Genomic DNA, 576,716 nt, shown 5'->3' with positions numbered 1-576,716 from the left:
GAATATTCGTGGGAAAGGTTATGCATATGGGAAAGGCTTTCCGTTGTAACTCATGCGTGGAAAAGGCATGCGTTACAACGGAATGCGTTGTAACATCATACAACCGATTTGGAATCACTATAAGTTAGGAAACAGTACTCAGAAGCATAATAAACTGTAGGTCAACAATAAAACAACTAAAAAGAGAACTATTTAGTTTAACAGTTATTGAAAGAACATTACAAAATCAAATTTCAGGTAATGTAACCACTGTCTTTCTAATACTAACAATAAATGAAAAGAAATATGTCAGCATCGTGCAGTTCACAAATCCATCAATAGTGTGATATGCAATTGATACAGAAGTCTGAAAATGTTGTTATGCAAATTGTGATCGTTTTTACATAATTCAAATTTGGATTAATATGTTCTACATATTTAGTTTCCCTTGTCAGTATGTGTTCACATATTGAATTGATGTGGCATAGTATGAAAATAGTGTAAGTTTGTACAATATATACAAATGCATTTCCATATTGCACTATACACAAATGTGTTGCATTGCCACTGTTACATTGTCTGCTTTGTGAACATGTACTTTTCTCATCGAATGTGGTAATCCTAAATTTTGGCCACAATGTTGGGATGTTAGAAGGTTAAGCGCACCACTTCTGACCCTGTTTTCTCCACCAGGCTCAATGAGATCGATTCTGTGCTATCCCCACCACAGACATGAAAGTGACCAGGGAGTGATGCTGGATGGTGCTTGGTGTGTGTGTGAGGTGACAGCGCAGAGATTCCAGAAAGCACAAGATGGCTGCTGTGACAGTGCTCACCGAAAGATGGGGATCATTGAAGGTGTATGGTCCCCATTACTAGATGGGGCTGGACTGGCCCATAGGGCAATCAGGCAGTGCCTGATGGGCCGGTTTTTACTGTTGACTTCCCTGATACTACCATAAACATTGCTTGTAGCAACTACAAATGCATGCAGTCTCCCATACCTTCCGAAAAACCCATATAGCATGTCCAAAACTGGTCTGGTTTACAAATGTGCCCACTTTTTTAGTTATCTGGTTTTCTAATGTGGGCTACTGTTATTTTGGTGCCCGGGCCTTTTTTTTTTTTCTCCCCGTCCAACCTTGTTAGTTGAGGGTTATCTCTGCTGCTGTTGGGGGCAACAAGGGAAAATGACCACTCGCAGAATCATGCCCTAGAGGGTCCCGCTGTTAAATACAAAAAAAATCTTGGTTTCATAACATACAAGAACACAGCTTTATAAACTTTAACCATCACACAGTGACTCAGATTGTCATTCATAAACACCCCCCTCCACCCCCGCTCTACTACAGTAACTTTCTCACCGTGATATCAGTCTTCTAATATTCCATTCCATTTTACCAGAGCACATACATATAACATGTCGGTAACATTGCTGCTCCCTACCAACAGCTGCATTTGAAGTCCCCCTCTCGTGCGAGCCTGTCCCCAAGATCTGCCACCCCTCTCCCTACCGCTTCATGGCGGCCCTCCATCCTGGGGCTCCAATGGGTCACGGAGCATTGACACCCAGGCCCTCATCTCCTCTGCTACTTTGTCATCTCTTCGAGTCCTGTGCATATGCCTCTGTTCCGTAGTGGCCCACTCGGTCACGTCCCGCAGCCAATCAGAGATCAGTAGTGAAACCTGGGAGATCCATCTGACTGCAAGGAGCATAAACTGCTGACTGAGTTTTGGGACTCAGTCCATGCAGACACATCCTTACACTCATGTTAATCGACCAACCATATGCACACTCCTACAAATGCATGTCTGGCAGAGGATCCCCCACGTTCGGATGTACTAGAGGGCTTTAGCAAACCATGCTGGGCAAATAGAGAGGGTCTGTTGGTTATAAAATCATCAAAAGGAGCCCCTCTGCTTAATGCTGCATGTTCCACAGCCCATAAACATCTATAACACACCTTAAAAAGAGTCCTCAGGTACCCTCTGGACATAGGTAAAGCACGTTGTGAATGCAAGGGAGTATTGGAGGAAAGGAAAAGGGAGTTTAGGTTAAAAGCCTAGGAAGATTTGTCAGCAGCTGCTGTTTCAAAGGACAACTCAAAGTTCTGGGAAATTATAAATCACCCATTCTCTTCTGATTAGGGCTTTCCCAAAGTGGAACCCCTGACCACCGAAGCTGAGTGGTTAACTCACTTCACAGGTCTTTTTCAACATCATGAGTTAGCCATGGCACCTGCTATTGTCTCCTTGGGCCCCAGATCACATACTTACCTCTAGTACCCCTATCCTCCCCCATAACACTGGAGAGGTAGTCTGGGCTTTAAAAAAAGTCAGCTCCAGGAAAAGCCTTCGACCCTTACAGGGTCCCTGTAGACCTATTTAGCCCCTTCGACGCTGATGACGAGCTCAGCTCGTCATGAGGTACACCTCACGTATGCTGATGACGAGCTGAGCTCGTCATGAACCGCGGGTTTTTCAAAAAGTCAGCGCACAGAGGGAAAATGCGCAGCGCCGATGGTGTTAAAACAGGCTCTCCTGTGGGGCCCTATTTTAACATACGTCCTGAGATGTGCTGTGGAGGGTAAAATTCCTGAACCATGGAGACTGATTAGCTTGGTCCCCATTTTTTTTTTTTTAAGTTGGACAGATTATCACCAACTTGTTACAGGCCAATCTCCCTAATGGATGCCACTGCTAAAATCCTGGGGAAGTTAATTTAGGCACGCTTAGAGACTTGGGCCAATGAGAATAAGATTTTAACCCCTGTACAGTTCGGGTTCAGACCAGGTATTGGTACTTCTAAGCAAATACTAAATCTACACCATATCATCAGCAAATATGTAAAAGCAATAAGTGGGGCTATTCATCTAGCTTTTATTGCTCTCTCATATGCATTCAACCAAGTCAATAGGAATAAACTGTGGGTAATACTGCAGAAAATGGGATTCAAATCAGACCTCCTTATCCTGTAAATGCTCAGCCACACCCCCCTCCCCCACTTGCCCGACTCTACTACAGTAGCATTGGCACCGTGATATCAGTTTTCCAATATTTTGATCTACGTTACCAAAGCACATACATATAACATGTTGGTAACATTGCTACCTGCAGCTGCACTTAAAGTCTCTCTCCCATGTGAGTCTGTCCCCAAGATCTACCACCCCTCTCCCTACCGCTCCCTTCCACTTCATGGGGGCCTTGCATCCCAGGGTTCAAATAAGTCATTGAGCATTGCTCCCCATGCCCCAATATCCTCTGCTACTTTAGCATCCCTGCGCATATGCCTCTCTTCTGCTGCGACCAATCGGCCACATCCCGCAGCCAATCTGAGATCAGAAGCGGAACCTGCAAGATCCATCTAATCACAATTTTACAGATTTACACTTTGCCACCACCCCTCTCCCAACCGCTCCCTTCCACTGCATGGGGACCTTGCATCCCAGAGCTCCAATAAATCATTGAGCATTGCAGCCCATGCCCCAATATCCTCTGCTACTTTAGCATCCCTGCGCATATGCCTCTCTTCCGCTGCCGCCAATCGGCCAAATCCTGCAGCCAATCTGAGATCAGAAGCGGAACCTGCGAGATCCATCTGATGGCAATTTTACAAATTTACACTTTGCCAGACCCAACCCAAGGAGTATAAACTGCTGACTGAGTTGCCTCTTCTTGTGCTTGGGAACCAGTCCAAGTAGACACATCCTTATGATCTGGTCAATCGACCAACCAGATGCACACTCCAGCATCACCCACCTCTCGCCAGTATCCCCTAATAAGTGGACACCCCCACACCATATGTAAATAGTCCACTGCTTCCTCGCTACACCGGTGGCACAAGGATAAAATGCCTGTGTAAATAATACCAAGTAACTTGGCTGTCAAATAAATTTGATGTACAAAGTTATATTGAATCATCTTGAAACTGGTATTTGTTGAGGAATTAGATATCCTCTTGTGAACCGCTTGGCATTCCACCTCCATGAGCTGCTCCCTCATGACATCTATCCTGAATATCAAGTAATCAGGGGGGAATGGATCACTTGTCTTTTTATACCAGGGTCTGGGGTTCTTGCCGTCTTAAAAACCCTCATTCACGCAATACTCGTACTAGCGGTATATCTTGGTTGTCCGCTTTTATTTCTTACGTGAAAAGCATCATCATTGGGTCTTTCTGTGCTTTCCTCCACCGGAAGGGAGACCAACAGGTTATTCGCAGTAGTGATCAGGAATGGTGATCAGAATAGTTAGGGTGAAAGTGGAGTGAACCTAAAATTGCCTCCTTGTCACTGGTTCGAATTTATTTAGTCAGGGGTGGGGCAAGATTAAAAAGGAATGTGGTGCGTGAATAGAAAGGCTACTGATCTATAGCACCTGTGTCAGAAAGTGGGTGGTCGAACAATCAACATGTTTCAGCCCTCCTTCTTGGGGCGTCAAGTAGTGCGCTGTATTGTTATGGGTCAGTTGTACCTATAACTCTTAATTTTGGGGCTCTGTGGCCACCTCGGAAGATGTGCGGAGCAGGTGCACTTCTACGTTGAGAAGTCTTCCTTGCTGGTCTATTGATCTCCATCTGACGTGCTCCGGTCGCACATCAGATGGAGATTGACGCCCCAAGAAGAATGGGTAAGTGCAATTACTTACCTACGCAAGATACGCAAAAGTGACTTGCCCATCTGGTCTTCCTTCAAGTGGAGGAAAGCACAGATAAGACCCAATGATGATGCTTTTCACGTAAGAAATAAAAGCGGACAACCAAGATATACCGCTATTACGAGTAATACGTAAATGAGGGTTTCTTAAGACAGCAAAAACCCCAGACCCTGGTATAAACAGGACAAGTGATCCATTACCCCGATTACTTGATAACAAAATGGAAGCTGAATCGACCCGTGGTTCTTCCTCCCCCATGTGATTAGATGATCTGCCCTGAATAGCCAGCACTGGTGAATGGGCATTCTCACTCAATGCTCTGTAAAGCTGCGAGACCAAGAGCCTCCCGCCTGCGAGACCCTATAGTTCCACAAGTATCGAGATGTCTCCAGGATCTCATGGTATGAAGGCCAAATACCTCGCACCGTGGCAGTCAGCTTTGCATACTGCAGGAATTGCCCAAACCCAAGTCAAATGTGTCTATCGCCTCCGCTAACGTAACAAATCGATCACTAGGATATAGATCCTGCATGAACTGACAGCCCCCGCTCTCCACTTTTCCATCTTTATCTGAGGGTCAAGCTGTGCAAAGGGCCAAAGAATCTATGGGCCTTATTTATGAAGGCCTTGCGCCGCCGGTGCGTCACTTTTCCCCATTTTAAAAGTGGCGCACCGGCGGCGCAAGGCCTTCATAAATAACGGCCTATATATTTCATTCAGGGGCGTACAGGGCTCTACCCAGCACCCTTCGAATCAGGCATTCCTATGCCCTGCATACCTGTCTAACCACAAAGGGCACAAAGCTGGGGACCTTATTACCAAGCATTAAAAGTTCAGGTAGTGAGGCAGACCCGTGCGTCTCATCCAATAAACGTTTCTCCCAGTTGCCTCCCTCGTCCAGCCAGGGCGCTGCATGCTACAGTTCGGTAGCCAGATAAAAAAGGTCCTTTCCCTCCTGGTTCAATGTCCCTAATGAGAGTGGCCAGCAGCGGCGGCTCCTCCGCTATGGTGGAAGGAGCATTGCCACACCTGCCAGCAGCTGCAAAACTTGAAAAATAAAAAAATTATAAAGCATGTATATTATTGTTTTTTTCTCTCCATATTGCGGAGTCTAGGGGGGTGGGTTCATGAGGAGGGCAGGCACAAAGAGGGTGGTAGGTGCACTATTTTCAGTGCACATGACGCTTGGTCAGCTATCTTAGGTCGGCCAAACTGTCATGCACACTGAAGCGGTCTCCAACCCAAGCTGCGTTGCCGGGTTGAAGACAGCTGGCACAGGCTCCCAGTCTCCCAGGGAGTGCAAATCGAGGGCGCCCAGGCCAATCCTGACGCTGCTCTCATGTTGGGAGAGCAGCAGCAGGATTGGCCCCAAGACAGTCTGGGAGCCTGCGCCTGCAGTGGAGCCAGAAGAGCAGTGATGCGGCAGGATTCAGGTAAGTTTTTTGTTGTTGTTATTTTTCCCCACCCTCCTCCTGCCTTGCCGTGACTGGTGGCCAAACCCTCCTGCTTCCTCCCCGCTGCCCTATAAGCTTGTCCAGCTCCTTGAATGACTGGTGGGGTATACTGAACAGTGTGCCCTGGAAAACATACAAGCAGCATGGCAACATGATCATTTTAACCAGGGCAAGTTTGCAAATCAGTGAGAGACGAAATGTAATCCAAAAGGTCACCAACGCTCGAAGACCCGCCAGTACCATGCCCATGTTCAATTGATGGAACAGTTCCAGACCTCTTGTCACCTGAATACCTAGGTGCCTGACCCTAGAGCTCTCTCATTCGAGGTCCAACCCCGGGAGGTCTTCCACCACTACGTCCGCTAAAGCTCCCAGAGGGAATAGTTCGGACTTCATCCTAAAACCAGAGAAGTCCCAGAGCTCCAGGAGAGTAGCCAGATTGGCAAATATTGTTACCAAATTTACTAACCCACCTACCCCTTGGCAGTCTTGCAATCCTTACCTTAATCTCCTTTTCCAATACTCTGGTCCTGCTTCATCCATCCGCCCTGCTCGATTATTGTAGAATTCATAACTTCACATTGCTCTTCAATGGCCTCAATTGTGAACCTGCATCACCTTTAATTCATATTTTGTGGCAGTCATTCATGGCACCATAATATTTCAGCCAAAGGAGGAAATATAAGCCAATGATAGCAAGATATGAGGGGGCAGGTTTTATTGGGAATGATGGCTTCCACAAGATAAAGCATGACATTAATTGAGATCTTTGCTACTGTTCTCTTCTAAGCTTCAGTGTGGAATTTGGCACATCACTTTGTTCTCTTCTAGAGTCACTCCAACGGTTAGATAATACCCAATTCCCAAAATACGTTGTAATGATTTAGCTGAGTTCTTTTTCCACAAAGTAAATACAATCTACTTATCCTTTCCGGACTCAGATGCAGAGTCCTCCACCCAAGGATCTTATCCAGCTGCAGAAATGGAGGATCCTCATCAAAATGTCTTAGACCACTTCCCCCAGTTAGACCCAGAAACACTCGAGCCCCTGATGCACCAAATAAAATCCGGCTCTCCATGTGATCCTGCCCCTCCGAGTACACTGGTCTTGGCCGATAAGGTTATTCTTTCCACACTCATGGAGTTACTGAACTCCTCCATAGCGACTGGAATGGTTCCGCCTACCTGGAAACACGCCATGGTACGAGCACTCCTTAAGAAGCCCACCCTTGACCCTGGCAACCTCAACAATTACCGCCCGATTTCATTGCTCTTCTGGGTAAGCAAAGTCCTCGTAAAACATATTAACATCTCTTTGACCAGGTTTCTCGAGTGTAACCATCTGCTTGATGCTACCCAAAGGGGTTTCCGCCCCAAACATGGGACGGAAACTGCTTTGATGGCAGTAACAGAGGAAGCTAGGCGGATCTTGGATCGGGGGGGTCAGTGGCAGTGATCCTCCTCGATCTGAGCGCCGCCTTTGACACGGTGAACCATAAAATCCTTCTACGCCGTCTCTTTAGCCTAGGAATATCAGGAGAAGCCCTGGCTTGGCTTAAATCTTTCCTAAGTGACCGGACATTCCAAGTCTTTGAAGGAGCTTCTGTCTACATGAGCAAGCCTCTGGGCTGTGGGGTGACGCAGGGCTCATCACTGACGGAGTCATGTTTGAAACTCAATGGGGATAAAACTGAGCTCATGCTTCTTGGCCCATCAGCCCCTTCCACCCTGGAGCTGCTATGGCCTACCGCTTGGGCGTACCTCCCACACCCAAAGACAATATAAAAAGTCTTGGGGTGTGGCTGGACAAATCCCTGACCTTCAATACACAAACAACTAAAGTGTTGGCGACCTGCTTTGGTCTCATCAGGATGCTGAAAAAAATCCTTCCTCTTCTTCCCTTTGAGGCCAAGCAGGTAGTCATACAAGGCCTAATTCAATCCCGTCTTGATTTCAACAACGCCCTGTATTTAGGGGCGCCTGAATACAGTCTGCAAAAACTTCAGCGGATCCAGAACTCTGCAGCACGCACATTGATAGGCATCCCACGCAGAGTCCCGATAGAGCCTGGGTTGAGAGCTCTGCACTGGCTCCCTGTCCGGGAAAGAATAAAATTCAAATCTATGTGCATCACTCACCAAGCATACTGGAAATCTGGGCCAGTAATCAACCACTCTCTGATTACTCCCTACCAACCCAATAAACAGCTTCCTTCATCCCATGCCTTTTTAACAAAAGTCCCCCAGATCCGAAGATCTAGAGCAGGGGGCCGGTCTTTCTCTTATAATGCGTCCAAGCTATGGAACACACTTCCCTTCCATCTAAGATCTAACTCTAACCTGTTGAGTTTCCTTAAACAACTTAAAACCTTTCTCTTTAACTAAGCTAGACTAACTTCCGGATCAACTCACTGGAGGGTACCAACCTGGTTCTTAGCGCCTGGACGCCTCAGGGCAACTGCTGCGCTTTTATAAAACCCCTTTTCATTTCATTTAATTTCATTTCCTTTCATTTCATACCCACGCAGAAACAGTAGCTAATTTCTGTTTGTGGCTGTTCACCTCAGTGTGGCAGGCTTTCTGCAATGACTGTCAAATGTATTATTCAACTCTAATGCATTTCAAGTGAAAGTTCAGAGATTCCTCATTGTAACCCTGACTGCTTGATTGCTGAAGTGCCTTGGTGTGAGGTGGAAAAGTGATCTGTAGAAGTGGAGAGTGGTAAGGAGTTGGTGTCCCCTGTACAGGACGTCTTGCCAGATTGTGGCGTTGTGAGACCCCTTCTTTTTGTGGCTCACAATCATTTTACGTTTATTAAGTGCTAATCTAATAAAGTAATTTGAATTAGGATTCTCATTTTAGTGGATAACTTAGACATGATTAATATTATCAAAGTGAATAGAATATAGACCCCCAACGATTGTTAATCACACATGCCTAATCAATTAGTCTAAAACTTCCTTTGTCCTGCAGAATCATGTTAAGTGGTTTGTTGCTGTGTCATGTAACCAGAGGGTCTTCAGTTAAATGCTTCGACAAACAGCATGTCCCCCAGCACCTGGTTATTCCCTCCACCCCTGTACTAATCGAGAGCTTGTGTATCTTTTTCTCTTTAGCTTCGCTATGGAGTTGGTGGGGGGGGGGGGGAGGAGGAATCGGATTGGGGGGAGACTTCTCACTCTTTGTGTTCAATATCTAGCTTAGCTCGATTCTTTCAGTAGAAGAATTCAGAAGTAATAGCACATGTTACTTTAAGAGCTGGTGTTATAGTGTGGAGACCAGAGATTTAGCAAGGTACTCTTGTGTTTTACCTAATAGCTACAGCCGCTGTCAAACGTAAACAATGGGAAATTCCTCTTCAGCTCATGCAGCAAAGAACTGAAGGCATGTGACAATTTTGCACTTAAAAGTATAATTGTAATCTGCCTGCTTTGCTTGAATGAAGTAAGAAACTCACATTAACTTTACGGCCTTAGTTTATGACCTTATGCAACCCTATACTAAGTAAACACACTAATTGCATAAGTACCAACCATGCAAATACATATAAAGGCCTGTAATGTATGTTAACATCATCAAACCTGTTTAGGCACTCTATGGTATGGCAGCTTTAGAAGGCCATGGCACAGCTAGGGGTTTGACCTGTTACTTTATGGCATTGCCTTTTGCATCGCATTCTTCAAAATACTTATCAAGCAAGTTTTTTTCTGAAAGTAGTAGGTAGTTTCGCATATGACTGTGTAGCTTTGATGGATTGACCTATGCAATTTCCCTCTTAGATAAGTCGCTGGTACACAAAGATTATATATGACTATGGACATTTGTTTATTTTTGTTAATGAGGATTTCACCTTAGAGTGGGAACAGTGCGTCTAAAGATGGTTCACTGAGGTACAAACCACAGCTCTGTATCCCTTTAATAATTTGTCCACGTGTAAAACGTAGTATACCTAAAAAAGACCTACATTTACTTCTTTGGTACTCCGAGTAAATTTAGGCCCTACTTTTCCTTTTGTCAGATTAAGATTGGTTGAGTGGTTAGGTAGTTTAACATTACCATTCAGACCTTTACCCAGAACCCCAAAGATTCAGGGGCATATTATCAAGAACGGCGCTAAATTATCGCCAATTTAGCGACAGGAAACTGCCGCTAAAGAGGCGATAATGGGCTTGATAATATGCCCTTGAGAATTCCAATAGAAGCCCATGTTCAGACCAGAACCTGGGCTTCTATGGGAACTCACAAGGGCATATTATCAAGCCCATTATTGCCGCTTCGGCAGCAGTTTCCAGTCGCTAAAGCGGTGATAATTTTAACGCCGTTCTTGATAATATGCCCCTAAGTTTGCGGTTGATTTTGATTTTTCTGTCTTTGTTAAAACTACAGGCGAGCTGTTACAACAGCCCCCAAGTCACGTGGCCTTCTGTTTCACTGAGAGCCCTTTAGGTTTACTCAGGAGCTGACAGTTTGAAGTCTGAGAATGCCGAAGTACATACATTTTTTGATCAGGTTTGAGCTGTTTCTTGCCCCAGGCAACAACATCTCAGTCTCTTGGGTGGCAACATGGAGGGCACGTTAGTAATACATCATCACCACCAATGGACCTCTTCTTTCGATTCCCTTCATATTTTTTAAGGGAAATGTTGATATTTCCTCACGTTGTAATGGTACATTTTGGGTTTCCAGTTTCATCTAAGGAAGATGTCCCTTTCATTGCTGCTGAATATCCACCAGATAGACAAAGAATGGGGCAACCCAGTATCCCTGGGTAATAAGCACACAGGTTTGTGCATTTAAATATATGGGTACTTATTGAACATCTGGTCTTTTACCAACTTTAATGTCGTTTTAGATCACTTCATTACAATTGCCTAGGTAGTAAAGGCTGCTAGCTTTTCCTGAGGGAACATCTTTTTATGTTAATATCAGGGGCGCAACTAGGTCTTAATTTCGGGGGGGGGGCTAACATGGCAAATGAAGGGGCGTGGCTAATGTTAATCAATGGGGCGGGGCTAAAATGGCAGATAATCGGGATCGATTAATGCTCAGGTCAAGCGGAGAAAACGTGATGAATTCTGCATTTGAAACTGGACAATTAGAGCACACATTTTTGTTAATGTGATGCATTTATGTCCTATTGTCTTATGAAAAAGGAACAGAATGTACTGAATTAAAAGGCCAATTTAATATATTTTACTACAAAGCACTTTAGGAACACAATATAACCAATTTTCACAATGCCATTTCAAGGCGACGACCCTTTTTCGCCAGTTCGTCAACAATTGCTTCTATAGGAGGACAATGTGCTCGTGAAATGTTTATCATTGCAAGTCCAAAACCCATACCCACCCTGAACCCTAAAATTACCCCTGGTACCCCAAAACCCATACCCACCCTGAACCCCAAAGTTACCCCCTGGCACACCAAAACCCATACCCGCCCTGAACCCTAAAATGACCCCAGGTACCCCAAAACCCATACCCATCCTGAACGCTAAAATTACCCCTGGCACCCCAAAACCCATACTCACGCTAAACCCGCATATTACCCCTTGCCCCCCAAAATCCATTACCACCCGAACCTCCAAATTACACCCCTGGCACCCCAAAACCCATAACCACCGAACCCTAAAACTACCGCCTCGCACCCCAAAACCCATTACCACCCAGAACCCTGAAATCATCCCCCTAGAACCCCAACCCCCATACCCGCGCTGATCCCTAAAATTACACTCTTGCCCCCCAAAACCATACCCACCCTGAACCCTAAAATTACCTCTGGCACCCCAAAACCCATACCTGTACTGATCCCTAAAATTACACCCTTGCCCCCTGAAATCCATTACCACCCTGAACCACAAAATTACCCCCCTTGCACCCCAAAACCCACGCCCACCCTGAACCCTAAAATCACCCCCCTGGAGCCCCCAAACTCATACCTGCGCTGATCCCTAAAATTACACCCTTGCCCCCCAAAACCCATACCCACCCTGAACCTTAAAATTACCCCTGGCACCCCAAAACCCATACCCATACTGAACATTAAATTCCCCCCTGGCACCCCAAAACCCATACCCACCCTGAACCCTAAAATGACTCCTGGCACACCAAAACACATACCTAAGCTGAACCCTAAAATTACCCCCTTGCACCCAAAACCCATTACCACCCTAAACCCTAAATTACCCCCCTGCACCCCAAATCCCATACCCACCCTGAACCCTAAAATTGCCCCCCCTGACACCCGAAAACCCACACCCACCCTGAAACCTAAAATGCTCCCCCTCACACCCTAAACCCCATACCCGCACTGAATCCTAAAATGAACCCCATGGCACCCCAAAACCCATTACCACCCTAAACCTTAAAATTACCTCCCGGCACCCCAAAACCCATACCCACCCTGAACCCTGAAATTGCCCCCCTGACACCCGAAAACCCACACCTACCCTGAAACCCTAAAATTCCCATCTCACATCCTAAAACCCATACCCACCCTGAACCCTAAAATTTCCACCCCCTCACACCCTAAAACCCATACCCGCCCTGAACCCTAACATTAACCCCATGGCACCCCAAAACCCATTACCACCCTAAACCCTAAAATTACCCCCTGGCACCTCAAATCCCATACCCACCCTGAACCCTAAAATTACCCCTGGGACCCCAAAACCCATGCCCTCCCTGAACCCTAAAATTACACCTGGCACCCCAAATCCCATTACCACTGACCCCCAAAATTACTCCCTGAACTCTAAAATTACACCCTTGCCCCCAAAACCCATACCCAGCCTGAACCCTAAAATTACCCCTAGCACCCCAAAACCCATACCCACGCTGAACCCTAATAGTACCCCTGGCACCACAAAACCCATACCCACCCTGAACCCTAAAATTACCCCTGGCTCCCCAAAACCCATACCCACCCTGAAGCCTAAAATTACTCCTGGCACCCCAAAACCCACATCCACCCTGAACCCCTAAATTACCCTTCTGGCCCCCAAAGCCCATACCCGTCCTGAACCCTAAAATTACCCCCTGGCACACCAAATCCCATTACTACCCTGAACCCTAAAATTACCCCTGGCACCCCAATCCGTAACCCACCCTGAACCCTAAAATTACTCTCTGGCACCCTAAAACCCACACCCACCCTGAACCCTAAGGTTACCCACATTGCACCCCAAAAAATGAACACTACAAACTTACACTACATGTGCATATTCGGAGGGGACTCTCCTCTGACGTTTCCATGTATGTAAGTCAAAAACAACATTCCCTTAGAGTAACCTAGATATGCAGGCAGTAGGTAATGCTGTGCTGAAGAATTCATTAAAGTTACTGAAACTTACATAAAAAACGGCTGCCTGCTCTTCTGATACTATTCAGTTGAGTTGGGCTGATCAGCAGCACTGCGTCCTGGCATCCAGCCCCTCCCGAAGATCTCACAGTGTAGATAGGTGTGTGTCAAATGTTTCCTGCTTTCTCCTTGCCAGGGCCTCCTCTGTTTCTGTGTCGTTGGTGCCCATGGATGCAAAAAGAGAAAGATCCATGGCCCTGTTCACCATTTAACTGGTGAGCAGGGCCTTGGATGTGAATTCCATACAAGTGCACAGACAGCAGGGGCAAAGGGATGGCAGTGCAGGTGATGCTTTTACTTTGTAAATTAATTCCTGCTGGCGTCATAGCCCAGGGTTTGCTGTCTGTGCACTTGTATGGAATACACATCCATGCAAGTGCACAGACAGCAAACCCTGGGGTTTGACGCCAGCAGGAATTCCTATACAAAGGAAAAGCGTCACCTGCACTGGCATCCCTTTCCCCCTGCTGTGTGCATCTTCCCACTCCCACCCCCACCCCATGCTGAACACATCAAGTGCTTAGGTGAAATCCCTGCCTTCAGGCAATGATATCACCTCGGGCCAGTAAAGGAAAACAAGAGGTTAACTGAAACTGTTCAGAGGCTGGCTGGCTCGGGCTGCTGGGCCTCAGAAAGCATCATAAAAATCACATTCTCGGCTCCGATGTGCAGCCTTCTTTTATCCTTTCAGTGCGCGTCAAATTAGCCCGGGCTGGAGAATACGACGGTGGGGGGGCTAAAGCCCGGTGAGCCCAATGGGTGTTGCGCGCCTGGTTAATATATAACCACCCAGGTTCCTACAGATACTGGTTTGTCCCATTTGCTGTAGATAAGCTACTTAACAGTCTGTTCACTGCGAGGGCACCTAAAACTTACTATAGGTTTTGTTCTACATTAGTGTGTTAGAAAAGGAGACACTGTCTTGCACTGAAAACCATATTAATAAACTCTTAAAAAGCTCTTCCTTTGGAGTTCTTGTGAAATGATCAATACAGGACACACAACCCAAAAAGTGAAGAGTTGAATTCTGCAGCATAGGAGCCGCATTAGGTGCAATGTGGTAGGGGCACCTCTAGTTGAACATTTGCAAGAACTACAGCACACCACAGAGGATATCCTATGGCAAATGATTAAACAGATAACACCTGACCCCAGAGGGGGAAGCCCAGTTCCTGATGAAAAGAGAACTGAAGTGGATTGATCGTGTGGACTCGAAATGGAAGGGATTGAACAGCCTCAAGGATGGGAGGCAGGCAACTCTTTTTTGATAACTGTATTGCTTCTGCAAATTCATGTGTAGATATAACTTGCATTTATGGCTGGCACTACTTAGGTCTTGACATAACATAATGCACAATAAACCACTGCTGCTATATTATATATCACATGAGGGGTATTGTGTTATCAGATGTCTGAATGCAAGTTTTTCTCTTGTATCTTCCCTGAAAGTATTTCCACAATAACTTATTGAGATGCAAAGTATAGCATCCCCAACACCTTGTTCTCATTGCCCCTCAGTTTTGGTTGGCCTGGATTGACATACATCTTTGCCAGCTAGTCAATATATTGATTCGAGGCAGCTAATGTTGGTCGACTATATCTGGCCCATCAGCACAATATAGGCGTTCTTTTATCTCCATAGGAGTCTCTTACATAGCTTGGAAACTACTGCTCTTTCTGCACCTGTCCAATTTTTCTACGGAATATATGGCAATTCCTATCTATATTGTGTTCCAAGAGGGCATACATCCCCCTTTTTGTGGTGTGGCTGCAGTGCACACTCTATATGAGCATGAGCACAATCACGCTCTATCAGCTTTTCTGCATCTGATGGTGCAAGACTGATGTAAATTATTTTGTCCACTGGATGGCAATATTTTACCATTTAAATAACTTAATCTATATTGACTCTGAGCCTAGATCTCCTTTTATAACCCGGTTTATTAGTCCGTACAGATTTGCAGAAATATGAATCTTTCATTGGTTTTAAAAAAAGGAAGGGTGAGCTCTTCCACATTAATCATTAGAGGGCATCTATCTCTTTGGCAAAAATACTTTTTAACTGATGTTTTTTGGGGTGGTGGTTGTTCTTTGGGACCTTAATGTCCACCTCATATTTGTTGGATCTTTGGTCCTAGAATTCGAGTTATATCACAACTGTCCTCTAATGATGTATTGCACCCACCCATTGTGGGGATGTTGAATGTGACACTGGTGTGTCTTTCTCATTTTGGGCCGTAATCCTTTCAAGTACCCGTAACACAGATTGTTCTGTGTCTTATATACAATCATGCATTTTATGTGTATCAATTTTTTCAGATCCGTGAATGTATTCTGTTCTGTTCAGGATACTTGCTCTGCATATAAGTAACCTGATTCAAGAGGTAAGATTGCCTCAGTCTATGGTTTAGATTGATTGACAAATGATTTCTCTATGAACAGTCCATATCAGTTCCATTATTTATTATTATTTCTGTCTACTATTTATTATTTATAGGTGTCTACCAATTTTGTCCTGATGAAGACTCCCTTACAAATTGATACTTAGGGATAGAAACATCAATGTACTTGGTGTTGACATTAATAATTGCTTATTAAGGGTAGAACCCATATGGTCATTTAGGACCTGGCCTCCCACTTATAAAAATGTATATGTTTTAAGCCAGTATTTGTTCTGTGTATGTATCAATGCACACTGTTGTTCACCATTTTGCACTATTCACTAACACTGTCCGTCCACAAGGAGCACCTACTGCTATATTGTTTGTTTTTCAATAACTTGTTTGTAATGTATATACCCAGTGTTTGGACAGGCTTGTGCATTTAAATATATGGGTATTCATTAAACAACTGGTCTTTTACCAGCTTCAATAACGTTTGCTTAGGAGTAAAAGCTGCTAGCTACCCCCAAGGGCACCCCTTTTTATGTTCAGGAATATCCAGCAGAGCCTCTTTTTTTGCTGCAATTGGTTACCTCTATGGGCAACTCTTCACTTGAGTTCTCATTCACTTTGTGCTGTTTTCAATGAGACAAAATAATCATGTGACAGCATCCCCTTATGGATCAGCCTGCCCTACACAAAAGGTCTGGCATCTCTCCACATTACAAGTAAGGGTCTCTCAAAGGTGCTGCTCTTTTCCTTTTTTGGCACAGCACTTGCCACAAATACCTACTGTGAGCCTGATTATGGTGGACCCTGTATCGCAAACAAAACGGCCTGATTAATTGAATCAGCAATCATATCTAAAAAGGGGTAGATTTTCTTTTCCTTATAATGTTGTAAAAGATCATATCTAACCCCTCTGGGGAATAAACCAGGGTTAAATACATAGATACAGTGTATGCGTTGAAAGAGCCCAGTGGACGGGTGGGTTAAACTGTATGCCACAAGGCTGTAGAGAACAATAAAGCATCCATCTTACAATCAGATCTGATTCCATCCGTAAGGAGATCAAAAAGTTAATCAAGAGTGCAAACAAATCGGGGCCGTGGCCAAGCGCGAACCAGAATGGCCACGTATTATCTGAGCTCCGTGCTCAATGAGCCCTGATATTCATCCTCAATTACCATCCTGACGTCTGGTGTGCTTCCCCCGGGGCCGGAAGTGTCACGGAGCCTTGGCCGCCTGTCCCGGGGCTGCTTACTGTTCCTGCGGGGGCGTTGTGGCCACGGCTTGCGGATAGCCGAGTGTGGGCCTTAAAGCCGGGGCCCACAGTGAGAGCTCCGGCCCGACGATCAGCGACTTCCGGTTCGGCCGGAAGGTGGGGCCGCGGCGGAGGAAGCGTCCCATCGGTGCTGGTGACCTTTACCGCCGCGGGACTGTCTGGCTCAGCGCTCCAATAGTGTGCGTGCCGATCAGAGAGTGGAGCGGCGGCTGTGGAGGTGCTGCCGCGGCCGCGGCCAAGGCGGACGCCGCTCTAACTACCGAGCACCGGACCTGGGGTAGAAATCGGATCTCCCCCCCCCCTCCTTTAACTTTTGTCTCCCCTCTCCTTTCCCCCCCCTGCGGTCCCTGGATGGTGGCGGTGAAGCGGTGATTGTGGGGGCCACCCCCCCCCCCTTTTTTTGGATCACCTGGGCCATTTTGCAGCTTGGGAGAAGCCTTGCCGCCACGGAGTTAGTGCGACGCACTGCAGTTCCCTGGGTCCCCTGCAGGTCACACTCATGGCGCTCTGACCCCCCCCCCCCTCCCTTGCTGTGCCCTACAGCATGCCCGCAGAGCCCGTGGCATGGGCTGCGTTCCATGGTGGTGGGTGCCACTGTCTGGTTCTTGGTGGTGCGGGGCGGACGGTTGACCCCGGGGGCATATCTTCTATACAGCTGCGGTGTAGGTACCCCCCCCCCCCCCGCGGGGCCCCTGGGACTCTACGCTGGGACGGAATTTGCGACTGGCTGCACATAGAGACCGTCGCCTGTGGAACCCAGAGGAGTGTGCTGTTTTAGATGCGAGGAAGGGGAGGCTTTATCCGGTGGAGGTATGCTGCAGTTCTGAGGTGCGGTGTGGTGGTGGGTCCGGACTACACAACATTGTTCTGTTTTGGTGGCCGTTGAGTTAGTGGCCCCCCCCCTGCCCTATTGCACTCCCCCTCTTTCTGACCTGCAGGAGGCACGGTGGACAATAAGGACAGTCAACTGGTGGTGTGCGGAACTTCTTTAGCTGAGAGTGCTGGTTGGACCAGGGGTGTGAGCGGAGAGTGAGCACTTGGGTGCGGCCGAACAATCCTTGGAAGCACTGCGGTGGCGCAGCTGGTGGCCCCCTGCGGTGGTGGACTGTATTGTGTTTCTATATCCCTGACGCTGCGTGCCTTTATAGGGGCCCTTTCGACGGCTACACTGTCGACAAATTGTGTTGCTTGTACTTGGTGCAGCGGACTGTAGAGGGCCCGAGTTGTGAGTTGCGGTGTTGGGAGCAACATCTGTTTGTCTCTTGCGGCCGCCCCTGATTGCTCACTGTCCATCGGGACATGAAGCGTGTGAGAGGCACCGGGGCCAGGGGGTCGAAGCCGGTTCAAGCCAATAAACTCGACAGATATACAATCGCTAAGCAGATGCCAAAAGGAAGGCTGTCAGAGGACTCGGTGAAGGGAACGCTGACTGGTGAGGAGCCTGAGCTCTCTCTTAACCCCTTCAGTGCTAATGACAAGGGTAACTCGTCATGGAGTTTCCATTGATTTCAATGGAAAGTCAATGGGAAGAGGGGGATGTACCTTAGCAGCCAAGTGGTTAAAGACGTCATGGATGCTATAACTGGGGTTAAAACCTCACTGGAGCATAAGATGGATTCCATGGCCATAGACATTAACTTGATTCATGCAGATATGGGGAAACTGAATGAAAAGGTGAAGCAGGTTGAACTTACTACTTCCAGTCTTGTGGAGGTGGTCTCCCAGTTGCAAACGGAGGTTAGGGAGCTGCGTGAATCACTCGAGGCCTTCGACCTCAAGTTGGATGACTATGAGGGCCGCCTCCGCCGCAACAATCTATGAATCTTGGGCGTGCCTGAGAAGTCGGAGAGTCAAGCCCCAGACCTATTTGTCGAGGATCTTATCCTCAATCACCTGCAGCCGAAGGACCCCAGCAAGTTTTTCGTCATTGAGCGGGCGCACAGGGTCCCGGGTGGCCTTCCCAGACCGGGCGCTCCCCAGCGGCCCATGTTGGCCCGAGTCCTCAACTACCGGGACAGAGATGCTATTCTTCAGTGCTCGAAGGCCAGCGCTCCCCTTAAATATGAGAACGCTACTATTGCTTTCTTTCCTGACTTCACACAAAGAGTGCAAAAGCAACGAACATCCTTTTTGTCGGTGAAGGGTGACCTGCGGGAGAGAGGCATGAAGTACTCTATGTTGTTTCCGGCCCGTCTTAGAGTCAAGGCGGATGGTCGGGCATGGTTTTTTGATCAGCCGGAGGCAGTGATGGTGTGGCTCGAGTTTCGGGGCTCTCGGGCTTCAGCGGACAAGGGAGGAGATGGTGGTGTGCCTCTTGAGGATAGAAACTTGGATGGTCACCTCCCCGAGAAAACGATCTCCCTGATCTATAAGAAGCTAATCAACCACAGGGCTAGTCCTCTGGAGGAGTTGAGGGCTAGGTGGGTGCAAGATGGAATAGAATTAGATGATGAGGACTGGCAATCAGCCGTGTCTTCTCCAAAGGTGGTCGCCATTCCAGCACGGCTGCGGCTTGTTCAACTAAAAGTACTACATAGGGTCTATGTCACGGGGGCCCGCGTTGTACATATGGGTCTTTCTGATGCCGGCTTGTGTAGACGGAAGTGTTGTCTCGTGGGTACATTCCTTCACATCATCTGGGAATGTCAGTATATCACAGAGTACTGGCGCAAGATTCATAACACCATACACAAGGTCTTGGGGGTCTCCTTGCTACCTGAAGCGAGGAGATGCCTCCTTAACATATGGGAACCTACGGACCTCAACTCTGCACAGACACAGGGGGCTACACTGGGCTTCATGATAGCGAAAAGGAATATTGCCCAGTTGTGGGGAGCCGAACAGCCCCCCACCTTGGAGGTTTGGGAAAATAACTTAGACTGGAGTATGTTTAGGGAAAAGACTGTTTTCATGGCAAGAGGCCGTCCTCGAAAGTGGGCTTTGATATGGGGACCTAGGAATAGATATAGAGTAGAGGTCTGTGTGCCACCTAGGGATGCAATTTTTGATGTACCCCCATCCCCGTGAAGTTCCTGATATCGTGTGCATTCCAGCGCCCTGTACCCCCGAATGTGTTATATTTGATATGGCAATTTTCCTCTGTACTGTGAATTTCACTGATGCTTTGTTTCAATAAAAAGAATTGTTAAAAAAAAAGAGTGCAAACAAATCGAGAGCACAGGGCCCTGATGGTCTGTCTGCAGATATTACAGACAAATCCCACATTATGGGCGCAAGTCCTCACTCCTCATTATGAGACAGTAATGGAAGAAAATACAAGCCCAGAGTCCTGGTGTGGATATATTAGAGTTCCAATACCTAATGGTCCAAGAGATCTATCAAACAAAAAATTATAGAATGATCACATTGCTTGATATAGCCAATAAGATTTATGCCAAATTGAAGCTGAAGCACCTAGAAGGTTTGAGGAGAAAAAAGGTATTACCTGTCACACAGATCAGATCTAGGAAAGGTCACTCAACAGTTGACGGATGTTTTACATTAAAGTTGCTTCCCAAAAAATATTCTCTGTATGAGCATCAGGCGTTATACGCAACATACATTGAGCGGTCATCCGCCTTTGATACCATCAACAAGCCTGGACTGTAGAAAAAATTGGAAACTTGGGGTATTCCATAGTGTTTACTGATATTGGCAGTCCAATATCACGAATGTTTGTAGACACAAATAGAGGTGGGGAGTAATTGAGCCCTTTCCCCCAAAAAAAATCGATCCCCAAATGGCGTGAGGCAAAGTTGTATCCTTGCTCCCCTTTTGTTTTCTTTATAGCAGATCTCCCAAGTACCTTGATGAAAGTGAGATATTTGCCACCAAGGTTGGGGCATGTTGAAATATCGTATTTATTCTATCTAGACCCTATGATAATTATGGACCTTACACTAATTGGTATGCAGATTGTCAGAGGCTTTTGCAGGTTATTGTGCTGAGAATAACTTGATAATTAATGTGTCAGAAATAAAAGCTATGTGTTTCTTCTGGAAACAGCCTAAAATGTATAAGCATAGATTATGGCTAAACGGGTGGAACAGAATATAAAAATTTGGGTATGACTTTTAGCCGGAATCTCAATTTCAAAACATATCTCACAGCTCAGGATAATTATAATTCTGCCTCATAGCCAAACACTCTTACTAACGCGGCCGGCCCGACGGGGTTGTAGGCGTCATGCTGTCTACTCCCCTACCCCCGTAACACATCTGTCTTATATATTTGTACTGTCGCTATGCTGGCTGACATACGATTGTAGGCAGTAAGCGGAAATGTATGACTACTGTTGGTCTTTAATAAAGGTTTTTGAAATTAAAAAAAAATATATATATATATCTCACAGCTCAGGAACAGAACAGTAAAGCAGTGGCAGGCGCGCTGCGACACTGGATAAGGAATTTGGCCACAACTCAGCGGCGGTGCTGAACAAGACATATCACTTGATAATTACAAACCTGCTGCTTTATAGGTCTGGAGTCTTAGTAGATGAATACACCAAACATTCAGAATCCATTGAAATAAACATTTGGAAGTCAGGGTTAGGTCTATCAAGGGTGTCACTCAAATCAGTGATACGACTAGGGTTGCGGCTTATAAATATTACATTCAAATACTTTCAGAGACATCTGAATTACCGGAAGGGATTCGTAGAAGCAGTAAGTGGTACGATTAGGTACATACTGAAACCCTACCTTCAGTCTGTGAATCCAATGCCATGGATCATGAATTTGAGAAAAATCATGTTATGTGGACTCAAAGGGGTGTTTGGGTGAAGAAGATATGTGGCAAAGACCTGGTAGGAAGAAAATAATCTAACGCCTAGTCAAGGACTCAGCTTTTCTTGCGATTACATGGACTGCGGTGCAGTCGATGTCCCCATCTTGCACATATAGTGGATTCTGTGGGAATAGGCAAAATGCAGCAACATCTACAAGATATAAAGGCAAGGAGGACTGGACGATGGATGTTGAAGCTAAGGTGGGGACAGTTGTAGCAATTTTAGCTTCAGAAAAGTGCTCATTTTTTAAAAATATTTTGTTCAAGTGGTCTGTGGTCATTGAGTCATCTATGAGTCTTCTGCGCTGCCTTTTTGCAAGAAATAATGAGTCTGTTATTTCCTATTTTCAGAGTTCAGGTCATTAGGACCATTGCTTCACTGTTCTGTACTATTATGACACGTGAAAATATAACTCTATGATCCATATCAGGCCAATTTTGTTGAGAAAATGACCTCTAGGTCACGGCTATTGAAGCAGAGGGAAGTTGTATGCACTGACGGTAATATGGTGTTAATTTAAGATCGCTGCTGGGTTACTGACTCACTTTAAAGTTTGAAGCTGCTATACCAGGTGACTAGCTCATCATTGCACTTTATTCTTTGGACTTCATATAGAATGACTTTTTATATACTTTATATAATGTTATGATATGATTATTCAGCGGCTTGTGTAAGACAAATCCTGTGATGCTTAATGATTCTGTGTCACTTGTTGGTACCTATAAAAAATACTTTATATCGATAAATGACAAATGCACTTTACCTTCTGTACAGTATTGAATATTTTGCTATAATTAATTTGTTGCTATAGTCCAACATCGCTCTCGATCCGCTCCTTAAAACCATTGGATAAGATTTCTGTTTGTGAGATTTTAATTTGTCGTATATATTCACTTTGAAAATTGTTTTTAAAGCTCATTTTAAAAAGTTTTCCTTGTATTCTGTCCGTCAACTAATTGATTTGTGATGGGGTTTAATACGAATGCATTTTTTTTTTAAATTGTGGCTAAACCTTTGGATGCACTTTATTATGCGGTCTGCTTTCAGCTATATTTAGTAGTAAGTTTGTTGGGCTAAAGGCACATAGTAAATGTAATATTGACTAATCTTTTTTGCTTCTCTCTTTTAAAATGTATTTATAGATAGAAAAATGTATATTCGTAATTTTTACAAAGTTTGTTTTGCCAAATCTGCATAATATTAAACTTAATAAACTAAACTTGAACTTGAAACTTGTAGACTGTGAGATAACAGTGTACCCTGAGGAAAGGGAACATCAGAGGGGTACAATGGATTTCACACTAGGCAGCTAAAAGAGGAAACTAGGGGAACGGACAGCGAATGGGACTGGTTGCACTCAGGGAGATATATAGGTGTGAGAGCTAGAAATTGAGGGTAGAAATAAATGGGCCAATATAGGCATATTAGCACGACAATTTATAAAAATAAATCTATATAAATTACATTATGCTCTATTGATACTAAGCAAGTTGACCTGCTGGTTCAATTCAGCTGCTTATAGGAATGCTATTAGCATACAAGCTTCATTGTGTAAGATGAATGGCACCTCTGATGGCCAGTAGAGTGGTTCTGAAGTTGAGAGCAAAGACTTCACCTCCGCAGGTGTCTGAGGCAAGATCGGCCTGACCTTTATTTTTTCCTCTAATTTATTGATATTCATTATATTGCAGGGATAGTTGGTTGGTCCACCATTTTCAACACTGAACTTCAGATCTACATTTACTTATTCATATGGATGTGCAGATGAAGGGCCAAACCTCAGTGTAAAAAGAACAATTGATGGACAGAATGCAGAACAATGTCATACATTCTCCCAAGTACAGAGATCTGGACTTTAATCCATCACTTATTTGCTCCCCACACCATTCCAGTTTGGACCCAGCCATATGCAAATCAGTCTCTCCCTGTGCCCAATGGGAACAGTTCAGCCCGAATTGCCAGGTCAGTTCCTCCCTGGACTGGAAACAAGCATCTTAGGACCGGTTTCGGGGTTTCACCCCTCATCAGCCAGGATAGCTTGACTCCAGTGGCATGGAGAGCATGGGCCCTACGTCTGGGCATACCCATCTCGCTCGGGGTGACAAATGCAAAAAGAACAATTGATGGACAGAATGCAGAACAATTTTATACATTCGCCCCAGTACAGAGATCTAGGCCTAAATCTATTGTTTTTTTGCTTCCCATGCCATTCCAGTTTGAAACCAGCCATATGCAAATCAGTCTTGACCCTGCGCCCATTGGGAACAGTCCAATCCGAACTGCCACGCCAGATCCTCCCTGGACTTATAACAAGCATCCTACAACCGGTTTCAGGGTTTCACCCCTCATCAGCCAGGACAGCTTGACTCTAGTGGCTTGGAGAGCAAGGGATCCACGTCTGGGCATACCTGTCCCACTAGGGGTGACAAATGCAAAAAGAACAATTGATGGACAGAATGCAGAACAAAGTCATACATTCATCCCAGTACAGAGATCTGCTACTACATCCATCGCTTTTTTGCTCCTCGTAACATTCCAGTTTGGAACCAGCCATATGCAAATCAGTCTCTACCTGCCCCAATGGGAACAGTCCAGCCCGATCTGCCAGGCCAGGTCCTCCCTGGACTGGAAACAAGCATCCTAGGACCGGTTTCGGGGTTTCACCCTTCATCAGCCAGGATAGCTTGACTCCAGTGGCATGGAGAGCACGGGACCCAAGCTGGATATCAGGACTCCTGCCCCGACCTCACCCATTCTGCCTTTTAGGTTCTTGGACCCAGGAACTACTTCAGTTCTGAGGAATTGCAGGACTAAAGGAGACAAAACAACCCGGAGAGGCTAGATAACATTGCATTTTTCCACTATCCTTTCTGGAGAGAATCATTGAATATTCTTAGCAAACACTATTGAGAATTATTTCAGCATGTAAACATAACAGCCCTGGCCTACACCAACATAGGGAAGCAGACAATGGGAGTAACTGGGAGTCCTGGGAGTAACAGACAATGTTTAATCATTGTTGTTAAAACTAAAGGAATGAATGCTTTTCCCTCATAAATTAGTCTTGATCCTTATTAAGAGAAACATTACAGTGGTGTCAGAAATGGGATCAGTAAGACCACCAGAACTATGGAAGCCCTCTTTCAAAAGCTGGTGAATGGCCAACACCAATTAGCCCAAGGCATCTTGATATACAACACCAGACATAGGAAGACAGCCAAAGCCTACAACAGGCCTTGCAAGTCCAGGAAGAGCGACAGATAGAAGCACAGGAGAAAAGCCAAGCTGCAAAAAGGTCAATTGACATATGTCATTACAACAGCACAGCTGCACCTGAATGTACCTTCAACTATATTCCAACAATAACACCCCCTCCCCTCCTCAGGAGACAGTCTCACTTATTTCATTACCAGCTTTGAATAAGGGGTCACTAATGCTGCTTGGCCTTTTGAGTTATGAGGATAGTAGGTGGATCCTCTACTATATAGATTCAGGCTGCATATATGTTGGTTAACCCAGATGGCACCACTTTATAAGCTGATATTAAAAATATTATACTGGAATGCTTGACATAACAAGTAGACTTTTTGGCAGACCTTCCAGAGCCTTGGATTTAAAAGTAGAGAATCCTAGATAGCTTTATTTCAGAGGCAAGGATCTGGCTGATTACTGGCTTGCCCCCTTCACAAAGATCAAGGAGGCAATGTTGGGCAAGATATTATAAGAGCAACTCCTGGAAGAGTTACTCTCATCTATCCATGCGTTTCTGTGCCACAGCAAGGAGGCAGATGCTGTTTGGATTTTTTCTTAGACTAGGAAAAATTAAAAACAGCGTCTGACTCCTCACCTGGGTACAGATGTGTGTATCTGCCACACCAAGGAGCCTGGGTGCTCTCTGAACTTTTTAGGCTAATAACAAATCCAACCAGCAACAGGCTCCTTACAGGGACACATAGAAGGAGCCAAGCAATGTTTGGATTTTTTTCTTGGGATAGTAAAAGATCCAAATGGGAGGGTGAGAGGAGCAGAGCAGCTCCACCCATACTACTTTCAGCCTCCCTTCCATCATACCAGCAACACACGTGGGCAGATATTATGGTCAATCCCTGGAGTCATCGCAGCCTTGTCTGAGTCAGACATCTTTACCACTTTCATCCCCTACATTGCTCCATGCAATGTTTCTAAGACTGCTCCCTCACGGGTCTCTGGGAGGGGTACTGTCTTAGCACGTAATTATGAGTTCGGCAGTACCTGTAGTGGTGGTGCAGGCACCAGCGGTCCGACTGTCCTATTATGTGTTTGGCGGTCAGACCGGCAAAAGGACCACTGCAACCGCCAGGGATCCATGATCCCTCTTCAGTGTTGCAGCAGTGTGAGGCCGTAATATGTTGGCGGTGGGTGCCGCGTCGGCACTGCCAAACATATTACAAGTTTCCTCACTGCGACCCTTTTCATGGCAGTGAACTTGCCATGAAAAGGGTAGAGTAAGAAACCTAAGGGGGCCCTTAGAGCCCCCTGTTGCCTCTGGGCCTGGGGGTACATGCAGGGGGGCAAATGGTGTGTGCCCCTGTATGTATGCACCCCGTGTTCCTGCGCAGCATTGACTACACTGCACGGAATGGACTTTACAGTCCATGTCGTGCAAGAACACGCTTGGGCTGTCCCATGGCGCAGCCTTTCTAAGGCTCACTTATGAGCCTTAGAAGGCACCGCCAAAGCACTGCCTTCCAAACCATGAAAACACTTTAAATTTGGGGGGTGGTGTGTGGACGAGTTGGTGGTCTTCAGGTGGGGCACTGGCATGGCAGCCCGCTTGAAGACAGCCAAGCTCGTAATCCGGCCCTTAGTCATGTGTGGGGGCAGTGAGCCTGGAGAAGGGATTAAGAAGGTCCCAGTGTGGCCTTCCTCATTTCTGTTGTGTGGGGTCAGGGTTGAGTAAGCCTTGGTCTTTATTTGTTCTAAAAGGACTTGTGATTCGGAGGTCTTGCATGATTTCACAAGAAAAATATGAGATCTCATGCCATCTTGGCAGAAGCCTTAGTACAAAGGGAGGTTCTGTCCTCAAGTAGGTGCCAGCTATTGGGCATCTGCAGACACATATCCATTGCACTGACGAGTTCCAGAACGTCCGACATATGGAACAATAATCTGGAGCCAGAAGTTTAGGAGAGATGAAGGACAGCAGAAGCAACGTGAGAAATGGGATCACCTTTTGTTAGGAACTTAAGATTTAAAGGGAAAAAATGAACACTTGAAGTGAATCTTGTGTGTTACATCTTTGGAAATATGTAGATGCTGGCATTGTGCCTCACAGTATTGTGGCAATAATTGAGTTGACCCTTCGGGCGATACTAAGGAGAAATGTAAAAACCGTCTCTTCTCACGGGCCTTATAGATGTGAGACTGTGCATCAAATCTTAGTACAGACATGACAGATTTTCTCATCCTGGGTATCCCTTATAGTGACTGGTCAGACAGCTGGTGGCCTTCAGATCTTGGCCCTTCATCTATCCCTGTTCCTACACTAGGTGTCTGTCTTGACAATTCTCTGACTCTCAGACAATAGGTCAATAAGGTTACATTTTCTTGTTTTCTCTTCTTAAAAATATTAAAGCAAATCTGTCCAATTCTACCTCTTAAATGTCATAAAAAGGTTGACCGAGTGATGGTTCTCTCAATGCTAGACTATTGTAATGCTTTGTATCTAGGTTCTCGTAGGGTGTTGATAGGAAGTCTTCAGTTGATTCGGATTTGGCCTGCTCACACTATCTTTGCCTTGCACTAAGTATAGTAGGAACCCAACATACTCCTACTAGTCCATCTGATTGCAGGATTACAATACTAGAGCACAAAGTCAGAGAAGACACTTCCACTAACCACACAAGGAAGTCCTCAGCACCATTGTCAAGGCCGATGGTTATTCAGCTACTGATACCCTTTACCAGCCAGCTAAAGACCAGATACAATCTATTGTAATGGTACCAGGAATGGCACTCTAGGGGAGTGACACAGAGTGGAAGGGGTGTCCTTGTATACCTCTCTTCCGGGCCCTGATTCCAGTGTTATTCAGAAGATTTAAGAGCCTAAAATTCTCAGACATCTTTGTGGCTGTGACTTAGCCACAGACACTTAGATGACCAAGGCTCTTTAATGGACCTAGTCCATCTGCTTCGAAAGGACCAATGTCACCGTCAGAAAGTAAAAAACTCCTGCCCATAAAGGGAGAAAGAGTAATGCAGCCCTCTCTACCACTGCTCAGCTTGAATGCATGGTTCCTCATTAGCTGCCCTCCAGACACCCGTGTCTCTCCATAGGGAACTTAGATGCCCTCATGTCCCCCAACTGACACTAGCAAAGAACAGAAGTCACTCACCTGCTCAGTAGATGATTTTATTACTTTCCTTCCTGAGGCAGAGTTCATTTGGACACCAGCAAAACTTACCATAACAGAGTCCTTCTTTAATGGTTAATAAGGGCATTAAAAGACATCTGATCGGCATAATGAATCTATTCTCTCCGGTTACGCATGTAATGGCCTTCTTTGATCTAAATATGGTGGAGGTGGGATTGTATAGACCGTTTGTCGTGTCCAATACACAATTAAATGAGAACCAAATATTTAATGAATACCATATTTTCTATCTTAAAAAAATGTTTTCTACACAAAAACTAAAAAGACAATATTCTCCTTGTTCCTTTGTCAATTGCAGAACTTCGGTACCTTGTTAAATATCCTGCATACCTCTGCAAAAAAAGACCATTACATCCTATCAAATGTGTTCAGACAATTCTTATTCTTAAAGGAAAGCTGTTCTAAGCTGCTTACTTCCCAAAACTCCCGCAAACAATCAGTCATGTAAATGACTTTCAGTTTTTTAAATTCTTTTTTTGCCTCAGGCTGTGCCACCAAATCTGGTACCACTGATCTAGCGTCATAGGCATCAAAAAAGGTTCTAGCAATTTTTGTTATATGAGATATTGGAAAATACTGATGGGTCACAAAGCATAATCTGCTAACAATAACCTGCCATATATTTTAGACTCAAAACGTTATTTTTAGGTTTCCAACAATGATACATAAACATTTTGAACTCATGGCCACATGCTGCTCATGTGTTGAAGACTGTTTTTTGGGCTGCCAAAGCAACAGCTAGGCATTTAAGTGATCTTCAAGCCTCTTGTGCTTTAGAACTTTCCATGGCTTTCCATCGGGACAGGGAGGGTTTTAGGACACATCCCATTTTTGTTTTGAAGGTGCTGCTGGAGTTCCTACTGAATGAGAAGGTTGTTTTCTGAGAGGCTGTTTTTTACATTTTTCCTCATTCTCATGGCTCCTCTGTAGAAGCATTACTGAATCTAGACTTCAAGTGCACCTTGAACATTTATCTTGAAGCATGCAGTAACTTGCACCTGTATTGACTTTTGGAAGTAATGCCACCACTGCAAGATAGATTATATCATGCAGCACCCAGTGATACATCTTGCATGGGACCTAACTTCTAGTCAGACTCTCTCTGCCAAGGTAAGGCAGCCTGATATTTTGTTCTTCTGGCATGCAGCTGTCTGAGATAGTCGCAGGTGGCTAACTGAGCTACCACAGATGCTTTGAAGGGGCGGTGCAATGTATGGTGCATGCATAGTTCCAGCATTCAAAACTCTGAATTAAAAGTTATAGACACAGGTCCATATTTACAGAGAACTAAAGCAAAGCAGTGCAGCAAGTAAAGTTGCTGCACTGGATGAAAGGGAAAGAGCAGAACAGTGCCATATCTACTAAGATGTGGCACTGTTCTGTTCTCCTGCACTAGCGTACTTTTAGCTGCCGTGAACAGCGCAGACACTCTTGCACCCTGCATTGTGGAAATCATAGGTTTTATGCTGGACAGAGTCCCTTCAACTACAAAAACTATGCTTTAATGCATTTCCCACTTTGTATATGTGCTGTACAAAGTGGAAAAAAGAGGAGAAATTAATACATTACTCCTCATTACACTTGCCTCAAGGAGGCGCAGGATGATTTTGGCACAAATCACTGTCTACAATTCGTTGTAGATAGGGATACATGTCAAAACCCATGGGTGGATTCTATGAATTTCACTTGGTAATTGTGAGAATAAAAGATTGATTCATGCAGATGACGTTTTGTCAGTCTCATAGTCCTTGAAGTATTAAGGGACTATCACATGCTATCTGGATTTCAAGTTAAACTCCAAAAGGTACACATTGTGTCTTTCTGTGTAGGACATCACATAGCATCCTTCCCAAAGGCTACATTTGTCTTCCACAGTCACAAAATAAAATATTGGATCAAAGACTACTTTATACGAATAATTGTTCCTGCGTTATCATGCAAATAAAAATAATGCCTATGAAATTAAATATTCAGCCTGTCTCACTTTCAGGTAGAATATATACATGAACAACATGCCAAAACTTCTATAGCTATGGAAGCCAATCTCTGTTAATCCACCTCAAACACACAAAAGGTGATGGGAGGAATGCTTGCAATATGTTTAACTACAGACAATAGTTTAGGGTAGCATTCCAGCGCCTCATACTTTTGCTAACTATGCTAGCTCATATTACACCCAGTCATATGCATATCAGTCTTGGTCCTGCTCTAATATGAACAGTTCAGCCGAAACTGCAAGCCAGGTCCTTGTCTGATAAGCAAAAGAACGATTACTTGGAATGCCCCCAACCAATTGCCAGTGGATAGGCTTATTGTAAGGATTCCTTCCATTACCTTTTGTGTGTTTGATGTAACACCCTAGGTGATCAAAGGTATGTCGAGATTTGGGTTCCTTGCTAACTGCAGTAAACATAAAGTGATGGATGGAATGTTTGAATTAATCTCAGCTACTGCTAATTTCTCAGGCCACATCCCAATCCATAATTATTTTGCACACCATGCCACCTCAGTTTGGAACCAGCCATACTTAAAACAGCCTTGACACAGTTCTAATGGGACATTTTTTTCAAAACCAATTTTATTGAGCAAGTAGGCAATAAGAGAGTGGCACCCCACCAATCGGAGGTCACCACCAACATTACAGGTACAGTATATCAGTTAAGTAGCAAATATTCAAGTATGCATTGAAAATAAGCTCGTCATTAATAAACCCCCGAACCCACCCGACCCCACAACCCCCGTCCCCCCCCAACTCCCCACAACTCCCCCCCACCCCACCCCACCCCCCCATGCACGTGTACATACAGCAGCGGATTAAGGGCATAGGTGTAGTGCTACATGAGTGTCACAGAGTCAGGCCTAGTACATCCATTCAATCAGACGTCTTCTTCTCGCTCCACTGGGGGATCCAGAGACAGGCCCCGGTATTCGGCCCACCGCTTCCAAATTTTGTAGTGTTTGCGAGGGCAGCCCCTCGCCTCAAAGATCGGCCTCTCAAGGCCCATGAAATAATCCAGGCCCGCCTTCCACGCCGACAGGGGAGGGGCCCTCACACTCTTCCACGCCTGTGCTAGGTCTCGCTTGGCCACAACAAGCCCCAAAAGCAGCAAATGTCGCTTGTAGACGTTCCCGCCAATACCCTCCATAATATGCAGCAACCCCAACCGATGGGTGCGGGAAGGTCCCAGCCCAGGACTTCAGATAGACAGCCCCATACGCCTCTCCAAAAGCCAGACAATCTGCCACACAACCACACTGTATGCAACAGGGATCCAGGCACCATCCCGCAACGCAGACATTCTGGGGACGCAATCAGCCCAGCTCTCCACAGTCGTTCGCGGGTGTAGTAGGCCCGGTGCAAGTACTTAAATTGGATGAGCCGGAGCCGTATAGCAATGGCGGCCCCGCGAGGGGATTCTAGTGCTTCTCTCCAATCGTCTTCATCTAGGGGCCCCACGTCCACCTCCCAAGCAGCCCGAAGAGAGTGTAGGGTAGAGGAGCAATGGATAACTAGTGTCTGGTATATCCGGGATACCTTCCTATCTCCCAGGTCTCCCATGAAGACCTTCGCCTCGACAGGACTGAACTCAGGCAGGGAGTCCAGGTTAGCAATACTCGGGGTGAGGGCATGGCGCAGTTGCAAATAACGGAAAAACTGAGACTGAGGCATTTGGAACTCCGTACGCAGTTCCTCAAATGATTTGAGGGTAGTGCCGGACATGACCTGGCCCAGTAGCGAGATACCTATCGCCTCCCAGCCCTCAAAGCCTGCCAGGGCCGCGAGCTCCGGGAGCTGGCCATTATGCCAGAGCGGCGTCTCCGCCGTCAGTTTGCCCCACCAGCCCACGCGACGGAGGGTCTGTCTCCACACCGCAAAGACCACTCTGGCAACCGACGGCAGTGCACGACGCAGACGAGCTGAGTATAAAATGGTGTGCAGCGTGTGATCGCCCATGAGCAACCGCTCCAATGCATACGCCGGATCCCCCCTGTCACTATACCACCACTCATTAAGAACAAGTAGTTGGGAAGCCTGGTAGTACGAGAGGAGATCAGAGGTGGCCAGGCCCCCGCAATAGGTGGACAGGAAGCACGTTTTCAACGCCACCCTGGCCGCCCCACCGGCCCACAAAAAGCGACCCAGCGTCGAGTTGACTTGGCGAAACCATTGCAGACCGATAGGGTAGGGGAAGTTTTGTAGCTGGTATAGCAGTCGAGGAAGCGCCACCATTTTGAAGATGGCCGACCTCCCAAAGATAGTGAGGGGCATTCTGGACCAAGTCTTGACATCGGCCTGGACCCGTTCCCAAACCGGTAGGACGCCACGATCCCACGCTATGGTGCGTGATTCCGAGGGATAGACGCCAAGGTATTTCAGCCCATCCGTCGCAACTCGTAGTCCTGCAGCCCAGGGGTCTACCACGACTCCGCTACCCAGCACCCATAGAGTGGACTTGCGAAGGTTGAGCCGAAGGCCGGAGATCTCGCCAAAGATGCGCATGACCTCCAGTACCCGGGGACCCGAGCGCTGCAGGTCGGTAATGAAAAAGAGAATATCGTCTGCATATAATGCAATTCTATCCACCAGGTCCCCACCCCACTCAAACCCGCGTATCTGGGCATCTGCTCGCACCCGGGATGCCAAAGGCTCCATCGCCAGGGCAAACAGGTACGGGGACAGCGGGCAGCCCTGTCGGGTACCTCGTCCAATCTGAAAGCGCCCAGACGTGGCTCCGGCCACCCGGACTGAGGCCGTGACGTTGGTGTATAGTAGTTTCAAATACGACAGGAACACCGGGCCGAGGTTTAGGCGGGGCAAGAGCGTAAACAGGTAGGCCCAACTCACTGAGTCAAAGGCCCTGTCAACATCCGCCAATAGAAGCGCTGCCTGGTCATCCCGAGCCCCCATGGCATCTATCGCCGCCTGCGCCCGTCGGATATTGTGGCGGGTTGCCCTACGAGGCATGAACCCGGCCTGATCAGGGTGGACCAAGGCGGTAATATGGGGCAGCAGGCGGTTTGCCAAGGCCTTAGCCAAGACCTTGGCCTCTACATTCAGCAGCTAAATTCTCTCCGACAAGGCCCACTGCATAGGGGGAGGGGCATATACACTACCAAAAATCACCGGTTCGGTACCCATCTGTCCCTTGATGAAAACAAAGCGGCCCTGGGGGTCAATCCACTGCCTCTCATGAACGTACGCCACCCTGCGATGAACCAAGACAGCCACCCCCCTCGACCCCCTCGCAAAGCCGGCATGATAAACCTGCTGGAAGCCAAATCTCTGGAGGCTAAGGACCTTAGAGCCCAGCATATGAGTTTCTTGGAGCAGCAGCACATCCACCGCTTCCCTCTTCCCCCAGCGCAACACTGCTCCACGTTTGATTTTATCGAGCATCCCCCTCACGTTCCATGTTACAACTCAAATGGCCTTATGAGGAAGCACCGTAGTTGGATCAGCCATCATCTAGATATTCACCTCCGTTAGGCCCTCCGCGCCACCCCAGCACTCCCCACCAATCATAAGGTCCATCATCAATATACACGTGCGGTCCCACCCCCCCAGCCCCAAACAACAACAAACCAACCCTTCCCCCATCCCCGCTCCCCCCACCCCAATACCTCATAGAACACTGAAGTATCTGTCGCGGCATGGAGAGACCCGGGTCCAGAACCGAGGACCTAGGGCTCACCATACCAATGGATCCCAACACCCCGGCCATCACTCACTCACCCCCCTCCCACACCCACAGCTCGTGAGGGTCTAAGGCCCTTAGAAGTCGCCTCCCGAGCCCCACAGCATTCCCACAGATAGCCCCATATTCTTACATGCGTAGAAAGTCTGGCATCACCAGGTCCCTAGTAGCCGATCAGATACAGAGCAGGGTCACACATTACCAGACAGGATTAAGGTCCGGACCCCCCCAGAGTTCAGCTGCCAGCATCTGAGTGCTCAGAGTCCATAGTGCCACTGGTCTGTGTCGCACTAACGGAGGCCGACCGTTTACGTGATCTGGACCTCCGGTGTCGCCCCTTCCGGTTCGGGCGGTTCGTCCGCTCTGGCGATGATCCTCTCGACCCTCCCGGATTCAGCCCCGGCTGGGGATGCGGCCTGATCCTTACCGCCTCGTCCGTCCACCGAAAGCCCTCCTCGGGTGAATCGAAGAAATGTGTCCGGGACTGGTGCACCACCCGTAGGCGGGCCGGGTACAGGAGAGAATACTGGAGTTTCAGACCCCTCAACTTAGCTTTAGCGGCCACAAAGGACTGTCTCTGCTGCTGTACCAGCTTCGTATAATCCGGAAAGATCATAATAGTGTGATTTTCATAGGAGAGCGAACCCTTTTTCCTTGCCTCTCTCAAAATGACATCGCGGTCATGGTAGTTCAAGAGTCTCGCAATTACAGGCCGGGGGCGCTCACCTTCCGGCGGCCGCTGTGTCAAGGCCCTGTGTGCCCTTTCAATCACGAAACAAGTGGATAGTGTCCCCTCCGGGAGCCAGTCCCCCAGCCATTGAGTCAAAAACTGCACCATGTCGTCTTTCTCACACCTTTCTGGAAAACCTATAAAGCGTAGGTTGTTCCTCCTTGCGCGCCCTTCGGCATCCTCCACCCGGGTAGCGAGAGTCTTCTGGGTGCGTTCCACCTCCGCCAGCCTCTGCTTCAGCGCGCCAATGTCGGTCTCCGTCACCGTGATGCGAGATTCGGTCACAGTAATTCGCTCCACCGCATTGCGGAGATCCTGGCGCAGCAGCGTAACGTCTGCACCCACGGCCCCAATCTTGGCATCAAGCATGTCCCGGGACTGGGTGATGGCCGCCAAGATCGCCGCATTGTCCGGCCCTGTCCCGCTGCCACTGCTGGGCGCCCCTGCTCCTCCACTGGGCCCCGTGAATTTGTCTATAGGGCCTTGTTTGGGCGGGCCTCCTCCACCGCCCCTGGTCATTGCTACTTATAGTCCCAACGTTGTCACTCACCGGACTGTCGTCTGTGGCCCCGGCGCCGAAGTCCTCCGCCCAGCCGGACCGTCCACTCGAGATCAGGGCGGACACCTCCCGCAGCAATCCACAGCCAGTCTCCAGGAGCAGGCCTACGACTGTGGGCACAGGGAGCCACGGGCCCCCGCCGAGCGCCACCACAGGCGTCCCGGGGGTGCAGAGTGAAGATTACTGCCTCCAGGCCAGGCCAGTCCCAAGGACGCGAAACTCGAGGCCCCGGTCTCTCAAGGGCGGTGTAGGCCTCCACCACACCGTAGCGTCCGTGAAAGGGCTCCCAGGCACAGCACTCGTTTACAGGGCGCCCTCACACCTCGTAGGTCACTGGAGCTGCAAAGTCGGGCCGGGACCTACCCAGTTGAAGCGATCTCCGGCAGTCCGGCACCGACCGCCGCTCGGCGTCCCGAAAATCGAGGTCCCGGATCCACTGCCAGTGACCAGGCCGCTCTCCGCCGCCGGCGCCACCAGACCCCGGGATAGATGGAGCCGCCGGACCAGCGCACCGGAGGGGTCAGAATACTCCCCGGAACCGATGCCACTCACGTGGTACAAACTGCGGGCTCGGGGGCCAGGATAAATGAACAATTTGTGTCCGGGCCGGCGGGAGCTCTACAAAGCTGCGACCGCCATCTCCGCCCACCAAGCCACCAGCCTAATGGGACCATTTTAACCCAAACTGCCAGGCCAGGTACTCCCTGAACCAAAACACAAGCAACCCAGGAACTGTATTGATCGATCTTATCAGAGCTAATCTTCCAGGTATAGCGTGGTTCCAGTGGCACAGTGTGCATGAGACCCATGTCTGGGCATACCCGTCCCTCATGTGGAGTAGTGTGGCTCACTGGTTAGAGGCGGCAGGCCCGAGGGCAGAAGTCGGCCCGGGACCAGGGTTCAATTCCCGACGCGGCAGGGTCATGGACCTTAGTCAGCGGACTCGATAATTCTCGCTTCGGTGCTTACTCTAATCAGGGGTTCCACTCGGCAACTCTGGGCATTAGCTTGCCTAATCTCCACAACGGCCCCACCAATTCTGGGGATGCCTGGCTCCACCTTGGGGACCCCCAGCAAGGGACCATCCCACAGGGAAAGCCAGGACACGTTCCCCAGAGTTATACAGCGCCAGGAAACCTATGGACGGGTAGCAGTGCGCTTTACAAGCTCAAAAACATTTACATTTACATAGGGCAGCACACAGAAGTATACATAAAGTGATGGATGGGATGCTTGATTTAATCTAACCTACTGGTAATTACTTGGGCTGCCTCTCAATTCCTCGTTATTTTGCACACCGTACCACCGCAGCTTGGACCCAGCCATATGCTGCAGTCTTGACCCTGCTACAATGGGAGCAGTCCAGTGCAAACTGACAGGCCAGGTCTTTCCTGAACCAGAACACCAGAAACCCATGACCGGTTTCACTCATATTAGAGCTCATCAGCGCAGTCTAGCTTGATTCCAGTGGCACAATGGGCATGGGACCCACGTCTGGGCATTCCCGCACCACTTAGGGCAACACACTGAAATAATCAAAGCAAGCATTGGCATAGCCAATAGGTCTTGCCTTTGGGACTTTATAAGTGTTTAGCCATGTAACACTTGATTTTGTTGCACCAAGGATATTGTGCTGGATAACTAAACACTTATAAGTTCCCAAAGGTGAGATCTATTGGCTATGCCAATGCTTGTTGATAAATGTCATTCTGGAGAATAGTTTTGGTCTCTTTGCATTTCTGATTTTGTTGTACCTACAATGTAAAGTCCTTGGACCAATTCCGTCAGCCCAGCAGCAGTATTTAGACCCAGCCATCAAAAGCTTCTGGCTTTCAGTGTGCGCCCTTGAGTAATGAGACAATCTGTTGGCAACTTTTGTTTCTTTCCCATATGTTTTCAAATAAAACAGCCATCGCTCTTACTCAACAGGGATCGATGAATGTGTCGGTGTGTGAAGACATTACATGTTTTTCTTGTGAAATACCATGAATAAAGTTTGGAATCTTGGGGTAGAGGTTATGGGTGGCTTTGAGCACCAAAACCCAAAGTCTCTTTCTTGCGTTGCTTGCTGTAGTCTCCAACCCCATTGTAGGGTGATAAGGGAGGTCAGAACGATGTTCAAACATCCCTGGCCTCTCTGCTGAGACTTCTGAAAGATGTGGCACGTTTGTTTCCGATGTCTAGGTAGCTTTGTTTAACTATGATAAAGGGGGTGCACATTCATCAATAGTCTTCAGTTGCCACTACCACCTCCTCCCTCAATTTCTACTTAAGCATCGATCACTGCCCCTCGCTGTGGCCATTGGATGTTCGCTCATCCACCCCTTCTCTGGGCAAGCATGGCTGCTGCTTTGCAGTCTGGCCGAGTAGCTTTATTATCTGTGCTCCACTGAGGATCTCTGCGACAATGGACGAGCAAGGTTGTGGCCTGGCCCTTGTGTTTACATTCTTGTGTTTATATAATCTAGCATAAACACCGAACATTAAATTGTGTCCATTCTTTTATAGCTGATGCCAACTCTGCATTTTGTTTATCTTTTTTCTTACTGTGTATGACTTTATACTCACACATTTCCTTTGTATCTACATTGACGCGCTCTATGACAATTGCCAAGCGTTGCTTCTCTGTGTAAGGCACTCTGGCACCATGGACCTGTACATTAGGACTTAGTATACACTTTCTACAATGTATAGATGTACTAATTTATATGCACTGCATCACTATAGCCACACTTTTCCTCTGTATTTCCTGTTAATTCTAGGTTTTCCTTAATATCCATATTGTTACTCCCTAGCACTAAGTGCTTATCTTCTTTAATATTATTTTTATGTGATGCTTCTCTATGTAAAGTGCTGCAATTCTCTTGGGTCCTGTCTGCACAATATAAAACTGCCAAATTAATAACATTGTGGCTAAACTGATTACTGTGAGGGACAATAATTTGTTTCCCCCATTTAAAACAAGTTTAGTGGACACTCCAGAATGGTGGTTCTTAGCCTGTGGTCCAATGACCCATGGAGGTCCGCGAGGCCTGCTCAGAGGGTCTGCGAAGGTTTTACAAAATTAATTAATATTCAAATTAAGAAAGTATATACAAATAAAGAAGCTACATTTAAATGAGAAAACATTTTCTGGATTTGATTGTGAATTAAACAAAGTATTTCAATATTTGAGTATTTGCATCGTGTATACTTGTTTATGTGAATTGTGTTGATTGTCAAATTAAAGAAATTGCATAGGACGGGGGACACTGGCTTCCAATAATGACTTAGTGGGGAGGGGTCCCCAGATTGCAGTAAGAATTCAGTGGGGGTCCGAAGAAGTCGAAACGTTAAAAACGCTGCTCTAGAACATGGGAGAACATTTTGAAAATACCAAAATGCATCCCTGTAATCTGAAGGTCAGCAGCAAAATACTGGGAAAATGTTTTTCATTGATGTGACTTGGCCTGTGCTTCTGAGACTGACGTATCTTGTGAAATATAAGTCGGTGTGGATGCTACAGAAATAATTTAAATTGTCAATAATTATTTAGCCCCCCCTGTATTCTCAACAAATATTTATAAAATTATGCCAGACAAAATGGGTTGATTAATAGAAATGTTCTTTGCCCTGACTTCTGTAGGGGAAGAATTAACTCACTTTCATAATGTCATGGGATACATAAACGATCACAGGAGTTCAACGGTCATAGATTTCTTTGAGTACTTCAATGGGTAAAATTAAACATGCAGAACTTCCAACATAATGAAAAATTCTGCATGTGTCAATCTGATGTAAATGCGCATTTATGTGGATAACCTTATTTCTGTTTCTCAATGTGGACAAATAACGGCTTTCCCTTTACCCAAGCTCCATCAAATGTAGGGGGTGTTTCCTCTAAATTCCCACCCTCGAAACGAAGTTGATTCTCCCCTTGACAGGAGAATCTTTGCATGTGTAGAAGAGTCGAAAACTACCAACAAGAAGAATGTAAATTGCCACAAACATAAGAGTTTGTCTGTGTTCACCTGCTTTTGTTTTAAAGCCCACAAATCTACCTTCCGGCATGATACCTTTTTGTGCACCACTGTTGAACTCGGCAAGCGCAATTGTTTGTGCATTAGTCTGTGTGTCACTAGAAGGTAAAATTATACTCCAGTAGCATAAACTTTTAGGGTAAGTAGCAGTTCAAGGGTTAGAGCAGGTCCGAGTAATAAACAGTGGACAATCAAGGTGGAATGGGACAAATGTCTTTGGAATTGAATTTTTTTGTCAGTTTAAACATTTTCACAAGGAGTACTGTCAGTATCTTTTCAGGCAATTCATTACTGAGCACAGCAAGGCTCTTTAGGTAGAGACCGGCGTAGGCTGCGAATGCAGTCTCGCCAGGGAGACTTAATGTCTCTTAGTAGCGAGGTTACCCCCGCCCCTCTTCTCCATTGGCTGGCCTCCTAAATGCTGGCCAGCCATTGGAGAAGAGGTCTCAATGACGATCTAAGCCCCGTCTTTTTCGGATTGGGGGGGGCGTGTTTTTTGCGTTTCTTTCTCTGTGATGTCCTCAGTCCAAAACACGCCTCCAATCGCAAAAGGACGGGGCTTGGATCGACGCCTGTCGACAGAACAAGTACGAACAATGGAAATCCTTGCAAAGGCCCTTCAATGGACGAAGCACGTATTTTCAGAAAAACAAGCCCCATATGGACCAATGAGAGGGATCTCTTGGAATAACCCCTCGAATGCTTCGGTCATACTCTTAGGTGAAAAAGAGTTTAAAGTGAGTTGAGCGGGAACTTGTCCTTTTTGCCCCCATCAGCTTCCTGACGTAAGTGGTAATATGTATCGATGCGGAATGAAAACTGAGGCAAAACTGCCCCACGCTGGATGCGGGCCCGACATGTGTGACACTACCCGCTTCAAAGAGTGTTCATGTATGCTCGAAAAATTCAAAAAAGTTGAGTCTTTTATATTCATTTTAATTTCTTTTTCAACGTTTATTAAAATTCAGTTTGTTTAAGCCATCCAGTTACCGACTTTAGATTCCTGTTTTCTATGAATGGAGCCAGCCTCACAAATACATATTTCGTAATTAATCGCTTCTTTCCGGCTCACGACGCGTCCTGTATCAACTTCATAAATGTCAAAGCCTTCTGGGTGTGTCTTGGCCCGAATTATTGACTCTCTCCCTTGTGAGAAAACATCGACTCCATTCATATATACTTTGAGGACGTCGTATGCCCTGAAAAAGCGATTATTGAAAGAAAATCGTGTTGGTTGAAGGAGTTTTAGAAATATGGCGTTATGGTGAGGGTTGTCCCTGCTCTTCATCCTTGGTGGCTGCTGAGGCACGCGGGGTCTCAGGGCAGAGGTCCCCGGTCTTGGAGCCGCTCGTAGCTTCTGAAGCCCCTCGGGCAGCAGTTGGGTGAGGGGCCATGGGGGGGTGCAAAGGCGGCCGCTGTGGAGTCCACAGGCTGTGCCATGCCTGCTGGCGGTGCTTGGGGGGCTGGGAGTGGTGTGTCCCTTGAAGGGTCGGTCTGTCGTCTGTTGTCTGTAGTAGGTCAGATTTTAGGCTGTCAGAGACCCCGTCTCGGCTGCAGTGTGTCGCCTGTAGTGTCTATCTGATATTGTGTGTCAGTTGTAGTGTGTGGGATGTAGTGTGTCGGCTGTAGTGTGTCGTGTATTCTGTGACAGATATACTGTATCGCATACACTGTATAGTGTGTTAGTTTTAGGATATGATCTGTAGTGTTGCAGTGAGAGTGTTAACTGGCTGTAGTTTCAGTCTGTAGTGTGTAAACGGTAGTGTCTAAGGTGTGGAGTGTGGACGAGTGTGGCAGGTGAAGTATTTTGCTGTTGTGTTGCGGGTGTAGGGCACACACTCTAGCACCTCAGCTGCAGGATGTTGAATTTGATGCCTTCATTAGGATGGGGGTAAGATGGGGTTGTACTATTTGGGATACTAATGATTTGCCTTTATTTGGGAAGCTAGGAAGTACTAAAAATGAGCAGCGAGGGTTTATATATCATAATTTAGGGTGAGAACATTTTGTACACTTTTATAATTCCCACTTGGAAATAACATCTATCTTATCCACCTGAAATGGGTGACAGGCGGAGCCAGCCCTGCTTGACTTTGATCCTGTGATCTACAAATTACACAATGATTTCGGGAGTGGGCGCAGTAACCTATCTCCCAGTTGACACGTTTTCAAACTAACCTTAGAAGCTCTGCATTTGACTGGTCTATGTCTGTCAGTGAATAGGCAAGGCAGTTCACATTCCCGTACAGGACAGTCACTGCAGACATTTACAGTGCAATCCGTTGAATGCCTTGCCAACCGCTCGATAAGTGCTGCCTGTCAGGAACCCTGACACATTCATGCCTATTGTTCTTACCGTTTGCTTTTCCCATTGCATTTTTTATTCGTATGCACTAGTAAGGACACTCCTCCTGACACTCTGACTGTCAAGAGCAGAGCGCTAAGCAATGAGGCCCATTCGCGTTCTCTTACTTTAGTGACTCTGGTGCAAAGAAGGGGAGGCTGTGGGCAGCACAGGCGGGACTTTTTGGTCCTGTGTTGTAAGTCACGGGCAGGAGCCAGAAAGCCTAGGATGCGATTGACCCGTCACTTCCGTTCCCTATGTGTGATGACCAGAGGCCACTTAGGGTAGGCAGTGACTAGTGTTCCCTTTTTTCGAGTGACCATCGCGGCATGGGGTCCGGGGTGAGGCATCATCACTCTAGATTGAAATCAAACAATAATCGCACCCACACACGCAGCCCCTTAACCTTGGAGGATTTGGGGTTGTTAAGTTTCCCATGGTGGAGCGGGGGTAATAACAAAACACAATAAATGATTTCAATGACAGATTTGCTCTCTATCCATTACTTTTCAGGACAGCACTGAGGTGATGGGCTGCAAGCCTTATCTTGCAAGGACCTTCACACTGAGTTGGGGGCCTAGGCCCACAGTTTACCGGTTTAGGGCATTGGGCTGTAGCCACTGGTCTCACATCATGCGGCCCTTTTGGCAGCCTGTTGTGTGTGTGTGTGTGTGTGTGTGTGTGTGTGTGTGTGTGTGTGTGTGTGTGTGTGGGAGGAGAGATCCTTTCATGTGGCAAGTTGTACAGAGATTTGGGACTACCCCTCATTGATACAGGTGATTCCACTTGCGAGGTCCCAGTAGGATAAAGTGAATTCAGACCCAAGTATTGAGCCATTTCCCGGGAACTGCATAATTCACAGTGAAGTCTAAAGTAAGACACACATGCTCTCTGAAAATAATTTTGGAATTGGGCCCACTAGTTGTAAAGCTCAACATCCTAAAGGTATGGTACCGGGATAACATAGCCAAATTATTGTCTGGCGGAAATATTTTGTCCTAAATATAGTTTACAAAACAAATCACCCATTGTAGTTAATAGTGGAGATTCTAACTCCCATAAGACAATTCCTTTATAAATGATAATTTGGTCATGATATTTCTGGCAAACAGTATTGTTACTAATGGCCACTGTCTATGAGGTCGCCCGAGTGGGCGAGGCAAAGGTATGCAGTCCCAGAATGCGCCTGGAGAGTCATGGGGGCATTGCATCTACTTTGACTCTCATGGCGTCTGCTGAAAAAGGTTTCCCCTGTCAGTTCAATACTAAACCCTCTCGCCCACCATAACAATGCAGGATGGGAGAGGAGTGGGGAGTGGCCAGAGCAGGTGGATTCATTTACAAATATATTCGAAATTCTCCTTTCTTTAATGATGTGAGCAGAAACAAGCATACACTTACAGCAATGCATATTGAAAAAGAAGAACTACTCAACATATGAGCTCTTACACCTGTTTTTTCGATTATCAGCACACCTGTCAAACAAGTAACTGGATCTTAGGTGAGAATGATGCCAGCACATTCCTGAGAGAGAATAAAAGTGACACGTGGAAATGCTTGAATTACTCTAAATCACTAGCAGTGCATTACATGCTATCGTTTTAGCTCATCACTATCATTTCAGAAAGAACCAATCACTTGGGCCTTGGTTTTGCTCCTCGTCCCCTCTTGAAGATAGTCAGATGAGGGTTCTATTTGATCACCAGCATCATCATCGAGCTGTATAGTGCTACAAATTTCTATCAAAAGTAGTGCTTTTCTAAATCCTATGAAGGATTTTGAGGTTTTGTGGAAGTTTGCGCCAGGAATTTACAGCGACTCTGTGTATGTGTGTGTGGCTCTGTGTGTGGCTGTGTGTGTGTGTGTGTGGCTCTGTGTGTGTGTGGCTCTGTGTGTGTGTGTGTGTGTCTGGCTGTGTGTGTGTGTGGCTCTGTGTGGCTCTGTGTATGTGTGTGTGGCTCTATGTGTGTGTGTGTGGCTCTATGTGTGAGTGTGGCTCTGTGTGTGTGTGTGTGTGTGGCTCTGTGTGTGTGTCTGGCTCTCTGTGTGTGTGGGTGCAAATGCAATAAGTCTTGCATTTGTGAGAGATTAAGCTAATGGCATTGTAAATGACAATGCCATTTATTTATCTGTTTTCAAAACCAACACATAAAAACATTTTTTGTCATTTACAATGCAAATAGCTCTAACTTTTGCAAAGGCGAGACCGTTGCATTTTAAATGCTTGTTTGTTTTGTAAAGCGGTTGTATTTTAAGCATCCCACTGATTTCAGAGTGGCTATCAATGATGCCTGATAGCTTAGGGCTACCAATTGCTTTGTGTAAATATACTCCATCACAGAAGTACTTGTTAGCTGGCACCACAAGAAATGAGGTGGTATTTTGCCTTCAGTTACAGAAAGCGAGCTTCTTTCAGGCTTGAATGACGCGCTTAAACCTGGAAACATTGTCAAGCTGCAAACATGATATTTGCATGTGTGACTCCATTGAAGAAGTGTCTTGTTTAGAACACCATTCAGTCTGTGTGCTTTGATGCTACTGATAACGACCCGCCCGCTGAGGGCCTCTTATGGAAAATGCCTGGATCCGATTACCGTGTAAAGTGAATTCTTGGCAAAGGCCATGTTTTCAAGAGTGTCTCTTTTTGACAGAACGCTTGGTTCTTGTGTTGAGAGAACACAAAAGAAATGCCTAAAAGAAATGCTGCATGGCCGCGAAATAAAATAAGGTGCTTTCATTGCCCATTGAAACCCTTGCTACTCATCTGTGACGCTCCTCTCACCATCAACTCAGACGTAACACTGATCACCAATGCATCTCATTGCCCAGGAGTGCGCTTTGCATTGCCTACTAGTGCCAGGTACTTTTGTAGGCGGCTGGTGCACAATAAAACTGCTGACAGAGTAGTGCAAATTAGGCCCAATGAGTCCCGGGACTTGGGATGAGACTACCAATTGACGGTGCCAATCATAATGGCGTTTTTGTAGTGAGGTTCTTCATGTGGAGGGTGATATATGTAGGAAATGGCTGTCCAACAGGAGGCCTGTGGATGGAGCCCGGAACAGAATTATAGTGTCTGGGGGATATAAAGAGGAGCGATGACCATATGTGAGGAAAGGCTGAACAGAGGCTAAACAGCCTCCGGGGGAAAACATTGTGTCTCTTAGGGCTGGAATGTTTGAGTTGTATGGTTTAAGTGTCCCTAATGTTCACTGAGAAACCCACTGAAAGCAGGGCTGTCCATGAGGTGCACGTGAAGTGGTTGCCAGAAAAATATTTTTGCCAACGGTACCAGCTATGAGATGGCTTCATCCAGCGACATAGGAACGTAGTAATCAATAACAGCAACTCCCTGCAGATTGGTTAATTCGGATGACGTGAAACAATGTGCAAGGGTGTCAGTCGCGCTCTGCGGGTGGAGACACTGTATTCAGCGGCAAAGGCGTCTGTTCCCTGGTGCTGCTTGTCCTGTTACCCTTTCAGAGCCCTCTCTATATTGAAGCCCCGACAACCATAACCACCAAGACCCCATTTATGTGGTGCATGTAAAGAATTTATAGCGCGTGCACCAAGCTACAAAACGCGCAGTACAAGGGTTGGTGATTAGATTAGGTGCCTGTAACTAGTGGACTAGTGGGGCAGAGGTACAGCAGGCAACTGGAATACTGGATGGGAGGTGAAGGGGGTTTTGGGTGGATGAGGCGGCCAGTGCTGAGAATGGGTGGCTTTCTGATAACAGGATTGCATGAAGTCGGAGAGCAGTTACATGGGTTTACCCCCGAACATGTAAGGTTTTCGTCACTCTGTCGAAGGAGAGTCTCTGCTCCCAAGCCCAGAGCGGCAGCACTTCGTGCCTGCTGCCAGAAGGTATTAATATTCCGCAACAGCCCTGCCTCGTCTAGCCTGCGGTGGGAGCTGGTTGGGTGTCTGCGCGTCATCTCACAAGTCTCCGCCGAATGATTCTCAGAGGATACGGTATTACTCCGGCAACAGCGAACGGGGTGGGTAGCATTTTTGAAACTCGCTTACTAAATGTCTCGCTGATAGCGCATGCGCGCTGGCTCAGCGAGATCTAAAAAGGGATGGATGGAATGCTTGAATTAATGTGAGGTGACATGGTGTGCAAAAAACATTAGACTTTGATGCGGCCCTGAGTGAATAACAGTGGCTGAGATTAATTCAAGCATTCCATCCATTACTTTTTTTTGTATCCCTTGCTAAGTGTGACACTGAAACCAAGCCACACCTGGGGGAAGAGGCCTACTCAGGCCGAAATCAGTCTTGGGTTGCTTGTGTGTGGTTTGGAGAGGACTTGGTTTGGCAGAGTTGGTTGGAATTTTCTTATTTTGCTAGTATTCGGACTCTGTGCCTTCTGACACTTCTATTCTGTTCAACAGTGCGTGCCCTCTGCCCCTAAAATTGTAGTGGTAAAATTGGTTTCACCGTTTTGTCTATTTAATTCTCGAGTAAGGCCACAGCGGATGGTGCAGAAAATGCACCAATGGCTTGGGAGTTGAATGACTTATGTGGACTGCATTGTGTATGTACAACAACACTCATATTCATAACAAAAATATATGGCTGGACTGTGCTCTGGCTGGGCTGCAGTTTAGTGCACTGCAGTGACACACTGCAAGGAAAATGGCATTTGCTGTGTTAGGAAACCTATTTACATACATTAGTCACCACTAAAGTGGGCCTTGAATGGCCACATAGCAGGTTGATTAATTAACATATAAGTGGCACAATATATATTTAGAAAGTGTGCCCTCTCAGTGTCTAAAGGCCTCAATGCTGTTTCGATGTGTAGGTTCAGCTACCTTTTCAACAAGATAGGCCTAGGTATTTAACATATTTAGTCTACCATCTTTACCTGGGAAAATGTCAGAAAAGTCACTTAGAGTTATTTACCACTTAATTTTCAAAAACAGATGAAATGGAGAAATCAGATATTTGACATTTTGAGTGGAAAAGTAACTATATAAAACAAGCATTGGAAATGCAATAGGTCTCGCAATAACGCGAGTCTGAACTATTAGCATTGTAAATGATAATGCCCTTTATTTTTGCGTTCTGGTTTTTGGAACATAAATAAAAGGCTTTGTCATTTACAAGGCCTATAGCTTAAATTTGCGTTAAAACGAGACCTATTGCATTGCAATGGTGGTGGTGCTGCTGAGTTTTCTCTGAATCTGCACTCTGAATCTGCACCCACAATCTGCACCCACAATCTGCACTCTGAATCTGCACCCACAATCTGCACCCACAATCTGCACCCACAATCTGCACCCACAATCTGCACCCACAATCTGCACCCACAATCTGCACTCACAATCTGCACCCTGAATCTGCACCCTGAATCTGCACCCTGAATCTGCACTCTGAATCTGCACTCTGAATCTGCACCCACAATCTGCACCCACAATCTGGACCCACAATCTGCACCCACAATCTGCACTCTGAATCTGCACTCTGAATCTGCACCCACAATCTGCACTCTGAATCTGCACCCACAATCTGCACCCACAATCTGCACCCACAATCTGCACCCTGAATCTGCACCCTGAATCTGCACCCTGAATCTGCACCCACAATCTGCACCCACAATCTGCACCCACAATCTGCACCCACAATCTGCACCCTGAATCTGCACTCTGAATCTGCACTCTGAATCTGCACTCTGAATCTGCACTCTGAATCTGCACCCACAATCTGCACCCATCTCCACCCTGAATCTGCACCCTGAATCTGCACCCTGAATCTGCACCCACAATCTGCACCCACAATCTGCACCCACAATCTGCACCCACAATCTGCACCCTGAATCTGCACCCTGAATCTGCACCCTGAATCTGCACCCACAATCTGCACCCACAATCTGCACCCACAATGTGTGAGTGGCGTTGCGTGTGTGAGTGGGGTTGCGTGTGTGAGTGGCGTTGCGTGTGTGAGTGGCGTTGCGTGTGTGAGTGGCGTTGCGTGTGTGAGTGGCGTTGTGTGTGTGAGTGGCGTTGCGTGTGTGAGTGGCGTTGTGTGTGTGAGTGGCGTTGCGTGTGTGAGTGGCGTTGCGTGTGTGAGTGGCGTTGCGTGTGTGAGTGGCGTTGCGTGTGTGAGTGGCGTTGCGTGTGTGAGTGGCGTTGCGTGTGTGAGTGGCGTTGCATGTGTGAGTGGCGTTGCATGTGTGAGTGGCGTTGCATGTGAGTGGCGTTGCATGTGTGAGTGGCGTTGCGTGTGTGAGTGGCGTTGCGTGTGTGAGTGGCAACGTGAGTGGCGTTGCGTGTGTGAGTGGCGTTGCGTGTGTGAGTGGCGTTGCATGTGTGAGTGGCGTTGCATGTGTGAGTGGCGTTGCATGTGTGAGTGGCTGTGTGAGTGGCGTTGCATGTGTGAGTGGCGTTGCATGTGTGAGTGGCTGTGTGAGTGGCGCTGCTTGTGTGAGTGGCGTTGCGTGTGTGAGTGGCGTTGCGTGTGTGAGTGGCGTTGCGTGTGTGAGTGGCGTTGCGTGTGTGAGTGGCGTTGCGTGTGTGAGTGGCGTTGCGTGTGTGAGTGGCGTTGCGTGTGTGAGTGGCGTTGCATGTGTGAGTGGCGTTGCATGTGTGAGTGGCGTTGCATGTGTGAGTGGCGTTGCATGTGTGAGTGGCGTTGCGTGTGTGAGTGGCGTTGCATGTGTGAGTGGCGTTGCATGTGTGAGTGGCGTTGCATGTGTGAGTGGCGTTGCATGTGTGAGTGGCGTTGCGTGTGTGAGTGGCGTTGCGTGTGTGAGTGGCAACGTGAGTGGCGTTGCGTGTGTGAGTGGCGTTGCGTGTGTGAGTGGCGTTGCATGTGTGAGTGGCGTTGCATGTGTGAGTGGCGTTGCATGTGTGAGTGGCTGTGTGAGTGGCGTTGCATGTGTGAGTGGCGTTGCATGTGTGAGTGGCTGTGTGAGTGGCGCTGCTTGTGTGAGTGGCGTTGCGTGTGTGAGTGGCGTTGCGTGTGTGAGTGGCGTTGCGTGTGTGAGTGGCGTTGCGTGTGTGAGTGGCGTTGCGTGTGTGAGTGGCGTTGCGTGTGTGAGTGGCGTTGTGTGTGTGAGTGGCGTTGCGTGTGTGAGTGGCGTTGTGTGTGTGAGTGGCGTTGCGTGTGTGAGTGGCGTTGCGTGTGTGAGTGGCGTTGCGTGTGTGAGTGGCGTTGCGTGTGTGAGTGGCGTTGCGTGTGTGAGTGGCGTTGCGTGTGTGAGTGGCGTTGCATGTGTGAGTGGCGTTGCATGTGTGAGTGGCGTTGCATGTGTGAGTGGCGTTGCGTGTGTGAGTGGCGTTGCGTGTGTGAGTGGCAACGTGAGTGGCGTTGCGTGTGTGAGTGGCGTTGCGTGTGTGAGTGGCGTTGCATGTGTGAGTGGCGTTGCATGTGTGAGTGGCGTTGCATGTGTGAGTGGCTGTGTGAGTGGCGTTGCATGTGTGAGTGGCGTTGCATGTGTGAGTGGCTGTGTGAGTGGCGCTGCTTGTGTGAGTGGCGTTGCGTGTGTGAGTGGCGTTGCGTGTGTGAGTGGCGTTGCGTGTGTGAGTGGCGTTGCGTGTGTGAGTGGCGTTGCATACGTGAGTGGCATTGCATGTGTGAGTGGCGTTGCATGTGTGAGTGGCGTTGCATGTGTGAGTGGCGTTGCATGTGTGAGTGGCTGTGTGAGTGGCGTTACGTGTGTGAGTGGCATTGCATGTGTGAGTGGCGATGCATACGTGAGTGGCGTTGCATACGTGAGTGGCGTTGCATACGTGAGTGGCGTTGCATACGTGAGTGGCGTTGCGTGTGTGAGTGGCGTTGCGTGTGTGAGTGGCGTGCGTGTGTGAGTGGCGTTGCGTGTGTGAGTGGTGTTGCATGTGTGAGTGGCGTTGCATACGTGAGTGGCGTTGCATACGTGAGTTGCGTTGCGTGTGTGAGTGGCGTTGCGTGTGTGAGTGGCGTTGCGTGTGTGAGTGGCGTTGCGTGTGTGAGTGGCGTTGCGTGAGTGAGTGGCGTTGCGTGGATGAGTGGGGTTGCGTGGATGAGTTGCGTTGCGTGTGTGAGTGGTGTTGCTTGGGTGAGTGGCGTTGCGTGGGTGAGTGTGGTGTTGCGTGGATGATAGTGGGCTTGCGTGGGTGTGAGTGGCGTTGCGTGTCTGTAAGTGTTGCTGTGTGGGTGAAAGTGGCACAGAGCCTTTGATGTGGCCTGGCGCAGGAGAAATGCTGCTGCTGCTAATTAAATACAAGAGTGGCCGAGAAGCGGCCGGGAAACACAAGTACGGCCGGCCACATAATTAGGGGAGGAGAAGCCGCGGAGCACACGCTGGGAGAAGCCCTTTGATGTGCTGTGCGGCCGCGATGCGCGCTCTGTGCTGGGGGAGGGGGGAGGGCCATTAGCCTGAACTCGCGGCAAGATCAAACGAAGGGTGGGAGGGACATTGAGGAACAGATGGCCATGAAAGTGTATGGGCCAAAAGCGCGTGCCTGTGGCCACGTGCACTCGAAGAAAACGCCACAAAAAAAGCGGTGGTTTCACAATCAGTTCGAGCACTTGAATTCTCGCCATTTCCCATTCCTTCGGAATGGTAAAGGCGAGACCTAAAAAGGACTTTAGGCAACCTCACCCAGAAATGGAAGCGTTAACAACCCTGGCTCACAAGACAATGGTCTTCCTCTGAGCCCAGACCAGATAGTTGAAGTGTTAACTCTCTGTGGGTAGACAGGAAGAGTTGGCAGAACAAAGAACAAATCAGTACAGTTTTTGATTTGCAGATGCCCGAGAGGGCTATGTCTATTCAGAAGACCCTCCTAGCAAAAGCGTGTTTTTATTCTTCTCTCAGAAACCAACATTTAGCAAATGTTTTCTCTCAATGTTTTGTTTCGATTTAAATATACAAACATCAAGAAGTTCAAGATTATAATGTTTTTAATAAAAAAAAATCATCAGGTTGCTGAGGAATTACTGTTAGTGCACTGTGCAATTCACATTTGTTTCTAATTTTTCGTACTTTTAAACAAGGGAGTCAGAGCTCAGAGACTGCAGGTGATAGTCACACAGCTATCATCATTATAATGGTACCCAATAGGATGTTTCTTATAAATATACTTACGAATGGATTCCAATAATTTATTCAATGTATAGGAGCTGTGATAAATAAAGTATTTGATTGTATATGAGAGGTTAAATATGTTTTTATTTTTACTTACAGCCTTGACAAAGAGGGTTATGGACTACATTATAGTTATTGTGAATAAAGAACTATTTTTAAGTAGCCATACCAGATTTCAAAGAGATTTAATCTTTGAATAGTTAGTTCAAGAAATTTATAAGAAATCTCATATCGGGTTCAATTAATTGAAAATGGACCATTTGGGTTTGTTGCTGGAGGTGACGGCGTCAAGCTCGCTAACCCCACAATCCGACAGGAAGTTAAAAATCAGCATTACAATGCTATAGGACTTGTCACAAACATTGACACAGTTTGAAGATGCCAAACCATGATCTGATGCCTAAATTAAAGCATCATTTGTCAAGCATTTTCTTATTTCCAGACTGTAATGAACTAACAAAGGCATCAAAAACAGAGCGATTCTTGACCAAAACCCCACTCCTAGTTTCATTTGTGTATCCTTGTTGGCTATTCTCATGGGTGATTGTTTCTTCATGTTCTAGTGAATGTTGAGTGTTTAAAACTGACCCCGGAAGTGACTTCCATTCCTCAAACATTGCAGCTTCGGCCCCTTCATTGATTGTAGTCCTTTCAGAAATAAACAGTTCTGTTGTCTTTGCCAGGACCCCAGTATGGCAAGGGAGGGAAGACTTGCTATGAATAGACAATGAAGGAAGATTGTCTTCTGCATTATGATAGCTAACATTGGAGCATATGTCCATGCCACGGCCATTTGTGGACTTTTGCAGTTCTCTTGCACATATACAAAGCTGATTTTGAGATACCTGAGAATCAAATATTTCTTCTGGGAATCCACATACGAGGCATTCTTCAGAATCCTGTTTTTCTAGGGAATTGGTCTGTGAAGTAGTTAGAACCTGTGCTTGTTCTGATGGCTCTGGAATAACTGTCACATCCTGTCCTGCAGGAACTTGTTGTTCTTCATCAGCTCCATTGGACTGCCACATTGATTCAGTGAGGGTGTAGCCAGCCCAATTTGAACCAAAGTCAACTGGCCTTGGCGTCCATATTACATCTTCTGTGGTTTGACTGGGAGGATCAGAATATATCTCTGGCAAGGGTTCCATGTGTGTATTTTGGCAGCTTCTCTGATATTGATGAAGATTTCCTTTCCCCAAAGGGGTCACCTGTGGGCCATCACACATATCTAAGTTAAACATCTGAGTGGAAAGTTCAGCATCACAAATTTGCTCCAAATTTTCTTTGACGCATTGGCTCTCTATACTCACTACGGCTTCTTTGGAAAACTGTACTGGGATGCTTAAATTATACTTGTTTTGTGGACTGTGAATTAGGTTAGGTTGTTTTTCATATGACACTGCATGAGCACTGGTGGATGCTATCAGTGTATCACACTTTGCAGCTGGAATATCCACTTCTGATGCTTCAGAGTTATCAGCAGTTGACTTAGAAAGTCCAGCAGTCTTCGAGGATGCTCTGCTCTCTTTAGCATCTATATTTCTTTCAGTTGTCAGCATGTATGCACTACATTGTGGTGCAGGAGATAAGGTACTGAAGCTGTTACCTGAACCCCTGGGCAAGCTATCAATACCATCCAGGGTCAGATCAATGAAACTTCTCTTGCTACCAGGTCTGCAACAACCGATCTCATATCTGGATAATTCACTGCCTGAGAAGGAACTGGATGGGCTGAATCTGAATGAAGACCCTTCATCTGTTCCACTGTCATAACTGATGTCAGATGAGCTGTCTCCAAAACAAAAGCTTTCACATCCGGGGTCAAGATTTTGAAAGGTCCCAGTGCTGTAGCTCTCGACATTTACTTTGTTTCCACTAATGTTTTCAGAATGTGATTTTACACAAATTGTAGGAATGGGTTTGTCGATAATTGGTGAGTACCCGAATGGTACTGCAAGCTGATCCTCACAACCAGATTCTCCAAACCGATCTTGCTCACCACATCCCAAATCTGTTCGTGGAAAAAAATGTGGATGTTTAAGAAACACACAAATACATTTTGCACTTTGCAAGGTCACTGGTACAACTCCACTTATCTCATCTTTTTCTCCCCTACTGGCTGCATCATAGTCCCCATGAGAAGAGGAGGGAGGTTCACCAGATTGGAATGATACTACGTCATCTAATGTCTGTTGCTCTGTTTCACTAATTATGTTGACCGCACTTATGTTGTCTCTTCTCCTGCTATCGGTTATCACGTTTCCTATCTCGCAGTCTGAGGATGAGTAGTCCCATTCTTGACTCGAATCGTCATCATGGATGTTATGAATCCTTCTAGCCTCTATAGGTACATCCAGGTGCTGGCAGCATATAGAATTCTGTCTAGGGACGCAATTGACACAAGACTCAGGCCCTATCTGCAATTTGTGCTGTCTGCCTTCATCACTATCACTATCGCCAGCGTATTTGTTGGGTTTGTGCTGCTTTGAAAACTTAGTTCCAACTGCACTGCCATTGTGTTCAAGAAGTTGGCCAGGATGTCTTTTTGGGATGCTACGATCTTCCATAATGGCCTCTAAACCCTGGACCGAGAGTTGGTCCAACTGTGATGCCCCATGAATACATGGTGGCCAGACAGATTCTGCATGCGCTTTAAACGGTTCATTTGCATATTCAGGTGGTTCTCTGTTATTTGTGTCACATCCGCACTGTAGTTCCTGTGGATTATCTGGTAAGTCAGCATCAACTTCCGTGTAAATTTCAGACCCACTGGGATCCTTGTGTTGAATCATTTCATGATTTCCTTCTTTATATAAATGCCTACCAGAAAAATGTGTTTCTTTTAAACTGTTGGAGATGTCGTCATCAAAGTGCACCGAAACATGGCGCTGAGGACATTCTGCTGAACTCTGCAGACTTCCGGATGTGTCTTTATCATCAAGTCGCTGCCGCAGCGAATGAGACACTATAGTTTCAAAGATTTCTGCTTCAAATGACTCATCTGAAAAACCCTGATTTTGGTATGTTTGTGCAGGCTCAGCTCCTTTGTTCCTTTTTATGTTGTTGCACAGTATTTGAATCCATGGTCTCAAGAAAAATCCTAGGCAGAAGGCACAGATAAATGTTATGATGACGGAGAGACAGACTGCCAGAATGAAATCTTCCTCTGTTGTCACTTGTCTTTCAGTACTTCGGACATCCCTCTGTTTCCTTGCTAAGCTAGACGAAATGTTTTTTTTCAGCCTTGTATGATATATTGTTTCATTTTTTATATCTGTCACGCACATATGTAATCCTTCCTTAGAGGTATCAATTGCATGAATTACTGAAATATTAATGTCATCAAGGTTAACGTGGCCATCTTGCTTATCTTCTGAAATTCTGCATTGTTGTGTCCAGCACAGTATCACTTCGCTTCCTTAAGGAAAAGAAAAGATCAGGAGTTAAATAAAGGCTTTCTTGAGTTAAAGATATGTTTCCGTGTGCAAACGTATAACCTAGGACAGTTTTTAGTTTTTACTGCAAATTCACTTTAGCAACCAAAATATTTTATCAGAATGTATTTTTGTAATGGTTTTAATTAATCAAAAACAATAGATTTTTACCACTATTACTACCACTTTAGCACCAGTAGGTTCTAACAGCTGCATTGATAATAAATGAGTGTTAAGCATGTAAAGAATGAAGAGTCAGGTGGCCCAGTGTGAATGGTTAAACTGGGGGGCATCTGTTATGAGCTGCATTCATGCAGGTCCTCCTCTGCCTCTTACAATGGGAGAATGGAGGGCACCTCTCTGGCCTTCAGAGCAGACCTCACTCTAGTGCAAGGGAAACCGAGGGTGAGCCGCAGAGATGTAATGAGGTGAAACGGAGAACCGAGGTAGAGACAGAGGTAAGTTAGAGAGAAGGTAAAGATAGGAAGGATGAGTAACTGGTATGACAGATAGAGAGAAAGAGCTAATTAGAGAACAGGATGTACATAGATAGTTGAGTTTTTAAAGTGAGGTAGAGCGAGCTCGGGATGAGGCGGTGGAAATGCAGAGAGAGAAAGAGGTGGTGTTCAATGAGGGGTACGGAAGCAAGAGAGGTGAGTTAAATGGAGGTTGAGCAGTGAGTGGTGAGGTAGTGAAAGAATTGGAGAGTGGCGCAAGATATTGTATTTATTTTACTTTATTGTACTGTATTGCACTGCATACTATTTGGATTGCACAATGCTTCGGTAGCACGCTTCTCCGGAGGATCCCAGTGCTAGGGACTTAGACAAGCACAGGGTTGGTCAAGCTGTTTCCATTCAAATTCATGCTCTTTAAGAAATAACATCCATGTACATGTGTATAAGTTTCTGCAATTTCCATACATAGATGCTAGCCTCACACCATGGAGTTAGCAGGCAACCTCACACCGTTAGAAAAATCATCATGTTTACAGGTATTCATTTTGCTAATGTCATGCTGTTCGTGGCCTTGACGATTGTATCATTTGTGCACAGTTTTACTTGTTATTTATTGTTAGGGAGGGTTTTGTTAAAGGAATAGTATAATTGTGCCATTTAATCTGGTGAACATTCTTTAGTAAATGTCAGAAAGAAATCCCCTTTGGGCAGTGTTATGCAAACAACATTTTTTTTTTATCGAAATGTCCAAAAAAACAATCCTAGATGCACTCTGGTGTGAAGTAAACTTAAGATTGGGGTCACCAAGATTCAGCCATGTTAAAAACTCATTCAAATGTTCATCTGAGCCTTCCCATACAAAGAAAATATTGTCAATGTAGCGGTACCAGCCCGCTACATTTTCGAAAAAGGGTGTCAATTTCATTATGAATATGTTTGGCCTCAAAATGTCCAACATACAGGCAGGCCAGACTGGGGGCACAAGTGGCGCCCTTACTGGTCCCCTTCAGTTGCTTAAAATACTCATCTTTGAATAGAAAAACATTATTCTTCAAAATAAGTCTCACACATTTAACAATAAACTCCTTGTTTGCTCCTCCAAGGTCATGATTCTCCAAAATATCCTCTATTACCCTGACTGTGCCTTCCTGTGGAATGTTCGTATAGAGAGACTCAATGTCCAGGGTAACCAGACACTGAGTCTATCTACAGAACATCCTGCCCTCAATCAAAGAAATCATATGGGCCAAGTCCCTCACATATGACCTAAGGCCACAATCAATTGGTTTTAAAAAATGATCAACATAATTGTTGATGGGCTCAAGGAGAGAATTGATACTACTGACTATGGGACGCATAGGAGGATTCGTGCTATGTTTATGCATTTTTGGGAGGCCATATAGCACCGGGATTCTAGGTTCCACATTATTCATGAATCTAAATTCATCCTCACAGATCCAGTTTTGATCTCTTGCCACCTCCAACAGAGCCAAACACTCCCTCGATATGAGAGTGATACTACTGGCTTTAGTGCGTGCATAGTGTTCTTTAACGTTCAACAGCTTGTACATACGGTCCTCATAGTCTAGGGTATCAAATATTACAACCCCTCCCCCCTTGTCAGCCGGTTTAATGGTGAGGGACCTATCATCTTTGAGGGAGTTCAGGGCCATTCTTTCATCTCTACTTATGTTATAAACGTTAGGCTTATTGATCTTCCCTATAATATTCTGGATTCCGCTTTCTACAGCTGTTTTAAAAGCTTCTATATTTTTTCCTACCATTGCTAATGTGGGAGTAAAAGAAGATTTGGATTTTAATCCTGACACATTTTTCCGCTCCCTATTTTCTCTATCCTCAGATTTCTTTCTGACATTTGTCTTTATTGGTACCCTACCCCTTTGGTTGTGGGGGTCCCTCTCTTTTATTAGAGGCACATTCTTTAGTATACAGTTGTTGTAGGTTGGACTGCTAAACTACTGAAGTTAGGACAGGTGCATTGATGCAATATTTATTTGTAGATCATTCATATTCTAAGTGTTTCGCCGGACAATATGTGCATCTGAGATGCAAGTGTCATGCAGGGTGTATATGTGTTTTAATGATGAATCAGAAATTGCTGAAAACAATGCACAGTTCATGTGGGAATTTGATGCTTGTGTTTCCTCTGACTCTGGTGGGTAGAAGGGTGAAGAAGGCTTTGGTATGGCTGCTTTATTCATATGGGGCACAGACATATTCCTCGCCATCTTTCTTTTTCATTTCAAAAGTTAGTACTTCACTATCTTTCTGAATTCTAACTGATTACCCTTAGCTTGTATCCTTCCCGGGAGTGAGTTCCACAACTTAGCAGTTTGGACTGAGAAGAGACTGCTACCAGCTGTTCTCTTTTTGGAAGGTGGTATCATTAGTTGGGAAGCAAATCGGGAAAGTAGAGTTCTTTTTGGAGACTATCTCTTGAGCTTCTTCGTATGAAGGAAAATTGGTCCTTTCAGTTTATTGCCTTCTGCGTGTTGCCCAATATTTTGAAAGTAGATCTTCTGGTAACAAAGGAGCCAATATATAGCTTCCAGACAGGACAGATACGGTCTTGTATGTTTCCATGCACGACTAGTCTTCGTGCTGTATTTTGAATTCTTTCAAGGTGTCTCATGGTTGAGATTGGTAATCCATGCTGTAAACCATTGGCATAATGTAGCTGTGACATGAGAAGAGAACTAGTTGCCTGAATATTGTATGGGAATCCCTGATGTGGGAAGATGTGCCGTAGAGCCTACATGGTGGGGTTTGCTACATGAAGGTTCACAGAGAGGGTTGAAACTGTGATTATTCCTAAGTTTCCTACTTCTTGTGAGGTTGTTGGTGGGAATGTACCACGTTACAACGCATACATTTACAATGCATGCCTTTACAACTCAGTTTTTACATCACAACGTCCTTTACAACGCATTCTTTTACATAGCATGCCATTACATCGCATTTCCAGAAACTATCTTTACACCGCATTCCATTACATCCAATACATCACATTATACCATTACAATGCATACCATTACATTGCATTTAGGGTAAGTGTTGGATAGTGTAGGGTCTAAAAATTACTATTCTCATTCCAATGAGTGCAACAGTAGGGTAAGTGTTGGATAGTGTAGGGGTAAAAAATACTATTCTCATTCCAATGAGTGCAACAGTAGGGTAAGTGTTGGATAGTGTAGGGGTAAAAATTACTATTCTAACTCCAGTGAGTGCAACCTTAGGGAAAGTGTTGGATAGTGTAAGGGTACTATGCGTTGTAATGGTATGCGTTGTAATGACTTGCGATGTCATGCCTGCATTGTAGTGACATGCATTGTAATGACATGCGTTGTAGTGACATGCAATGTAATGGCTCTGTTGTAATGACATGCGATGTAAAGGATGTTGTGATGTAATGACTGCTATGTAAAGGTAGTGCGAAGTAATGGCTGTGTTGTAAAGGTTGTTTCCCAGTTGGTGGTATTCCTAGTTCTTCGCTCTACGTTGTCAAAGGATTGTACTCTTTCAGGGAGATGTGTGGCGCAGCGGCCAGAACGACTGAATCTGGAGCATGGGGTTCACGGTTTGATCGCTGGCAGCAGCTCAGCTCAGCATCATGTGACTCTGGGCAATAGCTCACTAGGGGCCCGATGTAGGACACCAAGGGCCTAAAATGTACCGATAATGTAAATTTACAGATTCGGTAATTTTACTGATTCTGTAAAATACAGAATCGGTAAATTTACCGAATCGGTAAATCTAGATGTAGGTGGCACTGAAAACAGTGCCACAGGCCCTTTAGAATTCGTTATTTACCACGAAATTCTATTATGTGGTAAATAACGAATTCCTGTGTACATGCACATCTGTGCATGTACACCTATGCCATGTGACACACATACATGCCCTTAGGGTCACATGGCACACAAGCCAGAATCAGGGGTGCAACAGGGTGTCGAAGTGACACCCTGTCCCCCTTGACAAATCGGTAATTTTACCGAATCGGTATTTACCGATTCGGTAATTGACATTGATTCCTATGGGCCTCAAGGCCCATAGGAATCAATGGCAATTACCGAATTACCGAATCATACCGATTCGATAAAAATTACCGAATAATTTCCTACATCTCATTTACCGAATCTAGAATACCGAATCGGTAAAATTCGGTATTCTAGAGTCAGTAAATAAGATTTACCTACATCGGGCCCTTAATCTCCCTAACGGCCAACAGTGCCTTGAAACCTTTACAGGGGTGATACGTTTGCGCTTTACAAATAGGAATTATTCTTATTTCACATATCCGCAAGTTAGAATCTCAGCTTCTGATGTTTTGAGTTTAAGGTGTTTTTATCATTCAGTGGTAAACAGCTCTGAAGCAAGCAATTAATTTTTAAACTTCAAGATCGTAAGGCTTTTCCAGATTCAGGATAATCTAAGTATCGTAAAAGGAGAGCCGAGACAAGGATCTGGCTTTGCTCTAAGAACCCTAGTAGGAGCTCAGCCATATAAAAAAAAATTATAACGACCGTACAACAAAGTTTTTTTGAAAATCACATAAACTGCATGGTATATATTATACCTTATGTAAAATATGCAGAGCATATCTATATATTTATATTACAAGCACAATACAACATAATTTGTATTGCCGCACTGTTTTTAATGCTAAGATTTTCCAGTGCTCTCAAGTTTCCTAAGTAAATACATGAGAAATTCATCCCGTCCAGGTTATTGCTTTTCATTCTAGGATTTATAGTTCTAAATCTATAATGACATTTTCAGGTCTACAAGTCCCAGAATGCGAAGGAAAACCTTTCCAGGATGAAATACTCACTCATGAACCTTGGAAACCTGAGACCACTGATTTTGATTCCATAGTTAGAAAGATTAAATAAAAAAACTAGATGATGCATGATGCAGACCATGGTTGGTTAGTAGCAGGGCTGCCTGAAGGTGTTTTGTGTTAACTTAAAAACTACCGCCCCATTTCCCTCCTCCCATTCCTGGCCAAAGTCATCGAGAAAGCCGTCAATAGCCAACTCGCCGCCTTCCTAGAATCCAACAACTCCCTCGACCCCTCACAATCCGGCTTTCGAGCCAAACACAGCACCGAAACCGCCCTCATCGCAGCAACAGACGACATCCGAACACTACTGGACAACGGAGAAACAGTGGCCCTCATTCTTCTCGACCTTTCCGCCGCCTTCGACACTGTCTGTCACAGCACCCTCATACAACGCCTCAGCAACATAGGCATAAAAGGAAAAGCCTTGGACTGGATCACCTCGTTCCTAGCTGGGAGAACTCAGAGAGTCCGACTTCCCCCATTCAAATCAGAGGACACCGAAGTCATCTGCGGTGTACCTCAAGGATCATCACTCAGTCCCACCCTCTTCAACATTTACATGAGTCCACTCGCTTCCATCGCGCGTCAACACAACCTTAACATCATCTCCTACGCTGACGACACCCAGCTGATCCTTTCCCTCACCAAAGACCCCAACACCGCCAAAACCAATCTTCATGAAGGCATGAAAGAAGTAGCAGTATGGATGAAAAACAGCCGCCTAAAACTTAACTCAGATAAAACGGAAGTGCTCATCCTAGGATCATCCCCCTCTGCCTGGGACGACTCATGGTGGCCTTCGGACTTGGGATCAGCACCCATACCCACAGACCACGCACGTAACCTTGGCTTCATCTTAGACTCCTCACTCTCGATGATCAAACAGGTTAACGCCGTCTCATCCTCCTGCTTCAACGTACTTCGTATGCTCAAAACAATCTTCCACTGGATCCCCGCAGAGACAAGAAAGACTGTCACCCACGCACTGGTTACGAGTCGACTTGACTACGGAAACACCCTATACGCCGGAATTGCAGCCAAATTACAGAAAAAACTCCAACGCATCCAAAACGCATCAGCGAGACTCATTTTGGACATCCCTCGCCAACACCACATTTCCAGCCACCTGAAAGACCTCCACTGGCTTCCCGTCAACAAGAGAATAACATTCCGTCTCCTCACCCACGCACACAAGGCCCTCTACAAACTAGGGCCCGAATGCCTCAACACTCGTCTATCCTTCTACACTCCCACCCGCCAACTAAGATCCTCCAATCAAGGCCTCGCCGCAGTTCCACGTATCCAAAGATCCACCATGGGAAGTAGATCCTTCTCCTACCTGGCGGCCAAGACCTGGAACTCACTCCCCACTCACCTCCGCCTTACACAGAACCACATCTCCTTCAGAAAAGAACTTAAAACCTGGTTATTCGATAAATAACGAACCCCCTCCCCAAGCGCCTTGAGACCCTCTGGGTGAGTAGTGCACTATATAAATTCCTGAACTTGAACTTGAACTTGAACTTGTGTGACATGGCCCGCTTGGCTTCTATATTGAGTTCCAGCAAATGGCTGAGGAATGTCTAAATATAAACCAAGCACAAGCATAACTTTTCTAATATTACAAATATATTACTTTAGAGGGCAGTGTTTTAAATTACCAACTCTAGTATAACTATTAAACTTCAAAAAATGTATTACAAAGGGTTGTTGGAAATTCACTTTCTGTTTTATCTTCAAGGTATACATTGCAAAGGTAGCATTGCTTTCAAATAGTTGGTAAAACCTTTCTTTTCAGGGCTGGCTCAGGGATCTTAGAAGGTTCCGGTTCACTAAATCGTTTGTCAAGTAGGCCCCAAATGCCACATAGCTAGTGCTTTATAAAAGACAACTTGAAAGCAGTAGGGAGTTAAACAGGGCCCTGCAATTTGCAATTAAAAGTGACAATGAGGCCTTTAACTACCAGCCTTCACTGGCTATGGGGCAAGAAACAGTAGATAGATGCAACATGGGTATGTCTACAAATTCCTACACAAAACGCATCTCACTGAGACCCCCATCTCACCCCTAGGAGCACAGCATGAACCACTAAGCAGATGTCTAGAATTATTTACTCTTTATCAGCTGGGCTACTGTGAGGAAATGGGGTATATTATATGGTGTGGTTGTGCAACCTCACTTTGTAATACTCTTACCAACTCCTTTACGTTCAGTAGGTTTCACCGTAAAACCCTCACCTCAACCATGGGTAGCTGTGGCACTGAGCAGCAAGGCTTACACAGTAAGGATCACCAACATCACCCAAGTAGCTACTCATTCCCCCTTACCCATTCGGAACAACCACATCACCATTATTTGGTCTCAGGAGACCACCCACTGCCGCGCCAGGATGAGCATCGGTCCCCAAACGGTCCCGCTGGGACCCAGTAATTACATTAACGAAGAAGTAAAAGATAAACAAGGAGAAGAAAAAGAAAATAAGATTCACCCTCATCCTAGCCAGGAACCCTGACCAGCCTCCTTATGATAAAATAAGATAAGCGGAAACACTCTTGCAAACCTATGTAGCATCCAAAATCCCCGGCTTAGATTCGTTAATGGGTAAAACAAGCATATTATGTAGAAGAATGCACCACTGTAAGGAAATGAAGAGGATATAAGCCTAGTATAAATTGTTGTGGAGAAAAAGGTCCCCAACTGGACATCCAGATAGTCATCTCCAATGCCAACCACCCTCGAAATCCCTAACCCCTGTGATTAAATAAATTGAACATACGTCAAAATCCCACCAGATGAACAATAAACAGAAGCAACAAAACAAAAAAATAATTCTTCAGAGAAGGCAAACTAAATTAAAATTGAAATTCCTCAAAACAATTGAAGTCCAAAAGTTGGAATTGAAGGCTGTACATTCTAACAAACAGTACCAATGTAACCCCCGGTGGATTCAACCAAATAAAGTCAATGGTATGGGTCACCGAAGTACTGATCGACTCTTGCAAAAGAAATCCATCATGTGATGAGTCAATTGGTCAGTATTACACAATCAATGACAGACACGGTCTTGTTGCTGAGGAAACAAGAAGGGGAAATGCGTAGATGTTTCAGTCTCTGATATACTTAATACGTGAGACCTTCCTCAGGACATTACTTAGAGTTTCATTATCAAACTCCACTGATTGTGATTAGGATGCAAATCCGCAATGATTTAACAACTGACCAACAATAGGTAGCCACTATGAATGTTTAAATGGCAATTAATACTAAGTTTAGGAGTGAATCAAAGAGAGGCATCCGAGCAGTGCTCTAGGATTCTGGCATCATGGTAGTATTCTAAATTGTTCACCTGGTGTTTTTTTAAAGTATGCTCAGTCCCTTATCTCAAGTAGGATTCTGAAATGCTGTAATGAATGTTCTCCTTGTCCACACCTTATTATTGTTGTTTATTCCTCTGTTTGGCATCTGCACAGGCTAGCAGCACCAGGAAGTGCACTCCCCTATCTGCTAGTCATGCCATAGCTTAATAAACACATTTTACTGTTTTACAATACGAACGATACATTGTGATGATGCAACGTCCGGTAATTTTCACACTAGTTTCACCTTTGGGCATCATTTACATCTGAATTTGACCTCTAGCCATATGACATCCGACTGTATTCACAACTGCTCCTACAAACAACCTATCAGCTAGTCATACCATGATATTTTAATTTCTATATATGCCTGTCATGTCATGATGTGTGCCAGTCCCCCATATGCCCCTCAATGCCCGTCATACATGAAACACGCATGCTGTTCTCACCCTGCTGTATCCTTTTGAGCTCTACTCTGAGACTTGAGTCCTGATGGATGGAAGGAACTGTGGCCTAGCCACTTGTCACAGCCCAACAGACCCTTTCTGAACCTAAGAGGGTAAGAGGCAGGGACTTTGGGGGGGCTTTCATTGAGTGCCTTTTATCTGAGACAAACCACTGTCCTTGCCTTTCCACTCTCTTTTGAATGGGCCCTGAGCATGTGAAGGAAAGTTGTACATGGTTTTCCCTTTCTTTGACACATGCACAGTGTACATGTAAGGGACAATGACAAACTAGATTTAGGAGAGCAGCATTGATACTGTCTATGGCCTACCATGTCATCTGCCAGTGCCCTTCACAGAGTATACCCAACATTAAGATAAAAGGGCTCTAGTGTTGGTAGTATTGGCTCCTGCAGGGTTGGGTTTCCCATGTGAGACAGAGAACAGTTGTACAGGAGTGAGCATTTCTATACATTACTTCTCAGCTGCATGTTCTCCAACAGAAACATATTGCACATGCCTGCAGATGCACACTTGGCATTTGAGACATTTGATCTAAAGCTACCAGAGATGTTGAGTTGAAAGTCCCTGCCACTGTTCCCATAGGACAACCCGCTCCTCTTATAATTCTCACAAACATGCTTTTTGTGCAGCACACATCAAAGATATTCTGACAAGTGCTCCACATGATACCACATGTTGCTTACCCACAGTGCACGAATCCGTTGGGTGATAGGGGTACCCCCAAAGTGGACATTTTTTAACATGGCTGTCTGTGCCCCCATTACCATGCCATGACACTATGAGCATTTCGTGGCAGCTGTAGTGGCAGTGGGGTACACACATTTATCCGCCCCCAGCGAGGAGACTACCTGATGCTTCTGTTTGGTAAATTGTTGTATGTACAGCGTGTCCCCTACTCTTCCCCCCTCACCCTGATTCACCCGGATTTGATGAAGTGTGCATAAGAGTAGTTGGGTCCGGGATAGATCGGGTCAGTGCTTAATGTATAAAATAATAAGTGCTGGTGTCCAACGTTTTCTCGAAGCTCACAGGCGGTGCTGAAGAATGTTGGAATTGCTGAATAGCAAGGATGCATAATCTGAATTCTACTCTTGCCTCTTTCTTCCACTGCAAGACACTTCCTGCCACTTTATTTCTTTTTAATCTTTGCTTTCGCCCTTTGCTACTGTTTTTCCGTCTTTCTCTTATTCCTTCTTTTGTGTTTTTCTTTCTCTTGCTCTAGGTAAAATTCTAATAAGTAAACGTAATTGCCTGTCCCAAGTAGGTGTCGCTTGCAGCTGCCACCTGCAAGCACCAGCTCAAATTAAGCACTGGGTGAGCTACACCTCGGCTGGATCTACCTCCCTCTAGATATATGCGTCCCTTAAGATACTAAGGTGCTCCAAAGAGTTTAGTGGTACTCAGAGCTACTGTCTCCCCATCTGCTCTCTTGTTCCTTCCCGCCCTGTAGACGTCTTTGTACAGTCAGGCTTGCTTGAATTTGCATTTGATTAAACGGAGCAGGAAGGATCTTTTCTTCTCACTGGGACTGGGGCATGTCACTTCCAGCAGGTCACCTGTGGGCTGACACGAGCAGCACCTGAACAACGCATGTGACCAAAGGCATTAGAGACAGCGGTCCCTTTCAAGAGAAATAAATACATATAGCCGCAATACTACAATCAGGATAGGGTCTACTCATGTACAATTGATTGATATTTAGAATGTATTTACAGAAGTTAAAGCTAAACAATACACGTAACTTGTTTTCCCTTCAAGGAATCATGCTGAGTTTCATCTCTGGATTTTTGACAGGAAATGTCTGGGTGAAACCTAGAGGCCACATGAGCAACAACCGGGCCAATGAGATGCGTAATCACTGATTACCCCGATAATTCCTCATTTCGTAGGGGAAACATAGGACTCAAACTATAATCCCCAATAACTCTATCCCGCCCACTGCCATTACCTCTGGTATCAGTACCTTTGGGGTGTGGACGTTGCCAGTGTTTGTGATAAAGTGACAGTGTTTTTGTTGTTGCTAGGTTACATTACTCACCAAAGAAGGTGATTGTCTAAATGTAAACAAGGAAGTAATTGGGTGGTCACCTTTTGATGGTGACTTCTCTGTCACGCTTTTTTATTGCACCGTCACTCAGCATGATAATCCTCAAGGCTCAGACCGCAGATAACGGAGTTAAAATTAGCAAACGTAAGGTCATAAAACGTGAATGATATAGATCATGACATTCCTGCACTTGAGTCATGAAATACGATCATAAATAAGTGAACTCTAGCACCAATGACGTCGCCACAGTCAACAATCAACAATTTATTTGCACAACTTAGCACAGTTTATCAGCTTTAAATATATTTTAGAATTTCAATATTTCTGCCCTCAAACATCAACTTGTCGTTTTCTGAAAATACAATTACTTCGTCCTCCAAATACCGGGTAATAAACTCATTTTCCACAAATGTAAACATTTGATTTTGTGAAAATGAACCATTTTTGTATTCAAATACCATCATTTTGCATTTTCCCTTTGCATTAGTTATTTTCGGAACAATGCACCAGTACTCACTGTGCACTTAAATAGCAAATGTTCATTTTTGGTAAATCCACTTACCTTCCCCAGATAACACTACTACTTTTGTTCCCTAATACCAGCTTTTCATTTTTACCAGATTAACACATTTTCCCAAAAACCAGCTTGTCCACTTCTGAAAATACACATATTTGCTTTCCCAGTAAGCTTTTCACTTATAGAATAAAATGCACTAATTGTATCCCCAAATATGAGCTTGTTACTTTTATCAGGTAATGCTATTTTAAGTGCCCTCGTGAACAGCTAGAAATTCACATTCCTATATGCAGTATCAGACGTGTCATCACTGTACTCTAAGAATGGCTACATATGCCAAGGTTCAGCTTCAAGTGCTATGTACTGTATCATACCCATGTAATAACATGTCAGGGTAGGTCATCACTTGTCAGGCATGGCCATAGATGTTCCTCACAGGCTAGTGATGGCCATCATATGCCAAGGGGGACCATCACATGTCCAAGAGGACCATCAAGTCAGATATGAACATCACATCCCATTGAAGGCATCACAAGCTATTGTGTATGATTGTGGTATTCACTTAGCATGAACCTAGCCATAGGCGATGCGTTGTATGTTCAGGGATGGTTAAATCGTATACCATGGACCATCTGCCATGCATAGTCACCTGTCAAACCCTGTTCTGAGGGAGGGGTGGAGGGGTAAGGGCATACAGAGGCTACAAGGCCCCAAGCAGGTTGTTTGCCATTGGAGTGTCCGTCCTACTATGGCTCTACAACCTAGGCCAAGAGAAGCCCTTTCCACACAACTCTCAGAGTAGTGAGGGCGAGCAGTCACAAGCTTCGCAGGGAGGTAGTGTGGGAGGTAAGAGTTCAGAAGTCAACCAACTGGCTCAATATCATAATGTACAGCTTAGTGCATATATTTTATGAGTACTTTGATCACACAGCATAAATAAATATTACATAAATAATGGAAGCAACATATAGGATTGAAAACTATGGCCTCCACTGGTGTCTATCAGGCATTCTCCCTTTGTGGTCGAGCAATTTATCTATAGTCCCCTTCATAACACGGGTCACTTCTGGCTACGTGCTCAGGGAAACACTGGACTGGACTGTGTAGAGCCTCTGTTTCTGTGTGGCTGCGGACGCGCTCTCGAGTACCTCCCACTTCGCCTCCTGTCTTTCGGCCTCCGACGGTAGTTTCGGTGTCGCCGGCGTGGGGTAACGGCTGCATCCGTCCTCATCCTCCTGCTTTGAGCGGGCGGTAGATAAAGGGAAAGTGGTGATTTGCGGCCTGAGACCCGGGAGACCCTAGACCCGAGGAGACCGAGATTATATCAGCGAACGCGCTGCAGTGGACCGCAAGCCTATCGGGCAGCGCGGGAGGTGGGGGCTCTATTCAGTAAGACAGCCCGAAGTGGACTGCAGTGGCAGCGCAGGGATAGAGTCCCCCTTAGCCGAAAAGCGGCAGAAAATCGGCGGGAGCAAGCACTGGGCATTCCCACTAAGGAGACTGTCAGGACTGAAGCGGTGAGGGGATAATCATACCCTTGAAGATAGCGAGGAAACACAAAAGCCACAGTAAGACAAAGGTGGTGATCTTCTAATAGTTGTGGACTCAGCCAAAAGACAGATTGGTGCCTGGAGAAATGAGTTCCTACGGGTGAAGTGGGGGAGGAAAGCTCGGGCCTACAGAACAGAGGTAAGTGAAAAGGTCAATTTCTCCCTCCCTAATAATTGTGTAAGTGTATTTGGCGTAGGGGATTGTAACGCTCCTAGGAAATGTGGGAAACTAAAAGAAAGTGAAGGAGAAACCCACCTGTAATCTTTGCTCCTCTAGAAACTAGGCGTTAAGGGGAACAAAAAAGAAATGGCCCTGGGAACAAATATACCACGCAAAGCCCCGAAGAATCCCAAGAAATCAGGAAATAGAAGCCAAGGGGCGGAAGACCTAACGGAATTACCTCCGAATAATGTACTAAGTGTTACGGCAACACCTAGTGGAAACAAAACTCCTGTGATGAGGTCTACCCCGCCTTCAGGTACAATCCAACAGAAGGTGCTGTTGACCTCTAAGACAGCAGGCGCAAAAGGCGGATCGACAGTCTCAAAATCTATTAAAGACTTTTTGGGCAAGCACTTTAAAGCGAAAGAGACACCTGAAAGGGAGATGAATGTGGTGGAGCCTCCACAAATCACAGAGGACCGGGTAATAAACGAGGAAACCCTGAATCAGATAAACTTTCATATTGCCAAGATCCCGACGGAATCACACTTGTCCTCCTCCCCTCGGTTATTTCAGTCTTTAATTATTCAGGACATAGAAGTAGAGAGGGAGGAAGAAGAAAGTGAAATTCAGAGTGAAATCCAGAGTGAAACCCAAAGTAAACACATGCGGGAGGAAGACTCTGTCGAACTTAGCCCCAATGTGAAAGAAAGACTGGTAAAGTCAATGCTGTCCATACGGATATATCAGGCCTACCCCTGCATAGTCTGGAGGGGACGGGCTCTTCGAGTTTATCAATGCTCGAGGTTATGTTGATGCTCCAGAAAGCCTTGCAAGGCATCCTAGAGGTACCAGTTTTAAATAATGAAATATTAAAGACACAAAGTAACCAGGTTAACAACATAATTGGGGAGCTGACGCAGATTAAAGGTCAAATGCCTTCCTTAGTAAACCGGTAGTGATTAATGCAGATGAGGTGGAAGAAGTGACAAGGGTGAGCAGACCCAAATAGGATGATCCAACAGTATATATTTCCCGTTGCCCCACGATTATAAAAAGGTATGGCGAAAGGAGGTGCTTCCCGAGGAGGAAGAAGGGGAAAACGGCCTCAAGCACAAATCAGGTAGCAAAACAACAGGAGAATGGGAAGGAGGTAACCCCTGAGCCATGGACAAGGTAGGGTTGCTAGAAACAAAAAATCTAACCTTTGCGGACATAGGAGCAAGTTCCCATAGACTTGAAGAACAAAGTAGGTGGGACTCAGGGAAAAAACCTGGTTAAGAGTGTGAAAGTCCCCTTGAGGAAGTACCCAGGGGGAAAGGAGGAAGTTGCACCAAAATGGGGGACGGAGACATCTATAGGGGCAGGGCCCAGTAACCCAACGCCGGGGAAAGACTGTAGGAGTAGGTATAGGGGTAGAGTAGAAGTCAATACGGATAGAAGGGATGAAAGGATGGATGATAGTCCAAAAAGTCTACAGTCAAACAGAACTGTGGATACCTGGCTATTTGTAGTAGAACCTGTTGGACAGGGAAAGGGGGGGGGGGAAAGGGCTAAGAATTTAAAGCCTCTAAATCGTTCTCAGCTTCTCTTGTGATTTGCAAAATATCCCAGCCTAAAATATGTTAGTACAGATGATTTAAAAGAAGTGGGATTTTTAGTTGATACCAAAGGGGAAGAAATAACAAAGGTCCTTCTCCACTAAGCACTAATAAAAGTCGCAATGGAAAAAGCTAAAGCTGAGATGCTAAGGGAAGGAATTAGATTATTAAAGAGAGAGGATGTGACAATGGATATTCAAGGGAAACAATTCCTTAGAAACCATGCGGGCTGGGAGAATGGCAAATAAAAATGATCACCGCTGGACAGGGTAATAAGGAAGCCCTGGAAATCACTATAATCCCTAAAAAGTTAAGATGGGGGGAGGAAGATGTCCTGGTTGGAAATAGGTAAAGAGAAAAAGCTTATATGGACTGTGAGGAAGAGGGGAACCTGAGTAGCATTGATTAGGAATGTGGGTCGTCGCGCAACCTATCCTTCCTGTCCTGGAATGTCAATGGGTATAAAAGAATACGGTTTCAGGAAGGTTTTAAAAATATCCTGGGGAAGACCGATATTCTATGCTTACAGGAAACCTGGCTGTGCGACAAAACCCCAGTCACTGAAGGTTTTACTCACCATGTAAAACCTGCAAGAAAGAACCAAGTAGGTAGGGCATCAGGTGGACAGATGACGTTGGTCCCCCCAAGGCTAGTGAGTGATATACATCTTCTTGATTTAAAGTGTAACTGGGCATTAGGTAGCAGAGTGCTGACACTAAATAACAATGTAGGTAAGGGAGGCCTATGAATTATTGATGTGTATATATACAGAAAGGGGGAAAAATGAGTATAAAGCGGAGTTGGAACACCTAAAAAAAGATTTAGAGGATTTATATGAAACCTACCCAAGAGATGTGCTCCTAATATTGGGTGATTTTAACCATAGACTAAATCCCCAAAAAACTGACGCCTGGCATAGCGTTTTGATAAGAGCGGACAATATAAAGTTTGCATTGTTCACCAGTAGTGACATTTCAAAACAAGACGTGGAGCTCGGCCGGCTGCTGGGAGCAATGGGGTTGGTCTGTGTAAATGGCAGGAAAGAAACGGATCGGCCCGCAAGGCGCACCTTTAAAATAGGACAGCAAATGTGCTGTATATACTATATTTGTAAGCAGGCATGGTGCTTCGACTTAATACAACACTTTGAAATACTCTTGGTAGAGGGCAGTGATCACTTCCCACTACGGATGGAATTGCAGGTAAACAGGGACCCGCTGAGACAGAAAGTGTTACAAGTAGATATTAAATACCCAAAGCGTCTTACAACCCGGATTAGCGAAAAATATATAAAGAAATTGAGTGCATTCCAGATAATAGTTGATATAGAAAATCTACCATCAGGGGAGGATATATACTGGTATGAGGATATAATAAGGCAACTTGTAGAATGCCTGAGGATAAAAATCAAACGGGGAAACCAGGGTTCAGCAAGTAAAACTAAATAAATCCGAATAATAAACCATGGTTTGACGAAGAGTGCCGGAAAGTAAAGGCGGCTATTAAGCAATTCGAAAGATGCCTTAGGCGTAGATACAACGATGCAGCATCACTAGATCTTAAGAAGTTGAGGATAAATTATAAGGCAACTATTAGAGCATAAAAAAGGTACTTTAAAGGAAAATGCTGGATGAACTTACTTGAGGCAATAGAAGAAAAAAATGTCAAAGGCTTTTGGAAAATGATACAGGAATGTATGGGGAAAGGGGTAGGGACTATGCAATGCTCAGTTGCAGAGGATAAGTGGGTAACCTACCTGGAGGAAATCTATGGTAAATGGCCAAGGAGGGGGGAAATACCATCAACCAGCTGGCCGAGAGTCAGGGTAGAAGTAATAGGGCAGTTCTCCCTAGGCCATATTAAGACCATAATAGCAGGATTAAATTTAACAAGTGTGGCTGGCCCAGATAATCTACCTGCAGTCATTATAAAAACGAATCTAGAGTGGCGGGAAAAATTCCTCTCAAAGATGTTTTTGAGAATTTCAAATGCAAGAATTATGCCAAATAGTTGGAAAGGGCCTATTATAATACCGATACATAAAAAAGGCAATGTAAACTCCCCTAAAAATTATCGCCTAATAAATCTCCTGGATATTGGGGAAAAAGTATTCTCCAAAGTAATCCTAGGGCTACTCAAAGATTGGGCAGAAGATAATTTGATAGTACCCCCTGAACAGGGGGGATTTAAAGAAGGGCATTCAACGGTGGACCACTGCTTCGCTCTCTGGGCGGTCGCCGGAAGTCGATAGAGCAGAGGGGTAATCTATTTAGCTGCTTTGTAGACTTCTGTGCGGCATTTGACCTTATGGGTAGGGAGCAGCTGTGGTCAACCTTGGTAGGTTACAAAATACACGATTTGCTAGCCCTTTTCCAGGCCTTACATTCAGATAATTAGGCCCAGGTAATCCTGGATGAGGAGGGAGGATTTTCTGGGAGGACCCAGATTGGAAATGACCTGAGGCAGGGGTGCGTACTAGCCCCCTTGCTTTTGTCTCTGTTTATAGCTGACCTACCACTGAAATTAGGAGAGGTCAGAGGGGCTAGCCCAAAATTAGGAGGTACCCACATATCTTGCCTGCTATATGCGGACGACCTGGTGATTGTGGACCAAACAGAGATAGGTCTCCAGAGGAAATTAAACGTGTTCAATGAATAATGCTTAAATAAAAAACTAGTAGTGAACATGGAGAAGACCAAAATATTATGTTTTGGTAGAAGCAAGACTAGGTTCCCTTGGTGTCTAGGTACAGTCATATTAGAGATGGTAACAGAACATAGATACCAGGGAATATGGTTTACGAGCAATCTGAAATGGTCTACCCACCTAGAAGCTTTAACAATTAGGGCAACGGCTACTGTGAAGTTAGGACTCCTAACTTTAGGACTCCTAAATGCCTTCTGTGAATACCGAAAGTCTTAAAATTAGGATTTTTCTCAATTTAGTGGTAGTAAAGTTAGAACTCCTAATTTTAGGACTCCTAAATGCCTTCTGTGAATACCGAAAGTCTTAAAATTAAGATTTTTCTCAGTTTAGGAGTAGTAAAGTTAGGACTCCTAACTTTGGGACTCCTAAATGCCTTCTGTGAATACCAAAAGTCTTAAAAGTTGGATTTTTCTCAATTTAGTAGTAGTAAAGTTAGGACTCCTAACTTTAGGACTCCAAAATGCCTTCTGTGAATACCAAAAGTCTTAAAATTAGGATTTTTCTCAGTTTAGGAGTAGTAAAGTTAGGACTCCCTCCTAAACTGAGAAAAATCCTAACTTTAAAACTTTAGGTATTCACAGAAGGCATTTAGGAGTCCTTCAGTTAGGAGTCCTAACTTTACTACTATTAACCTGAGAAAAATCCCAATTTTAAGACTTTCGATATTCACAGAAGGCATTTAGGAGTCCTAAAGTTAGGACTCCTAACTTCTGTGAACACCGAAATGAGTAAGTGCCTTCTGTGAATACCAAAATGAGTAAGTGCCTTCAGTGAATACCAAAATGGTAGTAAGTTTAGGATTTTTTCTTAAGTTAGTTCTGTGAATCGGGCCCATAGGCATGAATGTGTAAGAATTAGGTGCAATTATTTTGCAACAAATTGAGGTGAGTTTGTTTGGAGTGTGGCACCCAATACCTGACAATAACTGTTTGAACACCTCCTCTTTTTCTCAACCTTTGGGACTCCTTCCTCTTTTTCTCAGGACAGAAGTTGCTCCCACTGCTCAACACCTATCAAGGAAAGTTGCTTATATTATTAGCTCAATAATAATGACATTGTTATAGGCCTCAATGGGTCATCCAACCAGCATGGCACACTGATAACTTGTATCATTGCCATTGACCTGTGACTAATAAAAAAAATAGGTGCATTTGATTGGCAGCAAAATTGAGTTTAATTTGTTTGGGACATGGGGCAAGCTAACAAGCACCAATGATATCAACTCCCCAAACTTTTCTTCACAAAACAAAAAGTTGTATTAGTATCCAAAGTGAAGAACTCAGGGTTCCTAATGGACAATTTTCAAGCTAAGATAAAGCATGGAATATAATACACACTCTTGGACATAACAGGCAACATATGTTGCCTGATTGAATCCTTTAGGGCATAATTGCAGGCCTTACTGAACCTATTTGTGACATTTGATACCTTTCAATGTAATATGCATTTAAATTTCCTGCACACATTGTCACCAGTGCAAGGATCATTGAACTGAGTCCATTCATTTTTAAGTTTGAGGCCACCGCTGACAGACTACAGTTTCCTATAGAAATCAAACAATTTTAAATATGCAGTTCCACAAAGGTCCTGCAATCTCTGAGGCCCTGATTTAGAGTTTGGTGGACAGGGTACTCCGTCGGAAAAGCATTGGAGCAATTTGCCTGCCAATCTCTCAGACTGCCTGCTTCATTTATAGCCTGGTGGATTGTAAGCATTCCATGAATGGAGCCCCCATTGCCTCTGTCGATGTAAAGATTCATCTGAAAGTCTGACGGAACCAGGGCCATCAGTGGAATAGCATTTTTTTTGCTCACTCTGTTTAGGGTGGTTGGTGAAATGAAATGAAGATTTATATAGTGCTTCTTATACCCAGAGGGGTCTAGGCGCTGGTGTGTTGTCCTTTTTTCTGTTTGTCACCACCAGGAAAAAGTATAATGACCCCCCCCCCACACACGCCTTAGGAGAAACCTTCCACTGTGTGGGGGACAATATATTTGTTTTGCTTTTAAAAAACAAAGTCCCACTTTGGGAGTTTGTTTATTTATGAAGGGAACTGCCATTATGATGCCTGTTCTTTTCAACATACAGAGCTGACCACTGGGCCAGCAGTCATCTCTACTTTTGGCAGACAGCAGTCCATCAGGATGGCAGAGGTAATGTTCTCCACCACCCTGAAGAATGGAGTACTCTCCCTCAAAGTCTAAATCAGGCCCTACGCCTTTTTAATGTCTAATGCTGCCCATTGCTTCTAATGATCAAGAAGCGTTTAATATGTTATCAGACATGTGCCAATGGTTTAAACCATAAAGGCAAAAAGAACAGATGATAGGCGGAATGCTGAACAAATCAAACATTCAACCGCAATCACAGATCTGGGTTTAATCCATCGTTTAATGCATTGTTTTTTTTCTCACTACGCCACCCCAGTTTAGACCCAGCCATATGCAAATCAGTCTTGATCAGTCTTGATCCTGCCCCCATTGGAACAGTCCAGCCCAAAATTCCAGGCCAGGTCCTCCCGGGACCGGAAACAACAATCCTGGAACCGGTTTCGGGGTATCACTTCTCATCAGCCAGGCTAGCTTGAATCCAGTGGCACAGTGAGCATGGGCTCCATGTCTGGTTATACTCTTCCCACTTGGGGTGACCAAAGCAAAATGGGGAGCAAGGTCAAGACTAATTTGCATATGGCTGGGTCTAAACTGGCAAGGCAGGGGGAAAACAAAATGATGAATTTAGGCCCAGATCTCTGTACTAGGGGTGAATGTTTGACATTGTTCAGCATTCCATCCATCAATTGTTCTTTTTGCAATGGTACAAAGCTTGCCATAGAACTTGATGGGTCTACGCAAACTGACAAATTGCAAAGCTGACTATTGGCATTGAGTACTGGACATGGAGAAATTATTACAATTGAATGGCAAAAAATAGGTGATTTTGAAACCCAGGCCCAAGTGTCTAACGCCAGCCTTATCAACTCACTACCTTCCTCTTCAGGCAGAAGGTTGTGTCAGAATCAAAAGAAAAGAACCTCATCCCAAATCATTTTCAATCCATGACAAACCCGGTAGCCCTAGTTTCAACATATATATCTCCTTTTATCTTGGTGAAGGACAACTATCCATTTTATCACTATAGATGTGACAGCGTTGTCTCGTCTCAAACAAGAATAAGCCGCACGCTCTAAAGCAGTCCCATTGAGGTTGAAACTCTGTTACTATTTTTTTTTTTGAGTTTTATATAGCGCGAACTCGACTCGAAGGTATCAGAGCCCTTTACATGACCACCGGTTGCGTTACTGACGTACACATGAATTTTTGTTAGGCATGGGGAGATTAAGTAATTTGCCCAGAATTACAGGATGTTGAGCATCCCTGCCGAGACTCGAACCTGGTTCCCCAACTCCGAAGTTGACCGCTCTAGCCATTAGGCCACATCCTATACCAGATAATTTCCTATACTAGATATGATTGCCTTATTCCAATGTATGGTTGCTCCTTTGATGGTTACAAAAGTTTCAAGTAGAATCATACATTACATATAATTAATTATTGAACGTCATCTAGAGAAATATTTTCCCAGATGGCTCTTCCCCTCCCTGTCACTCATGCAACTTATGTCCAATGTCACCCTGAAAATGTCTTTTTAGGGCACTCTTCCAAAACGCATATTCATTTTTTTGCCACCCTGAATTTAACCTTAACAATAAGCAGTATGGATCTGTATTAAGGTGCTATCCCCAATTAAATGAGTTTCACCTGTTCAATCTGTTTTTAGAGCAGCTCACTGTACCTTCAGTCATACCTACTGTGCATGTGAATTTGTGGCAAATGCGAAGGTGCCCGACACTAATTCCCAGTATGTAACTGGCTCCCATGTACCACATTGGAACAGCGGCTAATGATTTGCCAGATATTATCTGTATATAACAAGCCCTAGAAACCAATGCATCGGAAGACATTAGGCATAAATCACAACGTTGTTGCTGTTCTAAGTGCAACCTCGGTGTTCATAAAAAGGTACTTGAGATTCCCAATACCACATCCCAATTCAAGAAATCAGTGGTGCAGGGAAACTGGAATGTAAGGAGGGGTGGGCATGTAAAATGTATGGACACCTTCATATCTGTAAGTGTGTGAGTACTCACAAACAATACACATGACGATTCCCACCCGGAAAACACTGGTAAAGTTACTCCTGCTCCATTGGTGCTAGCCTGAACCCTAGTACATCAAATTTATTGGCAGTCTAGCACCACCAGCATCATACATTTCATGGGTCAGTTATGGGGGCAGCAGTCACAGATTATGAAAGGGGTGCCACACTGGGTTTTCCCCAAGAGAGTGTGGAACTCTGTTGGGGGGCCGCATTCAAAAACACGTAGAGCGCCTCAAAGGGGGTTTGCGGCACAAGCCTTTTGTGCAGGAAAACAAACTGGGTTGACTGGAATGATTAAATGGAAGCATAGTGGAACATATATGTGCAGAAACCTTTAACTCTATGCTGTGACTAAGGTGCTGTATTCTATACTCTATTTTGTTTAAACTAAGCGCCATTTTGTGAAGTCTCCTCTTTCAAGATTCCATTTTGAACTAAATCATATAAAGTTTGGGAGTCCAGCAGTAAGCTGGTGGTGCTCTTGTCCCACCAAACTTGTAGTTCTTCCTCGCCATTTAGAAGTGGGGTACCCATGAGAGTTTTGAAGGCAGAGCCTCAAGCTGGCCTAGTCATCAGAAACCTTTAAACTATCGGTCCACCCAGCACAGAGGTGCTAGGTCGCAGAGCGGTGGCCATGCCTAGTTGGGGTGTTGCTAATGCCACTGGTTTTGGGGATCACATAAAGTTAACTAGAGAACTGTCTCTGCTACACAAGGAGAGTTCTCCCTGCGTCTCAGGGCCTTTTTCATTTTTCTGCACAAGCAAATCCCCGTGTTGTCAGCCTCATTGTACACAACAAATAATTGTTGAGCGGGCCGCCTCGATACAGTATTCAGCACTTCCTAAAGTGCATCTGCCACACCTTTGGATGCATTCAAGGCAGAGAGGGCCCGATTCACAGGACTAACTTAAGACAAAATCCTAAACTTACTACTTTTGCTATTCACAGAAGGCAGTTAGTAGTAGTAAAGTTAAGATTTTGTCTTAAGTTTGACTTAAGACAAACTTAAGACAGACTTAAGACAGTCTTAAGACAGACTTAAGACAAACTTAAGACAGACTGAAGACAGACTTAAGACAAAAATCCTAACTTTACTACTACTACTAAATGCCTTCTGTGAATACCAAAAGTAGTACGTTTAGGATTTTGTCTTAAGTTAGTTCTGTGAATCGGTCCCGTGGATCCCTGCCAGGGACCTATTTAATTTACCTAGTTTACTTCAAGCGAACCTGCCATTCAGCAGGTTATTTCATGTGGTACAAAAAATATCCTACAAAGAACAATTTAATATAAGAACCAAAGCAATCCACAAAGCACAAACAATCATTGACGTAAAAGGACATCAATTAGATAGGTCATCTGGACCTCGACTCCCTCACAACAGAACTGGGGTAATACATTACAGCACTCCACTTACCATGAAGTCCAATCAGTCCACATATTTGAATAACATTTTCTCCTTCCAAGACAGTAACTTCTTCAAAGGTGGTGACGTCAGGCAGCATTATTTCGCAGATCCGCTCACTGGCACTAGCGGACAGAGGAACTATTGGTGTTCCAAAAGTGTCCCCACATGCTGGATCCCACCTTATTCTGAAGTGCACAGGAAGAAGTCCTAGAATGCTTCTGAAGGCACAGAATCGGAATGCACACTCCCAGTGCCTACTGGACAATTCAACTTCAAGCCGAGGCAGATGTAGCACAGCTAGGGCCACCGGTGCAATAGTCTTCAGAGCATTGTTCGCGAGATTCAAAACCTATGTGAGAGAAACATTTTTTAAGATACTTACACTGCAGTGACATGTAGCATCTGTGATAATAGATACTTTGTCCTATAATGTAAATTGGAAGAGCAGAAGCTTAACTCAGCAGTATTCTGGGAGAGTCTAACTATCATTGCCAATGGGAAAGGTTATATATGTCAGTTTGGATTGAGAAACTTATGTTCAACATTCAACATTCACATGCAGTAGGGTTAGTTATGTCTTTCAAAAGACTAAGGGCCTGATTTCGAGTTGGACAGCTAAACCTGGGGTTGAGGAGCAGTGGCGGTCAGGGGCAGTCCAACCGCGGTATTATGAGTACGGCGGTCAAAGCGCTTTGGGACCACTGCAACTGGGATCTGCGATCCCTGGCAGTGGTGCAGGGGTCTGGGGAAACAATATGCATGGCAATGCCACTGCGGCACCACCATGCATATTACGAGTTTCTCTACCACCAGCCTTTTCATGGAGGTGAACCGGTCATTAAAAGGCTGGTGGTGGGGGAAACAAAGGGGCCCCTACAGGGCTCGCTGTTGCCCCTGTGCATGGAGGTGCATGCAGGGGGGCACATGTTGGGCCCACTGTTTGAAGCCACCTCTGTTCCTGCATGGCATGGACTGCTCAGAGGAGGAGGATTTAGCTGGAATACTTCTTGTAATTCCTTGCCTTGGAGTACCATATGTAATTCCTGGTATTTCCGCAGAGCCAGGTCCTCATTGTGCACGGTCCAGAAAATGGTGTGATATTTATCACACCTGATAAAATGTCATAGTCAGAATTTTTCCAGTGCCATAAATACCATTAGATTACAAGTTTTTGTAGGGGAATAGCATGCAGATTTACAAGCTTACTGTACCAAAATCTGCATGTTCCAGTCAATACCAGGCATTTTTCCCCAATAAATATTGGTAAATTTGAACTTCCTATATTAATCACAAAACCCATAATTGGGATATGTGCGGTAACAAGTTACTGCATATATCACAGTGAACCGGCAGAAAGTAATGAGGGCCCTAGTGTTACAGAGACTTGTGATATCAGTAACTCCAGGGTTGTGATACTGCCAGTTGAAAACCGGGTGCGCTCGTAAAAAGCCTCTATGGTGTTGTATTGTAATTGCATGTATATAGCGCTTACTACCCCAGACGAGGCGTCAAAGCGCTTTTTCGGCGAGTAGCACGCTACTTCGGAACCCAGAAAGGATTAGTGATGAATTGGTATAGTGAAAATATGAAAGTAATTTGAGCGGTGGATATGTTAGTCAGTTATTTGGATTGAGAAGGTTAATGGAGGGATAGAATAGGGAAAACATTTGCATTTATATAGCGCTTGCTACCTCTGATGGTTATTTGTTGGTCATTAGCAGCAGTTACTTGACCTTTCTCCTCAGCATGCACCCTTGCTTTTGTACCAGAGCATAATTGTTGGCCAGGCCATTATCAGCTTTTACCGCCCTCAACATGGACCACTCACTGTTGTAAACCCCAATGTGAACGGCAATAACGCTTAAATTAATCATACAATGCAAAACGTTTATAAATAGTATTCGAAAACCTCATGTTTGAGAAGTTCAACTATTAAGAGTATGACACTGTTTAAGATAATCACACTGGCGCTACCTGACCGAAAATTAATAAATCGTGATGACCTGTAATGTTTTAAGGTCCATGAAAGCATCTGGGTGCACTGTGTCAATCTTGTTGTCTTGTAAATTAATGCTTGCCAGCTGCGTGCAGTTTTGAAAATCTTCCAAGCCGATCCGAGAAATCTCATTGTAAGACAGGTCAAGAATATTCAAAGAATTTAGCCTCCATAAACCTGTAAATGAACGAAAACGTGTTTTTTTGGTTAAAGTAAACCACAGAGCACGTATGCAAACATTGCACTGGTGACTTCCAACATTAAAAATAGAGCATATTTTGTTATATTGTTAGGTAGGTTTAAACACAACATACACAAAAAGAAACCTAAAGAGGGTTTGTGTAATTGCTAGCAGCAGCCATTTGAGTTTTATGCAAATTGCTTTGACAAAAACTGTGTTTTTGTAGAGTTTCCTGATTGCCGCGAAGTGGCTTGCTGTATGTTGGACAGTCAGCGTTCGTTGGTTGTGTTTTAGGTCGAGCCTACCAGACAGCGTAAACTGTCTGGTTGTAAAAGACCTAGTGACAACTTTCCAGATCTGGCATTAGGCCTTAAAGCCCGCCCATGGCTTAGTATTAATTGCAATTATTGTCACTCATTTGCTTGCTTATTAGTCGAAGGCTTGCCGTGTTCATTTTGTGTCTGTTCCTCCCCTAAAGCAGAGCCTCTTTACTTGTGTCCTTATACTGCTTACTGTGTTTTCCAGCTGCCTCTCATGAGCTTCTCTCCCACTAAGTGATGTTCTCTCTCGTCTGTGTGTTTCCCTTCCCTCTTTAAATTCTTTTCTGTTCCTAAATACTCGATGAGTGAACGTGTTTTCCAGCTGTCTCCCTTGTCTGTTTTCCTCCCTTCCTCTGTTCCTCTTTGCTCTCTTGTCCGTGTGCTTCTATTTTACCCTGTGCTGCTCTCCCTTTCTTGTGTTTCTCTCCACCCACACTGCACCTCTCTTGCATATGGTGTCCTTGTCGAGTTGTGCTCCCCCCAGCCCTTTGTGTGTTGCTTTTCCCTTTACCCCCACACACTCTTTTGTGTTCTCCCTACTCCAAGCCCAACACCTGGGGCTACTATTTCGATTAACACTTTCATGCCAAAAACGTCCTTTGTTTATTTAGCAATCCAATTCAAAGTCTTTTATATTGGATCAGTGAATAAAGTATTCCACAAATGGCGCCTGGGTCATTCCACTGAAATGCTCATGCATTCTAACACATGTATGCATTAGTGCACTGACATGGCCAGCATGACACCTTTTTTTATTTTTGAGTTTCACGATGCTACGCAGGGTCAACACTGTACAACACAGCCAATTGCAATTGGCAAAGCCAATAAGTCCCAAATGTGTGACCAACCACCAAGGGCGCCCTGGATCACTTTACTTCCATTAAGAAGACTGACCTGATCAAATTGTTACTCACCATAAAATCAGGTGCTCCCAGTGACCCCTGCCCCCCTAGAATCCTTAAGTCCATTCCTGATACTATTGGAGAAGCTCTGACCCCACTACTAAATCTGATTTTTCAGACCGGGATATTTCCCAGAGATTGGAAAAAGTCATCTGTGCTCCCCTTGCTGAAGAAGCAATCGTTGGACCCAAGGACCCAAATAACTATCGCCCGATTGCCAGACTCCCCTTGCCAGCGAAAGTACTGGAGAAAGAAATGAATAGACAACTCAGTAGTTTCATTTTGGATAATAACTCCTTAGACCCCTCACAGTTCGGGTTTAGAGCGCATCACAGTACGGAGCTGGCACTGATCAAATCTACTGAGGAAATCAGAGAGGCCGTGGATAGGGGAGGAAATGCCATCTTAATCCTCCTGGACCTATCCGCGGCCTTTGATACAGTCCACCATGGGGTCCTGCTGAATCGGCTCTCGGAGATCGTGATCAAGGGTGTAGCACAGAAACTGCTTCACTTGTTTCTGACTGATAGGTCTCAGACTGTGAATCTGGAGGAGAGCATCTCTGACCCTTTCTCACTCCCCTGCGGGGTGCCACAGGGCTCCTCCTTGAACCCTACACTCTTTAATATCTATGTGGCCCCCCTGGCCACCATCATGCGGTCATTTGGGTTCCAGCTTACCTCGTACGCGGACGACACTCAGATTGTGTTGTCACTGGCGCAGGGAGCGGAAAGAGAAGTGAGTGATAGGTTTCAGAAGTGTATGTGCTCTATTTCCTTCTGGATGGCATCTAATTGTTTAAAGCTCAATTCAGCAAAAACTGAGGTGTTACAGTTTGGCAACAATCCCCGGGTTTGGACACCGGATTGGTGGCCGGAAGGGCTGGGAGTCTGTCCTACTCCCTCTCGGAAAGCCAAGAATCTGGGAGTCATAGTGGACAATAAACTCACCATGGGGGACCAAGTGAATCAGGTAACCTCTGCCTGTTTTATGGTTCTCAGGATAAGTAAAAAAATAAAGCCCTTCCTCTCAGACAGCAACCTCAGGACGGTTGTCACGGCTCTAGTTCTGCCCCGTTTGGATTATTGCAACAGCCTTTATCTTAATGCACAGAAACAACATGTGTACAAGCTGCAATTGGTGCAGAACGCAGCAGTCAGACTACTGTCTGACACTGCTAGGTATGCCTCTGTGAGAGGAGAGCTGAGGAGGTTACACTGGTTCCCAATCCCACTCAGATCACGATTTAAGGCGCTCGTCGTGGTCTTTAAGGCAGTGAATGGAATTGGGCCGGAGTTTCTAAGACAGATGCTCAGCTGGTATGTCCCTAGCAGAGCTCTGCGCTCCTCCGGGTCTAAGCTAGTATGGACTCCTAGGTTTAAGAAACCCAACTGGGGAGGCCGTAGTTTCCTTCACTGTGCCTCCAAAGCCTGGAATGAGCTCCCATTCCACCTCAGAGATGCCTCAGACCTCATTTCCTTTCAGAAGAGGTTGAAAACCTGGCTCTTCTCCAAATAACCAGCTCATGGTCTTCCCCAGGTAACTAGGACTCAGCGCCAGGACACCCTAGGGTAGCAGTGCGCTTTATAAGTTTTAATAACATAACATAACCTAATGGCTTTGCCAATGCTTGTTTACAATAGTACAGCAGGGGCGCATAGTTGAGAGGAAAGTCATGCCTCTACTGAACCAGTGACCTTCAAGGACTCTTAAACACATTAATGACCTAGTCTAAACACTCGTTGAACAACTTTTTTAGGTCCGCCTATAAGGCTCCATTTCCCTGAAACCTTGTGTGTCTTAACCACTGGTTCCATTATTCAGTCTAACAAATCTAAAAAATGAACTATTACTAGGGCTTCTGATTCCATATTTGATTTCATTAAGTACATGTGTGGTAGTCTCAGTTGTATCCAAATGCCTGCTAATGTGTAGGTGCAACATGAAACAGAACTTTTAAATTGCACTCTGAAAAGGTGGAGGGAATGGTGGTGTGGCAAAGTCTGTATATCAAAATATCAACAAATGATATATTCTGGTGCAAAAATTTCGAGATAAAAAAATTGATAGTCAAGATATTGACCTTACATACCCATAAGGTAAATAAATAACAAAAATATTGAGCACAAAACTATTGACGATAAAAATAAAGTATGCATAACAATATTTACTAATAAATTACCTAGGCGTAACCAAAATATCGATTACAGAAATAAAGTGTACAAATATATTAAAACATTATGTAAAAACACAATTTCTAATTAATACTACCTAAACTTAAAATAAAAGTGTAATTCTTTTAAATACGTAACCTTATTTGTAATAAAAAATACATTTATTATTTTAAAAGAATATTAAAAAATAATACAAAAAAATGTCTACTACTTTCTTAACATAGTTTATTTTATCTTACACCAGAAATTACATCAAGTAGTTTTTGATAAATATACAACATTATTAAATTATGAAACATCTTAAAGCAACTGCATGTAGGTGAAATAAAATCATCAACAATAGAAAATTATTTGCTTGTGAATTAATATAATAATCAAATTTAAAAATATATAGTAAAACGCATTCAGTATTCATTCAACCCTTATTACTATTGTAAATAATGATTTATTGAATATCAAACTGTTTTCAATTCGTTCATTAATATCATAATAATAAAATTAAACCCACAACAAAACAACCACCACAACATAGCTTAAATATATAATTTATTAATTACAATCCTTCAAGCATTAAAAGAATATATCATTTGATGGGAGGGGTGAGTTATACTATTCTACCTCCAAGTCAACAAACATTGGAGAAAATGCATTCTTACAATTAAAGGGATCCAAATTACTATTTCAACTCAAGTCTTGCACACATTGTGGAAATGGCATGAATGGGTTGGTGATGTTTGGGTTTTACTTTTCTAACTCCAGTCTACAAATATTGGGAAGGAGGAGAGAAAACTGGGTACAGTGCATAAATAAATGAAAGCAGTGAGATTTACTATTCTACAACCAATCCAACAATAATCGGAGAAAGTGCATACAGTTAAACGGGGGTATTTTCAACTCTAGCTTCAACCTCACAAACAATGGAGAAAGTACATTATTCGTGGTGAAGGTGACATTTACTATTATTATTCCAAACCAGAAAAGTGTATAATTTAGCGGAGTCCGTGGTGGTTTAAATATATTATTCCTACTTTACTGTAACAAACATTATTTAAATCTTAGAAAAAGGTGGGGTGTCGTGTTGATCTAAAATCAATGTAATAATGTTTTTAATATTTACGATTCACAAATAATATACTTTCCTCTTATTACAAACATCCTAAATATAATGCATAACAAAATAAATGAACCATAAACCAAACTACAAAAAAGTATTATGACACATAAAGTAATGTTTACACTTAAATGTTTCAAATTTTAAAATGTAAACATATCAAATATATGTCCTCCAGTTTTTATAATGTAATTCAATCAAAACCACAAAGACAAGCATAGCTGCACTCAAAACAACCTCAGAGACAGATGTAGGACCATTGTGTGAGTACAATTAGTGGGAAACCAAAATGGCGGGCTGGATCCTGGCAAACTCCGCTAAACTGAGATGCATTCAATTCATATACATGCACAGAATATACTTCACACCAGAGAGAATCTGTGGGATGGGCAGGTGCTCCTCCACAAAATACAAGAGATGACAATCTGACTAGGAGGGTTTTTCCCATGTAACCTTGGCCCTTGTGGTAATCCACAGATACTTGGCTTCTATAGCCGAGATTTTAGCTACACATTCTAGCGGAGGTAACACAGCACCCTTCCCCTAAGTGAGCAGTAGTCAGAATAACAGAAGAGGAAGACTAAACGAAATATCCTTCGGGATCTAGTTCACGCTATATAAAACTTTATAACTAAAATATGAGAGCTCTAATTGTCCTGGGGTGAATATGCTTCTTGACCACGCATCCTGTTACCCCGCATGTTGTTACAACGACCGTGTTGTGACAACGCATACCATTACCCCGCAAGTCGTATCAGCAACTTGCGGATGGGGGCGCTGGATGTTGGAATTATATAACTTACTATTCCAACTCCAGTCTGTGCGGACAGTAGGGAAGGTGTTGGATTTTAAATCCAACACCTTCTCCCCCTTCACAAGTCGTTGTTATGACTTGCGGGGTTATGGTATACGTTGTAACAACATGCGCGGTGATGGATGTGGAGTCAAGGTTGTTTACCTCCTGGGGTACTTAATAGCCAAGTGAGATATAGACAAGTACTCAAGATCACTGATGACACCACATCTATGAGAGTAGCGTTGAGAAATGGACAGAGGTGCTATTCTGAAAAAAATGTGTATTTAGTGGGAGGATGCCCATAGAAGCATTCCAAACTATAAGATCCATGGATTACACATTCCAGCATTAACATGTGACTTTTTACATATAATTTGTTATTTTACTGACTGTGCTATAATGCACTTTTTGCTACCCATACATATGTGATAAAATGTGTGTGATGCTGTGGTTCTACAGCTCTGTTTTTATCATTGTATGACCAAGTAAAACAGATGTAAAAAACACAAAGACAACATTATTAAAATAAAACAACACCCATCACACACCCCAGTAAGCCATTTAACCTGTAATTTAAATTTGAAATGAAAAGAGTACATTGTCCAAAATACATGAACCCTAATATTTTTAAGACTACATAACTTGTTTAAATGTATAAATTAACAAAAAATAAAATAATAGAATTTTATAAAAGACATATTAAACAATTTATGAATGAAACATTACCGCAAAATAAATTAACCCACATTTTATAAACATTGTGAACATATTTAAAATGTAAGGAAAATATATAAATACATTATTCTAAACAATGAGAATAAAATAATAATACATTATTATTCATTCACTAGCACCCTAACTCCCAAATGTACCTACAATCCATATAAAAGTTTAAAAGGCAAGACCCAAAAAGTAATATAAGTAAAATGCCACGTATCAAAACAGTTATTTAATTAATAAACGTTAAAAACAGATACATAAAATATACCGCCCTATTTAGTAAACAATAGTTTCAATATCAATATTATTGTGAAAATATTATGCACCTCGATTTTTTGGTTGTCACGATATTTTATCCATGCTATTATGGTCCAACAATATTTTGGAGTCAGTATTCGAGTACAATTCTGAGGCAAAAAAAAGGTTACTCTCATGCTGATTGTTTTGACTTAACTATTACAAGCATAAGAGGAGGATGCATAGGCTGCAGCTTTGATTGCAAGAGAGTTTCTCATCTGAAGTTTTATTGAGTGGATTTATTTTTATCTGCCACAACCTATGTACTAGCCAATTACTTTGTATAAAAACAATGCAAACACTGCCATTACAAAGCTTGCACCAAAACTGAAACAAGGTTCTTTAGCTGGTCCCGAATGTAGGCTTCATGAAAACAAGGCTCACCTGAAGTTGTGAAACAACAGAGAGGGAAGACTGGGTTATTGCTCTGGAGTGGCCTCTGGAATCAGTTAGTCTAGTTACCTCACTGGAATTCTTCCAGAATGCAGGAGGTTCACCACACCAAGGGGTCAGGTAAAATGCTAACCTCACTATACTCTCCTGGAAAGCTGGAGGGAGCTGTGACTCTTGCACCATTACTCACTGGATTCAAGTCAATTTTGCTTTACCATAGGTGGAAGCAATAAATACAGTTTGTTTGTTCTATGCATGTTTTTAGCGGTTGCACATAAAAACTGGGCCCGCTCTTGAAGCTCTCAAGAAATTTAATAAAACAGCCTTAGAAGATGTAACATGAATTCATTCTCTCTCTCTCTCTCTCTCTCTCTCTGATTAATGAAACTCTAAATTAAAAGCTCTTTTGTACTGAATCCCGAAAAAAGGAATAAAACCAAGAACAATGAATGACCTAAAAAAAAAGACCCTGCCTAAAAGAACACAACAGCCCAGGTTGCTAAAACCAAATGAAGCATAGCTAAATACTGTACCACAAAGGCATGAGAGGATACCAGGCCTCATTCACAAAAAAGCAGTGACTATACAAGTTGCAGGTTACGGCCTTTCATAAAGTTACTGCTTTTCTGGATTCGCAAAAATCCCAAATGCTATTTACTAAAATCTATAGGAATCATAGATTTATATGGCTATACCTTAAATTGAATTGTCCGTTTTTCCATCATGGAATTATCTCTTGGTTTATGGTTAGGATGTACATGTAAAGGCACATTAACTTTTCTTTTTCACTCCAAATGGAAAATATTATTCCATGTTGAGAATTATGGGCCAGATGTACGAAGCACTGGTTGCAAAATACTGTAAGCAAATTGCAACCAATATTTTTGCAGCCGGTGTGGTATTTTGAAAACCGACCTATGTACTAATAATACCAAATCATAATGGGTCGTGATTCGATCTAACTCATGAACAGGAGTGGTCCGTGCAGGTAAGAACAGTGAAGCGGTGAGGCCGGGTTGCTGGGGAATTAGATAGACGACCACAAGGATTAAATAAGTAATTAATTTTCCCTCCTATTTGTCAGTCAAAATTCCCCCCCCCCCCCCCCCCCACCGGGCCCCACCACCCGTCCCACCACCCTACCACCCTTACCTACACAGGCAGCTGCTACTCATGAACATTAATGAAGTAGGTTGAAAATTGTGAGCTACTATGTTTCACAGCCATCACAGGTCAAATGGCCAGGTAGGGTCAGCATACCCCCATATCTGTGACTGTTTAATAATAAAAAAATCATTTATTTTAAAGGAATACAGAATATATTTTAAAAAGCAACATGTTTTAAGATTAGGCAGTGGTCGGCAAGACAACTGCCTACTCTTATAAAATGCTTTTGTCAACATTCCCAAAGCAGAAGGGGTCCCCAAGGGCTCCCTTCCCATTTACAAATAAGTTACTACTACATTTGTGTAGTCAGAAAAATTTTAATGTTTTTGCGACCGAATTTCAGTCAAAAAACATTAGCATAAACCATTCCAAATTGGTATTTGAAAGGGAATCCCTAAACACGCTCCTACATATTTTTATATGAATATAAATCCACACCTATCAGTTGTACATGAATTGATTTCTTTGGTTTTGTTTAAATAGCCATCATCTCATACAAGTCAGTAGATTTAATCATGAAACTCAACATTGTAGATAAAGTAGTGGGAGAGGCCTGAGACTTTACACAATTTCAATGTTTTCTAAATCTCACCTCATTTGAAAGGATACAAATTGATTATGGGAAACGTATGGCATCTTTAAAGTAAACCACATCATTGCCCTATGACCCTTTATTTAGACAAGAAACAACATCAAGTTCAAGAGCAGCAGCATCTTCATATTTCCACTAATCGTTTATCTGCATGGTTTTCCTGACAAATCAACTAAAAATATAATGAGTTTTAATGTATTTCACTAACAAGATATCCAAAATCTCTTTTCTCCAGATCATCTTAACCTGCAGACTATGCACTAATACTGTATTTCTTAAACTTTCGAAATGCGATTCTTGTAGGACTTCTGCCCTCTTCTCTCACACTTCTTAAAGTCACTCTCCATTCTACACCTGGACTTCCATCATCCAGTACGAATTTTGACCACATCTCCTGTGTGGTCACTAACTTACAATGCCTTTTAACTAAGGCTAGAAACTGGGCTGTATATACTACAAAGCATTGAATTGGAACACACCATCCTATCTGTCCCGCCTCCTCATGCTATCTGGAGGCATAACAGGGCTGAGACCCAAATACATCTTTCTCTTGGAAAGCCTGAGATTTAGGACATCACATGTACAATACCAGCCAATCTCTGGAGCTGTCACTCTCTTCTGGAACCGGAGAACGAAATGGTCAATCTATCAATCAGTATTTGATAAGCGCAACTACTCACCCGCGAGGGTCTCAGGGTTTTCACTATTATAGTTCTGGCAGCACCTGCGAAAACCCATCTTTTCGGACTTTATCTAGCGCCACCTTCTGGTTTTGATGTTTCCTAGGATTTGAGCCATCAGTTCTCCAGGAGGGTTAGACTAAAGTCTTCTGTCTCCGTGCTTGGTTCATCTGCTTCTTGCTCTATAAATTATTTCCCTTCCACCACCTCTAAATCTATCTAACTAGGTAATGTGTTCCGCCCAGTGAATGCTAATATATAAAATAATTATACTACGAATTGCCATTGATTGTTACCTATACATAAGTAGCATTTTCTCTGTATATGGCTAACCTTTTACATCCTCTTTCAACATTCATTAGTTGCAAGATTATTGTGATCAACATTCAGTGTCTATAATAATATTGTACAAGTTTCTGAAATCTACACTAGCTGAGTGTTAAATAAAACTGTTAAAAATCAAGGTATCATTAGTCATTACTTAATTAAGTGGATAAAGGACAAGATTGTAAAATGTGATTGTTGGAAGACAGGAAACCAAAGTGTGTTCAGTTGAATTATGCAGGAAGCCTGCACCATCAGTAGGGGTTTAATGGATATCCGTACAAATCAGTTAGAGAATGATTTGTGTCTGCTTTGCAAATGTCCATGAACAAATTGAGTACCTCTGTGCATCACATGAATAAATGACTGATACACCACGGGTAGAAATTTCCGGAATAAAAGAAAAAACTCAAAAAAGCTGGTATAGTAGACTTCAAAACAGTATACCGACGGCAATTGTTTAGAAATATATGATGACCTCTAGAAAAGTATGGCAACAAGCAAATAATTGTGATGCCAGATTTGAAAAGATAGGTATGTTGTTACATACACACAATGATTACAATTATTTATATTCTTTCACTGCATCAAGATAGGTGCTGTATGTCTCATAACCATGCACGATAGGCTGTATAGATTTGCAAATTAAACATTTCATAATAGTTTGAAAGCTATCATAAGCACTAGATCCTAATAGACTTTTGCTACATTTGATTAAATTAGACTTAGATTTCTTGTCCACTTTTCTGTCTCCTATAAACTACAATAAATATCAGTTTGGTAATATACCAAACATTATTAAGGGGTTCATATTCAACGCTTTCAGAAAAGTGATGCATCTAAGCCTGACAACTATTGACAAATTCCTTTTACATAAGTGAAAATCATCGGCAAAACGTCAACATGAACGATAGTCACCTGGATGGAGGATTACCAAATGCTATTGTTAAACCAATAAAACTTTAGAAATTAGACCAGTACAAAATACAATGTTTATTAACCGTAGCTATGACGTATTATGAATATGTTGACATTTAAAGGCACTTCTTAAGGCCTTCTTTCTGTTGTGGGGTCGAGGGAGACCTGAGAAAATAAAAAAGGCCGTATTCCTGCAGCTTTGGGTGCGTTCCTTCTTCTTTGCTGAAGCTGGATTGTATCTTTAATATATATATATATATATAAACGCTCCAATTTCCCTCTTTTTGAAGAAAATACAGCACTCGCGGGTTACTTTGCAGTCAGCAACAGGTTTATTCCAAACAAACGCGTTTCGGGACCAGGTCCCTTCGTCAGTGTTCAATTTTTGAAAACGCGATGCAACTCTTTTTACCATGTCTGTTTGATCATTGTCACAAACAAAGGACTAATGCAAGTAATCATTTTTGCGCGCCATCTTTGAATGTTCACCACTTGTAATTGCAATGTTGCATAGTGTTAGAGGCTATTTGACAATCAAAGCCGTGTATCGGCAAATGCAAAGGAAAACTAAATAAGACGATATTTACACATACAATTCATTTTGTAAACATTATCGCCGCATGCCTTTACAAAATAATGTTCTGGGATGAAAAACGCTATGAAACCACAGCGTCACTGAGTATACGTGTATCATATGCTCATCAGTTTGTACATAATCTTGCCGTGTATCGCATGGGCAGCCTCATGCTGCCATGTTATCTCAGAAAAAACAAAGAAGCCTCAAAAATATCCAATGTCCAACATGGTTTCCAATAAATGCATCCACAAAATTCATCCAATTATTCAAAACTCATATTAACAGTTCCTAATATTCTGTAAAAAGAAAACATCAGCATCACAGGTACAATCATTATTTACATCAGCCCAAGTGAGAAGCCAATTCTTCTCCCATATTAAGACCCTTCGGAATCCTACTCTCCAGATCTATAATATATCTAGATTCCAACCTCCTAAGTATCTGCAATTTGTTCCCGCCTCTTGGGTTGTCCACTACGCAGTCCAAACAAAAATATCTCAACAGATCCCTGTTGCTGTTATGTTTGATTGCAAAATGTCGGGCAACCGGATAAGAAAAATCTTTATTCGCGATTGCCCGCATGTGTTCCAACACCCTCAGTTTCACTGGATTTATGGTGCTGCCTATGTATCTAAGTTGGCATGGACACATTAAGCAGTACACCGCATGATCAGTATGGCAGGACATAAATTTCTTAATTTTCCTGCCTCCCTTACATCCTGGCACATCTTAAGTCAGAGTTCTCTTACTGGCTATGCAGGCTTTGCATTTCCCACAGGGGAAAAAACCCCATGCCTCTTTCAAAGTTCCTTTCTGTTTCGCTACTGGCATCAAATAACTATGTACTAACTGATCACTGAGTGATCTAGCTCTTCTAAAAGTGATCAGAGGGGTAACGGGTATATCCGGTCCCACAATTTGATCTGTCCTTAAAAGGTGCCAGTGCGTGGTCATGATCGATCTCAGCTTGAAAGAATTGGATGAATAGGGAGTTATCATGCGGAACTGGCTGTTCGCACTTGGCCGGGTTTTCTTGGAAAAAAGTGTGCTGCGTGGTAGTTTCCTAACTCTATTTAGGGCGTCTTGTAGGAGATTGGGGTGATAACCTCTGTTGGTGAATCTTTCCACACTTTCAGTTGCCGCTTGTTCAAGGTCTATGTCTAGAGTACAATTGCGCTTTAATCTCAGAAATTCCCCATAGGGGATATTGCTGATGAGTTTTCGGGGATGGCTGCTGGAAGCGTGTAAAACGCTATTACCAGCAGTAGGTTTTCGGTATAGTTGGGTGCATATTTTACCGTCCCTCACTCGAACTTGGAGATCTAGATAGTTTACTTTTTCCTCGTTCACCTCACCCGTGAACCTTAGATTACATTGGTTGTCATTCAGCACTGCAATGTACTCGATGGCCTCAGCTATTGACCCATTCCATACTAGGAACAGGTCGTCGATATACCTGCTCCATGCCACCACCTTGCTATTCCATGTGGCGTTCCTGGGGGCCCAGGCTACCTGCTCCTCCCACCAGCCCACGAATAAATTTGCGTAGCTGGGGGCGAAGCAGGAGCCCATCGCCATACCAGAGAGCTGTTTGTATATCTCATCCTGAAAGAGAAAGATGTTATTATATAAACAAAATTTAATTAGTTCTAATAACATTTTGTTATGCATTGCATGTCTTAATTCTCTTTTGTTTAGAAAGTATTCTATAGCTGAGAGACCTTGTTCATGCTCTATACATGTGTATAGGCTGTGTATAGGCTTGTTATGTCTAAAGTTATAAGGACATAGGATGGTTGCCAAACAAGATTCTCCACTTTTTGAATAAAATCCGAGGTGTCTCTTATGTATGACTTCAAAGCAAATACAAAGTCAAACAAATGATGATCTAGAAATTTGGATACGTTTTCCATTAGCCCACCTATGGAAGAGATAATTGGTCTGCCTGGGGGGTTCATAGTGCTCTTATGAACCTTAGGTAGGTGGTAAAAACAAGGTAAAATAGGATGTAAAGTTTTTAGGAAAAGATATTCTTCAAGGTCCAGCATCAGTTTATCATGCCATTTTTTGAGCAAAGCGTGTAAAATGTCAATACTTGCCAGATAGTCTTTTTTCTTAATCACTGTGTAGCAGGTTGCATCTTGTAATTGACGTGTAGCTTCCGCGATATATTGTTGGCGTGACATGATGACAATATTCCCTCCTTTGTCCGAAGGTTTGCAGACAATGGTTTCATCCTCCATCAAGTTTTTCATGGCCGTCTTTTGTTCTTTCGTCAGGTTGAAATCTTGTTTATGATGACCGTGTTCCATCCTCATAGTCATTAGATCTCTGGTGACTGCGTCAGCAAAGATGTCAATCGAGTCAACCGCCGTTTGTGGGACAAACTTAGATGCTGGTTTGAGCCCACTTTTTGGTGCCTCCTGATCGATATCGACACGGGCCAATCTTTGTGTTAGAGTGTTACTCGCCACACTTGCTTCCGCATCGCCCTCCGATCTGAGACTCTCTAAGACTTCGCAAGCCGTTAAGTCATTGACGGTTAGTAGATCCGTGTCCTTTTTGTTGCCTCTTAGATATTTGGACTCTTTGGTAGTTGGTTTCGTTTTATAGAACTTATGCTGTTTGATCTTCCGGACGAATTTATACAAGTCAATCCTTGTTTGGGTATATTCTAGGTTTTTGTTAGGGCAAAAGGTGAGTCCAAGTTTTAAAACAGACTCCTCCATCGTTGTCAATTTCCTTTGAGATAGGTTGATGACGGTCAGTTGGTCTGAGCCGGTTACCATCTGCCTCTTCTCTGGCTTCTGGTTACCCGGGTATTGGGTTTCGCCTGTCCGAGTCCTCTTCCCCTTCCAGCCACCGCGTCTTGTTTGTCTGCATCTTCTGGTGGTTTGGTCTTGCCGTCTCTGAGCCAGCTCTCCCGGATCACCTTGAACTCCTGATGAAAAGGAGTCTTCGCATGTGGTGCAGCTTCTAGGTTCGTCATCTCGTCCCCGGATATTTCGCTGGCGGTCAAGTCCGAGTCAGAGGTCTCTATTCCTACTTCGGGTGTAGTTCTGGGCAGTTGGCTTTTCCTAGCCACTTCTTTTCTTGGCTGATCATATTTTTTGGAGAAGGTCAGGACCCTCCCCATTGCATAGTCCCGTTCGTCCCGATCAAACTTTTCTTGTTTCCTGGATTTTATCTTGGTCTCATATCGTTGTAACCTTTTCTTCATATTAGCTCTTAGTTGTTCCTGTTCCTCTTTGTCAGGATTCTTTGCGATTACCTCTTCTAATTCCTCAATTTCTTTCATCACCTTATCGCGGTCACTCCATGCAAATTGGACTAAGATTTCTAACATTCCTTTACATGAATTAGCTATGTGTGTCGCCCAAGTTTCCAGCAGGAGGGGGTCAGGGTTCTCATAAACCGGAACAGTAAAAATCCGTAGTCCTCGCGGTACCCTTTGTACCTCGATGTATCCTTGTAAGGACGTCCCCTCCCACCATTTGCGGAGTTCCCGCTCATAAAGTTTTTCAAGTTTTTGAAATTGTATTGTTAAGGTACTTGTGGTCTCCGTGATGGTTTTCTGTGGCGGTTTTGAAATGTCTGGATTTTTATTTTTGAAGATGCCGCCAGCTGCATCTATGCGTTCTGACATATTAAACATTTTTATGTCCGTTTCGTGTTATGTTCCCGATCCCGGGAAGCACAACTATCCCGTTGCTATGTGATTGCCTTGAGTCCCTCACTACACCGTCAATCTCATCAGACGCTGCAGAATTTAGGAAGGAAAGCGGGCTTACCGTGTGGCTTGCTTTCACGGACTCCCGCCCTTCCAATGCGTCAATGTTAAAGTGGGTTGGATGGTCGAGGGAGTATGATGTCCTCTTTCCTCTTCGCCTTGTTGCTCCAAACGCCACACAGCGACGGTGGTGCACCCGTCCAAAAATGTTGAAGCTCCTGTACACCAATGGACACGGGTCACTCTTAGCGGTGGGTGCTGTAACGCGGCGGTGTCCCGCGTGTAAAATAAACGCTCCAATTTCCCTCTTTTCGAAGAAAATACAGCACTCGCGGGTTACTTTGCAGTCAGCAACAGGTACAAACTGATGAGCATATGATACACGTATACTCAGTGACGCTGTGGTTTCATAGCGTTTTTCATCCCTGAAAATTATTTTGTAAAGGCATGCGGCGATAATGTTTACAAAATGAATTGTATGTGTAAATATCGTCTTATTTAGTTTTCCTTTGCATTTGCCGATACACGGCTTTGATTGTCAAATAGCCTCTAACACTATGCAACATTGCAATTACAAGTGGTGAACATTCAAAGATGGCGCGCAAAAATGATTACTTGCATTAGTCCTTTGTTTGTGACAATGATCAAACAGACATTGTAAAAAGAGTTGCATCGCGTTTTCAAAAATTGACTGACGAAGGGACCTGGTCCCGAAACGCGTTTGTTTGGAATAAACCTGTTGCTGACTGCAAAGTAACCCGCGAGTGCTGTATTTTCTTCGAAAAGAGGGAAATTGGAGCGTTTATTTTACACGCGGGACACCGCTGCGTTACAGCACCCACCGCTAAGAGTGACTCGTGTCCATTGGTGTACAGGAGCTTCGATATTTTTGGACGGGTGCACCACCGTCGTTGTGTGGCGTTTGGAGCAACAAGGCGAAGAGGAAAGAGGACATCATACTCCCTCGACCATCCAACCCACTTTAACATTGACGCATTGGAAGGGTGGGAGTCCGTGAAAGCAAGCCACACGGTAAGCCCGCTTTCCTTCCTAAATTCTGCAGCGTCTGATGAGATTGACGGTGTAGTGAGGGACTCAAGGCAATCACATAGCAACGGGATAGTTGTGCTTCCCGGGATCGGGAACATAACACGAAACGGACATAAAAATGTTTAATATGTCAGAACGCATAGATGCAGCTGGCGGCATCTTCAAAAATAAAAATCCAGACATTTCAAAACCGCCACAGAAAACCATCACGGAGACCACAAGTACCTTAACAATACAATTTCAAAAACTTGAAAAACTTTATGAGCGGGAACTCCGCAAATGGTGGGAGGGGACGTCCTTACAAGGATACATCGAGGTACAAAGGGTACCGCGAGGACTACGGATTTTTACTGTTCCGGCTTATGAGAACCCTGACCCCCTCCTGCTGGAAACTTGGGCGACACACATAGCTAATTCATGTAAAGGAATGTTAGAAATCTTAGTCCAATTTGCATGGAGTGACCGCGATAAGGTGATGAAAGAAATTGAGGAATTAGAAGAGGTAATCGCAAAGAATCCTGACAAAGAGGAACAGGAACAACTAAGAGCTAATATGAAGAAAAGGTTACAACGATATGAGACCAAGATAAAATCCAGGAAACAAGAAAAGTTTGATCGGGACGAACGGGACTATGCAATGGGGAGGGTCCTGACCTTCTCCAAAAAATATGATCAGCCAAGAAAAGAAGTGGCTAGGAAAAGCCAACTGCCCAGAACTACACCCGAAGTAAGAATAGAGACCTCTGACTCGGACTTGACCGCCAGCGAAATAACCGGGGACGAGATGACGAACCTAGAATCTGCACCACATGCGAAGACTCCTTTTCATCAGGAGTTCAAGGTGATCCGGGAGAGCTGGCTCAGAGACGGCAAGACCAAACCACCAGAAGATGCAGACAAACAAGACGCGGTGGCTGGAAGAGGAAGAGGACGCGGACAGGCGAAACCCAATACCCGGGTAACCAGAAGCCAGAGAAGAGGCAGATGGTAACCGGCTCAGACCAACTGACCGTCATCAACCTATCTCAAAGGAAATTGACAACGATGGAGAAGTCTGTTTTAAAACTTGGATTCACCTTTTGCCCTAACAAAAACCTAGAATATACCCAAACAAGGATTGACTTGTATAAATTCGTCCGGAAGATCAAACTACATAAGTTCTATAAAACGAAACCAACTACCAAAGAGTCCAAATATCTAAGAGGCAACAAAAAGGACACGGATCTACTAACCGTCAATGACTTAACGGCTTGCAAAGTCTTAGAGAGTCTCAGATCGGAGGGCGATGCGGAAGCAAGTGTGGCGAGTAACACTCTAACACAAAGATTGGCCCGTGTCGATATCGATCAGGAGGCACCAAAAAGTGGGCTCAAACCAGCATCTAAGTTTGTCCCACAAACGGCGGTTGACTCGATTGACATCTTTGCTGACGCAGTCACCAGAGATCTAATGACTATGAGGATGGAACACGGTCATCATAAACAAGATTTCAACCTGACGAAAGAACAAAAGACGGCCATGAAAAACTTGATGGAGGATGAAACCATCGTCTGCAAACCTTCGGACAAAGGAGGGAATATTGTCATCATGTCACGCCAACAATATATCGCGGAAGCTACACGTCAATTACAAGATGCAACCTGCTACGCAGTGATTAAGAAAAAAGACTATCTGGCAAGTATTGACATTTTACACGCTTTGCTCAAAAAATGGCATGATAAACTGATGCTGGACCTTGAAGAATATCTTTTCCTAAAAACTTTACATCCTATTTTACCTTGTTTTTACCACCTACCTAAGGTTCATAAGAGCACTATGAACCCCCCAGGCAGACCAATTATCTCTTCCATAGGTGGGCTAACGGAAAACTTATCCAAATTTCTAGATCATCATTTGTTTGACTTTGTATTTGCTTTGAAGTCATACATAAGAGACACCTCGGATTTTATTCAAAATATGGAGAATCTTGTTTTGGCAACCATCCTATGTCCTTATAACTTTAGACATAACAAGCCTATACACATGTGTAGAGCATGAACAAGGTCTCTCAGCTATAGAATACTTTCTAAACAAAAGAGAATTAAAACATGCAATGCATAACAAAATGTTATTAGAACTAATTAAATTTTGTTTATATAATAACATCTTTCTCTTTCAGGATGAGATATACAAACAGCTCTCTGGTACGGCGATGGGCTCCTGCTTTGCCCCCAGCTACGCAAATTTATTCGTGGGTTGGTGGGAGGAGCAGGTAGCCTGGGCCCCCAGGAACGCCACATGGAATAGCAAGGTGGTGGCATGGAGCAGGTATATCGACGACCTGTTCCTAGTATGGAATGGGTCAATAGCTGAGGCCATCGAGTACATTGCAGTGCTGAATGACAACCAATGTAATCTAAGGTTCACGGGTGAGGTGAACGAGGAAAAAGTAAACTATCTAGATCTCCAAGTTAGAGTGAGGGACGGTAAAATCTGCACCCAACTATACCGAAAACCTACTGCTGGTAATAGCGTTTTACACGCTTCCAGCAGCCATCCCCGAAAACTCATCAGCAATATCCCCTATGGGGAATTTCTGAGATTAAAGCGCAATTGTACTCTAGACATAGACTTTGAACAAGCGGCAACTGAAAGTGTGGAAAGATTCACCAACAGAGGTTATCACCCCAATCTCCTACAAGACGCCCTAAATAGAGTTAGGAAACTACCACGCAGCACACTTTTTTCCAAGAAAACCCGGCCAAGTGCGAACAGCCAGTTCCGCATGATAACTCCCTCTTCATCCAATTCTTTCAAGCTGAGATCGATCATGACCACGCACTGGCACCTTTTAAGGACAGATCAAATTGTGGGACCGGATATACCCGTTACCCCTCTGATCACTTTTAGAAGAGCTAGATCGCTCAGTGATCAGTTAGTACATAGTTATTTGATGCCAGTAGCGAAACAGAAAGGAACTTTGAAAGAGGCATGGGGTTTTTTCCCCTGTGGGAAATGCAAAGCCTGCATAGCCAGTAAGAGAACTCTGACTTACGATGTGCCAGGATGTAAGAGAGGCAGGAAAATTAAGAAATGTATGTCCTGCCATACTGATCATGCGGTGTACTGCTTAATGTGTCCATGCCAACTTAGATACATAGGCAGCACCATAAATCCAGTGAAACTGAGGGTGTTGGAACACATGCGGGCAATCGCGAATAAAGATTTTTCTTATCCGGTTGCCCGACATTTTGCAATCAAACATAACAGCAACAGGGATCTGTTGAGATATTTTTGTTTGGACTGCGTAGTGGACAACCCAAGAGGCGGGAACAAATTGCAGATACTTAGGAGGTTGGAATCTAGATATATTATAGATCTGGAGAGTAGGATTCCGAAGGGTCTTAATATGGGAGAAGAATTGGCTTCTCACTTGGGCTGATGTAAATAATGATTGTACCTGTGATGCTGATGTTTTCTTTGTACAGAATATTAGGAACTGTGAATATGAGTTTTGAATAATTGGATGAATTTTGTGGATGCATTTATTGGAAACCATGTTGGACATTGGATATTTTTGAGGCTTCTTTGTTTTTTCTGAGATAACATGGCAGCATGAGGCTGCCCATGTCGATACACGGCAAGATTATGTACAAACTGATGAGCATATGATACACGTATACTCAGTGACGCTGTGGTTTCATAGCGTTTTTCATCCCAGAAAATTATTTTGTAAAGGCATGCGGCGATAATGTTTACAAAATGAATTGTATGTGTATATATCGTCTTATTTAGTTTTCCTTTGCATTTGCCGATACACGGCTTTGATTGTCAAATAGCCTCTAACACTATGCAACATTGCAATTACAAGTGGTGAACATTCAAAGATGGCGCGCAAAAATGATTACTTGCATTAGTCCTTTGTTTGTGACAATGATCAAACAGACATGGTAAAAAGAGTTGCATCGCGTTTTCAAAAATTGAACACTGACGAAGGGACCTGGTCCCGAAACGCGTTTGTTTGGAATAAACCTGTTGCTGACTGCAAAGTAACCCGCGAGTGCTGTATTTTCTTCGAAAAGAGGGAAATTGGAGCGTTTATTTTACACGCGGGACACCGCCGCGTTACAGCACCCACCGCTAAGAGTGACTCGTGTCCATTGGTGTACAGGAGCTTCGATATATATATATATATATATATATATATATATATATATATATATATATATATTTATATATTTATATTTATTTGACAATCCTAATATATGACAACAGTGGTTGAAATTGCATTACTAGGCTGAAAATAGATGGCCCGTAACCCTTGATGTCTCTTTTCTCCAATCTGGTGGAATTCACTACCCACATATATTGGAGGTGATTTGAATACACTACTTGTAAATGGACTGGAGAGTAGAAAATGCCTTAATATGAATTTCTCTAAAGTATTGTAGTCTTTAAAAAACGTAATCTAAGATTTGGGACTTTTTGATATTTTTAGAATGCAATTTCAAAAACAACACGATGATGTGTGGAATGCTTGAATTCATCTCAGTCAATGAAAATTGCTCGGGCTGCATCCGATCCATTGTTTTTTGCCCACCGTGCCACCTCAGTTTAGATAGAGTCATATACAAATCAGTCTCGACCCAGCTCCTCATGGGAACAGTCCAGCCAGAACTGCCAGGCTAGTTCCTGCCTGAACCGGAAAACAAGCAAGCCAGGGCCAGTTTCACCCTTTTTAGGGCTCTTCAGCCAGATATAGCTTGGTTACAGTGGCACAATAGGCCTGGGACCCACGTCTCGTGACTGATATCCTCTAGGACGATGGTGTTTGTGCAGTTGCTTTTCTCTGCTATGAATTTTATCAGTTCTTCAACAAATAGAAATGTCTCCCCTGGCGATTGATACATGATCTGGAAGATTGTGGAAGTTGCTTTGGATATTCTCACTTCAACCAACAGATTTTGGAACATTACGGGCTGGTCAGAAGTCAAGCATTTGGACTTCATGGAGGACCACTCACTCCTAATCTTTTCTATCTTGTCCAAGTGAAAAATACCATAGTCCGGATGGATGAGGAGATCTTGAACTAGTTGGGATCAACCTGTTCTCCAAATTTCAGTCAGGGATAGTAGGTCAAGATATTTAAAAACAATCAGATCTGCAATTTCAAGACTATCAGGATCATTATGATGGTGGAAAGACCGCCATCGCCGGGCCGGCGGTGGCGGTCCTTCTGCCATCACCAAGTGTGTTACCCACTGCCAAATTAGGATGGCGGTGGGTACCACGGCGGACGCAATGTCCGTCCGCCGCTTCACTGCCAAAGGCAATCGCACCGATTGCCTGGCAGATGGTGCAGGGCCCCTTAAATGGTGGCGGTGCCTAGCAGGCACCGTCCACAAAATTAGGATGTGGGTATAGGAAAGGCCTTTCCATGGTGGCATCGCCGCCCTGGAAAGGCTTGAGGGGATTGGGTTTGGGGGTCTGATGTGGGCCCCCCTTGTTTAGGGGGTGTCACTGCACTGGGGGGTACCCATGGCACCCCCCTGCACTTCCATGCACCAAGTGGCAGGCACCGTGTAGAGCCTCCCACGCAGTGCAGGGAAATGCAGTAGAAGCTCTTTTCACATTGCGTACAGTGCTGCAGCCAGCAGCACTGCCCGCAATGTTAAAAGCCCTAGATGCGCCCGCCAATATGGCGGACGCATCCTAATCGCAATGGTGGGACCGCCGTCCGCCGCATGTCGGGCGGGCGGTCCCAAACACCACGACGATGGCGGGCAGAGCTAGGCCACCCGCCATCGTAATTAGCCCCTAGATTTGGCAGCAGACCTGTGGAGTACACATCTGAGAAAGCATATCTAAGTCTTGGAGATTGTGCGGATCAGCACGTGCATGAGGTTGCTGGGGTTAATTGCGTTATAATTTGGTCTGGGAAGTTTTTGGGAGTCTGAGGAAGAGTATGAAAGGAGCATCACGTTCTTGACTTCTTTCTTTGCTAACACTGATGCTCTTCTGAGATGAAATGCTTTCCTACTACAAGGGTGACTTTGGATTGTGGGTTAATAGGGCAGTGGGAAGATTAGAGAGTCAGTGCACTTACTGCAATCTACATACTAATTAAAAAACATTTTCAACTCATTTTTTTCGCCCAAAAAAAACAACAATGTAGAGACATTAGGTTTACTCACCTTTTGGAATGAAGGTAAGCTTGTTTTTCTTAATCAGCAGAACGTTTAAGGAGCAGAGGCCTGTAGATTGAGAGATTTTCCTTGACCTTTTAAAATGCAACTTTATATTTTCACGTGTTGTCATTAAAATGTATCGAAGGGTGTTTTCATTAAGATTTGAAGGTTCCAAAGTTGTCACATGCCTACAGGTCTTAAAAATAACTGCCGAAATGATGTTGTCGCTGAGATCCAGGTGTTTTAAGCTCCAGTTCCGTTTCCCTCTTTTCAGAGTCGGGGAAGATAAGGCTCCAATAGAGTTGTGGCTTAGATCGACTGTCCTGATCGCCCGTGGTATTTGTGTTGGGAAAGCCGTCATCCCAACAGATGAACAGTTCATTAACTGACCAAGGCACGTGCACTCGGGCTGACACAACATGTCTCCCACCAGCAGCATCTCTTCTTCCCCTGCACATCCAGCCACACGGAGCACGCAGACCAAGGCCCCAAACAATAGGCGAAACATGCTATCTGCAACAAAACATTCATATTACGTCAATAAGCAAAACTTGACATAAATAATGCACTTTTTTTTTGCTTCAGATGTTATTGCGTGGCAAACGTGTAGCCATCAGCACAACATGCCTGTTACATAACATACTTTAAAACAGCGGAATCCATCCATATATTAGCACATTGCCTTAGCTGGAAAATCATCCCTTAAAGCATAATTTGAGATAAAAAAACTAGCTTTTGCGTGATAATTTGAAACTTGAGTTCGTTACTCGTCATATTAATTAATAACGACTTACATTTAGTTAGAAGTAAAACGTTTTCCGTGTCGAGAAGTGTCTTGCATCGCTTCCAAGGGCTTGAGTGCTAATGCGGGAGAAAGTCCAAGCGACTGGAACGACAACTTCCGCTATTGTTTACAATTATTACTGATCAAAGTCTACGTGTAACATGCCTGCCATACCCACAGCTGATAAAAGAGAAGCTGCTTTCAGTATTACAACGTATTGGGCGTTTACAACTTTGGGAATTCAACGTGTAAGGAAAACGTAGTCTGTAGGAGAACGTTACATTTCAAAACCACTGTACAAAACACAAATATGGGTCTCCCACACTGGTTTCATTTTTGTGACGGTGTGATACTTTTCCAAGTGCCAGTTTAATATTACAGTAGTAAAACGTGTAAACGCTTTGCTGTTTTAGTGTAAAAACGCATCAATAAAGTCTATTTATTGCCTGTGCCGGTCTCTAAGCTGTAGGCGTGTTGAAGCCTGGCACCAGAGGCACAACACGTTGCAAACAAGTTCGCTCAGCCGAAACGGTTTCGTGTTTTTTGTTACTGGTGAACGCCATCTACTAATACTCATAGGCTCAGCGAGGCGCCGACTAGTTCCCTTGGGCTGGAATGAAAACGAAAAGCAGTCCTGACAAAAAATGTTCACACAAGCCCCCAACTGTATGACTTTATCTCTCTTTCTTGCTCCTTATGTCTCTCTGCTGTGCTTGCTTCCCTGGCACGGAGGAATGCCTTTTCAAAGGCCTAGTGGTGGCACCAGGGTTCCAAAGCCCGCCTCTATTCCCTGTCCCACGGGAGCTCGTACTCTGATTGGCTGACCACAATATGGGGAGAAATGTTGCAACTGCCATTTCAGGACAGGGAGAATATTTCCCGATCTGCTGATTTAACAACAAAAAAAGAAATGTATAAGGGGGCAGGGTAGGGTTACCAAGACCCCCGGGACCATATGAAGGGGGGTCCCAGGAAACACCTGCACCCTCCTCCTAGGCCACATTTAAAAAAAATGTGGTCGCCGTGATCCCGCAGGACTCCTTTGCTCCTATGAGAGTTCCAGAGGAACGCAAAGGCCGTGCTGGCACCGTGTAAGTCCCACTTGACTGGAAAACCATTTAGAAAAACAAGCATTGTCAATGGCAATAGGTTTCGCCTATGCAAGAACTATTGGCTTTGTCAACAATTTTTTCAGACCTGTTGCACAGTAGTCTGAGTTACTGTGCAGTATGACCAAGTAAAAAACAACAAGCCCTATAATGTGACTAGTGTTGACCACATTATAGCTTTTTTAGGTCTCGCAGAGCCAATGCGCTTGCGCATTGCTCCGGCGAGAATTATGTAGGGGCTCCAGGAAAGCCTACCAGAGGGCTTTGGAATGCGGATTATGGCCAGTGCATGGGCGCCGGGTGCGCGCTCACCATTTGCTCCCCCGCCCCCCATCAGACTTGAAAGGAAGCCGCTCGCACACCACCATTTGTCTGAGCCTCGGCATCAGACTTCAAAGGAAGCCGCTCCCCCGCCCCCCCATCAGACTTCAAAGGAATGCGCTCCCGAACTTGCTGGCCTCACTCTCGTGAGCCTTTATTTACTTGTTATACAGCGCTTGTTATCACATTGATTCTGCTTCTTAACGCTTGGTATGAGTCGTATTAGAATGCCTCCCGTTAGCCGTGCGCCTTGCATTGAGGCTCGGAGGGTACGTGGTCGATAGGACATGCTGGGTTTTGAATCTGTCACCTAAAGGCTGCGCGCAGTGTAGATGCATTAACTCACCATGCTACCACCCTGACTAGCATCCTTGAAAGTCTAGTAAAGTTCTCTAATTTCACACATTTCATTCCTTATTTTTCTCGTTGGATGTCATCACTTTTTGTTTAACTGTTGTAACAACCCCCCCCCCCTAGCCCCCCTCCCACCCAATACATTTATTGTCGTTCATGCTCTCAGTGCTTTACCCTTTTTGGGCACCACCTTATCCTGTCACATTTTCTACCCTGCCATTTCAGCTCTCTGTTCGAACCCCTCCATATCCCAACTCTTCTTTATCTTGTTGCTCCTGCTGTCAACAATATAAGCTTTTATGCACCCCCCATGCACTCTTTCTGTCCCCGTCATTGGTGTTTTAATGTCACAGTTTTTGTAGCTGTAAGACGCTTTGTTTACAGCGCTTGAAAACACAAGAGAAAGTCCAGCGCAACAAAAAGATCTGTTAACGCCTGTGTACCCATTGTGACGTTTCATTACCAGCTCCCTTTGTTTCCTCCACTCCTGCTTTAGCTCCTTCAATTGTTCTATTTTACGCATTTTTCAACTGTATCTAGCCCGTCCCATTATCTGATTGGACCAACAGCATGTAACTATGTGTGTTCTTCCTAATTTATTCACGTCACCTAAACCCCTTCAACCTCAGATGATACTGCGCGTTTCTAATATATGGCCAGAGTGTTGGTATGGGCCCTAGTGAAAGGAAGGAAATGCACCCCCCCCAAGCTACTGCTTCAGTAATAAAATACAACAAAAGGATACAGCATATTCCAGCCAACATCGCCCTAAGCACACAGATTATAATATCGCAGCATATGTTGTATCAAGCAGGCATCTGGCACAGTGCGGACCTCTTAAACTTACGTTGGACATCCTGCGCTATTGAGACAGCGCTTCTAATAGCACTATTTAGGTGTTTCTAGTCACACCCTACATCATTCAAGCATCCATTCAAACCATGGCTCCCCCTTGCTCAACACTACAAACAATCCCCCCCACCCCAAACACTCCTCCAAATCCTACAGAGCGTGGCCCTCACCCTGCACTTACCCCAACTTAATGGCAACGCCTCCCATTCAATCCATCCCCACTTTCCAACCCGGGCCACCAGGCCTTCACCTCCCTCGTAAAACCAAAGCCTCATGACACTATCTGCAAATCTCTACACACCCTGCCTCCCCCCATCGCCTACTAAAGTTCAGGCTTCACAAACTGTTGTGTATGTTGCTAGGGGTAAAAAGAAACACAGGATTTACATAAAAGTGCAAATTTTGAATTTAGGTAAAACTTATTTTTCTACACATCACAACATCATTGGGGGGTCTCGCTGCTGATGCATTAGGAGCCCTTGTTTTACATGACACACGTACACAACTTTTTCATATTTTCATTAAAAAGCACGGAAGCCCATCCTTGGGTGTGTGGTCGTTAACCAAAGCACCTGAAGTAACAGTAGATGTTGTAGCTCCCAGGATAATGTGCTGCATGGCTAAATACTTCAGAAGGTCCAAATGGCATCATCACCAGTCAGTGCATGCTTCCATCATGCACACACACTACTAGCTGTCTGTGCACACTTTCATCAGACACACTCCTCCAGCTGTCAGTGCACACTTTCACCAGGCATACTCAACACCAGCTACATTTGCATACTTCCACCAGGCACACACACCACCGTTTGTCAGTGTACGCTTCCACAAGGCATACAAACCACCAGCCATCAGTGCACGCTTCTAGCAGGCAGACACACCACCATCCGACCCACCTAATTGTTAGACAACTATTTTTTTATGTATTGTTTTTTACACACTTTTGTTAGGCTGATCTATTTTAGTACACATTATGCTGCAATCTGGCGTTTGTGAGTTTTTTTCTGGCATACCTCTACCCCAAAGCCTCTCACTGAAAGGTGTGTACTCTAACACTGCCACGATCGCGAATGCCTTACAGTGCAGCCACACACACAACACCACACACACAACAACACACAAACAGAACTACACACACAACCACACACACAAACACACACACAACCACAACCACATACAACCACACACACACAACAAACACACACACAACTACATTGAAAACCAAACCGTCAGTGCACACTTTCACCAAGCACATACACCATCACTCATCAGTACACACTTTCACCACACACAAACACCACCAGCCATCAGTGCACGCTTTGACCGGACACAGACTCCACCAGCAGTCAGTGCACGCTTCCACCAGGCACACACCATCAGACATAGCGCACACTTTCACCAGGCACGCACACACCACCAGCCGTCACTGCACGCTTTCACCAGGCACACACACACCACCAGACGTCAGTGCACGCTTCTAACTATCGTCCTCACTCTATCTATCTCCCTTCCTCTATCTATCTATCGCCCTCCCTCTATCTATCTATCGCCCTCACTCTATCTATTGCATCACCACAGCATCACTCAGCACCACCACAGCATCACTCAGGGGCACCACAACATCACTATGCTGTACCACAGCATCACTGAACGCCACAGCATCACTTTTCTCCACCACAACATCACTCAGCACCACCACAGCATCAATCTGTACAACCATTCAACAACAACTGGTTCAAATATGTTCTCTCAATGTTTCAAGCTTTATTACAAATGTCACAAAAAGATGTTAATATTTCTCTTCTGTTCTTGTATTTTTGTCACAATAAAATACACTGAACATAATCTTCACAAAAGTTATTTACAAAAGTTTAAGCTATTGCCATAATAAATTACAATAACTTTTAAGTATTCATTATTTAAAAAAACATAAAAGCCATTGTTATTTGTAATATCAATACATCTAAGTCACGTAAATACAACACATATTGCATTACAAATGCTATAGGTGTTACATTTGCGAAAGTTAAAACTATTGGCATTGTAAATGACAAAGTTATTAATTTCACTATTTTCAAAACCAACGCATAAATAAAAAATGTGTCATTTAAAATACCAATAGCTCAAACATTCCTAATGCGAGACCTATTGCATTGCAAATGCTTGTTTCCTTTAAGTCTTGTTGCACAGCAGCCCACGCGGCTGTGCAATATGTCTAAAATAATTGACAAAGCCAATAGATTTTGCATAAGCCAAACACATTGGCTCTATCAATTATTATTATTATTATTATTTTACATTTATATGGCGCAGCGAATCATCCCCAGGGGGATCTCTCGGCGCCCGGCAGCACTGGAAAAGCAGAATCCCCGCCCAGCCTGGGCCCCTAGAACAACCAGGGTTTTAGACTCTTCTTAAAGTGACCCAGAGAAGTACAGCCACGCATCGCTTCCGGTAGCCTGTTCCAATGGAAGGGGGCAAGATACGAAAAAGCACGCCCTCCCATTCTAGATTTATTAATTTTGTAAGGGACTAAAAGATTTTGATTACTGCAGCTCAGCTGGCGCCCGGGACATACGCTCTTAGGTATACCGGGCCCAGGCCTTGTCTTGCCTTGAACACCAGGATAAGAAGTTTAAAAACTGCTCTCTTCCTGATGGGCAGCAAATGTAAGGATTGCAGCAGGGGACGGGAAGAGGTACGTCTGGGCTTATTCAGAGCCATTCTTGCAGCGGTATTTGGCAGTACCTGGAAGTTCTTCCCTGGCCCCTACCAAAAGTGCGTTCCCATAGTCCAAACTACTCACAATTAGCGCCTGGATGAGAGTCTTTCTTGCATCCAAAGGGATTCAAGGAAAGACGAACTGGGTCACGCTAGCTGGCCAGTCACTTTTTCCGGTGTGCCCAGTAGCCTCAGTGCTGTGATGGGCTGAGATGTCACTTCCGGTGACTGTTGCTGCTGATCCCTGGCAGCATTGGGTGTCACCACGAGAGTCAGGGTACATGCTGCAGTGGTTGAGAACTGAATTCAGGCAGATATTGGTCTTCTTGATAAAGTGTAGAGCTTGTATCTATCTAAGCTTGATTGTAAGCTGATTTTCATTTTAGTTCATTTTTGGATTATACAATGGTGTTCTCTAGTGGCGCTCTGGCAGCACTGCAGCTTCTCAATCATGCCTGTTGGAGCGAGCTTGATCAGGGGGCTGTCTGCTCCGGCAGACAGATTTTAAAGAACGAATCAGAAAGAGCAGTGGCATAGCATGGAGGGTGTGATTGGGGGGCTGTCCAACCCAGGCGGCATCAGTTTTGGGGGCAGCGGCCTCCTCCTGCTCTTACCTGCTCTACATTGCGGCAGTTGCAGGGCAGATCTCGCCAGCACCCGCCCCAATGTTCCATGTTGCATCCGTCGGGATGCTGTCCTGCAGGGGCCTCTTGACGAGCAAATGGGAGGGAGCACACTTGGTACTGTGTGGCATCTGCTGGTAGGCATCAAGGAACTGATCAAGAGCCGCTTCTGCGTCTTTTTCTCGGTCCACAGCAATGCGCAGGGCCCGGTTGAGTGTTCGCATCACATGAGATGCTCCACCTCCCCATTAGCTTGGGGCCACAGAGGGGTGATCTTCCGATGGTGGATTGTTCTTCTCTCCAGGTACTCTTGGAATTCCCGGCTTCGGAACGGGGTCCCGTTATCCATCCGGATTTCTTCCGGCAGACCCATGTGTGCAAACGTCTTGTTTAGGACTCTTTGGACATGCGTGAACGCCGTTGATGCCACCACCTCCACAACCGGGAACTTTGAAAACGAGTCGACCATCACCAACATGGTGCACCCATCTGGAAAACTCTAGAAATGCAGGCTGATCTTGGTCCTTGGGTTTCGCTGGGCTCTTCAGTGATCATCGGCACCGGGTCACCCTCGGTGATTGTGCAGGCGTGACATTGCCTCACCATTTCATCCTTCATGGAGTCCATAGCTGGGAACCAGACCTTGTTCTGTAGCCTGGCTTTTGTCTTTGCCATCCCTTGGTGTCCAACATGCGCCAGCTGGAGGATCCTCCGCTGTAGCCTCTTTGGAACGATGATCACGTGTCCCCCCAGTACGACTCCCTGCTCTCCCACACTTAATTCATGGAGTACTTGCCAGATCTGTTGCCAGGCGTGACTGTCCTCGGCTCTGAGTGCCGGAGCCCCATCCATGAAGTGTGCCCAACAGTTGCGCAGAATGGTAGCTTTCACCCTGGACAGTGTCTCGTCTTCATCCACTGCATGGCCAATTTCTTCAAGCATCATGGCTGTGGGGCACGCTTCCTGCGAGACCATTCTCACAAACGCAGCAGTGTATGCAACATCCGTCGGTGATCCTCGAGATGGCATGACTTCTGGGTGTCGCAATAGGTAGTCTGCAGGGTTGTGTGCCCCAGGGCGGAAGACAACTTTGAAATTGTATGCCTGCAGCTGCACGGCCCATCTCTCTATTCTTGGGGGTGCCAATCTGTACGACCCGGCAAAGAGTGGGAGTAGTGGTTTATGGTCAGTGACCACCTGGAATTCCTGGCAATATAGATACAAGTCAAAGTGTTGAGACACCCATTTTATCGCAAGGGCCTCCCTCTCAATTTGGGCATACCTAGTTTCCGTGTCAGTGAGTGCCCTGCTGGCATACGCCACATTTCTCCAAGTTTCTTGACCATGTTCTTGCTCACTTTGCCACTGAATTTAAGCACGCCTGGCTGAAGACGGCTGAAATGCCAGAAACCAGTCCTAAGAAGCTTGTTTCCGGTCCAGGGAAGGCATGGCTTGGCAGCTCGGGCTGGACTGTTCCCATGAGGCACAGGGTCAGACTGATTTGCATATGGCCATGTCTGAACTGGGGTGGCAGAGTGGGCTAAAGAACGGTGATGGATTAAACCCAGATCTGTTGACTGGGTGTGAGTGTTTGATTGGTTCAGATGCTCCGTCCATCACCACCCCCTTTTGTACCGCACCTGGAATTCCTGGCAATATAGATACAAGTCAAAGTGTTGAGACACCCATTTTATCGCAAGTGCCTCCCTCTCAACTTGGGCATACCTTGTTTCCGTGTCAGTGAGTACCCTGCTGGCGTATGCCACATTTCTCCAAGTTTCATGACCATGTTCTTGAAGGAGGACACCCCCAAAGCCTACCGGGCTGGCGTTGACGATCAGCTCAGTGCGCCGCCCCAGGTGAAAGTAGGCCATAACCATCTTGTCCAGGAGTGCTGTCTTGATGCAGTTGAATGCCTTGTTGGCGGCCACAGTCCATTCCCACTTGTGATCATTGCATGTGAGAGTGCGGAGCGGTTCTGACAGGGGGGCCAGATTTGGAATGAATCTGCCACCGTATGTGGCCATACCATGACAACTTCGTACCTCCCTGGGGTTCTTCGGGGTGCTGGCCGATCGGATGGCCACAGCCTTCTTGGGGTCCACCTATAGACCTTCCCTGGTGAAGGTGTACCCGAAGAAATCAACTGACTGGTAAAATGAACACTTTGCCTTATCAAGCGTCAGTCCGCAGTCTTTGAATCTCTGGAGGGTAGCCCGGAGGTGAGTGTGGTGTTCTTCTAGGGTGTTCAAGTATACCAGGATGTCATTGCTCAGGTTGATCACACCCTGCAGATCCGACAGTGCTTCCCTGATGGCATTCTGGAAGACTTCGGCTGCAGACGACACCCCTAAACTCAGTCTCTTGTATCTCCTGAGGCCAACATGTGTTGAGAATGTGGTGATGTACCTGCTCTCAGGTTTGAGCTCCAGCTTGTGGTATCCCGTGTTAAAGTCAAGCTTCGAGAACCATTTGGCCCCATTCAGATCAGCCACTATGTCGTCCATGGTGGGCGTGATGTGGCGTTCCCTCTTGACAGCCATGTCCGGTAGCCTCATGTCCACACAGCCGAGGGCCGGATGGCTCTGGGCTGCTTTTGGTTTGGGAGCCACAACCAGGGGGGACACCCACGGTGTTGGACCGGACACCTTCTCGATCACATCGAGGTCCTCCAACTTCTTCAGCTCTTCTTCCACTTGCGGGCAGAGATTGAACGGCACCCACCGATGCCTCAGGGTAACTGGCCGCACGGTGGTGTTTATGTGGAGCCTGAACCGTTTTCCTTTTAGCTTGCCCAGTTCAGTAAATAGCACTGGGAACTCCCTCAAAATGGCTTCAGCGTGGTAGTTGTGGATCTGGTGGGCAAAGAAGACTGGACCCAGGTCTTCTGCCATATGGCAGCTGAGCAGCGTACCTTTCTTCCCTTCCGTGATGTGGAATCGGGCCTCTGTGACGTGCTTTCCACTGGTGATACTGTCCGTGATGACTCCTCGCAGGGAAAGTGGATCTGTACCTCCGTAAGTGTATATTCGGGCCTTGGTAGGAGCGAGTGGTCGCCGTGGCGACAGACGGTCATACTGCTCCGAGGCCATCATGTTGATGGATGCACCTGTGTCGATAAGTGCCCGTACAGTAGTTCTTTCTACCAGGACGGAGCACATTGGTGGCGGCCTCCAGCACATGTCAGACCTGCTGACAAAAGACACGTCGAAAACTTCATCGTCATCATCTTCGAGGGCGAGGCAGAGTTCCTGTGGCGGGTCATACCCTGTCAATGGTGTGTCATCGAGTGAGACCTGGCACAGGCGTTGCGATATACCCCGTGACCTCGGAGGAGCAAGCCTAGATCGGCCGCTGCGACACACTTTGGCGAAGTGGTTTATCTTCCCGCAGCGGGAGCACATCTTTCCTCTCGCTCCGCACACAGCCGTCACAGAGTGGTCCTCCCTGCAGTAGCCACATGGCCCTCCAGTCATCGTCTTTGGTGCCTGGCAAGCCATGTTGGGGCGCCGTTGGATTGCCTCCACCCTTTCTTCTTTGACTGGCGCATATCTGGCTGCGTGTGTTGCAGCGGCAAGCTTGTGCAGATCAGCCTTCATTTCACCATCCCGGACGTCCGACAATTAGTGAGACAGGGCCAGGATGAGGATCTCGTCCAGAGTGATCCACGGCTGTTGAAGGATCAGCTTCTGCAGCAGTTTTGAGCGGCACCCCAGGATGACTTGGCCGCGAATCTCCTCCCTCTGATCTGGGAAAGCACACCAGCCTGCGCAGTCGCGCGTAAAACATGTTCACAGACTTGGTGTCCGACTGCAATGCCTGTCTAAACTTGAACCACTCGAAGTCAAGGTTCAGTTGAGGGTCAAAGTGCTTGTTGAGCGCGGCAACCTCCGCCTCGTAGTCATCATCATTACCTGTGTTCGGGAGCGTTTCGAAAAAAGCATAGATCTCCGAGCCTCCATAATAGATTAGTAGTGACCTCTTCACGGTACCATCCGTCTCTCTAGTGCCCTTGAAATAGTGGTTCTGCCGTCCGACCCACGCCTTCCACCGTGGTGGGTTCTGCTGTTTTGCTGAGGGGAGGTGGTGGGGCGACAGCCATGTGACTGTGTCCCGGAGGTGGTGCATTAGCACCCCTGTCTGGATTGTCCCCTCCGGCCTGCGGACCGGCAGCGCCATCTGGAGCCTGGTTGCTCATGGCACCTGTGTGCTTGGATACAGGTGCGGTGGCACAGTCCTGCTGCTCTGTGTGTTTTTGTGCCTGCCGGCCTGGGCAGATGGACCATGGCACTTCTCAGTGTGCTGGAGGCCTGCTGGCCTGGGCGGGTATCTGGGCCTTTCACAGAGATGTTGGGCCTCTGGCTCAACTGACTGCAGGCAGTTGGGGAAGTCAGAGGCCTCCCGGGAGACACCCTTGCATGCTGACGCTGTGTCCCACTGTGGGAGGCCTGCAATACCGCTACACGACACTGCGGGGAAACCCTTTTGGGCCTGCCACTCACCGGTGACGTCTTCTGCCTCAGCACACACTGATGGCTTGAGCACGCTCCCGCTGCTCTGGGGAGGCGTGAGGGCGGGTGCAGGGTGCGGCAGAGATCGTGGCGCCGATGCAGGTGTGGGTCTCAGTAGCGGCAGCCGCGTAGGGCAGACGACACGTCCCTGGGCTGCCGATGACGTTTCACGTGAGCTCTGGCCGAGCTCCTCCCCGCGCCCCAGAATGGAGCGGCACGGGTGGGCTCCGCAAGCTCACAGCAGGGCAGCGACATGGAGGCGGTGCACGCGTCGATCGCGACCAGCCTCGTCACCAATGTAAAGCAGCGGGGCCTGAGGACTAGAAGGCCGCAGCAGCGCTGGGAAATGAGGTACACTGAGACAGTTGGACAGTTACTAGCCGGAAGACCCGAGCGGTGACCTGCCGTCTATGTATCCCCTCGGGTCATGCCCGCCCTGAGGGGAGTAATCATGCCCCCCGCTGCAGCTCCACCTGCTCTTGTGTGCTGAATCCCTGGTCTCTTGCTGCTCATCCCTGGGCGCTATTTTCCTCGCCCCTCCCCCGGGCCCACTGCTCAATTTCCCGCCCCTGCGGCCCCAACCCCGCACCCATTTGCTTTCCCCTGTCTCCCGCCTCCCAGCTGCTCCTCCCTCCCAGCTCCCCTTTAAATGGCCGCAGCTGCGCGGTAAGGAGTGCGACTCTTGACGTTTCAGGTAGGTCGCTCCCCCCCGCCCCCCGCTGCAGCTCCACCTGCTCTTGTGCACTGAATCCCTGGTCTCTTGCTGCCCATCCCTGGGCGCGCCTAAGGCAAGCCCGTCTGCACCCGTCCGTGCCTGGACCGCGCCCAGCGCCAGAACCCCTGGACCCTGCGAACACCATGACACCAGACCCCACTCTGACACCACAACACCAGACTCTACTACGACGCCAGCAGCCTCCACGCACTCAACACCGGCCGAAACCACACCTGCTTCCAGGCCACCCCGAAACGGACCCACAGACCCTTCTCCTGCCGCACCTGCAGCTCCACCTGCAACAGAACCACCAAACCTCCAAGAACTGGACCCAACCACCTCCGCTGCAAACTCCTCAACACCCGCTCTGCACGCAAACACGCCGTCGAGCTCTAGGATCTGCTTGACAGCTCCGCCCCAGACGTGGCCTTCTGACTGAGACCTGGTGGAACAACTCCTTGGCACCGGACATCGCCATAGCCATCCCGGGCAGCTACAAGATCACCCGCAGGGATTGCACCAACAGAATCGGAGGAGGAATAGCCATCGTCCACAAGTCCACCCTTAAGGTCGCCACCCACGCAGACGACACCCTCAACACCGCCGAACAACTGCACTTCCGGATCCACACCGACCCCAACACCACCCTCAGAGGAACACTCCTCTAGAGACCCCCCAGGCCCGGGGGTCAGTTCTGCAACTCCATCACCGCCCTCTCCAGCAGCTATGCGCTCGCCTCCACGGAGTACATCCTCCTCGGGGACCTGAAGTTCCACCTAGAGAACAACAACAATCGACAACCTCGCCAACCTCGGCCACAAACAACTCGTCACCCCACCATTCCACGCCTCCGGCCACACGCTAGACCCCGTCTTCTCCACAGGCACCCACGTCGCCTTCGACCACACCACCGAACTCCACTGGACCGACCAGCGCTGCATTCACTTCCCCTTCAAGAAACCAACCACGCACCACCGCACCCAACAGCTGCCTCGTCGCTGCTAGAGCAAAGTCACCGAAAACCGGCTCATCACCACCCTCGCACAGAACCCCCCCACCGACCCCACCAACCCAGACGCCGCAACTTCAGACAGTGGATCAATAACTGCGCCAACACCCTCGCCCCGCTCAATAAACCCACCAACAGCACCTTGTTCACTGACAAGCTCCAGACCTCCAAACGCGCATGCCGGAAACTGGAGAAATAAAAGCTCCACTAATGCACACCGGACAACCACGCTGCCCACAAGGACGCTACCTGCAGACATCACCACCTCATCAGATTAGCCAAGAGATCCTCCTTCAAAAACCGCTTGGACAACAACGCACAGAACAGCAAAGAGCTCTTCAGCATCGTAAAGGAACTCTCCAACCCCAGCGCCAACGGCAACAATATCCCGCCCTCACACGAACTGTGCGACTCACTAGCCATCTTCTTCCACCGCAAGATCGCTGACATCCACGACAGCTTCAACACCACAACCGCCCGACCACGCCAGACTCCACCTCCCCTGTGAACACCACCAGCATCATCCGCCTGACCTCCTGGTCCAATGTCAACGACGACGAGATACGCAAGGTCATGAACTCCATCCACTCAGGATCTCCATCAGACCCGTGTCCACACCATGTGTTCAACAAAGCAGATGCAGCCTTCGCACCCCAACTACGGAAGGTCATCAACATCTCCTTCGAAACAGCGACATTCCCAGATAGCTGGAAGCACGCCGAAATAAACGCCCTCCTCAAGAAGCCCAAGGCAGACCCCAAGGACCTCAAGAACTTCCGGCCTATCTCCCTGCCCCCGTTCCCGGCAAAGGCCATCGAGAAAATCATCAACAGGCAATTGGCCCGCCACCTGGAAGACAACAACATCTTAGACCCGTGCCAGTCCGGATTCAGACGTAACCACAGCACCGAGACAGCCCTCATCGCCGCCACAGATGACATCAGGCGCCAACTAGACAATGGCGAAACATCAGCTCTCATCCTCCTGGACCTGTCGGCCGCCTTCGACACGGTCTGCCATCGCACTCTAAAGACACGCCTCCGAGAAGCCGGAATCCAAGAGAAGGCCCTTGACTGGACCACGTCCTTCCTTTCCGACAGAACCCAGAGCATCCGCCTTCCACCCTTCCGATCCAAAGCCACCGACATCATCTGCGGCGTCCCCCAGGGCTCATCCCTCAGCCCGACACTTTTCAACATCTACATGGCCCCCTTCCCACAAGTGGCCCACCATCACGACCTCAAAATCATCTCCTATGCGGACGACACCCAGCTCATCCTCTCCCTCACCAAGGACCCACACACCGCCAAAACTAACCTCCACGAGGGAATGAAGGCCGTCGCTGACTGGATGAGGAGCAACCGTCTGAAGCTGAACCCGTACAAGACGGAGGTATTCATCCTCGGACCCACCCCCTCAGCCTGGGACGACTCCTGGTGGCCGACCACACTGGGAACAGCACCAACACCCACCGACCATGCACGCAACCTAGGATTCATCCTCGACTCCTCCCTCTCCATGGCTAAGCAAGTCAACACCATCTCCTCCTCCTTCTACAACACCCTCCGCATGCTACGCAGGATCTACAAGTGGATCCCGACCGAAACAAGAAGAACGGTGACACAGGCCCTCATCAGCAGCAGACTGGACTACGGCAACGCACTCTGCGCAGGAATCCCAGCCAAGCACCTACGACGACTACAACGCATCCAAAACGCCTCCGCCCGACTGATCGTCAACGTCCCCCGCCGCAGCCCCATCACCCCCCACCTGAGAGACCTACACTGGCTCCCCGTCGACAAGAGGATCACCTTCAAACTCCTCACCCAAGCACTCAAAGCACTCCACAACGCCGGACTAGCCTACCTTAACAGCAGACTCAGCTTCTACACCCCACCCGCCAGCTCCGCTCCGCCAGCCTCGCCCTTGCCGCTGTCCACCGCATCCAACGAACGACCTCTGGTGGCAGATCCTTCTCCTACCTCGCCGCCAAGACCTGGAACACCCTCCCTACCCACATACGGCAGACCCAAGACCTACTCGCCTTCAGAAGACTCCTCAAGACCTGGCTCTTCGAGCAGTAGCAGCACCCCCTCAGCGCCTTGAGACCCCACGGGTAAGTAGCGCGCTCTTCAAATACTCTGATTGATTGATTGATGCTTGTGTGTGTTACAATGTATAGGAGAGCCCGAGTGGCTCTCTACAGGTAGCATGAATGAATCCATTGAGGCTCCTCCCTCTCACCATCAGGTAGGGAGACAGGTGTCGGCAAACTGCTAGGGACTGCACGGCTAATTCGATAATGCTGGTCAGCTTGCTAATGGGTGGAAGATCATCTGTCGGGCCTATGACCTTGATCAGGGGTGACCAGGCTGCAGGCTGGCACACTGATGTCTTTCACTTCTGTACTGGCCGGGGCCTTTGCATGCGAGGCGCTCGGTACTGCAGTAGTGTCCTAATGCTGTAATAAGTTGCCCCTCACGGGTGCTGCCTCAGTGGGTGCAGCGGGGATAAATGTTGCAGTGTTGGTTTGCGACGGTGCACTATTGGTGAGTCTCTCATTGGGGCACTGTCGGTGGCAGCTCGGTCTCCATGTACGGGCCGCGATGTGGCAGCAGGGAGGCATCAGGGGCACGCTCCTCTCCCTCTGCAGTTCTTCCTTTTTTCTATAGGAAACCAATGGCCAGAGTAGGCCAGGTAAGGCGGGTAATGCTGGTGCAGGGCTTTCCGTATGGGTTGATACGGGCACAGTCTTGTGTGACCCTCTGGCGGGGTGCCGCGAGTCAAGTACCAGTGCACCAATCATTGCATGCTGGGCTCACCAGTGTCTGCCATGTGCCTCATTAGTACCGCAATCCTCTCCCCATCTCCACTGGACAAAACGGGGACAGGCAGGGGCAACTTGTGGGTGCCTCAGTACATGGGTGCATACCCAGTCCTAGGCATTGCAGTATCCCGAGGGGTGGTCGAGGCTCGTCCACTCCTTCAGCGTGGAGCCCTTCTTGTCGCACAGTCCTGTTCATGCCATGTCTCACCGGTGTGAGGGAGGTCAAACAGCCTCTTCTCTCCCACCTCAGGGCCGGTCAGTATGGCAGGCTGCTGCAGGGGCATGCACTCGCCATCATGCACACAGCAGGTGCCGGGATGCCTCATGTTCCGACAATTCTTTCCCCCATTTCGAGGAGCAGTTCAGCGGCAGCCATCACAGGGTTTGACACGCTCATTGCCAATGTGGTGTTCTGGGCCCTGGGCCCACATGCTAGGGAAATATTAACACAGACACAGTAGGTATGCTACTGGAACTGGCATGAGCATGTGCACCTGGGCTCTTTTATTGGCAGGGTCAAGTGACCCGTGGCGCCTGTGTTGGATGGGTGTGCAGTGGGTGTACGGGCCAACCCTTGTGGGAGAGGCTGGTAAAAACACTAAACTGTGTCCAGCAGGACACAACACCATCCTTCTCATTTTACATTGTATTTAGTAAACAGGATAAGCACATGTGTGTAAACACAGACACCAAGTTCTCTACCACCACTGGCAGCCCTGCATGCTGTACATTGTCCACAAGAATTAGCACTATGCATGCAGTGTCCTGATATACATGAATAGGCAGCACATTGCCCTGGTGGTGAGCTTGATACTGCGCTTGCTCTACCACCACAATACCAACACTATCAGTCATTTCACGTGCCTGCAGTGCTTCCGAGAAATATCAAGAGGGAGAGCTGTAAGGGCAGCAGTGTGCTTGATGTCATAAGTGATGTCACTTACCATGTCAAGAGTGATGTAATGTGTGAGGTCCACTGCGGTGGCGTAAGTTATAGTTAGCTCAGGTAACTATAACTGCTGAATTTCGATGATTTTGTATGAGTGAAATCTGAGCCTAAATATAACGTACTAAGAAATAAAGTGGGGAGGGTCATAAGGGGAATATTTAACGACCACAGCACCTCGAGCCCCTGCAAATACTAGAAAAAACATGAAAAAGGTGCCTGGTCCTCAAAGCTGTTAGTGTGTCGTGTCAGAACTAGATCCGAGTGTCCATCAAAACACATATATGAAATAACACTGGGCTAAAAGATTCCCATCAGCCCACCCAATGGCGGAATATCGTCATGTGGGATACAGATCATAAATCCAGATCTCGCCCAGCCCACCTGGTAATGATACAGAGATGGATTTTGAAGCCGTATTGTTAGGCCACAGTGTTTTTCAGATGGTACTGATGGAGTGCAGTGCTTGTGAAAAAACCAAAGTGAAAATGGAGTGAGGATAAAATTGTCTCATAGGACAAAAAATAAGTTTAATAAGTATTGTCCTAGGGTCAGACTAAAACAACGCCAAATAGTTTAAAATAATAACTATCTTGTGGCGCAGTGCAGTGGGGTCGACATGTTTCAGCTCAAAATGGACCAATTGTCCAAGCTTTCTTCAGGACCAGATAGTAATAGCAACTGCAGATGTGAGAACAACAATGCTAGTAAAGTTGTACAGGTATATTGATTAAATCCTACCAGGAACTTGGAGCCCCAATGTTGGCTGGCGGATATCCTATCACACGTTCTTTCCTGAAAAAGAAAAGATAGTGCACAACAGCAAGCAATAAAAATAGTGCATGATGGTATCTCGGAAACAAAGAAATGACACAACAACACCAGCAAGGCGAAGAAGATTCGCCACTCAGAAGACAAAAAATTCTCCTGGTTATATCAAAAAACATTTAATGGTGAACCAATAGTTGTAATGTATAGCTTACCCAGCATTTTGTGGGAAGTTACCTCACCTCGCCCGGCACCCGCTCGGGAAGAAGGAGGCCCCGCTCTGTTGGAGTGGAAAAGAGGAATAGAACAAGAAAAAAACCTCAGAGACTCTTTGGAGGTATGTAAATACATTGATCACTCTTTCCCATTATTTTCCTATCTTAACACCAGCTGTTTCTAAAAAGAGACTCAAACAATAGGCAAACACATGGTACTGATCATGCATGGAGAGGCAAACTAAATAACAAGAACCTGATAGACTTCAGTTAACAGTTTAGGGAGGAAGAAATGAAGACTATCTAGCAAAAGGAAACCTAGTCATAATTGTAATAGGCTTTAATGAAAAGCAGACAGATAAAAGGACTAGCATGTGAGAAGCCCTTTAAAAAAACCATAAAAAAGATCATAAATAAGGTAGGACAAGTAAAGGCTTCAACATATCAAAGCTAAGATCAAAGCCTAAAATCACCATGGAGCCTACCTGTCCGTCGGTGCCTCAGGGCCAGCGTCCGAGTGGGAGTGGAGGTAAATGCTCCCTGCTAGCGAGATCCTGATCATGCGCTAAGGTTTTTAAGCAGTGGTCCAATTGAGACCTGCCTTGTAAGCGCAGCTACAATCAATTAAGCCATTACGAGAGCGCTTTAAAACACGCGCGAGCAGGGAGCATTTACCTCCACTCCCACTCTGACTGCCCCATCCCAGCTCAGAACCTGGCTATATGCAAATTAGTCTGTCCCTGGCCCAGTGCATCATGGGAACAGGGCAGACCAAACTACCAAGCCAATTCTTCACCAGAAAGGAGACAAGCTTCCGGGGACCGGTTTCTGCCATTCCAGGCGTCGTCGGCCCGGCTTGCTTGAATCCTGATGGAGCAGTGAGCAAGGGACTCATGTCTGAGTATACCCTTCCACGCTTATGGTGGACAAAATGATTCAGAAAAGGGGGTGGTGATGAACAGAGTGTCTGAATAATAATTAGTAATAATTGGTAGAGTCTTGAATGTGCTATCAAGATTGCTCAGACAGAGAAGATCGGTGCAATCCTGAGAGCTATTAAAACATTTTTTTAAATGTATTTCCAGAACAGTCTGGAAATGGGTTTTCTAGACTCTCCAGCACTAAGGACTCCGTCAATGTGCCTATGTGTGAGAGAAAACCCAGTCGAATACAACCATCCTACTAGCCACTGAGCATCAGGTGCATTCTAGGCATCTATCAGTCCTGTGAGATTTCACAGGGATATTTAGTGGAGCCCAAGCATTCTCTCATTATGATCCAGCATACTCCATAACACTAGGAAACCGGGAATACATTTTCAAGATTTATTCTTATCAAAATACTATCTTATACATTAGGAATTGGAACTACCATGAAAATTAACTTGTAAATGGGAATGATATTCCTAAGCAGACTGAATAATAACAAATATTGTAAGATTGTGATAGTATCAACGTTTCTCTGCATCCATAATTCCAAACCCACCTTTCTCTCAGCTAACTAAACTAAACTTAGCACCAAAAGAGGCCTACTTTGAGTTTTATAGATAGTTCACACCCACTTAACTTTCTGAACGATAGAAACAGTGTTCAATAAAGGAACAGCAATGGCTAGCTGTTCTCGTCTGCAAGCTAGCAGATAACCTGGGTGAAGGCTGGATGTGCCTTCTCTGTAGCCTTCAGCAAGTGAAGGTGACTATGGCTTTGAACAATCCCCAGTCTGGAATCCATGGTAGACAGCTCCACTGAATCTAATAACATTCTGTTCTAGTTTATATATTCTGTCTGAACATTGTTGAATATTTTCAAAATAAACAATTAATAGTGAAGCTCTTTTACATTATGGGAAAGCCTGCTTATTGTGAGAAGGCTAGTCACCAATTTCTATGAAGCCTTGTTATTTTCTTTTAAAAGAATCCCTGTAAAAGAAAATTCAGAAAAAACATGAATATATTCAAAACAGAATTATCACATTGCACTGAATAATGACATTAATCAGACACACTTAAAAAGGGAGGAACATCTTAAACTACGGACTAGGGCAAGAAGGGTTTGAAAATTGAATAAATCCAAGAGCCAACTAAGGGCTAGATGTAGGTAAATAGGATTTACCGATTCTAAAATACCGAATTTTACCGATTCGGTATTTTAGAATCGGTAAATCCTATGTAGGAAATTATTTAGTAAAATCTACCGAATCATTAAGATTTAGTATTTACCGAATCGGTATTTACCGATTTGGTAATTGTCATTCATTCCTATGGGCCTGGCAGGGTGTCACTTTGACACCCTGTTGCACCGCTGAATAGTGCTTGTGTACACATGTGGCACACATACATGCCCTAAGGGCATGTATGTCTGTCACATAGCACAGTTGAAAATGCACAAATTTGCATTTTCAAAGGTATTGGTTATTTACCACCAACTGATAGTTGGTGGTAAATAACGAATCCTTAAAACACAGTAGTACTCTTTAAAGTGCTTCCTACATTTCATTTATCGAATCAGTAAAATACCGAATCGGCAAATACCGATTCGGTAGTTACCGAATCGGTAAATTTGCCACCTACATCGGAAATGCCTATTACCGGTCGGTAACGGCCGTTACCGACCGGTAATAGCTTTCCTACATCTGGCCCCAAATGTCATACATACCAACCAGGCAGATAAAACATTATTAAACAAATAGCAGCAGTTCTGCTCCGCAGAGAATAAAAGAAAGAATCTGCTGGCCCAACCGCTTAAAATATAAACTAACATGGCATTAATAGCAGAAATAAAAGATGACCATGGGATAATGATGAAGGTTGAAAAAGGGAAAAGAGAGGTGCTTAGAACACTCTCCCAACAGTTATAAACAAGGTGAGAAAAAAAATTAAACTGAGGAATGGAAATATTTGCAAGTGTGTATTACCCTTATTAACTCCAGCAGAGCCATAGTATTTAGACAAACCAATTAAAACTGAAGAGGTCCTCAATGCAATAAAAGCTCGAAAATGAGGAAATCTCCAGGTCACGATGGACATTTGCCCCTTATTTAGAGAGCCTCTTCAACTCTTTCAATACTTGGGGTGGGATCATACCTTTGATGAGCGAGGCAGATGTAGAGGTTCTTACAAATCAAGGAAAAGATAATCGAGAATGCAAATCCTATAGACCCACAGATCTGCTAAATCTTAATGCCAGATCTGCTAAATCTTAATACCAAGCGTTTCACCAAGGTCTTGGCAAACAGATCAGATCAAAACCTTTTAACAGATGCTGGCCAGTCTGGGTGCATTAATGGGAGACAAGCCCATGACAACATCAGAAGGGTTACATACTTGATAGAGAAGGCAACGAAGAAAAACATTTCACACTAAATTCAGAAAAGGCATTTGATTGTGTCGGTTGGAGATTTTTTATTGCAATATTAGATAAACTGGGCTTTGGAGCTATGTTCAGAAGTTGGATAACAGCAAACTACAAGGCCCACCTGGTGAGGACCCTATCGAATAGGATACATTATGAAGAAATATCCCTACAAAGAGGGATCAGACAGGGGTGCCCTCTTTCGCCAGCCATGTTTCGATAGAGCCACTGGCGTCAAAGATAAGGGAAGACCAGGAGATACATGAGATATCCTTTGGGGGGGAGGGGGCAGACTCATAAGCTATGCCTCATAGCAGACACTCTTATGATGCTGACTGAACCGGAATATTTATTGAGGCTCTGCCCCTAATATAGACAAATCAGGGATTCTTAATTTAACACTGCCCAAGAGAGGCACCCTACAAAGTTGATTTGTGTTCTGTGGAGCTGTGCCCCATATCAAATATCTAGAACTGACTACCACTTCCTCTTTTTCCAAAATGGCACTAGTTAATTGGTTAACGATTAAGAAGGATTAACACAAGATCTAAATAAATGGGACTACCTCCCTGTGTCCTGGCAAGGTCAGATAGATACGGTTAAAACTAACATACTACTGAGGCTTCTTTACTTATTCTAAGCCATGCCCTATTCTATACCACGAGAGAAAATAGGGACCCTGCAAGATCATATAGAAAAATGTATATGGCATTGGGAAAAAGTGAGGATCTCCAGAAAAACAATCATGCGTCAAAAAGACAAAGCGGGGGTTAATACCACCTGATCTATGGAGACACTATCAGGTAGCACAAGTTTGTTGATTACAGCCTCAGCCATCTGAGAAACAGGTACAGAAAATGGGTGATTAAGGACAGAGCAGTCATGGGTAGACCTTTGTGGGGTGTTCTGTGTCTGCTGTAACAGACCGGACCAGTGTTATTCTCAGTGCAATCATGAAAAACATAGTAGTTGACACTGCCCTAGAACTGACAACATATTGTTCCCCCTTTACACCCAGACACCACAATCCAGGTTTCACACTGGCGAGGGAGGGGCCAGCATTTAAGCGAAGGAAGGAGGGACACTGCCTTATATTGGAAAGGTGGTTACCGAAAGGAGACATAAAACCCTTCACAAAATGTAAGGCAGACTTCAGAGTTCAAGGAAATGACAGGCTTTTATGCCTTTAAGAAGGACGAAATGAAAATGCATTAGGGCTTTAAATAGACTTGGGACACAGCCCTGAGAATATATAAGAGACGGAGAATGGGAAAAGTGAGAGCAGACATATCTAAAGACCACAAAATGTGACACACAGAGAACAGCGATATAAGCTCATGCATAACTTGTATCTCACTCCTCACAAATGAAAGCAGATATATCCCAACATCCAAGGAACATGTTGTAGGTGTGGGACTGAAGAAGGCACAGCCATACACATTGGTGGTCAGAGACCTGCTCTCTCCCCCAGCAGCTCCGCGGTCTGTGCTGCTGCCACTCACCCCATTTGCCTCTATCTGGTAGGTATTTGAGGCTCTCCTCCACCCTCAGGCTCCTGCCTGTGCCTCATCCTTGGTGGTCCAGTGGGAGAGCCTTGCTCTTCTGCTGGTACACTGCTGTCTGTCTCTTTGTCTCTGTGTTTGTGCTTGTGTCTCTGTCTCTGTGTTTGTGCCCGTTTGGGTCTTTGGTCCTGTCTTCTGTTTCTGTCTTTTTCTGTTTTGTGCCTTGTTATTGTCACCTCTGTATTCTGTTTTGATGTTTGCCTGTGTTATTTCCGTTTTGTACCTGGTTTTGTCCTCCGTGCCCTCTCGCAGCCCTTTCCTTTCGCTGCTGCCCACGGGCCCTCGCCCCTGCCGATTCCCGCTCCCGCCTCCCAGCTGCGCTTCCATCCCCTTCCCTATTTAATGGCGGAGGCGCACCAAAAGCAAGCTCGACTGCACCTGTCCACGACCCGACCAGCCCCAGAGACCCTGGATCTCCCACCACCCCCGCTACAACACAGCTGCCCTCCTCGCACTCAACCGCAGAAGGAATAACAACTGCCAGTGGTCCACACTAAACACCACCCACGACCAGTTCTCCTGCCAACATTGCCGCCTAACCTTCCGCACCCCCACGGCCGGTGACCACACACCAGACACCAAAACCACCGAAGCCCTGAGGTGCATCCTCCTCAATGTAAGCTCCCAGCACAGACACACCGTAGAGATCTGGGACCTCCTCAACACCCTCTCGCCAGACGTCGCCTTCTACACAGAAACTTGGACAAACTCCACCTCTGCCCTCAACATCGCCACTGCCATCCTCGACGGATACAAGATTCAGAGGAAGGATCGCCCCAACCGCCCAGAAGGAGGACTTGTCATCGCACACAAAAGCTCCCTCCGACTCACCACCTCCAGCTCTAGCACCAGCCCGCCCACCACCGAACACCTCCACTTCCAAACACAGACCAGCCCCAGAACAACCCTACGAGGCACATTCACCTACAGACCGCCCGGACCTCGACCGCGTTCACCACTACCATTGCCGACCTCACGCCATCACCTCCATGGACTTCATGCTCATCAGAGACCTCAGCTACCACCTCGACAACCTCAGCGACCCCAACTCCACCACCCTCCTGGACCACCTGGCCAACCTCAGACTGAAACAACTCGTCATCAAGCTCACCCACAAGGCAAGACACACCCTCAACCCCATCTACGCAGGAGGTATCAACGTCCACTTCAGCCACACTACGCAACCGCTCTGGATGGACCACCATTGCGTAAATGTGTGTGTGGGTTTTACTTGTAAAGCACACTGCCACCCTACTCAGGGTATCCTGGCGCTGTATACCTCTGTGGAACCCTTCCTGGTTTTCCCTGTGAGATGCCCCCTTCTGGGCACCCCCAAGGTGGAACCAGGCATCCCAGCGCCACTGGGGCCGTTGTGGAGATTAAGCAAGCTATTGCCCTGAGTTGCAGAGTGGGACCCATGATTAGAGTAGGCGCCAATGCGAGGATTGTCGAGTCCGCGGACATTGAGCCCGGTACCCTGCCGCGTCGGGAATTGAACCCTGGTCCCGGGCCAGACCTCTGCATCAGGGTCTGCCGCCTCTAACCAGTGAGCCACACTTCTCCACACTTCTCCCGAACACTTCCACATCAACAAACCCACAGCCCCCAAACCTCCAACCCGCCTGCCACGAAGAAATTGGAGCAAGGTCAGCGAGGAGCAGCTCAACTCAACCCTCAACCGCATTGCCCATGCCACCACGACCGACGCCAACCTCGCAGCCAAAGAACTCCACAGATGGATCACCAATTGAGCAAACAAGCTTGCACCCCTATGTAAACCCAGACAGACAGCACCCTAGGAAGGCCACCTGGTTCACCCCCAACCTCCAAGAATCCAGACGCGCTTGCAGACACCTCGAGAAGACCTGGAGAAGCAGCAAATCCTTGGAAGACTGCACCATCTACAAGTACGCCTTGACAGAATACCACCCATGCATCCAATCCACTAAAAGGACCTTCATCCAGAACAAGATCCTTGCCAACTCCAGTAACTCTAAGGAACTCTACAGCATCATAGAGGAATTCACCAAACCCCCCAGTGAAACCACAGACATCACCCCCTCTAAAGACCACTGCAACAAGCTAGGCTCATACTTTCATCTGAAAATCAAGGCCCTCTACGACAACTTCAGTGAACAAACCCCAGAAATCACCCTTCCATCCAGCAAAGACAGCCAGACCACCATCACCACCTGGACCCCGGTCACCCCTGAAGAGACCAGTACGACCATAAAGAACACTCACTCAGGAGCCACCACGGACCCCTGCCCGCCACACATCTTCCACAGAGCCTCCGCCGCCATAGTGCCCAAGCTACGATCCACCATCAACGCCTCCTTCGAATCCAGCACTTTCCTTGATGACTGGAAATGCACAGAAGGCCCCCTCAGGAAACCCTCCGACAACCCAACGGACCTGAAGAACTACCGACCCATCTCTCTCCATCCCTTCACAGCCAAAGTCGCCGAGAAGATTGTCAACGTCCAGCTGACAAACTTCATCAAAGACAACGCTATTCTTGACTCCTCCAAATCCGGATTCCGCAGTAACCACAGCACAGAGACTGCCCTCTTCGCTGCCACAGATGACATCCGCACGCTCCTCGACCAAAGCCACAATGCAGCCCTCATCCTACTAGACCTCTCCGCAGGCTTTGACACTGTCTCCCACCACATTCTCTCCGCCAGGCGCCACGATGCCGGCATACAGGGAACTGCCCTCGACTAGCTAAGCTCCTTCCTCGCCGGCAGAACCCAAAGGATCAGACTCCCGCCTTTCCTCTCTGAATCCTCAGAGACCAACTGCGGAGTACCCCAGGGATCATCGCTCAGTCCCATGCTCTTCAACATCTACATGACCCACCTCGCCGCCATCGTCACACAGCATGCACTCAGCATACTATCCTACACCGACGACACCCAGCTCATCCTCTCCCTCATGTAGGACCCCAATACCACCAGACTCAGCTTCCAAGAAGGAATGAAAGACGTCACAGCTTGAAAGAGCAGCAGCTCAACTCGGAGAAGACAGAAGTCCTTGTTCTTGGACCAACCCCCTCAGCCTGAGACAACTCCTGGTGGCCCACCACCCTCGGCAACCCCCCCACCCCTACAGACCACACCCAGAACCTCAGCATCATACTTGACTCCTCCTTCACCATGACCCAACAGATCAACCCCGCCACCTCCACATGTTTCAACACCCTCTGCATCCCCCGCAGGACCTTCAAGTGGATCCCCCAAAGCCATAAAGACCGTCACCCTCGCACTTAAAATAAGCAGACTGGACTATGGACACAACCTCTAAGCTGGAATCAACAAATCCCTGTAACGCAAACTCCAGACCATCCATAACACTGCAGCCAGACACGTCCTCGTCATTCTATGTCATGAGCACATCACCCAACACTTGCAAGACCTCCACTGGCTCCCCGTCAAGAAGAGAATAACCTTCAAGCTACTCACCCACGCCTACAAATCCCTCCACAACACCCGACCCAAATACCTCAACGAAAGAGTCTTCTTCCATGTACCCATAAGGAACATCCTCCCCGCCCTAGCAGAAGCCCTGTGCATCCGCAGAACCAGAGCGGGGATAAGAGGCGTCTCCTACATTGCAGCCAAAGCCTGGAACAAGCTCCCAGTCAACATCAGATGATCCCCATACTCTGCACACCTTCAGGAAGAGCCTCAAGACCTGGCTTTTTGGCTGAATCGGAGCTGCAACCCCCTTCCCTTCCCCCCAGCGCCTAGAGACCCTCACAGGTGAGGAGTGTGCTTTAAACTTCCTAATTGATTGATTAATGAACCAAACTTCGGCACTTGTGGATGGAAATTCTATCCTGCAGCAAAACGCATCATATGTTTCCTGATACCCCACACACCGGAATTTATATTGTTAGGCTTAAAAGACCCCAAAACGTAAGGTTTAGAAAAACCAATTAGAACACTAACACGTCATTTGGTTACTCATTGCAGATGACTGGAAGAAGACAAAGGCTTCCACGCTGACCAGATGGTATACAAAACTTTGGACGGTGATTGCCATGCAAAAAATACTGTCAGATTTAAACAACCAGGGTGGCATATGTCATAAAATATGGCAGCCATTGATTGAACTTTTGCTGGGTACAGAGAAATCCTGGACTAGGCCTCATAGACTAAGGGCTCTAAGACCTAGCATTAATAACAACTTTATCTCACTAGCAAAGCTGGGGAGAGGGAGAGGCTGTATTATGGACGGAAGGGGCTCAATGTATGTGATGGCGGAGGGGTTGGGTAAGGGAGGGAAAGTTCTGAAGGTTGTAAATAAAACTTAAGAGATGGAGTGTGGGTTAAGACTGTACGCCATCGCTCCAGGTCGTGGGTGTCCCCAGGAGGGGAAGATCAACTGGTGATACTGCAAGGGGGACTCCAACTGAGCCATGGGAAGGCTTGACACAGTGAGGCAGTGTCCTTGGAGTAAGTGTGACTATAGGCACCCCTCCCACCCGTTATAAGGCACATGGGGCATTATCCATTATCTCCTTAGGGATCAAATTGCAAAGTAGTATACCTATTTAGGTATTGTATAGTGTGCATGGTTGTTTGGCATGCTCATCACGTAGTAAATACTAAGTGTATATACACTACTTTTTTTAGATACCTTATAGACATCGCTCCTTATTATATGGTGAGTGTAGAAGGGATTCTCTTGTTCCTGTAGAAGAAGCCAGGGGAGGGCTGCAAAACATGTTGACAGATATAGGAGGGACTGCTCATTAAGGCAATATACCTCAGTTTTCCCCATTTTTAATATTACCAGCTCAAAGGAATATTAAAGTTTTTTACTCCAACGAGCCAGGTATTTTTTAATTCACTCTTTCATACACTCCTGACCCTTCTACACACACTCCTACACGACACATATATATATTTTTTAAAGTGCTCCTACGTAGTCGTAGGTCGTAGCACGCCCCGTCCCGCAGTGGGCGGGAAGACCCCTATGATGAAGCATGACACCAAGGGCCCTTTTGGTGTGTGAGGGGTATTTTAACAAAACTGTGTTTTTCCACCATTGTAGGAAACACGCGTAGTCTGGGAGGACACAGCTTTACATCTATATGTGGGTGGATCTCTTTGTTTTGCATCAGTGGACTCCATATCCCATCACCCCCGTGGTGAGAGAAGCGCTCTTAAGCACGGTCCCAGCCCGCAGCGCTGTGAAGCCGCCATCGCTCCAAGTCGTGCCTGTCCCCAGGAGGGGAAGATCAGCTGGTGATACTGTGGTATATAAATAAATAATACCGGATCTAGGTTTGACTGGACATAGTAATAACAGATAGCTCAATAAATAAGAGTCAAGATTCGAGGTAGTAGGAGTTTGCAGGTTTAATACAGCATAAAGGACAGGAACAGGACAACCTGCACAGGAATAGGATGGCAGAGCCCGGCAGCTGCCGGGGCTGGATCTGGGATGAGCGCGCGCTAACTTTAATAACAGTACACAAGCATATATACTAAAACAGTTGCACTACAATACATACAATAGGCGGAGCAGTGGGTGTGGTCAATAGCAGTCGCGAAAGATAAGGGTGAAAGTGGGTGTAACAGGAGGCGTATACATAGACATGTGATGTAAACGTAACAGAATATGTCATAAATGGGGCGGAAACATGGAGGGGGCTACCTAAGGAGCCGGGATCTCTAACCTAATAGTGCGCGCAAACTGACAATGACGTGTTACTAGGAGAAGCTGGGGGCTATGAACTCTGTACTAGGAGCAGAGACTGGAGTCTGGAGAGTCAGGGCGACATGTGCCTAAACAATATCTAGTATCTGATGTTTAGAGAACATGTTGATATAAACTAAGAGTCAGGAGGGGAGAGGCTAACAGACTCTAAGACTGGAGCATGCATTATTCTACATGTAGTGCGTGATGAAGAATATTAAATGACCATAAATACAGTATTTCTCTTACATGGAGACGTAAGGGCTAGACGATGACGGAAACTATTGATGCGATTCAGTAGTTTAGGAATGCAGAGAAGGAGGGCTGAACTGATAACTAGAATCATAACATACTCTTGGCAGACTAGCAGGCAGAGCCAGGCTGAACCGGGCACTGTGAGGCAGGAAGTAAGTGAAGGGTCAGGAACACAGGTGGGGGCTGTATCGCTCCTCAGCGAGGGCTCAGGAGACAGGAGTTGAATCTGGTGTCCGGGCCCTTTTGAGGCCTAGAAACGGGGACTTTACAATGAAATAACGTGCACACTGAGAAACGTGGCAACGTAACTTTACATAGGCCTGATATTCGTAGTATTCACGAGAACTGGGAACTGGCATACTAGGGATGGACACAACTGTAATTGCGTCTTTAATCAAACATGGGGAATACATATGCATATTAATCATGCACACATAACATAAGATGGGGAACACGTAGGGACACAGAACATGGCAAAATTTACTTTTCCACATTCCCTCCTTGTCACTACGTTTCCATCAGGAAACATCAATATTCATGATACCATCTATCATTTCATACAGTATCATTTGCTCGTCTCGAATTTTCTTGGAACTGGATTTAGAACGGGACTTGGGACTAGGAATACAAGAGGTAGCACAAATGCCACAAATCGCAGGGCCACATTGTATACAAAGGCAACAACTGAATATGATCGCTACTGCAATACCTAGAAAGGACAATACTTTCCATCCCCAGGCGGAAATCATATTCCAGAACCAACCGGACCATGTCCAGGTGCCTGGATCTTGGTGTAACATATGGGCAATTTTATGGAGTCTGGTTATAGCTGAATAAACAGACGGCGCGTTATTAGGAATGAAAATGCAGCAACTAGATCCGATGACTCTACATGCCCCGCCCCTATCGGCCAGTATGACGTCAAGGACGAGACGATTCTGGAGCACGACAATTCTCATAAAGGATTGCTCCTCGGTTAAATTACCTAGAGCAGAAGTAGTCTCAATCACTACTGCTTCGAGTGTTCTGGTTAATCTACGTATCAGTTTACTATTCACAACAGTACCTAAATAAGGGAAGACACCTTTATTGATATCTATATATTGTTCTATAGCAGTTTCAGTATAATCGACAATCGGGAGGTCTCTCTTGTGTCTGATATGTACTAGGTGGGAATTCCTATGGTAGTCAGGTGGGGCTAGAAAAACTGGTGGCAGTAGGAAGGCAATGTAACAGGTTCCCTCCCAATCGAGGGGCAGACGGACATATGCGGTCTGACCACAAACAAAATAAGAATGACGTGAAGCTTTAAAAATAGATTTCCCACTGTCACTATACTTGACAATAGTAGTACAATCACTATGTCCTACATGTACGGAACCATTCTTTTGGACACATAATTCACCTTTGACTGGTAGTACTGACATAGCAGGTAAGTCTGGAGTAGTATCAGACTGAACATTCAGGACCATGAAATTCGAAGAATAATTACCTAAATTATAAACTTCATTTTCTAGATCTAGCCCTGTTCTGTGGGGAAGACCTTGCTTGTCTGGAAAACATGTACTGTTAAGAAAAGACATATCTGTTGAGGATGACGTTAACGTGGACCATGCTCCACACGAACCATTATGTGAAAATGGATAAGGAAAGAGTGGCAGAACTCCCTTCGGTGTCTGGAAAGGGGGGAGTCGACCACACACCCAACAATTAGTGGCATTGCTGGTCTGGTGTGAATACTGTAACATGCGGATAAAGGAATTATTACGCATAGCAAGACGATAAGATAGTTCATGAGGAGGCAGATCACTAAACGTGTGCTCTACTGTAACAATAGAAGACTTATTTACATGAGAAACTGGAAAACACAAATAAAATGCATAACCTGTGCAGGTAATCATGAGGCTGAAAAACAATATGAAACTTAGAAAAATGATACATCGGATTGAGTTTTGACTAACTCTCTCACTATGGGGGTCTATTTTATACATGTCAGAAACCGGTCTAACCGTTTCACCTAGGGGAGGACTTAGACAATCAAACTGGCTGACTTATTTTACTAGACCTTAATTTTAGCTTATACTCCTGTTGCGGAGTTTTCTCTAACAGGGAGGGATTTGTATCATTGTCTTTTGCGGGACAGTCCTTAAGAATAGTACTTTGGCAATCCTTAAAATCCTCGGAAATATTCTTGGAAACAGTCTTTAGTCCATAAAACTTTTTCACGTGAGACAGGTGGACCCAGCCCTTCCTGCCTTCCAGCTTGACGGCAGTACGGGTGGCCAGGAGGACCTGTTTTGGCTCCTTCCAGCGAGGCTCCAGCGGACTTGAACGATCAAAGTTCCTCACAAGAACCAAACTTCCGACAACGATGTCATGCAGTGCCACCTCGGTATTGTCTGGAAATGCGGCGGAAACCTGTGAACGACAAGAGTGTAGGGCAGACATCAAGGAAGCTAGGTAATCTGTCAGCATATTACTTGAAACATCGGTAATACTTCGGGGCCTAGGTGTACCCCACATATTAGGGGGGCGGCCGAATACGACCTCGTACGGGGACAGACCTGATCTGGAATGTGCGACCATGCGCATATAAAACAGAGCGACTGGCAGAGCTACTAACCAGTCCACACCTTTCTCTTTACATATTTTGGCAATGCGGATTTTCAGGGTCTGGTTATGTCTCTCTACGAGACCGGCTGCTTCAGGATGGCGTACACAATGGAACTTCCACTGGTACCCTAACAACAGGGAGATGTGTTTCATGAGCTCAGATGAGAATGGCTGGCCGTTATCAGAATATACGACCCTAGGGAGTCCATAACGGGGGAAGAATTCACGAACCAACTGCTTGGCAGTGGTCGCGGCTGTGTAATCTGGGACTGGATATGCCTCTGTCCACCTGGACAAAGCGCATACAACTACAAGGACATACTTGAAACCTCGACATCGCTCCATCTAAATATAATCCATCTGGAGGACTTCAAAAGGGTGGTCAGGGGGCTGGAATCCACCTTGTTCCACCGGGACACTTTTACCTGGATTGAACTGGCAACATATCATACAGGTACGGACTTTCTGCTTGGCTGCAGCTCGTAAATGCTTGTTGAACCAAATGTTCTGGATACTGTCTAACATGGCTTTTTCTCCTAAATGTGCTGGACTATGTGCGGTATTGATAATGACTTGAACCATAGAGTCGGGGAGAAACCATGTGGCTCTACCCTTCGTTACCCATCCCTGATCTGTCTGGACCCCTCCTTGTTCGGACCATTTCTTGATTTCTTCGGGAATAGCATGTAACTGGATATCTATGACATCTTGAGTAGGGTCCTTAACTGTCATACAGGTAGTCGGAGCTGGAGCATGTGTCTGTGTCGGATTAACTGAAATGTCTGGAGTCTGTGCTGTAAGCTTGGCTGTGCGATCTGCTAGATCATTACCTTGAGAAATAATGTCAGTAACTTTCGTATGTGCTTTGCACTTCATGATAGCAATAGATGTCGGTAAATGTATGGCATCTAACAGAGCTTGAATAAGGAGACCATGCTGAATCTTGGTTCCATGAGAAGTCATGAAACCTCTCTCCTGCCAGAGCACTCCGAAGTCGTGTACAACTCCGAATGCGTAGCGTGAATCTGTATAAACATTAACTTTCAGGTTCTTAGCGTGTATGCAGGCTTGTGTCAGAGCAACTAGCTCTGCTGCTTGAGCAGACAGGGTGTCAATACGGTGTGTTTCTATAACTTCAGTGTCAGTAGTTACTGCATACGCGGCTACTAGTTCTCCTGTACTTGTTCTCATACATGAACCATCCACATAAAGTGTCAGGTCGGGATCTGGTAATGGAATATCTGTCAGATCTTGTCTTGGCTTTGTCATGGTGTTAACTACTTCCACACAGTCATGTGTGGCAGGATTCGAATTAACTGACGGTAATAGTGTAGCAGGATTTAGAACGTTGCAGCGTCTGATTTCTATGTGTGGCTGGAACAGTGTCAGTTCATAACCTGTTAAACGTGCAATTGTCAAGTGCTGAGTCTGTGTTCGATTTAAAAGAACTTCCACAGAGTGTGGAACTTGTACTGTCAAGGAATGTCCTAATACTATGGAATCACTTTGTCTGATAGCTAGTGCTGTGGCTGCAACTGACTTGAGGCACGCAGGCAGAGCCTGGGCTACAGGATCTAATGTGCTCGAAAAATAAGCACAGGGCTTGTATTGTCCTGCTTGATCTTGTGTGAGAACAGATAATGCTGTACCTTCGCGTTCTGTGACGAAAAGTGTAAAAGGCTTACTGTAGTTCGGTGTAGCTAGAACTGGAGCTTGGCATAAGGCTTTCTTCAACTCATTGAAACTAAGTGTATGTTCAGATGTCCAAGGGAGGACAGTCGATACGGCTGCCTCCTGTGTCGTTAACTGTATTAGTGGTTTAGCTAGAAATGCATACTGAGGAATCCATTGTCTGCAGTAAGAAGTAAGGCCGATAAAAGCACGTACCTCCTTCTGGGTCTTGGGCTGAGGAAGACTCGTTATTAACTGGATACGGTCTGGTGTCAACTGCCTACCCCACTTGGACAGTAAGTGGCCTAAGTAGATCACTTGCTGGACACAGAATTGAAGCTTCGAAGGGGACACCTTGTGCCCCATCTCGGCAAGGAAATACAAGACTGTAAGTGATGCTCGCTCGCAAGCACGTTCAGAACGGGCTGTGATCAGTAGATCATCGACATACTGGAGCAGGGCAGTGTCTGTTGGCATGTGAATGTTGTCTAGTTGTCTCTTAAGTGCTTGACTGTAAATGCTAGGACTTTCTGTGAAACCTTGAGGAGCTCGTGTGAACATATAGCTCCTTCCATTTAAACAAAATCCGAAAAGAAACTGGCTGTCTGGATGAATGGGGACACTGAAAAACGCGTTCTTGAGGTCTATGACTGTAAAAAATGAGGCTTCGGAATCAATGGCTGTCAATAGGGAAGAGATATCTGGGACAACTGGGTACTGGGGAATAATACATTTATTGAGTTCTCGAAGGTCAATCACTAATCGATATACTGGGGGTGCATTTGGATCAGTACGTTTCATGACTGGAATGATCGGAGAATTACATACATTGGAAGTAGTTTCTACAACTACTCCTTGAGCGATGAGCTCGTCAATAATTTTTGATAAGGCTGCTACAGCCTCAGGTGGCAATCTGTACTGTCTGATTCGTGGTAACACTACACCTGGTTTGAGAGTCACACGATGGGGTGTGATTTGCATAAGACCTACATCAGTTGGACCTTGCGCCCATAGATGCTGCGGAACATTAGACAATCTCGGATCACCGAAGCGTACGTCGGCCTAACATCAGCTGTCACGGATACAAACTAGTTAAATCCACCATAACTAGCAGAACTATACCATCTTGTGTCTCTAGTGTATTCTGCATAGCACACCTCAGAATTGTTAAATGTATTAGTCTATTGTTGTGTATAAATTAGTTTTATTCATGAGTCAGTTTTAGAATAGATCACAGTATGATTGGTATGTAAGTATGTCTGTGTGTAAGATCAGTGTAGTTGTTATTAGAGGGCATCTTTAATTTAATGTTTTCTATGTCATGAAAAGTATGTTTGTAAATTAGATCAAATTTTGGTTGAGTACACAATGACTGATTTAGTTGATAAAATGTGTCTAAAAATCTTTTTATAAAAATGTGAAGAAAATTAATAAATCTATTTTGAATAATACTTTATAGTTCTCTCTTTGGCATCCTCTAAAAATGTTGAGATTGATTCAATGTAAAAAAGAAATATAGGTCCTTACTGAGGTTCAGTATTCTTTGCTTGATTCGGACCCCTCTTCTGACTGTCTTGAGGAACAGATTGTGCAACTAGTACTTTCATTTTCGTGTCTTTCATACGTTTCCTTTCATGATCTTGCTCTTCTCTGATTCTATTCTGGTGATATTGGAGCATCTGTAACATCTGGGACGGGGTACTAGCTTGCCATGTACTTTCGACTTTCAAAACTCGATTCTTAACTTGTGGACTTGAATTCTCGACTAATTTAGTAACAAAAAGATGAGGGTACGACTCGCTACTCGTCTTCAAGCCACTGTTTATAATAAAGCATTTCTCAAATCTAGAATAAAAATCACTAGTGTCTTCGTCTTGTTTCTGTTTACAGGCTGAGATTGCATCCCAGTCTTCCTTTTTAGTGGCTAATAACCTGGGCAAAACTTGTATTAACAATTCAGGTAATTCTTTACATTTCTCTCCAAGACCGGTACCTGGTACTCGTATCTTATCTTCAGCTTCTAGAACTGCCCAATCGATCTTTTTCTCTCCCACCTCCCATTCTTTTTCCTTGAGTTTCTCGTATACCCCTGCGGGCAACAGGACCTTTAGCATTTTAATAATATCTGGATACGTGTATTCTCCCATACGGAGCATGTCTTTTAATTCTCGGTGGAACCCTGCTGGATCTTTGTCATGACAGGGAATTAATTTCTTCATCTCTAAGAGTTCCATCTTTGTAATCGGAGTGTAAACAAACACTCGTTGCATTTCACCATCTGCTGTCCTGACTGGGTGTACTTCTCGTAACGGATTCTGTCTGTCTATGTAAAAGGGTTTACTTTCTGGAGGTGAGACATGAACAAAATGCGGTTTCAGGAACGTTCTATATTTGTGGCGCTGTTCTAGAATGACACTAATTAAATCGGTACCTAAACCTTTCCATCTATACTGGAGTAACTCGTTCAGGACATCGTGTAACGGACCTGGATCAGAATGTTGACCCTCATACAGAGTAATGAGGTGCTGGATCATATACATACCCACCAGTCGTTGCTCGGCTGGGGGCAGTTTCAGAAACATTTGTGCCACTATTTCGTCTGGAAAAGTGGTAGAATCAGTAATCCATCGGACTGCTGATCGGGCTAGTTCTTCTTCATGCATAGTACTTAACTTACTATAACCGATTCGTGATTTCAGAATATGATCGGTAGCTTGAAATACTTGTTCTAGAGAACCTTGTTCTGGTGCTGGATGATGAAAAACTGACTTGTGTTTTAGGCGTAAATGGCGGTCTGGAAATCTAGATTTTCCTACATACGCTATTCTGGCGGGATTCTCGTCGTCTACCTCTTCAGTAGAAGAGTCATTCTCTTTCTCGCTTACTTGTGCTGCTTTACGTTGTTCGTGTAACTTTATTATTTCCTTACGAATTCTCTTGTACATACTCTCTATACTACTGATAGTTCTGTGTTTACCCTCGGCTATATTATCACTCCACCTTGTCAGGATTCTCATTTCGGCCGGATCTTTGGACGGGTAATCTTGTTCTCTTATTAAACAATTAATCAGAAACTTTAATAGCATGAGCTGGATCTCAGCTTTCCTTTGAGACATGGCTTCGCCAATACTTTCTGGATCATCCCCTGTACGGATGAAACGATATATTCTGTCTAGATCTTCTTTCATATTCGGTAGGGTGTCCAAATACCCGGTCACCCGTCTTACACGGATGGAATATATAACTGTACTATCATCACCTGCAACTGGATCATAGCGGCATTCAGTAAGAGCTCGTCGGATATCTGCAACGGACTTATATTTGGGCGTACGCTGTAACGCACATTCATGTAACTCGACTAACGTTACTCGTTGGTGTGGTGGCGGGGTACCAGGAGGACCTCCTCCTGCGGCCCCTAAACTGGAATCGTCGACTGATACTCTTCGTACTGGCGCGGCGGGAAATTGTAATGTAGGCTGGACCGGGGGTACCGTGGCAGGTACTCCGGTGTCTGGAGGAGAAGGAATTACATGATTTACAGGGACTGGCGGAACAGGATTTGCATATTCTGGGACTGTGTCGTCCAAGTAGGACGAGATGAAAATATCAGCTGCGGTCGGTTTGTGACGTAGCTTGGTCGGAACTAATGGTGGCGGAAAATTACTGGATGCCTCCGGGGTCGCTTTTGGCAAGCCCTCGGCAAGAAGAGGATACATACCCTTAATGAGGGCATTCCTCTGTCTGTCTGACTGTTCGGTTTTAACTCGTTCACCTATCTCGATTAATTCCCTTTCTTGGGCTCGTTCTAAGGATTCTCTACTTAATTCTGACTTTCTGATTTCTTTTTCGGTTCTTTTATGAGATTCTTTGCGCCATAACTCGATGGCATCTTTCTGTGACTGTCTGGCTTTCTTTTTCCATAATGCTTCTTCTACTCGCATGATGCACTCGGCATCCCATGTACCCGATACGGGCCATCTATACTTTTCTTCTAACTCTTTGGTGTACTCTACCCATAAATCTAGATATAATATGGCACTTATGCCATGCTTCTGATACATAAAATGACCTGGACTGTCCCTAGGCGGGACAGGAACTGCTGCTTCTAACAGACCTTTTCTGGTTTTTAACTGACGTAGTTTAGAAAATAAAGGCATGACTGAACTGTAATCTAGACACAATACAATACAAAATGAACACGATAATTACACCACTCTCATACCACGACATTAAAATACATGAAGAACATTTAAAATAACAGTTCTGACAAAATACTACCTGGAATACGGAAAACAGAATACATGAATTTTCTCGAGAACAGAACTGGCTAGAACAGAGACTAGATGCACTGCTGAAACAGTACGAAACTTACCGGTCTCATAAAGAGACACGTCAGGACCCGCATCCACCGAAGTGGACACTTCGTTTTGGGATCTGTGTACCACCAAAACCCACGGACCAGAGACAATTAGATTGACCCTGTCTAGATACTACCCTAGCAACGGTACTCACCGGGCAGCAAGAACGGAAGGCCTCGGACTGGACTGGACTGCTTCGACGCCGGACAGACGGACTTCGGACTTCTGTTACGGGTGGGCCTCCGGATACCTCGGACCTTGGACTCTCGGCTTGGGCTCTGGTCGGGACTCGCCGCGTTCCTCCACCGCCTCGTCTGGATGCTGGACCGCAACCTCCGTCTCCTCCGTGGGCCTGAGGGATACTTGAAGCAGAAATATCTGCACGTGGCCGGTATGGTTCCGTCACGGCTGCAGAGGGTCAGGGGGCATACGTGGCTTCACCGGCGCGTGGGGAAAGGGCAAGTCCCTGTTCGGGCGCCATTATGTGGTATATAAACAAATAATACCGGATCTAGGTTTGACTGGACATAGTAATAACAGATAGCTCAATAAATAAGAGTCAAGATTCGAGGTAGTAGGAGTTTGCAGGTTTAATACAGCATAAAGGACAGGAACAGGACAACCTGCACAGGAATAGGATGGCAGAGCCCGGCAGCTGCCGGGGCTGGATCTGGGATGAGCGCGCGCTAACTTTAATAACAGTACACAAGCATATATACTAAAACAGTTGCACTACAATACATACAATAGGCGGAGCAGTGGGTGTGGTCAATAGCAGTCGCGAAAGATAAGGGTGAAAGTGGGTGTAACAGGAGGCGTATACATAGACATGTGATGTAAACGTAACAGAATATGTCATAAATGGGGCGGAAACATGGAGGGGGCTACCTAAGGAGCCGGGACCTCTAACCTAATAGTGCGCGCAAACTGACAATGACGTGTTACTAGGAGAAGCTGGGGGCTATGAACTCTGTACTAGGAGCAGAGACTGGAGTCTGGAGAGTCAGGGCGACATGTGCCTAAACAATATCTAGTATCTGATGTTTAGAGAACATGTTGATATAAACTAAGAGTCAGGAGGGGAGAGGCTAACAGACTCTAAGACTGGAGCATGCATTATTCTACATGTAGTGCGTGATGAAGAATATTAAATGACCATAAATACAGTATTTCTCTTACATGGAGACGTAAGGGCTAGACGATGACGGAAACTATTGATGCGATTCAGTAGTTTAGGAATGCAGAGAAGGAGGGCTGAACTGATAACTAGAATCATAACATACTCTTGGCAGACTAGCAGGCAGAGCCAGGCTGAACCGGGCACTGTGAGGCAGGAAGTAAGTGAAGGGTCAGGAACACAGGTGGGGGCTGTATCGCTCCTCAGCGAGGGCTCAGGAGACAGGAGTTGAATCTGGTGTCCGGGCCCTTTTGAGGCCTAGAAACGGGGACTTTACAATGAAATAACGTGCACACTGAGAAACGTGGCAACGTAACTTTACATAGGCCTGATATTCGTAGTATTCACGAGAACTGGGAACTGGCATACTAGGGATGGACACAACTGTAATTGCGTCTTTAATCAAACATGGGGAATACATATGCATATTAATCATGCACACATAACATAAGATGGGGAACACGTAGGGACACAGAACATGGCAAAATTTACTTTTCCACATTACAGTAGGGGGGGACTCCAAATCCCATCACCCCCGCGGCGAGAGAAGTGCTGTTAAGCGTGGTACCGGGCCACGGTACGAACGCAGGGAGGTGCCCGGACAAGGCCAAAGGTGGACCCATCCAAACCTGTCAGAGCCCGAAGAGGCTGGGCTGGGCCCCCCCCTCTAACGTTTGTCACAGGAGAGACCTAAAGACAGGGAAAAAGATTGTTGGAAACATGCGGAAGAAGAAAGCAGTGTTCTAATCAGTGGAAGAGGCAATTATCACATTTCCAGACTCTTTTCTAGCAAAAGCCTCATCAGCCATTGCTATAGAGACTACCGGTGCGCATAGGAGGCTATCGTTGGGCTTGGATGATAATACAAATAGTGATATGACAAGTGTGATGCCACAGGAAGATCAGACACTGAGCACACAAATGGCAGCAATTAGCCTCCCTTCTTCCACCAGGTCCATTACCGTTAATTCACGGTCAGACGGTTCAACACCACCTGTTGTAGCCCCTGTCCAAAAAAGAAAGAAGGCGCCCCCAAAACCCCATTTCCCTAATAACTCTAAGAGACCATGAAAATGCAAAACAACCCCAGTAAATCCACCAGTTGGAAACACAGAGTCAATACTACCGATTGTTATGCCACCAAGGGTTCTGAATCTAGATGACCTTCCCGAAAAATTTAACAAGCTCTTATCTCTCATATGTTTACGCCTAGAATTGATTGAAATGGCAATAAAGTAATTAGCATTAATAAGACATGTGTCTTCCTGAGATGCTTGGCCCAGTGGGAGTGTTACAGAGTCATTGCAATACCCCCACTGGGCGTCACTAACCACATGGCTAACAACAGTCTAACACCCCCCTAACCCTAATGAAACCGCAACCCAACACTAGGGCACCATTAACCCAGGGTCCACTCCTGTCTAATCCCGCTAAATATTATTTCCAGCATCAGCTGTGAGTAAAGCTGCTGACTTAGTGGTAAATACTCATCCCTTCTCTGCTCCATGGGACACAGAGCAGGGCATTTCGGAAACAAACTCAAAAGGTCCCCGTCTTACACAATTGATGGAGATGGGGCCGAGGTTAGACCTCCCACCAGCTGCATGTCCTTATGTGGTCATCTTGGCAAACATCCCTGTCTTAAACAGAGACCAAGCAGAAACAACCTCTTAATTAATCCACAAAGCCGACATTGGATCTACAAAACTACCAACGATCGACTAGAAGGACATTTCAAAATTCTACTGGCCCGCAGAGTCTCTTGGTTAGGCAAACAAGTTAAATCCATTGCGGGGGACTGCGTGGTTTTAACCTTTCAATCGCCTGCAAACACCCCTGTCTTAAAAAGAGACCAAGCAGAAACAACCTCCTAATTAATCTACTAAGCCTGACATTGGATCTACAAAACTAGCAACGATCGACGAGAGGGACATTTCAAAATTCTAATGGCCCTCAGAGTCTCTTGGTTGGGCAAACAAGTTAAATCCATTGCTGGGGACTGCGTGGTTTTAACCTTTTAATCGCAGGCCATGGCAGAAAAATTGTTACACTCACTGCCTAATATGCCGTCACCATCAACACTAATATTTGCCCTCCCGCTTGGCTTCTTTTATAACCCGTTGAAGCTATAGCCAGGTTCACTTGGAAATAGGGCCCGCAACTCTATCTCACCCCAATTGGATGCTCAGCCACGGTTGAGAGGTGGAGAAAATATCACACCCTCGTTACCAACTTCTAATCCTTTTTCGATGCAGTCGTATTTGGATGCTTGTGAATGACGGACAACTAAGGGGAGTCCGATAATGCGGTAGCTAGTGGTGTCCCGGAGCACTCAGAGACACAAGATCAGCTATAAAAGATATGGACCTTTTAACGATCATTACATGGAACATTGCTGGCTTGGGACACAAACTGATGGATCCAGACTGGCTCAAGTATATCTCTACGTTTGATCTAGTCTGCTTGCTAGAGACTTGGGCAGTGGACCCAGTCCATCTAAATAGCGATAGATCGTATTATACCCCTGCAATTTCTTCAAACTCTGGCTGGGCGAGGGGTGGAATAGTGACATTCTTATAGAACACCCTGAGATTTGAAGTACTTTCCTACAACAAGGACTGCAATATTTTAATATGTTGCACCTTGAGAGTCCCGATGGTAACACCATTCCATTGAATATGTTTACAATAGTTTATTTGTGGCCGAGATATACAAGGTTGTACCTGTAGTGGAGGAAAATATGAATAGTTTAATTAGATAATGTAAAAAAGTTCCAGTGGTGTTGTGGATTAGTAATTTTAACGTTCACCCTTGCCCTTTTGCACTAATCTCAATTTGCCGGCTATTAGATGAGTATGCATTTTTGCTCAACCATTATGGGAATCTAATAAACACGCTCACTATTACAAAAGATCTGGAGATAATGAACCCACTGTCGGAATCCATTGGCCTCCCCGTAGAAATCTTTCGCTCCACCCGAAGTAGCTGTATAACAGCCTCATCCTCTTTGAGTGGGGCCTTTAGCAATGCTACAGTTAAACTTTTAGGTTTCAGGTACCATGCGGCCATATCTTGTCGTATTCACTGGGCAGACAGTCATGGTTGCAACACTTCACAATTAAAACCTTATGTTGCTAGGAAAAACGGATTCGTACTTAAGTGGGAAACTATAGATAGGGCAGTCCTCATCCCACGGGTAGTGTCTAGTAGGCTTATAAGGAAATATCAGTTTGTCCGGATCTAAACCTGGACCCGCAGAACGGCATTGAGGCCTTTGAAGCCATTCTGCTTGAAGTTAAAAAGAATCTTACAAAGAGTGGCGGGTCCTTAAAAAGAATGGACAAGAAATGATTCGATCAGAACTGCACTAAAGCACTTTCTAATCTACATCAAGCTCTAAAATGCATGCCCAAAGACCCATCCTTGGTTAAGCAGGCTTGCCAAAAGTATTATATGGTCAGGTGGAATGGATTAAAGATTCTGAAAGAAGCAAGGGAAAAACTGCTCCACTCATCTGCTACAAATAATGTTAGGGATTTCTGGGTAATGATTAATGCCCCTTTTTTTTTAAATCGAACACAGACATCAACCTTGATAACCATGTGGATGAGGAATCATGGGTGAAGCAATATAGTAAAAAATTTAAAGACAAGGGAGAGGGTACCCGCATGTTGTGCGAGGATCCCGTCACCCTATCTAATATAGTTCTTACAATTGATAACCTGGAGATAAGTGAGGCTCTGGCACAATGCCCTTACAACAAGGCCCCTAGTCCAGATGGTACCGCAATAGATTTTTTTACTGACATGCCTGACCTGTGGGGGCCCGTGCTCACCAACGTGTTTAATGTAATAGCCAAGGAGGGCCCACCAGCTTTCTGGCATAAAGCAATATTAATACCTATTCATTAAAAAAGGGATAAATCTGATCCCAGAAATTATAGGCCAATCTCCCTCCTTGATAGTATGGCAAAACTCATGGGTAGAGTGCTATTAAACAGTTTGGAAGCCTGGGCATTGACAAATAACATTTTGATCCCGGCCCAATATGGCTTTAAAAAAGGTAGAGGCACCCAAGAACAATGTCTAAACCAGAGCCTGCTCATATCAAAGTATACCTATGCCATGCAAGGTAATTTATACATTGCCTTCATGGATCTAAGCGCAGCCTTCGCCTGCGTGATCCACTCCCACCTACGGAGGATCATGAAGAAAATAGGGGTAGACCAAGATTAAATTACTTTAATTCACAGGCCAATGCGTGGTTATGGTATGCGCATAAAGGGGAGTGCACTAGACAGTTTTGAATCTCCAGGGGGGTCCCTCAAAGATGCCTTCGTCCTCCCTTCTTGTTTTCTCTATAGACAAATGGGGTGGAGTCCAAACTGCTTGAATCAGCCTTAGACGTCCCTAGAATAAATAAGATGCGTGTCCCAATTTTACTGTCTGCAGATGATGCAGTTTTAATTGCACCTATGGGAAGGGCCCTCCAGAAACTGCTACTTATGTAAATGTGATGCAAAGTCTTGACCTACAATCAAATGAGACAAAGTCCTTTATTTTAGTGGCAGGTCGGAAAATGAAGAACCCCTCTTCCTTTTTTATTATTGACCGTAAAGTGTCACAGCCGGAAATGTTCTCATCCTTAGGGGTGACCTTTGATTACAAATCATCGTGGTCTAAGATGGTGGCGAATTGGGAGGATCATGCTAGAAAAGAGTACTAATGCTATACACTCGTTCTAAAAAAAACTTGACACAAAACAAATAGAAATCGTAAAAAAGGTTAACAGGGCCAAATCCAGCACCATATCTTTACATGGTGCTGGAGTACGGGGTTACGCCAATGTAAGAGTGTGTAGTTCCTAGTTCCTATATTCCCAATAGGCTCTGCGCATTGGAATAATATATTCAGCAGTGTAGACGTAGGACTGAGATTATCTAGGTCTTTACTGACTATATTAGACCTAAGTTTTTGCCAGCTAGCTCAGAGGTCACTAGTAACTTTCTCGAATAAATGAGGAGGAGTTTAACCTCCCTGGATAGACAAGAAGGGATTAGCTTCTGACAACCATAAAACATGACAACTTTGCTCTCCCTGAATAAGAGTGTATTTCTAGTGTCGTGTGAAAACAAAAGACAGCTATTTCACTCAGTCAAGATGTGCGTACTTAGTTTCACCAGAATGCAGAGAAAAGAGAGACGGGCGTTTTCAATAAAAGGTGTTATTTATTGAGCAGTCTTCTTCCTCATACAAGAGAAATGAATTGCCACGATTGTAATACTCATGGTAAAGTAAAGTGCGTACAGTAAAAGGAGGAGTATAAAATAATACTGTAAAAGCATTGATATGGTTTCTTAGCCATATGATACTTTAAAATAGATAAAATATATACATACATATATACATTGACTAATCGTACTCAACTGGTGCTTCTAAATACGCCTACCCCGGTGTACCTGACCTAAGCCTAATACATGGGAAGGAGTAAGTAAGTAGCAGTTTAAGTTAAGTTTGTTTTGCCAAGAATCTGACTCAAGAATTCTCTGTAAGGGTTTAGTCAGTTCCGTACCTGGGTAATAGAAAGCAGGAGGTCTGGTATCTCTCTCTCAGGACTCGATATCCCAGCAACCCGCAAGGGTAGGCTGGAAACGCCGGAGCTGGATTTCTCGGCAGGAGAAAAGACAGCGTCTTTCTCAGCGCGTCAAGGAGGAGGGGCAGCGTCCGTGGGCTCTCGCATCAGCTGGGCTTTCGGAAGTAGATAGCTGCTCTGCTCCAGAATTACCACCGTGTGTTTGCTTAGGGCAACGTTGGTATATTTATACCTGAAAGGTGCCTGGGTTTGACGTAAGGTTGGACATAAGACGTCAATAAAGATGTCACTAAGAACTGGCCGTTCTTACAGTGCTTTACTGGAGTTCTAGGACGAAATCAAAACAAAGGCAAGGGGGATTTCCCAGGTTGCTGGAGGCTTGGTTTTGTTTAGAGAACTCGGTGTGCTTACTAGGGGGCCGGAGAAGTAGCCTTGCTTAATGTGACAGCATGTGCTACGACTGAATTATGGATATGATTATTATGCCGTTGTATGGACATTATTGATTATAACCGGACAAGGGCATAAAATAGGAATATCGATTCAGGTTTCCTAGATAACACACTACACCCACTCCATGAATTAATGTCCATCATTACTAAAATGTAAGCAATAGTAAACATAAATGGTGCACGTGTATACCAACCCACCCCAAAATACATTTTTGCATTTGAAATGGTGTATGTGAAATACATGAAAATGATTATAGGTACTGTACGCTTTTCAAGCAGTGTAATCATTCACTAAAAAGGATGCGCATATATATCGGCATGAATGATTTGCGAAATTTACACATGAAATGGCTCTTAATACAGAAAAAAGGGTCGAGACCATTCCATCACATATAAATACAGTTGCTGTAAATGTGCTAGAGGCTGACGTGATATATTGTCTTTAGAGTTCCTAAAAATAGAAGCTCTGTTCTCTAAGAATAGTTCTACTTCAAGCAGAGTACATGTGCCAGAGAAAAGGTAAATATTTTGGAATCGGGAAAAAAAAGAAATTCGCTTTCAGGGGAGAGAGAAAAAAATTATAGTTCCAAATATGTTCAGTAGCTTTTGGTTATCAAAGCCGAAGGCCGAATTCAGAGTTCAGGGAACGCTGTGTACTAGTTTGCTTTAAAGTTATTCTTTTTGTTCGGGGGAAAACATCATTTCAGACAGACTTTCAAAAAAGTGGTTTACCGCTTCAGGTGAAAGTTCGACCAAGTTGGAAAATGCCGCAACTGTGCAGTCGTGAGCATGATTGCTATCATCGATGACAGGATCAGCAGTGCTCACAGAAGGTCGTACCTGGGTGATGTTGCTCTCATCTCGTACTTCACTACCCTTAAATCGCAGTGGTGAAGTCTCAACGAATGCCGTCATCAGGATGGGTAACCGCTGGGGACAACACGATGCATGAGCCGTTACAGGACTTAGCAAAGTATCTGTATCCAATGGTACTTCTGATTGTAGTGTAAGACAGACGTCCAACACGCATTCTTCTCTGCATAGCATACATCGAAGCACAGGTAAGATACAATTCTGCCAGATGGGTCTGAATGAAAGAAACTAGGTCGTATTCAGGTCTCTTAGCCGGGCTAATCCAAGGACTTTAGTTATGCGGTCCCGATAGCATAAAGCTAGGATCGTTTCTTCCATTGTTGCTGCAGTCTTGTCTGCGTTTTGGCTTGCCATAACGAAGCAGGAGAATCAAAAATAAAATGCCTGCTACGAGTCCCAACAGGAGTGGTAGGCCACCAAAGACAGAATGGACAAAATTAGGAAAAATGCCCAGAACTGTTGTGAAGGGTGTTAACAGTCCCGAAAAAATTGTCTTAAATATATGTGGGATACCTCCAGTATCGGACATATTTAGGTTTTGGCTTAACATTTCTGCGAAATGTAGGGGGCAATTTGCTGATAAAAGGCTATGTATCTCTGCCGTTGTCCTTGCGACTTGCAGATCATACGTTTCTTTTGATGACGTCAAGGGCACAGTTGTCTGCAAAAGGACAGACTTTATTCTGCTTAAAGTATCAATTCGAATAGAAGAGATATTCAAAAATGGCCAAATGTTTTCCTCCCTGTCTGGAGTGCTAGTTTAGAAACAATACTTGCATACAGCAAGTGACCATGGAACTAACGCTAACTAGATAAGCTTTTCCTGGCACCATGCCACAACATCTGTGGTCCACTATTAGAATATAGCTCCCGTTAGAAAGCCGTCTAAAGAATGGCTCTATTCGAGTTGCAGGTGTGCCATCCTGGTGACATGAAAGGTTATTTGAAGTCCCCTCACAGGCCCCATGCAGATTAATACCTTGACACAGAAGTATACCACTTAGTGATCTTTTACAATTATTACCACTGAGATAGACATTCTGTTCCTTTTCACTATAACATGTGTGTGTGTAAGGTAATTTCCATGATGACTTAATGTACCCTTTACCCAACCTTTCATACTGGCCTGCTGGTATATATTCTTGACAGAATTAAAATTTGAAAGTTGTTATCGGAATAGTTATTATTCCGTGTATTATCCATTTAATGACAGGTCGTTCTGACATTGTCAATGGTAATCTCTCAAGTTTTTCAATGCTCAGAATTGTATATTCCGCTCCTTTCTGTGCCAAGCTGATTTGTGTATCAGTAAGGTTAAAGATAGAGAATAATGACGTTGTGTTGATTAAACGCCAAGGCACGTAGCCTGAACGCAGATTTTGTAACGTCCAGCCAAGCTGTACAATAGAACGTAATTGGGACTGACCATGTTGTAACATTAACAAGTCATGTTCTATTATATCTATAGCAGATGATACAATAGTGTCCAGTGAATATATTCTGGAAGACAGAGTCATTAACCCATTGTCCACAACAGAAAGTGATTTTTCCAAATTAATACGGTCAATTTCCCGTATTTTTTCTGCTGTTTCAACTTGCATTATTTTCCAAGCTTCGTTGTAAGCTGCATATATACCGGCCGCTATGAAACGTTTTTGACGTTGTTTGCGTGGTCCCATTATGAAATCACGCAAGTCAGCACCGTCTTTAAGTAAAGTCAAGTGTTGCTTAATTTCTGCCAGTGTGGATGCTTGTAGCCATTCGAGGCAGAGTTTTCCTACACTGTATGTTGTAACTATCCCTGGATGTTGTCTCTGGGAGTATCTAGGGTCTGGCCTGGTCAATTTGAACCCCTGTATTTTGTTCAGGAATCTATCTTGACAGTTATTTGTGTCTGTGGGCCAGATCAACCATTTCTTCCAATCAGGATGTGTTCTGTTTTGGTTAAAAATATGGGATACGTCTATCTCAACATCTGTAGTGCTATTACTGTCAGGTGTTGGCTTTGTAGTAGACGGTTTGTTCAAGTCTTTAATGTTGGCTAGGCCAAGACAGGTTGTCTGTTGAATGGTATCATTCAAGAATATAATTTGTTCTGGGATCATGCAGGCTCTAAATAATGATTCTATACCTTGGACCTGCCAATCTTTGGTACCCCAGATGGTTTTTGTTTCAATATTGTTTTTCCAAAAATCAAAACCAAATGTAGTAATTTTTTCCAAAAAATGCTTCTGAATAGATTAATTTAGTGTTTGTCAGCATTGTTTTCATTCCTGTCTTATTTAACATTTTAAAATAAAAGGCTCTGCTTCACTTGTGTTAAACCCTGAGAAGTATGGGAATTTCTCATAAAATGTTTTTGAACTACCTTTTGGTGGAGTTGCACAATGTTTCCATTGATTAAAATTTAAAACATTTCTAGGTTGAGCAGATTTATGCGAATAGTGATGTGCAAAATGGTTGTAGCAGTACAATTGTTGATAATTAGATGAACCCTGCAAGTAATCATGTTCTGTAAATTTTGCTGACATTACTAAATCTGACATCATATCATTAATATTTTCAAAGTCCCAATCATCAGAGAATGTGCTCGGTTTTACAAAGTCACTCAATGAAATCTTAAACTGGTGTGGATACTTCAGGAGCTCGACCGGGCCATAAATATCGTAATCTGTTTTGTCCCAAGCTACCCCACCGGGTATTGGATTGGCTGTGACATTTACGGATGATAGTTCTCTTTTCTCGATGTGCGATGACTTGTGTGGTTTTAGGACCAAGTTGATGTTCTGACTTGCTGTGTCCATTGTACTGTATTTTCCCTCAATGAATTTTCCCAAAGCAGGAGGAAAAGTACACCTAACACAATCCAAAATTCAATCCATGGAGAAATCAGATAGGTTTCTTTGAGTTGATGAAAGAGTTTTGTTACTTTGTTTTTAAAAGATTCAGTTGTTGGCTGTTCTTCAGGCTTGCTTGGATCCTCAGAAAAGTCATCGAAATTGATGAAGTAGCCAGATGCAGTTCTGTCAATTGTTGGAATCGCTTCCGGATTTTTATTTGCTTTTGGAATTTTCTTTGTTTCATTAGCATAGTCTGTGGCTACATCGTTGTAGACAGGTGTTTCATGATGAACTGTTTATTTTTTTTTTTTTTTGTAAACCTTTATTTGTACAAAAAGGAAATACAAATCTGGGCCTACAACCAGACCGGCCGGCCACGACACAATAGAGCAATCAAAAAATACAGAAGAAAAATATATAGAAACAATCAGGATAATATGCAATCAATACAGTTCGAAAAAGGAAGGGGGGGGGGAGAATCTGGACGGCCCACAAACAGGAAGAATGAAGGTTAATTTTATAATATTACAATAAGGAGTATAACAGGCTCTGATACAGCATAAATGAATCCAGGTTCTCAGAGCAAACTATTGGCCATAAGAAAACTAAAGGGGCAGCAATGCGGAGAATTGTCACTACAGTCTACATCAGTACGAAAGCAGATGCGGTTAATTCAAATCAACATACAAGTAGACTCATCGTATGCACATCTACCACCCAATAGTACAGCGGAGATAGAACGATGGAACCGGAATACTAACATCACTAAAGCCAACCCGTCATACTAACCCTAGGGAGAGAAAGAAAGAGAAGGGGAGGGGAAGGAAAAGGGGAAAAAGAAAAATACAGACTGAAAGAGAAGAGCGCCGCGCCGAGACAAGCATCCCGTAGTAAGGACACGGAGAAAGCAGGAGTATTAGCCACAAGGAAGGGATGGGAGTCGGCACTGAAACGCAGCATAGCCACAAGAAGGAAAGAAGAAGCAATCCAGACCCCATCCCTATAATACCACGGGAGGCAGGGACAGTCGCGGCGCTCCTATAAAGGGATACAAAAGGGCCATAGAACAAAGGAAAATAAACCGAGAAATAAAACCCATCCCACCCATCCCACCCAGCACCCCTGCAGAAGGCTACGGCCTACCCCCCCAGCAGCGTGCCTGTCGCCCTAATCCCGAACCCGAAATGTAGGAAACACGAAAGAGAAAAAGAATAAGGAGACAAAAAGAAGAATATGAGGACAACAAAGATAGGAGGGAGGAGTGAAGAAACAAAAACAAAATGGTCGGCCTCAGCCCTCCGCCCAACCAGTCAATCGTAATACGTGCAGACGAAAACGATACAAACTCGAGCATCATAAAACGTACAAGGGGGTCACCCACCGCACTATGCATATGGGAAAACTCGCCACGGATATGTATACCAGCAATCCACCGGAAGCAATGTATCTCACCCCAGGCTTTCCTTAGCTACAAGTAACTCCCACCATACGACAGCGAGAAGTGAACAACTCGGTGCAAGGCAATCACTCGAACAAAAAGTAGTCCGATGAAGACGTAGGCCAGGGAGGGCAATCCATAAACAAAAGAACAAAAGTCCAGGTATACAGTTCAAGTGTCCCAACAATGTTAACAGGGGCAGGAAAAGACAGGAGTTCAGTCTCGCCGCTCGGGAAAGCGGGGGTTCCCCTGCAGAACAAAAACACGACCTCATCAAGGCAAAGAGATGTAGCAAGCCATCATGTTTCTCGGACACTCGAGTAGGATCAGACCCCAGCACGACATCCGGGCCCCCAAACTCCAAACATTGAAGCGCAGGAGGTTCCAAAGCCAGTCGTTCGCATACGTGTCGACGGCCAGTGGCAGTAGCTCTCAGCGCGGCCGAGGGGGGTGAGGCAGAAGCATCATCGAGACGAGAGGGGACCGTGAAAGACCGGCCCTCTAAGATGGCGGCGGACCGCACCGATCCCCCAAGGGCATTGGGGGTCAAGGCCGCATGCAAGGACCGCAGTGCTTCCAGAACGTCGCCAATTGTAGGCTCGCGCACACATGTCCAGGCCCCCGTGCAGTCCAGTATTCCAGGTCCGCCGTCCGGAGGATATCCATAGCCTATCCCAATGGCCGCCATTTTGTGGATTCAGGCTCGTCACCCCCTCCCACGACTCCCGGATCAGGGCCACAGATGCGGACCTCCACAGAAGCCAAGGGGGTCCCACTAATGCGGCCTTGGTGCAGAAAGGAGAGCCGCCAAAGTCGGGGTTCAGCCTGCAACACCGTTGGCGTGTTCGAAGAGCAGATCCCGGGCGCGAGGCTCCAGGATGGATGGACGGAGCCGCGGCAGGGGGGCCCCCTTCACACGATCAGCCCTCGGTGCACCGTGCCCCACACCAGCTTCACGGCCGCCAAGGCAAGTCGGGATCAGGACCACCGGAATGTTCGCACAACGGTCTCCCGCCAGCGGCTCACTCTCTCGGCCGGGGCCGACGCGTACACCAATGCCAGGCTGGGTCCAGTAGGCGAGGCCCCGGCTTCATTACCGCGGAGGCCTTGGTCCTCAGGGGGCACAACTTCGGAGCCGCGGCACGTAGGAGCCTCCAGGTGAGACGGTGAGTAAGAGCAACACGTTGCGTTTCAATCTCTGTTCGAGTGCATCGTCCCGGGGCAGGATATATGGCAGGATTTGCGAGTCAGGCCGGAAGGCTGACGGAGCCGAGCTACAGAGCGACCATTACGATCGCGAGCTTGGCTCCTCCCCATGATGAACTGTTTCAATTTGGGCTTCAAGAGGCACAAGTTCCATGGCATTATTACATAGTCCTTTTTTAATCACTGCAGGTTTATCAAATGTGATTAGTCTCTCGGTTTGAACCTCTTGGATTGTAGCAACATTTGGTCTTCTGCTATTTCTTGGGAGTCCACTGGGCCTACTACTTATTATCGGCCACATGATTGTGGTTTTACCAGGTCGATGGATACAACTCGGTTCTCCTTTTTACCAGCAAGGGGCGGTAGTACAACTGATCTTGTTCCGTTGACAGCTAAGACAGGTACTGCTTTTCTGTATGAAAGGCCCAAATTCCTTCTTCACCGCGATCTTCTCTCTGACCAGATCCCCAATCTTTGGAATCCAGACAGGCCTTGCTGGGACAGGTGGTTTCTCTTCAGTGGCTGTTGGCTGGTGTTTTAGCTTTACGTTGCTCAGGTCTTTTCTTGTTTTATTTAAGTCCTGTAAAATAGCCAAACGATCTTTGATATCAAAGCATTTTTCTTCTACCACTGAAGTCTGACTATCGAGGTCCTGAATATGCATTCTAGTCCCGAACAATAGTTCATATGGACTGAAACCTTTTAGAGAATTTCTTGGCAGATTATTAAGACTACGTTGGACACTTGTTAAATGTTGGACCCACCCAGTACCCGTACCTAATACCCTTGCCGTTATAGATTGCTTTATGTCTCGGTTTTTTCTTTCCCCAATCCCGTTTCCCTCAGGATGGATGGGGCAAAGAGTACCGCAATGCAATGCCCATGCTGGTCATGGCCTCCTTATAAGCTCGAGAGCTAAAAGCAGGACCATGTTCAGAATGTAGCATGCCAATTGCGTATATGCCGATATAGACTCGCAAATCTTTTATAACAGTTCTGGCGTCAGCCGAGCGCTGGTGTCCACATTTTAAGTGAATCTAGTCTTAAATAATATACATAGGGACGCATGTTTCCTGTTTAATCATGCGAATAGATCGCCTTATGCTTTCTATTTGGTGTTCTGGCACTATTTCGGCCGGTTCGTTACTGCGATCTCTGTTGCAGTTTTCACAATTTTTTGCAAATTTGTGATTATCCAAGCTCATTCCCGGCCACCAGTATTCAGATTGTAATTCTGTCAGAGATTCCTTGATCATCTGATGCCTTAGACCTAATCCCATATGTGCTTCTTGTATTAATAAGATTCTCCTGTTCATGTTTGGAATTACTCTATCCCCCACCCCAGGGATTCGAGCAAAAGGAACGGAGTTTGCATTGATTATGTATTTATAATTGAGTGGATAGTTCACGGGTAATGCTGCACAGTCGCCTTTTGAGGAAGTTTTTACCGCCAGCACGGTTTCCCCGTCTATGTATTTTTCTGAACGCTTTTTTGTGGCTACGGAAGCCGGCTTAGTTGCTTCCGCTGTGGCTGTCTCAGCCAATAAATTCCCTGCAGCGTGAACGCCATCACGCTGATGACTCAGTGTATGTATCAGGTGAGTCTTTTGTAGTTCTTTCTTTACAAGAACTACTTGTTCCCAAAGCGATTTTTGCTTAATTGTGGCACCTGTGTCATCTTTGTAACCGTTTTCAACCCATTTCTGCAAGTCTTCATTGTATGATTTGACGCAGGAACGCGAATCGCACACTATTAGTGTCGGGAATTCGCGATCGGCAATGTCGAGCGCCAAATTTAAAGCTATTAATTCAGTCTGTTGACCTGAATTGTCTTTTACAGATTGTGACATTGTTACCAGTGGTCTCAAATTTCCTCCGCGCCACCGGCATTTGACAACCTCGCACGTACCGTTATAAGCTTGTTTTCCCCAAACTGAGGGTTCTGCATAACTGTTTGTGTATATTACGCAGGCGTAAAGTTGTATGGGCAGAATGTCGTTAGGCAGAGGATATTCTTTTTCATATGTTAGATATTTCAATTTTTTCATTTCCGGGTCAAAATAGTATTTAACTTTTTCTGTAGCAAGAGAATTTTCCCATTGTATCCATTTTGGATCTAATGCCACGGTAGTTAAATTACATGGGCTTGTTAATGCCTCGAAGGCTGATTCTGCTGTTAAAACAGTAATCCGTCTGCCTTGGGCCTGGGCTCTTTCTTTTGCTACAGCTGTTTGAACCGCATTTACAACATTTTTCGCAAGACTGAATGTTTTTTCAGCTTGTGAGTACAAGTGTGATTTGTATGCTATTGGTACCTTTTCTCCCTCATTAGAGGTCAGGTACGTGAATCCGCATCTTCCTGGGATGACTCGGATTACAAGGTTGCGTGTGTTATCGCGAGTTTGCAATTTTGTTTTTGTTAACATGTCTGTTTGCAATGATTTCAAAATTTCTGTGTGTTTTTGAGTCCAATTGATTGGTTTAAAATCAGGTTTTATTAATTCATAGAGAGGTTTAACCCTCTCTGCATAATTTGGAATGTATGTTCTTCCGAAATTCAGGAAACCTAGTATTGATTGTAAGTTCCTCAGCGTTTTTGGTGCTTGGAGTACAGCACACTTTTCTAAGAAGTTGTCTGCTAGGCTTTTGCCTTCACTTGATAATTCATATCCTAAAAACAGGACAGTCAGATGGGCAATTCGTGACTTTTTAAAGTTGATTTTGTAACCCTCCGCTGCGAACCCAAGTATTATGGTGTTCACTCTTTTGAAGTGAGTATCCAAGTCATCATCTGTTAAATAGATGTCATCGACATAAGATAATGCCTCATCATCATACATTTGTAGCAACTCTGTTACCCTTGCTGAGAATAATCCTGGGTTGTTCTTGAACCCCTGTGGGAGTCGACAGAATTTTTTTCTGCGAGCTCATTATTGAGAAAGCGGTCAAATACCTGCTTTCAGGTGCAATGTTTGACAAAAGAATCCATTAGAGATGTCTAATGTTGTTTTGTATTTTTTGCGCACGATGTTATTCATTAGTGCTGCACTGTGTGAGTTTTGTACTGCAAATGTCTTGCAACATGAGTTAAGGTGTCTGTAGTCCAAAACTAGACGATATGAATCGTCTGGCTTGGAGACAGGAAACAAAGGATTGTTCATTTGTGAGGTGCATGTTTCAATCACCCCCTGGTATTCAAGTTGATCTAAGATCTCCCTGACCTGTTTTTTAGCTTCTTGCTTAATTGGGTACTGCCTTTGTGCAGTTGGTTGACATTTTAATTGGATTTTGTGAGGAGGAGAGTCCTCATCCCATCCTACATGATTTTTATATAATGCAGGAGCTTGGGCTACTGCCCACTTTCTTGCAAGTGTATATTTTTTATGAATTGGAATGTGATTTGAGAAGGCAGGCATAATCATTTCTACGCCATGAGGGTACTCCCTGACAACCTCTGGTGGCCAGTCCTTTTTTAGCTAAAAGGATGTCATAGCCTTTGTAAAGGTTATCCCAAAATAGACCCCTTACTTTCCTAGTCTTATCTCCCTCTATACGTAGTGTTATCTCATATATTTTATGAGGTTTGCTAACTCTGCTGTCTGCAGTTTCCACTTGAATGTATTCATTCGTGTCCACTGTCTCCAGATGATTCATCAGGATTTTGCGAGCTATGGTCACTTCTGCTGCGCTGTCTAGCACTGTCTGGGCCCACTCTCCGTTTTTCAGCTGTGTCCTCAGTATCCTCGGCATGTTTGACTATTTTAATGCTGGCTACCTTCTTTCTTGGAAATTGTAATTTTTTACTTTGATAAGCAGGTTCTTTGTCTTTGGACTTGACGTGCTCTTCCCTTTGTTCTCTTCTTTCCGATTTCTGCGAGGAAGTCTGAAAAGATCGAGAGGGACGTGTATCAATATCTTGATATCTATCAGGTTTCTTTAGATTATCCCTATTTCTAAGGTTGTATCTTTTCTCAGAGGGCTCCCTCTGGGGAGACTTGTGTCCTTTGTCCGGAGATCTTTCTCTCCGCCGAGGAGAACTTTCTCTGGACTGGAATCTTTTTTCTTTGGGAGTGGATTGTTTATTTCCATCCCAGCTCTTTTTTGGAGTGTTTAGATTATTTTTAATAAATTTTTTTTCAGGATTTTCAGTTAGTTGGGGTTTTACGGGTTTCCCACCCAAACTATCTCTTCCTAGTTCTTCATAGGATTTTTTTATGATTCTGGCAAGTTCAAATGGCTGTTCTGCTATATCTGTTTCTTTCAATTTCTGGCGGATCGCCACAGATGCTGCTTCCCCTTTTATGTTGGCTAATAATATAGCCGAGACCTGCTTGAAGTCTTTTAGTAATTTCATACCCAGAGTTAAAGCAGGTTCTGGACCGTATTCATTTTGAATCTGTCTTAGCACATCGGGTATTACCACCATGGACGGAACACCATGTGTTTTTGTGTAAATGGAAGCAAAGACTGTGCCCCAAGTGTCACAGTCCTCCACATGTGGTGCGATCCCCATTGGAAGGCAGATAGTCAGAATTCTGTGTTTCTCAGTAGGGGTAGTATCCGGAAATACTGCCTCTATTTGAGTGATTTTTTGTGCTAACCAGAATGGAATTTGTTCCCGTTTTATTGGTACTTTACCCAGACATGATTGTATGTTCTGTGGTGTAATTTTGTTTGTGTTCCCCTGATGAGGGGTCAGCTGTGGAATGTTAATAGCTGGTTGGACTGTTGAAGTCCGCATTACATATTGGACTAATTGTCTATGAATTTTAATCAGTTGTTTTAGCTGTGCTAAAAGTTCTGGTATTGACATTTTTTCAATGTCTGGATGTGGTGTGTAGCTGGCTAGAACCGGCCACGTTGCTCCTGGTCTACCTAGTGGACCGAGCCTGGTGATGTGATTATTATGTTTTAGGGCGCCTTTAAACCAGAGCAGGTGCTCTTGGTATTTTAATGGGATTTCCACCTCCTCGTAAGGAGTGTATTCCTCCGGTGGTTCCTCTATTTTGTAATAGTGGAATTTGTGTGTGACAGCGTTTGCTGCTGGAAAGTTTATCCATGAATAGAATACCTCTGTCTGCCGATATTCATGTGCCTCAATTACGAATACGACTATACCACCTCTCGATGTTAGTCCATTCTCTATAAGTTTAAGAGTTATAGTTTTTCTTATGTTGACCGGAATGAGTATAGCATTCGGGTCTGTCTGTAGGAGACTTGTGTCTTCCCCTAGGAGTCGAGCTGCTATTCTATCTGCCTCCCTTTCTTCTTCACTTTCTGACATTTTTACTGACAGAAAGGTTTTTGTTGCAGATCAGGTTTCAAGGAAACAGAGATTAGGTGCACAATATTTTTGGAACACTGTATCCTTCAACGTTGACTAAACCAAAAACTATACATAGAAATCTCTTCCTACTAAGTTCAGGCGGATTTTAACCTTTTACCCACTCCAGACGTCTTTTGGAGTATTTACGGGAAAAAGGGTCTGTGTGAAAAAGCACGACTGAGTTACTCTAACGTCTTGCGTTAGATTTATCGCCTTACCAAACATTGGGCGCCATGTAGTGTAGTTCCTATATTCCCAATAGGCTCTGCTCATTGGAATAATATATTCAGCAGTGTAGACGTAGGACTGAGGTTATCTAGGTCTTTACTGACTATATTAGACTTACGTTTTTGCCAGCTAGCTCAGAGGTCACTAGAAACTTTCTCGAATAAACGAGGAGGAGTTTAACCTCCCTGGATAGACAAGAAGGGATTAGCTTCTGACAACCATAAAAACATGACAACTTTGCTCTCCCTGAATAAGAGTGTATCTCTAGAGTCGTGTGAAAACAAAAGACAGCTATTTCACTCAGTCAAGATGTGCGTACTTAGTTTCACCAGAATGCAGAGAAAAGAGAGACGGGCGTTTTCAATAAAAGGTTATTGAGCAGTCTTCTTCCTCATACAAGAGAAATGAATTGCCACAATTGTAATACTCATGGTAAAGTAAAGTGCGTACAGTAAAAGGAGGAGTATAAAATAATACTGTAAAAGCATTGATATGGTTTCTTAGCCATATGATACTTTAAAATAGATAAAATATATACATACATATATACATTGACTAATCGTACTCAACTGGTGCTTCTAAATACGCCTACCCCGGTGTACCTGACCTAAGCCTAATACATGGGAAGGAGTAAGTAAGTAGCAGTTTAAGTTAAGTTTGTTTTGCCAAGAATCTGACTCAAGAATTCTCTGTAAGGGTTTAGTCAGTTCCGTACCCGGGTAATAGAAAGCAGGAGGTCTGGTATCTCTCTCTCAGGACTCGATATCCCAGCAACTCGCAAGGGTAGGCTGGAAACGCCGGAGCTGGATTTCTCGGCAGGAGAAAAGACAGCGTCTTTCTCAGCGCGTCAAGGAGGAGGGGCAGCGTCCGTGGGCTCTCGCATCAGCTGGGCTTTCGTAAGTAGATAGCTGCTCTGCTCCAGAATTACCACTGTGTGTTTGCTTAAGGCAACGTTGGTATATTTATACCTGACAGGTGCCTGGGTTTGACGTAAGGTTGGACATAAGACGTCAATAAAGATGTCACTAAGAACTGGCCGTTCTTACAGTGCTTTACTGGAGTTCTAGGACGAAATCAAAACAAAGGCAAGGGGGATTTCCCAGGTTGCTGGAGGCTTGGTTTTGTGTAGAGAACTCGGTGTGCTTACTTGGGGGCCGGAGAAGTAGCCTTGCTTAATGTGACAGCATGTGCTACGACTGAATTATGGATATGATTATTATGCCGTTGTATGGACATTATTGATTATAACCGGACAAAGGCATAAAATAGGAATATCGATTCAGGTTTCCTAGATAACACACTACAGGAAGGGCCCTCCAGAAAATGCTACTTATGTAAATGTGATGCAAAGTCTTGACCTACAATCAAATGAGACAAAGTCCTTTATTTTAGTGGCAGGTCGGAAAATGAAGAACCCCTCTTCCTTTTTTATTATTGACCGTAAAGTGTCACAGCCGGAAATGTTCTCATCCTTACGGGTGACCTTTGATTACAAATCATCGTGGTCTAAGATGGTGGCGAATTGAGGGATCATGCTAGAAAAGAGTACTAATGCTATACACTCGTTCTAAAAAAAACTTGACACAAAACAAATAGAAATCGTAAAAAAGGTTAACAGGGCCAAATCCAGCACCATATCTTTACATGGTGCTGGAGTATGGGGTTACGCCAATGTAAGAGTGTTACAAACAATAGAAGACTCATTCTGGAAAACAATGATGAGCCTTCCTAGCAATTGTTCTAATTTTAACTAACCTCTTGAGTTGTATATCCCTTATGTCACTGATCGGATAAATGTAGCACCTATTCTTCTTTGGCACTCAATATGGAAAAGGGATACTATGATGCTCACTCAACAAATCATCACGGACTGTTTATCATTAGAACACACAGAGGATACTATGGTTTGCTTATGTTAAAAAAACTTTACTCCTTAGATTTAGGTAGTCAGCATGAAACCCCAGACAAATGTGTGTCCTTTTGGAAAAAAACCATAAAAACCTGATTTTTAAAAAGGCAAATGAGGCGCAACTGAATGACCAGCACAGCAAACTCACTGTCAGAGAGTATCTTGAGGGCCCCTTACAGGGCGAGGGGTATTGTTCTATCAAGAATTTGTTACAAACCCCATAGATTTATTTTGTTACTGTTTCGCTTCAACCTTATTACGTCTATGTTGGGCTTCCCTCCGGGCATAGATTCCATTAACAATCTCGCACGTTGCCCTTGTGAAGGTTCATCATCTCAAAACGTTTTGCACATTTTCTTTATTGTAAATTTTATTGCGAAAATCGATGAGAGATTTTTAATTCCAATTACGCGTAAACTTAATTTCAGGCAATATTCACCCAGCCTTATATTTTGTATGCAGTCTGCTAGACACTTTAACCTGTTTCTGTGTTGCCTCCTTGAATGTCTATCACTGAAAACTAGGAAATTGCACATTTGCGAAGATAAATTAGATGTTAAGTAGTTATACTACTCTTTTTTAAAAAAATTCAATGTTTTTTTCATTTTGTATATTTGTGATGTATATGTGAACTTTTATGATTAATATTGCATTAATCAAATAAAGTAATTGAACTGACTGTACACTATGAAAGCTCTGTTTAGCTTTGCTTAACCTCTTTTCAATAAACAAAATGCTTAAAAAAAGAATAATGACATTAATAAATGTGCATTTATATTTGAAACATACAGGAAAATAAATGCATACATGTAATTTGCAAAGGGGGATATACAGAATAGACTGTATATGGAAATTATTACAGATGGGCTTGTTGTGGGAAGGACAATCTTCAGAGACTGAACAGGTTGTTAGTGATTCCCCTCAGCTCACTCACCAAGGAAGCTCACACAGAAGACATCTGGACTAGTATAGACATTTGTTTTGCACCCACCTAGAAAATATGTATCAAAATGATTGCAAAAGCATGAACAAATTGTAAATAGCAAAGAAAGAAAGAATACGGGATGAAAACTGAGCATTACTGGTTGGTGTGTATTCCCTGCAAGCCCTCACATTAATAGGTATTAGCAAGAAATAATTAAAAATGAAGCAAGCACTTACCTGAAACGAAGTCTGAACTCAGATCACAGCTAGAGCCATGCCTAGGAAATATGTCAAAGGCCCTTAGTGATGTTCCTCCCAGGAAGATATGTCATTTCTCTCTGAAGACAGCGTGGAGCCCTATATGTAGCAGCTTTCATAAGCAATACTTTAGAAGATGACCTTGCTATCATGATGTGGGGTGCAAACAATAACATGAGAACATCTGGTAAAAATACAGACACATCTAGAACACATATGCTCTTAGATAAAAGGGCAATATTATGCATTAACAGAACATGCTAATACTGTGCATTTACTATGCATACATAGAACATAAGCAATATATTAATGTGAACCCATGGTAATTATAAAATATATGTATAACATTGTGATAACGTATATGGTATATATATATATATGCAGGGGTTATACATTACAAGGTGGGTGTCATAGGTCAGTAGAGGTACGATGCAATGAAATGTACACACAACACACTTGTTGAATGATACTACTGGGCACGATAATGTGCATTGTGACATCCATTTGCCCTCATACCTGGTCATCTAAGCGACGTTACCCGCTTTACGCTGATATCTCGAGCAAAATCAGGCTCTCCTGCACCTTGTCCTCTTTTGTGGTTAGATGTGATTGGCTTTGGCAGATGTAATAGCAGAGATACATAATTGGCTGTTACTGGGCAGGCGATTTACCTGTGTCCACTGCTATCAGTGTTTCCTTTCACTATTGATGATACACGCTGTTGTCTCAGGGTCTTAAGTATGATCACACACCATTTAGTTGACCAAGTTACTACCTTTTAGTTTCCCAAGTCAGAGAAATCAGGAGTCTATATTTCTTCCAGGTAAAGGGTTTGAACTAAATACCGTAAGACACAAATAATGATTTTGTTAAATTATTTAAACAATTAAATTATTTTGTTAAGTATATACAACATGCGGGGGCGTGGCTACGCGGGCGAGCGGAATGGCCGCCTGAACGTAGAGCTCCGCCGAGCGGGCTGCAAACGGGGCAGTTTCCAGGAGATCCGACACTGCACGGGGGTCGGAAAATGCGTGATGCCGACCCCTAACACCGCCTGATGGAACTGGCCGGGATTGGAGGCCGGGGGACGGCGAGGACGGGTGCAGCTGCGGAGAGGTGGTGAGGCCTCTCGGGCCTCGCCGGACGTGACCCTGCTGCGCCGGAGCGCTTGGTGAGTCCTCTGGGTGGCCCCTTTGTTTCCCCCCGTGGCATTGGGGTTGCTGTCGGGCTCTCCCGGGCCCGCTGCTTGCCCCCGGTGGTCTCCAGTGGTGGAGGAGCGGACCCTCGGTACGGGACCGGCCCTTGCGGCCTGGTCCGGCCTTGGGAGCCGGGGCCTCGATTTTGGTGACTGCCTGGGCTGCGTGGCGGCGGGCGGGGGGGGGCGGGCGGCGGGCCCTGCTTGTGATTGGGGGGTGACGTGGGGTGCAACCGGGGGGCTCTAGGGCGATTTCCAGGCGGCCCCGCATCTCTGCATTTGGTGGGGGTTCCACACCTTCGCCCCCACCACCAACACGCTTCCCCGACTCGCGCCTGTCCCCCAACACGCCCACGAACAGCGCACTCTCCAGCCCTCAAATGCAGCAACCGGCCACCCACGTTACACGCCTGTGAGCATGCTGGAATACCACAAGCAGTCTGTATGGCCTTTGTAACTCTGACATAATTATTTGACTGTGCCTCGTTGACCTAGATGCTTGGTCTTCCTGCTACGCTGCCATTTGCTGCCTTACTGAGTGAGGGTATAGACTTGCCTGCTGGTTCAGTGTTGCCACCACGACCCTCCACTAGCCCTACCTACTGCAAGGGCTCGGCCTCCAGATTGGCTCCAGGCTGACGTGTCACCCCGGCATAGGAACCCCCTGGACTGCGCGGTTCTGCCTTGGCGTCCCTGCGACCTCTGCGGTGCGGATTGTGCCTAACACGAAGTGGTGTTTAAGACCCCTGATCCATTTGTCCCGGTCTGTACACCTCGCTTGCAAGGTGCCCTGTAACTGTGCTCAACGTTCTTGCTGGTCGCACTTGTCGCTGTATCTTGACGCCCTGGTGCTTGCCCACCGCCATTTCCATCATGGGTAAACGAGATCTTAACCAAAGGAAACTTACCTTCGAAGCGGCTGCCCTCCGTACAGTTGAAGACCCACCCACACATGCTGCGGACGCTGAAGGCCCAGTGACAACGGGAGACACCGCTGGTATGGTCGCCGAAATGTTGGGCGAAATGCGTGCTGGATTTAAGGCCTTGGACTCCCGCTTCGACACCCTCGAAAAAAAAATGGCGGACATGGGCGCGAAGATTCAATCGCAGGGTCGGCGCCTGGATGTAGCTGAATCCAGAGTTTCCGACTTAGAAGATGGAGCTGTGTCGACGCTGAAAAGGTTGGAACGCGTGGAGAAGATCCTTAAGGATGTTGCTATTAAGAACGAGGATTTAGAAGCACGCAGTAGGCGCAATAACATTCGCATAATTGGTGTGGCAGAGACGACGGCGACCGGACACTTTGACACATTTGTGGAAAATCTCTTGATCGAACTATTCGGTAGGGACACATTCACGGCTGGCTTCATAGTGGAGCGCGCACACAGATCGTTGGGGCCTCGCCCTAATCCGGGGTTGCCACCTCGGCCCATCATAGCCAGAATCATGAACTTCAGAGACCGGGACGCGGCACTTTAAGCTGCCAGGGAGGCTGGCGAGGTGAAATGGCAAGGCGGAGTGCTATCCTTTTACCCTGACTTCACAATTATGGTCCAAGACGCGCGCGAAAATACACTGGTGTCAAAGCCGCTTTGAGCAAGTTGGGGTTGCGCTACGGAATGCTGTACCCTGCCAAGCTCAGAGTAGACGTGGATGGCAGGTTTCGAATTTTTGACTCCCCCGCTGAGGCACAGGAATTTTGTCAAGCTTACAAAAACAGAGGGTCGCCTAGGACCTCAGGCGAAGCACAAAAATCTCCGCCACACACAGACTCGCAGGCTAGTACTGACCTTTTTGCGGAGAGCGGACAAGGCTGAATTGTACCCCTTCTTTTTGGAATGGCCGTTCCTTTCAGTATTATGCACCTAACGATGATATTATTTTTGAAGTGTTTTCTATACTTGTTAAGACTTGAATGTCGCCCTGGCGGGGGTACCCGCGTGGCGGAGCGTTGCCACCCCCCACATGGCAGGAGCCGTATTGTGCTTTTCTCTTAGTTGGCCTTTACTTTCCGGTTATATTACTGGACCATTGCATTTGTCTGATGATATTGGTGTTCTTCTTTGGGATGGGAGATGCCTCCTGGGGCTTAAGGAGAGGCTGGGTGGTGGGAGGGTGGGAGGGATTGTTTCATTCTTCGGTTCTAATGTTAATGACATTGCACTGTTTTTATTCATGAATGATGCCTATTTTGCGGGAGGGGGGCGGCTGCTATGCACACACTTGTTTTATTGTGATTCCTTCGGTTTTGAATGGCTAAGGTAGGACAGCAACCTGGGCCTTCCAGACTTACCCTGATGTCATGGAACGTCCGAGGTTTGAATAACACGAGAAAACGACGTCAGGTCCTAAACTACGCAGCGCGACATGGGGTTGATGTATTGTTTCTGCAAGAGACACACTTAGTGCGGAATGACTCCTCCTCATTTGCCAGGGGTTGGGGCGCATACAGGTTCTTCTCCGGCGACAGCAGATATGCGAGGGGTGTGGCGATAATGATACATAGGCGGGTCCCCTTTGTGCACTCAGACAGTGTAATTGACGATGGCGGCAGATATGTCATTGTTACAGGGGTACTTCTTGGCTTCAAGATCACCTTTGCTGGAGTATATGGTCCCAACTCAGACTCCCCCGCCTTATTCCAAAGTCTCCATGGTGCTTTGCTACGCCTGGACACCGATATGTTGGTGATAGGTGGAGACTTTAACTTGTTGATGGACCCTACCAGGGATAGCACGTCTTCTTCCCCAGACTGCAAACCCCGCTCACGTGCGGTACTGACAGACATGTGCACACACTACCCGCTCATTGATATTGAGGCTCGTTTACACTCTAACACGCCCACTTATACCCATCACTCTGGATATCACAACACTAGCACCAGGATCGACTACTGGCTCCTTTCCCCAGGGGTGGCCGGTTGGGTGAAGGACCATTCGACACTCCCACGCACGCTGTCGGATCACTCTCCTATTGTACTGACCCTACTGGTTCCCAGATTAGGGGGATACGAGAGACAATGGTGTTTCCCCGGCAAGGCGTTATCTGACCCGGTCTTCAAAGAAGACATTCGTACAGCGATAGAGGAGTATTTTGAGCACAACACGGGCACAGTAGACACTTGGGCCACGCTGTGGGAGGGATTCAAAGCCTTTATTAGAGGGGTTTGCATCACTAAACACGTGGGGGCCTTGCGCGAGATTCGGGCCGCCATGACACGTATCGAGACAGAAATAACCAAACTGGACAGAGACACACTCACGGACACCGACGGTAAGATAGAGGCTAAGAGGTTAGAGCTACTGCAGGAGTTCAGGGATTCTGCAGATAGGGAATTGAAATATCTAAACGCGCAACACTCAGCTAGACAATACGGAGAAGGAGACAGACCTGGCAGGCTCTTGGCTCGATTGCTCCGCCCTCCCCGACAGGCCTCATACATCTCTGAAGTGGTGGATGACTTGGGCGTTCGACATCAGACCACCCCTGCCATCTGCGAAGCCTTCTTATCCTACTACAAAACATTGTGCACCTCCACTCTGACAGGGGATCATCGCGACCCAGGCCCCTATATCAACGAGATCTCCATGGTGTTCCTGGAGAAGTATATGCAGGATTTCCAGGCTATGCCTATCGATCCGGACTGCGTCATTGAGGCTATAGATGCATTGAGGGGCTCCTCGGCACCGGGGCTTGATGGCTTTTCGGCCGACTTTTATAAAGAATACAAAGAGGAGCTAGTACCGCGCTTGATAGAGATGTATGCGGAGGCACTCGAAACAGGGGTTTTGCCGCCCACGCTCCGAGAAGCAGTCATCATTCTACTCCCTAAGCCGGGTCGGGACCCCGCGAGGTGTGGCTCTTACAGACCCCTTTCCCTACTTAACCTAGACTACAAGATTTTGGCCAAAGTCCTCGCAACCCGACTGTCTTTACTGATGGAGTCTATTATCTCGTCAGCTCAGTCTGGATTTGTCCCCCACAGATCCACCTCCTTTAATCTCAGAACGTTGTTTTCGGTGCTCCACAGAATAGACCCAAATACACCAGCGGCTGCGGTGTTTTTGGATGCCGAAAAGGCGTTTGACTCTTTAGAATGGCCCTTTTTTCTGTCTGTCATGAGACGGATGGGCATGCCGCCGCTGTTCGTCTCCACGATCGAACTGCTTTATACCGGCCCTAGGGCGCGGCTGCGCCTTAATGGCACTGTTTCTGATAGCTTCCCTCTCTCTCGGGGAACCCGGCAAGGATGCCCCCTGTCCCCTCTGCTATACATCCTGGCCATGGACCCTTTGGTGCGGCACTTTCAAGAACACCACATGCACCGTGGGCTCCAGTTTCGAACAGGTCCGCTTCTTATTTCCCTATACGCGGACGATACCATTTTATATGTCAGATCCCCGGAAACGAATCTGGCGCCCCTGCTTCTGGAGATCACCCGCTTTGGGGAATACTCCGGCCTTCGTATTAACTGGCACAAATCCGACATCTTTCCACTCACCCCCTCCACTGAACGCTGGGACTGCCCGTTCCCGCTTGAATGGAATGCTGATTCGGTGAAATATCTGGGTATCCACATTCATTTAGACACGGTATCTATGATTCGTCTGAACTATGGCTGGGCGTTGGACTTCCTGGAAGATAATCTGGCACGTTGGCTTCGCCTTCCTCTATCGATGGCTGGCCGTATTGCCATAATTAAAATGATCGTGCTCCCCCGTTTTTTATATCTCTTTAACAACATTCTGATCCCACTCACTAAAATCTTCTTCACCCAACTACGCTCGTTGTTGCTGCGGTTGGTGTGGGGAGACAAGAACCCGCGAGTTTCCTGGCGAATCCTGACACTGCCTTATGAAAGAGGTGGCTTTGGAGTGCCCGATTTTTATCTTTACTACCTGGTCGCGCAATGCGCTTATGCACATCCCTGGTTCCACCCGGACGCTCGGATTCCATATCTGCGGCCGGAGGCGGACTTGGTATTACCGCTTGCCCTCAACACGGTACTACCAAAAGGCTTACCCCGAGACCCGCAAGACATACAGACTGTTTCCACTACATCATGGGCTTGGATGCAACTGCGTAGACTACTCCAGTTAGACGTGTTGTATTCTCCGGCTCTTCCACTACCGAACCCACACTGGTTCCCTATCACCGCTGAAAAAGTGGTTTGCAACACACTGTCCAAATATCAGCTCACCACAATAGGGGACCTGTTCCCAGACGGACATGTCTTTTCAGTGTCAGAGGATCAGCGATTCACTGACCGGACGTTTATGGATTCGTTTGTATTGACCAGAGTGCGATCCATGCTACGAGCGCAGTTCCCCTCGTTCCCACTACCCCCAGATGACATGGCTGCCCTAACTTTCTTACTCCAGTCCCATACAGGCGCACATATGGTTTCTAAGCTGTACGGACTCTGTGTGGCGGCCCTTCCTGCTTCGGACGCGAGGGTCCGTGCGGCATGGGAAACGGATTTAGGTAGAACTATCTCAGATGACCAGTGGGCCGCTTGTTGCCGAGCTACTAAAGACGTCTCCATTAATAGTAGGCATAAATTGATACATTTTAAGTTTTTGAGGCGGTTGTACTTCACACCGGACCTGGCCCACAAAATTGACCCAACCAGGCCTCATTGCTGCCCCAAATGCAAGGCCCCGCATGCCGATTTTGCACACCTTACATGGACTTGTCCTAAACTGCATGACTACTGGCTGCAAGTACACCACATCTTGGGCGACATTCTGGAATGCGAGCTGCAGCCCATACCAGAGATTGCACTGCTTGGTTTTGTGGTTGAGTTCCCCCGTGCCACGCGGAAGCTGGCTGCCATAGGCTTCTTGCTAGCAAAAAGGGAAATTGCTTTATTATGGGGGTCCAGAAGAATCCCCAACTCCAAGGCTTGGTTACGCAGTCTTGCCCAATGTAACATCAACAGTGTGGAATATTCCACGCAGGTCCCAACAGCTTCACGCCCAGCTGATATCTGGGGCCCATACCGACAGTACGTTAGCAAATTAACACAGGCTACACAATCCCAAGCTGCCAGTTCTATTGTCCCAGAAGGGGTGGGATAGGTATCGCTAGCATGACAGTTGAGCTTTGCCTGTTGCGTTCTGAAGGTCTTGTCATTAAAACACTACTGGGACGGGGTGGGCGGGAACTGCCGATTCCATGGTTAGTGATGTTTGAGACAAGGGGGTTTTCTTCTCTGTGTCTTTGCCTACTTGGCCCCTATTTGATGATGTTGCACAACTGACATCTCCTCATATGTCATTTTCTCGATCCTCGTCTGCCTATACTAATGCTGCTACCACCTTAATAATGATTGTTGTGTCGCTGGTCGCTCTCTCTCTCACGATGGCATATTCATTTTTGTTATGTTTGAAAGCATGTATATCTCTTTACGTTATCCTTCCACATGTGTGATTCCACTGTAGAACTAGAAAAAGGAAAATAAGACTTCTAGAATGTGTTGCACCGCTTGTAATACTATTGGTCACGTCCTCCAGTTGCTTATTTTGTATGATGACTGCTACAGTTTTCACTGTACTTGGTTTACTGTATGCTTGTATGCTTGTACGGACCAATCTGATGCGAATAAAGAGATTTAAAAAAAAAAAAAAGTATACACAACATGCAATTTTGAAATCTGCACAAAACTGAGTTTAGGAACAGTGATTATTTGTACACTTATGAATTTCTATCACGTGATTCAGAGGACATTCTGTAAAAAATTTTCTTTCTTGCACACTGGCTTACATTTGGAAGCCAAAAATGCTGAAAATTCAACTGGCAGTAACAAATATTCTACTATTCTCTGTTTCCACAGGTCTCATGATATAAAACAATACTCCATTTGTGTGGCTGGGCCTAGCGGCCATGACATAAAACACTGCAAAACAGGATCTGGAGTCATTACATTCCAACTAACAAAGTCGACTATTGTTTTTACAATGTCAGTAGCTGCGGAATTTGGACATCTCAGCTGCCACCCAGGGAACCCTAGACATTTATGAAAACTAGACCCCCGGGGAATCCAGGGTTCTGTGACTCATGTGGATCCCACTGCGTTTTTTAACCCAGATGCCTTGCAAACCTCAAATGTATGCTATAAACACCCATTTTCCATGCAATTCTGAGAGAAAGTGCCAGAAGTTGGAAGGATTCTCAAAATTCCTACCATCCATTGCTCCCACACTTCTCCTGATAGAAATGGTACCCCACTTATGTAGCTGGGCATAGCGTACACAAAAGGAGTAGATAAGAGCAGAAACCCTCTATATTGTCCCTTTTGGGGAGGGGGCATGACCCAAGCCAGGGTGGGTTTGCCACCCCTTTCCAAAAAAGAAATCCCTGGTGTCTTGTGGGTTTTCTAACCTCCTGAGGGGCAGATTGGATGCAAACCCCCAACACGGCTCCTAGAAAAGGCAGAAAGACAGTATTTCCTCCTTTTGGGGAAAAGGCATGGCCCATTGCCAGGGTGTGTAGCCTCCACCACTTTTATGTTTCAGTTTAGTTTCCCTGGTGTTAGACTTGGCATCTTTTGGTGTAATTTCCCGTCTTGTTGCTTCTGACCTCCTGTTTTTGACTGTATGATGCATTTCGTTTTTGCTGGTTTTAGGACTCTGGACACTTTACCACTGCTGATCAGTGCTAAAGTGCAAGTGCTCCCTGTGTAATATGTATTGGTGATTGGTTTATCTATGATTGGCATAATTGATTCACCACTTCCTTAGCCAACATTCTGCCAGGTTATGTTTTTTACGGTATTAGAATTTCACTGTGATTCGAGACTTGAATCTCGATTGTCGGGCCGCAGCTGCTCTTGTAGAAGATTTAGAAGCACTCTAGTTGGTGCAATTGGTTCGCGTTCTGACTCATAGAGAGGGTCATATACTGGACTCTTTTTTTATACCCTCACTAGTGGTGGATTTTCCTATCCCGCTTTTATGGTCACATCATTTTGCAGTACCATTCCGTATGCCCATACGCTATTAATTCCTTGATCTCCTTCTGGTCAGCCTATACAGACTCAAAGATGGGTTAAAGTAATCTCTGCCGCATTGACCCAAGCTTTGAAAGAGATCTGTCCTGCTCTAGAGCACTGTATTGAGTCGGTGGACTCTCAAATGACAGAGTGGATCAAGGGTGCATTGGATCAGATTGCACCAGTTGCCGAGCATGTTGTCAGAAGACAGAAGCCATCTGCGGAAGGGTTCAGTGAGGAATTATATATCCTGAAGAAAAATTGTAATTGGCTAGAGCACATTTGGCACAAAACTTTTGATTCTGCTGATAAGGCCAACTATCGCACAGCCCTGAATGAATACCACAGACAAATTAATATTATGCAGCACAATTTCTACTCAGGCAACAAAGAAATAGCGCAGAACTCCTCCTGTGAACTCTTTTCGATAGTTACACACTCTTTCTTCCCTTGACCGCTTCTCAGCTATAGTCCAGTCATCTGAGGTTGTTGCAACACTCTTGCTCAGTACTTCTTCGACAATTTTGCCTCTGTTTACACTTCTTTTCTTGAGGCTGTCAGAATTGCTCCCTGTCTTAAAGCTTAGTTTGAGCCCTTAGAAAACAGAGAAGCACGATCAAGCTTCAAATTGATTACAACTGAGGAATTAATTCAGATTATGATATCTGTGAAATCAGAGGCACCTTCGGACACCGCTCCCCCCGATTCTGGAGTGAGGTATAACTAGCATAGCTCCAGTGCTTTGTGAACTCTTTAACAGCTCTTTCAGGATTTGACAGGTCCCCTAATCCTAGAAACATGCTTTCATAGTGCCCTTGCTGAAAAAGCCTATGCTGGATGCCCCCAAGTCAGAGTATTTTAGACCCATCTCGCTGCTTCCCTTCGTGTGGAAGGTAGTGGAAACATATGTAAACCAACAGCTTTCCTCGTTTATTGAACGCCGGGATCTCCTGCTCTGGACTCAATCAGGCTTTTGCCCCCAATATGGCACAGAGTCGGCATTATTGTTTGCTCTGACGCCATCCTTCTGGCTGGTGATAGAGGAGACACCACTGCATTGCTCTTATTGGATCTCAGTGCAGCATTTGACAGTGTCGCATAATCTGCTTCTTGAATGGCTGCACAGTTTTGGCATTGGCGACAAGGCTCTGCAGTGGTTTGCCAATGTATTCTTTGAAGGTTTTTCCATTGCAGCAGAGGGTGCCTCAGGGCTCTTGCCTGAGCCTAACATTATTTAATTAAAAAAAATCTAGGCATGTGGTTTGACTCAAATATATCTTATGATATTGAAATCACGAGCCTTGCTGGATAATGCTTTTGAATCTTGAAAACCCAGGAAGAAATTCTTGTCTTCCTGCCAGAGGCAGCCAGGAAGACAGTGGTCCAGTCTTTGATTATGTCAAGACTGGACTACTGCAATGTCCTGTATCTCGGGGTCTCTTAGGCACTAGTAAGGAAACTTCAATGCGTATAGAATATGGCAGCTGGGCTGCAACTATATCTGCCTAGACGCTCTCCTTCACACCTGCTCTGGCAAAGTTGCACTGGCTTCCTTTGTTGGTAACGGGTTTCCTTTAAAGCCATGTGTAACTGCCATAAAATTCTCAACAATAATGGCCCAAGCTATTTGCATCCTATGATTGCATTCTACTTCCCCAAAGGAAACTTGAGATCAGCTAAGGCTTTCTTAGTATGTATTCCCAGAATCAAAAAAGAGTGCGCTGGAAGCTGCTCGTTCAGCTATTTGGCAGCCAAGCTTTGGAATTCCCTCTCTCTCCTAATTAGGCAAGAAAAATTGGAGCTATCCTTCCGCAAGTAACTTAAAACTTGTATTTTAGATTATTTTACCTACCAGTACCTCTGTTCCTCTGCTGAGAGTCCTGACTTGCCAAGTGATGCCAAATCCAGTATTTCCGCCCTTGGAAGTGTAACCTGGGGAGCTCAAGGAGAAAATCCACACATCGACTCCCAGAACCTGTTTTATTCCATGCATCAACACTGTCTGCCCTGAAGTGTGGTTCACGCTTGAAGAATCGACCACGACTTTCACCGCAGGCCCAAGCGTGACATCGCAGCGTGTTAAAAAAATCACTGCAGCATGAGTCCCGAGCACCGTGTCACGATGCACGTGGCACCCACTTTGACTCTGACGCAGCACCTACTTTGTGGCTGTGGAATCAACACAGCGGATGTATGACATTACAACGCATGCTTTTACCACGCATGCCTTTACAACGCTGTTTTTACAACGCATGCCTTTACAACGCATAGTGCTTTGGGGCGCTGGATAATGAATAGTTTAATTTACTATTCCAACTCCAGTCCCCGTGGATAGTAGGGAAGGTGTTGGATAGTAAATTAAACCTATTCCCTATCCTAGAGCGCCCCCCAGCGCAATGCGTTATAATGGTTTGCGTTGTAAAAGTTGCGTCGTAAAGGCACTGCGTGGTAAAAGTTGCAATGTAAAGGATGTTTCCCAACACAGCACCTGCTTCGTGGATGTGAAATCGACACAGTGTGTTTGGATTTTTGATGCATCATCCCTGGGCACCAATTCTTCATCAACACAGCACCGCAGTAAGGAACTGAGGCCGTGTGTCTGGAAAACGATGCATCACCTTCCTGCCAGTAAAGAAACCAATGCTTCACCTCCCCTGCCAGTAAGGAACCGATGCATCACCTCCCCTGCCTAGCAGTAAGGAACCAATGTATGACCTCCTCTGCCAGTAAGGAACCAACCCATCACCTCCCCTGTGTAGCAAGGAACCAACGCATCGCTTTCTTTTCCAGCACCTCATCTCCCCTGCATCTTGCACAGTCTCTGATTTTTGACTGATCTAGAGTACTTTGTGCTAAAACGCATCCATTGATTTCTATGGACTAAACTTGTGTAAACTTTTAAAAGTGATATTTTGAATTGTGTATGTTGGATTTTTGTCGTTTTGGTCTTGTTTTATTCAGCTAGCTATTGGCTATTTTTATAAACTGGGTGGACTCCTTTTGTATTGTTTTCACTCTGTTAGAGTGGGTGTGAGTACAATGGGAGTAAAACTTATGTATTTATTTATTTAATGAGTTTTATATAGCGCTGGCTAGACCTGGAGGTATCAGAGCGCTTTACATAGGAGACAGCAAGTTGCAATTTACGAAATTTCACATAAGTTACATAATGATTACATAGTCAAGACAGGAGTTACTAGCGAGCAGAAAAATCAGGCCCCAAAAAGACCAAGGGGCACATGCATCAACCTATTTAGGAAGTGCAAACGGTGCGAATCGGTAAATTCGGCCGTTTGCGCTTCCTAAATACATTTTTGGGATGCATGAAACATTTTTTCAAAATGTGCTTATTTTTTGCATTTCCTAAAAATGCGAATGCATTTAAGGAATTGCATTTGTGCGATTCCTTAAATGCAATGCATCATTTTTTTTAAAAATACGAATTTTGAAATAGGAAGTGCAAATTAACACTAGGTTGACCCTCGTGTTAATTTGCGAAATTCTTTAAAAAAGCACAAAAATGCATTTTGGAAAGTGTCAAGTTACACACACACATGTCCTTAGGACATGTGTGTGTGAAACATGCACTTTAAAATACATTTCAGGGGTGCAGGGGGGGCCTTTGGACCCCCCTCTGCACCCTTGCAATGCATCAACAAATTGCGAATTCCAAAAAAAAGAAATGCAAAACGGCATTGATTCCTATGGGCCTCTAGGCCCATAGGAATCAATGTAATGCCATTCCTTAATTGCGATTCGCAATTAAGGAATCACAATTTCCGAAAATTAAGAAATCATAAAAACTTTTAGGATTTCTTGATGCATAGGATTTTGCAATTCCTAAATTGCGATTCCTTAATTTTCGCAATTTAGGAAGTGCAAAATCCTACAATGATGCATGTGGGCACAAGAGAGCTGGAAGTCCACAGGGTGGAGACTGCAGCGGAGAAAACGACGAGTCATATGTCCGAGGTCCGGCTGGGTAGGTGACTGCCATAGCAGTGAGCCGGAGCCATTCTCCCCTATAGCTGTCAGTGAAACTCCACCGGGAATCGGCCATGAGGCTCGGGCTCCACAGGGTTAGAATGAAGATCATGAGGGAGTCCGGAGGTCTTCAGTCAAGAAACTGGAGAGTGGAGATGACGAGGATGACATGATAGGAAAGGGTATGGAGCTTGGCGGCCATCTTATAGTTAGGCAGGTAGAGTCAGTTGGACTCTGTGACTCTGCAGCTAGGCTTGCCTCATGTTCAGTGGTTCGTTTACTCAGCTATGCCATTAATCCGGCTAGAACATCTGGACCGCATCTAATGGGACGTCTTCCCTCTCAGGTGGAAATACCTTGGCGGGTGCCATGTTGGGGTCAGGCTCGGCGAGTTCCGATTTAAAAGTATTTGCCGAGTTTGAGGGGGGATAAATTTAGGTGCCAGCAGGACTTCTGAGCCAGCATTGGGATCGCAAGTGGCAGTTTTCCACTCTCCCACTCACCGCCTCTGAAGCGCGTCCGCTGTGTAGATTGAGATTAGCATACCATGGCACTTTCTCTAGGCTCACTCTACGCACACAGTATTAGGCTAAGAGACTGAGCGCAGCGCCATGTCAGGGTCAGGCACAAAGGCCAGGCAGTCCATCGCAAGCTCACGGCGGCTCCATTTAAGTCCCAAATACACTCAAACTATTGACCGACTATGGTAAAACTAGCGTTTCCGCCAAACAGGGCCCCACTAAGTAATGATCAGACTGGAGGCTGGATCAGTTAACCACCCTCCGATCTCCGGCCTCTGTTTGTTCCCTTTACTCCTTACTGTCCAGGGTGTGCCAGCTATGCGGAGGTCCTAGCGTACATCCAACCGGCCTCTCCACTTCCACGCGGCCCCTCTGTGCTTGGCCACAGCCTTCTCGCAGGTCCCGGGCCTCACGGCAAGCTCCAAAGCCATTGATAACTTTTGAAGAGCCATTTTGAGGGCGCTCACCTCCGCCGGCTCCACGGGGCAGAGCTTGCTCCTGTGGGTGCTCGAGCTGTCCGAAGCAGCCCTGCTCATCAGTGGAGTTAACGGAACAGATTCAGCCAGCTCACAACTTTGATACCTCCCTTTCATTTCGGCCTCAAGCTCTTGCAGTGGTGGGGTTGTGCTTTAGCCTCATGAAAACTCTTAGAAAGCTCTTTGACTACATTCGCTTCTCGGCGAGGAAGACAGTGGTGGTAGCTCTTATACTATCCAGATTAGACTACTGCAATAGCCAACGTGCAGGAACCAATAAACAAGTATTAAATAAACTGCAGATGGTGCAACATGCAGCAGAGCATCTAGTGTTAAAACTTTCTCGTAAATCATCGGCCTTGGCAGCCCTTACAACCTTACATTGGCAGCCCGTTCATAAAAGGATCCTGTTTAAGGTACTACTAATCACTTCTAGAGCCTTCAGAAACTCGGGACCAAAATACCTATCGGCCAGATTCTCCCCTTACACCACTGTCAGGTCTCTTAGATCCTTCCAAGCCAACTTCCTTAAGCTTCCTACCTACGGGCTTATAAGAAAAGGAGGTAAAATACTGGGAGTCCTAGGACCCAGCGCATGGAACCTCATGTCAATTCAACTGAGGCTGATAGAATCAGAAAAGCATTTTAGGAAAGCCCTGAAGACCTGGATCTTTGGGTCCACGGTTGCATTCTGCCTCTCACTAATTTAATTGATACATATCCTGCTTCCTTATGTCTTCCTGTTCCCCTTACCCTCTCCGCATAGTGCCAGGATGCTCCCTCCGGAGTGACAGTAGCACTTTACAAATAATCAAATCAAATCACATTGCCTCTGAGATAAGCCTGATTGCTTGTGCCAAGCTACCAAGGGGATGAGCAGGGATTATTTTAGCTGTGTGACTCCCTTACCCTGACTAGAGTGAGGGTCCCTACTTGGACAGGGTGCAAACCACTACCGACTATAGATCCCATTTCTAACACCTGATGTCTAGTTGCCTTATTGCCCTGCAAGGTGGCAGATTAGGAGCAAACACTGCAGAAAAATAATCCTTTGTGTCTAGTGATGTAGACCTTGGCTTTGAGATTGTCCTGTAAGGGCAATCCCCATGTAAGGATCCACTAGGGAGAGATACCTTTGGAATGCGAGGATTTATCTCTTTTCAACCATACCACCCCTACTAAAATCGGTGTTTGTTGGGAGCACTGATGTAAGTAAAAGTGAAATGAGCTGAAGTGTCCATTTTAATTTTACTTCCTTTATAATTACATCAGCCCACCATGCACGCAGATCATCATTACAAAGAAAAAACATACAGCTGGTGTTACAGGGGTATGCACTTCCCAAGCAGCCAGACCTGAAAAACAAACCCATACCTTTGGTGTCTTCACTAAAGGGATTCCCTGCAGCTACAGGCTGACGTGACCTCCCCTTATTAGTGCCTGGTTGCGATTGCTGTTGACTGAAAGGTCATGTCAATAACACAAGAGGGGTTAAAAAAAATCCCATTCAAAGATGATCCGGTGGATGAGTACACATCCTCAGCGACCATATTTTAAAGGAATCTGTTAAAAAATTTAAGCATTTAAAGGTTGCCACCACCCGTGTACACACAAGGTTAGCCATCATAACGTGTTATTAAAAATGCTAAGAAGGCTGTCTGACTATAATGTAGTGGGAAGCAAAAACTGCTAAAATAAAAAATATATGGCTGGGGACAAGAGGACGCAGGGTTGGGATTTGTGTATGGAAGAGACGGGGAGTAGAGGGAGCAGCGAAAGACAAGGACCGATAATAGTCCCAGTAAGTTTTGACATTAGCAGTGGAAGGATATCTTAGCCAAAATGAGCACTGTGGGAACTAAAAGCACACTAAACATGTGTAATCTATTGGACACAATAGGTCTAGCCAACAGAAAACTATCGCTGTCTGTAACTGAGACCTAAAAATCAATACATACTATAAACTGTTCACTGACTCATTACAACACAATTTCCTCTGACTGTATATTTTTATATTTGACAGAAGGCATGCTTACTACGAAATCACTGTCTTTAATTTTGCACTGCTGCTGTTTATGTAGGATTGGAAGCCAGTTACGGAAATAATGATTTTATTTTGCTATCATAACATACTTAGGGCATTACAGGTGATAGGAAACTTTAAGCTGCACAAGAAAGCACACCACACTCATGTTCAACCACTCCTATTCAAAGGGTGGTCTCTATTTAACACAATATTAACGGGGATGTGACATCTCCCCAGATGTTGAACACCTTGCAAAGGTAAGTCACGAAGAGGTAAACTCGACAATCTTCTGCACTTAGTTGCATGTGAGCAAAATTGCTGGTGAGTGGCAGATTTGGTCATGATGTATTAAGACAGTGGTTTACTGAACACAGGAGTACAATCCAAGCAGATTTTTTCGGAGGGGGGGGGGGGCTATTCAGACAACAAGCTGAGCGTAAGTGCATTACATCTTGCTATATTCTTAGAAGCAGTGTAATTGCGGCCGTGGCTCGTGGCCTGAGCTGCAACAAGTAATTTGAAGTAAAACAGGAGTGGTGCAGTGCTGCAGCCGCCCGATTGTGTGTGTGTGTGTGTGTGCTCGAAATGTGAACACAGTCCTACCCATGTTTGTCGACATCTGTTTTCAGTCAAGGCATCAGAATTTCTGATCACTGTCGCATTTGCGTACTTAGTACATATTTAAACTCACCAATTATTTTAAAATCTTACGTGCAACACGATCTCCAGGAAAAGCTTCCAATCGTCATCGCTTATGCCAATGTATATTGAGCCGTGGTGCCGTAAACTCAATTGCAGAGGCCACTCACTGAACTCCACCCCCATGGGGCAGGCCTGCAGCACCTGCACCAGAAACGGCTCCAGCTCGGCGTCCTCCACGCAGAGATGATCAGCGAGGAATGTTTCCTCATCCTCCTCGTAGGGCTGCTCCAGCAGCGAGAAGACCCAGGCCTGGACCCGAACATCACAAACAAACAGCAGGCGACCAGCATCAAGCAGGCTGGCTGGGCCGTGGCACTATTGGGAACGTACTCATCTGCACCCTCGGCTAGTACCGCAAGTGCAGCCCCGCCCACTATGCCTACTTTTCACAGCTGAGTAACAGGTATGAGTCTATTAGTCAGAGCTTGACTATTTAAGAGGCGTGTGTGTGTATCGGCTACATGAGTTACGTCTTGCTTGTAAACACTGGAGTAATGTAAACACCACTACCTCCAATCCGAAAGAAGCAAATCAGAGTTCCCTTCCTCCTCAGGCCAGTATATTGAGCGTTGTTACATTGTGTTTCACCAAAATCCATTCTTTATCAAAAAAATCTGAAGTGCTATTTAAAAAAAATGTTTTTAGGATTATATGACTGGATGCACCTCGGCCTTGCATTCTTTTTGGAACCCTGAGCGACAGAAATGACCTCCGTTCCATTTCAATTAATCCTCCTTAAGGCAGCTGCTATGTGAGTGGGAATGCATGTGGAGCCATAGATCTCCTGTCTTCATTGCTTGATTTTGCTCGCAAGAAAGTGTCACTCATAGTCGTTGTAGGTCACTCATATTTACACTGAAATTATGAAAATGTCACACATAAGCAATCTGAAACCTTGGCAGTTATGAATATAATCTGTTGCTCATGTAAACAGCTCTAACGCTTTTCGGCCAAGTTGGGCCAATAGAAATCTGCAAATAAATCGCCACAGTGCATGTGGGCTAAGAAATGGGAAGATTCATGGTGGATGCAATGTTTTGGGTGTCAACCAGGGAGGCGAGAGACCCTACCAATTAGCAGGGTTTTAGCTGACCCCCCCTGTGTATTGTGCCACTTGGTCCATACCAGACATGAAGCTAGGAATTTAATGGATAGGCTATGGAAGTTCCGCAATCTTAGCCTCTTTATTTATTGCACTGCTGGCTGCCAAAGCTGGAACATAACAATGGTCGATGAGGAGGGCCCTTGATTGCTAGTGGGCCCGCACTGCACTTACCTTGACTCCTACTGCCTCTCCTGGACCTGTGGCGTGGGCAGCTGAGGGGCGTGGCTGTTCTTGCTGTCAGCTGCAAACATAATTGACGAGCACTGCTCTTGATCGTCGGTCCAGCGGATATGGCCAGGAATCGCCGCTGTCCCTTGGACGGAATCACCCCAAACCTTCCCGCCTCAACAAACCCATGTGACTGACCAAAAAAAACAAGCTGTTCTTTCTGAGGGCTAGGGATTGTAAGCTGGCCTGCCTCCAGGAGTTTTTATTTGGGTGGGCCAAGGGTGCATTCGGGGGAAGGGAGGGGGGCACTACCGGCCCAATTTGTCGCTTCTGGAAGTAGTCTAGAAGCCATAGATTACATCATATCTACTTGTAAACAGTCACCATGATACAACGGATTGCTTCTGTGTGTATACAGAGCATGTGGACAGGTATTTATTGGCGCCCCACCACTGACCTCTTTCTCTGTAGATACCTTTAATACAACCCTCCAACAGTGCACTCCATCTTGCCGTAGCCCCTCCCTCTCATAACCTCCTCCTCAGACCCCCTCACCACCACCATCCACCAGTGCCCTTCATCTTTACGTATCTCCCACCCTCCCCCTCATGACCTCGTCCTCGGATTCCCTCACTACCACCCTCCAACAGCTCCCCTCCTCTCTCCAAAGGCCCTCCTCCTCATAACCTCCTCCTTGGATTCTATGCCATGACCGGAGGCCAAGATTATGCCTGCGTGAGTCTCGGAAGCCTGCACGTGTCTGTGCATGCGTGCAGCTCCCTCGCACAAGCTGGAAAGACGTCTCACCCTGGGCAGGTTCCTTGGGGAATACGCAGCTGGAAGTCGGCTAGCCGAAACCGGCCTCTTTCAACTCTGGCAGCTCTTTCTTTTCACCGTTTGGGATACAATTAACCCCTGCCAGTTGAACTGGAAAATTATTTTTGGAGACCCTTGTCTGAACAGGCACACCCATGGTTTACATACCCTCTATTAGTCCTATCTACAAGGGCTCTTGTGGGTACCTGTGTGGCCCCCACTGCCCCAGCTTTGCTCCCGACCGAGATCCCGATCTCTGCTGAGAGCTTGGGTTGTAAAACTGAGCTTCTCTCTGGGGATTTTAGCTGCATATATATAGGTATATAAATATTTACAGAATGTTGGATTGCAAAGTCTATGAGGAGGAGGTGGCTACGTATGGTTCTGCAGAGGATGAAGACTTATTATGATGACTATGGAAGCTCTCATTGACAAGAGATTAGACTCTAAATTGGACAAGGTCCTCTCCTCCGCCTTACTGCCTATTTCCAAATGCCTGCAACAACTAGTTGGTAGTAATCCTGCCCCCTCTGGCACTCCTACCCCCTCCCCCTTCCTCCACCCGAGCTTCCTTGGCCACATGTTCAAGTTTACTCCAAACTACACAGTTCTAAACAACATGATAATGGTGACAATCCTGCCCCTTCCTCTCCAACCCCTCCCCCCTCTGTCCCTTTTCTCATTACAGACACAGATACTGATTCCTCTCAAGAATTGCGTCCTCACAAATGCGCCATGAAGCGCAAACATTCCTCCTCACCCGTCCAACCGTCTCCCTTCTCTTTTGACCCTTCAGATATAGTTCACCCCTGTTCCTCAGACTGGGCTCCCGCCCTGGCAGTGGTAGAGTATATGCAAATCCACCTGCGTAAGAGCTTCGATAAAGAAGTCAGAGCCTGCCTCAGATCCAAATGTCCCTGTCCTGGCTCACAAGTGGCCCTCACACTAGATATTGATTCCTCTATGACCACCTTTCTGAAGAAATATAAGAAAGATCCCAAAAAGGGCATAGATCCAGAGGTCCTGGCGGGTTGAACCCAGAGGGCGATTTGCCTCCTTGGCAACGGCAACTGCGCTCTTTCATTGGAAAGGTGCAAGTCAGTCCTTTTGAGAGTCGACCCACAACTAGTTGAATTGTCTGCGGCCGAACCAGCCCCTCTTGCTGAGGGTCAGCTTTTTGGAGAACGTTTTGTCATGGACACTTTTGTATCTTTGGACAAATTAAAGTCCTCGCTCAAGAGGGTCTTCCACCCACTCTCTGGCAGGGCTGGTCATGGCAGGGGATGCTCGGCCGGCCGCTACAACAACCCAAGTTCCCAGCGGGGCTTCGCCCCACGAAGTGGAGGGTATACCCAAGAGCCGGATCAAGCAGGCTTCTACCCGTCCAGATCACGTGGCTTCCGTGGCCGGTATAACAGGGGCGTCAACAGGGGTTTCAACAACTTCGATGCCCAGTCATCAGGTATGGCTGCCACCTTTTCCAATGATTTCCCTCGGGGCAGACTGTTGCATTTTGTGATGCGTGGATCCTCCACACGGTTTGGGGTTATCAGATAGAATTATCAGACTCCCCTTGTCAATCGACTCCTCCTTTTTTCCCTACAAGAGCAAGCTTTTATCGATTCAGAGCTTAAGGATCTTTTGGCAAAGCAAGCTATTGCCGTGGGGCCCTTAATTCCCGACGGGTTTTGCAGCAACGTCTTTTTGGTGCAAAAGGGAGGAGGTCAGAGATTAGTTTTCAATCTCAGAGAGTTCAACCCTTTTGTGGTATACAGACACTTCAAGATGGAGGGTATCCATGTGTTGAGAGATCTTCTTTTGGATGGTCTGTTTGGATCTAAAGGACGCTTATCTCATGGTCCTCATTTGCCCCTCCCATCAGAAATGTCTCCAATTCTCATGGAAAGGGCAATAGTACCGGTATCTTTCCCTTCCTTTTGGCCTGTCCTCAGCCCCTTGTGTGTTTACCAAGCTACTAAAGCCGGTGATCACTCGTCTGCGGGAGATGGGAGTTTGCATGATCGTTTATCTAGACATGTTACTTCTGGCTCAGGACTGGAACCTTCGGGTCACACATTTAGGGTGGATAACCTCTCTGTTGCAGGACCACCCGAACCAACAGATGGACTTCCTGGGGTTTCAAACTGATTCAGTCAATGCCCAGTTACTCCTCCCTATGCCCAAGATCAAATCGATAAAGGGAGAGATTCTCTCCACCCTATCGAAACGGATGGTCTAGTTGAGATCCTTGGAGAGGATTGTAGGCCTACTTGCCTCATCAATTAAGGCCATCTTCCCAGGGCCCCTTCATTACAGGGCGTTGCAGTGACTCAAGATTTTTTATCTACAGAAAAGATATTCTTACGATCACATGATTCCCCTGTCTCCAGAGGCTTAGAAGGAGCCTCGTAGGTGGTTAGAACACATGGAAGCGTGGAATGGCAAGGCCATTTTCGGCGCCTCTCAAGACTTCATCATAGAGTCAGATGCCAGCTGATGGGGCTGGGGAGCAAGATGTGGGGACTTTGCCACCGGCGGACGATGTTCCGCCAAAGAGTTAAAGCTGCACATCAACTGTCTGGAGTTGTTAGCGGGCTCCTTTGCCATAAAGTGGATCTCTCCTCTGAAGAGCAATTGTTGCATCCTTCCCAGGATGGACAATCTTTCAGCAGTGAGATACATTAATGGCCTGGGAGGGACGAAATCCCGGATGTTGGCCAACATTGCAAGGGAATTTTGGCATTTCTTCCTGGATCAGAAGATCAGTGTGATAGCAGAGTATCTGCCCGACAAATTCAATCAGATAGCGGACTGGAACTCTGGGTTTCTGAGGGACTTCAGCGATTGGAAACTCCATCCTTCGCTTTTTTTTAGCGATCATGAGTATGCGATGTCCGGTGGAGCTGTTTAGGCAGCTATAGAGGAGTTTGGCCCTGGTTCACCCCCTCAGCCGTCACCTACCCAGCCGGACATTGGACATTGTTTTTCCTCGTCTCCCTGTTGTTTTTCCTTCCTTCCCCCACCTCCTCCCTCCGTGATCCTGTGGCTGTCTCCCCTTTCCAGCCTTTCTCTCCTCATATTCTGTCATGGACACACAAGATGTTTTTGGATCGTTGGTCCCCAACCGGTTTGTCTATCTCTCACTTTGACTGCTTCGTCCCCCTGAAGTACTTTCCCCCTTGCCGGTCTGCCTGATACTATCTGCTTTCCTTACCCCTTTTTACCATTCCCCCTCTACCTTCAATTACCCATCAGACGTATGTCCTGGCTGTGCTATGCGCTAATAACTCATGTTATTGGGTAATCACTGTTTTTCTCCAATGTTAATACATGGCTCCTGTAACTGATGTAATTTTGTAACCTGTAACTCGCTGATTCCTCATGTAAAGCGATCTGATACATCCGGGTCTAGCCAGCGCAATATAAAACTCTGCTAATAAAATAAAACAAATATGCGAGGTCCTTGCATGATAGACCTCTTTGCCTCTCGCCTCAACACTCACCTCCCATGCTTTTTCAGCAGGAGACCGGATCCGATGGTGATGGGAACGGATGCGTTCCTTCAACATTGGGGGTCCCAGAGGAACTATGCTTTTACTCCCTTCACTCTGATTCCGAGAGTGGCGGCCCAGGTTAGTCGACAGGAGACGTCATTAGTGTTGGTCACACCATTGTGGAAGACTCAATCGTGGTTTGCGACACTGTTGGAATTATCAGTGGACTTACCATTTCAATGACCTGTGTTTCCGATGCTTCTCCAGGGCCCAGTGGGATCCACTCATCCTCTGGTCCTTCAGAACCCTTATACCTCATGGTTTGGACGCTCTCAGGAGACACAAACAAATTGAGGGCCTTTCATCGGCGACTGCCGAGTTTATACACAACAGACTTGGGCTCCATCCACCCGGAAACGATATTCTGCATCATGGAAGCAAAGGATGGGTTGGTGCCTTCAACTACAGGTGGATCCCATGGGATCTGATGTGAAGGAAGTATTAAATCTTTTATCTGAATGTGCCGAATCAGTTCTTTCTTATAGGTCTGTTAATAATTTCAGGTCAGCTCTCTTTGCGGGACACAATTACATCGATGGTAAGCCGGTGGGGATGCATCCCCTGGTGTGTAAGTTGTTGAAGGGCATCAGAGTTGCTCGTCCGCCTCGTCCCAGATACACTACGTTATGGGATGTTTCTAAAGTTTTGTCTTTATTAGAATCTTGGCCAGATAACAAGGATTTATCATTAACACAATTATCTGCTAAACTTACTGTTTGATATCCTGTAGGAGAGTTTCTGATGTTCATGCCTTAGATTTGGCAGGAAGGATGTTCTCTCCACAGGGTGTGTCTTTCATCATCTCTAGGAGGACTAAGATGTGATTTGAGTGGACCAGGCTCATGGGTTCCATATTTTTTAAACTTGTTTATGTTTCAGGAACGGATTCCAAACAGAATTGAAGCTACGATACTTCATGGTATGGATCTCCTCATTGTTGGAGGATGGCTGTCGCCACAAGGACTGTTAAGAATTGCTCTCCGTTGGGAGTTGAATCTGCTATTGTTGCCTTCCATTGAGAGCCAGGACTATTGTTTGTTTTCGGACACTTAAACGACTGTTTTTTGCAAAGAAAGAGGTAGTCAAGATGGTGCCTCATTATTTGTATGCTAACCTCTGTTGTTATTGGTTGATAAAGGAGGCGTTGTTCAAAGCCTCATAGGAAACTTAGTTTATTGTAATGTTTACTTTTTTCTCATTGGCAGCTGTTGAGTAGTAAAGAAATTGAGAAACCATAATCCTCTAAAATTCTTGTTGCAATAGCTGGAAAATGTTGTATCCCCTCATTGCCACCCTCCACCAGTGCCCCTCATCACTCCAAAGCTCCTTCCCCCCCATGACCTCCTCCTCGGATTCCCTAATTGCCACCCTCCACCGGTGCCCCTCAACGCTCCATGGCCTTTCCCCCTATTGACCTCCTCCTCGGATTCCCTTATTGCCACTGGCCATTTTCTGTTGGCCTTCCTGACGTCACAGCGAGGGCCAAGGGTCATGTTTGAGTGGACCAGGCTCATGTTTAGGTGGGCCTGGCCCACCAGGCCCACCCGCTAGAACCGGGCCTGATTGTAAGACCCCCGGCCATATTTATTCACACATATACACAAAAAACACATATTCATAATGCACAGTAATCTAGAATTGAATATTCTCGTTTACAGGGATTAATACCTAGCCTTAACAGAAACGCTAATACACAGTATTTTCCTAGCCATACCTAAAAATAGTTCCTGTGCATCTTGCAAAGTACTTTTGCGAGTGAGATCATGGTTGGTCCCAATTTCCCTTCTTTTTAGCACCCGTAGTCCAAAAAATTTACCTGGGTGCATCCCCTCCTTAGGAGAGGATCCCACTCACTGACCTTCCCTACCGCGATACTCTTGTGCAAGGGGCTCATCTGCCCACTAGGATACCTACTACGGGCACCCCCTACACCCATAATTTCTGCCCTCTAAGGGCCTGTGCTAGATTGCACCCAGTGCATCCGCGCAGGTGGTTAGCAGGTAAGGACCGTGTATCAACGACCGCCCCCAAACCCCAGTGTCTCTGCCACCTGCTTTCGACTTGCTGCCAGCACCTGTTGGAGTGTCGAGTGATGCTGCTGTTAGTTTTGGTGTAAAAGGATGCCTTGCATGGATTTGAACTGTGCCACCAATCATGATCTCACCCACCGACTTGGGGGAGTCAGAGTACCTCGAGCGCCGCCAACAAGCCGTGCTTACCGCTGGCAGGATTAGAACTGCCATGCCCTCCCTCCAATGCCCATTAGGCACTCCTCTCCTCATGAGGTGCATGATAGCCATCAGGGGCGTTTAGTGGTCACCTGGTGTGTCCACAACCAGTGACTGCACAGTGGTGCAACAAGGCCATGGGTGCCAGACACCAACCTTCTACACCACACAAAAGTGAAATAGTGACATCAGCTTCCCAGGCCCAGCACAAGCCAATCCCACTCGTTACCTCAGCAGTGAGCCAACGGCCATTTTCACAGGCCAGGACCAGGGTTTTGTGTGGTCTTCACTAGTTGTATCTTGTATAGGTGACCTAAGTGATTTGGCGCACCTGCACCACACATACCCCGTGTCAGCATTGTGCCTGTGTAGGTGGTAACCATGGCCAACATACCAGCCATGGAACCATTTGCCCTCACTAGTACCCCCCTCCACCCAAGCACCGAAATGAAAATAATTGGTGAAAAGCTAGGGGTTTAATATATTGGTTGGGGAAGTTCGAGCTAGTTAGTATTGATTACCACGCAAAAACCTGAGTGTGCCTCTTTATTTATTGCACTAGCTGCCGAAGACTTAACATAATAGCGGGGACCTTTGTTTCAGGCGATTGGGGTGGGGGTGTCATAAGGCTGTCGTAACTACTACTTCTCAGAGGAAGGCCTGGCAAAAGTGTATGAAGTTTACAGTGGGTTAGGAACATTAGTTTCCTTTTTGAATTACTGCAATATTATTTCTCCTTACATTTTTCTGAACGGAGGACTTCTCCTTCAATTACGGCTAAGTAAATGAATATTGCAACCCATTGTTTACACTCAGGGGTTCTACGTGATTCCTAGGATAGTGCAATGCACCTTTAGGCACTCACTGACGTCAGATTTAAGGATCTGTTTCCCAATTTTTTCTTCTAAGGTCGAGACAATGGACAAGATTCCAGTCTCAATGAAAAAGTTACTTACCAGCAATAACGATATTTCTGGTGGATACCCTATCTACCTGCAGACTCCTCACTTCTTGAAATATCTACAGGCACCAGACTGGTATACAAAACTTTTCTTCATAGCTCTCTACTCTCCACTGAGGGTAGGCGGATTCGGCTTAAAGCAACACCGGAGGTGACGCTGTCAACCCCACAGAGCACCTATACCATTATGCAGATGTCAGTTTCTCATTCATTTTTTCCGTGCCGATAAGGCAGCATGATGGAGATATAAAGGGAAACAGAAAATTAGGCTAAAACAAGTTACTTACTTGTACACCGTGGATCTCCAGTATTGATCTCTTTCATAGATTCACATGCTTGAATCTTTCCCATTGTCATGGTGGGAGTCCCACGGCAACAGAAATAAAAGCAGTGCTAATACCTAAGTATTTGGAATCGCATTGAAAACAATAGACATTGTTAGCCAATTTATGTTGTTTTAAAGTAACCAAACTTCAGCTAATCAGAGTAGAGACCCTGAAGTACTCTACCCCAGCAGAGCTACCATACCTTGGATTTCGAGCACAAATGTAATAAAAGAAAATAAGAGGCATAAACAGGCGCGGCCAGTACAGGTAAGAGCGGCTGGGGCGTTGGGGTAGTGAACATATGAAGGGATAGGGCAAATAAATAAATAAAACCACTTACCTTGTGCCCGCCGCATCGCTGAGTCAACTGTACCGGCCACGGCTGGGTATAAATCATAGTGAGCCTAAACAGGGAGGAGCAAGGGTCGCATGTGAATCTATGAAAGATATCAATACTGGAGAACCACAGTGTACAGGTAAGTAACTTCAGCATAAAGGAGTTGGAGGGTACATACTGGTCAGGCCTTTCAAGTACCGCAGAAAATTTGGGGACTTGAGAAGGGACGATTGATCTTGAAGACAAAGAAGAGTAGACAAGGACACCAATTACCTCATCACCGTATCCACAGCAGAGCCTGCCGTAACTGATTAAGATGGGTGGGAGTAAGTGACTGTTAGTGTGGATGGACATGCTCTACTCTTTCCATGACCTTTGTACTGGCATAGGATCGGTTCTGTGTTTGCTGCTGAAAAAGTGAGAAAAAGGAAAACTCCCTTTGGTAAATATCTAAGCAGGACAGAACCTGTCCTTAGGTATCAATCACCCTAACGCACTCAAACTGCCATTCATCCTCGTCCATACATCTCAAAATTTAAACCATATGTAGCAGGGAAACTACTATAACACTTAATGTTAAAAAAATATATCACATATATTTATTGTCCACAATTCAAAAGGTTAACAACACGGGGGTGTCCCGACGGTCAATACATTTCCTATGACAAAAATTCATAAAAACACAATACATTAAAATATTTTGTACTTCACAATATGCATGAACTTCTAAAGAGAGTGAAAAAGCAAGTGCTAGACAGGATAACTCAGTTTTAACAATAAACACATGCGTCTTAATCATATATTCTGGGCATGGAAATATGCAGTCTACAATTGGCTTTTTTATACCAATGCCCACTTGGCGGATTGTGTATCCAAAATGTTGCGTCGACGCGTTTCGATGGAAAGAATCCGTATACATCCATCTTTATCAAGACATAGAGATAGGCACTCTGTAGTTTGTTAAACAGTCTCATGCAGAACCTGAGAAATGAGGGAGTCTCCTTTTGTAGTATTTTATCGCTATTTTAGGTAAGTTTATCAATGTGCTCCTGGATCAAGTAGTGGAGCCCTTTCATACAAACTTAGTGCTTAATGTCACGAAAGTTGCTGAAAACATACAGGACTTCAGGGCTAGCTGTAACTCGAGCCTGGACCGTCTTTTTATATTAAAACTTTGAATAGGAGCCAACAGCGTTGTATAATATCTGCTGAGTTATGTAAATAGGTCACCCTCAGTAAGCATGGGCGGATCTAGCGGATCTCGCGTACGCGAATTTGCGGATTAACGGATTCGCAATCCGCGACAATACGCGAACTCTCGCGGATTTGCCCGTTTTTTGTGTTGGCGAGCGTTCGCGCGGATTTTGGGACAATTTCGCAATTGCGAACTTACTTTTCGGCTCGCAACGGCCGCGACTATGTTGTTTCTACGTCTGGTTTATCATCACAGGTTCACAGCACCCTCTGTTTCACCACTGCCACACTCTGGGACACCCATGCCACCCTCTGGTACATCCTCACTGCCACCCATTAGGTTTGTTTATCACTGTAGTTTATGGGGGTTGAAAAAAGCAAGCACACCTCCCCTACTTCAACTGCCATGAATTAATTTGGGGTTGATTAATGTGTCAGTTATTTTGAAAGTTCCAGTCTGGCTGGCACCTGCTTCCTTCCTTATCTGTAATTTGCTTTCTGTTGCAGTGCAATTTTTTTTCACAGGACCTTTATGGTCTACTTGTAGCTATTCTATGAGCCTGCTGTTTGGGTCATAGCAGGGTCATAGAATAGTTGCAAACTCTGGAGGGGCCCCTCAGGAAGCACTAGAGTGAATGTTACTAATGTTAAGTTTGAACTTTTGCACCTGCTCATTGCTTTCAGTTTAGCAAAAATCGTTTTTTCTGCAATTTCGCGCGTTTTTTGGGGCGCGAATCCGTGCGAGATCGATTTCGTAAGCCGCGAATGCTTGCGAATACACAAATTTTTTTTTGCGAAGTGTATGTTCGCGTGATTTTGTGCGTGTTCGCGAGGCGCTTGTAGCTATACGTTTGCCAAGTTACCCTAGCGGTCGTACACGGGCGCGGCCATCTTGTTTGCGTGACGTAATTCCGTTTCCGGCCGCTATGTGTAATCTCGCAAACTGTGCTGCTCGCTAGTACAATTTCGCGCGTGCTCGCGAGGAAAATCTCGCGCGAACTTACCCACGCGGTCGTGAACGGGCGCGGCCATCTTGTTTCTCATTCATTGCTATGGTTCTGGGCATGCTTTCTGTATCCTCTCTGAATCTCTGCCATCCTTTGCTTGTTTGAAGTTTATTTGATCTATTTTACTTATTATCTATCCCTCTATTTTTCTAGCTCTATATTTTTGTGTTTTCTGCTGCTTTTAGTTACTTTTAAACTACTTTTTTAAACTCTTTTCTTTTCTTCTTCACTATTCTATTTCTTCTTTATCATTTAACTTTATTTCTGCCCAGACCATGGTAAAGGGAGCCGGGAAGCACCCTGAGAAGGGGAAGGGTCCCGCACCCCGTGCCCGGCTCCCGTGCGGGCGTTTGAGGGGGGAGCAAGTGGTGCCACGGGAGATCTTTACCGCGGAGGAGGTGGCCGCACTCATCTTCCACGTCCAGCGCCGCCTCCCCAAGACGATCCTGGGAGGCGGCAAGATCGCAACCGGCTATGGCATCCGGGAGCGCCGGAAGCGGTGGGAGAAGGTGTGCCGGGCCATGTTTAAGCTCTCTGGGGTCCGGCGCACATATAACCAGGCCACCCACTGCTGGACAGATGTCATGGACCGGGAACAGGACTTGCTGGACGCGCTCGGCGTAGAGGTCCCCGGGCTTGGTGAGTAGTAGTAGCTATTCATCACTACTCTGTTTTATCCGGCTCTGTTATTTGCAAATCTTTGTTCTTTACCAAGAGCAATAATGCTGCCGATTACATTGTAGGTAAATTATATTTCAAAATCTTCTATGCATTTCAGGTGCACTGCTCTCCTTCTCAGTAGCCTTGCTTGCTACTATGCTTATTTGTTTTGTATTTTGTGTTAATTTCATTGGCCTGAGAAATTATGTATGAGTGTAGTGTAAAGATAAGAACTGCGTAATGCTAGACACGAAGGGTCATATTTTCAATTACCGGCGCATCCCTGCAAAGTAGCAGGGATGCGGCAGTAATTGTGTGCCATGCCACCACCACCCATTGGCCCAAAATGTCACAGAAGCCTTACGCATCTGTGCCGTAAAGGCGGCGCATTGCTGGAGTTGCGTGCCAACGATGGCGCAGCTCCAGCAATGCTCTGGGGTACCCTATCTCCCCAATGCTGCATCAAGCCGTACGTCGGCTTCAAGCGCGCAGGGTTTGAGTCATGCATCATTGTCCTAAAAGTGACTGATTGACATCTTGCAGATTTCCCTCAGCCACTTTTAGGATTCGTTCCTGCACAGGTACGCCCTCCCTTGCGCCGGAACGCCCCCTGATGGCGCAGGGCTTTACAACATGATGCATCGCCCATATGTGTTTTTTTTTTAATATATACGCCGCACCAACACCATGGCGAGTCTTTTGTTCTGCCGCTGCGTCACAAAAGTCACGCAACAATGGAGGAAAATGAGCCGCAAGGGACTTCTAAATCAGCCCCAACAGACTGAAGTCCAGTCCTTCCTTTAGACACATGGCTATAAGAAGAAATAGTGGTGGTGGTCGGTGGATTGATAGTTTGAGTATTCACTGATCTGCAAGCAGGATGGACTTTGTCTGTCACTTCGCGTGCTGCGGACTGCTGCCTGCCAGGCCTAGGCAAACCTCTTTAGTAGTCTGTTTATTGAGTTACATAGGAACTTTCTAAGTCAACGGTCCGCAAATCAGGCAATACGAATAACGTAGTATACCACATGAGATAGATCCCGTGGAATAGTTGTCTATCTATTTGCTATTTCTCCAAAATATTTTGTTATTGTTCTTTTGAAATGTTTGATTTGGTTGACAAATCTCCCATGTTTTCTGGTCTTTCTTTCTTTCATGTTGTACATCAGCTCCCCCCAAGGGCAAGAGGAGTCGGACACAGGAGGAGGAGGAGGAGGAGGGTGCTGTTCAGGAGGATGCAGGCCAGGATCGGGCAGGCGAGGGCTCCTTTGCTGGCCCCAGTAAGTTTAAATTTTAATAAAGAGTACCTATTTTTTCCTAGCGTTCCTCATTCGATTTTTTCTAAATCGTCTTTGATCTTCTTGTAGACTGGATATAAATTCTTATCCTGCCTCGAATATGACTCCCTGTGGTATTACTAGATTATTCTTATTAGTCTGTCTGTGTAGCTAACTAAGATTGGACATTTGGCAATTCCATTGGACTCCCATTCTATTCAGCAATAGCTCTATGCACTGTCTCCTTACTGACTAGATAGTGTGGCAGAGTCATTTAGCTCCCGAAGTCACCGATGATTGATCCCCAATGATCTTTAGATTATCCTACGCAGGACAAGAGTACGGAGTCACAGTCAAGAAGTGTCAGAGGCACTCATGCTTGCAAAAATTCCAAAACCTTTAGCTCATCCACTCTAGTCTGGAGGACCAAAAACCACAGAGTCTGTTTAAGTTTAAAAGCTTTATTAAAAGTAAACACATTTATTAAAATCAACTTTGTCATAAAACTATTTAACTGAAAACGGAAAAGTGCTTAGTGCTGACGATTAATTGGACACATTTCTTGTGGTCGAGCCGAGCTCTCACCTGGTTTGAACTTGATCCTGGTCGTGTTCTTAGAAGTCAAGCTTCTGTCTGTTAGGAGAAAAAGTGGTGCGTGTTAAAAATAAAAAGCAAGCATTCATCAGTTGTGCATAAAAGTGCAGCAAGACAACAGCCTTCCCTGGAAAAAGGGACATTTTTACTTTAGAGTAGACAGTCACAAATTATTACATTGTATTCTGTTTTTTTAACATTTCTTTATTACTCCTAGACCAAATATTATATAGTAGTGAGTGGTGTATTCTAACATTCTTAAATGTACTTTGTAGGTGGAACATCTGGTGGCGGGGCCAGCGCGGAGGTGGCGGTGTTGGGCGAGGACTCGGAGGACTCTGGGGAGGATGCGGTGCAAGAGCCGGCGGACGGTCCTGTGGGGGTTCGCACGGTGGTGGTGGGAACAGGTAAGCTATATATTCCTTACTTATTGAGATTGAAGACTGCATAGTGTGCTTTCTGCACGGGTGTATTACAAATCAACCAGGTAGTAGCCTCCTCGAAATGTACTCCGACTTAGCTGTGAAGTTTTTGGTGAGAAGAATCCCAATAAGATCTTAGATGAACGTGATGGATGGGATGAACGAAAAGCGAAAGAAGGGTGTAAGTAAGTGGGACGCGAAATTTTATGATGGCTGGCAAAGAAGAACGATATGTGTTTGCTTGGCCCCCGAGGTGGCTGGGAAGGAAAGAATATGGTATGGTGCATGGCTGGGTCAATGATGAAGCAAGGATGGGTGGAAGGACAGCAGCCTGGGTGGGTGAAACAGAAACTGTATGTGTGCGTATACTTTGAATGAATGGATGCCTGGAGCATGGTATTCTCTGACTCTTAGATAGCACATGTGTATCTAGAGAGAGTAGACTGTCGCTGGATGAACTAAGTGTTACCTTGAAGAGCATGTACCACCGCACCCGCACGTCCGTTCCAGTGTAGGGAAGGCAAGGAAAAGAAATTGTAAATGTGTCCAATACTACCATGAATAGTAGCAGTACTTTGTATTGCAACTGCAAGCACAGCATATATCCGGTTATTACGGTGGACACTCCGTACCTCTCTTAATAACTTTAGTTTAGTTGTAGTACGTCATTCATGTGTGGGTGTATCACTGTTCACTCAATATTAAGCAAAGCACCTAAAGTCATCCCATATGTCATCAAATACGTCCCATGTGAAGTGATAGATAATCAAATTATTTAGCTTCTTCATTTTCCTTTTCTAGTACTCATTTGCACTGTAGGGTCAAAGGTAAATTAATTAAGCAGTAGCCCTTGTAACAGAGTATTTTCAGTGCCACCCGTAATAGAAAAGTAATAGCTTCACCACCTGCATGTACTGGACCGGTACAGTAACGCCAGTCTGTCTCACTCATCATGGTGTGCAACTGTTTTTCTCGGGTGCAAGTTCACTGTGCTGCCATTCTGCCGGCTTGCATAAGATAACGTACCAATTTTCCTAAACAAGAGAGAAGAAGAAGAATAAGACTGGTGTACTGTCATAGTCGACTGTAATGGAAGTCCATAGTGGTCGTAGAATTTGTTCATTAAACTACCACTAATGTTAGAGCAAGGATGCAGAAGTGGGAGGTTACATAGATACTGTCCTCAATAGTTATGTACTGTGCTTTCAATTTGCTACTTGTACTGTGACCCAACTTTCGGCTCAATCACTTTGTGTTATTAATGCTAAGGAGCATTGGTTACAGACTATGTCTTTCTTTCTTCATATAGTTGCTCCTTCCAAATTGACATCACGGAGGGAGCAGGCTCGAATGGCCCGGCAACGGAGGCTGGATGCCACTGTCGCCGAATATCGGCGGCTGGTGGCCCTGGAGGAGGAGGAGGACACGCAGTCGACCGGTGCAACCACAACATCCTCGACTGGGACAGCTGCATCCTCCTCCGTGACCCCACGGGCCGCCAGCATGCGCAGTGCTCCAGCGGTACGGAGCCGGGCTAACAAAGCCAACCGCCACCGCCAAGCAGCAGAAAGACCAGCTGCCCCCCACAGGAGCTGCAAGGCACGCCAACGCCGCCTAGGAGTCCGAATGTCCTACCTGGAGCAGGAGGTCCATAACTATAAGAACTTGGTGGAGGGCCTCCGCTTCGAGCTTGCCACCCTCCGCAAGGAGTATGATGCCCATGCCGCAAAATGCACCAGCACCCTCCAGTAGTGGAGTGTCCCTTGCCCTTTTTTTAGAGACTTTTGGGGGGTGGGATTTGGGAGTTGGGTTCTTTTTGGGACTTTTCAAAGACAATCGTTGGGGTTAGGGAGGGTCTTGAGGGAGATTATTTTGTTAGGGCTACATAAATATACATTTTTAAACTTTATCTGACCATACCTGTTTTTTACTGCTTTTCAGTCTGGTGGGTGGGGGACGGGGGTGTAACAGTAAGTTTGTTTTCCTGAACAGTCGTAGGACTTTAGTAGTACTACCGTCAATCTCTCGTCTAGTCCTAATACTCCATTATACTACCTCCCACCAAACGCTTATCTTACCTGTAATTTGTGTTAGAAATTAGGGCTAGGTCCAGGGCTGGCTCCACGTGAAATGGGGATTAACGTTGGCAATCCTGGGCGGGTGAAATTTCCTCATTGCGGTGGTACTAGTGGTGTGACACAGTGGCAGTTGCATGCCTATGGAAAAAAAGAAAACGTTTCCTGGTTTGTCCTTACTGTAGCATTACAACGGTTACGGTACGATCGAGAATATAGCAGGTGACAGTACACTAGAACAGTGCCATAATGTAGCCTAACAAATGGTAAAGTATTTGCTTGCAAGTATAACTAGTACTTGCGTTGAATTTATTTGACATTGGCTCCTACTACTAGAAGAAATAGTACTGAAGCTGAGTAAGTCTAGAAGATATCCTCGTATTCCTTCACCAGCCTGTTGCTATGACCTTATCCTCCCCAGCAAGTGTGTGGAATTATTGATGTCATTTTAGTCAGACATCAAGCAAAACAACACAGCCCGGGGGAAGAGGGTTAGGGTTTGGAAAATGGATGGGAATGGGGGTTTCTTTTTGGGTAGGTTTTGTTGAGAGAAGAAAAAAAAATGCACAGCCTGGACAAACAATAATTGAAGATAAAGAAATCTTTGGGTACAAACTAAAGCTAAGCACATGCAGTCACACTCATAGAAGAAAACAATGGATACTGTATCTGTATTCTGTATGTTGTTGGAGTTGTCCTGTTGAATTTGGTAAGTAAGTTGCATGCAGCAAACAATTCCTCTTATTAGCGGCACTCCTCCATTCCAGCTGACGCTTCGTCCATCAATGTTGGTGACCACTGACAGAAGACACCCTGTCCACTGCCTGCCTGGCGGATGTTGACTGAAACCCGGCCTGTAATTATTGAACGGAAAACAGGAAGTGCTATTACAATACCACTGATAAATAAATATAAGGTATGTACGCTGTGTGGTGCAAAAAGTCACACTTTGATTTCCCTAATAGACAGTACAATATTTTTGAAATTGCGTGCTCTGTCTGAGTCACCTTTTTAAGGATAAATAAGTATGGCCAAAATATTATAGCAGATCTTTCCCCTCAAGGTAGGTGTACTGTAAACTGTGTTTTAGAACAAAATTTGACCTTCCCAGCAATGCTCCCACCAAGACCCTTACTAAAGCCAGTCGCAAAAATGTAGAAGACCCCCAATCAGATCTCCAAAAACGATGCCTAGCAGAAAAATGGTGACAAAACGTACTTTGAAAGTAACAGTAGGCCCAAATACACCATTACCGACCGTGGATTGTATTCAAACCACTTGCAAGCAAGCAAAAGTATCCATAGCCAGCATCGCTCCAAGAGTGCTCTAAAACCCCAGAACTGTGTTGCAATAGAACACCCCGAAACACATGCAATCCTGCTGCTAGGGCTAACCCTAACGAACCCTAACTTACAAAAAGTGCCAAAAGGTTTTTCCTTATGGATTTTGTCCAAAACACTTCTATCCGGTATTAGACCTTCCCAGGAATGCCCGAAGACCCGCCAACCCACCCGCAAAAAAGCACGCGACAACACCCCCAAACAGCAAAAAAGCTAAATCTCATACTTACAATATCTCTCGGCCTTCGGTCCAAACGCGCTGTGCAGCTAGGTCATCATCATAACTCCTGTTTTCCACCACGGATTTCCTGAAAAGCAAATGCAATCAAGATTAGACTGTCGCAGCAGTGCTTCGACAGAGACCCCGCAACCCACCCACGAACAGCAGGAAGCCCCCCAAAACGCTACATTGAGCAAGATGTCAGAAGAAATAGCAAAAAAAAGGCTTTTCCTTAAGGATTTTGTCCAAAACACTTCTATCCGGTATTAGACCTTCCCAGGAATGCCCCAGCCAAGACCCGCCAACCCACCCGCAAAAAAGCACGCGACAACACCCCCAAACAGCGAAAAAGCTAAATCTCATACTTACAATATCTCTCGGCCTTCGGTCCAAACGCGCTGTGCAGCTAGGTCATCATCATAACTCCTGTTTTCCACCACGGATTTCCTGAAAAGCAAATGCAATCAAGATTAGACTGTCGCAGCAGTGCTCCCAGACCCCAAAACTCACCCACAAACACCCGGAACCCCGCCAAAGAGCACCTCAAAGGCAAGCAAGTCAGCAAAAACGGCAAGAAATTTCCACCTCATATTTGGTCCAAAACACTTTTATCCATTATTAGAGCTTCACAGCAATGGGCCCAAAGCCGTCAACTCACCCGCAAAGAAGTAGAAGACCCCCACAAGTGCTGAGTCTTTCTTCATTGGGCGTAATCCAGCACTCTGATTTGAGGAAAATCGCAGTCTGGAGGAGGAGGATAGAGGAGCATGTTCTTCAGAACTTGTGAACCTGAGGAATGTAGACTGCAGCACCTTCAAATCAATAAGCAAACAAGTGAAGACAGTTCTGCTGATGGTCTTGTTTTTGGGATTAGGTGATTAAAGTTTGAATTAAATTAACTGTACAACACAAAGAAAATCAGACACACAGGAATAAAAGTGAATAAGGACGAAAAAGAAAGTTATTGATTCATTGTCTCATTTTCAGGGCTCGGTGTCAGGGAATAAGAAGAAGATTTCGTCATCATACTCTGCGAATTCAGGCAGGATGAGGTCAGTGCCACCGAACAGGTAACAAATCCCCTCATCTACGTTGCCGTCCTCCTCGTCTTCATGCGGCGTGCTTTCTCGTACTTTGTAATCTGGTGGTATGAGGTGCTGATTCATCTTGATCATTGTCAGCCGCTCCACATTTTTGGGCGAGAGGCGGCTCCGTTTGGGAGTTACAATGCCACCAGCAGCACTGAAAACACGTTCAGAAGACACACTTGCGAGTGGGCAAGACAAATAGTTTATAGCCAGGTTGGAGAGCTGTGGCCACAATTGTTTTTTGCCATGCCAATACTGCAATGGCTCATCATTAAGAAAGACCTCTGTTGAGTCATTCAGATAGTCCTGCACCATCGACTCAAGGTCATCAACGGTTCCTCCACTTTGCTTACTTTTTGCTGTGCCTGTGACATTTTTTCGAGAACCATACCCAAGCAAACTTAGCCAATCCTCCACAGCAGCCCCTGTTACTGTTGTGTGTGGTGCAGATGATCCAGTTGCCGGTGTCTTTAACGGCTGAGAGGTCACTTGTGCCCCAGCCACAGGTGCAGAAGTGGATTCTTGTGACTGGGGATGGCCTGCTGATGCTGATGCTGATGTACTGCCTTCTCCTTCAATAACCTGCCGTTCTTTTTCAAACCTCTTGGCTGACCAGGCTAGCCAATGTTTGTACTTTTGAACATCTTCATCAGCAAAAGGAAAGAATGCTTCGCCTGCCAGCGCCTTTTTGTAGCGTGGATCCAGAATAGTAGCACAAATGTAATGCTGTTCTGACTTGATCTTTTGAAGACGTTCATCACCACGTAGGCGCTCTAATAATTTCTCAGACAAAATAAAAGGGTCTTTTTATTTTACATCTTTTTCAAACTCAGAAGACACCGCCATCAGTTGGTGCTCCAGCATGCACAACAATGGGATAGCTTTTCCCAAATTACAGTCCTCCTGGCTGACTGTACGCGTGAAGAACTCAAAAGGACGAAGCATGTCTGTCAGGCTTTTAACTATGTCCCATTGCGGCGCACCCATCCGCAGGTCCTCCTTCTGAGATGTACCCTCTGTTAAGAAATAATGATCGAGTACCGTATACTGCTCATACAGACGCTCAAGCATGTAGAAGGTTGAGTTCCAACGTGTTGCCACCTCCTGGATGAGTGCTTTCACTGGTATTCGACTTTGAAGTAGCAGCCTCCTCAGATGCTTCCGGGCCTTAAAAGAATGGCTGAAATGGTTGCACATTTTGCGGCAGGTGGCCATTACCGCGAACGCTGCACTGTCTCAATCACTCAAGAATTTTTGAACTACCAGGTTGATACAGTGCGCCAAACACGGCACTCTGAAATAGCCACCCAGCGACATGGCCTTAACTACATTGGCGCCATTATCCGTGGAAACATAACCAATCTGGCGTTTTTTTGGGGATAGCATTTTCAAGACCTTTTTGTTAAACTCGTCCAAAATGGTTTGGGATGTGTGACTTTTCTCCAAGCCAAACATGGCTAGTGTTGCATGTTTCCGAGCAGCTTTAAAAACTTGGTCCGGGTCAACACCTGCGTTTAGCTTTGCTTTAACACCTGAAAAAGAGACCCAGTGTTCAGTGATGCACATGTAATCAGCGCCTGCGCCACTGGTCCACATGTCTGTTGTCAGATGTATTGTGTGAACAGCACTCTTCTGCAAAGCTGCCCCAATCGCCTCCAGCACATCTTCATGTAGTGCTGGAACCGCAACTCTGGCAAAATAGAACCGGCTAGGAACCTTTCATTTAGGGCAGAGCGTTGCCACTAATTCTAGAAAACCTACCGCTTCTACAAAAGAAAAAGGGAGAAGGTCCACAGCTAGCATTTTAGCCAGCTTAGTGTTATACAGACGCGTCAGTGGGTGGTTGCGTTCATATGGCACGTCTGAAGAAAACATGGTTCTAATGTTGCCCTGGACCAAGCATTTACGGGATGATAATGACTTCGTTGACCCAATTTTGCTCGCTGGTGAACTTTTGCGCGTTGGTGTCTCACTCGCTCCAACACTCTTAGTGTGCCTCACATTGGGTGTGCTGCTGACAGGGGTACTGGGTGTAAGGGAAGTGTTTGACACGTCTTCTTCCTCCTCGTCATCATCAGATGCAACATCAACGTTTTCTTGACTTCCAATTCGGGCTTCCTTGATCGCATCTAGGTGCGCAAACCATTTGACAGTGTGCTTTCTCTCAAGATGACCTCTCTGGCCTCCGGTACCATAGTTGGTACCTGACTTACCACGACTAACTGCAAGCTTACAAAGGGTACAAATGGCAAACTTTGGACTTTTTTGGCAAACAGTAAAGAAGTCCCAAACTGGGGACTTGAAGTTTCTGTGGGGCCTGGAGGAGGCGGCGATACTGGTGGTGGTGGTCATGATGCTAATGCCAGATGAAGTGGAGGATCTGGATTGCCCAACTTTTGTACGTTGTGCACTTTCACCGCCACTAATTAAGGTCGAGGTGGATGGAGGTCCCTTCTTGCCAGAAAGAAATATGGAAGCGGTACGAGTTGGTGTACTACTTAACTCCAATGATTGTGGTGGTGTTTCCACTGCCTCCTCGTCGACAACATCATCATCATCACGCTCAGCAGCTTTTCGGGCTAGGGTCAAAATGTCTGTTTGCTGCATGCCCGCTGGAGCTGCAGTGACCTTTATGATGACTGGGTCGTTGTTGTCAGAGTCTTCATCAGCAGCAGTATCCGCCACTTCTTGTTGAGCCTCAACATCACACTCCATAACTCTGAGACTTTGGACGAGCTTCCTTTTACGCTTAACTACCTTTGTCAGATCATGGTGTGCCTCACTCTCAGGCAGTGGTGCTGGTTCCCAATTTTGATCCGTATCATCAGAAGGAGGTGTGCTTGAAGAAGATGTAGACACCACCCTTGATCTCTTCCTTACTAGGGGTGTGGAAGACAATGAATGATCATCAGGAGGAGTGTCTTCCTCAAATGATACCTCGCCTTGATTGTTGATTTCCTGATGTGCCCCTACTTCGGGAGGAACAACTATTGTGGGCACTTGTGACCCTCCATGCACCTCTGCTTGCGCATCTCCTTGCGCTGCCTCTCCTTCCACATGTACTTGGGCTTGTACTTGCACATGTGATTGTTGTTGCGGCTGTGGTTGTTCAACACTCGTCAGATGAGCTACAACAACCTGTGTTGATTGAGGGACATTGCTGCTGCTTTCTTGCGATGAGCCAACATCACTGGTCGATGGTGATTGAACAACTATACTGGCTGCCTCTGCAGCACTCAAGGGCTTGTACTTAAGTTGGCGTGGTGGTGGTGGGGGCACTGAGCCCAATGGAGCGGGGGTGCTGCTGCCAGCTTGGTCCCCAGCAGATCCCGCTGCTGCTGCAGGCATACTTTTTTTTTTACTCCCAAAAAAAGGGGCGGGCGGCACACCAGTCTCCTTGGTAACTTGCTTCTTCTGCTCCTTACTGGCACCTTTCTTGCTAGAGGAGCTACGGGTAACTTTTTTTGGGGCCATCTTCTTCAGAGCAGGTCAGAACAGCAGGCAGCAGTTGCACGAGTTGCAGAGTTGTCTGTGTCCAGACGTGACGTCGCGTGACGTTATGCTGCACACACACACCGCTGCAGGACTTCTTCCTGGCACTGGTGGTTCTCTTGAGTCTTGTGCACCTAAAAGCAATGGAAGACAGAGGAACATCAGTTCAGTTATACACCCCAAAAAATCGACAAAACACAGAAAAATCAGCACAATCCCATGCCATCCATGATGTTTACATTGAAGACACCCCACAGAAAGACTAGGGCCATGCAAGTATGCAACACTCACTACCCCTGGGCATAATGGATGAAAAGTAGGCAAAATAAGTGCAGGCCTCAGACACTGCCTCTCTTCAAAATGGCCCCTTACACCCCAAGCCAGTCCACATCAACAGTACACCCCAAAAAAACAGAAAAACAGCCAAAAATCACCACAATCCAATGCCATCCAGGATGTTTACATTAAAGAGAGTGAGACCACACTACAGGCACACTCAGTCCATGCACCACTACCCCTGGGCAAAAGGCCACACCAGCAGCCCCAAAAAAACGACAAAAACAACAAAAAACAGCACAATCCCAGCCCATCCATGGCCTCAATGGTGTTTAAATTCAAGAGGACACCCCACAGAAAGACTAGGCCCATGCAACACTCACCACCCCTAGGCAAAGGGCCCCACCAGCAGCCCCAAAAAAACGACAAAAAACAATAAAATCAGCACAATCCCAGCCCATCCATGGCCTCAATGGTGTTTAAATTCAAGAAGACACCCCTCAGAAACACTAGGCCCATGCAACACTCACTACCCCTGGGCATAATGGATGAAAAGTAGGCAAAATAAGTGCAGGCCTCAGACACTGCCTCTCTTCAAAATGGCCCCTTACACCCCAAGCACATGTTGCCTGTACCAGCCAGCACTCAAGATGGCCACCACCACCACCCACATGGCCAGTCCACATCAACAGTACACCCCCAAAAAACAGAAAACCAGCCAGAAATCACCACAATCCAATGCCATCCATGATGTTTACATTAAAGAGAGTGAGACCACACCACAGGCACACTCAGTCCATGCACCACCACCCCTGGGCAAAAGGCCACACCAGCAGCCCCAAAAAAACGACAAAAAACAATAAAATAAGCACAATCCCAGCCCATCCATGGCCTCAATGATGTTTAAATTCAAGAAGACACCCCACAGAAAGACTAGGCCCATGCAACACTCACCACCCCTGGGCAAAGGGCCCCACCAGCAGGCCCAAAAAAACGACAAAAATCAGCACAATCCCAGCCCATCCATGGCCTCAATGGTGTTTAAATTCAACAAAACTGTTGTATCATGCACCCATAACCAACCCTGGTCCCACTGGATACTGTGGCTACCCACAATATAATTTATTTAATGTTCTGAAAAAGTTCCACAATTGTAGTTGCAGCAACTGTAATGCCCCAAACAAACTTACTTGTGAAAGTTGATTTCTAATCCAAAAGTGATCCAAAGACAGTCAAAAAGGCCTCAAATCCAAATATCCAGCAGCACACACAAAAAGTAATCCTTCCAGCTCCAGATCCAAATGAAAGTGACCAGGAGATGGACAAAGCACTGGGAGGAGCCTGCTGGACAGGAACAGGAAGTTGGAGACTGTGGGGCACTTCCTTCCCCCCCCCCCCCAAAAATGGACTCCTTGCAAAAAAAAAGGCCATGCAAATGTCAACCTGAGGAGTGATTCTGATAAAAATCATAATTTTCTGAAGGTTTATCCTGTTTGCTGGTGATTTTCTTGTGCAGAATTGCAAAATCTCTATTTCGCGAGTGCGAGATTGTTCCTTTCCGCCGCAACTACGTGTTCGCAATTGCGAACTCTCGCGAGGTGTGCTGTGCAAGGTGGCAAGCCGCGATTACGTATTCGTGGGCGCCAAACGCCCGCGGGATCACGCAGCAAGATCCAAAATGGCGCGGCACTCGCAAAATATGATCGAGAAAAACAACTCGGCAAACGCTTAATGACGGAAAGTGAACGCCGTGCACCACGCCGCGCGCCGCAACCAAGCAAAAAATCCGCCGCGAGCGGATTCACGGATTTTCGACAAATTCGCGAGAGTTCGCGGATTGCGAATTTGCCGAAAATCCGCGATCGGAGCGGATTTTACGCCCATGCTTAACCCTCAGCTTTTCCTGGGTTTGGTTGAACAATATTCAGAAATCCAGTCCCTCTAATAATTAGGGATCCGTCCTCATGCATAGTAGAGGAGAAACTGTCCTGCTTCACGGATCGGCTGAAAAAGGGCAGCTTGGTGTTGGCAGAAGTTGGGCCCTCTCGGGGGCGCTAGAGGGCGCGAGACAAGATGGCCGCACTTTAGTGAGGCTCCGTCGGATCAAGTAAACATCCTACATTAATCCTGTGCATCCTGCAGCCTGAACGGCCCGGCCGAGGCGGCTGGCTATCCCCAGCTCACCCAGAGCTCTGTGGCGGTTGCGGAGCCTCTGAGCCCCGAGGATCGATCGATATCCTTGGGCCCGTGGCGGGCCTGCAGAGTGGTGGAGATAACCGCGTAAGGCTGTGCCCCGGCTCTCCCCTAGTGTCGGAGCCCGGCGGAAGCGGCTCCGGGGACGTGCGGTCTGCCTGACACATCCTGCGGTGAGCCCGGCCCGCAGACGGCGAACAAATACCGGGAGGACATCGGAGGCTGCCTGGGAGGAGCCGCGAGCGGTGCCCCGGGGGACGGCTGGGCTCCAGCGGCCAGCAGCGAAAATCCGGAGTGAAGGTGCGGGCGGCGTCCGGACGCTCTCGGCTCCGGCTGCGGTGAGTGGGGCTGGGTTCGGGCGCGGCCTGGGACCGCGGAGGTGGTTGTGGGCCTAGCGCGCGCCCTTGCTCTGCGAGCTGTGGTCGGGACGGGAGGGACGGGCGGGGTGCCTGGAGGGGGTGCGGCAGACGGCCTGTGGTGACCGGGGAGACTCCTGTGGACCTTGCCTTCACCGAGCTGCCATTTTTTGACCGGCGACCTCACGGCGTGCAGGCCGGAGATCCCCGACCTCAATTACAACGTGGCCCAGGACGGGAGCTTCTGTTCGGGGCTCTGATTACAGAGGGGCCTGGTAATCTGCTGGACAATTGTTTTTTGTTGCACAGTCCTGCCACGTCGTGAGTCGCTTTCCTTCATAAGTGAGGTGGGTGTGTACAGAGGCACTGGGACATTAACACCCTGCTATTCCTGAGGGGCTCTGGGGATTATCTGGTCGTCTATATTCCTGTGGTGCGAGGAGCTGACCACATCTCAACATGGGCAAGCCGGACAGAGGTCAAACGAAAATAAATTTTGACTCGCGCAGACTGGCCAAACAGTCACAAAAAGCGGCCTCTGATTCGGAATCTGAAACGGCTACTGGAGGGGCGCCTAAACTAGAGGACACGTTAGCAGCCATGCAGAAAACGCTGCAATCTATTGAAGGCGCCATGTCGGCGGTGACCCACCGCCTTGATCACATGTCTTCGCAACTGGAAAAACATAACGCCCGCATGGGGGAAGTTGAGCAGAGGGTCTCGGCCACTGAAGAGGGCCTCACGGAGATTGCGGGCAAAACTTCCGACATGGATAAACTACTGGCGGTCATTAGGGCTAAGAACGAGGATTTGGAGGCCCGCTCAAGACGCAACAACATCCGCGTCACAGGCCTGCCGGAATCGACAAATGTGGGGAAAATGGAGGTGTATATGGAGCGTCTTATTACTGATATTTTCGGGACAGAGCACTTATCGACCATGTTCATTGTTGAGAGGGCGCACAGGTCGTTGGCGGCCGTGCCGCCGCCGGGCACTCCACCGCGCCCTGTCATCGCGCGCCTCCTGAACTACAGAGACTGGGACGCCATTTTGCGTATGGCAAGGGAAAAGGGCGCCATCGAACACCAAGGAAACAAGCTTGAGTTTTTTCCGGATTTCACGGCGGCTGTGCAAGCGGCTAGAAAGGAGTATGGCACAGTTAAACAATTTTTGAGAAAGGAGGAGGTTCCGTATGCTATGCTCTATCCTGCAAGACTTCGAATTGGTGCCCATGCTGACAATAAAATATTTCATACTCCGAAGGCGGCGATGGATTACGCAAAAAAGCTTAAACGGAAAAAGCGAGACTCTGCCACGACACATGGGGAAGAAGAGGGGGCCAATGAGGAACTTTGAACAGTGTTATGGATATTCCGGGGTCCCCTAGACGGGGCTATGTGACGACTGCCTGGGCATCTTTCATTACAGTGCGAACACTCTACTAACGGGACTGCGTTCAGCGTCTATGTTTCCGGGGGGTTGGGGGCGGACTCTATGCATGCTCGGATGCTGGTTAGATGGTTGATCTGCCCCTGGGTCATGGGGGTGCCTGGTAGTCTTGGGTTGGGCTCGGGAGGTTGGATGCATGTCTCGGGAATACTGGAGGGTGTTGGCCTTGATATCCATTGCGTGATTTCGATTGGTTGGAATGTTGCCATCACGCTCTGACTCTATTGGGATGTCAAGTATTTGAGGCTTGATCCCCTCCTGTTACGGCCGTGACGGGAGGTCTGAGCACCCTAGCGTCTCTCCAATGGGTGTGCCCCAAATGTTGTATGGAAGGGGGGGAGATGGGGACTCTGGGATCGGGAAGGGATGGCTTTGGCTAGATTGGGTGGCTGAAGTGGGAGGGGGGTTGTTGGGGCTGGGGGGTCAGTTTTGGGAATGTTTTGGATTCCTCCCCTGTTGGGAGGGTTTGATGAGCACACACGGCCATGTCAGAGTTTTTATTATGCTGTACACCCTGTTGCTAGCGCAGCGGGGTTGGATGGGTAGGTTCAGCTTGCGCGCCACGACTCAGTATATTTCTCATAGAATTTCCGCGCTGCTAAGTGTCTCAGCTCTCATTAGTCCTGTGATGCGTTTTCAGGATGGCTAGCGGTAGTGCACTCAACTGGCTAACTTGTAATGTGAGAGGCCTCAATAGTCCCAAAAAGATTCGACAGGTGTTGGGGTATCTGACACGTCACAATGCTCATGTTGTTTTCCTACAGGAGACACACTTAACGACTCAAAAGGCAGTCTCTGTGGCCAAGCAGTGGGCTGGTTTCCGATTAGCTACGACATACTCCTCCTATGCTCGGGGTGTTATGGTCCTGATCAAGAGGGGTATACAGTTTGAGAGTCTGTGTGAGGAGGTCGATAAAGAGGGGAGGTATATCCTTTTGCATGGTAGGCTATGTGGCAAGTTGTTTACTATGGTTAATGTCTATGGGCCTAATACGGACGACCCGGAATTCTTTCGGGTCCTGTGGAACAAGGTATATGATCTGCCGCCTGCTGCCATTATCTGTGGGGGTGATTATAATGTGGTGCTAGATGTCGAAGTGGATAGGAAAACTCCTCATCTCTCCCATGAGAAAAAGTCTGCGAAAGTGCTGCGGGATGGTATGACTGATATAGGACTGGTGGATGCGTGGAGACTGCGACACCCAGGGGACGCAGAGGGCACATGCTATACGTATGCACGAGACACGTGGTCCCGCTTGGATTACTGGTTGGTGACGCGGGATGTGAATGCATGGATAGAGGGTGTAGAACATCTGCCACGTACACTGTCGGACCATGCTCCGGTGGCACTGACACTGTCTATACCGCAGTATACATCTGCGCCTTACGCATGGAAATTACACCCCACTGCCTTGTTGGATCAGGTGTTTAAGACAGACTTGCGTGAAGCGATAGCGCTTTTCTTTGTTGAGAATGAGAGTCCGGAGATGAGTAAATGCACTATATGGGAGGCGTTCAAAGTCACTATTAGGGGGGAGTGTATTGGGAAGCAAGCTGGAGTACTCAAGTCATTACGCAACTCTCTCGCGCGCTTAGAGCGTGACTTGAAGGAACTGGAACGCCGGTATGATGCCTCTGCCTCTGATGCGACGTTGGCCGAAATTCGATCTAAGGTAGACGAATATAACAAGTTGAGTGATCAGGAGGCTTGCCATTTGGCCAAACGACGAAGAGCTCGGCATTATGGGGAGGGGGGCCGACCAGGTCGTGCACTAGCAGAGCGTATTCTGGAACCATGGGCGAAACACTATACTGTGCAAGGGATCACGGTAGATGATCGCAGCGTGACTGACGCGGAGGGGATTCTTCACCAATTTGTAGATTATTATCGGGGAATGTATGGCCACAGGACGACAGCCAGTGAGGATGAGGTGAGCCAGTATCTGGATGAGGTGGCGTTGGTCTGGCTTTCTGCGGCTCAACAAAACTTTCTAATGCATCACATCACAGCCGAAGAGCTGCGGGAAGCCATAGCTGATCTACCCAATGGGAAGGCAGCGGGTACGGATGGGCTCCCGTCCGAATTCTATAAAGAATATGTAGACGAGTTGTTGCCGCACCTGGCCGAAATGTATGAGGAATCGTTTGAGCAAGGGCGTCTGCCAGACACGTTAAGAGAGGCCCTCATAGTCGCGCTGCCCAAACCCGGCAAGCCGTCTGATCAGTGTGAGTCCTATAGGCCGTTATCCTTAATGAATACTGACGTGAAAATATTGGCTAAAGTGCTTGCGACGCGGTTGCGCTTGCTTCTTCCGGTGATGGTCCTGCCGGACCAATCGGGCTTTATTCCTTCCCGTTCTACTGCCCATAATTTGCGGGCTATGTTCGCGGTCCTCCATCTGATAAAACCGGAACTTCCAGCCGCCGCTGTTTTTTTAGACGCGGCGAAAGCATTTGATTCGATTGCGTGGCATTTCTTGTTCTCAGTGCTGCGCCGCATGGGAGTCCCTCTTGTCTTTGTCCAATGGGTAAGGCTATTGTATACGGACCCAGTGGCCCGGGTGAGGATCAACGGACATGTTTCGGACGTTTTTCCCATTAAACGCGGAACTAGGCAGGGATGTCCTCTCTCGCCTCTGTTATTTGCGCTAATTATGGAACCTTTAGCGTGTATCCTGCGTCAACGGCATTCGCAATCTGCCCTGTGTTTCGATCGGAGACCGCTGGCTGTGTCCATTGTGGTAAATAAATAAATAATACCCTATTTTTGGATGAATGAATGAATAACAGATAGCTCAATAAATAAGAGTCAAGATTCGAGGTAGTAGGAGTTTCTGCAGGTTTATTACAGCATAAGGACAGGATCAGGACAACCTGCATAGGAATAGGACAATAAGGCCTGGCAGGGGAAAAGGGACCCAGCAGGACAACTGGGGCCCAGCAGCTGCCGGGGCTTGATCTGGGATGAGCGCGCTAACATTTAATAACATAACATTGATTTATATACATAGCGCGAACACATAGCATTACATTGCAGTAGGCGTAACAGTGGGTGGAGCAGAAGGCGTGACACGTAGCAGTCGCGAGAGATAACAGTAAAAAGAGGTGTAACTGGGAGTTTACTTAGACATGTGATGCAAAACGTAACAGAATATGTCATGAATGGGCGGACACATAGGAGGGGGCTACCTAAGGAGCCGGGACCTCTAACCTAATGGTGCGCGAAAACTGGCAATGACGTATTACTAGGAGAAGCTGGGGGCTACGAACTCTGTGCTAGGAGCAGAGACTAGAGTCTGGAGGGTCGGAGCGACATGTACTTAAACCCTATCTGGTATCTAATGTTTAGGGAACATGTTGATATAAACTAGAAGTCATGAGGGGAGAGGCTAACTTGACTCTAAGACTGGACCATGCTTTATTCTACATGTAGTGCGTGAAGAATATTAAATGACCATTAAATACAGTATTTCTCTAACATGGAGACGAGAAGGCTAGACAATGACGGAAACTATTGATGCAGTTCAGTAGCTTAGGAATGCAGAGGAGGAGGACTGAACTGATAGCAGGAACTATAACATACTTTTGGCAGACTCAGAGGCAGAGCCGAGCTACACCGGGCACTGCGAGGCAGGAAGTAGGTGAAAGGTCGAGGATACAGGTGGGGGCTGTATCGCTCCTCAGCGAGGCTTTCAGGAGACAGGAGCTGAATCCAGGGTCCGGGCCCTTTTGAGGCCTAGAAACGGGGACTTTATAATGGAATAACGTGCATACTGAGAAACGTGGCAACATTACTTTACATAGGCCTGATATTCGTAGTATTCACGAGGACTGGAAAATAGCACACTAGAGGTGGACACAACTGTAATTGCGTCTTCAATCAGAAATGGGGAATAACATATGCATATTGATCATGCATACATAACATATGATGGATGGGGCGTAGGGACACAGAACATGGCAAAATTTACTTTTCCACATTCCCTCCTTGTCACTACGTTTCCATCAGGAAACATCAATATTCATGATACCGTCTATCATTTCATACAGTACCATTTGCTCGTCTCGAATTGTCTTGGAACGGGATTTAGAACGGGGCTTGGGACTAGGAATACAAGAGGTAGCACACATGCTGCAAATCGCAGGGCCACATTGTATACAGAGGCAGCAGCTAAATATGATCGCTACTGCAATACCTAGGAAGGACAGGACTTTCCATCCCCATGCGGAAATTATATTCCAGAACCAACCGGACCATGTCCAGGTGCCTGGATCTTGGTGTAACAGATGGGCAATTTTACGGAGTCTGGTTATAGCTGAATAAACAGACGGCGCGTTATTTGGAATGAAAATGCAACAACTGGATCCGAGAATTCTACAGGCCCCGCCCCTATCGGCCAGTATGACGTCAAGGACGAGACGATTCTGTAAAACGACAATTCTCATAAAGGATTGCTCTTCAGTTAAGTTACCTAGAGCAGAGGCAGTCTCATCTACTACTGCTTCAAGGGTTCTTGTTAACCTACGAATTAGCTTACTATTTACAACTGTACCTAAATAAGGGAAAACACCTTTATCTATATCAATGAATTGCTCTGCGGCGGTTTCAGTATAATCGACAATCGGGAGATTTCTCTTGTGTCTAGTGTGTACTAAGAAAGAATTCCTATGATAATCAGGTGGGGCTAGAAAAACAGGTGGCAGTAGGAAGGCAATGTAACAGGTTCCCTCCCAATCGAGGGGCAGACGGACATATGCAGTTTGACCACAAACAAAATAAGAATGACGTGAAGCTTTAAAAATAGATTTCCTACTGTCACTATACTGGATAACAGTAGTACATTCACTATGACCTATATGTACAGAACCATAACTACGGACACATAATTCGCCTTTGACTGGTAGTACTGAAATAGCGGGTGAGTCTGGAGTAGTATCAGACTGAACATTCAGAACCATGAAATTCGACGAATAATTTCCTAAATTATATACTTCATTTTCTAGGTCTAAACCTGTTCTGTGGGGGAAACCTTGCTTGTCTGGGAAACATGTACTGTTAAGAAAAGACATATCTGTTGAGGATGACGTTAGCGTGGACCATGCTCCACACGACCCATTGTGTGAGAATGGATAAGGAAAGAGTGGCAGAACTCCCTTCGATGTCTGGAAAGGGGGGAGTCGACCACACACCCAACAATTAGTGGCATTGCTGGTCTGGTGTGAATAATGTAACATACGGATGAATGTGTTATTACGCATTGCGAGGCGGTATGAATATTCGTGAGGAGGCAGATCACTAAACGTGTGCTCTACTGTAGCATGAGCAGACATATTTACATGAGAAACTGGAAAACACAGATAGAAAGCATAACTGGTGCAGGAAATCATTATGCTGAGAAACAATATGAAACTTAGAAAAACGATGCATTGAAGTGAACTTCGACTGACTCTCTCACTATGGGGGTCTATTTTATACATGTCAGAAACAGTCTAACCGTTTCACCTAGGGGAGGACTTATACAATCAAACTGGCTGACTTATTAGACCTGAGCTTTAACTTATACTCCTGTTGCGGAGTTTTCTCTAACAAGGGAGGGGTTGTAATAAAGTCTGGTGCGGGACAGTCCTTTAAAACAATGTTCTGGCAATCCTTCGAATCCTGGGAAATGTTCTTGGCAATGTCTTTGAAGACTGGACTTGGTCCTTTAAAAAGTTTTACATGAGAAAGGTGAACCCACCCCTTCCTGCCTTCCAACTTGACGGCAGTTCGGGTGGTCAAGAGGACCTGACGTGGCTCCTTCCAACGTGGTTCCAGCGGACTTGATCTGTCAAAATTTCTGATCATCACCAAGGATCCTGGAACGATCTCGTGCGGTGCCACCTCGGTATTGTCTGGAAATGCGGCGGCAACCTGTGAACGACATGAGTTGAGGGCAGACATCAAGGAAGCTAGGTAATCTGTCAGCATATTACATGAAACATCGGTAATACTTCGGGGTCTAGGAGTACCCCACATGTTAGGGGGGCGGCCGAATACGACCTCATACGGGGACAGACCTGATCTGGAATGTGCGACCATACGCATGTAAAACAGAGCGACTGGCAAAGCTACTAACCAGTCCACACCCTTGTCTTTACAGACTTTTGCTATACGGATTTTCAGAGTCTGATTATGTCTCTCGACTAGTCCAGCTGCTTCTGGATGGCGTACACAATGGAACTTCCACTGGTACCCTAACAACAGGGAAACGTGTCTCATGAGTTCAGATGAGAATGGCTGACCGTTATCAGAATATACGACTCTAGGGAGTCCATATCTAGGGAAGAATTCACGAACCAGTTGCTTGGCAGTGGTCGCGGCTGTGTAATCTGGGACTGGATATGCTTCTGTCCACCTGGACAAAGCGCATACAACTACAAGGACATACTTGAAACCTCGACATCGCTCCATTTGAATATAATCCATCTGGAGGACCTCAAAAGGGTGGTCAGGGGGCTGGAAACCACCTTGTTCCACCGGGACACTTTTACCTGGATTAAACTGACAACATATCATACAGGTACGGACTTTCTGCTTGGCTGCAGCTCGTAAATGCTTGTTAAACCAAATGTTCTGGATACTGTCTAACATAGCTTTTTCTCCTAAATGTGCTGGGCTATGTGCGGTGTTGATAATGACTAGAACCATAGAATCGGGGAGAAACCATGTGGCTCTACCCTTCGTTAACCATCCTTGATCTGTCTGGACCCCTCCTTGTACAGACCATTTCTTGATTTCATCGGGAGTAGCATGTGACTGAATATCTATGACATCTTGAGTAGGGTCCTTAACTGTCATGTATGTAATCAGATCTGGAGTATGTGTCTTGTTAACTGGAATGTCTGGAGTCTGTGCTGTAAGCTTGGCTGTGCGGTCTGCTAAATCATTACCTTGGGAAATAATGTCAGTGACTTTCGTATGTGCTTTGCATTTCATGATAGCAATAGATGTCGGTAAATGTATGGCATCTAACAGAGCTTGAATAAGGAGACCATGCTGAATCTTGGTTCCATGAGAAGTCATAAAACCTCTCTCCTGCCAGAGCACTCCGAAGTCGTGTACAACTCCGAATGCGTAACGTGAATCTGTGTAAACATTAACCTTCAGGTTCTTGGCGTGTATACAGGCTTGTGTCAGAGCAACTAGCTCTGCTGCTTGAGCGGACAGAGTATCAATACGGTGTGTTTCAATAACTTCAGTGTCAGTAGTCACTGCATACGCGGCGACTAGTTCTCCTGTACTAGTTCTCATACATGAACCATCCACATAAAGTGTCAGGTCGGGATCTGGTAACGGAATATCTGTCAGGTCTTGTCTTGGCTTTGTCGTAATGTTAACTACTTCCACACAATCATGTGTGTCTGGATTTGAATTAACTGATGGTAACAGTGTAGCAGGATTCAGGACGTTGCAGCGTCTAATTTCTATGTGTGGCTGGAACAGTGTCAATTCATAACCTGTTAAACGTGCAATTGTCAAGTGTTGAGTTTGTGTTCGGTTTAAAAGAACTTCTACTGAATGTGGGACTTGTACTGTCAGGGAATGTCCTAAAACTATAGAATCACTTTGTCTGATAGCTAGTGCTGTGGCTGCAACTGACTTGAGGCACGCAGGCAACGCCTGGGCGACTGGATCTAATGTGCTCGAAAAATAAGCACAGGGCTTGTATTGACCTGCTTGATCTTGTGTGAGAACAGATAATGCTGTACCTTCGCGTTCTGTAACGAAAAGTATAAAAGGCTTACTGTAGTTCGGTGTAGCTAGGACTGGAGCTTGGCATAGGGCTTTCTTTAACTCGTTGAAACTAAGTGTATGTTCAGATGTCCAAGGGAGGACAGTCGATACGGCTGCCTCCTGTGTCGTTAACTGTATCAGTGGCTTGGCTAGGAATGCATACTGGGGAATCCATTGTCTACAATAAGAAGTAAGGCCGATAAAGGCACGTACCTCCTTCTGGGTTCTGGGCTGGGGAAGACTCGCTATTAACTGGATACGGTCGGGTGTCAACTGCCTACCCCTCTTGGACAGCAAGTGTCCTAAGTATACCACTTGCTGGACACAGAATTGAAGCTTTGAAGGTGACACCTTGTGCCCCATCTCGGCTAGAAAATACAGAACTGTAAGTGATGCTCGCTCGCAGTCACGTTCAGAACGGGCTGTGATCAGTAGATCATCGACATACTGGAGCAGGGCAGTGTCAGTTGGCATGTGAATATTGTCTAGTTGTCTCTTGAGTGCTTGACTGTAAATACTAGGGCTTTCTGTGAAACCTTGAGGAGCGCGTGTAAACATATAGCTCCTTCCATTTAAACAAAATCCGAAAAGAAACTGGCTGTCTGGATGAATTGGAACACTAAAAAATGCATTCTTGAGGTCAATAACAGTGAAAAACATGGCTTCGGAATCAATGGCAGTTAACAGAGAAGAAATGTCTGGAACAACTGGGTACTGAGGAATAATACATTTATTAAGCTCTCGTAAATCAATCACTAATCGATATACTGGCGGTGCATTTGGATCAGTACGTTTCATGACTGGAATGATCGGAGAATTGCATACATTGGAGTCAGTTTCTACAACTACTCCTTGAGCCATGAGCTCGTCAATAATTTTGGATAAGGCTGCTACAGCCTCAGGTGGCAATCTGTACTGCCTGATTCGGGGTAACACTACACCTGGTTTGAGAGTCACACGATAGGGTGTGATTTGCATGTAACCTACATCAGTTGGACCTTGCGCCCATAAATGCTGCGGAACATTAGACAATCTGGAATCAAAATCTCGTAATACATAGTGACCCTTAAAGTCACGTAGGAACAGACGTATTCCCTCTGGGGAACAGCAAATAACTGCACCTAACTCTTTCAGTGTCTTAATACCTAACAGATTTTCTGGACATGACTTAGTAAGTAACAGATCAGTAGTACGGGACAATGGACCTACTTCTAGAGTAACTGGCCTTGATATCTCATTAACTATGGGTTTTCCTGAAAATCCAAGGGAAACATTTCTTGAGCCTGAGAGCGGAGCCCCTGGAACTTCGGCGTGACTAATTGTGGTCCTACTTGCCCCTGTATCGATCAAAAATTTTCTGTCTTTCCCTAATACTTGACTATGAACATAGGGACCTTCTTGGTCTACAGGTATCTCGATGAGAGGCAAGCCTACCTCCCTCTCTAGGCTGTTTCATGAATATGACTGGTACTCTGGATACTCAGACTGTGCATACTGGTACATCTGCGATGTAACATGCTGTGTTGCAGCAATAGGCTGCGGTACTGTAACTGTCTGTGGTGCATTCTGTGACTGAGGAGTCTGTGAAACTAGTTCTTGTCTCGGCGGACGTGGTCTTTCTTTAGTCTTACCAGTAGCTATGTTGTGTTTCAGAACTGCACACTCGTTTATAAAATGACCTGGCTGTTTACAATAATTGCAGTTCCCTTTAATGGGAGCCGCAGGATGACTGGCTTGAATCGGACCCCTCTTCTGACTGTCTTGAGGAATAGATTGTGCAACTAGTACTTTCATTTTCGTGTCTTTCATACGTTTTCTTTCGTGTTCTTGCTCTTCTCTGATTCTATTCTGGTGATACTGGAGCATCTGGAGCATCTGGGACGGACTATTTGCTTGCCAGGTGCTTTCGACTTTCAAAACTCGGTTTTTAATCTGTGGACTTGAATTCTCGACTAATTTGGTAACGAAAAGATGAGGGTATGACTCACTACTTGTCTTGAGACCACTATTAATACTGAAACATTTCTCGAATCTAGAATAAAAATCACTAATGTCCTCATCTTGTTTCTGTTTACAGGCTGAGATTGCATCCCAGTCTTCTTTCCTCGTGGTCAATAATCTGGGTAAAACTTGAATCAATAATTCTGGTAATTCTTTACATTTATCTCCAAGACCGGTACCTGGTACTCGTGCCTTGTCTTCAGCTTCTAGAGCTGCCCAATCGATCTTTTTCTCTCCCACCTCCCATTCTTTTTCCTTTAACTTTTCATACACCCCTGCGGGTAGCAGAACTTTTAACATTTTAATGATATCTGGGTAAGTGTATTCTCCCATACGGAGCATGTCTTTTAATTCTCGATGGAACCCCGCTGGATCTTTGTCATGACAGGGAATTAATTTTTTCATTTCAAGGAGTTCCATCTTTGATATCGGAGTGTATACAAACACTCGTTGCATTACGCCACCCGCCTCTTGGACTGGGTGGACTTCTCGTAGCGGATTCTGTCTGTCTATATAAAATGGTTTACTTTCTGGGGGTGAGACATGAACAAAATGCGGGTTCAGGAACGTTCTATACTTGTGGCGCTGTTCTAGAATGACACTTATTAAATCGGTACCTAGACCTCTCCATTTATACTGGAGTAACTCGTTCAGGACATCGTGTAACGGACCTGGATCAGAGTGTTGACCCTCATACAGGGTAATGAGGTGCTGGATCATATACATACCCACCAGTCGTTGCTCGGCTGGGGGCAGTTTCAGAAACATTTGTGCCACTATTTCGTCTGGAAAAGTGGTAGAATCAGTAATCCATCGGACTGCTGATCGGGCTAGTTCTTGTTCGTGCATGGTACTTAACTCGCTATAATCGACTCGTGATTTCAGAATGTGATCGGTAGCTTGAAATACTTGTTCTAGAGAACAAGGCTCTCGTGTTGGATGATGAAAAATAGACTTGGGTTCTGGACGTAAATGGCGATCTGGAAATCTGGATTTTCCTACATACGCTATTCTGGCGGGATTCTCGTCTTCCTCTTCAGGATCAGAGATACTTTCTTTCTCGCTTACTTGTGCTGCTTTACGCTGTTCGTGTAACCTTACTATTTCTTTACGAATTTTCTTGTACATACTTTCCATGGCACTAATGGTCTTGTGCTTACCCTCGGCTATATTATCACTCCACCTTGTTAGGATTCTCATTTCGGCGGGATCTTTAGACGGGTAATCTTGTTCTCTTATTAGACAATTGATCAGGAACTTTAATATCATGAGCTGAATCTCGGCTTTCCTTTGAGACATAATCTCGCCAATACTTTCTGGATCATCCCCTGTACGGATGAAACGATATATTCTGTCTAGATCTTCTTTCATATTCGGTAAGGTGACTAGATACTCGGTCACCCTTCTTACACGTACGGAATATAAAACCATATTATATTCGCCTGGAACTGGATCATAAACACATTCGTTAAGGGCTTGTCTGATTTCTGTAACAGACTTATTACTTTTAGGAGTACGCTGTGATGCTTGAGCATGTAATTCGAGTGCTGATAAACGCTTGTGTGGCGGCGGGGTTTGAGGAGGACCTCCTCCTGCGGCCCCTAGACTAGAATCGTCGACTGACATTCTTCGTGCTTGCAGGGTCGGTAATTGTAACGTGGGCTGAACTTGTATGGCAGGCTGACCCGGGGGTACCGTAACAGGTACTCCGGTGTCTGGAGGAACGGGAAGTGCCTGATTTACAGGGACAGGTGGAGCGCGAACTGGATTTGCATATTCTGGAACTGTGTCGTCCAAATAGGACGAAATAAAAATATCAGCTGCGGTCGGTTTGTGACGTAGCTTGGTCGGAACCAATGGTGGCGGGAAATTACTGGGTGCCTCTGGGATCGCTTTTGGCAAGCCTTCGGCAAGGAGAGGATACATACCCTTAATAAGGGCATGCCTCTGTCTAGCTGACTGTTCGGCTTTGACTTGTTCACCTATCTCGATTAATTCTCTTTCTTGAGCTCGTTCTTGGGATTCTCTACTTAACTCTGACTTTCTGACTTCCTTTTCCGTTCTTCTATGCGCTTCCTTACGCCATAACTCGATGGCATCTTTCTGTGACTGTCTGGCTTTCTTTTTCCATAATGCTTCTTCTACTCGCATGATACATTCGGCATCCCATGTACCCGATACGGGCCATCTATACTTTTCTTCTAACTGTTTGGTATACTCTACCCATAAATCTAGATACAATATGGCGCTTATGCCATGTTTCTGATACATAAAGTGACCTGGACTGTCCCTAGGCGGAACAGGAACTGCTGCTTCCAGCAGACCCTTTCTAGTTTTTAACTGACGTAACTTGGAAAAGAGCGGCATTCTAAACTTGAATCGGAACACAATACAATACACGAAAAACAATAACAATTGGGAAAACAATTCAGGCATACCACGACATTGGAAATACATTAAACAACATTATAAATAACAGTTCGAACAGAATACTACCTGAAAATACTGAAAACAGAAACAGAACAGAATTCTCGAGAACGGAACAGACTAGAGTTACTGGATGCACTGCTATAACAGTACGGAACATACCGGTCCCATAAAGGAACACATCAAGACCCGTATCCACCTAGGTGAACACTTCGTTTGTGGGCTTGGGTACCACCAACCCACGGACCAGAGTCAATTTAGACTGACCCTGTCTAGACACTACCCCAGCAATGGTACTCACCGGGCAGCACGGAACGGAAGGCCTCGGACGGGACTGGACTACGACGACGAACTTCGGACTTCGGACTTCAGTTACGGGTGGACCTCCGGATACCTCGGACCTTGGACTCTCGGCTTGGGCTCTGGTCGGGACTCGCCGCGTTCCTCCACCGTCTCGTTCGGATGCTGGACCGCCTCCTCCGTCTCCTCCGTGGGCCTGAGGGATACTTGAAGCAGAAATATCTGCCAGTGCACGGTATGGTTCCGTCACGACTGCAGAGGGTCAGGGGGTCGGCGTGGCTTCACCGACGCGTGGGGAAAGGGCAAGTCCCTATTCGGGCGCCATTATGTGGTAAATAAATAAATAATACCCTATTTTTGGATGAATGAATGAATAACAGATAGCTCAATAAATAAGAGTCAAGATTCGAGGTAGTAGGAGTTTCTGCAGGTTTATTACAGCATAAGGACAGGATCAGGACAACCTGCATAGGAATAGGACAATAAGGCCTGGCAGGGGAAAAGGGACCCAGCAGGACAACTGGGGCCCAGCAGCTGCCGGGGCTTGATCTGGGATGAGCGCGCTAACATTTAATAACATAACATTGATTTATATACATAGCGCGAACACATAGCATTACATTGCAGTAGGCGTAACAGTGGGTGGAGCAGAAGGCGTGACACGTAGCAGTCGCGAGAGATAACAGTAAAAAGAGGTGTAACTGGGAGTTTACTTAGACATGTGATGCAAAACGTAACAGAATATGTCATGAATGGGCGGACACATAGGAGGGGGCTACCTAAGGAGCCGGGACCTCTAACCTAATGGTGCGCGAAAACTGGCAATGACGTATTACTAGGAGAAGCTGGGGGCTACGAACTCTGTGCTAGGAGCAGAGACTAGAGTCTGGAGGGTCGGAGCGACATGTACTTAAACCCTATCTGGTATCTAATGTTTAGGGAACATGTTGATATAAACTAGAAGTCATGAGGGGAGAGGCTAACTTGACTCTAAGACTGGACCATGCTTTATTCTACATGTAGTGCGTGAAGAATATTAAATGACCATTAAATACAGTATTTCTCTAACATGGAGACGAGAAGGCTAGACAATGACGGAAACTATTGATGCAGTTCAGTAGCTTAGGAATGCAGAGGAGGAGGACTGAACTGATAGCAGGAACTATAACATACTTTTGGCAGACTCAGAGGCAGAGCCGAGCTACACCGGGCACTGCGAGGCAGGAAGTAGGTGAAAGGTCGAGGATACAGGTGGGGGCTGTATCGCTCCTCAGCGAGGCTTTCAGGAGACAGGAGCTGAATCCAGGGTCCGGGCCCTTTTGAGGCCTAGAAACGGGGACTTTATAATGGAATAACGTGCATACTGAGAAACGTGGCAACATTACTTTACATAGGCCTGATATTCGTAGTATTCACGAGGACTGGAAAATAGCACACTAGAGGTGGACACAACTGTAATTGCGTCTTCAATCAGAAATGGGGAATAACATATGCATATTGATCATGCATACATAACATATGATGGATGGGGCGTAGGGACACAGAACATGGCAAAATTTACTTTTCCACACCATGTACGCGGATGACATGGTATTGTATGTAAGGGAGCCTGAGATTTATCTGGAGGGGTTGATACGAGAATATATTCGCTTTGAGTGGTTTGCGGGCCTGTCCATAAACTGGGAGAAATCGATTATTATGCCACTTACTGACAGCACAGTGCACTTCCCGCTCAACTTCCCCTTAGATTGGGCTACCGACCCGGTCCGCTATCTTGGTATCTGGATACACCGTGATCCAGATGAAATGCTCCGGGTGAACTATGGCACGGCGATTTCTAAGCTCGAGGACCAGGTGGATAGATGGAAAAGACTACCACTGTCTATGGCTGACCGAGTGGCATTGATCAAGATGGTAGTCCTCCCGAGATTTTTGTATCTATTTGTAAATGCCCCGTTAGCACTCAAGAGCCATTTTTTCGCCACGCTTCGTTCTTTGCTGATAAGCTTGGTCTGGGGGGGCAAGAAGCCACGCCTGAGCTGGACTACTTTGACGAAACCATATGAGCTCGGAGGATTCTCAATTCCGGACATGCATCTTTATTATCTGTGTGCCCAAGCACATTTTGCCACATATTGGATATCAGCTCCGCCCTATACGCCTCACGTTGCTGTGGAGGCCGGGGCGTCCGGGCCGCTGCCGCTGCAAGCCATGATAGTAAACTCTCAAACGGCATATGAACGGAACGACGTGGATACGGTACGTAGCACGGCTGCGGCCTGGAATGCGCTCGGTCAGCGTGCTGGTAAACTACCCCTGTATGCACAGGCGATGCCCCTTTCGTGGCATGAACACATATCAGTGCTGGGGGACACAGGGGCGCTTCGCCTTCTGAGATCTGCCGGTTTGCACCTCATGGGGGATGTATTCCAGGGTGGCACCTTTATCACATTGGCGGCCTTTTTGGCAAAGGGCGGCAATGCCAGTATGGCTACGTTTATATACATTCGACTCCGAGCTGCGCTTCGGAGCCACTATCCGTCTTTTCCGGCAGAACCTCCGGTGCTGGAAGGGTTGCAACTCCTTTATTTGGCAAAAGACAGAACGAGGCTGGTATCTCGGTTATATAGAGCTGCGCAGCGAGATGAGGGTGTGTTGGATGCTAGCTCCAAAAATAAATGGGACGCGGTGTTACAGCACCCATTGACGGACGATGAATGGGAGGAGTGCTGCTCCATGACGGGTAATTATGCAGCAAATGGCAATTTTCGACTTATTCATTATAAGTATTTGCATCAACTCTATTATACTCCGGTGCAATTGTGCAGGTATGGGCTTCGTGAAACCGATAATTGCACGCGTTGCGGACTTGGGCCTGCGGACTTTCTGCATCTAGCTTGGGGTTGCACCAAGGTGGGAGAATTCTGGGCTGCTGTGGTCGCGACAGTATCTGCTATGGCTGAGGTTGTGATTGACTGTACCCCTCGAGTGTGTCTCCTAGGCTTGATATCAGGGGTCCCGAGGGGAGTGCGTAAACTTGTATGCCTGTCGCTGCAAATGGCTAAACGAAGGGTTGCAGTGTGTTGGGGTGGTAGGAGAGCACCTGCCCTGCAAGACTGGCTGAAGGACCTGGCGTACTGCCGGGATCAACTGCTCTGTTACCACGAAGAACTGCCGGCTGGTTCTCGGCCTACCGATATTTGGGGACCATACACTGCTTATATGCTTGCTAGAGCGGAGTCTGAATCTGAGGCCGACTGAAACAGGCTGCGAGGGCCCTTACCACACTTACCTTCTACACTGGTGGGAGCAATGGGACTACTGAGGCAAGTTAAATGACTGCACTGCATTGATATGAGGCATGGTGCTGACAGGTTCCTTATCCTTACAGGTTTTTCATTGTCTAACTTGGCTTGAGTGTTTGGCGAGAACGGGAGGCGTGATGTCGCTTGCTGCTTGACCTGATTTCACTGTACTGGCTGTGCTCTGTATATAGGTTGAAATGGTTACCTTATTTAGGATCGATAAGCTTACGACTTACAATGAGAAATTGTTGATAATGTTCCTATGGGTTTAACAGTTATGGACAAGAGGAGCGCTCCACAGCACTACAATAATGCATACTTCACCATGCTGTATCCACTTAAGTCATATGTGCTCTCTTTGATATGATAGCCATGAGGATTTAACTGCGGCCGGCCCTGCGGGGTTGTTGGCGGGACGCTGTGTTAACTGACATACGTTTATGGAGCGGCCGGCCCTTGGAAGGTTGTAGGCCACCAGCTGTGTTCACTTTCTTACCAAGCAATAAAGGTTTTTGAAAACTTTAAAATAAAAAAAAATAAAAAAAATAAAAAAAAAAGTTGGGCCCTCTCTCAAAGCCAAAAAACTTCCTAAACCCCTGAAAGACTTTATTTTGGGCGTGCAGACCAAGGAAAGAGGCCATGGCAGGACTAGCATTAAAAAGTTCCAAGGCTGAGTCGGCCTTCTCCCCAAAAGGGTTTGGCACCTTTGTAAATGAATTTCCAAGAGAGAAGACTAGACATCAGAGGAAAACTCAGTGGTTCTGTGCCAGGCGTGCCTGCTGCAACCAGTTACTGATGTACCCATAGGCCTGTCAACTAAACCAGACAAATCCACTCCTGACTGTATTACTTGTCCTGTTAGAGCCTGACCATCTCAGATGAGGTCTTGGAAGTAGACCTGGAGTTCCTGGAGAAGGTCAGGTATGAGAGTGCCCACCATATCTCACAGCACACACATATAGCGTCCTGGGAGGCACGTAGCATTTAGAAACTGGAGTGCTAGGCATCCTGCTGCAAATATTTTCTTGGTCCATGCTTCGATTCGTTTCCATTCCCTATCTGCAGGGAATGTAGGGAACGTGCCAGGGTACAAAGAAGAAGAGTAATGAGGCCTGAATAACAAGGATTTCAAAGAAAATGGTGCTCTGACAAAAATAAAGGGTCACCCGGGGGCGATCTATACCTCCTGCTGATTGACCAATATATTAATGATTGTGGCCACGGATAGCTTGGTCCTTGCAGCAAGTCTAAGGTCTAGACTCACTGATGGAAGAAATGGCTCACAAGTGTGGAATGTGGGCTATAGGACTTCTGAAAATGTTGAATTTGGTTTCTACTGTAAGCAGAGGTAACTCCAGAACATCCGCAGACTTTCGAATTATTGAATGGTAGGAAGACCCACACGGGGAGGGGGCCTTGTTTTGTCCAAAAAGCCTAGTACTGAGGAGGTATCAAAGCCTTTGGTTTTGGTTAGGTCTTGAAACGCCTGCAATGGCTCACGAGGATCTGTACCAAACAAGTCGTACAGACCGGGTAGCTCTAAAACGTCATTTTCCTCCAGGAGAAATTGTGCAGTTTTCCTGGATCTATGTACAGGTTCGATGGGTTTTGAGCCAGTAATGGGCTGCTCTGGAGTCGGTGTAGGGCAATGACGACATCAAAATTACAATTGGGTTTGCAGCGTTATAGGAGACAAAGGTCATTGTGAGACCATCATTGGTGGTATCGTCTGGAGTGTCAAATTAGTGGTGAAAGGAACAAGGAAAACCCAACCAGTGGGAATACAAAGGGCATTCCCAGAGGGCCCTTGGGGCCCAAACATGCACAAGAGGGGATCACAGCATTCCCTGAAAACCTCAACATGGCACTGGCATACGGTAGCAGACCAGATCTGGGTGCCAGAAAGTCAGGTTACAATGTAAGAGCCGGAGCAGACTGTGGAAGCAGCAGAGCTGGGATATCTGATAGTGTGAACAACACCGGACACGAAGGCTGAGAATCCTCAACAAACTCTTGCTCTGAAGAGGAATCCGAGGGTGGTCTTGGCAACTTACCTTGCTTAAACTAGTTACTCTTCTTGTTTTTGTGGCAGGACCTTGAGTCCAACGACTACCCACAAAGAGCTTCATTTCCAGCTCCTTTCCGACCTTACGGTGCCTACTCTGACATGACTCGCTGGACTTCGAGCCGTAATCAGAGGGTAGGCACCACATATAGTAATTGACATTTGCCCCTTGCCAACCTGACAGGGTTTACACCCTGACCGCTTAGGAGGTGACACAGTTGCACTAGAACTGAAAAACTATTGCAGAGAATCGAGCTCCAGGACAGCGTTGAAAGGGGACTTATATCGGCATGAAGGTGGGGGTGATATATGAAGTATGCGAATGACAGGGACCGCACTTCTAGCTTGAGCCAACACCACCTGCCATCGGGAGACCGCTATGGGGAAACATTTTCGTATTCAAATGAAGAGGAATCTGCACGTAGAAGTATGCACCAGAAACCCTAGATTTGCTCAGTGTAATAGTCCATTAACATATAGAGTGATGGATGTCTGCTACTGGATCACCACATCTAGGGCAATTGGCCGCAGCCTATTTTGGACAGCTGTCTGAGGGTGAGATATGTACTATGCAGAAAATTAAATAGCTGCATTTCAAATCGTATATTTCTGGATACCTACGGGGTGTGCTTTGAACTAGTGTCCAATCTCCCATATTTAAATCCAGTCCTTTGTCCAGTCATCACACATTTGGTAGATCGACTATATCAGTTTTGGGTCTTCTCAATAAGGGATTTATAATGCAACGGCACCATTCTTCATCTATTCCCTATGGTATTTAGCAGCTGTAATAAGGTGCATGTGGGTTGTTCTATGGACATATCTCTTTAACCATTCTGCCATATGTTAAGAACTATCCTGCAGGAATCCCATAGGTGTGTGTTAATTCCCAAATGTTTAAGCCTTTCCAAGATGTAGAGGCCCCCTACCGTTAGGACGCTGTAGGTGTCCCATCTCGTCAGTCTATCACCATTCAGATCAAATGTCATGCATTGTGGGACACTCAGTTCGCATACAGCTGACGCTCTTACCATGCTCCATGTTCTGGAGCGTTTCATTCTTTCTATCAGTTGCAAAAACTTCCTCCACAGATCACTAGTTTTCAAGAGCATGCCCATTATGCACGTCTTGGCAAAATGCTGCTGTCACATACCTCGCCTTACCATCGGTGTGTATGCAAACCATCCGGCCATCCAGGTTACCTTTTTGTACGTCACCTCTATATAACTGGGTACATGCTAACCACCAGAAGAAAGGTGATCTTGAATGACAACTTCCTTATCTTCTTTTACTCAATCCAACAATTAGCTATGAAGCAGGTAAATACTGCAGAAACAAATGTACATTTGAAATCCATAACTGCCCTGGCTAAGATTTCAGCTCTGTGACAAGGTAGCACCATGAGTCCTATTCTTTGCAGTTTAAGAGTTCCAAAGAGTGGCCACCATGACAGATACCAAGATGCACTTAAGGGCAGGAACACTCTCACCTCCCAGTAAAATAAATCGAGATCCTGACTTAAAAAGTAGAACATGTGGTGTGTAAGTTTACTAGACTTACTTTTCAGTCTCTAATTTGCACATTTGGAATATTAAATGGCATTTTATTTTAAAGTGTATCCTGTATCAAATAATCTATTTTTAAAGCATAAAATCTCATAGAAAGAAAAAATTAAAGGCTATTAATGTTTGCAATAATGAACAAGATACCTTATATTCGGTAACACCTTATCTGGTAGAGACTAGTTGCAGATTCCCAACCTTAGAATTATCCCCATGTGTCAAACTAGCTCTGGAAATTTTATTGTGAGTAGTACCCCAGCACACTGGTAAAAAGTGTTTATCGACTTCGCGCAGCATCGTCCATGCCAGAAGTGACATGCGTGTTGCTTATATAGGCGCCACCCCAGCGCGCTGACGTCAGTTTCTTTCGTGACTTTCCACACCAGTGGGTCCAGTTGGTGAAGTCGCTCTTCTTCTTTAGAGAGATGTGGCAGAGCGTAAAAAGTAGGCAGGGTGATGGACTGATCTTCATGAAAGAGAATGAGGACTTACAGCTGAAAGGAAGCTCTACTTCATAGAACCAGCTTGTCTGGGAAGAGGTTCAAATATGGAGGCTTGGTTCACAAAGCCTGCAGTTCACTAACCCTCCGAGCAGATGTAATTACCACCAAAAAGGTCATCTTGATGGTAAGGAGCCTGACAGGACAGTTATGTAAGGGAGCACACATTAGAAACGTCAGGACACGATTAAGGTTCCACTGAGGCGTGACGAAGGGGGAAGGAGGAAATATATGTTGCAAACCTTTCAAGATCCTATTCACAATAGGGGATTTGAAGAGGGATGGCTGGTCAGGCCACCGCAGAAAGGCTGATATAGCATAATGGTAGCCCTTTAATTTGCCCAGAGCAGAGCCCTGCTGGGCAAGGGAAATAATTATGGGAAGAAACTGAGAAAGGGGAGCAGAAAGAGGTCAACCCATTTTTCTGCACACCATGCCAAAAACCTGCCTCAATGGCAGGCGTATACTGTTTTGGTGGAGAGCCGCATGGCTGCCAGAATAACATTGCAGACTTTGGGTGGAAGGTCGAAAGCTGTCAAATGTTGCCGCTCAATCTCCATGCAAGGAGGCAGAGCGTTGACCGGTTCGGATGGAGAACCCTCACCTGCTGCTGCGACAGAAGATCCTCCGAAGGGGCAGAGTGATCAGAGGACCGATGGCCATGCTCAACAGCTCTGAGCCCAGTCACGTACCACAAGGATGACTTGGGCTTCGGCGTTCCTGATCTAATTGAGAACTCTGGGCAGGAGTGGTATGGGTGGAAAGGTGTACAGGAGGCCTGAGCTCCAAAAAGGGGGTGGGGAGGAGGGGTTGAGAGAGTCACATTGGAAACTCCAGTGTGCAGAACCACTGACATTGCGTGCCCTCGTCGGTGGCAAACAGATCTAACCAAGGGTCTTCCCCACTGCAGAAAGAGACCTTGCACCACTTCCGGACGGAGTTGCCATTAGTGATCAGCTAGGCATCTTCAGCTGTGTTTGTCTACCCTGGTGCTCAGAGAGACCTCCAGGTGTTGAACCACCAGTGAGATGCCCTGCTGTTTCAGCCATGTCCGGAGACGAGGGCCTCTTTACAAAGGGTCCACGACCCTACCCCCACCCCACCCAGTTTGTTGCAGTACCACATGGCGATTGTGTTGTCCATGAACGCCTGCACTGACCTTCCCTTGATGGAGGGTAGAAAGGCCTTCAATGTCAGCTGGATCGTCCAAAGTTCCAGTAGCTTTAAGTGGAGTCCGGATTCTGCCGGAGACCAGAGGCCTCGGTTCACCACCTCTCCCAGATGGCCACCTCATCCCAGGAGTGACACATCTGTCACCATTGCCATATCAGGTTGAGGTAGAGAGAAGGGTCTGTCGCTGACCCAATCACAGTTTGTTAATGACCACTGCATGTCTTTTGCAGTTCCCTCTGCGATCTGGACTATGCTGGAGAGATTCCCTGGATGCTGCGCCCACTGGAACTTCATACACGAGGCCTCAGAGTCAGTCTCACCAAAATCAGGATAGAAGATCAAACATCAGTCTTATAGCCTGAATATGCTGGACTCGATAGGTCAGAAACTGCACCGTGTCCAGAACAGCTCAGAGGAAAATGGGCATCTGAGATGGAGGTGTGATTTCGACACATTGATAGTGAACTCCAGCGAATGCAGGAGGTCTTTTGTAGTCTGGAGGTGGCATACAACAGCCTGTTGCAAGCCCGCCTTCAACAGCCAGTTGTCGAGATATGGAAAGACTGGCACTCCTGATCTCCACAGATGAGCTGCAACCATCACCATCACCTCAGTGAACACCTGAGGGGCACTGGTAAAGCCAAAAGGGAGCATGGCGAACTGTAAGTGCTCATGGACCGCCGTGAACCGCCGGTAACACCTGTGGGCAGGCAGGACGTGAATGTAGAAATATGCATCCTGCGACTCCAACGCTACCACCCGGGCCCAGGGCAGACAAGACTTGAGCGAGCATGAGCATTTTGGACATCTCCTTCTTGAGGAAGAAATTGAGAGGGTGCTGGTCTAGGATAGGATGAAGGCCTCCGTCATTCTTTGGAAAGTAGGAGGAATAGCTTAAATTACCTACTTCTTGAGTCTGCACCCTCTCTAGGGCTCCCTTGGCAAAGAGAGCTGTCACGACCTGGAGGAGCACGGAGAAATGGACCTCAGTCAGCATGTCACAAGCAGGTGGCATGAGTGGAGGGGTAGTGGTGAAGGGGAGAGAGTATCCCCTACAGACAATTTGGAGAACCCATCGGTCGGATGTTATAGACCACCAGTGAGGCAGGGGATGGTGTATCATGCCTCCCACTGGGTGCCTGTAGCCACGAAAGGAGCAAAAGACGGATTGGATGGGACGAGGGGGCCATGAAAAGGTTGGTGGGCTGCCCTGATCTGTGGCTGCCCAACACAAGGGGTCTGTAGGTACTGCGTCCTCGGTCATGCAGATGCCGGAAAGTTTGCGTGCAACAGTGGCTGGGCAGGTATAGACTAGGCTGGAGCCCTTTCTGTGACAATGTTACGAGTGAAAGGCGGACAATGGGTGGCGAGGGGCCATGGAAAGGCCCAAGGACTTGGCTGTAGTCCTGCTGTCCTGAAAGCGCTCCAGCGCTGAATCCGCTTTGTCAAAGAGGTATGTCCATAAATGACACTTGGATAGCCCCAGAAAAGCCAGTTGTTCTCAGCCTGGTGTGGCGCTGTAAGGCCACCATCGAGGAAACCGCTCTGCCCAGCAAATGGTTATCCGAACTACTTCTAACTGTAAACCTAACTGCATATCTCCTGTTGGCAACAGCCTGGGAGAGTATGAACCGGGCTGCCTCCAGGACCATTGGAAGCACCTGCATAACTGAATTCCCATAGAGCATGGTAGTGCTGGCCCAAAAAGCATAGGAAGTTCACAGACCATAGTAGCAGGCTGGTGGAAGAAAACAACTTCTTCCCTAAGGTGTCCAGCCTCTTGGATTCTCTATCCGCCAGGATTTACATGGTTTGCAGAGGCTTGGATCACCAAGCTCTCTAGGATAAGGTGTTGTGTGAGAAAGATGGGGTTCCCTGGGGTGGGGTGGTGGGCAATCGCCCTGTTCACAGGAGCCCCTGTGCTGGGATTGAACCAAGACTGACATAGGACCCCTGTAAGAACCTCATTAAATGGGAAGCAGTTCTAAGGGGACACTCCCAGCTGCAGCACCTTTGTCAAGATGCTTCCCTTGACTGCCACTGTGGGCAAGCTAAGATCGAGGACTTTGGCAGCCCGTCTCACCACCATTACAAAGGACGCTCCTCCTCTGGAGCCACGGTAGGGGGACCAAGCATGCCAGTATCTGGAGAAGTGTCCACTCCACTGGCCTCCACCAAATTCTCATGCCAGTCCATTTGGGGATCTAAAGGCTGATATTACGCAGGGTCCAGCGACCTCTCCCAATCCTCACTGAGTCCTAACCCCATAGGAACAGGATTCAGGCTCTGCCTGGAAGGCATGGCTACAGTCGGTGCCAGAATCGGCATTGGATGATGCCCCTCGGGCTCTGTGTCAGAGCAAGGGATCAGAATGGTGAATGGTATCTGGCAGTGCTGAGAGCATTGGCATTAGAACCGGTGCCAGGATCGAGACCGTTGTGGCATCTCTCATCGGGCAGCAAGGAGTGTGGGGTGCATTGTGCAGCAATAGGCGCAGGTCTTCAAGTCATGGTCATGCTCCAGGCACTAAAGGCAAACAAGGTACTAGTCTGTCACCAACATCTGTCGATGACAGGCGCCACAGGGCTTGAAGCCAGTCTTCCTAGTCGACATCGTTGCCACACCAAGAGAAGAACTCTCAAAAACCGTGTCAGGACGTTGAAAAAGCTTAATCCAAAATTGACTGCCTGGATAGCTCTCTCCAGATCTGCAATGACTGGCAAGAAAGAAAAGAACTGATGTCAGCTGGGGATGCGCCTATATAGGAAGTGCGCACGTCACTTCCGGTGTGGGCAACGAGGCCACGTGGAGCCGTTCAACACCACCTACTGGTGCACAGGGGTACTGCTCACGAAAGATTTTCAGAATCAGTCTTACACCTGTGGATAATTCTAAGGTAGGGCATCTGCAGCTAGAAGTCTCCATCAGATGTGATTTGTTGGTAATTGCTGTGGGTGCCTTTTATACCGTAGCTTTGTGACATTACAAAAGGGGACCAGGCACCATATCAGTAGTGATCCAGCTGCATTACTAACAGTACACAAAAGTAATCCTTGCTACATATCCTATAAACGGAAAAACTAGGAAAACACCAATGGTTTTAAGCCTTGCTGGGACTCATCACTGAGGTGCAGCCTGACTCCCAATTACAATGAGGAAGGGACCAACGGCAGGGAATACCCAATACCAATGCATAAGGTGACTCCCAAACTGCAAACAATGTGACTTATCCATATACTTGAATTAATCTAAACTACTAATTGCTCTAATCACATTTCATATCATCATTTTTCAGAATTTTTGGTGCTCCTCTTAGCTACTGCAGAATGGGAACCACCACATGTCCATCAGTTTTATCACAGAGGTTCAACTTAATTCCATATGGTACAGTGAGGAAGGGCCCAGTGGCGGGGCATACCCAAAACATAAGGAGACTCTCAAATTGTAAAAAAAAAAAAAGGTGACTGATGCAAATACCTGCATTTATCTAAACTATTAATTAATCTAGTCAAGTTTCATATCATCGTTGTTCAGACGCTTTGCTCCTGCAGAATGGGAACCACCCACATGTCACTCAGTCTTGATCCTGTTTGCACCAGCATAACTGTCCAGTCCAAACTGCCAGGCCAGGTCCCTCTGAATGGTAACAAAAGCACAATCACGCAGGTTTCGGTATTGTTAGGCTTCACTAGTGAGAAGCAGTTTGATTTTATATGGCAGAAAGAGCTAAGAACAGGCCTGGGTACAACCATACCAGTTAGGATGACTCATGTAAAAGAATTAAAAGTAAAGAACAAGTGAGTAAAAAATCCTCAACCTTGATTATGCCCAAGGGTAATCACATGAGTCTGGGTTAATTCAAGAATTCCATGACCTTATTTTTCTAAAGCATACGGGCGGACAGCAATACTAATATAGTCAAGCAACCTTAGCCAACAATGCAATTTGAGGTTTACATATTACGAAGGCACCAACAGGAAAAATATAAATCAAGTTAATTATTTCATAATCATACTCTTCTTAACTATTCCTAAGTTATTTTCTGCTCTTTGAAACATAATCATGACATTATATGAAGATATTTGTTAAATCAAGTAAAGTAAGGAACAAAATACAACCCAGCCCTATTAACACTGATATGCTTGTGTAAATAAATTTTCAAGTTCCTCTAATAATAAAATAATTCCCTTACAACATAAAATATCTGCTAGTGTGCACCGCTTAGAGACTACAACTATCCATGCACTTGAACTGTATGTAAAGTAGGTGACGGTCTGATTTCTACATATTCATTAGTTGTAGCTCAAAGTTGCACAGTATACACCACTGGTACTCCTCCTGCCAAGAGGTGTCTGCTCCTATTCTGCTCATTTCCAGAAGAAACACAACGGTCTAAAGTGTGTATACCTCAGGCTAGGCACATGTTTTTGGGGTTCTCTGCCTTGTATCAACAAATTTGCAAAAGGACAACAACATTTATGACAACACACACACACATACAGACACACACACACACAATGCTGAACAGAGGAGGTACTGAAACAAGTAATTTGGCAGCAAAGCAAATTTTATAAATCAACCATGGTGAGTCTAAATGTTTACAAACTGTAAAATACACTGTAACTGAACTTAAATAAAATTCTCAGTATATGAAGGGATATCACTCAAGACACAAAAATAAATATATATATATATATATATATATATATATATATATATATATACTTTTTTCAGAAAACAATACATGGCTGTGGAAAATGGAAAATATAGTCAAATCTCGTAGTTCAAGGAAATCACTGTTTTATAAAAATTATCGGACACTACATTTTTTTCATGGAGCGGATAGTGGCAACAAGATTGTAGGTGACAACCACTGCATGATTCAGTGTATTTATTCATGTATAGATCATGTTGAGTTGGAAGCATTATACTTCCTTATGACTACAGGTTTTCCTTGATTCCTTCTTATACCAATTTTTCCTATCTTTATATCTAACCTATCTCTGATCTCTCTGAAAGATTGACATACCACTCAATCTTACATTGTCCTGCATCAGTATTATGAAATAGGTTTTACATAATCAACCCCATAGATGGTCTCAGATTCAGTAGTGAATACATAGTATTCCTCCTAGTCCTAACACAACTAAGATTGAGATGTGTCCAAGTTCTTAATTAACCTTAACTCGATACCATGCATAAACCTGAATTATTAAGCACTTACTACAACTCACAAAATCTCTTGTACAGACTGAGAGGTCAATAGTCTCAGAGAAGTGCTGGTCATAGTCAACAGCGAATAAATGAGCAATGGACTGTTTCAAAATCCTTTCACAATTACAGTTCTGACTTTTGTAAACAGACCTGGTGATGATGGTTTAGGATGCAATTTTAAACAGATTTAGCTATTATGTCAAATACCATCAGAATCTTCCAAATTATAGGCTTTCCTTGTTGACTGACTAAAGTAGATTTTTTTTGGTTGTTATGATTTATGCTGTGCATGTCACAAATCCATTATCAATGGATAATGGATCACTTGTACCTTTGTAACCAGGGTCAGGTATTCTGTCCGTCTTCAAAAACCCTCATTCACGTACATAGGTGTTCGGGCAGTATATCTTAATTACCCGCCTAATTATAAACGTGACAGCATCATCATTGGGTTTTATTTGGTATGCTATCCTCCACCTGGAGGTAGACCCACTAGTAATACAGTAGTGATAAGTGATAAGTGGTGCTCAAGTGAGGCGAGTTAAAATTACCTTCATTACCAAACCTAAAAAGTTTTATTCAGTTCGGAATGTAGGAAAGTAAAAATGGTGTGGTGCGTAAGAAGACAAGTTACCAATCTAACACACTAATTTGTCCAAGTGAGTGGTCGACATGTTTCAGCCCCATATATATGCCCAGCCGGGTCGGGGGCTTTTTCCAGGACCTGTTAAAAAGCAGTCAGGTTCTCAAAGTTTACCACCTACCAGTTTAGACAGTCATGGAAGTCCTGAAAAAAGAGGACAGTTGTTCAGAAAGAGAGAGTCCTGAATAATTTAGGGCCAGATGTAGGTAATTCTATTTTACCGACTCATAAATACCGAATTTTACCGATTCGGTATTTATGAATCGATAAAATAGAAGCCCATAGGAATGAATGGGCATTACCGATTCGGTATTTACCGAATCGGTAAATACCGATTTTCACAAGGGTGCAGGGGGTGTCACTTTGACACCCTCTAGCACCCCCAAAACAGGTTCGGGTGCCATGTGGCAGGCATACCTGCCCTAAGGGCAGGTCTGCCTGTCATATGTCACAGGTGTACATGCACACATGTGCATGCACACCGGAATCGGTATTTTACCATCAAATAGAATTTGATGGTAAAATACCGATTTTGTAATGCTTGTGGGACTCAGAAGAGTCCCACCTACATATCAATTTTACCGAATCGGTAAAAATACCGATTCGGTATTTTACAGAATCGGTAAATTTACCGATCGGTAAATTTACAGATTCTGTAAAATACAGGGCCCTACATCTCAAATTGCATTTACCGGTCGGTAACGGCCGAATTTGGCCGTTACCGACCGGTAAATGCCTACCTACATCTGGCCCTAAGTCTCTTAACTGCGTCAAAAAAAGGGCCACTTGTTTTTAACTTTAATTATTTACAGTGTTAATTAAGGATCCTTGTAACCATTGTTATTTTGGATTATAACTATGTTGCTGAAAAACACAAAACGTGTATGGTTCAGTCTGTCTTCATGTTATACAATAAGTTAGATGTTACACAAACTGTCTTACTCCTTCATTTTCTTTTCAAATGTGTAACCTATTTCATTTCTAAATCTCTCAAAGCTGAAGGGTCTCCAATGCTCTCCATTTCTAAACGGGGATTGGAATAGTTACAAGTATTATCTCAACTAAGTTGCTAACACAATTATGAAGTAGTAACCACTTTGTACTTCAGAAAACTCCTAAAAGAAGAAATTCAAAAGCTAAGAGGAATATTTTGGCTGGTGAGATGCCTTAGAGAAAGAGACCTTTGCACAAAGTGAAGTATTAAATAAGTTGCTACTGACGTTGCTAAATTATACAAAATAAAGTGAGTCCAACCAAGTATTATAGAGCAAAATATGTTTGGTACAAGTGTTTTTATGTCACATTGTATGTTACCAATGAAAGTCAAAAGTTACTTGTCTCCTTAAAGTATCACACTCAGAATTGTCCTTTGACTTAGATGAAAGTAGGTCTCAACTAAATTCACTTTTGAAAATTTGAAGAACAGTTATCATCCATGGTTTAACTAACTGAACTACACAATTAATCATCATTTCCAATGTCCATTTCCAAATAGTTTCACCACAAATCAAGCAAGGGAGGTAACTTCCCCCAAAACAGTGGCAGCATGTGTGCATGGCGACTTTGAAATGTTCCGATTTCCATAACCTTATAATCCAGTTCTGATGTAATGGGCTATATAAATTTAGTTTTTTCCATCTTTGATTGCGAAGGCAACACCAGCTAATCTTAAGTTTAAACATCTTAATTTCATGTTGAAGTTAATACTGTTATGCATGTGATATAACACAGTCCGACTCATGAATTATTACACTTCACAGAAAACAGTTCAGCCAAGCACTTTCTGTAACCATAATAACTCTTCTGATGAAATCTTCTGCCCCTGTGGCTCTGCATTTAGTGTGTATTCCCACATGGGTTATCTGACGTTTGACACCCCATGTTGCGTGTTTTTACTTGAACTCTGAATAAAGTTCCATCTGCACACATGCACAGCTTGTAGCGTTCCCAGCCATCGTCATAAAAAAGCTCTCCTGCATGAGAAGTTGGTAATCTGGATGTACTGACCATTACTGATCCATTCAGGATAATGCTGTGCTCCTAGAAGGGGAACGATAAAGAACAATTACTTTCCTGCAATGTACAGAAAAGGACTGCAAACAATCCCTAATCAGCTTACACTTTATATGTCATATGCCTTTAATTATGCTTAAGCTTTTTCATAACAGTTCCAGTACTAAATATCTTAATGTGCCAATGACAAGTCTTGGTAAATCCCATCACTATATTTGTCCTAATCAACTATGGAAATGCATTAAGGACTCACCGTTTCTGTGACTAAATACTTCAAGGTGCTGCTATGTCTAACCACTAAGGCTAAAATAGTTGTCTAAAAGTTGCTTCTGAAAATATTTGTCCAGTGCACATTATACAATACTCATGATCATTACGTTAAAGTCATACAATAATGCCTTTCCTTTTTGGTGTGCATGCTTGAGTTCTTCAACCTCCAGAGCTATAGGTGTTATGCAGTCTTTGCACCATGCTGACCATCTTCTCTAGTTTATACAGATTTTTCCCTATTCCCATTTAAACATGGCCTGCTGAATGAGTCACAATACTGCAAACATCAGTGATTCCTCTAGAGATGTCAGTTAAAGCAGCAAAGGCTTCACAGCCCACCTGCATTTCTGTCACTTATCTGAAGGTGAATTTATAATATCAACCTAAGTTCCTCTCATTTGTTAGTAGCAAGTTCTTCTCCTAAAATGTGTTTCCCTCCATAGTTTATTACATATTCAATATGCATCATTTTGTGCTTATCACCATCATTGCCAAGCTCTTCCAGTGCTGGCAAAGTGGCAGCTTACATATCATAGGCCCCCAAATCTAATAAATCGCTCTATTCTCCAGTCACTGATCAACCAGTTTACGCACTTAGTTGAAACGGATTTCAACCAATAAAAAAATCACTGAAAGGAATATTTATTTTTCAGTAGAAACCGCAAAAATTGGTTTTTGCTGCACGTTTACAGCTTAGGTGCCCTTGAACATAAACGCAGTAGAAGAGAAGGTTCTACCTCTAAGCACTTTCCTGTGATGGATTCTCCTGCTGTGACGCTCCTTGGCCAAAGTAAACCACTTAAAAAGCACCTTTGACCACCTGCAAGGTTCTTGAACAGAATCCCTGGACCTACTTCCATGCCACTTTGGGATTGTGACTCAACTCATATGGATTTAGCTCACTGTCCACTGCACACTGTTGTGTAGTGGCAGCAGGTTCACGCTACAGTAGGGAGCAAGAGGCATCACCATGGTGCAGGACGGAGCTTTGCTTTCTGAAAGCGCGAGTATCAAGATTGTGGCAACATTGTTCATATGGATGCCTCTAAAACGAATGTCATCCCATAAAGCACTGTACCTAAAATGCCTCTTCTTAGATTTATATGGCAAAAGTCTTAAAAACATACCTGTAGAAACTGCATTCCTTTCCTACACAAGGACAAAGACCACACGATGAACATCTTCAGCAATCAAGAATAGGCCCAAAAGAGGTCCATCTGTCGGTTTTGTGGAAACTGAGCTGCTTACACTGCATATATTAACTAAGAAAGTCTATGTGTTAGCATATAAATCAGAGACAGAGCAGCTTAGACATATGAAGAGACTGCCACTGTTCTGATTTGCAAGCATGTGCTGCAGACTGCTCAATTTTAGAAAAAATAGATGCATGGTCTGGTCTTAGCCTGCATACTGCAGTATAACATATTCATGATACAGCCCCGGGATCATCACGTTTAATTTCCATTCCTTGCTACCATGTCAAAATTGGGTGCCGAAAGAAAACCTATCGCTTGACAAATACATCTGAATAAACTACCGTGATTTATTTCCTGGAATCATATTGAGGTGCACTCATTCTGTTTCCCAAGACTGAACATGCATGCACTAGAATGCTGCACAGAATACAAAGGTAAAGCATCTTGGGGAACGCACACACATCTGGAAGGAGCACAGTGCCCTCCTCACTGCATTCAAATAAGCAAAGGCCTACAAGCTTGGTAAAAAATAAAAATCTTAGTGGTCCTTTTGCCAGCTTTCAAATAAACAAATTCTTCCAATACATTAAAATAAACTTACTGCATGGTGCGAACTGCACAGGCAAAGAACCCAAGGCATCCTGCACATTTTCAAGCTTCTTTACGTACTCAGCTGCACAGCAGCATACTATCTCAGGGGTTTGCAGTCACCAAAGACGATAAATCGAACAGTCTGCATAATAATTCCTTAGCAGATGTCTCCCCTTTGACCATGCAGAGGAGGATTATACCCAGATCATATACCACATTTATGAACCCGATTCTTTCCTGGTATCTTAAGACAAACAACAGGGCTGTGTGATGCTGGTTAGTAACAGCAGAATAGTTGTGTTAATTGTTCATCTTTGCCTTTGGATACAGTCACATTTAAGGGGGTGCAAGTGTATCCCCATCCATGTGCATCGTGAACAATGGATGGGACTGGATTGTTGCAAATGAGACGGGAAGATGAGACATGACTAAATGAGACAGATTGTGTGCTGAGAAAAGAGATAAGAAGGGAGGTGAGGAAAATAACGAAACGTTACTTGGAGAAGCAAATTCAAGGAAAATATACAGAGAAGAGAATTATAAGCAGAAAAGAAAGAAAGGAGAATGATACTTGGAATGAACGAAGGGAGCAATGGAAAAAAAACAAATTATTTAAAAGCACCAGAAAGACACCATCCCAATGATGTTTAAGGAGCAAAAAAGTGTTACTCCTGATTTTAACAATTTCTGAAACTGTTGGAAAACACTGAAACCCACCAACCAGAATTCACAACTAAAGGAACTGAAAACAGAAAAGCCTAATGATAGTGCACCACCAAAGATCTACCCGTTGTGTGGTTAGTTTGGAGAATGGAATGATATTACTATGTTGTGAGAGTCAGAGGTTTATGCCGAAGCTGATTGGTTCACTGACAAAATATCGACCCCCCAAATATCCCCATATCGAATAACATGACGAAAATATTGATGTAAAAAATATTGCCATACTATACTTACATTGGCCAACGTGTACAACTAAAGTAGAGTCCGTTGCCCACATTTTGTTCGAATGCCCGGCATATTTTTTACCGAGAAATAGCTGGCTAAAACCCTTATGCAGAGAATTAGGTACTAGAAATCTCTGATGTCAGACACTCGGCCTTTGTTTGTTTGCGGTCTCTCAAAATTTTTAAGATGGGTTTGGTCCATCCGAACCAAAAGGCTTAATGAAATTGTTTATTTAATATTTAATCAATGTTTTTTATCTAAATCTTGAAACGTAATTTTTTTATTGTAATTATATATGTACATTTTTTAATCCAATTTATTGTATGAGTAATGCATTTGTTGTGGATGTAAAGTTGTTGTATTATGTTGTGCTTTTAAAGATATGTTTTAAAAAAAAAAAAACTAGCAGTGGTAAGTACAAAAATATCGAGAGAAAAAAAATTGGTCATTAATAAACTTGTATTAAATATCATTTTTTAAATATATATAAAATAAAATATTAAATATATTAAATAGTATCCTTAATTAAAGCGTGGGCTGCTCTGCAACATGGTTTACAGTAAATAAAAACAAAGTGCTATGGTGACGTCAGCACTGACTGCGCCATAGCGGTTTGTTTTTATTTACTTTGAACTAAGCTGCACAGCAGCCCGAGCTGCTGTGCAACATCTTTGAAAAAACATTGACAACGCTAATCGATCTTGCATAGGCATATGTTATTGGTTTTGCCAATGCTTGGTTTTAACCACTTTATTCAATTTTTTAACAAAAATCAGCATACAAGTAGTCTAAGGTAAAATGTTTAAAAATGGGTTTAGTGAATCACCTAATAGAAAGAGTGAAAACCAACGTAATTCAAAGGCACAGGAGAAGACCATATTAAGCAAATAGGCAAATAGAGATAATAATGTAGATATAACTTTAAAGATGGGCAACTGGAGTGCATCCGGGTTGATCTGTTTCAGGGTTTGGAGATACGTTACAACGTAATGATGGTATTAGTTCATAAAGTTTTAGTCAAAATGCTCTGATGTGCATCTTGTTGCTTTTGGGTTCTACCGTTATGTTGATGTTACTTATATGCACAGTTTTTAAAGTACCAGGCTCCTAGTCAAAGAGATGCAATTGTCTTTTTAAGCAATAATTATATCTTGGTGTGGCTTTTACGCTAGGTAAATATACTGGTGATATTGCATGCTTTTTAATTAATTTAATTCCATTTGTTTTTGGACATGTACATTTCAGCGCTTCTTTCCATTTGACATTTTAATAAACATGAACTTGACCACACAAATTGCCAAAACAAATGGGGTTTAATTCAGGCAATTATGAGAGTATTTGCATGCAATTTCACAAATTGAGCAAATGGGAAATCCCATCAGCTCAGACATCAGCATCACAATCTCTTTCAATAACGTAGAATGCTAAACTCTAAACTGAGCCAAAAACATTTAATGAAATATAGGCTCAGAAAACATGTGCAATGATCCCACCAAGCTAGAAAACTATTGCCCGGCCTCCCTCCTTCCACTCTTCTATAAGATCACCAAGAAGCATGTTAATAAGCAGCTCTCTAGCTTCACTGAGGCCCATGATCTGCCTCATAAGACTCAGTTGGGTTTTCCCCTTCATACAGCACTGAGTCAGCCTTGGCGCTTGCAACAGAGTAAATTCGTCAAATTGTGGATGCTGGCGACTCTGCAGCATTACTACTGTTGGATCTCAGTGCCGCTTTCGACACTGTGTCCCATAAAATCCTGATGGAAAGACTCTAGAGCTTGTAGGAGCTTGTAGGAGTTCACCTTTCAGGTGTCTCAAAAACTCTTACAGTCAAAAGTGCTTCCTTTGCAGCAAGGAGTGCTGCAGGTCTCTAACTTGAGCCCAACCCTTTTTAACGTGTATGTGCGCCCCTCGGCTGAAGTCATCGAACACTATGGGTTCACTATCATCACGGCAGTCAACTCATCATCACTCTTTCGCAGACCTCCTCCCACATGGCATCCTCCCTATGTCTTTGCCTTGCAGAGGTTACTAGGTGGAAGGACTCGGACTGCCTAATGATAAAAATTGGGAAGACCGAGGTACTGACCGTGGGCAATCATTCTGACATCTGGTCCACTGCTTGGTAGGCCAATAAGCTGGGACCTTTACCCCTGCCTAAACCTAAAGTAAATAATCTGGGCATTTGGTTCCATGAAAAGCTTTCTTTTAACAACCAAATCACTGCACTTGCAGGAAAATGTTTTGGACTACTTAAGACTCTTGAGAAAATATTTTGCTTTTTGCAAGTCTGAAAACATAACCGTAGTTCAAGCTTGATTATGTCTGTACATCAGGGTGACACAGTCCCATGTAAAGAGACTCCAATGATTGCAGAACGCTGCTGCACATCTCCTACTGAAACCCAAAGCGTGCATCTATTGGGGCTGCGCTTAAAAACTGCACTGGTTCCCGCTGAAGCAGAGATCCTCTTTTAAAGCACTATGCTGTAAGGAATTTCCCAATAAAGGCCCATGGTACCTCCAATCCTTTATTAAACCCCATGTACCATCTATGAATTTAAGATCTGCAGGTGCCATGTTGGCTAGTGTTCCCAAAGTGAAGAGAGCTTGCATTGGTGGTAGCTACTTCAGCTATTTAGCGCCCAAACTTTGGAACTCTTTTCCCCTTGCAGTCCGTCAGGCCCTGTTGGAAGCTGCCTTTCGGAAACAAACTCAAAACTTGGCAATTACGATCCAGATGACTGAGAGAACTGCGGTTATTCTGACTTGTGTGAGCTTGGACCTAGCGATGGGACATTTCATTTGAAGTAGCTAAGCGCGCTATAAATTGCATTATTATTATTATTAATGAACAACCAATCCTGAGAGCGAGGTGTGGCGGCTGGTCCAAGGTCTGTGGGTCACCAGGTGGAGTCCCATGGCGAGGCGTCTTTCCAGAGGACTATTACTTCGGTCTTACCCGAGTTCAGTTTTAGGCAATTGTATTTCATCCAGGTGGCAATTTTGGTCATGCATTTGTTGAACTTGTCCCTGGTGCTGGGTGTGTTGTCTAAGAGGAACAGTACCAGTTGTGTGTCGCTGGCATAACTGAGGATGTTTATGTTGTGAGCTTGCATGACGATGGCCGGAGGAGGCATGTAGATGTTTAAGAGCATCGAGCTGAGCAAGGAGCCCTGCGGGTCTCCGCAGACTAAATCTTGTGCTTCAGAGGAGTAGTAGGGGATGCTAACGGTCTGGGTTCTTCTAGTGAGAAAGGAGCAGATCCATTCAAGGGCATGTCCCTGAATGCCTGCTTCATGGAGTAGTCGGATTAGGATGGGATAAGAGACGGTGTCGAAAACTGCTGATAGGTCTAGAAGGATGAGTGCTGCGGTTTCTCCCTTCGAGGATATTCCAGATGTCATCGTCGCTGCGATTAGGGCTCTGGCCGTGCTTTGATTTGGTCTAAATCCTGATTGTGTGGCATAAAGAAGCTGGTATTTGGTGAGGTGGTCAGAGAGGCATTTGTTAGTGGCTTCTTCAAAGACTTTGGCTGGGTAGGAAAGGAGGGATATCAGTTGGTAATTGGCGTGTTTTGTCCGATCGGCAGAGGTTTTCTTTAGGGGGATGTTGAAGGCTTTGTGTTATTTTGGTTCCGGAAAGGTGGCTGTACTGATGAAGGTGTTGGGGATTGAGGTGAGGGCTTCGCTAATAGTGATCGCTTCTTTCTCGAAGGTGTGGTAGGGTCCGGAGTCCACCAGGGCCCCAGAGTGGATGATCTTCATGATTGTTGTGGTTTTCGTTGTGCCAATGGTGTCCAATGTGGTGATTGTGTTGTAATTGTTCCTCACTGGGAGGCTTCTGGAGAGCGTTAGGGTTGGTCTGGTTGGGGGGCGAACTGCTGTATAAGGTTGTGATCTTGCTGCAGTTCGAGTTGTGGTTACACAGACCGGTGATGTTGCCGGTGGCAGCTGTGGGTGTGGCGAAGTCCTTTATGATTTCGGAAGCTTTGTTGCTGCTGTTGGAGATGGTGTTTATTTGTTCGACTATGGCCTTCCTCTTAGTTTCTTGAATTAGCTGGTGGTACCTTCTCTGGTCGGCTCTGAAAGTATCTTTTTCCACTTTCCTTTTGCTGGTTCTCCATTTCCATCCCAGTTGTTTGCAGTGCTGTTTGGTCATTCTGAGGTCTTTTGTGTTTCCAAGGTTCTCAAGAAGGGAGGGTGAGTTGGGGTGGGACTGGTCTCCTAGATGGAATTTGAGGAGGGGGTGTGGGGGGGAAGGATAAGAAGTCTGTATTGTTTTTGCAAAGTTTGCTCTAGGGCCAGGGGGCAGTGATCTAGGGCTTCACCCCAGGGTGAATTTTTCTGTGATTCGCAATTTAAAGTTGAGCTGTTCCATGGAATTTTTTCTGGCATTATTGGAGGCAATGCAGATAAAGGTGTTTTTGTATACGATGCCGATTCCACCTTTGGACTTGGTTAATCGGTCTTGCCTGGCTTCTGGCGGGGAAGGCGATAACTATGTCTGGTGTTGAAGCTATGGGTCAGCCATGTTTCCGTGAGGAAGAGGAGGTCGGAGGCATTATTGTCCAGCAGGTCCCAGATCGCTGTGGCGTGTCTGTTGAGTGATTGGGTGGGTGTTAAGAAGCATGAAATTGGTGTGTGAGGAGTGCAGGTGTGTTTATTGGTAGGTGTTTGAGTGTGTGTGGGGAAGGGTGTTGTATGTTCTTGGTTGGAGTTGCGGGACTGGTGGTGTAGGTGAAGCAGCAGAGGCAGCAGGTGAAAGCTCCTTCCGTGTTGTGTGGTGCACCAGCATAGGGTTTTGGGAGAATTCAGAATTCAAGGCGCAGAGGAGAATAGTGGGGTAGTGGTACGTCGTGGAGGATCACGGTTTCTGGCGCTTAGTGCAGTCCAGGTGTATTCATGCTTGCCTTTGGTGGGCCTCTGACGTGTCTGCACTGCAGCTGCCCCTAAGTAGCTCATCACCCTCACCACCCCTTGTTGTAAATACCTAAGTAGCTCATGGCAGGGGAGGGAGGAGGCCAGCATGGAGCAGAGGGCTGGGCTGAGGAGGAGCATCAAGACGAGCGGGAAGGAGAGGTGCGAGGAATAGATAAGGAGCAAGGGGAGGAGGGACAGGGCGCACAGAAGATGTGAAAGGGGCGTGGAGAGAAGATGGCAGAAATAGCAAAGGTCAGAAGAAGAGCGAGTGAAAAGGCACCAAGAGTAGCAGAAAGAGTGATAGAAAAGGCAAAAAGAATGAGTTAAAAGTCACAAAGGGTGCGAGAAAAGGCCCAACTAGATGCAGAAAGAGAAACATGGAAAATACCCCATTCTGCATATTCTTGTCATCTTTTAGGACAATCAGTAAAAATGTTAGTTACCTTGTAAATTTCTGTTTGTTGTTTGTAGTTCTTTAGATTCTAATGATTTGCACATTCCTGCCATGTAGGATTGAGTGCAGTTGTGCAAGTTGTTTTTCTTTTAAATGAGCTCCAGTTTCCAGATAATTCATAATCCCTCCCAGAAACCCAAAATGCAGCAGGACAAAGACTCCACCTCAAACTGTGTTTTTCGCTGGTAAGTGAAAGTAAGTGGAGTGAAGGGAAGGAGGACAATTAATGTGTGCTGATGCATTGTAAAACAAAAAGCATACTCTTGAGTGATGTAAAGCATCTGCAGCATGTGCTCGAGTCTGGAGTAGTGGGAAGGGGTGTGTGAATCTATAGCAATAGAAGCTAAAAACAGATAGTTACAAGATAAGTAACGTTTTCCCATTTGTAGTATGTGTACCTGTAGATCACGGGCTCTGCATAAATCAAAAAGCAGTGTACTCCCACTAAAGCAGTCACTTACGAGGAGAGGAGGTAAAAGATTGGAATAACTTTTTAAGAATTGTCTGCCTGACCTGTGCATCTTGACAGGCATTAATATCTACACAGTAATGTTTAGTGAGAATGTGTGGTTTAGACTTCTTATACTTAGCAGCTATGCAGATGTCTGCAAATTGTATGTTTCATGGGGAGCCCATAGCCACTTCCTTCTTGTGAATAGAATGAGTTCTAAGCACTGAACAAAGAGTATGTTTAGCTTTAGCATAACGTAATAGAATACATTTTACTACCATCTTGGCACACTTTACTTGGAAAATGGATTACCCAAGCCAGCCTTTGAGAATGCAACAGTTCCTTTGTCTTGCGAATGTCTCTGGTGCAGTTAATGTAATACTTTTGAGCTCTCTTTACATCTAATGTGTGCAATCCTCCTTCTGTCTTTATTTGCAGTTGTGGAAAGAAAATAGGTAAGTCAATGGTTTGATTAATGTGGAATGGGATGAGAACCTTTGGCAGGAAACATGTATTTCTTCTTAGGACAAACCAAACCTTATGAACCTGGATGAAACGCTCTTCAGTTATTAAGCCCTACAATTCACTGATTAGGTTTAATGACGTGACTGCTACTAACAATGCAACGTTTCAAGAAAGATACCGCATTTGGCAAGAATGTAAGGGCTTAAATGGTGGCTCCATAAGTTGCTGGAGGACCACATTAAGGTCCTTAGTTGGGACCAGTGTTGTCATTAGAAGAATAACCTTTTTAAGGCCCTAGTCACCAGCCTGACTGTGGTAATCTGAGCAGCTCAGCCTCTGTGGGAAGTTTCAGCTCTGTCTGTCCACCCCTCTAAGCAGAGGTAATGTTACATAATCAATCAATCAATCAATCATATCATTTGTAAGGCGCACTACTCACCCGTGAGGGTCTCAAGGCGCTGGGGTGGGGAATGCTGCTACTGCCCGAAAAGCCAGGTCTTGAGGAGTTTTCTGAAGGTCAGCAGGTCTTGGGTCTGCCGTACGTGGATGGGGAGCGTGTTCCAGGTCTTGGCGGCGAGGTGGGAGAACGATCTTCCGCCTGAGGTCGCTTTTCGAAAGCGGGGGACTGTAGCGAGGGCGAGGTAGGCGGAGCGGAGCTGGCGAGTGGGGGTGTAGAAGCTGAGTCGTCTGTTGAGGTATATTGCTCCAGTGTTGTGGAGTGCCTTGTGTGTGTGGGTGAGAAGCTTGAAGGTTATCCTCTTGTTGACCGGGAGCCAGTGCAGGTCTCTCAGGTGGGGTGTGATGTGGCTGCTGCGAGGGATGTCGAGGATCAAGCGTGCAGAGGCATTCTGGATGCGTTGGAGCCGTCTCAGGAGTTTGGCCGAGACTCCTGCGTTGAGGGCGTTTCCATAGTCCAACCTGCTGCTGACAAAGGCCTGGGTGACTGTTCTTCTCGTTTCAGTGGGGATCCACTTGTAGATCCTACGGAGCATACGGAGGGTGTTGAAGCAGGAGGAGGAGACGGCGTTGACCTGTTTAGTCATGGAGAGGGTGTAGTCGAGGATGACCCCTAGGTTGCGTGCGTGGTCGGTGGGTGTTGGAGCGGTTCCCAGTGCGGTCGGACACCAGGAGTCGTCCCAGGCCGAAGGGTTGGATCAGAGGATGAGGACCTCCGTCTTCTCCGAGTTCAGCTTCAGTCGGCTGTTCCTCATCCATTCAGCAACGGCCTTCATTCCTTCGTGCAGGTTGGTTTGGGCGGTCCTTGGCGAGGGAGAGTATCAGCTGGGTGTCATCGTCGTATGAAAGGATGTTGAGGTCGTGCCGATGGGCGACGTGGGCGAGCGGTGCCATGTAGATGTTAAACAGAGTTGGGCTGAGGGATGAGCCCTGGGGTACGCCCCAGATGATCTCGGTGGCTTTGGAGCGGAAGGGGGGGAAGGCGGACGCTCTGTGTTCTGCCGGAGAGGAAAGAGGTGGTCCAGTCCAGGGCCTTCTCTTGGATCCCAGCATTGTGGAGGCGTGTTCGTAGTGTGTGGTGACAGACCGTGTCGAAGGCGGCTGACAGGTTCAGGAGGATGAGGGCCGCCGTTTCTCCGTTGTCCAGAAGGGACTTGATGTCATCGGTGGCGGCGATTAGGGCAGTCTCGGTGCTATGGTTGCTGCGGAACCCGGACTGGGAAGGGTCTAGGATGTTGTTCTCCTCGAGGTAGCGGGTCAGTTGTTCGTTGACGGTCTTCTCGATGACCTTTGCCGGGAATGGGAGCAGGGAGATGGGCCGGAAGTTCTTGAGGTCCTTGGGGTCCGCCTTGGGTTTCTTGAGTAAGGCGTTGATCTCAGCGTGCTTCCAGCTCTCCGGGAAGGTTGCTGTCTCGAAGGAGGTGTTGATAACTTTCCGGAGATGGGGTGCGATGGATGTGCTGGCTTTGTTGAAGATGTGGTGTGGGCATGGATCTGACGGAGATCCGGAGTGGATGGTGTTCATGATCTTGATGGTGTCATCATCGTTGATGTTGGTCCAGTAGAGCAGGCGGTTGGTGCGGATGGTGGTCGTGGGGGTGGAGGTCTCAATGGTTGTCGGGGCGGTCGTGGCGTTGAAACTGTCGTGGATGTCTGTGATCTTGCGGTGGTAGAAGGTGGACAGCGAGTCGCACAGGTCTTGTGAGGGTGGGACGTCGTTGGTGTTGGAGCTGGGGTTGGAGAGTTCCTTCACAATGTTGAAGAGCTCTTTGCTGTTTTGTGCGTTGTTGTCTAGGCGGACTTTGAAGGAGGCCCTTTTGGCGGATCTGATGAGGTGATGGTGTCTGCGGGTGGCATTCTTGTGGGCGGCGTGGCTGTCCGATGTTCGTTCACGGAGCCAGATCTTCTCCAGCTTTCGGCAGGTTTGCTTGGAGGCCCGGAGGTCTTCAGTGAACCAGCTGGCTTTCTTGTTGGTATGATTGTTGGAGGGTTTCTTGATCGAGGCGAGGGTGTTGGCGCAGTCTTTGATCCACTGTCTGAGGTTGCGGGCGGTGGTGTTGGGGTCGGTATGATCGGCGGGTGGGCTCTGGGCGAGGGTGGTGGTTAGCTGGTGTTCGGTGACTTTGCTCCAGCAGCGGTGAGGCATCTGTTGGGTGCGGTGGTGCGTGGTGGGTTTCTTGAAGGTGAAGTGGACGCAGCGGTGGTCGGTCCAGTGGAGTTCGGTGGTATGGTTGAAGGAGACATGGGGGCTTGCAGAGAAGATGGGGTCAAGCGTGTGACCGGCGGAGTGGGTGGGTATTGAGACGAGTTGTCTGAGTCCGAGGTTGGCTAGGTTGTCAATCAAGGTGGTGGAGTTGGTTTCGTCATTGTTCTCGAGGTGGAAGTTCAGGTCCCCGAGGAGGATGTAGTCCATGGAGGCGAGGGCGTGTGTGCCGACGAAGTTGGCGATGGAGTCGCTGAACTGTGGTCGGGGTCCGGGCGGTCTGTAGATGAGGGTTCCTCTGAGTGTGGTGTTGGGGTCGGTGTGGATCTGGAAGTGCAGGTGTTCGGCGGTGCTGAGGGTGTCGTCGGTGTTGGTCGAGACTCTGAGAGTGTTCCTGTGGACGATGGCGATTCCTCCTCCCGCTCTGTTGGTGCGGTCCTTGCGGGTGATCTTGTAGCCTTCCGGGACGGCTATGGCTATGTCGGGTGCCAAGGCGGGGTTCAGCCAGGTCTCCGTCAGGAAGGCGACGTCTGGGGAGGTTGAGTCGAGTAGGTCCCAGAGTTCAACGGCATGTTTTCGGGTGGAGCGGGTGTTGAGAAGGATGCATCTGAGGTGGTTGGGTTCTTTCCTGGTCGGCAGCATGGTGGGGCGGATGCTTGTGAAGCTGCAGTTACGGCCGGTGAAAACTCCGTGGGTGCGCTTCGGAGCGGCCAGGAAGCAGATGTGTGATCGTCCGGTGTTGAGTGCGTGGAGAGTTCTGGCATCGTAGCGGTGTCGGGCATCGTGGCGTTCGTGGTGTCCATGGTCCAGGCACGAACGGGCACAGATGGGCTTGCCGTAGGTGCGCCAGCGGCACGCCAACGGCGCACCCGCTGCGCGGCCGCGTAGCGGCTTCCATATGAGGGAATGTGGGAGGGAGGAGCAGCTGGGAGGCGGGAGCGGGGCGGCGAATGGGATTGCAGGTGGGCGGGGCCGCAGGGGTGCAAAAAATGGGCGGGGGGCGCTGGAGAACTGGGCACAGGAAGGAAAAACAAGTTTAGGCAAGAAAACAAGTACAGGCACAGAGGAATAAAAACAAGTCTGGGCAAGAAAGCAAGTTAGGCACAGGGGAATAAGGACAAGTCTGGGCAAGAAAGCAAGTACAGGCACAGGGGAATACAAACAAGTCTGGGCAAGAAAGCAAGTACAGGCACAGGGGGATAAAAACAAGTCTGGGCAAGAAAGCAAGTACAGGCACAGGGGAATAAAAACAAGTCTGGGCAAGAAAGCAAGTTAGGCACAGGCGAAAAGTACAAGATTAGGCAAAAACAATGCAGGAAGAGCCGTGCAGCAGCGTGGGGAGCGACCTGCCTGCGAGCAGGGTCATAGGTCGCTGATAGACTACTGGATAGACTGCATATAATCTAAGGCTGTTTTAAATGTTGTTTGAATGCATGCTAACACTAATGTATAGACATCATCCACCTAGGATTTCAAGACTGACAACAAAGAATATTCAAACAGGCGAATCTATGAAAGACTCATTGTTGGAGAAAAATATCTTGTGGCAAGAGTTTCCAATATCCAAGTTTTGAGATGCACATTGAAGCAGTTGGGAAGGAGTCAAATGTAGGGGCCTGCTGAAGGTAAGTTGTATTACCAGACTGCACTCTGCGCACTGAGGACTTGCATCCTGATAGGGCTGTTGTTGGATTGAGGGACGAGGAGGGCCCTGCCTGTGGGGTAAGAGCACACAGGACTGTACCCCACATCGGAGGGCCCAACTACCAGGTGAGTGCAGAAGCCTTGCTCCACATGTGGAAAGGTGAGAGTTGGTGTGAGATACTACTCTCGGACAACCAAGCGGTAGGAAGTTGCCCAAAAGGTCATTGTTACCATGGTTGGCACCTCTTGGGACCTAGGGGAAAAGCTGTTGCTTTTTGCCACTGTTAATGAATGAGATTCAATGCTATCCCCTTCCACGCTGCAGGAGAGCATATGTGTGACTTCAAATTGCCTCTAGAAACATTGAGGATTACCTCAGTTTTAACTCATTGCCTGGAGAGTCAAAGAAGCAGGTAAAGGAGGTTGCCCCAAGACTAGGACTGCTGACAACATAAAAATTTGCTAAGCGGATCTGGACTTCCCCGGTCTGTTGACTCCAGCTCTTTGTCTTGGCGGAAGAGGTGGACAAAGTCTGTGCTTCCAGATGAGCAGGTACCCATGGCTTGCAATATCCAACTACAACCAGCTGTAGGTTCTAAGGCATTTTAGATATATTGTGCCTACCTAAATCTCCAATAACTGGGATATATTCTGATAGACCCCTGCTCTGACATGGGCTTTGGGCACTGGATGATGCGCATGCACCTATGAGAAGAGAGCATTGTGCTTAACAAGGATCTGGGTTGGCACTTTGGTCTTTGTGAAGGCATCTTCAAATAGTACTACTGGAGATGTTTCACAACAGGTAAACTGAAATCTCATAATATGTCTTTATCAGCACCAGAAACTCAAATAGGTGATATGCAAACAGTAAGCCACATTTAACTTTAAAATGTAACAGTTGAAACATCACCCCTTTGAGGAGTATATTTGATAAGATTGTGAAACCAGCAGCTGTTACATTTGAGGCTTTAAAGTTTCAAACTCGCAAACACTGTGACGGCTGGTGACATTTGAAAGTGGTGAGACATAAAAGTTCGGATGAGTGTTCTGTGGCGAGTGAGCGAGCCTGACTGCCATAAGGGGTTGTTAAACAAGAGTGGGCAAATGGTGAAGCAAGAAAGCAAGAAAGTTAATAAAGCAATTGTGAAAGTGTAGTTATGACATCAATAAAGAGATTTCATATGATAACGACGTAGGTAGCTGCATATTCAGTATAACCAGAGAACTTCAGCATAGGGACCGGTTTCAATAGCAAAGGCTTCGTCGACAGACCATCTTTCTGTCACAACGCGTTTTTCGTCCCCGATGTACATTGCTTCGGCTCCAAGTCTTTGCCTGACTTCGGTTGTGTCGGTGCCGAAACAAACTTTAAAGCCTTAGATGTTTCTAAGGCTTTCCAGGCACAGTGGATTTATGTTTGTGTGCCTGTTGATGAAAACCTCCATCGCCGGAAGGCAGTGGATCTCCGAAAGCCTGTTGAGCTGTTTTTGTAGGGGTTTTAGGCAGCTTTCGCCGAGGTACTCACATGGCCCTGTATGGAATCGGGCTAGGAGTCCCAGCTGTCCCCACTTCTAGCCAGTAGTATCTGTACGTCTGTGTCTTCAGCTTCTTCATCGGGGTCTGGCGACTGGTCCCTGAAGACATCCAGTGCCTCTTCTACGCATCGCCGCATAGTTGTGTGGGCCCACCGACACTCCCTCTGCAGAACGCTAAACATGCCTCATAGGAGGTTTCTTCGTGTTCTGGTGATAAACATAGATAGCATAGATTGCACACTTCGTGCTGATCTTGTCAGGAGTACTTTGTGTAGCAATTAATGGAAAAGCTGAAGGGTGTGTTTTCCATCTGACATGGACATAGTCCTGTAGAATGGAGGCGAAGAAATTGTGGAACGCTGTGCCCGAGCGGGCGCTGTGAAGTGATCAATAACTCCAGCTGATGTCGTTCGGATGTGAAGTGTGCTGGACTGGATTGCAAAGGCCTTGGTGAGGAAAGAAGCTTTGGTCCTTGAGCTGCTATATCGACATCCGAACGCGATGGCGGGAAAAACAATCTAACAAAGGAGCCAAGCAACATACCCAATGCACACCGGAGGAGGAGCCACTATACCTTGTGACTCGAAGACTTCTTCGAAGAAAAACAACTTGTTATCGTCCGAGCCTAACACTAGATGGCAGGATAATGCTAAGCATATGTATCTACGACCAACACATGCTAACACATGCCAACACATGCTACAAATATGTAATGTCACATTTGGAAGCTCAGTATTAGAATGTGTAAGGAAAATAGGCATACACCAGCATTGTTTGTGCAGCACAAAGTTTACTTTACAATTTAACAAAAATCCTAAACTCTACTCGCACATGCCTCGTCATATGTGAATGAGGTAACCAGTCTGAAATGTCCGCAATATGTATGATCAACATTCCGACAACTTTCTATGTGAATCTGTCCAAGGTTTTATGAGGACAGATTTCACATTTGTGGGCCAAAATGACCCTTTTCCGTGGTCAAAATGATCCACTGATATAACATTTTGGTAGACAGGAAAAGGCTATTTAGGAAGCTTTTTATGAATTGTTCCATTTTTATGTGAATTTAGATTTTTTACCAGACCGCCTGCCCAGGCAACTTTTGCAAGCTGTAATTAGTCATTTAAGGGCCCAGCTTGAAAAGTATTTTGCATCTAATGCATTCTAATTCTTTAGAGATTGGTGCTCCTGCCTTACTTGTACCAGGAAAGTAGATAGCTTGGCTCCTGCTGCTGTTTTATTTCAGCATTAACGGTCTTAGAACAGGCCTTTTAACATCTCTGAAAATGGAGCCTATTCATTTTGTGCAAGTTCAATCCCCAGCGCAGCGCCTCCCCCCAACTCTCATTCTGTTCCTTAATTGGTAAATAAATCCTTTCAGAGACAACTTCCAAGCCTTGGAATTACCCAATTGGGTGGCTGAGATTGTACTGCAGGTAGATTGTAGAGGGACTGATCTCGGGAAAATGTAAGGAGGGAAAACGGAGTTTAGATTGATTGGTGCTCCTTTGATAGACCCTGAGCCTGGTGATATAAGCAATGTCTTAAATTTCAAAGAGGAGAATGTTTTCCTAGCGCGGTGTTTCGGGCTCCGTTATGTAACACGAGTGCTATTAGTTATTAAACAGAATCAGAGTTATGTTAAATTATAACCTTTACAAACTTTCACTTCTGTCTTTACAACTTACTATGTCAGACATATTGCGGTCTGTGTCTAGTTCAAATAGGGGAATGCATGACCCAAGGTGTTCCAACCGAGGTTGTCGGCTCTGGCAATCAGAGAACCCATAACATGGTATGTTACCAGTCAAACATCATTTTACCATGCCCAAGACGAGAGTTTCAAAGCCTTTTAACAGAGAACCCAACTGCCTCTGGTTTCTTGATATATCACACTGCGGTCGTATTGTCTGTCAAAATGTGAACAGACAATGTGAATTGTGGGGAGAAAGGACCCGAGGGCTAGCCATAATGCGCTGAGCTCTAGAAGGTTGATATGAGGAACCTGCTTTTCTTGAGACCAGAGCCTTCGGTCCTCTAGATCCTCCAGATGAGTACATCACCCTAGAGCAGAGGCATCGACCACTATTGTGGCATAGTAAGGAAGAAAGATAACCCTTTAATTAGATGGTTTTCTGCTCCCCAACAAGTGCGATTTGCAGCAGCCTCTGAAGAGAGGACTATGGTGTCCAAGAGGTTTTCCCTCTGCTGGATCCACTGAACAAATAAGCAACACTGGGAAGCCCAGGTGTGACAAGGTACATATATGACCAGTATTATACAAGTGGTCAGCAGACCTAGCCGTCCTAAGACCTCCAGGACTGGAATTTGAGCTCTGCCTTAAAACAACGGAACCGCAGAATGAATGTCTCGAATCCTCTGAACTGGTGGAAAAGCCTGGAGATGTTGTATCCGGTACTGCCCCTTTGAACAGGAGACACTGAGAGGGCCCTTTTTAAGATTTGGGGCTGTTTATAGAGATGTTGTGTACTACAAGTGGCACAGTGAGCTTTCAGTAACCATCAGGATTCCTAACCTTCTGAGATGAGTAGCTACTACCTCCAGCACCTTTGTAAAGACATGAGGGGCTGGTGTTAGACCAAAAGGAAGAATCACAAATTGATTGTGAGAGGAACCCACACCAAAACGCTGAATTTCCTGTGAGACTGCAGAATCTGTATGTGTAAGTATGTGTCCTGCAAGTCTAATAACACCATCCAGTCTTCTTCTAGCACCAAAATTACCTGAGCTAGGGACAACATCCTGAACCTCTCCTTGCGGAAAACAGGTTCAAGACCCCAAGGTCTAGGATTGGACAGAGATCGACATCCCTTGTAGGAACAGGAAAACACCCAGAGTAGTAACCCTGCCCAATTCCCTGCTGTGACACCAGCTCCACTGCTCCTTTCTTTAACAGTAAAGCAACTTCCTGCAAAAAAATGAGTAGATGCTTCTCGAGCTGAAAAGAGCAGTATGGGGGAATGTGAGGAGGAAAGGAAAGGCAGCACATACCCTTTTTCTTCTATCTAGGAATCACTGGTTCTAAGTTATAGCCTTCCATGCCTGTAGAAAAAGAGAATGTTTGTGACCTACTGGTAAATCAGTGACCAACAATGCCAGACTAGAAATGCTTTCCTGGCTGGGTTGGGGAGGGGGAGGGTTGAGAAAGAGGAAACGGAAGAGATAGGCTGCTGTGTCAAGCAGCCTCTGGATTTAACACATCCCATTTATTGTTCATAGAGGGGGGTCTGAATTTGTCATCCTGAGGCAGAGGGGTTTGTCTCTGACAAAAGCCAAGACTTTTTTAGAAGTCTCCTAACATCCAAAATTGACAGAAATCTTTTTGGGGTGTTTAAAGGTCTAAAACACCAGTATTAGCTCTGCTAGATTTAAATCTTTCAAGTGCAAAGTATGCCTTATCCCCAAATAATTTTGCGGGAATCAAAAGAATGGGTGTCATTGTCTGAGCCCAAGCTCCCCACACAATGGCTAGAGCGCTTAAAGACATATTTTTTCAAATGCAACATATTTAAATGTCAGAAAAAAATATGAGCAAGTTTTAAATCCATGTTAGTCCCACAGAAAAAAGGGAACTGCTGTTTGTATGCTGGTTGGATGCCTTATACTTCCAGTGACGCTGACATTGTAATAGAGACGGTGCCCTCTGCCGGTAAGGGTGAGTTATTGCAGATGAGCCCAGAGTGGTGTTAGGGGATGTTCACAAGTTGATGAATCTGCCAAGGATACACCCATAAAGGCTTAGGAGAAAGGATATTACTTGCCTCACTCGTTATAGCAGGATCCTCAACTGGGCTGCTGCTAATACTCAGAGATGCCTTTAATGCCCAACCACGCAATTGCCAGTATTGTGAGCATTTTTTTAACACTGACCTCGCCTTCTTCCCTGGCTAAACATAGTTACTGACCTTTCTATTAATTTCTCGCAGAAAGACCCATTGTATAGCAATCAGGAGTGTCTAATAATCTTGGAAAAATGTAACTTCTGCTCTTCTTGCTGTCCATGAGATCAATGGCACTGCTTCTTCTGCTACATCGTAGTTCCAGCATGCAAGGCGACCACTACGCATGACCTCTCCAGACCAGCACCACTGCCTTCTGCTCAACGCATGAGCTCTCTGAAAGCAAGCCACCAAGATTTGGGATAACATCACCTCCCTCTCCCCCACCGTCATCTTCCTCACCAAGACCCGGGTCAACCCCGCATTGTCACCTGACATCTCCTCAGTCATGCCCATCGGCACAAAGATTGCACACCGAGACGGCATCAACAAGCACGGAGGTGTTATCACCATCATTGACAAGGAAGCCATCCACAGCACCGCCACTGCAGACAACGTCACCCTGATCATGGAACACCTCAACTTCGAACTCTGAGCCGACAGAAAAAACACCATCAGAGGCACCCTTGCCTAAAGACCTTCAGGAGCTCCCCCCAGCTTCTACAACCACATGCCCAAGTTCATTGACCGCACGCCATCTTGCTCAGTGACCTCAATTTTCCCCTTGATGACCCCAACAACACCAACACTGCTAACCTCCTTGATAGCATGCGCTACATCGGTCTCATCCAACTGGTCACCAACCCCACTCACATCGCAGGACACACACTCGACCCGAAACTCACAGCCAGCGACAGAATCAAGTTCAGCCATGTCACCAGCTCACCTAGACAAACCATGCCATTGTCTACTTTATCATCTTGGGAACCCCCGGCACCGCACCACAACTGGAACAGGATCTCAGAGGCCCAATAGACTGATGCTTTCAACACCTCCCGCCCAACCACAGCAGCCAACCTTGAACAGCGGTCAAGAACTTCTCTGCCTGTATCACAGATTGCGCCAACAGAGTTGCCTACAGCAAACCCACCAAAGTCCAAATGATCCGCCAAGCAAGCCAGTTGGTACATGACGGAACTAAGAGTCACGAAGCACACCTGCGAATGACTCAAAAGGAAATGGGCACCAGCATGGAGTCCACGAACAGAACAACATTCAAAACTGCCCTTTACCGATTGCACTAACTCCTGAAAAAGACAGAAATAAGCGCCCTGGCCAACCACATCAAAGCAAGCTACAACCACAGCAAGTAACTCTTCAACATCGTCAGAGAGTTCTCCATCCCCATAGCCACCGAAAACGTCATCACCCCTTCACAGGAACTCTGTGACTCCCTGGTGAACTTCTGCCACAACAAGATCTCCAACTTCTACAGAAATTTCAAACCCCAACCCACCAACCTCCTCAGCCATTTCAACCCCACAAAAGAGGAACATGATCACCTGCTCAACACGCAGGACCAGCTCACCAAGCAAGATGCCACAGTCACCATGAGCGCCACCCACTCAAAAGAACCCATGGGCCCCTGCCCCCATCACATCTTCAACCTCGGGAGCAAGATGATCAGTAGCCAGCTTACTGCCATTTTTAACGCATCCATCACCATGGCCACATTCCACGAAGAATGGAAGCATGCAGAAGTCAAGCCCCTACTCAAGAAATCATCAGCAGACCTCAGCTAACTCAAGAACTAACACCCCATCTCTTCCCCCTTTTCCGCCAAAGTCCTTGAGAAGGGCATCAATCCCCAACTCACAGAACAACTGGAGAACAACAATCTTCTGGACACTTCCCAATCCGGATTATACACCAACTACAGCACCAAAACTGCCCTGATTGCAGTCACAGATGACATCAGATCGCTCCTCAACCAAGGAAAGGAGGCTGCCTTGATCCTCCTCGATCTCTCAGCAGCATTCGACACAGTTTCATACCACATTCTGATCAAAAGGCTTCACAACATTGGAATCCAAGGAGACACCCTCAAGTGGCTTGCCTCGTTCCTCGCAGGTAGAACCAGAGAATCCGCCTCCCGCCCTTTACCTTGGAAACCAAGAACACCATCTGTGGCATCCCTCAAGGTTTGTTCCTCAGCCCTTCCCTGTCCAACACCTAGATGACTTCTTTGGCCAACGGCGTATGATTACATGGACTGAGTGGGGGGGCGGGCGCAGGAGAGTATGACTGAAGATGCTCCAGCGTCCTATGACAGAAGGCAGACTGGGGGTACCGAATTTTGAGCTCTATATGTTAGCAGTCCAGCTGCAATGGTTAGCACAGTATTAGAAGAGGTAAATGTGAAGGGGGTATGTCTGTCTGAACCTGGCTTTGGCCCTGACTTGCTCCTGGCCAAATTATTGGACTCATCTATTACTGTGCCGTACCGCTCACTGCTACAATCCACAGCCTTACAGACATGGAAAAGATGTTTGTCTAAAGTGCGGAATTCCATAAGATATTCCCCGGCTGCTGCCGCTGGTGGGCCTCCCACACGGGGTGCTTAAGATGACTTTCTTGCCTGAGCAGCTGGCGCCCTGGACAGCAATGGTGTTGGAGAACGTAGGGGACTGTTTTTCTGACAGCATGCTGGTTCCTTTTAGCGGAGGATAGCGGCCTCCTCCTGAGGCAGTTCCTGCAATATGAGGCACTGACACGAGCCATCGGGCAGTTGTGGGGAAAGGGACGGGAGGAACCTGGGACTCACCCAGTATTACATGAACTAGTTACACTTGGCTCTGCGGGGCACCAAGTGAAGTGGTTCTACGCTGCCCTACTAGCTGCATCTCTCAACCCTCTGACTGGCCTTTGGGAAAAGTAGGAGAAGGTTGTAGATGGGGAAATATCAGATGTAGAATGGGGGGAAAATACTGCAATATTCTAAGAGGATATCCGAAACACGTCTGAAATACACACAATTCAATTTTATATACATGACCTACATTTGGAGGGGAGATGCGTAAGTCCCCAGCGTGTGCCCACCTGGATGCAGATTTTCTTCATATGACATGGGAATGCCAGTGGATGCGAGGGTTTTGGGAAGCAGTCCTAGCAAATATTAAGGATGCTTTGGGGAGGGAGCTGGCCCTCACAGTACAGATATGCCTGCCTGGACTTTTTACCCGACCACACAAGACTAAGGTCGGGAATAGATTGATAGATTTGGCTCTGGGGCTGGTCAGGCGGAGAACTGCGTTGGAGTGAAAGTCGGCCGGGGGACCTTGAGTGGCAGGGTGGAGGCAGGGTGGAATCGGGATGTGATTAATTGGGCTGGAGCTGAGGGGAAAGCGTTACAGTGGGAGGAAGCCAGGGGTATGCGGCAACGCCCTATAGCAGAACATTGGAAGGAGGCGTTGGCAATGTGGGAGACACCCACACAAACTAGCTGGGAGGAAGAAGAGAACAAAAAGGGGTAAGAGAAACAATGTAGCAGGGTTTCTGTTCTCCCACAGAACTGTGCACAGAGGATTGGAACCTCAGCGAATTAGGGTGACCCAAAACTCACCTTAGTACCCAACAAACCCCTTACCGAGCTAGCTACAGTGTCTCATTGGTCATAACAAACTCCCAATCTTTAGACAAACCAGAACATGAGCTTACAATACCTCAGGTTACGTGGAACACATGAGCACTCTTTCGTTATACAATCATTTCAAACCAGAACGTGGAGTAAATGAGGACACGTGCACATTTGAAATATTTATTTACTAATGCCGTCTTCTCAGGCGCAGTATCTTAGATAATACAAGGAAACATATTATCAGAAGAAAAGTTATCAGCATAGTTACTAGTCCATAGAAAGCAAATGGTGACAGCATGTTAACATGCTGTAATGAATAAGGGTTAACAACACTTATTTCTCACCCTCCCTAACACACATATTATATTAATAGCTAAGAAGGTCTCTTTGGGTTTTAGCAGGGCGGGCCCATACCTCAGGATCCTAGAATGAAGAGATCACATCAGCATACACCAGCTCTCTCTGCATGCGAACAGCATCAAGTGTGTTTGTGTGCTTCAAGCAAAGCAATATAAAACCCGCCTAAAGCCCAAAGTTGGCAGAAGCTGCACTTATGTTATGTCTATGAAGGCGCGAAGATCAGACCTCATAACAATTCTGTATCGTGTTATTCCTGAAGCTTCAGCACTCTCTGTACAGACATAGTTTATTAAGCAAAGCTGATATCAGAGTAATAACATATTATTCTCACATAAACCACAACGAACTACTAGGTTGAAAGCTAAATCAACAATTAAGTGTCGTGTGCAGAAGCAGCAAAAGGAAAAATGGCGTTTAAACATGTAATGAGCCTATGCTAACTTAACGCATTATAAAGATATACAGTAGCTATATGACACCCCCCCATGATCCGAGAACCGATAAGATAAGATAAGATAAGGGCAACTTCATGAAAGCAGAGTTCAAGAACTATGAACAACCTCATAATTATAAAAAACTACAGTAATCAAACTAAAATTCTAAAAATGTCAATCTCAGAATTCAACAGCACTCAAGCCAATAGGACTGGGAGGTGAAAAAATGCAAAAAATTGGGGCATCAACATAAACCAATAAGGGTCATCAAGGCAAGACCGAATATGCAAAATATGCAGCAACAGCCTCCAACAGGAAATCACCGTCTTCATCTGAAAACAGTTCAGCCATCCAATTTAAAAGAGGAAAAGAACAAACGTGTTCTCCCAGTATCGGAGCCTCTATTACCATCAGAGGACAACTCGGTGGGTTTTCAAGAAAGCTCAGTGCCAAGAAATCTTGCGCTGCTGTAAGAATGTTCCAAGGACCCATTAGTCCATGCATCGCTGCTAAGGCCATAATCCTGTCGCCAGTACAAACCAACTCGTGAGTAACGATGGGACTCATCAGCTGATTAAAGTCGACTTCAGGAGAAACCGGTCCGCAGAGACACAATTCAAGGGCCCAGTCAAAATCACAGCTAAGGCAATGAAACACAGGCTGGGCACAGGTGAAGTAGGAAAATCGAAACGATAATCTATATGCCGCGCTTAAAATCGCAAGCGGCAGCGTGCCATAATATTCAAGCATCCAGTTGCGAAACAGCGCCAGGAGGGGCTGGGCGGCTCCTTCCACATGTGGGGCATCCATATATAAGGAAGCAAACAACCACCAGAACGGCTGCCGCTAGTGCCAGTATAACCGGGAATCCACCAAACAAACTTGAAAAAATGGAATGGAAGAAAGCAGGGATGACTCCAAAGATTTTTTCAAATGAAGTTACAAGACCACTGCTAACAGATTTAAAAAAATGTGCCCGCCCAGTTGTGGAGGACGCGTTAAAGATAGAATGTACCATCTCGCTGAAATGCAACGGTAAATCAGTATTTAAAAGGGCCTGAACCTCAGTACGGGTATTAGCTATGTGAAGAACGAAAGTTTCCCTAGCCGAACTCAAGGCCACTTCCTTCTGGGTCAATATAGCCCTTATTCTGCTCATGCCGCTGAACTCTGCTTTCAAGGTTGGGATGCGTGGCCAGATGGAAACATCCCTATTTTCATGCGTGGGTGGGTACAGAACATTTCTGCAGCAAACTACACGTTCAGTTACGGTGACCACATAAGCTACACCTCTAACTAACCCGCAACAATCTTCATTATTTAAAAGTAAATAACTTCCGTTTCCCAGCAAGGTAAAAGTCGGGGTGATTGCAGGAACTGGAGTCCCTTTTAAAACACAGGCTAAGTTAGGCCGGTCTTGGTTACAAGAACCGTGCAATTGTATATGCCTACACATTAGCGAATGGTCTGGTGTTTCTGTACACTCCTCCCCATTCAGATAAACCTCCTGTCCGTCTTTCAAACATCTATAAGTGAAAGGGAGGGACCAGACTTCATGGAGAAACGCACTACCTAAGGGCTCATAACGACCTATGGCAACATATCTCATACAATTTGTAAACTTATACAAAGCAAAAGGTAATGTTATCAAACCGTGGATAAGCAACGTTGCATCGTTGGCCTCTGCCACAGAAAACGGCAAGAATAATTGAATAAAATGTATACCGCGCAAACAATAACCCGAAGGCATCAAGGCGCCTAACAAAACAGATCAAAAAAGAAATCGCTACATCACTACGGATACGCTTGCACAAAGAGGTATGTTTTTAAAGCCCTTTTGAAAGCCTGAAGAGTAGGTAGGGATCTTATTTCCAGAGGGAGAGCGTTCCACCACTTGGGCGCAAGAGTGGAGAAGGCCCTGCCGCCCCATTTCACTCTCCTGAAACGGGGGACAGATAGCAGGAGTCTGCCCGAGGACCGCAGTTCCCTAACGGGAATATAGCGGGACAAGATAGATCCTACACCAGTGGGACTGTTTCTGGCCAAAGCCCTATATGTCATGCATAGGGTCTTAAAGTGAATGCGAGACTCAACAGGAAGCCAATGCAGCAGCTTTCTGGCCGCTGTTGCTGAGGTGCGCCTGGGAAGATCCAGAACAAACCTAGCAGCGGCATTCTGGACTACCTGTAAGCGCTGCAGTAGGCTCCTATTCATGCCCGCATACAGCGCATTACAGTAATCCATCCTGGAGCCGATAAGGGCAACAGCAAGCTGTTTCCTTGCCTGTAAGGATAGATAATGTCTAATCCTCCTCAGGACATGGATAACGCCCCAACAGGTGGAGATGGTTCGGCTGACTTGCTTACCCATATCAAGGGAAGGGTCAATCACAACCCCCAGATTTTTTGCGGAGGAGGTAGGGGTAGGACAGGCTCCTAATGAGTCTGGCCACCAACAGGATGACCATATGTCCTCTTTGCCTCCAAACACCATCACCTCCGTCTTCTCTCCGTTTAATTTAAGCGAATTTAGGATCATCCATTGACCGACTGCCTCCATACAAGATCTAAAATTGGAGGCAGTCGGGACGCTAGCCTGGGAGAGAGAGAAAAGGATCTGGGTGTTATCCGCATAGGAAACTATCTCCATCCCATAAGATCTAATAAGCCTGGCAAGTGGGGTCACGTAGATGTTAAATAGGGTCGGACTGAGGGCCGACCCCTGGGGGACGCCACATTGCACAGGAAGGGATGGAGATAGAACTCCAATCTCTCAATATGTAACATAGAAAACGAAGCATCTCGCATGGAAAGCAAGCACTGCTTGTCAGTCAAATTAAAGGGGGCAAAGAGAGAAGAAACATTCATGTAGGTCCATGGCACCTTGCCAGCTTTCAACGTTTGAAGGGTCCATGCAAATTGCATGATAGAACGTAATTGATTCTGACCATGGTATAACACAGACACTTCATCATGCACAATATCCACGACAGAAGACACAATATTATCCAAAGTGTAAATGCGGGAAGAAAGCATGTTAATACTATTATCTACCACAGCAAGCCCCTTTTCTAGATTGGCTTGATCTATAGCTCTAAGGCGTGTCGCAGCCTCAACCTGTGATGTCTTCCAGATTTCATTGTAAACAGCATATATCCATCTTTTTGATCTACCACTAGCGGGGCCCTTTATGAAATCATTTAAATCCACATCATCATTCAGCTTTGCAAGATGTAATTTAACTGCAGACAATGTTGAATGTTTCAGCCAATTTTGACATAATTTGCCCACAGAGTAAGTTGTGACAGAATGCTCGGTTTCAAAACGTGGATCAGGTCTGACCTGTGTAAAGCCATCAGATAAACCTAGAAAACGGTGCTGGCATGAATCAGCACTTCTGTGCTACATCAGCCAACCTTTCGGATCCATACTGGATATGTTGAAGGATGAATTCAGCAATAGGGTTTGCAAGTCCCTAATCGAAAACTGAGTATAATTACTCCAGCCTGAATATTCTTCTAACTCTGGGATGGTCGGAGAATTTAATTTTTTAGAAGTAGCCAATCCAAAGCACGTCGTTTGCGAACTAGAGGAATTCAAAAACAACATTTGATTCGGGATGAGACAAGCACGGTGCAAAGCCTCAGTGCCTTGTACCTGCCAACTTTTAGAACCCCAAACAGATTTTAAGTCAATAGTTTCCTTCCATAATTCATAGCCGCCAACAGCCAGCTGATCAAGAAAGAACTTCGAATACAACAATTTGGTATCGGTAAGTCTAACCTTGGACATAGGCCTCTGTGTCATTTTGAAATAAAAGGACTCGGGATTAGACTGATTGAAGTCAGTAAAATAAGTGTACTTTTTCAAAAAAGTACTTGAACTGCCTTGTTTCGGAGCTGGGCAATGCTCCCACTGTGTATAATTTACAGTATTCCTTCTGGATGCTGTTTTATGTCGGAAGTGATTGCCAAAATGTTGAAAGCAAAACAAATCACCATAATTAGCAGATTCTAAGTACAAATCTTCCGCATCAAAGGCAGCATAGTATTTCAAATCAGAAAATAAGGACTCTACGGCCTGAACATCCCAATCATCAGAACGTATGTTTTGTTTCACTACATCCCCCATGTTAACTCTAAGCACATTGGGGACATTAACAACCTCGGTAGGGCCATGAATTTGAAACCTAACGGCATCCCACACTATCCCATCAAGGACAGGCCAAGCAGTGATGTTAACAAACGTCAAGCCTCTTTTCAATCTGTGTGCAGAATGCGATGAGGAAAGGGGGGCCAAAGTTCCATTTAGATGTCGAATGCATGTTCTTTCTTCGACATAGTGTCCATTCATAAGTCGGAAAAAATAAAACACAAACCCAATTGACATAAAAAGGTAAATTGAAAAAAGCACCAGCCAAATATATGTCCAAGGGGGAATTAAAAAATGTTTTTTAAATAAGCGGGCATAAACTGCAAAACGTGAGGGTACTTTCGAGGCATTGGAACCAGTGTCAAATGAAAATCTGGATTCTGTGGCCAAACGGGCTTGCAGGTCAGGCATGGACAAGTCAGTGGGGTAAGTATAGTCTATTTCAGCAAGGTCTGTACCGGGCAAAGTACCTAATAAAGGACTGGAAATAGCAGGCAACTTGATTGCCACTTCAGTTTCAAGATTAGAAGCAGTGGGCAAAACTGAATTTCTCACAATGGAAGGACAGGAAACAGCCGGTGTCATGCTAAGAAGAATCGGCCACTCTGTGTATCTTGACATTGTCAATTGAGATAAACCTGTTTTCCTTACGACCAGGAAGTGGTGGTAAAATGACTGTTCTTGTGCCCTTCACTCCAAGCACTGGAACCGGAGCTCGATAGGAAGGACCAAACTCTTTCTTGTTATCGATCTTCTCTCGAACCAGTTCACCAACTTGGGGTAGCCAGCCGACTACCGGGATCTGCAACGCAGCATCAGATGTGGAGGGCAAGTGTTCCTTCGCAAGACTGTCTCTGGCCTTTTGTAGATCCTGTAAAACAGCACAATGTTCATCTACGTCAAAGGTTGTGGCGCGAGCCACGCAGTCTAGACCGTCAAGGTCAGGGACGTACATCTTGATGCCAAAGAGCATTTCGTATGGGATCCGCCCACCCAGAGACCTTCTAGGGAGATTATTAAGAGCACGCTGCACGCCATAGAGGTGGGCTAGCCAGTTTCTGTCAGTGCCTATAACTCGAGCTGTCAAAGATTGCTTTAAATCACGGTTCATTCGCTCCACTACACTATTACCCTCAGGTCTGTAGGGAGACGAAAACTTGACTTGGACCCCCATCGAAGTCATGGCATCCTTATACGCCTTAGAGGCGAAAGCCGGACCCTGATCCGAATGGAAGGTACCACAGGCAAAAATCCCTACAAAGATGCGCAAATCTCTAATGACAGTCCGTGAATCAGCGCTGCGATGGGGCCAGACCCACACAAAGCGTGTGCATGAATCAACTGCTACTAAGATGTACTTATACGCAGTATCAGAGGAAAAAGGACCGCAGTGATCTAAATAAACACAACCTAGTGGTTTATTAGAAATGTACAACTGTGTCTGTGGCGGACGAAGGTTTAATCTGCTGACAAATGTCACAAAGAAGGACATACTCACGCGTCTGTTTGTACAGTCCCCGCCACCAGAAACGTTGTTGTAATTGAGTTACAGTGGCCGAGACGCCCCTATGCGCAGACGCCACACCTTCATGAGCAGCTGTAATCAAGTCAGCCCTGCGATCCGAGTTGGGAATCAAACGTTCTCCAACATCAGGAATTTTCACAAAAGGAACCTTTTCGGGACTTAAGTGGTATGTGTACTTCGAAGGGAACCCCGAAGGATGTTTACCTCCCCTCTCAGTGGCAGCAACAGCCGCCAAGATGTCACTATCAATCTTAGTTTTGGACCGAGTAACTGCTGCAACCAAGTATGTAGACACCGCTGATTTCGCTGCTTCATCAGCAAGCGAGTTACCGACAGCGTGGACTCCAGCACGCTGGTGGCCAAGAGTATGAATTACAAAAACGAGCGGCAACGTAGCCTTAAGCTCCGCCACTCGAACCCAGATCATCTTATGTTTTATTGTGCTACCCTTGGAATCACAAAAGTCATTCTGAATCCAAAAGAACAAGTTTTCATTGTAAGACTGGACACAGTAGAAAGAATCACTTACAATAAGAGTAGTAACACTAGGATCTGCGTACTCCAACGCTAGTAAGAGAGCACGAAGCTCTGCCAATTGTGCGGTGCAATCTCCCAGTGGCAGCGTGTGCACTTCCCTGGATATGACCTCATCGTTCAACATGGCACCGACCACAATGGCGCACGCGGAAAAGTAGGCATGTTTAGAGCCATGCGCCACCTGCGCCGAATCATCAGTGTAAATGATGCAATGGAAGTCCTCCAAAGGTCGCATAGCTAGAGGAGCAGGATGAACGAATTCATACTGCAAGTACTCTTGCGACCGTAATGAGGCGTCAGAAATAAATGTGACATCCGTGGACGTCAAGGACGCAGCCCACTGAATCCACCGAGGGTGCAAAGCTTTTGAATTTGGTACACTGGCTTTCGTGACTGCCTCCAAATGAGGACAGGGTGTAACAACCAACATGCGTTTCCCCTGTGACAGAGCTCGTTCCTTAAGAATCGCCATCTGCACAGCTGTTAATACCTTTTCCACAGTGGGAAACCGCATCTCAGCCGAAGTGTACAAGTGTGACTTGTAAGCAATAGGTACTGTGTCTCCTTCATTAAAAGTGAGGTACGTGAAACCCACTGTCCCCGGTATTATTCTTATCACCAGGTTGGTATGGTTATCACGAGTCAGTAAGAACTTAGAAGCGAGCAGATCAGCCTGCAAGGACTGCAAGATGGCTGAGTGCTCAGGCAGCCAGCATGATTTGGAAAAAGTTGGTTGTATCAAAGCATACAAAGGCTTGATACGCTGGGCATATTCCGGAATGTATGTCCTCCCGAAATTCAAAAAGCCCAGTAAAGACTGTAATTTTTTCAGTGTTGTAGGAGCGCGCAACTGTGGGCATTTCTCCAAGAAGTGAGGAGCCAAACCTCTACCTTCATTGTTGAGCTCATAGCCCAGGAATAACACCGTGTACTCAGCAATGTGCGATTTTGCAAAGTTAAATTTGTAACCCATATCTGCAAAGTTACAAATAATTGAATTTGCACGACACAGATGCTCCCAAATTTCGTCGTCTGTGAGATATATGTCATCCACATACGAACAAGCATCTGGGTCGATTCTATCCAAAAGAGAGACTATGCGTGCGGTAAATATACCAGGACTATTCTTATAGCCCATTGGGAGACGCCGGAATTGTTTTTGGACCCCAGCGCACGTAAAACTGGTCCATTGGGAGCTAAAGCTGTCCAATCTGTGGGCATAGAAACCGTTGGATATGTCAAGTGTCGTCTTAAAACGCTTACGCACTAGACTATCCACTAGGGCAGAGCCGTGAGTATTCTGTACTGCACAGTTACGGCAATGCGAGTTCAAATGCCGGTAATCCAATACCAAACGATACGATCCGTCAGGCTTGGTCACAGTAAAAAGAGGATTATTCATCGGTGACACACACGTTTCAATAACTCCCTGATATTCTAATTGTTCAAGGATTTCCGCGACAGAAGCTTTTGCCTCACGCCGAATGGGATATTGAGGTTGAGGCTGCGGCTGAGACCGCAAGGGAATTTCGTGGCAAGGGGACAATTTATCCCAACCACATTGGTTACGGTACAGAGCCGGTGCGAGAGCCCGAGCCCACTCTTCTGCAAAATGCTGCGCATGCTCTTTCGAGACAGTGTTCGCGAAACTGGGGAGGATTACCTCCTCCCCTCGTGGCGCCGCGAGCACAAAAGGTGGGGGCCAGTCAGCCTCCGAAAGCAAAATATCATACGTAGAAGAAAGATTTTCCCAAAATACCCCTTTGATGGTACGCTGTATGTCACCTTCAATTAACAGGACAATTTCATAAAGTCTTTCAGGGGGAGCAAGTCTAGTATCGGCGGTTTCAATTACAACGTAGACATCAGTCGCTGTCACCCTCAGTAGTGGACGCAGCGCCTCTCTCACTATGGTAATCTCCGCCGCGCTGTCCAGCAAGGTCAGAGCCCACGTCAGATTCCGAAGCTGCGTTCTCACTATCTGTGGCATATCGATGCGCTGTTAAGGCGGCGACTTTCTTTTTCGCAAACTGCGGTCTCTTTGGCGTAGAATCCTCCTGCTTCGCTGCGCCGTCCGTCTGGCGGGACTGGCCACGTCCTTGTTGGCCACCACGTCCCCTACCGCCTCCTCCTCCACCGGTCTTCGGAGCCGATGAGTCCTGAAAGGAACGAGGAGAGCGTTGATCAGAAACCTGAAATCGATCAGGTGATTTAATCATCGCGCGATCGCGCAAATCATAAACTCTCTGTCGGCGCAGGAACTTGTGGCGCAGGATAAGAATCCTGAGTCTGCTGTTGTTGCTTCCCCTGTTTCTGTTTTTGAGGCCAATTTTGTTTTTTGGACTTGGGCTGGACATCTGCTGTAGCAGGCTGCCCTTGTGGTTGTTTTTTCTCCTTGATAGGAAAATATTTCAGACCTTTACTTGTGCGACCTATAGTTTTATATGCGGCCACAACAATCTTCGCTAACTGTCGGGGTTTTTCGGCATCGGGTAGAGCAGCCAAAGCATTCGACACCTGAAAGTTCACCGCATCTCCCTTTATATTGGAGAGGATGAGATCGCTAACAATCTCAAAAGAACCACACAGGCGCATACCCAATTCAACCGCTGCTTCCGGTCCGTGATCATCCTGAACACGTTTAACGATCGTAGGCAGTAATGACATAGACGGGGTGCCGAAACACCTCGTATAAACGGCCGCAAAAGTTTTTCCCCAACTTTCACAGTCAACGAGTTCAGGAGTTAAATCCTTAGGCAAAGTAATCGTCAACATCCTATGTTTATCAGCAGGAGTAGAATTCGGAAACACAGCCTCCAGTTGGTCAAATTTCTCGGCAAGCCAGAAAGGCAAATCATCTTTATCATCGGGGCGCTTACCAAAAACCGAATTGACCATAACCGGATTGAGCCTTAAACCGCCATGTTCCGTTTGAACGGCCGGACCCCCCGGGGGACCACCCGGGAGATGACGACCAATGTATTGCACTAATGCACGAATCACGGCAATCGAGACAACATGCAGTCTGCGAATATCCACAAGGGGACAAGCGCCGTGATTCGGGTGCGGGGTGAATCCACCCAATGCAGGCCAATTTGTGCCTGGAATGGACAAAGGACCCAACCTCGCAGCGGACAAAGAGTGGGGTAGGGCGCCATCAAACCAAACGCGATGCTGCCAATGATCAATAGGTATTTCCAGTGCCCTGTACGGTGTATATTCAGCCGGTACAGGTGAGGGTGTGTAGGTGTGGAACACACCAGAATTTGCGTCCACTTCCGGAAACGTTACCCACGAATAAAACAGTTCGAAAGGGTACGCCGGATCTGCACACACCACTAAAATCACAGCCAAGCCATCTAATGGGACTTTTAAAGCCTGTAAATGGTTGCGCACCGCAATGTGACTATGCTGCGGGATGGCCACAGCCTGCGCCATGATTACACCGGAATTACTGAAAAAACAAAGGAAACTTTGTAGCACAACTGGGTAGTAATTCAAAGAAACCGTTTTAGATAGATTCAAGCTTGAAAAGACCTATTTAAAAAAATAGGTAGGTTTCACCGACACCACCGTTTTCCGGAAGCGACAGTGAAGGGGTTAAGGTTTGAATGAAATACTACTCGAGTGTCATGATATAAGTCCACCAACGTATGGGCGCCATGTAGCAGGGTTTCTGTTCTCCCACAGAACTGTGCACAGGGGATTGGAACCTCAGCGAATTAGGGTGACCCAAACCTCACCTTAGTACCCAACAAACCCCTTACCGAGCTAGCTACAGTGTCTCATTGGTCATAACAAACTCCCAATGTTTAGACAAACCAGAACATGAGCTTACAATACCTCAGGTTACGTGGAACACATGAGCACTCTTTCGTTATACAATCATTTCAAACCAGAACGTGGAGTAAATGAGGACACGTGCACATTTGAAATATTTATTTACTAATGCCGTCTTCTCAGGCGCAGTATCTTAGATAATACAAGGAAACATATTATCAGAAGCAAAGTTATCAGCATAGTTACTAGTCCATAGAAAGCAAATGGTGACAGCATGTTAACATGCTGTAATGAATAAGGGTTAACAACACTTATTTCTCACCCTCCCTAACACACATATTATATTAATAGCTAAGAAGGTCTCTTTGGGTTTTAGCAGGGCGGGCCCATACCTCAGGATCCTAGAATGAAGAGATCACATCAGCATACACCAGCTCTCTCTGCATGCGAACAGCATCAAGTGTGTTTGTGTGCTTCAAGCAAAGCAATATAAAACCCGCCTAAAGCCCAAAGTTGGCAGAAGCTGCACTTATGTTATGTCTATGAAGGCGCGAAGATCAGACCTCATAACAATTCTGTATCGTGTTATTCCTGAAGCTTCAGCACTCTCTGTACAGACATAGTTTATTAAGCAAAGCTGATATCAGAGTAATAACATATTATTCTCACATAAACCACAACGAACTACTAGGTTGAAAGCTAAATCAACAATTAAGTGTCGTGTGCAGAAGCAGCAAAAGGAAAAATGGCGTTTAAACATGTAATGAGCCTATGCTAACTTAACGCATTATAAAGATATACAGTAGCTATATGACAACAAAACACATAGGGTTGCAATGCCCAAGTCCCAGTCATGAGATATTAGGTTTGAACACATTTTTAAATGAACAATTAGCTATAAAGGAGCTGAGAGAAGTTGGAAAACCGCAGGATACCAGAGTGGACTGGGTGGCTTCAGTAGCTTACCTGGACACACAACGAGGCACAGCAATCAAAGTACCCTGAGTCAGTCACATACCTACAAACAGTACACCCTTCTGCATAAGTTTTAGTTAATGTTTGCAGTTACTGTTTTATTACTATACAAACACACACACACACACAAAAACACTATGCCACAACCTACTGATACCAATCTAACAGTGTCTAGAGAGAACGTAACTTACACAGCGGACCGGACAGAAACACTGTTAGGAATAGACCATATACATAGGAAATGTGCTAAGATGAATGTATATATTAGTAAAGAAGTTGGACAACTACCATGTGGATTTCTAATAATATAAGGTGCCGCAGTTCCATACAATGACTATAATTGTACTGTAATACTAAATACACATGTACATGATATGAAATGCTGCTTATTATATAAAAATATGCTTAAAACAAAAGGATTGCATGGACTGGCTTGGCAGTTTGGGCTGGACTGTTCCCATGAGTAACCTACGAACTACCAGCATTAATTAGGCTTGCAGTAAAATGTAGCAAAAATGCACAAGGGAAAATAAATAAATAAATAATCCATATGTGTAAAGCGCAAACATCTCACCCCTTAAGGTTTCAAGACGCTGGGGGCTGTGAGGGAGATTAAGTGAGCTATTGCCCAGAGTCACTTGATGCTGAGCTGAGCTGGCCCCAGGGATCAAACATTGATCCCCGCGCTCTGGAGTCAGCCGATCTGGCTGCTGCACAACACCTCTCCCCCATTTGAAAGTATAGACAGTTTTTTTTGCAGGCAACCAAAGTAGAAAGAAAGCAAAGATTTTAAAAAATCCTGAAAAAGCTAACGAGAGAAAAAATTAACTAAGAGTTCTGTTCCAGATGTTCATGTCTCAGATGTAAGACGGTATTCTGCGTGCATTTAGGATCCATGCATTCTTAACGCCGTCTTTAGGACGCATTTGTTCAGCATGCAAGTCGTTTTAACGACTTGCTTTAGGGGGGTGCTGGATGTTGGAATAGTTTAATTTACTATTCCAACTCCAGTCTGTGCAGTAGACTTTAAATCCAACACCACTCCACCAGTGCGCCCCCGAAAAACAAGTTGTTGTTGCGACTTGCGTGCTGACTAAATGCGTGCTAAAGATGCATTTGTTCTATTGCTGGAGCTGTACTGGCACAGCGAGATTCCGGCTTCGTCCGAAGGGAGATTTCCCTCACGTCTCTGAATTGTTACACTCTTGTACACTGGGGAGATATAACAGTAATCTAGACAAAAAAAATTCTACAAGGGACACATGTAAGGTAAACTGTGATTATATTTTTATATCCATAAGTCATGATTCCCTATCTCTACAGGAATGTAAGCCCTTCATCCAAGGTTGAATACATACAATGAATTCGGCATGTAATATTTGTCCCAACAGTTTGAACACAAGCCCATTTCTGTAAGTACTTTTTGAAATATCAAATATTTTAAAGAGGTTATGAACTACTTACTGCCTTCAGTTCCATATTTCGTCCCATACGAAACTCAATGGTTTTACCCATAATGAACACACCTTCATTTCCACGTACAATGGCATGCCCATCAACTTTTATATTTAGGTCACTGGTAGCATTGCTGGTGATCTAGAAATACAGAAGAATACATAAGGCAAACAATTTCTGGCAAACTCTCTACTTCTCCAAAGCTTCCAAGATGCACGATTACATTGACTCACAGCAGAATAATATTGTCCTTTGACACATCACAAGAATGAAAGTGACACTCTTTCTGTGTCAAGGCTACTTGACTGTATAAGAATGAAATAATTAATGCTGTGTACAAAAAGAAAGCAATCACACGTTTGTTAATGTACTATTCAAAGTAGTGATTTCAAGTAGGTACATCCCTTTCCTGACATTTAACAGAGTAGGCACAAAGCTGCTTTCGAGTGCTAGATGTGAAAAAAGATAGCAAAGCTCGGTTTGTTTTCCTCCTTCTCTTTCTGACAAAAGGCTTGATAAAGCTAAGCTGCACTTTTTGTTTTGCTTGCACTGTGATTGTGAAATCTATTGTTTTTATTATAATTTTTGCTTAAAATTATTGTATTTTTTGTATTCAGAGAGACATACATATATTCATAAAAAGAAAATTCATTCATTTGTTATACATTGTTAATAATTATCAATTAATCCAGATCCAATTTAATACTGATACATGAAAGGGAAAGGGACAAAGAGATGCAATACATCACAAACATTCATATTACCAAAAATGTAATCTATTTATATTATCCTATCCTTTTTACCCACTTTGAAACGGGAGCCCATAATTTTATACCTCAGCTTTTAGCCTGGTACCCCTTACAGGTATATAGAGCCTGTTCAAGTTTATATACCGCAATAAAACGAGCCAAAAATTCATAAAAATCTGGGGGGAATTGGATACTTCCATCTAGTTGCAATAAGTAACCTTAATATCACAACTGAGATAAATATGATACAGGTCTGGGGTTTATCTAACTCAATACTGCTGTCATATCCAATCATCAATAGCAAAGGGGTTAATGCCACCGTTTTTCCAAAAATCTTCTCCCAGAACTTTACCAATTCGGTTTTTATCAGATCAAGTTGTAAACACCCATTAAACATATGAATCTCTTCTGCTGGTCCTACCCCATCTCTGGGGCATTTATCATCCTCCCTCTTCCCCCTTTTGAATAATTTGGCCGGAGTAAAATTCAGGTTATAAATTGTTTTATAGTGTTGTGACTTTAGATTAGCGGATAGAAGCGTTTTTTTACTAACTGTTGTGACATGTCAATATCAACATCTTCGCCCTCCAATCTATTGGCCCATTTAGTCTAATTTTTTTCAATATCATTCGGGGCAAATTCCATTATTATACTATATAATATGTTTGATTTTACAAGCAGTTCTCCCCATGATTTCAAACAATGTAATTTTAGCATTAGAGATTGCCTGTCTCCTTTGGCCAAACCCCCCCTTTATTTGTAAATAGTTTAGATAATGCCCATCCGATATTCCAAACTCGCTAAACAAATATAGCTGGCCATTTGGTTGAATATCTCCCACTGTCAGTAAACCCAGTTGCTCCCATTGCCTGGCTATTACATCATAAAACACAGGGGGGAATAGGAATGATTTCTAAATAGGTGTATATTTTGTTATCTTTGCGATATTCATATGTTTTTGTATTCTACCCCAGGTTTTCTATGTGTTCGATATGATCTTAAATCCGACTTTCTTATAGTAGCTAGGTTCCAGTTCACCCAAAAACAGGGCTTTTGCCCTTTCTCCAAGTGCCAGCTCGTAGATTGTCAGGAGACCCCCCATCCTGTGTCTCACTAGTACTGCCAGAAGTTTCAAAGAAAAGTATATTCATTTGATGTAACAAGGCTGCCCAAAAATAAAAAGTTAAATTAGGAGCGGCCAATCCTCCCTGTGCTTGTGGCAACGTAAGGAGTTTTAAAGATCTTCTGATCTTACCATATTGCCAGATAAACCTACTAAACAAAGAATCTAAGGCTTTAATTAAAGATCCTTCGATTTCCACCGGAAGTATCCTGAAAAGGTACAATACCTAAGGGAACATAATCATTTTAAGAACATTAACTCTACCTGTAATGGCTAAATGAAGTTGAATTCATTTGCCTTAGGTCTTTAGCAATCATACTAATCACAGGGTTTAAATTGATTTGGGCAATCTGACCAATATCCGGAGTAATCCGAACTCTGAGATAGGTAGCTATATTTACTTGTCGGCTATCCAGAAGAATAACATTTTTGGTACAAATTATTTGACTCTTAGTTTTATTCAGTAAATACCCCGATTCCTTCCCAAAGATAGTGGCAGTAGCTTCAATCTCCCTCATTGCCACCTCGGGTTTAGGTGTTAGTACCGCAATGTCATCTGCATATGCTAGTACTTTAGTACTAAAATCCTGGGTCGTCACAGGTACAATAGCCTAATTCTCAATCAACGATTGAATAAGTGGGTAGATATAAAGGGCAAATAGAATTGGAGAGCAAGGGCATCCCTGCCTTGTTCCGTATAAAACCCTTATCATGTCAGATTCTCTACTCATCAGCTGCAATTTCGCATAGGCGGCCCTATACATCGCCTTAATTGCAGTGACGGCCCGAGAGCCAAACCCTTTGGCTGCAAGGATATCCCACAAATACTCCCATGACACACGGTCAAATGCTTTTTCCGCATCCAAGAGGATCATAGCCAGCTGACCATTAGTCTCCCCAACGATGTCAAATAGGGCCATGGCTCGCCTTACATGGTCATTTGTGTCCTGACCTGATACAAAGCCATGTTGCCATGGTTGCACGAGGCTGGCTATGACCCTCTGGGATGGTTAGCCAAGATTTTAGAATAGATTTTAGCATCCGTGTTAATTAAAGAGATACGCCTATATGAGGTGGGCCTATCCAATGGTTTATCTTTCTTGGGGAAGATGATAATATTAGTACCCGTCCAGGAATCTGGTGGATTTCCAGAATATTGTACCCCCAAGAACAAATCCCAGAGCAAGGGAGCTAGCTCTTCATGAAAGATTTTATAAAATTGAGATGGAATTTTGTCAGGGCCAGCTGCCTTGCCCGAAGTCAGCTGCTGTATCGCTATTTGTGTCTCCTCCAATGTAAATTCAATCTACAACTCCTCACTAGCATCGTCCCCCAAAGTTCTATACTCTACTAAGCCTTACAGAAACATCCCAGCGGGAACCTTGCTTCTCCTCCATATAGAGCTCTTGATAGAATTTCTGGAATACCACAACTATATCCCCCGGATATGTATATGAGATCCCCCCACTGTTTATTAGAGATTTCTGTCTCCTCGCTGATTTTTGTCTAGTCTTTAAGGCAAGTAGTTTTCCAACAGTTTCACCATACTCATAGCTCTCTGCCCTATGGGTCTTATAACTTGCTGCAACCTTCTGAGAATAATAAAACCCTATCTCAGCCTTAACCACCATAATATCTAGCTGCGTTATAGCTGTGTCCATCCCCCGCACTATCTTCCCCAGATGTTCTCTCTCGAAGTCCCGGAGCTTGGCATGTAATTGCCTAATCTTCTTTGCTTGTTGTTGTCTCTGGTTGGATACGAAACTTTTTGTCTCCTCCCTTACTCCGGCCTTAAACGCTTCCCAAACCACATTGCGTGAGGCACTAAATCTATTCATATAAAAATATTCTTTAATCCAGGTTCTAAAATGGCAGACATATTCCTGATCAAACGTCCATTGTGTTTGACACGTATGGATTTGTGGCAATCTTAGCCCGAGAATCAAAGGGTTATGATCAGACATTAATTCCGGGAAAAGTTCTATTTCCGCCCCTCCTAGGATCTGCTTGGATATAAAAAAATAGCCCAGCCTGACATATTTCTGGTGGGGATAAGAGAAGTATGTATATCCTGGATAGGAGGGGAACTTGGATTCCCATACATCTATTATCCCATGGCTTTTAATCAATGATGGTAATGCTCAATAACTCTGGGCTTCCTTCCGTGATATCTGTTAAAATTCGCATCACCTACTCCGAGATGTATATTAAAATCCCCACACAGAATTAAAGGTGTAGGCCAAGCTGCTAACTTTATTTGCAGGCCTTCGAGTATGTTGGATTCATCCTGGTTTGAGCCATACACCGTTACTAATTGTTATTCCATACTCGAGCTCCACTACAGCCCACCTCCCTCCTGTATCACCCAATGTCCGCCTAGCGGGTCCTATTTGATTTTTAACTAAAATAGCCACCCCTCTAATGTTAGAGGTTTGCGTAGAGCAGACCATTAAAGAATAACCCTTTATCGTGTTTAGCCCCCTCTTTTCCCATGGTTTATGCATTTCTTGAAGTGCAACTATATCAGGGTTATGAAATCTCAGCATTCCCATAGTCCTGTTTCGCTTATTCCTGTCCCCTAAGCCACCCATATTAACCGAACAAACAGTCCCCTTACCCATTTAGATTGATATATTGTCCCTTTTCTTTTGTTTCATCCCTTTCCTTTCTTAAACCAAAGAACAAACCAAAGAACAAACCAAAGTGACAGTAGTTTACTCTCATTTGTCATTATTCTTATCATTTTCAAATTTGATTTTTCTTTTAAACCCATTGTCCTTCTGAATTTTTTACCCCGTTTTGTGCCCCCCACCAAGGACCCCTAGAATCCCCTGTCCAATCCTCCCCCACCCCATCCCCCTAGTCCCTACCCTAACCCCACATATACCCCCCTCCCTCTCTCCCATCTTCGGGAAATGACCAGACCGAGGATGGGTCTGTTGGCAGAGATGGAGAGCGATATGCCAGCACCGTGATTCCCTTATACACACCATACTATCTTTTTAGGGGACTTCCCTAACAATGAGGATTCATCCTAATAAGAAAAAGGAGAAAGAAGCCGGAAAGAAAAAAAAGAGAAAAAGTGCGGGAAGGGGTATCTATACAAAAGATTAAAAAAAAAATTACAACAGGAAAAATAGAGAGAGACCCCCGCCCTTAATCCCCCCCCCCCCCCATTACAACACTTCATTCGACTCCCTGGTCCTATAAAGTATTAGGGCTTCAATCCACCCAGAAACTCTTGAGCCTTCACCTCGGATGTAAAAAATGTTGTTGACCCCTGCCATACTACCTTTAAGGAGGCAGGATTATTCAAAAACACTTTTGCCCCCTTGTCCTGAAAGGGTTTTATCAATTGGCGCCAGCGCCACCTCCTGTCAACTGTAACATGACAAAAGTCAGGTCTCACAAAAAAAGAAACATCATCAACATTTCTCCTGGCCTCTGGCCTGGCCTTTTTAAACACCGCCAGTCTAAAAAAAAAATTGCCAAAAATACCCAAAATGGCTCTAGGCTTGGATGCCTCCCTGGCTGAAATTCTCAAAGTAAAGAGTGTCGAGTGCACTCGCCGGACCTCTTGTTGCCAATTCCAGACTGAGTTCCTGGAAGGCTTGTCGAAAGAGATCTAGCACGTAAGTCTGGATATCTGATCCCTCCTTCCCTTCAGGAACCCCCAGGACCCTCAGATTACGTCACGGACGAGTCTCGCTTTCTTCCAGTTTCCATTGAATGTCCGTGATTCGTTCCTCTTGTTCCTTGAATTGGCTAAGTTTATCAGTTACTTCGGCCTTAACATTACTAACTCGGGTTTCGAGCTCCGTGAGCCGTTCACCAATGAAGTTACAGGATTTTGTCAGCTACCTGACTGCCCCCTGGACTTTCTATGCAGCACTCTGGGCTTTACGGGCATCAGCCCGTGTCTTACCTCGGTGTTGCATTATTGTCTGCAAAACTGTTTCCAATGTTGGAGCTTGCAGGCCGGAGGTATCCTGAGGTACTGTACTTTGTGTAAGGTTAGTTGAGTCAGTTAAAGAGTAATAACATTTCAAGCTTGCTGTCCTTTGCGCCTGAGACCCAATTTTCTTTCCGCCAATCCGGCGGGCAGTCATATATAAAGAGTCTCCAGCTTTTTCCAACTCACTTGCTTCTCCATCGATGCTTGATAATATATATATATTTTTTTTTGAAGACATTTATTTGCATCATTAGGATAAACATGTATGGGCCTACAACCAGTCCGGCCGGCCAGAAATCAAAGACGATCAAGAATCAAAATAAGCGACACAAGGCCATTTGGCAGGCAAGCAGACATAGTTGAACAATACTAAAAATGGGATAAGCGGCAATAACGGCCCAATATCAGGATCAATGAGGTCTATTTTATGATAAGGGGACAAGGCTCATGGCTGACTCACAAAGACGGAAAAATACAGAAACAGGATACACCCATGCCAAAACGAGAGGAAGGGGGGGGGGGGAGGAGGATATAAGGGCACGAGTCGATCGTAGCACAGAACAAACGCAAAATATAGTGGAGAAGCATACAAGTGCTATCAAGATCTCATGTCCCCCACCCAATAACACGCTAACAGAGGCAAGGGGAGCGGAGAAACTGTACGAACCGAACCCAGTTCTCTCAATACGAGCCTGGGAAAAAGGGGGGAGGGGAGGGGAAAAGGTGGGGGAGGGGGGGAAGGGGAAGGGAAGGGGGGGAAAAATAGGGGGGAGACAAAGGGGAGGAAACCAAAAAGGGACAGAAAAGGGAGGAAAAGAGAGGAGACGAACAAGATAAAAGAAATATAAAAGGAGAAGCACAGTCGTGCAAGATGGGCGCCACCCCGGGCCAGGCAACCCGCGGCTAATAATACAGAAGCGAGTGGAAGCTGGCGAAGAGAAGGGTATGGCAGTCACAACGAAGCATTGAAATCAATAAAAGTGGCACAGTAACAGACCCCAACCCACTCATGCCTGAGAAGCGAGGACATAAGCGGCACCGCTATAAAGGAATAGAAAAGGGCCATAGAACCAAAAGAAAACATCTGAAAGACCCCGCCCACCCGTCCCACCCCGCACCCCTGCAGAAGGCTACGGCCTACCCTCCAAACAGCGTGCCTGTCGCCCTAATCCGAAACCCGAAATATAGTGAAATAAGAAAGTAGAGAAAGAAGACAAAAAGAGGAGGAGAGGAAATACGAAACAAAAAATAAAATGTGAGGGAGGAGCCAGAGGATATGTGCAAACACATTCGGCTACGACCCTCCAGACCAACGAATGAATAAGTATCAAATCAATACTACACCTTCACATACAGCAAAAACCACAGGGAGGGGGAGGAGGAAGAGATTGTGACATTTTACCGTGTCGGGATTACAAACATCAGTACAACGGGCAGGTAAACCAGCAAACTATCATGTCGTACAACTCACCCCCAGCCCTTCCTAACCACGAAACCAACCCAATAAAGGATAATGCGGAGCGGACCACCCAGCACAATAGAATCGTAATGTTGTCCAGAGTCACAGCAGTGATATAAATCAGGGAGAGCCTTCGTACGGAGGGAATACAAAAAATCAATAAAGCAAGTCAATTGTAGCAGTAACGACAGGGCAAGCAAAGGCGAGCCGGAGTCCAGGTGCGCAATTTGACAATACAAAGGTTCCCCTCCAGAACAAAAGTTCGAATCCAACGAAGCGGGAGCAAACAGCGGCTCACCACAAGTCCCAGGTACTCGGGAAGGAGCAGATCTCCGCGTCGTGTGGAGGTCCCCGAAATCCAGGCGGCGAGTAAGCAGAGGGTCAAAAGTCACCGGCCCATCAAGCGGCCGAAGAACAACAACAGCAACTCCTGGCGCAGCCGAAGGGGGCGAAGCAATGGCGGCATCAGGACGACAGGGGTGCATGGAAGAACGGCGGCCCAAAATGGCGTCGAGCCGCATGGGGTCGGTAGAGGCACCGGGGGCCAAGACAGCGTACAATGACATCAAGGCGTCCAGGATATCTCCGGGCGTGGGCGCTCGAGCACACACCCAGGCCTCCGCACAATCCGGCCGGTAAGGAGCATCAATGCAGAGCGGAGCACCCCCCGCGTTATCGGTAGCCATCTTGTGAGTTTCGCCGCCCCACACTCCACCGTGGGCCTCCAAAAAGTTCCCAAGTGTAGGACTTTACAGATCTCCGGAGGCTCCCAACAACGGCCTCACCGGCACAGGATGGGCAAGTGCCCGACGGGGGAGGGGGGGGGTCCCCTCCAGACAGTGGCAGGCCCCACAGGCGGAAGCCAGGCGCGGGGTTCAAGGCCGCCGGACAGGACAAAGGCGAAGGGACCCCTTCACACGGTGAGCCCCCAACACATCTCGTCCCCCTCCAGCCGCACGACCCAGTCATCGGGGCCGGTTCAGGATCTCCGGGGCACACGCACAACGGTTCCCACCAGTGGTTCACTCTCGCGGCCGGGGCCGGCAATCTCTTCTCCGCCGGTTGGGTCCCGCAGGCGAGGTCCCGGTCTCGAGTGCCCGGAGGCCCAATCTCACCGAGGGCACAGCTGCGGATCCACAGCACACCGGAACCTCCGGACCAGACGGTGAGTAAGAGTGGGTCTTTAAATTTCAAATTCTGTATTGAAGGAGCATCGCAGTGCAGGATATAATGCAGGATAGTCGAGGTTAGCCGGAGGGCCGACGGAGCCGAGCTAAAAGGCGGCCATTACGTCCTCGAGCTAGGCTCCTCCTCCCGATGCTTGATAATATTGAAGATTCAGAGTCATTACCTGACCACTCAGGGCCATCAGACAAGGAAAAAAAGCAATCATTATGGGCTATATCCACTTCGGGGTTAACCTGCAGTACCCCTTGCCCCTGGCTTTTGGGAATTTAACTGGGCTGTGTGGTCCCCTGGTGTTGTCAAAATTACTGTATTTTCCTCTGACATTACTAGCCGGGTGTTCATTATATCCTCTATAGTCTCCCCCAGCATGTCTTCCGGTCACCCTCACTGCCCCCATATTGTGCTGACAGTCCCTCACTGTATCTCATTTGATCTTCAGGTATGCCCTCTAATACATTGACATTCTGCCTTATCTCAAAACTTACTTTCTGATTTCCAGTGGGCAGATCCTTATCCAGGTCCTTAGCCAGGTCATCCTCCATGGCCATTACTGGGTCGTTTGTTTGTTTGGACTCGTGAGGGAGGCCCTTCTCTTCAACCTCCTCTTCAGCCTCAGTATTGCTTGTGTTTTGAGAGATGCCCTCCGCCCATTTGTTGCTAGAGGCACAAAGCATTTCCAATACTGTGCCACCTGGCAGACGCCGTCCAGATGAGGTCCCGCCTCTTCCCCTAACCGAATCCCAAACCGTCTCTCTCTCCTTCTCTGGAGCTGGTTTCAGTGTCAGCGGCGCCCGCCGGCTGCTTCGTTTCCCCTCAGGGCCCGCAGAGCCTGCCGTTGAACCCGCTTTTCCCATGACAGAACTGGGCGCTTTAGGTGCCATTTGGATGTACGCTCATCGCCGACACCGCCGGCAGCCAGTGAATGCAAAAACTTGTGCCAAGAGTTTCACTACAGCCGTATAGTCCCCCAACTGCTCTTCCCCAAGGCTTTCTCTTGGTCCAAAGTCGGTGTCCACAGCCGTGTCGGAGCCTTCTGTATCTACGAACATTAGGCGGGTGAGTACTGTTTTATTTTGGATTACTTTCCTCACTCTGTTCGTCCTCGGTTTCACAGTGCTCCTGGCAAGTTCGCTCCTGCAGCCTCAAGCGGCCACCATGTTGCTTTTCCGTTTTCCCATTTGTAATATAAATCTGAAATGAGCTTACATTCTGCCCCCTCGCTTTCCTGGCTTTTCATTGGTTCCTGTGCCTGCCACTTAATTTTCTCCATTCTTATTGGCTGTAGGATATTTTCCTGCATTTACCAATGCTTGTTCCTAGTCTTCTTCTCATCAGTTTCCCGTAGCCGAAATACTGTTAACATCCGCTTGCTGCAACAAGTTTTTTCATAAAGTTTAGCCCCTTTTTCATCTTGCAGCAGATTTATATAGCACAACTTATCAGCCGCAGAGATGAATTGATTTGCCCAGAATCACAGATGTTGCGCCTCCGAGACTAAAACCGGGATCCCCAGCTGTCCAGTCAGCAGGTCTGGCTGCTGCGTTACATTCTCTCTACTCCTCTAATACTTTCGAGACAGCTCTTCCTTCACCCTTCATCCTGGACGGTGATCAATTAATAACAGCTTATATATTCACCACATGGGCGAAATCAATTCATCATTACCAAAGACCTGCTCTGAACTGCTACACTGCAGCCTTTTTTTTATTTAATTACCCTGGACCACCCTTATCCCAGCAAGAACCAGGTGGCAACAGCAGGGCCTTCCCGTGACACTACTACCTGTCAACACCCAGCAAAATTTTAATGCCAGGTCCGTTATGCCCGCAATGAACGGTGTAAAACTCGGGCACACACTGGCTCGGTCAGTGTTTACATACTAACGAGGCAGACGAGGAACCATAGCCAATGGGCAAATCGAAGTCCTGTGAAGCACATTATGATTGCACGAGGTACAGACAATGCTCCAATCCTCATTCAACTTACACGTTACCAGTTCCTCAATATTCAGAACGACCCTCGGAATATGCACAGTTATGAGATTGACTTATATGCCACCTGAAAGTACTTAACTTGCAGAGAAATATCACCCTGACTTAAAAAGATAAACTTAAGTCCTTCCAACTCTCAGTCATGAAAAACAACGATCGTAGTTAAGATTGTCCCATAACGTCAGACTCCAATTTACATAAAATCAATTTGGTTGTGTTTTGGTCCCTCGCAGACGATTAAAGACGTGCCGACGCGTTTCCAATCCCCTTCTGCATTGGGGGATTATCATCAGGGCTTTAGACCACGGTGTAATCCTAGTAATTAACAAAATAATATATAATTGGTCAGACCATCTGGCAGTACCCCTTGAACTGGTATCCGGTGCTACGGATCTGCGGGATTGAACGGTCCATATTGGAGGCCCAAAAAGGTGCTATAAGAATATCACTAATGAAGCCCTTGCCCCTTATATAAAGTCCTACGATCACTCTCCTTTGAGTGTAGTTATTGATGCCGCTCAAGAGCTTGTCCACTCCATCGCCAAGGCCGTGGATGAACTAGCTCCTCTATCTTTTAGGTGTTCAGCAAGGCGTAAACCCTCTGCCCCCTGGTTCACAGAGCCGTTGAGACTCTTGAGACAGAGTTGCCGAAGACAGGAGAGGAGATGGAGGAAGACTGGGGACCCTTTAGAAAGAGACACACATAAGCGCCTGCTGAAAGAATACAAGGCGAGTATAATTAAGAAAAAACAGGAGTTTTTCTCAAATCTTACTACCTCCCTATCCTCGGCTAGAGAACTTTTTAAAATCGTGGATTCTCTCTGCTCCCTCCAAATGCCTGATCCGGTTTTGGGCTCGCAAGAACTGTGCAACAATATCTCCGAGTTTTTTCATAAAAAGATCGAGGATATTTATGTTGCCTTGGAGGTACAGAGGAATATGTTAGGGGATCCTTCTGTCCAAACTCTAGCTAACCTAGAAGTCTGGTCATGAGATCCGACTCGGATCTTCTCTCAGTTTCCCCCTCTCTCTTTTGAGGAGCTTGATCTCCTGTTGGAGAGGACAAAATCAGCCTCTCCCTTGGACCCATGCCCCCTGAAGACTCTGAAAGACTGTAGGCTCACACTCTTGCCGCCGCTTCTTGAAGTGATGAACGGGGCCATGGCACAAGGCATTTTTCCCTTGGTGTGGAAAAAAGCAATAGTGAAGCCCCTCCTGAAGAAACCCACTCTGGACCCAGAACAGCTCAAGAATTTCAGGCCTATTTCCCTGTTGCCTGCCCCTGCAAAAATGCTCGAGTCGCACCTGAACGCACATCTATCTGCCTTCATTGATTCTTCTGGGTTCTTAGATTGTTCTCAGCATGGATTCAGAAAGGCTCACAGTACAGAATCTGCACTGACTATGGTTGTGAATAACATCAGGATGAAGGTGGATTCGGGCCAAACCACTGTGTTGGTATTACTTGACCTCACAGCAGCGTTTGATACCCTGTCTCCCTCTACGTTAACATCTCGTTTGAGGGAGGCGGGGATTGCAGGGCCGGCATTGAGCCTTCTGCACTCTTTTTTACATCTGAGAGAGCAGAGAGTCATGCTTGGAGAGTTCCTCTCCCCTGCTAAATCCTTTCAGTATGGGGTGCCACAAGGGTCGGCATTGAGTCTGACCCTATTTAACATCTACGTGGCTCCCCTAGCTAGGCTAGTAAAATCGCAGGGGATGGAGGTTGTTTCATACGCCGATGACACGCAAATTATGGTGTCCCTGGCCCACTCTGCTGCCACTTCCGCCGCCAACTTTAGGTCCTGTATGCAGACAGTCTCGGAGTGGATGATTCAAAACTCCCTAAGGTTGAAGGGCGACAAAACCGAGATCCTGGTCTTTGGCAAGGACCAGGATATCTGGTCAAGTGAGTGGTGGCCTCCATCTTTGGGAACGTGTCCATCTCCCTCCCAATCAGCCAGAAACCTCGGCGTTCTGTTTGACACATCCTTGTCCATGACTCTACAGGTCAATCGAACAGTGGCCACCTGCTGGGGAGTCATTAAGATTCTGAAAAAAATGTTGCACTATCTTTCTCCTCAAGCACGTAACCAGATAGTGGTTGCGTTAGTGGGTTCCAGGTTGGACTACTGCAACGCTCTGTATGCAGATATCAACATGGGGCTCACGCAGCGCCTTCAGGTTGTTCAGAACGCTGCCGCGCGCTTTGTTTTAGCCCTACCCAATGCATCCTCTGCCACGATGGCCAGAAAAAGCCTTCATTGGCTTCCGATACAACAAAGGATCTCTTTTAAGATCTTGTGCTTGTCTTTTAGAGCTCTTTCGGATGATTCTTCAAGTCCCCTGGGCTCCCTGTTAACTCGTCATAAACCCTGTAGAACCCTTAGATCATCGGAACTTGATTTGTTGGTGGTTCCTAGAATTAGGAAGGTCCGCTGGGGCAGTAGAGCATTCTCTAGTGTGGCCCCGAGATTGTGGAATTCCCTCCCACTGATGATTAAAACCCAACCATCCTTGTTGCTTTTTAAAAAAGCGCTCAAGACGTGGCTGTTCATCAAGGCCTACTTGTAATAACGCATACTTGCCCTCGCTAGATTTCTGATTAGGCGCATTGATGCCCCTGCGGCTTAGTAGCGCGATATAAATTTATATTATAATAATAATAATAATAATAATAATAAAGCCCCAGGAGAGGGGCTATTGCAGACTCTCAAAAGGGGTCTCCGGTTCAGAGTCCCTTTAGGGCCCTCGAATCACTAGGGCTTTCTCCTCCAGTGCTCCAGGTGACTGGGTTGGACAGAACCAGCAAACACATTGAAGCTCAAAAAGCTATAAGTCGATATCGAGGAAGCCACAGCAATGAATGCAGAAAATGCTATGGAGTTTGAGCAAGATGCAATTAGCTCTCCAGGATGACGAAGCTAGGTGTAGGGTGAAGGAACAATAGCTGGTATGGAAAAAAGAAATAGTGAGGAAAAAAAAGGAGAAAGAAAGACAGATGGCTGATAAACAGAGACAGTAACAGAGAAGTAAAGATTGGAGCTGGAAGACAAGAAAATGGCTGAAAGATTTCAAAGATTAAAGACTTTTTTTCATTTCAAAGAGTTTTATTGGGATTTTTTAAAACAGAAAAACAGAACAAAGGCGACAATGATATGATAGTATAGCAGGGTAATAATAAGCAAGTTATATACATTGGATCAGGTGATGACCAGTGGATTCTACAAAAACGGAAAATAACTCACAAGATTGAAAAAGCAATATTATTTCATTTCATAAACTTTTATTCGATTGCCACATATTATTGCAACCATAAAAAGTACAAAGAAAAACATTGGAATTATACAATGTTAAAAGACGTATAAAGAGTAAGTCAATCATGTTAAAAAGAAAGTAAAAGAGCATAAGCTAAAATATGGGTTACTCATAATTACGTCGGTATTTGATGCAGGTTTAAAAAAAATTAGCTACATACTTCGCTATAAAAGGAGAGTTCAGACATTGCAAACTTAAATATGCTGAACGACAAGTTCTTTGGCCGATTGTTCTTAGTAAGGGCAAAATCCAGACCTTCCTCGGGGAGACATAAAATGTACAGAAAAAAAGAATATGTATTGTTGATTGGGGGGAAACATCATCACAGGGACAGGGAGTAATAACAGGGGACCAGTTTTGGACATTTGGAAAGGTTACAAGCCGGAAAAAAGAATTAAAACGAAACCTTGTGAGAAGATACTTTTCATGATTGTTCAAAGGGAAGGGCAGATATGATTGGATACCCAAATGAGTCTGTACGGCAATAACTTGTGAGTTTGTAGGTTTTACCAGTTCTGCTGCACTTCGAAGCGCTCTTAAATGGGACAAACATAGCTTTTTGAGGTCTTTTCTCGTTATGTCACTCATACTCGGTGGATCGTTAAAGAAGTTGGTACGGTCCATATCCCGGCAAAGGTTCCTGATATATACCAGCCAGGGTATTTTTTCCCAATTGACAAGGGCTATACAGTCTGAAATTAAGGAACGCGTTAAGTGGCACTCCTCTTTGGTCCAAATTCGGTGCCACAGAAGCAAAGGTTGGCAACGGATGGTGTCTGTGATAAAATCCATGCCTAATTCAGCTAGCGAGGCATAGGTTGGGGCACTGTGTTGTAAGGCCAACAGATATTTGGCAAACTCGTTCTCAATCGTTTGAAGTGGGCTTATCGGACCATAGCCCCATACCCCTGCACCATACGTAGCCACACTGTGGCATTTTGCATAGTATATTGTAAGTAATTCAGGGGGTGCCGGTTTCCCCAGTTTCCTTGAAAAGGAAACTAGGGCTGCCTTAGCTCTCAAGAAGAGCAGTTTTTTGCTTGCCACGGCCTGCCGCCAACTCAAGGAATCGTCCACCGGGATGCCCAGATAGGGATAGACGCGAGTTCTTTCAAGTTTGATCTTATCAACGAAGATGGATTTAGGGTTTTTTATTTTCGGACCAAGGTACATTACGAATGTCTTTTTTATATTGACCTTGAGGCCAAGAGAATCCATATAAGAACAATACTTATTAAGCTGGGCTTGTAGTTGGATCAGGGTCCTGGCGAAGATGACTGAGTCGTCCGCATATAACAGCGTAGGTATAGGGCGATGTTTAATTTGTGGAAGATCCTGGCTCCCTTCTAACATGGCTGCCTCCAAGCCATTGGTATACAGATTGAACAAGAAGGGAGCCAGTAAACAGCCCTGTCTGACTCCTTTTGTAATTTTGAAAGGGGGGGTAAGTTCTCCGCTGATCCCGTACCTAACTCTTGCGGTTGCGTCAGAGTACAGTTCGCGCAAAAAGCCTATCAGAGCAGGATCAACGCCCATTTCCTCAAGGAGGGCCCAGAGTTTCGAATGCTGTACACAGTCGCTAGCTGCACTGAGGTCAACGTACACTAGAAATAAGTGGCCTTTTTTTGCATTCACATACTTCCCAATCAGGAGGGCAAGGTTCAGGGCCTGCTCTACAGTCCCAAGACCCTCCTGGAACCCATATTGGAGGTCGGTTAAGATGTTGTTGGTATTTGCCCACTCCTGGAGACGTTCCAGCAGCAGACGTCCTGCTACCTTACCCAGAGAGTCCAGGAGGGAAATGGGTCGGTAGCAAACCGGATCATTCCGGTCGCCCTTTTTGAAGATGGGAAGGAGGATGGATGTAGACCAGGAGTCGATAAGGCCCAAAGTTGTTATCGCGGTCAGAACCTGAGTGAGGAGTGGGGACCAAAGCTCGATGTTATGAGTGAAAATATCCACCGGCACCCCATCTGGACCGGGGGCCTTGCCCGGTTTCGACATTTTTAGGGCCCTGATCACCTCGCTGTGTTCAAACCGGATGTTTGGTGGGAAGGTCTTTAGATCCGTTGTAGAAACGGTGGAAGAGCTTTCCGCAATTGAATTAGTTAGGCATTCTCCGAAAATTCTTGAAAAGTGGGAAACCCACTCTTCTGCAGTTATTGCAACGTCGAGATGTTGACTAGACGACGAGTTTGACAAGAAAGGAGATTTTACCACACGCCAGAAATGTCCACTATCCCTTGATCGACAGCTGAGGTGAAGTTGTGACCACAGATTAGCTTTGATTTCTTTAGTTCGTTTTACCCTTTCGGCCTTATAGAGTTTTCTTAGTTTTGCTATCTCTAAGGAGTCCCTCGGGGTAGTCTGGAGAGCTACCTTGAGATTTGAAAGTGCTTTCCGACACCCGGGATTAAACCAGCCCTCGGCCGATGGTTTCCGGGCGGTGGTGCGCATTAGTTCCTCTTTTATTGTTCCCAGAATCCTGGCAAAACTAGCCAGCACTGTTTGGGGAGATGAGCAGGGGTCTAGGCATTCGTTAACAGAGCAGATGGCTTTTTTAAGGACTTTCTCTGTTACTGCATCAGGGTCTATTTTAGCCCATTTCACTGAGAACCCGTTCAATTTGTCCATTCTTAATGATTCCTGCGTTAACAGGCTTCTGACATTTGTGTGGAGTGATACTGTTTGTAGTTGTATTATAATTCGATTAGGGTAGTGATCACTGGAATTGTCTGTACCTGTGGAAAATGTTGCCAATTGGCCCTTTAAGGTCTGAGTGCAAAGAATAAAATCGATTGTACTAGACAAACCCCTACCATGAAATGTTGTGGAAAAGTCAACTTGAGGGTGAACCAACTGGTTTGCATAGTCTAGCTCTAGCGTGAAAAGGCTCTCGTTCAGAGAATTCCCATTAGAGCTATGTACGAAATGGGCCCGAGGGCAATCTATCTCATCATTCAGTCCACAATTCCCATTTCTGTAATTAGAACAAAGTGGAATATTGAAGTCGCCTCCCCATATGATGTAGAGAGGGAGAGACGATGATTTATTCAGCTGTGACTTTAGACAGGAGGTAATTTCATTTATTATCTGCTCAAAATCAGTGGGTGCAAGATTGTTATATAAGTTCACCAAAAGGAAAACAAATCTGTTATCAACATGGATACATAAGATTTGGTATCAAACTTCTTCTTTTAAGGTGGTAATTATTGTAAGGGGAAGGATGTTAGTTACGAAAACAGATAGACCACCCTTAGGTCTTCCAAACAAACCCTGTGTTGCTGGAATGAAGAAAGTTTTATAGCCCACGAAATGGACGGGGACCGTTAGCCAAGTCTTCTGGAGACAAAGGATGTGATTCTGATTAATCATATCCGCCCAAGATTGTAAATTGATCTTGGTACGAAGACCAGCAATATTCCAATATAGGACGGATAGGGACATCTCGTTAGATGATTGGAAGTCACATGGTTGATTATGTGAAAAGACTATAGTTGCATTGTCGGTCATAGTTGGTTGGAGAGGGCAAGTCCGAGTCTCTGTATGTAGAGGAGACTTGGAACCCTCGATCAAGGGGGGCATTTGGCCAGGAAGGATTTCAAAGTCCTCCACAACAGGGCCTGCGGGGACAGCAGGACGAGATAAAGATAATGGGGATTGAGCACTGGTAGGAGTCGAGGGTGACAAATTTATGTTTATCGGTAAGTTCGCCGAGGCTTTCATTATAGTCGAGGGAGGGGTAAGTGTCCTCCGAGGCTGAATCATGCACTGTGGAATGGCTGGCGGTCAATCGACCATTTCCAAACAGTCATACCTGTTTCTTGTTGGTAGACCTTGCCATCCCGCCAGAGAAACCTGTTCTCTATTGGGAAACCAGGGCCGGGATTGCCATTCTCTGCTGATATCTCTCTGGGTAAGCCAGGGACCCTCATAGTCCCATGGCCTCTCCAGTGGATGCTCCCAATTTAGAGCCAGTGGATTTTGGTTGTTATATTTCGGGGGATAGAAGAAGGAAAGACGATAAGCATCAATCCCCCCGCTCTTGGCTAGGACTGGCCATGAGCAGATATGATCGACAGTAGCCGGGTCTTCACAATTAACTATAATACAATCTCCCTGTATGCTCTTAGGTTCTGTGCCTATCCACGATACTCTACGCACAGTGGATATTCTGCTAGTGTGTGCAGATTGTGTTGGCCCGTTAATGTTAAGCCACTGTAGAACCTTATTTTGAAGGGACCAAGAAGGTTCCTTTGTCGTTTCCGGGAGTTCCGGGACGCCCGTGAGTATGACGGTGAAGGGGGACGCTCTCGTGGAAGGCGAGTCGGGAGTCTAGACTTAAACCCCCTTTTCCCGTCACCTGGTACGTTTAACATGGGGTGCCGGGGAATTAAAGGTGGAATTAGTCTCTGAGATTGTGGCTGGACGGAACCGTTATCAGCAGTCGGCTGGGTTGGAGCAAATTGAGGGGGAGCTGGCTGGTTTGGAATGATAGTCGTGGTCGTATCTATTAATCCGCTTCCAGATGTAGGAGTAGAGGGAACAGGGATATGGGGCTTCTTGGCGTTTGATTGCGTGGTTTGAGGTGTTGGCGCATTTGAAGCTTTGGATTCACAGACGTTTTTTAGGCCGCCTTGAACGATGCAGGTTGTGGAAATTCCCTTACTAGCCCCTATATTCGATTGAATCATGCTATGATGACTAGATGATTTTTGGGTCAATTTTGCGAGTTGTTTTTCAATAGCCATTATGCTTGGGTTGAAGATGGTGTTTTAGGATTTCCCTAAAGCTTGCCAAGAGCTGGGTGTTTGTGCTGCATAGACCACAAGGCTCCCCTGCGTTAGCTGTAGCTGGAAAAGTTAAATTTACGGGTTGATCTGTTAAATTGATAGATTGAGTGGGCAGAGCATTTGGAAAACCCTGCATGTTTGGAGAATTAGGTCTGTCTTTATTAGTAGGAGTAACCTTGGTTTTCCTTGATTTGTCTTTTCTCTTATCTTTTTTCAGTTTAGGGACAGCTCCCTCCTTTACCCCCATATGCTGAAAACCTGTACTTGGTTTCTGGGACTGTAATAGCTGGAGGTCAGGAGTGTTTTCTAGATTACCTAGGGTGTCTGAGTTTAATGAGAAATTCGAGACAGAAAGATCAATAGATCTCGGAATTGAATGGATCTCTGCCAAGACAGTTGGCTGTAGTTGCAATGATTGTATTGATACTGGTGATTGTATTAGCACAGGGATATCTGTTGGTAGTTTGAGCGGAGATTTGGCTAAGGCTATGGGGCCCAGTGACGACCTTCTGGCGATAGCGAGGTCGTGTGAAACCCTTCGCTCGAGAAGGGATATGCTTTGATTGATGACTTCGTTAGTCCGTGTAATGAAGCGGTCAATAGGGCCAGTAGGTAAAGCGTTGGCCATAGCTGTCTTACTTCTAGTCTCCCGAGTCATGATAGATGGATCTAGGACTCTTCGTCGGGGAGTACGTTAGATCTACCGGCAGCAGCAACAGTTGACTAAATGGAGGTACCTGGTCCGTCGAGGTGTATCTAGCTTGAAGACAGGAACCATGGGGGGTGGCCCAGCCCAGTCTCGCTCAGTCTAGCCCGGTGTCCCGCTCGCGTCCCGCGAGACGGGTCTGATGCGGTTTAAATGCGCCGCCTGGCGCTCCCAGGTGACACGGACCCCAGCAAGGGCTTCTGGGGGATGTAGTTTGCCACTCACCGGTCTCCTCTCGGCGGCCCCGCTCTAGCTGGATTCAGAGCAGTCGGGCAGCGGGAGACAGGCGGGCGGGTCCGTGGAGGCAGACAAGGGTCCAGAGAGGTCCCTAATACGCTCAAGGCGAGTTTTAACACCAGCAGCAAGGGCAGCAGAAGTTCCCAAGCAATATCAAGAGCACAGCATCTACAGCACAATAGGGAAACGTAAAGAAATTGAAGGAAATTAAAGAGTGGTTCACTGAGGGACCCATTAACGTCCACGAAGAGGATGCTATTATATCAGCCAAGTAGAGGGAGAGTTGTTCCAGAGAGTATAACACATTTTACCAGTGACAGTACAGCGTAATGAATCCATATTCAAACATAGTTTAGAATACTAATTTGGCATGCAGAGTTTGAACGTATAATATTAGGAGGGTGACCTGCTGTCCACGTCTGAGCGCTGACTCCAACCTAAGTCTGAGTAAGGTGACAGTCTACATCCAGTGGAGGATTATGGGGGCTTTGTCAAGGCAAAGTAGCTGTCCAATGACTCCCAGACGCTGTTATTTTGTGGTTTCCAGCGAGAGTTCTGGAGAGTGATATTATCTGCCCTCTTAGGAAGGAAATCCAGTTCAGACAATCACGAATGGAGGTAGCAGCCGTGTTCTTCTAGTTGGCCAATATCGACTTACAATCCAAGGTTAGTAGTAAGTCCACTTGAGATCTATCATTCTGTGAATGGATTAGGGGATCTAAAAATCCTTGAATTAGGAAAAGAAAGTCCTTTTTAAGTCGCATCCCACAAAGAGTGTGGATAAAGTAAAAAACGCTATCCCAGAAAGAAGAGACGTTACTGCAGTGAAAAAGTAGATGGGAGAGGTCCCCGTTAGCTGAATTACAGTTCCAACATCTTGGGTCTTCTCGAAGAGCCATTTTATTGAGCCGAGGTGGTGTCCGGAATGTGCTATGTAGGAGCCAGTACTTTGTTTGGAAGAGAGAGGGGAATATCTAGTGGGATACGCCTGATTTTCAAATTAGCTGCCAGTTATCAGAAGGGATGGACCCATGGCTATCCCATTTTCTTATGACTGCCTCTGTGATGGATGTGGATTTTGGTTTTCAGAGGTGGTAAAGCTAAGAGGATGGGTGACCCGACTTATTGAGGGAAAGTATTGTCTTAATGATGGTGGGATTTTTGTCTGGGCAATTTATCTTAGACAAACTGACTTTGAGCTTGAGGAAGTCATAAAAATCTATGTCTAGTAGGTCATATTGTTGTTGGAGTTCTCTGAATGAGAGAGGCGCTACTGGGGTGGCCAGTTATTTTAAGGAATGGATGCCTTTCGAAGCACTTGAGTTCCAGAATACTGTTTTCCCCAGGATTTTGATCATTGGGTTGTGCCAGATCGACATCATATTAGAGTGGTTGAAAGAGGTATTTAGGAGTTTATCGATTTTTCTCAGGGCTCTTTTTGTGTTAAAGATGTATTTACCAGATTGTGTGGGTATTATATCACTGGTTAATAATGAGATAGGATGAAGGACACCTAAGATCCAGATGAGCAGGTGAGCGTAGTTTTTTGAGAGATATCCTAGTGCGTTTATTTTGTCAAATAAATGTTGTTAATAACTTGTCCAGTTTGTAATGGAATTCCTTCATTAGTACAAGGGGTAACATACTGATGAGATAGTGAACTATTGGGATGACCATCATTTTGACGGTCTCAACGTAACCCCACCATGTGAGAGATTTGAGATTCCAACCCTCCAGCAGAGCTTCAATTTTTGTTCAGCGTTAGATCACTAGAACAGAGGCTGTTCAGACCCATGATTTCAGACTTGTCTTTATTGAGTTTATAGCTGGACACTCGAGGATTGTCCTCTATTGTCTTTAGCAAGGAGGTGAGTGAATGAGACGCATCTTCTGACATAATCAGTATGTCATCAGCGTAAACGGCCACCTTTACTGTCATTTTGTTGAAGGAAACACTGTAAAAACCAGGTCAGGGACAATCAATATTTGCCCGGCGGTAGTCGCCTTTTTAACCCACGAAATATTAATCAATGAAGAGGCAGGCGCTGGAGACTGGAAGGCAGGAAACAAGGTTTATTTTCCACGGAGGAGAACACATCAGTTCGGACAGCCAGTATCGTCACGAGGTGCTCTAACCGCATCTCTGAGGCCTGGCCTCTTATACACATTTTCATCATCTTTATTGCAGGTAACACATCTTTGCAATGCTTTGAAGTATGAAAGGACATCCTCTGAATCTCCCCTTCAGGCCCATTCCCACACACATTTACAGTTGAAGTCCCCACCCCGGTCACAACAGGTGATGATTATCGCGCAGCTGGACATTCCGCCGATTCACGGAATGTGGGGGTTTGATCGGATCTCATAGGGTGGGGGCTTTGATCAACTCGGGGGTCCTTTGATGAGGGAAGCTTCCTACTGTACGGGGGGGGGGGGCAATAAACAGTATCTGCAGAGCTAGGTGTCGGCCTGGGAACGAGAAAGACAAACGGGCACACAGGAAAGGGGGTTTGTATCAAAGGGCCTGGGACCATGAAAGGAATGAAGGGAGGTGTCGCGCTGGGAACAGGATGGGGTTCTGAGGCAGGGCTGCGCTGAAGAGGGGTTTATGACTCAAGGCATGTGAGAGCGGGGGGGGGGGGTTGTCAGCGTGCGGGCTTTGTGAAGGCGAAGGGCTATGCTGGGGGCCAGTGGCGTGCAGAGGGTGGTTCTGATCGAGGCACCTAAAATGGTGGGTGCGCAAGACAAAAAGTGTGGCATCAGGGGGAAAGGCAAGATGGCGCAGATAATGTTTACCAAACCGTACTAATTTTCCACAGTCCTCCCTTTAACATATCCAAGACATCTTGCTGGCCTATTTCCTATCCATGTCTACTGTGGTGGTCATAAGTAAAGAAGTAGGAACCCAGGTGAAGGAGCTATAAACATTACATTTAAAATCTTTCGTCTTAGGAAGCGGGTCTATTGATAAACTCGTTTGCAGGAAAGTCATAGTAATGCAATATCGGACAAAAACGATTCTGTAGTGAGAGCATTGAGTACATTTCACAGATACTTATAGTCATTCGGAATGTGAACTGATAGGTTATTAAGACGCAGTAAAAAAAACAATAATCAAGGGTGTCATTGTTCGAAGTTAGTGAGTTCTCAGCATTCTTTGTCATCTTCTGTTGGCACTGTGGAGCACCGGCGGTGGAGCTATGGATCCAGCTCTATTCTAGGTCCCACATCGCAGGGCACGACCTTTTCCTCGCTTTTCTGGTCAAAAAAGGTCCGTTTCGCCCTGTGTCCGTTTGAGTCGATTGTCAAAAAGTTCAGGTGGAAGAAGTGTGTGTGTGAGTATTCCTTAGGGTAGGTCGGAGAAAAAGGGGGATGGAGCAGGGCCAGATCGGGAACAGACCAGGGGGGCGGAAAATTTCAGGTAGGCGGGCTCATGACCGAGTTCAGAGAGCGGGGACTTTTCGGCACACGTTGAACATCGAGCAGGGGCATCAGGTCAGCCCTTTCCTCTTATTTGTCGGAAACAGTGCCTCGTCCTGCGACTCCTTACTGTTGCGGTCTCGCCTTGGCCAGTGTCGCAGATGTTCCACGATCTGTAGTCAGGCCGCGTGCTCCCACATCCGGTCTCTCTCTCCTCCGACAGTGGTACCCTTAAATGAGTTTAAAAAGACAGTCTTTAGAGAATTGGCAGAGGAAAGTAATCACATAAGTCTATTTCTCTCCCAGCTCCAAGTGAATGAGAAACATCCGTTATTTTGGGGTTCACAACCAACATATAAATAATTGACGATGGGCTTGCTGGATTTATTATAACTTTCCTTCATAACTATTTCTTTGGTGTTTGTTGGTGTTACATTCATTGTCGTGGTTCGAGATCTGGTACCTATTCATTGCCTTTTGTTTCTTACAATTACGTCAGTTCTTCTGGCAGAGACCCACTTTCTTAATACGAGCCTTACGAAGCTATACCGTTCTCCAGGGCTTTATATTTTACGAAAAAAGTGCAACGTGCTATCACCATGGTCTGATAGGTATCTTAATGAGGAACGAACATAGGCTAAACAATTTTCCATTCGATCAACGCATCCTACCTTTCAGCTAAACATTTTACTTCTAACAGGGTTTATTGCAACAATTTTTCTTCATTTTGGTCTAATCTTAACTTTTGCAAATATCCTTCTAATTCCTACATGGTCTCTTACAACCTGACTACTTCATTAAAAAACGAGGTCTTATGGAAGACAACTAGGAACATAGCAAACTGTGGTGAGGGACTATTGTCTTGCTTTGTGTCATGAGGGCGTTTATCTAGCAGAAGGCCACAGTTCAGTTGGTAAGCGTTCAGTGACATTTCTCGAATTCTAAACTCTGTAGCTTGCTCATCGACAAATCATTTCTAGGAACAACGGCTGGCCTGTGTTAGTCGTAAGACGACACATCTCTTACAACCAAGGGTGAGGGACATTAAAAAAACTCTCGCCTGGGGCAGCTGATACAAAACTGGGGGCGTTCTGGGAAGATGGGGATGTTTCGATCACCTTTACTGTTTGGGTATTGAGACAATTCGGGACGGGGAAGGTCACGTTATCTGAGGCATTTTTGTTTATCATAGAAGCCACTGACATGTAGTTCCCTTATTATGGGTCAGATTAGGGAACTTCAGTCGTCTTACCTGTCCTTTCCCTGTTGGCCAATTCTCGGTTTCATCAATTTTTAGCAGAAAGGAGAGGTAGTGACACGGCATCAGGGTGATTTTATTTAAGACAAATTTTGTGCAAATACTTGCGGTATTTGGAGCCAATTGGGGGGTGCACTAGGGGTGGCGGTTTGCCAATTTAGGTGCTAGTCGTTCGGAAGAGTGGGAGTGTGGAGGAGAGAGAGAGAGAGAGAGAGAGAGAGAGAGAGAGAGAGAGAGAGAGAGGGAGAGGGAGAGATGTGCAACAATAGGCTAAATAGTACACGTGCGACATGAGGAATGGCCGTGCATTAAGATAGGCTATTCAGCGCATTACACAACATGAGACATTACGGGTCTGTGTTAGAATTTCAAAAGCATGCAGTTTGGGACGGACGAGCATTAGGCCGGGTACAGGGGACATGCATTGAGTAAAAAAAAATAAAAAAAAAGGGGGGCACCATTGTGTCGCACTTCTTGCATTCTCGGTCCTTTGACCAGTCAACGCTTCAGTCACACAAAAACATTCTCTCATAGTTTCAGACATACGTGACATGTGTCCATTCACGCAACACGGATTAAGGGTGATTGTGTCTCATCATATCATACAACTTATTGGCTCTTTCGTTACAAGAGCAGTTTGTGGGTGTGCTTAGGTGCCATCTGGCAGCGTTAGTCCGCTTCGTGTATCAGACATGGCGAGGCTTCAGATCTTCACCATACCTCGGTCGTGATCTCCAATGTAACCTGTAGAGGGGGGAAAAAGAGGGGAAGGGAGGGGGACAACATTCGAGCATATCAAATGCATGGGTACGAAAGTCCTTTACTTACCTCATACTCGTCTTATCTCCTCGGGGTAGAACCCCTGGGGTCTTGGTTTCTGAAGCCAGGGGGGGGGGGGGGCAGTGTGTCCTTATAGGCCGTGCGTAGGGAAACGTTAAAAGATCAGAAGCACTTAGTGCGAGGTATCTAGTTGGTAACGTTGTGATGTTCTAAGGCATATCAGTTCTTCGGCCAACTTTGTTCCCTAGTACCTTTGAGTGCTGTACCTTTATAACATTCTATCATTTACACCGCTTCACTTTACCCATCCTCAGAAGTCGAGGTCCTTCTCCATGCGTTAGTTCCTAAGCCAGTCGCATACTTGGAGGCAGAGTATCGTGTCTGAGATTCAATCCTCCATCCGGGGCTGGGCAACCATCTTCTAATAACCTTAAAGAGAGAGCAAAGTAGGGTGCACAGAAAAACTCCCCCGCTGATCCCAAATTTAAAAAAAACATGTAATACTTGTTCATAGTTTGGAAAACCTTTATTTGTACAATCGTTCAGCATGTAGATATGAGGGTGCAATCGTATTTGGCCGGACATGGCGACGGCTGAAGCTCGTACAGTAAGGGGGGGCTATTTTGCAGCATTAAAAACATTAAAAAGGTTTTATTTAGTCATTTTGCAGGAAACTAAAAAGGTCTATCAATAGGTGGGGGATCAAGGAGCATTCATTTCATAATTGGAAGCACGGTCAGGCTAATTGCAATCAAATTTCCTATATGCATACCGTGGGCGTGTGTCACCAGCGAGGTGATGTACCGGCTATAATAATATCATAATAAATCGTACATTGAAAACAACATTTTTTTACGGGGTTCTTTCACATTTTCGTCGAGTGAACCCTCCCTCGTTTTCGTCAAGTGTACAAAGGATCACATATATACATATATCTCGGAACATCGAGTCTTTTTAGCTAAAAACACCACGAGGTGTTCGTAAGTTCTTATTGATACCGGCGCCATTTTGGGCGGGGCCGGGTTAGTCCGGAAGTAGCATCAGGGACAAATGCTTCCTACAACCGGCGGTTGGACCAGAGTCCTTTTCGGCAGTTCAAAAAAACTTGTGCTAACAGAAGGGGTGGCTATGTCGTGGTTATTTCGTTTAGCGACCAAGGCAGTTGTCCCTCACCGGAAGCCTGCAGGGGCCGAGGGCTGCGGGGACTTTTGTAGAATCTTCAAGGCTGTGGAGATGCTGTCGGAGGTGGGGGCTCGTGCCCCGGTGGGCAAGCGTCCGAGTCATATTGCTGATCAAAGTTACTCTAGCGGCCTAGACCCGCCTTCCATGGGACCCAGATGCCATTTTGAGGCCCTGCAGCAGCCGCCCTTCGTCGAGTCTGCAAGAGTGGAAGAGACCTTTTGGGGTGAAAGAAATGGAACTCCGTGTCGTAGGAGCAGGACGTTCGGCTAGGGTGCAGCTGTGGCGCCCCCACCTGGGGGGCGAGGGAGACTCGTTCGCGCCGTCTCCCTCTCCCAGTGCACCCCACGCCGCCCCTTCTCACAGGCATACATGATGGCCACTCCACATCCCGTGCTCCACAAGTACTCTTGAGGGCCATCGTATGTCTTGTGCTGCGCAAGTATGGCCGCCGTTGTATGTCCGGTGCTGCGCAAGTATGGGCACGTTGTATGTTCGGTGCTGCGCAAGTATGGGCGCCGCTGCATGTTCGGTGCTGCGCAAGTATGGGCACCGTTGCATGTTCGGTGCTGCGCAAGTATGGGCGCCGTCCGACTGGAGGATTTCGGTACCGGGCCGGGGGCTGGGAAACCTCCTATCCGAGGAGGTGGGAGAGGCTCGTCCGCGTCGCCTCTCCCTCTCAGCCCAACCTGGACTAATTTCAGCGGAGGTATTTGTGATGGCGGGACTGGGGCTGGGAAGCCTCCTATCCGTGGAGGTGGGAGAGGCCCGTCCGCGTCGCCTCTCCCTCCCAGCCCACCCCACGAAGAAGAGGATGGGACAGCCATTTCATGCCGGGCCCGTGGTGCCTCATCGATGGTTGTCAGCAGGTCCCGCCCCACACGTGCTGTGTGGTTCACCTTCCGGATGGGCGTGACCGGTGACCTGCGGCATTTCGGGAACTTCCGGAGTGGGGGTAGGTATTTCGTTTGGACAGGCATGTCTGGGTAATGGGGGGGTTGTCTATGCATGCCTGTAATTGCTCCTTTCTTTTTACAGAGGGGGGGGGGCAGCAGAGAGTAATCAGTCCCATTGCACTCGAAGTTTTGAGTTCATTAATGGAATGTATACTAATCTGTCCGAGACTACTCTGTGTATTGTTTCTGTAAGTTATCCGAAAAGGGTGGCTTTTCTTTTGTTTTGTGCTAGGGAACAGTAGCGGTAGTACAGGGTTCGTCACCGGGTAATTTAGAGCTAGACTGGGTTTCTTGTCTTAGCGTTGTTCGATCTATGAGAACTCGAACATGTCGTTGAAATCGGCCTGGCGAAATCTGTGCCATCGGGCATAATCAAACGTGGTGGTTCTATCTGGCCTGTCCATGTCAGTCTGATTCATCTTTGTCTCGCGCCTTTTCCCTTTCTGCCGGCCTGTTATTCCGGTCGGCTCTCTGCCCCTACTCTCGTTCAGTAGAGTCGGGCATTGGGCTTTCCAGTGCCCGGCATATTTACAAAAAGCACATTGGTTTTGCCCTAAGTCTGGTCGTCCTGTGCGTAGTGTCGGGGGATTACTTTCGGGTCGTTGTGTCCTGGGGTTGTCCTGTCGATATATTCCTTTACCTACTCTGTCCTCGTCTCTTTTCTTTCGTTGCATTGCTTCTTTGCGCCACATACCGAGACTGTCGAGCATAATAGGCGTTGTCTTATTATTACGAAGGGCTATTTCTAACGTTTCTATTTTATCAAGATCGAAGGATCCTATCAGTGGCCATTGTTTCGCTTGATTTTCTTTGGTATACCTATGCCACAGTTTACTATAGGCTATGGTAACTAATCCATAGTTTATGAACATGTCTTTATTAGGGGTGCCTTCCAGCGGAGCTAGATGGTCCACCTCTAATAAACAGTCCGGGCTGAACCAACTACCAACCAGTGGGGAGAAGACAGACATGACGGCTCGCAACGAGGACAAAAAGTCAGCACTGCCTATCTTATCACTGCGTGCAAAGACTAGACAGAATATTTCTATTCTACGTTGTTTGCAGGCAGTGAATACCTCATGAACCAATATCAAATAATCAATAAACGACCAGTGGGGAGAATAAGTAGGCCCGCAAAAGGTCTGCGTCCTCTACCCTTTCACTATCTGCAAAGAGGAACCTGTTCTTTCCTGTTTGTAGACAGAGAATCTCCAGAAAACAATCCGCGAACAGTAGTTCGGGGTCAAAAACAGTTAATCAGTGTGGGAGAGGGAATCTCCCGAAAACAATTCGTGAACAAATAATCAATCAGTGGGGGAGAAAGATAGGCACGCTGGCTGCGTTACCTATCCTTCACTGTTTGCAAAGAGAAAGAGCCTGTTGTTTCTCCGTGTGCAGACAGTGAATCTCCAAATAAGTCAACAAAGAGTAATACTAGTATTTTCCGAACCATTAAACAATCATTTCGCAATTCGTCGTGTTTACACGACCTTACCCGGACCGTATGGACAGTTTCTTGTCTTCCGAATCCAGCGCCCGATCGTCCTCTTTTCCTCGTATTCCTCGCAGCACTCCTGATGGTTCCCAGTCAGGACCGTAGATCACTCGAGAGAGGTCTGTTCGGAACTAGTGAAGTTCGGATGATCGGCTGCCAGACGAGGGTCTATTGGGCAAGAGCTCTCCCGATCGTTGCAGTCGTTCACTCTGTCGTCAGGACCTCTCCCACTGGATCCACGTGTCGCTGATGGGCCCCACGCTTGGGACGCCAATTGTAAAAACCAGGTCAGGGACAATCAATATTTGCCCGGCGGTAGTCGCCTTTTTAACCCACGAAATATTAATCAATGAAGAGGCAGGCGCTGGAGACTGGAAGGCAGGAAACAAGGTTTATTTTCTCCGGAGGAGAACACATCAGTTCGGACAGCCAGTATCGTCACGAGGTGCTCTAACCGCATCTCTGAGGCCTGGCCTCTTATACACATTTTCATCATCTTTATTGCAGGTAACACATCTTTGCAATGCTTTGAAGTATGAAAGGACATCCTCTGAATCTCCCCTTCAGGCCCATTCCCACACACATTTACAGTTGAAGTCCCCACCCCGGTCACAACAGGTGATGATTATCGCGCAGCTGGACATTCCGCCGATTCACGGAATGTGGGGGTTTGATCGGATCTCATAGGGTGGGGGCTTTGATCAACTCGGGGGTCCTTTGATGAGGGAAGCTTCCTACTGTACGGGGGGGGGCAATAAACAGTATCTGCAGAGCTAGGTGTCGGCCTGGGAACGAGGAAGACAAACGGGCACACAGGAAAGGGGGTTTGTATCAAAGGGCCTGGGACCATGAAAGGAATGAAGGGAGGTGTCGCGCTGGGAATAGGATGGGGTTCTGAGGCAGGGCTGCGCTGAAGAGGGGTTTATGACTCAAGGCATGTGAGAGCGGGAGGGGGGGGTTGTCAGCGTGCGGGCTTTGTGAAGGCGAAGGGCTATGCTGGGGGCCAGTGGCGTGCAGAGGGTGGTTCTGATCGAGGCACCTAAAATGGTGGGTGCGCAAGACAAAAAGTGTGGCATCAGGGGGAAAGGCAAGATGGCGCAGATAATGTTTACCAAACCGTACTAATTTTCCACAACACCACATATGGAGTGGTTTGTTCGGATTCTGTGAAGTAGAGGCTCTAATGTCGGAAGGAAGAGGGATCGAGACATGGGGCAGCCCTGTCGGGTGCCCCTTTCCAAATTGAAGGCAGAGGAAAAGAGTCCGTCCGAACATACTCTAGCAGAGGGGGCACTAGATAGGGCCATGATCATTCTCGTAAAGGTCTTACCAAGGTTGTACTTCAATAGGGTCTCCCGAAGAAAGGACCAAGAGACCCTATTGAATGCTTTCAAAGCATCAAAGGTGACAGCTACTGTGTCGGTGTTTGTTAGTTTGGCTTTCTCAATGATGTGGCATAGGAGAAGTGTGTTGTTGCTGGAAAATCTATTTCTCATGAATCACACCTGGGAGTGATCAATTAAAGACAGCAACAATGGTTCTAGTATTTTACAGAAGATTTTGGCATAGATTTTTGCATCTAAATTAATTAGTGAGATTGGCCTGTAATTTTTCACAAGCAAAGAGTCCTTATCCTCTTTTGGGATAACTACTATGGGGGTCTCGCTGGTTGTGCCAGTGATGGAGCCTCAGTCTGAGAGGTGTAGAAATAAGTCCAGTAGAGTGGGGTTAAGTACAGAGGCAAATGTTTTATTAAACTTAGCCATGAGGCTGTCGGGCCTGGAGCCTTGTTAGGTTTGAGGGAATCAACTGCCCTAGTCACCTACTCAATCGTTATTGGCACACTAAGCATCAGATTCTCCTGGTCCAAGATAGACGGCAGTGCTGTCTCCTAAAGATAAGTTTTACAGTCCTCTGTCAGGGAAATGGAGTCTTCTTTGTACAGGGATACATAAAAGTCTTTAAGGATCTCTATAATTCTATCAGCAGTGGAATGGGGAAGATTAAATGTATCCTTGAGTGAATTAATGCCCCTACGATTCTGCGTATGTTTCATGTATAAGGCCAGAATTTTCCCTGCCCTGTTGGCTTCACATAGTTTTAGGGACTTGAATTTATTGATATAGATCCCTGCTCTATCACTCCGTATTCTATTGTATTCGTATGCATTGTTGGTGAGAGTGGAGAGGGTTTGTGCATCTGGGTAAGAGATGTGTGCAGCTTCTAAGGTTTTAATCTCTCTTTCTAAAGGATCTAGGTCTCTGCTATGGGCTTTGTTTAATTTAGTTTGGATTTCTATTATGGAACCCTTAACAGTGGCCTTGAGAGCATCCCAGTGAATAGTTGGGGAAGTATCTGAAACCATGTTATCCTTCAGATAGTTCTTTATCGTAGATTCTATAGTGGCTCTAGATGCAGCGTCTTTGATTGACTCATCATTGAATCTCAATCTATTTTTTAGGGGATCTTGCATTGGTGGCCATGAGAGACAGCGTGATAGCCGAGTGATCTGAGAGCAGCCTGGGCAAGATGTCTTTCTGATCTATTAGATGTGTGTGGGTCTTGGCGATCAGTAGCCGATCCTAGAGTAAGAATTATGGCGATTGGAATAGAAAGTGTAGTCCTTAGTATCTGGACCCATAGGTCAAGAAGGTTGAACATGGTGCATAGCTTGAGAGGCGATTTATGTGACCTGGAGGAATGAAGTGCTGACTTGGATTGCCGGTCTATGGTTAGATCTAAGGAGAGATTAAGGTCACCGCCCAAAATAATAAGATTGTCAGAGGGGATTTGGGTCAGTGTCGGGGCTAAGGAATCCAAAAAATCTGGGTCATTAACGTTTGGTCTGTACATATTGAGGACGTGAAAGCAGTTATTTTTGGATAGTTTTGTAAGGATCCATCTGCCTTTATCATCTGTGGCATGAGAGTCAATAGTAAGGTCAAAGTTTTTTGAGATTAGCACAATTATCTCACCCTTTTTATTGCTCGCTGGGGAGCATAGGACGTCAGTGAGCCAGCTACTCCCAAACGAAGCCACTTCCCTATGGGATACTTTAGTTTGCTGCAGGAGGATCACATCTGCATCGAGTTTATAAAGGTAGTTACCCCTAAGGTTTAGTAAAACGACTTTCAGGTTCATGTTCGAGCGGTTGATACTCATATTGTAGGGGTCTGTCTATGTAGATGTGTTGCTTGAGTGAGTCACTATGTGTGTGATCAAAGAATGGCCGGAGGAATCTGGGGCCAGGTCTTTGGGAGTCTTGTGGGATCTGCAAGCGTACTACCGTAAGAATACGGCGTGAGCCAGAGGCCATCATGTGTTTCTGTGCTCATATAAGAGGACAGCAAGTCATCCTAGGGAATCCATGGGCTGAAGGTGTTGTTTGGCTAACGGGTCGAACGTGAACCAGAAGTGTACACAAGAGAAAAAAGAAAAATGCTACAAAGAAGAGCAAAGAAATACAAATGGTACCAGAAATTAACCCAACCCCACCACCCTACCCCACCCTGAACATTGACTGTGAGGGTGACACCAGCGGTGTGAAGCGTGCCCCGTGGGGTACATCAGTGCCATCAAACTATATGGCACAGAGTAGGATCCAACGTTAAATGGGTCTTAGTAAAAGCTTAAGACAAAGAACAAGAATACCAGTACTTAATGTTGTCCCTCTGTAGAGTTGTGTATGGTAGAACAAGCCCCCCCTTATCCCATGTGGACGTGATTCTCTTGAGTGTGGGTCTAATAGCCTATCCTGGCTCCTGGGGGAAACAACCCTTACAACGCAACTATTACAACGCACACCGTTACAACGCACACCATTACAACGCAGGATCCGTTACAACGCATGCCTTTACAACGCATGACATTACATAGCAGATGCTATTACAACGCATGCCATTACAACGTAAGTAATGGTAAGTATGTTATTTTTTAAAATAATTTTTTTTAAATGTAAATTAAATAAATTAATTTAATTAATAGTATATATTTAGTTTTGGGTTATGGGGTACAGGGGTATTTTTAGGTTTCAGGGCTAGGTTTGGGTTTTGGGGTACAGGGGTATTTTTAGGTTTCAGGGTAAGGTTTGGGTTTTGGGGTACAGGGGTATTTTTAGGTTTCAGGGTTAGGTTTGGGTTTTGGGGTACAGGGGTATTTTTAGGTTTCAGGGTTAGGTTTGGGTTTTGGATTACAGGGGTATTTTTAGGTTTCAGGGCTAGGTTTGGGTTTTGGGGTACAGGGGTATTTTTAGGTTTCAGGGTTAGGTTTGGGTTTTGGGGTACAGGGGTATTTTTAGGTTTCAGGGCTAGGTTTGGGTTTTGGGGTACAGGGGTATTTTTAGGTTTCAGGGCTAGGTTTGGGTTTTGGGGTACAGGGGTATTTTTAGGTTTCAGGGTTAGGTTTGGATTTTGGGGTACAGGGGTATTTTTAGGTTTCAGGGCTAGGTTTGGGTTTTGGGGTACAGGGGTATTTTTAGGTTTCAGGGTTAGGTTTGGGTTTTGGGGTACAGGGGTATTTTTAGGTTTCAGGGCTAGGTTTGGGTTTTGGGGTACAGGGGTATTTTTAAGTTTCAGGGCTAGGTTTGGGTTTTGGGGTACAGGGGTATTTTTAGGTTTCAGGGTTAGGTTTGGGTTTTGGGGTACAGGGGTATTTTTAGGTTTCAGGGCTAGGTTTGGGTTTTGGGGTACAGGGGTATTTTTAGGTTTCAGGGCTAGGTTTGGGTTTTGGGGTACAGGGGTATTTTTAGGTTTCAGGGCTAGATTTGGGTTTTGGGGTACAGGGGTATTTTTAGGTTTCAGGGTTAGGTTTGGGTTTTGGGGAACAGGGGTATTTTTAGGTTTCAGGGCTAAGTATGGGTTTTGGGGTACAGGGGTATTTTTAGGTTTCAAGGATAGGTATGGGTTATGGGGTACATGGGTATTTTAAGGGTTCAGGGTAACGGGTATTTTTAGGGTTCATTTTTTAAATAAATAATTTTAAATAATTTAAATAATTCATTTTAATAATGTTATTATTTTTTAATATTAGTTCTTTATTAATAATTGTTTTTTTTTAAAATAAACTATTTTTAAAGTATATATATTTACAAATTAATTATTAAAAAATAAATTAATTTATTAAATTAAATAAATTGTAATAAATTACATTTTTTTTAAAAATAATATACTTACATATACTTACGTTGTAATGGCATGCGTTGTAATAGCATCTGCTATGTAATGGCATGCGTTGTAAAAGTATTCGTTGTAAATGTATCTGCGTTGTAAAAATTGCGTTGTAACGGTGTGCGTTGTAAAAGTTCGCGATGTAACGTCATACATCCTAAAAGTCTCATGACATAAACTGAGAACCGAGGATATGAAAGCTGAGGACTGCCCCAGAGCAAAATACCTCATTGAATCACTTATGTGAGGTTTCACGGAGACAACTCATGGTGTCATGGTATTGTTGTGCTGGAAGGAATGTGCCAGGCTTAGAGAATGTGTTCAAGAACCACCTAACTATTGCTATAGTGTTTAAAACAGAGAAAATGAGCAACAATAACCATGTGTGGCTGATGTAAACTTATGTGAGGAAACAGTGGGAAACAATATGACATTGCTGCGGGGGTACAATATTATCTACAGAGCCCATCAAGAGTACAGTGGATAACAGCGAAACAGGAAAACAGGGCACATATGGGAGCCAACCAAACCTGTCCAAGAACCAAATAGGTAAACCAGAGTGTTCGAAAGGATATGGATTAGATCCGCGAAGGCTGTTTGTATTAAGTTTTGGACAGGTTAGTGGTGCTGGGTGAGTGTCCATTGAGGCTCCATCACGTTCGTTTAAGAAGTCTTGTAGGTGTTTGTGGTCGTTGAAGATATGCGGTCTTCCATCCAATTGGATTCAGAATTTAGCTGGAGCAATGAACGAGAATTGTATGTTGGAGTTTTTCAGTTTGGGTCGCAGCGCTAGAAAGCCCTTTCTGATCTCGATCGTAGGCTTGGAGTAATCTTGTGAGATGAAGATTTTTTGACCGTTCCACAGTATATGGTTTTTCTTACAGATATAACGGACATAACTGAGGATTAGCTCTGTGTTGGTATCTCAATGGGCGGCAGACGATCTGACGACTTTGGTTTTTGTTCGGAAACTTGAATGAGGGTACACAGTGTGCTCTCTCAAGCTCAAACTCAGTTTTAAAAGAGAGGCCTGTCATATGTGGAATCCATCTCTCAAGGAAGCTGATGCAAGAATTCGCTGAGTCCACCGAACCCTCCAGCAGGCCAAATATACAAAGGTTCCATATGCGGTTCCTGTCCTCCAACTCTGTTACCTCTCTCTAAAGGATCTTAGAAGCGGTCAGTAATTTGTGTAGGTCTCTGGGTGGGGAGGAGGAGTTGTCTTCCAGGGTGCTGATACGGGACTCTGCCTCATCTCTCTGGCATTGATGGTATTTATATCAGATCTGATAGCGGTTAAATCCTGCTGCATGATGTCTGTATTGATTTTGATGGATTTTGCAAGGTTGTGTACTTCAGCAAATTTTTTTAAGGATCATGTCCATGGTATTATTAATTTTGGGCTTTCCTTTAACAGGCGAGTCAGGCAGAAGTGGTTTAGGTTTGGTGCTCTTGTTGTTCGGTTTGGTCTCTTTGTCTGACACGTTTTTAATAGTAGGAAGGTTGGTGAGGTGGTGCGAAGCAGATGCCAGTTTTGGGTTGTGTGGTAGTTAGGGTTCCCAAGCTCCGGAGCATAGATCTTTATTGTCCTGCTTGATGTAGGGCTTTAGTTGAAAGGGTTCACATTGATAATTCAGTCGAAAGCAGTAATTAGCGTTATTTTAATGTGTCTCAGAAGCTGAGAAGAGGAGCACAGTTGGAAAGAGGAGCACAGGCAGCCGCCAAGAATACCAGTGGTGTGGATGAGGGGAGCGAACTCCCTTTTGTTTGACAAGTAGCGTTAAGCCAGGGTGTGCAGGGGAAGGTTCAACACTAAGGTCGAGGCCCCAGGACAGAGAGTCACTGTACAGCATTTTGTATTTTTGTAGATATCAGGAAGAGATCAGGCTGGCCAAAACAAACAAACCGTATGGAGCTGCTCAAATCAAATGCCCAATCAAATAGCCTCGTGTGTGGGCACCATTTTAAAGTCAGGCAGAACTCTGTATTAATTCAGCAGGGCTTTCAGCAGACCACACAGCCCCCATGGTGTACCCCTCTCAGCCGGGGAGAGGAACAATGCCAATTGTACCTCAGAGAGAGACTTGGTAACCACTACGGTCACTGTGCCTGTGTCCGATCAAATTGCCTTGTGTGTGGGTGGCATTTTAGAGTCACGTTACAAAAGGGGGGTTGAACCCATGCAGTCGCGGGGACCTGGGCGCTATGTAGTATGTGAAAAGAGGGGTCCCCGCAAGGAAACCGTGTTGTGTACAAAACACACTGGTACAATTATAAATGAATTAACCTTCAGAAGGCTGGCGTCACCATGCGCTTTATAAGCCCCTTTAATAATAATAATAATAAGTAAAAGGTATTGTCCTTTATTTTACAATACCAGATTTCATTATGAAAAAAGCAATCACATTTAGTAAATAGCCCCAGTGGGGAGAAGAGGGAAGGGAGGGGTGTGCTCAGGGCGGTGTAAAGTCACAGAAGAGTAAACACAGTCAAAAAGAAGGTGAATTATAACAGTCTTTAAATCAAATTCGAAACAAATCAAATACAAAAGGCCTAAACAGTTAGGGCATCCATTGAAAAACTGTTATACTGGGGACATTCCACGGCCACATACACAGTTCAGAATAATCAGGGTCATGTGCCGGAGGTCCAAAGTGAGGAAAAAAAGCCGTTGACGTTTCGACCCCTAGCCGTAGGTTACGTTAGATCCTTTAACGGGGTCTTCATCAGGACAAGTGCAGGAAGGGAAGGCGGGAGTTGGGTGGGGCAGTTAAATATAGGTTTTTACCAATCAGTCAAAGGATGATGTTGTTGGGCGTTACCAGTTGTCGTTATCCAAAAAGGGCAAAGTGCCATGAAAGTACACAGGATTAGACACACAGGGGTAAGCACTGATGGTCTTGGCACATGGGACGTGTTTTCTTGGCAACGTAAAGGTTGCTCTGAATTAGTCACGGTATGCTAAATGGATCAAATCGCTTTATGTAATCCCAGCCTGAAGATCAGGCGAGGCAAGGGTTGAACAGCTGCTACATCAGCCGCCGTAATGATTGTAGCCACAAAGCTGCTTCACGGAGTTCGAGCGGGTTCAAAAGTAGACAACCTCCGCGGTGATTGAATCCGGCACTCGGAGGGGCCGCTGCAGTCAGGCGCTCATCTACACGAACTCCGCAAGGCTGCTTCGCGGAGTTGGGGGCGGGGTCAATACTAGACTAGCCATTGAATACTTCAGTTCCTGATTTCTTCGTCGCTTGGTTGACGGCGGAAGTCCAGAAGGTTCCTTTCTACCGTCGCAGAGCGCAGCAGAGGATCCAAAGCAGCAGACCGAGGGCGGTCTGCGACGGTAGAAAGGAACCTTCTGGACTTCCGCCGTCAACCAAGCGACGAAGAAATCAGGAACTGAAGTATTCAATGGAAACCTTCTGGAGCCTCCGTCATCAACCAAGCAACAAAGAAATCAGGAACTGAAGTATTCAATGGCTAGTCTAGTATTGACCCTGCCCCCAACTCCACGAAGCAGCCTTGCGGAGTCCGTGTAGATGAGCGCCTGACTGCAGCGGCCCCTCCGAGTGCCGGATTCAATCACCGTGGAGGTTGTCTACTTTTGAGCCCGCTCGAACTCCGTGAAGCAGCTTTGTGGCTACAATCATTACGGCGGCTGATGTAGCAGCTGTTCAACCCTTGCATCGCCTGATCTTCAGGCTGGGATTACATAAAGCGATTTGATCCATTTAGCATACCGTGACTAATTCAGAGCAACCTTTACGTTGCCAAGCTACATCAGAAAACACGTCCCATGTGCCAAGACCATCAGTGCTTACCCCTGTGTGTCTAATCCTGTGTACTTTCATGGCACTTTGCCCTTTTTGGATAACGACAACTGGTAACGCCCAACAACATCATCCTTTGACTGATTGGTAAAAACCTATATTTAACCGCCCCACCCAACTCCCGCCTTCCCTTCCTGCACTTGTCCTGATGAAGACCCCGTTAAAGGATCTAACGTAACCTACAGCTAGGGGTCGAATCGTCGACGGCTTTTTTCCTCACTTTGGACCTTCGGCACATGACCCTGATTATTCTGAACTGTGTATGTGGCCGTGGAATGTCCCCAGTATAACAGTTTTTCAATGGATGCCCTAACTGTTTAGGCCTTTTGTATTTGATTTGTTTCGAATTTGGTTTAAAGACTGTTATAATTCACCTTCTTTTTGACTGTGTTTACTCTTCTGTGACTTTACACCGCCCTGAGCACACCCCTCCCTTCCCTCTTCTCCCCACTGGGGCTATTTACTAAATGTGATTGCTTTTTTCATAATGAAATCTGGTATTGTAAAATAAAGGACAATACCTTTTACAAGTCCTTCTGAAGGTTAATTCATTTATAATTGTACCAGTGTGTTTTGTACACAACACGGTTTCCTTGCGGGGACCCCTCTTTTCACATATGCCATTTTAGAGTCAGGCACAACAGCTTAATGATATGGAGGAGTTCTGCAGGGATTCGCCAGATAACACAGTCCCTCGGCATACCTTTCTTGGACGGGGAGATAAGCAATGCCAATCGGTCATATAGAACCCAGAACTCAACAGGGATGCTTACTTGGTAAGCACTACAGTCACTATGTCTACTATTGTGTTGAGACGATAGACATTTTGTTAGTGATAGGCTGAAACCACTATATGTCCGCAGACCGCAATCGAAAAAAAGTCACCAATACGGTAGAAAAATGTTGACCTCTCATAATTCGGTTCTGTAAATTATGCAGATTCTGGGACTGATCAGAATGTTATTGGATCTAGCCATTGCAGTGGGATAGCATGGTGTAAAAGTCCGCGACAGAGGAGCTGCACAATTAGGCTACCATGCATAGCGCTGTACAAGCCACGACGCTTCAGAGATTAAGGAATTAATGTAAACACTGCTATGTTTGCTCACAGAACTGTAGTGAGCTATTCTGTCTCCAATGCCCGTATCCTGGTCTTTTTCTAGCTGAACATAACTATGCCAGTCCACCTCCATGTTTTATACTTTTCCCTAGTCCTACATGTCCTCTTGCATTCATGCCTAGAACTCCTGTATCATCTTTAAGACATCCATTTACCTCAATTTAGAAATTGGTTCACATGTGCCAGCACCAACTGTATAATATATCTAAGATCTGTCCTTATCTTATTTATTTCTGGCTGCTAAAATTCTCGTTCTCACTTGCTTTTTTTCTTGACTTGATTCTTAATCCTGATTCTCCATTTAAATGTTTCACCCCTATAGCATATATATATCTCAGACATTTACCTACTCTTTAAGATTCCACCAGCCTCTCACATTACCTTTTGATCTTTCTGCAAAGGCCTCGGTTTCAGGACTGCCTTCAATTTCACATTCTTACTATACATGTTTGTGGTCTTCCTCCTCTCAGTTTATTCTTTAGTGATTATTGTGTATGTTCCTGAAGATTCCTTCTCAAATTTGGTTGTTTGCCCCTTCCTCTCCTTGTCCCCAATCATGTCTTTTGCCTAAATATTGGAATGTTCTGCCTTCTACCATTCTTTCTGCCCCAACTTAATCTTGTGTCCATATCACTTTTAAAAAGTATATATTTTATCTGCAGCCTACTCAGGAGTGTTGTCATCATTCTAACCTTGGTTTCTTGTATTTCTAAATGACTGCCCACGACTTTTCCACTAATGGAAACTTGAAATTGCTAAAGCGCTTTGGCAAAATCACTATAGAATAGAAGTAAAACAAAAAGGGAAACCAATTGGATCAAATCCACTTCTGGTCCTGCTATCTCAAGGACTATAGCCCTTGACCAAGACTCACATGGTTGACTATTGTTGTGCTGGGTCTCACCGCTTTATTTGGGGGAAGGGAACAGGCTTGTTTTACAGTGGCTATTGAAACCCTTGTGTGCAGTTGCTCTTGAGAACTGTATCTACAGCTTACCCTGGATTGAAAAGAAAAGAAAGATTACATTTCGTCGTTGTTGGCTCCCACCTAACACTATTAACTGAATACAAAATGAGCAAGTTACTCACCTTTCATAATACTCTTTCTGGTGGATACTACATCGAATTGAAGATTACTCACATTAGAATATCCTTCAGGCATCAGACTGGAACCGGAGATTCTTTTCATACCAGTGCTCCTTTGTGCTGCTAGGTGCAGTTGGGCAGCTCCACGTTGGCTCTTTAACACCCCAAAAGTGACTGAACAGAGCCACATATACATGTCATGTCAGCAAGCTGACATCAGTTTTTTTATCTTTCCGCTTTCTGCGCCCTCATCTTCCCGGTTAAAGCCTTACCCACAAGTCTCTCTGGAGTATGTTTAGTAAGAAAACAAGAGTAACCAGGAGCTGGGGTCTGACACCTGGCCACTTGCCTATTCACCAGTGGGCAGGAGCAAGGCTTTGATGAAGTGCCCAGCAAGGAATTGGTATGGATCTTTGTAAAAGAGAGCAAGAGCTCAGGCGTGCTTGCCAGATGTGTGCCACATTTTGTTTGTTTTGGTCAGTTGGGACTCCTACTGCAAATAATGCATTATCTTCCGTTAGTGGACCAAGTGGCAAATCAAACCCTGACTCAGGGGATGTACCAAGCCCACTGGCCTCCTATAAATCTATGTAAAAGTTGCCATCCATGTAGTGAGGGAGGGGGGAACCATTCCCCTCCTCACCAACATCATCCCCATCCTCAGGTGTGCCTTGCTCAAAGTCCGAAAGATAATGGAGCCCCTGCTAGTGTGTCTGCCCTGGTACAGGTGCCTAGTGAGTCAGGATATATGGTAATCAGCTGTGCTTTAGTTATCTTGTAGATAAACACTGGGCAAGGAGGGCTGAACTCTGTTAGGAGTCTGATATCGGGATCTGCCCTTGACCTCTGCCAGAACTGGTGGTGTCAGTACCAGCGTCAATGTGGAAGGGCCCGGCACAGATCTTGAAACCTGAAAGTGTGTATCAGAGTTGGTACAGGGCCAGAGCAAATGCCAATGAATCAGACAGTGCTGAGGTGCAGAAAAAGACCAGGTTCTTGGCATTGAGGAGAAAGCAGCTATGGGTTAAACTGGGGGTTTACAGATGGAAAAAGCCAGGTCATAAGCTTTCTCTGGAAAATTGTCTCCGAAGACTCCAGCCGGAGCCCTATGGGGAGTTTATTATAGTGTTTGGCTGCTAAAAAGCGGAAGGAGCGACCTCCAATCCTAGCTCTTCTGATGGTCGGAATGCTAACCTGCCCCGTCCCACTTGATCTCAATCGGCGGGTAGGAGCGTACGGGGTAAGTAGGTCATGCAAATAGGTGGGCCCTTTCTTCTGAAGAATGCGGTGGCTGACACACAAAGTTTTAAAAAGAATTTGTTCCCTAACCGGGAGCCAGTGAAGGGAAGCCAGGGCCTTGTTAGAGGGAGCTCTTCTAGGAAGCATTAGAACGAGACGAGCCACAGCATTCTGAATGCATCAGTAGAGGGCATTTCCATAGTCCAAGCGCGATGTCACCAGGGCGTGGACCATAGTTTTCCTTGCTGTGACAGGGAGTACATGTAAGGTCTTCGGGAGTCCTCGGAGATCCCCAAAACATCTTCCAGCCACCCGCTTAGTGTGAGTTTCAAAGGATAGTTTGGTATCCAACCACATCCCCAGGTTCTTTACCTGATCACTAAGAGGAGGGATTGGTCCCAACGATTGAGGCCACCATGCTGAGGACCGAATCGAGGGTGCTTTGCCTATCACTAGTACCTCTGTTTTATTGCCATTAGGTTTCAGGCAGTTATGAGCCATCCATGACGCCAGTTCTTGTAAGTACGTTGAGAAATTGATGGCTGCCTTATCAGAATCTTGGGTGAGGGTCACCACCAATTGTGTGTCATCAGCGTATGACAAAACACTGAGTTCATATTTCCCAATAATCTCTGCCAGGGGAGTGATGTAGAGATTAAAAAGAGTGGGGCTCAGTGTGGAGCCCTGTGGGACCCCTTGGTCCAGCTTGATACTTTTGAAGTTGAACGTTGAAATGTTGTGCCCCCTGTGTGCCTCCACATGGAGTGAGGCACCAGGGGGCCCTGTAGGTCCCCTTTAAGTACTCACTGCCACACTTTTCATGGTGTTTGCACAACCATGAAAATTGTGGGGGTGAGGAAACTCGTAGTATGCTTTGCGGGCCGCAGGGACCCGGCCAAGCATAATGCAGCCTCAATAACGCCGGGCCACTGCCATGACTCGAGCCCAGACACCACAAACACACCTTATGCAGCTCCATGACCGTCATTTGTTGTTTACAGTCACAGCATGATTTAAAATCGTATATTTAGTAGGGGGCATTGTTCCCTAGAACACTGTATTTCTTTAGGAAGTCGTAAGAAGGCTGACAAAATTGTGAGCATGGCTTCTGGCCCGCGTCAGATGCTTGGAAAGGAAGGAATTGACATCAGCACACAGGGGGCGCTTATATTCAGCGCCCTTCTCTCAATTCTGGAGTGGAGCGGAGCCAGTGTCAAGCCCCATAGAAGTGGGAGCATTGCTGGAGAAAAGTTTATGGGTCTGGTCTGGCGTCTGGGGAGTATTCTAACGTGAAGAATCTGCAGTCATAAATACCATCAGAAAGATGCTTACTTCTGAGTGTTGGTGCATTATTTTCCTTTCTATAATTAAAGTCCTATCCTTTGATATATTGGAACTGTCTGGGCATTGATTTCATTATGCTTTATATGTGTGTCATACAGTACTTGAGCTCCTAGTCACACACTCAAGCCTTGACCCTCCACCTCACCATCCCTTGAGAACAAAAGATGTGGCACAGCAAAGAGCGGCCATTGTATCATGACCACATGGAGCAAAACAGAGATATCTGATAACTATTAAACAAGCATTGTCCAGTTACCCGAGAGTGATCTATGACTCAGAAAACGAAAGCAAGCAAACATGGAGTACAGGGATAAAGATGCATAGCAATAAATCTTACCCTTTCTGTTGATGCTTTTTGGACATTTAGAGTTTTCACACCAGCTGGCAAATGGAATTCATGTTTTTCGTAGTCTGTGCTGAACAAAGTCTTCTGGGTCCTAGGATCAATAAATGCCATCCCGACATCACTGGTGATGGCGGTATTGTCTTTTTCCACAGAGAGTTTTGTTGTTCCTTGCTCAAACACAACCTTCAAAACACAATATACCAACAGGTTCAGAAGCTTGACAGAATAAAGTAAAATAAAAGAAAATGTGTTTTAAATTACACTTATTTATTCTAGTCTAAAGCTTTAAATACTGGTTATTTAATTGCAAAATAGCTCTAAAACCTCTGTTTCGCAAACTCTGCCATGATATAACATGTTAAATCACATAAACACAGCCATGTGTTCAAGGTATCGCCTATTTATACATGGTGTAGGATTCTGTACTAGAAAACTGATCAATGAAAAACAAAATGATATTACTTTTGTAAGCCAAGGATTGCTGGTGCTGACAACGTAGATAGAACAATTGATGGACAGAATGCAAAACAATGTCATACATTCACCCCTGCACAGAGATCTGGGCCTAAATCCATCGTTTTTTTGCTCACCATGCCATTCCAGTTTGAAACCAGCCATATGCAAATCAGTGTTGACCCTGCGCCCAATGGGAACAGTCCAGCCCGAACTGCCAGACCAGGTCTTCCCTGGACTGGAAACAAGCATTCTAGGACCGGTTTCGGATTTTCAGCCCTCATCAGCCAGGATAACTTGACTCCAGTGGCATGGAGAGCACGGGACCCACGTCTGGGCATACTCATCCCACTCGGGGTGACAAATGCAAAAAGGACAATTGATGGACAGAATGCAGAACAATGTCATACATTCACCCCAGTACAGAGATCTGGGCCTAAATCCATTTTTTGCTCCCTATGCCATTCCAGTTTGGACCCAGCTAGGCCAGGTTCTCCTGGACTCACGCTAGCCTGGCTGATGAAGGGTGATACCCTGAAACCAGTCCCAGGATGCTTGTTTCCGGTCCAGGAAGGACCTGGCTTGGCAGTTCGGGCTGGACTGTTCCCACAAGGAACAGGGCCAAGACTGATTTGCATATGGCTAGGTCCAAACGAGTGGAGTGGTGAGCAAAAGAATGGTGGATTAAACCCAGATCTTTGTGACTGGGTGTGAATGTTTGCATTGTCCAGCATTCCGTCCATCAATTGTTTCTTTTGCATATGTCGCCCTAAGTGGGAAGGGTATGCCCACGTGGGTCCCATGCTCACTACACCACTGGATTCAAGCTAGCCTGGCTGATGAAGGGTGATATCCTGAAACCGGTCCCAGGATGCCTGTTTCCGGTCCAGAGAGGACCTGGCTTGGCAGTTCGGGCTGGACTGTTCCCACAAGGAAAAGGGTCAAGACTGATCTGCATATGGCTGGGTCCAAACTGGGGTGGTGTGGTGAGCAAAAGAATGATGGATTAAACCCAGATCTTTGTGACTGGGAGTGAATGTTTGCATTGTCCAGCATTTCCGATCATCAATTGTTTCTTTGACAACGTAGAGAGGCAGCACAACGGTGATTAGTTGTTGGCATCTTCTACCGAGTTGACTGTGTGAATAAAGGGTGTCTTTTACAGCGGGATCAGTGACCCCAAAGGCATCCACGCATTATGGATTCCAAAGCTATTGAAAGGTCAACAGACAAGATAATGGGGGAGAGATAAGCAGCCGAGTCTTTACAGAGACTTCCTAAAGGAGTCGTGATTAGTTTGACAGAAGAAAAAAAGGAGTGACTATTCAACTTTGGCTGTAAGACTGGAAAAAGACCTGCCACCCAGCCTTGAGGAGTGAATGACAGGTATTTTCAAAAGACGCCAGTTTCACTGTCTGCCCTATTTAAGGTGGACAGTGTAAATTCCTTTTTCCCTGTACATCACCACCAGGAAAAACCTGGTGGTAAAAGACAGGAAAAACACAATAACCCCCCCCCCCCCGTGTCCCCCTCCCACCTTCACCCCTCCAAACCCCCTTCCTGGGGGAAAACTCCCAGGGGGTGAAAGCCATTGTTTTGTTGTTTTTCAAACACAAATTCCTGCTTTGGAAGTTTGTTTTTCTAAAATGAAAAATGTGGAATGTTTTGTGGTCCTTCATCATAACTGACAGCATCGTTCATCAAACTTTTCCTACAACAGGAACTACCATGATAGCGGTTCCTGACAATGTACAGCGCTGTCCGCTGGGCTGGTGAACAATTCTGAATTTGGTGGGTGAAGGGGCTTGGCCAGTAGGAGAATTAAGTAAATATGTGGGGCCCATCTGCTCCCTTCAGTCCCTGGTGGATTGCGGTGTACTTGGCCCCAGCTGCGGTGCACCTGGATGCAGCAATTGGTGTCGCAGAGGGGGGCTCCCTGGTGTACATTGGGAGGTGTAAATTGGGAAACTGGGCATTTGCTGTGGTTTGGACTTAGCTTGCAATAGACAACAATGTGCAAGCAAGGTGCAGTGCCAGCCGAAGGTCACGTGCGACCTCGACCCTTTTATTCATACCCCCGACCGAGCCCGGTCACGAGGGGTGGTGCAGCACTACAAAGTACTGTAGCGGCCGGATGGCCCTCTACATCCTTCCTTTCCTTTAGATCGAGGATATGCAGAGAGGATGAGAGGATGAAAGGAAAGAGGACAAGAACATAAGAATGAACGTAAATGCACAACAAAGAATCATGATGCGGCAGTCTTAGACCAGGACCTTCTGTGGCACTGCGCTTCAACACGCAAAGTCTTTCAACTTCTGACTGGGTGCCGGGTTAGGTCGGAGCAGATACCGTTGGGCTTTGTGAAGTCCCTTCATTTGTGTGCACTGCAGTACTTTCCCGGAGATCTCTCCAACTCTCCCTGGCGTGGGCGATCTTCAGGGTTTCCCCTTTGGGCACCAGTCACTTCACCCTCAGGTGCAGGCATCGAACCCCTGCCTTGGTCCCCAGCCAACTCCCTGGGTATGTCCATGGGTTTATCTTCTTCAGGGGATACCCCTCTGGCCTGTGGGTTTCCCAGGGCTTCTTTGAACCAGGACACGTTCGCACCAGTATGGCGACCTCTCTGAGCCATGACCATGGTACAGTCCACTCGGGTGACTGTCCACACCTCCGGTTCAAAGGGTGTGCAAAACTTCCAGCCTGGGTGACGGTCTTTGAGGACCAACTTGGAACCTAAACGCACACCCGGTGTTCGGGCTCCTCAGTTCACTGTCGCTTTCTCATTAGTGGCCGTTCGCTTCTGTTGGGTTTTTCTGATATCCAGGCTAGGCGGCGCCCATTCGGGATCTTCGGGGATAATGTCTCTTGGTGGTCGCTTCAGCAGAAGCGTGGCCGGGGCACATCCCGTTGTCGAGTGTGGGGTCTGACGATAGGCGAGCAGGAACTGCTGGTGTAGGCATATCTCAGGGCCCTGTTGAGGGTCCTCATGAACCGCTCGACCTCGCTGTTGACTTGAGGCCATTGTGGTGTAATCTGTCGGTGTCGAATTGCTCGGCGCTCTAGAAAGCAATGGAAGTCCTGACCGTCGAATGGAGGTTCATTGTCTGATTTTACTTCTTCTGATAGTCCAAAGATGGCCAAGATCTTTTCCAGGGCTGCTGGACATGCGTGAACGCCGTAGACGATACCAATTCCACCACTGGGAACTTGGAGAAGGAATCCATGACAACCATGGTGTGCCACCCGTCTGGGAAGCTCCCAAAGTCGATGCTGATCTTGGTCCATGGCGTGAGACACAGTTCTTCAGTGATTATGGGGGCGGGAGCAGGGTCGCCGCCGGTGATGGTGCAAGGGTGGCACCTCCGGACTTCCTCATCCACCATGTCGTCCATGCAGGGGTACCATACCTTCGCCCTGAGCCTGGCTTTGGTCTTGGAGGTGCCCTGATGGCCTTGATCAGCCAGCACAACCATACTTTGGCGTAGATCCTTCAGCACAATGATTCTCTGTACACTTAGGATTAGTCCTGATCTGCTAACAATGAGCTCATGTCGTATTCTCCATATTTGGCGTCAGGAGTTTTGTTCCTCCGCGGTCAGCAGAGACACACCATCTTGAAACCAATGCCATTGTCCCTTCTCGAGGGCCTCTGACTATTCTCATGGTGTTGGCTGCCTCCGTGGAGTTGCGAAGATCTTTGGTCAGGGCCAGAGGGCAGGCACTGTCCTCGATCATGCAGACGAATGCCTTGGTGCTGGCGGTATCCCCCGGGAGTGAATCTCCCTCCTTCGCCGTGGGGTGCGTGACAGAAAGTCAGCCGTGTTGTCCGCGCCTGGTTGGTACAGCAGCTAGAATGAGTACACTTGCAGGTGGACGGCCCATCTCTCGGTCCTTGGGGGCACCAGGTGCATGGACCCGCTGAACAGCGGTATGAGGGGCTTGTAGTCCGTAATCAAGAGAAAGGGATGGCCGCACAGGTACAAATGAAAGTGATGGTACGCCCACCGAATGGCCAGAGCCTCCCGCTCTATCTGTGCATACCTGGTTCCCGTCAGAGATAGCGCATGGCTGGCATATGCCACGGGGACGCAGGTTCCTTTGGTGTCTTCTTGAAGGAGGACCACCCCTAGCCCCACCAGGCTGGTGCCGCCTACTAGCTCTATCTTCCTTTGGGTTGGAAGTACGCCATCATTGTCTGATCAAGGAGCGTTTTCTTGATGCCTTGGAGGGCCGCCTCCTCCCGGGGTGTCCACTCCCAGGGCGTCCCAGTCTTGGCCAACTGCCGGAGTGGTTCGGACACAGTGGCGAGGTTCGGGAGAAACCTCCTGCAGTATGTTGCCATCCAAGGAAACTCCTTATCTCCGTGGGATTCTGTGGAACTGGGGCACTTCTGATGGCTTCCGCTTTGCGGGGGTCGAAGCGATGCCCATCTCTCGAGAAGACGTAGCCGAAGAAGTCTATGGACCCTTGGTAAAAAGCGCACTTTTTCTTGTGGATGGTGAGCCCAGTGTCTGCCAGCCTCCGCAGCGTGGCCCTCAGTCTGGCGTGACACTCCTCAAGACTCTGTGCATATATCAGAATATCGTCACTTAGGTTGATCCCTCCTACGAGGCCAGAGAGTGCTTCCATGATGGCATTTTGGAAGACCTCCGCCACGAATGGCACCCCAAAGCTGAGTGGGTATACCTTCGGAGGCCCACATATGTGGAGAAGGTGGTAATATACGGGCTGTCTGGTGCTAGCTCAAGCTGGTGGTAGCCAGAGTTCAGATCGAGTTTTGAGAACCATTGGGCGCCGTTCAAGTCTGCTACTATATCATCCATCGTCGGGGTCACGTGTCTTTCTTTCCGGATGGCTTGATTAGGGAGCCTCATATCCATGTACAGTCGAATCGCGTCTGGTTGCTTCGGCTTGGGCGCCACCACCAACGGGGACACCCATGGAGTGGTTCCCAATACCTTCTCTATGACGTCCAAGTATTCCAGGGTCTTCAGATCTTGATCGATCAGGGGGCAGAGGTGGAAGGCTATGTGCCAATGCCAGAGTGCTTTCGGTTGGACTGTTTGGTCAATGTGTAGTTTCACTTGGCGTCCTCGGAGTTTGCCCAGCCCTTGGAAGACTTGAGGGAATTCACTCATCATGTCCTCGGTGTGATTCTTGTGGACCTGCTTGGCGAAGAACACCAGCTCCAAATCCTCAGCCGTGTGGCAGCTCAACAGCGTTCCCTTCTTTCCTTCGGTTATGTGGAATTTTTTTTTATGGAGTACCTGAAATTAGAGACCTCAACCTCCATCATCCCTCGCAGGGGTATCAGTGCCTCAATATGTGTAGATCTTGGCCACGCTGGGTGTTAACTTCGGTTTGGGCGACAGCCATTCGTACTGGCCAGAGTCCATCACATTGACCGATGCCCCAGTGTCAATTAGGATGGGTACCAAGATTCCGTTGACCTTGATGTTGCACATCGGGGGCGGCCGCTCCTTGCGTCCTGGCCTTCCTGCGAAGGAGATGACGAACGTGTCATTGTCGGCTTCGTAATAGGTGGTAGCGTCTTGTTCGGGTGGAGGTCCGGTGTTTTCACGCTCCTCGAGTGTGAGGTTCTGAAGGGTCGTCGACCGCCCTCTGGGTGCGCTGCCACGGGATCTCCCTCCACTGCTGCAGCAGACGCTGGTGTAATGGTTGGCCTTGCCACTTTTTGAGAACGTTTGTCCTATTGCAGGGCAGCTGCCTGTTGCGCACTGCAGGTATGGTCTTACTGCTGCTTTCCTTTGTTGGGAGCTGTGCCGCCTTCCTGGTGTCTCTTATGGGGCTGCCGCTGTCTTTCTCTGGATGGCGAGGCTGATATGCTGAATTGAGCTACCGTGCTTTCAGGGGCTCTACTATTGGCCCTCTTCCCAATCAATCGCTTGGTTCTTTTCTTCTTGTGTGTCTTTTTATTTTCCTCTTTTTGTACGAGTTTGATACATTTAGTGTCTCTCTCTAAACGACCTTTACCACTGTGGCCTTGTCAGGCAGTCCCAGATAGCCACAGTTGCCAATCGAGCCTAGTGCAGGGCCTCCGGTGATGTCCCATGGAGAGGCCTCCACGTGTCTGGCCTGAAGGCCCGGCTCTCACGTTGAGAGATACGCGTGGCAGGCCTGCGCTTCACAGCGGGTTTTGACCTGAAGCGGGATAACGTCGTCGCTCGCCACTCCTGCTGGAGACATACACTCACTTACCGCGCATAAGACAACAAAGTGCACGGCAGTTACAGTGCCAGCCGAAGGTTACGTGCGACCTCGGCCCTTTTATTTATACCCTCGGACCGAGCCCGGTCACGAGGGGTGGTGCACGGCTACAAAGTATTGTAGAGGCCAGATGGCCCTCTACACCCGGGAGGAACACCTGACCCTGGTTCTGGGTGGTGAAAGGTCGCCCTTGCGGGGGAAACAGTGGCCAGCCTTGAATGGAGCTGGGCTGCACATGCCACCTTAGCTAGGAGGACCGGGCACTGCAAAGGGGAGGAGTAATGCACTCTGGTGGCAGAACCAGACAAACCGAGAAAGAGGGCCAAGCATGTAGAGGGCACACGGCGACCTGCAGCCCCCACCAGGCAGAGCCCTGGTGGATGCAGGCCCAGCGGTGAAGAAGTTGTGGCCCTTTGGTAGGTGAGGAGGAGAACTCTGAAGCGGGCAGTGCCTTGGTACCATCTCAGAAACGGGCCCGGAGCCGGCAGAAGCGAAAAAGTGCGGAGGGAGAGGTGGGCCCTCCTTAGCTTGGCACCTCAAGGCTCAGAAATAGAAAATAAATAAATAGATACCGAGTCGGGGTCTGTATCCCCCACTAGACGCCGCGGTATGAGTAAGACAAGCAGGCCTGGCAGTTAAAGCGAGAGTGCAGCCTGCAGAGCACTCATGGCCAGGAGACAGAGGGGACCATTCCGAGCCTGCCTGGTGCACACTGGAGAATTACTTGCCCTCGCCAGGCGCAAACAAGGCCCCATCCGTGTCAAGCCTACCGCATTATCAGCAACCTGGACTCTGTGTTGAGGCCTCCGGCAGTGTGAGAGAGTGAAAGACATGGATCCGTCAACATCAAAGGATGCCGATGAAACGAGCACCTAAGTGCACCGACTGCTGATGGAGGAGAGGCAGTGCGGCAGGGCGTGGCCTACAGCAGACCAGAGGGCGTGCGTTTGGACTGACTTGTCCTATATACTGCACGTTCTTCCTCAGAAATAATGCCCACTAGCAGGAGTGACATAGAAACATCCATTGAAGACATGTTGGTCAGCAACAGTGCTCGGTATGATAATCAACACAGAGCACCCTCCTCACACCAAACGAACCGTCACTGACAGGGAAGCAAAGTCTCTACCCATGTTCGTCATCTCACATTAGTGCTTACAGCAGTTCCTTAGGGAGATCAAGGAGGAGGTGGCACAATCCAGGCTGATCTCAAGCAATACCTAAGGAAAATGCACCAGGATATCACAGGGCTTTGTACCAGGGTCATTTAACGACAAAATACAGTTGATGCCAGGTCAGAGAGAATCCACGACCTAAAACTAGATTCCTAGTCATAGAAAGACTTAACACTTAAGCAGACGGACAATGAAAATAGATCAGGTTTTCAACAGAATATGCATCTTTCTGCGAGTGCCAGAAGACTACCATTTACAAGCGTTTGTGCAACAACTGCTGCACCATATTCATGATCGCCCAAGAAGCTCTCCATTTCACCTTGACTGAACACACCTAACATAGGAGGAGAGCACTGGGAGGCTCCTCCAGTCATTCTAACCTGGGTTAAGTTTTACGATGAGAAAGAAATGGCTGACCTACAATAAGTTAGCAGCAGCAACACTGGAACGCAGGAGGGAAATGCAACAAAGCATAGAAAACTGTGCAAGAAGCCTGGCACATTCTCAGCATCAAGGACAGCCATGCAGATACGGTCGGTCGACGCAACCACTTCACCTGCTGAGAACTCTTCTGGGCAGTGCTTGAGAATAGGTGAAAGATGCTGGAAAAATATCTCCCCATCTACCACAAACATCGAGAAAGCACAACGGGATGTTTATAGATAGGTGGAAAATCTGAGGGACTGTGACCACGTTGCTGGACTCTGGCAGGGGGTGGGGGTGGCGAAGGAGGGTCAAAGAACGCAGGCATAAGCAGTCAAGACTACTTTGACCAATGTTAGAAGCTCAGGCTGGTGAATTAATGAATTTCTCCTGAATGATTCAAAAGTTACAGCAGAGGTAGAAGAAATACAAAAACACCTCACCAAATATGATTCTCAGGATGTCTCATCCTACACCCAAAGGGGTTTGTTAAAATCATACATCAGAGGAATCTTTGTTGCAGCAGTCGCACTGTATAATAAGGCGTGGGCTGATGCATGCTCTACCTTGTAGGTGTCACTAGCAGAATTAGAGGGAGAACACAAATAGACTCCCTACAAAGCTCTGGCAGAAAATGTCAGCCCTCAATGCCCAGCTTAGCGCTTTAGTCTAGGATAGAGCAGAACAGGCCCTCCTCAGGGCAAAACAAAAATACAATATGGCTGGCAACCAAGTGGAGAGGCTTTTGGCTGGCCAGCTGAGTGGCAAAAACACTTCATACAGATTCCAAAATTTACCATAATATAAGGGCAGTATGGTCCTTGAAGATGGAGCAAAAGCGTTTAGGGACTATTATCAGCAGTTCTGCTCGCGAGAGGACATCTCCTTAGAAGCATTACTGACGTAATGGGCGAACCTAAACATGGGAAAGGTCCTTATTTGTGCGCTTTCTACAACTGATTTCCCACCTGAATATTAACATTAAAATGCTTACTGGCATTATAGCATTTTCACTGGGTTACCTTCTCCCGGACATTATTAAAGCAGATCATTTACAGTCCTGTCCCCTTACAGCAGTGTGAAGACAATACGAAAACACTAACATATCTTAGGAAATCTCTCAAAGGAAACAACAAAATACTCTGCTGTCCTCAATGGATGCTGAAAAGGTGCTCAAAACTGTAAATTGGACATGCCTGAGGCAAGTCCTACAGAGCAGCATTAGGACAGAGTTTCCTTATCTGCAGTATGGCAAGCGATCAGACACCAACAGCACACATTAGGTTAAATGGCACATCTTCACACCCCATCAAGATGAAGTGAGGAACCAATCAAGGAAGCCATCTTTCCCTTCTCTTGTTTGCCCTGGTGTTGGAGCCTTTGCCAATGCATATAGATCAGGGACAAAACCAAAGGGGTGCAAACTGGAAAAGACAAATTCAATGGGACCATGTCTGCAGATTATGTGATGCTCACACTCACTGGGCCACTGGTGTCTGTTCCGCCTTTTCTAGAGAAGCTTAAGTCCTCCAGACTTATCTTCAACTTCAAATTAATATCACAAAGTCTGAGGCCCTACTTCTCTATGCTCTACCAAATCAGGCTAAGGAGCTACACAGTCTAATGCATCAATAAAGTATTTTGGGATGCATACTGGTCACACTGCCACTCTGGTGCTCATATTAAATAAATCTATCTCATCCAGGGTATCTGGTAGGATTTCCAACATTGTCATATGAAGTATTTCTCCTGGTTGGGTAGAAAATCAGTGGTTAAATGTAAATGCCTTCCTCAAATACTGTATATCTTCCAAATCATTGCACTGCCAGCATCGCCCGGTCTTAAAACAGCTCCGAGACCTCATCCACACCTACATTTGGAAGGGTAAGGGCCCCCGAATAACTACTCGAATGTTATATTGACCTCCGACTCAAGAGGGTTGCTGGCAGTCCACAATGTATTGGCCTACTACCAAGTGTCCCTACTGCATTTATTGATTAAAAGAAGCAAAGCAAAAACAACAATGTTCATAGACCACTTAATTGAGGGAGCTCCACTTTGGTAGGTCCCATGGTTAAGAAAATTGCAGAGGAACTTGGGTTTATATTCGTCACCAGGACCACATTAGTGGTATGGGACAGGATTTCTCTGAAATTGTGGCTCACTTTCTTCCAGTCACCATACACAAGTATCTCTTAAATCAGGATTCACCTCAGCTGTGAGCAAAGACTTGTTCAGGAAACGGTGAGAAGGAAGATATATAAGGCAGGCACACTCTTCTCACAAGACTGTGTCAAATCACTTGAAGACTTTAAAATGCAATATAATTTCCCACAATCTAACACGCTACTCTATCTGGTAGAGACTCTATCTGACCGCAGGTTCCTTACCTTAAAATATTTCCCAGGCATTGGATCATGCGCGCCGGTAGGTGGTGACCTTCGGCCCAGTGGGGCATTGGTGGTGTCCTTTATGCAAGAAGTGATGCACACAGTGTCTATATAGATGCCATCCCAGTGCACAGACATCGGTTTCTTTTGCGACTTTCCATGCCAGGAGCGTGCAGCCACGAAGAACACTGGTCACTGATGTATGGAATTAAAGCCCTAAAAAAAGGGAGGAGTCCTGATAACCGTAAATCCGTTTGCAGAGCAGGGAGTGGGGCAGTAAGGAATCTGCAGCCAGATACGGTGTTACCGAAGCTAGGTCACTTTTTCATCTGTTAGAGAGTTCTAGCCATAAATTCCTTACCTTAGAATAGATACCAAAGCAATACCTTCCTCGGAGGAGGGTCTGCAAACTTGATTTAGACTAAAAAGTCCTGCAGGACCCAACGGGCAAAGTGCCGTCCCAATTGACTTGACTGTCCAGTAAGTAGTGCTTGGTGAACGTGTGTAGCAAGGCCCACGTTGCTGTCTGACAGATGTCCAGGACCGGAACTCCATGCTCTAATGCAGTTGTTTTAGCCTTTGCTCTGGTGGAATAAGAACGTAAACACTGTGGGGGTTGCTTCTTGGCCAATGCTTAGCAGATTCAATGCAGAGAACAATCCATTGGGAGATGGTTCGTTTCTGTACGACCTTGTCTCTTTTGGCTCTGACATATCCCACGAAGAGCTGATTGTCCACCGGGAAAGGTTTTGTGTGGTCAAGGAAGAACTACTATGCTCTTTTTGGGTCCTGCCTGTGGAGTCTCAACTCTTCTTTAGAGGGATGAGGCGGAGCATAAAAGGTAGGCAAAGTGATGGACTGGCCTACACGGAATGGGGTAACTACCTTTGGCAAGAAGGATGCTTGTGTCCGAAGGACCAGTTTGTCTGGGAAGAAAGGCTGTCTTGATGGTCAGAAGCCTAAGAGGGCAAGTATGAAGCTGCTCAACAAGAGCACACAAAAAGGTAAAAACCAAGTTATGGTTCCATTGAGGCATAACAAAGGAAGCTTTGTTAACTGGGAGAAGAGGTTCGGATGGGGGTAACTTCCGGTTGAAGCACCTCCATCAAGACGTTTGTGTTGACAACCACAGAGGGCAGCTGAAGGTCCAGGGCATCAGCCGCCCCCTCACCGCCACAGAAAATGAGGCTGCCTCCTCCATAGCCATGGTAGTAGGAGCGACCAAGCCAGTATATCGAAGGTGTCCAGACCACTAGCATCTGCCAGACCCTCACACCAGGTGTCCTCTGTGACATCTAGGGACTAGTATTCATCAGGGTCCAGTGCTGGCCCATAAGAATAGGGTAGAAATATCCTGGGCTGGAAGAAATGACTCCAATATGTGCGAAGTTCACGTCCGACAATGCCTGTCTCGCCCCGTGTTGAGTCGTGGATGAGTATCGGCTCAGCGCCGCCAGTGGGAGCAAGGGACGTCGGCAATGGAGCCAGCGCCGGGAAGGTTGAGGTGATTCAACTGGCATCGGCCTGGATCCGTCCATAGATCCAAGGGGCCTGACTGGGACCAGGGGTGAGTCAGCTGGCGGAAAACCAGCAGGGGCCCCTCCCGAACCCCCAGGGACAGGCCGCACACATAGGAGGTGCATGGCTTCATAAAACTCACAGAGTTGGGCAGAGGTTGCTCCAGGAAACTCAGAGAAGCTTGGAGACAGCCCTGGCACAAGCTCAATTGCAAAGCCAGATCTCGAATGCCGACATTCCCTCATCTCGTCAGATAACTTCGACGGACGGGGAGGAGTCGAAGACCTCTTTGACTTCTTGTTCCTCTAAAGTTTGTGGGACTTTCCTGAATGCCTGGACGACTTAGACTGCGATAACATGGGCATGGAAGAACCTTCCTCTCAACTGGGATCGAAACCGTTGCAGTGTCGCACATCAAGCAGCAAGGAGCTTGAGGAACCGCTCCATCAAGGCCTTGTGGCGCAACAACCAACACAGGTCTTAGCATCATGGTTGCACTTGACCCCAACGGCAGACAAGGTGTTGCTCCGTCATGACATTTGCTGGTGACAGGCGCCGCAGGTTTGAAACCAGCCTTCTTCGCGGACATCGACACCAGGAGACAATGGGCCATATGCATGAACACATTTTCCCATTGACACAGAATGGGCAAAACCCTTTGATGCATCTGGCCCAATGTCTCAAATAGTATTTGTCAAAAGGTCAAAAAATGCTCAGTCAAAAAGTGACTGGAGTAGCTCTTCACTTGGTCTGTGTTGACAGGTATCAGAGCACTGTGGTGGCATCTATAAAGGCAAGGAACATCACTTCCGGCGCAGACGCCACTGTCATGCAGAGACGGACAACGCCACAGATCGGCGTGCAGGGGTAATGCTCATGACAAATGTTGCGATCCAGTCTGACGCCAGGAGAATATTCTAAGGTAAGGAATCTGCGATTAGTAGTCTATATCAGATTAGAGATTTGCTTATATGCTACTTCCTATCATGAAACCAGGTGTTCCCCGGCCATTGGCAATATTTGAGAAATCACTCGGTGATGGACATCATGATAAGCCACCCAGTTCTATAATCTTCATGTTTCTCACTACACTGATCTTGAATGGTAAAACTCCTGCTTCAGAGGAGGTGAAATAAAGACTTGGGTTATGTTATGTTGTTATGTTAGTGTCATTTGCTATAGCGCACGTATCACCCGGGGGCGTCTCGGTGCTGTTGCAGATCCATGACGGGAGAAGCATGCCAGGTATTTTTAATAGAGATAGGCTTTTAGTTGTTTCCTGAATTTGCTCTATGTAGGGGTCTCTGGAAGTGCTATGGGCAAGTTGTTCCAATACCGTGGGCCACAGTATGTGATAACCTTACCCCGGGGGGGGGGTGACGGATTCAGGGTATGCACAGAAGGGATTAAGTAAGTGATCGAAGACTTCGGATGGGGATGTTGGTGGTTAGTTTTTTTTAGGATAGCATGGACCATTGCCTCTCAGGGCATTATATGAGAGGCAGCAGATTTTAAAATGGGAACGCTGCTTCACTGGGAGCCAGTGCAGTTCCCTAAGCAGGGGCGCAGAAGGGGTTCCTGCAGGGCGGTTAAGAATAAGTCTAGCTGGGGTGTTCTGGACCACCTGCAGCTTCTTTAGCAGGGTATCGCCCACTTCGGCCAGTAGTGCATTCCCATAGTCCAGCCTACTGATCACCATAGCATGCATTTGTACATTTGTGGGGAGGAGGGGGAATATTCGGCGGAGGAGGGGGAATATTCGGCGCAGGAGACCCAAGTTGTAATAGCAGGAGCTTGTGATGGCAGCAATATGGTCTTTCATTGTTAGGGCTTGATCAAGTTTTATTCCTAGGTTTTTTACCTTTTGTTTAGGCAAGGGGATGGTTCCCAATTGATGGAGCCACCAGTCATCCGTTCAGATGGCCGGGGATTTACCGATGGAGTAAGGTATGACTCCATCTTGTAAAGTTTGGGAGAAAATGTACGAAATGTACAACATTTCCTCTAAAAACACAAGTGAGGAAAACCCAGTAACTCACTGTTATAGATCCCCAGATAAAAGACCACAGTGGAATAAGAATATGAATTAACAATGTTGGGGCTACAGTTACCTTGCTTCACATATTGTCATCATTTTCTAAACTGAGCAGATACTTGGAAGGGGTCATAAAAGAAGTTAATGGAGCATTTAAAATCCAGCTGCCAACGGACCCAGATATGGTGCCCCTGGGAAAGCCTTTCACCTTGCCAGATCAAATACTTCCAAAGGAGGGAAACTATTATTCGAGCTGTGAGTCTGCACCAGTTCTATAGCAAGTAGTCACCCTACACACCTCCTAGAATGTAGATTATAATTGATGTCAGTGTTTAGTAAAAACATTATTATTTCTCTCTCATCCACTTCCTCTTTCTGCACCTGTGCTGCCTCCTTCGATAAAGTGCGGCAGGTAGGTGTCAGAACCATGGAAGAGTGAAGCCATATTACTTACTTAGTAGACCTGAAACTTGAAAACCATTCATTGGGAGCTTAGGTTCGTGAAGTGGTAGCAGCCTAAGACCTGGTGGAATGGGTTCCTGAGACCCTCCTATGACTGCTTCTTAGCCAGTGCATAGCAAATCTTGATGCAGACTACTAGTAATCTCGAGATGGTCGTCTTCTACACCACCTTCCCTTTCTTTGCTCCAGAGAACCCCACAAACAGTAGATCGCCCACTCGATGCTCCTTGGTATGGTAAATGTAAAAACTTAAAGCCCTTTGGGGATTCAACTGATTAAGCCTTTCCTCCCGTTTCGAGGGGTTATGGGAGAGCAAAGGAAACTGGTAAAGTTATGGGTTGCCCTATGTAAATGTAAATGTATAGGAATTTATATAGCGCAAATCACCAAGAGGTTTCTAGGGGCTTGCTTAGGGAACCCGTCCTGGTATTACCCTGTGAGACAACCCCAGCAGGGTATCCGCAAGGTGAAAGCCAGGCATCCCACCGCGAGGGGCCGTTGTGGAGGTTAAGCAAGCTATTGCCCAGAGTCGCAGAGTGTGAACCCGTGAATCGAGTAGGCACCGGAGCGAGAATTGTCGAGTCCATGGACATTTTAGGATCCAAGACCCCGCCGAGCCGGGAATTGAACCCTGGTCTCGGGCTGACCTCTGCTTCCAGGTCTGCCTCCTCTAACCAGTGAGCCACACTTCTCCTATGTGGAAGGGAACCCCACTTTTAGCAAGAAGGCCGTCTGAGTCCTCAGCATCAACCTGCCTGGGAAAAAGGAGTTGGAGAGCAGTTGCACTAAAAAGTGCCTTAAATTCACTTATAATGCAAGCATACGAAATTGCAATACAAAAGACGATCTTTAAGGTCAGGAGATGCAGTGAGCAGTTATGCATCAGCTTGAAGGGCGTACACATGAGAAATATCAGGATCAAGCTACGGTCTCACTGTGCCATCACAAACAGCTTGGGGGGAAACATAGGTGTAAAACCTTTTATAAACTTAATCGCAGACGGTTATTTGAACAAAGTCAGTTACTGCAGCAATTGCAGAAAGGCCAAAAAGGCTGACAAATAACCTTTTATAGTGCCCACTGCAAAGCCTTGTTGTTATAAAGATAAAACAAATAAAAGGATGTCCAACAGCTTTGCTCATAAGGGATGAAGATACCAAGCTACACATTTTTCCCAGCGCTTGGCATAAATGGATTTTGTGGAAGGGTGCTTGTTGGTAAAGATGACATGCACCTCCTCAGGCGAAAAAATCAAATGCAGTCCATTGCTGAGGTCTTCACAAGGTGGTAGTCTGATTGGAGGACATATGCTCTTAGTGGCCATGTTCTGTCTGACCTGGATTTAGGTGATGTGATGGTGGCTTTGGAATTGCAGAATGTATAATCACTATCCTCTAAATCATGAAAAAAATGAGTTACTTTATTTTCTGGATGTATTTCTCTGTATTAATAACTATTATGAATTATTGTGTATGATGTCATTGTTGTATGAACTTCGCATGGTTTTTTCTTTTTCTCTTTTTGTGTTTCTCTTGCAATGATAAATAAAAGATTTAAAAAAAAAAAAAAGCATTTTCAATTTGCTGTGTTCCCCTTCCATCTCACCAGTGCTATTTAGGAAAGTGATGGGATGGTCGGTCAGCACAACAATTAAGGTTGGGCAACCATTTTCCCCCTACTTCGATGACAGGCTGTTGAAGGTGGGCTCACCAAGTCAATCGTAGACCACCTCCAGACGATGGCAAACTTCCTGACATTTTTGAGGTTCACTTTCAATGTCAAAAGGTCACATTTGGCTTCTTCGCCAAGGGTCCCTTTGTTGGAGACATTCTGGATGCAGTGCATTTTCGCACTTTCCCTCCGTCGCGGAGTCCAGACATCCGATGGTTCAGCCTCGGTCTTGGGAGAGTGGCTATGAGGCTTCTTGGCCTCTTAGCCTCCTGCATCCCTCTTTTCGACTAAGCTATGTGGCACATGCGGGCTCTGCAGTGGAACCTGAAGTCTTAGAAGGTCCAGCACGAGGAGAACAAGTCCGATTCCATCCAGGTTTCAGAGAAGACTGCAAAAGATCTGCACCGGTCGCTTTCTCAATTGGAGTTGGATCTGAAGCAGACCACTCCTCCCTGCCCCACAGTGGTTACAAAAGCATTGTTGCTGGCTGGGGAGGGCATCTGGGAGAGGTGGATATCAGAGACCTCTGGTCTCCAGCAGAGACCCAACTCCCCATCCACATCAACCTGTTGGGAGCTGAGGGCCATTTGCCTGATTATGAAAGCCTTCCTACCACCCATCCAAGGGAGGCTGGTTCAGGTCCTCACAGCCAAAACCACCAACATGTGGTACTGCAGGCTCCAGTGTGGGGTCCTGGATCCTGTTCCAAGAGACTCTTCATCTATGGAGCTGGCTCAATAGTCAGGGCATTTCTCTGGTCGTGAACCACCTAGTGGGATCTTTGAATGCCTGGGTGGACAAACTCAGCCAGCAGATCACCAATGGCATTTACTTCCCAAGACAGCACAGGGCATCTTGCACCAATGGAGATTACCCTGGCTAGATCTTTTTAACAGTGCTGAGATAATGCAGTATCTAAATATTTGTACGCTAGAGTTTCTAAGAACGTTTTCTCTCAGAGATGTATTCCAGCTAGAGTGGAGAAAGGAGTTCTGAAGATCAGGAATGAAAAGGCGTAAGACACCACAGTGGCTCCGTATTGGGCCAGGAGACTATGGTACTTGGAACGTCTTGGCATGAGTATCTGTTCTCCGATCAGACTATCGATTTGGGAGTCCCTCTTTGCCGCAGCAGCAGGGGGATGGTCCTACACCGAAACTACGCATTCTACCTCTCCATGCTTGGAGATTGAGCGGAGACAGTTGACTGCATTTGATCTTCCTTCCCAAGCTGATGAAGCCATCCTTGCTGCCACCAGGCGTCTGTCTACAAAGTCTATCTACCCGGGCACTGGGACAACTTTGTAGCTGGATGGGGTACTCTTAATACCCACCTGTTATAGGCCGATTTGCCAGACGTCTTGTTGTATGTTTATCTCCAGCCAAGCAAGGGAATTCAGTGGGCCCCATAAAAGGTTATCTGTCAGCCATTCCAGTCCTTCTTTAAATCACCTGTTGTGATAAGGTTTATAAAACGTCTGACACGTATGAGCCCCACAAACCCTTAGTGAGGCCACCGTGGTATCCCAATTTGGTCCTCACCTCCACAAGTGCACATCCTTTGATCCAATGCACAGCTGTCCACTATGTCTGTTGACTGAAGAGTCTATTCCTAGCCACAACAACTTCAGCTCATCATGTGAGTTAGCTCCAAGGTCTCTCAGTTAACCCACCTTACACCACCTTCTTTCCAAATACACTGGTATTGACGACCACAGCACCTTTTTGTCATAAGTCGTGATTCCATTTCAAGTTAGGTAATCCATCAACCATCCAATAGTCTTTGTTGCACCTCGCCCCTCAAAAGAAAAGAGACAATATCAGCTGGACCCCAAGAGAGCCTTGAGCTTTTACATTGATTGCATTATTGTGTGGACGATCAGCTTTTTGTCGAGTTCTCTGGGGCAAAGAAAGGCAAGGCAGTGTAGAAAAGGACTTTGTCAAGGTGGATTCTCCTTTGCAAAGATCTGCTATGTGCTGTCCAAGAAACAGCCTCTAAACGGACTGAGGGCCCATTGCATTATGGCCAATGGTGCTACCACTGCACGGACATGCAGAATGCTTGTACTTGATATGTCTGGCTGCTGTAGTGTAGTTCCTACACTACACTACAGCACAGTACACTACAGCAGCCAGACATATCAAGTACAAGCATTCTGCATGTCCGTGCAGTGGTAGCACCATTGGCCATAATGCAATGGGCCCTCAGTCCGTTTAGAGGCTGTTTCTTGGACAGCACATAGCAGATCTTTGCAAAGGAGAATCCACCTTGACAAAGTCCTTTTCTACACTGCCTTGCCTTTCTTTGCCCCAGAGAACTCGACAAAAAGCTGATCGTCCACACAATAATGCAATCAATGTAAAAGCTCAAGGCTCTCTTGGGGTCCAGCTGATATTGTCTCTTTTCTTTTGAGGGGCGAGGTGCAACAAAGACTATTGGATGGTTGATGGATTACCTAACTTGAAATGGAATCACGACTTATGACAAAAAGGTGCTGTGGTCGTCAATACCAGTGTATTTGGAAAGAAGGTGGTGTTAGGTGGGTTAACTGAGAGACCTTGGAGCTAACTCACATGATGAGCTGAAGTTGTTGTGGCTAGGAATAGACTCTTCAGTCAACAGACATAGTGGAGAAGTGTGGCTCAATGGTTAGAGCAGGCAGACCTTGATGCAGAGCTCTGGCCAGGGACCAGGGTTCGATTCCCGCCTCGGCGGGTCTCCGGCTCATTAATTCCCCTGACTGGATATTCTCGCCTCAGTGCCTGTTCTGATCATGGGTCCCACGCTGCAACTCTGGGCAATAGCTTGCTTAGTCTCCACAACGGCCCCAAAAGCGCTGGGATGCCTGGCTGCACCTGGGGGGTGTCCAGGAGTGGACATTTCCCAGGAAAGCCAGGAAGGGTTCCTAAGCGGTATACGGACAGCGCCGGGACACCTCCGGTGGAGGTAGCTGTGCGCTTTACAAATTCCGACATTTACATTTACATTTTCCTATATCCCTGATAGGCTCTGCGCATTGGAATAATATACACTATAGTTGTGGCATAGGACTGAAGTCAGTATGCCTCTATCGAGTACATTAAACTTAATTATTTGTGTGTGCCAGCTAACTCAGAGGTCACTAGAAACTTCTTGAATGAACAAGAAGCGATTAGTTTCTGACAACCGCATAAACATGACAACTTTGTTTCCCTCAGAATCGGAACAGCTCTTCTCAGAATCGTGGAAACAACAGACAACAGTTTCACTCAGTCAATCGTGCATGCTACGTTTCTACAGTTACACAGAAATAGATAGACAGGCATTTCAATTAAAAAGGGTTTATTGAACAGTTATTTCTCATGCAAGAGATATGAGCTACTACAATCGTAAGACAGAATGCGAAGTATAATACGTACACTGTCAGCAGTAAGATAAAATAATACTGCAATAACATGGTTTGTAGCTATGACATATATTCATAAAAATACATACATAAATAACAGAGGCTAATATGTGAATACTCATCTGGTGCTTCTAAATAGTTCTAACCCCAGTGTACCTAACCTAAATGTAGTACGAGGTAAGAAGTAGGTGCTGTTTTCTAAAGTATAGCTAGCTATAATTTAGTTTTGCCAAGAGTTGGCAAGATTCCCTAGAGATTCTAGTCTGCTCCATACCTTAGAATGAGAGAGGTTGGAATCTCTTTCTGGGTCTCGATCTCTAACACCCCGGAAGGTGAGTCAGAAGCAATGGACCTGGATTCTCTGCGAAGAGGATGACAGCGTCTGGTCAGTGCATCAGGCAGGGACTCTAATTCCTTCCGAACTTACCGGGCAAGCCGCGTAGTCTAGCCGTGCAAGTATGCAGCTGAACCGTACCGTGATTTGCCATGGCAAGTAAAGGTATATTTATACCTTGAAGGTGTTTAAGAATGCCAGCATTGATGTAAAAGTCGGGCAAAGGAACGTCATGAATGAACCCCTAAGGAATAGATGTTCATGCATAATAAATAAGTTCTTGGAGAAATCAATAACCTAAGAAAATGGAAGTCCTAAATGCTTAAGAGTCTGTTTTCCAAGCACTCGTTGTGACGTGGTTGGACGGATGTAGGTGATCATGCCTGTATTTGGTTAGCATGTATAATGCCTAAATAAGGGTTGGATTTCTATGCCTATATAAGGGCATAAATCGGGAAACCTATATACGGTATCTAAATCGACACACAACACTGCTAAGTGGGCAGCAGTGCACATGTCCACAATGCACTACTGCCTTGACAGCAAAGGCTGATGGGAAGGGCACTTTGTCCGTTCAGTCCTGCAGGATTTTTTTATCTGTGCCATTCCACAGACCCACCACTGTGGGAGATACTTTTCTGCAGTACCGTGCACTATATAGCAAAGCTACGTGATTGAGCAGGTGGTATGAGTACGGCTATGAGCATTCCTCTACAACAGAGAAAATCTACCATTCCTGAGGGCTGATGTAAGAAAGGACTGTTAAGTGTGGAACGCATCAATCCACCATGTCCTCATCATCCATAACAGTCATTAGTTCATTCTCTGCCTTTCCCTGCGCATATACCAGGTGCCAAGGATTCAAGATGTCAGACCGTTACAAATAGGTCTACAGCTTCTCTGCCACAATGCTATCCAGGGTGACTGGGCAATAGCTGTCAATAACCGAGCCACCTAGGGTTTATTCCTAGACAGAGGAGTAATGATTTCAGCTTCTATGTTCCAGGGACAGTTTCTGTTGACAAAGAGTGATTAATGATCTGTTTGAGGCAGGGGTGATAGCAGGTGCGAAAGACTGACAATGGGTAATTATGTGCAATCATTTGGTCACCTGCTCAACAGACACCAGCAGGCACATTGGTTGACTGGTGGGTAAATTGGTAATTATGCTGTAACAAGTGGTGTCAGAATAGCTGAAGCCGAAGCCATGTATTTAAAGTCATGTGTAGGAATTAAAACAGGTAAGCATGAAAGCTGACCCTTATGGAAATTCATAGTGAAGAGGTTTGAAGCTTGCGTGAAAAGGAGGAAGAAATGGTGTACGAGAGCAGCTATTAACTAAAGAGGCCAGCTAAGCAAGAGCACTTCCTCTCAACCCCCGTCTACAAACATGATCCAAGAGAATAAAGCAAAAGACCGTGACAAAAGCAGCGGACAGACCTGTTAAGGCAGCATTACCTCGATCATCAACAATAATTGTGCTCGGCTGAGGCAAAAGCCTGCTCGAGTTAGGTCAAGCAGAAGATCTATGCTGGTCAATGTATATAGAGAGTTTAGAATCTACACAGCTCTCAAAGTTCTTGGAAGGTAACAAAAAAAGACAGACTGGTAGGTTGCCTAATTTGAGCTATTTGTGGTGAACTTCTTAAGTAAGGGGGGGGACGATTGTCTGCTTTCAAGCATCAGGAATAGTGGCAGAGCACAGCAATGAGTTGCCACGTATTGTGTGAACTGTGGAACATTCATTTAATTTTATTTTAAAGCAGGGAGATGAGGGCAGTAAACAATCCTGAAAATGTAATAGTAAATAACGCAAAGCTCCCAGATGTCAAGGGGACGAATGTAAAAGCACTGTTTATTTGGAAAAGGCCTCCGCCATGGAACACGTCTTGGAATGCACAGCTGCACACGGGAAATAAACAATATTCAAGTGGAATAATAAAGATAAAGAGAGATTTTATTTCCACAGTGACAATTACTCTCTGTTTTGGTACCCAACCTTCCAGGGCGTTAGCTTTTTAACCACAAAATTCAAATTAGACATCTAAACATAGCAATAAATTGGAATGACCGTAAAAAGAGATTCAAGTATTATCCTGACTTAAAATTAACAGCATACGACATTTCTCGTATCAAAAGCGGATCTGAATATTTTATACATTTTCCTTGCAAAACTACAACATTAGCATGTTTTTTATCCTAATAGGTGAAGTTACTTCATTTAAGGTGACTACGTTCATTTTAGTCAGTAGGATGGATTCAATTATCAACCTTTGGGAATGCTGCAACCTAGTGGCAAAACTACAAACTACTTTTCCTTTCAACTGTTCCCACTGGCATAAACTAAGAAATAAAGAACCTACTCATCTACCGGCCCATTTAAGTCGCAACAAAGATTCATACAGTCTCGAGTAGGGTGACCAACTGGCATTGGTGCAAATTCAGGACGGTGAGTGTAAAAATTCAGGACAAAGGGTCAAAATTCAGGACACAAATTTAGGACAGGAGGTCAAAATTCAGGACAAAACTTCAGGACAATAGATAAGTTTTACAGACACATCAGAGGTCGCGCAATAGTATATAATTAAGCCCAGCCATTTCCAAACATATTCAACCATTTGCAAACCTATCCATCATGTATCCTTCCATCTATCATTTCACTCATCCATCCCTTCATCCATCCTTGCACTCATCAATCCATTATCCATCCATCCACCCTTTCACCCTATCCATCTGTACACTTATCCATCCACTCTTCATCCCATCCATCCATTCACTCATCCATCCAGCCATTTACCCTTTCACCAATCCAGCCATCCTTTCATTTACTAATCCTTCCACCCATCCACTATTTTAGTCATCCATCCATCCTCCCTTTCTCTCTCCATCGACCCTTTCACTTAGCCATCCTTCCTTCCATCCATCCATCCACCCACCCACCCACCCACCCATCCATCTACTCATCCACTCATGAATCCATCCATTGACCCTATCACTCATCCATCTATCATTTCACTCCTTCACACATCTATTCATCCTTTTGTCCATCTACCCTCCCTTTCACTCACTCATCCATCCTTACATCCACCCTTTCACTCATACGTACATTAATTCACCCTTGCACTTATCAATCCATCAATCCATCCATCATTTCACTCATCCACCCACCCATCCATCATCCACCCAACCATCCACGCACCCACTCATCCATCCTTTCACCCACCCACCATCCAATCCACTCATCCATCCTTTCACCCACCCACCATTCACCCACCCACCATCCACCCACCCACTCATCCATCCTTTCACCCACCCACTCATCATCCACCCATCCATCCTTTCACCCACTCTCCATCCATCCATCCTTTCACCCACCCCCTCATCATCCATCCATCCATCCTTCCCCTCATCATCCATCCATCCATCCTTTCACCCACCCCCTCATCATCCATCCATCCCCTCATCATCCATCCATCCTTCCCCTTATCATCCATCCATCCATCCCCTCATCATCCATCCAGCCTTCCCCTCATCATCCATCCATCCATCATTTCACCCACCCCCTCTCGAGTTCAAACTGAATTTCACCATTAGAACCACAAGACGATGGAAACATTACAGTACTCTATCGTCCTTTACGGACATCTGGACTGAGAAGGGCTATATATAAGAGATAAAAAGGAAAATCAAACGATTAATCACTAAGTTTTAGTACACCCCGAACTCCAAAATTCCAGCCGGAGGGAAACAGAGTCCCATTCAAATGGAAGATGAAGTCCCATATGGCATCTGCACATTATTTAGATGTGTAGTTCTCCCATCGCGCTGTGAACCACTTCACTTCGTCCGTTAGCTGCATCTTTCGGGGATACATAAACAACATGTCCCAGTGTCGCACCTTTAGTTGGATGTTATAACGATTCGGCAACCTCTATTTTGGTCTATTCTCTGATGTCCAATGACGCCTTGTTCCTCATTAGCGTTTCAGAGCTTAGCTCACAAAACGGAGACCCCGCTGTTCACCTCCACTTCCCTCCACTGAACTGCTCAACGCAGGATGCAGTCTCGTCTCTCGGCTGATCCAAGATTCATACGACTCCCATCTAAACACTGACCATTTTAAGGTGCTTTTTTGGGAGACCATCCTCCAACCCCTCAGGTTGTTAGCTCAAACTCCGACATCCCTGTAGGCCACTGATTGTATTCCCAAAACGGCCTGCAAGTCACTGTCTGCGACTGCATGGTAGTAATTAAGGCAAGGCCCACCCCCCTTTACAGCAGCGTGATTGGCTAAGCGAGCTGCTGCTGTCAAGGGTGACAGGTCCCCTGGGAAGTCAATTGTAACTTTTGGTCTCTATTAAATCCAGAGGAGAGAGTTTGTTCTTACATCCAAAGTGCCTCTTATTCTCATGCCTAAAGAAGAGGAGGAGGCCTCACCAAGATAACTTCAGGTATCATCAGCAATTTGGTTGAGACCGTGTACATCGTGCAATAATGAATTTCCTCATTCATAGCGCGATTAAACAACCTGCATCAGAGATATTAGCTGGGTTTGACTCTCCTAAGCAGGTTCCCATAGTCACCTGAGTGAACTAAGACTTAGTCCCATGGGGTTGACCCTGAGAGGGGGACTGTCTCAACTTCTCAGTGCTCAATATTTCAAAGCAACAATGGCTTTGGACACCTGTATCGAGAGTTGTACATTTCAATTCAACAGTCTATGGAGAACGCATCAATTTGTTCCCTTAAAGGCCATTAGCACCCAACTTTGATCCACTAAGGGCATCAGCACCTGGACACTTCACACCACTGGGATAGCAGGATCTGGTTGGAGAAGTTGACCGGCACCAGGAAAAGTATATGTTACTTTCTCTGTAAGCATATGCTCGTAGCATGTAGTGCTTAGATGATTATGCTCGGCATACGCCTGCCAACTAGTGCTGGAGTTGGAAGTATGGAAGTTGTTTTTCTACAAATAAGTCTTTTGTGTCACCAGGCATGATGTGGATTTGGAAATTTTAGATTGTCTTTTCGCCCAGCGGGTGAGGTAGAAGGGATGGTGAGTAAGGATAGTGTGGTGACTATGCATATAGTATGGAAAAAAGAGGTAACCAACCACTGACCTCCATGAAGGTAGGAGGGAGCATTGGAATTTACAGCACTACACGCACGCTACAAACAGATGCTCACAGGGTAAGTAACACATTCCGTCCATAGCAAGTGTGGCTGTAGATACACATGCTCTGCATAGACTGTACAGCAATACTCCCCTAAGTGGTGGTTAGTAAGTGTATGGTGCAGATGTTTGAACATGGTTGTCAAGATTGTCTGGCCAACATTAGCCTGCTGGTGGGCTAAGATATTCACCCAATAGTGCTTGGTAAAAAGTATTCCTTGAACAAATTGCAGGTAATCCAGAATACGGCGGCCCGGTTAATGACCAATTCGCCCCTCCAGAACAGCCTCCCTCCCCTTACTCAAAAAGCTTCACTGGCTCCCTATCTGCAAACGGATCAAATTCAAGATCTGTTGCTTGGTCTATAAATCACTAAACAACTTGGGACAACGATATCTGACAGCTAAGCTAAGCTCCTCGCAGTGCACCTCATACAACAAAATCTAAACTTGGGACCACGATATCAGACAGCTAAGCTGTCACAATATTTGACAGCTAAGCTAAGCTCCTCCCCATGCACCGCATATAACAAACTCGGTTGGGAAGGAAAGATTTCTCATATCTGGCTCCACTTTACTGCAACCAACTGCCCAGCCATCTGCGGCTTTGTTCCAACTATTTAGTCTTCACAAGGCTTCCAAAAACCACACTGTTTTAATGCTCTTCCCTGGTTGGCAAAGGCAGTCATAGCGCGGAGGTACCCCGGTTGGGGTGATTCGGGCGCTCTACAAATGATCTAAATAAATAAATAAATGTGGAGTTGACCAAGAAGCTGCTTTGCCAATGTCAGCTATGGGGATATTTCCCAAAAAGGCAATAGTGGCATCCGCTTTACGTAGCAGGTTTGGGTGTACTTAATCCCTTCACTTTGCCTGCTTTTGATATATGGTGATAGTTATGAAGTTGTCTAAAAGCAACAAATAACTTGGTGTTTTAAGAAAAGATTTTGTCTAGCAATGAAGTACGATAGCGTGCTTTACATCTAGTGTGTTAAGAGCCTTTCATGCTACCGAATATGGCTGAGGGAAAAAGGCTGGTAGCTCTATAGTTTGGTTAAGGTGAAAAGGGGACACAACTTTGGGGAAGAGCTTAGAGTTACTCCTAAAGACCACCATATCATTTAGTCCCTGAAAGGAAGGTTCTTGTTATTTGAGAGTCTGCATCTCACAGTGCACCTAAGCTACGTAATAGCAATGAGAAAAGCGACTTTTCAGGAAAGGAATTCTGAACAGCACAAGTGCATTGGTTCAAAGGGTGAGCCCATTAGTCGTGCAATGATAACACTGAGGTTCCGGTGCAGGTGGAACCCTGGACGGGATGGCTCTTAAGGTCTTCCATGAAAATCTTAATGACAGGAATTGTGAAGAGCAAAATGTGTTGTCTGTTTTGCATATAAGCGGCAATGACAACTATGTGCTGGTGTATGGAGATATAGGCAAACCCTGACTTCTGTAGGTGAATAAGGTAACAGACAATGCCCTGGACCATAGGTTTGAAGGAGACCAGGTGTTTCAAAATGCAGTAGTGGGAAAATCTTTTCCACTTGGTCGTGTAGCAAGTCCGTACAGTGGACCTACCGTCTTCTTTGAAGATGTCCATGCACTCCTATGGTCAGATAAATGAGCCAAACTCTAGGACCTTAGGAGCCAGATGGCCAGATTACGCTGCTTGGGATATGGGTGTCTGATTCTAACGTAGCTCTATTTGAAAAGGTTCAGCCTGTTTGGGACCTTCCCATGGAGAGTGACAGGCAATTCAAGGAGAGTTGAGAACCATGACTGTCAGGGCCAGGTGGGAGCCACTAGGAGGAGCATGAGGGATGTTTGCAGGAGTTTCCTGCCCACATAAGGAAGGAGTGGGAGGAGAAAGAAAAGCATAGGCAAATATCCCTGATCACTTGATCTGTAGGGCATTGCCCATTCACTCTAGGTATGATAAATGTGCGGTTAAGCTTATTTTCGGTTTTCGCTAGTAGAAAACAGGTCTATGTGTGGATCCCCCCTTGCAGCGTAAGAAGAACTTCAGGGTGGAGTTCCCACTTGTGAACTTGTTGACGCTTTGTGCTGAGCAAGTCTGTAAGATTGTTGTACACTCCCAGGAAGTACACCACTAGGAGGTGTATTTGATGATGCATCAACCAATGTCAAATTTGCTGCGTTAGAGCCGAGAGCTGCGGCGAGTGTATGTCACCCTGTTTGTGGAGATAGTATATGACAGTCATGCTGTTTGTTCTCACTATGTCTATCTTGCACAGTTTGTTCTGGAAAAAAACTTTGAGGGCCAACTGAATGGCTACAATTTTCAGTTGGTTGATGGAGATATTGTTGGTGGGGTGAATACAGACCCTAAATTTTGTGGAGATGTGCACTCAAGCCAGAGAGAGATAAGTTGGTGGTGATGGTCACTTGAGGAATGGGGTACATAAAGTGCCTGCCCTGCAGCAGGTTGTTGTTGTTCCTCCACTGCAGAGAGCGAAGGTTGCTGGCCCCTATTAATACATGATACTCCCACTGATCCTCCGCATGTGACCATTATGTTGAAAGATATTCTTGCAGTGAATGCATGCAATGTCTGGCATGGGGTACTGTGGCTCTACCGGAAACCACCATCCCTAGAAGGATCATCACTGTCCTGACAGTGAGGGGATGATGTGTCTGAAAAAAAGGCAGTAGCGGCTGAATGTTGATGCTCTTTGTTGGTCTGGTTTCGCCGTGCCTGTGAAAGCATTTAGAATAGACCTTGGAAAGGGCTGAATTTGAAGGGGTTGAAGGTGAGATTTGGAGGCATTTGGGATAAATCCCAGTTTGTGGAGCAGGGAGAGAGCAGCTTGGGTGTAGGCTAGGCACCGCAGACTGCCTGCACTCTTGATCAGCCAATCATCGAGGTAGCAGAACATGTGAATGTCCATCCTTCTGAGGTGGGCATCTACTACTGCTAAATATTTTGTAAAGACCTTTGGATTGTAATGACCTTGAAGGGTAATACCTGGCAGTGGTGGCCACTTACCATGAATAGGAGTAGCAGCAATGAGCTGGCTGGAAAGTAGTCATCTTTCTGATCTAATGCTGTCATATAGTAGCCATGTTGTAGCTGAGGGATTAATACAAGGCTCTCTCAACAGGGAGAAAGCAACTCTGAGCACTACGTTAAAGACCAACAGGTCTAATTGATTAAATCCCAAAGTTAATCTTGAAGTACACAGCAAAATCATCCAAATGTTCAAGTCATTTATTTTTCAAAGTATGACGCTGGTTAAATCACCAATCAATAAATTGAATATTCAGTGTCATTTCTTCATATTTGAAAAGGTTTAGAGTGATGTTCACACATCCCGATGCATTTCGGGCTCCGCCCTTCCTCAGGGGATTACTCTACAAAAACAATCCAAAATAAATGCTGTTCAAATACACAGCTCACAAAAATACAATACATACATACTATCTAACATAGATGATTCACTCGGATATGTTAGAACCACATGGTGAATACTCCTTCACCAGAGAAAACCGTGTTTCAAAACAAAAAATGAAATGTGATGCGTGCACCAGAAAAACGCAAAAAATCACAGAGGAAATCATAATTCCCTCCACCTACCGAATGAACAAAGAGATGCAGGTGACTGAAAAAAATGACGATGCCCAGAGAAAGAACAGAAATGTGAACTAGCCTCAAAGTCGCGAAAAAGTGAAATCATTACTCAAGTGCTGCATGCAAAATCCATATTAGCCTGACGTTCTAACAAGGTAATCCACAGAAAGGTGAAATCATTACTCTAGTGTTGCATGCAAAATCAGTGCGTGTTGCCCCATGCCACGTCCTCGGTATGACGGATTCCCCAAGGGGGTAACTTACTTCAAAGAGTGTAGAACAAGCTCCGCGAGTGAACGCAGAGACCAGGTAATGCCGGAAATTGAAACGGGTAGCCGGTACAGTAAGACGCGAGTACGCGTAGAGATAGAAAAAGGACAGCGTGACTAGTCCTACTTTGAAAAATAAATGACTTGAACATTTGGATGATTTTGCTGTGTACTTCAAGATTAACTTTGGGATTTAATCAATTAGACCTGTTGGTCTTTAACGTAGTGCTCAGAGTTGCTTTCTCCCTGTTGAGAGAGCCTTGTATTAGTTCCTTTGGATTCAACACTGCCAGGCCAGACAGTGTTCAACTCTAGCAGCACACTACACCTTATCAGCGCTGTTCTACCAGAGATTTATCTAGCTGTGCGAGTTCCTTTCTATCGTAGTAGCTGAGGGATGACATGCTGCAGGATAGTCATATAGGAATTTCCTGAGAGGATGTATTTGTTGAAGGGTCTGAGGTCGAGGATGGGCCTAAGGGTGCAGTCCTTCTTGGGAATGAGGACATAAAGGGAGCACACCAATGCCATTATGTTGTGGGGACAGCATTGTGCAGTAGTGCCTAAACCTCCTCTTGTAGCAGGACAAGGTGTTCTAGGCTGAGGGTGTGTATGCAAGCTGGGATGGTTGTTGGGTTTGAAAGGAGATCTAGCCAATATCCTTGTTCAAGGTTTAATCAAATCCACTGGTTTGAGGTGATTTCCTATCAGTGTTAGGAAGCCTTGCAGCCCCCATCAACAGGTCTTGTGTGATGGGGAGAGGGGGGGGACACAAAACAAACACAAGGAGATGATGGACGGAACACTGAAACTTTTCAGACACTCACTCCCAGACAAAGATCTGGGTTGAATCCATCATCGTTCTTTAGCTCACTTTGCCACCCCAGTTCAGACACAGCTGGATCGGCAACAAGCATCTTGGGACCGGTTTTGGGCTAACAGCCCTCATCAACCAGGCTAGCTTGCATCCAGTGGCAAAGTGAACAAGGGACCCACGTCTAGGTATACCCTGCTAACTTAGGGCGAACAAAGCAAGCACAGGGAGATGATAACCGGGGCACTGAAACTTTTTAGACACTCACCCCCAGGCACAGATCTGGGTTGAATCCATCATCGTTCTTTAGCTCACTTCGCCACCCCAGTTCAGACCCAGCTATTTGCAAATCATTATTGACCCTGTGCCTCATGGGAACAGTCCAGCACGAACTGCCAAGCAATGTCTTCCCTGGACCAGAAACAAGCATTCAGGATTGTCATGTAATATCCAATTTTCGGAGAACCAATATGGGTCGCCATTCCCCTGATTTCTTTTTTATGAGGAAAAAACAAGAGTAGAAACCCATTCCCTTTTTGGGATGAGGGACATTTTATATTGCTCCTCTGCTTAACATGGTGGGGCTTCCTTCCGAAGTAAGTGAAGACAAGGTGGGAGCACTCCCTTTATTTAGTGGAGTGGTAGGCGGTCTCTTGATGAATTCTAGAGCATGGCCGTAGGTGATGAGGTCTAATACCCATCTGTCTGATGTTATTTGCTGCCATTGGTGGGAGAAGTTGGAAACGTTTGCATTCACAGTTTGGATAGTATTGGGTGTAACAAGCACTTGAGAGAGGTCACATTTTTTTGTGTCTCTTCCCTGGGGAATCTGCTTTAGCCTAGGCAGTTTTCAATAGGGTTGCTTCTGACAGGATGGCCTATACTATTTTTGGTAGAGTTGATATTGTTGATTGCGCTGGTAACCTCCTCTGTAGGATGTAAAACCCTTTCCTCGTGCTGCTCGAAAAGGGCACTTTCCTAAACTGCAGGGTGCCCAATGATTTTGCAGTGTCGGTATCAGCATTATTGGCCTCCAAGACGTCATCCACATGCTTTCCAAATAGGGCTTCGCCATCATCGGACATGTCCAGAATCTTACTCTGTACAGCAGGCCATCAAAGACATTGCTTTCAACCACCCCTTTAGTCTTAACACCGCAGCTTCCGCCAGCTGCTGAAACACACAGGAGGCTATATCCAGAGCACAGTAAATGGCCTCTGAAGATGTTCTTCCCCCTCTTGTCAGATGGTAGTAAATAGAATATAAATTCTCTTTACTTCTGCTCTTTTGTCCACGAGCACAAGGTCTGTGTAAGCACTAATGTCAGACAACATTTGCCAGTCATACCGGCCCAATATGGCCAAGGAATTGGCAGCACAACTGTGATTGCTGACATAGAGTAGAATATTTTACCAATGTCATCCAGGCGCCTGCCCTCCCTATCCGGTGGCATGGAGATGGGTGTGGATGGATTTTTAGACCGGTGCTGAGCTGCCTGGGAAATTACTGAGTCTGGCTTCAGGTGCCCAACTAGACAGGCAGGCGAATCTTCGGACGCCTTGTACTTTTTGTCAATATGCGGTAAAACTGCTGTGACAATCACAAGGTTCCTTCATAATCTTTGTGCCTTCTACCTACAAGTAATCCACTATCAGGATGACTCAGACAGATCTCTTGGCAGGCTCTTTAAAATCGTAAAGAAAAAAGTAATTGGCAGTTGAAACATTTTTGCTGCTCTAACTATCAGGTTATGGAAACCCCCCAATGTCGTCCGGAGTGGAGTCCACCAGTTATGGCGCCGGTGGCTTTGGAGTACGGATTAAATAATCATATCATTAATTTGGTATAGGCAGATTGTCTGCTATTTCTCCCTCTTCTGTCATCGCCCGATGAGGAGGGATTATACCTAAGAGGTGCTGTAATGTTGGATCCAGGGTCTCAAGGGTGGCGGAATAGGCCTTGATGTCCTCGGAGGCAGAGTGCTAGGCAGTGAAGGTGATGGTTGTTTAGTGGGCTCTGCAAACTTTTTATAGTAGTCCTGTAACATCCCTTAGTGGTCTTGAAACAGGGTCTGAGGAACCTGCACCATACCTACTTGTGAAGGAGATTGGCCATAATGCTGGAAATGGTCCCTATGCTTTGCCCTTTCAGTGTATCCCACCTGCTGAGGACCATAATATTCATCAAAGCACTGGTCATCATCCTCATTCTGATATTTGACCTGGAGCCCAGAAGGGCCGTGGTCTGCACCGAACATGCCACCATCATCTGACTCTTATAAATCAAGAAGGTAACTTGGAGAGAGAGGAGACACATTGTTTGGGGAAGTATGTTCAGGCAGGAGGAATGTTTTTGCACTTTTTACTCTTGTTGACGACATTTTCGTCGAGCCGGTAGTAGTACTTTGCAGTTATGAGGGCTTTTTCACGACTTTCACTGTTGTAAATATTATTTTTGTCGACAGGATCCCCGTTGGTGTCGTCGACTGTTGTACCGGTACCATCGACTGAGCTTTCATCAACAATACCTTTGCAGATGAGATCAACACCAACGATGAAATGGATGTCGTCATCAATGTAGCCGTCGTCGATGTCACTGTAGTTACTGTTGTCAACGCTGGTGTTCTCGAGGTCGTAGAGATTTTCAAAGCGATCTTAAGCTTCATCATCGATGGCGCTGAGGAGGACTTCTCTAGACTCAGGATGCACTCAAGACTTAGCAGATGGAGTGGTGGGTTCAGACCCTGCAGTTTCTTTTCTCCGTATGGGAACTGTCTCTGACGGACTCTTGGTGAGTCTTTTTTAAGGCCTTTCGAGACATCTCTGATGTCCCCTGCTCACAATACCTTTCCCTCTTGTGTGACCTTTCCTGAGAGTTTGAAGAGGTGTCATTGCCTTCCTCAGAGAGAGGAGACTTTTTAGATTTTAATTTCTGAAACCAAGAAGAAGCCTCCCTTCCCTATCCATTAAGGTCTTAGTAGAAAAAGTATGACATGTCTTGCAGTCTTTTATCTTGTGTGGAGGGTAGAGGCATTAGAAACAGTCCTGGTGAGGGTCTTCCGAATTAAGTCTTTACTTCCCATAGGATCCACAGGGCCTGGAAAGGTCTTTCGAAGATGACTCAGACATGGAAGTAGATAGAAGATAAATCTTTTCCAAACAGGTTAAAGAGAAATGAGCAGAGCTCAGGGAGACTCCCTTCCCATGACGTGCAGTAGACAATCTGAGGGGATTGGCCTCTGGGGGGAGTATTCCAGAGGGTGCTGTTGCCCGATTGGCTGGAGTTTGGTTCATTTTAAATGATATAGATAAGTTATTAAAGTGAACGTTTCATTTACATTATAGCCTATGGTAATGTAATGTACTGCTATACTATGGTACCGTGGTACTCCCACTTCGACAACAGGGAATGATTCAAGCATCTGAATCTATGAAAGATCCAATACTGGAGGACTACTGTGTGCATCTACTACTTTCTTTTCGGGGATCAGGGTAAGGGTCCAAGCAATTACAAATAACCATGTAGACAAGAGCTGCTGTGGAAAGGTTGACTGAATCATAAGAATTTTAAATCTAGATTAGTCTAACTTGAAATAGAGAAGAGTGAGAAACACTTGTTGGCTTCCTTTTCTTTAAAAAGGATGCAATAAGCAACTCCCCCTTGGGGCTAAGGAAATAATCTGGTTTCCCTCTCAAATGGGGGAGGGGGACAGTTCACAACACTGCAAAAAGAGATATGTGAATAGTATGTTAAGCCAGCACATGGGACAACATCCTTCTTTTAGTATGCTAGACACTGGACCACAGACGGTGAGTGCATAAGACTTCCAGAAAGGCGTGCAGACTGCATAATTTGACATTGTGAATAAAACATGAACTAAACACATTATGCAATAGTGATACAGGTCTTGATATGCTTGAACAAGCGCATGCGATTTTGATACTTTATCGTATCCACAGACTTTTGCTTGTCTGTCAGTCTATGGGTTCGTTAGAGCTTTGCATTTAGGAAATTAGGGAGTTTAGCATCCGGTTAACAGGGTACTCTGCCAAACTGATGGTCCATCTGCTCTTTTCCATCAGGTGGACCACAATATTTCTGTAAAAACTCTTTGGTGGGAACCTCAAATAAGTGGCCTGATGGAGTTCGAGCTGTCGGTCCAAGTACAACAGCCGGTCTGTTCTATTTAGAGCGGTCACTCTCACATACATTTCCTGTTCTGAACCACCAGGAACAACCTTTAAGACTTCTACTGAAATAAAACATACACCTCTTTAGAAACAGCATCTCAGAACAAAATTCAGCATACATCGACCCATTTTGAAACATGGTGTAAAGTCGAAAGTCCCAGAAGCAGTGGGCTATGTGGCATTCCACTCATTATTTCATACTGACTGACTGACCAAGTATGTTTACTTGTGCAGCAGACTCGTGTCCCAAGTCTAGTGACAAATTCTCTACCTGAATTTGTATGCTGCTCATCAACAGAGTGATATACAATGTTGTATGATAAAGGTTCATCCAAAGTAGTAGTCCTTTTAACATGGGTAATCACCATTGCCAAGACCATGGTGAGACACAACTAATGGTTGAAGCCAGCTGATATGTTGTGCTGATGGAGCGCAGGCATTTTAACGTACACCTCTAGCATGTTGGGCGCTAGGTGGCGCACTAGTGAATGGACGCCTTTACGTGAGGCTCCCACATCCTGGCGATATTGATCCTGAATTTATCCTGATATCGGCGATCGAACGGGCTGAAACTGCTCCCATCAGCGAAGAGGACTCCTCGGCGACTCCGGTTAAATTTTGGAGTCGTTAGCTTGCTGCCTTCGGGCGGGAGAGGCTCTCCCATCCCCAGCAATCCTGACCGTTGGAGGGAGCTGCGCGGCTGGACGGCCTGCCTGACAACGCGAGACCGAGGCTTTGGTGGTGGCAGCTGGGCCCCGAGTGGCGCGAAAACTCCTGCAGGCTGCGAGGCGGCGGTGGCAGGGGACGGCCTCTGTGCTCCTTGCTCATAGCAGAGACCCGCACCGTGTGCAGATAAGTGTCTAGTCCTGGTGAGCCCTGCCCCGTTTGTGCGCTGTGTGCCTGCAACCCCTGCGACTCTTGGGTCATTGTGATTCCCGCCGAGTGCTGACGGTGCCCTGAACGGACCCAGCGAATGTGACGGCTATCTCCGGTGCTGGGTGCACACTGAATACGGAGAGACCTGGGGACTACCTGAGCGGCTTGCCCTCATTCGCAAAGGAGTGGAATAGGCACACTCGACCGAGCGCTGGTACCGTGTGCTGGTGAGGACTGCTGCGCCCCTTGCTGCTGGCTGGGGGGGCTACCCTGACGCCTGCGAGATACGAGGAGCGAGGTGCGCCAGAGAGTGTCCGGCCCTATACACATTACTGAGGAGTGGTGCTGGCTGTTCGCTACTGCATAGGGTACCCCCCTGCTCCTACTACTGGAAGTGATCTACACAGTCCAAGGCGAGGAATACCTGCGGCGGGAAATACGTTAGCCTACGACTGGTGACGATATACTTGGGAGGAACTGAATAATACTGCCCTTGGAGGCACTTCCGCAAAATTGGTTTGGGTACGTGCAAACTTGTGGCGATCTTGAACGCTGATGTGATACACCGATGATTGGCCGCACCCCTTCTGCTAGAGAACGTGCACCTACCTGTATGCGGCCTGCTTGGATGGATCGGTTGTGATTTCCAACTTGTTGGTGCTCCCGAATTGCCTGCACGAGACCTGGGAACTTTACTGCCTCATTGTGATGTTATTTGCTGGTGCACGGTGGGCCTAGAGCGTTGTGGGAACGCTAGGATATTGACGGGCCTAGGTCAGTAGAGCTACCTGCGGCCAGAAGAGTCATCTGAGACCTGCCTTAGCCGCACACACGCAACCTACGTAGTTCCCGATCCCTGGTGGCGCGTGGTTTGGCAGTGGGGATACTACGACCGATCTGGCCTGCATACCTGAACCTGCGGAGAGATCTTAGTTGCTTGGGGCAGTGCGAATCGTGTCGCATCGACCTGACCGGTGGCGAAGATGGGAACGCCGGATGCGTGACAACCGAAACTCACGTTTGACGCCACCAAAAAAACGACTCGCACTAGCCCAGAACAACAGAAGCAGATGGAGGCTAGCGGCTCCGTTGATGGCCAGACGTCCACCTCCACGGATGTCCAGGAAATCCTCCGTGAGATGGCCAGGGATTTGCGACCATCGCGGACAAGGTAGACAGGATGTCGTCTCGGATGGATGCCGTTGTCCACAAACTGGATGTTCATGAGGGGAGGCTGAAGGAGGCGGAACAGCGGGTCTCGGACATCGAGGATACCTCGACGCAACACACGACGTGACTTACACGGATGGATGACCTACTGCGCACTATAGCGGCCAAGAACGAGGATTTGGAGGCGAGAAGCCGGCGTAATAACATACGCATAGTGGGTGTTCCGGAGTCCACAAATGTGGGTAAAATGGAGGAATATGTGGAGAAACTCCTGCTGGCAGCGGTAGGCCCGGAAGCGTTCTCGCCCCAGTTTATAGTGGAGAGGGCGCATAGATCCCTGGGACCGGTGCCCAAGCCGGGCATGAAACCGAGACCTATCATTGCCCGCTTGCTAAACTATAGAGATAGGGACACTGCCTTACGTGCGGCTCGAACCTCCAAAACACTCTCCCTCGATGGCAACAACTTTACGATATATCCTGATTTTACACCCATGGTGCAGGAGGAACGTCGCAAGTTCTTAGATGTCAAAGCGAAACTTCGCAATCTCCAGGTGGATTATGCACTGCTCTACCCGGCTCGCCTGCGGATCACATGTCAAGGGCGTCAGAGGTTCTTCACGAAGCCGCAACAAGTAGAAGATTTCATCAAACACTATAAACGCACGGCACACCAAAATGGGGATGGGGATGATGCTCCTGACCGAAGACACAAACATATGGAGGATGATGAACAGTGACCACACAGCTTTTGAGACTTTTGATATTGATCTGGTTCCTGTATGTGAGTACTGTTTTGTGGATTACTCCATGGCTGTGGTTGTGTTCAATTTCCTATCTTCCTCCTTAAGTTAAGATGGGATGGGGATCTGGCCCGGGGGAAGCTGATTTAGATTCTGCTCGCTGGGTACCCCCCCTCTCTCCCACTGGATGGGTAGGCTCCGCCATAAGGAGCTGGTGGAGCAGAGGGGGGAATGTGTTGCCACCTGGAATGCTACCTAGCGGGTATTACCCATGCAGTTACTGTTGGTATAGGGTATGTTATCACCCTTGGTCGTTGAGGGAGTTGGGGTGGGTTGGGGTGGATGGAGAAACTGGCAAGTTGGGGAGGCTTCAGTGGGAGGTTGGGAGGGAATGGAGGAGTGCCTGGGAGTTGCGTGAGTTGGTTGAGTGCGATATACACAAGCAAACAGACAATGCGGTATTCTGGTTCATTGGTCATGGAAGGAGCGATTGCAATGCGATGATGACATGGCTGACGCATGGTAACATCATAAAGTCGGACAAAGTTGACATTTATGGGTGCAGGGGATGTTAACAAATGTACCTTTATTTCGTGGAATGTACGAGGGCTTAAGGATGCACGTAAATGCAGACAGTTGGTGACATATTGGGATAGACATAACGTACAGGTGGTTATGCTACAAGAAACTCACAACCCCCCGTCAGTCACGTCTGCTTTCGGTAAGAGATGGGTGGGTGTGAGGGTCTTCTCAAACTATTCCTCATATGCCAGAGGCACTGCTATCCTTATACATCGCGCCCTCCCGTTTACGCTACAAGGTCAACATATAGATAAGGAGGGGTGGTATGTGGTTTTGTGGGGGAGATTGGGTGGGGAGACAATCACCATTGCCAATTGTTATGCACCTAATATTGATTATCCCCATTTTTTCACTGTGCTCTGGGGAATTGTGATGGATGTGGGTTCTAGTCATCTAATTTGGGGTGGAGACTTCAATGTTGCTTTAATCCCAAGGTTGGATAGAGCGATGGTTGCTCGACATACCATCCCGGGGCGAGAGATGTCCTTCGGGGGATAGTGTATGAAGAAGGGTTAATCGATGGATGGAGACATCTTCATCCTGACCTGCTGGATGGCACACACTTCACTTCATACACTGGAACATGGGATAGAATCGATTATATTTTTGCGTCAAGGAGTCTAGCACCACATGTCCTGAATGCACAACACTTACCTAGGACACATTCAGATCACTGCCCGGTTCTGCTGACTATAGATATGCCTGGGTTTGATAAACCGCGTCCACCCTGGCGATTGCACCCTAACATTCTAGTGGATACGGTTTTCCGTGAGGAACTCAGAGACGATATAGAAGAGTTTTTCCCCCGTAACAAAGATACTGTGGATAGTGTGGAAACAGTTTGGGAGGCCTTCAAAGTTACAGTGAGGGGGTGGTGCATTGCTAAGAGATCTGGGGTGCTAAGGGACATACAGCGCACGCTCCACAGGCTGGAAGAAGAACTGCGGGCACTGGAGAGAAGCATGGTACAGGGAGACGTAGGGACGGTGCAGCAGGAATTCAGGGCCAAATTATCGGAATACGAGGCAGAGGCGCACAGGGAGGTACAGTTCAAGGGTAAACACTGGAAAGCCCGCGCTTACAATGAGGGAGGGAGACCGGGTAGGGCACTGTCGATGGCGGTTCGTATGGCGCGAGGCTCTAACACTATCTTAGAATTGACTACAGCTGACAGGGGGGTATGCAAAGACTCAGCCGGTATACTGAATACCCTCCAAACACACTACGGACGACTTTATACATCACGGGCGACTGGGGACTTTGACCTGGACGGCTTTCTGGGGGATATCGCACTCTGCTGGATAAGCGATGCCCATAGACAGTTTCTAGGAGCGCCACTTGAATTAGATGAGGTGCGAGACGCAATAATGTCCCTGAGCAACGGGAAGGCGCCTGGTCACGATGGGCTTCCCGCAGAATTTTATAAATGTTATGTGGATATCATGGCACCAGTGTTGCGGGAGGTGTTTGAGGATGCTTTGGAGGTGGGTGTGCTGCCGAGGTCCATGAGAGAGGTTGTAATCACATCTTTACTTAAGCCGGGTAAAGATACCAAGCAATGTGACTCGTATCGTCCTTTATCGCTATTGAACTGCGATGCCAAAATCCTAGCCAAGGTGCTAGCCACGAGACTCTCGTTGCTCATGACCACACTCATATTGCCTGATCAATCAGGATTTGTCCCCACAAGATCTACCTCGCACAACCTCCGTACTGTTTTCTCCCTAATCCAAATGGTGAGCCCTGAGATACCACTCGCTGCTGTCTTTCTAGACGCATCGAAAGCCTTCGACTCCGTGGAATGGGGGTTTTTATTTACGGTATTGCAGAAGATGGGGTTTCCCCCGATCTTTGTGGATTGGGTGCGTTTGCTATACACGGCTCCGAAGGCGAGAGTGCTTGAAAACGGACGCCTGACTGATACCTTTGCAATAACGAGGGGTACCCGCCAGGGGTGTCCTCTCTCCCCTTTACTCTTCGCCATAGCGATAGAGCCGCTAGCCTGTCGCATTCCACAGCTACACAAAGTCAGCGCCTTTAATTGCTTTCAACGTCAACTCTCTATTTCACTATATGCTGACGATGTCACGCTTTACGTCAAAGAACCCCAGACTACCTTGAACGCATTACTGCGGGAGTTTGTCGCCTTTGGTGGCCTGTCTGGCGTCTCTATTAACTGGAATAAGTCCCAGTTCTTCCCACTAACGCCTGCTGTGTCGGAATTCCCCGCTCGATTATCCTCTGGAGTGGTGCTCTTCGGAGTTGCGCTACTTGGGGATACAAATCTCGAGAGACAAGGGGGATACATTGCGACTGAACTATGGGGTGGCTATAACCAAACTGGCAGACTCGGTGACCCGATGGATCAAACTACCCTTGTCCATGGCGGCTAGAGTTTCCCTCATAAAAATGGTGGTATATCTATTCCTCAATATCCCTTATCACCCGGGTGCTTTCTTTTTCAAAACCTTGCGCTCTGAACTTATACGTCTGGTATGGGGGGCAAGCAGGCGCGTCTTCGGTGGGTGATCATGACACAACCTTATAATGTGGGAGGTTTTGACGTCCCTGGTTTTGAAGTTTATTATTTGAGTGCACAGGCGCACTACCTGTATTATTGGATGAAACCTATTGCCTTCATGCCACAGGTTGCAGCGGAAGACTGGATTGCCCACCCACTGCCATTGGATGGTGTAGTTCATGCCCCCATATCGGTGTTGGATATGCAGACTAATACGGTGACTTGTACAATGGATGCATGGCGTAGAATAGGGAGTCGGTTGCAAGCCTCGTTACTGTATACAGAAAAGGGGGTGGTGATGAACAGAGTGTCTGAATTAAGCAGACCACTCTTACCCAGTCCAAAGATCAGGAAGCTTGTTTCCTTCCCAGTATAAGAATTGGCTTGGTAGTTTGGTTTGCCCTGTTCCCATCATGCACTGGGACAGGAACAGACTAATTTGCATATAGCCAAGTTCTGAGCTGGGATGGTGCAGTGAGCTAAAAAACGGTGATGGATCAAGCCCTGATCTTTGGACTGGGTAAGAGTGGTCTGCTTAATTCAGGAACTCTGTTCATCACCACCCCCTTTTCTGAATCGTTACTGTATACAGCTCGACTACCACTGTCTTATCACCCGCAGATGGCGCTCTTCCAAGAATTGGGATTCCGGCACATGTGTCGCCGGTTGCGAATTCAGACATGGGGCGATCTATTCCACGATGGGATATTTCGTTCTCGAGAAAGTTTTTGGGGGGAATATACGCCTAATCCCTTAGAGCTGTTCTATTTTCTACGGCTGAGAGAAGGCTTGAAGGCCTTACTACCTGAATACCCTCGGGAACCCCCCAGTGTTGCCCCGCTTACGGTTGTGCTGAGTAGCACGGATGGTGCACATCTAGTGTCAAAAATATATCAATGCCTCCGGAGAGAATTACCGGTTGTGGAGAGTGCGGCTAGAGCACACTGGTCACGAGACCTTGGCAGGAAGATCACAGATGACCAGTGGGAGTATTGTTGTGACCTATCGGGTGCGGTGATGTCTAGCTGTCGCTTTAAAATTATACATTACAAGTTCCTCCATAGGTTGTATTACAAACCTGCTAGGAAGGTTAGGTTCGGCTTGGCTGACTCGGATAGATGCGAGAGATGCGGACAGGGAGGGGCGGACTTCCTCCATTTGGCATGGGACTGCCCGCAGGTGCAGGAGTATTGGTCGCAGGTTTGTGAGGGCATCTCCCTTATGATAGGGGTCACATTGGAATTCGATCCGCTGTTGTTCCTGCTGGGTTACACCGCACAGATAGCGAGGACTGTTCGGAAACACACAAATGTAGCACTGTTGTTGGCAAGGAGACGACTGGCCTGCAGGTGGGGGAGGGATCGTGCCCCTAAATTCAAAGACTGGTTACAAGATATGTTATACTGTCAGGAGCAATATGGAATATTCTCAGAGCTGCTGCCTCTGACCTCAAGGCCGGCTGACATCTGGGGTCCTCTGCAGGCATACCTTCTCTTCACTGCAACGCAAGGGACGGAGGGTGCTGATGTTGTTGACGTGCCCCCAGCAGCAGACTCGGAATAGATACATGTGCTATATATAGGAACGGGCGGAGAGGGTGGGATGCCGGATGGCCCTACTGCCATTGACCTATTGGATGTAAAGGTTACTGCCCGGCCAGTGTTTCTGCGGAACTGTACGACTATGTAGAAATGGCTGATCTGCGGGACCGTGATTGATTGATATTGTGAACTGTAGTGCTAAATTGCTCTGATTCTCAACTAAGCTGCTATATACCATGACTGCGATACCACTACTGTTAGGAGACGCTAATACGCCTTGTGTCAGAGTATTACTGTGATACTCTCTCAAATGCTGTATTGACCCTGATGGTACTTATAATATTCCACGAACTATGTTTCCACTGGCTACCACCTAATTGCATGTCAGCTTGCTATTAGACCTGTCGTAAATTGGCTAATAATTTACTGTTGTGATGTTGGGTGCATCCGAATAGTTCTACTGTGTTCATTACTGACAAATTTACCACCGCATTAATGACTGTGTATCGCTGCCGGCCTGATATGGTTGTAGGCACTCTGCTGTGTATGTGAGCACGAATGACAATAAAAGTTTATAATAAAAAAAAAAACAAAAACAAAAAAAACGTACACCTCTAGCAGGGAGATTACCTACCAGCTCTAAAATTATTTGAAATGGAAGGTGCACCAAGAAAATACCCAAGAGAACAAATTCAGTCCATCAATCTTCTTTATTCAAAACATATGTTAAAACCCGGCACACAGCCAACGCGTTTCGTTCCTTGTGCAGAAGGAACTTCATCAGGGCTGAAACAATCACGTAATAACACAGTATAAATTGACATATAAAGAACCGAAAATAAAAAAGGGGGTGGGGGACATCAGAAGAAATAATGATGTACATTGATATATACATAACGCAAAATAGTAATTATACACAAGTCACTCCGAAGACAACAAGGAGATTAAAAACAACTCCGGTATATTACTAAAAACAAATTTCATTTTCACACTGGACATGATCAAGTCGCTAGACAGCCCACATAACATATATCCACAATATTATACACTAAAAACAATACAACAATAAGATCACAAGTATAAACACACACAAAGTTTGTGTATGACCCAAAAGTAAATTCTAATAGTGCATTCTTAAGAATAAGTTTAGAATGTGCTCAGGTGGAAATAAATAAATAAATAGAAAAGGGAATACCCTAATAGCATAGCGAGGAAAGGGAAGTAACTAAATATATAGGAAAGGATTCGTCACTGAAATGATAACCAAATGAGATCTCTCCTTTAGTAAATTATGTAGAGTGTTCACAAGGAAATCGAATGACGCATAGCAGAATAATCCAGGTGTTCAAATCACGTTGAGTGGAAAATGGATCAGATCCCAGCTCGAATTCTATTATAAATGATAACTCAATGAGTAGTAATCATGAGATGCAAAAAGATCAATGTAAATGGCATAATAAAATTAGGGGGCTAATCAAGCATGGGATTTAAAAAATGATGATGGAAAACCATCAATTGTACTTAAAGGAGGAAAAACTAAGAAAAATAAAGAGAGATGACAGGGACTACTGTGATGGTCGTGTGTACACCTTTGCCAAAAAGTTTGACAATGTTCAGGGAGTGGAGGAGAAAAAAAAGCAATAGGGATGAGAGTGACGAGGGGGGGCCATATCTCACGGGGCTGCTAACGGAGGAGACGCTTACCTGCACGGATCCCTGGGCTGCTCACGCTGTTGGTCTCCCTGCCGCCGTGCTCATCACCGCAGAGCGGCCGCCGCAGGGGGAGACTACAGCTCCCAGGCAGCAACACTGCTCCGCCCACTTCCGCCCTGCAACGCGCCCGGAGGCGCTTAAAAAACGGACGCTCCCTCCGCGTCGCGGACGCGCGCGGGCAGAGCCCGGGCAGAGGGCGGGCCGTCTGTGGCCGTCCGGGGCTGGAGGAGGCCGGGCTGGGCCACGGACCTTGTCTATTTTCCACGGGACCTCTGAGAAGCGTGAGTTTTTCCTTTGGTGGGTGCCTTTAACAGGCTGCTAAATGAGCCGGCCAGAAATGGCCAAACTGCGTTCTTCCAAAACGCCGTCATTAACAGGGCCAATAGATAACTACATGGTTAAAGTTGTGAGCAAAATCAACACAGCACGCCGTATGTCATTAAGCCGAATTAGCCCGCCTGCTTCACCAACAAATGGATCATTACCACCTGAGTTCTGTGACCTAGTTTCAGGGGATACACAATGCACCCAAATAGCAGTGGACATCGACACTTCTGTCATCTCAGCACCTACCGCGGCGATATTAGATAATTCTGTGCCTTCCACAATCCAACCTCTACCAACATCGTCCCCAGAACCCTCCCCAGCACACTCGCAGGCACGGAGAAAATCGAGAGCGAGAGCCTGCAGAGGGTCACAAAACAATCGGGGAGGGCATAAGAGAGTTAAGAAGGCAGCCATTATACTGGATGATGAAGTAGAAGTCCCCCATGATAAATCAAATGAGGGGGTCATGACTAAATTGAATAATGATCAAATCGACTCGCTAATTGACATGTTTGCGTTGAAAATGGAGACTATGTTTAAACCATTGGCAGACAGAGTCGAACAGGTCACAAAAGAGGTATCCAGATTGGGTACTCTTCTTGCTTCCCATTTGGCCGCCTCACAAAACTCTCAAAAACCAAATGTTAATTCTAAAGAACCGAAGGGCCCTGCTGTTCCTAGTAAAGGGGTTGTGGACAAAATGGACCAGGTATCAAAGGAGGTTTCGAGGCTGGGAGTTCTTTTATCCGCACACCTGTCCTCATCTAAAACACCTAGGAACACTAATTCGGGCTTGGCAGTAAATGAGGGGGCTACAAGTTCCTGCAGTGGGGGAAACAAGGCAACACACAGCATGCCAGCTGTAACATCTGCTCAACCCCCTAGCATTCAAACTGTTCCTCCACCTATCTTGAAGGCTAACACGCAACCCACTGTTGCTGGGAACAATTTGGGCTCGAGTGCAAGAAGGCAAAGACCTCTAGTCAATCTCCCACCAGATTGTGCCCCGTATATAGTAGTGTTAACCAATGTTCCCGGGGTAGATTCGTGGGCAAATGACGCAAGGGGCGAAGCAATTGATTCCTTGAATTACAAAGTAGTAGCATGGCTGAGTAAATATTGTGGTTTCCCTGTCACATTTTTTAATGATATTATATCGACACGTAGAGTGAGCTGGATAGCTAACTCAAGAAAAACAATGAAGGGGGATTGCATCATTGTGAACTTTAAGCACCCACATCATGTAGCTACTGTTCTGCTGAGGGCTGCTTCTTTACCAATCACAGATGATTTTATATGTGCACGCCCCCTTGGGTTTTTCTATAATCAACTTAGTAACACCTCTAAACTCTATACAGCTCGACAGAAACCACTTCTATCCCCATCCATGCAGAGTACTGTGCCATGTGCTCCTCCTGGCTTTCAAAACACCCTACCATTAGATTCTTACTGTTATAATTTGTGTGTGCCAAATTTCCAGTCTGATCAAATTCTACCATTGTGCAATCGGTTCGCGCCTTTGGAATCACTGGAGGAAAATGATTGACTGATAAATAATCCAAAGCCCAACTCACAATCTTGCAGAATCATGACCTGGAACATTGCCGGGATTAGGGGTAAGAGTGAAAATGAAATATGGATTAACTTTCTGAAATCTTTTGACATCCTGGCTTTCCAGGAAACCTGGGATACAGGGAATAGTTTTTCCTTGGATGGATATAGTCATTTTTCTATTCCTGCCACAAGTAGTGTGGCAGGTAGATCCAAAGGTGGACTATTAAGTTTGTTCAAACTTGATTTAAAAGGAGTATTAACCCAGCTTGAGTCAGGTTGTCAAAATTGTTTAATTGTTGAGTTGAATTCCCCCGATTCATCTAACATTTTGTTCATTAATTTTTATAATGCTAATGCTAATGATAGTACCAGATATAATCTGGACCATCTTGATAATTTTTTGTCAGTCTACAGAACCAAAGTAAATTGCTTTGAGATAATTCTCCTAGTTGATTTTAATATTCATCCCTGTACCGAGCCTTGTGCCAACTCAGTAGAAGAGGGACCTCCCTGTTCTACAGTCACGCATTTTGAACATTCAAAAAGAGGTGCGGCACTTGAGGACTTCTTAGCGGAGTGGAATTTGTATGAATCTGGATGCGGGGAGGGTGAAAACAAGGTTCCTACCTTTAAAGGACTTGGTGAAGGTACAATTATTGATATTATCTTTCTGTCCTGTCATGTATTAGGTAAAGTTGTTAGATACAAAAAGGTGGTCTCAGTTTTTAGTGACCACAACCCGGTCCTAGCAGAGGTTTTGTCCAGGGACTTACTAACCATGAAACCAGTGGCACATACAGGAGGCCAAAATGTGATCTCCACAGACCAAGGTCGCAGGTTGAAATGGTCGAATATTAACCCTGAAAGTGTTGTACAGGATGTTTTGGCTAGGGCGGAGGTTGATGTAGCTATATGTTTAGACACAGGGGTATTAGGTACTCAAGTAGTTATGGCATTTGATAACATCTGCAAACAGATCAACCAAAGACTAACTGGGGTTAAGGGGCCCCCCAAACATCACGCAAAGAGATGGTTTGATCACTCATGCTCAAAGGCACATGCTGATCTACTTAAGGCCCTGAAAACCAGCCCAAAAGATCGTGCCCAAATAGCTATGCTAAGAGTACGCTATAAAAACGCTATGCAAAACAGGAAGAATGAGTTAAAGGAAAAGGCCTGGCTAAAGCTACTTGAACCGGAGACATTAAAAAATAGTAGTAAATTCTGGGAAGTAGTAAACCAGCCATTTCTCTCAAACGAAGAGAATCACGCCCTTGAGTCTAATATTCCTGATGATGCATGGATTAAACATTTTGGGAATATATATTCTAACTCTGCCGAGCAAGAACCTATAAATAACATCATCTATAGCAAGGAGGGTCCCCGTGTTACCTTTGAGGTCCTAGAAGTAGAAAGGGCGATAGATCAGACCTTGATAAATAAGGCACCTGGTCCCGATGGGGTCCCTGCTGATATTTTTAAACACGCCCCTAAACTGTGGTCGAAGATCTTATGCAAGGTTTTTAATGCGCTAAATCAAAATAACATCCGAGCATCGTGGAAAGAATCCATTGTTGTCCCAGTCTTTAAGAAGGGCAACAGAGCAGACCCAGCCTGTTACCGACCGATTTCCTTAATACACTCATCCGTTAAAATCTTGGGACGGGTCATTTTGCACAAATTACAGGAGTGGCTTGACGATAAAGGGATATTGTCAAATGTGCAATATGGATTTAGATCCAGAAGAGGTACTATGGATCAATGCCGTAACCTCCAATTGCTGGTCGAAAAATACACCAAGGCCAAGGATGGGTCACTATACCTGGGGTTTATGGACCTGTCCTCGGCCTTCGACCTTGTAAATCGCGCAAAGCTTTGGCGGATCTTTTTTTTTTTTTGAAAACTTTTTTATTGAATGTAAAGAACAAGAAAATAGAAAAACAAAATAAAACAAGGCAGTCCAGTACAAGCATGTCATCATGTGGTTATGCGGGGGGGGGGTACAAACGTAAAGCTAACAGTATCGCATTCAAAATATACTGTGGGATGGGGGGGAAGAGAAGGAGAACAGAAACAATCAATATATCTATACTTCTGCGGAGGAAACATCAGGTTGGGAGGAAGACAAGTCGGTATCAAATTCCGAAAGGGGGGGGGTACATATATCTCCACGATACGCGTTCCATTGAGTCCAAATCTTCCCCCACTTGCCAGGTCTGCCCCGGGAGACATACACAGTCTTTTCACGAAACATGGACCAGTCCATGTTCTGTTGCCATGCCGAAACCGTAGGAGGCCTCTGAGCGCCCCAAAGCTGGGCAATGTCACGCTTGGCTATCATGTTTCCCAGTGTCACCCATCGAAGCTGCGCTTGGGTACAATCATTCGGTTCCCAAACATTCAACAAGCATCTCCGCGCTTCAGGCTTCAACAGCACACCCATAACCTCACTCATTACATCATGCACGCGATTCCAATAGTGTAGTACAGCAGGGCATTCCCAAATGATATGTAGGAACGTGGCCACCATACCGCAACCACGTCTGCACAATCCATCCGCCGAGAATCCCATGCGCACCAGACGCGGACCAGTCACATATACCCTATGAAGAATTTTGAGCTGGACAAATCGAAGGCGTGCCGGAATAGCTACCTCCTTAGGAGAAGAGAGCGCAGCCTGCCAGTCCTCATCATCCAGCTCCAGACCATCACTAGTACACAACTCCCGAAGGCTATCCAATAGATCAATCCTAATATTGATTAACTTTTTATAAATGAGGGAGATCGTGCTATCAGGCACATGCCCATCCAGTATCCGATCCTCAAGCGGGGACGCTTCCGGAACATCCGAGCCCAGGGCGAAAACAGACAGGACCGCGTGTCGGACCTGCGCATATCTAAAAGATTCTCTATCATTCAGCCCATATTCAACTTTCATTTCATCAAACGACTTGATCCTACCCTTGATCCATACATCATCAACCTTGCTGATCCCAATCATGTCCCATCGATCAAACCCCTTCGACCGCCAGAGGGAGCCGAGTTTATCCGAGGCATAAAGCGGCGTGGCACGGGTCAACTTATCAGCCCAGCCTGTAGCAGACGTGGCCCGATGCCACACCTGCACGACTGTTTTAGTGGGCCCCGTAAGTGACCCGACGGTCAACTTCGCATACAGAGCCCTGTTGTAGTCACCACCGGGCAACAACCATTTATCCATCGCAAAGGCCGGATTTGGCGAAGGAGTGTAGGTGCCATGATTGATGGCCCCCAGCTGAGAGGCCCAGTAGTAGCGACGGATGTCAGGGAGAGCGATGCCGCCATCGTACCACGGGAGTGTAAGCTTCGAAAGGGCAATGCGAGACCGGCCCCCCCCCATAGCAACTGCCTCTGGAGGCCCTCAATCTCCCGAAAATAGCTAGCCGGTACAACATCGAGCGTATTCTGAAGCGCATAGAGAAATCGGGGGAGCGACATCATCTTAAACAACTCTGCTCGTCCCAGAGGAGAGAGAGGAAGCCGACTCCACGTTCCAACATCCGCACGGAGGCGCTGGAGGGGGGGCAGCAAATTGCGTTTATATCGAAGTGCGGGGTCCAAGGTAATAAAGATCCCCAGATACCTAAAACCCTCCAGCGCCACCGAGATGGGACAGCCACGTGGCAAAAGTGGAGCGTCACCGGAAAGAACATAAATACAGGATTTTGATCAGTTGATAACTAGACCGGAATTTTTATGAAAGGAAGTCAAAACATCAAAAAGGACGATTAACGACTTACGAGGTGACGTAAGGTACAAGAGTATATCGTCTGCGTACACAGATATCCGATCCTCAAAGTCCGGGGACCATCTAATTCCCCTCAAGGACGGTTCCCACCTCAACCAAGCCGCCAGTGGTTCCAGAGCTAGGGCAAACAAGAGCGGGGACAAAGGACAACCCTGGCGTGTCCCCCTACCAAGAGCAAAGGGGGTCGAGGCCCGCCCATTCACCACCACCCTGGCTAAGGGGTCAGCATAGAGCAATTGCACCCAGCGAATAAAGGCGGGTCCAAAACCGAATTTACTGAGGACCGCCCAAAGATAAGGCCACTCGATCGTGTCAAACGCCATGGTGGCGTCCAAGGACGCCAAGATGGCCGGCTCCCGCAGAGTCCCCGCTCTCGCGAGGACTCCATGCAGTCGCCGAAGGTTAAGTGCCGTGTTTCGGTGCGGTATAAAGCCGGACTGGTCCGGGTGAACCAGATCGCCTATAACAGACACCAGACGATTAGCAAGGACTTTGGCTAGGATCTTAGGTTCAGCATTGATCAGGGAAATAGGTCTAAAGGATTCACAACGGTCACGCGGCTTACCCTCCTTATGGATAACTACTATGGAGGCCAGTCTCTGGTCAGGAGGAAGAAACCCCTCTTCCAGTGACTCCAAGAACATCGATCGGAGATACGGCGCCAGTACATCCGGACAAAGCTTATAAAGTTCAATGGGGAGCCCATTCGGGCCCGCGGCCCGCCCCGAGCGAATCGAGCGGATAGCGGTCGCAATCTCATCCGCAGTGGGCGGAGCTTCCAACAGATCCCTCTCTTGATCAGACAGGCATGGGAGCGAGATATGACGTAGAAGCAAGTGGGAGTCCCGCTCCGGCCGATCGGACACCGAGGAGTACACCACCCGAAAATAGTCAGCAAAGCGCTTCACGATTCCAGCTGGATCAGTGACATCCACACCATTTTCATCCACCACAACGGGAACTACTCGACTCGCGCATTCTCTTCTATCCAACCAAGCCTGCAATTTCCCAGCCTTATCACCCACATCATACAGCCGCCCCTGCCGTTCACGACCCATCTCTTTCGCAGCATCAGTCACCAGCGCTCTATATTCAAGCTGTTTCAGGTTTAGAAGGTGCAGCTTCTCAGGGGAGACCCCAGAATCCAACTCCCCTTCAAGGGCGGAAATGTCAGACTCAAGACGGACAACCTCCTCCCGCCTACATCTCTTAACATGGCCAATCGATGAGAGGGCCTGGCCTCGAATTACAGTTTTGTACGCTTCCCATAGAGAAACAGAAGAAGTCACTGAACCAACGTTGTCAGTAAAGTAGTGATTGATCGCTGCAAGGAGTTCCTTCCTGATCTTAGGATCGCGGAGGTACCACGGGTTAATCGGGGCGAGACGACCCTCCGAGTCCAGATGGGCGTTCACAACCAACCACAACGGGGAATGATCCGAGATACCCCTGGCTAGATGTTTAACCTCCCCTATAAGGGAAGCCTGAGAGGAGGGCATCAGTACATAATCAAGTCTCGAAAGGCTACCGTGGGCCCCAGAGTGGAAGGTATACTGGCGTTGCCCAGGATGATGTAAACGCCAGCAATCAGCCAGCCCCAGCGCCTCCAGGAAGTCCCCCAACCAGGATTGAGATTGTGCGATAACACGGGGAGGGTAACGGTCAAATGTCCCAGACACTACCGAATTAAAATCCCCCCCCAACCACCAGCAAACCTTCGGGGACCCCCAGAATCACTCTTCCCAGATCGGCATAAGTCGTAGTTTGGAGGCCCGGAGGTATATAGACCGAAAACATAGTGAGCACCTTCCCCTCCCAGCGCCCAACAATGGCGGCGTACCGCCCTCTATCATCAAGTATAATATCGTCTACAGCGAGAGGGAGGGAGGTCCGAACCATAATACCCACCCCCCTGGAGCCAGAAGTGAAACCTGAGTGTGCAATGAGACGATAGCCACGCCTATTCAGTGCATGGCACGTGTTGCCGAGCAGATGCGTCTCCTGAAGCAAAACCACATCCGGAGACAAGCGTCGCAGCATCTGCAAAACCACCCCCCTCTTAATTCTATCACCCAACCCATTGACGTTCCAACACAGTATACGTAGTCCCCTATCCCCCATCCCACAGGCCACCCCAAGGCCCCCCCCCACCCCCAACGCAACACGTAAATACAGAAGATCATCAGTACAGTGCCTTGAAGAAAACAGAGAAACAAAAATCGAAACCCCTCAACCCCCCAAAACATCATCATACCCCCCACCCCGCACCCCTGCATAAGACTCAAGAGCCACCCCAACTTGCAGTGTGCCTGTCGCCCTAATATACAACTAATCTACGAAAAGAACCCCAGAGGAGGAAGATTCACCCGACCCCCGCCCACACCCCGTTCTGACAACACAATAGCAAACAATAGTTGCGTAGCATCAAACCACTGCCGAAAGTCAACATGGCGGCCCGGGAGCCGAGTTCGCTCCTCATTCCTGCTCCACCGGGCCGTCCCCCGCACCACCGGAGTGATCAGGACGGTCAAATTGTTCTCGAGGGGGCAGTGAGTCCAGCCAGTCGCTGGCTGCTCCAGGATGATCAAAGAAAAATGTCCTATCATTGTAGACCACATGCAGGCGAGCCGGGAAAAGCATGGCATATTTCATGTCTCTGTCCCGCAGTCTCCTCTTCACCCCCTGAAATCCAAGGCGCTGCTTCTGGACCTGCTGGGTGAAGTCCGGGTAGAAGTTAACCGAAGCATTCTCATAAGCCGTAGGGCCCGATGTGCGGGAAGCCTGGAGGATCACGTCTCTGTCACGAAAGTTAAAGATCCGTGCAATGATGGGCCGCGGGGGAGCTCCAAGCTTAGGCGGGCCACCCGGGATACGGTGGGCCCGTTCAACTGCAAAAAACTTGCTAAGGCCTTTGGGCGCTAAGTGATTCAGGACAAGGTCCTCCACTAGTAGATCCACCGATGACGAGTCCGTCGTCTCCGGTACCCCGACCAGTCGGACGTTGTTCCGTCGAGCGCGGCCTTCAAAATCATCCAGGCGTCGAGAGAGGTAGTCACGGGCGGACCTCAGGTTACCGACTTCAGTCTGTAATTCGGAGACGTCGGTAATAAGGCTAGATGTCTTCAGATCTAGGGATTTGACCTTCTCGTTAGTCTTCGCAAGGTCCGCCCTGATCAGGGTGACATCTATGGCAACTGTGTCCAGCTTATGGGTCAGGGCCTCGTATTGCTGTCCTAGCGTGGCCTTCATCCCATTAATGGCGCCCATGACGTCTTTCAACGACAGATATCCATCCAACAGGGAGTCGTCCCCAAGGTTGGCAGGGGGTTTGCTCGGTCCACCCGGAGAGCCCTTAGTGAGGGTGTATCGATCCATGACGTTGGACTGCACAGAGCCTCCTCGAGCTGCCGGTCTGGTCTTGCGTCTTTCTCCCTCGGGCTTGGTGGCCATTTTGGGTCGTGCGCCCCGAGGGGTACTCTGAGACCTAGTGAAAATGGCTACACTCGAAGTGCCCTCAGCAAGTCGGAGAATCGGTAAAGGCCAGCCACCAGTCAAGAAGCAGGGGGAACCAGGATCGCCAAGCGCCTGCGGGCCAGGTGAGAGGATCAAATCACCTAGGCGACCGAGGCAGAGTCCATGAGGTGGAGGCACCGGAACCGAAACCGAAAGTTGGAGACCGGGCAGGGGAGAGTCACACGTGCCGTTGTTATTCAATTACCACCCGGCTGGCAGGGAAAGCAAGCCCGGGGCAGTACCATGGAGCAGGCCAAAAATGGTCAAAAGTCCATATTTCCGGCTCCCAGGAGCCTAGACGAAATGCGGAAACGAGGAAATGATCAGCAGGGTCACGACCACAAAAGCCCGTCGTCCAAATCAGGATAAGGTGCAGGATAATCGGTGGAGGTGGCGAGGGTCCGGGAGCTCTGAGCTCACGCGACCATCTTGGGTGCGCGCTAAGCTCCTCCTCTCGCTTTGGCGGATCTTAATTGATTTAGGTCTTGACCATGCTCTGGTAAACTTTTTAGGGGACCTCCATTCCGGCCTTTTGGCCTCTGTTAGGGTGAACACAGAGGGGCGTTGTTCTAGCCACTTTAAATCAGAAAGGGGGGTCAGGCAGGGGTGTATCATGGCCCCCCTTCTCTTTACAGTTTATATAAACGCCCTTGAACCCGTGCTTAGGGAGGCCGCGCTAGACATTCCGCATATAGGGGAACTCGGCATACCGGTTCTCCTATATGCGGATGATGCGGTCCTCCTGGCACGGACCGGGGTTGAGCTTCAACGTTTGCTGGATGCTTTTGGTCTCTTTATGACTTCCCTGGACCACAAAATAAATGTAAAAAAATCTCAAATCATGATTATGGGAAGAGGTTTTAGAAAGAAAAACTTGAAAACGTTTTTTTTTGTTGTGAGGAGGAACTTTGCAGAGTCCCTATATTCCCGTGCTTGGGGATTGCATTCGAGGAGAAGGGAAACTGGGGACCACAGATTAAAAATAGAAATACTGCTTTTGTTAGAACATCCTCAGCAATCATGGGGTTCAGCAAAAAACTGGGGGCCAGGCCCATCGTGGCTCTGTTGAAAATTTATAAAGCCAAATGCCTGACGGTAGCCATGTATGGCAGCTCATTATGGGGTTATAGCTCTATAGACTGTTTACAAGTCACTGAAAATAAATTTATGAGATCGATTTTATCAGTGCCACAGTCCACCCCATCTTATAAAATTCACTCTGAGTTAGGGGCCGGTTTTATTACAGATATGATAAGAGTGGCCCCCTTAATATTCTGGCTGAAGACCTGGTTGAATGACGAACTCTCCCTGAATCATGCCATCCTTAAAGATTGCCTCACACTGGACAATGTAAATAAAATTAAGTAGTTATCTTATGTTAAAGAGTGGTTTTATAAACTAGGGAGACCGGAGCTCTTTTTCTCACCAGACAAAATAACTCGTAAGGACATAGCATTAATAAAGGGGGCAATGCTACAGACATTGTCCTTAAATAGAGAGGAAATTGAGCTAAGAAAACCCACCGTAAGGGCTAACCTCATTGTTTCCAATCCCCCAGGACCTGAACTTTATCTTGTTTTAGTTAATCGCTCTTACCACAGGTTTCTTTTAACACGTTTTCGTTTTAATATGATTCATCTGACTTTAGGTTACTTCCCTGAATGGAGTAGTCCTGAGCAGGCCCCACCGTGTTCCTGTGATAACTTTTCAACGCAGGACACAATGCATTTTTTGATGTTTTGTGATTATTACACGGCTGTAAGGACGAAGTTTCTTGTTCCTATCCTTAAGGAGGTAGGGTTTTTTCAAGTTAAACCCGCTCTCCTATACCTACAACTATTAAACAGCCCTAGAGTTATTTTTCATGTCGCCAGTTATCTGGTGGGTGCTGTTAGGGTTAGGAACCAGAGAACGATAAACTGTAACTGATTGTATTTTTAAATTGATGAATTTTTTGTATTGTATATATTGTTCTTTTAACTGTGCAATGCAATATGGCGGCTAAATTTTATTGTAAAATGGTTTCCTTTTTAACTTTTATGAAATTTGTGGAATATTTTTTAATTACATGAATTTGTAACTGTTTTTAATGGTGTATTTGATGTATTGTATGTATCACCGTCTTTTTATGATATTGAATTATCGAAATAAAGTACTTTGACTGACTGCTTGAGAGTGACGATACACTCTCAGTCAGCAGCTTTTCTGCGTCCTCACAGAGCCGTTTAGCCTCTAATACACCCCAGGAGAACCTTTTAGGGGGGGGCCTCTTCCTTCCAGAAGGAGCTAGCAAAGTTGCGTATAAGCACCAGACTACAAAAGGGACCAGCCAAAAGGAGGGAGGAGGTTCAAGGGGAGGTTCAAAATGAGGGCCAGTGGACAACGCGAATATTGTAACCTGCTCCAAAAAGCCTGTGACAATGTGACATGTAATATAATGTGTTCTGATGGCATGGTAAATGATGTAAGTGATTTAAAAATGATTAACCTGTCAAATAAAATCTTGTATAAGGATGAAATGAAAGTTTTGAGTATGGGTTTAAATTTCTGCCACACCCAAAGTGGGTATATCACCGATGTCCACCATGACCTGTGCAAATTTGTCAGAACTCTAAAGCACAAAGACTATTTCTCAGATCGAAAGTTTGAGAGCATTGAGCCTTCCATGAGGCCTGAGCATGTGACACACACAATCACAGACATGCGTAATGTACAGTGTCTACTCTCCCTGGGTGAGGATGGGGGTTGTGATATGCCATCCCTGTTGGAGGAATTTAACATTCCACAGAATCTCAACATGGACAGTGGCTTAAAGCCCAAATCCAAATTTGTACCCGCAATGGCTTACTACCATGACATTGATACTTTTTATGAGAAAATGACTGAGGATCTAAACAAACTGGAAACACCCAATACATTTGCACTACCTGTTCATCATAACATTACCTCCAGAGAAAGACAAGCACGAAATAGGCTCAGACTGGACAATAACATTGTCATCAGGGAGGCCGACAATGGTGGAAATGTTGTGGTCATGAACCATTGCGATTACATGAATTAAATATATCGCCAATTGAGCAATGAATCCTGCTATCGGACGATTGTAGGTAATCCAATTAACAATCTAACCACACTGACAAACATGAAATTGAGCGAATGGAAAGACATCTGTTTACTGACTGAGGATGAGTTTTGATACCTTAGGGTGCAATGTCCCAAATTCCCTTGCATTTATATTTTGCCAAATATTCACAAGGGGGGAAGTTTTCCACCAGGCCATCCCATTAACTCGAGGGTGGGCTCGCCAACTGAAAGACTATCCGAGTTTGTTGATCTCAGGCTCCAGAAACATATTCTCAATCTTCCCTCCTATATTAGGGATTGTAAGGACATCTTAGTCAAATTTAAGGATTTACAATGGTCTGATGAACTCATGTTCGTTACTTTTGATGATGAAAGTCTATATTCCTTCATTCACAAAAAAATTGGAATCATGGCGGTACAGTCCTTCCTCGATAGAGCTGACCAGTATGAGTACAACAAGATGATTGTACAGATGATGGACATCATCTTCACTAATAATTTCTTCCTGCTTGACAAGTGTTGGTTCCAGCAGATACAATGAACAGCTATGGGTTCTAGGTTTGCTCCCCCTTATGCATGCCTCTTTATGGGGTGATATGAGAGGGTGCATGCCTGGAGAAGAAGTGCCTCCCCTGGACGGAAGGTATTGTGTTCTGGGGGAGGTACATCGATGACATTATTTGTCTGTGGTCCGAACCTGAAGAATGAATATGCTACTTACCAGTATGCATCAGTTCTTGGCATGTAGGGATGCTGACATTCATATCTATAGCATAGATCGCCGCCTAGTGTTGGGTCCGGATGATTGCACATTGTTGTCCTGGAAGAGTCTTCGAAGTATCACGAGATAGGTGGCTCCTCCCCTGGACTACAGTGCGCATGGGCATCAACTCCATCCTCAGATTGTTTTTAGCCATTGTGGCGAAGATGGAGTGTAACAGTGTAAGCGATGGCCATGCTAATAGTAAGTGTAAAATGTCTGCAGCCGCTACAGGCGCTGGGGAGGAGGGCGGGCGATATGAATGTCAGCAGCCCTACATGCCAAGAACAGATGCATACTGGTAAGTAGCATATTCAGTTCGAGGCATGTGGGCTGCTGAATTCATATCTATAGCATAGAATACATAGCAGTCCCTCCATTAACGGCGGCCGCCTGTGCCAGCTGCAGAAGTCTGAAATAGTGTCTTAAGAACAGCCTGCCCTACAGCTGCCTGCTGCTTGGAGTGCACGTCTACACAGTAATGTTTAGTAAAGGTATGTGGTGTAGACCATGTGGCTGCTCTACAAATATCTTCCAAAGGGTTATTACCAAGGAAAGCCATGGAGGCCCCCAACTTGCGTGTGGAGTGGGCTCTGGGGGGGACCGTTAAAGTGCGCTTAGCCTTGTGATAGCAAATCTGAATACACTTAACGATCCACCTGGCTATACCTGCTTTGGAAATGGGGTTGCCTTTGTGCTGGGCTGAGAAGGCAACAAAAAGCTGTTGTGTCTTTCTAAAGTCTTTGGTTCTGTCAATGTAGTACATTAACGCTCTCTTGACATCAAGCGTGTGGAGCATTCTTTCCGCAACTGTTTCAGGGTTTTGAAAGAATGCGGGCAGTTCGATGGTTTGATTAACATGAAACTGCGACACCACTTTAGGAAGAAACGTAGGGTTAGTGCGCAGCACCACCCTGTTTGAATGAATCTGGATAAATGGCTCTTGTACTGTGAGCGCCTGTAGCTCACTAACACGCCGTAGAGACGTGATGGCAATTAGAAAAGCCACTTTCCACGTTAAGAACTGAATCTCACATGAATGGAGAGGCTCAAAAGGCGGGCCCATCAATCTGGTGAGGACCACATTGAGGTTCCACACAGGAGCTGGCGGGGTCCTGGGATAGATGACCCGCTTCAGCCCTTCTAGAAAAGCTTTAATGGCAGGCACCCTGAAAACAGAGAGATGCTGCCGATTTTGAAGATAAGCCGCTATGGCGGATAAGTATATCCGAATGGAAGCATATGCTAGATTGCATTTGTAAAGATGTAACAAATAGCAGATGATATTAGGAATGGATGCATCTAGCGGGTTGATATTGTGTTCAGTACAGTAAATGACAAACCGCTTCCATTTTGCTGCATAGCAAGCTCTGGTAGTGGGCTTTCTTGCCTCCCGGATGATGTCCATGCATTCAGGAGGCAAAGCAAGGTAGCCAAACTCTAAGACCTCAGGAGCCAGATCGCCAGATTGAGCTGTTGCGGATCTGGATGCTGAATGTCGCCATGGTTCTGCGTCAAGAGCCTGGGTGTGAGGTGCAGCCTTTGATGCGGCACCACGGAGAGTTCTAGAGACGTGGTGTACCATGGTTGGCGTGCCCACGTTGGAGCAACTAGGATGAGCGTCATCGAGTGTTGCTTTAGCTTTCTTGCCACCAGCGGAATGAGAGGCGCTGGGGGAAAAGTGTACGCAAATTTGCCTGACCAGTTCATCCATATCGCATTGCCCTGCGACTGTGGGTGAGGGAACCTGGCGGCAAAGCTTTGGCATTTTGCGTTTTTCCTTGTGGCAAACAGGTCTATCTCTGGATGACCCCACTGCTGGAAGTACGGGTGGAGTACTGATGGATGTAACTCCCAGTCGTGCATCTGGTGGCTGTACCTGCTGAGCAGATCCGCCATCTGATTGTCATTGCCCGGGAGGTGTTCCGCCATGAGGAAGATGTTCCTCTGAATGGCCCACTTCCACATGCTCTGAGCCAGATGAGACAACTGTGGAGAGTGTGTTCCTCCCTGCTTTTGAATGTAGTACATGGCGGTCATGTTGTCCCTCCGGATCAACACGACTTTGTTGCACAGATGTACTTTGAAGGACTTGAGTGCCATGAAGATTGCCATCAGTTCTAGGTAGTTGATGTGCATCTTCTTTTGCTGCGTTGTCCATAGTCCCTGCACTGTGTAGTGGAGTACATGAGCTCCCCATCCCTGGAGAGACGCGTCCGTCGTTAGGGTAATCTGTGGCACAGGCTCCTGGAACGGTCGGCCCTTGCAAAGGTTGTGCGGATTCCACCAATGCAGAGAGCTGTATGCCCGACCGGTCACCAACACTAGGTCGTTCAACTGTCCTTGAGCCTGAGTCCACTGATGTGCCAAGCATTCTTGGAGCGGACGCATATGCAACCTGGCGTGCGGGACTATGAAGATGCAGGAGGCCATCATGCCTATCAACTGCATGAACACTCTCGCTGGAAGTGAGTGTTGTGGCCTGAACTTTTGGATGAGCGACTGGATGTTGTCGATCCTCACTGAATTTGGCTGAGCCGTGGCTGCCAGAGTATCTATCGTCGCGCCCAGATACTGCCGCACATGTGCTGGCTGAAGGTGCGACTTCGGATAGTTTAGTGAGAAGCCCAGACCGTGAAGTAGATGAATGGTGTGGGAAATGTCTGCGGCGCACTGCTGGGCTGACTTTGCTTGAACCAGCCAGTCGTCCAGATAAGGGTAGACGTGGACGTTTTGTCTCCTGAGGTGCGCCGCTACCGTTGCCAGACATTTCGTGAACAAAAGGAAGGACCTTGAATTGGTAATGCCTGTTCTGGATGGTGAACCTTAGGTATTTCCTGTGGGATGGATGGAGTGGGATGTGAAAGTAAGCATCCTTGAGATCCAAGGTTGCGAGGAAGTCTCCCTGATTTAGCAATGGAAGAACTTGCTGCAGTGTTAGCATATGGAAGTGTTCTGAGAGAATGTACCGGTTTAGGGGCCTGAGGTCCAGAATAGGCCTGAGTGACCCGTCCTTCTTTGGGATTAAGAAGTACAGGGAGTACACCCCTGTGCCTTCTTCCTCCAGTGGCACGAGCTCTATTGCGCCTTTCTGCAGCATGACAAGAACCTCCTGCTGCAATAAGTGCAAATGCTCTGCTGACATAGGACGGTGCTTTGGTGGGATGTTGGGCGGAGTGGATGTTAGCTCCAAACAATAGCCGAACTGGATAAGTTTCCTGACCCACCTGTCTGTGGTGATGGATTTCCAGACTGGCAGGAACTGCTGGAGTCTCCCCCCGACAGGTGTTGGATGGTCGGGGGGCAGTGACAGAAAGTCACTGTTTGTTGGTGGCAGAGGAACGGGAGTTGTTGTTGCCTCTGCCTCTGCCCTTGGTGCTGTTGCCCCGATATCCTCCTCTACTTTGCTTAGTGTACGAGGATTGCGCCCCACCTTTATTGAACTGTGTGTGCTGTGACATTTGTCCTCTGTTAACACCTCGATTGCCTGAGCGACGAAAAGCGTTTCCTCAAAACTGTTGGGATTGGAGAGCTCCCATGGACTTGGCAGTCTCCGTATCTTTCTTGATCTTTTCCAGGGTGGTATCCACCTCTGGACCAAATAACCTGTCAGGGTTCACGGGTTGGTTAAGGATGGTGGTTTGGATTTCTGGTTTAAAACCTGATATTCTGAGCCATGCTTGCCGTCTAAGCATTACACTGGTATTTATTGCTCTGGCGGCAGTGTCCGCAACATCTAGGGCGCACTTAATGGAAGCGTTAGTGATGAGCTTCCCTTCTTGGATAAGCATCTCCCCTGCCTCTTTATACTGGTCTGGTAGATGTTGTAATAGGGTCTCTAGTGTGTCGTAGTGTGCCCTGTCGTAACGTGCCAAGAGCGCCTGCGTGTTTGATATACGCCAGATATTAGCCGCTTGAGCTGCCACCCTCTTTCCAGATGCCTCCAGCACTTTTGACTCTTTGTCCGGGGGAGGAGCATCACCGGTGGTCTGCGAATTTGCCCTCTTGCGGGCATTGGAAACCACCAAAGAGTCCAATGGCAACTGGCCCTTGATATAGGTAGGATCGCCAGGTGCCGCTCTGTATTTCTTCTCGATTCTAGGGTTGACCACCCTGGACCGTGTAGGTTCCTTAAAGATGTCCGCAGCATGTTTAAGGACCCCCTTCAGCATAGGAAGAGTCTTGACAGTCTTTTCAGCTGTTGAAAAAGTGTCAAATAGGAAGTCCACATCCACAGGGTCGGCATGTAGCTCCACATCGTGGTTTTTGGCTGCTCTTTCAATTAAGGCATTAAATGCCGCAGAATCCTCTGTGGGAGAAGTCTTAACATTGTACACTTGAGGGTCATGGACGGTATGCTGGTCCCCTTGGCCACCAGCCCCTATCCAGGAGTCCTGTTGCTCATCAGGCTCTGTGTTGGCTGGGAAGTTATATTCATCGTCCTGCTCTCCTGCATCCTCTCCCTCAGAATAAGTGGGTGAGGGTGTCGCAATCCTGTGGGACTGTGGAACAAGTGGCTCGACCAAGACCATGGAATCCGGAGCATGCCGTTTGCGCTTTAGAGGAATGGTATATGACTCCAAAGGCTGCGTTGCCGTGACTTTCCTTTTGTAAAGCGTTAGCTTTCCGGTGTCGGCATCGATAAAATGTTCTGTTTGCTCCTCCAGCAAGTGTTTTGGAGGCAGCATGCTCCCAGCCAGTTGAGTTGGCTTCGATACCCCAGAGTCCCTGGGCACCGAACGGGGTGCGAAGGCCTTCGGCGCCACCTTCGGCGGCAACGTGAAGAGGATCGGCGTTGAAGTTTGCGTCGTCGAGACAACGGGCTTCGAGGCGGAAGGCCTCTACGGATCCGACGATGAAGCTTTGTCTCTAATTCGCTTGAGGGAGTCGGAGACCTGCTTCGTAAATGAAGCGGATGGCTTCGTCAACCCGACAGTCGACTTCTTCCCCCCCCCCCTGGGGAAGACCTGAGCGCCGTTGACTTTTGCTTCTCGGAGCGAGGCGCCGGAGCATCCTGCTTAGGTGCGCCACGAGCCTTGGCCTTGACTGTAGACGCGGCCGGCGACGGCTTCGGATCGGCGGCCTTGACCACTGGCGTCGGGGTTCCGGTCTTCGTTTCGACGCCCTTGCTTGATGTCGGCTGGATGACCTTCTTTGGCTTCGGCACGACGGTTTTTCCGGGCTACGATTCGGCGGCGTTCTTTAGCTTCGGCTCGACGACCTTGACCCCTTTCGTCACCTTGACCGGGTCGATAGCTTTCGTCGGCGCCGACCGCTTCGACACCTCGGAAGAAGACTGCGTCAATGGGGAAGCAGACGTCTTCGGTTTCGATGGCGCCTCGGCCATGTTTGTTGTTGTCGTCGACACCGATGGTTTCGGTTTCGGTTTCGACAATGGCGGCTCCGCCGAAGTGTCCTTAGCCGGGCCCAAAGGCGGGGCCGTGGACGCTGGTATAGGGTCTTGGGTAAGGCCGAGTGGCGATCCCTCGACCTGAGCCTTTGTAAATGTTCGAACGGGGCATAGCTCTTCCTCTGAGCTATCTTCCATGGCCCCATAGGCCTCTTCGTCGTCTCCTACCTCTCCGACGAGTTCTACAACATCAAGGACTTCGACATCCGCGTCGTATTCGCATTCAACGTCCACCGTTGGAGGTGAAATCTGCATTCGAACCTCTTGTTCGCCTGCTTCTTCGTCATCGAAGATGTCCACCGGTGCTGGGGCCGACTGCCGGGCCGCCATGCGCGCCACCCGCCGAAGAGTCTTCGCTGAACGAAACTTTGAACAAGCCATGCAGCTTGCTTCATTGTGGTCCGGCGACAGGCACTTGTTGCACACCGGGTGGACGTCGATGTGTGGGTACTTAGAGCCACACACGGGACACTTCTTGAACGGGCTCCGTTCCATCGTCGTCGAGGGTCTTGCTGCGTCGACTGGGCCTCGATCACTCACGAGTCACACGACTCACTGGAAATCCGACTCGGCTGAGTCGGAACCGAACCGGGGCACCGAACGCAAACAATACCGACGTATAGAAAAAGGCCTTAGGGCCTCGAAAAGTTTAAGTTGATTCCGACTGGATATAACGAAAAGACATCCGAACCCAATGGCGGAAAAAAACAATCTGAGGATGGAGTCGATGCCCATGCGCACTGTAGTCCAGGGGAGGAGCCACCTATCTCGTGATACTTCGAAGACTCTTCCAGGACAACAATGTGCAATCATCCGGACCCAACACTAGGCGGCGATCTATGCTATAGATATGAATTCAGCAGCCCACATGCCTCGAACCTATTACACCAGTACTTTACCTATCTCAATAACGACAAGTATAATGTCAAGCTCACCATGACATTCAACAAGGACAAAATAAACTTTCTGGATATACAGTTTTAGGTCAGGAATTGTACCATACAAAGTACTTTATACAGGAAGGAAACTGCCTGTAATGGGGTACTGCACGCTTCCAGTGCACACTCACGCTCTGTCATCAATAACATCTCCTACGGGGAGATGACGCGAATCAGAAGAAACTGCAGTGAGGAGGAAACCTATCACACTAACATTATGAATTCTAAAAAAAGATTCCTGAAAAGAGGATATGAGAGGCAGGTATTGGACAGAGCTATAACCAGGATATGACACAAAGATAGGGAGGACACTCTTCTGGATAAACCCATACGAAGCCAGAAGTACAGTCAAATTTGTGACCCAATACACAACCAACAGCAACAGGATATTCAGCATCCTGAGAAAAAACTGGTGCCTCCTCACTGAGGTACCAGGTTTGAAAAATGTCTCTTACCAGTACGCCCTCCATGACCTATAGAAGGGGGGTATCCCTGCGGAACAAGCTATGTCCCAGCTATGTCATCAGTAAGAAGGAAACATGGCTACCATCCAAACCTGAAGGCTTTTTTACTTGTGGCACTTGTAACAACGGAGTTTCACTTACAATACACCCAGATCCCACAGAATTTCAAATGTTATCAATAGCAACACCACACGTCATATTTGTGTTAGGATGTACATGTGGAATGACTCGTTACTTACCGGTAATGTTCATTACTCCGAGTCATAGTCTCACTCGTCACAGTAACCATGGAGCACCCTGTGAACCGGACACAGCATTCACCCAATCAAAAAGGTCCTCACCCAAGATGGTTGCCCGGCAGGAAGTACCTGCCGCCTGACCTATAGGGTGGGACCTAGACAGGAAACATCCTGAAATATAAAGCAAAAAAAAAAACATTGTTCGTTCCCCCACCAGCAAGGGCGGGCGGGAGGAAATAAGACTGTGACGAGGGAGACTAAGACTCGGAGTAATGAACATTACCGGTAAGTAACCGAGTCATTACCTACCTCGTCCGTCTCCCTTGTTACAGTAACAATGGAGTGTATACACAAGCGTAAGACAAACAAGGAATAGACACCAAGATGCCAGAAAAAAAAATGTAATTAATGCAGACAAGAAACACAAACCGCGGACAACGGAACCAAAATCCCCCGAAAACCCCCACCATCCTCAACCGATAATGGGGAACAAAAGTGTGAGGGGAGGACCAGGTAGCCGCAGCAGAAAGATCATTAAGAGAAGCTCCTTTGAAGGAAGCCCAGGAGGAAGCCAAACCCCGAGTAGTCCGACTCTGAACACTCCTGAATGGCGGTAGGAAGACAGTGGAAGGCACCCAACGGGAAAGAGTGGCCGTGGTAGGGCGATGACCCTGCCGGGCAACACCAAAGGTAAACAAAAAATCCACCTGGCGAAAGGAGACAGTACACTCCAGGTAGATCACCAGAGCCCTGGTCAAATCCAGGGAATGGAGCCGAATTTCCTCATCATAAGAAGGGGAAGGGAAAAAGGCAGGCAGGACAATATACTGTGACAAATGAAAAGCTGAGGAAACCTTGGGAAGAAAAGTCAAATTGTCCTTTAAGTGCGTGAGGACATCCTTCAACTCCGCGCCTTTAATAAAGCGACCACGCTGCTCATCATCTGAGCCATCAGAGTCAGGAACAGGCAGAAAAGGACTTCTAGGAACCAGAGGCACCGGCCCATCACAAGCCTCCAAGGCAGAAGACACAGCCCTATCAATCATGGACTGGTGCACATCAAGGTCCAAACCCACAGGCTGCAGGGCTACCGGATCTGAATCAGAACCAGAAGACCGGCGAGGATGCTTTACTGAATGTTTACAATCCATGGTGATACAAACACACCAGCAAGAAGGAGGGAAAGCCTCAAATAGGACGTGAACACCGTTGCCCAGCAACTGGCTCCACCCCCAAATTCAGGAAAGAAGTACAAAGAGCCACAGAAACAGCCCCGCGAGGACGACAGGAGCCGGAGAAGCAGACGCCAAGCAGGGGGCAGGTAAGACTATGTACCAGTACTGCAACAGGAAGAAGTGCAAGAAAAATACACCGGCCCGCATAAACGAAGCGCGGCACTTGAGGCAGCCCTGCCGCACCGCAGACGCTCAGTGCGGGGAAGCTGCACTACAAAAAGGGCATCAGGAAGGCCTGCTGCGCCCAGTGCTCAGCGTGGGAGTAGCGGCATCTGGAAAAAAACACAAAAGTAACCGCTCCCCTCGCTCAGCGCAGGAGCGATGCAAGCAAAACCGCCGCCCCATAAGAATGGGAGCAGCGGCGCTTAAAGAGAAAAACGGGACGCTATAGCAGACCCCAAAAATGATAAAAAGTAATACATACCGAGTCGGAGACACAAACCGCCTCCGTAGATGTAGAAGGGTGTTCCAGCCGGTACACAGAGAAAAAACAGGATGTTTCCTGTCTAGGTCTCACCCTTATAGGTCAGGCGCCAGGTATTTCCTGCCGGTCGACCATCTTGGGTGAGGACCTTTTTGATTGGGTGAATGCTGTGTCCGGATCACAGGGTTCTCCATGGTTACTGTGAAGAGGGAGACGGATGAGGTAGGTAATGATGTCTGTGGGCAGTACAGTAGGCTACCTAAAGAACCGGATACAGGAGCACCGCAGGGCAATAATAAACAAAGATAGTAGATACCCCTTGACAGATCACTACAAAGCCATACAGCCTGACGATACCTCATTCTGGTTCCAAGGGATTTACCATGTACCTGTAGGAGAGAGAGGGGGAAACAGAAAAGAAAACAAGTTACTTACTTGTAACTTTGGTTCCCCAGTATTGGTAACATTCATAGATTCCCATAGCTTGTATCATTCCCCGTCGTCCGAATGGGAGCCTCGGTAAATAAAAAATACCATAGCAGTAGGTACAAAAGAGAAAGAAAGGCCTAGGCCTCATCTAATTTTGTAGCATATCCACCTCTTTTTGTAAAAGAGACCACAAAACTGCAACAACCAATCAGATTAGCTTCACCCCATGGAACCCTCCTGAGAGAACCTCAGAGTCTCAGATTTTCGTAGCCGTTGTGTAACAGTAACGACCACTGCTGAAGGCTGAGCTTTCCCAGGGGAGGAGGGTGAGCGCATAGGAATCTATGAAAGTTACCAATACTGGGGAACCAAAGTTACAGGTAAGTAGCTTGTTTTCTAAACCCAGTATTGGAACTTTCATAGATTCCCATAGCTTGTATCAGAATAGCTAGCAGTAAGCAATAAAAGCACATTTTGTGACATAAGCGTCGAAATACTTTTAGTATCCATACTGTTATAAGAAGCAAATAGACATTGAAACAGTAGTCAGTAAACATATCAGATACAAAATGTTCAATAACAGGAAGTAGGGATAGAAGGGAAAGCTCACCGCTCATTGAAAGAGATTCCCCAGGACCTCTTGTCCAACTGCTGCCTCACTCCTTGTGGAAGAGTCCAAGCAGTAATGCTTTGTGAACATGTGGGCACTGCTCCATGCAGCTGCCCTACAAATGTCCTTGATAGGAACTCCAGCGAAGAGAGCAGCAGAAGATGAAACTGATCTCGTGGAGTGAGCTCGTACATGTCTTTCTAGTGGCTTACCCACCGCTTGGTGGAAATAATGAATTTACTGGAAATCCAACGTGATAGCCCTTGTTTTGAAAGAGGAAATCCTTTCCGAGGAGCACTATAAGCAACAAAAAGTTGTGAAGACTTCCGGAAACCCTTTGTGCGTTCCAGATAAAATTTCAGACATCTCTGGACATCCAAGGAATGCAGAGACCTTTCTGCTGGCGACGTAGGTCGAGGGAAAAAAGGTTTCAGAACTACAGGCTCGTTCAAATGGAAATCCGAAGGGACCTTTGGAATGAATTTCTGATTTGTTCTTAGGATTAGAGTGTCTTTTTTTAACTGTAAAAAGGGTTCCATAATGTTAAGAGCTTACAGTTCCCCAACCCTCCTAGCTGACGTCAAGGCTAAAAGAAGAGCCACCTTCCATGATAGAAACTTTAGATCCCCTCTGTGAATAGGTTCAAATGGAGGTCTCATGAGATGAGCCAGAACTAAATTGAGTTGCCACATTGGAGGCGGAGGCCGAACTGGAGGAAAAACCCTGAAAAGACCTTTCAGGAATTATTTGACAATCCTAGCGGACCAGAGAGAAGGACCGGAGGCTGTCCGCCTGAATCTAGAGACAGCCGCCAGGTGTACCTTGATGGAGGAATGTGCCAGGCCTGAATTAGCCAGAGAAAGAATGAAAGGCAATATCTGGTGAGGAGCAGAAGAGGTTCTGTCGGTGGCACCATAAGCAGAAATGTATCCATTTCGCGCGATAGGTCTTATTTGTACTTGGTGCACGGGCTTGAGATAAAATTTCTTTAAACTCCTGAGGGATACTTCAATTCTGGAATTCCGGGTGCTCAGGAGCCACGCTGTCAATTGGAGAGAGCTTAGGTCTGGATGCAACACTTGGCCCTGGAACATTGTCAATAGAGATGGAATGGGCCATAGGTGAATTGGCTAATCTTGAGAGAGCAGGAGAAGCTCTGGTGCGATCAAGATCATTCTGCAGGGTTCTGTCTTGAGTTTCCCCGAGTAGTCTCGGAATCAGGGGAATTGGAGGAAAGGCGTAAACAAATGCGTCTGACCAGGCTATCGAAAGAGCATTCCCCAACGAGCTGCGATGGTGATCCCTGCTTGCATAGAACCGCCATTTCCTGTTGTCTGGGATTGCGAATAGGTCTATGGACGGAGTGCCCAAACATGCCCCAACATGCAAAGACCCCGTTGAGAGTGTCCTGATCCAGTTCCCACTCGTGACAGACTGATTTCAGATGACTCAATGTATCCGCTGTCGTGTTCAGGGTACCTGGGAGATGTTCTGCTGAGAGAAAAATTCGGTGGAGCATTGCCCATTCCCATATCTCTTGGGCATCCTTTGAAAGAACTTGAGATCTTGTTCCGCCTTGTTTGTTCACGTAATGCATGGCCGTCGTGTTGTCCGTACGAACCAGTACCGTGGAATTCCGAATCCTCGGAAGGAAAGCCTACAGAGCCAAACGAATTGCCTTGAGCTCCAGAAGATTGATGTGGAGAGTACGCTGCTTCGGCGTCCAATGACCGCTCACTTATAGGTCTTGTAAAAAAGCTCCCCAGCCTTCCAGCGAGGCATCCATGGTCAGAAACAAGGGAGATGGAGCAATCTTGAAAGTGAGACCCTTTGAGATATCGTCTTTGATCGTCCACCAATTGGCTGCTTCCCTCGTGAGAGGTGTGACCATTACTTTGTCGTCGAACGCGCCCTTCGCCTGACGCCATAGCCTGTCTAGTTGTTCCTGTAACAGGCGCATGAGCAGTCTGCAATGCGGAATTAAGGGTATGCAGTATGAAATCGATCATAGGAGTGACTTGTATAGATGGACCGATAGAGATCGTCTTCTTTGCAATTAACGAGCAGAGAGAATTAGCCTTTTTTGTCTTTCCTCCGATGGGAAAGCCTTGCAGCATCTTGTATCCAGACTGGAAGCTAGGAATCTGGCAGACCTGGATGGGAGAAGGAGCTATTTGTCCCTGTTGAGTATAAGACCCAGATGATTGAAAAGTCGAATGCAACTTTTGACTGCTCTTGTAGTTGCATGAGAAGATGGAGCTTTTATCAACCAATCGTCTAGGTATGGAAAAACCTGTAGAGACTGCCTTCTGAGAAACGCTGCCACCGGGGCCAACACCTTCGTGAATATCAGCAGAGCAGATCTGAGCCCCAAAGGCAGGACTTTGAATTGAAAATCTCTTTGCTACTGTGAAGCGTAAAAATCGTCTGTGAGCTAGGTGGATCGGGACGTGAAAGTATGCGTCTTCGAGATCCAGAGTTGCCATGTAATCTCCTGGATTGAGAAGGCGCAAAATATTGTGAAGGGATACCAACCGGAACGATAATTTTATGAGATAGGTGTTGAGCTCCCTCAGGACTAAAATTGGGCGCCATTTCTCCTCCGTCTTGCGAACCAGAAAAAAACTGGAATAGAACCCTTCTCCTCGTTGAGATAGAGGTACAGGCTCTATTGCTCCCTTGATGAGCAGTTGATGAGCTTCGAGACGTAGAAGATGTAGATGTTTTGATTCGGTGTCACGAGGGACTCTGGAAGGTGGGAGGTGTTGAAACTCCAATGTGTGGTCAAACCGAATGATATTGAGGACTCACCGATCTGATGTTATGATCTTCCAGCTGCGTAGACAGTGTGCAATTCTGCCCCCCCACTGATGTCACCGGGGGTGGAGGAACAGTAGACAGAGCCGAGAGGCCGCTATTGGCGTTTGGAAGAATCTCTCCCCTGACGCCCCAGTCGACCCCTTGAAGGCTGGCGAGAGAAACCCGCTGATTGGCCTTGGCGCTGCGAGTATTGAGGCTTGTATGATTGTGAAGAGTGAGAATAGGAGGAGTAGCGTTGTTGATAACCTCCTCTGTAGGAAGAGAAACCTTTTCCTCTAGCCCCTCTGAAAGGTACTTTGCGATATTGTAAAGTGCCCAAGGACCTTGCTGTTTCTGTGTCCTTCTTGATGTCTTGTAGGGCATCATCTATATGCTTACCAAAAAGCATGTCTCCATCGAATGGTAAATCCAAAACTTTATTTAGCACCTCTGGGCGAAACCAGGTAGCCCGAAGCCAGCCTTGCCGCCTTAAGACAGCCGAACCTGCCAAAGCGCGAAAAGCAGTTTGGCAATGTCCATAGCACAATCGATAATTTCTGAGGAAGATCGTTCCCCCTCCTCAAGGATCTTCTTCGCATCGGCCTTGGAACTGTCCGGCAGCTGGTCCACAAATGGAGACAAATCGCACCACAGTCCCAAAATTGCTAGTGCATTGGAGGCTCGAACCAAGAGGCTAGACATGGAGGAAAACCTCTTGCCCATATTGTCCAGTCGTCTGCCCTCCTTATCTGGTGGTGTGGTAAGGGGTGCAGAGGGATTCTTCGATTTTCTCTGAGCTGCCTGAGAGATAACGGAGTCTGGCTTCGGTTGGTCAACCAGGCAAGCAGGACTGTCATCAGGAACCTAATATGTTTTCTCACTTCACGGTAGAACCGGGATAACGGTAGCTGGAGATTGCATGACTTTAGTTCCTTCACTCCATACGTGCTCTATGATGGGGATATAATGGATGAATTTTATATAAGGCTCTTTGAAATCATATAGAAAACAGTCTGATTGAACCACCGGAATGGGAAGGCCAAATCTCTTTGAAGCTCTCTCCATAAGATTATGGAAACCCCCAATATCTGCTGGTGGTGAATCCACAGGATCCGGTAAAGGCGAAGCAGGATCTGTAATCATATAATCGTCCCATTCTCTATCCGGATTCGGGGCATTTTCAACATTCTGATCATCACCTGAGGAATCATCATCATCATCATCCCGTCCTGAGATGAGATCCCGTCGTTCCTGCAAAGGTTCTGGTTCTGGCGGCTGAGCCGCAGACGTAGATGGAGGTGGCGGTGGTGGAAGTGAAGGTGGTTGAATGGGCTCTGAGGCTTGAGATGGAAATCTCCTCCTATAATCCTCCAACATAAACTGCAAGTCACTTATTAGAGAAGAAGGCATGGCCACCATGCCTTGATCTGACTGTTCATGAGGCCGATCCAGAGGAGGAAATGCACGTTCTAATGATTGCCCCCCAAAGATGAGGGGACAACTTTAAATCCGAGTGCCTGATTCACAAAGGTAAATAGTACTATCTTTTTATGTGCAGAGACTCTGCAGTTGTAAAGATACTACTAGTAAAATACCTCTGTGAATAGCAAACAATTGTAAACTTACACACAAGTGCACATTTACCTTTGTGAATCAGGCCCAAAGTGACCAATGCCACTATACTGGATAATAAAAGGACAGTTTTTGCTTTTACAGTGCTTGTCTTTTACTTGGAAGAACTCTGCACACGTATGTAGAGGGAGGCTTCAACTGGAGACTGAAACCTTAGCTGTCTGCCCTCAAGTTACAGGGAAAGCAACCCAGGAGGAGAAGGCTGCACCTCAGGAGGAGAAGGCTGCACTCTGGAAACCCAACTAAGAGAAAGTGAAAGGCTGCCTGGCTTGTAGATAATTTTGCTTTCACTGGACTAGAGCTTGAGTGCAGCGACCAGTATACTATTGTGAGTACATCTGAAGGGCCAAGAATGCTGGGGCCAGAGGACTTCCGGGCAAGACCTATGATTTTCAGCAGAGTCTGTGCGAGCAACCACCACCTCTTGAGTGGTAATCATGTATATTTATAACTATCACTATGCCCGAGAGCCTTTGCAAGTGACCACAACCCTAACATGAGGGCCCGGGTCTCATTCATTGCATCCAAGGGACGTGTGGATTAGATGTTGTTGCAGCACAGGTGGCTTCATCTGCAGTTGCACCAGTTGGAGGAATGAGCGTCTGTATGCCTTTGCGCTGATTCTGTAGCACCTCTTTTTTGAACCCTTGATAGCAGCAGCACTGACTGCCATAAAGGTTTGTGTGGGTCCAATGCTCCCTGGTTCAAGTTTCGCACTTTAAAATCTGCAAGCGCTAAAATGCGGGTGCTGACACACACAATGGTCAGGCAATGATACAGCAGAGCACTTTGAATCTGGGCTACCCTCCTTTGCAACTGTGTCCCTGCTTCTACTGCTCACTGGTCAAATGAAACACCAACTTAGTAACAGAGTAACTATGATGGTTATCAGAAATGTGATTCAAGTAATAAGGCAGTCTGAACTTACTAAGCATATTTCCTTAATTGTAAACCACGTCTTATTTCTTATACCTAAAGAATAACACTCCTTGGAAATTCTATTTATTGTGAGTGATACTCTCACCATACTCCGAGCATATCTAATGTTAAACCTTGCAACTCCGTGACAGTCAAAGCTCAAAAAGGAGGTACTTGGTAATTCAGTGAGATTGCAGAAATACCTGCCTTCACTAGTCGAAGGGACAACGGCCATACTTATCACAAGGAGTGACTCATTTCTCCCAATTCCCATAGTCAGTGGCGAAACTGTCCTGACCTGTATTAAGATTCCTTTTATATAACTTTGTAAGCAGTATTTATAGGACAGTATTCAAAATGTGATTACTTTTGTCTATGTACTGGTTCTACTCTAGGAAAACCAGGCATAGTGCCCTACAGAAAAGTGTTTCTCACAAACCGATTTGTAGAAATCCTAATGATTGATTTATAATTAACGCTTACTTATCTATATGTGCAGAACAGGTATGTCTTTTCATTCACATTTTATTTATTTTGTCCAGTTACCCTTTGCTCACTAATATCTGCAATTTCACAAGTGAGAGGGATCGCAAAACAATTCTGCTTCTTTAGCTACTGTATTCTGGGACTTCTATGACACAATTAGATGAGGAAAAGGATGTCATAGGCACTGAATTATCAAAACAGAAACGGTCATTAAGAACCAAGTACAAATACTGAGGTCCTAGAGAAAATTGGCATTCTTGCTAACAGATTGTGGCATTCATTCCTATAATAGGATTTCCATAATGTCATGTAAAACACGATTTATCCATTCTCAGGAACGCTCTATATAGCTTTACAAAAGTTGCACTCTTGTATCACTCGTATTTTAGGATCTTATTTTTGTTTCATATCCTGAATTCTCCTGCTGCAGGTGTGGCAATGACAAAGTAATAATGTCTGTTATTAATGGTGGGCGAATTAATTCATGAGCTTTCCTACTGTTGAATACATTAATTTTCTGCTTACTGATTGTGCACTTCCTATTGTGCTATTTTCATGCACAAAAACCTTACCGGTTGGTTATTGCCAGTGATGACTAAATCCTCATTGCGTCTTCCTCCAACTGTACTTTTATATAATGGATGGATCACTCCCATATCGGAAACTTGTTTAAACCGCAGAAGCCCACTATCATGAAATTCCATGCTTTCACAGCCATTGGGACCGATACGTATAACAACCCAGATGACAACCGTGATCTAAAAGAAAAACAAAAAGACCTCAGGATATAACACACAAAAAAAACGAACCACACTATACATGCCAGAAATACAACAAAGTAAGGGTTGACTAGGGTGAAAAGTATGGCCCAACAGCTTACGGAAAATTGAATATTTCATTCTAATATAAAGAATGTTTATAAGAGAATATTGGGCAGATTCTGTTGATTAGTCGTGGGTGTGTGCTCTGTAACACGTTGAACCCATATCTGAATTGGTGGACTTGACTGGACAAGGAATGGAAACGGAATGAGCTAAGTATCACTGAGCTGTGCACCCAGCCCTTACACTTTACATTTATGGTGGTCCATCCTCACTGCAGCACTTTCAAATTTAATCACACAGCACAATATTTTATTTCAGTGGTTTTGTAAGCCTTTTTGGTCCAATAAGGTCATGGAGAGCGAAGAAGCATAGTAGGCTGGTGAGGGTGTTATCAGACTTTTGATGTCTAAAGACTGTGGTTAGATCTCTGGTGAAAGGCGGATAAGATGATGGGGTGAATGTGGCTCAATATAGAAAACTAAGTGGCAAAACACTTTATTAAAAATGAAACACCTGGGGGGCGTGGCTTGAACGCCGTACAAGATGGCGGACTGATCTCGGCGCTCCGTCAGCCGTCCACCGGACCCGGCGATTTTCTCCGCGTTTCCTGAGCAAATGCGAGCGCTGTCGCTGGAATCCGCCGCCGGAACATGAGGTGAGCAGGGGGAACTAATCTGCTCTCCTCGCATCCGGCGGTGTCAGATTATAACATCTGTGACGCGCTTCACTCGTTAGCGGCCGCCATTTTCGCCAGTCTAGGTGCGCAACGCTCCTTTCTTCAGAATGCCGCTTTTTCAATGCCACATATGCAACGCGGATGTTACAAACACTGGACTCTTGCTCTTCTTACCTCCTCTTCACCACTTTACCACCTCATTTGTAAAGTGTATTTAATAGCTCTGTGACAGAAAACGATGAGGTATTTTCTTATCTCATGACTGAACGCTAGTTCCTCATGTATGTGAACATCCTTTCTACAATATTCTGTCACATTGCTCTACATTAACTCTGCAGTTACGTCACCGCTTCAATATGTGCTTTCCTTGACATGAGGTGATATTTTTCCTATATAATCTTCCTGATTTCTTTGAAAAGGCAGTATAAAATTTTGTGGACGGACATTGTGCTTATTCTCTGCACTCCTACACAAGTTGTGGTCTTAATACACTTTTTTTCCCGTTATTTATGGGGAAGCCTCGACAACTCAAGCTTACAGCCCCCAAAGCTACACCACAGCTTTCCTCAGACTCTGACTCTGCGTCTCACGTCATGGATGATTCTGTTCCTGTCAAACCGTCCACAGCTCAAGGCGCAATTCCTAAATCGACTACACCTAATAAGCCTCTTCAACCTGCTTCAATCAAACGTCTGAAAAAAGACCCTCCATCTCCGGATTCCTCGGCGCATTCTGCGTCGATGGATCTTATTCTGGAGGAGCTTCGTGCACTCAAACCCTTCATGGCTGAAACGACTAAAACTTTACAATTCCTTCACGACAAATGGTCTACTCTGGAATCAAGGGTTTTACTGGTGGAACAATCTACAGACTCTCTTCAATCCTCCTGTGCAAAAATTACACTCTTGGAAAAGGATATTTCTCTCTTGAAACGACAGTCGGAAGAGTTGGAAAATCGTAACAGAAGGAATAACCTTCGCCTTTATAATCTTCCGGAACTTACAGAAGGATCCGATCCGACAGCTTTCTTCCAAACATTTTTGCCAAAAATTTTGGACCTTCCTTCCTCCACCTCTCTTAATATTCAACGTGCGCACCGTCTTGGCCCTAAAGTCTCCACCAAGCCCAGAGGAGTCATCATGCTGTTCCTCCAATACACAGATCTTCTCCAAGTATTATCAGCAGCAAAGACTAAAAAACAAATTATGTGGGAGGGCCGCAGGCTATACCTATCTCAAGACGTTGCTAAAGTCACAGCTGATCGTCGAAAGCAATTCCTTGATTTAAGACCGCGTTTGAGAGATCTTGGCGCTCGTTATGGACTGCTTCATCCATGCCTCTTCAAGGTGACCTACAAGGACAGAACAACCACTTTCGAAGATCCACTCGTCCTGGAGGAATTTCTTCGTCGTCATGAAACTGTTAACATGGACACTGCAAGACCTGTTTAACCATCTTTGTTTTATCTTGCTCTCTAGACTTGTCTCCCTCACAGTCCCTTGTCGTCTCTTGTTTCTAATGTTTGTATTTTACTGAATACCTCCTATATTTCTACATCCTACCCTCGTTGTTCCATTTCTCTGGTACTCTTCTTCTTTTATTCTTCATATGTACGCCTAATGTTCTTTCCAATTTTTATCTCTCCACAGATCCCAACCTTATGTCTCTCCATCCCGGTGTATCCGTGCTTCCATTCATTTGTTCCTTCGCTGGTTCCTACGGTGTTCGACGATGTGAGTTTCCGTTGTTGATGTCGTCCTCTTCTGGCGTCGTCATCCCTCAACTCTCTTGATTTATTCGTTGTTAGTTACGATGTTGCTTCTCTCTGTCCTCATCGCTATCTCTTTTCTATCACTTCTTTCTTCCCTTTCCGTACTCAATTCTTTCTCTTTTATTCCTTTACTTTATCATCTATATTCTCTCTTGCTCTTTTTCTCTTATATCTCATATTTTTCGCATTTCTACTCTACCTTACTTCACATTTTCGCTTATCTCTTACTATATCTTACCTCATATCATTTTACTAATCTTATAAATTCCGAGTAGTTACTTGGAATGTTAAAGGGTTAAATAACCCCATTAAGCGTCAGCGCGTCCTCACCCACTTGGCTCGGCTCAAGGCCGATGTAGCTCTAATACAAGAATCCCACCTTTCTGATGCAGAAGCTACTAAACTTAAAAGATGCTGGGTAGGACATGTTTTCCACTCTCCTGCTTTAGGTAAGAAAAATGGTACTGTTATTTTATGTCATAAGAAGTTAAATGTTTCTGTTGTAACTCAAGAAAATGATGATAGTGGCCGTTGGGTTATTACTAAGCTCCTTATTGATAAAATACCTATTGTTATCTTTAATGTTTACGCTCCTACAGGTGTTGATAATTTGTTTTGGCCTGCTATTTCTGATAAATTAGTTACTCTTAATGAACAATATGTTATTTTCGGTGGTGATTGCAACCAAGTCCTAGACCCTTTCCTTGATAGAAATTCCAAAGTTAAATTTATCCCTTCCAAGATGCATTCCCAATTTAGTACCTCGATTCAAAACTATGCTCTAGTTGACATTTGGAGATTATGTAACCCTGACCTTAAAGAATACACGTTTTATTCCCCCACCCATCATTCTCAATCTCGTATAGATTATTTGTTTCTCAGTAAATCCCTAGCACAACTAGTCACTCATTCAGAAATAGGTTCCATTCTAATTTCAGACCATGCCCCCGTTTTTGTTGATATTGACCTTATTCCCTTCTCCCCAAATTCGGGACGTTGGAGATTCAATAATTCTCTACTTTTGGACCCTATTTTCACCACTAAATTTATAGAGTTTGCCTCTGAATTTTTTACACTAAATCACCTTCCTGAATCTTCCTTTGTCAATGTTTGGGACTCTTTCAAAGCAGCCGCTAGAGGATTTATCATTAATTTTGTCTCTCAAAAGAAAAAACAGTCGATTCTCAAGTCAACTCAAATTTTGGATACAATAAAGAAACTAGAATATACATATTATAAATCTACCTCTGAATCTTCACTTCGTGAACTCATCTCTGCCAAAATTGAATTTAATAGGTTTACTACTAACGCAGCTTCCAACTCTCTTCTTAAATGTAACTCCCGCTATTATGGAGGTCAAAACAAAATGGGCAAACTTCTAGCTAACTACCTAAAAATACGCAAAGAAAGAACAAAGATTGAGTCCTTGCTGGATTCAGCCGGTGTTTCTCTGTTCAAAGACAAAGATATATTAGCTCAGTTTGTCTCATTTTACCAAAATTTATACACTCCTGAGTCTAGCCCTGATCCTGATGACCTTTTATCATATTTCCAAGATATCCCCTCCCCTCAATCTTCTCATGTAGATTTTCAATCCTTGGATCTGGACATTTCCCCCTCTGAAATCTCACATGCGGTTTCCATCCTCCGTAAAGGCAAAGCCCCAGGACCAGACGGTTTTACTATTGAGTTTTACAATCACTTCTCCTCCCTTCTCCTCCCTAAGCTTTTACTATTATTTCAGTCCTTTGTCCACTCTGGATCGTCTCAGGGATCTTTTCAGGAAGCGTTAATTTGTCTCATACCCAAGCCTGATAAAGATCATACGTTATGTAAAAATTATCGCCCAATCTCTCTGGTAAACACTGATTATAAAATTTTCGCCAAAATTATAGCCCTTAGACTCGATCCTATACTACCAGAACTTATCGGCCCGGAACAATCCGGTTTCGTTAAAGGTCGCTTGTCGTCCGATAATTCTCGTGTTTTCTTTAACATTTTAAGTAAAGCGTCCTCTCTTCCATCTCCTCTAGCTGCCATTTCTCTCGATGCCGAAAAGGCCTTTGATAGAATAGGATGGGATTTTATGTTTCAAGCTCTTCGTTGGTTTGGCTTTCCACCTAAATTCATTTCTCTCATTTCTTTACTTTATTCCAGCCCCCATGCCTCCATCTTTGCCAACGGTATCACTTCTGATTATTTTCCTCTTCGAAGAGGAGTCCGTCAAGGATGCCCTCTATCTCCTCTTTTATTTATCCTAGCTTTAGAGCCCTTCTTAACTAAAATTAGACGAGATGAGCACATTTCTGGTTTTCAATTTGGCCCCCAACAACAGATTAAGTTATCGGTCTACGCGGATGATATTTTATTTTACTGCTCCGACCCTCAAACAACTCTACCTTCCTTCCTCAATCAAGTATCTGCTTTCTCTATCGTATCTGGATATAAACTAAATACGGACAAATGTGAAATACTCCCCCTGAACCCATTATGCCTCAAACATCTATTTGACACCTCTGGTTTCTCCTGGCAACCTTCTAAGATTAAATATTTGGGTGTCTGGTTCGCCCCTCGCCTTTCGGATACCCTCAAATTTAACTTTGATTCTCTTTCTACTAAGATCACCACTTCTACCACACGTTGGAATCCTCTCTTTCTTTCTTGGTGGGGACGATTGGACTCCATAAAAATGATGCTGGCGCCTTTGGTTTTATACACCATTTCTATGACACCTATTCATATCCCAAATCATTACTTCAAGTCCATAGATTCTATTTTGCTGAAATTTTTATGGAAAGGAAAAAGATCTCGCATAGCTCTTTCTGTTTTGAAGAGAGACAAATCTATGGGCGGGGTCAAATTCCCCAATTTTAAAGCATATCATAATGCCTTTTCTTTAAAACAAGCTCTACGCTGGATCACTTCAGATCTTCCGTATTATCCTCCACTATGGCTTACGCTAGAATCATCCTTCCTCCATCCATATGACTTCAGTGAAGTTCTTTCCTTTTCCTCTAATGTCTCCTCTCTTCGGTCCCCTATAATTTCTCGCACTCGCTCCCTTCTTCAGCCCTACTTATTATCTTCTTATCCTTCTACTTCTTCTCTTCACACTCAACCTATTTGGCATAACAAACATCTTCAAATTCGCAATCGCTCTCTCTATTGGAAATCTTGGCACTCTCGTGGTTTAAAATGGGTTTCTCAACTTCTTTCTGATGCTGATCCTCTCCCCTTTCACCTTCTTCGAGAACGATTTTCGCTACCTTCCTCTTCTCGTAAACAATATTTATCGCTGATTCCTTCCCTTCTCCAATATCTCTCCGATCTTCCCTCTACCAATTCTATTCCTATACCTCATCTTTCCATCTCTAATGCCCTTGACCAATCTCCCTTTGCTTCTTTTCTATATAACACTCTACAATCGTCGACTGAACGCTCTAAATCTAAGGTTGAGCTGGCTTGGGAAGAAGACTTGTCTCAAGAATGGCTCCCTATTTTTTGGGATAAGATTTGGTCTAAAATTCACAAAACATCTAGAGCTGCTAATACTACCCAAACCTTATTTTTTATTTACAATCGTACATTATACACTCCCTCTATTTTGTCATCTTTCTCATCAGACACTCCCTCCACCTGTTGGTCATGTTCTTGTCCTATAGCTGATTTGAAACACATGCTCTTTGAATGCCCTCCCATTCTCCATTTCTGGCATTTAGTTTGGTCTCAATTCCAAAAACTTTTCAATATCACTCATCCCTTTTCCATCCTTCAGATTTTTCTAGGTTCCCTTTCCCCTGATCTTCCTGGCTCTCACTTTAAACTCAAACTACTGGACCTCCTGATTGCCATAGCCTTTCATCATATTACAACACATTGGAAACAGGCTAATGATGTTTCTTTCACTGCATGGTGGAACGCAGTGTGTTTTAATCATCGTCTAGACACAAATTTTGTATCCCCTATTTCCCTAGCAATTCAACGTGACCTACTATGGCTCCCCCTTACCGAATACCTATCCCAGATCTCCAGACCACCCCCCAGCTCTACAGTGCGCAATGTCGAAGTTCAAAAACCACCATGAATGTTTAGTCTTACTATATATGAATTTATCGATGCACATTATGTTTTTCTTATTGTTATTTCTACGATTTTTACTTCTAATGATTTTCCCTTCTCCTCAATATTCTTGCATCTCTTCAATATATATTGTACTCTTTACGTTATTTTTCATGACTAATTCCACTGTAATGTAAGAGAAAAAGTTGTGTTTTTATAACTTATGATTGTTTCTTCCTGTACCGCTTTGCTATTCTCATTCCTTAATAAACTTCAAACTTAAAAAAAAAAAAAAAAAAAAAAAAAAAAATGAAACACCTGTTGGGATGCCCTCCAGTATAACATGCATGTAATGCAAAGTAGTAAGCGCACAACATATAAGAAACAATTGCCATTTCAGGTAACCAGAGTTCCCATTAGAAAAGGGTCAGTTGGAGCCTAAAGCCAAAATATAAGAAATTTAGGACAGTTTATATACGTTTTCTCTCAAAGGTGTGTGGAACATAAAATCTTGAATACTATACGGAGTTAATTATTCTCCTAAAATCTAGCTGCCAATTATCAACACTAACAAGCATTTACAATGCAACGGTCTCGCCTTTGCAAAAGTTAGAGCTATTGGCTTTGTAAATGCAACATTTTCATTTATATGTTGGTTTTGAAAACCGATAAATAAACGGCGTTGTCATTAAGAATGCCAATAGCTTAGCCTCTTCGACGCTCATGACGAGCTGAGCTCGTCATGAGCCACGGCGCTCATGACGAGCTCAGCTCGGCATGGGCCGTGGAACGCTCAGGTGCGAGGAGAATTCCCCTCCTGTGCTGAGCGTTCCATGGGAGGCAATGCACATGTGACGAGCTCAGCTCGTCATGAGCACCGTAGCGCCGTAGCTCATGACGAGCTGAGCTCGTCATGAGCATGGGGGCGCTGTGCGTGCCCCCTCCCCCCAGCACAGCGGGGGAATAACCCCCACAGCGAAGGGTGTAATCTCTTGCAAATGCCACAAACAAACACACAGACCCACACAAACACACAGAGGCCCCCACACACACACACACAGAGCCCCACACACACACACAGAGCCCCCCCACACACAGAGCCCCCCACACACACACAGCCCCCCACACACACACACAGCCCCCCACACACATACAGAGCCACACACACACACACAGAGCCACACACACACACTGAGCCACACGCACAGAGCAACACACACAGAGGGGCACACACAGAGGGGCACACACACACAGAGCCACACACACACAGAGCCACACACACACGCAGAGCCACACACACACAGAACTGGGGTTTATTTTGGGCATAATTGCAAACTATTTCTCATGCTTCACTATATGACTTCAGCCACCCCAGTGGTTCATGCATTCCATTTTTGCAGACTCTGTAAACATAAACGTGCTGCTGCTGCCTGGGAGCAGGGACTGAGCTATGTAAATTCTATAAAAATATGCACCGTCTGTTAGTGCTGACGACTTTGCTAATCTTCTGTGAACATTAGGATATATGATCTAGCATGGATAGTGTTGTGTAGATGTTTGGATATAGGATTTATATTTGTTTATGCTCTGCGGCCCCAATAGGAGTACAAACCATAGATTAGGATGGTAAAAGATAGCAAGTACTTTAAAGTTGAAATATAAATGCGGAAAAGCGAGGTCAACCAATGTAAAAGTGTAAGCTTTATTTCAGGTCTGAGGGACACGTAAACATGAATAATGGTGGGAAATAGAGTGTTTGTGGGTGCTGTGAGAGTCATCCATGTGGTACGGGAACAGACATAATACACATGGAAAAGTTATTAAAAGAAAGCTGACCCCTTTCATTTTCCGGTGTTTGGGGGCAGGCAGGAGCATGGGAGAGCATGGGCCAAGGAGAACCATAGGCTCAGCAGTGCCTGCACAGGGTACCAGAGCCTCTAACGAGGGTGCACAGCACAACCCATTAGAAGGGAAGGTTCTGTCAGACTGGTGCAGTCAAAGGGCATGTAATATAACACTGGTTCACCGGGTGGGGGGTGGAGAATAAACAGGCCCTCAAGGTATACGGGGGGCGGGTAAGGGGCTTCCTGGTCTTGTGAAGCACTTACTTAGTGAAGACAAGTCCTGCAGGGAGGTGCGCCACAGTCAGTGCTGAACATAAGGCCTTCGCACTTTATGACAACAATAGAAGTAACGCTGTACAGGGGGGCTGCTGAGACCAAAAAGGTAGGGCTTTTACTGCCAGGTACAGGGCAGCAACGTGCAAGGAAAACAGTTGAGCTGGCAGTATGACGTGCATGGGGAGCAGCACGCCCTTTCGTGGCATGCAGCGGGGCTTGCACTGGGGTGTGCATGGTTGAGGAGCACGTGCTCACGATGCATGGTTGAGTAGCACGTGCCCTCGGTGACTTTCAAGTGAAACAGCAGGGTTTTAGTATAAAAGCATGAGGTGACAGCACGCGCCTCTGTGGTTACCATGGAGGAGCAGTAGCCCGACCAGAAATAACAGAACTGGCACCCCTGATATCCCTCACGGAGCAGACAGAGTAAACAGGGCATCTTAGGATATTGTGTCTCTCCCCACTGAGGGCTAGTGGTAATCTTAGACCCAGCACCTATCTGCCCATACAGAGTTAGCTTCTGCCAGCATCACACTCGACACTGCCAGCTGTGCACATTTCACAATTAAGATTTGGGGGCAAGGCAACCAGGATGTGAATACACTCTGTATACTACTAACACACTGTAGAGAACCCGAATCACGTTTCACTTAAGGACATAAAAAGCATTGGTTCAAAGTAGGTTTTAGACAGAGGCGATTTCGCTTGTTTTATAATGGTCTAGAAATTCTGAAATTTAAACGAAGGAAGGGTCAGTCCTGTTGCCTGGCACAGGGAATTTCCTAATTCCCTACAAACCTGACATTTGGAAATTTTCAGCAGATATTGGAAACTAGCCTCCAAACCCGTTTCATTCTTTCGTCTGAATTTTCATGAAAGAGTATGTGTACAAAGAACAGAAAAGACTATGCTGCACATCATACCACACTTCTGCTGCATCCAAGCACTGTAAATAATTAATGTTTCCATCACCCAGCGTAATAGTATTTACCGATCTCGAAGGAAGTTTAAGGCTTGCATTCATTCGAACACGTGACCGGCAAACTCATAAATGTCAGAGGTGAGTGCTTGACTCACTGAGCCATCTCCCGGACTTGAGTGCAGGCAACTCGCAGGTGCACAGTGGGCATCGAGGACAGGCTCGGCCGAGTCAAGTCCTGCCAATGAGACAATAGACTGGTGGGGGAGCGCCCTTACCCTTTAGGCCTCAGTGTGCACGCGGGAGGTGTGCGCCTAGAGGTAAGGCACAGGGTTCGAGGCGGTACATACAAAGGTAGCCTGGCCTCAGGACAGGGATGCGGGCGTGAGGTGCGTATGCGAGGAACAGACATCAAGAACCAGAAAGGACACGCAATATGTGCGCGTGAAGGGGGCAGGGTCCATCCCAGTTTCACATAGGTTGCTTTATAAACAACCAATTACATTGACAATACAGTGAATGCACTCGGATGTAGTTCATTTTTCTTAATCGTTTGAATAACGTTAATATACATTACGATTCTTTCAGCAGACTTCACAGCTCGACCATTCAGAAATGTGAAATCACTGCAGCAAATTTCGCATTTTTCCCGAATGACTTGCACTATTCTAGGATTTAGCGCGCAGGCTAGTTTCCCGCCTATCGTGGGAGGAGACCGACATTGCAAACTGCACCGATAAAGGCAAAGCCTCCGGCTCCTAATCACTGTGGTAAAGGAAAGGCGGGGAGCAGGCGAGAAGACGGGAGAGGGAAGAGGACGGTGGAGAGAGGGAAAGTGCTGCCTTTAATCTTTTAACCCTGTCCCTTTCAGACTGGACGCCCGGACTTCCTGCTGGCATAAAAGATTCTTTATCTTCTTTATGGGGCCATCTGGACCCATAAAGAAGATAAGAAACCTTTTACGCCAGCAGTAAGTCAAGGAACCCAATCTGAAAAGGACAGGGCTCAAAGAGAAAGAAGAACGTCACTAGGACCTCTTCTCAAATGTCTGGCCACCGTTTAGGAGGCCAGCCAATGGAGAAGAGGGGCGGGGCTTAAACCTCGCTAGTGAAGTTCACCTAAAAACATAAAATCTCGCAAGCTCGACTGCGCATGCGTGCAGTACGCCATGCGAGACCTATAAACAAAGTTATGCCTTGCAGAAATGTGTAAAATCTACTACCATGAATAAAATGACTTCTGAACCTACTAAAGCCATGAAACATAGCAAGCAAAATGACTCAAGGACACTTCGGATACACTAGAAACAACTTTCAGATCCGAATATGAAAAATATCAGTACGCACAGTGATATACAGATATATAAAAACAACAACGTTGAAGTACATAGGAATATAGGATTGCTTCTACAGCATTTGTGATGTAGGTATATTTTGGTAATCCACACCCACTACATCCAGTTACAATTCAATAAACAATTGAGATTTTTTAACAAGACATAACATTGACGAAAAGCAGTATCCTGACTTTATACATCTCCACAGTCCCCACCCCTAGTACAGGTGAATATAGCGCCCTTTACTACTGGAATTTCGGTATCCATTTAAAGACTGTGTATTATTCTTTGTACTATATCAAAGGAGAAAACTCAGTAGGATCTGTAGGGCCTGGCTGGAACTCAATTCACTATTGTCTGGTGCAAACTATTAAAGAAGTGAGTGCTATATGGAAGAGAACAATGATTTTGTGCACTGCAAGTCAAGAGTGATTTTTTCCATACCACAAATGAGTGGGATAATGTCCCCAATTATCCAAAAGGATCTGCTTGGCACAGAGGACTAGAAGGTTAGTTAAGGAGTGGGCCACTTTCCTACTCCCCTAAACTAAATATCCGCTATTCATCCCAGCAATTTGCTTGCTAATGTTTCCGGGATTGTTACAACTATTGTTGTTTCTAAAGGCCTGATTTAGAGTGTAGCGCGCAGATTGCAGTCCTTCGTGGAGGCAGAGGACACTACCTCCGCTACCCTGATGGACTATAGTCTGCCAAATTTCGAGATGACCGCCGGGTCAGTGCTCATCTCTGTACTTTGAAAGGAACCACTGTCACGTTCACTCCTTTCAGTGTACTAAAGTTTGGATGGCTGCGGTTACTTTTGGCACCCATTCACCAAATGTTTTACTTTTGTTTGCGTTATTAAAAAACAAATTCCCAATGCGGTTTGATTTATAAATATACAAAAAACGAAATCCCTCATTTTCACCAGCACCTTGTGCTCTAGAGGCCTGCGTGCCTGCACCCTGCATCGCTGGATCTTCACTTACGCCCAATCATCATGAGTGACCAATGTGCCAACACTCTGCATTGCTGGAATTTCACAAGCACCCAACTATTATGAAAGGTCCATGTGCCACAAACTTCATCTTCACCAGCACTCAATCGAGGGACGCCAGTGGGCATGCCCCTTGATTCGCCACATCACTTCTTCCAGCAACTGATAACAATATTGGCTCATGTGGTCTTTGTATGAAGCTGGCTCTTTATATAATATACTAAAAAGAGGTATATTAAGTAGAGAGTCCAGGTATCCCTTATAAGGGGTCAGGACATGCTTTAACAATCTCAAGTTGCACTTTTTGTGGTAGTGGGGCCAAGGAGTCATAGGCTTATCAAGGAGAAGTGTTAGACATTTGGTGCATACACACAGTCAATAAATGATACACACACACTAAGGAGATCCACACCAACATAAAAAATAACACATATTTTTATATAATTTTTACACCAAGAACTGTGTTAATGGGTAAGTACTTACGAAAATAGCAATTTTGAAAAAAACAAAACTGGTAAATATACTTGAAATGTCTCTAATGCTGTAATGTTATCCTACAGGTAAAAAGTGCAACTCAGATAAATCTGAGGTACTCTTCTTCGGCTGTCGGTCGGACCCAGTCTGGCAGGAATAGTGGCCTGTCAACATGTTTCCTCCTGCGGTCTCTTCCCAGTCAGATAAGAATCTGGGGATTAAGATCGACAATGGTCTGACACTGAGATCACAGATCATGGGTGTTGGAAATGGGGGTTGCCCACGTCTCAAAGGGGGTAGCATGGCATCAAGCGGGCAGGCCAAACTTCGAGGACATGTGAAGCATTCACGCAGTACCCACAGACGACACACCAATCACACCACAAAAGAGTCACGACACCACCTTTGGTTGGAAAAGAATAAGTTTAGTGTTATCTCCAACCTGCAAGGTAAAAAGAAATAGAATAGTGGTAGTCACAACAAGGCGCCAACTGGCGCCAGAGCCAAGTACATCATGGGGAATTATTTACATGGGACAAAAGGGATGAGTCCATAGTCCATGCTGAAATAAGAATGGTTGGTTAAATTAACATTAGACCTGGGGCCAATCTGGCGGGTCCAACTCAGGCTTTCATCCTCGGGGGTAGGCTGAAAAGGTAAGATACAACATTATGCATAAATACACCTCAGGCATTATAACGCCAATCCCCACCCCTGTAATGCAAAATACCAGCAGTATGAATACACATAACCTGCATTATCACTCCACCACGACCTCTGTAAAAGGAAACATCAGGGCATCATAGCACATAATAGCCAGGAGCACCTGTAACAAATCAGCAAGGCTTGCTCCTTAACAGGGGAGGTGACTAGGGGCATCCTTGTGGGTATATCACAAGAGCCTAAATGCATTTAACATTCGGCACACTCCTTAGTAGGATAATCCGCCTACAAGGAACACTAGGCGTAAAAATGCATCGCTCCTGACCAGGTAACCTGAAAATACCAGGCCGGAATAGAACTACATAAGACAGGGTAAAACACTTCCTTCAACAGGAATAAGCAGGGAATTACATGAGGAAATAACATTTTGGTCAATGTAAAGCATTTCATCAGATGTAGAACATTTTCTCAACCGTAAACCTTTTCATCAGGCCAGGCCTAAGAACCTCGGGCGTGCCCATGCAGGGGGAATATCAGGCCTACACAGGTATCATGGGGCAGGACACACCTGACTAGTCCCCTAGGCACAAAAGTTAACAGTCGCCCTATAGGCCCCCATAGTTCCTTGGGTGACCCTATGGGCTAGATATAGGGCCCTCTACAACCGGCACAGTCTGCTGGGGTCCCTCGTTGCGCTGGGGCCCAACGTTGCAGGTGCCCACTGCCAGACGGGGCACCTAGAAAGTTAGTGCAGTCATTGGGGCGGGCACCGACCCTGTGCCCCGGCTCCAGCCCCCCAACCACCACGCAGCTGAGGCCCCACTCACCGGGCTCCTTGGATTGTCCTCTTCCCTTGCAGGGCTCACTCTCCTTGCCGTGGAGGGGGGCCAAGCACCGACCACGTGCCTCGAGGCTCACCCCTCTGTACTCCTGCAGCAGCACACGAGGCACTCCTTTCCAGGCGGAGTCATCTGGGCCCCTCTTGCTCACGGGGGCCCGGAGTTTCAACTCGGCCTCGGGGAGGCCTCAAGGGACACACGCGGTGTCCTGGCACACGTGGGGGAAGCCGCCCGGCTTTCCTCCCACCTCACACGGGGCTCCTTCGATCTCCCGGGAGCCCCGCAACGCCGGCGAGTCGCTTCCTCTGGGGAGGCGGGGCTGGCACCGACAGTGTGCCCCGGCCCCGCCTAGCTCACCGGCCCCTCACTCCGGGGCACAGACCGGCGGGGTGGCCTCCCGCTCCGGTCGCTCCCAATCGGGGCTCCCTCCTGACCACGGGGGCCCCGCACCAGTCACAGGTTTCACCCGGGTCCCCTCCTTCCTCACAGGGACCCGGGGCTTAAACTCGGCTCCTCTTCTCTGGTTGTCGGCCGGCAGCCAATCCCTGCGCGGCGTTGGCGGGGGCGGGCCAATGACGCGGCCGGACGCCCCCGTCACGTGATGCAGGACACAGCGGCCTCAGGGCCTAGCGCGGCCCTCTTTCCACCTCGGCGGCCCCCTCCTGACACCGGGGGTCGCTGCAACGATGCGCTGCCCAGCGGGGGATGGTCTCCTCACGACGCCGGGTTGCGGCGGTGATTCCGGTGGCACAAGGGGTAGGCTCCCTTTTTATTAATTATTTACTTAGCGACAGCGCGATGACGCGAGGGTAGGCTCCTCACAGTCTCCTCAGCACCCGGGCTGCGACGGTGATCTCCGGCTGCGACAAGGGGTAGGCTCCCTTTTTAATTAATTATTTAAATCGGCCCAAAGCGCGCCTCCACAACAGCGCTATTCACAGGCTGCCAGTCTCCTCAGAAAACAGCGAAAACGGCGCTATTCACAGCGCACTGCTCCTCCCTCTGCCCAACAGAATAGAGGCAGTTCAGGGCTTCTAGGGACACGCAGCTCCTCACAGTCCTTCTCTAGCGCTTCCAAATTATAGCGCTTTCCAGGCAGGACAGTTCAGGTCAGGGCAGCAACAGTCTTGGAGTTTACAGCGCTTAGGTAGGCAAACCAGGGCTTCTAAGTAGGCTCCTCACGGAGGGGGGGGCGAACAGTTCCACAGCCAGCCCCAGGGGCACACTCCTCACCTCCTGGGGGGTTCAAGCCCACAGCATTCCTCCTCTTCTGGGTACCTTTTTCCCTCAGCGCTGGCGTAGTCCAAGGTCCCACAGCGTCAGGGACCTATGAAGAGTCCTCCCTTGTCAGGGGCCCATGGGGACAGCAGCGGGGGGGGTTTATAGGGGTGCAGGGCCCAGCTCACAGGTCCATGTGGCGGTAGCACCTCACAGCAGGTCCCCCTCCCTTCCTTGTCCCAGCGCTGACTGACTCTCTGGTGACACTTCACCCTATTTATACCCTCCACCCAGGCAGTGCCAGGACCTTCTAGAATGTTGGCACATCTAGCCTAAACTGGTTCTAGGGGAGGGGGTGAGCACCCTGGGTGCCAGGCTTTCCCTCCAAAACTAGGGGTAGCTGGGTAATATTATCTAGACCGCTGACCTATGTCAGTCCAGTGGCAAAACCCATGGCCATGGCATCCATTTTAAAAGCAATACATTTCAGTCAGGTACATTTCCAAAATGGGAGTGCAGTTTTAAAATGGGGGATTTTACAAGTGCTCACATTATGTCAGGTAATTACATTTTTCAAAAGGGGTCTCACACCACTCATGGCCTATACAGGTTTAATCCCATGGGGGAGACATTCAAATTAGGGGGTCAAAAGCGAAAAATTTTGGGGGAAAAAGGCCAAGTCCAACACGACTCCCCCCCAGCCAAAAGCCAGGGTAGACATATCAATGCCTTGATGGGCTTCCCTGCTTGGGGCGGAAAAAGGTGGACGCAGGCCTGCAACTACAGGAGCACCTGCAGTCTCTCCTCCACTCTGGAACCCAATGGTTCTCTTTCGCATCCCTCCTTTCACCAACAAAACCACCCCACTGGTGTTCCCTAGTGGGATGTTTCTCCTTCCTAGAGTGGGAGGCTCTAGCCTCAGGCTTGTAATTCCCTTGGACCACTCTTCTCTCTCCAAATTGCCACTGGTCCACCCATCTGGGGTCTACACCCTCAGACTGACCAGCCCTTAGGGGCGAGGCTCTCCTCCCCCTACTTCTCCTCCTAGGGTTCCTCCATCTCCTACGCTGGGGGACACCCTCACACAACTCTCTCCCCAACCTGGAGCCGAAACCCACAGGCTGAACCGGTGACAGGGGCGAGTCCTCCCTCTCCCTGCACCCCCTCCCAGAGTCCCGCACCCTCCTAACTGGAGTAGTACCCCTGGGAGTCACTTCCGGGGGGACTCTGGTTACAGAGGTCCCTCCCACCAGAGCAGGCAAACCCTGTCCCTGGCCACCCAACCCAGGATCTGCGCCCTGTGGCTGAGCTGGTGACAGAGAAGAGACCTTCCTCCCTCTGCACCCCCTCCCAGAGTTCCGCACCCTCCCACTGGGAGTAGTACCCCTAGGAGTCAAATTGGTAGGGACCTGAATTACAGGTACCCCACCCTCCAGGTCAGGCAACCCCTTAACCTGGAACCCCAGTCCAGGATCTAAACCCTGTGACTGGTCAAACCCCCGAACCACTGGAGCTCCAATTAATGATGCTCCGGGTCCTCCTGACATGAGGGGATCCTTTCCACGAGAAGGCACACCGGGACAGCCTAGACTCCCAACCTGGGGTTCCCTAAAAGAACTCTCCAGTCCCTGTGACTGCAGTTGGGGCATCTCGGGACACCTCCCCGTCTCACTCCCTCCTTTAGATGGGATGTGAGGCCCTACAACCCGCCCACTATCCTGGGACCTAGCTGGGCTTCTCACCTCTCCCGCCACGCTGGGTCGGAAGATCCCTGCACCTCTCCTTTCTGGATCACTCCCCAATGTCTTCCCAGACGCTCTGGCACTTACCCAGAGGTCTGCCTCCCGTGCAAGTTCCCTGGGGTCTGAGAACCCGCACTGCAACAGATGGTGACGCAGTCTTGGGACACAACTCCTCAGCATGTGCTCCCGGATAACGGCATGGCACAGCCCTTCCCAATCCTCCACTGCTCTCCTCACCACCCAATCCTCCAGTACAGTCCAACACTCCTCCTCAAACTCTCCCCAGGACTGATGGAACAGCTTTCCCCTGCCCCTAAACACTAACCCGTCCTCCTCTTCCGGGGAATCAGGCACAGTCTCTTGGGCTTCGGGAGTGGGACTCCTTGCACTGGACCTACACTCGCTGCCACCACTGGATCCCACCCTCTCCGGTGAATCCAGACTCCTAAAACCACTCTCAGGGGACAACCTACCCACCTGAGCTGATCTCTCTCTGGCGAAGGCCCTCTCCGCCTCTGCCATCCTCTCCAGCGCTAGGACTTTTTCAGTCTCTAGTCGCTGCTCTTCTACCCTCAGCTGCGCTAAGCCCTCGGCATGCCTGAGCTTTGCCAGCGCCAGCTGATACTCCCTTTCCTCCCTCCTATCTACCCACTCTTCTGGGGACAGGGAAAGGGATGGGGCAGTGCCCCCGGGACTGGACCCAGTGCGAGACTCCCTATCTTCGGTGTCCTCCACAGCTACTGGCGTCTCTGCCCTGCTAGACTCTTCCTCCTCCTCATCGGAGCATTTACCTCCCAGGGTTCTGGATGGGGAGCCCTCACTCTGGTTTCTAACCCACTGACCCTTCAACACTTCGGGGGGGTAGTCAGACAAGTCCCCATTAACCTCTAAGGGCTCTCCCCTCTTGAGGGCCTCATAGAGAAACAAATTCCTCCTAATGTTCCCTACTGGGGGTATCCCTCTCTCCAGGAGGAAGTCTATCACCTCCTGTTCGGTGTACTCCATCAGTTCCACTTCCTGGTAAATCAACCCCATCGTGGCGAGGTACACCCGGGACACACCCTCCCAGTGGAACAAGGGGACAATTCAGAATACTCTTCAGGAGGAAGCAATAAAAAAAATATTCAGCCAAACAGCAATAATCCCCACCACAAGGCTCTACCTGTGGTGTAACCTGTGGCCGCTGTGGTACTGCGCAAACACAAGTCCTATCCCACCGCTCTGCCACCAAATGTTGGAAATGGGGGTTGCCCACGTCTCAAAGGGGGTAGCATGGCATCAAGCGGGCAGGCCAAACTTCGAGGACATGTGAAGCATTCACGCAGTACCCACAGACGACACACCAATCACACCACAAAAGAGTCACGACACCACCTTTGGTTGGAAAAGAATAAGTTTAGTGTTATCTCCAACCTGCAAGGTAAAAAGAAATAGAATAGTGGTAGTCACAACAAGGCGCCAACTGGCGCCAGAGCCAAGTACATCATGGGGAATTATTTACATGGGACAAAAGGGATGAGTCCATAGTCCATGCTGAAATAAGAATGGTTGGTTAAATTAACATTAGACCTGGGGCCAATCTGGCGGGTCCAACTCAGGCTTTCATCCTCGGGGGTAGGCTGAAAAGGTAAGATACAACATTATGCATAAATACACCTCAGGCATTATAACGCCAATCCCCACCCCTGTAATGCAAAATACCAGCAGTATGAATACACATAACCTGCATTATCACTCCACCACGACCTCTGTAAAAGGAAACATCAGGGCATCATAGCACATAATAGCCAGGAGCACCTGTAACAAATCAGCAAGGCTTGCTCCTTAACAGGGGAGGTGACTAGGGGCATCCTTGTGGGTATATCACAAGAGCCTAAATGCATTTAACATTCGGCACACTCCTTAGTAGGATAATCCGCCTACAAGGAACACTAGGCGTAAAAATGCATCGCTCCTGACCAGGTAACCTGAAAATACCAGGCCGGAATAGAACTACATAAGACAGGGTAAAACACTTCCTTCAACAGGAATAAGCAGGGAATTACATGAGGAAATAACATTTTGGTCAATGTAAAGCATTTCATCAGATGTAGAACATTTTCTCAACCGTAAACCTTTTCATCAGGCCAGGCCTAAGAACCTCGGGCGTGCCCATGCAGGGGGAATATCAGGCCTACACAGGTATCATGGGGCAGGACACACCTGACTAGTCCCCTAGGCACAAAAGTTAACAGTCGCCCTATAGGCCCCCATAGTTCCTTGGGTGACCCTATGGGCTAGATATAGGGCCCTCTACAACCGGCACAGTCTGCTGGGGTCCCTCGTTGCGCTGGGGCCCAACGTTGCAGGTGCCCACTGCCAGACGGGGCACCTAGAAAGTTAGTGCAGTCATTGGGGCGGGCACCGACCCTGTGCCCCGGCTCCAGCCCCCCAACCACCACGCAGCTGAGGCCCCACTCACCGGGCTCCTTGGATTGTCCTCTTCCCTTGCAGGGCTCACTCTCCTTGCCGTGGAGGGGGGCCAAGCACCGACCACGTGCCTCGAGGCTCACCCCTCTGTACTCCTGCAGCAGCACACGAGGCACTCCTTTTCAGGCGGAGTCATCTGGGCCCCTCTTGCTCACGGGGGCCCGGAGTTTCAACTCGGCCTCGGGGAGGCCTCAAGGGACACACGCGGTGTCCTGGCACACGTGGGGGAAGCCGCCCGGCTTTCCTCCCACCTCACACGGGGCTCCTTCGATCTCCCGGGAGCCCCGCAACGCCGGCGAGTCGCTTCCTCTGGGGAGGCGGGGCTGGCACCGACAGTGTGCCCCGGCCCCGCCTAGCTCACCGGCCCCTCACTCCGGGGCACAGACCGGCGGGGTGGCCTCCCGCTCCGGTCGCTCCCAATCGGGGCTCCCTCCTGACCACGGGGGCCCCGCACCAGTCACAGGTTTCACCCGGGTCCCCTCCTTCCTCACAGGGACCCGGGGCTTAAACTCGGCTCCTCTTCTCTGGTTGTCGGCCGGCAGCCAATCCCTGCGCGGCGTTGGCGGGGGCGGGCCAATGACGCGGCCGGACGCCCCCGTCACGTGATGCAGGACACAGCGGCCTCAGGGCCTAGCGCGGCCCTCTTTCCACCTCGGCGGCCCCCTCCTGACACCGGGGGTCGCTGCAACGAAGCGCTGCCCAGCGGGGGATGGTCTCCTCACGACGCCGGGTTGCGGCGGTGATTCCGGTGGCACAAGGGGTAGGCTCCCTTTTTATTAATTATTTACTTAGCGACAGCGCGATGACGCGAGGGTAGGCTCCTCACAGTCTCCTCAGCACCCGGGCTGCGACGGTGATCTCCGGCTGCGACAAGGGGTAGGCTCCCTTTTTAATTAATTATTTAAATCGGCCCAAAGCGCGCCTCCACAACAGCGCTATTCACAGGCTGCCAGTCTCCTCAGAAAACAGCGAAAACGGCGCTATTCACAGCGCACTGCTCCTCCCTCTGCCCAACAGAATAGAGGCAGTTCAGGGCTTCTAGGGACACGCAGCTCCTCACAGTCCTTCTCTAGCGCTTCCAAATTATAGCGCTTTCCAGGCAGGACAGTTCAGGTCAGGGCAGCAACAGTCTTGGAGTTTACAGCGCTTAGGTAGGCAAACCAGGGCTTCTAAGTAGGCTCCTCACGGAGGGGGGGGCGAACAGTTCCACAGCCAGCCCCAGGGGCACACTCCTCACCTCCTGGGGGGTTCAAGCCCACAGCATTCCTCCTCTTCTGGGTACCTTTTTCCCTCAGCGCTGGCGTAGTCCAAGGTCCCACAGCGTCAGGGACCTATGAAGAGTCCTCCCTTGTCAGGGGCCCATGGGGACAGCAGCGGGGGGGGTTTATAGGGGTGCAGGGCCCAGCTCACAGGTCCATGTGGCGGTAGCACCTCACAGCAGGTCCCCCTCCCTTCCTTGTCCCAGCGCTGACTGACTCTCTGGTGACACTTCACCCTATTTATACCCTCCTCCCAGGCAGTGCCAGGACCTTCTAGAATGTTGGCACATCTAGCCTAAACTGGTTCTAGGGGAGGGGGTGAGCACCCTGGGTGCCAGGCTTTCCCTCCAAAACTAGGGGTAGCTGGGTAATATTATCTAGACCGCTGACCTATGTCAGTCCAGTGGCAAAACCCATGGCCATGGCATCCATTTTAAAAGCAATACATTTCAGTCAGGTACATTTCCAAAATGGGAGTGCAGTTTTAAAATGGGGGATTTTACAAGTGCTCACATTATGTCAGGTAATTACATTTTTCAAAAGGGGTCTCACACCACTCATGGCCTATACAGGTTTAATCCCATGGGGGAGACATTCAAATTAGGGGGTCAAAAGCGAAAAATTTTGGGGGAAAAAGGCCAAGTCCAACAATGGGTCTAACAGGTACATGCTTTGGCCTCCTCAGGATGCTCCGTAAGTTTCTTCCCTTGCTCTCGGAAGACCATAGGAAGATCACGGTGCAGGCCTTAATTGGCTCGAGATTGGACTATTCCAATGTCCTTTATCTCGGCCTGCCGGAGTATCTCCTGCAACGGCTGCATGTGGTCCAGAACTCAGCTGCACGGGCCATTTTTGGCCTTTGCGGACGAGCCAGAACCTCTGGCCTCCTGCAGTCACTTCATTGGCTGCCTATCCGGAAGCGAATAGTTTTTAAGACCTTGACCTTGGCCCACAAGGCTCTTCACGCTTTTGGAGCGAAATATCTCCATAAGAGGCTAGCCTTTTACCATCCTGCCCGATCTCTGAGATCTGAGTCCCTGTTTCTTGCCGTGGTCCCGCGAGTAAAAAGGGCCCGTATTGGGGGCCGGTCTTTTAGGCTGTTGGCGCCACAGCTCAGGAATACTTTGCCCTTGGCACTGCGTAGTACCTCCAATCTGTTGGCCTTCAGGAAGGGCCTGAAAACTTGGCTTTTTGCGCTTTAGTTATGCTTCTTTTTTCTGTTGTCCGTGTCTCTTATTTTCCTTGTTGTGTTATCTGCTACAGGTCTATAATAAAAGCCCTGGGACACTCCTTGGAGTAGCCGTGCGCTATAAAAGATTTTTTTAACATAACATAACATAACATAACAAAAACACATATACTGTCAGTCCACTTCTCCTCAGACTGTAGGGCTCGGCTGCAATGGTGTCTTTAGGCGTAGGGTCTGTGCAGCAGGAGACCCTCGTGGCTCAAGAGGCCTGCACAAAGACGTGGAACTCCAGTCTGGGCAAACAAAATGTGGTCAACCCTGGAGGGTCTCAGGACCTCGTTGGCCAATTTCAACTCGGGCTGGGGGGGCACAGGTGCGGTAGGGCTTTACAGTGTTGGGTTTTCGTGGTCTCTTCTTGGGTGCATGTAGGGTGGAGGGAAGTATCTCCACTACTCCACAGGAGATGATGGTGCTTCTTGTAGTGCTAGCAGTTCTTCCAGGCACTTGGAGGCAGAGAAGCTGCAGGATGAGTCATCTTTGGAGCAATTGTCGGGGCAGCAGGGTTGGCGCCAAGTCAGTTGCTGCTCCTCAGTTCTTGCTCTTCGCGGCTCTTCAGTGTCCTTCTTAGGGCATCAGAATCTGCTTTCCTGGTGCAAGGGGGGCTCCCCTAAATACTAGATTTAGGGGAGTAAAGGGTGGTAGCTAATGGACTATTTACCCTTGGGGTCAGTACACCACCTATATGACCTCTTCCTGTGAGAAGTAGGCATAACCCTGTCCCAGACTTCCCAATTCTGCCATCACCAAGACTGCTGAATTTCCCTAAAGCGGGGGACATCAGGCAGCTCACCTTAGGGGTGTGACTGGCCTGGTAGTGCACCACGCCTCCCTGCATGTCTAATTTTCCACCTGCCCAGGTGCCAATTGGGTCTAGGGTGTGGTGGCTCAGTGGACTAATGCATCAACTGAAGGGGCCTGTGTTTGACCTCATTGTCAGAGGTTCAAATCCCGGCAGATCCACTTAGCCTTTCATCCATCTGACGTTGATAAAATGAGCACCATTGAGTTGGGTAACAATAAAAATCTGTTATTCAACGTCAAGAGACCCTGACAGGGTAAAAGTGCGTTTTACAAATACACGTTATGTTATGTTATGTTATGTTATGTTAGGGCAGAGGGTTGGCATTTGCCCTCTATGGGAAAGCTATGGTCACATATCAAAGCGGCAGAACGCCTATATGCTGATAACTTAGCCATCCTGCTTGGAGGAGGTGACAGCACCTCCTGCCAGAGCAGGCATTGTTCCTGCCCTCAGAGAGTGTAGACTCTCACCTGCAGGGGGTCAGAAACCTGTCTGTGGTGGCAGGCTGGTCTACATCAGTCAGCCAGCATACTAGAGGCTGGAAGGTTTTCAGGGGGCACCTCTAAGGTGCCCTCCGGGTGCATGTATTAATACATTCACTACTGGAATCAGTGTGGGCTTATTAATACATGGTGTTTGATACCAAACATCTCTAGTTTAAGTGAAGCCATTATGTAGCTAGGGAACTTGTTTTTACCAGTGTCCAGCACATGTACTTAAAATGGCTTCTCTATTCACTTGTGATATATAAGAATTTACTCAGACATCAAAGGGCCATGTCTGCTTACGCAGTTATGTCCACACATGTAGTATAGTGCACCCTAGCCTGCCTTAGAACTGTAGAGCCTGCTGTATGGGCAGCTATGCAGTGTCTGCGGGCATGGCACACAGGGATGTGTGCCACGTAGTGTTTTCACTTTTATCTGCACCAAGACACGCAGGTTGCATGTTGGTGCTGAGGGGTCCCTTAGGGTGGCACACTACATGCTGCATCACTTGGGGACCCTCTTTAGCCTCCCCGTCCTTGGTATAGGGGTACCACTTACTAGGAACTTAAAGGGGAGCCAAAAGTATTGCCAATTGGGAAACGACTGTACAGGTCAGTGAAAGAGACCTGGCACTGGGGACCTGGATAGCAGGAACCCGGTGCACTTCTGTCAAAATTGAATCAGAAACCAGGCAAAAAGTGGGGATGATCATGTCAAAAAGGTGCAATTTCCAACAGCCTTCATACTTCCTTGAAGCAACTGATGATCGTGTATGGCCTGTCGGCCAGAATGTTCATGTAGGCATCATTTCTTCATTCTTCCCTCTTTTCCCTCACTACAACCAGAGACCAGCGGGCAAGCTCAAATAGTGCTTCCACTGCTGCCTGTACTTACATGTGTTATCATAAGAAGAGATTCCCTAGGGGAAAGCTAACAGCCTTTAATTCCTAGACTGTGATAATGGAGTGGTCTTAAGCGAAATCCAGGTTGCTAGAAGACCTGGGGCCCAATTCTCAAAGGTAAACTGAGACAAAAGTCTAACTTTACAACTTTCGGTATTCACAAAGGGCATTTACAAGTAGTAAAGTTAGATTTTTGTCTAGTAGACAAGAAGAAGAATACATAATGGAGCTAGTATGTAATGTTCATAGTGTCTTAGAAATCATTTATCAACCTAATCAAAAACATAGGCTAAGGTAATCTTCTCTCTTGAGTAAAATTACTTTTATGCAGAACAAATATCCTGAATAGAACAGAATACATTTGACGATCTAAAAGAACAGATGCACATACATTTGGATAATTTTATTCCAAACACGGAATAATTAGTGTAACAGGTAATAAAACCAGATGTAGCACAAAATAAAGTCTGATCTGGGAGGTAAACTCTATATGGTCTCAACATGTTGGAGAGGTAGGATAGTGCTCCACCATGAGGTGTCTTATTTTCAAGGTAATAGGTCTTGAATTCCATGGGCTATTTAGTTGTTAGCCAGTGAAGTGACATCAGAGCCTATGATATGGTAGGTACACTTGTGCCTGATTATGAGGAGACCATAACAGTGTTGAGCCCTTTGGATCTTGCCTGTGACTTCGACAGAATACTTTCTATACATTGCTTTAAATAGTAAATCAATTACAAGAAATAGGCGGACTGGGAAGGAGAAGAAGCTCCATCTCAACTGAATAGTATTTTTTGTTGAAGTGAAAAATCTTTCAGCAGTAAAGAATATCAATCAGATAGGAGTGATCAAGTTGTAGAAATTGGCAAAATTAGCAATTCATTTTTGGGTTTATTGTGTGGATAACCATGCTTCAGTCAGGGCTGTGCATATTCCAGGTTTAAGAAATGCAGCAGCAAACTGAGATCTGACATATCTGTGGGAAATCAGCAAGTGAAGTTGAACGGAAAGCTTTTCAGGTACTGAATTGTAAGCGGGGCACAGTAAACACAAGATCAATTTACTTTCAGATATTTTCAGAAGTCAGGGCCAGAAGCAAAGGGAGAAGCTGCTTTTCATCAGGAGTGGTCAAGAATCGAGATTTATGCATACCCCCTCCAGCTAAAACTCTTAAGCAATTTGTTGCAGTTTGAGAGACTGAGCGGCTTGATTTAGATATCCCATGGGATTTATATTTCAGCGGACGGGATATCCATCACTGTTCTGACAGAGTAACCCGTCCACCAATATGTAAACCAGGCCCTGAGCACTTCTGGTTTGGATTACTTCCCTGTAGCTGGCTCAATTGTGGTTTCCAAATGTGTAGGTCTTGTGTTCCGAAATTACGGCTCAGCTAACTTGCCATCTGCAGTCACTCTCCTCTTCTGCACCCAAAAGCCTTGCACCGGCTTCTAGTTAGGACATGTGCCATCTTTAAGCTGTGTTGGTTGACTCACAAGACGATAAATAGTTTGAAATGAAATGTACATGAATTTAGTGCACTCCTTAACTAAATATCTCTATGAACCAAATTTTTCCAATTTATCTTGTGCTGCGTGCACACTAACTTATGCTGTCAACGTAAGGCTAACCAGTTTGTTACCCTCTTACCTGTACTCCAGACTATGCTATCACCAGCCCACAAGACTGCTCAGGTCCGCAAACTAAGCTTTAAGGATCCATCACATCTGCACTTCCAGATTTGGAGGTAGATCCTTCTAATATCTTGTTCCACTGCACAGGAAAAAACTTCCTCTGCAAATGTGTATGTGCCCAGAACCTGCCAAGTTCAAAAGACTCCTAAAGACGTGGTTGTTCTAATTGTATTACACCAACTCGGAGTAGTAAGAGCGCCGAGATACACCTCCAGGTGTGAGTCGCTTCGCTATAGTAAGTGCACATAACATTTCTCTTCTCAGCAGTAACCCTTGATGTTGTGGCAGAGACAGCTCATTTGCCATGGATGACATGGATGGTTTTGGGGAAATCTAGCATTTCCAAATACTTTTAAAGAAAATTTCACAGGTGGTTAGAGAGCCAGTGGCAGCAAGGACAGGGAAAAGGTATAAACAAGCAAAAGGAATGCAGGTTTTTTGGGAGCTTGAAACAGAATCTGGATGCAAGAAATCATCTGAAGTTCACACTGCAAATGTTCTGACTTTGTATCACAGGTGATTAAGCTATCATACGTTGATGCTTTTATTTATTTATAATGAGTTCATTAGTATGAATGCTTTGGTGTTTAGTTTCTTGAAGAGTTGTATAATTAAGCAACCACTGTGATCTATATAGTCATGGTTTGGACATAAATACAGTTCTAAACTTTTTGATACAATAAACAGAGATTAAGGAAGGTAGATTACATGGAATGTAATCATGCTATGTTTGGAGTCTTTTAAGAGTGTCTGCTATAAGAGCTTTACATATAAATAAGACATTTCCACCATGCACTGTGATTTTTGCTGTGTCTAGAAGAACAAAGAAAAGTGATACTGAATCCATATTTAGTAGTGGGGTAATTGAGATATCAAAGTAGATACCACTTACGAAGGAAAATTAATGGATCAGTATATTTGTATTGACAGATGTTGAAGTCTATGTGATATCTCTCCCTGTTGTTTGATAACAAGTTGTATTTTATTTTCGAACTGATTAGAGCTCATCAACTGTTATTGCTTACAGGGGAGAACATGGCTGAGCAATATAGTCACTCAGTGCCACTCTATAGCAAAAGTGCTCATGCTGGTTTCTGTAAAAACCTATACCTCGCCTTTGAATTTACTCACTAACAGAACGGCGACCCCAGCCCATTTTCTAGGATCCAATTAATGGAACTGGAGACATTGAATCACCTTGAACAGAAGCGTGACCAATCTTTCTTTTTTTTTTTTTTGTGAAAACCTTTATTGTGCATTAGTAAAAACAAATACGGGCCTACAACCATCAGGCCGGCCACGAATACTATTAAAGCACCAGGGCACACAATACAGCGACACAGACACATAATAGTACCATAAACGAGCATCAGAATTACAAAACAGATCAACACGATACCATGTCACAGGAGCCCTGAAGGTTAATTTTAAATGTTTTACGTTGCGAATCTTAAAATCGATTTTCACGTTTGAAGCAAAAACAAAGACTAAAAACTACAAGAGCCGAGTCCGTGGTGGTATAACAAGACAGTAGTGATAGAGTCACCATACAGTGTAACAATACATAAGGCACGACATTACAGGCGGGATGGCGGAACAAGCATACGCAGCGAGGCATCAGAATAACAACCTAGTCAAGGAACACCACCCCCCGCCTGCCAGGAGCCCCAATCACGGACCCAGATAGAAAGAAGAAAGAGAAACAAAACAAAAAGACAAAAAGGCACCATAGAAACTAAAACCAAGAAATAAAGGCCCCAACCCCCCGCCCCCCACCCTACACTCATGCAGAGGCTACGGCCTACCCCCCCCCCCAGCAGTGTGTCTGTCGCCCAATAAACCCGAAATATAGAAGAGAAGAAGAAGAAAGAAAAAGGAAAGAAGTACAATAATACAGAAGTATGAGAGTAAGAAAGGAATTACCTAAGCAATACTCCCATAAAGCACCGAAAATCTGAGGAGGATCAGAATCAGTTATTTCCGGACTCCGCCGCCCGCACGGAGCTCCCACCCCATAAGACAGGATCAACAACAGGATATATAAAGTACAACTTGTGGTGGGGAGGAACATGGGAAACAGCGAATCACAATATATCAAGAAAGCGTGTCAGTCCGGGTCTCCGCCAGGAAAAAAGGCAAAATTAACGAAGAACACACCATCAACCCTGTCCCGAACGTTGAAAGTCCGCCAACCATGGCCACTGCTGAGAGCTCACAAAAGGCAGAACAAAGGAACAAGATGGCCGCCCCCCACAAAGAAGAAGCATAAAAGGATGAGACGAATGTGTCCATTTACCAAGCAGTCCAGGGTCCAAAAAGACGAGCACCCCCACAATCACAGGATAACACACTCGCCCCCAATGTAGGAATGAGGCTCCAAAGGCAAAAGCAGCCAGGAGGACCAACACCCGAGAGGCAGGCAAGCGAAGCAATAATAGTGATGGAAACCGCAAAGTCTCAGTCCTCAGAGTGGGGGGAAACAATGTAACTGCAGCCTCTCCGGTGGATGAACACAAACCCGTATAGTCAGATCCAGTCCGCTTCAATGGAAACAAATGTGGAAACAACATATCCATTGCAGGAGTAAGTGGAGGCGGCAGGGAGTTAAAACGTCTCGATCGCCCCAGTGCCGATGTAACCTCTGCAATCCTCCGATCCAGATCCCGAGTGTGTCGCAGCCATGTAGCCCACAAGTCGGCAAGAGCTGACAGGATGTCGCCGCAAGTCGGGTCCCGCTGCGGTCTCAGCCAGTCCAGATTACGAGCAGACGCCGTCTGATCAGAACATCGTACGGGACCAGGCAGAATAACACTCCCTGGGGACAAGGAAGCACCCATCCCCCCGTCATAGAAAACCGGCGCCATCACCATTCCAGCAAGGAATACACAATCGCAGGATTGAGGCGACACGGTTACCTGGGAATTATAGTCAGGGGGGGGGCGGGCAGGAGCGCGGCTCGGAGTCCAGAGCGGCGCTTAGCTGGCCCCGGCACCACAATGAAGGAAGGCGACCAGCAACCGATAAGGCGCGCCAAGATGGAGTCCGCTCAGCCCATCAGCAGCGGGACAAAGAGAGGCGATGCGAGAAGAGAGATCGCAATGCCAGCGCAAAGTGAAGCCTGGTGGGGAATTTCGCCTCACCGGTAAGGATGTACACCAAATCTCTGGACAATTAACAGTGCCATGTCAAGCATCCGCGCCTCTGCAGATCTGCAAGCCGACAACGTCACATCAGCGCCCAGCTGCGGAGATCACGGGTCCAGGGACAGCCACGGAGGATACTTAGCACGGCAAGTTCTCCAGGAAATCAGCAGGCAGAGACCTCGGAAGAACGCTCCCGATTACAGCGCGATTAATCCGCTGTCATAATGCGACACAGGCACAGGAGAAACCACAGGATATCGATACAGGAGTGGAAGGCTGGCGGAGCCGGGAGCCTACACGTCCGTTCCGTCGGCCATCTTTGTGACCAATCTTTCTTCAGAGGGTGGGTTTCTGGAAGTGAGCAGATGTCACTATTGTCATCAAGAAGCAACACAAGGATTGCAAGATTCTTAGCTAATTATATTGATCAGCTCTAACAGATTAACATATCCCTCCTCTCCTATGGATTTCAAACTGGTTAGCTTTTGCATGTTATGAACTTTTTGCCATCTAATGGAATGCAGAGTTCTATTGATGCTTTGGGTTGAATTTGGCATCTGTTCCAATCCCAAGATTTGCCTGATAGTGGACACAGACATCACCTGGCGAAAGCAACCTTCCTATGTAAAGATGATACGAAAAGCATAGCGTCAATGATACCTCACTCCTTTGTCTCTAAGCAAGTCAGTCACTAGTTTGAATCTGCAGCATTTTTGAAGGGTTATATTTGAGGGCTTGAAAGCGGTTTATTTTGTTGCCATTGAGTGGAATTGGCCCTGTAAACCTGGATGCCGCCAGGATGCTTTCTTTTTTCTGAAAGTGATACTCATAATATTGGGCATCTAGAGGGGCATTTGCTCTTTGTGTTCTTGGGTCTGCCCTGTAGTTTCAGTCTTAATGCATATAGCTCATTATCCCCACCTTCACCATCGAGTGGTACATCTATAATTCTAATATTCTTTCACCTTGAAAAGTTCTAGGTGAGCTTGCAGGTTCACATTTTGGTCTTTTAAAGAGAGGACCTTCTTAAGCAACAACTAGATTTCTCCCTCTCTCCCATCTGTTGTTTCTTCCAGCATCGCCACTTGGTTTCCCAGGTTAGACAAATCATGCTTGAGGTTGTGAAGACCCTTCAAGACCTCCTCTCTCAGTCAGGTGATGTTGTCCTGCAAGACTAAGAAGAGCTCCTCTAAGAATGTAAGTGTTACTGGTGCATCAAGCTCATGTATGCTGGCCAGATAGGACTGGTGATCCAACCAGTTTGTCTTGGTGACCTGGGCGTTGAACCGTCCGTCGTACCAGCATTTCCTTTCAGGAGTTGTCTTTCCTCCTTTTGACTGAAACCATGCTTGCCAATCCCTTTTCTGATGTGACCAGAATCAGGGGTCCAAGAGTCTCCCCTTAAAGTCTTATTCAGGTCGCAAACATAGGCTAAGGTCTCAATTGCCTACTGAGTAACAAACACCTTTGTGTTCCTCACAACACCACAATATAGTCCTGAAAAGCCAATACCCCTTCATGACCCATGAAACCCACACTGAGACACCACATTTGCTGATGCAAACCGGAATGGCATCGTCTTAAACAAAAAACACATTCATAGATGACAAAAAGTAGAGAGGCACCTTGATTGCTGCTTCAGAATAACCGGATAGCTTGATTTGAGACCTGATTTAGAAGAAGACATTGCAAAACTGAACACAGCAATCAAAATGACCACAGATCCAAATTGTGTAATTTAAACTGCTCAACCACTATTATCTTTTGTGAAACTACAAGCTATAACCATAAATAACTCTCTATAATTACCTCTTTACATAACGTCTGTTGATTACTTGCAGACACTTAATGGTACCACCTCATCTTACATTTCACTTATACTGGGCATCCTGTTTTAGCTTACTGACATGGTCAAAATGTCTGCATTAAGTGCTGTCAACTTCACATGCGTTCTCCTGCTCATTCCACTTTACTACTACACAATTTTTCAACTACACATCAAACTCCTTCTCTTGATCATAATGTATTATCAATTCATTGTTCCCCTCTTGGATCATCAAAGTTCTTTTACAATTTTGTGTATGGGATTACTTGTCAATAGTTGACTCTTCCTTCTAAGTATCAATACCATCATCAACGACCCTGTATGAAACCATTCTATAATCTCTTCTATTTTAAACATAAAACCATTGCCATGTACACTTCTTAATTGATAATCAGGAGAAGCTTCGAAAAATACTGTTTCCTCGATTTTTATTCATCCACAACAGTATTTATGTCTGGTTTGTGCAAATTCAAAAGTCTTATTCAAGATGATGGTTATGAGGGTTCGCGAATCAACAAAATGATTTAGCATACCATCAACAACCTCCATCCTGCAGCTTAAGCACATGGGTCACCATGTTCATGCCGTTCTTTTTTTGCAATTATGACGCTCTTGCAAAGCACCCTAAAACATTACAATTACTGTACACATTTTGACGGGTAGAAGATAACTTGAAATTAGAGATGAATCTCAAAGATCTGCATATGTAGCACCAATTATTCACTGACATGTTCCAATTATGTTGTGATAAGATTACTTTTCTACACTCTTGTTCCCATTTTTGGACTTGCATACTATACTCAGTGCGTCATCACTTGTTCTGTTCAGATGTTTTGCCTCATCTTGCTAACGCTTTAATATGTTAGCAATTTCTACAACTCCTTTTAAGATTGTGCTTTTAAAGAGAGTTTGTCTTTTTAATGGGTGTACCAAACTCCTAAATGGTTACTAATTGGCCTCTGTGTGAAGGTATCATATTCACAAAGGGCAACTAAATAGCCGAGATCAGCCACATAATAAGTATTACCCTGCGTATTGTTCCCTGGAAACCAACTTGTGCCATATCACAAATATTCTCTTTTTTCAGTTGTTCGCAACTCCTCAGACAGCTTTTTCGTACTGATCATATTTCTGACCATGTGGAGGTGGTCACATACAAACAATTCTCACTCAACACTCGTAAGGATGATTACCATGACTTACAGAGTATACTAAAGTAATCACTTCATTGAAGTACAGAGTACAGTCTCACAGGGCTGCTAAGCAGCAGTTGGAAAATGTGTGCTTTGCAAAAAACACAGCACAAGATGGCCGCTGCCAAGCATGCTGTCTGGTGCCAACTTCCGCCCTGCATTGGTCTAATGTATTGTTTTCGCCTGGGCAGGTCGTCGAGGTTATGCACAACAAGGTGCACACCGAAGACTAAAGTATAACTTTAAAAACACAGCACATGTTGGACCAAGGTTCGAACATGATGGTTGCTGAAGATTGGAGGAGGGTCACCAGTTACCGACGGGATGAGATCTACGCTGAGGAGCACACTGGGTTTGCTGTCGATTGGTACACAATTAATACGAACGTAATGAGGAACGGTATGTAATAGAGAAATGATAATGGTTTAACAGCAACCTAAAGGCTGGAGCCAGTATTAGAACACAGCATAATCCATAACACAGTAAATGTTTCTAGTTCCAGTAATAGAAAACTGGTTTGTAGAATGCCAAATAATAGATTACACCTGACAGGACAAAACAGCCTGCAATGAACTTTGGAAATTACATTTTCTGTTAAAATTGACAGAGTTGTCGGTTTCCTATTATGAAGGGGACATTTATTTCATTATTGTTCTTTATAAGTAGGGCTCCCGGTTTTCCGTTTTTATGGATTTTTACATGAATACAGACGGAAAACAAGTTTTCCTTTATCTGTATTTATATATATCAAAAGGGAAAATACTAGTACATTTTGCTGTGCTGCCGTCTGGTGTCTCCCCCTCATTTTCACAGGTATTTCCATGGTCCTGGGCGCGCCGTCAGAGGCTGAGAAAATCCAGACAAAATAATGACTCGGCTGTTCGCGCTAAGAAGAGGAAAGTCTGTGTCTTTGAGAGAGACAGACGGAAGGGGAAACAAATAGTGCTTCCCTAGAAATTAAAGGCAATAGTGTAACGCCACGGGTAAAAGATCCAATCCCGGTGGGCGTGCCTAAAAGAAGACAGGGTGGCAACAAGTAATGATTGGCATGCCTTCAGTGCAATCATTGCACTGCCTTTGGCATAATTCGTGATGCCAAACGACGCGCATGCATGAAAGCTGTAGCTTAAACTAGCATAAATGCGAGACCTATTGCATTGCAAATGCTTGTTCTCTTCTGCACACACAAAACATCAATCCTCATAGTGATGGTCAGGGACAGCTTTAGCGCTGCTGGGGCACAATTGGGTAGCAGCTGAAGGCAGCCACGGCTCGTGCAGGGCATTACACCGGGCGGTGACGTCAGGCAGAGGAGGGGCAGGGTGGGGGGTTGTAAAATGCAGGATATAGACGATGTCAGGTAAGTATCGAAAAAAAAAAAACGAAGTTCGTTGCGCGCGCTGCATCACATTTGGTGATGCAGCGCGGGTAACGAACTTCGTTGGTTTTTTTCCGGTACTTACCTGACATCGTCCATATCCCACATTTTACAACCCCCCACCCTGCCCCTCCTCTGCCTGACGTCACCGCCCAGTGTAACGCCCTGCACGAGCCGTGGCTGGCTGAAGGCAGTGTGAGTTTCTTCCAGTGGGGCAGTATGGTGTTCAGTGGGGGAGAGGATGTGGCACTTTGCGACAAATTGCGTATCATAATTTGTGAGTCGAATAATCCAATGTACAACAGTGTCTCAAACACTGTTTGCGATTCTCAATGGGGTCGCAAATTGCATGCCTCATGAATATTAATGAGGCTGTCGCAATTTGCGATCCCATTGGGAATGGCTGGCACTCCCAGTGATGGCGGCCTGCTGGGGTCAGCAGACCACCATGTTTGGCACTGCTTTGTCAATAAAACAGTTTTTACTTTTAAATGCAGCCTGTTCTCCTTAAAGGAAAACGGGATGCATTTAAAAAATAAGAATGAAACTTTCCAGTTTTATTTTTTAAGGGCAGGCAGTGGTCCCTGGGACAACTGCCTGCTCTTTGCGCATGCATTCCCAAAGGGAAGGGGTCCCCTGGGAACCCTTACCTGATCGCGAGTGCCTTACCACCCTTCTGAGAAGGGTGGTAAACTGCAAGTATTTTGCGACCGCAATTGCAGTTGCAAAACAATCATACATGAGTTATCGACTCGCTATTAGGAAGGGACGTCCTCAGCACGCCCCTTCCTAATAGCGAGTTGCTAACCCTATTTTGCACGTCACTAATTAATTAGCGACTCAAAAAATAGGGTTAGTAAATTGGGCTGAATTATTTTGCAGTCGCAAAGGGCCCGAAATTCCCTTTGCGACTGCAAAAAACGGTCGTACATCTGGCCCCTAGATTACCTAAACCAAGTTAAGGGAGGGGAGTCTTAAGGCTGGGATAGTACTAGAGAGCACACTGCATAGTTTCTTTTAGATATTTACATTAAGCCTAGTTACAATCTCAGGCACAAGGAGATAAAGTGATTTATCTAGACTCGTGTGGTTTTTGTTGACAATTTTCCAAAAATACCATTACCTGGGTGCCTTTCAAACTACAGAATACCACGTGATCAACTGTGTATTATTTTAAATGGCAAACAACCATGTAGATTACTTAGGTGTATAACAAAAACATTTTCGATTTGGAAAACGTGCTTACAATATTTGACACAATGTGTTAAGTTACATATACTCACAATTAAATTGATAACAGCCAAGATAAATAGGATCACAATCACACATATAGCCAGGTTTCCTTTTCTGCCTCTCAAGCCAGTTTTATGAAGGCGGTCTTCATCAATTGGAATATATCCCGCCTTAAAGTTACTGTTATGCTCTTTGTTTACATTCCTCCGCTCTACTGCCTTCTCACGCATAGACTTCTTTACAGGACCATTGGAACTCTGCAAAAACCAGAAAAAATAACATGGTCACTGTAAATTACATTTGTATATCTTTCACACACTTAGCTAATCACCTACCTTAATGCAAATGAGCTAAATAAAACAAGACAATATAAATATCTGAGCTGTCATATTGTACTTGTATCTACATATTCATAAAGCACACTATGCCCATGGGCGTCAAAGCACTACCACTTGAAGTGAATAAAACCAAATAGAAACGATTGCACTGCAATTACAGAAGGGAGAAAAGCCATGTTTTCAGTAGCTTGTCGAAGGTCATATAGGATTTTAAGATCGCAATGTCTGTGGGCAGTGTGTTCCATAATTTAGCCACTGCTACAGAAAAGCAGCGACTGCCTTATATGGCTTTCCGGATTCTTGGACTGTCCACCTTCCTAAGAGAGGAAGATTTAAGTTGTCTCTTAGGGAAGTACCAATGATATGGTCTACTCAGGATTAATGGCCCCTGAAGGTGCAGAGCCAGATGGACCATACAGAACACTTTAAAAGTCACCCACTTCTTAACTGGCAGCCAGTGCAGGGAACACAAGCCTTCCCTGACTGAAAGGAGTTGAGGTGCATCCAACACCAGGTGGGTTGCTGCATTTTGAATAACCTGCAGTTTCTTAAGAGATGACTTATTAATGTTTAAGTATGATGCATAGCAATAGTCAAGGCATGCTGTTATTCATGCAATAACTAGTGTGTTGTAGCCACAACATGAGACAGAGTGGTGAGTTGATAACGAGCTTTATTAACATAAGCAACAAGACATCAGCGCGCCCGCCGCCTGCAGTCAGCCTGTGAGAACTGACAGCTGGCATCCGGCGCTCGGCATAGAACCTTCGGCATTACAGCATTCCACGGCGGTGCGTGGAGCGGAATGACGTCACAACATACCCCCCTTTCCTCTACACGCAGGTAGGGAATGAAAAGGAAAACAAGAGGAAGGAAAGGCATGTAAATGTCAGAAGCATAGAATATGACAATAAATCATCCGACAATGAAGTCATGCAAATGCTATGGGGTTCTCCTGGCCCGTAAGGGTCTCTGATAGGATTGAGCTCTATGGAGATCAGGGGAGTCATCATTTGTGTTAAATGGCCTTTGACTATTGCTCAGGTTATCCCCACCAGGGCCTGGTGCCCTCACTCCTACACCTGTGCGGGCACTGTTGAGCAATTGACTGTCATGAGCCAACATGTACCCAGAACATGAATTCTTGGTAAACACTTTACTAACCACGCTTTTGGGAACATGATCTCGTGAGCAGTACTTTGCTACCCTACGTAGGTTCCACTTTTCACCATTCTCTAACACAACATAGAATGGGTGTGCTTCCTTTACCTGGAAGGGTCCTCGAAATTTGCATAAGCCTCTTACCCAGCGTCCGGAACGGACCTTGACCCAGTCACCAGCAATTATGCTGGACACATTCTTTTCCTTGTCGTGCACTCTACAGGAAGCATGCTCAGGAATGCTCACATCACATCCATTCTCTTTCTTTCCTTCAACCAATTCTCTGATCCACGGAGGCACCAGTTTGGAAGCTGGTTTCCTACCTCGCATGGCGACAAAGGGAATAGCTCCTGGTTTTGCATTTTCTGTCGTGCGATAGGCCCATACCAACTCGCTCAGAGTCTCCTCAATGTCAAGATTATTGGTTATTGCCAAACTTATCGCGCCCTTGATCATGCGATTGGCTCTCTCGACAATCCCATTGGATTGCGGGTTGTACAAAGTCGTGAACGTGTGTTTAATGCCACACTCACTCAGAAATTCTCTCATCTCACCAGAAGTTAGCTGAGTCCCGTTGTCCGTAATAAGGACAGCGGGATGACCCTCCTCCTTGAAAATCATACGCAAAACCTTAATGGTAGTTTGAGTGGTAATTTCAGGGAGTAGGTAGACAATGAGCCACCGAGTATGAACATCCATTACCACTAACCCAAATCTTTTGCTGGGGTGAACACCCGGCATAGGCCCAATGAAATCGAGACATATGCTGTGCCACACTACACCTGGGTCATGGATGGAATTTGGTACAGATTGGGGTCCCACCTTGAGTCGCTTCTCACTTTCGCAGCACTCACTGCACCTCTCTACCCAATCGACCACCTCACCATCCATACCAGGCCACCAAAATTTGTTCCTCAACCGTTTCCTCGTAATGGTTTGGCCCAGATGCCCTTCATGCGCCAAGTCAAAGAGTCTTTTCCGAATGTCAAATGGGGGAATTATTTTGTCTCCACGCACGATGACCTGACCAGCAACGATTGACAATTCGTCAATGACTGCATTAAAAGGTCTAATGCTGATAGGCAAGGTGCTCTCCCTACGTCTACCTTTGGAAATGAGATTCATAACATTCTTTAGTACTTCATCCTTAGACATAGCTTCCACCCACTCTTTCTTACTGACTGCGCCGTCACTCCACTGAACTACATCTGCGACACTGGCGATGGCCCCTTCACTTTCTTTTTTGGATACTCCTGTCCTGTCTACATCCTCCCAATTCAAGGACAGTCGTGACATGCAGTCAGCCTGTACATTGCGCCAACCTGAAATAAACTTAACATCAAAATTGTATTCTTGTAGTCTAGAGGCCAACCTTGCTAGTCTGGCTGACCCCTTTCCTGTTCCACCTGGTGAGAGTATCTTCAACAATGGTTATGGTCAGTGCGGAGTTTGAATCTACGCCCCCACACATACATCCTGAAATACTCTACACCCCAAGCGGCTGCTAGGGTCTCCTTTTCTATCACAGAGTAACAGCGCTCAGTGGTAGTCAGAGTACGGGAAGCGAATGCCACTGTTTTCTCATTGGTGCCGTCACACTGCGACAACACAGCTCCTACGCCAGTATCACTTGCATCCACAGTAATGATGGTTTTCCCATCTACATCAAATGGAACCAAAATGCCTGCATTGCATATTTCTTCCTTAATGTCAACAAAACACTTCTTCTGATCATCCTCCCAACAAAACTTGATCCCTTTTCTCATGAGCTCTTTTAGGGGTTCAGTCTTACTTGCAAAGTTCTTCACGAACTTGGAATAGTACTCGATTAGCCCAATAAATGAGCGTAGCTGGTCTCTGTTGGTGGGGACTGGAGCCAATTTTATAGAAGCTAGCAAGTCTCTCTTTGGTTTTACACCATCTGACGAGATGGAATGACCCAGATATTCCACCTCGGTTGCCAAAAATGTACATTTTTCCCTGCGTAATGTCTAAGAGGGAAAATCTTTTTCCGAATTTTAATGATAAAAAAACAAGAACTCCTGTCAAACAAAGTCAAAGGTAAGGGTATTATCAAAAGTGATCCCTAGGATTTTCGTGGCGACAACTGTGTAGGTAGAGGACCACACGTCTCTCATCACCACAATTCAGACCACACAGAATGTTGCTCCCCAAAGACCAAGGTCTCCGTCTTTTTGGCATTTAATTTCAAACCCTTATCCTTCATCCAAATGCTGATAATCGTCAACTAGAGTTTGAATTTCTCTGCAACTGACAACTTGTTGTTAGATGTCAAGATGATGATCTGGGTATCATCCACATAGGACAGCACCTGAAAGCCGAATGACCCCACCAGTTTTGCTGGGGGAAACAAAGATTAAACAGGTTGTATCCAAGGGAGAACCCCTGCGGAATCCTACAAGAGAGCTGAAATAGTTCCGACTTGAAGTACCTACAACTGACAATTTGGGTCATATTTGTCAGAAAGGAACCCAGAAGATCCAAAGTGGTATCGCTCAACCCTGCTAGGCGCAATCTTTGCATCAACGTGTCAAATGTAGCAGACAGATCAAGCATCACCTCCTTTATCCACCTGGCAACAAATCGAATCTGCTGTTGCAACCAGTGCCGATTCAGTACTACGACCGCTCAGGTGTCCAGGTGGTCTTGGCTGATTATAAACTCGGCCAGCTCCTGGCTAATATATTTTTCAAAAACATAGTCCGGTGCAGGCAGAAACTGGATGAATGTTTTTTAAGGTTTTCTGGATCTCATTTAGGTTTCTTTTTGAGGGGAATAACTACTACCTCCTTCCAGAGTTATGGGAACACTCCTGTTGTTAATATCTGGTTGTAAACCTTTTCCAAAAAAGTTGTAATCTGATCCGGAACAAGTTGTAAAACTCTGAAAGGACAGGTGTCATCCGGTGAACAAGATGTCAAGTGCATAAGAAGATTTTTTACTTTCATGAAGGATACAGGGGGAAAAGTAGACATTCTTATGGTGGAATACCGATTATTCAGAATCTTCTGTCACCCTCACCACTAATCCTTTATTGGTTCCGGAGTAGCGTGCTACTCGCCGAAAAAGCACTTCAACACCTCATCAGGGGCAGCAAGCGCTATATAAATGCAAACAGTTTTTTCCCTTCCCTATCCCTCCACTATCTTTCTCAATCCAAATAATCTGACTAACGTATCCACCAATCAAATTACTTTCATATTTTCACTATACTAATTCACCACTAATCTTTTATGGGTCCCGGAGTAGCATCATACTCGCTGAAAAAGAGCTTCAACGCCTCATCAGGGGAAGTAAGCGCTATATAAATGCAATTACAATACAATAGTGAGGGGAGGCCTATACTCATTAACCTTAAAGTCAGAGAAGATCTTCAGGATCTTATCGCTGAAATAAACTGCAATATTGTTGAAGAAGCTTTGGGAGTTCTCCAATGATAAGTCGACTGGGGGAGTAGAGAGCTCTTTGACCACTTTGAAGAGTTTGTTGGGGGTGGAGCAGACAGATCCTAGTTTGTTAACATAATAGGAGGCTTTTGCAGCCACAATGGCACGCATATATAAGAAAATACACTCTTTATGTTTGCGTTTCTCCTCTGAAGTGATAGTTGCTCCCCACCTCCATTCTCACCTCCAACATTGCCGTCTGAGGTCTTTTAGTTTATCTGAGCACCAGAGTGCGATGCTTTAGTTCTAGTGCCAGTCTTGTTTTCAATTTGGGCAACCTGTTCAATTGCGGCTGTTACTGATATTCTGCACAAAGTACTTTGATGTCTCTTTTATTAATACTGCGCTGGAATAGGACTACCTTTCATGATAAAACAAGCACTGGCAAAGCAAATATGACTCCCAATTGGTTTTATACTTTTTTTCTCATTTTTATTTACCATTCCAGTCCGCTCCTTTCTCTAACAGCAAAAAGGAGAAAGGTATGTCTTGGTTACAAATCACAGCTGTCGGGCACTTCGATTAAGTTAAATAAAATAAATAAACTGAAAAGACAAAAAAAAAACAATACAGGGCAGGGGAGCAACGGAAAAGTACAGTGGGGTAGACAAAAAAAAGCTGAACGGACCACAGAGGGGTGGGTGAAGCAACAAGTGAGCTGTAGAGCAACACAGCATGTGGGTCAATAGAGATGTGACAGGGAAATCAGAGCATAGAGGGAGAAGAAACATGCACTCCCAAGGAGTCTTGTGTGCAAAAGAAAAAGTAGTTCCTTGAATGTAAATAGTGGAAGGATACAAATCATTCAGACAAAAAGATAATTAAGAAGTTCCAGGGGAGAAACAAACACAAGAAGAGGAAAGAAATGTCTATAAACAACAGATAGTTAAAGCAGCCTCAATCCAAGAACTATAAAGCAGTATAGCTCAATGTGAGCGTAGTCTGTTTGAAAATTAACAGAATAAATCAAACGGTGAAACATCACATGCATTAAAGGCTTTTCCAGACCTTTACTTCTATCTGTTCCTGTAAACATAAGCAAAGTTAACTATAAGAATTTGCTTCCATGATTTCTGTTTTGATTAAGTTATTTGAAAATGAACTATATTTTATTTCCATTTTCTCCACTTTTCTCAGTGACCAGAGCTTTTTCCTCAAGGAATGCGAAATCTTCGCTGTGGAGAAGTAACATCACTGGAAAGAGAAGGATGGGAATTCAATCCTCTAGACAAACAAAGCAACTATATTGTTAAGAAAAAAACAGAACAAATATCTAAAATCAGAAAAATTGCCAGACTATATCATTTTAGATAAATAAAGTGAGATGGAACAGGCAGGCCTTGAAAAAAAACGTTTAATCCATTGAAGTAATAGTTTTGTCATGAGGGTTTTGTTTGGGCGGCCATCTTGATCAATATCTAGAGAATGGTCTCTTGCAAGGGGAAAATAATTCTTTAGAGAGACCACACAGCAAGCTACAAAGGGGTACTAAAATCTACCATCTATCACTATGTTGAACCGAATATTTTAACCCTGTTAGAAACTGGTGTATTGGGCTAACAGCACATGGTAGTAGTGACTATGGAATCTAAACATGAGATCTAAACTCTTTGGACCCGTCATGGGAGTCCGTCAGCATATTTCCATCGACAGATAATCCAAGGGGCTCACACACCAAGGACTGTAAAAGTCAATAAAAGCTAAACATCAGATGTGCGAGTAAATGCGTTGTACTTGGTTGACATACCAGTGTCCTAATGCAGCACCCGGAAAGGGGAATCCCCTGAATGTGGACAAATTACAAATAGAAGCAGGTAATAACACTGCACTCCCCAGCATTCTAATGGTTTAGCTTTTTTATGCACATCCACCAGTCCCTAACGGCAAAAGGGACTTCCCTAAAAGCTGAAAATATGAATAATCCGGAGCTGGAAGGCAATTGATCATAAAGTTCCAATTATTAAATATGCCTGTCTCCAATGGGCACCAAAAACATCTTCATCTTTAATTAGTCACAATCATAATTCTTAATCTTTATTTAGTCACAATCATAACCACAGCTACAGCCAACTCGATTCATTCCTTTTCTGGTGGCACTCTTCACGGCTAATGCATGATCACTTTGGTACATAGTCACACAGTAGAATACATTATCTTGCTTTACCAATCTCGATAAAGCAACAATGATATCCACCACATTCCGTTCTGAAGCCTGCTTCAAGATTTAAAAGCTGAGAGTCCTCATCAAGGCAAAAGGTGCTATAGTTACTGCCCGAAAGATGAAATGGGACCTAGGTCGTTGCTATCAGCACTTCACTTTGAGAAATGTCCAGCTACAGTAGCCATGTTCCAGCACCTAATAAGTGCACAGGTATATTAGGACTACAAACAAAATATTTTCAACTGCCCTATCATCTTAAAATTACAAACTGAAACATTGCTAATATCTGTAAAGTGTTAGTGTGCTCTGTAGTCAACACCATACTCAAATAAGCAAACATCCTATATCACCTCTTTGCTGATGACACCCAGCTTTACATAGAAGTATGCTCACTAGAGGACTTGCGATGGTTAAACACCACTCTCAGAAAAGTCCAGAACTGGCTCTCTCACAACCACTCGGGTATGCTCAGACATGAGTCCCGTGCTCTCCACGCCACTGGAGTCAAGCTATCCTGGCTGAAGACGGCTGATAGCCAGAAACCGGTCCTAGAATGCTTGATTCCGGTCCAGGGAAGACAACTGTTGTTTTTGCATTGTTGGATAGGAGCAGGATTTCCATCTTATCTTGGTTGAGTGTCAGGTGGTTGTGAGAGAGCCAGTTCTGGACTTTTCTGAGAGTGGTGTTTAACCATCGCAAGTCCTCTAGTGAGGATACTTCTATGTAAAGCTGGGTGTCATCAGCAAAGAGGTGATATATGATGTTTGCTTATTTGAGTATGGTGGTGAGGAGTTCCATGTGTATATTGAAGAGTGTAGGTCAGAGGATTGAACCTTAGGGGACACCCCTGGTTATGGTGGAAACATCGGTGATTGAGTTGTGTATTTTTATTTGTTGGGAGTGGTTATGTAGATATGAGGTTAACCATTTCAAAACCAGGCCATCAGCTTCGATCTGTTTTTGGAGGAATTCTAGAAGCAGCTTGTGATCAACCATGTCGAAGGCTGCTGACAGATTTAGGAGGATGAGTAGGCAGCATCTATCAGTGTCTAGCGACTTGTGTAGGTCTTCTGCTACATTCAGTAAGGCTGTTTCGGTGCTACATCCTTTCCTAAAACCCGACTGGAGAAAATCAAGAAGCTTGTTGAAGTCAATGTGTTGGTTGAGGTGGGAGAGAATACATTTCTCAAGTATGTTAGCAAGGAAGGGGAGGTTGGAGACAGGCCTGAAGCTGCTGAGGTCACCTGGGTCAGCACCTGGTTTCTTTAGCAAGGGAGCGACTTCTCCTCGTTTGAGGAAGTCAGGCATCAGTTTGTAGCTGCCCCTAAACACAATGGAGATGTCGGCACCACAAGACCATCAGGAGGTAAGGCAAAACATAACAGGAATGATAACTGGCCTAACTGACACGCATGTTAGAGAGGCTTTTCTGAAACACAACTGCATCCAGGCTCTAAATCCTCCACGAGGGAGGCTGTAGGTGGTGACAGGCTAACATTGAATGAGAAGAAAAAGGGCAACACAGGCTCAGAGACTTCAGAGGCTTCTGAGGAGAATCCTGGAACTATTCAACTATTGACTAACATACAAATGTAGGCTTTTGTGCACTGCTTGATGGAAGAATAAAAGAGTTTTGGGTATAATCCTCACCTCAGTGTCCTTCATACAATCAAAACTTTCCTTTGCAATAACCATGACATTTTTCATTCTGTAAGGCTTGCAAAGTCGATACCGAGATGGAAAGGGAAAGGTTGCTTGCTAAAGAGAGATTTATTTCAGAACAGTAAAATGTTTAGGAACTCACAGCCAACATCTGAGATCTTGGAATCACAATTTCTTCAATACAGTAGACTTCTCAAAGCACCCAGCGATACCTGGAGCACATTCCTTAAAGTCCCGAACAATCTGAAGTCGTTAATAATATTCTTAACCTAAATCTAGATTTCTCACTTCAATTAGATTTCTTGCAGTGGCTAGCTATCCTCTCAGTAAAACCTTTTTCTTCCAACCGCCTGACCACAAACCCGATCAGAAAGGTAGATTTGTAATAGTGAAGGGTTGGTATGGTGGCATTTGGACCTGACAAATACATTCTTTATATGTTCCAAACTGTAGTCAAAATGCTTTTCTAGCATAAATCCCTTTGCTAGCAATGGTGTTTGAACAGGCGGCGATTTTAATCTTGCTATAAATGCAGAGTTAGACGAGTAGAAAGGATAGTTTTCTGAAGATGAATTTCATAACTGATAGAATTAGGCCTGGCAAATGTTTTTTTTGTGCAACTTTTATTATTTTCACATGGGAAAAACAAAACTTCCTAAGAAAATATTTGAGATATTCTATTCTGTAGGTCTTATATAGCACGTAGCTAACAGAAGTTGTACTAGCCAGCACTCAGCAGGGCTAATTGAAATATAGACACATTTTCAGGGCATTGTTGGGAAGTAGACGTAGTTCCAGAGGAAGAGTGTTCCAAAGTTTGGGAGAAAGAACAGCCACCTCAACGGGATCCGCTAAACTTAGGGACCTGCATTAGATGTGCTGAGGATGATCTAAGTAGCTTTCCAGGGGTGTAAGGGTGGCTAATGGTCAGGCAAGAAGACAGAGCAACGGAGGACTATTGGGGCGCACCTCACTGCTAAGTTCCTTCCGTAGCAATTAATCAGAGTCTGTGGATGTGTGCACAAACAACTCCTGCACCTGCTGTTGTTGGGTGCAAACTGCCAAGCAGATAACAAGATGAATGGTTGTGGAGAGGTGCACCACTATATGAGCTTATTCTAAATGATGTAAACAGACAGAAGTTCCTTTGTGTTAAATTCTTTTATTCAAATGTTATCATAAAACAGGCTCCAGCCAATGCATTTAATTCAATGAGAATTGAACTTCATCAGGGCTCGAATAGTATATAAAAGGTGAGTAGACTAGCGGTGTGGGGTGTTGGATATGGTAGATAAAAAGCAAATATACTTTAGGTTACACTGTTAACCCCGTGGTCCAAGTGTGGGAGCCAAAATCGAAATCGGTTAGATTAATGACTGAGGATGTAACATGATGGGGCTCTCATGGGTGGGCGCGGCATTAATACCTATGATGCGTGCAGTACGTGTCCTCTCTCCAGGCCAGCAATTAGCTATGGTCTTAATAAGATGGGACCTTTCTTGTTAAGTGAGAGAGTCTTAAACTGGACCTTCTGCTCAACTGAGAACCAGTGGAGGTCCTTTAACCCTCTTTTTACAGATTGGTGACTCAGAACATTCAGAAGAAGCCAAGCAGCAGCATTCTGCGTAGTCTGCAATCTCTTTGTGGTGTACCCAGATAGAGGGCCTATAACCCTTTAGAAACCCCCCGCCCAACCATGCCCCACCCAGCTGTATATAGTGCATCCTTCATTAGGCGCTTTGCCACTCAATACAGTTTCTACATAGTGGTCATGAACAATTGGAGCTGAATTTGGACTGCTCGGTGTTCTAGTGCTCCGTTAGGCTAGACGTTTGTCAAATAATCAATCAATCAGTCATTTGTTAAGCGCACTACATACCCGTGAGGGTCTCAAGGCGCTGGGGGGGGTGGGGGCGGCTACTGATCGAACAGCCAGGTCTTTAGTGTCCTCCTGAAGGTCAACAGGTCTTGGGTCTGTCGTAGGCTCATTGGGAGGGTGTTCCATGTCTTGGCCGCAAGGTGGGAGAAGGATCTCCCGCCGGTGGTTGTTCTTCGGATGGGCGGGACGGTGGCGAGTGAGAGGTCGGCAGAGCGTAGCTGGCGGTTGGGGGTGTAGAAGGTGAGCCGTCTGTTGAGGTAGGCTGGGCCGGTCTTGTGGAGTGCCTTGTGTGCGTGGATGATGAGCTTGAAGGATATCCTCTTGTTGACGGGGAGCCAGTGCAGGTTTCTCAGGTGGAGGGTGATGTGGCCGTGTCGTGGTACATTGAGGATCAGTTGTGCCGAGGCGTTTTGGATGCGTTGTAGTCGATTGATGAGCTTGGTCGGGGCTCCCACGTAGAGGGCGTTTCCGTAGTCGAGTCTGCTGCTGACGAGGGCCTGGGTGACTGTCTTTCTTGTATCTGTTGGGATCCATCTGTAGATCTTGTGGAGCATGCGGAGGGTGTTGAAGCAGGAGGAGGAGACGGCGTTGACTTGCTTGGTCATTGAGAGCTTTGAGTCGAGGATGATTCCCAGGTTGCGTGCGCGGTCGGTGGGGGTCGGGGCTGCCCCCAGTGCTGTTGGCCACCAGGAGTCCTCCCAGGCTGACGGGTTGGAGCCGAGGATGAGGATCTCCGTCTTGTCAGAGTTCAGCTTCAGACGGCTGATTTTCATCCAGTCGGCAACGGCCTTCATTCCTTCATGGAGGTTGGCTTAGGCGGTGATGGGGTCGTTGGTGAGGGAGAGGATCAGTTGAGTGTCGTCGGCGTAGGAGATTATGTTGAGGTTGTGCTGTCGGGCAACGTGTGCAAGCGGGGCCATGTAAATGTTGAACAGTGTCAGGCTGAGGGAGGATCCTTGGGGTACACCGCAGATGAAGTTTGTAACCGCTCTCAAAGAACGAGGGTATTTCAAGTTTGATGCGTCCGCTTGCAAACACTCAATCAAGGGTTGTCAAAAAACACAAATTTATTGTATTTCTCACTGAAATACAGAGAGCTTTTCCATCCAAAGGACATTGCAAAGTCTACAGGACCACTCCTGCACATCAGTGCTATTCAAGTTTTCCAAAATAGTATCCCTGCCAAAAGCACGTGGGTGATGGCAGTCCACTCATCCATCCTCAGACTCTTTTATCTTCTGGGTTGAATGCTTAAGATGGCTATGGTCGGGTCCAATGGGACAGGGAAACCTATCACCCCATTTATGTTGCTATAGATCTCCTTCCAAAAGTTTACAATTATGGGGTCAGACCACCAAATATGCAAAGACATACCTTCCTCTCCCACCAACACTTGCTAACCAGACCCAACTCACAGACCACTTGAAAATCCATCTACTCCTAAACAGCTCTGAAACAGGCTTCCGCACCAACCACAGCACAAAGACAGCCCTCATTGCGGCCACCGATGACCTTAAAAGTATCCTCAACCGAAGATAAATGACCGCACTCATCCTCCTCAATCTTGCCACAGCTTTCGACACTGTCTCCCACAAGTCACTCATCAGAAAGCTTCATTACTTGAGGATCTGCAAATCGGCTCTCAAATGGCTATCCTCCTTTCTCACAGAAAGAACTCAACCAGTTGGGCTTCCCCACTACACCTCAGAACCCAAGAAACTCTTCCATGGAGTCCCCCAGGGATCGTCACTCAGCCAAATACTCTCCACCGTCTACATTACGCCCCTCGTGGACTTTGGCAGAGCACATGGCATCAACAAAATACCCTATGCCGACGACACAGAGCTCATCTCATCCTCTCCCTTACTGACTCAACCAGCACCGCCAAAGAACACTTTGTCAACTGCATGAGCAACATTGTTGCTTGGATGAAAAACAACTGCCTCCAGCTCAAGACAGATAAAACCGAAATCCTAATCTATGGCAACAACTACTCCTACTGGGATGCCTGTTAGTGGCTCTCCGAACTTGCCCTCCCACCCACTCATGCAGACCCTACCAAGAACATCGGGATCAAACTAGACACCAACCTCTACATAAGCAGATAGATCAATGCCGTCTCCTCATCATGCTTCCACATCCTACGAATTCTATACAAGACTTTCAAATAGATCCACTGAACACCAGACGAAGGGTCAACCAGGCTCTTATCACAAGCAGACTTTATTATGGAAACTCCCTCTACATCTGAATCCCAGCCCATGCCCTTCGTGGACTCGAAAGCACCCAGAACGCCGCCGCCAGACTCATCCTGAACATCCGCCAAAATAACCACATCTCTCCACACTTCAACAATCTCCATGGGCCGTGCTCTACAAATTCACATAACATAACATCCATGTTTGGGTAGAATTTCTATTCATTAGTTTTGTGGTGTTGGATACCATTCGTACATGATTTTATAGCATGTGCCCCTTCCTACGCACTGAGGATCGATTGTGGTATATTTATCCACAATCTTATCCCTTCCACCCTCCACACTGCCCCAAATAGTGTTGACTACCACTTCTGCACATAAGACCATTTGTGGTCCACTATTAAAGTTTTTAGTGTTGCATAAATAGCAGAAAGACCTTGGGGAAAATCATAGGTGGGAAACAATTTTTAAAATGGAGTTAGGTGCCTCAGCCCACCCTCTTACATGGAATGCATTGCCAATTGTCACACTTCAAAACATCTATAGCTCGCTCTCAGATAGTCTGAAATCTGTCTGACACTGGGTGAATGATTTAATTATTTTGTTCTGGAAGATACCCCTCACAACCATGCAATCTCCCCTTTTTCTACAGGCGTGTCTAAAACTGAAGAGAAATCTGGGTTTGTGAGAATGGACGGAAAGGAAGAGGGAAAGGTCATAATTGCTGGGGATCTACAGACGGAATCCCACAGTTCCATGAGCGATCGTATCATATCTGATATGCAAGTTACTTTTGGTCTTGCACTGTTTGGGAGCCACAACCGGTCCGTGAGAGGTATGTCTACTAAATTAATTTCCAAGATGGGCCAATATTTTTCTGTTTCATGGAGGGACTGTACCATTCAAAGGCAACACGCAATTACACTGCTATATAAAATATTTTAATATCAGGTAAACCCAGTCTCCTCAAAGTTTTAGTACTTTGCAGACCTTTCCTCTCCATCCTGGGTCTACAGTTTTGCCAAATAAATTGGTTGAATGACTGCTGCAGAAAATGCATATCATAGGCGGGGCTTGCCATGGGGAGAACCCGAAAAAGTTTGTAAAGGACATTTATTTTGAGGGCTATGGCTGCCCATCCATGAAATAACAAACGGCCCCATCTGTTCAAGTCATTCTTTACTTTGATTATTAGAGGTGGGTACTTCGCCTTACACAATCCTTGTAGAGTTGTGGTGATTTTCACCGCTGGGTTCCTAATAGATTGCTCTGTCCACCTAAAAGGACCTTGATCTACCCACTATGTTGACTCCCAAGATTTCAGATTTGCTGAAGTGTATTTTAAAGTCTGAGACAGCACCAAAATAAAGTAGGAGGAGGAGAATCGCTATCATGGCATTGGTCTATCAATATCAACATGATGTCATCATGGAACAAGTGAATTTTGTGCTGTACACCATCAAAGCCCATTTCCCGTACCTAGTAGGTTTGCCAAACAAGTTTGGATAATGGCTCTATAGAGAGCGCAAATAAGAGAGTGTACAGGGGCAACTCTGCCTCACTCATGAGACAGTATGAAACTATCCATCCTCATCTCGCTTATTAAGATCCCCACCCTAGCAGATTGGGGGGCTGCCCAAATACCTTTTTTGCATGATAGGGCCCTCATCCACCTTGTCCTGAACCTGTTGGAGGAAGGCCTACTCCACCCTGTTGAACACCTTCTCTGCATCAATCACCAGGGTGAGCAGTTGGATATTGCATCTATTTGCTTTTACGATAAGATAGGACTCTGTATATATTATTAAAGGTTTGGTGGTTACGAATGAATCAGGATTGTCCCGAATCAATCAAATACATCAAACACTTGTCCAGTCTGTTTGCTAGGACTTTCATGTAACTGTTAAGATCAAAGTTAAGAAGGGAAATCGGTCTGTAGGATGAGCACTGCTCCCTAACCTTGTCAGGCGCACGTGTGAATCTTATGTCAGCCTCGCCCATAGCATCTGTTACATCCCCAGTTTCTTGAAAAGTCTTGGAGAGTGGTGAGATGTGGGGTCAGTATTGAAGAAAATCTTTATAGAATCCATTAGTTAGGCAGTCAGGGTCAGGGGCCTTGTGTGATACGAGTGTGCGTATCACTAATGCTACCTCCTTCTGCATAAAAGGTGTGTCTAAGGCAGCTATGGTAGTCTGTGGGAGTCAGGGTAAATGCATAGGTGCGAGATACTATGGCGTGCACCTGTCAGGATTGTCTTTGATAATGTGTCCTGCAGAAAGCAAGGTTGGTGTCCATCTTGTCATCTTCTGACCCTGTAAGTGTTCCTTCTTATCAATCAATCAATCAGGGGGTTTAAAGCGTGCTACTCAGCCGAAGAGCCAGGTCTCGAGGCTCTTCCTGAAGGTGTGTAGAGTAGGGGAATGTCGGATGCTGACTGGGAGCTAGTTCCAGGCTTTGGCTGCGACGTAGAAGGCTCTTCCACCCGCTCTGATTCTGTGGATGCACTGGGTTTCTGCCAGGGCGAGGTCGGCGGAGCAGAGGTTCCTTTTGGGTACGTGGAAGGAGACTCTTTCGTCGAGGTATTTGGGTCTGCTGTTGTGGAGGGATTTGTAGCCTTGGGTGAGTAGCTTGAAGGTTACTCTCTTCTCGACAGGGAGCCAGTGAAGGTCTAGCAGGTGTTGGGTGATGTGCTCATGCCGTGGGATGCCGACGACAAGTCTGGGCGCGGTGTTCTAGATGGTCTGGAGTTTGCGTAGCAGGGATTTGTTGATTCCAGCTTAGAGGGCTTTTCCGTAGTCCAGTCTGCTTGTTATGAGTGCGTGGGTGATGGCCTTTCTGGCTTCAGGGGGGATCCGCTTGAAGGTCTTGCGGAGGGTGTTAAAGCAGGTGGAGGCGACGGCGTTGATCTGTCGGGTCATGGTGAGGGAGGAGCGAGGTTTTGGGTGTTGTCCGTCAGGAAGGGTGCAGAGGGGCACCAGGAGTTGTCCCACGCGGAGGGGGAGGGTCCAAGGACCAGGTCTTTTCCGAGTTGTTCATCCAAGCTGTGGCGTCTTTCATTCCTTCTTGGAAGTGGAGTCTGGTGGTTTCTGGGTCCTTTGTAAGGGAGAGGATAAGCTGGGTGTCATTGGCGTAGGTCATCTTGTCCACATATGTTTGAGATTCTAGTAGAGTTAGTCATCTAGTAGAGTTAGCCTCGCAGCTCGGTGTTTATCTGCATTTTTCACCTGTTCAGAAAATTTCTGTTTATGGCATAGGAGGACCTTTTCCGAGGATTCCTTCTGGAGTAAATCTAGCTGTCGCCTTATTTTTGCCATTTTCATTAGTAGAGTTGGCCTTCTTTTTCCCCACATGGATTTTCCTTGAATTTCTAATCAGCCTCTAGTTTTACTTTAGTGAGAGACTGAATGCGGTTTTGATGGCTCTTTTTTTTTTTTTGTCCTCATTTGCCTTTACCCTCATGTCGGAAACACCGACCACCTTTACGTGTCTACGTGAGCGGAAGCCCAAGAGTCAAGGTTCATGACTCACACCAGGACACAGATGACTTAATAATTGGCGGAAGAAGTGACCGACAGAAAGAGGGCTAGCTGGTTAACTCCATCAAGGTATTTTACAACCTGTTGGACCACAATATTGACCGAAGGGGACCCATACCAAAAAGGTCCATGAAGCAGAAAAGGCATAATCATAGGACCCGGGGAAAAAAAAAAAACAGACATCCGATCTCCATTGAACTAATAAATCCCAAAAGGCTAGCTTTTTTTTTGTGCACGATCTGGCCATATCCACCCTAGAAACTTCATATAGGGACGTCAGCCAGCCCGAATGAGTTGGTGGGACAATGTCCACCCAAAACTTACATATTTGTCTCCTTGCCAAGAGGATTGCATAGAAGAGGAAGTATCTTGCATGACCAGAGATGTTATCGTCGGTACCAAAAATGATTAATGGGAGAGTAATGTCCAATGTAGTACTGAGAATAGAGTTCAGAGAGGCCTTCACTTCCTCCCAGAAGCGGCATATGGAAGGACAGTCCTTAAACATTTGCACGTCAGATGCTTCTGGCAGGTCACATTTGTTGCATTTTTTCCATGGCTGGAATTTTGATAGCTTTAGGGGAGAAAAATATGCACGATGGGCCGAGAAAAGGTGGTTTCGCCTCAGCCAAGCTGGTTTCACTATTTTGTGCAAAAGATTGAAAGAGTCCATCCACAGCTGCTCGCACTGAATCTCCATCTCGCCTCCCCATAACTCATTGGGGAGCTTGAAGTCCCCATCTATTTCCTCCAAGATCGCCCAGTACCATATTGTGACCTCTTTGCCCCCCATCGGCCTTGTCACCAGCTGATATTCCAAGTTACTAGCTTTACCCAGGAGAATCCCCTTCCTACACATTGCCTGAGCCCAGCTGTACAACTGCACATGCTTAAACCTTGATAATCCCGGCCCAACTCTCTCCTGCAACTCATCCCATGTAACCATTGACCCCTCTTCCAGCAAGTCTCCCCATTTTGAAATCCCGGCTTCCCTCATGGGACTTGCCAGACTATCCTGAAGACAAACTGGAGAACCCGGTGAGTCCCATAAAGGTGCAAGGTTCGAAAAGTAGCTAAGCCCAATTTTTTCCTGATTGTTGCCCAACTACTGGCCAAAGATTGCAGGCATTTTAATTTGACCTTTTTGAAGAATTTTTGATCCCCAAACTTGAAAAGGAAACCGTCAGCTGGAAGATCGGCCCCTACTAGCATAGCCCGAAACATTTCTCCCTAGATGAATTCGAGGGTGTTTTTAAAAGCATTCTGGAATAGGACAGCTGAAAGGCCCATTCATAATATTGCAGGTCAGGTAGTGCCAGCCCTCCTTTATCCCTTCTTCGCCTTAACTTCTTCCACGCCAGTCTAGTGGCCCTGTAATTCCAAATAAAGGAATTAATCTCGCTTTGACATTTATCTAACTTTTTGATATTGAACGCCAAGGGATGGAATTGAAAAGGAATGTGTATTTAGGAAGGATAGACATCTTCACTAAGTTTGTCCTCCCCAAGAAATATAAGGGGAGGTGTGTCCAAGACTTTAGCTGTTTTTGACATTCTTTAAAGACCCGATCTAAGTTATATTCTGCGTTTTTTCCGACCTCCTGAATAATTCTGATTCCCAGAAAGCGCATGGAGGAAGCCACATCGAGTTGTGTAGTGTTGATTTTCCAGGCCATGATTTCGGTTTTGTTGGCATTTACCTCGTACCCGAAGATCTTACCGAACTCCTCCGCCCTCTTAATAACTGTGGGAAACGCGAGGTCTAGGTCAGATGTCAAAATAAGAATGTCGTCTGCATAAAGAGCTACACGCCTTTCCCACACGCCAAAACTAAAAGGGGGGATGTTAGGGTCCTCTCTGAGAACCTGAGCGAAAGGCTCATTATAAAGATTAAAAAGGAGGGGGGAAAGCGGGCAGCCCTGCCTTGTTCCCCTTGTTAAAGGCCTCTATCAGGGAGTTATTGACATGAAGTCTAGCCGTTGGAGCCTTATAAAGGAGAGATATCACACGGCAGAAGCTGTCGCCTAGATTGAATTTTCTCATGACCGCAGCCAGATAAGCCCAATTGACCCTATCAAAGGCTTTGGTAGCGTCCAAAGTGAGGGTAGCCAGAGGAAGGGAGAAGGTAGAAGCAATGTCTATAGCCCCGATCAGGTCGTGCGTGAGGTCAGCTAATTGACGCCCTTTTATGAAACCATTTAGGCCTTGATGGATAATAGAGTCGACTACACCCCCCAGCCTGTTAGACAGGATGGCAGTGAAGATATTATAGTCTATGTTGAGAAGTGATATTGGGCGATAAGACCCGCAACCAGTCGGGTCTTTCCCAGGTTTTGGAATCAAGACTACAGTCGCATCACTCCATGACTTTGGTGGGACAAGTCCCTCCAGCAGAATATTATTAAAAACAGTAGCCAAGATTGGAGTGACAGCCTCACTGAGAACCCGGTACAATTCCCCCGGTAAACCGTCGGGGCCGGCCGCCTTCCCTCGCTTCAACCCTCTGATGGCATTACTCACTTCTTCCTCCGTGATCTCTTCCTCCAGACGCCTACTTTGATCCAATGAAAGTCTAGGCAAGGAGACTTTGCCAAGCCAGGAAATTCTCTCTGTATGATCTACACAAATATCTTCCTTATAGATAGCCTGGAAGAAACCCTGGAATGCACTTCCAATATCCGTATTAGAGATCCGGGGCGCGGGTTCTCCCTCCACCCTTATCTCTCTAATATGGTTTTGGACTTGATCAGCTTTTGTTTTCCAGGCAAGAACCTTGCCTGCTGCCTCTCCAAATTCAAAATGGGACATTTTGCTGACCTCCCATCTCATAGCAACTCTAGCTTGTAGAATATTTTCAAGTTGGCTTTTCAAATAAGCCAGCTTTTCTTGATCGGCGCTTGAGCCGATATGGGCGCCTAGTTTTTGTTCGATATCCTTCATTTCAGTCTCGAGGCTATTAATATTTTCCATATATTCTTCTTTTGTGGGAGGCTCTGCTGGTTATAGAGCCCCTTCAAAAGGCTTTCAGGGCGTCCCAAACAATTGAAATGTTTGCAGACTCTAAGTTGGTCGCAAGAAAAAATTGAGTCTCCAATTGAAGGAAAGTTATTTCGTCCTCCTCTAATAAAATGGTGCGATCGAAGGACCATGAAGGATATCTAGGCAGCTGGCCAGATTTTAAACTAAATAGAATAGCTGAACGGTCAGAAAGATGGGAAGGAAGATATACTATATTATCCAGTGAGTCTTTAAGACTGTAATTGGACAATGCATAGTCTATCCTTGACACATGCTTATATTTTAGGTTCTGGAAGGAGACCCCCAGCTTATCCCCAGCCCTTTCCCCCCAAATATCCGCAAGTCCCAACTGTGCCATTACTATCCCCAGGACATGTCTGGATTTAGAGAACACGCAGGCTCTGGAGTTTGGTGATTTGTCAAGTTTAGGATCAAGGACGATGTTAAAATCCCAGACCCAAATTATAGGGTCTTGAGAGGCTAGTAGATGACCCCGGATGGTATCTAAATACGAAGTGTCGTCCTGGTTTGGACCATAATAGCCTACCATTGTGCATATCCAACCGTCCAGTGAAACCCTTAGTAAGAGCCAACGCCCACTATGATCCTCATAAGGCTCCACAATTTGGGCCTTTGCCTGTTTTTTAAAAATGAACAAAACCCCTCTGATATTTGCGGATTGATCTGTACATACAAAAGTGTCTATCCATTTTTGTTTCTTTAAAAGTTCAGTGGTCTCAGCTTTAAGGAGATGTGTTTCCTGTATGGCGATGACCTGCGCAGGGAAGTCTCTAAGATATTGAAAAATTCTATCTCTTCTACCCCCCGTGCGCAGGCCATTGACATTCCAGGATAGATACTGCAACATCGTCAAACCATCACCCTCCGCTTCACATCCCCCTCACAAATTCCTAGTTCCATCCTGGACCTGCCTCCTATGAAGTGGTGACGGTGACCGAAAATCAGCCTTAAAACAGACTGCAAATGTACTGGCATATTTTTACCTGCAAGAAGGGCTCTGACTTTGATGGTGTGTTTATCAGAAGCTGTCTTGGGGCTGTGTTTGATTGGTTCCAGCTCAATAGCCTCAAGTGCAACTCTGATAAATCTGAGGTGCTCTTTTTTGGTTGTCCATCTGACCCTAGGTGGCAGTTTTGGTGACCTTCAGCCATGTTCCCTCCTTCAGCTGCCTCATACATGGCCAAGAATCTTGGTGTGCAGATTAATAACGGCCTCACCTTGAAGCCTCAGATTCTTGGTCTAGTAGGGAAATGTTTTGGCCTTCTCAAAATTCTTAGGAAATTTCTTCCTACGCTTTCCCTTGATTACAGGAAAATTACTGTGCAGGCTTTAATAGGCTCTCGCTTGGATTATGCGAACGTGCTTTATCTCCGCTTGCCGGAATATCTCCTTTCACGTTTGCAAATAGTGCAAAATTCGGTTTCACAAGCCATTTTTGGCCTCCATCGGAGAGCCAGTGCTACTGATCTTCTGAAAACTCTTCACTGGCTCCCAATCCGAAAACGGATTGTTTTCAAGGCGCTTACGCTTGCTTTCAAAGCGCTCCATGATTCCGGGGCCAAATACATCAGGAAACGGCTAGCTTTCTACCAGCCATCCAGATCGCTGAGGTCAACTTCGCTGGCCTTGGCGTCGGTCCCGGGCATTAGACGAACACGTATTGGAGGTCGCTCTTTCCGACGTTTGGCGCCCCAACTTTGGAATGCTTTGCCAGTTTCCTTAAGAAGGAATGTCAACTTGTTAGCTTTCAGGAAGGATTTGAAGTCCTGGCTGTTTGTTCAGTAGTACTTGCCATTTGTTCGCCTGTTCCTGTTTCCGCATTGGGTTTGAAGCGCCGGGACACTACTCGGAGTAGCTGAGCGCTATAGAAATCCCATTTTAACATAACATAACATAACATAACATATGAGGAATTGTTATGCTTTTTCCCACCCGACCCCACGTGGCCCTGCCACCCACCCACTCCCTGGAAAACCCATCCCTACTTATTCTGGCCAGATGTATGGCCAGTATACGTCCTCTAGCCGCCCCCCTCTCCTCTTCCCACCAACTGCATATCTGTGCTAGGGAGTAATTGTGGATGAAATGAGAGATTTCCCCCTTTTTTTTTTATTTTGATCCCTTTTAAAAAAAAATAATATTTTTTTATCTCTCTTTTTTTTTATACTGATCTCAAAAGAACACTAACCAATAACCTATATACCCTGTGTTTCTAAAATTATAAGTGTTTTTTTTTTTGTTGTATAAATTTATTTATTATATTTATTTTTTTCCCTGGAGATAAATCATCGCTTAAGCTGCATTGGCGCTGATGCCCTGAAAAGGGAAGGAAAGAGAAACAGGTTTAGGGAACTTTGATCTGCCTAAACTGGGAAAATGGACCACACTCTCTCTGACCTGGATTATACTCCCGACGTATTTCCTCTACCCCCCTTGAGGAATCCCTTATGGACTCCAACAATTCATCTGCCTCAAAGGGGGATCTAATATTGTGCATCTTATTGTTAAACATAATCCGAAGAAAGGCAGGAAATCTCATTTGCACTGTTTTGCCCAGAGCTCTGAAGTTCTCCATCCTTTGGCCAAGCTCCCATTGGCGATCCAAAGTGGTCTTAGACAGATCGGTGCGAACCTCAAACGGGAAATCCGGGCCTTTTAGTGTTTTAGCTCTCAATGCTAAATTTAGAATCTTTTCCTTTAGTGTATACGTAAGAAAGTTGACTAGTATTTTCCTGGGTTTAACCCTGCCAGGATTTAAGCGGAAGGGGTCCCTGTGGATCCTTTGAATATCTTTCTCCAAGATTTCAGATGACTCCTCAAGGTTTAATGATTCTTTTAATAAGGAAGCCACAAAGGTCTTGATGTCGCTCCCTTCTTTCCCCTCCGGGACCTTCAGGAGCCAGAGGTTGTTCCTCCTAGAGTAGTTTTCTAAGGATTCCACTCTCTCTCGTATAGCATCTCCCTCCCTACGCAGTGTTTGAATTTTTAGCTCTGCTGATCCCAGGTTAGCTTTAAGCTCCTCCACAGAACCCTCCAACGATTCTGTCCTTTCATTTAGCTGATCCACTTTTCTCTCAAGGACATCACAGGCAGCCCTGATCTCAGGTTGGTTTTCTGCTGTAACCATAAACCCATTTCTTATGTCCGCTTTCATCGATGTAAGAAGGGCCTCAATTAAAGGTCTGGCTGAACTCTCTGCCTCCCCAGAACTGACGACCCCTGACAGAGGCAACGCGGGCAGGGCAGAAGTCAAGGCGAGAAGTTCCCCGGGTTGTAACACGAGCTCCCCGGACTCAACCGGGGCAGCCCGAAGACTAGCCATCTGCACTGAGAGCTCTGCCTCTATCACGGGGGGCCCACAGAAACCGGGGGTAGTTCTGAAATTGAGGGCTCCTTGTTAGAGGAATTACACGGGGAGGGGAGGAGATTGCCCGCATTTATGTGGCCATCCCCCCTTTCTCTTGAGGCAGCTGACTTAAATTACCCCTCTCGATGTCCTCAAGGCTGACCTCAGCCCTTACCACTGTCACTGGTGAAGTCTGTTGGCTGCCCTTGCCCTTCCCCCGTTTTCTTTTCTGTTTTTCGGGTTGCCTCTTTCCCAACTGCTTACAAGTGGTAGTGGATTCGCTCTTGTAATCTTCCTCCAACAGACCTAACTCCCCCAACCTCTTTTTACTGGCCCCCCGGCTCTCACCGCTCTAGCTGTCCACTACTCTTGGACCGACCTCTGTCCTCGCAGGGCTAAAAGCCCCTGGAACGCCGGGCTCCTCCACCGCCTATGAAACTGCTGGTGAAACTACTGGGAAGAAGCACGTCGAACGCTGAGCTGCTACTGCCCTACCGCCGCTTGTGCTGACTCCGCCGGCGTTGCCCCGGAGGAGACCGCGGGCCGCCGCCTTGCGGCCGCGCCTCAGCTCCACGGCTGCTAGGTCCCAGCGTGAGAGGAGGGAGGGGTGTGGAGCGTCTTCGGAGCACATCCACGCCAGACCGTGCCAAACAAATACAGGTAAAAGTACAAAAGAAGCTCCCGAAATCTTGATTTATTCTGCTACTCTTCTGTAACCCAGCACTTCAAGCTAACAAATCGCGCATGTGGACCCGAAAGAGAAGGGGCTTCCGACGAGGACGTGCGCTACCGCTTAGCTCGCGGGCGCCATGTTTTCCACCAGCGGTTTTGATGGCGTCCTAGATGACTGCAGTTTGGATTTCCTGACCCTGGTTGTGGTCAGGTATTCTTTTATCTGGTCTCTCATGTCTTTCCCGTCCAGCCTATACCTTAGGATGGTTAGGTCGAATCTCCTGGGTTTTCCCCTCCTGTGTGTCTCCCCACTGCCCCCATTCAAAATTCCAGATGAATGGTGCATGGTCTGATATCGATATGAGACCTACATCGATTTTTAGAGACTGGTCGAGGACAGAGCCTAATTGACCAGATCTGATCGATTGTAGAGAAGGTTCTGTGTCTGTATATTTTTTTCCTTGGATGGGACACCCTCCATGTATTGTGCAATCCTGCTTCGAGTAGAATGTTTTGCAGCTCTCTGGACATTCTCTCACCAGTATGACAATCTAAGGGGTGCTTGTCCACAGCTCTGTGATGTACTAAATTAAAGTCCCCAACCCATTGGATATCAACCTTTATGAGTTTTGAACTTAGTTTCACAGTTTTGTGAATATGTGTTTCTTAATTAGTATTAGGTGCATAGGAAGCAACCATGGTGCAATTTGTGCCCGCTAAAATGACATAACAGCCTTCTTGTATGTCAGTGATAAGCAACATTATTTTGAATGCTAAAAGCTAATGAAGACCTACCATCACCCCCTTATGTCTTTTTAGCTTTAACCCCTTCCATGCTCATGACAGAACGGTTCAGTCATGAGCGCCGGTTGGCCTGTGCTCATGACGGAACTGTTCCGTCATGAGCCCGTTGGCTCATGAGAACGCTCAGCACAGCGCGAAAATTCGCGCCGCGCTGAAGCGGTTAAATGTTGTGAAGAACTGTGTGGAGTAGATAGAGCCTATGCGACATAAGCCTTGTATTTTTTGACACCATGAATGTTTCCTGCAGACAATGTCTGGTTGCTCATTGTGTATGAAGCACCATATCTTATGTCTTTTAATGGGTGCATTTAGGTTCTCACTCCCCAACTAACCATAACATAACCAATGTCAATAAATACTAAACAAAATTATGGGTTTTCTAACCATCAGGCAAGATGGAAAATGCTTGCCGCGGCTCTCAGTGAATCATTTGTTGTGATCTGCCAGACATACAGTAGTAACCAATTAACTCTTGTACAGTGTTTCTCACCAATTTTGCTGGCTAGGTTTATCATCCTGTGAAGCTGAGTCGATGAATGATGATCTTTAGAAATACTTGCACTGCTCACCCCAGTGGGATGCATCCTCGTGTTCTTGTTTTCGGACGCTTTCTATCCTGGAAATCCTTTGACTATTCTTCCTGATGACAATTATTCATTTTGGTGATTGACTTTGTCTCCCGTTCCTTCTGGACTGTCTCAATTTCCCCTCCCATCTCTCTGAACTCGTTTAGGTGCCTGCAGGGCTTTTGAGCTGGAGGGAGTCACAGTTGCATGCTGAAGTTTCAGAATTTCTCTCTCGTCTTGCACTGTGTAGATCTGGTGGAAGTAGCCAATAAATAATAAAATAAGGGTGAAGGGACAGGCCCAGCCATAAAACTAATAATCATGGGCAAGTAGATCGGCCCAGAGGGTTCTGATCTCCTGTTTCCTAGCTCCAATGTTATTTCTGCCATGTCCTTTCTTCTGGAAAATGTTGCTTGCTTGATAGAGGTGCAATACAGAGTCATCACATTTGTTCACGTTTTTCTGGAATGCAGCTCTCAAGATTTGGTCTTTCATATTAGAAGCTGCGAGTTTCGGTACGATGTCTGTGGGGTAAATGCCAGGGTCATAATGGCCAGTGCTGACTATGAGCCCGCACCATTTCTATGTCTTGTGGTATTCCTTCCCCTATGATTGAGGAAACAAGCTTGTCGCCGAATGCTGCCCCATCAGTACCTTCCATGGTTTCTCTGGCATTCCAGATTCATATATTATTGTGACGGGAGTGATCCTCCAAGTCTTCACATTTCCTATGGAATTCTTCTAATTCTTCCGACTAAGTGGGATTCATGGATGGTGATTGGAGCTGGGAGTTCGTATTTTCATTTCGGCTTACTCTACCTCCTTCATGATGTCCACCACAGCCCCTTGGATTTCCCTCTTAATTGTTTCTATTTGTTCTGCCAGGAACTTAGTCACTTTCTCCTGAAGTTTTCCCTACCATGCTAGTATGTCCTGCTTCTTTAGAGGTCACTGGTCCTCCTCTTTGCAGCTGCCACGAGTCAGTCCAATCCTGAAGGTCCTGCTTCGGCAGAATTTATATGTGGGCGTTGCTTGTGTCTGACAGCCCAGCACCATTTCAAGTTGCATTCACCTCGCGGCGTCGTTGCTCTATTCATGGGTAAGCTGTCTTACGCTGCCGCACACTTCATCGTTGGTCTCAGTAAGTCTGTCTTTTCATCATCTGCAGTGTCACAATGCTGCCAGAGTAGAGGAAGAATCGGGCGTAGTGGGCTTATCGCAGTCCTTCATGCCATTTTGGATTTGAAGCTAGCGGAGTGTGGAAAACAGGTATCTCCCAATATCTCTCAATGTACGCTGCTCCAAGTTTGTGTATGTCGGGGGGCTTTTTCTGCTAAGAGAGGAGTTTCTTGGGGAAAGTGTTCATTCTGTTTGCACGGTGCACAGCCTTTCGCGTTGGCCGGATAAAGGAGCTACACAGGCATGGGGAACAGACTACCTTGATCCTGGTCGTAACAATTAGATGCAGGGTGTAGACAAGCGATGAGTCGGTGTCGAGCCCGCAGTCGAGGTGATGTGTCGGTTTCAAAGATGAAGTGCCGAGATGCGTTGGTTCTGAAGTGCGATGCGCTGGATTTTTCCACACAGTTGAGGGGATGGTTCGATCTTTCCACACTGCAGCAGCAGTGATGCGCAGTTCTGATGCGTTGGGGTCTAAAGGCGATGTGTGATTCCAAGAGTGATGCACCAATTCTAGTCTAGCAAAAGGGTTGATGCGCTGGTTCTGCTCCACGCAGACTGGAGATGCATAGATTTTTCCATCAGCCCTTTGTGTGGGGATAGGCACTGCCTATTCAGGTGTCAGCCCCTCCTTTCCTTCCTAACTGGAAGAACCATCAGAATGCAGATGAGTACTCAGACACACCTAACCTTCCTGTGTTTGTGGCTTTCTAGAGGGAATGCACAATGTGTAGCTGTCACACAGCCCAGAAGTATATTGGAGACAGGCTGCAGGCACGCAGCGCTGTAAGAGCAGAGACATGTCCACCTTCTAAAAGTGGCACTTCTAAAATAGTAATGTTAAATCTAAATTTAACAGTCAATAAGATTTATCATTACCATTCCAAAGATATAAAGCATGACACAGATACTCTATTCTAATCAGGAATTACAGCTTAAAAGTGTATGAAGCAAATCCCAATATTAACCTATGAGAGGGGCAAGCCTCACATTAGTGATAACATGAATCTAGGTGTTTTCACTACCATGACATCAAAACTTAAAAGTACATATCCTACCTTTCATTTACACAGCACTCTGCCCTATGGGCTACCTAGGGCCTACCTTAGGGGTGACGTATGTCTCATAAAATTGGAGGTTAAGGCTTGGCAAAAGGTTTTAAATGCCAAGTCGAAGTGGCAGTGAAAGTGCACACACACTCTCTGCAGTAGCAGGCCTGCGACATGTTAACGGGCTACCTGTGTGAGTGGTACTGGCAGTGCTGCAGGCCCCGTAGTAGTATTTAATTGACAGGCCCTGGGCACATGTAGTGCACTGTGGAAGGGTCTTACAGGTAAATTAAATATGCCAAATGGGCATGAACTTGTACTTTAGCACTGGGTAGCAGTGGTTAAGTGCTCAGTCGTAAAGCCAACAAAAAGATGGGCAGAAAAAGAGAAGGAGGAAGGAAAAAAAGTTAAGGATGATCCTTCAGAGAGGGCCATTTTTCAATAGTAGCTAACAGAATACATACTACTGCTGCTCCCAAGCTTGAAGCACCAGTATCAAAATGGATGTCACATTTCCCTCAATTTAAAAAGATTGTTCTACAAAACGTACAGTCACCAAAGAAGGGTCAACGCCAGTTGCTGCCTCACTGGACATCTAGAAGGCCTTTGACACCATTAACTGGCCTTACTTATTTGCAGTCCTTAAATAATGCGCACTAGGCACAGAAATATTTAAATGGATAGGTCTCCTGTATTCTAGTCCACCGGAAATAGTGTGCACTTGATGCATCTCCCAGTGGAAGATTGGCAAAGGCACCAACAAAAAGATACCCGCTAGCTCCCTCGTAGTCTGTCATCACCATGGACCTGCTAGTAAGTATACTCAGAGCCAGAAGTAGAGAATGAGGTATCCCACTGAGAAACAGAGGGAGAGGTGTGGCGCCGCGGCCAGGGCAACTGACGCTGGAATCTGGGGATCACGGTTCGATCCCCAGCGCCGGCGGCAGGTTAGCCCAGCACCATGTGACTCTGGGCAATAGCTCGCTTAATCTTCCCGACGGCCCCCAGCGCCTAGAGACCCTAACGGGTGATTGTGCGCTTTACAAATGTGGATTATTATATTATAGAAACAGGCACCTTGTGGTATCACTATATGTGGATGATTGCCCTACTATATTTAAGAGATGTTAGAAGCTCTGGTCAATTTTGCTGAGGTGTCGGACCTGAATACAAGCTGGGAGGAATCCTGTTTGTTCCCACACGCCAAGTCTCAAAGGAAGCAAGATGACCACTCTTCAGCAGCCCAATCATCTTGGGAATGCAAAACATTAAAATATCTTGTGGTACAAATATACTGCAATAACGAAATGGCAGGGTGCATGGCAAGGTCACTGCAGCACAACAAAATTCCATGCCATTCTGGAGCAACCTTCCTCTGCACCTCAGGGCCGCCTCATTGCTTCAGGAATTAAGGAAAGGACTCAAGACCTGGCTGTTCGAATGAATGAAGCATCACAAAGCAGCTAGCAATTCCAGCGCCTTGAGACCCCCAAAGTGATTTGCCACGCTTTATAAATCCTGATTAATTGATTGAATAAACTCCCTTTAATCCCAATGGGTAGGATAGCAATATATAATGACTATTTTAGCAAAAGGCTTTTTCTATTTCTGCCAGTAATCATAAAGGCAAAATACAGAGTTACACCCCATACCCTTAGACCTTATATGGGCTGACAAAAGAAAGAATGTAGCAACAAAGTACAACTGCCAATAGATTGGGGCTGACTTGGGACACTCAAACATGAGCATTACTACCTGGCAGTCTAAATGGAAATAGCACACGAGATGGGCACGGAAGGCGGGCTGGTGGAGGGAAGGGATGTGGAAGGTGAGCTCCATAACACGGAAGGGGCAGAGTTCCATTCTAAGACCCGAAATTGGTCTTTTGACAAGATAACAGAAAATTTTGAAACATCACTGGGCCATTTCAAGACTCAAAGTGCATTGATCAGAGAAACACAACAGACATGAGAATCAGAGAGGACTGGGCTGCAGACATCAAATTTCATTGGTGAGGTCACATGGAGATGCAAGAAGATTACACCGCTAGTGTATAAAGAGCTATTAAGGCAGCATTGAGGAACCACCACTAAAATTAGGGAAAAGTGGAAGCCAACATAGGCAGGAACATGACAAGACACAGAATGGCAAAAGGTACCTGAATATACAAAAATAGTGACTAGGATCCCATGATTCTACTTTGGGACAGGAGGCTCAGATAATGCTTCAGTCTTTCATTTGATTCACTCAGCAGCCCATAACAATAACACAAAGAGTACATATTCCATGAGTCTTTCCTCTAAACTCAGTACAACCACCACCATACAGTAAGTCCCATATATATTCAACATCAAGGAAAATCCCACATTGTCAGAAGCATTAGCCATTGTGGAGGGTATGGAGAGTACCACCTCTTGGGTCAAGGAAATAAGAAAAAATAAAGAGGATAGTAATCAAAATAATAGTGAAGTCAAGAAGAAAGGCCAAGATAGTGTGCACATGTTAGAGGACTGTGATATAATTGAAGAGCTTCCCATAAGTGTTGCTAAAGTGACTACTTGTGCTAAAAACAAACTAGGGCAGAAAAACTCTCCACTCTAAAAAAATGTTTCGGATAATCAATCTCATCCTTCTTCCAGTAAAGATGTTCCCCCAGCTAGAAAACATGATTTTCGACAACAGCGCTCGTCTGTTCAGCAGAGGATACGTTGTTTTAGATGTGGCAGTTTTACTCACACGTCAAATTTTCCGAACTGTTATGCAAGAGATTGCATTTGTAATAACTGTGGGGTTAAGGGTCATTATGCCCGTGTTTGTAAGTCATCAAGGAAAAAAGATGTGAATGTTGATGTTTCTGATGTTATTCACACAGTAGTTGTGTCAAATGTGAAAGTGAGTGAGGAAGGAGTTGATTCAGAACAAATCAGCATGCCTTTTTGCGACATTGGTGTAAACAACAATGTATATAAACTCATGGCAGACTCCGGGTCTCCATTTACCATGAGAGGTAACAAAATTTGGGATGAGGTTGTTGGGTTAGAGAATATACCACTTTTACCTCCAGACATTGCTCCAGTAAGTTATGGTGGATCAAAAATTGACATCCTAGGTTATGTGGTAGCTAACATCACGTTCAAGGGAAAAGTGACTACTGGAAAGGTCTATGTAGCAGTGAGAGGTGACAATCTCCTTGGCTGGAGACACCAACATGACTTAGGTATAATTCTCAACCCAAGTGCGAAGAATCCTCAAAACCAAGTGATGTTAATGGAAGAATTGGTTGGTGGTGTTCACTCTGCAACGGTGGATACAGTGTATGACTCAAACAAATATTTTAATGAGTATCCCAATGTGTTTTCAGATTCGCTTGGGTGTTTAAAGGTATTTGAACACAAAATAATTCTAAAAAACTCTGCCAAACCTTGTGTTCATAAGGTCAGAAAGGTACCTAATATGACGGTTGAGCCTTTGAAGTTGGAGATTGAAAGGTTGTTGAAGTTGGAAGTGATTGAGGAGATTGAATCTTCAAAGTGGTTGAGTCCGGTGGTTTTGGCACCGAAAGATGGTGGTAAGTCAGTGAGAATGTGTGTGGACTTACGTGGGTTGAATGAAGGGATCTGGGTGATCGCCAACCACTTCCCAATATTTCTGAATCCATCAGTGTTTTGAAGGGAGCAAAGATCTTTAGTGTTCTTGACCTTTCGTCGGCGTATCACCAAATTGTGCTCCACAAAGACTCCAGGCATCTTACATCATTTGTTACTTCTCTGGGAGCTTACCAGTTTTTGAGGATGCCTTTTGGGTTAGCCTCGGTAGCGGCTTGCTTTCAAAGGGTGATAAAGATGGTTCTTGGGAGTCTATGCAATGTAATGTTTTTCCAAGATGATATCTTGATTTATGGGAAGGATGTGTGTGAACATGAAAGGGTGTTGAGGGCTGTGTTGGACAAGTTGGGAGAAAAGGGACTTACAGTAAAAAAAGAAAAATGTCACATTGGTTTAGAATCAGTCACTTATCTTGGACATGTGATATCTGGAAATGGGACACAAACGAAGTTGGAACTGGCTGAGAGTATTGTGAGAGCTCCTGCTCCGAAGGATAAGGAGCAGATTAAATCATTTTTAGGGATGGTGGAGTTTTACTCCAAGCTTGTCAGAGGCTTTGCGAGTATTGCTGAACCCATAAGAGCTTTATTAAAAAAAGGTGTACATTTCGCATGGTCAGACGATTGTGAGAAGGCTTTTGACACAATTTAGTCAGAAATTGGAAAAATGCCAACTTTGGGCCACGTTGACTCTAAATTGAAAACCATATTGACGACTGATGGCAGTCTTAAGGTACTTGGGGCGGTACGCTCCCAAATAGTTAACGGGGAGGAAGTGGTTGTGGCATTTGCCTCAAGAGCTCTTAGGGAAGCGGAAATGAATTATTCTTGTATTGAAAGAGAAGCCTTGGGAGTATTTTGGGCAATCCATCATTTTACATTTTATCTGTGGGGTATTCCGTTTGTTGTGAAATCTGATCATCGCCCACTTGTGCAGATATTTTCATGTCACCAAAATGATCATATGACTCCCAGGTTGAAGAGATGGAGTGAAGGGTTACAAGAATTTAATTTTGTTGTGCAATACATTCCTGGGCAGAACAATAAACCTGCTGATTGTTTGTCACGCTTACCCATTGAGAGAGAACCTACTTTGGAAGTTGTTGAGAGTGTGAATTGGGTAATTGAATCGTCTGTGCCTAGAGATGAATGGTTAAAGTCTGTTGAGAATGACAAGGTTTTTCAATCTCTCAAGGGCGTCATAACGACAGGTTGGCCTACTTATGAAAAACTTGACGGGAATTTGAAATTGTACTGGACGGAAAGAGATGATCTTACTTTTTGGCAAAAAAACTTAATGAGAGGTGACAGGGTAGTTCCACCTGGAGATTTGAGAGAAAGAATTGTCAATCTGGCTCATGAGGGCCATTTGGGAAGAAGTCTCACGAAAGCACGTGTTAGAGAAAGATATTGGTGGCCTGGGATGGACCGAATGGTTGAGTCAGTTGTTAAGGATTGTCATTTATGCGATGTGAATGACAAATCACGCACCACTAGTCAATCTCCTCTTTCTCCTGTGGAAGTTCCTAATGAGGTTTGGACTAAACTAGGACTTGATATAGCTGGTCCTTTTGAATTGATGCCTTCACATGAGAGATTTGTAATACTTCTGGTGGATTATACTTCTAAATGGGTGATCTCAAAGTGTATGGGGGTGGTTAACTCTAAGGCTGTGATTGAGTTTCTTAAGGATGTGTTTGTTTCAGGAGGGGTTCCTAAGTACTTAGTTACTGATAACGGGGTACAATTTACTTCCAGTGAGATGGATGTTTTTCTTAAAAGTCTGGGATTTGTTCATCAGAAGACAGCATTATACTCTCCTCAAGCCAATGGTCTTACAGAGAGAATGAACAGGGTTGTGAAGAGTTGTGCACAAAGAGCTTTGGAGTCTAGAATTTCATTTAGCAGTGTGTTGAGAGAAACGTGGTGGGCACATCGCACGGTTCCCAATGCTATCATGCAGAAGTCTCCCTTTGAGGCCTTGAGAGGTAGGATGGCCAGTTCCAAACTCAACCCGGCTTGGCTTCCAGAGAAGTTATGTGATGATAGTTTGGAAGGTATTTTGAGGAGGAGGGATGTGTTAACCAGGCACCAGCAAAAGTATAAACAACGCTATGATGGCTGTTAAAGTGAGGAAGTGGAATGTAGGTGATTGTGTATTGATAAAGAAACCTAAGCATGTTCACAAAGGTACTTCTAATTTCAGTGGTCCTTTCATCATTGTTGCAATAAGGAAAAATGTTGTGACATTAGACAATGGCTGTACTTGGAACATGTCTAGGTTGGCAAAGTGCACTGAGACTAATAGTGACTCCATGAAGTGCACGGAGCCTAATAGTGATTCCACGATTATTTCTCCAAGTTTGAACTTGAGAACTAAGATTGGGAGACATAAACTTATGCCTGGAAAGTTCAGGGATTATGTCATGTATTGATATTTTTTTGGGTTATTTATATTTTATCGTCATCCGTTATTTTCTTAGCTCTTAAACTTTGTTTTTGTCATTAACTACTATGTGAGGGGGCTGTGTTGTGATTAACTATCTTCTTTGTAGAATACTTGGTGCATTACATCATAATATGACGATGTAACATTCCAATACAAAGATTTGTCAGTTGCAGAGCTGTTCCTGTTGATGGTTGCATCTAATAAACTTGCTCTTAAATACATGGATGATTTGAGCATTTTATCACACTTCCTCTTCCTTCTCTGCTCAGCCACCAGATAAGTGCTTTCTGTTAGGTCTTACAAACGTATAACATGCCTTGGTTAAATTATTGCTCTGTTTGATGTTATAGAAATGTCTTAGTTGGGTGCTTACACAAACTGTTTGCGCGTAGTTCCCAAACTGTTGGCTCTTTCCCGACGTGGGCTTGCCCTCACTGATGTATTTCACACCACATTGCTCTTGTGCAACATGGTACGGCGAGCCCACCACTAGGGGGCAAAGGTGGCTGTGAGGACTTGCTCGAAAAAATTGCTGTGGAGATCAGTGCGGTTGGGATCTTAATACCATGGGAACAGATGTAGTACATATTGTCAATTTTTTATCTGAACTGGCTGGCGATGGGCTTGCATACCGCACAATCAATACATGCAGATCAGCAATTTTGGCAGGCCGTGTGCCTGTTCATGACATATTGGCGGGAGAACATCCTCTGGCCTGTAGACTCTTGTGGTATATCACTTGTCTATAACACCTGAACCGCATTTCTCCTTCATCTAAGATGTCAATGCAGTGTTGTGAATGCTACGATCCTGGCAAGATAATGAATACTTGTCCCGCATAGCATTAAAAGGTAAGTTGGCAATACTGGTATGCCTCATATCTTGTAAGAGAATGTCTGATGTTTAGGCGCTGGACATTACAGGGCATATGTTTGTCCCGGAAGGGGTATCCTTTACCATTTCTAGAAGAACTAAGTCAATACCAGGGTGGTCCATTATTCTGTTTTTTCTGGCCATCCCAAATTGTGTGTCGTTCGCTGCCTGAGACAGTATGAAGCCATGACAGAGGAGCATCATCCTTCGGGGAAAGCCCAGCTCTCAGTAGCTCTTAAGAAACCTTTCAAACTGGCTTCGGCAGCCACTATCACCAAATGGGTGAGATGCGTTCTCTGAGAGGCTAGCATTGACACACAGTCTTTTGGGACCCACTAAATGTAAATGTAAATGTAGTATACTTGTAAAGCGCACAGCTGCCCCAGCAACGGGGCGTCCCGGCGCTGTATAACTCTGGGGAACCCGTCCTGGCTTTCCCTGTGGGATGGTCCCTTGCTGGGAGTCCCCAAGGTGGAGCCAGGCATCCCCGGAATTGGTGGGGCCGTTGTGGAGATTAGGCAAGCTGATGCCCAGAGTTGCCGAGTGTAACCCCTGATTAGAGTAAGCACCGAAGCGAGAATTATCAAGTCCGCTGACCAAGGTCCACGACCCTGCCGCGTCGGGAATTGAACCCTGGTCCCGGGCTGACTTCTGCTCTCAGGCCTGCTGCCTCTAACCAGTGAGCCACACTACTCCACTAATAAACAAGGGGTGCTCTTGCATCAAAGGCCTTCTACCTGGCGGGCTGCCTAGAAGGTATTCTCAGAGCAGCAGATTGGTCTTTGGACTTTTATTTTACCCTGATCACAGGCATGGCATCACTAGTTGACAGTCAGCTTTAAAGGAGCCTCCGATCCTGACACAAAATACAACATTTCCTAACTATTGTGAAGGAAAGTTTCAATTCTATTAAGGACACGGAGGCGAGAATTATCCATTCCGATCTGTTTCACATTATCACTATCCCTCAATTGAATTCTATGGATAAGTATATTTTACTGAAGTTACAGTGATTTCAATGGATAATGATTCTATCATAATGTATTGATAACGATGGTTAATTTAATTGAAGATTTACCATGTTTTAGAACTTACCCTCCATGCCCTTTTTTAGGTCTGGCCTACGCAGCGCGAATCCGCTGCTTAGGAGGGCCTTTAGCCGTCGCTCTGCTCATTTTCAAGCACACACTCGTGCTTGTGGCGGCATCCACCTTGCAGGAGTGAGCAGGGGCGCGCCACAAGCACACGTGCAGTGCTTGAAAATGAGTAGACAGGGCGCGCACGCACGCAACACTTCCTGGCTTGTTTTGTGTTGCTGCTTGATGACCCCTTCATTATGACTGCTTCTAAAGTAATTCTTTCTGGCACTGTTCCTATCGGAAATAAGCTGCCAACTCCTTTTGTTTCTATTTGTTGTCCGGAACACACATCTGGCTCTCTAGTGAAGCGCTCTAGTGGCCCCAGGCCAAGTCTGCGTCCAGAAAACAGCAAACATAAAATAAATACATACAGAAATGCTTCCCACTTATGGAAGGTTTTAGACATTAATTGAGAGGTTTGTTGCCCTCTGCTGCCCTCCGGTGGTAGTTTCATGAACTCTCTCGGCCCGCCCTGCTCCTAAGTCCTGCCTTCTGTGCTGCTCAGATCTGGGGCTCTGAGGAGTGATTCACGTGCTCTGCTGCCCCCTCGTGGACTGCTGTGGGGCTGCTGTCCTCCTTAATAGACTTTGGATGGTTACTGCTTCCAACAAGCATTTGCAACGCAATAGATCTCGCATTTGCGATACTTTGAGTTGTTAGCATTGTAAATGACAATGCCTTTTATTTATGTGTTGGTTTTTAAAACACATAAATAAAAGGTATTGTCATTCACAATGCCAATAGCATTAACTCTCGCAAATGCGAGACCTATTGCATTGCAAATGCTTGTTTCTTTAGGATCGGACAGTAGCAAGAATACTTATAGGAACGTTTGGATCATGATGTTTTGCAAGTGCTCTTCCTTGATGTTGAATATATATATGGGGCTTACTTTTTGTTGTTGTACTGAGTTTATAGCAAAGAGTCATGGGATATGTAGTCTTTGTGTTTAAGAGTTATTGTGATGGGCTGCTGAGTGAATACATTTTGAAAGAGTAAAGCATAATCATTGCCTCAGTGTCCTTAATACAATTGAAACATATCTTCATGAAAGCTAGGAGATTTTGTATCCTTACATACATACATATAGTGAACTCTGTACGAAACCTAAACACACTGGCAAAATATATACATGTCTGAGATGTCAGACTGATAATGCAGACCTTCTTCAAACAATGTGGGATTGCATACAGATTAGGCAATATTGGAAAGCAGTGGTCTATACAATAACATATCTAACGCACAGCAGACTCACATTCAGCCCGATAACAAGAGAGAAAAAAAGACAATCACACAAACAGGTTCTTATGCCCAAGACATAAATCATCATGGAGCGAAAAACGCAATACACAGCATCGTTAAAAGATCTGCAAAGATGGAAAAACAGCAAATATGGATACAGTGAATGCGCAAGAGAAACTGGGCTGGGTGGCCGTTCAAAGGCGGGGGCTGGAACATTGGACACATCTCTTTCAGAACTTGCTAACAAAAAAAATGAGAGATCACTATGAGGATGCACACCAAAATCTTTATCTGCACAAGAACATAATAGAGTGAGCCCACAAGCATGGATAGCATATGTGCCTATGGGTAGGGGATAAACTTATCCTCTTTCCCCTTCAAGCAAGGTAAAACAACAACTGGAATTCCCCAATGCATAAAGCCGAGAATACATCTGCGACTACCAGTCTACGTTTCCAGCTGATTCCAAGGTTGTTTTTTTATATGTTATGTGCACTCTAATTACTGCCAAAATTGGTGCAAAAAGTATCAGAGAAACAGAACAGTACAAATAATATTGTATACAACAAGCATGTGATGTAACTGTAAAACAATAAATTGTGATTTAAAAAACATAAAAGAAAAGGTGCTAGGATGGTGCATAGTACACTAACAGCGTAATATCTTGGGGTCATAGGGCATAGTGTTCCCTAATTGAAATGAAGTAAAACACAGAGTCACTGGGAAAGAACCTCAATTCAATTCAATTTAGTTATTTTGTTATGGAACTCCAACTGAGGCCCACAAAAACACACCAACAGATTAAAAAAAGACAAATTTTACATACAATACAAAATTCTTCCTTTATACATCACTTTTTATCAAGCGTACTGTGTAATGTGCAAATAGTGCAATACATACATAAGACAATTAAATATCCAACCAACAAATATTATGACATAGGAATAGAATTACTGAAAGAACCTCCAAAAGTGCAATACAAGCAATAAAGGATTTAAGGAGATTCAACCTGCTTTGTGGAGTTATTTGTAAAAAAAAAGAAAAGTTATACATGACTTCTAAACAAAACATGTCCATATAGTAAATTCTCATACACTAAAAACTCTTTGATATAGAAATCTAGAGGGGAAATAATGTAGCAGGGAAACACTATTCCCCATTTCAGCCAGCACTTCGGGCATACGCTTGGAACTCAAACTTTAAGGTCTTCAGTTCCTGGAGCTGACTTTTTTTGTAGGTTGATGAGTAAAGCTGGTCCTTTTCTCTTTCGGCTGTCCTCAGAACAGGTCGTAAATTAAATTACAGGAGAAGCATGGTGTAATTTGATAATTGATAAAGGATAGAAAAAAAAGTCAAACAATAGATGAAGCTTACTAAAATACAACTGACCTGCAGCCTGATTCATCAAGCTAAATTGCACTTGCAAAGGGCAAGATTCTCAGAATCTTGCCTTTTGCGAGTGCAATTTTTGCATTTGGGATTCATCATCCCAAATGCAAAAATCGCTATTTAAGAATTCGCATATTTGCGAGGAATTGGATTTAAGGAATCTCTAATAGAGATTCCTTAAATGCAATTCATCAACCAATTAGAAATAGCGAAATCGCAATATTTGGTCTCAATTTACCACCAAGTCTGACTTGGTGGTAAATTGCGAAAATAGTGTAAAAAGCACTTTAGTGCATTTTTTTCTTTTGCATGTTACACACACACATGTCCTTTGGACATGTGTGTGCGCAACACCTGTTCAAATGTGCATTTAAGGGGTGCTACAGGGTGTCCTTTGGACACCCCTGGCACCCTTAAAATCGCTATCTTATTTGCGAGTAGCAAATTGCTACTCGCCACTAAGGGATACTCCCCATTCATTCCTATGGGCCTTTTGGCCCATAGGAATGAATGGGGAGTTATTCCTTATTTGCGAGTAGCAATTTGCTACTCGCAAATAAGGAATGTGTAGGAATTGCTATTTATTTAGCAATTCCTACATGAATACCGTTTTGCGAGTCCTCAATAGCGAATCGCTATGATTCGCTATTAGGGGCTCGCAAAACGGCCCCTTGATGAATCAGGCTGCTGGTAATTTAATCAGCGTTCATGATAAACCTATTTAGCGCCTGCTACTGATGGTTAGGTTCTGCCTTGTCCTCTCACACTCTTATGAGCGTAGGAATTTACGTTGCCATTATTTTAAACAATTGGAGAATGATTGTAAAAGTCCTAAAGAATTTTATAATGTATTAAGTTTTTGCCAAAAGTTTTATAAAGCTGAAATCCTGTACATAAATCCTTTCGTTAGTAACTATGGAAATTGTTTTATTTTCTTGCTGGACATTAAGAATTTAGTCACTGAAATAGCAGTTAACAGGTTTTTAAAAAAGCATAATATTTTAATTGGTCTTTCATTTTTTATTGAGTTCAGCATTGCTGTGGCTTGAAGTATTGCAAATTGTTGCATGCATATTTATTTTTGTCATCATTAAAGCAAACCTACTAAGAATGTGAGAACAAACTCCATTGGAAGTATACTTGGAAAGTGTTCGGGTAAATCATTAGGCACTTCTATGCAACAGAGTCTAATGATGAAGCCTATCAAGTGGAATATATTGAATCCGCTAAGCTCCCCAAAATTACTGAGGCCCGAAGGAAACATGAAAAGCACCTACACCCAACGGAGAAGTGTTAAAAGCAATCCACAATCTGAGCAGTAATTTGGTCCAGTGTTATATAAATTCTTGCTAAAACTGCTAATGCAATTATACAATTTGTTTGTTTGAGTCTAGTACCGTTGCCCATTCAATTTTTCAGGTCACAGTCTCTATGTCCCTAAACCAGGCAAGGAGCCACTAGGTATATACAATCGAGACACAAAGATGTTTCTTATAATTTGATCCACTACAGCGGTGCAAGTAGTGCTTTCACTAGTTTGCTTGTGTAGTAGTTAAGCATCAAGGGTGAGAAATTGGCAGAGTTTTAATTCTATGGGATACTAGGCTCATGTTATGCCAGGGTGTGATGGTAGCAAGGTTCTTATACCATTTCCCGCTATACCAGACACATAGTGTTCCAGGTTCTATTTATGTCAGGGCTGAGCATTAACATGATCTGGGTATGTGTGGGTTTTATTTAGACCAGTGTTCTGGCTCCAAATATGCCAGTACACTTGTTGTGTCATAATTCTAAATATATCATAGTTCAGGACATGCAAAAGCTCTGATATGTCATAGCCTAGTTTCTGAGGAAGGGTCGATATACCTTGATATATATATACTGAAGTGGTCTGTGTTTGTGAATTATGTTCATGAAGCATTGGTTCCATTAGGCCTTAAAATGAATACATGTTTCTTGATTTCTTCACGTTGGCAGACTAACATTTTATTTTGTGTGTACAAAATTGCTACATTTTTTCTGCTCTTCGCTTCTTGAGCTGATTGGGAAATGTATGTATTTTACTGCCTATTAACAACAGCCAAAGCTAGGAAGAAAAACGTTCCTGCAAGATGACCGTGCTTACGCTCCGCGCTAATAGAATTCTATATGTAACGTGCACAGCTTCTGAAGGAGTAAAATGGAAGTATTATGTTCAGCTAGATATTGCAACATGGGGTTCTGTGTGAGAGGGCTCCTAACATATCCAGTGAGATTCTATTGAGAAAAAGGTATATCATTTCTCCTTGACAGGGGAGGTTCGAGAGAAAACAGGTGAGGAAGGGGGTGGTGGTGCTATCCAACAGGACATTTAACTGGAGGCTCACCTGGTCTACAACAAGTATGCGGCATATCACAAGACTCAGAAATTCCCGCATTCGTGCAGCCCTCAGGCGCTCCCATAGGCGCAACTACAACATAAGACACCGTGCACTCCAGTTTTTTTTATCCCAAGTTTATTCACGGTTCCACTAAGGCTGATCTTTCCAAGCTCCTCGGTACTCGCTGCGGGGAGACACTGCACCTCGCATCCCCTGTGTGACATGGCGAGCAGCATATGGGAAGGTTACCTATATATGGACGCAGACCCGAGAGGATCATTGCTAAGTAATGGACGGGGTGACGGGGCTCAGCAGCCCTCAATCCCTATACTTGTGTGTCACAGACTTAAATCCCCGTCCGGGGTCAATTGTATGACAAAACCCTCGGCAATAATAGATGTATGTTATGTTGTATAATTCATGTAATATCACTTTAACAATGTTCATTCCATATTCTAATCTTAGAGTTCTTACCTATGTAATTCTAATGTATTCAGTTGCTACTGACTGCTAACCTGTCTGGCTGTGTACCTGCTCTGTCTTGTATCAAACTCGGATTCAACCTAATTGAAGAGTCATTCATCAATGTAACAACTGGCGACGATCGGGATAATTTTTTTATCGTTTTGAGAAACCTGGAAACCGCTTTACTTAAATTTTTTTCAAAACGAACTGACATGGAGCAGAGACGACGTTAGTGGTGTTTGAACAGCGCGCTGAGGACTACATACATGACGTGCGACCTATTCTGGTGAGCGACACCATGTCTCAAGAAAAATATTTAATTTTGGATAAATTATCAGCATATATCAACGCTAGAGACATTAACGCTCGAGCGCTTACCGTTGCATTCTTTGATGAGAAGATTGAATGCGCGCGTCTTCTTGTGACGTCCTCAAGCTTGAAGATTCCTTACTGAAGCATCGCTGCTATTCCACTGACGTCAGACGTTCATTGTGAACGTGGTGCATCACGTGATGCGTGGCAGCCATTTTGAATTGGGCAGGCCTACTCGTAGTTTCTGAAATAACACGAAGGACGTTTTAATACCGATTTTGACAACCAGAAGTCGGTTTTTCATAGCGGTTGCAGGTACTTTTCTTGAACGCTTTAAACTATGCTATTGGATTTATACAACTGACACTTTGAAGAATTTCGACATTTACATGGAAATTGGTGGTGAAGATTGGACAGTGTAGAAAAAAGATTGCTACTTTCTTCTTAGTGGCTCACTGAACAATTCCACCATAATCAGCTTTACTGTCAACTGTAGCTTATTTTACCTCAACAACATCATTATTAATTTTTATTTTTAAATTTTTTAAATTTTATAACTCAACATGAGTCAACAAACCTTTTCATTAAGTAACCCTCAAGAATTCTGGTGTAAAGGTTCTGAACCAAATTTAAAATGGTTGGAGTGGAAAGACTATTTTTTAAATTACATCGAGACTGTAGATTCAGATGGTAAAATGTCTGCTGATCAAAAGAAACGTATTCTTTTACACTCTTTGGGTCCGCAAGGTCTCAAATGCTATAACCAGATGAACAAACCCATTGTTGGGGGAGGGGATAGTAATGTTTTCACAGTAGCTCTGTCTAATTTAGATAAGTACTTCTCCCCAAAGGTATGTATAGGCATTACGCGATACAAATTCTTCCAAAGAAAACAATCTAAAAGTGAATCTGTTGACGACTACGTTGGGGAATTAAACAAAATGGGTAATGATTGCGCTTTTGGTGGGTTACTGGAAGATTTAGTTCGAGATCAGGTTGTAATGCATGCTAACAATCCTGCCATTCAGGAACGTCTTTGGATGAATGGCGATGCTTGTTTGGAAGACATTCTAGCATTAGTCCGTAAAGCTGAGTCATCTAGCAGATGTGCTAGTGCTTTGAAATCTGACAGTGTTAACAAAGATGTAGTAGCTAAAATAAATTCCAATTCAAGAAAGAACAGTAATTTTAAACAAAAGAAAGAAACATGGGCGAAGCCAAGGTATAGCGACGAATCTCCCAAATGTTATAGGTGTGGGAGTTCCGAACATTTAGCTTTTGCCAAGTCATGTCCTGCTAAAAAGAGTAAATGTGGTGCATGTGGACTATACGGTCATTATACTAAAGCATGCAGAAGAAGGACAAAGACTGTTAAATGTATTCAAGAGGAGGTTGCCTCTGATGAGAACACTTCTAGTGGTGATGACCAAGCTTCGGAATGTGCTGTAGTTTTGAAGAAGAAACTTCTTCTCAACATCAGGGATGGTTGTTTACTTGTTGACTACAAACCTGAATGTTGGATACACATAGGAGGTGTGCGTGTTAGGGTATATGCTGATTCTGGTTCACCCTATACAATTGTAAATGAAGATGTATGGCGTAATACTTTTGTTGGCAAGGTAGGTCCAAAACTGTCTTCTCCTGATATTGACCCAGAGGGTTATAATGGCGGGAAGATTGATATTGTTGGTTTTCGTTGGCTGAAATTTGAGTTTAAGAATCGCAATTCATATGGCAAGTTGTACGTATCAAAAAAAGGTCCATCAGTATTGGGATGGAAAGACCAAGGGGATTTACATATAATTCTTGATCCCAATTCAGAGGAAAAAGTGTTAGTGATGGATGAAGGCACTAAGACTGGTGGAGAACTTTAAAAAAAATTCCCTGCTGTATTAAAAAAAAAACAATTGGCAAATTAAAGGATTTTGAACATAAAATAATTTTAAAGGATTCAGCGGTACCAAAAATCCACAAGGTTAGAAGTATACCAATTGCTTTAAGAAAAGACGTTGCATCTGAACTTGAAAAATTGGTCTCCTCTGACATAATTGAACCAATTGAGGCATCAGCTTGGGTTTCTCCTTTAGTGGTAGTAAAACGTACCAACGGTAAATTGAGATTATGTGTTGATCTACGCCATTTAAATGATAATATAATAGTAGATCAATTTCCTCTACCAAAAATTAATGAAATGTTAGCCTTGCTTGATGGTGCTAAGTGGTTCACCACAATAGATCTATCTGCCGCTTACCACCAGATTCCTCTGTTTAAAGACAGCAAACAATACACTGCTTTCATAAGCCCCCAAGGATGTTTTCAATTCAAGAGAATGCCTTTTGGCTTAGCTTCGGCTGCAGCTGTTTTCCAGCGTTTAATGCACAGATTGTTTTCCACAGTTAAGAACACAACGTTTTTCCAGGATGACATTCTCATTTTTGGTAAGGAAAAGGCAGATCACGACAGTACCTTGAACGAAGTTTTAAGCATACTAAATGAGAAAGGTTTGACAGTTGAATATACCAAATGTACTTTTGCTAGTGATCATGTCACTTATTTAGGCCATGTCATAGATTGCAACGGTATTAGACCAAAAGCTAATTTAATTGATGCAATCAAATGTGCTCCTTCTCCCAAGGGGAAAGATGATGTTAGATCCTTTATTGGTCTCGCTGAATTTTGTTCTAAATACATTCCAAATTTTGCAACCAGAACATATAATATTAGACAGCTGTTAAAAAACAAAACAAAGTTTGTTTGGTCTATAGAATGTGAACAGGATTTTGAAGACATAAAAAGCTGCATCACTAATATTGCTTCTTTAAAAAGTTTTAATCCTGAAGCTCAAACTATCATCACCACAGATGCCAGCATTAAAGGTTTGGGTTCTGTCTTATCTCAGGTTAGTTTGAATGGTAAGGAACAAATTGTGGCATATGCTTCCAGGTCACTCTCGCCTACAGAGGAAAAATATTCTACCATTGAAAAGGAAACTTTGGCATGTGTATTGGCGGTTAATCACTTTAGAGCTTTTGTATGGGGTACAAAGTTTATTTTGCGCTGTGATCACAAGCCATTACTCAGAGTCCTAACCACTGAAGGTACTGTGAATACTTCTGCGAGAGTTGCCAGACTTGCTATCAAACTGCAAGATTTTTGTTATAAAATGGAATATGTGCCAGGCAAAGAAAATTGTATAGCTGATTTCCTTTCAAGAATGCCAAAACAACTTGAGGAATGTGAGGATGAATTATGGAATTCTTTCCAAGTAGCCTATGTTCAAGACATGGAAGGTGCAGGCATTCTGAAGGAGAAATGGGATGATGAATATCTAAAAGATGAAGAATTATCTTTAGTGAAATCTCATCTAGCTGGGTCCTGGCCAAAGAAGGTAGATAGCGGGCATCCTTTGAAATCTTTTTGGGAGGGTAGATTAGATTTAAGTGTCCGAGATGGAAGCATCTGGTTTGGTGAGAGAGTCATACCTCCAAAGACTTTGCGTTTGCACATCATGGCTTTATGCCATGAGGGTCATTTCGGCATTGTCCGTTCTAAACGCACAGTTAAAACCTCATTTTGGTGGCCCGGTATGGATGTAGACATTGATAAATTTGTAAGGAGTTGTAAATCTTGTCAAACAGCTGATAAATCTTTGATTATGTGTAAGCCTTCTATGGGTAACATTACTGCACCTACTTCTCCCTGGGAACACACAGCTATAGACATTATGGGTCCCATTGGTAATGAGCAAAAATATATTTTGGTATTAATGGATTTGTTTTCAAGGTGGCCTTTTGTAAAAATTGTAAGTAAGGCTGATACAGAAACTGTTTTACAATTTTTGGATAAATCCTTCACTTTGGAATGCATTCCTTCTATGTTGTTAAGTGACAACGGTGTCCAGTTTACTTCAATTAAGGCAAAAGAGTACTTCAATAGATTAGGAATCAAGCATAAGACCACAGCTCTATACAACCCAAACAGCAATGGAATGGTTGAGCGTTTTAACCGTGTTATCAAAAGTACCATCCAAATGTCAGGAAAGAATAAAGATTGGGAAGCTCAAGTTTTGAAGATGGTTTGGTCTTACAGAACTTCGATTTGTGAGGCTACAGGTTTTCCTCCTTTTGTACTTATGCGTGGTAGAAATCCACAAACAAAGTTTACACCAGGGTGGTTGTTCAAATCTAATGTGGTGAATTGGTCTGAGAATTTTGTGGAAAAAAAAAGCCAAGCTTCACATCTCAAGAGCAAGATGTGGTATGATTCAAAACATAAAGTAAAGGATGTTGATATGGTTGTTGGCCAGTGGGTGAGAGTCAAAAAACCTGGGAAATCTCCAAAGGAGGAAAGTTGTTTTTATGAACCTATGCAAGTTGTAGAAGTTTTAAATAATTCTGTTCGCCTTTCTGACGGACGTGTTTGGAACCTCAAGAGGGTCGCTAAATGTTCTCCTCCTCAAGTAAATTCTTCCTTTCAAATATCTTCAGAGAAATCTTCTGATTTATTTGATTTAGAGGATTTGTTAAATACTAATTCACCTGATGCCATTAGTCAAGATATAGTTTCTAATGCTCCCACTTTTCCTATCTCGGATGTCTCAGATTTGCATAATTGTGGTCAATCTTCTTATTTTTTTCCTTTTTTTCTCATTGTTTTGCAAAAGTGGGAGGTGGTATCGGTTACAAGTTATAGTTTTTTATATTATATTGCAAGGGGGATGTGTTATGTTGTATAATGCATGTAATATCACTTTAACAATGTTCATTCCATATTCTAATCTTAGAGTTCTTACCTATGTAATTCTAATGTATTCAGTTGCTACTGACTGCTAACCTGTCTGGCTGTGTACCTGCTCTGTCTTGTATTAAACTCTGATTCAACCTAATTGAAGAGTCATTCATCAATGTAACAATGTAATAATGAAAAATGCCAAAATGTTTTACAAAAAAAAGAAAATCACAAGACTCAGAAAGGTGCAGCAAAATAGGGAGTTCACCAGGCATATGTAATGAATAATGGTTGGGGTCCACATTGAGAGATTAAAGCTGGACATTGTTTTCATACAGGTAAGCATTGCGCCTTCATGGGGAGAGGAACACACACAAGACTAGCCCAAGCTGGATTTTCCCAAGGGGCGCGAGCAGTGGCCATACTTATTAGAAAACCCCTCCATTCCACAGTTCAAAAATTTGGACAGATCACAATGGGACCGTTGTCGCAGTATAGGGAACCTGGGGGAGACGAGAGCTCACAGTAATTAGTGTATATGCCCCGCCGCGACTACAATCCCAAACCCTAGACGCACTCGCCAAGATCTTGCTGGAATCAGGCTCATCCACGCACATCATTGGAGGAGACTTCAATGATGTGATGGACCCGCACCTCGACCGGACACGCGTGGCGGCGGGCACTCATGTTCCCACATCACTAGCAGACTTTGCAAAATCACTGGGGCTAATAGACATTTGGCGGCGGCAACACCCTACAGATCATACCTTTTCCTACTTTTCTGGGGCGCATAGAGTCTCCTCGAGACTTGACTATTTCCTCGCATCAGCGGGGGAAATACAAGGGGTGGATAGAGTGGAACACCTTGCAAGGGGGGTCTCAGACCACTCACCACCGTGGCTGACTGTGGAAGGTGGAGAGGGCAGACAGCGGGCGGACTGGAGACTAGGGGCCAGATGTAAGTAGCCTAATACCGGTCGGTAACGGCCCAAATTACTGAATTTCGGCCGTTACCGACCGGTATTAGACTTTTGAGATGTAGGTGGCCAATTTACAGATTCAGTAATTTACCGATTCGGTATTTTAAGGAATCGGTAAAATACTGATTCCTTAAAATACCGAATAGTTAAATTACCGAATCTGCAATGTAGGGCGCACTCAAATGAGTGAATTGCATAGTTAAGCATTCGGAATTTACCACCAACTAAAAGTTGGTGGTAAATATCGAAAACCTTAGGAAAAGCATTTTTGTGCATTTCCAAAAGTGCCATATGGCAGAGAGGGCATGTATGTGTGCCACATGTGCACACATGCATGATTCAGGGGTGCAACAGGGTGCCAACGTGACATTCTGCCACCCTTGAATGTGTTCCTCCATTACCAAATCGGTATTTACCGATTCGGTAAATCCCATTCATTCCTATGGGCCTCTAGGACCATAGGAATGAATGGGAATTACCGAATCGGTAAATACCGAATCGTACCGATTCGGTAATACTTACCGAATTGTTTCCTACATAGCATATAAATTAGGATTACCTACATCTGGCCCTAAATGCCTGGGAACTCCGGGATATAACAACAATGTGAGTGATAGGCACAGAGTCTGAGCTATTCTTTCAAGAGAATAAGGGCTCCGTAACGTCGGATGCCACCTTATGGCAGGCATACAAGCGGTAATTCAAGGTAGGGTGCAAGATGCAATAGCGCAAAAGCATAGGAAGGAAACTCGTCAAATTGAAACCCTAAAGACCAAACTGTTGGAAATGAAGAGGAACATTACTCCAGACAACGAGGCCACTGTACTAAGACAGTTAGAAATGACACGTAGGGAACTCCGCGCCCTGGCAGAACGAGAAGTCATGACTGAAATACAAGCTTCGAACCACAGGATCTATGAGGAGGGTGACCGAGCAGGGAGACTCCTAGCCTGGCTGGGCAGAAGGGAGAGGGAAGCAAACTGGGTCCCAGAGATCCAGGAGCGAGAGAAATGCGGCTGCCCGAGGCCACGCAGGGGCCATCAGGAGGGCGGCCCCTTAGATACAGAGGGCTTCCCCCCCGCCCCTCTCTAGCCTCTCTCCTCATCCGGGCAGGCCGAGTCCCGAGGGGAGTTAGGAGGAGCTGGGTGGGCACGTCCGGTGCGGCAGGCAGGGCGAGGGGTACTTAAGCCCCCCTCGCCATTTTCTCTGCCTCTTTGCCGCACCGGACGCGTCGTAGTGTCCTTGTGTGGGGACACACATTTTTCGTTTGTCTCGGATGCCGTTGGATCGTCATTGTGACACATCGTGCCGGTCTGGCGTCGGTTTTGTTCCGGTGAGTGTGGGCGCTGTGGTCTAGCCTCCCTCTCCTGCCTGTGGCTCCGTGTGGGAGTCGGGTCGCATGTGTCTCGTGGGCAGTGTTTGGGGCCGGGGTTGTACGCGAACCCTCATTGTGCTGGGGTGGTGTTGTGCGGCAGAGGAATAGGTGGCATCGAGCTCGGGGGACTGGGTCACGTTTGGTTAGCGTGAAGATTGCTGCGGTCAGGAGAGAATGTGATTGAGAGCCCCCCCACCGGTGGCCATTTTGGGGAGGGCCGACGGGGCACAGGGGCGGGTGCGCGATGCCCGGGCTGAGACTATGTGTTCCCTAGCGAGTGTGGGGTCTTCCATTTTGCCTTGCTTCCGGGTCGTGTACCCCTAATGGGTTGGTGGGGGTCGGGGCTACGGTGTCCCACGCATGCCGGTGGCCGCTCGGTCTTTCAGACAGTCCAGACGGGAATTGTTCGGACCTAAGCTTTGTTGTTTTCGCAGGTTTATTGGGGTGACCCGTTTTCGCCGCTCAGTGCGCTGCTTGATTTAGACTTTGTGGCGGCCATGCCAGCTGTTGACATGCCTCTGCGGGCACTTGTCGTGCGTGGGGCCCCGCAGTTGATCAATCCTATCCGGCATGCCTTGAGCGTGATCAGTGCCCGGCAACGGTGGAGCGGCCGCCCTAATGCATATGGAGCTTTCAGCCGGTGAACCTTTCCCCTGCTAGTGGCACTTCCCGGGGAAAGTTTAAGGTATTTAAGTGTGCGCTGCGAGCGGATTGGTGTCAACTTCTTTGAGTGAACTGCGTATCCAAGACGAGTGAACTAATAGATAGTTGAATAACTGGAAATATCATTGATTGTGCAGAGGTTTTGCCGTGTTTGGTGCTGATGGCACTTTGCGTGACAAGATTGCAGGAGTTAGAAGAGGTTCATATTTCCAGGTGTGCTTCCCTTATCATGCATTGTGCCTTCATGCACATTCATATTGGAACTTTGTAATGATCCTTGTTACAGAATCAGTTTTGACAATACTTGAAATGCTTTATCATTTTCGTAAGAAAGTATTTTAAGAAGGGTAAGAACCAACGGTATATGCTGATTACTGTCTTCATAATTCAGAAATATACCTGCTAATTGTTTGTGGATAAATTAGAAACGTGCTAAAGTGTGAACTACCACGTTTTCGCAGTTGTGCCTTTGGCGCGGTAGAGAAACTGTGGCTGGAGCTAGAGGGGGGTCTTGCTGCAGGTATCCGAGGGTCAATGGTTGTGTAAGCATGCAGGGCTGCCCCCGGGTGCTTTGGAGCTATTTATAGGCACCTTTCTCACCTCGCGTTTTCTTGGTGCACAATGACCCACCCTTTGTTCATTTGGGGTTTCAGTGTGAGTGTGGACAAGATTGTGGTTTACCTGCTTCCTCAGTGGGCGAGACTTCCTGCCTCTGTTTAGGAGCCCCGGCCCAATTGTGTAGTTGTCTAGTGAGCTTGGGCAGCATGCGTCCTCTCACTGCCAGACCACGCCTTGATCTCCAAACATAGACAGCTCAAAGATTTCAAGTACTGTGCAGGCCATCGCCCGGCAAGCAGGACACGGCATCTCATACCCGCTAGCTTCAACCAGCTGGACACATGGTGCCTAGAACCCGAGCGACCAGGAAGAGGGAAGGACAAAGGCCAAAGAGTTACATTCGGGCCCTTGTTCACTTCCGACTTCCTTCAGTTCCCCTAAGAACTTAGCTGACAAAGCAGTAATGCCTCCGGGTTTTATTCGATTACTTCGAAAGGAAGGTATATTCTCAGTCTGCAGAAAACATAGATTCAATGCCCCTGGGTCTGCTGTCCTTTCCTGGGCAGCATGTCATTCACTGTCTGGCCCGCGTGGCGTGTATTGGCTTCCGCTTTTGGCCATTTTCAAGCAAGTATGTCTCATGAGGTCCGGCGCACTTGGGTAATGGCGTCCGGGTCCGGCCATTTCCAGGGGCATATTGCTTGCGAGATGTCCGCGCATGTGAGTAATGGCGCCCGGTGCAGCCATTTTGCCTTTATTTTCGTACTCATGGGGGACATGTTTGTTGGCATTATTTATATGCGAGTTTGTAGGCGCGTTTCCAGGCTGCAAATTTGCGGAGTCGCCTTTGCCCCCTTTGGTCAGGATGGGGTAGGCGTGGTTCCATATGTGTGGCCGCCCTCTGAGTCACTGTCACGGATGGATCTAGGGTGCACGGACCGGCTTTGGGACACGCAAATCGGACTTCACCGGGAGCGGAGAGGATCTGATCTCGAGATTCTTTGCCTGCCTTGTGCCGCTTTCTGCGGATCCGTCCTCAGGCATTTTAGGGCATAAGTGTTCAACGATGTCTAGCGAATAGTTCACTCGTGTGCTTCTCGGGCTACGAGGTGTGTTGGCATCGGGTGGCACTGTCCCTCGGTTTCTCAGAGTTTCCGTGCACGTCAATGGTTTTACTCCTGCTTTTTCGTATATGGCACTGTGGTTTTATTGAACTCTAATTCAAGGTCGTATTGATTCCCGCGCATGTTCTTTTGTTCGGACGATTTTGTCTCTAGAATCACCGTCAAGCCAGAAAGTTTTCACAGCGCTGGCTTGGCCACGACCTTGTCCCATGAGAGCTTAGCCGCGCTCGTTAGTTGTAGGCATTATGGCCCACTCGACGACAGTGTAGCAGTAGGGTGCCCCCCCCCCTTTTGTTTTGCGCAAGGTGTGGGGAGAACAGTGTGGGCCTTTTGTACGAATTATGGTTTTCTTTGCGGGGTTACGCTTACCGGGCGCAGCCTTCAATCGGCAATTGGTGAAGGTGTGCGTTTTGTTCGTTGCCCTGGCCTGTGAGGCGTCTCTAGTATTGCAGGCAGTACGACCGGTACTGAGGAGGATCTTTGCGTCTTCATCGCAGTAGCCTAGGAGGTTTTGGGAATTAGTTCCTAACGGTGCTTACAGCATGCAGTGCCTCGTTTCCACAGCTTGGATAGTGCTATGAGTAATCCACATTAGCAATTCGTTAGCACGTTTCTTTAATTGGGCCATGGGTGTCAGCCGGGTTTCCGGTGTGGCGGTCAGCATCGCACTTGGATGCCGCACGCTTCTAAATCCCAGAAGAATACGATGATTATTATCCCAGAGTTAAAAGTATATAGTGTACGTATGTCACCGGCCTTCGGTTGGTGGTACCTGGTGAGGTACCAGGCTAACCTTGGGTTTTATTTACTATGCCACACCAGAAGTAGCAGAAGGGCATTTTTTGGTGGAAAAGTGACCTTGGGTATGCAGATATTTTCCAGTAGAGGTTATTTCAGGAATGCTTGGCAGGCAGTCTATGGCATGTTCTATAGATTCCACAGGCATTGGTGGCACAGGCCAACTACCGGTAACGTAGTCTAGGTTCAGAAGAGTGACGTGTGCTTGTTACACGAGTACCAAGCTCAGGCGCGAACATACCCTAGGGTGTCAGAGCGTGGCACAGGAGGACTAGTTCTATTATTTCAAACCATGTTTTCTGCTTCCCTCATGCTGCCGGCAGGAGTTGCAGTGACGTTTATTTAATTGTGTTGTATATAGCGCAAACATTCCCCGTAGGGGTCAGAGCGCAGTCAGAAAAATAATTGCATTCAGTGACTTTGGTATACATATTTTGAATATAGATGGAAGCAGCCTGATTTGCTTAGGAACAGGAGGCGAGTGGAAGCGTTTCTATTTACACAATCCATGCCTGTCTTGCTGGTGTGTGTACACCTTACATAGCCAACGCTAGTTTCAGGTTATAATTGACAAAGTTGGGCAAATGTCTCAGGGTATCCTGGGAGGATTGGTAAGGGGACGAGTAAGGGGTAAACATTTATCACTCACTCCTATGTGCTTTTGTCATCAATGACTGCGCATTTCATTAGGGCAAGTTTGCACGTCTTCCTCCATTCCCTATGTAAGGGGCAGCTTCTTGGCATGCTCCTTGCGGTGTTCTGCACGCTAAGACCATGCAGACGCGTAGTCGGGCGCGCTGCGTATAGGTATATGTATGGACAACTGCTCCTGCGCATTTGGTAAGGCCACTTGGAGCGTATTATTAGAACACATCTAACATTGCCTCAAAACATGTAAGTGCTGCAACTGCCATAACAGAATGTATGCAGGCCACAAACGGTGGAATTACTGTACCAATTGTGTTTACTTCCAGACACTTTTCAGGTGTTTGGAGTCTATTTTGGGCCGGTCATGTACAGCGTAGGGCAGGCACTCCCGAGACCTACGCGCCTCATTTCATCTTTCTATTCTCCTCGACCCATCCATGCCTGCGCATGTCGCCGCAGTATGGCGTTTGTCTTCAGTCTGGGTCATCTTTGCTACGACTCAGGGGCACCCTTGCCGCCTTTTCTTTATCGTGTACCCCCAGATCCTGCTTGTCTATCCGCCCTTAGAGTAGAGAGGTGTATTAACTTGCACAGTTTAATCCTACCCAGCGTGCTTTTTAGCCTAGGATGAGCTGTTTTACAGAGGGCCACTAGACATCCTTTGACTGTGCTGCTTTGGGTTTATATATAAGATTTGGTGCGTGCATGGGCACAGGGACACGCCACCACGGCACATGATGCAATAAGGTACAAAGAGTTTAATGTGGGAAGCGGCACTCAGTACTCCAGGATACACGCGCGGCAGTGCCTTCATTTTCGGAAGATGTGTTCAGGCCTAAGCCGTAGTGAGGGGCACATTTCGGTTCGCCATGCAGTGGTAAGGCTGAAAGCCAGAAGTGCGAGGTGAACAGTGTGCAAGCGAGCCTATTATCCCATGGACTAGGAGTATGAAAACAATGTCATCCTAGCGATAAAGACCAGCTCCAGTCTGTCTACCTGCCATTTAGAATGTGCTGCAGAATTAAGAACATTTTCTTTCTGGAAGTCAGGTTTTTTAAGCTCTTTTTCAATCTTTAAACTTATGTTAGTTCCTGAGAGATGGAGCAGCTGGGACAGCGGGTCTTTAGCTTACCCTACGTGTTGTCTGTCAGTAATAGTGAAGTGCTTACTCTTATATAGAACTTCCAACAGTATGCTCCCCCCCCTTTTTTCTTGGATGCTCACAATGCACTATTAATCAGTTAGACTTAACGGTCAAGTACTGGTCTGAGGCGGTGCCTCTTGGTTGCTATTGGGATGGCTGTGCGTAAGCAAGTTTAATCTATAATAGTATATAAACGTGTTAGTATCCCGTATTAGGGACACTGCGAACTGAGAAAGTTATTTGCAAGACATAAGTACAAAGGTTGCAGGTAGGAAGGAAGCTAAGTGGTGGGGGGCCCGGGCGGCGGCGGTTGCCGCCGGCCGGGCTGTGGCAGAGTTACAGGGCAATCCGGAAGCAGAGAAGTTCAGCACTGGACCTCAGCGGGCACATAGGGGTGCCAGAGCCTAAGACCTGGGGCCTCATGGGAGGTTCCGGGAACACGTGTCGGCGCCCCATTCGTCCTTCGGGCGGTTGTGGGCCTGTGCAACCGGGGGTTTGCCTAGTACGCCCCGCAAGGGGCGTGAGTATTATGTTTACCATAAGGGGCAGCACATGGTGGTTCGCCACGGTGCTGCCTGGCTCATCAGGCGGGCAGGTGGCGAGAATGCGGCCTGCCCTTGGATTGCCCGTAAGATAACCCACTATGATTACATAACGTTGTATGTAATAAAATAAACCTGCAGCAGTTTATTCCCAATGTAACACTGGTGTCTAGTGTGTTATTTGCGGGATGCATGCTAAGTTGTGGGGTGGGGGGGTCCTGTCGCCCTGATGTATCTATGCGGCTGCCCGAGGCCACGCAGGGGCCATCAGGAGGGCGGCCCCTTAGATACAGAGGGCTTCCCCCCCGCCCCTCTCTAGCCTCTCTCCTCATCCGGGCAGGCCGAGTCCCGAGGGGAGTTAGGAGGAGCTGGGTGGGCACGTCCGGTGCGGCAGGCAGGGCGAGGGGTACTTAAGCCCCCCTCGCCATTTTCTCTGCCTCTTTGCCGCACCGGACGCGTCGTAGTGTCCTCGTGTGGGGACACACATTTTCCCTCCCGACCTCTCACCCTGTGTGTCAGCTTGTGGAGGACAGTTTGAACGTTTTAATGTTTTAATTTTCGTTGCAGGCGGAGTTACAGGGCAATTGGGAAGCAGAGAAGTTCAGTACTGGACCTCAGCGGGCACATAGGGGTGCCAGAGCCTAAGACCTGGGGCCTCATGGGAGGTTCCGGGAACACGTGTCGGCGCCCCATTCGTCCTTCGGGCGGTTGTGGGCCTGTGCAACCGGGGGTTTGCCTAGTACGCCCCGCAAGGGGCGTGAGTATTATGTTTACCATAAGGGGCAGCACATGGTGGTTCGCCACGGTGCTGCCTGGCTCATCAGGCGGGCAGGTGGCGAGAATGCGGCCTGCCCTTGGATTGCCCGTAAAATAACCCACTATGATTACATAACGTTGTATGTAATAAAATAAACCTGCAGCAGTTTATTCCCAATGCAACACTGGTGTCTAGTGTGTTATTTGCGGGATGCATGCTAAGTTGTGGGGTGGGGGGGTCCTGTCGCCCTGATGTATCTAAGACACATGACCGCACAGGACATAGCGGGGCATTTGCGCGATATTATACCAAATTATACGAGGCTCTTCCTCTAGCGAACAAAAGGCAGATAGCAAAATAACTTAGCAATATTGACACCCCTGTCCTGCAGTTAGGAGAGTAGAGAATCCCTAGAGGAAGAAATTACCCTAACCGAGGTTCTAGAGGCTATAGCTAGACAAAAATTGGAGAAAAACCCCGGCGCAAACGGGTTGCAGGCTGAGTTTTTTAAGCAGAACCGGAGTTTGTTAGCCCCCCCCCTCCTCCGAGCGGCTCGAGACAATGGGTCGCTGCCGCTAGATCTCCTCAGAGCTACAGTAGTAGTCCTACCCAAGCCAGGAAAACCGCCAGAGAAGTGTGAATCCTACCGCACTATATCATTACTGAATATCGAAACCAAAATCCTGGCTTCTATACACAGAGATCAGTCTGGCTTCATGCCAGGTTGAGCCACGCGCCACAACTTCCGCTGCCTCACCAACGGGCCACTGGCCCTTTGTGAGGCACACCCTGGTGAAAGTCGGATTTGGGTGAGAATTCATGACATGAGTAGAGCAGCTCTCTTTCTCCCTCCTATCTTTCACATGCGCCTTCTCTTCCTTACTGTCTGCCCACCTCTCTCACCATCTCACCAGTTATGCAACTTTTCTCCTCAATCTCTCTCTTCATCATACATTCTCCTATTTTCTCTTTTCTCATACCCCTCCCTTTTTGCATCTCATTCTCTTCCAGCCCACTCCACACTCTTTTGTCATTTTACTACCCATGGTCCCCTGCACTACTGATTCTCTTTCTCGTGTCCCTCTTCCCATTTCCAGCGATACCCAGCTCTCCCTCGCTTCATCCACCTACACAGAGGAGACATACTGAGAAGGTTTGGAGACAGAGGGGGAGATGCACCCCCTTCTATGGGGGGGCGCGGAGGCAGGGAGCTCTGAGACACAGTCCACTGTAAGTTGTGTTGTGCTTATATTTTACGGGACATGTGATACTTAGCTAGGTCGCAAAGTGTGATCCTGGGCAACATTACGCTGGTGCGGTTTTCTAATGCTATGCTACTATTTGTTTTATGCTATACTAGATAATGCCATATAACTAAATGCCATCTTGTTCTGTTCAGATCTGCTATGCAAGCGGCAAGGAAGTTGGAGTCCTACAGGATGGGCGTCCCCAGTGCTGGATTTGGAAAAACTTTACTCCGGGAACCCATAAATCAGGGGTCAAGGTGTTTGCAAAAAGGTGAAGGAGTCGCGAGAAAGTCATGAAAATCAGTCTGACAGACAACTTATACATCATTTTTGTAAAACTCTGCCTCAAAAGATATTGGCAAAGAGGGGAAATGTGCCTGTAAATCTGATCTGGTTTAATTGATTGCAAAAGCCACTCATGCAGTGTTGTTACTCTCCTGCGCCGTCATGTTTTTCGTTAATGCTTTGCTCTCACTCAGTCATACAGTGCTAGAATCACAATTACACTGTGTTGGAGTCTCACTTCTATAGTGTGGTCTTTTTTTCATACAGTGCTTTCTTTCCCTCCCCCACATTCTCTAGGGCGAAGTCATATTTTCTACCAAGGGTGTCCTTCATGGGGGAGGGCGGAGGGGAGAGGCTTGAAGAGTACCTCATCCTCTCCCTCTTCTCTAGGGCCCGTAGAACATCCCTCCTTTCACTTGCTGTGTGCCTCCAGAGACTACCCCATCCCCAATCTTACTCAGGGACACTATTGATCTCCAGAGCAACCTCATAGGCTTCAAACCTCTTGTCGATGGCAGGTTCCACAACAAAGTTAGGAACCAGATATTGCTTTACCGTTATTGTGATATGATTGTGCTGGGCCTTGCATGTCCATTATGAATTGCTGCTAATGTGTAACCATTGTCCCCTATGTATTGTAATGTGATTTTAGATTTCCTTTCCTCAGCTGAGCTTACTCAATCCCATACTAATTCTTTGTCTGTTAAAGTAAATGCAGCTTTCTTTTACTGTTGTAATGATTTTAATTGGGAAACTATAAATAAATAAATACAAATTTAGGAACCCGACCCTTTGGGAGGCGGGCCCTCTTGTCTCCAGAGGACATCATCGGCATACTGCCCCCATTATTTTTGGACTCTGATTAACTAGCTCTTATGTCCAGCTCTCTGAGACATGGTTCATGGGCCATTCTCCTTTCCTCCATGGCCAGTTTTCCCTTAGCCAAGGTTTTCTCTGCCTCAGCTTCCTTTTTGTCCATTTTGAGCTTGGCCTGCAGCCTAAACTCACTCTCTGCCTTCCTGTCTGCCAGCTCCTCTGGGGACAGGCCTTTCAAAGACACAAGGCTCTTGACTCTACTCTAACAGGGAGTTCCAATTCAGGAGACGAGTCATCTCCCTCCCCTGAGTGCTACATCTCAGGGCTTGCATCCAGGACATGCTGCTGCTCCTCCATATCACCCCCTCATGTCCATCCTCTGTTGCTGTCAGCAACTGGGATACATTTACCCAGACCCTCAGAGTATTATGAAGCTACAACGTCTTGGTGCCTTTCATGGTTGGAATTCCCCTTTCCTTACAGAACTGCTCGAGCTCAACCATAGAGTAGCTCTCCATGTTGATGAGCTCAAACTCCATTTCCGCAGGTATGGTCACAGACCATCAGGTAGAATGAGAGTGGATTTGGAAAAAGCAAAAGAGCCAATGAAGGAAAATGTATAAACTCTAATTGGTACCAACTTATTTAGCTGGGATTTTAGTGTAGCACAAAATCAGTGTATGGCACAGCACAAGCACAAGTCCTAATCTCACTACTGAACATTAATGTTGGAAATTGGGTTGCTGGTTGAGGGGGGTGAAACATTACTCAAGCAGCAACCACAATTTCCGTCAGGGTTGAACACAAGCAAACCCCAAATTAAACTGTGTTTAACCCTCTGGTAGCTTGCCACAAAGCAGTCAGGCTTAACTTAGAGGCAATGTTTAAAGTACTTATGCAGCACTTCAAATGGTAATAAAGAGAAAGCACAAATGCCACGCCAATGTAGAACAATAGAGTAAAATGTTATAAATTATTTGAGACCAAAACAACAAAAATCCAATCAGTAGAACCGAAGATATGCAATTTTAAAGATTTATGTGAAAGTAGTGCCTAGAAGCACAAAGCGCCAACTGTTATCTGTTTCACCCGGGCTAGTACTGTTATGTCTTCCGACAGAAATGCCAGATGACCACAAGAAACTTCTTGCTTTGGCACAGCTGCTTGCTAGGCATAGGGTGGCATGTACATGGGATCGTAGGAGATCCCCTACCTTCTGAGACATGGCTTATGGTGGGCAACAACAAACATTGTACTACTCTATGCTTCCCTCTGCCAGTCGACCCAGGGACGCTGGGGACCCTTTCAGTTGTATTTGCTTCTGCAGGCACAATCTTCGCCTCCTGCTGCGAGGCATACCTCCGTCACGTGCTAGTGTGATTTTAACCCTTTATATATGCTAAAGTGTCTCTTTGAGCCTTGCACTTCCTATGTAACCTACTTTTAACATAATATAATTGTTTATTCTGTGATTTATGCATTATGCTGCGTATGCCTCATGACTGCCCCACCACAATGTCCAATGAATTTCATAATGCTAATAGTATTCTCTGTGGAGCTGCAGCTAATCATTACTGTTACACAGTTTTTCTGTTCTAAAATAATTAATACATTATTTTATATTTTTTTAACTTAGGTTATCTGGTCATACCATACTGGGATAAAGTTCAGGCTAACCGCAATAGTGCGTGGGCCGGATACAGTGACCAAGATAGGCCCACTGAACAAAGTACCTTAAATCCTGGTTGTGGAGTGTTGTGTGCACTGCAGCAGTTCCGAGGATGCTGCAGAGCTGCGGTGTCATCGAGGATGCCGCCGACGAGGAGCTTGCGATGTGAAGTCCTGGTTCCAGGATGTGTTGCACTGTGGCGGGGCTGCGATTCATAGTCAACATCGTGGATGCCATCAGCGAGGGGCCTGCGATGCGAAGGCCTGGTTTGAGGATGTGTTGCACTGTGCCGGTTCCGAGGTAGCTATGGGGCTACAATACAGAGTCATCGGCGAGGGGCCTGCGATGCGAAGGCCTGCAGTACAATGCGACTGCGAGGAAATGCATCATGCATCATGCTGTGTCAGTTCTGCTTGCAGGACCACAGCTGGGCAGGCAGAACACTTTCAGGCCCACTTCCAAGGGCCAGGACTGGGGTGACACCACTTGGGGGGAAAGACACACAACAGCTGGAGTCCACCTTATAAGTTCGAGATGATTGGAGCCTTTCTGGCCCGGAGGCTGTGAACAGAAGGCCAGCCAACTAGCCCTTGGAGTCACTCTAGTGGTCAAGGGTTCAAGATGCAGGCCAAATCCGTCTCACACAGGCAACAGTGCAGCAGAGTAGCAGTCCTCTTGCAGTGTAGCACAGTGGTCCTTCCAAGTCTTCCACACATCTAGAGGTCTACTGAAGAGTTGGGTCTGAGGGTTCATTATTTATACCTGGTGGCCATTCTGAAGTACGAGAATGTTCTGGAGGTATCCACCCCTCCAGCCCCCTGCTTGTCTAGGGACTCAAAAGGCTAGTGTCAAACCCTCTTTTAGTGTGCTCAGACAGAGGCTTTGTGATGTGCAAGTGTGGTAGGTGACAGCTCCTCACCTTCATCAAGTCAGATATGGCTCATCCTGCCAACCCCTATTTTCCATTTGTCTCACTGTCTGGGAGCAATACACAAAGACCAACTGCCAGCTGCTACACTCAGTCATGTGACCCGGGATACAGGCTGCAAGCACCAAATGGTGGGGACAAGACAATGCCAACTTTTTTAAAGTGTTTATCTAAATTGGGCAACCCAATAACCCCTTGGAGGCTTGGGTAACAAACTATATTATCTAGTAAAGGTCTCTACAAAGGATTTGATTTAGATATATAAAAAAAATTCATACTTTCTAGTATTGCTTGTGAGTTCCCAAGTAGTGGTCTCAAAAACATAAATCCTAGATTTGAGGATGGATAAAACAATAAGCCCGAAACGTCGACCAACATACCAATTTTCATCATTGGAATAATATCACTGTACAAGAAATTTTTAATGCATGAATAGGAATATTTCTGTGTAATAGGCATTAGAAATAGGTTGTTGACACAAGTGACAAGTAGACATCTTTTTGAAGGAGTGTTAGTCTGTCACATTTGTTTATGTGAATATTTTTCTGTACCCTTAAAATGAATTCATTTCAGTTTAAAACCTTAACTTAACAATACATCCATTCTTTGCTTTTGTGTAATTGATCTATTATGTTTGTAATTTAGTAAATTGATTTGCAGGATTTATGTTTTTGAGGCCACTATTTGGGCACTCACAAGAGATACTAGAAAGTGTTAATTTTTTTAAAATATCTAAATCAAATCCCCTGTAGGCACCTTTAGTAAATACAAATATTTCTACTAGTGGCATTTTCAGAATTGTGACTTAAAATCCAACTTTACAATTGAAGAAGGTTTTAAATGACAGTTCTTTAGAAACACCTATCAGCTCCCAGTTGAAAGTTATCACTTATTAAATGTAATAAGGTAACCCAATGTTATCCTATGGGACGGGGAGGCATTGCAGTAGTGAAAAACTAATTTAAAAGTTTTTCACAACCAGGACATGTAAAAGTTAAAATTACATATCCAACTTTTTAAATACACTGCGCCCTGCCCTCTGGGCCATTAAGGTTCTACCCTGGAGGTGACTTACATGTATTAAAAATTAAAACTGCACACACAGGCTGAAGTGGCACACCTGAGACATGTTTAAAAGACTACTTATTAGGTGGCACGATAAGTGATGGAGGCCCACTAGTAGCATTTAATTTACAGGCCTGAGTGCATGTATTCCACTTCACTAACGACTTTCAAGTTAATTAAATGTGCCAATTGGGTGTAAGCCAATGTTAACATGTTTTAGGCAGTGAGTACACGCATGTTAGCACTGGTTAGCAGTGGTAAAGTGCACAGAGTCCTAGGGCCAACAAAAATAAGGTCAGCAAACATGGAGGAAGAAGGCATAATGTTTGGGGGGAGACCACCATAAGGCTGATAGGTCTAACACACATGTTTTCACAATAAATCAAGCCTACTGCCTTAGTCAAAACTTTCATAATAAACAGATCACACCCAACAAAACTTTACCAATTGAACCAATCAAGCCCCCTGATCTTCACTGGTTTCTCACAATAAACAACTCAGGCCTTATATATTTGCATCAGCTCTCTCACAAGCAATATCAACGTATACAGATTCAAACTTCCAAATATGCACAAAACTATAGAATGTAAAACAATATACAACCCCGACTAGGAGGACCTATCAAGGATTATCACAATACAAATCATCAACCCCCAGAATTTGTAAGAGGGATAACCAACATCAAACACCTTGGGAGGAATGGTGGGCAGCCAACCTGCAAAGATGGCTGACGTATATCCCTAAGGCTCCCAGGAATCCTTCATCATCCCACACTCATACTGGGATTCCAATACTCTATAACGACCAAAGTGCAGGTTGTATTCTGGCCGCAACTGCTGAGACAATTCCAGTTTGGCTGAGCGACGCCAAAATGTAGCCTTCTGACATGCGGCTGTTCCACGCATGGTGAGCAGGTCCGGCAACACGAAATGCCGCGACTAGCCCTTACCTGCAGCACGTACTGACTGCCGGTGAGGTGAGACTGCCTTGCAGGGGGCCCGGCTATCCTATGGGCACCCACTGGAGACTCCAGGGTGGATCGCGGGATCGCTGTGATCCCGCAATGACCTGGAGACTGTGACGCCAATCCCTCCGCCCACCGCAAAGGGACCTGGTGCGTAGCGGGTGATTTTCTTGTGCCCCATGCGGGCAAAAGGAGACGCGAGGGCCTATTCTACACATGGCCAGCTGTTGTCCCCCATGTGCATCGAGTCGCGGCACCTGCCTTCCTGTAGCGCCCCTTCATAGCCGATCTCGGCACGGCCTGATTTGGAACCTGTGGATGCGAGGCACACTCCCTCCTGCACCCTGCAGAGTGACAGACTGAAAAGAAGGGGAGTCTCTTGGCTCCTATGACTCTGAAGCGCATAGTAGTGTGGCGTACTTGTGTGAGTGGCCTGACAACGGGTGCCCGTGTGGGCTGATTGAGAGATCAAGGGGCCTACCTAGACATTGCCTAAGCATAGAGCATTGCTGGGCAGAAGAGGCCTAGTTCCCTTTATTGTTTTTTGGCAACTGGGCCCCTCGTGCAGAGACAGGTGACATGGAGAAGGACACAGCCGACTTATCTTGCAACTTTCCACAAACTTTATCACCTTCTCTCACGTCACATTCTGGAGGGCATGAACCGCAGTGGCCTTTGCCTTCTGGAGCCCCTCGGCATGTGGCTCAGTGAGTCCTCTGCGACACCGTGCCCTGACTGAGCAGCTCCGCCACCACTGGGCTAGAGCCTCGCAGCACTGCATCCTGCATGGACTCCAGTCTCTAACACCAAATCAAGTGCAGTCTCGTACTTGTCCTTTTGAGTTGCTGTAAACTATTGGTCCTTGCAGTATACATCCCCTCATCATTGGGTGCCACTGACTAGCACACGCTGTCTCTGAATTTATTGTATTTCTTCACCTGGCTGACTGGAGTAGTTATTTTTAATTGCTGGGTTTGTACCTCTCTCCGGTTTATGCCTTAAGGAGTAATCTAACCAGCGGGTCAGCTGGCCTCCACTGGGCCTTGTTGGAGGGGCCTGTTTTCTTGCTCTTATTCCATTGTACTAACTGAGTGAGTGTCACAAGTACTCCTCTCTGCCTTGAACAGCCCCCAATACTTTTGGAATGTGTCCAAGACGTTTTGCTTCCTATAAAAACACATACCATCAGTCACTACACCAAAATGCGGCATACCAAGTCTGTCCATTCATCATCCCGACACTCTAAAGGTTCCCCCACATGCACACTGGATGACTAAAGATGGCTAACATGCCTCCCTAAGGCTCCCGTGAGGTTCCAGGGAATCCTTCATCATCCAACACTCATAATGGGATTCCAGTTCTCTACGACGACCAAAGTGCAGGTTGTATTCTGGCCGCCACTGCCGGGTTAATTCCAGTTTGGCTCAACAACACCAATAGCAAGCTGTATGACATGTGGCTGTTTCCCACATGGTGAGGAGGCCCAGCGACACGAAATGCGATGACTAGCCCTTACCTGCTGCCCGAACAGAAACTCAGTGAAATATGTGATTCCCAGTCTGCCATCGAACACCACATTGACTCCCTCTCGACATACCTTGGCATATTACGTGAGGATCATCGCAAACTGTCAGACAAATTACACACAGCGGAGGCCACGCTGACGAGATTGGTCTCCCAGCAGACAACACATTTGACTGCCATTACTGAGCTTCAGAATCAACTTATGGCCCTCCTTGACAAAGCAGAGGACGCAGTAGGCCATGCACGTCGTAATAACATGCAAATAGTGGGGATGCCGGAGGGTACGGAAGGCCCCAATCTGATGGTATGCATCAAACAATGGCTTCAAAAAACGATCGCCCCACCAGGGCCTATCACCCCTATTTACTGTGGCAAGCACACAAGGTACCAAACTAATCCCACCCCCCAGAGCCCCACCGTGTCCAATGGTAGCACGGATACTCAACTACAGGGATCGAGATTATCTGCTTCGTAAAGCTAGAGAGACGTCGTGCATCCTTCCAAAAGGTCAAACAGCAGCTGCGCTCACAAGGACTGCGCCTTAATGTTCCCAGCCCGATTAAAGATCATACAGGATGAGCTTTCATTGTTTTTTGATACTCCTGATGCCACCTGGTTGGAACGCCCATACCCGGCTGAGCGTCATCCACCTCCAACGGAGCGCACACAGGGAATAGAACGTGTAGTGCTTCACTGTTGTGGTCGGGCTCGACCAATCTGGAGGGCAGCGCCTTCCCCTCAGCAGCCCTGGAGGGCAGGGTGGCAGTGCTGTAGACCATGTCATCACGCAAATAGCATCTTTGGAAACAGTCATCAAGTTCCTCAGCTAGTGTGAACTCTGACTCCAATGCAAGTGTAGCAATATTCCCCACTGTGACAACACAGACTGCAGACACTTTGATTTAAATTTACTAGGTAGCTATGACACCTTGTGACATGCCTTCTACCTGCTGCAGTACAGTCTTTGTTCCTGTGTATGCAGTGCACCTGCCTTCCTGGCTGTAAGCTTTTCCTTCCCTTCACCCACTCTTCACCCTCAGTGGAATGGTAGGCATTTACGGAGGTGATCAGGGGAGTCTCGATAGCCACTGCAACGGGAGTCCGACACTCGGTTCTACGTGACCGATCTTATACGTCACCTCCTCAACAGAAACACTTTGCACTACACAACTGGACATTAATTACATGTTTTGCTCCTATTATGAGACTCTATACACGGCTAGTCCTACGTCCCTCAGAGGTGAGAGATAGATTCCTGGAGGAGTTGAGACTCCCATAGGTATATGAGATGGCGTGTGATTCGTTGATATCTCCCGTAACACCAGAAGAATTACAAAGCACAATGAGAGGGACGGCGTATAACAAAACACCAAGCATAGATAGACTGCCCATCAAATTGTATTCCACTTTTGCCATACATTTAGTTCCCCGTCTAGAGAAGCTTTACCAGGCTTCTCTGGCAGCTAGTTCTTTACCCTGGACGACTAGTCAGGTTTTGGTCACCTCATTGCTTAAGACCAGCCGAACTCCGGATGGCCTTTCATTTTACAGACCACTATCTTCTGACCTCAGAATACAAAATCCTCAGTAAAGTCCTAGCCCAGAGACTGCTCCCCTTACTCCCAAATCTGATACACATAAATCAGTGCTGGGATTGTTCCACGTAGGAGCACCTCCTTAAACATTAGAGGCCTGAAACAAATGATGGAAATAGCACATGACACTTTTCCTGCTGGTGGATGCCTGTCCCTAAACCAACCCTAAACGGTGTTGCGGAAATGTAACACTTCTTCAACCTTCATTAACTGGGTCGAGGTACACTACGCTAACCCAACATCCCAGGTCAAAACAAGCTCATATTTCTACATTATACCCTGTATCCCGTGGCACGAGTCAGGAGTGTCCGCTGTTACCTTTACTATTTGTACTTTCAATGGAGCCCCTGCAACAGAGGTTTCGACAGGAGGAGGTGGGTGGAGATATTACTTGCGGGCTCCAATCCCATGCGGTGTAACTCTATGTGGACAACATGATTATATACACCACAGACCTAGGAATGAACCTCACACAAATTTCAACTATACTCCAAGAGTTCAGACTTGTATCTGGACTTCGAGTTAACCATGCCAAAGCACATGCATTTTCTTTCCAGAACGCTATGCCCTATGATAGGATTTTTCTAGCCGCACACACGATCCAAGTAGTCTATCACACATTCAAATATTTAGGTATTCACGTCTATAGATCACACATGGATCACTTCAAGACAAACCTACTCAAGGCTATCTCAGCACTAAGTGCCCAGGTGAACCTTTGGGTCACCCTATATCTTCCAGTATCAGGCTGTTTGGCCCTGGTCAAAATGGTGATGCTCCCCAAATTACTATACTATTTTATAAATTTACCTATAATCATTTCCCAACCAGTGTTTGAGACTGGACTCTTTAGTCCAGTCTCAAAGTGGAGAAGTGTGGCTCAATGGTTAGAGCGGCAGACCCTGATGCAGAGGTCTAGGCCGGGACCAGGGTTCAATTCCCCGCCTCGGCGGGTCTTGGGCTCAAAAATTCCACGGACCTGATAATTCTCGCCTCGGTGCCTATTACAATCATGGAGTCCCACTCTGCAACTCTGGGCAATAGCTTGCTTAATCTCCACAACGTCCCCCACAACGCTAAGGATGCCTGGCCTCCACCTTGAGGGATGCCCAGGAGTGGACACCTCACAGGGAAATCCAGGATGGGTTCCACAGCGGTATTCGTACAAGCGCCTTGAGACCCTTACGGGTGAGTAGTGCGCTATACAAGTATCAATTTACAATAGACCTAATATGAGGCTCAGGCAGATGCCGAATTAGTCTCCCTAAATTACACCTACTGACGGCATGTACTGGGCTGGGCACACCCAACTGTTGCTCTTACTGCCTAGCTGCCCAAATACAGTGGCTCTCATATTGGTTATTGGGCTTATATCTACAAGAAATAGGTTCCACACTTGCTAAATTGCGTGCTGGGTGCTTATACACTGTAATTCTACCAGGTAAAAATTGTCCCTCAATTGCATACAATGGCTTTACTCCTTCGTAATGCTATTACATATAGGAACACTGCACTCCGTATCACACACACCACAATGCATTATGTCCTGAACATTTGTTATGCTGAATACCCACCCATGCGGTGCTCTCATTTACTAAACTAGCTCCTTGGGAAGCGCTGGGAGTCTCCACCATCGGTGACCTCTTCGAGACTGGGCAATTGCTTTCGCATCAGTAATTTATACACTCACATGAACTGCTTGGGGCCCTGTTACATATGCAGTCATCCTTCACTAAGTGCGTCAGCACTAGTCGCCAATGAGGGTGGAGCCTCTTGGGTCATAAGACGGTTAGTGAGAAGTATTTGGTTGTGAAAGTAGTGGACTGACTCGTTTGATTGTTAATTTCTCCAATAAATCTCTTCTAGTTGTTACAGGCCATCTATGACATGGGCACCAGCAGACACTTAGTTAAGTGGCTTTACAAAGGCCTATGTTCTCACCGATTTGTAGCTCTGACACCACTCCGAGACCTTTGAGAGTCAGACATACATTGCCCGCTTCACGATAAGGAATGGCACCTTCTTCTGGCATACCCTAGCCTGATACCTCCCAACACAAGATTCAAGTTTATTCAATATACACTATTACACACGGCGCATAAAAAAAACCTCCAAATTACACAAGATTTTTCCCATGGTAGCATCTAATTGCCTTAGATGCCATGCTGAAGACGCTAACCTCCTGAATATGCTGTGGGCATGCTCCACACGGTCCTCTCGCTCAGAGATCTAATGTAAAATTCACACTGGGGCACGGCAGAACATTCCATACTATGTTTATATCCCAGAATAAATACTTCCACAGCTAATTCTGGTTTGTTGACATGGCACTCCTCCTGGCTAAGCGACAAATAAGGCGCTGCTGGAAGTTCCGCCTACTGTACTGACTGTAGTGTACTGTGAGGAGGTTAGTCGGTGGGGCTCTGCTAAGAGTTCGCCCTTGCGTAGAGAGGAGTACTGATGCCTATGCAAACCGCCTATAGCCATGATATGAGACACTTTGGGGTCTATTAGCATTGCGGGCAGATCCCCCCGTATGGCGGTGGCGATCCGCCCGCCATTACCGTCCGCCTAACATTTCCCCCGCCATATTACGATGGCGGTGGGGACCCAGGTAGACGGAAAGACCGTACGCCAGTTGTACACTGGTAGGCAATCCGCCCGATTGCCTACAGTGCGGAAAATATATGCAATATGCTGGCGATGCGGATGGCGGTCCCATGCCTTTGGGGGCCAGTTGCGGGCCCCCAGGGGGTTGGGGGGTGGGTGGCTGCACTTGGGGGGTTTCCATGGTACCCTCCCCCCCGACATTTGCATGTACAAGGTGGCAGGCACCCGGCAGTACCTGTCACTTTATGCATGCAAATGCACAGCATGCTCTTTTAACATTGTGGCAGAAGCTGAATACAGCACCGCCCGCCACAATGTTAAATATACAGGATGTAACCACCAATGTGGCGTTCGCATCCTAATTGGCGGTGCGGGACTGCCATACCAGTGGCAGCCGGTCCCGGCGGGCGGACTGGAGTCCGCCCGCCATCCTAATAGACCCCTGTATTGGAACAATTCAAGGTACAAGTACAAAACACTGCATATGCCTGACAAGCCATAGTGGATTTTTCCACCCTTGTGGTCGGGCAATTCGAGACTACCCTTTCACATCAGCACTACATATGACTATGATAAGGTGAAACACTTCACACTCCTCTGGTGACACAATACTTGCTTTTTGAGAACTGGTCTTTCTTGGTTTTAGGGTTTAGCTGGGGTGGGGGGGGGTGGGGGGTGTGGGGGTGAATGTTTCAGGACTTATTGCTGCTAGCTTCAAATATCCTTTACTTAGAGTGTTGTAATGTAAATACTCTATCAGACTCTTCAGGGATATTTATGAATGTACAACTTTGCTTATAACAATACCATGCACATTATATTCTGGATTGAAATACAATACTACTGTTGGTGAAATACATTAAAATAGGTTTATAAAAGAAAACCACCACCAAACACCTTTACTACTATTGTAATGCCCAAATGTCAATGTAACAAAATACCTGTCCATACAGTTTACTACAGTTTACTAGCAATCCATTTTATAGGGCCTCTTGGTGTTAATATAAGCTTTTCACACAAACATTAGTTAGCTGTCCTGCTTTTAACATAACTTTTCAGAATAACAGATCTGATCTATGGCCTTTGACAAACTTTTCCAATAACTAAAACAAAAACCTATAGGATTGCTCAGTAGGCTAGTTACCATAACCAACTCAGGCCCATTGTACTATGCGCAAGCATTCCCAAAAGGTCATTATCAGATATACAGTCATAAAATTAGAAATATGTACAAAATTGCAATTGGCAAAACAAAATACAGACCCTCCTAAAAGGAATTATCAAAGCAAAAATCTTCTACCTTCATGGTTTGTGAGAGGGAGTGACCAAGCCCTTTCCTATTACAGTAATCTGTGAGCTCCAATGTAACACTCATTCATTCATCAAGCTTTATTCAGCACAAATTCACTGAGCCACAAAAGCAAAAATATTTCAATAAATGGTTACAATATGATTAAAAAATCGACCTCCTAAAACCAAAACTCACATGATGCCAAGGCAGGTAATATAAAACAAACTATAAAAACATTAAAATGATGTGCAAACGTCATGCCTAAATACACCATACTGATTTATTGCCTGCAAGGTTAAAATGCAATTCTGATGACCCATGTCTACGTATAACCATGAAACCCCAGTGGAGCCACCAATAAACAAACCAACGCGGTAAAATAAGTACATTAACCCTTATCAAATGTTCCGGTTTCCTGAATCATCTAAAAGAGCTCTAATGTGGATTACTTTCAAGAAGAACAGGGCGACACTGTAGCATACTCCAGCGTCCCCTAATTCATATAAAAATGTAAAAGCCACCGGGTGATAAATATTTCTATTTTGTAAAAATAGTGGTTTAAGATGGGATTTCCTGGGTGTGAGAAGCTGGCTTAGTATATGGTGCACACTTACTGCACTAATTCAGACAACCCTTATGGTGATTTTAGATGTCTTAGACGACCTTACAAAGCTCTCTAAGTGGTAGCCGTGGAGAGCAGCCTTCAAGCTTAGTCCAGAAAGAGTGTAAAGCAGCTTGTTTTACCAGAACAAAAACTTATTGGTATAGATTAAGTGAAAAAGAACCACACAGTGTATTTATAAAAATATGTATTTATTAGAAGACACTCACTAACACATACAGATATCCCTTAACCAGAGAAATACACAATGCACACAATACTTTGTAATAGAAACTGATAGGTAGCATATGAATACACAGTGATCACCAGGGGGAGACCAAACCATATACTAAAATAGTGGTATGCGAACCACGACTCGAGTCAAAACAGTACCCAAAAGACGTAGAAGTGCTGGGGACCCAAGGAACCAACCAAGGTGAGTAGGAACACCAAGGAGGTCGCGTATAGTGTGGGAACACGACCGTGGTCTCAATATAAGTCAACGGGTAAGTTGCAGTTGCAATTTTAAAGAATGACCCATCCCAGTGGACCTTGAAGAAACCTCGTGGAAGACAGAGGGTTGGAGAGCCACCCCACCCGTGGATACCCTAGGAACCAGGATACCTAAAACAGGGATGCTGGGTGAATAAATGTGGAATGGCGTCAGAAACTGCCATCAAACTCAACGCTGCTGGAGAAGGTGAAAGTGTCCGGTGGAACCCAAAAGTTGGATTCAAGGTGAGAAGTACCTGCAAGCAGAGGGGACAGAGTCTATGCCACTCAGGAGGCCAGGAGGCACGGAAGACGAATGCCCACCGGTGTTGGTGTTGCAGGGGAGATGATGGTGACCTTGAAGCTGCAGCTGTGGGACCAGGCGATGCTGTGGAAGACCCGGAGCCATTCACGAGCTGTCCCACATCGGATGTCGAAAGTTGAGGGGTCGGTGTCCGTCGGAGGCACCAACAAGCCTTGGCAACTGGCGGAACCAGCAAGGTCCAGGTGACTCACCACAGACCACAGGCAGGGAAGTCAGAGCAGGCTCCGAGCAATCAGGGGAGCCCACAGCAATCAAAGAAGACCACAAGAGAACCCACTGGCCGGAGTCCCTGGAGTCACAAGAGGACCACGAGCGCTTACCAACGATGCAGGCCCACGGTGCAAGTGATGCGGTGAGGACGAAGATCTGGGTCACAGGAGATGCTTGAGGTTGGGGCTACTTGGAGCCGAAGATCTTAGAGGAAGGAAGCCAACAAGCCTTTGCAACGGCAAGTCGACGCGGTGCACATGGGGTTCAGCTCCGACAAGGGATACTGGCCTCAAAATTGGTAAAAGGACAGGTCAGGCCTCGAGGGATGTGAAGAACCACCACCTCAGTTGCTGAGCCTTTCAGAGTTCGTGGGAGCTCGGGATCAGCAGACCAGTCAGCTTTGTTGCAGGTGCCTGCAGATGCAGGGAAGTGACTCCTTCACTTCAAGGGAGATTCCTTCAGGTGTCTTTGATGTCCACAAGCCTTGGAAGGTTCTTGTATGGAGCACAGAAGTTGCAGCAGACGAGCAGGGCAACAAGACCAGGAGCAGCAGAGTCTTCCTAGTTGCAGTCTTGATGCCCAGAGCGAAGTCCAGAATTCCCAGACAGTTAAAATGAATCTTGTCCCATGCCAAATCTAGGGACCTACCTATAGGTAAGCCCTTAAGTACCCTAAGGAAAGGGTTGGGACGCTTCAGGGTTCCCTCCCAGGGGAGGGTTTGGTCAGAGGCGAGGATACTTCAATGTGCTTTGTCCCGTTCGCGCCAGAGCGGGAACCAACAGCTCCCTGAGCTGGTTTGAACTGGACAATGCAAGTAGGGCACCAAATGTGCCCTTCAAGCTGACTGAGTGGAGCTCCCTGTCTGGGAGCTGGTCACACCTCCCTGTGACAGGATACCTATTGTTCTGCCTTCCCCTGCTCGAGCTTGGCTCAGCAGCAGGAGGAGGGCAGAAACATGTCTCTGGTCGGCAGCAGCCATGTTGTGCTGTCCAGGTCTAAAAGACTGGTACCGGGAGAATTGAGGGCCTCCCAGAAGAGCTTTGCAGTGCATGGAATCATACCCCCACAATTTCAGCATGTTTGATACCAACATGACAGGGTTCGTTACAGCCAGTTTAGAGATGTCATTGCGTAATGACGCATGGCCACTCTATGTATTGTAATTGCTCATTCACTTACAACCCAGGAGAAGGGACTCCTAAGGTTGTAGGGGTGTCCTGCCATTGCAGGGGCACCCTGCCTTCAGGATTGAAAGGCCTGCTTTAGGAGTGACTTATAGGTTTTAAGTGCAGTGACCTCAGATATAGGAGAACCAATTATGCTGTAAGTGTTGCTAGCACCAGCTTACACATGCTACAGTGGTAGGCCTGTAGTTACAGTTAGAGTGTTCGCCCATGGGTGGTATAATTCATGCTTCAGCCCATGGGGGACCCCTGGTGTACCTATGCCCTGGGTACCTCAGTACCATATATTAGGAACTGATTAGGGTACACCTGTGCCCAATCTGGGAAGTACCGAAGTACTTACCATACCAATTTAGGGGAGAAAGCACAGAGACTGGGGTCCTGATTAGCAGGTTCCCAGGCAGACTAGTCAGAAACAGAATAGCACCAGGCAAAAAGTGGGAGTAACCATAAAAGCAGATCCTACTTTCCTGCACTGGGGGGGGTGAATACAATTTACTAAAAAGTGCTCTATGGTGTGTGGACTGATCTGATCGGTTATCACAGGGGCACTTCCTAGTAATTGAGCCCCAACTCTCATTTTTTGGAACAGCAGTCAAATGATGGAAAATAAGAAGATGGAAACGGGTTAAGAGATACCTGTAATGTGCATAATGAACTATTATAAGGTATGGTTTGCATCCTAACTCCTCATTCCATACTGTGTTCATCCCTACTATAACCTTGGGGAGATCTACTTGTTTCCTCTTCCTATGGCAGGCTTCCAAAACATGCTTTTTTTTTTAATACCTCAAGATATCCTCTGAATGAGACCACAGATCAACCTCTGCCTGGTCCAGTCCCAGCAGGCTCTGTTTTATGTTACATAACGATGGGATTCTATTCATCATATCTAGGCTCATACAGTCCTTGAGGATTAACTTAGTACACAGATTTTCTTGTTTGGACCAGACAGGTCACCACAATAATAGTGGTTTAGTTACAAAGATATCAGAAAGGAATTCAACTCCCAACTCCCAATGCATGATAGATGCTGGGGTAGAGTGGGGTCCAGAAAGTAATCTTCCTAAAAAGGTGCTTTCTGTTATCTGTAGAACACTCTTGTCCCCTGTGGCCCAGATACCTGCACCACATGTTGCGGACTAAATTGTTTTAGCGTTATAGAGGGTGAGCATCTGGGCAATAGGTGTATTACTTAATTTAGCAGCAAACTTCATCAGCTCTTTAGTAATACTATTCACGTTGGAGACACAGATCTCCCTATGGCGCCGCCAATTTAATTTTGATGAAAACTAGATCCTCAAATAACTAAAAGCATTAGTGATTTGTAGCTTTCTCCCTTTAATATAAAAAGTATGTTTCTTCCCTCCTGCACGACCACAACTCATTGTAAAAGTTTTAGCAATATTAATTTTCATGCGCCTCATCCATAAAATCTGTATATTAATTTATTAAAAGTTTCAGACTTTTTGGGGTCATGCTAATACAGCCACATCATCGGCATACAGAATTATCGGGACCTGCCGTCTACCAATCCTAGGGGTATCAGCACCAACCGCTTGAAGTGTTTCTTCTACATCATTTACATATAATAAAACAAGCATTTGCAATGCAAGAGTCTCGCCTTTAGGAAACTTTAAAGTATTTAGCCATGCAGCACATTATCCTGGGTGTTATATTAACTCTTCTCATTTAGACTTACACAACTGCTATAACCGGATGAAAAGAGCATTTGTTCTCAGTGGGGCGCCATGGAAACGGGACGAGCATTTTTATTTATTCTATTTTATGCGTTTCTATACAGCGCGGACTTTACCCGAAGATGTCAGAGTGCTTCACAATAGGAACATTTAGTGATACATGAGGAGAAAATTACCAGTGAGCATGTTAAAAAAGCAAACGTTACGTGACATAAGGCAATAGTGACAATTATGCATGTATCAAGAGCAAACAAAATACACGAAGTAGCAAAGTAAACGCTACAACAAAAAAAAAAGGGCTGCACAAACTTGGCTGGAGAAGGCGCAGTCTGGCTGGACAGTGGCGCATGTCAGGATGGAGCCGGGTTGCCGTGGTGCTCAGCGCAACTGAAATAGCGGCACAAGGGATTAGAGCAATCACAGTGAGGTTGGGTGCCAAGTTTGGGGTGAGGGGTTAACGAGTGCACACATGAAGGCTTGGGCGCAGGGAAGGGCGCTTGTGAAAGGGGGGCGGTTTCGAATTGTTGGAGGCTCGATGCGGGGGCGGGCCTCAGGAGCGCAGGGTGTGGCATAACAAGATGGGGGTGGCTTATGCTTGGAGCTGGGGCTCAAATTTGTGAGTGAGGGATGTGGGGAGGGTTGCATGGCTCAGGAGGAGGCTAAAGGGGGATGGGTGCAGGGGGGGGCGCCTGTGAGGCGGAGTGTGTCCCGGACTGCGGGGGTTCAATGAAAGTGAAGGAATGCAGGGGGGGGTCGGGAGCACGTAGTGGTGGAAGCAGCACTTCACAGTGGGGTGGAGTCTACTAGACAAAAGTACAAAAAGTGCAGTTTAAAGGGATCGGGATGTATATGCGAGAGATTCATGCATATGTCTTGGTTGCTGTTTACACAGATTGAAAACGTCATTCTAAGAAGAGGGCGATTTCACCTCTTAACTGTTATCACTCATTAAGTGCCGATTAATGTAGGCAAAGGTGCAGGAACTCTTGGTAGAGAAGACACTTCACTGGGTTTTGTAATATGTTTCATGCATAGATTTATAATGTCGATGGATAAATAGGAGGTAACTTGCTTGGTTAATACTGCTGAGTGAGTATTGGATGCGCAAGAACGTCCCTTCAAGGCCACCGTAAACATGGTGAAATGCGCGCCAGGGGCACCAATTAGGTAGCCATGGAAGAGGCAGCAATGGGTCGGATTGCAGGGTAAAGGAGGGAAGGGCAGGGTTGGGGGTAGGAGGCCATCCAGGACAAGAAATGTATAGAGATAAGGATATCAGAGCGGGCGAGGGATGACCAGTTTGGTGCCATTCGGAAATAGCCTGATGCCTTGAATGCTGTTGGGGGGGGGACAACAGGAATAGTGGAGCAGGGGGTGCGGTTTGGACGAGTGCCACCGATTGTACCATGCATCGGAGAGCATGGTAGATCGCCATCAGGGAGCTGGGCTCCCCCCCCTGTGCTTGCGGAGGTTTAATTAAGGAGACAACTGTCAGAACAGCATGGATACAAATGTTGCCGCTGCCTCTCGAGGTGTTAATAGGCAGCGAGAAAAGAACATTTTTAGGAGGAATGATGTTTTTAAAAATTGCTCGAGTTTCCCATCATCACATCAAAACAAATCCTAAAGGCGCCGAGGGATGGGGGCCGGGGGTTGTGGTGGGGGCTCGTCCCATGCCCTCCCCGCCATACTGCTTTAAAGGGCTCCGTACATCTCTGATGTGTGCCATGCTAATCTGCTGCTTTTGATGCATATTTCAGCATAATTAGCCAAAAAGGAAGCGCCTCTGCTAGTGAACTCGTCCTCGTACAGGCCATCCCGGCTGGCTGGCTCGTGGTGTTTTTAATGAGGCCTTCTGTGCGGTGCGCGCCAGCGAAGACAACCAGACGGAAACGCAGGGAAAAGCCAGCAACGGAACAATACGTATACAGGCCTCTAGCGCCAATACCAAGCGCAATATGTATACTGTTATGTATTTCGCTGCATGGATACCAAACATGGTTGCTTAGAAAGGTTGCGGGTTGGAGAATTGGGTGTTGCTTCACCCTGATGAGTGTGCCCATGTTTCAGGGATGGTTTGGTGTATTGGCAAGATTGTTGTCATTCCTTTCTGTGGAGAAGGTCGACATTTGGAGCCGGGATGATGGGCGAAAACTTAAGTCGAGGCGCACCGTGCACGGGGAGGGGGGCGGACGTCGGGGGGAGATCCGGGGGCGCGGGCGCCGTGGAGTGCCCACTCTGGTTTGTGAGCCTTCACGGTGGTCTGCCCAGTTCCAGCAGTCCTTGCTCCCTGTTTGGACTATCTGCAGGAGTGTCCGGTTCCAAGCAATATAGCAGATCAATATGGAATGCAGTTCCCTGGGCTTCCCTGAACGCCTATGTGCACACAACTAGGGGGGAACACAAACCGCCCAGTAGTGCTTAATGGTCACAGTGCGCTCCCGCCTCCTCAGTCTGCACCGCACTCATATTCATGGCGTGCTATGTGCAGCAGCGCGGCCGCCACATACCATAGAACCCAAGAGGCCTGCAGCAGTGCGGGGCATTTGGCGGCTGCACTGCTGCACATGGCGTGCCATGAATATGAGTGCGGTGCAGACTGAGGAGGAGGGAGCGCACCGTGACCATTAAGCACTACTGGGCGGCTTGTATTCCCCCCTCTGAGGGGGTGTCAGGCAGCTCTGTTTCCTCCGGTTCTGCGTGGTCACCGGGCCTCAGTTTCCCTGTGTTTCGGCCCCGCTGTCTCACCGGGCTCTCCTCCACTTTGCCGCTATCTGTGTGGCATGTTTAGGATGGGTTGTGAGGCAGTAGAGAGCAGATAAGGGCAGCCTCCGTCAGAGCGAATGCTGTGGGAGAGAGGGTGGGACAATAGAAGTCTGCCTCTCGCCGAAAGAATAACGATGCGGGTAAAAAGGGGCGGGTCATGCCCTGGAAACCACACGATGCCGAGTTTTCTCTTTTAGAGCCCAACTTACTGCTGGAGTAAAAGGTTCCTTATCTTCTTTATGGGGCGAAACAGATGGCCCCATAAAGAAGATAAGAAAGCTTTTACCACAGCAGTAAGTCAAGGAACCCAGTCTGAAAAGGGCAGAGCTTAAAGAGAAAGAAGAGCGTCACTGGGACCTCTTCTCCAATGGCTGGCCACCGTTTAGCATGAACGGTGACGTCAGCCAATGGAAAAGAGGGGCTGGGCTTAACCTCGCTAGTGAAACTCACTCTATGTCATTAAGTCTCGCCAGCGAGACTGCGCATGTGCGCAGTCTTAGGCTAGCCGAGACCTAAAAAGTAGGGGCCCCAATGCACAGCCCTGTCAAACCCCTCTCCTTATGTTGAAAGTTTTCGTTAGTTCACTCTGTTTTCCAAATCTAATTTTTGCCTCTAGATGTTTATGCAAATAGGCTAAGAAAGAGATAATCGCATTGGGCCCCTTTTTAATCCAGACATTCCCATAGCTTCCAATGATCAACTAAATCGAAGGCACTACCAAGGTCTATAAAGCAAATATACAAACATCCATCCCTAGCATGGGAATACTTCCCCAATAATAGGGCCAAGTTAAGCAATTACTCAACCGTCCTCAGGCCTTTTCTAAACCCCAAACTGGGCACTAGACAGAATTTCATTCTCTTCTGCCCATAATTCCAATCTCTCTAGCAAGACTCTCTCCAACAATTTAGCTGAAGATTCTAGCAGTGAAATGGGCCTATAACATTTTGGGTTGTTTCGAGAACCCTTCTTAAAAATTGGTCTAGTTAGTGAGGTTGGCCAGGTAGGAGGTATATGCCCAGCTCCAGCATCATTAAGAACCTTGGTTAGAAAAGGGGCCCATAAATTGGGCTTTGATCTGTACACGTCCATTGGGACACCATCCGGTCCTGCTGCCTTATCCTTTGGGCTTTTGTTAACAACCCTAACAAACTCCTCTACGGTAAATGTTATACTGGTGCATAGCTCACATGCTCAACCACATGGAACCCCCATTTCTTGGTCAGAACTAGAGAATATTGAACCAAAATGGTCTGCCCATTGGGTAGGAGTTGCTGCAGATTCTAAGACAGGGTCTGTTCCTTTTGTAAAAAAGGGGCATTAACAGTTCTCTAAAACAGAACACTGTCTTTAGTTTCAGCGGCCTGCACCAGGTTCGCCCAAGCCTCCCCCTGTAGAAATGTCTTCCTGGTCTTTATAGCATTATAGTAGTTTATTCTAGCTGACTGAAATGCCTTCATATGGATCCTAGCCTTTGTGCATTCCCCATCAAACCACCCACCCCTTTCCTTCCCATGTAATGTAACCCTTATTGTAAGTAATTGGTTGAAAGAGTTGGATATTATTACATGGGCATCCCGTGTCTCCCTGTGATTTTTTCAGGCTCCAGCCCAAATAATAGTTGGTCCAAGTTCTTTGCCACCACATTCTTTATAAAATCAACTGGATTAACACATGCCCATTTAATCCGGACACTGTTCTGGCCTACATGAACGATGTTGACAATTTTCCCTGAATCTCGATTCGTCGGAAGGTTGAGATCCAAATTTTGGATCACTGGGTTATGGTCACCAATACAGTTAGACCCTAATCGTAGATCTAGGATGGTTCCCTTTTTGGAATCTGTAATAAGGATGTTATCAATATTACTACCATCGCCACTCCCAGTTAATGTAGGTAAGCGCCACGGGTTGATAGACACCCCATGTTTGGCTACTTTCAGGTTTAATTTTAAAATCAGGTTATTAAGCGCTAAACCATATGGACTGTGTAAAATGTGTGCTAGGGTGTTTCCCTCAAGATCATGAGACCCACATTCTCTTTTGGACGTAATGTGACATTCTTGGATGTTAAAATCTCCTGCCCAAATTATGAAAGAGTTCTGGTCTAAATAGGTTTCCAAATCTACTTCAAGTGCATTAACCACCTCCACTCTTGAGGAATCAAAAACATTGTTGTAAAAATGTATAACTAGAACGGCCAAATTTGTGGCCAGCATGACGGAGACAAACTGATATTAAGGGGACAGTAGAAAACTCTTCTTAAGTCGAGGATCTCAACTCGTGGAAACAAAAATCATCAAACCACCCCTTAGGCCTACCACTCTTTGAAGGGGTGGCGGGTGAATTAAAAACTACATATCCATCCTGCTCAATACTATTGAGTGACAATGTTTCCTGCAAGCACACAATGTCCGCAGGTACCACATGCGTTTCCTAATCCTCCGACCAAATGTAAAACAATACCTGTCCGCATGCTTTAACAAAGTGTAATGACAATCCGCCCTTAAATGCCTACTGTAATGAGCATAAGATTTCCCAGAAGGCAATCATCAAGTGAACAGTCATAAAATTACAAATATATACAAAATTACGGTTCGCAAGACAATGTAGAGCCCCTACCAAAATGGCCTGACCAGGGTTCGAATACGACAAATCTTCTATGCCACCCAGCAGAGTGTGCAGAGTGGGGTGACCAACAACAGAATCACTGCCTACTATGATAAACTGTGAGATTAAACATAACACAATGCCTGCCGAGTGTAATACCAATCCCTGTAACTTTTCATTATATCATAACCAACTGACAAGACCTATGACATTCAACACAATGAATCCATCAAGACTAAAGTCTTAAATCACTGGCTTATCACCAGATCAGGTCCGCTGTGTTCATCATAAGCTTTCCACAAGGCAACCATGAGACATACAGCAATGAAACTGAAAATGTAAAAAATTACAGTTGGCAATGCAATATGCAACCCTTCCAATGACACAAAAAAAGAATATCACTAGGAAAATCTTAAACCCCCCAAAGGTTTGTCCGGCGGGTTCACCGGTACCAAAACTATTAGCTACTGTAGTATTCTGTGAAATTTCATGTACCAAAATATCTGTCTTCAGGCTTTAATCGAGAGCAATAAAAATCAACCCCTAAATGCCTATTTGCTTAAGAATATGCCTTTCACAATAAATATGTAACTGATGTTATTAACAAACAAATCAGGTCTGTAGCGTTTATCATTGGTCTGTCACCATAACCAACTAGGCCCTTCTGTCTTAGGAATCAATCAATCAATCAATGACATTTATAGAGCGCGCTACATACCCGTAGGGTCTCAAGGCGCTGGGGGAGGGGGGGTGCCGCTACTGCTCGAACAGCCAGGTCTTCAGCTTCCTCCTGAAGGAGAGGTGGTCCTGGGTCAGGCGAAGGTCGGTCGGGAGGGAGTTCCAGGTCTTGGCGGCCAGGTAGGAGAAGGACCTTCCTCCTGTGGTCGCTCTTCGGATGCGGGGGACGGCGGCGAGGGCGTGGTTGGCTGATCGGAGGTGGCGTTTGGGAGCGTAGAAGTTGATTCGGCTGTTGAGGTAGCTCGGGCCTTGGTCGTGTAGGGCTTTGTGTGCGTGGGTGAGGAGGCGGAAGGTGATTCTTTTGTTGACGGGGAGCCAGTGAAGGTCTCTCAGGTATCCGGAGATGTGGCTGGTTCGTGGGATGTCGAGGATGAGTCTGGCCGCGGCGTTCTGGATCCGCTGGAGTCTCTTCTGGAGCTTGGCGGTGGTACCGGCGTAGAGGGCGTTGCCGTAGTCCAGTCGGCTTGTGACGAGGGCCTGGGTGACGGTCTTCCTGGTCTCGGTGGGGATCCACCAGAAGATCTTCCGTAGCATGCGTAGGATGTTGAAGCATGATGAGGAGACGGCGTTGACTTGTCTGGTCATGGAGAGGGAGGAGTCCAGGATGAAGCCCAGGTTGCGTGCGTGGTCCGTCGGTTTGGGTGCGGTGCCCAGGGCGGGAGGCCACCAGGAGTCGTCCCAGGCGGAGGGTGAAGAGCCCAGGATGAGGACCTCCGTCTTGTCGGAGTTCAGTTTCAGGCGGCTGGTCGTCATCCACTCGGCTACCTCTTTCATCCCTTCGTGTAGGTCGGCTCTGGCGGCGGCTGGGTCGTTGGTCAGGGAGAGGATCAGCTGGGTGTCGTCGGCGTAGGAGATTATGCTGAGGTTGTGTTGGCGTGCGATGGCCGCGAGGGGGCTCATGTAGACGTTGAAGAGGGTCGGGCTCAGAGAGGATCCTTGAGGGACGCCGCAGATGACTTCGGATGCCTCTGACTTGTATGGTGGGAGGCGGACTCTCTGTGTTCTTCCGTCGAGGAAGGAGAGGATCCATTCCAGCGCCTTGTCCTGGATTCCGACGTTGCTGAGGCGCTGTAATAGGGTGCGGTGGCAGACAGTGTCGAATGCCGCGGAGAGGTCCAGGAGGATGAGGGCCGCTGTTTCTCCGTTGTCCATCAGGGCTCGGATGTCATCGGTGGCGGCGATGAGGGCGGTCTCGGTGCTGTGATTGGCTCGGAAGCCGGTCTGTGAGGGGTCGAGGGATCCATTCGTCTCAAGGAAGGCGGCCATCTGCTTGTTGACGGTCTTCTCGATGACTTTGGCTGGAAATGGGAGGAGCGAGATGGGGCGGTAATTCTTGAGTTCGGTGGGGTCCGCTGTGGGTTTCTTGAGTAGAGCGCTGAGTTCGGCGTGCTTCCAGCTCTCAGGGAAGGTGGCGGTGTCGAAGGATGTGTTGATGATGTCTCGCAGGTGGGGTGCGATGACAGCGTCGGCCTTGTTGAAGACGTAGTGAGGGCAGGGGTCAGTCGGTGATCCGGAGTGGATGGAGTTCATCGTTTGGATGGTGTCTTCGGTGCTGATCGGGGTCCAGGCGTGGAGGGTGGTGGTGGGGGGTGGTTGTTCGGTCCTGGTGTGCGTTGGTTGGTTGTTGAAGCTGTTGTGTATGTCTGCGATCTTGTTGTGGAAGTATGAGGCGAGGGAGTTGCAGAGGTCTTGCGATGGGGTGATGTTGTTGTTTCCTGCGCTGGGGCTGGATAGCTCTTTCACGATGTTGAAGAGTTCCTTGCAGTTGTGTGCGTTGTTGTCCAACCGGTCCTTGAATGCAGTTTTCTTGGCGGCGCGGATCAGCTGGTGGTGCTTCCGGGTGGCCAGCTTGAAGGTGGTCCTGTTGTCCGGTGTGGGTTCCCTTCTCCAGACTTTCTCGAGGGCTCGGCAGTTCTTCTTGGAGCTCTTGAGTTCGTCGGTGAACCATGGGGCTTTCTTGCTGCCGGGTCTGCTGGGCGGGGTCCTCAGCGGGGCGAGCTCGTCCGCGCAGATGCTGATCCACTTTGTGAGGTTGTCGGCAGCCTGGCTGGGGTTCGCTGAGCTGGCAGGGGGGTGCTGGCTCAGGGAGGTGGCGAGCTGGTCTGCTGTGATCTTGTTCCAGCTTCTGCGGGCGGTCTGTTGCTGGTGGTGGTGGGTCGTCGTTCTCTTGAAGGTGAAGTGGACGCAGCTGTGGTCCGTCCATTGAAGCTCTGTGGCGTGGCTGAAGTCGATGTCTGGGCTGGAGGAGAAGACTGCGTCGAGTGTGTGTCCGGCGAGGTGGGTGGGGGTGGACACCAGCTGCTTGAGTCCAAGATTGGCGAGGTTGTCGAGCAGGGAGCTGGTGTTGCGGTCGTTGTTGTTCTCCAGGTGAAAGTTGAGGTCCCCCAGGAGGATGTAGTCGGCGGAGGGGAGGGCGTGCGGGCTGACGAAGTCGGCGATGTCCTCGCTGAATTGTGTGCGTGGTCCCGGGGGTCGGTAGATCAGGGTGCCTCTGAGGGTGGTCTTCGGGTCGGTGTGGATCTGGAAATGCATGTGTTCGGCGGTGGTCAGGGTGTTGTCGGTGCTGGTCGTGATCCGGATGGTGTTCCTGTGGATGATGGCGATGCCTCCTCCCATCTGGTTGGCGTTGCGGTCCCTCCGGACGATCTTGTAGCCTTCTGGGATGGCGATGGCGATGTCGGGAGCTGAGGAGGCGTTCATCCAGGTCTCCGTGAGGAAGGCGACGTCAGGGGCTGTGGCGTCTAGGAGGTTCCAGAGTTCGATGGCGTGTCTGTGGACGGAGCGGGTGTTGAGCAGGATGCACTTGAGGTGGGTGGTGCTGGTGTTCGACTTGGCGGGTGCTGGTGTGAGGCGGGTCCGGGTGCAGGAGAATTTGCAGGCGTGGCAGCTGAAAGATCCGTGGGTGCGTCGTGGTGCGGCTTGGTGGCATTCTGGGAGTCGGCCGGTGTTGAGTGCGATGAGGGTGGCGGCGGTGTACGTCAAGCGGGTCGTCTTCCGTCGGTGGGGGCCAGGGGTCCTGGCACTGGGCGCGGTCCAGGCGCGGACGGGCTTACCTTTGGCGCGCCTTCGGCGCACAATCGGCGCGCCCGCTGCGCGTGCACGCTGCCCGTTCGCACGGTCGCCATATAAGGCGAAGTGCGCGGGTGGGCGGAGCAGCTGGGAGGCGGGAGCGGGGAGGGAACAGAAGGAAAAAAGGGGCGTGGTCAGCGGTGGTGGCGGGAAGCGGGGGGCGGCAAGGAAGGCGGGAAACAGAGAGGAGAACGCTGAGACGACAAAAAACAGGCACAAATGTCAGTCAAAACGCAAACACGGGCAAATAACTATACGCAAAAACAAGCACAAATGCAGGGAAAAACAAAACAAAACAGAAAGGAGAACGCTGAAATGACTGAATACAAGCACAAATGTCGAACAAAAACGCTAACACGGGCAAAAAACTATACGCGAAACAAGCACAAATGCAGGGAAAAACAAAACAAAACAGAAAGGAGAACGCTGAAATGACTGAATACAAGCACAAATGTCGAACAAAAACGCTAACACGGGCAAAAAACTATACGCGAAACAAGCACAAATGCAGGGAAAAACAAAACAAAACTAACGACAGCAGGGTCGGCCGGCAGCGAGGTAGGCAGCGAGGCAGAGGGCAAGGCAATGGGGCACACGCAGCAGCTGGTGGCCGTGCGGCGCGGGGGTGTCCCACAAGGAATACGCTTTCTAATAACGCAAAAGGTGAAAAACAAGCTCTCTTTTAAAAGTTAGTCAGCACAGGGTGGCACTAAAAGCCTATCAAGGGTTGACCTAAAAAGCAACATAAAATTAGATCTGAAACTACATTTTGTAAGGGGCACTATCATATATTATTTGCCTTGTAAAAGAATTGCCATCTTTTAAAAAGTACTACAAGTATTGTAGGCAGAAAGCAAGCAAACTCATCAATCTATTTCACAGGCACCTTCGACCTGTCACATACTAGGTCTATCACAATTCAAGATTCAAAGCAAAACCCAAACTTCTGACAAACCTATAGGTTTCTACCCGTGCCAGAACTACTCTATATTTAAATTTGGCAACAGTGGAACTCAACAAAAACACTGCAGACGTACACATCTTTTGCATTAAGCAATGTCTGAACTCCAATAACTTGTTTGTTATTTACATGGCAACATTCCACTGAAAAAGCATACACTAAAAGTAATTAACTAACCGTTGGAAATTGGGAAACAGGAGCTTGATTGCAACATTAGCAAATCAGACTTCAAATTTCCTCTAGTAAAACTTTACAAACACCAGCCATGATCATCAAAGACACTTTACGCTGCATGAAATTAAGAAGATACAAAAGAAATCAAGGAGGTGACCTCTAACTTAAACTTTATCAAAAACAGATAACAAATGGATTACCTGAGTTAATCCGGTCACACATGGCTGAATAAAGATGCAGAAATGCGATACTGGATGATGTAGACAAAGACAGAGAAGCATATGTACCTGCCTTTGAGTAACTGTCATCTTATTCTAATTTTTGGCCAACTATTATCTTTTTTGCATTTGTATTTTTTTACCTTTTTGTTTTAAAAATTGCTTTATCACTTCCTTTTTCAAATGTTGATATTTTTCTTGACTTTGCATTATTTTGCTACTGGCACTACATTTAATTATGCCAGCTTAAATTCTACTGCCACAGTCCTGCATACAGAGCCATGCCATTAATACAATCCTAATTCCTGAGATGAGTGTACAGGACCTAATGTTCTGAAAATTGTATTCCTAGAGCACTTTTATGTGACATAGTGAGTTCATGGCTACTTATGTCTTTTTTGTTTACACTGAAGTGTGATCTGACATCAGATACACCAAGATGGCACATTACCAAGTTCCACATGCTACAACAGTAGCACTCTATTATTTTGTGTGACCCAAGCATGATGTACCTCAATGTGAGCCTGCCCTGGACAATTTTCAAAAAATCTCAGATTTTCCACACACAGAAACTGCTTACTAGCTAACTGATATGTCTACGTTCACAGGTTACAAAGACACTATTTTTTTGTACCCCATTATACTGCACTGACAAGCCCTGGGTGATACAAGAAAATTTGTCAGAGCTTCAATTGATGAGATGAATAATATTTTTTACTTGGTCCCAGTATTACAAAGTAGCCAACAATGCTGTAACTGTGATTTAAAAAATGTCAACAGTAAGTACAGAAATGTTGGTAGAAATGCTTCATAGATAGTTTCGCCATTGAAGATTTTAGCCGACATGGGTTTCGTCCCTACTTGGAACTTTCTCAAGGCTAAATACAAAAGTAATCTATGAAAGATAAAGTGGTGTGCATATAGTTCAAAGTTTTCTTATGAACCAAACAGAATCATATAGGTCACTCAGATTAAAACAATTGCAGAAAATATGAAGCAGCTGAACCAAATAATGTGTATGTGCTGTTTTTCATCCAGTAACTTGCATATCAATGCGTTTCCTTCCTTTCAAGATACACCGCACATAAGCACCAATCCAAAGAAGAAGCTGTCAAGTTCCAAAGGTCAAAACTGATGACGAAAGGTCAAAACTGATGACGAAAATAAGAAGCCATTAGGAAATGAAGACCTTGATAAGCCTTATAAATACCATAACTTTAATAGCGGGTTGTGTCCTCTGACCGTCTTCCTGGAGGCCAAAAAAAAATGTGCGGTGTATCGTGAAAGGAATTAAATACATTTATATGCACGTTACTCAATAAAAACAGCAGATACATATTATTTGGCTCAGCTGCTTCATATTCTCTTTAATTGTTTCCATTTGAGTACAAGGGAGACATGGGTGTACAAGAGACACCGTTAGAGGCGGATCAGCCTGTAGCGTGTCGCAGGGAGCCCCGGGGTATAGCTCCCCACAGAAAGGAGCGAACAATGGTTGTGGGAGGAAGCGGCTGCATTGGACTGAACCCAAAGCTGCTTCCTGGGATCCCAGCACCCGCGGTGACAGAGAGACAGAGAAAGCTATATAATGTGGGAGCTTCATGGAGGCGGACAAGGGAAGAACGAAAAGAAAAAAAAGTAACTTTGGAAACCAGCACAAAGGCGGCAGAGGTGGGGAAGCAACGACAACGAAGCAAGCAACAACAACTATGGGGAAAAGAACGAAAAGTAAAAAAAAAAAAAAAAAAAAAAAAAGGAGTACTTTGGAAAGCAACACCCCACTGGACTTCATGGCAGCGCAGTCACCCAGTGCGCTATGAAACAACAAACTTACGCTGCCAGCACAAAGTTGTTGTAAGTGTGTGACACACTACCACAGCAAAAACACCCCACCCTTCCCCATGTGCAGTCAATAATGGACAGAGTGACTGAATAGCATGACAGGATAATTATTTCAAAATAAATAAATAAATGTGGCTTTAAGTAAATTAAAACACCAGTGCTCCTGAGGAGGGCTGGTAAATGAAGAAAAAAAGTAATTACATTGCTAATAAAATGAGGTATAGCGGGCACCAAAAATTTCTTCTGGGTGCTCAGATGGCCAACATTGCCAGCTGATGCTTTTTACCATCTTATAATAGTGCTGCTAGGGGTTCTTTCCTTAAACCAAAGCTACACGCAAATACACTGAATGCTCTTGTGCAATCCAAGCTGGTCTATCAAAATCGCAGTCACTCGAAGCACTGGAATAGACCTTCAACAAAGAGAAATATGGAGAAATCATCTAGACTATTTATCAGAAGTTTATGAAAATACAGTGAAAAAGTGTGTGTGTTGTGAAAACTATATTGGCTAGTTGTTTGAAAACGGATATTTTTCCAGGTCTTAGTTATTTATTGCTCAGATGGTTATCTATGGCTCAGTCTCTTGCCTACATGGTAGTACGTTTCAGTGATACTACCTCAGTCGTAGCAGTGTCCAGAGCTTTTTCTGTAACCGTAACGTCTTTAGTTCCCTGACCCTCTTCTGACCTTCTTTTCAGGGCGAACCCCGCTCTTGCACATTTGGAAACAAATAAACACATGACTTAACCCGGTCGAAAAAGCACCAATTCTGCACTTAATCGCTATATTTCTTTGGGAAATCTGGAATAAGAAGTATTGAAGCCAAAAGGCCGCGTCAAACATACATATAGAGAGCAATATAAACTACAAACATGCCTGACACTTTAGACAACTTGAGAACATTCCATTCTCAACTGTGCCAATGCTTTCCGCACACAAGCACTAAGTCTACACTTCTAAGACAGTATTGTATACGCAGCACAACCATGCCAGCTACGGCCGCAGGCAGGGAACACTAAAACGCTCAGCCTAAGCCAAGAAATTACAGAAAAGAATCCCCATCCTGGCACGCCCCCTGCCTGCGCTTAAATCACATCAGGCGGACGCTGCATCTCAGCTGTCTACCCTATGAGGTGCTGACTGACAGCTGCTACGGTCCTCTCTGCATCACAACAACCCAGTAAATTGCGAACTCTGCGGTCGCGGTCCCTGCAGCCGAGTTGTTCGGGCATACCTGCTCGGTCGCCGCCATCTTTCTCCAATGGCTTCCTCGCCGTGAAACCGAGATGGACAGCAGCAACCGGCGGAGCTCGGCTGCAAGAACCGACGTGGGAGGAGGCGCTCGCGCTCTGGTACGCACCAATGTGTGACATGATGAGGGGTCTGAAAGTGAAGGAAGATCTGCTCAGACCTTCTTTCGTTGCCGCAGAATGACCTAGTTTTAAAAAAACAGACTACAACACACAGAAATTACGTTAAATCATCGATTGTACAGCCCTACGCTTAGCGGAGTATATACCAGGCTGGTAGGGACCGCACCCACACCCCTTCAAGAAAGGATGGTATCTACCCGCACCGCCTATGATTCTGGGATCCAAAATAAAGTCTACTAACCAGCCCGTATGAGTCTTGGAGAGCAGTGTCGCAGAAAAACGAAGGATTCGCTGTGCACATAATATTCATAACATGATCAGTTACGTAAATCCAATTGAAAAATGTAGATTCAGAGAAGCAAGCATGTGTCATGAACCAAAGGGAGAACGCCGAACAGCAGTGCCCGGTTGCAAGTAGAGTGGAGTGCAGGGCTTAGGTGGTTGGTAGTGTGTGCAACAATTCATGTAGCGGCACATTTGAATTGTTTATACCGTTTATACTTTTAACTCCTTAACAGCCGAGCAGGGCAAAGGTCCTAAACAAGCATTGAAAATGCAATAGGTCGCGCCTTTGATTAAGTTAAAGCCATTTGCTTTGCTAAAGGTATTGTATAGCAAAGCAAATGGCTTTAACTTAATGAAAGGCGAGACCTGTTGCATTTTTAATTGATTACACAATAAAGTAAGCCGAAATAAACAAGCACATAAAACACACGTGCAAACATATGCACGTAAAGACATGTAACCTTTGTACATGTAAAGATCTAAAGCATGTACGCAGCCCTGCTTCAGACACAAGCATACATACCTGCACATGCACACATGCAATGCACCCATAAACAGCCGGCGATTCTGCACAGGAGACACGCCCCAGGCAGAGACATGCAGAGAATAATTCATCTGAAATCACTTCTCTGCTCTCTCCTGAATCGTGCCCCCGGGTAAGAAGAGAGCATATTTGTATTTCTCCTATTGTAAAAATATGTGTTAGATTTGGGGGTCTCTAGTTGGCACAGTTAGGTACTTGTGACAAATAGGGACCCTCTCCTCTAGTCAAGATAAGGGGATTACACTCCTAAAATAACCCCTGCTCACCCCCTTGGTAGCTTGGCACATACAGAAGGGCTTTACTTCAGAGGTGTTGTAAGTTAAGCAGTTGTGACCCCACATACAGTAACCCAGGGACAACACTACAAATGGACACCACATAGGTTTTATATAAAAAATAAGTAGACTTTATATAGAGATACCACAAGACCATAAACGACAAAAATACACAATAAGATTACTTTAACCCCTTCCATGCTGCCGTCGGCCATTGGCGACACCATCCTTCGGAGTTGCGATGGCAGGCACAGCGACGGTGACACGCTCCAACGTCGTTGCGAGATTCTTTTCCTGATGCGGTGCAGTGCGACAACTACAGCTGCGACACCCTCCTTTGGAGTTGCGACGGCGACATGCTTCCTCTTCGTTGCGGCACGCTTCTTTTCGATGGGGTGCAGTGCGACAGTTCCAGTGGCAACACCCTCCTTCGGAGTTGCGACGGCAGGCACAGCGACGGCGACACACTTCTTCTCGTTAAGTCGCACTTCCAGCTCCTTTCGACACGCAGTTCCTCAGAAGGCTCAAAGCAGCAGCAGGCACCTCCAAAGAACTCTGGGGAGCAGGGTGATGAAGTCTGTTGTCCCTGAGGCTTCAGCAGGAGGCAAGCTTTTTCTAAGCCCTTGGAGATCCTTCACAAGTTGAAAGCAAAGTACACAAAGTTCCTTTCTCCTTCATTTGGCAGTAAGGCAACCAATGCAGGCCAATCCCCCAAGCAGGACTTCAGCTTGGGAATAGTCTCTCCTCAGTCTCTTCAGGTTCTTCTCCTCAGTAAAGGTTTCTTCTTGTAGTCCAAAGTGATCTAATTTCATGGGATCAGGGTCCCAATATTTATACCCCAAAATCCTTTGTTCTCTGAGGGAAGAGGGGCCTTTGCCCAGTCCAACCAGTTCTGAAGCACTCTGTTTACCAGACTTCTCCTTTCCTTTCACAGTGCAGGGCAGGCACATCAGACGCCCCACAGGGGGTGGAGCAAGCATTGTGGAAGGCAAGTACAGTCCTGGAGCACTTTGTTTACAGGACTCCTTCTCTTCTTTCAGTCTGCAGGGCAGAGACATCAGCCGCTCCCCAGGGGGTGGAGCCAGCATTGTGGAAGGCAGGCACAGCCCTATTCAAGTTTCAGGTGCACCTCCTCCCTCCCATCTAGATGCAGATCTCTCTATTCACCACTGGGTGACTCAGCCTGTCTCCTGGAATTCCCTAGCCCTGTCACTCATAAAACCAGACAAAGGAATACACAACCTAGCAGGGGCAGGTTTGAATGGTTAGACAAGCAAATACCTACTTTCTAAAAGTGGTATTTGCAAACACAGAATATTAAAACCAACTTCACTAAAATATGTATTTTATTATTCTGAGTTCAGGCATACTAAACTCGAATTTCTACCATGTTCTCTGAGACAGTTAGGATTATAAAATGTAATAACTCTAACAGCCCATTCTGGCCTTTGGAGAACAGGTAGCCTTGCAATAGTGAAACACGAAAATGGCTGTAATTCACTATTAGGACATGCCACACACATCAGGGCTTGTCATACCTTATACTTACAATGCACCCTGCCCTTGGGCCTACCATAGGGGTGTCTGATATGAAGACAAGGGAAGGTTTTAGGACTGGCAAGTGGGCGCACTTGCCCAGTCAGCATGACAGTACCAGATTGCACGCAGGCTCTGCAATGGCAGTCCTTATACACAGTTTACAAGGCTGCTTCTGTGGGTGGCACAACCAGTGCTGCAGGCCCACCAGCAGCATTTGGATTTTCACGCCCTGGGCACACTCAGTGCACTAGACTAGGGTCTGACAAGTAAACCAAATAGCCAAACATGGAACCACTGATTAATACATTAATTTACAATAGGGAGCACTTGCACTGTGGCACTGGATAGCAGTGGCACAGTGCCCAAAGCATCTAATACCAGCAAAAATACATGAGGCAACAGCAAAAAATGGAAGGGAGACCCACGCCAATGGTGCCAGGTCTAACACCTGTCCCCTACAGCTGAAAAGTGGGGTGAACTACCCTAAATCCTGGGAGTTCTCTTCACTAAGGCGGAAAAATCTGGACAGACCATCAGCGTTGGCGTGTTCTGTACCAGGGCGGTGTTCCACCGTAAAGTCCATACCCAGTAGGGAAATAGACCACCTCAACAGCTTTGGGTTCTCACCCCTCATTTGCATCAACAATCTGAGGGGCCTGTGGTCTGTCTGAACCCGGAAGTGAGTCCCAAACAGGTGTGGTCTCAGTTTCTTCAGTGCCCAGACCACAGCAAATGCCTCACGCTCAATAGCACTCCACCTCTGTTCCCGTGGAAGTAACCTTCTACTGATAAAGGCTACAGGTTGATCTAGGCCCTCCTCATTCATCTGTGACAGAACAGCCCCCAGACCATGCTCTGAAGCATCTGTTTGGACGATAAACTCACTTGAGAAGTTGGGTGCCAGGAGCACGGGCGCCATGCACATGGCAGCTTTCAGGGCCTTAAAAGCTTTCAGACAGATGTCAGTCCAGATCACCTTCTTGGGCTGCTTCCTGGAAGTCAGCTCTGTCAAGGGTGCAACAATGTTGCCATACCCCTTGACAAACCTCCTGTAATACCCTGTGAGACCTAAGAAGGCTCTCACCTCTGTCTGGGTTTTCGGTGGCTCCCAAGCCAGGATGGTTTCTATCTTGGGCTGTAGGGGCGCTACCTGGCCGCTCCCAACTTGGTGTCCCAAGTACACCACGGAACCCTGCCCGATCTGGCACTTAGTCACCTTGATCGTGAGGCCTGCTTTCCGCAGCGCCATCAACACTTCCCAGAGGTGGCGCAGATGTTCCTCCCAACTGGCACTGAACACTGCAATGTCATCCAGGTAGGCGGCACTGAACTCATCCAGTCCAACCAACACCTGGTTGACCAACCTCTGAAAGGTGGCAGGGCCATTCCTCATCCCAAATGGCATAACAGGGAACTGGAAATGCCCATCTGGTATGGAGAATGCTGACCTCTCTCTTGCCCCATCAGTCACGGCGATCTGCCAGTACCCAGATGATAAGTCAAACGTGCTGAGGTACCGTGCAGCCCCTAGCCGATCTATGAGCTCATCAGCTCTGGTCAGTCTTCATGACTGAATTGAGCCCTCTGTAGTCCACACAGAACCGGAGTTCAGGTGTGGCACCCGGCGCGGCAGCCTTCAGGACCAAGACCACTGGGCTGGCCCAAGGACTGCTGGAGGACTCAATTACCCCTAGCGCAAGCATCTTTGAGACCTCCTCTTTGATGCAAGCCCTCACCCTGTCAGTTACCCTGTAAGACTTGTGCTTTACAGGTAAGCTGTCTCCTGTGTCCACATCATGGACGCACCAATATGTGACACCAGCAACCAGGGAGAACAGATCAGAAAACTGTTCCAGCAACTGGCGGCAGTCATTCTGTTGCTCAGGCGTTAGGGTGTAAGAGAGGTTAACACCATCCACTGACCCATCTTGCTCTGAGGCTGACAGGAGGTCAGGTAGAGGCTCATTCTCCTCTCCATCCCAGCATCTGTTGCCAAGAGCTTGCCCACTTCAGACCTCTTTAAGTGGGGCTTAAGGTGGTTGACATGTAGGACCCTCAGGGGGTTCCTAGGAGACCGCAAGTCCACCAAGTAGTTAACTGGACTCTTGCGCTCCACAACCTCAAATGGTCTGGTCCACTTATCTTGGAGTGCGCAGGGCTCCACTGGGGCCATGACCCACACTTTCTGGCCAGGTTGAAGCTCTACCAGAGTGGCATTCTGGTCATACCAGCGCTTCATCCCCTCCTGGCTGGCTTCCAGATTCGCCTCAGCGAGTTGCCTAAAACCCCTAGTCTGGTTCCTGAAGGCCAACCTGTAGCTATATAAATCCTGGGGAGGTTTCCTGGGAGATTGCTCACAGCCTTCTTTAACTAGACTCAGAGGTCCTCTGACTGGGTGTCCATAGAGAAGCTCAAAGGGACTGAACCCTAGAGATTTCTGTGGCACCTCACGGTATGCAAACAGTGGGCACGGTAAGAGGAAGTCCCACTTACGCCTTATGGGTTCCTCAAGACCCATTATCATGCCCTTCAGGGTCCGGTTGAACCTTTCAACCAACCCATTTCCTTGAAGGTGGTAAGGAGTCGTGATCTTGTAGGTTACACCACACTCCTGTCACAGGGACTTCATATACTTGGAAGTGAAGTTGGCACCCCGGTCAGACACTACCTCGCGAGGGAATCCCACTCGGGAGAAAATTCCCATCAGTGCTCGTCCCACCACGGGCGCCGTCACTGTCCTCAGAGGTATGGCTTCCGGGTACCGGGTGGCATGGTCCACCAAGACCAGGATGAACTTTTTGCTCATGGCTGTCTCGGGGTCCAGTGGCTCCACAAAGTCAATCCCCACCCGCCCAAAGGGGGTACTGACCACAGGGAATGGCTGGAGAGGAGCCTTGTGCTTCCTCCCACTCTTTCCACTTGCCTGGCAAGTCTGAAAAGTTCTGCAATGAGCATCAGAACTCTTGCGCATTTGGGGCCCATGAAAGTGGGTGACAAGCCTCTCAAAGGTCTTGTCCTGCCCCAAATGTCCTGCTAATGGCACATCATGAGCCAGCCCCAGTAGGAAGGCTTTGAACTTCTGGGGTACCACCAATACACGGGCTGACCCAGGTTCAGCAACCTTAGGCTCACTATACAGGAGACCATTCTCCCAGTAAATCAAGTCTGACCTTGACTGATCACCTGCTGCCTGGCTCGCAGCCTGTTGCCGCAAGCCCACAAGAGAAGGGCACTCTCTCTGTTCCTTGCAAAATTCCTCCCTGCAGGGGCCTCCTTCTTGCTGCCAATGGGTCAGCTCAGGCAGTTCCCCCAGTTCAGCTACTTGCTCCCCGGTAGGCTCCAGGGCATCCCCCTCAGGGTCTACCTCCTCCTGGGCCGTGGGAACTTTGGGGGGTGGTTTCCCACGCCCCACCACTTCTCTCTTCGGCAGATTCCTGTGCCTCCCTCTCAGGCTCCAGGTCCTCTTGAGAACCACTACTGGCTGACATTGACCGGGGTGTCACGCACGCACAGTCAGGCAGTCCAACCATCTTCAAGTGAGGTGTTTTCTCCACCTTTTCCCAAGGGGAGCTCTCCAAATCATTTCCCAACAAACAGTCAACAGGCATGGTGGCCCTCACACCTACCTGAAGAGTACCAGAGAACCCCCCCCCCCACTCAAAGGGAACCTGAGCCATTGGACAATGACTCTCTGTGTTGTCGATGTTAAAAACTCGGCAAAATGCATGAGGGACAATCTGCTCTTGAGACACCAGGTGACACTTGACAGCTGTCACACTGGCTCCTGTATCTCTAAGAGCCTCCACTTTGTGGCCATTGACGGTCACTCGCTGCCCATATTTCTTAGTGTTCCTGGGTAGCTGAGCTTCTGAGACCATCTCACAGTCTCCTAAAGAGACTAAGGTCATTGGTGCGGGGCCTCACCCACCTTGGACATCAATCACCTCCCCCAAGGCTACACTAGCCATTTGCCAGGGCAGAGCACCAGTGGGTGCTTGTTTACCAAACAGGCGTCACCTGGTATCATTCGCCTTATGACCAGGGTCGCCACACTTGTAACACTTATGGGGCCCCTGGGGAACAAGACTACCTGTCGGGGCCCCTTGCTTTCTCTCAGGGGGAGGCTGGGAACCTTTCACAGGGTTCCCTTGGGGACTACTTTGGGGCCCTTTGCGGAACTCCTTCTGTTTACCCTTATCCCCCTACTCTTCTGCTGGGGACCCTGCCCACCTATGGCTGAGTCTCCCACTTGACCCTTGTGAACCCAGGTGCTCACCCAGCGGTCCGCCTCCTCAGCAAGCTTCCTAGGGTTAGTCAGCTTGCTATCTATCAGATGCTGGCGCAGCTCTGGAAAAAAATTATCAGACAAGTGCTCCCATGCAATCAAATCAAAGAGACCTTGAAAATCATTAACCTTGCTGCAGTTTACCCAGCCATCCAATGCTCTGCAAAAGAAAGTGACATATTCAACCCAAGTACTGTTTTCTAACTTTTTGCATTTCCTGAACCTCTGCCTATAGAGCTCAGGTGTCAAACCATATCTAGACATCAATGCATCTTTTATGTGGCTGTATGAATTGTGGACTTCGGAAGGCAAGTCTCACAATGTATCCCGCCCCTCACTAAGGAATCTTCCCCACAACCCCGCTCCCCAATCTCTCTCAGGGACCCGGTGGGAAGACATGGCTACCTCATAGGCTCTGAACCACTGACCCAATATCATCATTTTTGTAAAACTCCTTCACCACATCCTTGGGAATATACACTCTACTTTCTGTATGTACTGACGGTGTGCTGCCACCAGAGGGAATAACTTCTAAACTTTTGGTTTTAAACTCCACCTCCCTCAAAACTTTTTTATGCTCAAACTGCATTTTCTTTTCTTCAAGATCTAATCTTCTATTTTCTAATTCCAGTTGCCTATTCACCTTGAACTTCGCCATCTCCATTTCCTGCCTTCCTGATCTCTCTCTGTCCTCCAACTCCTCTGGAGACAGACTTTTGTTAGAACCAATGTTACCTGCGGAGGAAGGTACCTTCCTTCCTCCTGAGCCCAATGGCCCTTCCTGTTTTACAACTGCCTGGTCACCCCCCTCCTCATTTTCAGGGGTTTACCTTGCTTCTATCCAGGCCCTCAGCGCCTTGTAGAATTCTTCTTTCTTGGTGCACCCAACAGTGGCAACCTTGAATTTCTTGCAGAAGTACTTCAGATGCTTTACTTTGTACCTTTCCAATTTTTCTTCTTCCCATTCAAGATCAATAGAGGCTACGGATTCTGCTCTCTCTACTACAACTGAATCAGGCATCTTTAAAAAATCGAACAAAAATCCAAAAAGGAATCTACCAAAAAGTATGTGGTATCGTTATGGTCTGCACTCACTAAGTAGTGTTCACCAGTCACTGTACATAAGTCACAAATGCAAATCCAGCAAACTCACCGCTGACTACGAATGTTAGATTTGGGGGTCTCTAGTTGGCACAGGTAGGTACTTGTGACAAATAGGGACCCTCTCCTCTAGTCAGGATAAGGGGATTACACTCCTAAAATAACCCCTGCTCACCCCCTTGGTAGCTTGGCACGAGCAGAAGGGCTTTACTTCAGAGGCCTTGTAAGTTAAGCAGTTGTGACCACATACAGTAACCCAGTGACAACACTACAAATGGACACCACACAGGTTTTATATAAAAAATAAGTAGACTTTATATAGAGATACCACAAGACCATAAACGACAAAAATACACAATAAGATTACTTTAACCCCTTCCATGCTGCCGTCGGCCATTGGCGACACCATCCTTCGGAGTTGCGATGGCAGGCACAGCGACGGTGACACGCTCCAACGTCGTTGCGAGATTCTTTTCCTGATGCGGTGCAGTGCGACAACTACAGCTGCGACACCCTCCTTTGGAGTTGCGACGGCGACACGCTTCCTCTTCGTTGCGGCACGCTTCTTTTCGATGGGGTGCAGTGCGACAGTTCCAGTGGCAACACCCTCCTTCGGAGTTGCGACGGCAGGCACAGCGAAAATAAGTAGACTTTATATAGAGTTACCACAAGACCATAAACGACAAAAATACACAATAAGATTACTTTAAGATGGTAGATTTAAGCTTAGTTCAGTTCAGCTCTTAGATGCGACACTCTGTGTCAATGTACCTTAGGTTGCGTTGCGCTTCCACAACAAGCAATGTCGCAGCGATGGGAAATGCGGCAAAGTTCAGATAAAAAGAAATAAAGACGTTAAGATCTTCCAGATGTGGCACACTTCTCGGGGATGCGAGAAGTTCTCGGTTCGATGCGTGGACTGCAGCGGCGACACCCTTACGATGCGACAACAACAGCTCCAGCGGCGACGCTCTTCTCCCACGATGCGTGAAGCTTCCGCTCGATGCGACAACTACAGCGGCGACATTCAAGATGCGACGGCAGCAGCTCCGGCGGCGGCGCGCTTCTTGGGGATGCGAGGTGCTCTTGGTCGATGCGGTGCAATGCGACAGTTCCAGCGGCGACACCCTCCTTCGGAGTTGCGACGGCAGGCACAGCGACAGCGACACGCTCCGACCTCGTTGCGAGATTCTTCTCCTGATGCGGTGCAGTGCGACAACTACAGCGGCGACACCCTCCTTTGGAGTTGCGACGGCAGCAGCAGAGACGGCAACACGCTTCCTCTTTGTTGTGGTACGTTTCTTTCCGATGTGGTGCAGTGCGACAGTTCCAGCGGCGACACCCTCCTTCGGAGTTGCGTCGGCAGGAACAGCGACACGCTTCATATTGTTGAGTCGCACTTCCAGCTCCTTGCGACACGCAGTTCCTCAGAAGGCCCAAAACAGCAGCAGGCACCTCCAAACAACTCTGTGGAGTTGGGGGGTGAAGTCTGTAGTCCCTGAGACTTCAACAGGAAGCAAGCTCTTTTCCAAGCCCTTGGAGATCCTTCACAAGTTGAAAGCAAAGTACACAAAGTTCCTTTCTCTTTCCTTTGGCAGTAAGGCGAATCCCCCAAGCAGCACTTCAGCTTGGGAATAGTCTTTCCTCAGTCTCTTGAGGTTCCTCTCCTCAGTAAAGGTTTCTTCTTGTAGTCCAAAGTGATATAATTTTATGGGATCAGGCCCCACTATTTATACCCCAAAATCCTTTGTTCTCTGAGGGAAGAGGGGCCTTTGCCCAGTCCAAACCAGTTCTGAAGCACTCTGTTTACCAGCCTTCTCCTTTCCTTTCACAGTGCAGGGCAGGCACATCACAGGAGGTGGAGCCAGCATTGTGGAAGGCAAGTACAGTCCTGGAGCACTTTGTTTACAGGAGCACTTTTTTTACAGGACTCCTTCTCTTCTTTCAGTGTGCAGGGCAGAGACATCAGCCACTCCCCATGGGGTGGAGCCAGCATTGTGGAAGGCAGGCACAGCCCTATTCAAGGTTCAGGTGCAACTCCTCCCTCCCATCTAGATGCAGATCTCTCTATTCACCAATGGGTGACTCAGCCTGTCTCCTGGAATTCCCTAGCCCCGTCACTCACAAAACCAGACAAAGGAATACACAACCTAGCAGGGGCAGGTTTGAATGGTTAGACAAGCAAATACCTACTTTCTAAAAGTGGTATTTGCAAACACTGAATATTAAAACCAACTTCACTAAAAGATGTATTTTATTATTTTGAGTTCAGGCATACTAAACTCGAATTTCTACCATGTGCTCTGAGACAGTTAGGATTATAACATGTAATAACTCTAACAGCCCATTCTGGCCTATGGAGAACAGGTAGCCTTGCAATAGTGAAAACCAAAAATGGCTGTAATTCACTATTAGGACATGCCACACACATCAGGGCTTGTCATACCTTATACTTCAGTGCACCCTGCCCTTGGGCCTACCAAAGGGGTGTCTGATATGAAGACAAGGGTAGGTTTAGGGACTTGCAAGTGGGTGGACTTTCCCAGTCAGCATGACAGTACCAGACTGCACGCCGGCTCTGCAATGGCAGGCCCTAGGCACACTTTACAAGGCTGCTTCTGTGGGTGGCACAAACAGTGCTGCAGGCCCACTAGCAGCATTTGGATTTACACGCCATGGGCACACTCAGTGCACTAGACTAGGGCCTGACAGGTAAACCAAATAGCCAAACATGGAACCACTGATTAATACATCAATTTACAATAGGGAGCACTTGCACTGTGGCACTGGACAATTGTTTCTAGGCGCGACCGAGCACCAGGACTTTTTGCTGCGGTTCCACCGTGAACCTAAGGAGCATAATATTGCGGCAATTTGGCCAAGACTCCAATTAAGGAAGATGACCCTTCTCCCTGATACCGCCTACCTTGACGGTCACATCATTGTCCTATAACTATATACCTGGGCTTAATTCTGATATTAGACCTATACCACAGATGTCAACTTATTCGCATCTACCCTTATCACCGGTCTGGACCAATTCCAGGCTGTCTACATTCAGGCTGACATTGAAAGTCCTGATGATGATCCTTTAATATGATTGGATCGAAACGCCGTCGACACTATATGTGGGCTAAACATTAAGTGTACTATTATGTGCCAAAACTGTATGTTTCCCGCATATGTGAAGCAAGTGTATGCTAAACAATCTCCTTGCTCACGTTTTCTAATTGCCTGAAATACCACTGTGATTGTATGTTTAAATGTATGTGTAGCATCGTGGATGCAGGACTGTGTCCCACTGCTTATTGTTTGTCTGTCTGATTTAAGTACATTTTCAAAACATTGAATTAAATTCCAAGCCCGGCTGGACTTTGTTCTTGTTATAGAGTTCATTGTGGCCTATAATTATTACATAGTTTTATTCTCTGTTGTCAAGGACCAATTGTTCACAGGTTAATTGATACCCCAGGTCCTTGGTTACCTAGTGGGTTCCCTTGTTTTTTATAAAAACTGGATAGCAGTGGCACAGTGCCCAAAGCATCTAATACCAGCAGAAATACATGGGGCAACAGCAAAAAATGGAAGGGAGACCCACACCAATGGTGCCAGGTCTAACAATATGCAAATAAACTCAAGTAGCATGAGATATTCATCAAACAATGCCCTAATTTTGACTGAACTTTGTGTTGATATGCCTAGCGTAGAGTGAAGAACTGTGCAACACCTCTATAAATTCATTCACTATTTCTGGCTCAGTATATGCTATTGTCACACTCTGTGATCAGTGAACCAAGATCTGTCTAAAAACTAAACCTTAGTACATAATGCACGAAGTTGCTTATGCCATTAGTATGTAAACCGGGGCAAGCTTAGGAAACCACCAATATTTGGGATTTCATTGATGCCGAATCTAAAGACTGTACATTTAGTTCCACAAAACAATCTACTTGCAGAAGAAACCTACCATTAATGATTACATGTATCATTCATTGTTCGATTTTCATAAGATTGATTTGTACCACAAGGCAGAAGAGAGCATACAAATAATGGAAGACATAAATTATACTGCTCTTACCGTCAGAGAATCAAAGAAGGCAACTCGACCATTGTCCAAATGGCAACTCCATGACGGATGGGCAAACATGCATTCTGCATCGGATCGATAACAAGTACCTCTCTGAAATTCTCGACAGACCTCCAGTGTCAGCCATTTTGTATCACAGACAAGGGAGACGTTAACAGCCATATTAAAAACAAATTTATAAAGCAGACAATCACACCCTTTCAAAGGCCAGTGTTACTGCTTTTAATGAGGGGTTACAGCATGAATCCGAGTTGAAAGTTAGGGAAACAACGAAAGTGTTGCTTTGGTAAAATTTCAATGGATAAGCACTTAGGTTTTTATGTAATAAGATTGTACTAATTAAAACAATAATTAAACGTTGAGCCAATCGCAAATATAAATCTTACAACTGCATATGAAATTAGAGGCCAGCTCTTAAAAGTGCAATTGTTGAACTTCAGATCGAAGAGTTGTTCGTGTGTCACTGCCGAAGAAGTTACTGGAAAATTAGCTGGCAGGCTTTCAAAAAGATTCTGTGCTCTCCAGATAATGGTTTCAATTATTCTTGCAAAAAAAAGTAGAAGTCATTGGCAGAGAGAGCTTCAGTTTTTGCAATAGACTTTTTGCGCAGAAGAAACTTTTTCTTTCTTTGCATTTCCGAATAATTCTAATCGCACCGTTCACATAAGCAAACAAGCATCGTGGCACCGACGCTTTACTGTTAATGTTAAAACTAAAGCGCAGGTGCCGCGATTGTATCAAAAGTAAAGAAATAGAAAAAAACATCTATTTCTTTACTTTTGCTATAATCGCGACACCCGTGCTTTACTTTTAATGTTAAAAGTAAAGCGCCGGTGCCGCGATTATAGCAAAAGTAAAGAAATAGATGTTTTTTTCTATTTCTTTACTTTTGGTATAATCACGGCACCCGCGCTTTACTTATAACATCAAAAGTAAAGCGCAGGTGCTGCGATTATACCAAAAGTAAAGAAAAAAGCACGGTCCGCGGATTTCTTGTCTTTATGGGACCATGTGTTTGAAACACATGGCCCCATAAAGATAAGAAATCACTTACAACAGCCATAATGCAGGCAAGGCCGTCCAAGTGGGACGGCCGAAAAAGTGAAATGTCCACGTCACACAGACCTCGTTTCCAATGGCTGACCACCGTTTAGCATAAACGGTGATGCCAGCCAAAGGGAAAGAGGGGCGGGGCTTAAAGCCTGATACATGAAAGCCCACAAAAACATAAAATCTCGCCAGCGAGATTGCACATGTGCGCAGCCCACGCAGGTGAGACCTAAAAAAAGAAGTGGGGGAACTAACCAGGTTAGGCAGTATGCAAGTGAAATCATGATGCGTGCCATCACAGTGTATGATGTCACGACGCGTGACTTTGCACGTAACATCACAGGAAGTGTACTCACTAGAAGTAACCACAGATATTAAGACCTTACACATATGTTTATCAGGTACATCTTGAGTACATTTAAGCGCATTATGAGATTTAACAAATGAGATTTGGGGTTGTGCCAGAAAAGTGGCACAATCCCGACACAAAATCTGGGCCTCAACTAATACATTAATTTTTTTAAACCCTGCCACAAAGAAATTGGCAACAAGGAGAAGTATCAAAGTAGATCTGTTATGCTTAATTGGTTGCAAAGTCTAAAATTTTTTAATATTTGATTGGGTTAAGCATCTGCTGTGAAGGTGCCCTGTAAATCTCTGGGAATAGTAATAATGGTGAGATAACTCTGGTGGTTAATGCTCTTGCTGGAGAGATCTGTGTTTTGTAAAGTTCCAGATTTGAATCAAAGTAGTAGAAAAGGTAAATTTGTCTCCTGCAAAGCACATTATCTAACACACGGATGACAGATTTTTACTTTATGTGGATAGTACAGTGCGTTACTGCTTTTAACAGATTATTTTTTTACCTGAAGTTCATATATTGTAATCCTTCTAAAAGACCACAGTGAGGTATAAAGGACATGTGACTCCTACAACTTGTAACCCTCACTGTCTCCTGTAACTCATCGTGTACATTGATTTACACATGTACACAATTTATTGTCAATGTATAATGTGTATGTTATGTAAAGAGCTCTGCCACCCTGCATTGGGTTGCATAGCTCTATAAAAGAAATAAAATAGTGCTATTATAATTGTTATTTGTGTAAATACTGGGACGGACCAACACACCTGACATTCGTACATTGCATGCACTTATTATGTAGAGGGACTGAACAAAGGCAAAAGCTGCCTGCTTCTCATATGTACTTGTAAAGAGGTAACAAGCTGTGTGCCTTTGTTTTCCCTCCGTGGCATTTACATTTAAGTGTGAGGTTCCAGGCCGCCTCAAGTCAGGATATTCAAACAAAAGGAGGCCTGAAAGCCCCTTAACTTCGCCCCAGCTGGAGGTGAAAAAAATCTCCCTCACTGCCTCCACTTTGCTGCTGGGAATCGAAAGCAGACAAGGTGCATCTGCCACTGAACGTGTACCGGTGTCTGAAAATTACACCGGGACAAGTCCCGCATATTTCTGTGGGTCCCAACTTCTTGGCAGGTGGTACGACATCCACCTGTGAAAAGAGTGGGTGAGCGCGATGTACCTGCGTGTACCCCCGACTTGTGCCCTGCTGCTGAGGCATTTTTCACCCCTGTGTTGAGGACTTTTTTGGCTATTTGAAATACTTTGCGCATGGGCCACCATAACTTTTTTCTACATTAAACTATGCCAAATTGTTCCATCTAACATCCTGGACGGACAGAGAAAATAGCCAAAAGGTAACTACATTTTAACCTTTCTGGGAAAAAATGTGATAAAAGAGCCCCATAAAAAGTCTCTTTTCCCCTAAAAATGGCATAAAGGAAAGGTATGTGCTAAAGTTAACATCTTCCCAGCACAAGCAGCTGATTTAACACCTTCGGTGCTTAGGACGGCCCCCGGCCGTCCTACGTCACGTGGGCGTGTGCGGAGGATGGCCGGGGGCCGTCCAAACCCCGCCCGATCATTAATTCTCCTGAACAGCGGGAGAATTATCGCATCGTGCAAGGGGTTAAAAATCTTTTTACCACAGTTTTGCATTTTTAATTTCATTTACAATCTTTAATTGATCTATTTCAAAGAAGTAGCCCATTTTTCCTAACTTTTTGGGCTGTAAATCTACTTCCAGTTTGTGCTGGAAGTCAGTGTGAAACCCATGGATATTCCCAGAAAGCTGTAGATTTCTGAAACGTAGACAAAATTTGGAATTCAGCTAGGGGTCATTTGTGTAGATCCTAAAGGTTTTGCCAAAGAAACTAACAGTTGAAATGAAAAAAAAATTGTGAAAATGAGTAGGAAACAATAGCCATTTGTGATGCTGTTTTCACCTATAACTTCTTGTTGCAATGGCTAATTCACAAAAGGAATATACCATTACGTCCGCTAGATCCTTATGGTTGGGGAGATATATAGGGTTTGTAGGTTGTGCAAGGACCTGCGGTACCCAGAGGCAACAACCAACCTGCACCTTACAATGGTTTTTCATTGTGTACCAAGTTTAGAGCAATTCATATGGTAAAGTATATAGAGTGAGAATTATCAAAGAAACCTATGTATTTCTGAAATGGGCAACATCTATGTATTTAGGACCAGTGGTTATTTGTGCAGCTCTGAGATAACCAGTGATAAAGTGCTTGTGCGCGCTGCTTTTAACATGGTAAGATTGGCTTACGCCAATTTGGCACTTTTAATTTACTTACAAGTCCCTAGTAAAGTGGTACTACTTGTACCCAGGGTTCGTAAATTAAATGCTACTAGTGGGCCTGCAACACTGATTTTGCAACCCACTTAAGTAGCCCTTTCAAAACATGCCTCAAGCCTGCCACTGCAGCCTATATGCAGTTTAAACTGCCAATTCAACCTGGAAATATAAATATTTTGCTAAGGCCTAAAACTTCCTTTTTAGTAGATATAAGTCAACCCCAATGTATGCCCTAAGCAGCCTATCGGGGCACGGTGCATTGTATTTAAAAAGTTGGACATGTACTTTTAAGTTTTACATGTCCTGGTAATGAAAAACTCTTAAATTTGTTTTCAATACTGCAAGGCCTACTTCTCCCATAGGATAACATTGAGTTATCTTATTACATCTAATAAGTAATACCTTTTGTTTGGGAGCAGGTAGAAATCTCATGTTTGGTGTCTAAGGAATTGTAAATTAAAACCCTCTTTAATAGTAAAGTCGGATTTTAAGTCACAATTCCGAAAAGGCCAGTTTTAGAAAGTTGGCATTTTTTTGTCCTATCCGTTTGGTGCCTGCAGCCTGTAACCTGGATCACATGACTAGGTGTAGTGACAGTTGGCCTTTGTACATTCCTCCCAGACAGTATAGAGAGGACGACCCCGTGTTGTCTGAATGCGCCATCTTTTCAGGATTGGTGGGGGTGGATCTATCACCTACCACACTGGCACTTCAAAGGGGCAGCCTCAGCACACTCAAAAAGGACTTCACACTATTTTATGTCACCCCAGACCCCTTGGAGCCGGGGCAGAGGAAGGAAAGAAATTCCAGAACCAAATGTGGGGGGAAGTCTAGAGGTTTCTACCACTTCAAAGCTGGCACCAGGTATAAATATTGGACCCTCATACAAACTCTTCAGTACACTCCTGGACATGTGGACACCTGAGAAGAAGGACTGCCAGAGGAATGCCCTGCTGCTTCAGCCTTCCCTGCTCTCTGCAAAGGAAGACTGGACCTGCTCCCTTCATCCCAGGCAAAGTGATTCAAAGGATCAGGTGACCCATTCACGTTCTGGGCTATAGGGACACAATAAGCACTAGCGACCTCCGTGCATCGGCCCAGCTGACCTGCTGCACTGGACCTGGAACTCGATCTGCATGAGCCTTGCTGGCCTCTGCTTCTGTAAGTTCCTGATCTCCAAAAGGTGCCACCCAAGGTCCTGGTTCCTCCTGGACTCCTCCCGGCCTAACTAAAGGTTCCATCAAATCTGACAAAAAGCCCCAGAAAGCCACGCTGTACAGCTTCACCCAAATGGACGCTACGTGACGCAAAGCACCGCGAAGCCTTGCCGCACAACTGTAAGCTTCATTGGAACCAATGCAGTGTCTCACAAAGTCTCACCGCACAACTTCATCGGAATCAACGTTGGACAGCACGAAGCCTCGCAAAACAATGCCATGCAGACCATTCACCAAGGACCTAAGGTACCATCCTCAGAGTGCCACACTTGGTCCTGTGCCCGGCCAGCGCTCCATTGTGGTCGGCCTGAACTTGTGACTTTGTCCTGGTCCAGCGCGACCAAATGCCCTCAGTTGTTGCTTTGCACCTTTAGGCGCTACTTTGATCTAATCTTTAAAATTTAATATCTCCAATTCTACTGATTGGAGTTTTGTCAGTTTGGTCTCAAATTATTTATTAAAACATAATCTACTATTCTAAATTAGTTTGGGATTTTCACTTCATTACTGTGGGTTTGCTGCATAAATACTTTACACAATGCCTCTGAGTTAAGACTGACTGCTTTTGTTTAAAGCTACCAAAGGGCTATGTACTGGTTAAGTTAGTGACTTTTTGTGGTTCACCCTGACCAGGATTGTGGTTGTTGCTTGAGAAGGGCCCCCCACCCACTGACTACAAACCCAATTTCCTACAGTACCAATACTATCATGCGATTTAGAGGGCATTTTTTAGAATGTCTTCTTTCTTACACACTGGCTTTCATTTGAAAGGCACAAAATACAGTGAAATCCAATTGGTTATAACCAATCTTCTACTATTCTGTATTCCCACATGTCTCCCGATAAAAAATGGTACTGCCCAAAACGCAGCATGCACACATCACATCCACTGAAAAGTGACCTTTTTGTTTTTTGCAAAGTGGGTAGCTGTGGATTTTGGGCCCTAGCACAGCCGGCACCCAGGAAAACATAGCAAGCCTTTCCCATTTTTAAAAGCTAGACACCTAGTTGAATCCAGTATGGAATAACTTGTGTAGCTTTCCATAGGTTTTATTACCCAGAAACAAATTTTGACACAGTCTCCTGATAAAAATGGTACCTCACGTGTGTGGGTAACCTAGTTTTCAGGACCGGAGAGGGCACAAAACACAACATGGACACATCACATTTGTTCACTGAAAACTGACCCTTTTTATGTTGAGCCCAGCGCAGCCCGCTGTGGATTCTTGTAAGTTGCAGGGACGCATTGTAAGCACCGCGTGGGCACCTTCAGTGCGGATGTTGCTCGTAGGGTGTGTGCCAGGTAGCAGTGAAGTTCCACATTGGCTTTTCAAGTTGCACACAGAAGAGGTGCATGTTAAGTGCACGATGTGCCTTTGGAGAATGAGCCCATAAATATGTTCAAGCGTATGGGTGCATGCCTAAGTGCTTGTGAATATGTAGATTACATGCATCTTTGGAGGCTCATAGCATTTGCTACTGCACGCAAAGATATCTGTCAGTGCATCGAAGCACGTGTAAGCATAGAAAGTGACAGAGTATAGAGTGCTACATTCCTCCTAATATATTGTATACAATAAGTTACACCCATTGTACAATTATAAACAATTATAAACAGTGCAAGAGGTCTCTTTGTGTTTCCAAAATTGGGATTTTATTGTGCTACCTTAAACTTCCCATTCTAATTTTTCTAATGCCCCTCTTTCCTCTGCCTGTCTGTGCCCCCCCCACACTATATACCAAATGCTCTATTTTTTGCTGATTCACGATTGCACAACACGTGGCAGAAGTACAAAAGATTTTTCAGTTCAGCTCACTAGCAATGAATCAAATGGATGCTTTTGAACGAGGATTACAGCGGTCAAATGTCAGGCCATTTCTCCTGATAAATTGCTGTTTTTTAAGATTATTGTTGTTTACAAGTATTAGAACAGGCAGGAAGAAATTGCCAGCATTGCACGAAAAAAAACGAGAAGAAATGTTTTATATTCTTTTTTTAATAGGGTTGGTCTGTTGTACGTAACGTCTTCTTGAATGTATATAAGGTACGAAAAATGCTTATAACACATTTTTATTATGACTTTTCAACATGCTGCACAGCAGCCACAATGCTCTACAGCATAGCTTGACAAAGCCAATAGCTCTGGCTAAACACCTATAAGATCCCAAAGGCGAGACCTACTGGCTATGCCAATGTTTGTCTTAAATGGCTCTCTACCTGTCCCCTCTGTAGCTTCAATGATCGGATTGTGACTGGTCTCTTTAGGTCAAGCCTAGCGCAGCGCTCATGCACTTCTCTATGGGGAGGCTTCTTGTACGCACTCCTAACGTCCTACAGACTTTTCTGTGTGATTTTGTTCACGCCCACATATTTTATTGGCCATTGCATGTGGCTTTGAAAAATGAAAGCACGCAAATGGCCAAAGGCGGCCGTAGGTCCCGGCTTTTCTGTGAACGTTCACTCCAATGGCCGATGGGTCTCGGGGGGCGAGCAGAGCAAGCAGCGTCGCGCAGTGTGCCAGCTGCATTCCAGGAGCAGGTTACTAATTAACCCAGCGCGGTCGCTTTCACTTTCACGACCGTGCTTGTCTGTGCGTCTTTCCTAGTACCAGCTCGCTGTCATAAATTTGCAATCTCAATTATCTCGAAAACGTGCTGCCTGCTCCGAATAAACGCTGACTCCGGTGGCAATCCGCCTTTAATTGTAGGCACTCCCCTGCCGCTCGCTGCAGGCCCTGACGGTACAGATTTTCTCCCTAGCTGACTGGATTACGTAAAGACCACAATTAGGGGCTGTGTTGTAAAGCGCCTGCACACACCATTAGCTCCCACTGGCCGCCGGTGCGCCTTCTCTCAAGCAGAGATGTGTTATGCATCTGCCTCTCCACTGCTACCAATCCCCGTAAACACAATGTAGTGCTTGTCTGTTGTTCCTATTCAGAATTAAGAAACACTTGTTTCTTTAGTGCCCCTGACAGTAATTTCATGGCTGGTGAGCGGCCAGCCCCTGCCGTGACATGGATGGATGCAGGAGATATATTGGCTGCAGAGGTGGTAGAAGTGGTAGAAGTGGGCCCCTCGCCTGTTGCACATCCGCAGCCTGTCAGTACTTGTCACCTCTGCACACACACAAAAGTGGTTTCGGTGTTTTGGCAACTAACCTGAAGTAACGCGTCCCGTTTGAGGTCACTCAGAGACAGACGCTTGCCGTCTCTCATCTGCCCCCGTCCTCTCAGCTCCCTGCAGTGCACCTTCATTTTCGGACCCTCTCTCCCCACTTCCTCTCTCCTCTGCCTCCTCTTCCCCTCTCCCATTCTCCCCTTCCTCCGTACCAATACATTTCCCTTCCTCTCTCCTCTGGCTTCCCCCGCTCCTTCCTCTGTCCTCCTCCTCGCACCCCCGTCACCTCTTCTCATACCCGCCGCCCCTCTCCTGCCTGCTCGCGCCTAGCAATACGCAGAGTAATTTAGAGCTGTTTGTGGCCTGTAATGCACTCTCTCTTTTTATTAACAGCTTTTGCCTCCATGTCACCGTTTAACATTAATCGCTGCACTAATCTCCCTTCTCCCCTTCATCTCGCCGCCCTGCTCTCTCCACTCTCACTTGTATCGCTCCATCTTTCTAAATATCACTTCATCTTCTACACCTATTCCTCATTTACCTCCTCTTCTTCCTCTCTATCAGCGTTTTTCCATCCTCCTCCTATTTTAGGTCAAGCCAATTTAAAAGCGCAATCCTTCAAGCACACATGGTTGAAAAATTGTCCAGCGCAACTACCACTGTTAAACACAATGCGACTGGTTGCTATGTGTTCTTTCTAATGTTTGTAAACTCGCAGCTTGTATGCTGCATGGCTAACCACTTATATGGTCCCAAAGGTGAGACCTATTGGCTATGCCAATGCTTGTTTAGCAATCTGGGTAGCTGTGGATTTTGGGCCCTAGCTCAGCCGGAACCTAGGGAAACGTAGCAAACCTGCAATTTACAAAAAAAAACTAAACACCTAGCGGAACGCAGGGTGGGGTTGACTTGCATGGCTGTCCACAGGTTTTATTACCCAGAATCCCTTGCAAACCTCAAACTTTGACTAAAAACAAACATTTCCCTCACATTTGTGTGAGAAACAATTCTGGAATCTACAGGAAGCCACACATTCCTACAACCCAGCATTCCCCCAAGTGTTTAGGTAAAAATGGCATCTCACTTGTGTGGGTTGGCCTTGGCCAACAACAGGAAAGGGCCAAAAACACTACACGGACACAGCACATTTTCCCACTGAAAGCTGACCTTTTTTTTGCAATGTGGGTAGCTGTGGATTGTGGGCCCTAACTCAGTCAGGACCTAAGGAAGCCTAGTAAATATGCAATTTTTAAAAACTATACACCAGAGGAGGAGCTTTGCGCGCATCCAAGATGGCCGTGTGAGCTTAGGGCTCCCGAGTCCCCCGCCGCCCCTGGAGACATCATGTTAATAATCCTGCTGCCTGAAGGTGGAAATCTACGGCGGAGGAAAAGCGGCACCGGGCGCTGTTTTCCACGTCCCATTCTTCCGCCGAGGGCCGGAGAGACATCGCCGGCAAACTTGAGGCCTACATGCTCGAAAGCTGGGGTCTCGAGTTGATCCCGACCCCGGCACGAGTGCATCAACAACGGGGCCGGTAACCGGATGTCACCGGTCTGGCCCCACGTCTACCTCGGATCTCTCTTGCCCCGTGAGCGGGCCCCCCCCTCTACTTGTCCCATCTGCCGGATTGAGGGAGGCTCGTGCCCGCACCACCGCTGGTGAACATATGCGGTAATTGTGCTGCGAACCTGGTCCAACAGGCGCTGCCCAGGAGAGAAGGCGGCTGATGGTGGTACGTGACCCCGGGGCTGGTGAGCGAGGTCGAGGCCTAGGTGCTCCCGCTTTGCTGTGTGGCCACCAGGGGCGGTGGAGAGTGCCCACGGGTGTTGTGTGCTGGCCAGAGGGCGTGTATGTGGCGCACCGGCAGGGTATAAGGAGGTGCTGTGGCCCAGGCGAGACATTTTGGGGGGCCGCTGGTGACTGATGGTGGGCTGTAGAAGTGGCGACCCATCCTGGGTGCTAAAGATTAGGCCAGAAGATGGAATAATGTGCTGATAAGTGCGCAAAAGTGCTGCCGCAGATCCGGCCGGCCCTCCAGTTCCTTAGTTAGCGACGCTGGCGGCGAAGGATACTGACAGGCCCTGAGAGAGGCCAAGAGCGCTCTGCCAGCAGTAAACACTGTCTTTTGTCATCACCGCAAGAAATTGAGACACCAAGTGACTCGTCCTGAACCCAAAACTGAAATGGCGACTAAACTTGAGGCGGAGAAACAGCAATCCAAATCCACCAGTGGGGTCCCGATATATCCAAGCCAACAAGTTGGATCACTACACGCAACCAAAGGCTCCCCTACTGGGTCTGGAAAATTGCAGGACGGGATTGGAGAGGCCTCGGGCCCTACATCAGAGCCTGCGCTACAAGATGTGATGGCTGCTATAGATGGGGTAAAAACCTCCCTTGGACAAAAGATGGAGTCACTGGACCAAAAGTTGGACACTGTAACCATTGAGGTTATTTTAATCCAGGCTGATCTCACCAAAACAAGTGAAAAGGTAAAGTCGTTGTATATCAAAACGGCGAGCTTGACGGACTATGTGGCACAGCTGCAGCGGGAGGTCCGGAACCTTAAGGCCTCCAGTAATATGACAATCCGCAAGTTGGACGAATACGAAGGAAGGGCCCGGAGAAATAATGTGCGCATTATTGGTGTCCCAGAGAAGGCCGAGGGTCTGGCCCCTGACCTTTTTGTGGAAGACATCATACTTAATCATTTGAAACCGAAAGGACTGGGGAACTTTTTCATGGTGGAGCAGGCACACAGAATTCCGGTAGGAAGGCCACGACCGGGGGCTCCACCTCGGCCGATGATCGCGAGGGTGCCCAACTTTAGAGACAGAGACGTTATCCTGCAAACCTCCAGATCTGGGGGCCCTCTGAAGTACGAAAACTCCACCCTCAACTTTTTTCCAGACTTTACACAGGCGGTCCAGAGGCAGCGGCAAAGTTTCCTTGGAGTCAAGAAGCGGCTTCATGACAAGGGACTCAAATACGCCATGATGTACCCTGCTAAGTTACGCGTTGAGGCTGAGGGGAACGTTTGGCTCTTTGACAATCCGGAAATTGCCTCAGATTGGGTAGAGAGTCTTCCCCCCCGGGGAGAGCCTCAGAGACGGAGGGGCGAAGACGGAGAGGGCTCACAAGAACAGGAATGATAAGTAATGCTATTGTCTGTGAAATAAGACCTTGGCGGGAGGGGGGTCATATACGAGATGTTTCCACGGGTTTCTTGAGATGGAGAGTTAAAAAAGGTGTAACAATATCCTAGGGGCGCAGCGGGGATGTGGAGTGCTGAACTCCTCCTCAGATCTACTTTTAGATAGTTGGTTAGTTAGAATATGGGGGCGACAGGCACACTGCGAGTTGGGGGTTGGCGAATGCCGTGAGCAGGGGTGCAGGGTGGGGGGTAGGGAGAGGGGAGTATTGTTGTGTTTGTTGTTGTGTGATAGTGTTTTTTTTTGTCATTATTTTTTTGTCTCAGGTGATAAAAATTTAGCAATACGCTTTCTGCATGGGTTCGGCGACACGGAATAGCCGAGGGTCAGAGATGAGAGTGCTGAGTTGGAATGTTAATGGCCTGGGTGACAAGATCAAGAGAGGGATGGTCAGTCAACTTATTAGGCGGCATTCCCCGGATGTGATATTACTGCAGGAGACGCACTTAGTTGGTAACAGATGCATGGCCCTCCATAAGGGAGGGTATAAATTAGTGGTACACGCTGGATTCACAACCGGCTCTAGGGGAGTCGGGATCCTGGTTAAGAATTCCTTTCCTTTGTCTGTGCAGGCCATCTGGATTGATCAGAGGGGCAGATAAGCAGGTGTCTCGGGGGTGGGGGGGGGGGTCACCCTCCTGTCTATTTACGTGCCACCGGGTCTCCAGACCGAGACCTACCGAGACTTGAGTACTATCTTCCTTACGCTACCTCTTGGTGACCTAGTTTTGGGTGGTGATTTTAACTCTGTATTAGACAGGGAGATCGATCGCAGCCCGCCCCGTGCACTCGGGCAGACGCAGAGATGGCTGTCTGATTTCCTGGATGCACTGGGGTTGGTAGACAGTTGGCGAGTACGTAATCTTTCATCGGCACACTACACCCATTTCTCAGCTGATCATGGCAGCCTGTCCAGGCTGGACTATGTGCTGCTTCCGGCGGCGATGGCGTCCATGATCCATGAAGTACACTATCTTGGACGGGGAATTTCTGACCATTCCCCGCTGTGGCTTAGCCTCACTCTCGACCTGCTGACAGTGGGCAGAGTGGCTCCCATTAGTGCCTGGCAGTTAAAAGACCCTACCATTAAGAAAGAGGTCCTCCAGATGTCAGACTGTTACTTTATGGAGAATAAGGGGTCGAGATTCTGCCCGGTCCCTCTGGGAAGCAAACAAAACTGTAGTGTCGTGTTTTGGCAGCTCCTGAGTTAGCGTTTAGCACAGCTACACGGTCTTTTCTGTTAACTTGACCAAAACGAACGGGGGCCATTTTGAATCCCTCTGACTTCCGTTTCCTATGAACACGCAGCCTCGTGGTCAGTGTGCCCTTTTGTCCTTTCTCGATACCCATGGTTACTATTCTGCTCGGCAACAGGCTATTTTTAGTACTGGTCAAGCGCACATGCGCACTATGCATCAACTGGTCACTCTTTAGGAATGTTCACACTAACTGACCAGTGCTGTTGAACTCCTCCCACGTGCTGGCTGTGTTCCAAAAATGACCTTATATGTACCTAAAATGTGTAACTTGTAACCGCCTATCTTTTTATTGCTATTAAACTGTATAAAAGAGGTCGCGCACCAATGTTCGGTGTGCTACTTCTTACATTGCCGAAGGGTGCTGTAGGAATGTATCACCACCCCATGGGGTCTTAATAAACTTGTCTTTTACCTTTTCCAGTGTCCGTGCCAACTTCTATACTAAGGCATTCGGGAGTTTAGCAGAGTATGTAGGCCTGATTTGAACCCAACACCACAATTGGCGACCACGAAGGGACTCATCGGCGACTCGGATGCCCGAAGGAGAGGTCGTGACGAAGGTCAGGAAACTCGCCATGGACGCGTACGCTGCCACTGAGTGACCCGAGTCTTGGCACCCACGGTGTGTTTTCCCTTCCTTCCGATCTGACCTTCCAGGTGGCGCCGGTCCTCGACTGAGATTCTGATCTTGGATTGTCGTGATGTGCCGTTTTGGCTGATTTGACCACAGAACTTGGCAGTTGGACTTTGGACGTTTGAAAATATTTGGTAAGCTTTTGAGCGGTGAGGTAGTCTACTGACACTTACTGTGGCTTTTTGAAACTTTGAATTTGAATTTGAATTTGTTAGCTAACGTTTTGAATCTTTGAATTTGAATTTGAATATGTGAAGTGCACCTCACATAGACAGGCATGTAGGGATATTTCTCTGATTTATTTGATTTGAACGGTACACCGCGTTAGGTGGCATTTTTGTAGTATCACATTTTCGTGGTACTTTTTGAAACATGCCTGTTTTTAGCACACTCCGTAGGATGTGCTGTTCTGAAAATGGTACCAATTATCGATTAAGTGAAAAGCAGCCGGCTCCCCCAGAGGGGACTCCAAATCGTGAAATGTATGTCAAATTCGGTATTCCACCTATAATGTATAGTACATTATGGCATAAGTATACTAAAACTGATCGTGAATTACAGTGGCCGCTATATGGGTCGTTTGACCTTCGAAAGGTACAGTATGTAGAGCAGTGTTTGTTTCAGCGAAGGTCTAGACAAGATGTGTTTGATTGCGTGCGTATGTGGGAGAAAGAGGTGCGTGAACGAGCGAAGCGTGAGGAAGCCTTGGCGGAGAAAGTGCAGCGGAAGGCTGCACATGACAAAGCTTTACAGCTACAGGAGAAGGAATTACAGGAAAAGAAAGTGAGGGAGAGACGAGAACGCAATTTACAGGTTAATGGTCAATTCCCTATCAGGCGTCCTCTTTATCCAGTCCTTACTAATGAAACAGATGATTTTTCATTACTAGATCGTTGTCCGCCTCCGTACGTCGTACCTACGGCTCCGAACGAGGACTCGGACGAGGATAGTGATCGAACACAGCGTACCAGGTTACATGCGGAACGAGCTGCGGAATTACGTTCATTTGCACGAAAACTAAATATTAATACTGTTACTGTTTCTGACGTTACTGAACAAATGGAACAGTGGCCTGATAAGGAACGACTGTATTTTTTAGATCATTTTGGAGATGAAGTTGTTGAGCGGTATAGAAAATATTCTCTCGAGTTAGAACCAAAGGAGATATCCAAGGGTCGTGAGTATTTTCGTAAAGGTCTTTTTGTTCTTTCAGATGCGGACGACTTCTTCAAGCGTTTGATTGAACTGCGTAATGAGGCGACACGACTACGGGAGTTGGAAAAGTCGAAGAATTCGTCTACGTCCGGAGCGACGGGGATATCCAAAGAATGCCCTATCTTTGAAACAGATAAGATCGCTGCGATTAATGTTAGACCTATGCGAGAAGCTGCGCCTTTATATGTCCCTCATAAAGGGGATGGCACAGATGATGATAAAAGATCCAAAGACGCGAAAGGGTATTTTGTATATAATTGGGTTTATACGCCTTGGAATAGAGCAGATGTCATGGCGCTTAAGAATGCTTTACCTGATCCCCGTAAAAACCCTGCGGCTTTTTATGAAAATGTTGAAAGTGCAATTTCTTCATGTATCATGACGTTAGTTGATATTGATCTATTTTTTGGGTTGATATTGCCCCCTGATATGTGGAGAGCGATTCGTAGGTTTGATGACCTCACGACTCTCGGGGCCACTTGGAAAGATCTTGTTCAGGCTGATTTAGATAGAGAACCAGCATGTAAGCCGTGTCAATTAATATTAGACCTTCCAGGGGCCATACTAACAAAACTAAAGACTCTTGCTCCCGCTAAAAAGATTGATTGGACTATATTAGCCTCTTGTAAGCAGAAAGCGGATGAATCAGTTTCCGATTTTTTCTCTCGCTTCGAGGAAGCGTTCCATGATTACAGTGGTCAATTATTGACAGAAGATACTGGCAGGCATTTATTCGTTGATAAGTATGTGGCTAATCTCCTACCGGAGATTGCGAAATGATTGAAAACGAGTGAAAGTTCATGGACCACAGCAACCCCTGCTTCTTTATTGACTATGGCTCAATATTATGAAAGACAGGAATTAGAGGCAAAAGAAAGTAGTGAAAAGAAAGCAAAGGATTTGAAGACGAAGGTAATGTTAGCCCAGGTTCAGGCTACGAGAGGAAATAACAGAGGAGGGCGAGGATCATACAGTAATGCTCCTCCCCCTCGTTCTGACATTTCTGTGAATCAATGTGCATACTGCAAACAGTTTGGGCATTGGATTGCAGACTGTCCGGTGTTTCGAGAGCAGCGTAATTTGAGGGGACGAGGAAGTGGAAGGTCTAGGAATTATTATGGAGGGTCAAGAGGAGGTTATGGCACGAATGATCGAGGAGGCTATGGTACGAATGATCGTGGAGGATATGGAGCACGGGGTCGTGGTCAGTCTGATTATAATACGTTTGATAACCGCAATCAATATCAGATAAATGAGGGTGGTCCTGCTGAACCACGGGATGAGCATTATGCATAGGATTGCGTAGGATGGGGTGTGGAATCGGTTGAGGTATCAGTTGATCAAAGGGGTCCATACATAGAAGCACATGTTCTGGGTTCCACTGATCAATTTCTGGTCGATACAGGAGCTACTCGTAGCGCTTTGTCCAAATACTTGGTTCCAAGGGCTCCCCTGTCTGGCGAGGTAATTACAGCAATAGGGTTCGATGGAACACCTACTTCTAGCCCATTGTCTCAACCAGTTGCATTTCATGTTGATAAATTTGCTGCCCCTTGTCCCTTTTTGTTGTCTCCAAATACACCAGATAATATTATTGGACTCGATATGTTAAAACACTTTCGAGCTACTATTCTCTGTGCCCCAGAAGGAGTGCGAGTTGTGTTGAATGAGAATTACCCAGACTTTGAGCGAGTGTGTTTTCTCCATGAATCTGAAGTATTGGCCTCCTTACCAAACACGTTGTGGGCCACTTCTGACACGGATGTGGGGCAGATGTTAATCCCTCCAGTACGTATTACTGTAAAGGAGGGAGTATCTCTACCACGTGTCCCACAATATAAGATTTCCAGAGAAGGAGAACTTGCTTTGATGCACATTGTGAACGATTTGATTTTGGCAGGAGTAGTTGAGGAAGTCCCCTACAATGTTTGCAATAGCCCAATTTTACCGATCCTTAAAAGAGATACAGATGCTAAGGTTTACCGTTTCATTATTGATTTGAGGGAAATAAACAAGATAGTAGTGCCTCAGTACCCGGTGGTGTCTGACATCACCACGTTGCTTACGTTGGTTCCATCGACGGCAACTACTTTTACAGTCATTGATTTGAAGAATGCCTTCTTTTCGATCCCTGTACATCCTGACAGTCGATATCTATTCGGCTTTACATTAAATAATAAATCGTACAGATTCTGTCGAGTTCCTCAAGGCTATACTGAAAGTCCTAGCATTTATAGTCAGGCATTAAAAAGACAGCTTGATTCCTTTGACTTACAAGAGGGAGTGGTTCTCATTCAATATGTAGACGATATCTTACTTGCTGCAGACACGTTAGAACAATGTGAGAAGAGTACCTTTTCTTTGCTTTCCTTCCTGGCCAAACATAATCATAAAGTTTCGAAGAAAAAGCTGCAATATTGTAGACCAAAGGTGACCTACCTCGGTCATCTTTTGTCTAAGGAGGGCCGTGCATTGACACCAGATCGAATTCAAGCAATCCTAGATACTCCAGTCCCTCGCACTCAGAAAGATGTTCGCGCCTTTATAGGTTTGACGTCTTTTTGTAGGCAATGGATATTGGGGTTTTCACATATCGTTAAACCATTGTTGGCATTGTTGTCTAAAGATACACCGATTCCCATTGAATGGACGGATGAATGTCAGAATGCTTTTGAGTAATTGAGACAAGCTCTTTGTTCTGCACCAGTGTTGGGTACACCTGATTACACGAAGATCTTTACATTATATGTACACGAGAAGGATGGGTGCGCATTGTCAATGTTAGTGCAGACACACGGAGACAAACAGAGGCCTTGTGCATACTTCTCGGCGGTACTCGACCCTGTGGCTCGAGGATTGCCTGGATGTTTTCGAGCAGTTGCAGCAACAGCAGTTGCGATACGACAAAGTGAGGGAATAGTTTTGTCACACAAATTGTTGGTGCTAGTTCCCCATGCGGTAGATGCGTTACTGAATCAAACGAAAACACAGCATCTAACTAGTGCCCGTCTGACAGGATATGAGCTAACGTTGTTGGCGCCGCACATCACACTAAAACGATGTGCGACACTAAATCCTGCTACTTTACTGCCGGATCCTGTTGCTGAGACCCAGAAGGAAGAACAACATGATTGTGTTTTTCTGACTGAGGAACAGACAAAGGGTCGTATCGATTTACAGGATACGCCATTTCCAGATGTAGATGGGGAACTGTGGGTTGATGGATCGTGCGTGAGGTTACCAGATGGTACGACTTCCGCAGCTTATGCGATCACGACACTTAAGACCGTGGTAGAAGCAGCACGAATACCCCAGAAATCGGCTCAGGCAGCTGAATTGATAGCCTTAACGAAAGCATGTGAGTTAAGTGCTGGACTATGTGTGAACATTTACACGGATAGTCGTTACGCTTTTGGAGTAGTGCATGATTTTGGCCTACTTTGGAAGGAACGAGGATTCCTGACTTCACATGGAGTACACATCATGCATGGAGAATTGGTACGCGATCTCCTGAATGCACTGTTATGCCCAGAGAAAGTTGCAATAGTCAAGTGCAGTGCACATAAAAAGGTGACGGACAAAATAGGGCAAGGCAATGCTTTTGCAGACCGCATTGCGAGAGAGACCGCTATGCTGCAAAATAATTTCCCCATGTATGTGGTGAAGTCACAAGCTGAGCGGTGGCATGATGCTAGAGAAGAAATATTAGATATACAGAAGTCAGCATCAGAGGCAGAACTTATGAAATGGGCCACTGAAGGAGTATTGGATGATGAGGGTTGCTGGCGTAGTAAAGATATGGAGAGATGGAAACTACCCATGGCCTATTTACAAACAATGGTGCAAATGACACACGGACTGGCACACATTGGAGCTCTCGCAATTACTAAATTGCTTACACGAGTTTGGGAAAATGCTGACATTGTTAGCACGGCTAAGAGAGTAGTGCAGACCTGTCTGATATGTTTGCAGCACAATCCTGGACAAGGGACGCATACTCCTAAAGGAGGGTTTGTTCCACCTACTGCACCATTCGAAGTACTACAAATGGATTACATCCAGCTGGAACGCTGTAATAATCTCAGGTATGTCCTAGTAGTGGTGTGTGCCTTCAGCAAATGGATTGAGGCTTACCCTACGAAAGACAATACAGCATTGACAACAGCTAAGGTGTTACTTAAGGAGTACTTCCCGCGCTACGGTGTTTGTAAACTTATGTGGAGTGATAATGGCCCTCATTTCATCGGGAAAGTAGTGGAATACGTCCTGAAAGGATTGGGAATCAAGCAACGATTCCATGCTGTCTTTCATCCGCAATCAGCAGGTTTAGTAGAACGATACAATGCAACTCTGAAGCTGAAGCTAGCAAAGATAGTGGCATCTACATCTCTGAAATGGCCGGATGCTTTGCCTCTGGCATTGCTGTCCATTCGATCAGTGCCACATTCTCGATCTGGCCTCACACCTTACGAAGTGGTGTTTGGAAGGCCTATGAATATTTGGGGAGTTCCAAAACCTCGTTTGATACATGATATGCCTTGTATAATGATGAACGATTATCTGGCACGATTAACAAATGATTTGCTTTCTATTCATCAACAGGTTCGAGAGGCGCTCCCTGATAACTTCACTGGTGAGGCTCACGATCTCCGCCCTGGGGACCACGTGATGGTCAAAGTATTTGAACGATCCAGCAGTTTGGAACCGAGATGGCATGGCCCTGAGCAAGTGCTGCTGGCTACGCGAACTGCTGTGAGAGTCACTAACAAGAAGCGGTGGATACATTCAACGCACTGCCGACGTGTCTCTCCGGATCTGGTGAGCCCTGTGGTACTATCCGACTACAGAAAGATTTTGGATACAGAAAAGAGCCCAGCTGTCACGCCTGATGAATTGGAGGGAGCCTTCCCGGACCACGTTGTTTCTGATAAAGTGAAGTACAATCTACGCCCCAGGAAATAAGATTCCTTTTGTGTTTTTGAAACTGGTTGGTAACCGCTCTGAGGTTTGTGAAACGGAAGCCGGGAATATCAAGGGGGGGGATCAGTTCTGCCCAGTGTAGCGACACCCGTCTTGAATCCCGGAGAACAAATCAACGGCAGCCTCGGTTCAGAACCATCGTTTTTATTTTTCCCGCTTAGTGTTGTTTTTGAAGAGTATTGTTTTGTGAACTATGGCATCTCCTTCGACACGAAGAGGGAGAATTCTTGGTGCTGTTTTGTTTGTCTTGACCGTAGTGGTGATCGCAGTATTAGCTTGGACTATAGAACTGTTGTTTCCTGTACGAGAGCATTTGCTGCCCACCACTCCAAGTCCGTCTGAACATTTTCATTTCACTCTGCCTTTTCACGAAGAAAGACATAGGCAGACTTATTTGAATAACAGCTTTATTAAGATTCTGCATCATACTCATAACATGACCAACACGTCCAATTGTTGGGTATGTGGAATGTTGCCCGGACATCAGAAGAAGGGAGGAACACCACTCATTCCTCTCCCGTTTTCTCATAATGGTTCTTGTCATGCTTGGTACACTCTTCTTTTTACTCTGCGATGGCCAACGAAAGGTGGACTACTTTTTCGGTTGAATAAAATATGTTATAACGACAAAGATGGCTATCCACACGCTGAAGGAACTAAGTTTGAATGGGAAGAGTACCGTCCGGACAATGTTTCTACACCTCGTGTATATACGAACCAAAGACTTATAAATGTGACAAGCCTATACATGATAACAGTTATCGATACAAAAGCAGATTTGTGTATTAGAAATAAAGGTACAATCCCTGTAGGCCGCAGTGAATGTAATATTACACTTACCTTTGATACACCAATTGGAATTGCATTTGTAGCTTCACGTAACACATATTTCATTTGTGGAAATAAGGGATACCATCGTCTACCATTGGGATGGTTGGGAACGTGTTATATAGCTTTTGTATTACCACCTGTATTTATTGCTCCTCCCATGTACCACAATGATTACGTTCTGTACCATGATTTCATACTGAACAGGGTCAAACGAACAGTAGATCTTGATGAAATAGACCAGACTGATACCACTTTACAACAATATGTAGATTTCAATTTGGGGTTATTCTCATTCGTAGGAGCTGCACTGAATAGCAGGAAGATAAGGCGGCTTACGCGTGTGGTGGAAGCAGTCGCTAACGAAACTGCCTCCGCTTTAGGGAATATTACTGAGGAATTGCAAATTACCAGAATTGTGGCGCTCCAGAATCGAATGGTTCTAGATGTGATACTAGCTGATAGGGGTGGAGCATGCCGCGTCATCGGAAGTAGTTGTTGCGTGTACGTACCAGATAACTCACCTTCTGTATATGATTCGATTACAAAATTACATAAGATAGCTGCTGAGATCCACCCAGAAAATGGAACATGGACCTTTTCTGGTTGGTTCTGGACCCTGCTTAGTACTTGGGGTTGGAAATTATTAACGATTCTCTGTGTTTTTATTGGAGTACTATTTTTCCTTTGTCTATGTATTCAATGTGGCCCTACATTATGTTCTGTATGTATCACAGCCTGTATTCCGTCCAAACGAGCTATTGTTAAGCAAGAGAAACTGGTCAATGATGAAGTATTGAAAATAATGGCTATTAACATTGAGGATGAACATTCTGACTACGTCCACTATGAGGTAGCTTTCGCTAAACGCTAAAAGGGCCGTCTGTCGTGTTTTGGCAGCTCCTGAGTTAGCGTTTAGCACAGCTACACGGTCTTTTCTGTTAACTTGACCAAAACGAACGGGGGCCATTTTGAATCCCTCTGACTTCCGTTTCCTATGAACACGCAGCCTCGTGGTCAGTGTGCCCTTTTGTCCTTTCTCGATACCCATGGTTACTATTCTGCTCGGCAACAGGCTATTTTTAGTACTGGTCAAGCGCACATGCGCACTATGCATCAACTGGTCACTCTTTAGGAATGTTCACACTAACTGACCAGTGCTGTTGAACTCCTCCCACGTGCTGGCTGTGTTCCAAAAATGACCTTATATGTACCTAAAATGTGTAACTTGTAACCGCCTATCTTTTTATTGCTATTAAACTGTATAAAAGAGGTCGCGCACCAATGTTCGGTGTGCTACTTCTTACATTGCCGAAGGGTGCTGTAGGAATGTATCACCACCCCATGGGGTCTTAATAAACTTGTCTTTTACCTTTTCCAGTGTCCGTGCCAACTTCTATACTAAGGCGTTCGGGAGTTTAGCAGAGTATGTAGGCCTGATTTGAACCCAACACCACAGTAGCAAGAGGTGAAGTATTATCCTTAGTGTCGGGGAAGAAGAAGAAAGGCCAGGCGGAAGTGGATCAAAAGTAGGGGGAAGTTATACTTATGGAAGAGAGGGTGGCTGAGTCACACACGACGGCGGAGCTCCTCCCGGAGCTGTTGAGACTCCGGGAGGAGAATATAAAAGTCTAGTTAGGAATAGAGCGGTGGCCCAACACAATGCCGTCCAGAGCCGTATATACGAGCACGGCGACAAAGCTGGTAAATTGATTGCTTGGCTCGAACACGGAGAGCGAGCGTCTAGGCTAGTACCTGAATTGGAAGGCTGGAGTCACGCAAGATCACAGCTCCACAGCCTGTGGCAGATGAGTTCTCTGACTACTACCAGAAGGTCTATACGGCCGGTAGTGACTTCACGGAAGTGGAGAATAGTGAAATGATTAGAGATATCATTATGCTGCATATGTCAGAGGAGGACAAGAACTATCTTGATTCCGCATTGTCAGATGATGAAGATGCCCAAACGATTAGGCAGATAAAATCGGGAAAGCGACGGGCCCCAATGGGATACCCATTGAGTTGTACAAGTTAAACGCGAATAAACTCGCCCCCCACATCCACGCCATGTTTATGGAGAGCAGGGAGAGTGCGGAACTTCCTTATGATCAGCGAGTGACAAACATAGTGGTCATACATAAAGCAGGCAAGCCTAAGACATTATGCTCCTCCTGTAGGCCTATATCGCTACTCAACGCAAAGCCCAAAATACTGGCGAAACTCCTGGCTACTAGACTGGTTAAGGTGATTACGACCGTGATTCACCCGGATCAATCCGGGTTTATGCCGCGCCGTAACATGGCGATAAATCTGCGCAGGCTGCACGTTGTCCTCGGGGGTTCCCCTAGGATCCATGAACAGACGATGCTGGTATCCCTGGATGCCACAATGGCCTTTGATAGAGTGGAGTGGCAATATCTATTTGCAGTGTTGGCGAAGCTGGGCTTTGGAAGTGAATTTATCGGTTGGGTGCACCTACTATTCGCAAAACCCCTTGCTAGAGTGGTCGTCAACAATTGAAAGTCTAGTGACTTTTCTTTGGGGAGAGGCACCAGACAGGGGTGCCCACTGTCTCCGCTACTCTTTGCACTTGCGATGGAGCCATTGGCAGCTTGGGTTAGATGGGATAGATCGATACGGGGCTCGCGGTGGACACCTGACTGGGAAGATAAGATCTCGTTATATGCAGACGATGTGCTGCTTTAACTCACTTTGATTCGATTCACTTTGATTCGCTTTACCTCACTAGCCCCAAGGAATCCTACTGCAATTTTCTCGATGTGCTCACTACTTTTGGCAGATACTCGGGGTTAACCATTAACTGGGCCAAATCTGTGCTTTTTGTATTGGTGGGCGACCCGCCGGCGATCCCGAAGTCGTGCCCCATTCACGTCGAGACGGCAGGATTTAAGTATCTGGGTATATTCATCACGCTTGACCCTAAGCTGCGGTATGATAATAATCTAGCTTCTCCGCTAAATAGGTGTAAGAAAGATGTGGAGCGCTGGAAGACTCTTCCACTCTCCCTGCTCGGAAGAGCTGCCATCTTCAAGATGATGGCTTTGCCCCGGTTTCTGTATGTCTTACAGAATTCGATGGACCCAGTGCCAACCCCGTACTTCAAGGAGATAGAAGCTCTCCAGAGGCAGCTCCTGTGGGATGGTGGGGCCCGCATTGCCTTCAATAAATTAACTCTCCCGTGGTATGATGGCGGGATCAGACTCCCAGATTTGCGGAAGTACTATTGGGCCTCGCAACTAGCCGCACTGAATCATATTGTCTATGGATTCCCCGGAGATCTTGGCTACGCCATGGACCGGGGCCAAGCCCCGCGTGGGATGATTGATAGAGCTCTGTATTCTAGGCCTGGGAGATTCCCATTGACCGGCCCGATTGCACATGCGACACAGGTGTGGCACGTGGCCAACAAATGTCTCGGGTGGGAAGGTAGGTTGACACTGGCCACCCCCTTACTGAACTCTGAGAAGTTGGGCAGTCTGTGGAAGACTAAGGGATTCGATAGATGGGACCTTATTGGAATCACCCGAATAAAAGATGTGTGGGGGAAAGACTCACTGCATACGTTTGAGTCCCCCGTAAGGCAGTATAGTCTACACCACAACGAATACTTTCGATATCTGCAGGTGAGACATGCTCTCACCACCCATGTCCCCCAAGGCACGGAACTCCCGGAGGCGTCTCCTCTTGAGGACCGTGTACTGGATGGGCATATTCCGGAGAAAAGCATTTCCTTGATATATCGGAAATTGGTTAACAACTCAGAAAACCCATTGGTGAAGATCAGAGCTCAGTGGAGTGCGGATGGGTTGGAACTTGATGATGAGGAGTGGACGGAGGCGGTGTTGTCCCCCAAGGTAGTCGCTATCCAGATGCGGCTCCGATTGGTGCAGCTGAAGATATTGCATAGATCCTACATAACTGGGCCTCGTCTCGTACGAATGGGGCAAGCTGAGAGTGGAGTTTGTAGAAGAGAATGTGGAGAAGTTGGCACCTTGATGCATATCCTCTGGCATTGTGAAGCGATACAGATATATTGGACAAAGATTCACGACGAGCTGAGGGAAGTTATGGGGTGGAGATGCAGCCAGAGGCCCGGAGATGTTTGCTGAATGTGTGGGAGCCAACCGATTTAAATGTGTACCAGACAGTGGGTCACACTGGCAAATATGGTGGCCAAACGTAATATTGCTCAACTCTGGGGAGCCAGCCAGCCGCCCGGAATCATTAAATGGCTAGAGGACCTTGATTGGTGCATGTTTAGAGAGAGATCAGTGTATGTGGCCAGGGGTTGCCCACAGAAATTGGGGAAGGTATGGGGTGCGTGGAATAGCCACCGTGGGGAAATCTGCGAGCCACCCACGCCAGGCTTAGACCTGAGAGCACAGGAACCCCCTAGTACTAATTGTTGTATATTTAATCCTGTATTGTCCCACATTGACCCATGCGCTGCAATCGAATGCATTCACCTGAGAGTCAATTTTATGTAATGTTTTTCCTTTGTTTTCAATAAAAAGAAATTTAAAAAATAAAAAAATTTAAAAACTATACACCAAGAGGGATTCAGGGTGGGGTGACTTGAGTGGCTATCTTCAGATTGTATTACCCAGAAGCCCTTGCAAACATCAAACTGTGACTAAAAACACACATTCCTACTACTCAGCAACAATCCAAGTAAAATGGTACCTCACTTGTGTGGGTAGGACTAGTGCCCATGACAGGAAAGAGCCCAAAGCACAACATGGACACATCACATTTTTCCACTGAAAACTGACCCTGTGTTTTTTGCATTGTGGGTAGCTGTATATTTTGGGTTCTAGCTGAGTGGCAACTAGGGAAACCTAGCTAACCTGCACATTTTTTTCAAACTAGAGACCCAGGGGAATCCAGGGGCATGTGACTTGCATGGGCTGCACTAGGTAATTTTACATAGAAGGCCTTGCATCCTGAAACACTGGCTAAAAACATAAATTTTTCACAGAGAAATGTGTAGAATCTGTGAGGAGTGACAAATGCCCCGCCTCCCTGAGTGCCCACACTTCTCCCAATAAAAATGGTACCCCACTTGTGTGTGTGTGGGCCAAGAGACCTCCACACAAAAGGCGTAATAGGGCTGCGTCGAGAGATTAGTGAAAAGGGTAAGGGTATCCCCGGAACTCGTTGGATAGAAAAATGTCTTCTAGATTTTTCTCAAATTTCTTCTTCCAAAGGTCCTGTCTCAGTATCTGATCCTGCCTCAGAGCTGTCCTCCATTACTCGGGTTAGGGCCTGCGCCGCAGATATCCACTGAGATGCCATTGATGCCTACTGTCTAAAACCTTCTTTCTCCAACATTGCGCTGCATAGGTGGCAGAAATATGGTTCTAAATCAGTCGGGGTGTGCATCTGTGAGATGAATGCAAGAGTTAAAAATCAAAAAAGCCCATTCCTGATCAATTTAGTGACAGCTTCTCCAAAGACACTAAAAAAGGATAGAAACTAAAATAGTACTTCACCTTGACACATACCCAATGCCACAGCATACTTGGGAGTACAAGATTCCACTCCAGCCACTGTTCAATAATTATGGCACTGGCATGCAGCATAGGCAATTTTAGTTGGGGGACAAAAAAAACATATATAAGTCAGAAAGGGACAAAACTTAGGCTCAGGAACAACAGTAAGTGCCCCCTCAATAGCAAATTGGAGACCTAACAACCAATAGCAAAGCCAAAAGGTTGGCAGCGATCGTCAGACCAATTTGTCAAATCTTGTTTTGTCATTGCTTATGAAAAGCATTATTGCTAGGGGAGCTGCTGGGCCAATGGCGGTATAAAAATCTACCTTTGATCTCAAAAGTGCACATTCGCATAGTAGCCTGCAACTTTGTGCACAGGCATGCTTCTTGTGAAAATGCACTGTGCTGTCACTCAGAGTGAGTTAGCCAATGGCAGCAGTAGCGAGACCCATTGCCCAGTGCTGCACTGAGTGGAAGAATAATAAAGAATAACGGATTGAGGGGGCTGCTTATAAACCCCCTACTCTTTTTTTAAATGTTTGTTTTCCGCTGTGGGTCATAATCGGTTACTCAGGAGAACCCCCCTCCCACTTTCTTCCCCCAGGATGTGCTCCAAGGCATCTAGGGTGGGCGGGGGCTCCAGGAAGGTATTATGTATCGCTTTGAAAGTGGCTCTGAGCTGTTGATATATGAGGATATCCGGGATTGACTGTTGGGTGGTGTTCAGTATCCAGGAGGGGGGAGGAACTGTCCCCCTGGGTAAAAATCGGCGAATGTGCGCAGATTATTGGGATGGAGGGAGCGTAAAGGTATGGGAGTCGGGCCTGACGTCTCAGGCCGTCCCATGTCCATCTTACACAGTCAGCCATGGTGGCTGTTGTGCGTGTATGTCCATATGGATAATATAGAGGTGTGGGGTGAGGTGTGTCAGGTCTGCCTCCACTGCCACATTCGGTTAAAGTAGTGGACATATTGGGCCTGAGCGCATAGTGCATATAGTGTCATGTCTGGAGCGTTTAATCTGCCCTTACGTAGACGTAGGGTTAGGATTTCCCATGCTATCCTGGGCTATTTCCCGGCCCATGCAAGAGGAATTGATAGTGATCTTAATTGTTGTAGGAATTGGGAGGGTAGTGGCAGCTGTAGATTAACAAAATAATTCAGGAATTTGGGAAGAACCACCATCCTGGCTACTGCCAACTGTCCTGAAAGGGAGAGCGGTAGAAGGTTCCATATATATATATATTTTTTAAAACAAGTTTTATTTGTCACGGTTAACATAAGCTGCATAGCTCCGCAACCCGGAGACTGCTGCACACATCAATTGTACAATAAAAAATGACGTTGACTTTTATAGACTTTAAAAAACCCATAATAGAACAAATCCCTCCCTCCTCCCCCCGATTGCGCCCACACCCCAATAAAAAATTTAGTACATATCTGGAACCATACACAGAGCCCATCAGCCATCCTGCAAAGCCTGGCTTCCACACACCCATCAATCTGTCAAGTGAACAACCCATTCCGGCGGCAGATCTAAATCTAGTCCCCGGTAGTCTGCCCATCTTTTCCAAATCTTATAATGCTTGCCGGGACACCCCCTGGCAATGAAGACCGGCTGTTCAAGTCCCATGCAAAAATCTATCCCATTCCTCCACGCAGCCAGCGACGGAGCCCAGGGCGCCTTCCAAGCCCTGGCAATGTCCCTCTTTGCCAACGTGAGATCTAACAACAGGAGGTGTCGCTTATACCTATTGCCCCCAACTCCTCATGACATGTAACAGGGCCAAGCGCGGCGTGCAGGGAAGCTCCCATCCCAACACTTCTGACAGGCAGGAGAACACCCCCCTCCAAAATCTATATAACGAGAGACAACTCCAGACTGTGTGCAAAAAGGCGCCCTCCTCTGAACCACATCGAAGACACTCGGGGATACAATCATTCCTGCCCTCCACAAGCGCACTCTGGTAAAATACAGTCGATGTAAATATTTGAATTGTATCAGACGCAGGCGCGTGGCTATTGCTGCCCCCGTGGACTTGCCAATGCCTCCGCCCAGTCTTCTTCCTCCAGTTCACCTACATCCTCCTCTCATGCCGTCTTAAGCCGCTGCAGATTTGCGGAACAATGAATGATCAACATCTGGTATATGCGAGAAATCTTGCGGTCCGGTAGTTCCCCCATAAAGACCTTAGCTTCAATGGGGCTGAAATCAGGGAGAGACTCCAGGCCCTCCAGACTAGGCGCCAGCGCGTGTCGGAACTGCAAGTATCTGAAAAACTGGGATCGTGGCATCCCATATTCTTTCCGCAAATCTTGGAATAATTTAAGCCTCAGGCCAGTCATCACGTCTTCCAGGACCGAGATGCCTATGGAGTCCCATCCCTGAAAGCCCTGAAGGACTACCAGCTGAGGTAAACGTCCGTTACCCCAAAGAGGAGTGTCCCGAGTCAGGACACTCCACCACCCCATCCTACTCTGGGCCTGCCTCCAAACATGAGACACCACCTGCATGGCCGGGGGCAGAGTCTTCCGAAGCGACGCGGAATATAGTAGTGTGTGTAAAGATTTGTCGCCCATTAGCTGCCCCTCCACTGCATAGTCTGGGTCCCCCCTATCCCCGTACCACCATTCATTGAGGACCAGCAAGTGTGCGGTCTGTTAGTAGGAGAGGACATCGGAAGTAGCGAGACCACTGGTATATGTGGATACGAAACATGTGCGTAAGGCTACTCTAACTGCGCCCCCCTCCCACAAAAACCCTCCTAACGCCGAATTGACCTGTCGGAACCATAAGGGTGAAATCTGGTAGGGATGATTTTGCAATTGGTAAAGGAGACGGGGAAGCGCCACCATCTTAAAGATGGCCGACCTACCGTATATCGTTAAGGGCATGCGGGACCACACCTTGAGATCTTTCGAGTATGATCCCACACTTGGATCAGATTGCGGTCTCTGGATACAACCGGGACATCAGACAAAAAGACCCCCATATACTTCATCCCCCCCCGTCGCCAATTGACGGGCTGAGGCCCATTCTTCCACCCTCGGCCCTCCTCCAAGAACCCACAACGTGGATTTGCAAGGATTCATATATAGCCCAGAGGTCTCACCGAAGATCTGAGGGATGCGCATCAACCGTGGCCCCGACCTGTCCAAGTCAGTAAGAAAGAACAGAACATCATCCGCGTATAGTGCTATTTTATCTGTAAGACCCGACGCCCATCGAACCCCCGAAGTTGAGCATCTATACGCACCCAGGCCGCCAGCGGCTCCATGGCGAGCGCGAAAAGTTATGGGGAGAGGGGGCAGCCCAGGCACGTGCCCCGCTGGATAGAGAAGGAGCGAGAAATCGCCCATCCCACCCGCACCGATGCCGTTAGGGTAGTGTACAGCAGCTGAGATACGTCAGAAAGCGCGGGAATAGATTAACTTTCCGCAACAGAGCAAACAAGTAAACCCAACTCAAAGAATCAAAGGCCCTATCCATGTCAGCCAGCAGTAGCTCTGCCGGCTCCCCAAGCCACCCACAGGCCGATACAGTAACGTGCGCTCGCCTAATATTGTGACGGGTCGCCCTCTGAGGCATAAACTCGGCCTGGTCCGGTTGTACCAGTGTTGTGATGTGTGGCTTAAGTCGATTGGCCAACACCTTGGCCAGAACCTTTGCTTCTATATTAAGAAGGGAGATGGGGCGATATGATGCATCGTTCTCCGGAGGTCTACCCGGTTTGTGGAACACCACCACTTCCGCATGTATCCAGTCTGGGGGAAGCAAGCCGCACTCCCGTGCCTCCTCCACCACCGGCCAAAAATGTGCAGCCAACTGTACAAAAAAAGTTTAAAGAACTCACTGGGGAAACCATTCAGCCCCGGAGCCTTCCCGGGATTCAATTCCCCCAGGGCCATACCCAATTCATCATCCGACAAGGGCCTATCCAATTGCTCTCGCACTTCGTCCGAGATGGTCCTAGGCATAAGATCATCAATGAATTTCGCGATGACCTCCACCTCGAGACACTCTTTGGGCGAATACTGGTCTTCAAAGTATGCCACAAAAGTCTCTGCTATAGCTGGGGCCTCCAGAATTGGTTCCCCCGCAGGGTCCAGGACTCGCGGCAGGGGCTGGGCGTGCAAGGTACCCTGGCCCAAGCGGTGAAGCATCTTGCTTGACTTATACCCCCATTGATAGACCCTACTGCGCATTGCCGGCCAAGCCTGACGAGCCTCATCCATAAGTATTGCTGCATACTGCTGCTGAGCCAACACCAATTGTCTTCTAGCCGGGCCTCCATCCGCCTCCCGACCCCATCGCTCCAGCGCCTCAATATCTGCCTCCCGACGCACCAGATCCTTCCGCCGCTCCCTCCGCGCAGCCACACACCAGGAGATGTCCACCCCTCGCAAAGTCGGTTTCAATACCTACCAAAGCACCGCCGGAGACTCAACTGATCCTACATTAGCTACCAAATAGTTATCTATTCCCGTGGCCAAATGTTCCCTGTATTCCTCCTTCTGCAGGTGCCACCCCGACAAACGCCATCTAAGTGGCTGCCGCCCCGGGCCAATCCGAACCGCGAGAGCAACAGGCGAGTGATCTGACAAGGCTCTGGGCATGATACTCGCTGACAACACTCTGTGCACCAGCCCCCTGGGGACAAATATATAATCTAGCCTCGAGAAGGAGTTGTGTGTTGTGAAAAAGTAAGTATACTCCCTGCGAGGGCCATGTAGGTGTCTCCATACATCCGTCCAGTCTAACCCCGTAACTAGGGAGTGCAGTTTGGTAGGGGATCCTCCCACCCCAACCGCATCCCCGCTCCTCCATCTATCCCGACCCGTTTCCATCACATCATTCCAATCTCCCCCTACGACAGAGAATGTATCCGGCATGTCCCCCCATAATGTTAGAAGTCGTTCCACTAGGGACCACTGCAATGGTGGTGGGGGTATACGCTTCCCAGAGTCAAGACCTCTCCCCCAATTCTGCCCTGTATGAAGACATACCTTCCCTGCGTGTCTGACCAAAGTCTCTCATGTTCATATGGGACCCGGCGATGGATCAATATCGCTACACCCCGCTAGCCTCGTGTGAAACCTGAATGAAACACCTGAAGATATCCATACCGCTGCAGGCATAGGGCTTCAGAACCCAGTAGGTGTGTTTCCTGAAGTAGGAGCACGTTGTCCACAGCTCTCTTGGCATACAGAAGAATGGCCCCTCGCTTCACCGTGTCCAGTGCCCCACGAACATTCCAACTAACCAGGGGTTACCTGCCACGCAGCCTCCGTACCAGACATAACAAAAGACTTACACTCTTGTGGCCTATGCATGTGTTCCCCAGAGTATACATTGAGTTCCAAGCAACCAGCATGAATGCGCAATCAAACAGATAAAACAAGCCCCCCTCAACATACCCCCTAGCCCCCCCACCCCATACCTCACGAACATGGAAGTATCTGTTGCGGTCGGATAGGAATCAAGTCCCCAACCAGGGGACCGAAACCACACCTTCCAATGGATCCCCAACTGACCACCCATAACCCCTGAACCTCACCCCTTCCTGCCCACCACTGCGTGACTGGGTACCCAGCCCTATACGTGTGCCTATTCGGACTTCAAGACCCAGTCACCAGAATTCCAGTCCCTGTTGTATCTATTGATCAGTCCGCCGAAGCCTGTCTCTCCTGTGACAAGTCCTTCTGCCGGAGGGTGGAGCTGGACAGAGAACGACGCCTGGACCTCGACCTCCTGTTGCCTCGCTGTTGGCCTCGGGGGCCCCTTCGAGCCACCTCACTCGACGAAGAGTCCAAATCCCGACCAGGTGATGTATGGACTCACACTCTCACAGTTTCATCAGTCCATTTAAAGACTTCCTCGGGAGAGTCAAAGAACAAAGTGCGAGTTCGGTAGACTCCTCGCAGGCGGGCTGGATATAACAGTGCATATTGAAGCTTAAGGTCTCGGAGGCGAGCTTTGGCCGCCAGGAAGGATTGTCGCTGCTGCTGCACCAGGCACGTGTAGTCCGGGAATATAAGGATCTTTGCATTGTCACAAATGAGGGATTCCTTAGCCCTGGTCTACTTCAGAATAGTATCGCGGTCCATATAGTACTTTCTTCTTTAAGGTCGTGACGTCATCCTCCACCTCCGATATGCGGTGTCAGTCCCAGTGATGCGTTCAACTGCATTGCGCAAGTTCTGCCTCAGCAGCATAACGTCGGAGCCCACGGCCCGATCTTGGCGTCCAGCATGTCTCTGGATTGAGTTATGGCCGCCATAAGCGCAGCTTTGTCCGGCACCTGGCCCTGTGATCCCGCAGCCCCTGTTGCAGCACCCGCTCCAGTAAACTTGTCTATGGTGCCCTGCTTGGTGTGGCCTCCACCGCCTTTGTCTCGTGTCATCGTCCCAACGTAGGTGCTGCCCCCAGGTACTCAGGGGCGACCGCTTAGGGGGCTGAGCGCGGTAACGGCCCGATATCTATGACACTTAAACCCAGTTCAACAGTTTCTCCCTCCAGGCCTCTAAGCAGGCGGCGACCGCCACGAGGGTATACAAGATGGCCGCCAATTCACCCTCACCTTCACCCCCGAAGCCCTCGCTTCACTACTCCATGACCTGACCCGAACACCGGTGAGCGCCACTGACCCTGGCCATGCCCGGAGCACCGCTAATGTCTCTATATCAGGGATGCGCAAACGTACCTGCTCCTGGGGTGGCCGAGCCGTGTCGCCCTCCGCTGCTTTTAGGGCCCCACTGGGCAGCATGTTGACAAATATCCAGTGCCTGGCGCGCACCACCAGCGCCAGGCAGCTTCAGCTCTTCTGGCAGCCCAGAGTAGATGGCCGAACTGTCGATGACCCCGGGGGCACTGCCCCTCCTCCGTAACCGCCTTTGCCGCGGCCCGACTCGGCCGCCGAACACCGGAAGGCCACCGGGGCAGTCAAGGACACTATGAGGGGGGGAGGGCGCCGGTACCCCCAGCCGACCGCTGCACCTCCGGGCTTGTCTGACCTTACGCCGCCGACCTGGGACTCCGCAATCTCTCCCTGGCCTCCTCACTCCGGGTCTCAGTCCCAGCAGCCCAAGACTGCCACCTGTATACGCCTCCTCTTTCTGTCAGCCGCTTCGTCCAGTCTCCCGGCAGCAGCTGAGCCCCAAGGGGAGGGGGGGAGAAACCACCGGACTACGGCGCCGAGCTCTGGGCGCCGACCACCGGCGGCACCACCAACAGCCGCACCGTCATCCGAGCCTCCGCACCTGGTCTGGCTGGTCAAATGAGGCCCCGGCTCCTCCCAGGCCGTCCCTCGCTAGGCCGCTTCAATCCGCGGGTCTTCGATCACCGCCGCCGCCCCTTCAGATCCCCGGCTCATGTCGGAAAACTCCCCTGATGGTATACGGTTCTCCGACGCAGGGACACTCCGCAAGTAATGTCCAAAGGCAGGATATTTATAAAGAATATTGGATGGCCGGTCGGAGCATGATTAAGCCGCGACCGCCATCTTCGCCGGTCAAGCCACGCCCCCCGATTCCATATTTGAAGTCTGTCCTCTAGCCAGGCAACTGCTCTGTCATAGTTTGCCATGCATAGTTCTCTTCTGTCTCAGCTAAGCCATGTTGCCAAATAGTTAACTGGTTCTGTCGCCCATGCTAGTGAATGTTCCCATTCGAACTGTGGGGTATTGTCTGTGAGGGGAAAGATAATAGATTTAGTCCAATTTATCTTGACTCCTGACAATTCCCTAAAGTGTATGACCACCTATATGACCGCGTCTAGGTTGGTGTGGGGTTCTCGAACATAAAGTGCTATGTCATCAGCATACCTTGAGACCAGCACTCTGCTGGATCGTAAGTTGAGCCCTCTGTGCTCGTGGTGCTGGCGTAGCTGGGCTGCTAATGGTTCCATCGCCATGACGAACAGGATGGGAGAAAGAGGGCATCCCTGTGGGGTGCTCTTGTGATGGGGAATTGGACTGATGCGATTCCATTAAAACCAGATATGTTTTTCATGTTTATAACAATGATGTCTTTCTGACAATTAATGTGTTTGATAACTGTTTGTTGACATCTCGAGACACAGATTTTTTGATATTGTTCTTTTGATATTGATTTAGAAATGTAATTTATGTATTCAAGCACATGATAAATAAATAATTGATTATATTCATGTTTTTAGGGGTCACAACCGCTGATCTATTGTATTGTCCCGAGGAAGGTCTCACAGATTAATTCTACCTGAGACCGAAACGTCGACTATTCCATTAAGGCATAGGCATTTCATTGGGGACTTATATAGTAAATTTAAAGGACGGAAGAAGTGGGGGCTGAACCGTAATCGCCTACGGAGACCAAATAGGAAAGGCCACTCAAGTGAATCAAATGCCTATGGTTTTTAATTCCTTTAAGTGTTGATGGCTGCCATGACTCAGGAGAGGCAGAAGCCTTGTATTGGACATATTGCCCTATCCCTAAACGATGGTAATAAATAGCATATTATGTTTGGAACATCTTCAAATGTGGTTTATGTCATGGTGTTTTTTAATGTGTCTTTCTTTTTAAAAAGTTATTTATTATTAGTTCTGTGATGTAGTTTGCACAATAAGGTAAATCACATTAAAGAGGCCTACTGAGTATTAGGAGAGGTGTTTTCCTGTGTAAAGCCCTTGTGTGAGAATCTAAACTGGATTTCTGATGTCATTTTTCGTTGTACTAAGGGAATAAAATGCAATGTGACCTTTGTATTGTACTTTTAAATGTGTTTATCAGTACAGTTGATATTTAAACCATGTGTTATAGAGTGTAGGAAGTCAGATTATCCAATGGGTCACATTTTCCCACCACCATCCAAAAGTAGCTCATAGACAAAAACTGTCTCTTATGACAGCCTTTTATGTTCAGCATTTGTCCTATATTATGAGAGTGTCACGCCTATTGACTTTGACAACACTTACTACTTCACAACAATGAACATTTCTGTAGAAAAAAAATCTCAAATTTTACATCAGGCTTCCTAGCGATCTCTTGGGACCCTAAACTCATTCTCCCAAGTCTACACAGAAGCTCAACCTAGAGAAACACAGAAGCTCAGCTCTAGCTTTTCCCTTCATCAACTAGTTTACTGGGTAGAGGAAGTTAGGATGAGCACTATCTCCCTGCTTTTTTCTGAGTGCCGATTGTGAGCAAGAGCACTGCTAGTTCCCCAGCAGGACCTTCTCAGACATAGGCCACTCGGTAAGGCCTGGGACCTCTCCTGGCTCCTTCAGTCACAGTTGGCATCAGGGACTAGTGACTGGGTTCCATGCATCTAGAAGGTGTGATGGCTTCCCACAGTGCGGTTGCACTTTAGGCCACACAAGCTCCACAGGAGATAATTAGTGAACCCCACTGGATTTCCTCATGGAATCTGCAATAGTGCTGGAAATGCCAAAAGTGTAGTTGGGTGTTTTATTTGGTAGGGTCATGCGCGCTTACCGTGTTATACACTCACAAAAACCGTCCTAGGTCCAGTCAGGCTTGTTTGTAAAACCTTAAGTTCAACCCTGGGTAACTATGGCTGTGAGCAGCAAGGATTAAACAAAGAAACGAGTGTGAAGCATTCAACAGCACCAAACAACGAAATAAGAAAGCCACACAACACAAAAGAAATCTGACACCAATTTATAAAAATAGATTCTGTTTTTATATATTTTTACAGTCAAAGATGAGCAAAATCCACTGGAGGTTTCCAGAGATACAGAGAAACCTTAAATCTCAGTTCTACCGTAAACAAGTATTGGTAACCGTAAAGCAGACGTCTTCAAACTGTGGGGCCCGCCCCACTGGGGGTCCGTGGCGGCATTCTCAGGGGGGCACAAATGTCTCAAAAAAGAAGTGTAAATGATGATGGCCTGGAAGCATGAACTTATTTATTTGTTCAGTTTCCAGGCTACCTTCATTTACATGCAGCCTAAGGCCATTAAAAAAGCATGATAACTGCGATTTTAAGTGCCACGGGTCAAAGGTCAGTCCGTGTGGTGCCTGGGTCAATTACTGGCCTACAAAGAACAAAAAATATTCAGTTGCTGTGTAAGTATTTTTTTTTCAACTTTATGTTAACTGGGAAAGGCATTGATAAAGGATGAAATCCCAGTTGGTTAATGCAATCGCTGCAGATTTCTGTCTGTGTGAGTCAGAGAAGTGAATCCTGCTTGGTGCAGTGGGGAATAGTTACTTTTGTTTTTATAATGCTACAAGGTCCCTGTCTTTGACAGAAAGAACTGTGATTGTGTCATTATTTTACCATTTTGTTACACACAGCATAAGAAAGGCTGCAGCAAAATGATGTAGGCCCTGATTTAAAAAGACTGTGTCAGGTTTGTGTTACCTTTTTTAAACAAACCTGACGCAAAGTGTATTGATATTAACAATACAGTGCAAATCACAATTTGCACTGGATTGTACCCAAATGTAATACAAGGATGCACAGCACTGCAGTAGGGACCAGAGTTACGAAAAGGTTTGCAATACTTTTGTAATGCAAACCTGATGCATAGCGTTATGCTGGGATATACTATTCAAAGCAAGTCCGGATTTGCATTGGATAGTTTCCTAAAGTTCCACAAAGTTTTGATACCTGCTGCCTTGCTTTACTTTGTATCAAGGGTGCTTTTCATGGGTAGCGCATGGGTGTCTTTGCAAAAGGTACATTAGGGCTCATAGTCCTTGCTAGAATTCGAGCAGGGTGAACCCTTGCTGCAGATTGGACGACGAGTAGGAGCTATTTTTTCTGAAAGGTATAGAGAACCTGTGTCAAGACTGGAGTGACGGCCAGGCATGGAGGGAAAGGGGTGAAAGAGGTACACGTAACCGCCTGCTACTCAGGAATACCTACATCATTAGTTAAGCATTTGGTGTTGTATTGTGGCCCAGGAGTGTGAAGGGCTAACAACTTCCGTTAAAAGTTAGGCTGCAAACGTCAACATTATCGGCGCCATCTTGCTCTTCTTGAACCCATTCGTGCACGTAAGCGGCAGCCATTTTGAGCACCATGGCCTCCCTGCCCCTCGCTGATAGCCAGCGCGTCTCTCTCTCTCTCAACCTCGCAGGCATCCCCCCCGCACGCTGACAACCCCCCCGCTCTCACATGCCTTGGGTCGTAAACCCCTCTTCAGCGCAGCTCTGCCCCAGAATCCCATCCTGTTCCCAGCGCGACACCTCCCTTCATTCCTTTCATGGTCCCAGGCCCTTTGATACAAACCCCCTTTTCCTGTGTGCCCGTTTGTCTTCCTCGTTCCCAGGCCGCCACCTGGCTCTGCGGATACTGTTTATTGCCCCCCCCGTACAGTAGGAAGCTTCCCCCATTAAAGGACCCTCGAATTGATCAAAGCCCCCACCCTATGAGATCCGATCAATCCCACACATTCCGTGAATCGGCGGAATGTCCAGCTGCGCGATAATCATCACCTGTTGTGACCGGGGTGGGGACTTCAACTGTAAATGTGTGTGGGAACGGGCCTGAAGGGGAGATTCCGAGGATGTCCTTTCATACTTCAAAGCATTGCAAGAATGTGTTACCTGCAATAAAGATCATAAACCTGTGTATAAGAGGCCAGGCCTCAGAGATGCGGTTAGAGCACCTCGTGACGATACTTGCTGTCCGAACTGATGTGTTCTCCTCCGGAGAGAATAAACCCTTGTTTCCTGCCTTCCAGTCTCCAGCGCCTGCCTCTTCATTGATTAATATCTTGTGGGTTAAAGAGGCGACACCGCCGGGCAATACTTAAGGATCTTTGTTTACTGGTTGTCCCAAACTCCTTTTTTACAATTGGCGTCCCAAACGTGGGGCCCATCAGTGACTCGTGGATCCAGTGGGAGAGGTCCTGACGACAGAGTGAATGACTGCAACGATCGGGAGTGCACCTGTCCGATAGACCCTCGTCTGACAGCCGATCATCCGAACTTCACTGGTCCCGAACAGACCTCTCTCGAGTGATCTACGGTCCTGACTGGGAACCATCAGGAGTGCCGCGAGGATTACGAAGAAAAGAGGACGATCGGGCGCTGGATTCGGAAGACAAGAAACTGTCCATGCGGTCCGGGTAAGGTCGTGTAAACACGACGAATTGCGAAATGATTGTTTGATTGTTTGGAAAATACTAGTATTACTCTTTGTTGATTTGTCTGGAGATTCGCTGTCTGCAAACGGAGAAACAACAGGCTCTCTCTTTGCAAGCAGTGAAGGATAGGTAACGCAGCCGTCGTGCCTATCTTTCTCCCCCACTGATTAATTATTTGAACCCGAACTACTGTTCACGGATTGTTTTCTGGAGATTCTCTGTCTGCAAACAGGAAAGGCATCCCCCCCCCTTTACAGATAGTGAAAGGGTAGGTAACGCAGACCTTTGCGGGCCTACTTATTCTCCCCACTGAATTGTTTGATTGACCGAACGTTGACTATTCGATATTGGTTCATGAGGTATTCACTGCCTGCAAACAACGTAGAATAGAAATATTCTGTCTAGTCTTTGCACGCAGTGATAAGATAGGCAGTGCTGACTTTTGTCCCCGTTGTGATCCGTCATGCCTGTCTTCTCCCCACTGATTGGTAGCCTGTTTAGCCCGGACCGCTTATTAGAGATGAACCATCCGGCTCCACTGGAAGGCACCCCTAATAAGGACATGTTCATGAAGCATGGATTGATCGCTATAGCCTATAACAAGCTGTGGCATAAATATACGAAAAAGGATCGAGAAAGTCAGTGGCCACTGATAGGATCCTTCGATGATGACAAAATAAACGCGCTAGAAACAGCCCTTGGTAAAAACAAGACAACGCCCACTATGCTTGATAGTTTCGGCATGTGGCGCAAAGAAACTGAACAACGTAAAAAGAAAACTGAAAGTAGGTTGGGAAAAGAGCTGCGAAAAGCAGCCCACCTAGCTGCTCAGAAACTAGAAGAAGAGATAAAGGAAAGAGAGAAAGCCAAACAGAAACTAGAAATGGAAACATCAAGCCAGTGTCCGGTTAGAACGTCCTCCATGCTCTACCCTGATTTACCCTCGAAACAACGAGCCAACGATGATCTGCTGTTAGGTCCTCCGATCATCTACATGCCCCCTCCATATGCCCCTTCCCAGCCCTTAGCACAGCACCCACCACCCCCAGGTACAAACGAGGGTAGCGCCACAGCTTCGGCCCCCATGGCCTCTGTGCCGGCCGAACTCCTTGTATTAAATACTACGCAAACGACAACGTTAGGCGACCCTGAGACCCGAAGGGTTGGTTCTGCAAGAACAAGCAGACTAAGCAAAGATGAGCGAGCAGGGATCGACAAGATAGCAAGGACACTGGTAGAAAGGAAGGAAGATGAAGAGTACATCACGGATATGTTTAACTCGTATACAGGGAGTCACAGGCGACATTTTACCGTACGACTGTGTTACCATGTCTTGAACGCATACGAGGACCGATATCGAGACAAAGGTCCCGAGAGCCTAACGACTCTGTACCGGAAGGTCGATATCGGGGATGAGGGCGAGTGTGATGTGACGGACCTCCTTACGCGTACGCTTGAGGTTTTCTGCCACCTCACTGAACGAGAATCGGGAACTAAACCCACGACATCCGTAGCGACCGAACCCCAAACTGAGCAATCTAACACCATGATGCCGATACGAGAGGCTGCCCCTTACTGGGTTCCTCCGCGAGGTGCAGGGACTAACGATGATGCAAACCACCAAGATGCAAAAGGAAGGGTAGTGTACAACTGGGTCTACCAGCCATGGGACCGGCAAGAGATTCTGACATTCCGGAAATCTCTGCCTGACCTACGTAAAAACCCCACTGCCTTCTACACTGAATTGGGTACAGCCCTAGGTTCAACGATTATGACCCTGGCTGACATCGACTTGTTTTTCGGGTTATGTCTACCAGCTGATGTGTGGAAGCAAATCCGGAAAGTCGACCACCTTGAGCTGTTTGGACATACCTGGTCACAACTCGATGACATTGATAAACAACGAGGACCTGGACAAAAGCCTTTGAAATCCATTCTAGACCTTCCAGATAAAATCGTACAGAAATTAAAAACCCTGATTCCAGAAAAGAAAGTGGACTGGTCGATAGTAACGGCCTGTCGCCAGAAACCCCAGGAGGATGTATCGGACTACTTCTCCCGGTTTGAAGCGGTGTTCTCCGATTACAGCGGCCAGGACATGACCACTGCAACCGGACACCATCTGTTTGTCCAGAATTATGTTAAGGGTCTGTCACCGGAGGTCTCCCAGAAACTGCAGGCTAGCGAGAGTAGTTGGGCAGCCTCCAAACCTACGGCTATCCTCCAGATGGCCCAATATTATGAACATCAGAAAAATGAAAACGATAGAGCAACAGAGAAAAAGAAGAAGGACTTGAAAGAGAGGGTGATGATTGCCCAACTGCAAGGGGTGACTATAGGACGAGACCAATACCGGGGAAACTATCAGACGAACGTCCCTAAGACTACACTTCCCCAGGACCGCACTTTGACTCCCCACAGTGGACGTACAGACATTAGAGAGGACCAGTGTGCTTTCTGTAAAGGAACTGGCCATTGGAAATCCCAGTGCCCAGTTCTTCTGGAAATAATCAGAAACAAAGACCCCAAGGACATAGCAAGTGGACCGAGAAATAAGGGACAACAGCGAGGGCCCCCAAATGACGCGACTAACGACAGATCAGGTAGACCAAATACATTTGATCGACCCAGACAAAACCAATGCCAACAATCTGACTACGATGACGCCCACAACTTTGCATAGGACTGCCAAGGGCAAGGGAGGGATCCAGTCGAGCTCTATGTTGACCAGCAAGGCCCTTACGTCACTGCTAAGGTCCTGGGTACAAAGTCTCCATTTCTAGTAGACACTGGCGCAACACGTAGTGCCTTATCTAAACGACTGATTCCAAGGGCACCCTTGTCTGGCTCACTTATAACATCGATAGGTTTTGATGGAACGCCCTCCACTAACCCTTTGTCCGCTCCGATCCTCTTCGACTTAGAAAACAACACCACTGACACCACGTTTTTGCTTTCCTCCAATAGCCCTGACGCCATTATGGGACTTGACTTATTGAAACACTTCCGAGCGACAATCAGATGTTCTCAAGACGGAGTTCGAGTTTTCCTTTACGACAACCCCGTTCTGCTTAGACATTGCCCTCCCCGACGCATGTTTTCCATCACCGACGCTGACACATCCCTGCTTGACACTCTGCCTCCGTATCTGTGGGCCAAGGCGGATTCGGACGTAGGGCGCATGTTGATTGACCCAGTGCACATTACTGTCCGACCAGACGCAACACTCCCAAAACTTCCACAATATCGGATATCGCCCGAGGGCGAGAAGGCATTGGTAAAGATTATTCAGTCGCTGATAGACGCAGGAGTGGTAGAGGAAGTGGTTAGCAACGTTTGCAACAGCCCTATCTTGCCCATCATCAAGAAACAGGGAGAGGGAGATGAGAAAGCATACCGTTTTATCATTGACCTTCGAGAGATCAACAAAGTGGTGGTACCCCAGTACCCCGTGGTCTCAGACATCACCACCATCCTGACTTTGATTCCTTCTACTGCCACCACCTTCACTGTCATTGACCTCAAAAACGCATTCTTTTCCATCCCCATCCACCCAGACAGCCGATATCTCTTCGGCTTCACCCTAAAAGCCCGCTCATATAGGTTCTGCCGAGCACCCCAGGGTTACACAGAAAGCCCTAGCATCTACAGCCAGGCCCTCAAGAGACAACTGGATCAAGTCCAGTTACCCGATGGAGTGGTGTTAGTGCAATATGTCGATGACATCCTTTTGGCAGCCGACACCACTCCATTAGCAGTTACAGCCACCATTCAACTCCTGCACTTCCTTGCGGAAAATGGCCACAAGGTCTCCAAAAAGAAGTTGCAATTCTGCCAACCCCAGGTCGCTTACCTAGGCCACCTTTTGTCCAAAGAAGGAAGGAAACTCACTCCCGACCGGATCCAAACCATCCTCGAAACTCCTGTCCCTAAAACCCAGAAACAGGTTCGCTCCCTACTAGGCCTCACCTCCTTCTGCCGACAGTGGTTACCAAACTTTAGCCTCGTTGTGAAACCGCTGCTTTCTCTGCTAGCTAAAGACGTCCCCTTCCCACTCCCTTGGACCCCTGAGTGTCAAACCTCCTTCACGGAATTACGAGATGCCCTTTGTTCGGCCCCTGTCCTAGGTACCCCCGATTACACAAAGCCCTTCTCCCTTTACACTCACGAAAGGGAGGGGTGCGCTTTATCTGTCCTGACCCAGTCCATTGGCCCAAAGCAACGACCGTGTGCTTACTTTTCTGCCACTCTTGACCCTGTAGCCAGAGCCTTGCCTGCCTGCCTTCGAGCTGTAGCTGCTGCTGCAATCTCTATCCGACAGAGTGAGGGGATCGTGCTCTCGAATTCCCTCACGGTACTGGTACCCCATGCAGTTGACACCCTCCTGAACCAAACCAAGACGCAACACCTGACGAGTGCACGACTGACTGGGTACGAACTGACTTTGCTTGCACCCCATATCACCCTGAAAAGATGCACCACACTGAACCCGGCAACTCTGTTACCCTTACCAGAGAACGATCCCAATGTGCACCCTGTACATGACTGCGTGACTCTTACGGACGAACAGACTAGAAGTAGGGTTGACCTCAGAGACACGGCTTTTCCTGACCCTGACGGAGAGCTGTGGGTGGACGGTTCTTGCATCAAACTCCCCGATGGCACCACTTCCGCTGCCAATGCAGTCACCACGGCTCGAACTGTAGTCGAGACAGCCCGCATCACGCAACGATCTGCCCAGGCAGCGGAACTGATTGCCCTGACACGAGCCTGCCTTCTGGCAGCAGGAACCACAGCGAACATTTACACCGACAGCCAGTATGCCTTCGGGGTGGTTCACCATTTTGGGCTCCTTTGGAGGGAAAGGGGATTCTTGACCTCACACGGCACCCCCATTTTGCACGGGGATCTAGTCTCCGCCTTGATCGAAGCTGTCCTTCTCCCCAAAAGGCTTGCAGTCGTCAAATGCCAGGCACACGGAAAGGTGACAGACATTATTGGGCAGGGAAATGCACTAGCCGACATCACTGCCCGAACGACAGCTGAAAATAGGACGACAACACATATGTACGTGACCAGGTCACAAGCAGAAAAATGGACTGACGCTAGGGACACCATTAGAGACATTCAAATGGCTAGCACACAGCACGAACTGACTGAATGGACACGGGTGGGATTAAAAGATGACGAAGGCTGCTGGCGGACAAGAGACACAAACAAATGGTTGCTACCTGACTCGTACCTGATTCCCATACTGACTATGGCACACTCCCCTGCCCACATAGGATCAGCCCCCATGATTGAACTTGTCTCCAGAGTTTGGCACAATGATAAAATCACAGACTCCGCCAAACGTCTGGTCCAACAATGCTTGATATGCCTGCAACACAACCCCGGGAAAGGAACTGTAGTACCCCGGGGAGGATTTGGGGTCCCAAATCACCCGTTTGAAGTCCTGCAGATGGACTACATCCAGCTAGACAGATGCCAAGGCCTGAAATATGTACTTGTTGTGGTATGCGCATTTAGCAAATGGGTGGAAGTATACCCAACCCGTGACAACACTGCTATGGCCACTGCAAAAGTACTGTTAAAGGAGTTTTTCCCCCGTTACGGCCTTTGTCGTATTTTATGGAGCGATGATGGCCCCCACTTCATAGCCGAAGTCATCCAGCTCATCTTAAAGGGGTTGGGCATCAAACAGAAGTTCCACGCAGTCTTCCACCCCCAGTCTGCTGGACTTGTTGAGCGACACAATGCCACACTAAAGCTTAAACTGGCCAAGATAGTGGCTACCACGGGTCTGAAATGGCCAGACGCCCTCCCACTGGCATTGCTATCGATGCGTTCCACCCCCACCAAACATCACTTAACACCTTATGAAGTTGTTTTCGGCCGACCCATGAGTGTCTGGTCTGCACCGAAACCAACTTCCATTCATGACGTCCCGGACGTCCTAATGTCTGATTATCTGTATAAATTGACTGAAACTCTGTCTGTCATTCATCAGCAGGTGCAGCAGGCCATCCCCGATGCTTCCAGGGGTCCGGGTCACGCCATCCAACCAGGAGATTTCGTGCTGATCCGAAACTTTCAGCGGTCGAAGAGTTTGGAACCCCGGTGGACGGGCCCCTGGCAAGTGTTAATCACCACCCGGACGGCTCTTCGTGTGGAGGGGAAACGGCACTGGCTGCACGCACACCACTGTAAGAAGGTCTCCTCGACCCTGGCCACGACAGAAAACATCGACAACCAAGAAGAGCTCCTGAACAAGGACCGACCGTCACTAACCTGCTATCCCGATACCGAAGCACTCGAACTTTCAAAATTCTCTGATCCCACTGTGCCATCCAGAGAAGGGTATTTCCTGCGTCGAAAGGAGGGAGCTTCGGCTAAGTAGACCACGGACTAAGTTAAAAATCTCAGAACGGTGACCTAAACACCACCAAAGGTCACCCGGAGAGAAGCTAAACGAAGTCTGTGGTTCTGCCCGCTACCGAGCACCTTGAAGATGATGGAAGCGCCAGATAAGAAGATGATGGAAGCAACAGGAAATACCCACTACAGAAACCCAAGAACAGACAGACTCCACAGCTCAAAGACAATTGCACTCTTCATCACAATCCTTTTCTGCTTTCTCCTCATGACCACACTCTGGATTATGGAAGAAAATGCACCTGCTCACGAAACATTCCTGACCACTGCTCAGCCTACCACCATAAAGGAACATTATCTGATTTCGCTCTCTCCTCAACTCAGAGAGAGGCGAAAGGAGTTTTGGAATAACTCTTTCGTACAGCTACTCCACCAGCACAATCTCGCCACCAATGCCACCAACTGTTGGATCTGCGGGTTGCTACCCCACGCCACTGGACACTCGATACCATTCATCCCTTCACCCTTCTCAGTTCATGGCTCCTGCCTTGCTTGGCTGATCCTCCTGCAAGAAAGCTATAAGGACAATGCCACCACCAGCAAAACCGTAACGCATTTCTTCCACGGGGTCTGGCGAAACAAAACAAAGACACACTTCTGCCTGCAGACCTCCAACGACTCAATCCACATGGACATCCCTGCTAAAGAACGAATTGAAATGCAGGTGTTCAACAATCCAACCAGACCCACCTTCTCCTACCTACGGAAACGAACGGCTGCCACTCTGACTGTGGCCCTGTCAGTCATCAACGTCACAGGCCACATGTGCATAGAAGGACGTGGGACACAGCTGGTGGGCCGCAGTGCTTGCCGTTTTACCAGAACTTTGGACTCCACGGATCCACCTTCCTTTGTGTCGTCCCCAAACATGTATTTCGTCTGCGGCACAAAGGCCTACACCTGGCTCCCCAAAGGCTGGGGGGGCACTTGTTTCATCTCCTTCATCCTTCCTCCGACTTATGTGGCCCCAGCGAATCATCATAGACAAAAACGAGCCAAGGACATTGAACAAGCCGACTCAACAGGAGCGCAGTTCCTCGATGCTATGAAGGGACTTGTTCCCCTCTGGGGCCCGATGGCAAACAGCCGTGCCATCCGACATCTGACTCAGGCAGTTGAGACAACAATGAACATCACAGCTGGTATCTTTGCTAACAACACCGCCGAGCTCCAAGCGGTCCGCTTGGTGGCCCTCCAGAACCGCCTTGTCCTAGATGTGGTTCTTGCGGACCGTGGTGGAGCATGCCGCATTATTGGGTCCAGCTGCTGTACTTACATACCGGACAACTCACCCTCAGTGTACAAAGCCATCGAACATCTTCACAGACTCTCTTCGGAAGTCCACCAGGATCAGGAAGAATGGTCGCTTGGTGGTTGGTTCTGGAACACCGTTAAGAACTGGGGCTGGAGACTGTTCACCATTATCCTGATTCCTGTAGTTGTAATATGCGGTCTATGCTTAGGAATTCAATGTCTGCCACCTCTGTGTTCATTATGTGCAAATTGTATTTGCCCTAAGACTGTGGACTTTGGAAACGAACGCATGGGAGCATTATATGATGCCGAGGTTAGGAATTTGATGAAGATTGACATTGAGTAGGCAAGTTGGCTAGATATGTTGAAAAGGGAGGACTGTTAAAAGTTAGGCTGCAAACGTCAACATTATCGGCGCCATCTTGCTCTTCTTGAACCCATTCGTGCACGTAAGCGGCAGCCATTTTGAGCACCATGGCCTCCCTGCCCCTCGCTGATAGCCAGCGCGTCTCTCTCTCTCTCAACCTCGCAGGCATCCCCCCCGCACGCTGACAACCCCCCCGCTCTCACATGCCTTGGGTCGTAAACCCCTCTTCAGCGCAGCTCTGCCCCAGAATCCCATCCTGTTCCCAGCGCGACACCTCCCTTCATTCCTTTCATGGTCCCAGGCCCTTTGATACAAACCCCCTTTTCCTGTGTGCCCGTTTGTCTTCCTCGTTCCCAGGCCGCCACCTGGCTCTGCGGATACTGTTTATTGCCCCCCCCCCCGTACAGTAGGAAGCTTCCCCCATTAAAGGAACCTCGAATTGATCAAAGCCCCCACCCTATGAGATCCGATCAATCCCACATATTCCGTGAATCGGCGGAATGTCCAGCTGCGCGATAATCATCACCTGTTGTGACCGGGGTGGGTACTTCAACTGTAAATGTGTGTGGGAACGGGCCTGAAGGGGAGATTCCGAGGATGTCCTTTCATACTTCAAAGCATTGCAAGAATGTGTTACCTGCAATAAAGATCATAAACCTGTGTATAAGAGGCCAGGCCTCAGAGATGCGGTTAGAGCACCTCGTGACGATACTTGCTGTCCGAACTGATGTGTTCTCCTCCGGAGAGAATAAACCCTTGTTTCCTGCCTTCCAGTCTCCAGCGCCTGCCTCTTCATTGATTAATATCTTGTGGGTTAAAGAGGCGACACCGCCGGGCAATACTTAAGGATCTTTGTTTACTGGTTGTCCCAAACTCCTTTTTTACAATTCCCCAATTAGGGGAAACAGTGTTTGTTGATCAATTTCTGTTTTTGTTTCAAGCATTTACACTTTTATAAGTCTCACATTACTGTGGGTTATGAGCTACAGAAAAAGTACCCCTGAAATGGTCCCACAAGTACAAATTACTGTGCTTAGCCCTGCCCCTCCAGCTTTACCAGTCCTTGCCATAATGTTTTGGAGGGGGGACCGACTTCAAATATTTAGCTTAGGGAGCTCAGGGCAACAAAGTTTGAAGATCTCTGCCGTAAAGTTTATAAACTTTTGAAAAGTTTGAAAGAGTTGTACCCATGCTTGACTAGGGCGTCAAAATCCCACAGGGAGAAGGTCGGATGGGCCAATAAGGAGTATTTGGACAGTCACCTGTCCACAAAAGTGTTCTCCAGTCCAATTCTCAACTTTACAACACAACCACCATAGATTTCAATGGAGTGGTCTTGATGCTGTAGATGAAGGAGATGGAGGATACTCAAGGCTGCTTTCGGTGCTGTGCGGTCTACGGGGGTGTCTTTGTGGTTAATTCTCAGTCCACGGATCAGGTGGGGTGAATCTAGCCACAGAGGTTGGGGTCTCTCGAAATCCTCTTTGAACCAGTTGAAGGCTAGCTGCTGCTGGGCTAAGGGTCTCTGTCTACAGCAGTCCCAAGGGTATCCTTTGTTGGAGGCTGTTGTCCCTCTTGAGCAACCAATCTGGACTCAGATAACACTCACGGATCAGGCAGACTCCAGTGCAACCTTTGGCCATCGAGGATCAGTCTCTGGGGGCGCCCAGTGGCAGTCACTGGTGATCCTTCAGAAGTGGCTATAGACTGGCCGAGTTGTGCTACTTCAGCTTTAATGGCGCTGTGCTGGTCCCAGGGGGTCAGCTGACTGATCCTTGGAGTTTCTTTGTATGTCTGGACCTTGGAAGCAACTTTTCCACAAGCCAGGAACCACAGGCACAGTCCTTTTCTGACTAGCCCAAGGTGCGGCAGGTGCATTCCAGCAGACCGTGCAACCTTTTTTTGCTAAGTAGAGGGGTTAGCAGAGCAGTCCTTTGGTCCTTTCTCCAGTTCTGGTGTGATCTGAAGTTCAGGGGTGCCATATATATGCCCAGAATGGGCCCTGGGAGGATGATGTGGCCACTAGCCAATGAGCTACCAGGTCCCCTCCTGCTCTGTGAAGACTTTGTGGCTATGTGTGGCATCTACCAATCCCAGAGTGCACTATTCTGCCCATTCTCAAGATGTCTGAATCCTTGCTCGAATGTTAAGAGTTTGGTAGGCCACCCTAGCAGTGTGACTACCTGTGGGCTACACTCCAACAGGAAAACCAGTTTGGGCACTGGTCTCCACTCTCTCTTCCCGCCGCCAGCATGTCTACCTGAACAAAGGGCAGCCCCTCAGGAGCATGATCGACATTTGCCTACCAAAGGCGGCTTTACTTTTAAAGATCGCTCTCAGCCCGCAGCAGCAAATCTGATTCCACAATACTTTGTGGAGAAGGTATTCTGCCTTGTGGAACCTTCTTCTGCTACAGCCTGCAGCCTTGTCCACTGGACGGACCAGAGCTCCAAAAAAGTGAATAAGTCTGAAGGTAGAAATCTTCACTGGGTGAAGTCACGAAAAGAATCTGGTTGGTGAGGGACCTTCTCTGGGTACAAATTTCAAATTTCCCCCAGTCTGAGCTTTCCTGCCTAAAGTCAAGAGCTTTACTGAGACCATATCCAGCAGCTATCTGACGATGTGGAGCCCTCTTTAGCCACTACCTGCTGCCATGCCACGCTGAGGATGTTTAGCTTCCATCCCAGAGAGAAAGCCTCAAGGTAAAACATCTTACCAGGGTGAACCTAGCCCCTAAGTCCGACCCACGCTTCATCGTGGCTGGGCTCAAACTTCACCCTTGTCCCGGTCAAGCGCAACCAGAAGACCACTATGGGTGCTGAACGTTTTTTAATGCTATTTTAAACTTCAAACTTTAAAAATTAATAACTCCAGTTCAACTTATTGGATAGTTGTGTTTTTACTTTATTTCTGTTTGAGTACATCATAAATACTTCACACATTGTCTCCAAGTTAAGGCTGCCTGCATGCTCTGTGCCACAGTTACCAGGGACTTACGCTCGTCTAATTTAGTCACTTTAATGGTTCAGCCTGACAGGGTTTGTGGCTATTATTTGAGGTGGCTGCTCACCCCCTCAACTAATACCCCATTGTTTTGTAGATCCCAGTAGTCTATTGAAGTCTCATTAAATATCTCATGGCTCCTGGTCTTAAAAATTAGATACTAAGTTAAATGTTAAGTGAGATCACTTATGTGGTACTGGGCGATCAAGGCACTGAGCACTGATCTACGACTCCACAAAGGTGAGCGCCTTTTAAAAGTGCTTGCATTCAGCTGCTACAACTTCCATTAAGTGGGAACTCCTATGAGTCACCACCCCTTGGGAAAATATCAAGGTGAAGCATCAAGACCCCCGAGTGCAGGGTTTATATAGTCTTTGCCCCAACTGAAATACCCACCTTGACTTCCATGATCTTGTGGAACCCAGCCTCAGCAGCTAAGGGCCCTAATCAAAGTCGCTGCGCAGCCCCAGCTACTAAGGGCTGCTCTAATTAGAGTCCAAACACAACATTAATCATGAAGGGCTTTTTAAATGGAATCCAAACATTACCATACCCACTACGAGACTGACATTAAGGACTATAGTTTTTCCTTGTCTGGGGATATCTGTTAATTCTTTAATAGCAAGAAAATATGTACTTTTGTTCATGTGCCAATACATGTTTACAGTTTCCCCTTAATTTGTACATCACCATATTCTTTTTGTTCCTCTAGATCTTGGAATGTGTTCGACATACAACTGACCTGTGTGAGGAAGGCAAGTGTATTTTGAATATATGAAAAGGTTGCATGAATTTAGAGTCCTGCGAGGGGATGAGGGTGATGGTATTTCCTGACGGTTCTACTCTCATGAGGCCCTGACACAGGGCCCAGTAAAGGGATTTTGAGAATGAAACATTTGAAGCAAAGGTGGAGCTTTTATATGCGCTGCTGGTTCCCAAGTTCACTTGGGGCCCATAACCTTTCCAGTCCAAGCAGATCATATAATCACTCCAGTCCAACATTTCACCTGGAATGACGCTCCCGGAGGCCTCCCCTCTAGAAGACTGACTGCTTGATGGCCATTTGCCGGAGAGGGCTATCTCCCTCACATATAAAAACTCATACATCACACCCCTGACCCCTTGCTCACACTTAGGAGAAAATGGGAGACTGACGGTCTGGAGATTGACGATGAGGAATGGAGGGAGGTGCTTTCCTCCCCCAAGGAAGTAGCGATATCAGCAAAACTGAGGCTGAGACAACTTAAAATATTACACCAGACTTACATCTCGGGGACACGGCTAGTACTGATGGGTAGGAGCAAGGACGGACTTTGTAGGAGGAGTAGTGGGGAGGTGGGGACGTTCCTTCACATACTATGGGAATGCCCTCTGATACAAGACTACTGGAAGCGGGTACATAATTGTATGCGTACTGTCTGTGGGGGTCGACTTGCGACTCGAAGTTAAAAGGTGTCTCTTGAACATCTGGGAGCCCACAGAATTATCCGCAAAAGGCAGAATATGGGCGACGCTTGGACAGGTAATTGCTAAACGCAATCTTGCACGCCTATGGGGAGCGGCAGCACCTCCAAAGATAAGCGCATGGAAGAACGACATGGACTGGTGCATGTTGCAAGAGAAGACAGTCTATGTGGCCCAGGGGTGTCCTAGGAAAAGGTTGGCAATCTGGTCAGAATGGAATGAATACCGTGGGACCCCCCCCCCCGAGATCCCCTCCCTTGACGAACCTTTAATGCTGTAATGATCCATGTACCACTACCACCTGGTGTATGATGATATCTGGAGATCTTGTATAATAATCTGTGAATGCAATACTGTAATGACTGTGAATCTATATGTGTAATGACAAACGTTTTCTTTTTGCAAATAAAGAGTTATAAAAAAAGATAAAGGAACTCCGTGTACCTCTGTACAACATCACCCTTCCACGCTAATATTTATAACTGTCCCTTACTTCAATCCATAAGATTCCATGAGAATACAGAGAGTATGGCATTCATCTGAGATCTACAATGAGAGGCAATGACACAGGATACGTCAAGATACGACACATCCTCCCCACACGCCCCAGGAGAAAAGATATAAACCACAACCAATACCCTACAACACATAAAGGGAGAACAATCCATAGGGAAAGACATTAACACATAGACAGAAAACAGTGGAACAACAGAAAAAAAGATGAGAAAGGAAAACTTAAATCCCACACGGTAATATTAGAAAGCATGAAAATAAAATTCCAAACAGCTGAGTTCCATTTTTAATAATTATTTTGTTGAATTCCATACAGGCCAAGCTGCCACCTTCACATGCCCCTTGAAATAACGTGATTACTTTCGGAGGGCCACTATATTTAGGAGAACCATGCAAGCTCTTAGGTATCTGAACCCTCACTAAATCCTCCACCGTGACATTCAGTTCCTTGGCAGCTTTTTTCTTGTTGTTGTAACCTTTTCTTTTCAAATAACATTCCAATTAGCTCATTTTGCTATAATTTCCAACCTCGTGGAGTGCTCAACTTTTTTTGCAAATTAGATCACATCAAAGGAGGACAGCTTAATGTGCAGGCTCTTCTTCTGTAGAGCATTTCAAAATACAACATACCCATTGTGTATGAGTAAACCCGAATCTTCTACTTGTGCAAATACAGCCTTACTCCAATTATTTCCAACATTTTTTGGAGTTAAATAGCCTCCTTCAAGGTCTTGTTGAACGTTACAACCATCCCATTGGTCTATTGGTGATGCAATCACCATCTTTTGTAAGAAATACTTCAGGCTTAGATGAACTCTAATGTCTCTTTGGAAGTTAACTGAACCCCATTGCCAGAAAGCAGAAATTTCAGGTTCCTTTTGTGAGGGAATAGTCCTGAAGGAATGTGATCACAACTGCAGTGGAAGTTTCATGCAACAACACCACCTTAGATTACCATAAGTACATGTCCATAAGTATGAACAAATACATTGGCACAGCCCCAAAAGCCAAGGGACCCAGTATATGAATTGCCACGTCATCCCAGGGCCTCTTCCGACACTACCAGCGGCTAATGCACGCAGTTCCACCTACACATCCATTTCTGGCCACCAATATGAACCTCTTAACTTTGCTTTGATTTTACACACTCCTTAATGCTTCTCATGGGAAAAGTTTAACAATTGTTTCCTTAACATCCAAGGAAGTACAAGTCTCAAACCTCTAAACATCAGTCCACCTTCATTAGAAAGATTTTCACAAATGTTGCCACACAACTTCTTCACTTCAACCATCCCCTGCCCACATTTACCATTGGAAATAAATTCACAAAAATTCTTCAAAAACCTAATCACTGTCCAGCTCTTTTAGTCATTATTCTTGTGATGTGTATCCATTGTTTGATGGTAGAAAAGTTGATATTATCTTCCTTCCACCAAATGTATTCTTCTTTTCTATGAGCGGAAATATTTGTTAATCTGGGAAGACAGTCTACGGCATTATTAGCCCTTCCAGGAATTTATATCACCTCAAAATGATAATCCTCCGGAGCTAAAATCCACTTACGCATGCGATTAGAAATGCAGTCCAAACCTTCTGGTAAAAACTTTGGGAAGGTGCTTATGGTCTGAGTGTACTGAAAAACGGATACCCCACAGAAATTGTTTACATTTCTTAATTGCCCAGAATACATCAATGCTTCCTTCTCAATATATACATTCTTCTATTCTCCGTACTCTTTAAAGAAAAGCTAGAGTTAATTTCTGTCCTTTTGTTTCTAATTCAAAACAGTACCAATGCCATTGTCACTGGCATCCATGACAAGAGTGCAGAGCAAACAAGGGAAAAACGTTTTTTAAAATCTGAGCTCTACACACAAAATATCTGATATCTTGACACTCCACTTATTTCTGTGTCTAGAAGGATAAAAGGGATCTTTGTAGGCCGCGATCGGGTTGCAACTGGATTCTGTCTCCGCCCGCCTCTCTGTTTGCCGGGGGTTGTGCCGCTGCTTTGGGAGCACACTTGTGACTTAGCTGCTACAATGCGCCACCTGGATTCCCGGTGAGTGCAGGCCCACTCACTGCAATTCGTTCCTGCAGGTCGCCCCGGGCTCACCTCTGCTGATTTCGGTCGGCATTTCTTCCCTCCGGTGTCCCGGGCGCCCCTGACGCAGCCCCGGACCTATCTTTGCCGGCTACTCCGCTGCGCGCTCTTTCCGGCACCTCACGTTGTGGCCCACGCCACACTGAGGGACGGCCCGGCTCCTCGCACAACTTTAGGCCGCAGTAGAGGCATGCACCTGGTCTCACAAGGAGTCGGCCATGCTTATCTGCAGTGTTTCCCTCTCTCACGCGGAGCCCCTCTGTGGTGGGTGGGTGAGTCACGTGGGATATCACATAAGGGAGGTGCCCTTATCGATATGCAGGAATATTTGTGGTGAGGTTCGCCGCTTCCTCACTCACTGGGCTCCCCCGACGCACAGAGGGAGGTCTCGATTTTCCGTTCGAGCGCACTTCGCCTCACCTCGTCCGCACAGCTCCAGGCAGTTCAAACAGCTCACAGTGCTTGGCATTCCAGGCCGAGGAGACCTATTGGGTGGCACCGATCTTTAGATATGCTGTGCCGATATACAGTGTTGTGGATCTGCCTGTTTAACGTAGGATGATTAAAGGATTATTAAATGCGGCCAAAGGAGCTCGCTCAGTGAGTGTCCATCTTCAGGCGTGGCAAGCTCCGCCCCTATATCTTGACACTCATCATTCTACACGAACGATGTACCCTTTCTCATTAATTTTCCATTAGCATTTTCCAATAGCATTGGAGCTATAGGTCTAGATATATTTAAACTTTCTCTTGGAACTGGGCAAATCTGAAGCTTTTTGAAGTGTGCACTGTCTGTCTTTATGACATGAACCAAATACACTAGCTAAGCGCAACAGAATCTACTGTTATTTGTTTTTAAAGTCATGCCTTTGTCCCTTAAAAATTTCGAACACGAGCCAGAATCTTTCTAAGCGACTCTCAAGAGAGTTGCTGTAGCTCAAAATATCTTCTTGAAAGAATTTTACAGCATTGACATGACCCAATAAACCAGTCATCAGTCTTAACACTTACGCATCAGAACCTGATGGAACAAAGGCATATTGCTGAATCTGAAACAAACAAAAGGAGTATGGAAAGAAGTTAAATTCTTTGGGTCATCACTCACCATGACCTTATGATACACCAATGTAAAATCTAGCATTATGAAGAAGTTCATTCCAGTTAACATGCTGAACATGTTATGTTTGGCAAAGGAAATCTGTTTTCTATAGCTCTCTCATTAAGTTACCTGAGATCAATGCACAACCTGATGTCTCCATTCTCTTTAATAGCAACGACAACAGGCACTAACAACTCTGTTTCTTCAGCTTATCTCAATGATTCCCTCTGCACACTGGTGGTCTAATTTAATTTTTACAAGATCTTGTAAGCAAAGTGGAGTATTTCCCACCTTAAAACAACAGGTTTGGCATTCTCTTTAGCATACACTGTCTGGAAATGTATCAATTTCATGAACCAAAACCTGAAGATTGGAATTTGGATCTAGATAAATACATTACAGCTTCTGGTGTGGCCAACTTAGAACTGTGTCCTTTTTTTTCGGTGCATATATTTTACCTTTTGTGCTATTGCCTATGAACCAAATGTCACGCTTAAAATAACCATTTAATTATATGAGCTTACCGTAATAACTATATGGCTTGACAACTGACTCTAATAACTCTATCTTTTCTTTGAAACAGTGGCCAAATCAGTATCGGAAATCAAAGATAGGCATGCTCCGGAATCCATCCATGGATATGGCTATAAAATTCAGAGATTCTACATCTCAAAGATGGTCATTGTAATTTTAACACACAATTTACTTTGTAAACTATTTGAAGAACTACGTCTTCTTTGTCTGAAGTTATTTAAAAACGTTCTCTTATATTGGTTTGCAAAATGGTCCCTTTTGCTGCAAGATTTGCCCAAGAATTTGTTGGCAGGGAAATATTTGTTGTTAGTTAAGTGACTTTTATTGCCAAAACGTAAACATAGACTATTAGATTTAGGTACAATAAAAGTTTTTATTTGTGTTTTAGGTTTGGACGTGACACTGATGGTACACAGATTGTAATTTCTAGACACATACCCAAGAATGTTTAACACGTTCAGCTAGGCTAAGAACTTTGGTTAGTTTAGCATTGTCTTGAAGTCAAAGATCCTCTCTGATGTGTCATTTTTATACTTCAGCATGAATTGGTTCTTTATTCTTTCCTCTGTATTATCATCCAAATTATTTGGAGGCTAATTTTCCCAAGACTGTTACATAGTCTTCTACAGTTTAATCATTGCCATCTTCTCTTATGTCAAAATGATAGCGTTCAAGAATTGTAGAAATCTTCAGCAAGAAATTATCACGTTTTTTGATGGCAAGTCAAAGTCATTGGTACTTGGTGATGCATTATCAGTTTCATCATCAGATACATCAGGAACATTTTCAAATATATCCTGGCCCTGTGCAGTAACAAAAAATCATTTTTCTTATGAAGGATTTGGCTCACACAATTCTAAATAGTTGATAAAAGCCTTTTTCCATTTTGACCTGAGAATTGGTTCCCTAGGCGAAGGCAGAAAACATGATGGCGGTGTGATATTCTGCATGGTAGAAAATACAGTGTATAATTTGTTATACCCTTGTATATAAATTAATACACAATATATGTAATATAATAATTAGATAGTAATGCAAAACAAATTTAGATTCTGGTATCCAAAGCGAAAACCCGAATATCCAATAGTGAAAAAAATAATCTTATAATTGCAGAATTTTTTTATTAATACTGAACATTTCTAGCTGAAAAAAATATGTTTTCTGGTTGATTTACTTTTACTTTACTTATTTATTAAAATAGATGAGACTGCAAGTTGCATTCAATTATCAGATGTCTAGAAATACTACTGTAATATAAGTGAGGATACGTATATTGTTTTGTCAAGTATAGAATTTGGTGAAAGCTCAATTATGGGGACATTAGAGGGGTAATTTACGATAACCCTAACGAAGGAAGTACCTGTCAGAAAAGCAGGAGGAGTCAGCCAAAATCCAGTAAGTGCAGATGTGGATAAAGGTGTAACCACAAAGAGGAAAAAACCAGCAGAAACACAGGAAGTGCAGATGATGAGCATACAACGATGATGAGGCGGGCTTGGGAAACAGCCTTTACTACGCAGCAAGAATTACACACTACCATTAACAACACAGTCAATACAACAAACACGTTGTTACCACACATTCCATTACCACGCAAGTCGTTAAAACGTCTTGCATTTGGGAATGTGGTGTTGGATTTTAAATCCAACACCTTCCCTACTGTTGCACAGACTAGAGTTGAAATTGTAATACATACTATTCCAATGTCCAGCGCTTCCCTAAGACAAGTCGTTATAACGACCTGAGTGGTAATGGAATGAGTGGTAACAACGTGTTTATTGCATTGCCCGTGTTGTATTGGCATGTGTTTTAAAACCATGTGTGATTGTGCCTTACATCTGGGGACTTCGTAGGAAAAGAGACACTGTATGAAGAGGGAGGATGGTCAGCTCTGTAGGAGCGGCAGGCGCTTGGGGAGGGGAGAGCGCAAGAAGAGCTCTGTGAAGAGAAGGGTAAGAAATCTCAGTGTTGATAAGAATTTTGCCTTTTAATGATTCTGAGAAGTTGCACGATAAGGTGGAACCATAAAAAAGATAATTGATAAAGATAACTGACATGCTTAGAAATAGTTGCCTAGGAAGTTAGTCAAGAAAAGGTTTTTTATGCAGGTCATATTCCAAAAGTAAATACCTGTATTAATATGTAAGCTGAGTTATGCACAATGCAATCTAAGAAATGAAAGTGTGAAGTGAGTGAAATAGGCATATCAGTTTGGCAGTGCACTCAATACCTTGGTTGTTAGAGTTCCTCAAATTGGGAAGTCCGGTCGTGCCCAGGTGTAGTAAATGAGTTCCAAAGAACAATTACTACACAGAAAAGTTGATCTAATTGAAGTTGGTAAAGGAATTAAAAATTACCTAGCTATCGTAAAGGAAAGTTTCAGTTCTATTAAGGGCGCAGGGGCGAGGATTAGGCTGTTCTTTCTCCACTTTATTCCTTGCAGCAGCCATCATTAACAAAAAACACTATCAAACTACATTTCCCATGATGCCCAGGTAAAATGGAGAGAGAAAACGTCCAACAACAACATTGTCCAGTCCTGGACCAGGATCACAGATGACCTTCCCCTGAGGACCCTCTACCCTCCTCTTTCTTCGTGCGACCGCAGCATGCAAGACATCGAGTTATTCTTGTTTATTGGCATCCAAACCTAGCTCAGATAAGGAATAGGTTGAGATTCCAGAGTATAGAACAACTTGAACATCCTCAACAACAATGATTTCCACAACCAGCAAATATTAAGAAAGCAATCATGTTCTAGCAAAACATCAGAGGAAAAAACGTAAACAAGTTACTCACCACGCGTACGAAGATGTTCTGGGAGGGATCCTCAACCGGGTGGGCTAATCCTAGCCTCCGTGTCCTTAATAGGATTGAAACTTTCCTTGATGATAGCTAGGTAATTTTTCATTCTATGTCAGGACCGGAGGCTCCGGATTAGGCTAGTTTAAAGCTTATCTACCACCAGAGACGCCAGTGATGACACTGGTTTGAAATAGAATCTCTTCAAGGTGGGGTCTGAGGACAAGTCTGCGGCATTAAGGATATCTTCCAACCTCGCCCCCAAAGAAAAATCTTTTGATGCCATTGCACCCCAGACAGAATGAGCTCCAAAATGAGAAGTATCTATCCCTGCTTCCTGCAGAACACAGTGGACCCATCTCGCAATCGTAGGGGAGGGAACCGCCCCCTGTGGTTTAGTAAGAGCTATAAACAATTGCCTGATGCTCTGAGGACGTATATCCACTGTCACAACTTCATAGGCTCTTAGTGCTCTGACCACACATACTTTTGGGACCTCCAGGAAAGTGGGATAAGATACAGACCTTGAATTACATTTTGTTCTTCTGGAGATATGAAATGTAACTCCCTCCGGAGCGAATACTCGGCCCGTGAGGTCCAAATCTCATACATCTGAAACCCTGCAACAGGATATTAAACACAGAAGGGTTGGCAGTTTTGCCGACATCAGTTTCCTGGAGAGATACTTATTCGAAGGCCATGATCGGAAGAGATTTAAGACCTTGTTGACATTCCAAAGGATTGAATACCGAGGTTCTGGGGGTGTGGATAGCCTGACAACTCTCAATAGTTTGCACACTAGCGTGTGTTCCCAAATTGGGTGACCGTCCACTGCCATACGGCCCGCCTATATAGCAGATCGAAAGGTGTTGACTGACATGTAGGTCAGGCCCTCTTTCCCCAGGGAGGCTAACAAGTAAAATACTTCTTCCCCCATCAGATCAACCTGTTGTTGAAGACACCAACTACCCCATCTAGATCAAGCGGAGAGGTATCTCTTGTTAGTGATCTCCACCCAAGATTTTGTGAGTAGCGAGGCAGCATCCTCCGAAAGGCCTGGCACCTTCCAATGTTGCCT

At 46.2% G+C, this 576,716-nt stretch overlaps 2 protein-coding genes across 2 annotated transcripts; both read right to left on the bottom strand.

Annotated features, from left to right (window-relative positions):
* Positions 1 to 50,533: 50,533 nt before the first annotated feature.
* LRRC66 (leucine rich repeat containing 66) lies at positions 50,534 to 102,453 on the bottom strand. Its single transcript, XM_078678201.1, has 5 exons — positions 102,355 to 102,453; positions 101,567 to 102,073; positions 79,469 to 79,638; positions 77,475 to 77,814; positions 50,534 to 54,153 (listed from the first exon to the last, which is right to left on the bottom strand). The coding sequence occupies exons 2-5, from the start codon at positions 102,066 to 102,068 to the stop codon at positions 51,149 to 51,151; spliced, it is 4,017 nt and encodes a 1,338-aa protein (XP_078534327.1). The 5' UTR covers positions 102,069 to 102,073; positions 102,355 to 102,453; the 3' UTR covers positions 50,534 to 51,148.
* Positions 102,454 to 230,750: 128,297 nt separating this feature from the next.
* SGCB (sarcoglycan beta) lies at positions 230,751 to 506,114 on the bottom strand. Its single transcript, XM_078678200.1, has 6 exons — positions 506,004 to 506,114; positions 419,729 to 419,935; positions 384,978 to 385,163; positions 312,531 to 312,722; positions 269,812 to 269,943; positions 230,751 to 234,098 (listed from the first exon to the last, which is right to left on the bottom strand). The coding sequence occupies exons 1-6, from the start codon at positions 506,019 to 506,021 to the stop codon at positions 233,895 to 233,897; spliced, it is 939 nt and encodes a 312-aa protein (XP_078534326.1). The 5' UTR covers positions 506,022 to 506,114; the 3' UTR covers positions 230,751 to 233,894.
* Between the last annotated feature and the right edge of the window lie 70,602 nt (positions 506,115 to 576,716).

The sequence above is a fragment of the Lissotriton helveticus genome, chromosome 2_2, assembly GCF_964261635.1.
Source record: "Lissotriton helveticus chromosome 2_2, aLisHel1.1, whole genome shotgun sequence".
NCBI classification, from domain to species: Eukaryota; Metazoa; Chordata; class Amphibia; order Caudata; family Salamandridae; genus Lissotriton; species Lissotriton helveticus.
This window is presented reverse-complemented; position numbering and strand designations above follow the sequence as displayed.

What these genes read in the sequence shown, in the direction of transcription:
- LRRC66 (XM_078678201.1), bottom strand. Translation starts at nt 102,068, where the DNA reads ATGTTTCGCCTATTGTTTGGGGCCTTGGTCTGCGTGCTCCGTGTGGCT. An exon ending in GCTTACCTTCATTCCAAAAG is followed by an intron (nt 79,639 to 101,566) that starts GTGAGTAAACCT and finishes GTTCATTTACAG; the next exon opens with GTTTATGGAGGCTAAATTCT. An exon ending in TGGACTGATTGGACTTCATG is followed by an intron (nt 54,154 to 77,474) that starts GTAAGTGGAGTG and finishes CTTTTCCTTAAG; the next exon opens with GAAGCGAAGTGATACTGTGC.
- SGCB (XM_078678200.1), bottom strand. An exon ending in TGGCTGTTATCAATTTAATT is followed by an intron (nt 385,164 to 419,728) that starts GTGAGTATATGT and finishes TTTTTCTTTTAG; the next exon opens with ATCACGGTTGTCATCTGGGT. An exon ending in GAAATATGGAACTGAAGGCA is followed by an intron (nt 234,099 to 269,811) that starts GTAAGTAGTTCA and finishes TTCCCCTTCTAG; the next exon opens with GAGCACAGCATTATCCTGAA.